The sequence below is a fragment of the Rhinopithecus roxellana genome, chromosome 2 (genome assembly GCF_007565055.1).
Source record: "Rhinopithecus roxellana isolate Shanxi Qingling chromosome 2, ASM756505v1, whole genome shotgun sequence".
Lineage (NCBI taxonomy): Eukaryota > Metazoa > Chordata > Mammalia > Primates > Cercopithecidae > Rhinopithecus > Rhinopithecus roxellana.
Window position 1 is genome coordinate 44133654 of NC_044550.1, and position 576716 is coordinate 44710369.

General features: G+C 34.4%; 1 non-coding gene across 1 annotated transcript; it reads right to left on the bottom strand.

Annotated features, from left to right (window-relative positions):
- Positions 1–467322: 467322 nt before the first annotated feature.
- LOC115896074 lies at positions 467323–467479 on the bottom strand. The gene has a single exon (XR_004056064.1). It is a non-coding gene; the product is annotated as a U1 spliceosomal RNA (small nuclear RNA).
- Positions 467480–576716: the final 109237 nt, after the last annotated feature.

Here is a 576716-nt window from a genome sequence, read left to right on the forward strand (position 1 = left end):
GTGAGTTTACTGTCCTGCTATTGCTTTGAATAGTCTCTTTAGATAACCCCGTCCTGCAGAATTGGGAGGCTGGATGAGGAGCCACTTGGCAGATAAGACTGGTTGTACCGAAGAAGAGAAAAAAAGATGAGCACTTTAAACATTCAGTTTCTTTTGAACCACAAGATAGTTTTGCTCCAGTTCGTAAAAAAAAAATTACGTGTTTTGCCGTGAAATGTAAGATCTAATAAGAATAGGTGACAAGAGTGCTAGTATACAATGCAGTTCAAACTAATATATCCAAATCCGGGCCAAGATTAATGATTCAGCCTTCAAAACTGGAATCTATATTAGATTGGAGAAGAGGTTTTTAGGCATCAAAGGACACTTAGAAATTCCAGGATATTACAAATGTAAAGGATTTTAAGAATAATCTCATCCTAAATTACAAATAGTTTTCATTGTCCAAGCCAAATCCAAAGAGTTGATGGTGTGTGGATTCAAGTAAATTCAGATTTATCTGTAAGAAATATTTCAACTTATAAATAAGATTCATCAGTTAGAGGAGTTGCTGCATACCTGCAGTACATCATGTAAATCTAAACATCATCTAAAAATCATCACCACACTTAAAGATATGCCCAATATAAAATAGCATTATATCACTTAGAGGCAAGGCTATAAATGTACTGTCTCTGTATTTAGCACTTAGTTCACTTTGCTATTTTAGAAGTATCAGAACAATCTGCATATAAATTTTGATAGTTCAGTAGTAATTTCTAGCTCAGAAACAAGTAGTTAATATATGCTATACATAAAATAGCTAGTGGATGATTAGTATTTATTTTTAAAATCATATTTCTTAAAATCTATTAATCATTCTGAAATTGATAACTTTTGTGGATTGAAATATTGCCCTCATTATTTTCATTCTCCCTCTTTTCTGTGGTGTTCTGATAGTGATAATACACTACCTAGCCTCTTAACTTTGGGTTTAGCCATGTTACAGCAAAGTTTAAAGTGTTACTTGAATATTTTTTTAAAGGATAAATGACCAAACTTTGTAACTCACTCTTTTGTTATGTATGTCTACAATGTAAGGAGCAAACTCATTGTGCCATTATCTAAGCCATGACAAGTTTCAACTATGTATCTCTTAGCAGAAGAATTTCTGATTGTTTGCAAGATAAAAAGAAAATATTATTTATGCAGCAAAGAACAAATATATCTTTTTCCCAACACCTTTGCCTATATTAGGTATGCATATAGGTAAAATGTTATTTTATTGCCTTATATTGTTTATTTATTCATTTTATTGTTAGGTTCACAGGTCAAGTAATGCTTGACTGTTAACCAAAAGTTCTGTTCTGAATCAAATGTTACATTATGTCTTTGTAGAGAACTCAGACAATAAGCATACTTTGCATTTCTGGTTAAATATCGTGGTATTCTCAAATTATTTTAATTCCTTGAGGGACAGGGATATCCACGGCTACAATTTTTAACCTTAGTCTATTAGACACATGTGGAGCTTAATATATGTAGAGATACTTGATTCTGCCTCTTCACTTAGCATCTCTTGCACATGGGGACTATATAGACTTGCTTATGAAACAACCACCACAACTATGTCCACTACTGGTGCAAAATCAGGGTCAAAATTCATTGAAGTTAGCAATACTGCTTTAGTCTCAGATCAGCTAAAAGGTAACAAAATGTTACGAGTTGTATGTTATATTATATTACTCTCAGGAACAGTTCATTGTATCTGTTTAAACAAAGTATTTTCTACTTAATTTCCACAATTCTAAGAATACTCAATATTGGTTGCATATACAATTCAGAATAAAAATAATACTAACTTTACAGTATAATCAGAATATCAGATAAAGGTATTTTAAGATACCTACTAATTAATTGAAATTAAGTTGTACATAAAGACATTAATGACCATATACATGCAAATCCATACTTCTAAAGATATCTCCAAAGACAGTAAAATAAGTCATGTGATAAAGTTATAACATTTAGTCTGAACTTTCCTTTGTTGAAAGGCAACGGGCCCAGAGAAGGTGAATAGACTTGCTCAGTTAATAATGGAAGGTGCTCCCAGCATGCTTTCTTTCAGTATATCAATTTATCATCCCTCTAGTTTTTTTTGGATAACAATTGATTATTAGTAGTCAGGTCAGGAACCATAGACAAGAAGAATGTTCAGGTTTTGAACACAAAGATTTCAAGTTAACATCTGTCAGCTAGAAACAAGTAGATGGCAACTTATACACCACACTACTCATGCTACTCAATATTTGAGTATTCATGCTACTCAGATAATTAATGATGCTTCCATGTTTTGCAAGCCATTTTCTAACTTCTTGTCAACTGCCATTTTTGTGTAAAGGCAATTAACGGAGGACATTTTAACATAATGTAGAAATAACTAACTTGTTACATGAATTATAGAAGTCGGCAAGTCTGAAACAGTTGTTCTCTGCATTAAACTAGTTCTCTGTCACCTCATTGGGTAGTTATTTAATCTCATGATAAAATAGGTGTGGTGCAGATAATGAAAAGCAGTAGAGACAGGAAAACTGGAGAGACAGATCCTGGAGACAGAGTTATGTGTTCTACTTGAGGCATCATACATTACTAAACTTCAGAGATATATACATTCAAATAAAAAAATGTCAGTATCTCTAAATAATTCCACATATTTGCAGTTAATTACGCTTTCTTCTGATTCTGTGATGTCTGAAAGGTGATCATGCACCAGTGGCATTTTGTTAGTCTCAGTTCCTCACTCTATATATAATGTGTTTTTCTCTGCCCTGAAGGTGCAGCCAACAGAGTTTCAGCATTAAATCTACTATTTACAAACTAGTTTAATGGCATCATAAAAACATTCACAAAATATCATTAAAGGTCGGCAATAAACTGCCTAAATCTTTTTGCCTTTTAAATATATGGGTGACCAGCATATCCCCAAAAGCTATGAGTTTGAAAATTAGCTGCTGAGCATGCACTGCAGTTAATTTTCATAGCTGCTTAAATATGATGCATCAGCAACATAATAAACCATACTCCTGCATAATAAACCCTTCTTTGATGCAAATCAATAGGGAGTAGTGCTATATAAAAATAAGCTAAATACATGGAAACTCTGGGACACCTATGAATAGCCAGAGCACATACAAGCATCACAAAGCCCATTAAACCATTTTTTGATATGAGTTTTGGAGCAAACTAGTAATAGCCAACTGTCTAAGAAAATATAAAACAAACATAAGACAATCAAGTGAGACTCAAATTATAGAAGTCTGGCTCTCTCGCATGATTGTTTCCTAGGTAACCAGGACGGTGAAATAGAAATTTCTCAAAACAATCAAAACCACGGTAAGATAACATTAAAATGCTTTTGCACTTATATCTTTACTGATCCACAAGGACAAAATTCAATTTAAGTAAAATCCAGGGATAATTTTGAAAGAAGAAAAGTGAATTCATACTAATGCCATCATGTTATTTCAGTAGTCAAAGTCACTGCCTTCCAGGGCTTGTAGGTGAGATAATTTGATAAATTTGCCTTAACACATATTCATATTCTGGTTTCATCAAATTAAATTGAAAAGGTAAGGTCATAAAGGTAAAACTATTGCTAACTGCTACTTCAGACTCTTACAATATTTAGTCTTCTGAGAAATATTAGTATTGGAATGCTGGGTATGGCACAGAAATAGTTGCTGCTTTTGATACATATGTTCTTAATAGATTTGAAAGACTTTCCTTCAGTATTAGATAAAAGTTAGGTGAGTTTTAAGAACTTCAGATGACAACTCTGCTGGATGTAAAGTAGTGCCAAATTTCTAGGGACTCACAAGAGTGCCACATTCAGTCTTAAAATGACCACTTTTAATATTTGACAGTAACACTGAGAAAGTGTTTGAGTTTTCAGTGCTTCTACCTCCTCACTGTTAAGTTAAAATGACCACTTTTAATATTGTAAAATGATCACTTTTAATATTTGACAGTAACACTGACAAAGCATTTGAATTTCCAGTGCTTCTACCTCCTCACTGTTAACTTAGCAATGTCATATGCGTGCTTCATTCTATCCAAAGGAAAAATAAAAACTAAAAGGATCATGTTTTATGCATACGTATCCTGTAATTTATTCCCGACTTTTAATTGTTTCACCACATACACTGGTGTTTTCAACATGTTTCTGTATCCTGGGATGCACAGAATCCTCAGCAACACACGTTGTTTTATGTGCTGGCAGTAACTGATCCAGAGACTTTCCCCCTGAAACTTATTTGTTCTCTTTAATATTGTCTAGGAAATGAATTGTTACCTAGGCTATTAGGTGGAACTTTTCCAGGATATACAATGTTTTGCTATAAAACATAACTGAATCACTTATTCATTCATTAATTTTTCAGTGTTTAATTAATCACCTAGCCTGAGTAGGCACTTTGCCAGATGATGGGGGAAAAGGGTAACTGTGGCCAAGTAAATCCTGTTAAGGAGTCTTCTCTTATAGAAATTTGTACTAGTGTGCAGAAACTGTAAATAGATTTTTTCTACTCCCTTTACCAAACACTGTAGTGTCAATATTATCTTTGTTTTGTAACTAAGAAGGCAGAGAATTTAATAAATTGTCCATTGTTCGTTGGAACAGCAAACCAACCAACCGTGTCTCTCATGGCACTAAACCTAAAGGAAAAACAAACAAAAAAAATCTGCAAAAGCATATAATCAAATATAAAACAGACCAAACAAAATGACAAAAACAGAAACGTCATGTAAGCAAAATCTTAAAGATAATATCTGATCCTTCAAACTGTTGTAGACATAATTGTTAGTCCTGTGAGAGATCAAATACATTGAACAAAAAATAAGGGCAAATGTTTTTCCTTATTTCAGAATTTCATCTAAAGACACAACATTAGGGAAAGAAGGTAATTAGAATATCCATGTCTTAAAGTGCCAAGGAATTGCAATACATACTCCTGTCTTTATCGTAAAGTTAACAAACTGAAAATCTTTGACTCTAAATTCAATACTAGATTCAGCCCATATAATATGACATTAGAATTTCAAAAGAAAGATCTATATTTTGTGAGCTTGACTAAATGAGAGGTTGATGAAGAGTTTTCTGCTATTTTCTGTCTTCCCTTCACATTGAACCAAGTAAGGATGGATATACAACAGTTTTTTCATCTCTCTCCTGTCTTGGATTATTGAAGAAGATAGAAAAACGCAAAGGCCCACTCAAGTGCCATAGAATAACAGATGAAAAGTAAGTTTATAGGAAAAGCTTCATATGTGTTTGTTGCAATAAGTAGACAGAATTTTTTTTTTTTTTTTGAAATGGAGTCTCATTGTCTCCCAGGCTGGGGCCCACTGCAACCTCCACCTCCCGGGTTCAAGCAATTCTTCTGCCCCAGCCTCTCGAGTAGCTGGAACTACAGGCACATGCCACCACACCCATCTAATTTTTGTATTTTTAGTAGATGAGGTTTCACCATATTGACCAGGCTGGTCTCAAACTCCTGACCTCATGATCTGCCCGCCTCAGCCTTCTGAAGTGCTGGGATTATAGGTGTGAGCCACCGTGCCCAGCCAGGTTCATGATTTTTATATGAAGACTCCATAATATAAAAGATGGCTGGTTCATTTCATAAAGACAAGGGAGAAGGGAAAGAGCCCTGGAAGATCTACTCATTCTGCCATTATTTGCCATGGCAAGAAGTAAGTCTCCCATGAGGCTTAACAGTTTGTTTTATTTGATTCATGAATTACCTGCATTTATACCCCCCACCTCAGTTGCTCTCACTATCATCTCAGTACATGACACCCCTTCCTCTGGGCTCTTAAACCTTCTCATATTCTAGAAATTGAAGGGACAGTAAATTTCTACCTTTTTTTTTTCCAGCATAAGCATTATGAAGCAAAAATGGATAGAGGTTTTCTTTATTTTAGTGCTTTGCAAAGTCAAGGTGCATACTGGAGAAGAGCCAGCAAGAAATTAGGGGTCACACTTTGCTAGGAACTCTGTTAAGTAGTTATGTTCCTTCAAGAAAAAGGGAGTTTCTCAGATATATCCATAAAGGAAAAATGCTACACAGCTCTAAAACTTTTTCCTTATATCAATTAAGGCTGTGTACATATCGTTTTCCTCTCTGACACAGCATAATAGTTTTGACTATTCCCTGAGTCAGTGTACTTATTCATAGTTATAATTATACTTTATTTCATTTTTTTCTTTCTGTGTATGTAACATTAAAGTACCTGTAAATCAATACAAGTAAATGGCTAGAAATACATAATCTTAATGAATAATTGCGGACAATTTCTCAACAATAGTCCAATTTTTTAAAAAAAATCGGACATCCCGGTGCCTTCCTTCTTGCGGTATCTCCATCCTTCTGGATTTTTAAAAGTTATACACTGATTGTATTGCTTTGATCTGGTCTACAAACAAAGACAGCAAGAAAAGAAGATCTCTTGGCCTGCCCACAGTAATATACATCTCTACTACTCAGGCTTATTGAACCTCTCTCAGAACATACTTGTTGTCAAGGAGATGAGGACCTGGACTCTTCAATCCTCTGAGGACCTCTGAGTATCTTGTCTATCCTGACCACATCTTACATAGAAAAAAAAAAAAAAAAATTGCATGATGGGAAATATTATCTCAATATTTCCTCCTCTTTTAAACCAGTTAACACATTTACTTAAAAGGAGTATTGTGGTAGGCTGAATTACACTCCCCTGAAATTCCTGTGTTGAAACCCTAATGCTCAAAGTGAAAATATTTGGAGACAGGTCTTTAAAGAGACTATTAGCATTAAATGAGTTTGTAAGAGTAGGGCCCTAGTTTAATATAATTGCTATCCTTTTAAGAAGAGAAAGACATGAAGATGTGCACATGGAGAAAATGTGGAGGAAAGGCAACATGAAGACAATGAGAAGATAACCGTCTGAAAGCCAAGGAGAGGCCTCAAGAATAAACAACCAGCTGACACCTCTATCTCAGACATCCAGGCTCCAAAATTTTGAGAAGTAAATTTCTGTTGTTTAAGACATGCAGTCGGTAGTATTTTGTTATGGCAGTCCTAGCAGAAAAATCCAAGTATTGGCCTTTTTGTTTGTGTAAATATCTGAAGTACTCCTCTGAATTTCAACATAGAAATTCTTAAATGGAATCAAATTATCTTAACCCTTTTCTTTCAAGCTTTATGTTTATCTTTGGCTCCTCTTATTTTTCTTGGTATAATTCATAAATATTAAATATATATGCTCTGTAGGTATCATATATAAAGCAAAAAATTCTAAGGGAAAATACAAAGTGTTAGGGTAAAGAGACTATTTGCGTGTCTCTCATTGATAAAATGGAGAAAAAAGAATCACAAAAGCGTTGAAGTTGTTGTAATGATGGTGCCTTGACTTTGGGTGAAATCTCATCCTGTGAAATAAACACATAGAGGACTTAAAAAAAAAGGCATGCCAACAACAAAAAAATCTAAAAAGAGATTATTTCTTTTCATGCAATTATCTTTTAGAGTGCTCATATACCTGCAAACTCTTGTTGACCTAAAATCACCTCTCTCAGAATGTCATTTAGAAGTACTACCCTCAGAGAGGTGATACATGCAAGTTTTTACTGTAATATCTTTCTGTGATAAATGACTCGTTTGAGTACAAAATCTGATGGAAAATTTCAATAAATCTATTTCATGTCAATAGAGATGGAAAGCACAAATAAGAAATGTATTGAAAAAATGTTAAGTCTCCTCTATCTATACACTGATCTAGTTAGAATAATTACAAAATAGATCTTCCTGCCATGTTTTTTTTTTTTTTAAATCTGTGTTTTATACTTATTCCTACTTACATGGATGAAGAAAATGGATAACATCCTACTACACCCAATTTCTAAGATTTGACAAGGGTAATTCCTTTAGGCTAAAAGTAGTAAGTCCCCTAAATTGACATGCTGGTACTTCAAATCTTAACACTAAATTGAGTAATTTACAGAAACCTTTACATGGTAAGTAGAATTCTAGTCACTAATATGGTCTTAAAATTATATTTCCTTACTGTATTAACTACAAATGTAAAAATTTAAATCTAGATAAAAAGGTAGACATAAATCAACACAAAATCCATAAACATTCAAAATCAGTACTAATAATGCAAAATATTAAATTAATAGCGTTATATTCATGTGATGAATGCTGCTGTGCTAAATATGATGTTACAGTCATAAAATAGAATCCCTATGACAGATGTAACATATGCTATGTAAAACCAGCTTTTCTGCATCTGTGTTCCTTTTAAGTTACAGTGATTTCCTCATTCATAATCAGGACGTATAGATAATTACAAACAAAACAAAAACAAGCTATGGTATTTGTTAGCCATCACTGGGCCAAAACTAACATATATACTTAAATCTCTTTGTATTTCTGAGTTACTTTCATTAAAATGATTGAACAAATGTGATTGATTAAACGCATTTTAAAATTAACTTTAAGTAAAAACAGCAGAATTCTTGATAGCTAAACACATTTCCTGAGCTACACTAAACCTAATTTGGATAAAAGTGGCAACAGATGTCAAGACTCTTAAAAATCCTGACAAATAACAATATTGTGAAAACTACCTTAGAATTCTTCAATAAAGTTTACAAGTTGGAAAATATAATGCATACTAAAGGATCACGAGATATTGCTGTTGATGCTATTCAATTTTCACACCAATAAAAAATGTAAAACTAATAATACATCCAAAATGAGGTAACATTTGGCCTTTTTTTCATTGTTTGCTACTATTTACCAAAATTATTTTCAAAGAAAAAATTGAAAGCAAATGTTTTCTTAAAAAGAAATCAAAATAAAGAATCAAGCTCTTTTTCTTTACAAGGAGTTTGTTCATATTCTCATAATTTATCTATCACAGCTAGAAAATATTTGTAAAAACTTAGCCACTTTAAAATTTTTAAGGAGTCAGGTCCAATATTTTTAAGCAGAAGCACTCTAAAAATGAATATGTGAAAATGAGTTTGTTTGATTTCTATCAGTCATTCACTGCAGTGCCTGACATTAACCTTGTTTGAATATTTGGGATCTATATAGTTAGAATTAATTTTCAGTGAATAAATTCACTTTCTTCTCTGATATGTTGTTTGCTGTGTTGATAGGAAATTCCATTATGAGATAAAAAACACTGCATCCTAAAAGAAAAAAAGAAGAAAAATTTATAGATGATGCCTTATGTTTATATGCAAATTAAGATAGAATTTGTAAACTTTTAGAATAGTAGGTTTATTAATTATCTTGTTTGAAATAATTAAGTAGAACTAAGCAAAATGTATGAACAAATGCAGTTTTATGAGAGAATCAACTTATGTAGAGACAAATCAAAGGAAGTAAATGTAAAGAAATATCTCACTTATGTGAGGAATGATACAAATATCAGGAGTCAGATTATCTTCAATAATATAGAGAATAGTATAGAGAAATTGTGTGGGTTAAACATATTTTTGTTAATTTTTCTGCAAACAATGAAACCATGAAAGTTTAAATCAATTCGAGTTATTAAAATATTTTTATGTGCAAAACTAGCCGAGCATGGTGGTGCATGCCTCTAATTGCAGCTACTTGGGAGACTGGGGCAAGAGAGTCACTTGAACCTGGGAGGCCAAGGTTGCAGTGAGCTAAGATCATGCCATCGCACTCCAGCCTATGTGACACGAGCAGATCTCTGTCTCAAAAAAAAAAAGAGAAAAGGTTTTATGACTTAGTGTGTCATAAAAGGGTAAGCTTTATATTATTTATTTATTTGTATTATATTAACTTTCTAAATATGTCTTATTAATGTCAAGATTGGCCGACCAGATAATTCATGTGAAAAAAAGATCAAAAGTTTAGCCAACTAATGCATGACGTAATGCAGAGAAAATAACATCTTTAAGATATTATTGCATATAAAGTGTGAATTAGAAATAAAAGTAAAAATCTGACGCTCATGTAGATCTTTAACAACTGGAGAGAATCTGAAATATTTGGAAATTCCAATGGACATCAAATGGCAGAGCCTAAATTTCAAGGAGTTTGAAATACACTGATTTAATAAAATAAATGTACTTAATTTAATTAAGACAATCCTATATCATTGTTATATTAAAGCCTCTCTAGGAATAAATAGTTTACTTAACATTAAAATTATTTAATTTCATAATCATTTTGAAAAGTTTTGCTAGATCCTTTCTACCATCTTATACCAAAATGCAGAGTTTTTATTTTAAAAATTAAGCACCAAATTAAAATACAATTGAAAAAGTGATAAATACAATCTGCATTGAACTTAACTTGGAGTTGATCATGAGACTCCAGCACTTATATCTATCTATCTATATATAATATCATCTTTTTACATTTGTTTCAGAATGTTTAGTAGATATAATCATGTATTTCATATTTCCTAATCTTCAAGTAAGCCAATTTACATTGGATAAATTTTCTTCACATTATCTAGGGCATGCTAGGGCACGAAGTGTACTAACAACTAATCTCAGATTCTGGTGAATATGTTTCTATTCAGGATACATTGAGATTTCCAACATTATAGCAAACTAATGTAACAGTCAAATAATGGGTCATCAGAATTACAGAAATCATGCAAGAATATTTAAATATTGAATAAATAATGATTACTTCTACTAGTATTTATACGTATAAAAATGACAGTTAAAATCTCAATTTTTTTCAAATTATTTACATTTTGATTTGCATATGTATCTCCAGTTTCTTATGTATCTGTTATGATATGAATAATATATTACTAATTAATTATAATTGAGATATTATAATTTAAATGGTCAATTTAGAAGAAATAAGGACATCTTATGTGGCATTTTTCATATTTTTGTCCCTTTATTTCTTGACGATGTTTAAAAATATGCAATTTTGAAAATATTGTTTGAAACTAAAAGAATAGAATAAAAAAGTTAGAAAGTGTTACAAGTGATTAAAAGTAAAAGAATAAGATGAGAAACTTCGAAAAAAATAACAAATAGAGAGGTGTAAAATATTTACAGTCAGTATAAAACACAATTTACTTTTACTCATGTTTCTAATACAACTGGATGTCTAGTCATACTGTGATTAAACTTATAAAATTGCATGCTTTATTATTTCAGAGTCAGAAGCATTTCAATTGAAATAAAGAAATGATTTTGAAAATTTATTGCATGACCAGAATAATCAAAATGTTTTGTTGACTAAAAGACAAATATCAATTTCTGTTACCAAGTAAGAATAATCATAATTCAAACAATATTTAAATTAATTGAAAAACGGCATGCCATTTTGAGACTTTTCCTATTTTGACATAAGTTGCTCTTCAGTCTTTTTAATGGGAAAGGAAAAGGATGGACTAGGAAGAGGGATTCTGAGGTATTGAGTAGTACAGATGGACTTTGAAAGCAGTAAGAATCAGGGAAGAGCTACTTGCATGGTCTTTTTGCCCACACATTGCTAGTGCTCATCTATGTCTCTGTAAAATAAGCAATTTCCTGATAGTAAACTAGATGCCGCTCATGTTTATTATAGGTTTTCTTGGAAGTTTTTGTTTATAAATTGTCCTCTACATCTCCCTCCCTTAGCCACCTTATCTTTTTCTTTTCTTTTTTTATTGAGACGGAGTTTCACTCTTGTTGCCCAGGCTGGAGTGCAGTGGTGCCATCTCGGCTCACTGCAACCTCCGCCTCCCGGGTTCAAGTGATGCTCCTGCCTCGGCATCCGGAGTAGCTGGGATTACAGGAGCCCACCACCATGCCCAGCTAATTTTTTTTTTTTTTTTTTTTTTTTTTGTATTTTTTACTACAGGGGTTTTCACCACGTTAGCCAGGCTAGTCTCGAACTCCTGACCTCAGGTGATCCGACTGCCTCCGCCTTTCAAATTGCTGGGATCACAGGCATGAGCCACCACTCCCGACTCCCTTACCCATTTTTAAAAATTCTTATTTAGGACTTCTATTACTTTTTTTAAAGAAGAGAACAAAGAAACATTATAAACAATCACAAAAATACTGTAAACTTGTTGAATTCCTTGCTCATTTATACCTCTGATTTAAAGTTATTAGAAAAGAGGCTGAGGGGCCTTTGAGGGTTGAGAAGTGTTTTCTGACTACTATTCTTCTGCACTAATGCATTAATGAAATAGACTGGTATATATCCTCCTCCTCCTTCAACCCAGGCAAGCACAAGAAGAGGTTTCTTTTAAGAACCCTCTGAAAATATTCCCAAATGCTAGTTCAATATTAGAGATACATAACAAAGAACATCTACCCCAATAAATGACTAAATTGTTTCCCCAATGTTAGTGATGATGGCTGAGGAAAATGGTACTGTTGCTTTACTTAGTATGTCATAATTTGGTTAAAGAAACATAATAGGGCTGCATTTCTTCAACTGAGGTGAAAACTTGATGAAAGTAATGGTGAGTGTTTACTCTTTAACTGGTTCTTCGTGGCACCATTAGGAAAACAAAAACATTTAAGGGTCTGAATATACCATCTTATTATACTAAGCAATTTCCCTTGCCACTGATCTGTTTCTTACAAACTTTTACTTAGTTTTTTGTCTCTGGATAAGCTTCTTTGCTATTTGTGAATTTTAACACAGATATTTTATTATTTGGATTAAAGGGAAGATTACAGTATACTAAAGCTTAATGCCTTAATGCTATAATCCAAGCTAAATGTTTATCAAACAACCCACGTATAACAGTTTAGACATTACATTTTGGTATTAAAGCCTACTAGGAATAGACTTTTATTAAAGCATAGCCTTTAATTGTAATTTAGGGCTAAGAGAAGACCTGTATATTGCTACCATAAATACTTTTAATGCATGTCTTCTAATCCCAACAGTACAGAGAAGTGTTTTCAAATTCAAACTATATTAAAATAGTCAATTCAAAATTATGGAAATATCAACTTTAAATAAAGTGTATTTACTGTCTTAGGCAAATATCTTATACATTATGAAAAAAGGATAGATCTAGTCTGCAAAAGATTCTATGTCCATTAATATATTGCTAAAATTATACAAATTTGTTACATTCATATTATAATTATTAATGATAGCAATTGTATCTGACAAGGATTTTGTTATTTTTATTATTTTTATTGAGTGCTATGCTGAGAGCTTTATATACATTTCTCTTGCCGTCATATTCTTATGAAGCTGCAAATGTCTAGGTACAGATTTAGTGAGGGCTATATTCTGCATTCACACCCAAGTCTACCTTCAGAGCCAGAGCCCTCAACCACTACACTATACTGAAGATAATTGAAATGTGAAAGTAAATATGCAAGTAAGTAATTGAAATATGTTTTCTAGGACTGATATACTTTCATGATCTAACAAATTAAGCTAGGTTTTACAGAAAACATTATTTTAGCTACTCGCAGAGTTTCTTACATGTCCTTTCAGGTTAATTCTACATATTCCGTCTCCAAGGCTAGGAGCTCCAGAAACAAAGTCAAAGAAAGAGATTTGCACGCAGAAAGTTTATGGAACAATACTATTAGCAGCAATAACCATGACAGAGCGAAGGAAGCAGGATGGAAAGAGCCACAAGTTGACCTTTGTTGTATCTGTAAATAGTCCTCAGCTAACTTCCAGAAAATCTATTAGCCAGAAGGTCTTTCCGAATTGTCCCAATTAAGCCAAGGGGACCTTACCTTTATTACTTCTTATCAGCCAGTGACTTGAATGTGATATGCCCCTAAGGTGATATACTGCTTTATTCCACCAAGGGCAATTTCCAGAGTAAGAAGTTTTGAGTCCATGGGAAATAATGCTCCAGGACTGAGTGTCTGAATGCTCAAGCGGGGATCTGGGAAACACACAGCAGTATCTACTTATGTTTGCTAAAAATTTGCTTTAAAACACTTTTTCTTTCACAAGATATACTCCAAAGGTCAGTATATATGAAAATATCTCTTTAATTATATCTCTGAAAGTTATAACACCAAAACAGAGTAATTACATATTAAACTTAATTACATACAAGTGTAATTACAGAGAAATTATGCTATTTAGAAAGCGATGGGCCGGGCGCGATGGCTCAAGCCTGTAATCCCAGCACTTTGGGAGGCCGAGGCGGGCGGATCACGAGGTCAGGAGATCGAGACCATCCAGGCTAACACGGTGAAACCCCGTCTCTACTAAAAAAAAATAAAAAATAAAAAAACTAGTTGGGCGAGGTGGCGAGCGCCTGTAGTCCCAGCTACTCGGGAGGCTGAGGCAGGAGAATGGTGTACACCTGGGAGGCGGAGCTTGCAGTGAGCTGAGATCCGGCCACTGCACTCCAGCCTGGGCGACAGAGCGAGACTCCGTCTCAAAAAAAAAAAAAAAAAAAAAAAAACAAAAACAAAAAAAAAAAACGATGAGTTATACTATTACATGTTTCCAGTATTTTTTTCTTTATACCATTTGATGTTATAAGACTTATGATATCTGGTGTCTATCCTGAACCATCAGTGTGTGGAATCATATTCTTTTGCATAATTAAAAGTTTATTTTTTGAATATGCTACCATTTCTGATTCAGAAAAAAAAAATTAACATTTTCTTCTGTATTTAGTTTTGATTAATCAAAGTTTTAATTTTTACGATGAGATTTTTGTTTAGTTCACTAATATGGTCTTAGGCATAAATTTTTCAGTTTGTCATTGAAAGCACTTAGATGCACCAGATTATTTGAAGCATCTGTCAAAAAAAAACATAAAGTAACACTTCAGAAGGTATCTCATTCATTAATTAACACCTTCATTAATTTTTAAAAATTTTTGATACCTAATGATGTTGGTACTTCATGTTCCTATAAAGCTACTTTGCTATTAGGAAGCACTATTACTGACTGATTTGGTGACAAATTGGTCATTAAATTGGTGTGTAAAGGTCAAGACCTTCAGTAAAAAGGCCAGTCTTTTCCAGGCAATATTTACTCAACAATTTCTCACTGTAATTGCTGAATTTTTGTGAGTTTGGTATGTCTTGGAAAGTATTCCACATGGATAAAGGATGAAGGAATACTACTGTATTCAGAGAAAGAAATAGATGATGGATAGAGAGATGATCAATAGATAGATAGATAGATAGATAGATAGATAGATAGATAGATAGACGGACAGATAGATAGATAGATAGATATAGCATAAGTTGTATCTGGGTAGAATAAGAGATGTGAGTGGCAAAATTCTGATTGTCCTTAATGCTCCTCTCCCTCATGCAGACCCTCTATATAATACCCTCCTCTTGAGTTTAGCAAAACCTGGACATATGATGAAATATCATGCCCAGAGCTCTGGCCCAAACTAGTTAAGCTGAGTTAATAAAAATGTTGGCCTTATCTAATCAGTTATATCCTTAAAATGGACAATGTCCAGCTTGAAGGAAGATTTGAAACATAAGAGAAATTCTGCTACTGCTCCTGAAAATATAAGTTGCCAGATTCTGAGACGACCTATGGAAGGCATAACATGCGAGAACCTGAAGGTGGTCTCTAGAAATAGAGAGTAGTACTCAGTACTCAGTTAACAGATAATAGATAAGGAGGTATCAGGCCTGCAGTTTCAAGAAAACAAATTCTGCCAACAACCTGAGGGAGCATGGACCAGATCTTTCCCTAGTACTGTCAGATGAGGACCTAACCAACTTATACCATGATTCTAGTCCTAGTACTGCCAGATGAGGACCTAACCAACTTATACCATGATTCTAGTCTGTGAGACTGTTTTACATATATATTTTTTATGAGACAGTGAGTCAGATGTAGTCACAAAAGGAGACAGAGAAGAGGCTTAGAAAAAAAATAAAGTTTGTCATACTCACAGGCCCTAGAGACAAGCCATGTAGGGCCATATGGGAAGGATGCCTGGGTGGAGACAGAAAGCAGGAAACAAGAGCTAGGGGAAGTTTTAGGCCACTACCTTAATTGGAATTTTCCAGCAAAAGGTAAGACAGCACAGGGTGAACAGTTTGAGATTGGCTATTTTGAATCACATGGGCAGGTTTTAGGCGGTAGGGGTGGCCCAGGTACATGGGCCTAGGATGATTAAAGCAGACGAATATTGTCTCCTGGAGTATATGGGACAGATGTGGGATGTATGGATTCGGCTTGGTTAGTTTGATTATCAAAGACATATTCCTGGCTGGGCCCCTTGTTATCTTTAAGAGTTGACCAATCTCAAAGGGCAGATTCTCCCCAGTCAGAAAGGCTTTTTAATATGTCAAAATATCATAATATATAGACAAATGTAGTACATTTACAATATGGAGGCACTGAACAGAAGATTCATTTGAAATATACCAGATGCTTAACCCATGGAAGATGTGAGATAATATTTTTTTTTTGTTTTAATCTACTAAACTTCTGGTAATTTGTTTCACAGAATGTAAAACTACTAAAAAAGAAATGATATGCACCTCAACATTTAATTCATATTGTTATTTCATTTTTTCATATTGAACCTATATTCTAGATTTATATATATAATTACCCATAAATATATTTAAAGGGGTATTTTGAAGGAATTGTTTTAAAGTGCAGCCAGCACATAGTAACAATATTTCATTAATGCTAAAGATAGAGAGCCTTAGTTATTGACTTTCCTGGGATGATTTTATCAATATCTCAGAAGGAATCAATGTTTACGTAAAATTAATGCAAACATATTACAGAAAATGTAACACACTATAGGCTAATATCTATGATTGTGCGCTATAAAATCCCTTCCAGATTCCTCCCTTGTCATTTCTACATGTAAATGTGATATTCTCAGTTTGAAGGCTTTATTATTTGAGAATAAGCCTCTGTGTGAAATTATATAATTCAGATACGTAATAAACATGATTGGAGAAGTAGGTGGAAGAATTTTTGTTTGTAAAACTTCTTATGTTTTAGCCATTACATACCACCCTAGCTTTATTTCCTCCAGCACAGCCTTTGGTTAGGTTCACACTTGACCATCTTTTATATGTCCTCAACATGCCATGTTCTTCCACATCTCTGTGCTTTTGATTACAAGGTACTCTTTCTCAATATTCTCCCAATAATTTCCTTGGGAAAATTCTATTTTTTTTTAAGGAATTTCACAGAAGCCAATTTAATTAATTACTTGTTACTTGAATTTCAGTTATTGTTTTTGCTTTCACAATTGATTTTCATGCAGAATAAGCAATCCTCCAGAGTAGGGTATGTGGATAAGTAAAGTGCTTTACAAAAGGAGGAACTCAAAATTGATTTCTAAATAAAAACATTAAATTATTTATGTGTTAGACTAATTTTTAGCTATGAAGACCATTGTTGTTTAATGAAGAACATTAATTTCTATTGCATGAATATTTTTCTCCCTGGTGTGGCACTCTCTATTATTTTGGATTCCAAATATTTTCTCATTATTGTTAGTTTGCTTCATTGTCTTCAAAATGTTGTTATAACCAATCCAGGAAAATGCTGGAGCATTTGTCTTATACTGCTTATTTCCCACAAAGTAAAGACTTTGAGTAATTTTTTTTTTTTATTTAACCAGCTGCCATTTTCATTACATCACCAGTTTTATAATACTTCAGAAAATATTTTGTCAATTACTTAGAGATTAAAAGCTATTTGAGATACCCAGATTAATAGATAATCTAAATTATTCACTACTGGGCTCTATATAATGACTTGGTTGTAGATCATTGCTGTACACAATGAACACGTTACTACACTATTATAATAATAATTAACAATTTATCATCTTACTAATATATTCTTCCTGTGAATCCTCTCCAAGATAAGTTCATTATGACATATGAAACATTCGAGCATTTTCTTAAACTTACAAATATCTATTAAATATTTCTTAAATTTGGAGGCTGGAAGCATTTCAGGAATAGCAAAGTAAGAAAAATATGGTCCTCCACAGAAGCAATTGTTAAAAAATAATTGTCCCTGATCCTTGTTAATATTTGCAATGGATATAGGGACTACTGCAATGGGGTTTTGCAGTGAGAAAAAGAGATTGGACTCAACTTTAAACACAGCATTGGTAAGTGGAAATTTATAGCCAAGGACCACAGTGAAGAGAAAATTACTAAGAAGAAATATCAGCAATAAAGAAGATTCTGGCTAAACTGACTTACGGGGATTCTTGCTGAAGACAGACCTGGTGATCAAATGTCATCTAAAAGATGGTGGAAAATGAGGAATCTGATCAGATATTGAGGATGTTCAGATATAAAGTTTGGGGAGTCCTGATAACTGACTTAGCAGGGTTCTTTGCTAAAGCTGAATTTTACAAAGAAGAACACAGATGAGCCTAGAAGTTTCAGAAACCTAACTAAAGTCGGGCCAAACAAAAACTGTTTGTCATAATGAGGACACAAATAATTGCCAAAATTTTAATTTTCAGAACGCAGACTCACACGCACACATACGTGTGCACACACACACACATATGCAGGCACAGGCACACACACACACACACATACACACACTTTTGGCAAACACTGAGAAACTCATTGGTTCAAGAATTTTAAGTGTCTTTTAACCTAAAGGTGCATGGCGCAAGATCCGATTTCCTGAATTGCCACAATATATTATTTAAAATGAAAATTTTCAGCAAAAACTTCCAAGATGTGAAAAAAATAGGAAACTATAATTAACATTTAAGAAAAAAAAATGAATAGAAAAAGTCTATAAGAAAGGCCAGATGTTAGGAATACAAAAGAAATTATTTAAATTAGTTATTAAAATATATGCAAGAAAGGAAACTATGGCTAAAGAATGAAGAACAACATGAAAATAATTTCTGTCCAAACACAGAACATCAAGAGATAGAACTTATAAAAATGAAATAAATAAAAATATTGTAAATCAAAAGTAAAATAACTGAAAAAAAGGCCCAACAGCATACTCTAATTGACATAACAGAGAATCAGTATATTCGAAACGGGTCCATTGACTTTGTTCAATGCACAGGAGAGAAAGAAAAAAATAATGAATAATAATAATAAAAGCCCAAGAACTTTGGGACACCAACAATAGTTCTAACATAGGCATCATAGGAATTTTAGAGGGAGAGGATAGAGAGAAAGGGTGATAAAGAATATTTGAAAAAAATAACAGTACATCTTCACAAATTAAAAAAAAAAAATTACTTTGTACACCAAAGAAGTTCCAGATACCCCAAATAAGACTAATGCAAACAGATCCATATATATACAGATCACAGTCAGCTGCCAAATACCAATACTAAAAGGAAAACTTCAACAGAGTACGAGAAAAAGCAACTCATCATGTAAAAGAGATTATCAATTAGATCATCAGTTAAATTTTCTTTAGAAACCACAGAAGTCAGTTTTCTAATGCAGTGGATGACATATTCCATATGATGAAAGACTGTCAACCAGTAATTCTTCATTCATTGAAACTATCCTTAAAAATAACACACACACACACACACACACACACACACGAGAGAGAGAGAGAGAGAGAGAGAGAGAGAAAGAGAAAGATTTCCATACAAACAAAACCCAGAGATTCTATCACTAGAAGACACATCCTACAAGAAATACTAAAAACAGTTTTTCCTGAAATGAAAGGACAGTAGACTATAATTCAAATTTTTATGAAGACATAAACAGCATTGGTAAGTATAATTACACAGATAAATATAAAAGACTGCATTAATGCATTTTTGTTTGTAACTAATTTCTCTTGCTATTTGTATTAAAAATAATAAAGTAGTAAGTATAAAAACTAAGTTGAAGGGTTGATAATGCATAAATATATAATTCACGTGACAATGATGTGATAGAAGAGGACATAAAGCTATATATTACTGCAATTTTTTGTATAATTTGAAATTAAGTTGGTGTTAATTGAAATTGGATTAAACTAATTTGGTAATTTTAATTATCAGGAAAGCCACTAATAAATATCTCACAAAAATGTAGAAAAAAAAAAAAAAAGAAGAAGGAAATTAAAATGGTATTTTAGAAAAAATTTGATTAAAACAAGAAAAAGAAGTAATGGAGGAATAACACTCCAAAATACATCAGACATACAAAAATCAAATAGCAAAATAATAGTTATGCTAAATGTAATTGAATTAAACATTTCAATTGAAAGATAAGGATTAGAAAAATCAGAAAAAATAAAAACATAACCCAAATATATGTTTTCTACTAGAGACAAACTTTAGATTCAATAGGTTAAAAATGAAAGAACTGAAAAACCATAGACCGTGGAACATAAAAAAAGGGAGATGGAGAAATAATGGTGATATCAGGAAAAAAGGTAACATTTAAGAAAAACATTGTTTTATCGTTTCAGAGACCAAGAAGGAAATTTAAAATGATGAACATGTCAAATCACAAGGAGTCTATTCACTAGGATTTTATAATTTAAAATTATGAACATACATGCACCTAGCACCAGTAGCTTACAATCAATGAAGCAAAAACTGACAGAATTGATCGGAGAAATAAACATTTTGACAGTAATAGTTGGACGCTGTATTAATCCGTTTTCACACTACTAATAAAGACATATCTGAGACTCAGAAGGAAAAGAGGTTTAACTGGATTTAAAGTTCCACATGTCTGGGGAGGCCTCAGGAACATGGCGGGAGGTAAAATACACTTCTTACATGGCAGCGGCAAGTGAGGAAGATGCAAAAGCAGAAACCCCTGATAAAACCATCAGATCTCGTGAGACTTATTCACTACCACAAGAACAATATGGGGGAACCCGCCCCCCATGATTCAAATTATCTCCCACCAAATCCCTCCCACAACACATGGAAATTATGGGAGTACAATTCAAGATGAGATTTGGGTGAGAACACAGCCAAACCATAACAGAGGCTTAAATAATGCACTTTAAAAAATTACTAGGCAGAAGAAAAGAGGAAAAACAAGATTTGAAAAGCAATATGTTATATTTTGGATGTTTGTTTTCCCAAACCTCATGTTGAAATTTGATTCCTCGAGGTTGGAGATGGGGCCTAATGGAATGTGTTCGAGTTATGAAGGATTGGATTCTCATAGATTAATTCCTTCCTTGGGGTGGGGATGGGTGAGCTCTCATTCTGCTAGTTCTCTTGAGAGCCAATTGTTAAAAAGAGTCTGGCATCTCCACTCTATCGCTCTTGCTTCATCTTTTGCCATTTGATTTGCACACACTGGCTCCCTTTCACCTTCTGCCATGAGTAGAAACAGCGTGAGTCTCTCACCAGATTCAGATGCCATCACCATCCTTCTTGTACAGCCTATATAACTGTGAGCAAAATAAACCTCTTTTATTTATAAATTACGTGGTCTCAGATATTCTTTTACAGCAACACAAATAGATTAAGATACAATATAAACCAATGAAACTTAATGGGCTTATTTTGTTTCAGTCAATAAAAAAGAAATAAACATCCACTTACGGGCACAGGAAACATTCTCCGTAGACCATGTGTTAAATCATTAGAAAGGGTCACAATAAATTAAAAATTGTAAAGGATTAACATTATACGAAGTATATTCTTGAACAACTGTGAAATGAAATTGGACATCAATTATAGATAGACATTTGTAAATTTATAAAAATGTACAAATTAACATACTGCTAAGTAACAAATGAGTCAAAGAAGAAATCACTAGTAAAATTCAAAAATACTTTGAGATAGATGGGAATACAACCACAGTGCACCAAAACTTAAAGAATAGAGCTAAAATGATAAGAAATGTGGCTTTCTACTCTTCCTACTTAAGAAACTAGAAAAAAAAAGCAAGAAAAAAAGAAAGTATAAATACAAGCATGGAAATAAAAGAGAAAGTAATACATAATAGAAAAAAAATCAATAAAATTTTATTTCTTGGAAAATCAAGAAAATTAATAAATCTTTAGCTGGACTAATCAAGAAAAAAGGAAGACTTAAATTAATAAAATCAGGATTAAAACAGAAGGCATCACTACTGACATCACAGATATAAAAAAAGTTATACAGTATTTTTATGAACAATTTTATACTAAGAAGTTAGGTAACCTAAAATAGATATGAATAACCTATACAAAGATACCTAGTGCTAAAACTGACCTAAAAAGAAACAGAATCGTAATTCTATTCTATTGTTCTATATATCCATTCAAATGTCAGTGCCATACTATCCTCATTAGTGTAACCCTAAAGTAAATTCTGAAATTTCTGAAATGGGGAAGTGTGAGTGCTCTAATTTTGTTTACTAAAGGGTTATTTGATCAATTTTTGACATTCAATGTTCCCTGAGTTTCCTAATTTGTGACTAATTTATCAGTTTCTGAAAAAATATCTGAGAGTTTGGTAGAAATTGCTTTAACTTTGTAGATCAATTAGAGAAGTATTGCCATCTTAATGATATCAATTTTTCCAATTAATTAATCTTGCGAGTTTTTTCATTTATTTCTGTTTTCTCCAATTTATTTATATGATACTTTTTAATACACAGTGCACAAATCTTGTACAAACCATCATGAGACAATCTAGTATTCACAAGCAAAAGACTAAATGTGCAATGTATATCACACAATATAAAAAAAACACCTGAAAGTTAAACACTGACCTGAGTATAAGAGTTAAGACTAAAAAACGCTTTTTTAAAAAAGTGAATCTTCATGACTTTGAATTAAGCAATGTTTTCTTTTAGGTATTCCATCAAAAGTACAAGTGACAAAAGAAAAGTAGGTAAATAGGCATAACCAAAATTAAAAAAAAAAAAAAACAGCTTTTGTGCTTTATAAGAAAAGTCTACACAATCAAAACATGGCTCAAAGCATAGGATGAAATATTTGCAAGGTATGTTTTCAAGGTATTTAATTCCAAAGTATGTAATTCTTAAACAACAGCAATTTTTGGGTAAATGACCTGAAAGGTAAATGGTTTGTTTAGTTTTTTGTTAAATAAAATTGCCAATTAAATGTCAATAATAGACATTATTCCAAAGAAGACAAACAAGTGGCACATTAGCCCATGAAAATGAACTCAATACTGCTATGAAAATCACAATGAAATACCACTTCACACACACTAGGATGGCTAAAACAAATAAAACAAACAATAAAATGTAGAGGAGTATTGATAGAAATAGAACCCATCATACACTGCTAGATTGTGAAATATGCAGCCACTTTGAAAAACTGAAAATTCTATGAAAGTTAATCACAGATTTCCCATATGACCCTGCAATTCCACCCCGGACATACACCCAAGAAAAATGTACACACTTCGTAATAGTCAAAAAGTGAAAGTAACACAAATATCTTTAAACTGACTTATGCATAAAGCATCATATATCCATACAATGGAACATTCTATCTATTAAAATGAATGAAATATGCATGCTATAACATAACCATACCAAAACTAAATTATACTAAAACAAAATTATGTTGTTATGCTAAGGGAAATAATCTAGGCACAAAATGCCTCACATTATATGATTACATTTAAATGTCCACAATCGAAAAATCCATAGAAACAGAAAGTAGATTAGTGATTTACGGGGCATGGGTACAGGGAGAAATTAGGAGTAACTACTAATGAGTATAGGGTTTCTCTTTCAGGTGTTAAATTTTTTATATAGTGATAAAGTGATGAAGGTTACACAACTCTTTGAATATATTTTCAAAATTGAATTGTACATTTGAAAGTAGAGATTTTAGGTTGGGATAATTATTTCTCAATAAAACTGTCATTTAAAACAATCTGCAACTGAAAAATGATGTAAAATATTCTAGTGGCTTAAAGCATTTATGTGATATAATCATTTTATTTTCAAAATAAGATTTCTTAAAATCTATTAAGGCTTTCTGATTTAAGCCAAGTAAAGCACTAACTTGTCATACATTTTAGCTTGACTAAACACTTTGTTTATAGATTTCTTGGACATATTTATCTGCATATTTTATATCTTGATAAATATAATTTTCTTTGAATAAACTAACTCTGAACATTTTTTCTTTCTTTTCTTAGTGGAAATTATATATATTTAAGGTATATGGTAAGCTACCTTGATATGCATGTACATGATGAATGATTACTACAGTCAAGTTAATTAACATATCCATCTCCTTACAAAATCACCATTTTTTGTGATGAGAACACTTAAGATCTACTCTGCAAGCAAATTTCAGGTATACAATAAAGAAGATATTTATTTACGACAACCAAGAAAGCAAAATTGCAAAAAAACTTTGCTCCTCTGAGTCATGTTTTAAAAATCGAAATTGAACCCCAGAAAGATAAAATATAATGTATCTCTTCAACTTTTAATTGTAACTAGTATATCATACTAGGCTCATTAGTGATTTTATAACTCTAATAATTTGCAGGATTTTAACATATAATATTAAATAGTTTTATTTCCCATTTGTTCCTTCAATTTAGGTTTTGTTGTCCTTTGTGAGTAATTGATCTTTCCAAATCTCTCTGGGAATTTGAAATTATTTTTATGTATTTCTTGATTACTTTTTTGTTATATCAAATTACCAACTAAATGTCAAAACTGTTGTTAAAATATTTTATTATACTTAATAAAGTATATTTCTGCTAATTCTATATTAAAATTGATATAAATTCAGACATTGATAATTCATATTTTTTTGGAAAATAGATAAGTCTTAATTATAAACCATTGCATGGCTTATTTCAAGGATTATTGAAAGAGAATCTGATGATAGTAGTGTTTTAATTCTAACCCAATGAGTCTAGACCACCATATATATATAAACTAATATACTTCTTTACCATTTTAAAAAATAGAAGTACACTGAAGTCAGCGAGGCTGGGGAGGGGCGACTGCCATTGCTGAGGCTTAAGTAGGTAAACAAAGCCGCTGGGAAGCTCGAACTGGGTGGAGCTCAGAGCAGCTCAAGGAAACCTGCCTGTCTCTGTAGACTCCACCTCTGGGGACAGGGCACAGTTAACAACAGCAACAACAAAAGCAGCAGAAACCTATGCAGACGCAAACGACGCTGTCTGACAGCTATGAAGAGAGCAGTGGATCTCCCAACACGTAGGTTGAGATTTGAGAAGGGACAGACTGCCTGCTCAAGTGGGTCCCTGACCCCTGAGTAGCCTAACTGGGAGACAACCCCCACTAGGGGCAGTCTCACACCCCACACCTCATAGGGGGGAGTACACCCCTGAAAGGAAGCTTCCAAAGTAAGAATCAGACAGGTACACTCGCTGTTCAGCAATATTCTATCTTCTGCAACCTCTGCTGCTGATACCCAGGCAAACAGGGTCTGGAGTGGAACTCAAGCTGAAGGTCCTGACTGTTAGAAGGGAAACTATCAAACAGGAAGGACACCTATACCAAAACCCCATCAGTACCTCACCATCATCAAAGACCAGAGGCACAAAAAACCAAAAAGATGGGGAAAAAGCAGGGCAGAAAAACTGGAAATTCAAAAAATAAGAGTGCATCTCCCTCTGCAAAGGAGTGCAGCCCATCACCAGCAACAGATCAAAGCTGGTCAGAGAATGACTTTGATGAGATGAGAGAAGAAGGCTTCAGTCCATCAAACTTCTCAGAGCTAAAGGAGGAATTACGTACCCAGCGCAAAGAAACTAAAAATCTTGAAAAAAGAGTGGAAGAATTGACAGCTAGACTAATTAATGCAGAGAAGGTCATAAACGAAATGACAGAGATGAAAACCATGACACGAGAAATATGTGACAAATGCACAAGCTTCAGTAACCGACTCGATCAACTGGAAGAAAGAGTATCAGTGATTGAGGATCAAATGAATGAAATGAAGCGAGAAGATAAACCAAAAGAAAAAAGAAGAAAAAGAAATGAACAAAGCCTGCAAGAAGTATGGGATTATGTAAAAAGACCAAATCTATGTCTGATTGGGGTGCCTGAAAGTGAGGGGGAAAAATGGAACCAAGTTGGAAAACACTCTTCAGGATATCATACAGGAGAACTTCCGCAACCTAGTAGGACAGGCCAACATTCAAATTCAGGAAATACAGAGAACGCCACAAAGATACTCCTCCAGAAGAGCAACTCCAAGACACATAATTGCCAGATTCACCAAAGTTGAAATGAAGAAAAAAATCTTAAGGGCAGCCAGAGAGGAAGGTCGGGTTGCCCACAAAGGGAAGCCCATCAGACTAACAGCAGATCTCTCGGCAGAAACTCTACAAGCCAGAAGAGAGTGGGGGCCAATATTCAACATTCTTAAAGAAAAGAATTTTAAACCCAGAATTTCATATCCAGCCAAACTAAGTTTCATAAGTGAAGGAGAAATAAAATCCTTTACAGATAAGGAAATGCTTAGAGATTTTGTCACTACCAGGCCTGCCTTACAAGAGACACTGAAGGAAGCCCTAAACATGGAAAGGAGCAACCGGTACCAGCCATTGCAAAAACATGCAAAAATGTAAAGACCATAAAGGCTAGGAAGAAACTGCATCAACTAACAAGCAAAATAACCAGTTAATATCATAATGGCTGGATCAAGGTCACACATAACAATATTAACCTTAAATGTAAATGGACTAAATGATCCAATTAAAAGACACAGACTGGCAAACTGGATAAAGAGTCAAGATCCATCAGTCTGCTGTATTCAGGAGACCCATCTCACATGCAGAAACATACATAGGCTCAAAATAAAGGGATGGAGGAAGATCTATCAAGCAAATGGAGAACAAAAAAAACAGGGGTTGCAATCCTAGTCTCTGATAAAACAGACTTTAAACCATCAAAGATCAAAAGAGACAAAGAAGGCCATTACATAATGGTAAAGGGATCAATTCAACAGGAAGAGCTAACTCTCCTAAATATACATGCACCCAATACAGGAGCACCCAGATTCATAAAGCAAGTCCTTAGAGACTTACAAAGAGACTTAGACTCCCATACAATAATAATGGGAGACTTCAACACTCCACTGTCAACATTAGACAGATCAAAGAGACAGAAAGTTAACAAGGATATCCAGGAATTCAACCCATCTCTGCACCAAGCGGACCTAATAGACATCTATAGAACTCTCCACCCCAAATCAACAGAATATACATTCTTCTCAGCACCACATCGCACTTATTCCAAAATTGACCATATAATTGGAAGTAAAGCACTCCTCAGCAAATGTAAAAGAACAGAAATTGTAACAAAATGCCTCTCAGACCACAGTGCAATCAAACTAGAACTCAGGACTAAGAAACTCAATCAAAACCGCTCAACTACATGGAAACTGAACAACATGCTCCTGAATGACTACTGGGTACATAACGAAATGAAGGCAGAAATAAAGATGTTCTTTGAAACCAATGAGAATAAAGATACAATATATCAGAATCTCTGGGACACATTTAAAGCAGCGTGTAGAGGGAAATTTATAGCACTAAATGCCCACAAGAGAAAGCAGGAAAGATCTAAAATTGACACTCTAACATCACAATTAAAAGAACTAGAGAGGCAAGAGCAATCACATTCAAAAGCTAGCAGAAGGCAAGAAATAACTAAGATCAGAGCAGAACTGAAGGAGATAGAGACACAAAAAACCCTCCAAAAAAATCAATGAATCCAGGAGTTGGTTTTTTGGAAAGATCAACAAAATTGACAGACCGCTAGCAAGGCTAATAAAGAAGAAAAGAGAGAGGAATCAAATAGAAGCAATAAAAAATGATAAAGGGGATATCACCACCGACCCCACAGAAATACAAACTACCATCAGATAATACTATAAACACCTCTACGCAAATCAACTAGAAAATCTAAAAGAAATGAATAATTTCCTGGACAGTTACACTCTCCCAAGACTAAACCAGGAAGAAGTGGAATCCCTGAATAGACCAATAGCAGGCTCTGAAATTGAGGCAATAATTAATAGCCTACCCACCAAAAAAAGTCCAGGACCAGATGGATTCACAGCTGAATTCTACCAGAGGTACAAGGAGGAGCTGGTACCATTCCTTCAGAAACTATTCCAATCAATAGAAAAAGAGGGAATCCTCCCTAACTCATTTGATGAGGCCAACATCATCCTGATACCAAAGCCTGGCAGAGACACAACAAAAAAAGAGAATTTTAGACCAATATCCGTGATGAACATTGATGCAAACATCATCAGTAAAACACTGGCAAACCGGATTCAGCAGCACATCAAAAAGCTTATCCACCATGATCAAGTGGGCTTCATCCCTGGGTTGCAAGGCTGGTTCAACATTCGCAAATCAATAAATGTAATCCAGCATATAAACAGAACCAAAGACAAGAACCACATGATTATCTCAATAGTTGCAGAAAAGGCTTTTGACAATATTCAACAGCCCTTCATGCTAAAAACACTCAATAAATTCGGTATTGATGGAACGTACCTCAAAATAATAAGAGCTATTTATGACAAACCCACAGCTAATATCATACTGAATGGGCAAAAACTGGAAAAATTCCCTTTGAAAACTGGCACAAGACAGGGATGCCCTCTCTCACCACTCCTATTCAACATAGTGTTGGAAGTTCTGGCTAGGGCAATCAGGCAAGAGAAAGAAATCAGGGGTATTCAGTTAGGAAAAGAGGAAGTCAAATTGTCCCTGTTTGCAGATGACATGATTGTATATTTAGAAAACCCCATTGTCTCAGCCCAAAGTCTCCTTAAGCTGATAAGCAACTTCAGCAAAGTCTCAGGATACAAAATTAATGTGCCAAAATCACAAGCATTCTTATACACCGGTAACAGACAAACAGAGAGCCAAATCATGAATGAACTTCCATTCACAATTGCTTCAAAGAGAATAAAATACCTAGGAATCCAGCTTACAAGGGATGTAAAGGACCTCTTCAAGGAGAACTACAAACCACTGCTCAGTGAAATAAAAGAGGACACAAACAAATGGAAGACCATACCATGCTCATGGATAGGAAGAATCAAGATCGTGAAAATGGCCATACTGCCCAAGGTTATTTATAGATTCAATGCCATCCCCATCAAGCTACCAATGAGTTTCTTCACAGAATTGGAAAAAAAAACTGCTTTAAAGTTCATATGGAACCAAAAAAGAGCCTGCATTGCCAAGACAATCCTAAGTCAAAAGGACAAAGCTGGAGGCGTCACGCTACCTGACTTCAAACTATACTACAAGACTACAGTAACCAAAACAGCATGGTACTGGTACCAAAACAGAGATATAGACCAATGGAACAGAACTGAGTCCTCAGAAATAATACCACACATCTACAGCCATCTGATCTTTGACAAACCTGAGAGAAACAAGAAATGGGGAAAGGATTCCCTATTTAATAAATGGTGCTGGGAAAATTGGCTAGCCATAAGTAGAAAGCTGACACTGGATCCTTTCCTTACTCCTTATATGAAGATTAATTCAAGATGGATTTGAGACTTAAATGTTAGACCTAATACCATAAAAACCCTAGAAGAAAACTTAGGTAATACTATTCAGGACATAGGCATGGGCAAGACTTCATGTCTAAAACACCAAAAGCAATGGCAGCAAAAGCCAAAATTGATAAATGGGATCTCATTAAGCTAAAGAGCTTCTGCACAGCAAAAGAAACTGCCATCAGAGTGAACAGGCAACCTACAGAATGGGAGAAAATTTTTGCAATCTACTCATCCAACAAAGGGCTAATATCCAGAACCTACAAAGAACTCAAACAAATTTACAAGAAAAAAACAAACAACCCCATCAGAAAGTGGGCAAAGGATATGAACAGACATTTCTCAAAAGAAGACATTCATACAGCCAACAGACACATGAAAAAATGCTCATCATCACTCGCCATCAGAGAAATGCAAATCAAAACCACAATGAGATACCATCTCACACCAGTTAGAATGGCAATCATTAAAAAGTCAGGAAACAACAGGTGTTGGAGAGGATGTGGAGAAATAGGAACACTTTTACACTGTTGGTGGGATTGTAAACTAGTTCAACCATTGTGGAAAACAGCATGGCAATTCCTCAAGGATCTAGAACTAGATGTACCATATGACCCAGCCATCCCATTACTGGGTATATACCCAAAGGATTATAAATCATGCTGCTATAAAGACACATGCACGCGTATGTTTATTGCAGCACTATTCACAATAGCAAGGACTTGGAATCAACCCAAATGTCCATCTGTGACAGACTGGATTAAGAAAATGTGGCACATATACACCATGGAATACTATGCAGACATAAAAAAAAGATGAGTTTGCGTCCTTTGTAGGGACATGGATGCAGCTGAAAACCATCATTCTTAGCAAACTATCGCAAGAACAGAAAACCAAACACCGCATATTCTCACTCATAGGTGGGAACTGAACAATGAGATCAACTGGACTCGGGAAGGGGAACATCACACATCGGGGCCTATCATGGGGAGGTGGTAGGCCGGAGGGATTGCATTGGGAGTTATACTGATATTAATGATGAATTGATGGGTGCTGACGAGTTGATGGGTGCAGCACACCAGCACATGGCACAAGTATACATATGTAACAAACCTGCACGTTATGCACATGTACCCTAGAACTTAAAGTGTAATAAAAAAAAAAAAGAAAAAAAAAAAGATGTACACTGAAGTCATAAAAATCATTAATTTTAATATATAAGAATTATTTTAATAAAAACATGATAACGAAAACTTTTTTTAGTTTAAAAACAGAGTAAACATGTACTTAAGTCATTAAAAATGTTTTCCAATATTGACAATTTAGATATGAGTTATGTAATTTCATTAATGTTCAATTTATTCGTTATTTTTAAAAACTGATATAAGTACATTAAGTATTAGATTTTTTCCTATAAATGATAAGAGAAAAAAGGCCCTAAATCACTTTTCATGGTAACAATTTCAGAATACACTATAAATTTTTTGTGTAATAAAATGGTGTCAAATTCATGATTATTTGTCAGTCATTCATAACTTTTGTGTGGTATAGTGATTTTGAAAAGCATTCATTCAGATTATTAATAAAAGCAGGTTTGATCTCTATTTTAAATTTCCATGAGGAGTAAAGTGTATAGACACAGAATTAAAAGGGATACGAGCAAATTGCTTATATGATTACCATAAAAATCAGAGAATATTATCTATGACTATTACAATAATTTATTTCTGAAAGTACCCTGCTTTTGAAATATTTCCAATTCTTTTAATTAATTCCTTATCTTCTTCAAATGCCTTTAACTGAAGATTTTAATATATAATCAAAATATTTTTATTTGACTTTGTAAGTCAATTCGCATTTTCAAACTTTACTTTTTTTTTTTTTTTTTTTTTTTTTTGAGACAGAGTCTCGCTCTGTCACCCAGGGTGGAGTGCAGTGGTGCGATATTGCCTTACTGCAACCTTCGTCTCCTGGGTTCAAGCGATTCTCCAGCCTCAGCCGGGATCCCAAGTAGCTGAGATTATAGTCATGTGCCACCACATCCAGTTAATTTTTGTATTTTTAGTAGAGATGGTGGTTCACCATGTTGCCCAGGCTGGTCTCGAACTCCTAACCTCAAGTGATCCTCCTGCCTTGGCCTCCCAAAGTGCTGGGATTACAGGCATGAGCCACCACACCCAGCTGACAATGTAATATACCTTTAATTTAAGAACTTCTAAAAGAAGGAGATTGAATAAATATTAATATATCAGCTTAAGGATTAATGAGATAATAAGCATATTTTGCATTATTGTTGATAGAAGATCCTATGTAGTTCAGAATGTGTATTGTAAAATTTTCATTTGTAAACTAAATTATGTCATTATGATAAAATAATAGAATATTACTTGTTTTTTTATTTTGCACAAACACGTAATCTAACATGTACATAATGACATGTGTAAACTGTATTTTAAGTACTAAATACATGTAAGTTTACAAACTTCCATATATTTACATATAACATCAATTTTTAAAAAGTTAAACTTAGATTTACTTTTTAATGATAAAATTAGTTTACTACTATAACTTTACACAGCATGGTCAAGTTATATTATGAAAGATGTCCATATGTTTATATTGTCTAAGATTATAACAAAGTATGAAATGATAAACAGAAAATAATGTTAATATATTTTTTCCAAGAGTACCTCTATGCACTACCATGTGTTTTCATAACTTTCATTTTTGCTAATATTCTCACAGTTCAGAAGCCTGGGAAGTGCATGATCAAGATGTCTGGTTAGGATTTGTTTCCTGGTTCAGAAATGAGACCTTCTCACTGTGTCCTGACATAGGGAAAAGGAGCAAGTAAGATCCCTTAGGCCTCTTGCATAAGGGCATTAATCCCACTAGAAGGGGTTCGGCCTTCATGGCCTAATCACGTCCTCAAAGCCTGGCCTCCTAATATCACCAGCTAGGGGTTAGAATTACAACATATACATTGTAAGGGGACACAACCATTCAGGAAATAGCATTTTTTAATTAATACATAATTATTCACTGTGATCTAATACCTAATAGATATTTGAGAACTTTAATAGTAGATTCCACACTAGACCTCGAAAATCAAAGACAAGATTCTTTTTTTCCTTTACCAGCTTGGGGTAAAGATCCATATCCACTTTGTTTTACTCTCTTTCGGTTGTGCTCTTAATCTCCTTCAGGAAATGTTTTGAACCAGAACACTCTCGTACACAGGTCTGTGCAATTTTGGATGTGCATAACTGAACAACCTGCTCCTGAATGACTACTGGGTACATAACGAAATGAAAGTGGAAATAAAGATGTTCTTTGAAACCAATGAGAACAAAGATACAACATACCAGAATCTCTGGGACACATTTAAAGCAGTGTGTAGAGGGAAATTTATAGCACTAAATGCCCACAAGAGAAAGCAGGAAAGATCTAAAATTGACACTCTAACATCACAATTAAAAGAACTAGAGAGGCAAGAGCAATCACATTCAAAAGCTAGCAGAAGGCAAGAAATAACTAAGATCAGAGCCGAACCGAAGGAGATAGAGACACAAAAAACCCTCCAAAAAATCAATGAATCCAGGAGTTGGTTTTTTGAAAAGATCAACAAAATTGACAGACCGTTAGCAAGGCTAATAAAGAAGAAAAGAGAGAGGAATCAAATAGAAGCAATAAAAAATTATAAAGGGGATATCACCACCGACCCCACAGAAATACAAACTACCATCAGAGAATACTATAAACGCCTCTATGCAAATCAACTAGAAAATCTAGAAGAAATGGATAATTTCCTGGACACTTACACTCTCCCAAGGCTAAACCAGGAAGAAGTTGAATCCCTGAATAGACCAATAGCAGGCTCTGAAATTGAGGCAACAATTAATAGCCTACCCACCAAAAAAAGTCCAGGACCAGATGGATTCACAGCTGAATTCTACCAGAGGTACAAGGAGGAGCTGGTACCATTCCTTCGGAAACTATTCCAATCAATAGAAAAAGAGGGAATCCTCCCTAACTCATTTGATGAGGCCAACATCATCCTGATACCAAAGCCTGGCAGAGACACAACAAAAAAAGAGAATTTTAGACCAATATCCCTGATGAACATTGATGCAAAAATTCTCAATAAAATATTGGCAAACCGGATTCAGCAGCACATCAAAAAGCTTATCCACCATGATCAAGTGGGCTTCATCCCTGGGATGCAAGGCTGGTTCAACATTCGCAAATCAATAAACGTAATCCAGCATATAAACAGAACCAAAGACAAGAACCACATGATTATCTCAATAGATGCAGAAAAGGCTTTTGACAAAATTCAACAACCCTTCATGCTAAAAACGCTCAATAAATTCGGTATTGATGGAACGTACCTCAAAATAATAAGAGCTATTTATGACAAACCCACAGCTAATATCATACTGAATGGGCAAAAACTGGAAAAATTCCCTTTGAAAACTGGCACAAGACAGGGATGCCCTCTCTCACCACTCCTATTCAACATAGTGTTGGAAGTTCTGGCTAGGGCAATCAGGCAAGAGAAAGAAATCAAGGGTATCCAGTTAGGAAAAGAAGAAGTCAAATTGTCCCTGTTTGCAGATGACATGATTGTATATTTAGAAAACCCCATCGTCTAAGCCCAAAATCTCCTTAAGCTGATAAGCAACTTCAGCAAAGTCTCAGGATACAAAATTAATGTGCAAAAATCACAAGCATTCTTATACACCAGCAACAGACAAGCAGAGAGCCAAATCAGGAATAAACTTTCATTCACAATTGCTTCAAAGAGAATAAAATACCTAGGAATCCAGCTTACAAGGGATGTAAAGGACCTCTTCAAGGAGAACTACAAACCACTGCTCAGTGAAATAAAAGAGGACACAAACAAATGGAAGACCATACCATGCTCATGGATAGGAAGAATCAAGATCGTGAAAATGGCCATACTGCCCAAGGTTATCTATAGATTCAATGCCATCGCCATCAAGCTACCAATGAGTTTCTTCACAGAATTGGAAAAAACTGCTTTAAAGTTCATATGGAACCAAAAAAGAGCCCGCATTGCCAAGACAATCCTAAGTCAAAAGAACAAAGCTGGAGGCGTCACGCTACCTGACTTCAAACTATACTACAAGGCTACAGTAACCAAAACAGCATGGTACTGGTACCAAAACAGAGATATAGACCAATGGAACAGAACAGAGTCCTCAGAAATAATACCGCACATCTACAGCCATCTGATCTTTGACAAACCTGAGAGAAACAAGAAATGGGGAAAGGATTCCCTATTTAATAAATGGTGCTGGGAAAATTGGCTAGCCATAAGTAGAAAGCTGAAACTGGATCCTTTCCTTACCCCTTATACGAAGATTAATTCAAGATGGATTAGAGACTTAAATGTTAGACCTAATACCATAAAAACCCTAGAAGAAAATCTAGGTAGTACCATTCAGGACATAGGCATGGGCAAGGACTTCATGTCTAAAACACCAAAAGCAACGGCAGCAAAAGCCAAAATTGACAAATGGGATCTCATTAAGCTAAAGAGCTTCTGCACAGCAAAAGAAACTACCATCAGAGTGAACAGGCAACCTACAGAATGGGAGAAAATTTTTGCAACCTACTCATCTGACAAAGGGCTAATATCCAGAATCTACAAAGAACTCAAACAAATATACGAGAAAAAAACAAACAACCCCATCAAAAAGTGGGGAAAGGATATGAACAGACATTTCTCAAAAGAAGATATTCATACAGCCAACAGACACATGAAAAAATGCTCATCATCACTTGCCATCAGAGAAATGCAAATCAAAACCACAATGAGATACCATCTCACACCAGTTAGAATGGCAATCATTAAGAAGTCAGGAAACAACAGGTGTTGGAGAGGATGTGGAGAAATAGGAACACTTTTACACTGTTGGTGGGATTGTAAACTAGTTCAACCATTATGGAAAACAGTATGGCAATTCCTCAAGGATCTAGAACTAGATGTACCATATGACCCAGCCATCCCACTACTGGGTATATACCCAAAGGATTATAAATTATTCTACTACAAAGACACATGTACACGTATGTTTATTGCGGCACTATTCACAATAGCAAAGACTTGGAATCAACCCAAATGTCCATCTGTGACAGACTGGATTAAGAAAATGTGGCACATATACACCATGGAATACTATGCAGCCATAAAAAAGGATGAGTTTGCGTCCTTTGTAGGGACATGGATGCAGCTGGAAACCATCATTCTTAGCAAACTATCACAAGAACAGAAAACCAAACATCGCATGTTCTCACTCATAGGTGGGAACTGAACAATGAGATCACTTGGACTCGGGAAGGGGAACATCACGCACTGGGGCCTATCATGGGGAGGGGGGAGGGGGGAGGAGGGAGGGATTGCATTGGGGAGTTATACATGATATAAATGATGAATTGATGGGTGCTGACAAGTTGATGGGTGCAGCACACCAACATGGCATAAGTATACATATGTAACAAACCTGCACGTTATGCACATGTACCCTAGAACTTAAAGTATAATAAAAAAAAAAGAAAAAAAAATAAATGCATACATACAACATACACACAGAATTAGCAATGATTTTCAAGTTCAATTATTACTACATTCATAATTGTAAATTTCAGATGAATAATTTATAGATTATAGACGTGAAATGTTACCCATAGTCAATGTTTCATGTCACTAAGTAAACCACTTTATCTTTCCATTTAGATTGTAGATATTGTTTTATATCTACAAACTAAAAATTATCCATGGTGTTGCTATAAAAAAGGGTGTATTCGGCTAACCAAGGATGAATGCTAATCTTCACTATCTTGTTGAAATATTTATTTTGTTCAAAAATTATAATGTTCTCGTTTACATCTTCTCTATTATTTTAAAAATATATTAAACACTATTTATTTTTTATTTTTTATTTTTTTGAGACGGAGTCTCGCTCTGTGGCCTAGGCTGGGGTGCAGTGGCTGGATCTCAGCTCACTGCAAGCTCTGCCTCCTGGGTTTACCATTCTCCTGCCTCAGCCTCCCGATTAACTGGGACTACAGGCACCCGCCACCTCTCCAGGCTAGTTTTTTGTATTTTTTAGTAGAGACGGGGTTTCACCGTGTTAGCCAGGATGGTCTCGATCTCCTGACCTCGTGATCCGCCCGTCTCGGCCTCCCAAAGTGCTGGGATTACAGGCTTGAGCCACCGCGCCTGGCCTAAACATTATTCTTAAGAGGAATCAGGCTCGAAGTCTCATACTTTCTCCTTTCTGTAAGCAGTGACTGAACTTACAAGTAAATTTCCAAAATATAACCTAGAAAATCTGAGGATCATAAGATAGCTGACACTTTATTAAGTAAATCAAAGAGATTAATGATTTTTTCCTATTATTCCAGTATTTATTAATGTGACCAAAAACAATAAAAGATAACTTATTAATTTAAATTCATTATAGGGATATTAGACACGATATTTGGATAATCATAAGCAAATATTTAAAATCTTCAAGTTAGGAGAAAGAAAATAATTATACATTTTTTAATCTCTACCTTTGTAAGTTTTTTTACCAGAACAATCTAATGCTGTAAATTTAAAATATTATTTATTAATTTTTCTCCTGTCTTTTTAATAACCAAGTTATCAACTACTTAAAATTATCTTTAAAATAAGAATTTGGTTTAATGAGCAAATAATATAACTATTCAAATTATGAAAGGGGAAATGTACTTGTATTTTTAGAATTAAATATGTCTAGTAAAGTAGAACATCCATTGTTTGTTCTATGTTCACACATGGCTGTACATAAGGTGAAACACATAAAGAAATGACAATTGTTGGTGCTGAGTATTATACAAACATGAATGAGAACAAATAGTCAAAATAGAAAAAATGAAAATGTGTTGGCAAAGAGGAAGCTGATATGAAAATAATCGTAGAACGTCAATTATAAGTTTGAATATACAGAAAATGATTTTGATTCCTACATACATCCCCAATGGTTTGACTGTCGGATACGAAATGGAATTAGGAATTATGGGAAACTTTTCTCGAGAAAATAACTGAAGCCGTAACTATATTGGAGCTCATATTCTGAAATGAATACAACAGGAAAATAAAATAAATATACACATAAAGATTAAGAGAGTTTTTATATGCTAAGATTTCATATGGTAAGTTGACAATCAATGACCCATGTGAATAAAAATATGTTAAAAAAGTGAAAAGATACATTTGGATATAAATTTTCCCATAACTACCTATAATTATTTTTTTCCTTAAAAGCCTTATTTCTTGATTAGTACACTATAAGTCATTTCTTGAAGGCAGATTAAAAAATGTAAAGAAAATATCCACAAAAGTTGAGAAAAAATAAGTCAAAGTAGATTTTACCTATTTGGACAGAGAAATAGCTATTTATGTGATGTCAGGGGATTGAAGAAGTGTGTTTTCTGGGAGAGGTAGGTACTGTGTCTTAATGCAGGAAGAGAGGTATACCAGATACACATCTATGTAAAAACTTCTTGGTAAATTAATAAGCAAGGCTATAGCAGTATAAAGTATGGGCATAGACTAAATGTGTTAAAAATAAGCAAATGTTCTGAATATCTTTATAGAAAAGTGGACTCAGGGACAAAATGAAGAATAAATAACAGTTTTATTGTTAGCATTACATACTCAATTGGCCTGGTCTGCTCAATAGAACTAGGAGTGCCAATAAAATAAAATTATAAGAAAGGATGTATTCGATTTGGAGATTGAACACATGGGTTTAACAGTATAAACTCAAGGTTCCACATTTGTAAAATATAGTTTTTTTGATTAGCTACTTGAAATGTCAGGTAATTAAGTAGCACAGCTATGTAGTTCACTGTTGTATCTTTATGTCTAGTGGAATACATTGCACAGAACAAAACTTCATATTTGTTGAATGAATATGCATTAATGAATGAATGGGCTTTTGATGAGAATCAACAAAAGTAGTGTGCCATAGACTCCAATGTTGTGAGTTTTATATAAATTATAATTTTTTTAATACAGTAAAAACTTTACGATTATTTAACCTAGAAATAGTAACAACAGTTCATTAGAGCATACATCTTTATATTTATTTTATTTTATTTATTTATTTGTTTTTTGAGACAGAGTTTCACTCTTGTTGCCCAGGCTGTAGTGCAACGGCATGATCTCGACTCACCGCAACTTTCGCCTGCCGGGTTCCAGCGATTCTCCTGCCTCAACCTCCCGAGTAGCTGGGATTACAGGCACCACCATGCCTGGCTAATTTCTGTATTTTTAGTACAGACAGGGTTTCTCAATGTTAGTCAGGCTGGTCTCAAACTCCCAATCTCAGGTGATCCACCCGCCTCAGCCTCCCAAAGTACTGGGATGAGGCATGAGCCACGTGCCTGGCCAGCATACATCTTCATAAAGTAAGCATGATGAATAAATCACTTGATATAAAAACTTTTGAAATGTAGTATTGTAATTTACCTCAGTTTTAGCATCACACATACAGTTAAAATATTTGTTGAATGAATGATACATTAATGCAGTAAATTCCTAATTTTCATTAAATTTACTAAATTCAAATAAATATTTTAGAATTGTAAACTACCCACATATCATAAAGCATGCTAAATTTTAAGATATTTATTAGGTTATTTATAAATTTCACATTATAGTTTCATTTGGAATTATATATATTACGAGTGCACCATGCCTATCTGTAGCTCTTTGATGAGAAAAAGTAATCAACCATACAGCACAAATAAATTGAGGTTGTAAGAGATCAAAGACTATCAAGTATTTTAATCAATAAATCAGTGAAGCCAGATGAGACAACACAGAGAAATGTATGAAACCATATTAGGTTAGCTTTCTAAGCCTAGATAATAATTAAAATTTTGCCTGAAATACTAATTTCTAAAAAGCAGTGCTACTTAGAATGTTGTTAAAAACTGATGTAATGATAAGGCTTTGGAAATATTCAAAAATAATATGAAATAGCTTTAAAATATAAATTTATAATAGTCATGCATTAACCATATATTCAATTATGTAGGCACAATAATAGTTATGTCATCTTTATCATTGTACCTAGTGTTACTTTTATGAAGAGATATAATAGAATCCTATAAATAATAATGCAGTTAACACAGTGGGAGCATCAATGTGCTATTCTCTATGAATTAGGATATGATAGAATTAGGATGTAGATATAGGAGTTACGTCAAAAAACTTCTAAAAGCAACTAGTTTATCCAATATTAACGGATAATTATTTACCTGATAGTCAAACTTTGGTGCCTTACAGTAAATATGATGTTGAACCAAAGTCTTAGGGCTTTGGAAATTATGTTTCAGGCAAATTAGCATATCACCAGTTCAGAAGTGGAAATTCACTCCATGACACAAAATTAGAGTACTAATGAGGAGCACAGAAAAATAATTTTAAAAAATGCAGTCCAGAAAAGCAATCTGAGGACACAGTGATTAACATCTGTGGAAACAGATGCAAAGCATGCATAACTAACAAAGTTGAAAAAAAACTATTAAAAGATTAAAATGCATCCTTTAATAATTGTACAGAATTCAGAAATTGAAAGAAACAACATTTTAAAGCTATTAACCTTTCTCAAAATTATAAAGCATGAGGACTTGATCTTCTAGGAATTTTCTACTTGGCCTTTATAATCATATATGCACATGCACTAAAAGCTTTTTTAATGGTTTTTGATAATTTAGGGAGCCAGTGATCAGTATTTTTGTCTGTATTTTCCAAATTCAGAACTAGTGAGAAGTGGACAACCATGGGCTCCCCACACAAAAACCTTTATGGGCTGAACATCAGAGTAGGGTGATGTCCTCTCTGATGGTAAATTTGGAAAGAGGTTTCCAGAACAGACAAGTGGAGCATGCACAATTTCTTTTGCAGAACTCATTCACTTGGCAAATCACTCCTATGCTATGGCAAAGAATAAACCGCAGGGACGGAGAGAAAATAAATTGTTTGAGTTTATTTCCTCTGGTTGTTACATTGCAAAATTAACCATGAAAATGGTAAGGATGATACATTATACTATATCATAAATTGCTTTTGGAAACTTAAATGTTGCCACTTCCAGTTTTTGGTCTTTCTAGTGTAAGCAATCTCGGAAAGTAGTAAACTTTCCAACAGCATTACAGAAGATAACTCAGTCTAATAGTTTTTATTTCTTTTTTTCTCTCCTCCCTTTCCCCTTTACCTCTGTTTACTTTCTTCCTCACTCTTACTCTCCATTACTTCATTTCTTTCTCAGAGAAATTTACCGACAGTTCAATTATGGCAATAACAATGGTTGAACACTTTCATTCCATTTGCACTCTATGGTTCATTTGTTAAATGTAATGTCCTTTAACTTATTATGGACAACATTTTCAAAATCACATAAGCAGATAAAGGGAAGATAAATAAATATTGTTGCAGGCAGAATGTTGGCACCCAATGATTCATACTTTTATTACTCTCTCCTTGTGTAAAACACTCCCTGCACCTTGAGTATATAAAAAAAGAAACTATGATTATGTTGGGATATTTCTCCCATGAGTTTTTTTTATTAATTAGTTGCCTTGAGTGAATGAGAAGGAAGATTTTCCTAAGTGGGCTTTACCTAATCAGAAGAGCACTTAAAAAAAGATAAAACATCAGAGGAATTATTTTGATTTGTTGACCTTGAGTAAGTAAGCCATCACAGTGAAAGAGAACTTATGAAAGGGGTCATGTGGCAATCATCTGATATGATCTTCCATAAGCTGACAGGTATCATTGACTGACAAGTAACAAAAGTAAAGTTCTTTTACAACTTAAAGAACTGAATTCTGCCAACAATCAGGAGCTTGAAAGATAACTAAAAACCTCAGATCCGATTACAGCCATGGCCAACACCTTGACTAAAGCCTGAGAAGACTCAGTAACCTGTACTTGGACTTCTGATTTGTGGAAGCAGTGAGATCGTATGAGCCACAATTCCAAGGTAGATTTTTCCAAACAGCAGATTCCAAAATGGAGTTTATATGTGAAAAGATTATTAGGAATTGTTCTTAAAAACTATACTGATGGGAAATAAGAACAACGCAGAGAAAGAGCAAGAGAGTGAGAGAGAGATTGAGCTATCATGTATTTGTCTAATAACATGGAAGTTTCTAGTGTTAGTAGAGTTGTCCAAATTAAGGCAAGAACATGAACTTCATAACTACACAGCCACCAGTGTTAAGATTGGTCTGATCCCAGGAAGAGTGATGATTCCAAACTCTCTTTGGCTGGAGACAATTCCTGAAGAGAGACTCCGATGTGAACAATAAGCAGTCTACACTTCCAGGAAATGGAGGAACAGATGCTTTCATCCTGAAGCCATATTTTGGTGGCTTACCACGATGTTAACTAAAATCCTTTTGAGTTGCTAAAATTCATTTACTTATTGAAAAAGTTTATTCTTGTTTAGTAATGACTACTTAAGGATTCTAGTTTATTTCCTTTCCTGGGAATCTTATCTCAGAAAAAGTAGTGGGACAACTATCGCTCCCAAGACTGCATTTGGTTTTGAGACATTATCTGATACTCAACACCTCCTTCTTTTACCATCCATCTTATGATCCATTCACATTTGTCTCACAGCTCTACTCTAGGTTGCTTATCTGGTGGGGCAAATCAGAATTAATGAAATGGTGTCTAAGTCCCTGATTATTATACCCCTCTTACCTCTTCACTGCTACATTGTCAATTTACTACCAAAATTAGGAACTTAAGATTCCATATTCATAAATTTTAATTTATGCTACTGTCTAACCTCTATAAAAAGTACCAATAGTTACTCTACGAAATAATCATGGTGTTGAAATGACAAATTCTGTACCCAATACATTAGAACAACTCTGCAACCTCTTGATAATTGGAATTAATTACCTATGCCAAGATTGCAACTTTTTTCCTTGACTCCTGGTTTCTTGGTAAAAATGAGGTAGGAGTGAATGGGTCACAGTTTTAACTTGAAGTTTAATAGAATTCATAATATGGCCATGTATAAGCATTCCTCCATTGGAAAGGAGGAACTCTAGAACTATAAAGCCATTATATATTAGTATGGAGAACAAATTTTTTCAACTAAATTACTGGAAGTGATGGTGAGAATAATTTCATTTCTATCTCTCATTTCCCAAATGATAATATTCTGCCAACTTAAGATGCAGCATCATATCATGGCCTTTGATTTAGACTTTATGTCACATTTTTTGATATGATGGACATCCCCTCACTCCAGTGCGTAAACCCAAACTAGCACCTAAGCTGCACATAAGAAATGGCTATTTCAATGCTTTATCAGCCAGGCACTTTCTGGGTACAATGATAAGACCAATACATTCGCCCATTCAACATTTCTTTTGGTAACAAGTGGACTTCTTGTTATGGAGTTTATGTTAATCAGTGTTTTATGAAAGTATATCAAATGCATTTTAAGCGCTTGAATGTTAGCGATGGCTACTGCCTTGTAAGCAAAATAATAAACATAATAATCAATTAAATTTCCATAGTTTAAATTTGTATTAATTCCAGTCAATATTATTAGCTATGCTTTACAGAAGGGCTCTAAAATAATTAATTTGCTGATGAGTGACTCATCGGTTGCTTCAAGCAATAGTGTTGTATTGGGGCTTAATGTTGCTTCTGCTGATAGATTTAATATTCAGTAGCAGCCAGAGCAAAGATAATTATTGGTGATGGGGATTCCATGTGCTTGTGCCCTTGCATATTATTTGCCCTTCATCCCTTCATCATTACTGTATTTATGTCTTCATTTTACCAACATTGGTACAATGGAGGCAGAGACAGGGCAAAAAGACAAAAGCTGGTTAATATTAACAGGTTGAGTTAGTTTGTCTACTTGTTGTTCTTTTGTTGTTGTTTTTAGTGCATCTATGATGAAGGTCTCTTTTGAAAATTAATATGCAACTAAAAATTCCTCACACTTTGTTACTCTCACATGCCCATCCACATGATTCCTCCCCACAGCTTTTTATCCTTATATTCTAATCTTTTTTTTCTTCCAGGATTTCAAATAACTATTCTGTGAAATTCTATATCTTCTTATGTAGGGACAATTTTCTATTGGAACCAAGTGTATAACCAGGTTCACAGCACATAGTACTGTTAACTTAGAGAATTTCATGATGCAAAGATCAAGTTGCTTGGTCAGCCAGTGTCTCATAATTGGGTGTCTACTATCTACCAAAGCTTATTAGTAGACCCGATTCTATTTATCAAAAGGAAATGACTTGTCTGAAGAAGATGACATAGATTAGCTCCAAAGTCCTAGAGTTATGTACTGTGATTTTTCCAATTAGTTCCTTCCAGAGGGTTCTATAGCAACCTATTTGCAATGAACATTTCAGATATAATTAAATTTCCTGACTCATAAGGGCCAGTAGGGTGTTTTGTGCTGCAGCAGAAACTTCCTATAAAGGATTGTCTTGCTCAGGTCCCCACTCAAAACTGGCAGCTTTATCAGTGATCTTTATATAAGTAAAATTGAAACACTCAAAGGTGGTACATTGCCTCCAGAATCCAAAAAGTTCTTCCAATCATCGTGATTCCTATACATGATACATAATATAGAGTGTAACAACTTGTCTTTCATATTGCTGGGATATCTCAACATTGTCAATACTACTAAATCTTTAGAAACTTCTTTTTGGTTGCAGGCCCCAAATTTTTATGGGATTTACTTTCCATCCTGTAGTTTGCATAGGTCTTACTAAGACATTTATATTGCTTGCTACTCCTTTCTCATAATTAACGTAATTTTATCAATTTATTAGATCAATATAATGTTTGTGGAATCTCAAGACATTTACGATTTCTGCAGAAAATATTATGCCAAAGAACGAGAATTGAAATAACTCTTAGGCAACACTGTCACAGTACACTATTTTTTCTCAAAGTAAATTGCTTCTGATAGTCCTTACAAATTTTGGTTAAAAAGACATTTGTCCAGTCAACAGTTACATATACTGTAGCAGGAATAATGTTGATTTTCTCTAGTAGAGGTACTACAATCAGGAAAGCACTGAAATTGCAGTCACCTGTTGCTTAAGTTTATGATAGTCCATGGTCATTCTCCAAGACCTACTTCACTTCTGCACAGGTCAAATTGGTGAATTAAATGTCAGTGTTATTATTTTATCTTTTCTGCTTCTTTTAAGTCTTTGGTGGAAACATTACTTTATAAATTTTTTTCTGAATTTTGCTATCTTTATTGGGAGGAGATGTTCCAGGGATTTCCATTGAGTTTTCCAGAATGATCTATACTCCATGTTTCAGAGATCCAACTCAATGAACTAACTGACAGAACTAATTCTTCAAGTTTTCAAGTATGTCTATTAAAATGTTACCTTCTGGAACTAGGGACAATAATTTCCAACTCAGCCAATGGACTGAGTAGTTAATTCATTTTCAGTTAACTTCAGCTAAGATCTCATCTATAAGATGAACACTTTAAGGCTCTACTTAAAGTGGTAGGTTATAAGAATCTGTGTCATTCAGAGCTGATATCTAACAATTCTCCAAAATTCTGATTATTTTCTGCTCCCCCAACAAGAAATCCATTTAATAAATGGCCTCCAGTCTCAGTTGAATATTTGGCGAAATATTTCTGGTGGGTACTTTTGGACACCTGTACTAGTAATAACACAAAGTCCTTTCTCAGGGTAAGTAGGTCTTCTCTTGAAACAATTTGTCTGTGAATTGACTTAGGTCTGTGTATTAGTCTGTTCCCATACTACTATAAAAACTACCTGAAACTGGGTAATTGATGAAGAAAAGAGATTAATTCAATTGACTCACAGTTCCACTGGCTTAATAGGAAGCATGACTAGGAGGCCTCAGGAAACTTACAATTATGGCAGAAGGTGAAGGGAAACAAGCACATCTTACCATGGCAGAGCAGAAGAGAAAGAACATGAAGGAGGAAGTGCTACATACTTTTAAACAATTAGATCCAGTGAGAAGTCAATCATTATCATGAGAACAGCATGGGGGCAATCTGCTCTCATGATCCAGTCACCTTCCATCAGGTCCCTCTCCCAACATATGGGGATTACAATTCGGCATAAGATATGGGTTGGGACACAAAGCCAAACCATACCACTCTGACCCCTAACCCCTCCAAAATCTCATATCCTTAATACATTTCAAAACGAATCATACTTCTCCAACAGTCCCACAAAGTGTTAACTCATTTCCAGCATTAACTCAAATGTCTAAGTTCAAAATCTCATCTGAAACAAGAGAAGTGCCTTCTGCCTATGATTCTGTAAAAAAAAAAAAAAAAAAAAAAAAAGTGTTAGTTATTTCCAAGATACAATGAGAATACAGGCATTAGGTAAATGTTCCCATTCAAAAAGGGAGAGATTGGCCAAAACAAAGGGGCTACAGATCCTATGCAAGTCCAAAACGCAGCAGAGCAGTCATTACACCTTAAAGCTCCAAAATAATTTTCTTTGACTCCATGTCTCACATCCAGGCCACACTGATGTAAGGCGTGTGCTCCCAAGGCCTTGGGCAGCATTGCCTCTGTGGCTCTGCAGGACACAGCCCTTGTGGTTGCTTTCGCAGATTGGCATTGAGTGCCTGTGGCTTTTTCAGGTGCATGGTAAAAGCTGTTAGTGGATCTACTGTTCTGGGGTCTGCGGGCTAGTGGCCTTCTTCTCACAGTTCCACTAGGTAGAGCTCCAGTGGCGACTCTATGTGGGGACTCCAACGTCATATTTCCTCACTGCAGTGCCTTAGTAGAGGTTTTCCATGAGGGCTCTGCCCCTGCATCAGACTTCTGCCTGGACATGCAGATATGTCCATTTCATCCTCTGAAATATAGGCAGAGATTCCCACACCTGAACTCTTGCCTTCTGTGCACCCACAGGCCCAACATCATGTCGAAACTTCCAAGACTTGAGGCTTACACCCTCTGAAGCCATGGCCTGAGCTATTCCTTGGCCCCTTTTAGCCATGGCCAGAGTTGAAGTGGCTGAGACTCAGGGCACCATGTTCTGAAGATATATAAAGTTGCTGGGCTCTGGGCTTGGCCCATGAAACCATTTTTCCCTCCTAGACCTCTGGGAGTGTGATGGGAGGGGCTGCCATGAAGGTGTCTGAAATGCCCTGGAGACATTTTCTCCATTGTCTTGGCTAGAAATGTTTGGCTCCTCTTTACTTATGAAAGTTTCTGAAGCAGACTTGAATATCTCACCAGAGAATGGGTTTTTATTTTCTACCACATGGCTGGGGAGCAAATTTTCCTAACTTTTATGCTCTGCTTCCCTTCCAGTTTCAGATAATCTCTATGTTCACACATATGAAGGCACAATTTCAGAAATAACCAGGTCACATACTGAATGCTTTGCTGCTTAGAAATTTCTTCTGCCAGATACCCTAAATCATCTATCTCAAGGTCAAAGTTCCATGGATCTCTAGGACAGTGGCAAAATGCCACCAGTTTCTTTGCTAAAGCACACAAGAATGAACTTTGCTCCAGTTCCTGATAAGTTCTTAATCTCCATCTGAGATCACCTCAGTCTGGACTTCATTATCCATATTGGGATTTTGGTCACAACGATTCAACAAGTGTCTAGGAAGTTTCAAACTTCCCCACATCTTCCTGTCTTCTTCTGAGCTTTCTGAACTGTTCCAACCTCTACCAATTATCCAATTCCAAAGTTGCCTTACCATTTTCAGGTACCCTTATAGAACTCACTCATTGTCATTAATGCAGCAAGGGGGGCATCACCTCCATGATCCAATCACCTACCATTGGTTCCTCCCCCAATATTGGAAATTATTATTTGACATAAAATTTGAATGAGGAAACAGAGCCAAAGTATATCATTCTAGGAAGTTGAGAGAAGGTATGATTCTTCAGCATAGAGACTAAAGTCAAATTTTTGGCTACCAGACTTTTCACATAGGTAAAACAGTACTCATTAGGCTACCCCGCTATTTTATTTCTAGAGAAACGCTGATCAATTGGTCTTCACCAAAATTCTCTGTGGACAGAGTTCTACATTTTTCGTTGCAATTTGAATGTCATTATATATTGTTATCTATACTAATTATATTGACTAGATCTTTTGGTAAAATGTCAGTAGAACTGAAGAGAGTACACATTCTTCCTTTTTTTCCTGATGTTAAGGGAAAACATTCAGTCTTCCATTATTAAATATGGTGTTAGCTTTTAAATAAACAGAAAACTTTAATCAGGTTGAAAAATTTCCTTTACATTGTGTTTGATGATTTATTAATCATAAATTGTTATTAAATTTTATCAAAAGTTTTTTCTACTTGTATGAATATTCTATGTGATATCTCTTTTTTAAGTTAATTAGTATGGTGAATTACATTGTGAAGTTCAAAGTAGTTGGATAATGTAAGAATGAATAGATGATATTTACTGAATCTTTTAACATATTCAGACATTATCTTGAGAATTTTTATATTTAATTCTCATAACATTATTCTGAGGTAAGCATTATGATCATATCAACTTTAAAGGTAACAAAAATGAGGCATAGAAACATGGCTAGTAAGAGGTGGAATCAGGATTCAATCTGAAGTTGGGTGATGGCATAGTATCAAACACTGGGCTAAAAGGATGTTGTATCTGCCTAGAAGAGTCAAGTTGTTATAGGAAGTAGTAAAGCATTTTTCCCTTACAGGTATATTTTAGGATATCCAGAAAAAAAATATTCTAATATCTATCTTACAAGTTAATGCAACAAATCAGAATTCAAACTTATAAGATATGCACATAAATTGATAACATATATGTGATAACATTTATTAATTATAAATAATTTAGTGGTAAATGAGGAGATCAGCTCTCTTAGTTTTTATCTTTTGGAAAAATAGATTGGGTTCAAGTTTCTAAATCTGACTGAAAAACGAAAGGGAATCTTACTATTTAGAAATTGATTTTTTTAAAGGAGAAAACAATACTTAGTGGCCAGTCACCTATATAATATTGGTTATAGATGCGGTTTGTTTGAACATTACAATGCAATGAAAGACATTCTTTATATTAATTATTTTTAGAAGACAGAATTACTTTTGCTTTCATATTTTGTGTTTTGAAGTGTATCTGGAAAAATCTCAGCATATTTATAGCTTATTTTAAGGTGATTTCCAAACAAAATAGTCAAAATGTTTATTATTTTATTCTTAATTCATAATGTATTTTACAGCTATAAAAGCTAAGGACTGTGGAGGTCCAGGAGTTTCTCCACTATTCCATAAAGGCTTTTATGAAGTACTGTCTTCTATCTCCAAATGCAGAGTTCTAGTTCATCTCTCCTCCAGTTGGAAACCTAAACATCAAGGTGTAGACCTAATTCAGAAAAGTAAAATTCATATACTTCAGTCACCATTTGTCATAGTACCTGTTGCAGTAGTAAATCTCCCTAAAAGGTCTAAAATCAAGAACTGATCCAAGTTCGTGTGAGACATGCCTGTGACAGGAACAAAGGCCACTTAAATATACACATGTAACTTAGTATACTAATTCCTATCCTAAAGCACTCTTAGAGTGACATAAAAAATTTCCCAGAAATTTTAAGTAGTGATAGGTTCCTGTTCTGGATCTGGAAAATGGCTTCTTGTTCATCATTCAATAGACTCTCTCTTTTCCTTCCCCACCACCTATGTACATATTCACACACATACTCACACTCACATACAGACTTTCTCTTCTTAGAGAAGGACTTTGCAGTCTTCAGTGTGCATCACAATCAACCCAAAGGCTTGTAAAAATGGATCGCTGGCCTTTTCCATGAAATTCAGTAGGTCTGGAATGAAATCCCAAAATATATATATTTAACAACTTCTCTGTGAAATTTATGCTGGTGGCCTAAGAACCTCACTTTCAGAACGAACGCTGGAAAGCAACTAACATATTGTGCTGTTACTCATTAAACCAGTAGTGCTTCTCAACTGGCTTCCTGGGGAAAAAAAAAAAGTTTTTCATTTGTAGTGCTGCTGATGGTTATTGCAGATTTCAAGCTACCCATATGATGTCACTGAGAATGAATTTGAGAAGAGATGGTATGAGTCAGCCTCATCACTCCATTGGGTGGGATCTTGATGTTACAAAATGTCTAACTGAGTTACTATTGGGTATAAACAACTCTATAGCCAACCAGGTCACCATAAAATTTGCTTTTATATAGTTGTTGTCACCAACATTTTGTATTCAATTTTCTATGAAGTTAAATGCATACTATCCATAAAGAAAGAGTACTATTAAAGTGTCCTCTTATGCAATTCATGACTTGCCTGGCTACTGGAATTTGTTAAAAGTCCCCTTTTTCTTTAGCAAATCCAATCACAGAATAGTGAGGGAGGAAAAGTTTCTGATTCTGGGAGACTGAGGGGAGAGAAATTTATGGAGGAGTGGTGGAATTGATTTTATAAAAACACATTTTATATTAAAGGTTGTCAGATTTTTTTATTGCTTACTATAATATTGGCTCAACAGGATAGAGGGGACATCATTAAAATAAACATACACACACACACACACACACACACACAAACACACACAACTTTGACATTAATCAGTATAAGTATTTACAGAGGCAGTTTCTCTTTCCTTTTAAACATGAAGGCATGGCAAGTTCCCCAAAACATCATTTTGTTCTTTGATGACTAAAACAATAGTGTCTAATTTCTCAGGGAATGTTAGCCGGTTATCTTTGAGGGTAAATAAAGTTTTGTGACTAAATATATTTTAAGACAATGTGGTAAATAGTTGCATTTTATTTATTGCAGCATTTATCATATTTTAATGTACTAAGTTGAAATGATAATGTCTAGAAAGGTAACAATATTAACATTACTCAAATTTATTGCAAATGTAAGCATTTTGAAAAGAATTTTTAACATATTGAAAGTCATTATTATGACCCTGAACCCATATATATATATATATGTATGTGTGTGTGTATATATATATATGACTATTGTGACTATGAAATCATCACATATTAGTATCCATATCAATTTTATTACTGTTGATAATTGGAAGCAGTATTTCTGTGTCAAGTTATCATTTTGGTTGATCAGCAGATTAAAACACTAATGACATGCAGCTGTGCAAAAGCAACTGCTAAGGAAAAGAGTAAAATATTATGGGGTTTTCTTTTTTATTTAAATAATTATTCAAAAATAAAATGCTATTGTATGCTGCTACCTACAATATTAATTTCATAATTAAGTCTACATTTCTAATTCAATATTATGTATTCCTTTCAGTATTATTTTTCCCTTATTTTCTTAAATAGGTTATTTTTCAAATGAGTGACATAAACATATGCATATATATGTGTGTATAAATATATCTCATACACTGTATCCATTAGGAGATTTTTCTCCCATTCGAACAACAATTTTGGGGTCAACCATAATGAAGCATAGTCATGCATGCAAAATTAATAACTGGATTTGTAGTGAATCAGACTGCCTGAAAAATTGACAAACACGTCCAAAGACTACTACACATTTTTTAAAGATTAGAGAAATAAGTTATAGATATTATACTAATTGTATCAGTAGGACACATATAATACAGAGAAATTCAATGTACCTCAAATGTTTATTTCTTTAGACATTTACTGCTATTATCAGAATATATGGCCAGGTGAAATTCCAGGTATATATACTTAAATAACATTTAGCCAGTATATGCTGCCATAACCTAAAAAGAAACAGATTTTGTTTTAATCTCACCTCCAAATGTTTGATCCTTTCTGTACTAGCTACCTGATCTTTATTTGCTTCCCTATTAGTGTGAATTTGTAATCTCTCTTTATGGAATCAAGCCTTCCATTTTGCTCTAGATTCTATTTTTATCTTTTCAAAATTGATTATTGAAATTATTGATTTTTTCTCATGTTTTTAGTTTGTAACTCTCTACTGAATAATATCTATTAGCAAACAGACATGCTCTAAAATTCCCAACACAAAATAAAACATATATGCAAATGTAAAAAAAATTTCAAACTTGAACTCATGCCTTTTTTTTTAGCTATGAACTCATTACTGATTTCTTTTCAGAGCAAAATTTTCAAAAAGCGTATCTATACAAAGTTAATCTGCATCCTCACCTCCCCTATGTCTTCCCAGACAACTTCAATTAGGTTTTAGTCCCAATATAACAATGAAATAGTTCTCAAAAATAAAAAAAAAAGCATCAAATACCACCATATTACTAAATTCTGCTGAATTAAGCCTGAAGCATGTCCCATGTTTAGACAATCCACATCAACTTCAAAAACAAATGTGGTTTTACTGGCAACATTTAAAAATTAAGACATCACAATTATATTTTTGTTATTTCTGAAATGTCTAAATGTGCCTAAATAATGGACTAAAAGTAAAGGGCCATCGTAATCGGAGCAAGCACACACTAGTCTATACCTGAGTTATACCATTCCCTTTGACAGTCTGAAATAAAAACCATTGACCCCCGACATTCATCATTGTGAATATATCTTTGATTTTTAAAAATATAGATTTTGGAAGAAAAAAACCCTGTGTTTTATTGTTCTCATTTGATATTACTTACGTGGTCTTGGTATATCAGCCTTTCTCAAACTTGACATGATTTGAGGCTGGAATATTCTTTGTTGTGGTGGGTTGCTTTGTTCATTGTGTGACATTTAGCTCCCACTTTACTCTAGAGTCAGAACACCCACATATGTAACAAATAAATTCAGAAGTATGTATTTACAAGAATAAAAATAACTACATACATAAACATTGTAATAGGAGAGATTAGAATGCAGTGTTTTTATTTTATTTTTTAATGTAAAGCAATTTTGAGACAGGGTATCACTTTGCCGCCCAGTGGCACAATCGTAGCTTACTGCAGCCTTAAACTCCTGGGTTCAAGCTCCCAAAGTGTCAAATGCAGTGTGTTAAAACACATGTTTTCATCTGTAGCTCAGTATATAGTTTTCAGAGAAATGATACATTTGAATATCAGAATTTTCACCTAAGTTGTGTCACTTCAAAGAATTATATATAATTTATGTTTATATACAGAAAGACTCTCACTTATTTGTATGAGGTTACAATGTTTTTTCTTATTTTTATTTTTATTTTTATTTTTTGAGACAGCACCTTACTCTGTCACTGAGGGTGGAGTGCAGTAGAGCAATCATGGCTTACTGCATTATCTACCTCCTGGGCTCAAATGATTCTCCTACCTTACCCTCCCAAGCAGCTGGAACAATGGATATGTGCTACCACACCAGGCTAATTTGTATGTATGTATGTATTTATTTATTTATTTATTCTATATGGAATCTATCTATGTTGCTGTGGCTGGGCAAGGTGTTGAAATTCTCAAGCTCCTGGGCTGAAATGATCCTTCCATCTTGACTTTCTGGTGTTAGGATTACAGGTGAGAACCACCACACATCTCAATACTGTATTTTTATAGGTAGAATACCCAAAGTATAATCACTAGAATTGTAAATTCCAGTGCATTCTTCATACATACTTAAGTGATAGTTTTACAACATAAATCACATTATGTAACAGCAACACCAGGAAACACTTCCAACCCCACCCCCAACATCTGCTTTATACTGAGGAAATTTTCCGTTCAGAATAAAATCTATGCTTTCTAGTCTGTCATACAGGGTTTCCTTTGGTCTGGGGCCGTAGCACCCCAGCCAAATCTTGTGATGTTCTAACACTTGTTCCCCAACAGCCAGTGTCACCATGGCCTTTATATAACTAAATGACTATATAAATAACTTTTCAGCATTAAGGCCATCAGACAGGCTGTTCATTTGTCTGGAGTGCACTTCTACGGTGATAAATCATTCTGGAGGTTTCACCTTATATATCATCTCCTCAGTTAACCTTTGTGGGATAACTTTGAATGTGTACGTCCCGCAATCCTCTATAATAGCCTCCAATAAGTTTCCTCCGTCTGCACTTTACATTTTGCAGTTATCTGTGCATTTATAATTTCTATAAATTTTAGGACTTTGACTTTTTTTCCAACCCCATTTTAGGAGAGGAGAGATTATATCTGTTGCTTTCATTACCATGTACATGGAACCCAAAAGGGTGGTTAGGCACATAATAAACTTTTGTAAATAGGTCTCAAATAAATACAATAATGAATAAAAACACGATTAAAAGACAATGCTTTATAAAGTTTCCTAAGTGTCTTTTACCTCTGTATGTTAAGTAATTAATTATTTGATTTGATTACCATCAGAGAAATCATTTAAAATCTCCCAAAAGCATACTGAGATGTCTTCAATTTAAGTCTTTGCTTGAAAATCAGACAATAGTTACAGAGACAATTTCTGAAGAGAAATTTATGTCATTCTGTAAATTAGTAGATGTATATTTATCCACTTAAATTCATCATCATGAGGGCTTCAAAATATTAATATCAAGGTTTTAATTTCTTGATTTTTTTCCTGTGAAACTATGTTAAATATTAGTGAAGTGTTGTAGGGATACCCATTTACTCATCTTGGTTCTTAAGTGAGATCTTCATTTGGGTCTAGGAACTAAACTGACAAAAGATAGAGTGATAGGATTAAAACACACATTTTATTAATTTTACATGTACATGGGGATTTTCACAGAGTGGGGTTCCAAAGCAATGGCCAAAATAGAAAGTTTACTCCTTTTCATCAAAAAATGATGAATTTTGTGAATAAATGACAAGAAAGAGGGATCAGAGCTAGGGGCAATAAATTCCAGGGGATTCACTGACAGATATGTGGATAGGTGTAAAGCTAGTGGGAGATAAGGGATATTTTAGGAAGTTTATTTATACAGCTCCATTGCAGCATCAATTCTCAGTCTCATTGGCAATAAGGGTTATCTTCTAGTGTTATTGCAGGGAAGGCAGCTTTCTCACAGGGATTTTTATGGCTTGCTATAGATAAGCAAAGGGCAGTTCAGATCACTCTTTCTACAACTGCTGCTTCCTAAGTGCTTTCAGCTCCAAATAATCTATATGCCAGGTCGTGGCATATTAGGGTATTATGTCCTTAACTCCTTCAGTATCCATATAGATTAATCCATTAAAATGAGACTGTCAGAAAGCTACAAAATTTTGCTATGGTAATTTTTAACAACTTTAAAGAAAACAATAAAAACATTTTAGCCTTTTTTTGGGTTGAAATAGGTGGGAAATACAGAAAATTGAAGTTAAGCTTTGCTTATCTGTACAAATGGAAATGAGAATTTTCATGAATATAAAAATAAGTAGAATACACATACATTTATATTTGAAATGGAAATGCATTTCTGTTGACAAATTTATGCTTGGAAACACTATTTTTTTGAAACTTTTGTTTATATTTTTCTAACCAAACATTGAATGCTATTCGAGTAAAATAAAATATTCACAAAGCAACACAGTCATTTACAGTTTAAAATATTACTTATTCCAACAAATTATTCATTGCCTTCTAGTATAATTAGCAGTGGATTCTATGTTTACTATATTTCATAGAATAACTAAAAGAAAGGAAGCTTAATAAGGCATTGTTCCTTAAAGTGTATTTGCATGATTTACCTCATCTCGGTATGAAATTTTCACTCTTTAATAATGATATAAAAGCCTAAAAATCCGTATGTTTTTGTGTATAAAACTGACAATGAAGTTTAGTTTTTATATTGTTTATAAACTAGACCTTAAAAACATGAAGAGAAAAAGTAAGTAAATTATCTCCATAAAACTAATCTTTCAAAAAAGTTGAGGTTGAATATGCTCTAAAACTATAAATTTCTTTATACTATTATTTCCTTATAGTTACTAATACAGTAAATTGTGATTCTGATGTTAAACTTTAACCTCCTTCTTACTGCAGAATTGAGGAGAAGATTTTTCAAGTCTGGCTGAAAAAAATATATTAATTATGATTGGGAGTTTTCTTTCCACTTTCTACTTACCACTATTCTGATTTTTCTGCCTTACTTCTCTTTTGTGTATCAGAGCCCATTTTTTAAATCTTTACTTGTTCAGTAATTTTAAGTTTGCCATATCCAAGGTATTTGAATATACATTGCACTAAAGGTAATCTTGGCTATCCTTTTGACCTTGTCCCCTTAAACAGCTGGTCCACTAACTGACAATATTCTTATTAATCCATTATAAGATTAATTATTCTGGGTCTGTTCCTCATTTTAGCTTAAATCTTCACCTTCCTACATCAGATTAAATATGTACTATTTGTCTAGTCCCTTCCACATACAGTATGGAAACTAGTCTATTTACAAGAACTATCTCAAAAAATTTATCTATTGACTGTGTGACTAAGCTTCATTATTCATATATATACACACACGTGTGTGTGTGTGTATATATATATATATATATATATATATATATATTTAGATTGAAGGTTAAAGAATCCAATATTAAAATAACTGAAAAAATAAGCAACATTTATTTTCACACAGGCATTCAGGTATGACTGAATTCAAATGCTCAAAAGACTCATCTAATCCCAGTTAATCACTGCATCTCCTGGACAGGTTCTTACTAACTGCCAGACATGATGGCCACTGGTATCTTATACATCTTAACAACTTTTCAAGGACAATAGCAAGTGTTAAGCTTATTCAAAATTGTGGAATAACATTCCAGAGGAGTTGTCTACTTGGCTTGACTTGCCTACCTATGTCTAAGCAAGACAAGTCGTTTTATAAGAAAAAGATTGGCCAAGGTGCCAGAAAGGGACAAATAATATGTGTACTATATATTTATTTGTCTATTATATTTAATTTTTAAATATTTACTTGAATATCCAGCATATACAGCCTGAAAAAACAAGGTATCATTTAAAACGAAATTTCATTTTTGAAAAAGGCTACCTGTACATCAGGATACATTACCTATCAAGTACACTGGTGAACTTTATAAGAGGAAAGTTTACATATGCAAAAATGTAGAGTCTGGTATAATGGGCCATTTTGGACCTACCACCTAATTCTCATTTATCAGCTCAGAATCAATTGTGTTTCATCTCTAAATCTTACCTTATACCCATACTCAATAGATTATTTTGAAGGCGACTGTAGATTATATTATATTATATTATCTATAAATATTTCAGTATTTATCAATGGTCATCTTTATTCTGGCCCCTTATATTTTTTACTAAACATGTATATTATTAGATCCTTTACATTATTATTTGAAAAAAATTGTTTCAGGCTTATCTTGTACTGTTCTACCAGATCTAGAATCTGTTATGGCTCCAAGGAAACCTATAATTCTTTTGTGATTTACATGCTTTTTAAAAATATCATTTTGAATACCACTTCATAAAATTTGTCCCTTTAAATCATGGAAGTTTAGGATACAACTTTGTCCTAATGAAATTTTTACTTTTACCACATTGTGTAAATTATTAGTGGCTTCTATCCAAGTAGTTCATTCATTTGTCCATTCATTTAGTATTTATCAATGCTAACCATAATGCCAAGTGGGGTGCCCGGTGCTGGGAATATGATCATGTAAAACAAAATAAAATTATTCTTTTTCATGGTGCTGTCATTCTTGTGAAGGATTTATTTAATTTGAATGCACATTTGTTCTCTTTGCCTAGCACTGGCCTGTTAGACGGTGCCCTTGACATATTTGAGAATGATTGTTGCTTCTTTTATAAGTTTTTTCAACATATTATTTGTCTTCCATACTTGCTATTTGGGAATAGTTTACCTTTCCCATATTTTTTTTTGTGGGTCTTCCTTTTTTAATCTGGATATTTCCCCATATCCTTGATTTTCTGATGTATTTCTACAGAGGAGGTCATAATAAATTTGGGGGGGGGGATTTAAAAAAATATATTTCTTGAAAGAGTATAAGTTTCGTTTTATTCCTTGGGAGCCAGAAACAATCCACATTTTCTTGGTAAATGTATGGAAAGGCAGTAAATCATCACCACTACTCAAAGGCATTAAAGCAGGTAACTGTTGTTTCAAATTTGCAAATATATACAAGTCTGAAAACTGACATTTATTTTCACAAGTTAGTAAAATAAATTTGAATTTTTTTTTATATTTAATTTGTTTTAAAGCACCAAAAATACCATGCTAATATACATCCCTGTGAAAACAAGGTCACAAATTTAGCCACAAATAAAAGCTCTGCACAGAACCTTGGCCCGGTGAAAACATCTAGACATGAGCCAATTGACCATAATCAAATTACACCACAGTTAAATGAACACCAATCATCTCAGATAAAAAACAACCAGCACAAGAACTCTGGCAATTCAAAAAGCCAGAGTGTCCCTTTACCTTCATACCAGTATACTAGCTCCACAGCAATGATTCTTAACCAGTCTGAAGTGACAGAAATGACAAATATAGAATTCAGAGTCTGGATGGATGGCAAGGAAACATTGAAATTCAGGAGAAAGTTGAAATCCATCTCAAGGAATCCAAGGAATCCAGTAAAGCCATCCAAGAACTGAATGATGGAATAGTCATTTTAAGAAATAACCAAATTAACTTCTAGAGCTAATATCCACTGCAGAATTATAGAATACAATTGTAAATATTAAAAGCAGAATAGGCCAAGCTGAGATAAGAATCTCTGACCTTGAAGATTATTTATTCAAATCAATTCAGTCATATACAAATAAATTAAAAAGAATTTTACAAAATGAGCAAACTTCTAAATATAAGGGATAATGTAAAGAGACTAAATATGTGCCTTATTGACATTCCTGAGAGAGAAAAAGAGAGAATAAATGGGATATAGCTCATGAAAATTTTTCTAATCTTGCTAGAAAGATTGACCTACAAATCCAAGAAATACAGAGAAACCCAGTTAGATATTATACAAGATTCCCATCCCCAAGGCATATAGTCAGCAGATTCACCAAGGTTTAACAAAAGAAAAACCTTGAAGCCAGGAGTGATTGAGAGCCTATTTTCAGCACTCTAAAAGAAAAAAAATTCCAACCCAAATTTTATGTCCTGACAAGCTAACTTCATTAAATAAGGGAGAAATAAAATCCTCAGAAAAGCCAATGCTGAGGGAATACATTTCCACTAGACTAGTCTTATAAGAGGTCCTTAAAGGAGTACTAAATATGGAACCAAAAGAATGACACCTGTTACCGTTAAGCACATAGCCCACAAGCACTATAAAGCAGTCACACAATCAAGTCTATGTAACAGCCAGCTACCAACACAATTATAAGAGCAAATCTCAAATATCAATACTAATCCTGGATGTAAATGAGCTAAACACCCCACTTTAATGGCACAGAGTGGCACATTGGATTGAGACAAAGACCCAATCAGTCTCAATCTGCTGTCTTGAAGAGGTCCATCTCATATTTAATGATACTCATAGGCCACTTGTAATCTCAGCACTTTGGGAGGCCGAGGCAGGCAGATCATGAGGTCAAAAGATCAAGATCATCTTGGTCAACATGGTAAAACCCTGTCTCTACTAAAAATACAAAAAAAAAAAAAAAATAGCCAGGTGTGGTGGCATGTGCCTGTAGTGCCAGCTACTCGGGTGGCTGAGGCAGGAGAATCGTATGAACCCCGAGTTGAAGGTTGCACTGAGCTGAGATCTTGCCACTGTACTCCAGCCTGGTGATAGAGTGAGACACCATTAAAAAAAAAAAAAAAAAAAAAAAAAAAAAAAAAAAAAAAAAAAAAAAAAAAAAAAAAAAAAGAAGCTGTAGCTATTCTTATATCAGGTAAAACAGATTTCAAAGAAGTAAACTTCAAGAAAGACATTACATAATGATAAAAGATACAGTCCAACAAGAAGACTAAACTATTTTAAACACATATACACCAAACATTGGAGTGCCCAGATTCATAATACAAATACTTCTCAGCCTACAAAAAGACTTAGATAACTAATAATAGTGGGAGACTTCAAAGTCCTGTTGCCAGCATTGGACAGATCATTGAGGCAGAAAACTAACAAGAAAAATTTGGACTTAAACTTGAGACTTGACCAATTAGACCTAATATATATCTACAGAACTCTCTATCCAGGAACCATAGAATATACATTCTTAACATCTGCACATGGAACATATTTCAAGATCAAGCACATGCATGGCCATAAATCAAATCCCAATACAATCAAAAAAATTAGAACCATATCAAGCACACTCTTGGATCACAATGCAATTAAAAATAGAAATCCATACCAGATCTCTCAAAACTACTCAAATATATGGAAATCAAACAACTAGATCCTGTATAACTGCTAAGTCTATATTGAAATTAAGGCAGAAATAAATCATTATTTTATTGGTGAAAATAGGTACACAAATTGTGAAAATCTCTGAAATGCAGTTTTTTTTTGTTTTTTTTTTTTTGTTTTTTTTTTTTTTTTTGAGACAGAGTCTGGCTCTCCACCTAGCCTGGAGTGCAGTGGCACAATCTTGGCTCACTGCAAGCTCTGTCTCCTGGGTTCCTGGGTTCACAGCATTCTCCTTGGAATGCAGTCTTCTTTTTTTTTTTTTTTTTTTTTTTTTATTATTATACTTTAAGTTCTAGGGTACATGTGCATAACGTGCAGGTTTGTTACATATGTATACTTGTTCCATGTTGATGTGCTGCACCCATCAACTCATCAGCACCCATCAATTCATCATTTATATCATGTATAACTCCCAATGCAATCCCTCCTCCCTCCGCCCTCCCCATGATAGGCCCCAGTGTGTGATGTTCCCCTTCCCGAGTCCAAGTGATCTCATTGTTCAGTTCCCACCTATGAGTGAGAACATGCGGTGTTTGGTTTTCTCTCCTTGTGATAGTTTGCTAAGAATGATGGTTTCCAGCTGCATCCATGTCCCTACAAAGGATGCAAACTCATCCTTTTTTATGGCTGCATAGTATTCCATGGTGTATATGTGCCACATTTTCTTAATCCAGTCTGTCACAGATGGACATTTGGGTTGATTCCAAGTCTTTGCTATTGTGAATAGTGCTGCAATAAACATACATGTGCATGTGTCTTTGTAGTAGAATAATTTATAATCCTTTGGGTATATACCCAGTAATGGGATGGCTGGGTCATATGGTACATCTAGTTCTAGATCCTTGAGGAATTTCCATACTGTTTTCCATAATGGTTGAACTAGTTTACAATCCCACCAACAGTGTAAAAGTGTTCCTCTTTCTCCACATCCTCTCCAACACCTGTCGTTTCCTGACTTTTTAATGATTGCCATTCTAACTGGTGTGAGATGGTATCTCATTGTGGTTTTGATTTGCATTTCTCTGATGGCCAGTGATGATGAGCATTTTTTCATGTGTCTGTTGGCTGTATGAATGTCTTCTTTTGAGAAATGTCTGTTCATATCCTTTGCCCACTTTTTGATGAGGTTGTTTGTTTTTTTCTTGTATATTTGTTTGAGTTCTTTGTAGATTCTGGATATTAGCCCTTTGTCAGATGAGTAGATTGCAAAAATTTTCTCCCATTCTGTAGGTTGCCTGTTCACTCTGGTGGTAGTTTCTTTTGCTGTGCAGAAGCTCTTTAGTTTAATTAGATCCCATTTGTCAATTTTGGGTTTTGCTGCCATTGCTTTTGGTGTTTTAGACATGAAGTCCTTGCCCATGCCTATGTCCTGAATGGTACTACCTAGATTTTCTTCTAGGGTTTTTATGGTATTAGTTCTAACATTTAAGTCTCTAATCCACCTTGAATTAATCTTCGTATAAGGAGTAAGGAAAGGATCCAGTTTCAGCTTTCTACTTACAGCTAGCCAATTTTCCCAGCACCATTTATTAAATAGGGAATCCTTTCCCCATTTCTTGTTTCTCTCAGGTTTGTCAAAGATCAGATGGCTGTAGATGTGTGGTATTATTTCTGAGGACTCTGTTCTGTTCCATTGTTCTATATCTGTTTTGGTACCAGTACCATGCTGTTTTGGTTACTGTAGCCTTGTAGTATAGTTTGAAGTCAGGTAGCGTGACTCCTCCAGCTTTGGAGCCTGCATTGCCAAGACAATCCTAAGTCAAAAGGACAAAGGAATGTAGTCTTAAGAGGAAATTTTTTAGCACTAAATGCCTTCATAACGAAGTTAGAAAGATCTCAAATTAATAATCTACCTTTGTACCTCAAGGAACTAGAAAGAATTGAAAAGAAGAATACAATCTCAAATCTATGAGAAAAAAAGAAATAAGTAAAATTAGAGAGGAAATGAATAAAATTGAGATGCAAAAATCTGTATGGAGCAATAAAATCATAAATTGATTGAAGATCAGTAATATTGTGAATTGATTATTTGAAAAAAAATAAACAAAACTGATAGACTGCTAGCTATGTTAACAAAGAAAAAAAAAGAAAATCCGAATAAGTACAATCAGAAGTGACAAAGATGATAGTATAGTGTATTCCTCAGAAATACAGAAGGTTTTCAGAAACTACTGTGAACAAGTCTATGCACACAAGTTAGAAATCTAGAGGAAACATTTCTAGAAACATACAAACTACCAAGATTGAATCAGAAAGAAATTGAAAACTTGAATAGACCAAAATTGATCTCTGACATTGAATAAGTAATAAAAAACCTGAAAACACACAAAAAGCCCTGGACTAGATGTATTGACAGTTGAATTCTATCACATGTAGAAAGAAGAACTTATACCCATCCTACTGAAATCATTCAAAATTAGGTGAGTAGGAAGAGCTTCTTTTTAACTCATTTTATGAAGCCAGCATCAGTCTAATACAAAAATCTAGCAGAGACAATACAAAGAGAAAATCTCAGGCCAATATTTCTGGAGAACATAGATGCAAAAATCCTCAGCAAAATACCGGCTAACCGAATCCAGCAACACATCAGAAAGTTAATACATCATGATAACATAGGCTTTACTTCTGGGATGCAAGCCTAGTTCAACATATGCAAATCAATAAATGTGATTTACCACAGAAAGAGAATTAAAAACAAAAATCATATGATTATTTCAAAAACTTTCAATAAAAACCAATATCCTTTTATGATAAAAACCCTCAAAAGAGTAGTTATTGAAGAACTATACCTCAAAATAATAAGAGTCATCTACATCAAACCCACAGCCAACATCATATTGAACAGGTAAATGCTGGAACCATTCCCCTTGAGAACTAAAACACGACAAGGATAACCACTTTCATGACTCCTATTTAACATATTACTGAAAGTTCTAGCCCAGGCAATCAGGCAAGAGAAACAAATAAAGGGCATCCAAATAGGATAAGAAAAAGTCAAATTATCTCTCTTCACTGATGATATGATTCCATGCCTAGAAAACTCTAAACAATCTATCAAAAGGCGTCTAGAACTGATAAACAATTTTAGTAAGGTTTCAGGATATCTTAAATTGTACAAAAATTAGTAGCAGTTCTATACCTCAATAATGTTCAGGCTGAGAGTTGAATCAAGAACACAATCCCACTTACAATAGCCACAAAGAAAATGAAATACCTAGGAATACAGCTAACAAGGGAAGTGAAAGTTCTCCATAAGGAGAACTATAAAACATTGTTGAAAGAAATCATAAGAAAACAAGTATATAAACTGCTTGGTGTCAATAAATGTCATCAAGAACTTCCAGCTCAAAAGAAAGAGAAAAAAGAAAAATCAGAGACAGCAAAAGCAAATGGAAAAACATTCCATGTTCATGGATTAAAAGAAGCAATATTATTAAACTGGCCATATTGTCCAAAACAATTTACAGACTCAATGTTATTCCTATCAAATAAGCAATGTCATTATTCATAGAGTTTAAAAAACTGCTCTAAAATTTAAATGGAAACATAAAAGAGGCTGAATAGCCAAAGCAATTGTAACCCAAAAGAACAAAGCTGGACACATCAAACTATTCAACTTCGAACTATACTGTAAGCCTACAGTAAACAAAAAAGCATGGTATTGGTACAAAAATAGCCATCTAAACCAATTTAACAGATTAGGAAACTCAGAAATAAAGCCATTCACTTACCATCAAGTGATCTTTGACAAATCTGACAAAAATATGCAATGGGGAAAGAACACCTTACTTAATCTATTATGCTGTGATAACTGGCTAATCAAATGCAGAAGAATGAAACTAGACCCTCACCTTTCACCATATAAAAATTAACTGAAGAGGAAATAAAGATTTAACTGTAAGACCTTAAGTTATCTAAATTCTAGAAGAAAACCTAAGAAATATACCCTTCTTGACACTGGCCCTGGCAAATAACTTTTGGCTAGTTCTCCAAAAACAATTTCAACAGAAAAAAAAAAAAAAAAAAAAAAAAGTCAAGGGGGACCTAATTCAATTGCAGAACTTCTGTACCGCATGATAAACTATTAATAAGCAAACAACCTATAGAATGGGAGAAAATATTCTAAAACTATGCATCTGAAAAAATTCTAATATCCAGGATCCATAAGGAACTTAAACAAATCAACAAGCAAAAGCCATAGAACCCCATTAAAAACCGGGCAAAGGACATGAACAGACACTTCTCAAAAAAAGACATACAAGTGGCCAACAAACATGAAAAAATGCACATTTTTTACTAATGATCAGAGAAAGGCAAATCAAAACTACAATGTGATACCATCTCATACCAGTCAAAGTAGCTTTATCAAAAAGTGTCAAAAAACAACAGATACGGACAAGACTGTGGAGCAGAGGGAATGCTTATAAACTGTTGGTGGAAATTTAAATTAGTTCAGTCACTGTGAAAAACAGTTTGGAGATTTCTCAAAGAAGTTAAAAAAGAGGTAGCATTTGATACAGTAATTCCATTTCTAGGTATATACCAAAACAAAAGTAGATCATTAAGCCAAAAGACACATATGCTTATATGTTCATCACCACACTATTCACAAGAGTAACAACATGAAATCAACCTAGGTGCCCATCAGAACTGGATTGAATAAAGAAAATGCTGTACACCTACATTTTGGAATACTACACAGCCATAAAAAAAAAGAATGAAATTATGTTTTTTGCAGTAACATGGTTGGAGGAAAAGGCCATTTTCCTAAGTGAATTCATGCAGGAACAGAAAAACAAATACTGCAGATTCTTATTTATAAGTGGAAACTAAACATTCAGTACACATGGACATAAATATGGGAACAATAGACACTGTGGTCTACTATAAGGAGGAGGGAGACAGACGAGTATGGGTTGAAAAATTACCTCATACTACAGCATTAGGCACTATACTCACCAACTGGTTGCAATATATAATACCTATGTATCAAACCTGCACATGCATGACCTGTACCTAAAATAAAAGTTGAAAAAAAGTTTTTATTATAGTATTTTATTTTATTATTTTAACTATTATATATTTTAAACTTCCTATTTCATATATTATGTAATTATATATAATACATATGATTATATAGTAATATTATACATTTTATGTGATTCATCTAGAGTGTAATAAAATACTTGGGTGAGTAACTAGGCTATGATGTCAAAGATTTTAACATAAATTATGTCACTAAAACTATTTAATTAAAATCATTAGATTTTTCTATTTTGCTTCTGAGAATTTTATCTTTTGTTTTAATGTTGTACAACACTTGCGAATATTGAATTAAAATATTTCTTATAAAATTTCACTTTTGACTGAGCACAGTGGCTCACACCTGTAATCCCAGCACTTTGGAAGGCCAAGGCAGGTGGATCATGAGGTTAGGAGTTCAAGACCAGCATGGTCAACATGGTGAAACCCCATCTCTACTAAAAATACAAAACTTAGCTGGGCATGGTGGCACGTGCCTGTAATCCCAGCTACTCAGGGGACTGAGGCAAGAAAATTGCTTAAACAAGGACCCGGGAGGCAGAGTGCAGTGAGCCTGAGCTCGTGCCACTGCACTCCAGCCTGGGCTACAGAGTGAGACTCTGTCTCAAAAAAAAAAAAAAAAAAAAAAAGGTTTAAAATTAACATATACATTCTATTTATAGACCAATGTCTATATATGTAATTTTATAGTCAACGTTTTAAAAATTCCGTGTACACAAAACACAAACAGAGGACACTGATGTTGTTTTTCATAAAGCCACATTATATTAGATCTAACAATAGGCCAATTTATCTATTGTCAATATTTCAAATTGGCAACGGGTCAATTATCTGGAGCTAGAGGGAAGGGCTGACTGATTTATGTTTTAAATTATTATACTGAAAATTGGGCATTGCCCATTTATACTAAATAAAAAGCATTTTTTTTGGGGGGGGTATTTAAATTATACTACATCAATTGCAGAAGTTACTTTTTCTAGCCATTTCAATTTCAGTACACAATTGTATTCAATAAAGAAAAAATATTGGCCAGTTGTGGTGGCTCATGCCTGTAATCCCAGCACTTTGATCCAAGGCTGAGGCAGGTGGATCATGAGATCAGGAGTTCAAGACCAGCCTGGCAAAGAAGGTGAAATTCCGTCTCTACCAAAAATACAAAAATTAGCCGAGCATGGTGACAGGAACCTGTAATCCCAGGTACTCGGGAGGCTGAGCCAGAGAATTGCTTGATCTTGGGAGGCAGAGGTTGCAGTGAGCCGAGATCACGCCTTTCCACTCCAGGCTGGGCGACAGAGTAAGACTGTGTCTCAAAAAAAAAAAAAAAAAGAAAAGAAAAAAGAAAAAAAAATTCAATAAATATTCTTGGGAGCAGAAATCAGGAAATAGTGAATTCAGAAATGTCACCTTTACTAAATATGTTTATAATAGACCGAGAACTAGCAACGGAAGTTTTAAATACCTGTCATAGGCTTTGACAGCTTAAAGTTTCCTTCCTTCACATTACAAAATAGTGTCTGAAATTCACTTCCATGTTTTGCAGTAGGTCGAATAAGTCACAAATTACGTTCTTCCTCCAGGTAACAAAGAAGAAAATACAGGCACACATAAACCGATGAAACTGATTATTCCTGTGTTATTCCTTGGTGAAAAATAATCACAAAGAATAGACCTTATTATAAGATGTTAACAACTCATGAATTTTTCAGCACTTACTTTAATGTGAATATTTGGTATATTTATTGATTCAGCTATGTTGGCACTTAAAAAGCTGACATGTTTTACAGCACTAATAAATATACTTTAAAATCAGAAAGAAAGGTAAGCATAATATATCCTCATATTTGATATTATAATATGTTTAACTGAGTTCTCACATGTTTTCTTCAAGTATAGTAAATCCATAATTACAAACTTTTCTCCCAAAATGCTCAAATGTGTTGAAAGAAATGTAGTGAAAAATAAAGTGGAAAAATCATGTTATACTGCTTGCCCTTCAGAAACTTCCATTTTTAATTTAAATTTTTGAGCCCAGGTTGACTGTCATAGTATCTAGGAGGCTATAGATAACCTGAAGATTTTATTTTATATATTTGTGAACTTATATATTCATTTTTAGCCTTCAATAATGAACATTTATTATCATGCTCACATATTTACTAGAAAATCTCTGCTTTAAACTGTGGGCCTACTGATTGGTTGGTTTGCTTCTGCTCCACTTGTTTATTTTTCTTCTGAAACCAGCAGGCTACTTGGACATGTGCTTCCCATGATAATGGCAGAAGCTAGGAGAGCAAGGTCAACTGCCCTAATACATACCAAGCTTTTGCTTGTGTCATTTCTTCTCCAATAAAACTGGCTAAAGCAGGTCACTTGTCTGAGTCCAGAGTCAAATTGGGCGCAGATACTCTAAGATATTCTCCAAAGGGCCAGGAGCATTACATTGCCACGTCCAACATCAGTAAAACAAATAAGAGTGAGCAAGTGGATTGGAGGAGTAGAGAGAGTGAATATTTACAGAGCAATAGTCTCTAACTTGTGCAACCTCTAGTGGGAACGAGAAGCAAAGCTTTTGCAAAGGGGACACTGGGAATGATGATGAGAGAGAACATCCTTACTTCCACACAATAATTCATCCTTTGTTTCTATGGATATATGGCATCGTGAAGAACTTGCCTCCAGACCTAATCTCAGTAATACCCAATTTGGTGCATTTGGTAAGCCTTTCATAAGCCATTCTGGTGTTCCATCAGGCTGAGACCTTCTAGGTAATGTGGTTATTAGAAGAACAAGTCCGTGGGCATGTGCCATTCAGAGCGCTTCCTGTAGAACAAAAATCAGTCCTTTGGTCGTAGGCTATGATTTAAGAGATACCACATATTTAAACTAGTGAAGACTTTCTTTTAAATGTGATTTCTCTAAGCATTAAGCAAAGAAATGGTGTATGTGTGTATATATGTACATACACACACACACATATATATATAGCTGCAAATTACTATAAACATGTAGGTTTTTCAATAATCATTATAAAATTTTAGGGCGCTAGTAAAAATATTTATTATACTTTGTAAAAGAGCAGTGATGCGTGTGTGATTCATATATCATAGACTCAAATATATGTCCTTGAAAAAATGTTATTTACAATGTCCAATACACTTAAATAACTATGTCGCTTTAATATCATTTAATATCAACATTCTAAAATATTTTTCTTCAAAACTAATGATGGTATTTGTTGAAGCTGATGTTTTTGATCAAAATTTTGGATCATAAATGTAAAAGTATCTACAACTAGAGTTACAACAATGTTCAACAAAATTAAAAATATGTACTCTTCTGGAAATTTGGAGACATAAAATTTTGCGAGACAGTATCTTACGTTATCTTACTACTGAGATCTTATTAATAATTACAATTGTAACAATTATATGAGCTAACATATACAAATATTAATTTGAAGGCTCACACTATTCATTTTTGTACTTAATTTTTACAAATGCTAAATGAGCTACATATTGCTTTAAATATATAATCTATACAGATAAGGCACAGAATCTCAGTGCTCATTTGCTAAATGAAAATCCAAAGTGAACTAGAATCTACTTCTAACATATCATAAGTTTGGGGATGGCTAGCTGACTATTTTCAGTATGTGTGATTTACATCATATATATGTAGGAAATAAAACACACATTAAAGTTCTTTTCTTACGTTCACGAATTTCTTCACAGGTAGAGAGTATTCAATAGATGAAATTACATATCTATATACCTACTAGAAACAGTGTATATATATTATAAAAGTCGATCATAAGAATTGGGTTATTTTTGTCATAAACAACTGAAATGGAGTCAAGAGACTGGGATGGGAAAACCACTTGGGACACATAACATTACTCTAAAATGCAATTCTCTGTAAGCCCAGCTGCTAAAAATGCCTTTTGTAACCTGAGATCAGTTTTATCTAACAGTTACTGAAACTTTTACCCACTGCCTTCATTCACCAATCAGAGCTTGCCAGATCCCCAAGACTTTACTTATACTGATGAACTTTGTTTTAAAACAACATGTAACAATAGGAGAATGGTGCATAGGTGACATGCAAATGCTATGCCATTTTATATAAAGGACTTGAACATTAGCATATTGTGGTATTGGCGGGGTGGGAGTGGGGCAGCTGAGCTAATTCCGCATAGATACCAAGAAATGAGTGTGTATGTGTGTGTACGTTTATATGCATACATGCATTTATCAAGTAGATATATATACAGATGTGTAATTCTATGTATGTGTAGACAAGTACACTCCATTGTATCATGTTTTATATCTCTATTCAAATGTATGTGTTACCAACTAATTAACCACAAAAAGATGATTTTAAAAATTAACAAATTTTTATAAATCATTTTTCATACAGAATAAGTAAAAAGTAAAATAGCAAGGATAATAGATTATGTAAACAAACTGAATTGGGGAATATTTCTGAATTCATTGTGTAAAGCAGATCCATGAATTCAATTATCAGTTTATAAAATAACATATTAAGCTTTTTTAAGTTTTTATTTTATTTTTACTTTTTTAAACTTTTTATTTCACTTTACTTCATTTTTTAGTTTTTTGAGCAACTTCCATGCTTTTTTTTTTTTTTTTTTTTTTTTTTTTTTGTAGCTGCAGCACCATTTTCATTTCCATCAATAGTTTACGGAGATTCTGTGTTTCCCATAACCTCACCAGTACTTGTTGTCTTTGATTTTTTTCTTAACAATAACTATCCTAAGAGGCAGGAGGTGATATCTCATTATAGTTTTAATTTGTATTTACCTGACGATTAGTTTTGTTGTGCATCTTTTCATATACCTGTCGGCAATTTGTGTTATCTTCTTTGGAGAAATGTCTACTTAAGTTCTTAGCCTATTTTTAAATTCAGGCTTTTTTTTTTTTTTTTTTCTATTGAGTTGTAGGAGTTACTTACATATTTTAGATATATTGTTTGCAAATATTTTCGACCATTCCATAAATTGTGTCTTCACTCTATTTATTATTTCTTTTGCTGTAAAAAATGTGTTTCTTAATTCATTTTGGCTGATATACATATATACTGATATTATATATATATATACATACACATATATAAAATGTATGTGTGTGTGTTTATATGTATATGGTTTATATACCATAAACCAAGTGGCTTGCAGTCAAGAGAAATTTGTTTCTCACATTTCTGGAGGCCAAAAACTTCAAGAAAAAGGCAATAACAGATTTGATGTTGGTGATGGCCTGCTTTCTCGTTCACAGGAAGCCATATTTTTGTTGTGTACTCACATGGTGGAAGGGTGGGATCCTTACAGGGTGTCTTTTGAAAGGGAACTAACTCCATTCGTGAAGGTTTTGTCCCTGTCACCGTATTACCTCCCAAAGGCCCCACATCCTAATAGCATTATCTTGGAGATTTGGAATTCAAAATATAAATTTTGGGTGGACATAAACCATTCATAGCAAAGCATTTTAGTTTGATTCAGTCTAACATCTGCTTCTGCTTTCCTTGCCTGTGCTTTTTCTGTCATATCTAGGAAATCACTGCCCAGGACAATGTCATAAAGTTTTTTTACCAATGATTTTTTTCTGCAAGTTGTATAGTTTCAGGTCTTATGTTTAAGTATTTCATCCATTTTTAATTCATTTGTGTCTATGGTGTAAGGTAAGGGTCCAGTTTTATTCTTTTTGCCTGCAGATATCTAGTTTAGCACCATTTACTTTAAATACTATTATTTCTCCATTGTGTATTATTGGTATTCATGTTAAAAATCAGTTGATAGTATATGTGTGGATATATTTTTGGACTCTATTTGCTTAATTGGTCTATATGTCTGTCTTTATGTTAGTGCTCTACTGTTTTAATTATGGTAATTTTACAGTATATTTTGAAATCTGGAAGTGTAATGTCTTCTTCTTTTTTCCAAGATTGTTTTGGTAGTTTGGTGATCGTATTAGTCAGGGTTCTCTACAGGGACAGGACTAATATGATAGGTGTATATATGAAGAGAAGTTTATCAACAATTATTAACTCACATGATCACAAGATCACACAATAGGCCATCTGCCAGCTGAGAAGCAAGGAAGCCAGTCTGAGTCTCAAAGCTGAAGTACTTGGAGTATGATGTTTGAGGGCAGAAAGCACCCAATACGGGAGAAACATGTAGGTTGGGAGACTAAGCCAGTCTAACCATGTACTTCTGTCTGCTTTTATTCTGTCCACGATGGCAGCTGATTAGATTGTGTCTACCCAGATTGAGGGTGGGTCGGCCTTTCCCAGTCCACTGACTTAAATGTTAATCTCCTTTGGCAACATCCTCACAGACACACCCAGAAACAATACTTTGCATTCTTCAATCCAATCACGTTGATACTCAGTATTAACAATCACAGTGATCCTTAGTGGTTCCATAAAATTTTGAATTTTTTAAAATTTCTGAAAAAATGCCATTGAAATTTAGATGGCGATTGCAATAAATTTGGATTGCTTTGGGTAGTATGAATATTTTAACTATATGAGATTTTTAAATTCATGAACACATGTTGTTTTGCACTTATGTCTGTCTTCTCTCACTTTTTTTGTGTGTGTAATGTTTTCCAGGTTGACCATAGGCTTTGCACTCCTTGGTTAATTTTATTCCTAAGTATTGTATTATTTTTATGCTTTTGTAAATAAGGACGTTTCTTTAATTTCCTTTTCAGATAGTTCATTGGGAATGCGTAGGTACTCAGTTTTGTATGTTGACTTTTTTATCCTGCAACTTTACTTAATTTGCTTGTTAGTTCAAACAATTGTTGGTGAAATTATTAGAGTTTATCTATACCAGATTGCATCCTCACTGTAAATAGAACAAATTTCCCTTTCTCCTTTTCAATTGAGACCTTTTGCTTTATTCTTTCCTAATTGCTCTGTTCAGTACTTCACATAACATGTTGAATAGAACAGTATCTACTCTTGCTTCCTTCTTCATGATATTGGATGAATATCATATTGTAATTTTGGTCTTCTTAAAATTTATTTTCTCAAAGTTATAGAAGCCAGAGGTCTGACATTAAGGTGGTGGCTAGTTCTTTTTTGAAGCTCTTAGGGGTAATCCATGTCATGCCTCTTTTCTAGGTTCTGACAGCCGACAGAAATCCTTGGTATACATTGGCCTATAGATAAATCACTCCAATCCTTTCCGTCTTCACATATCTTTCTTCCAAAGTCCCTGTAAGTATGCTTCACTTGTTATTGGACTTATTGCTCAACCTAATTTAAGATAATCACATTTCAATATTTTTAACTTAAATTCATGTGCAGGTACTATTTTTTTTGCCAAATATATAAGGTTACCTTCATAGCTTTTAGGGAACATATGGTTTCTGTTTGTTTGTTTGTGGGCCACAACTTAACCCAATACACATAGAAATTTAAAACTTGAAAACTTGAGTTACCTTGTCTTAAATATAAACAGTCATTTTCCCCAAAAGTAAGAACTTTTTTAAAACTCTTATCTTATGTTCAAGGGTACATATTCAGGTTTGTGTTATAGGTAAACTACTGTAATGGAGGTTGGTTATCCAGGTTATTTCACCACTCAGGTTCTAAGTCTTGTACTTAATAGTTATTTTTTCTGATTCTTTTCCTCCTCCTACCCTCTACACTCAAGTAGGCCCTAGTATCTGTTGTTCCCCACTACAAAAACATGAGTTCTCATCATTTAGTTTAGTTTCCATTTATAAGTTAGAACTTGTGGTATTGGATTTTCTGCTCCTGAGTTAGTTTTCCTAAGGATAATTGCCTCTAGTTCCATCCGGGTAACAATTTTCATGCTATTTGTACACTCTTTCCAAAACTTCACTGTATGCACACATACATAGAAAAGCAGTTCATTTTTATTAATTCTAATATTTGCAAAGAGCACATACTGATATTTATAGTAAGTTTTAATTGTGCTCTTTACACGTTAGCATTTACTTACACACTGCATTTAATATATTTTCCAAATGGTCATAGTAGTAAAATCAAACAAATTCCCATAATTTATTAAACAGTGCTTCTATAACCAATTTATTTTATTTATATATTTGCTTTTAAAGTTGTCCACTATTATTTCTGTTTGATTATAGCTATTTTTTAACATACTATCTTTGTGAAAAACATGGTCCTCTTATCCTTAAGGATTATAGAAGACAATTTTGTGTTACTAATGATGTGGGATCAAATTTAATGGATAATTAAACATTTTCTAATAATATGGAAGGCTAAAGCACTCTTACTGAAGGAAAAACACAAAAACCCGATATGTTGGACATACATGTGCCTCTGTGTGTGTGTGTGTGTGTGTGTGTGTGTGTGTGTGTGTGTGTGTGTGTGTGTGTGTTTTGGGGGAATGTTTGGTGTTAGAAGAAATATCAAAAAATCATATGGTAAGTTTCCTTAAGTCTAGAGTTCATGAGACTGTTGAAATAGTGGATCTTCAGAATAAAAGGTATCTAGGAAGAACACAAGGCTCTTGAATCCTATGAGAACAATATTTTTTTGTCCTATTATAAGTGACCTTTGCTAAGGGTCACTTCTAATCCTAAATAAGGAACCTGAAAACCATTACATTTACAGGCAGAGATTAGGACATTGATACTTCAAGCACTCTAGAATATTCAATCCAAGCAGCATTGAATAAATGTCCATCTATTTCAGATAGATAAAGCTTACTTATTGAATTCCTATTTGGCTCAAAGTCAGTTGGGAAACGAACATGTTTAACACAAAAATATCTTGAGTGGTCAAACTGAGTGAAAATAGACATAGATATAAATATTTTATAAAGAGAAGATCAAAGAATGGGTTTAACTTTAATTTATTAGGAAAAATTATCTGAACATTTTATTTAAGTCCACAATTTAAGGAGATGGTCAAACAAGCTAATGCAAAGTTAAAATTGCTAAAAATGACTCAGTACATTTTCATATTTACTGTTTCCTGGAACAATGTATTGAACTTTGGGAAACATGTCACACACTGACCATCCTCGTGCAGTTTTTCATCTAGCATGGAAGAGAACCATTCATATTACATTTTCATTGAGTAAACAAGTGAAAAAGATCAGGAAGTCTAAGGGGAAAAAGTGAACAATTCAGAAAACCCTGGGTAGAAATCACGTATTTTCAAGATTATTTTTTAATAGAAATTTGAAGATTGTGGCTTCTACAGTAAAAAAGGCTGCCCTGTCTCACCAATCCTATTCAACATAGTATTGGAAGTTCTGGCCAGGACAATCAGGCAGGAGAAAGAAATAAAGGGTATTCAATTAGGAAGGGAGGAAGTCAAATTGTCTGTTTGCAGATTACATAATTCTATATTTAGAAAACCCCATCATCTCAGCCCCAAAATCTCCTTAAGTTGATAAGCAACTTCAGTAAAGTCTGAAGATACAAAATAAATTTGAAAATATCACAAGCATTTCTATACACCAATAATAGACAGATATCCAAATCATGAGTGAACTCCCATTCACAACTGCTACAAAGAGAATAAAACAATTATAAATATGACTTACAAGGAATGTGAAGGACCTCTTCAAGGAGAACTACAAACCACTGCTCAACAAAATAAGAGAGGACACAAACAAATAGAAAACTATTTCATGTTCATGGATAGAAAGAATCAATATCATAAAAATGGTCATACTACCCAAAGTAATTTATAGATTCAGTGCTATCCCCATCAAGCTACCACTGACTTTCTTCACATAATTAGAAAAAAAAAAACTACTTTAAATTTCATATGGAACCAAAAAAGAGCCTGCATAGCCAAGACAATCCTAACCAAAAATAAAAAAGTTGGAGGCATAATGCTACCTGACTTCAAACTATACTGCAAGTCTACAGTAATCAAAACAGCATGGTACTGGTACCAAAGCAGATATATAGACCAATGGAACAGAACAGAGTCGGCAGAAATAATACCACACATCTACATCCATCTGATATTTGACAAACCTGACAAAAGCAAGAAATGGGGAAAGGATTCCCTATTTAACAAATGGCGCTGGGAAAACTGGCTAGTCCTAAGCTGAAAACTGAAATGGGACCCCCCTCCTTACACCTTATACAAAAATTAACTCAACTTGGATTAAAGACTTAAACACAGACCTAAAAGCATAAGAACCCTAGAAGAAAACCTAGGTAATACCATTCAGGACACAGGCATGGGCAAAGACTTCATGACTAAAACACAAAAAGCAAGGGCAACAAAAGCCAAAATTGATAAATGGGATCTAATTAAACTAAAGAGCTTCTGCACAGTACAAAGCAAAACAAAACCAAAAACAGCAACAACAACAACAACAACAAAACACTATCATCAGAGTGAACAGGCAGCCTACAGAATGAAAGAAAATGTTTGCAATCTATCCATCTGACAAAGAGCTACTATCCAGAATCTACAAATAACTTAAAAAAATTTCCAAGAGAAAAACAACCCCATCAAAAAGTGGACGAAGGATATGGACAGACAGTTCTCAAAAGAAGACATTAATGTGGCCAATAAACATATGAAAAAAGGTCATCATTACTGGTCAATAGAGGAATGAAAGTTAAAACCATGATGAGGTACCATCTCATGCCAGTTAGAATGGCAATCATTAAAAAGTCAGGAAACAACAGATGCTGAAGAGAATGTGAAGAAACAGGAATGCTTTTACACTGTTGGTGGAAGTTTAAATTAGTTCAACCATTGTGGCAGACAGTGTGGCAATTCCTCGAGGATCTAGAACCAGAAATACTATTTGACTCAGCAACCCCATTACTGGGTATATATCCAAAGGATTATAAATCATTCTACTATAAAGACACACGCACACGTAAGTTTATTCCAGCACTATTCACAACAGCAACGACTTGGAACCAACCCAAATGTCCATCAGTGATAGACTAGATAAAGAAAATATGGCACATATACACTATGGAATACTAGGCAGCCACAAAAAAGGATGAGTTCATGTCCTTTGCAGGGACATGGATGAAGCTGGAAGCCATCATTCTCAGCAAACTAACAAAGGAACAGAAAACCAAACTCCACATCTTCTCATTCGTAAGTGGGAGTTGAACAATGAGAACTCGTGGACACAGGGAGGGGAACATCACACAATGGGGCCTGATGTGAGGTGGAGGGCTAAGGGAGGGAAGGTATTAGAAGAAATACCTAATGTAGGTGACGAGTTGGCAGGTACAGCAAACCACCATGGCACGTGTATACCTACATAGTACACCTGCATATTCTGCACATGTATCCCAGAACTTAAAGTATAATAAAAAGAAAAGATACTGCATGGCATAAAAAAGACATCATAGTTTTACAAAGGACATGGTGTAATGGGAAACTGCAGATGTAGGAACAATAAGACAATAACCAACTGAGTGTCAAATGATTATCTGAGTATCCAGTTGCTTGAAAAACACTGGAATATAAGTAGTTGTTATTGCTCAGTGTTCCAAAAGTAAGATGCTTTTCTAATTTGCTGTTTGAATTCATATGGTGGCAAAAGCAAACAAAAAAGCAAACAAATGAAAACCCCAATTCTAATTATTATATTGTTAACAAATAGAAAATGAGGGAGCAATGGTAAACATACATTTGGATTACTTTCTTTAGCTCTCTTTTATTCAAATGTATAGAATGTTAAAATATACCTCAGATATTTTAAAATATTAAAGTTGATTTTTAAATATTTAAAAAGTATTTATTTTATATTTGGGGGCACATGTGAAAGTTTGTCACATAGATAAACAGGTGTCATAGGGGTTTATTGTACATATTACATCATCCAAGTATGAAACTCAGTGCCCAACAGTGATATTTTCTTCTCTTCTCTCTATTCTCACCCTCTCCACTCACATAGACCCCAGTGTCTGTCGTTTTTTATTTGTGTTCCTAAGTTCTCATCTTTTAGTTCCCACTTACAAGTGAGAACATGTGGTATTTGATTTTCTTTCCTACATTAGTTTGCTAAGGATGATAGCCTCCAGTTCTATTCATGTTCCTGCAGAAGACATGATCTCATTCTTTCTTATGGCTGCATAATATTCCATGGTGTATAAGTACCACATTTTCTTTATCCAGTCTTTAATGGATGGTCATTTAAGTTGATTCCATGCCTTTGTTATTGTGAATAGTGCTGCAGTGAACATACAAATGCACTAGAATATAAATAGTTGTCATGTGTCTTTATAATGGAATGATTTATATTCCTTTGGGTATATACCCAGTAATGAGTTTGCTGGGTCAAATGGTATTTCTGTTTCTAGGTTTTTGAGGAATGGCTGCACTATCTTCTACAATGGTTGAACTAATTTACACTTCCACCAACAGTGTTAAATCATTCCTTTTTCTCCACAACTGTTTTTCTTTTGTTTGTTTGGTTTTTACTTTAATAATAGTCATTCTGACTGGCATTGGTATAAGATAGTATCTCATTGTTGTTTTGATTTGCATTTATGTAATGATCAGCAATGTTGATTTTTTCTTTACATATTTTTTAGCCGTATGTATGTCTTTTGAGAAGGGTCTGTTCATGTTCTTTGCCCACTTTTATATAGGGTGGCTTGCTTTTCTCTTGTAAATTTGTTTAAATTCATTATAATGGCTGGATATTAGACCTTTGTCAAATGCATAGTTTGCAATTATTTTCTCTCATTCTGTAGGTTGTCTATTGACTTTATTGACAGGGAATGGACAAAAATGGAAACATTCTCCATGAAAACCGGCAGAAGACAATGATGCTTTCTCTCATCACGTCTATTCAACTTCATATTGAAAGTCCTAGCCAGAGCAATTAGGCAAGAGAAAGAAATAAAAGACATCCAAATAGGAAGAGAGAAACTCAAATTATTTCTGCAGACGACATGATTCTATATCTAGAAAACCCCATAGTTTCAGCCCAAAAGCTTCTTCAGCTGATAAACAACTTCAGCAAAGTTGCAGGATACAAAATCAATGTCTAGAAATTGTTATCATTCCAAAAGCTACTTTAGAGTCCTAAAATCTCAATGTAATTTTTTTTAGCAAGTTATCATTTGCTAAGGAAACAAATTCTTCTACTTTTAGAAGAATTAACATATTTGAGTTTTTCACACTATAAAATCTAAAATATCCCCATGAATACATAGCATTTTACACATACCAAATATTTAAACCAATCATGTGATGACAATTGTAAAGAAACTTGTGCAATATATGACAGACAGTCATTCAAAACCTTCTAAGTACCTATAGTTTGTTGAGTTATATTCTGCTCTAAAGATGAATCTTAATAATGAGAATGGAATTTTTAGTATACACTTAATGTCAATACATTGAAGCATTTTGAAAAGCCTATGGTTCTAGATTTCTAATATGTCTGTGATTATATTAATAAGATCTTAAAGCTGAAGATGATTTCATAGTATTTAGTACACTTGTGTGTAAATATGGAGTGTGGATGTTGTTAATCCCTCCTTTTTTGTTTTACTAATATAGTCACTAAGCACAGGAGGACAGTGGAATTCAGAGTGAGTATAAGGCTGTAGATTCTTAGTTTAATTATTTTTCCATTGTACCAGAGTGTTTCTCAAGTTAAACATGTAATGTAGGAAAGATACCAGTGAGGAATATCATACATGAAATGATGTTAGACCTTGAAAAAATAATTTTATCTTTGGTAGGAACTCCTATATTACTGTTGTGTATACTTAGTTTATTGAACGAGGATTTTATTTTATTTTATTTTTGTCTTTCCACAATGTCAGGCTTTTATTAATGCACTTCTGATCCGTAAGCTACATGGAGTCAAAGCCCTAGGCACACAGGCTTCAGCCATTCCACAAGTCAGTGAATATTGTAAACCATATATAATAGTGCATTTGATCAATGTATAAATCTTTTAGTTTAAACATTTCACTACAGACAAAGTAACATTCAGTATCAAGAAGAAAAAGACATAGGAGAAAAGATTAATGAACTAGTCCATGGGGGAGCTAACAAGACTGAAGGATTCCTGGTCTGCTCTGGTTGGTCCTTCGGACTTGCAAGGAAGGTTCTTTGAGGTGGCAGAGCCTTTAGCAGCAGATGTCAGGTTCTTTTTTTGTTTATTTGTTTGTTTTCCCCACTGTCCAAAACTTTACTGAGATTTACATTTTTGATACATGGTTGCAAGTTTCTGCCAAAGATAACTTTATATAATGTGTTCTGTGTCACTGGCTCTGTAAGCTTCTGGAGGACCACCTAATGGAAGATTTGGGTTTTTTCTTTTTCTTCTTCTTCTTTTTTTTTTTTTTTTTTTTTTTTTTTTTTTTTTTTTTTTTTTTTTGAGACGGAGTCTCACTCTGTCACCAGGCTGGAGTGCAGTGGCATAATCTGGGCTCACTGTAACCTCTGACTCCCTGGTTCAAGCGATTCTCCTGACTCAGCCTCCCGAGTAGCTGAGACTACAGGCACACACCACCACGCCCAGCTAATATTTGTATTTTTGGTAGAAATGGGGTTTCACCATGTTGGCCAGGATGATCTCGATCTCCTGACCTTATGATCTGCCTGCCTCGGCCTCCCAAAGTACTGGGATTACAGGCGTGAGTCACCTGGCCTACTTTTTCCTTTTTTTTTTTTTTTTCTTTTTTTTTTTTTTTATTAATTTTTGATTTCCAAGTTTTATTTTAAGCTTAGGGGAACATTTGTGCCATAATGGTTTGCTGCACAGATTATCTCATCACCTAAATAATAAGCCCAGCATTCACTAGCGATTCTTCCTGACACTCTCCTTCGTCCCACCCCCCACCCTCCAATAGGCCCCAGCGTGTGATGTTCCCCATGTGTCCGTATGTTCTCATCATTCAGCTCCTACTTATAAGTGAGAACGTGTGGTATTTGCTTTTCTTTTCTGGATTTAGTCTGTTGAGGATAATGGCTTCCAGCTCCACCCATATCCCTGCAAAGGATCTCATTCATTTTTATGGCTACTTGATATTCTATGGTGTATATGTACTACATTTTCTTCATCCAGTCTATCATTGATGGGCATTTAGCTTGACTCCATGTCTTTGCTACTTTGAATAGTGCTGCAATAAACATACACATCTACGTGTTCTTATAACGGAATAATTTATATACCTTTGGGTTTATACCCAGTAATGGAATTGCTGAGGCAAATGGTATTTCTGCCTCTAGATCTTTGAGGAATTGCCACACTATCTTCCGCAATGGTTGAACTAATTTACACTTACACTGTAAAAATGTAAAAGTGCTAATTTTTCTATGCAACCTCACCAGCATCGATTACTGGTTTTTTGACATTTTAATAATATCCATTCTGATTGTCATGTGATGGTATCTCACTGAGGTTTTGATTTGCATTTCTCTAATGATCAACAATGTTGACCTTTTTTTTTATGTTTGTGGGCTACCTATATATCTTATTTTGAGAAGTGTCTGCTCATGTCTTTTGCCCACTTCTTACAGGTGTTGTTTGTTTCTTCTTGAAAATTTGTTTAAGTTCCTTGTAGACTGGATATTAGACCATTGTCAAATGAATACACTGCAAACATGTTATCCCACTGGTAGGTTGTCTGTTCACTTGGATGATAGTTTATTTTGCTGTGCAGGCAGAAGCTCTTTTGATTAATTATTTCCTATTTGTCAGTTTTCACTTTTATTGCTGTTGCTTTTGACATTTTTGTCATGCAATATTTGCCGATGCCTATGTTCTGAAATGTGTTGCCTAAATCTTGTTCTAGGGTTTTTATAGTTTTGGGTTTTACATTTAAGTCTTTAATCTATCTTGAGTTAACTTTTGTATATGATGTAAGAAAGGGGTCTAGTTTCAGTTTTCTGCATATGTCTAAGCAGCACTCCCAGCACCATTTGTTAAACAAGGAGTTGTTTCCTCATTGCTTGTTTTTGTCAGGTTTGGAGAAGATCAGAAGGTTGTAGATGTACAATCTTATTTCTGAGTTCTCTATTCTGTTCCATTGGTCTATATGTCTGTTCTTGCACCAGTATGATGCTGTTTTGGCTACTGGAGCCTTATAGTATAGTTTGAAGTCAGGTAGTATGATGCCTCCAGCTTTGTTATTTTTGCTTAGAAATTTTGGCTACTCGGGCTTTTGTTGTTGTTGTTCCATTTTGATTTTGAAATAGTTTTTTTTGCTAATTCTATGAAGAATGTTGATGGTACTTTAATGAGAATAGCAATTAAGCTGGAATCCTCAGGAATTCCAAATGTGTGGCAAATTTTTTCATACCAATTTATATATTAACTATGGATATTTATTTGATGCTGATAGGCAAATAGCTATGAAGGAAAATCAGTAAGATTACCAGCATTTAATTTTGTTATAATTCCTGTTTTTTCTCACAATAAAATATTTCTCTTTTTCAAATTAGAAAAAATATATATTGTGCATAATCGCTTTGCCCACATAAGCATTTATATATTTACATTACAACCCATAAGCATAAAATTGCACATCATATTAAAATAATTTTGGTACTTTCTCTTGAAGTGATGCAGCATGAAAATAAATTATCTCTAACACATACACATTGTGAAAGCCTTCCTCGTGTAGGTTAAAAGCAAGGTAATTAATGAGCGCAATATATTATTTCAAATTGTCATATTTAAAACTGAAGCAGTTTTAAAAAGTAATAGATGTCTAGAAAAGCAATAACTCTGTAAAAGCTTAAAGAGTGTTAACTCTTAAAAATTAATTCATAAGTCAAATGATACAAGCAAGTGACTCACTGCTTTTTTCTTAGCGTATTTTTCTCATATAATTTCCTAGTAAATTGCAGGATATGGAATATCATTAAAACACTAAAGATTTCAGAATTGCCTTAGCTTAAGAACCTTCCTTCAAAAGTGACAATTTGTGTCTCACATTCACAGAAAACCACTGCATCTCTGATTGATCTCCCAAATCCTCTATGATATGGCTGTTTCCTGGTGTTCTGGCTAGAGCTAAGATAAACATTTTGTACACTGAAGGTCACAAATTAGAGTTGAATTGTTATTTAACTATTTTGTTGAATAATAATTTGATTTAACCAAATGTAAAAATAAAATGACAAGGCCAAAGGAAGCTGGGCACAGTGATATGCACTGAAGTCCCAGCTACTCAGGAAGCTTAGGTGGAAGGATAATTTGAGCCAAGGAGTTGGAGTCCCCCCTGGGCAATGTAACAAGACCCTATCTATAAGAAAATGACAAGGCTTCTGTTTTGTTAATTGTAATATTCTCAGTGCCTAAAACAATTTCTAACCAATAGCAGGTATTCAGTAGGTATTTGAAACAAGCGTAAATGGGCCGTGCGCAGTGGTACATTCCTGTAATCTCATTACTTTGGGAGGCAGAGGCAGGTGGATGAAAAGGTCAGGAGTTTGAGACCAGCCTGGCCAACATGGTAAAACATCATTGCTACTAAAAATACAAAAATTAGCTGGGCATGGTGGTAGCTGCCTGTAATCCCAGCTACTTGGGAGGCTGAGGCAGGAGAATAATTTGAACCTGGGAGGCAAAGGTTGCAGTGAGCTGAGATCATGTCATTGCACTCCAGCCTGGGGGACAGGGTGAGACTCCATCTCAAAAAAAAAAAAAAGTAAATTAAAAAATCAATATGTCAAATATTCTGGTATATTCTTGGTAGAGAAGAAGAATATATTTTCAAAATGATATCTTAAACAATGTACTGTGCATTTGAGTAATTGAAATTGAGTATGTACCAGATATACAACTGTGGTATGATCCTATATGTCTGCAACACAAATATCCAGACCCACAACATGCACAGAAAGCATTAAACATTTTTTTATTGACAATTATTTTGTTCCTTATGGGAAATTAAATTTTAAAATACTCTCCATCACTCATGCAAATATCAGCTGTTTGGGCGATATGTTTTGCATTCTAACATCATTTTACAAACAGAGCTCATTATATGATGTTATCCCTCAGTCATAACTTTTTTTTGTCATACTTTAAAATATTTCCTCTCATTTCTTAATGAATGACACTTCAAAGATGCCTGACTTGTCACTTGTATTTATTCACGTCTTTATCTTGAAAAGCTCCAGTGGACAAACCTGAGCATAAAATTGCCACCCAGCTTTTCATGAAGATTGAAGAAGTATTCTGCTTCATGATTATAGCCCGGGTTTTAAACTAGGAGCGTGTTATATGTAAAAATTATCTCCGACGGGTCAACTTCTTTCAAATCTTTATGAAAGCATCTTGAAACAACTCATTCTTATTTCAGCTAAGAACTGAAAATGCCTGGAGAAGGGAAACCCTTACAAAGTTGTGTGAAGGGCATGCGTGCCATGGCGTGCCCCCCAGGACTTTTCATAATCACAAGTAAATGGTCATCCACAATATTAGGTGCTACAGGCCTAAGACATAAATATAAGCAGTAACGTCTACTCTGTAACTTATATATGCCAAACCTCCTATGAAGTTACCAATCAGGACAGGTTTTACTATTTATACCTAGGTAGAAGTGCAAACTAGTAAATGTTTTACTGTTTGATTCAATAAACCTCTGGAAACCAATTTATTCCCAAGAGCTTGCTCATCTGAAAAAGCAATTTTTCTATCAGTTTAATTGACGTCTTAAATGGTGTTTTAAAATATGTGCAAATTATTTCTATTGTTAAATTTATAATTAATCTTTAAGAAATATCTATAATAAATCACAAAAGAAAAAAGATTTTGTGAATAAAACTGTTAAAATACAAACAAAAAAAAAAAAAAAAAAAAAAGAAAATGACAAGGCTAAGACGGATGAAAATTATCTCCTTAACTTGAATCTATTGCAAATATTATTTTTTAAAATGAGACTGAGGGAGAAAATTAATTTGTGTCTTTAAAATGCCCAACACATTTTAATAATGTACTTACTATAAAATATGTTATCATTAATAATATGAATATTATTATTTGCATTATTATAAATTATTTAAAAATTATTTATAGGCCGACACATTGGCTTACGCCTGTAATCCCAGCACCTTGGGAGGCCAAGGCGGGAAGATCACCTGAGATTGAGAGTTTGAGACCAGACTGGCCAATATGGTGAAACCCTGTCTCTACTAAAAATACAAAAATTAGTTGGGCGTGGTGACAGGTGCCTGTAATCCCAGCTATTCACGAGGCTGAGGCAAGAAATCGCTTGTTTCCAAGAGCGAGAGGTTGCAGTGAGCGGAGATCGCACCATTGTACTCCAGCGTGGGAGACAAGAGCGAGACTTTGTCAAAAAAAAAAAAAAAAAAAATTACCGATTTTTTTATGTTTGCAGATAAATCCCATATACCTCCTCACTTCCTGCACATATTTACCCTATTTTAACATCTTACATTAGTGTAGTACATTTGTTATGGTAGATGAGTTAGCTCTTTTTTCCCATTTTATGGAGTTTTATAAATTAAAAATGTTGGGATTGTAAACTAGTTCAACCAGTATGGAAAACAGTATGGCAATTCCTCAAGGATCTAGAACTAAATGTACCATATGACCCAGCCATCCCATTACTGGGTATATACCCAAAGGATTATAAATTATTCTACTACAAAGACACATGCACACGTATGTTTATTGCGGCACTCTTCACAATAGCAAAGACTTGGAATCAACCCAAATGTCCATCTGTGACAGACTGGATTAAGAAAATATGGCACATATACACCATGGAATACTATGCAGCCATAAAAAAGGATGAGTTTGCGTCCTTTGTAGGGACATAGATGCAGCTGGAAACCATCATTCTTAGCAAACTATCACAAGAAGAGAAAACCAAACACCGCATGTTCTCACTCATAGGTGGGAACTGAACAATGAGGAAACTTGGACTCGGGAAGGGGAACATCACACACTGGGGCCTATCATGGGGAGGGGGGAGGGGGAGGAATTGCATTGGGGAGTTATACATGATATAAATGATGACTTGGTGGGTGCTGACTAGTTGATGGGTTCAGCACACCAACATGGCACAAGTATACATATGTAACAAACCTGCACGTTATGTACATGTACCCTAGAACTTAAAGTATAATAATAAAAAAAAAATTATCTATAAAAAAAGTTATATATCTAATTTTAAAATATCATATGAAGTTTCACAACATAAAATTGCCGTGCTCCACTTGCTCATCATGATTACACTCTTCCTTAACCTCTGGCAATCACTGATTTTTAAAATATTTCCATGGTTTGTTTTCTCTACAATACTATAGTTAGAAATATACAGTATACAGCATTTTCAGGTTGCCTACTTTCAGTGAACAATACATACTTAAGTTTTCTCCATGTCTTTTTGTGGCATATATAACTCATTACTTTTTATAGATGAATAATAAGTCCATTGTATAACTCTACCACAGCTTTTTTAAAATCTGTTATTCTATTGGAGGACATCTTAATTGATTCAAGGGTTTGAATAATAAGAATTAAGCTTCAGTGGCCATTCATTTGCAGTTTTTCTGTGGGCATAAATTTTCAACTGTTTTGAAAAGTACTTACAAGCATTATTATGTAATAATCATATGCAATTAATCAAAATTTAATTATATTAATGGTATTGTAAAGAAACTGCCAAACTGTCTTCCCAGGAAGCTATACTATTTTACATTTCCACCGACAATACTTGTCAGTATTTAGTGTTTTCAATGTTTTAGTCATTCTAATCGGTATGTGGTGGTACTTTATTGGTGTTTTAATTTTCAATTCCCTAAAGACATATAATGTTAAACATCTTTTCATATGTTTGTTTGCTATTTGTGTATATTTGGTGAGATGTTTACTTGGATTTCTACTCAGTTTATATCTGGATTGCTTTCTTATTGATAAGTTTTCATGGTTTTTATATTTTGGATACCAGCCTTTTATAAAGTATATGCTTTGCAAATCTTTTCTTACATTGTGTGGCTTGTCATTTCACTTTCTGAGTAAGTGCCCTTTTTAGAAGTTTTTAATTTTAACTAAGTCAAAATTATCAATGTTTTCTTTTATAGATGATGCTTTTTGTGTTGGTGTTTAGTCATCACCAACACAAAATCACCTAGATTTCTCTAATGTTATTGTCTACACTTTTGCAGAGTTTTAAATGTTACATTTAGGTGTATGTTCTATTTTGAGTCAAGTTTTGTAAAAGTTCTGTGTGTATATTTATGTTTTTTACATGCAGATTTTCAGTTTTTCCAGTATGTTTGTGGAAAGGATCATCCTTTATCTATTAAATTGTCTTTTTTTTTTTTTTTTTTTTTCTGTCAAAGATCAGTTTGCTATATTTTGGGATCTCTTTCTGGGCTTTTAATTCTGTTCTGTTGATCAGTTACACATTCTTTTGCCAATATCATGCTATCTTGATCACTGGAGTCTTACAGGGAGTCTTTAAGTCAGTCAATGTCAGTCCACAAAATTTTTATTTTCTGAGCTATGTTAAATATTCTTGATCTTTTGGCTTTCCATATAAATCTTAAAATCAGTTTGTTGCTATCAAAAAGTAATTTGCTGAAATATTGATCGAGATAGTGTTGAGTCTTTAGATCAAGGTGGAAAAACTGACAACAATATTAATTCCTCACATTCAGAAACATGGAATATATTACCATATATTCAGATTTCTTATTTTTTGTTAGTAATTTTTAAACATTTTCTTCAAATAGATATTGCACAATGTTTGTAACAAAAGCACCTCATTCATTTTGGTGCTAATATAAATGCTCTTATGTTTTGAATTTCAAAATCTAATTTTTCATTGATGGTGAAAATAAAAGAAGTAGACATTTTTATGTCAAACATGTATCCTGTAATCTTGCTAAAAATTTCTTACAAGTTTCAGTTTTGCTTTCATTAGTGTTAATTCTTAAGGCTAACATTAACTTAGAATAAATAATTTTACATTCAAGATTTGGTGAATTCGGCCGGGCACGGTGGCTCAAGCCTGTAATCCCAGCACTTTGGGAGGCCGAGACGGGCAGATCACGAGGTCTGGAGATCGAGACCATCCTTGTTAACACTGTGAAACCCCGTCTCTACTTAAAAATACAAAAAACTAGCCTGGCGAGGTGGCGGGCGCCTGTAGCCCCAGCTACTTGGGAGGCTGAGGCAGGAGAATGGCGTAAACCCGGGAGGCGGAGCTTCCAGTGAGCTGAGATCTGGCCACTGCACTCCAGCCTGGGCGACAGAGCGAGACTCTGTCTCAAAAAAAAAAAAAAAAAAAAAAAAAAGATTTGGTGAATTCATCATCTTCATTTTTATTGTAATACATTTATAGGATGTTTTTGAGAAAATGGAATAAAGTACCTAAGTCGAAAGTAATTTTACCATTATTACGTATTTTCTTAAGCTTTTGGGTCTTTTACTACAGTGTATGTGCGTGATTGAATGACAGATAAATTATCTCTTCTCTGATCCATTAAATATAAAAAGCATTTTAAAGAAATATACAATTTAAGAGTAGGTAGAGGAAGATGGTGTAATAGAAGGTTCCACCGATCTTGCCCCCAGGAAAGACACTAATTTACCAACTATTGACACCAAAAAAGCAACTTCATAAGAACCAAAAATTAGGTGAGCACTCACAGTAACTGATTTTAAATTTATATCACTAAAAGAGGCAATGAAGTGATAGGAAAGAACATTTTCAGTGAGCAAAGCCACTGCTCCCCCATCCCCAAAAGCCGTGGCATGGTGTGAAGAGCATTTTTGTGCCTTGGGGATAGACAGAGCCAGCAATATTGAGGCATTGAACTCAGCTCAGTGCTGCCCCTGTTATAGCAGAAAGCAAAACCAGATCAAACTTACCGGATGTTCTCCCACAAAGGGAATATTTAAACCAGTCCTAGCAATAGGAGAATAGCCAATCCCGGCAGTCAAACCTTGAGTTCCCACAAGCCTTGCCACCACAGTCTAAAGTGCTCTGGGGTCTCAGATAAACTTGAAAGTCAGTCTAGACAATGAGAACTGTAACACCTTGGCAAGTCCTAGGGCTGAACTGAGCCCAGAGACAGTAGGCTAGAGGGCAGGTGACCAACTGAGTTGTCAGGTAAGGTAGCTAAGGGAGTACTGGAATCGCTCCTCCCCTAAACCCTGGCTGCATAGCTTGTGGCTCCAAAAGAGATCCCTTCATTCTGCTTGTGGAGAGGAGAGGGAAGAATGGGTAGGATTTGTCTTGCATCCTGGATACTAGCTCAGCCATGGTAGTATGCAGTACTGGTCAGAGTCATGAGGCTCCTTTTCCAGGCTGTAACTCCTGGACATTTCTAGATATACCTTAGTCTAGAAGGAAAACTGTTACCTTGAAAGAAAGAACCTACACCTGGCAAAACTTGGCACCTGCTAACTGAAGAGTCCTTGGGCCCTAAATATCCAGTACAACACCCAGGTACTACACTGAGGGACTTGGGTGAGATGCTGAGATTTGCAGGGCTCAGGTTACACTCAGCACATTTCCAGCTGTGCTGGCTACTGGGAGAGACTCCTTTTGCATCAGAAAAGTGAAGGAAAAAGTAAAGGAGATTTTGTCTTTCACCTTTGGTACCAGCTCTGTCAAAATATGGTAGAGCACCCAGTGGGGCCTTGGGGTTGCTTATTCCAGGACTGGACTATTGGATGGAATTTCTGGACCTACCCTGGGCCAGAGAGGAGCCAACTGACCTGAAAGGTGGGTCCCAGGTCAGGCAACATTCATTCACAAGCTGATTGAAGAAACCTTGAGCCTTAAGAGAACATTGATGGTAGTCTGGCAGTACTCCCCATGGACTAAGGCAAAAGTGACCAGAAGATGAGACTTTTCTGCCTTTGGAAAGGAAAGAGAAGAGTAAGCAGGACTGTGTCTTGTGGGTTGAGTGTCAGCTCAGCCACAGCACAATAAAACACCAGGTAGACTTCTATGGATTTTGTCTTTAGACCTTGGCTCCTGGAAAACATCTCTGAACCTGCTTGGAACCTGGAATATCTTGTCACCCTGAAGGGAATGATATAGGCCTGAATAGCTTTGCCAACTGCTGACTGTAGATCCCCAGAATTTTGAGCAAATGTAGGCAGTAGCAAAGGAATGGTTACAGCATACCTTGAGCAAGAACCAGTGCTGTGTTTGCTTCAGGTCTAACCCATCACAGTCATGGGGACAGTGGCCACACAGGTGCTTATGTCACTCCACCCCAAGCTCCCAGTAGCTCAGAAAATAGAGACTCTGTTCATTTGGAAAAAAAAAATAAAGGAACAAAACAATTGTCTCTCCCTAGTAATCCAGGAAATTTTTATGGATCTTGTCCAAGACCATCAAGTCAGTACCTCTGTGAATCTGCAAGAACCATAGCGTTACTGGGCTTGGGGTCCATCGTAAAGCAGATGGAGCTTAGATCACAACATTCAAGTTTTTGCAAATATCTGGAAATTCTTTCAAAGAAGAATGGAGTAGAAAGAAGCCCAAACTGAGAAGATGACAATAAAGATCTTACTTCAATACACAGACACAGAAAAATATCTACAAGTATCAAGAGAAGACAGGAAAACATGACCTAACCAAATAAACTAAATAAGGCACTAGAGACCAATTTTGGAGAAACAGACATAGGTGACATTTCAGACAGAGAATTCAAAATAGTCGTGCTGAGGAAACTGTAAGAAATTAAAGGTGATACAGAAAAAAAAAATCAAGAGAGTGATGACATAATTACAAAAAAAAAAAAAAGAAATTCTGTAGCTTAAAATGCAAGCGACGAAAAATGCATCAGAGTATTTTAATAGAAAACTTGATCAAGAAAAAGTAGGAATTGGTGAGATTAAAAAGAGGCTATTTGAAAATACAATCAGAGAAGACAAAAAAGAGGCTATTTGAAAATACAGTCAGAAAAGACAGAACAAACAAACAACCAAAAAAAAAAAAAAAAAAAACACAATGAAAAACAATGATGGGTGCCTACAGGATCCAGAAAACAGCCTCCAAAGGGCAAATCTAAGAGTTATTGACCTGAAAGAGGAGATAGAGAAAAAGATAATGGTGGAAAGTTTATTCAGAGAGAAAATAACACAGGACTTCTCAAATTTAGGGGAAAGATATCCATATCCAAGTATAAGAAGGTTATAGAACATAAAGCAAATTTAACTCAAATCAGACTCTCACAGTGTATTTAATAATAAAACTCTCATAGGTCAAGGATAGAAGATCCTAAAAGCAGCAAGAGAAAAGAAACATATAACACACAATAGAGCACCAATACATCTGGCAGCAGAATTTTCAGTGAAAACCTTAGAGGTAGTGAGAAAGTCTCATGACATATTTAAAATGCTGAAGAAAAGCAAAACCAAACAAAACAAAATAAAAACTTTTACCCTAGAATAATATATCAGGAGAAATTATCCTTAAAACATGGAGAAGAGGTGGAGCAAGATGGCCAAATAGGAACAGCTCCAGTCTCCAACTCCCAGCACGAGCGACACAGAAGACCGGTGATTTCTGCATTTTCAACTGAGATACTGAGTTCATCTCACTAGGGAGTGCTGGACAATCAGTGCTGGTCAGCTGCTGCAGCCTGACCAGCGAGAGCTGAACCAGGGCGAGGCGTCACCTCACCTGGGAAGCACAAGGGGGAAGGGAATCCCTTTTTCTAGCCAGGGGAACTGAGACACACAACACCTGGAAAATCGGGTAACTCGCACCCCAATACTGTGCTTTAAGCAAACCGGCACACCAGGAGATTATATCCTACACCTGACTGGGAGGGTCCCACGCCCACGGAGCCTCCCTCCTTGCTAGCACAGCAGACTGAGATTTAACCTCGAGGCAGCAGCGAGGCTGGGGGAGGGGCACCCGCCATTGCGGAGGCTTAAGTAGGTAAACAAAGCCGCTGGGAAGCTCAAACTGGGTGGAGCTCACAGCAGCTCAAGGAAGCCTGCCTGTCTCTGTAGACTCCACCTCTGGGGACAGGGCACAGCTAAACAACAATAACAACATCAAAAGTAGCAAAAACCTCTGCAGATGCAAACGACTCTGTCTGACAGCTTAGAAGAGAACAATGGATCTCCCAACACGGAGGTTGAGATCTGAGAAGGGACAGACTGCCTGCTGGAGTGGGTCCCTGACCCCTGAGTAGCCTAACTGGGAGACATCACCCACTAGGGGCAGACTGACACCCCACACCTCACAGGGTGGAGTACACCCCTGAGAGGAAGCTTCCAAAGTAAGAATCAGATAGGTACACTCGCTGTTCAGCAATATTCTATCTTCTGCAGCCTCTGCTGCTAATACCCAGGCAAACAGTGTCTGGAGTGGACCTCAAGCAATCTCCAACAGACCTACAGCTGGAAGTGCTGACTGTTAGAAGGAAAACTATCAAACAGGAAGGTCATCTACACCAAAACCCCATCAGTACGTCACCATCATCAAAGACCAGAGGCAGATAAAACCACAAAGATGGGGAAAAAGCAGGGCAGAAAAGCTGGAAATTCAAAAAATAAGAGTGCATCTCCCCCTGCAAAGGAGTGCAGCTCATCGCCAGCAATGGATCAAAGTTGGACGGAGAATGACTTTGACGAGATGAGAGAAGAAGGCTTCAGTCCATCAAACTTCTCAGAGCTAAAGGAGGAATTACGTACCCAGCGCAAAGAAACTAAAAATCTTGAAAAAAGAGTGGAAGAATTGATAACTAGAATAATTTAGGCAGAGAAGGTCATAAACGAAATGACAGAGATGAAAACCATGACATGAGAAATACATGACAAATGCACAAGCTTCAATAACCGACTCGATCAACTGGAAGAAAGAGTATCAGCGATTGAGGATCAAATGAATGAAATGAAGCGAGAAGAGAAACCAAAAGAAAAAAGAAGAAAAAGAAATGAACAAAGCCTGCAAGAAGTATGGGATTATGTAAAAAGACCAAATCTACGTCTGATTGGGGTGCCTGAAAGTGAGGAGGAAAATGGAACCAAGTTGGAAAACACTCTTCAGGATATCATCTAGGAGAACTTCCCCAACCTAGTAGGGCAGGCCAACATTCAAATTCAGGAAATACAGAGAACACCAGAAAGATACTCCTCAGGAAGAGCAACTCCAAGACACATAATTGCCAGATTCACCAAAGTTAAAATGAAGGAAAATATCTTAAGGGAAGCCAGAGAGAAAGGTCGGGTCACCCACAAAGGGAAGCCCATCAGACTAGCAGCAGATCTCTCAGCAGAAACTGTACAAGCAAGAAGAGAGTGGGGGCCAATATTCAACATTCTTAAAGAAAAGAATTTTAAACCCAGAATTTCATATCCAGCCAAACTAAGTTTCATAAGTGAAGGAGAAATAAAATCCTTTACAGATAAGCAAATGCTTAGAGATTTTGTCACCAACAGGCCTGCCTTACAAGAGACACTGAAGGAAGCCCTAAACATGGAAAGGAACAACTGGTACCAGCCATTGCAAAAACATACCAAAATGTAAAGACCATCGAGGCTAGGAGGAAACTGCATCAATTAACGAGCAAAATAACCAGTTAGTATCATAATGGCAGGATCAAGTTCACACATAACAATATTAACCTTAAATGTAAATGGACTAAATTGTCCAATTAAAAGACACAGACTGGCAAACCAGATAAAGAGTCAAGACCCATCAGTCTGCTGTATTCAGGAGACCCATCTCACATGCAGAGACATACATAGGCTCAAAGTAATGGGATGGAGGAAGATCTACCAAGCAAATGGAGAACAAAAAAAACAGGGGTTGCAATACTAGTCTCTGATAAAACAGACTTTAAACCATCAAAGATCAAAAGAGACAAAGAAGGCCATTACATAATGGTAAAGGGATCAATTCAACAGGAAGAGCTAACTCTCCTAAATATATATGCACCCAATACAGGAGCACCCAGATTCATAAAGCAAGTCTTTAGAGACTTACAAAGAGACTTAGACTCCCATACGATAATAATGGGAGACTTCAACACTCCACTGTCAACATTAGACAGATCAACGAGACAGAAAGTTAACAAGGATATCCAGGAATTGAACTCAGCTTTGCAGCAAGCAGACCTAATAGACATCTATAGAACTCTCCACCTCAAATCAACAGAATATACATTCTTCTCAGCACCACATCACACTTATTCCAAAATTGACCACATAATTGGAAGTAAAGCACTCCTCAGCAAATGTACAAGAACAGAAATTATAACAAACTATCTCTCAGACCACAGTGCAATCAAACTGGAACTCAGAACTAAGAAACTCAATCAAAACTGCTCAACTACATGGAAACTGAACAACCTGCTCCAGAATGACTACTGGGTACATAAGGAAATGAAGGCAGAAATAAAGATGTTCTTTGAAACCAATGAGATCAAAGATACAACATACCAGAATCTCTGGGACACATTTAAAGCAGTGTGTAGAGGGAAATTTATAGCACTAAATGCCCACAAGACAAAGCTGGAAAGATCTAAAATGGACACTCTAACATCACAAGTAAAAGAACTAGAGAAGCAAGAGCAAATACATTCAAAAGCTAGCAGAAGACAAGAAATAACTAAGATCAGAGCAGAACTGAAGGAGATAGAGACACAAAAAAACCTCCAAAAAATCAATGAATCCAGGAATTGGTTTTTTGAAAAGATCAACAAAATTGACAGACCGCTAGCAAGACTAATAAAGAAGAAAAGAGAGAAGAATCAAATAGACGCAATAAAAAGTGATAAAGGGGATATCACCACCGACCCCACAGAAATACAAACTACCATCAGAGAATACTATAAACACCTCTATGCAAATCAACTAGAAAATCTAGAAGAAATGGATAATTTCCTGGACACTTACACTCTTCCAAGACTAAACCAGGAAGAAGTTGAATCCCTGAATAGACCAATAGCAGGCTCTGAAATTGAGGCAATAATTAATAGCCTACCCACCAAAAACAGTCCAGGACCAGATGGATTCACAGCTGAATTCTACCAGAGGTACAAGAAGGAGCTGGTACCATTCCTTCTGAAACTATTCCAATCAATAGAAAAAGAGGGAATCCTCCCTAACTCATTTGATGAGGCCAACATCATCCTGATACCAAAGCCTGGCAGAGACACAACAAAAAAAGAGAATTTTAGACCAATATCCCTGATGAACATCGATGCAAAAATCCTCAATAAAATACTGACAAACCGGATTCAGCAGCACATCAAAAAGCTTATCCACCATGATCAAGTGGGCTTCATCCCTGGGATGCAAGCCTGGTTCAACATTTGCAAATCAATAAACGTAATCCATCATATAAACAGAACCAAAGACAAGAACCACATGATTATCTCAATAGATGCAGAAAAGGCCTTTGACAAAATTCAACAGCCCTTCATGCTAAAAACGCTCAATAAGTTCGGTATTGATGGAACGTACCTCAAAATAATAAGAGCTATTTATGACAAACCCACAGCCGATATCTTACTGAACGGGCAAAAACTGGAAACATTCCCTTTCAAAACTGGCACAAGACAGGGATACCCTCTCTCACCACTCCTATTCAACATAGTGTTGGAAGTTCTGGCTAGGGCAATCAGGCAAGAGAAAGAAATCAAGGGTATTCAGTTAGGAAAAGAAGAAGAGAAATTGTCCCTGTTTGCAGATGACATGATTGTATATTTAGAGAACCCCACTGTCTCAGCCCAAAATCTCCTTAAGCTGATAAGCAACTTCAGCAAAGTCTCAGGATACAAAATTAATGTGCAAAAATCACAAACATTCTTATACACCGGTATCAGACAAACAGAGAGCCAAATCATGAATGAACTTCCATTCACAATTGCTTCAAAGAGAATAAAATACCTAGGAATCCAACTTACAAGGGATGTAAAGGACCTCTTCAAGGAGAACTACAAACCACTGCTCAGTGAAATCAAAGAGGACACAAACAAATGGAAGAACATACCATGCTCATGGATAGGAAGAATCAAGATCGTGAAAATGGCCATACTGCCCAAGGTTATTTATAGATTCAATGCCATCCCCATCAAGCTACCAATGAGTTTCTTCACAGAATTGGAAAAAACTGCTTTCAAGTTCATACGGAACCAAAAAAGAGCCCGCATTGCCAAGACAATCCTAAGTCAAAAGAACAAAGCTGGAGGCATCATGCTACCTGACTTCAAACTATACTACAAGCCTACAGTAACCAAAACAGCATGGTACTGGTACCAAAACAGAGATATAGACCAAGGGAAGAGAACAGAGTCCTCAGAAATAATACCACACATCTACAGCCATCTGATCTTTGACAAACCTGAGAGAAACAAGAAATGGGGAAAGGATTCCCTATTTAATAAATGGTGCTGGGAAAATTGGCTAGCCATAAGTAGAAAGCTGAAACTGGATCCTTTCCTTACTCCTTATATGAAGATTAATTCAAGATGGATTTGAGACTTAAATGTTAGACCTAGTACCATAAAAAACCTAGAAGAAAACCTAGGTAGTACCATTCAGGACATAGGTATGGGCAAGGACTTCATGTCTAAAACACCAAAAGCAACGGCAGCAAAAGCCAAAATTGACAAATGGGATCTCATTAAACTAAAGAGCTTCTGCACAGCAAAAGAAACTACCATCAGAGTGAACAGGCAGCCTACAGAATGGGAGAAAATTTTTGCAATCTACTAATCTGACAAAGGGCTAATATCCAGAACCTACAAAGAACTCAAACAAATTTACAAGAAAAAAACAAAAAAACCCATCAAAAAGTGGGCAAAGGATATGAACAGACATTTCTCAAAAGAAGACATTCATACAGCCAACAGACACATGAAAAAATGCTCATCATCACTGGCCATCAGAGAAATGCAAATCAAAACCACAATGAGATACCATCTCACACCAGTTAGAATGGCAATCATTAAAAAGTCAGGAAACGACAGGTGTTGGAGAGGATGTGGAGAAATAGGAACACTTTTACACTGTTGGTGGGATTGTAAACTAGTTCAACCATTATGGAAAACAGTATGGCAGTTCCTCAAGGATCTAGAACTAGATGTACCATATGACCCAGCCATCCCATTACTGGGTATATACCCAAAGGATTATAAATCATGCTGCTATAAAGACACATGCACATGTATGTTTATTGTGGCACTATTCACAATAGCAAAGACTTGGAATCAACCCAAATGTCCATCAGTGACAGACTGGATTAAGAAAATGTGACACATATACACCATGGAATACTATGCAGCCGTAAAAAATGATGAGTTTGTGTCCTTTGTAGGGACATGGATGCAGCTGGAAACCATCATTCTTAGCAAACTATCACAAGAACAGAAAACCAAACACTGCATGTTCTCACTCATAGGTGGGAACTGAACAATGAGATCATTTGGACTCGGGAAGGGGAACATCACACACCGGGGCCTATCACAGGGAGTGGGAAGGGGTAGGGATTGCATTGGGAGTTATACCTGATGTAAATGAAGAATTGGTGGGTGCTGATGAGTTGATGGGTGCAACACACCAACATGGCACAAGTATACATATGTAACAAACCTGCACGTTATGCACATGTACCCTAGAACTTAAAGTATAATAATAATAATATTAATAATAAAAAAAGAAAAAAAAAACATGGAGAAGAAATAAAGACTTTCTTAGACATATAGAAGGTCAGGAATTGCATTAATACCAGACCTGTCCTACTAGAAATCGTAAAGAAAGTACTTCAATGAGGAAGAAAAGAACATTAATAAGAAATAAGAAATCATCTGAAACTATGAAACTCACTGAATATGATAAGCACATGGAAAAACAGATTGTTTAACACTGTAACTCTGCTGTGTAAACTAGTCTTAAGTAGAAAGATGAAAGACCAAAAAATGACCCAATTAAAAATAACTATAATTGCTTTTCAAGGCATAGACAGTATAATAAGATTTTTAAAGTAACAAGAAAAAGCAGGAAGATTAAGTTAAGGCATAGAGTTAGCATTAAATTTTTTTGGCTTGTTTGCTTATGGAAACACTGTTAAGTTGTTATCAGTTAAAAATAATGGGGCCGGGCGCAGTGGCTCAAGCCTGTAATCCCAGCACTTTGGGAGGCCGAGACGGGCGGATCACGAGGTCAGAAGATCGAGACCATCCTGGCTAACACGGTGAAACACCGTCTCTACTAAAAAATACAAAAAACTAGCCGGGCAAGGTGGCGGGGGCCTGTAGTCCCAGCTACTTGGGAGGCTGAGGCAGGAGAATGACGTAAACACGGGAGATGGAGCTTGCAGTGAGCTGAGATCCGGCCACTGTGCTCCAGCCGGGGCAACAGAGCAAGACTCCGTCTCAAAAAAAACAAAAAAAAAAAAAAAAAAAAGGGTTTGCAAGCTTTATGGTAACCTAAAACAAACAAACAAACAAAAAAAAAAACATATAAATACAACGGATACACAAAAAAATGAAAAGCAAGAAATCAAATTATATCACCAGAGAAAACAATCTTCACTAAGAGGAAGACAGTAATAAAATGAAGAAATAGAGCATCACAGAAAAATAGAAAATGAATAACAAAATGGCAGTAGTAAGTTCTTACTCATCAATAATAACACTCAATGTAAATGGATTAAACTCTCCAATCAAAAGACATATGAATGGATGAAAAAGAAGACTCATTAACTTGTTGTCAACAAGAAAAACACTTCACTTGTAAAGACACATATAAAATTAAATAAAGGGAAGGAAAAAGATATTCCATGTCAACAGAAACCAGAAAAGAATACAAGCAGTTATATTTACAGCAAACAAAATAAATTTCAAGACAAATACTGTAAGAAGAGACAAAGAATATCACTGTATAATAATAAAGGGGTCAATTCAGAAAGATGATATAAAATTTTAAATATACATGCACCCAACACTAGAGCACTCAGATATATAAAACAAATACTATCAGAATTAAAGAGAAAAATAGACTCCAGTACAATTAAGGGAGGAGACCACTGCTCATATCGAGCCCATGGACATAGAGAGTCAAAAGATGGTTATAAAAAGCTGGCAAGGGTAATGTGATTGGAATGAGAAGGAGGTGGGGATAGTTAATGTGTGCAAATAACAGTTAGAATACATGAATGAGACCTAGTATTTCATAGCACATCACAGTGACTATAGTCCATAATAATTTAATTGTATATCTTAAAATAACTAAAAGAGTATAATTTAATTGTAACACAAAGAATAAATGCTTTAGGACATGGATATTTCATCTACCATTATGTGATTATTACGCATTGCATGACTGTATCAAAATGTTTCATATATCTCATAAATATGTACACCTACTTTGTCCCCATAAAAATTAAAAGTAAGAAAAAGGAAAAAAAAAAAAAAGAGAGAGAGAAATGCATAATTTCACAAAAACAGTTCTAGTCCCAAGAATTTCTCAGAGCTAATCTACCAATTTACATATTGTTTTTTCCTCCCATTTGCTCCTTGATTATTTGTTTCACAAATATTCTTTTCTAGACCTGATTCAGCCACCAACATCCACTTCTTTATATGGACATCTCTTGGTGTATCTTACCTATCTGACCTACGTCTTACTTAAAATTCCACACATCACTCTGAACAAGTGCTAAGTTTCAGCTTTGTATAAACAAGCAGTCATACATGTTTAATTAGTACATGAGTATCAGAAAATATACATAGTGTCAGGAAAAATAGTTTTGAACCAGTTGTACAATGTCTATATTGCACATAAGATTTCTAAATCTATATTCAGAAAGAAATGAAACAAAACAATTTTTCAGTCAAGAATTATCTGCATTTAACAGTGTTGTGCTTCTCATTTTCTGATCATTCTCCTCTTCTCTACTATGTGTGATATGCTTTGGTTAGCTGCTTTTTCTAAAAAATAGTCACCCAGAAGAATAATTTCTAATCATCCTGAGAATTTACAGTGACAAATTTAAAGAATTGGTAGTAGCAGAGTCATCAATCTTAGATGCCATGCAATGATTTTATTGAAGCCTAAACACTTGAATAGTTGTACCGTGGTAGCTGAAGGAACCAAAAATAATGACAAGTAACAATGAAAACAATAAAATATTTACACATAATTTGTACAAGATTTTAATTAACCGAATATGCTCCAACATTAACATTAACCACAAGAAGGTATTATAATATTAGTACAAATTGCACTTTTGAGTGTGTGTGTATTTACAGAATGTTTATATATATTTGCTAAACATAAGAAAATATTTGTGAACATATTATTTTTTCATTTTTTTTATTATGCTTTAAGTTCTGGGATACATGTGCAGAACGTGCAGATTTGTTACATAGGTATACATGTGCCATGGAGGTTTGCTGCACCCATCAACCTGTCATCTACATCAGGTGTTTCTCCTAATGCTATCCCTTCCCTAGCCCCCACTCCACAACAGGCCCCAGTGTTTGATGTTTCACTCCCTGTGTCCTTGTGTTCTTATTGTTCAACTCCCACTTATTAGTGAGAACATGCAGTGCTTGGTTTTCTGTTCCTATGTTACTTTGCTGAGAATTATGGTTTCCAGTTTCTTCATGTCTCTGCCAAGGACATGAACTCATCCTTTTTTATGGCTGCATAGTATTCCATGGTGTATATGTGCCACATTTTCTTTTTCCAGTCTATCATTGATGGGCATTTGGGTTGGTTCCAAGGCTTTGCTATTGTGAACAGTGCCACAGAAGGCTTCAGTAAAGTTTCAGAGCACAAAATTAATGTAAACAAAATAGCAGCATTACTATATAGCAATAAGATTCAAGCTGAGAACTAAATAATAAAAAGAAACCTCATTTTTAATAGCCAAAAAACTGAAATATATCTAACTGAGGAGGTGAAGGATCTCTATAAGGAGAACTTCAAAATGGTGCTGAAAATATCAGAGATGACACAAATAAATGGAAGAATATTTCATTCTCATGGATTGGATGAGTTAATATCATTTAAAATGGCCATACTTCCCAAAGCAATCTACTAATTCAATACTATTCTTCTCAAACTACTGAAGTTATTTTTCACAAAATTAGAAGAAAAACTATTCTAAAACTTATATGAAATAAAAAAGATCCCAAGTAGCCAAAGCAATGTCAAGCCAAAAAAAAAAAAAAAATCCAGAAATATTATAATACCTGAATTCAAACTATACTACTAGACTACAGTAACCAAAAAAGCATGATACTGCTATAAAAACAGGTGTATACACCAGTAGAACAGAATAGAGAACTTAGAAATAAAGCTACACATCCACAGCCATATGATATTTGACAAACTCAACAAAAATAAGCAATGAGGAAAGTACTCTCTATTCAATAAATTGTGCTGTTATAACTTGTGGGGTTTTATGTATGTATGTATGTATGTATGTATGTATGTATGTATGTATGTATTTACTTATTTATTGAGATGGAGTCTCACCTATTGCCCAGTCTGGAGTGCAGTGGTGCAGTCTCAGCTCACTGCAACCTCTGCCTCCCAGGTTCAAGAGATTCTCCTGGCTCAACTTCCCGAGTAGCTGGGACTACAAGCACATGCTACCACACCTGGCTAATTTTTGTATTTTTAGTAGAGACGGTGTTTCACTATGTTGGCCAGGCTGGTCTTGAAATCCTGACCTTGTGATCTACCCACCTCTGCCTCCCAAAGTGCTGGGATTATAGGCATGAGCCACACCGCCTGACCAGTGCTCTGATAACTTTCTATCTATATTCAGAAGAGCGTAGCTGGATTCCTACCAATCATATTATACAAAAATTAACTCAAGATTGCTTGAAGACTTAAAAGTACAAACTGAAGTTATAAAAATCCTGGAAGAAAACCTAATAAATATTATTTTTGGTAACAGTTTTGGCCTGTAATTTATGGCTAGTCCTCAAAAGCAATTCCAACACAACAAAAAATTGACAAGCAGGACTTAATCAAATTAAAGAGCTTCTGGACAGGAATAGAAAGCAAGATAATCTATCAAGGGAGTAAACAGACACCTATGCAGTGGAAAAAAACATTTGCAAACTACACATCCTAAAAGCTCTCATATACAGAATCCATAAAGAATTTTTAAAAAATCAATATGCAAAAAACACCCTTATTAAAAAATGGGCAAAGAACATGAACAGACATTTCACAAAGGAAGACATACAAGTAGCCAACAAATATATGAGAAATGCTCATCATCACTAATTGTCAGAAAAATGTATATTAAAGCCACAAGGAGATATCATCTTATATGAGTCAGAATGACTTTTGTTAAAAAGTAAAAATATACAGGCTCTTTTTTGTATAGTCAAGACAATCCTAAGCCAAAGGAACAAAGCTGGAAGCATCACACTACCTGACTTCTAACTATACTACAAGGCTACAGTAGCCAAAACAGTACAGTACTGGTACCAAAACAGATATATAGACCAATGAAACAGAACAGGTGCCTCAAAAATAACACAACACATCTACAACCCTCTGATCTTACATGATCCTGACAAAAACAAACAATGGGTAAAGGATTCCCTGTTTAATAAATGGTGTTTGGAAAATTTGCTAGTCATATGCAGAAAACTGAAACTGGACCCTTTCCTTACACCTTATACAAAAATTAACTCAAAATGGATTGAAGACTTAAATGTAGTACCTAAAACCATAAAAACCCTAGAAGAAAACCTAGGTAACACCATTCAGGACATAGGCATGGACAAAGACATCACAACTAAAACACCAAAAACAATAGCAACAAAAGCCAAAATTGACAAATGGGATCTAATTAAACTAAAGAGCTTCTGCACAGCAAAAGAAACTATTGTAAGAGTGAACAGGCAACCTACAGAATGGAAGAACATTTTTGAAATCTATTAATCTGACAAAAGGCTAATATCCAGAATCTGCAAGGAACTCAAGTTCACAAGAAACAAAAACAAAGCAAAAACATCAAAAGGTGGACGAAGGATATGAACAGACACTTTTCAAAAGAAAACTTTTATATGATCAACAAATATATTTTAAAAAGCTTGTCATCACAGGTCATTAGAGAAATGCGAATCAAAACCACAGTGAAATACCATCTCAGGCCAGTTAGAATGGCGATCATTAAAAAGTCAGGAAACAACAGATGCTGGAGAGAATGTTGAGAAATAGGAACACTTTTACAATGTTGGTGGGAGTATAAATTACTTCAATCATTGTGGAAGACAGTGTGGCAATTCCTCAAGGATCTAGAAACAGAAATACCATTTGACTCAGCAATCCCATTACTGGGTATATACCCAAAGGATTAGAAATCATTCTACTATAAAGACATATGCGCACATATATTTATTGCAGCACTATTCACAATAGCAAAGCCTTGGAACCAACCCAAAGTGACCTAGTTCACTTGTTCTTTCATTTTAGTTATTTCTTTTCTTCTGCTAGTAAAATAAAATTTAATTGTATATCTATACTCTATTTTCCTTAGTCAGTCATCTATTGATGGATGCATAGGTTAATTCTATGTATTTACTATTATTAGTACTGTCATAAACGTATGAATGTAGGTATCTTTTTGATAAAATGATTTATTTTCCCTTTGATAGATACCCAGTAGTGGGATTGCTGAATTGCATGGTAGTTATATTTTTAGTTTTTTGAGAAAATTTCATACTGTTTTCCATAGACCGCATACTAAATTACATTTCCACTATCAGTATATCAGTATTCTCTTTTTTGCTGCATCCTTCACAAACATCTGTTATCATTTGGCTATTAAATAGTAGTAGCCATTCTGCCTGGTGTAAGATGTTATATTGTGTTTCAATTTGCATGTTATCTGATGATTAGTAATGCTGAGTATTTTTTTCATATACTTGTTGGGCATTTTTATGTCTTCTTTTTAAAACTGTATTTTGCTCACTTTTTATTTGTGCATTTGTTATTGTTGCTGCCATTGAGTTGAGTTTCTCATAAATTCTGAACATTAGTCCCTTCTTAGATAAGATAGTTTGCAAATATTTTCTCTTTCACAGGTTGTCTACTTATTCTATTGATTTATTTATTTTTGTCATGCAGAAGCTTTTAGTGTAGTTAAGTCCCATTTTTCCATTTATATTTTTGTTACGTGTGTTTCTGTGATCTTAGTCATAAATTATTTGCCTAGGCCAATCTCCGTAAAAGTTTTCTTAAGGTTTTCTAACTATCTACTATTTTATCTCAAGGAACTAGAAAAACAAAAATAAACCAAGCCCAGAACTACCAAAGGGGAATAAGTAACAAAGATTAGAACACAATACGAAATATTAAGGAAATGAAAAGTTGCTTCTTTGAAAAGGTGAACAACACTGATAAACTTCTAGCTAGATTAATCAAGAAAAGAAGAGGGAACATCCAAATGAACAGGATCAGATATAAAAAAGGAGACAGCACAATTGATGCCACATAAACAAAATGATTATCAGAGACTCTTATGAACAAGTATACACCCACAAACTGGAAACTAGAGAAAACAGATGAATTCCTAAGAATATACACCTTCCCAAGCCTGAACCAGGAAGAGATAAAAATGCTGCACAGGGTGGACATGGTGGCTCACACCTATAATCTGATAACTTTGGGAGGCCAAGGCAGGTGGATCACTTGAGGTCAGGAGTTTGAGACCAGCCTGGCCAACAGGGTAAGACCCTGTTTCTACTAAAAGTACAATAAATTATCTGCATATGGTGGCAGATTCCTATAATCCTAGCTACTCAGGAGTGCAGGGGCCATTGAAAATAATATGCTGAGAATAAATAAGGCTCAAGGACAGTATCTCTAGCTAGTTGCACTTTCCATGAACTTCAGTAGTCAAGGATACTATCTCTAGTTGAACTTTTAATGAACTCTAGTGGGCGCCAAGAAGGCAGACAAAATAAGAAAGAACTCAGAAACAAAGAACTAAGCAGTAGGTTATATCTGGGTGCAGAAAGTTTGTTTTGTATTATGTCATTTTTGCTGACGTGGGATTTGTGGGGTATAAATAAAGTGAGGCAGAGGCTCTAGGGGCGGCCGCCATGTTCTCTGTTTGTCTTGTCTTTTGTGTCTGTGTCTGTTCATTCTCCGCTACCCCCGGCACGGGCCCCAAGAAGTGGCGCAGCGAGCAGGGTGCACAGGGTGCACAGGGTGAGTACTGGGGAACAAGAAGGGGAACCCCCTAGGAGCAGGTAAAACCCGGGAATTAATTATTAAGGAGAACCTTCTTAAGCTTCCATTATGGGGAATTCCAGTTCCTTGGCCTCGGAATATGTAAGATTATTACAAGGGCTTCTACTTTCTATTGGGGTTGATGCAAAAGAGAGAACTTTGTGGAAATTGTTTGCTCATGTGGAACAACATTGCTCTTGGTTTCAATATCAAACTGAAGTACAATTAAATAAGCGAGAGTGGCAACAGGTTGTTAAGACCCTTCGTCAAGCGCATCAGCGCGGCGATGTGATGTCAGTGTCTTTGTGGACCCTTTGTGCCTCTATTACTCAGGCTTTGGAGCTCTTAGAGACAGACTGGGAAAAGGGAGAAGGCGGGGATGTAGAGTCTTTGAAGTCTCCGATAGCCGCCTCCCCTCCTTTAGATAATTATGTAACTGAAGGAGAAGGTCCTTTGTGTGATAATGTGTCTCATGGAAAGGAATCAGAGATTCAAAAGGAGCTGCAGCCGGTTGTTCAATTGTTGCAACAAATTTTACAATTGCAGTTATCTCCCCCCCAACCTTCTCCTCCACCCACTCCTGTTTTTACTTTTCCTGTGGTTCATCCACCCCCATCAGTACCTAAGGCGGAGGAGGAGGACAGTTTTCCCCCACCACCACCGTCAGTGGAAATGCTGCCTCGTTCGGGCACAGTTTTTGCTGTTCCTGCTTCTACTGCCAAAGCTGTAATTAAGGTATTGGATTCTCAAGAGGATGTGGATCCTTTACACTTGTTCCCTATTATTAGGCAACCTTTTGGTCCTAATGACCAATTTCCTCAAGGGGGTATAAATGTATAGTATAATGTTCTTCAATTTAAGTTTCTTAAAGAAATGAAGGCAGCTATTGCTAATTATGGCCCTCAATCTCCTTTTGTCATGGGACTTTTAGATTCTTTCTCTTCTGAGAATTTGTTTTTGCCTCTTGATTGGGAGACTTTGGGGAAAGCTGCCTTGTCTTTTGTTAAGGTTTTGCAGAGTGCCAATAAACTTCATCTTGATTTTGTTGCTCGGCTCCAAGATGCTGTAATAAAGACTGTGGGTAGTGGGGCAGCCGGTCAAATCCTGGTAACCACACTAGCTTTTGAGAATGCTAATCAGGAATGTCAGAGGCTGTTGCATCCTTTAAAAGCTGCTGGAAACTTACAAATAGAAGATTTCATTAGAGCCTGTGCAGGAGTGGGAGGGGCTGCCTACAACGCTCAGTTGTTTGCTGGAGCTTTATCTAAGGCATTCATGGGAAAAAAGGGAGTTTGCTTCCAATGTGGAAAGGCCGGTCATTTTAAAAAGGAGTGCCGTAAGTTCTCTAATAGGAGTGACTCCTCTAAAGTAGAATTTAAAAAGCTTCCTACTGAGCCCTGTCGTCGTTGTGGTAGAGGACGGCACTGGACTAATGAATGTCACTCTAAGGTGGATAAAAACGGTAACTCTCTCATTTCCAACTCAGGAAACTTGCAGAGGGGCCCTTCAGCTTGGGGCCCCAACAACAATACAAGCCCTTTTCAATTGCAATTTCCAGTCAGCTCAGGGGTCCAGCATCAGCAGACCAGTCAGCCAATGTTAACCCCCAATTTTCATTAGCTCAGCTTTTCTCTGCTACTTCTGGTAGTGCCGCTGCTGATGTGGCGATTTTACAGACTGTTGAACTTACCCCAGAAATGGGAGTTGTTAAATTGGCTACAGGTGTTTTTGGGCCATTACCTCCACATACTGTTGGATTGCTTATAGGATGAAGTAGTAGCATTTTACAAGGTTTACAAGTTCATTTGTGTGTTATAGATTCTGATTATAAAGGGGAAATTCAAATTATGGCTCAGGCTCATAAACCTATATCCTTGAAAAAGGGGCAGCAAATTGCACAACTTCTTGTACTACCCTATTTTCAGTTTCCTTCACGGAGGCAAAAAAGAACTGGAGGTTTTGGAAGCACAGGTAAACATATTTTTTTGGGAAACTTTAGTAACTCAACAGAAACCTTTGTTTCCCCTCGAAGTGGAGGGAAAAATTTTTCAGGGCTTGGTTGACACTGGAGCTGACGTTTCCATTATTGCCTCTGATCAATGGCCTTTGCAGTGGCCTAAATAGCCTGTTGCTGTTTCTCTTACAGGATTAGGTTCCGCCTCTGAGGTGTATCAAAGTTCTCAATCCTTAAATTGTTGAGGGCCGGATGGTCAAATGGCCCAAGTTCAGTTTTATATTGTTCCAATTGCCCTAAATTTATGGGGGCGAAATTTATTGCAATAATTTGGAGCTTTTGTTTCTATTCCTCATGTCTCTAATTCTGCCAAGAATATGATGTTCCGCATGGGCTACAATCCTCTTGAAAAATCTTTAAACATGTAGCCACTGTTCAGCAGCCTCAAGCCCTTCCCTTGACATGGAAAACTAATATTCCTGTGTGGGTTGAGCAGTGGCCTTTAACACGTGAGAAGCTTAAGGCCTTGGAAAACTTGGTTCAGGAACAATTATCCTTAGGCCATATAGAGCCTAGTACTTCTCCATGGAATTCCCCTGTCTTTGTGTAAAAAAATAAAAATAAAAATAAAAATAAATAAATAAATAAATAAATAAAAAATAAAAATAAAAAACAAAAAACAAATGGAAACTATTAACAGATCTTCTTGCTATTAATGCATGTATTCAACCCATGGGATCCTTACAACCTGGCCTTTCTAACCCTTTTATGATTCCTCAAGATTGGTTGTTTATGGTTATTGATTTAAAAGATTGTTTTTTTCTATTCCTTTGGATCAAAAAGATTGTGAACATTTTGCCTTCTCTGTCCCTGTTTTTAATAATTCTCAGCCACTTTCTCGATATCAATGGAAAGTTTTGCCTCAAGGAATGTTAAACAGCCCTACCTTGTGTCAAGAATTTGTCCATCGGGCTCTGGATCCTGTTCGAAAGTGTCACCCTTCTGTTCTTTTATATCATTATATGAATGACATTCTTCTTGCTGCACCTACTAAAGAAAAGCAGAAGGATGCTTTCGCATTGTTACAAACTCAGCTTTCTTTATACTCACTTAATATAGCCCCAGAAAAAATTCAAGTGGATTTTCCTATTCAATATTTAGGTTATGCCTTGGGACCAAAAAATATTCGACCCAAAAGGTTCAAATTCGATGTGATCATTTAAAAACATTAAATGACTTTCAAAAGCTTTTAGGAGATATTAATTGGATGCGTCCTGTTTTGGGAATACCAACGTATCAGTTACAACATTTTTTTTTCTATTCTAGAAGGAGACAATTACTTGGACAGCTCACGTCATTTAACTCCTTTGGCTTTACAGGAACTCCAGCTGGTAGAGGAACAACTTCAAAAGGCTCATCTACATTATATCCTTCCCGACGTTCCCCTTTCCTTTTGTTTATTTCATACTTTACATTCTCCTACAGGTATGATTCATCAAACAAATCGGCCGTTAGAATGGATTTTTTTTAATCTAACAAAACATCTAAACGCTTGACTACTTATATTAATCGTTTAGCTGAATTGATCATCAAAGGACGGCATCGCTGTCGACAACTTTGGGGAGGAGACCCTTCTTTTATTATCTCTCAATTCACTCATAGTCAGATTACTTATCTTCTTAATACTTCTGATTCTTGGCAAGTTGCTTGTGCCTCATTTGTCGGACAATTTTCTACACAATATCCTAAGTCTCCAATTTTTTCATTCTTCAGACAACATTCTGTGTTGCCTTTTTCACCCATATCCTTATTTCCTGTTCAAGGCCCTACCTTTTTTACTGATGCTAGTAGCAATGGTAAAGCTGGATATTGAAGTGTTCATCAATCTCGAGTTACAGTTTACCCTTATCCCTCGGTGCAACAGGGAGAACTGTTTGCTATTCTCATGGTCTTACTTGATTTCCCTTCCACCGGTTGTAACATTGTTAGTGATTCTCAATACGCCGTCTATGTTACTTCTTATATTTCTCACGCCACTTTACCTCTTTGTGCTACTTCTTCTCTTCAAAAACTCTTTTCTTTATTGTCTTCTACTTTGAGCCGACGTCGAGCTCCTTTATTCATCACTCATCTTCGTTCCCATTCTCAACTTCCTGGACCGTTAATTCATGGTAATGCTCAGATTGATTCACTTTTAATCGGCCACCTACAGGCTGCAAAACAAGAACATGCTTTACATCACACTAATAGTTCTGGCCTTCAACGATGATTTCATTTAACTCGTAAACAAGCTCGTTCTCTTATTCGAGCTTGTCCTTCTTGTGCTCCTTTGAGCATTCCATCTTTTCATCCTGGAGTTAATCCACGAGGTACTTAAGTTAATCAGATTTGGCAAATGGACGTCACACATGTCCCTTCTTTTGGACGATTAAACTCTGTTCATCATACCATTGATACTTTCTCTCATTTTCAATGGGCAATTCCTTTGCCATCTGAAAAAGCTGATTCTGTTATTACTTATTTCTTAGCTTGTTTTGCCATCATGGGCATTCCTCTAATACTTAAAACTGATAATGCTCCTGCCTATGTTTCTCGTAAATTACAAGTTTTCTTACAGCAATACAATATTCAACATCTCACCGGTATCCCGGGCAACATTCAAGGTCAAGCCATCATTGAGCGCGCAAATTTAACCTTAAAAACTCAACTGTTAAAACAAAAAGGGGGAAATGAGTCCCCCAGAAATCAGATTTTAAAGGTTCTGTTTACCTTAAATTTTTTGAATCAATGGAGACAATTGCAGGATTCCGCTGCCGTAACTCATCTTTCCTCATCTCCCTCGACGATAGTCCCCGTCAATAATTTAAAGGTTTGGTATCCTAATGAAGAAGGTAAGTATGCACAGGGACAAGTTCTAAAACAGGGGCAGGGTTATGCTCTTATCCTTACAGGGAGTGGACCTGAGTGGTTTCCTACAAGGCGATTGAAACCCTGTTGAAAAGAAACTGGACTCAGCATGGATCTCTTCCTTTGTTGGATGTGTTTCAGCGGGGGACTTATTTCCCTTAGTGAGGCTTTGTATGAATATTGGACTTATATTCCCTTTCCACCCGTGTATCAGGGAGTTGCCTGGGGGGGGGGGCAGAAGTTAAGGTTTTCACCAATAACACTACTTGGATGCCGTCCCCCTATATGGACAAGGACAACATAGAACGGGAAACGGGAATAATAAACAGCACATACCAATTTGGAGTGGAAGGACTTCCGATTTGCATGGGAAATAGTCCTCATTGTTTCCGGAAATCGCATGAAGCTTGGGCTGTTCGCTATAATTATAGCCATGTGGCTGCCAATACTGTTATTATTGTAACTAGAAGTTTTCATTATAATCATACTGTATATATTAATGAGACTATCCCTAGTTCTTTACCTTTTTGTCCAATTCCAGAGGTTTCCCCTAATATTGAGGTATTGGAGTGGCAACATTGTCGGGGAATTAAGCCCCGGATTTTATTAGAATATAATGGGTTGCAAGTAATTGATTGGAGTGTGCATGGTGATTTTCAAACAAAATTTAGTCACATACCTTTGAGATGGCACCGGGTAAATAAAAGTATTGTTGCTGATGGCAATGAAACTTTAGTATGGCGTGAAGGAGGCTTGTCGCGGCCTATGCCTCATCTTAGATACTCTGTACAAGTACAAAGTCATCTTTGGAAGTTATTAGCTGCAGGTGATGCCATTAGTACCTTTGTGGGAAATATGTCCCTTAATCTTTCTAACCCGAATAACCCTTTTCATATTCAATTACGGCGGAATGTCTCCCGATATATTATTGCTTGTGTCCGAAAGCCTTACCTATTGTTAGCAGGACATTTAACATGGGATAATGATACGGGGATTGTTAATTGTAAAGATACGTGTACATTTTTGTCTTGCCTCAATCATTCTTGGTGGCGCAGTTTTACGGGGGATATTTATATCCTCAGGGCTCGTAAGGAAATTTGGTTACCTGTCAACCTTACACGACCATGGGGGGCATCACCTCTTGAGACTTATATTTGGACTTCTCTTCAGCGGACCCGTCGTGCTCTTGGACTTATGATTGCCTTGGTGATGAGCCTTGTTGCCATTGCCTCCACTGCAGCTGTGGCAGGGCTCGCGCTACATCAAAGCATACAAAATGCTGAATTTGTGCAGCAATGGCATGAGCAATCTCATTGGTTGTGGCTTCAACAACGGAACATTGACTCTCAACTCGCTGAAAGATTGGACAACGTGGAGCAAGCCTTAACGTGGCTTGGAGATCAGCTCACTGTCCTCAGTATTCGAATAACATTGCAATGTGATTGGAACTCCACGCAATTTTGCGTAACACCTGTGTCTTTTAATGTTTCTCAGAATTGGACCGAAATCCGAAGATTATTAATAGGCCATAAAAATATTAGTTTGGACATCCAAGAACTCACTCGAAACATTTCTGTAGCGTTTCAACAACAATTACATGTATTGTCCGGACCAGCTACCATGCAGGAGATGGGTCAACGCCTTGCTGCTCTTAATCCATGGACTCAGATGAAAACATGGATTTCTACAATCTCTGGAAGTATATTGCTTTGGGCATTTGGATTGAGTCTACTTCTCCTGATACTCCGATGCTCCCTCCGTCTCATCCAAAAACAAAAGAAAAACCAGGAACAAGTATGGGCTGCCTTTCTAAGATTGAGGCAAAACAAAAAAGGGGGAAATGCAGGGGCCATTGAAAATAATATGCTGAGAATAAATAACGCTCAAGGACAGTATCTCTAGCTAGTTGCACTTTCCATGAACTTCAGTAGTCAAGGATACTATCTCTAGTTGAACTTTTAATGAACTCTAGTGGGCGCCAAGAAGGCAGACAAAATAAGAAAGAACTTAGAAACAAAGAACTAAGCAGTAGGTTATATCTGGGTGCAGAAAGTTTGTTTTGTATTATGTCATTTTTGCTGACGTGGGATTTGTGGGGTATAAATAAAGTGAGGCGGAGGCTCTAGGGGCGGCCGCCATGTTCTCTGTTTGTCTTGTCTTTTGTGTCTGTGTCTGTTCATTCTCCACTATCCCCGGAACGGGCCCCAAGACAGGAGGGTGATACACAAGAATAGCTTGAATTTGGGAGGCATGGGTTGCAGTGAGCCAAGATCATGCCACTGCACTCCAGCCTGGGTGACAGTGTGAGATTATTTCTGAAAAAAAGAAAGAAAAACAAAATCCTTAACAGACCAATAACCAATAGCAATATTGAATTAGTAATAAAAAGAAATCTTATCCCACCAAAAAAATCCCCAGGCCAGAAGCATTCGCAGCTGAATTCTAACAAAATTACAAAGGAGAACAAGTACCAATCTCTCTAAAGCTCTTCCAAATATCCATGAGAAGAGCATTCTTCCTAATTCATTCTGCAAGGTCAGCATTAGACTGATACCTAAACCAGACTAGACATACAACAAAAAAGAAAACTTCCATATTGTAACCTGTTTCAATACTTCATTGAGTGATTGCACTCCAATTTGTTTACCTATTTGTAAATTAATGGGCATGTGGGTTGTTTGTAACTTTTGCCTATTTTGAATAATGTGCAGGTACAAGATTCTGTGTGGACACATTTTTTAAATCCCTATTTGATATTACAGGGAAGTGAAATTGCTATGCCATATGTTAATTCTGTACTTATCATTTTGAGAAACCACAAAATGGTTTTCCACGGTAGCTAAGTGATTTTACATTCCTTTCAGCAGTTTAATAACATTTATATTCCTCCATATACTCTCCACTGCTTACTATTTCATTTTTTTTCAAGGTCTTACAGTGAATGTAAAATGGCACCTTATAGTGGTTTGGATTTGCATTTCATTAATGACAAATAATGTTGAATATTTTTAATATACTTATTGGCAATCTGTATGTATTTTTAGAGAAATGCTTGTTCAATTATTTTTCCCATGTTTTAATCAAGATGTTTGCACGGCTGTGATTTTGTGGTATTCGTGCTGTAGAAATTCTTTATACATCCTGGATGATAAACTCTATATTTTATTTGCAAATATTTTCTTCTATTCAACTTGTTTTTTTTTTTTTTTTTTCAGTTTTTCTTCAACTTTTATTTTAGGTTTGGTGTGCACGTGTAGGTTTGTTATATGGGTAATTGTGTGTTACTGAGGTTTGGTATATGAATTATCTCATTATCCAGGTATTGAGCATAGTTATGAATAGGTAGTTTTTAACATCTGTCGCCCTCCCATTCTCCCCACTCTGATAGTCTACAGTGGACATTGTCTATTGTTACTGTCTTTATATCCATGTGTACCCAACGTTTAGCACCACTTGTAAGTGAGAACGTGTGGTATTTGCTTTTCTATTCCTGCATTAATTTCCTTAGAACAGAGTGTCCAATCTTTTGGCTTCTCTGGACCACATTGGAAGAAAAAGAATTGTCTTGGGCCACAAATAAAATACACTAACACTAAAGATAGCTGATGACCTAAAAAATAAAGCATAGAAAAAAATTTTATAATGTTTTAAGAAGTTTACGAATTTGTGTTGGGCTACATTCAAAGCTATCCTGGCCTGCATGTGGCCTGTGGGCCCAGGTTGGACAAACTTGCCTTGAAACAATGGCCTCTAGGTGTATCTCTGTTGCTGCAAATAACATGATTTTATTCTTTTTATGGCTGCATAGTATTCCACAATGTATGTATATAGCATTTTCTTTATTCCGTCTGCTGTTAATGTGTTCCTAGGTTGATTCCATTGATTACTATTGTTAATAGTATTTCAATGAACATAAGAATGTGTGTCTTTTTGGTAGATGAATGTGTTTTCCTTGGATATATATTCAGTAATTGGATTATTGGGTTAAACTGTAGTTCAACTTTTAGTTCTTTGTGAAATCTACAAAATTCCCTCCAAAGTGGCTGAAAAAATGTACAATCCACCAACTGTGCATGTGTCCCCTATTCTCTGCAGCCTGGTAAAGGTCTGTTATTTGCTTTTAACAGAAACCATTCTGATTCATGTGAAATAGTGAAATAATACCTTACTGTGATGTTGAACATTTTTCTTATGTTTGTTGGTAACTTGTGTGTCTTCTTTAGAGAATGTCTGTGTTTTGCCCACAATTTAATGGTTTTATTTATTTATTTTTTTTACTTGTTGGGTGAGTTCCTTATAGACTCTGTGTATTATGTCTTTCTCAGATAGTTTGTGAACATTTTTGTCACATTCTGTAAAGAGTCTGTTTACTCCCTTGATAATTTTCCTGGCTATACAAAAGTTCTTCAGTTTAATTAGATCAAACTTAACCAATTTTTGTTTTGTTGCATTGCTTGAGACATTAGACATAAATTCCTTGTCAAGGCCAATATTGAGAAACCTATTTCCCAGGTTTTCTTCTAGGATTTTATAGTTTGAGTTTATACAATTAAATCTTTAATCTATATTGAGTTAATTTTTGTGTATGGTAATAGATAGAGGTCTACTGCCATTCTTTTACATATAGATATTAAGTTATCCCAGCACTCTTTATTGAATAGGGGGTCTTTTCCCCATTTCTTACTTTTTGTTGATTTTGTTGAAGATCAGATGGTTGTAGGTATGTGCCTTTATTTCTGAGTTCCCTATTCTATTCCATTTGTCTATGTCTGTGCTTTTATCAGTCTCATACTGTTTTGGTTATTATAACTTTGTAGTATAATTTGAAGACAGGAAATGTGGTACCTTCAGTTTTGTACTTTTTGCTTACTGATACTTTGGCTATCTGGGCTCTTTGTTGGTTCTGTATTAATTTTGGAATAGTTTTATCAAATGATGTGTAAAATGACTATATTCAAAATAGTCTCTAAATATCTTTTGCATTTATATGTGATTGGCTGTTATATCACCTTTATTGTTTCTGCTTATGCTTATTTGAATCTTCTCTTTTTTTCTTGTTAACTTAGCAGTTGTCTCACAATCTTGTCTTTTCTTTTGGAAAATGAGCTTTAATTTTTGTTGATTCTTTTTATAGCTATTTACTTATCAATTTCACTGAGCTCGAATTTTTGCCCTTGTTTTTTGTCTGCTAGCTTTGGAGTAAGTTTGTTCTTGTTTTTCTAGTTCCTCTAAATGCAATGTTAGGTCATTAATTTGAAGTCTTTCTAACTTCTTCATATAGGCATTTCTTGTTTTAAACTTTTAACATTGCTTTGGCTGTATCTGAAAGATTTTTTTTTTCTGATTTTATTTACTTCTGAGAATATTTTAATTTATTCCCTAAATTTATTTTGTATACAAAAATCAGTCAGGAGCAACTTGCTTAATTTCCATGTAATTGTGTTGTTTTCAGGGATCTTGGTATTCATTTCTAATTTTATTCTACTGTGGTTGAAAGTATGGTGATATAATTTTGATTTTTTGCATTCATTGAATATTGACTTATGATGAAGAATCTGCTTGATCTTAGAGTATATTGCATGTGCAGATAAGAAAAAATATATATCCTGTGGTTAATGAATGGACTGTTCTGTAGATGTCTATTAGGTCCAATTGATCTAGGGCCAAATTTAAGTCCAGAATTTCTTTTTAGTTAGTGTTGTTAGTGTTTTGCCATATTATCTATTATTGTGTATCTTTGCAAGCTTTTTCACAGGTCTAGAAGTGTTTCTCGTATGACTCCCTAGGTACTCCAATGTTTGGTGCATATATATTGAGAGTAGTTAAGTCATCTTGTTGTATTGAACCCTTTATCATTGTTACAGGAAGCCAAAAGAAATTATTTAGGCAGACAGTTAAGATAAAGTGAGTCCCCAGCAGAAAACTTTCCTTCTAACAAAAAGCAGCTCGGAGATATCTCCCTTTCTAATTTCATGCAGTTCAAAGAGATCACTTCTCTTCTAACAAAGAGCAGACTGTAAATCACAGATAAACAGCTGGGGCACAGAAAGAGGAGAAGGAGTCTCCTGGATAATCACCAAATTTCACACTTACACAATGGGCCCTAGTAAAAGAGTGGGCCTTAATAAGCACATTCCTTCCTCTTTAGGGGCGCTAAGATAGGAAAGCTAAAAGTAGACTAGGGGTTGGGGGCAGGGATTCCTGCACCTGCAAGGAGATGTCTGGAAACAGACACAGAAACTCTCCCTCCCAGATAAACAACACAGACTAAAATTCCCATTAAAAACTCTACTCCATGCAGATAGCACACCTCGTCCCAACTAAATTGTTGGACCCTAAGAGGATGTGACATCCCCTCCTCACTAGCTTCCTCCTCACCAGCCGATTTATAAAAACCCAGACGTTTTTACTACAACTTGGAAACCCATTCAGGACCCCTTTTTGTGATGGAGAGCTTTTCTTTTCTTTTCTTTTTTTTTCCTATTAAATTCCTGCTCTAAACTCACTCTGTGTGTATCTGTGTGTATGTGTCCATGACCTCAATCTTCTTGGACATAAGACCAAGAACCTTTGCATTTACCCCAGACAACAAAGCTGCTTCATCATTATGTAGTAGCATTTTGTACTTTTGTACTGTTGTTGGTTTAAAGTCTACTGTTGGTTGGTGCATCATTCTTTGAAACTGCTGAAAATAGGCCCTAAGTCTCTCATGACTGGTAGGTCTGCTGAGAAGTCTGCTGTTGGTCTAATGGAGCTCTTTTTGTATGTGATCTGACCTTTCTCTCTATCTGCATTTAAGGTATTTTTCTTTAGCATTAATCTTAGTCTGGTGATTATATACCTTGGTGATGTTCATTTTGTATAGTGTCTGTCAGGTGTTCTCTAGATTTCTTGTATCTGGGTGCCTACTTCTCTTGCAACATTAAGAAATTTAAAAAAAAATATTTCCTCTAATATGTTTTACAGATAATTTACTGCTTTTCCATCTCTTTCAGGAATGCTAACAATTTCTAGGAATGGCAGCTTTACACAGTTCCATATTTCTCAGAAACTTTGTTCAATTTTTAAGATTCTTTAATTTTTTTCATATTGGTTTGCCTTGGTTAATTTGAAAGCCTGATCTCTAAGCTCTGAAATTCTTTCTTCTATTCAGTCTAGTGTATTAATAAAGCTTTCTATTGCATTTTGAAATTCCTTAAATGAGTTTTTTTTTTTTAACTCCAGTAGCTCAGATTAGTTTCTTTTTAAAATATTTACCTTTTCCCTTATTTACTATATTGTTTTACAGGTTTCTTTGTGTTGATTTTCAATATTATCTTGGATATCATTGAGTTTCACTGCAATACATGCTTTGAATTATTCATCTGTTATCTCAGTGCCTCCATTTTTACTAGGGACTATTGCTGGAGAGCTACAGTGAGCCTTTGGTGGTATCACAAATTAAGATTCTTTATTGTGACAAATTTTTTACACTGGTTCTTTCTCATCTGGAGAGGGTTGTAAGTTGGGTAGGATCTTTTGACTTTGCTTCTACATTCCTATGCACTTCTGTCAGTGGGTTTTCTAGAGGGCTGTGGACTTTGACCCACTGACCAGTAGATAGTGTTTTCAGGTGAAATCCAGCTGCCACAGAAGCAGAGGGGTATAGACTTAGTCTTTATTTACTATGAGGTGCTCTCTGTTGTCTCAGGTGAAGGGCTGGATACTTGGATGTTTGGTGTCTTGAGTTTCTTTTGTGGGGTTAGTAGTACACAATTGGGCAGAGTTGAAGGCCCTGTCTTGCCCATGAATATCCCAGGGCTGAACACAGGCACCAGTCCTGATGAAGGTGGTTGAAAGGCACTCCTGGTGAACCGCACTGAGGTCTCTGAAGTGGAATAGGTAAGGGGACTCTGCAATGGCTCCTTATCCTAAATAAGCAGAAACATGATCTGTTTTTCTGTTTCAGGGCTTGTGACTCATAATTTTGGTAGGTATTTGCAGCTATAAAATTCTATGTGATCCTGCTTTGGCTCTACTTCACAGTTTTTGAATGTTGGTTTCTTGTTTTCATTTATCTCAAAGTATTTTCCAATTTCTGTTGTAAATTTTTAATCGGATCAATTGGTTGTTTAAAGATGTGCTGTTTATCTTACAGGGATTTGTTGAGTTTTTAGTTTTCATTACATCATTCTTTCGACATTGAATTGTGGTCAGATAGTATCTTTTGTAAAATTGTAATATATTTAAATGTATTGAGAACAGCTTTTTGTCCTAATACATGGTCTATCTTGGAATATTCCATGTGTACTTAAGAAGAATTCTCATATTCTGCTATTCCTAGGTAGAGAGAGAGAGTTTTATATAGACCTGTAAGTTCTAATTGATTTATAATGTTAGTCAGGTTCTCTATTTTTGTACTGAGCTTCATTCTTGGTGCTATATTCACTATTGGAAGTGAGGTATTAAAGTCTTCAAATGTTATCACAAAACTATGTATTTCTTTAAAAAATTCTGTCAATTATTGCTTCATATACTTTGGGGTTCTATTGTTTGATGTATGTATGTTTATATTTGTTATATGATGTTTATGAATTGACAGTTGACACTGTTTTCAATATATATTGTTCTTTTTGCCTTTTGTAACAATTTTTGCTTTAAAGTATATTTTGTCTAATATTAATAATATCTTCCCCAGCTCTTTGATTAGTATTATGTAATATTTCTTCTTTAATTTTATGCTTATATTTCTTTAAGTCTAAATTAAGTCATTCTGTCATATAAAGTAATTAGATAATTTTAAAATATTATTTGGTTAAATTGGTTAGAAATTTTTGTTAATTAGATTTGTCTTTCTCATACATGATGGCTAATTTTATGTGTCAACTTGGCTAGGATATGTATAATGTCAAGCTTTTATTCAAATACCAATCTAGACATTGCTGTGAAGGTATTTTTGATATATGATTAACATTTAAATTAGTAAACTTTGTCTAAAGCAGATGGTCCTCTATAGTGTGGATAGGTCTCATTCAATCAAATGAAAGCCTTAAGGGAAAAGATTTAGACCTCTTAAGGAAAAATAATTCTGCCTCAAGACTGTATTTTGATTCTAAATTGCCATATCAACTTTTCCCTGGGTCTCCAGCATGCCAATCTGTCCTGGAGATTTTGAATTTTCCAAGCCTATAATATGACAAGCTAGTTCCTTAAAAGAATCTCTCTCTCTCTCTCTCTCTCTGTGTGTGTGTGTGTACACTATACATATATACATATATATATATATACACACAAACAAACACAAAAAAATACACAAATATAATACATTGTTTTATTTACTGCAAAGCAGTTACTTGGTTGTAATGCTAATTTGTTGGGGTCCGTGTGTTTCCTAAACAAAGGAATGAACACACAAGACAGCACAGCACAAGACATACATGGCGGCCGCGCCAAACGGCACACTCTGTTTTATTTTATACAGCCGTTTGTGGAATGTTGCCAAGTCACGGGACATGTGTTGCTTCTCTGACCTTTCCTTGACTCGCAAGATCAGTAAACACTGACCAGTTCCCAGAGCCTGTTGTTTGCAGCTGGCTCCTTTGTCCTTCCTGTTTGCAGAGAAGAAACCTCCTGCTTTGTTTGCAAGAGCAGGGCTTGTCGGGAACATCTCGTTTGCGAGCAGTCCTCTACATAATTTACCCAACTCCTTTCCAGGAACAGCTTTCCATATCCCAAACACTACAAGAAATATTATTTGCCAAGTACAGAGTGTAAGGTTTCATTCTTTCCCTAAATAAATTTGTATTAGTTATAGCAATATCAATTTGTAAACCTTGAGCAATTAGTAAAGAATGAAAAGCGATATTTTGAATCCACATTGTCTTGGTAAAGAACATCAAATACAATTTTAAGACTCCCAGCATACTGAACGTGTTTTCATTTGATTACTCTGGCAAACACTTTTTTCATATGGAAAATCATATGTGTAAATTAACATCAACTAAATTCTTGAAGGATTTCACATTACATGGCACTAAAAAGATTGCATTAAATACTGCTTATTTTTATGTGAAGAAACAGAAAATGAATCATTTGGAAAAAAATAATTTATACTCATTTTTCGGTTAAACTATCTACAGCCCTTTAATCACTTGAATTTAAATGGACTGACATTTCCTGTTTATCCAGCTCTTTAGTAGCAATATAAAGTTACAGATCACACTACTGTTTTATTGTATCAGAAGCAGAAAACACATTTTCTGAATCTTATCAGGGTAAATCAGTTTCAAAAAGGCTTCAGTGTTATTTTTACTTCTGTCTTCAAAAATGATTTAAAATTTATAACTGCTATCCACTATCTTCTGCTTTTACCAGCCTACCCATTCCTAATGGTGGTAAACATATGAATTTTTATATCTTCTATTCATTATGAACCATCCATTTATCACTACTACAAATGGTCTTGAATGAATCTTTTATATTTTATATCCAAACTTACTCAAGTTCTAAACTCTTGAATTTAAAATTGCTTAATATAAGTAAACTTCTTTTTTACTTAAAACCTGCAAAGTGGACAAGGTATAAGTGTTTCAGCTCCCAAAATGCTTTTCTTATTATGGCTCATGCTATCTGACTATCTACATGGTGCATTATTTTCGTCCTCAGATGATTCTATGAACTGTATTGAATCAGTTTACTTTAACCAATATAAAATGAAATAAACAAGAATACTTATATCAGTAAAAAATTCATTAAATCTTTTAATAAAAATTTAATAAATACACACTCAACCACTGCAGGCAGATAGGGACTAAATTCAAAACAATTTAGCCATACAGCTATTTCTTAAAAAGAAGTATCTATTTACAACTTGACTAAGATTAGTCAATAAAGTAGTATTGAGTACTTTGATATTACCAACAAAATTGCAGAAATAAGAGTTAATTAGTGTTAAAACATTTTCACAACTAATGAAACAATTCAGTATATTATACTAATGGTAAACTCATTGTGCATGGAAAGTTCTCCTTACATATGTTTTCTAGGAACAATAGCATTTCAAATTTTCTAATTTAACATATTTTTTCCCAGAAAAATAGTTGGCACACTAAAACGGTTTAACATTTTATCAGAACTCATATATACACTAATTGAAAATACACAAATCTCCTGAAGGAATCCTGAAGAATATGCTTTTTATAAACTATAAGATGTTATAGGCAGATCAAAATGTAAATTTAAACAAAACAAATACAGAAACCACAAGAAAAACCACTTAATCTAAGCTGCTCTCTCAAAGTAGTCTTTTAAAGAGTTCTGTGTGGGGACGATGAATTAGGTGTATTTTTTGTTCCACATTCTTCCCTCCAATCGCTGAACCACACAGGAGGTGAGGGAATGAAAGAAGATCAATCTCATATTTAATAGGATTTTATAGATGGAAAAAAAATATTCTTGTAAGCCCTCCTTTCCATTTGTTCTTCACAGAAAATCAAATAACAATAATAAAAATGGTATTTAAAATGGATAAAGAAGATGTAATCAGTCAAATGCATCACAAAATTTAAAGAAACAAAACAAAACATAAAATATTGAGGTATGATAAATCATTGAGAAATAAGTGAGGTAATTTATATAGTCACAGACTCATCAAATGTTAGAATTGGAAGATATTTGAAAATATGTTCTGACATGGTTTGGATCTGGGTCCCCACCCAAATGTCATGTCAAATTGGAATCCTTGGTGTTGGACACTGGGGCTGGAGAGGGATGATTGGATTGTGGGGGCAGTTTCTCTTGAATGGTTTAACAGCATCTTCTAAGTTCTGTTTTTGTGATGAGTGAGTTCTCATGAGATCTGATTGTTTAAAAGTAAGTATTACCTCTCTCAGCTCCTTCCTCATGTGCCAGTCATGTAAGACGTGCCTGCTCTCCCTTTGCATTCCACCATGATTTTAAGTTTCCTGAGCCCTCCATAATTGCCAGGAAGATGGTTAGAATCATGCTTCCTGTATAGCCAGTAGAACCATGAGCCAATCAAGCCCCTTTTCTTTATAAATTTCCCAGTCTCTGGTATTTCTTTATAGCAGTGAGAGAATGGGCTAATACATGTTCTTTCACGGATTAAGAAAATTTAACTATGTGTCCAATTAAACCTGGTGATGAAATCGATTTTTTAATCTTTTATAAGTAAATATTTTTGGTTATTTTTCATATTGAAGCACAGAGTAAATAAATGAAACCAGTGCCTACTCTTTAAGGAAAATGTGGTGGTCATGTTAAGAAAAAGAATACAAGAAAAATTGTTATTTTTCTCTGAAACAAATCCACCAGAAATACTTGTTTTCTGAGTATATTTTATCTCAGAATGTATTCTTAATTATTTTGAGATCAAGACATATATATTTACCTACTTAAGCGAGGTATATACTTATATAATAAGAAACAACATTCAACAATTGAAAATGAAAAATTAAACATAATCCAGAAAGTACTATAAAACAATGTATTTAATACATGTGGATAATATAGACTCAAATACTCTGAGAAGATTTACTTTAAGCCCTGATTGAAAGGGGAACGGAGAACACTGGATAGTTCTTCAGTTGGCCTTAGACCAACTTGATTAGTTCTCCATTCTTTCTTGCTTGTTATTCTCAAGAATAACTACAGAATTGATACAGGAGCAGGGAGGCAGGGAAGTGCTGGGTAGAGTAGAGTGGAGGTCCTGGCGAGGGTTCCACCTTAGGCCCTGTACCTACGAACCTAAGTGAGAACAAGTATTTCTGTTTTTGTGCCAGAAAAGTTGCCTTTTGACCCGCCACAAACTCATCCTGTCCCCATATAAGCCCGAGACCTTTAAAAGACAAACACAAGTAACTGGACTAGAGAGGAGCAGAAGAGCACACTGATAGACACTAGCAGACACAGGCAAGGCATCGAGGTGGGACAACGTGGAATTCAGTTGGGGGTGGTTGGAAGGAACTCTGGCCTCTGTGCAGTCTGTCTCCAGGGGAAGACCATCTTTCCACTCTATCCCCCTTCTGGCCTCTCCATCCATCTCACTGAGAACTACTCAATAAAACTTTGCACCTATCCTCCAAAACCACGTGTGATCCAATTTTTTTCTGGTACTCTAGGGCAAGAACCTGGGATATACAAAGTCCTCTGTCGTTGCGGTATGACAGAGGATCTAACTGTGCTGATTAATACCAGCTGCCTGCAGATCGCAAAGCAGAAAGCACAAACTGTAACACTTGCCCACTGGGGCTTCAGGAGCTGTAAACGCTCAGTTCTAGATGCTGCCTTGGGGTCTGAGTCCAAAAACGCTCCCAAGGCCTGCCCATCTGCATGCTCCAGCTAGGAGTTTTAGCAGCTGCGCACTAAAGAAGCGAGCTACACCCCTGTCGCATGGCCTGCGAGGAAGATCAGGAAACAGCTCCGCGGATTTAAGAATGTGCTGGAATGCAACTCCTGAAATAGGGAGGAGCAGCCTGACAGCCCCGGCCTTGTTCCTTTCCCCTCCCGGGAATGTATATTGAGGTAGAGAGAAACTACCTCTAGTCCGAAAAAAATAAAAATAAATAAAAATAAAAATAAAAATAAACACAGATTGTGTTCCTTTCTCCTCTGGAGGCAAGTTGTCCTTCAAGTCTTTACTTGGTGAGTCATGTTGCCCTGAGGTATATAACCCAGGGCAAGCTGCCTTTCAGGACCTTTCACCCGTGATGTAAAGGGAACATGTACAGTTGAGAAACGACCCACCATGGGCAGCTTTCCTGAGCCTTGGGGTATTGGTTCACAATGGATCCTAGGCTGCTGCTTCTGTCCTTTTCTGACTACTTGTAAGAACTAAATCTGTCTCATGATGTACCTTGTTCCATATAAGTGGTTCTGCCTCACCCAGTCAAACAAGTTGGAAAACAGTGCACAGTCTGCTTTAAAAAATTGATACAGTGAGCAGGATGCCGTCTGACAGAAACATAGTTTAATATTGAAGCAGAGGAGGTGATACACCTTCCCAGTACCCAACCCAGAGTGGAGACATTAGCCTGGAGGTGAAAGTGGTGAACATGCAGTTGGATGTCTCTCCTCAAGCACCTGCAGATGTGAGTGAGCTGGCTACGTGGACTGGAGACAGAGAAAAAAATCCATGTGAAAACAGGGGAATAGGCAAGATTCTCTGATTATTAGGCACTTATGTTATTGTTCACTTTTAGTGCCAGAGATCTGGGGAAATGAGTACTCAGATAGACCATCAGGTACCTGAGAGGGAATTAGGTAGAGGTCTTCAAATGGTCCGTGGGGAATCTGATAGGGAACCCACATGCAAGATGAGGACCTACACAGAAAGGGAAACTTAATATCTCTTGCATAGGTGTAGACAAAGTCTACATCTACAAAGATAGTAAAGTCTCATGTAGGCGGGTTAATGTGTCTGATAAAGAAATATTACAAATCTAAATGTCTTGGGCTAAATGGCACAGTTAGAAATGGGGCCAAGGTCTCGGGGTACCCAACTAGAGGTCAATGATCCAGTAACCTTGTCAAGGTAAGAGAAGAATAGAAAGTAATTCAGAGTTTTCTGGCATTTTTGGATACTGGAACCCACATGATAATATTTCCAGGTCCCTTTAGAGGAAAAATTAAACTGATGACATTAGGAAATTTGGGCTAAACACAGTGACTCATGGTGCTTATCTACAGAAAATAGGGATGCTTGTGTTATTTTGGATGTTGGTGACCATGGTTCCCACGGCTAAATGCATTATAGGAATTAACATTTTGGTTACTGTGGCATATAACATTTCTGCTGCCTGAGGAGGCATAAACCTTAACTACTAATAATTTGAGCCATAATAGTGGGGCATAAACTTCTCTTGCCTGATATCTAAGCTACCCAATCCCTAAAGAGTCATTCATCAAAACAGTAATGTGTATTAAATGGAGGATTTGTTTTTAAATGTAGGACTTGGTACAAACTGCACAGTCATGGCAGTAACAGCCCAGTATAGCTGATCAAAAAGGTGTTTTTGGCTTTGAGACTAACAATGGACCATCACAGACTAAATGCCAAGGCCATTTGGGTGGGTAGCCAAACCAAGTATTCCAGATACAGTCAAACAAAACATTTAATTCGTAAAGCACCCAATAATAAAAAGAATACTCAACAGCTGGTAGTTCTCTTTGAGTAGTGAATACAAGCACGCAACCCACCTGTTCTTTTGGCCTCTTTTGTCAACGTGACCAACACAGCCACAGAGTTTTAATGGGGGCCCTGGTAACAGCAGGTTTTAGAAGCCATTCAACAAACTGCAGCCCAGACACTTTATTTATAACACTTAAAGTCTACTAGCCTGATGGAATTACAAGTTTTCTCAATCCCCATATGTGATAATTGAAATTTGTAGCAGCAGAAAATTGTCACTAAGTTGCAACAACCTCTCAAATTTTAGACACATAAGTTGCCCAAGGCAGACAGCCCCCAGATGTAACTCTATTAAATGGTAACTCCTTGTTTGCTATTGAGCAATAGTTGAGACTGATTCTCTTATAGTTGGAGTGTCATATGTGACATGCAACATGAACTGTCCATTCTTACTTGAGTGCTTGTAAAAACCACCAGTAAAATAAGACAGGCTCTACATAGCTCAGTTATCAAATGGAACCAGTACATTCAGGATTGGGCCCAGGCAGGACCTCAAGGGACTAATAGGCTCTGTGAAAAGGTGACTAGCTTATCATAAGGGACTGAGCAACCTGTAGAAGGTGTTGTGGCTCCTCCTGTGACTATCTGAGGCCTAAGGTTTACAGACATGAATCGTGATGGTATGGCATGAGTAACTGATAACTCTGTGAAATAAGAGGTGAATAGGGTCTATTAGGCTGGGCTGCCATCTGGCAGATAAAAAGCTATCTTTTGTCTGAGACTGCAGGTGATCTACTGCCCAGTGGAACAAACAACATGAAACGGTGACGGCCATGCAAGTCATTCCTTAGTACCATATCTTGCTACAATTTTACTGACCCATGGGCTATTGTCAATAGTCTAGCCATATGGTCAGGAGAATGGCAACTGAGTGACTGGACTATTAAAGATTCTATGTTGGGGATAAGGATTATCACATCAGTTTCCTAACTGGAAGGGACAAACAAATATGACTCATGCGGACACTGGAAGTACGACAGCCATTCTTGAGAGGAACTTATATAATGGTTTTTTTTGGATACTCCAGGAGACTTCACTCTAACCAAAGAACATTCTTCGTTGCCCAAGCAACATGACAAAGGTCACACTATCATGGAGCACAATGGACTTTTCATATACTCTGTCACCTATGAGCTAAAGAAGATTTTAATTTACAAACATCTGAATTATAAAGCAAATGAGAGAAGACATCAGGACAGACTACCAGTGAGATGGAGCCCCCTACCTCTGACTGGGGCAATATGGACACCAAACACTGCACTCTACTAATGTAAAGAAAACAGGGCACTACAGCTCATGCTGAGCATCAATGAGCTTAGTGGAGGTAGATGTTGATATGGTTTCAATGTTTGTACTCTCCAAATCTCATGTTGAAATTTTGGAGACAGGTCCTGATGGGAGGTAATGGGAATCATGGGGGTGGATCTCTCATGAATGGTCTAGCACCAATCCCCTTGGTGTGATTTGGTTGTTTAAAAGAGTCAGGGACCTCCCCCTACTCTCCGCCTTGCTCCTACTCTCGCCATGTGATACACTGGCTCCTCCTTTATCTTCTGGATAATTGGAAGCTCCCTGAGGTCCTCACCAGATGCAGATAACAGCACAATGTTTTTGTACGGCCTGAAGATCCACGAGTCAAATAAAACATGTTTTCATTACAAATTATTCAACCTCAGTTTTGTTTTTTTTTTTTTTTATTTTTATTTTTTTTCCATACAAACACAAAAACTGACTAACACAGATGTGGACAAGTCAACCACCTGATTATGCTGTGCCAGCAAAATGCCAATCTCAGTGTCTACAATCATTCTTTGTTGTTTTTCCTTTAGAGTGTATGTCTTGGGTGTGGTTTGTGGCTCAGGCTGCTATAGTACCCCAGCAGAGTCCCATAACACTAATCTGGAAGTGATGCTTCTGTAGGGTGCCTCCCATTTGTGGGATCTCATAAAAATGGGTGATGCAACTAAGGAATAGCCAGGTGCTAGGTTTCATCTAGTGTTGCTGAGGGCATGTGATAACTCCAGTCAGTTTAATGATGCTATTAGACATGTCAAATTTGTGCAAGATGTGACCTGTCTTCCTTCATGGACTAGACAACTGAGGCTGAAAGGTCTGAATCAAACAACAAGAGAAAGGGTGCCACCGAGGTAGTAACCTTAGAGCAGATACAGACAAACTGGGTTTCCACACCAACTCGGCTCAACTCCTATGCAATAGGTAGGGAACACCAGAGATGCCAAGAGGAGTGGAAGGTTGAGCACTAAACTGTCAATATGCTTATTTCACAACAATGAGGTAATAAAGGCCTAAAAGCATAACACTTTTGTTAGGCTCTCCCAAGCTGTAGCCACCATGGTTAATCTGATAAAGTGCCGGATCTGTCATCTTAGACCTCCTTTTTTATCAATCAGAGGAACCAACTTTTCCTTATAGTAATAAACTACAATAACATTCCTAATGCTGTGTTATACGTAAATCAACAGAACCTAAACCTTGATTTACTGAGTGGAGACCTGGCACCTACCACATGGGAGGCAACTGGAAGTGTCCTATTTTAACTTACTTGACTCTGTAGCAGAGTGCCATTGCCACAGCTAACGAAAGTGTAGTGGGCTAGTACTTTGATGCACCAAGCTTCTTTGATTACATGGAGGAGTGTCCCAGCAGTGACAAGAAAAATAAGGACTGGACTGTTTCTAGCCCTTTGTGCAGGGTCTTCATGAACAATATCATACGGGGTGAACTGAATTTATGCAACTCTGTGATCAATGAGACTTGACTTGTAATTGCCAATGTTTTCATACCCATAAATGGATCACTCAGCAGTATAATGAGGAAAGGAGTGCAGTGTGCCTCAATCTCAGTTGAGAGCTACATTTTTCTCCACTTAAGAGGTCAAAGAAGAATTGGATCACTATGACCCTGGGATAGGTCACTGTTTCAGGAAGGCCTGGCCATCCTGCTCATAACGGTAAGTCTCCTGAGCTCAGCAATGTGTATTCTGGCCATGACTAAGTGATTCTACACTGGAATTGTGTCAGAGAAAGTGTTATATCTATAAGAGAAGACAAATCTCTGCCTCCAGATCTTGGAGGTCAATGGTTCTATGACATGCACTAGCTCTGCTAAGGGAGACATCTGGGTCAGGAGATGAATGGCATGACAACTCCCCAGGTGACCTTGGATGGGCACATTTGTCTTCCCTTCCTTTTTTGTGGTTCTAAGAACTAATTGTAAAATGTGCTGGGAATGCATTATTATAAGACAAGAATAAACTACTTGAGAGTGTCCAGGCTTTGCTATTCTCTCCTGGAAGCAGAAGGTCCTTCAAAGCTTTTCACAATATATCACATGACTCCTGAGGACTATGAACCAGAGTGGACTCCTTGTCAGGGTCTCTCAACGGTTGTGCTAGTGGGGCACAAGAAGCTGAGTCTCCATCTGACCCAGGAAGTTTTCTTAAGCTGTGAGGGACTAGCTGACAATGGGTCCTAGGCTTCTGTTTGCCCTTGTACCTACATGGAAGCAACAAATCCACTTCCTGTTACTTGTTGTCTATGAGTGTGCTCTGCCTCGCAAGGCAGAGACAAGTTGAAGACCAGTGCACAGTGAACCTTCTTCACAAAGAAACGTGTTACTAGCCTCAAATATAAAAACAAATAATTCAAGATGATTAGTCTTATCCATATAAACTAGCTTTGGTCAGATTTCAAAATTAACTTTAAAAAAACACAACCAGAGGCAAAACTTTGCTGTAGAACACAACTACACATGGATATAGATAAAGCTGTAGATTGGTAGATATGTCAATATCAATATAATTTTCAGACTCTCCAAATCTCTAAAACACGGAGCTTTACTGTATCACATGAATTTTCTAAACATGTGACAGTGCTTAGAAAAACATCTAAGACATTATCTTATTTATACAACCTGGAAAAATTTCTAAGCCTTAAGACTTATTTCCTTCAAGTCTATAAACATTATATTGCTCTCATTGCTCTCTTCCTCTCATTATATGTAATTTTCAACTGAGAATTCATGAACACCTGGTATATCCTAAAGCACGTGTGTGCCTTTTCCCCAAAGCTCTCATTTATGGTACTATTACAGAATGCAGTTTACTATTCCTCTTCCTGCAAGCAACTAACAAAAACATGTGCTCACATTTTTGAATTAAACTGGTTATAGCTACTGTGTCACAGGTTGCTCTTATATTAGATTTCAACCAATTCAATTACACAGTGTGCTCCTTGCTGCCATAGGATGAATGGCAGGACAAAGATGAATGAACACAACTGCCACAAGTGATTGATCCCAACATGCCAGCAGGTTGATTAAAGTGTCTAGAAACAAAATGAAAAATAGTATCCATCTGTAACTACTGGTCAATTTTTAAATTAACTGCGAATTTCATATAAATATCATGCATTGAATTGGATGTTTTTGATATTCTGAGAACATTAAACAAACAACATATATAGATCTGACTAGTTTCTTGGATATTCAAGATAATATTTGTTGTACGTACTCACATTTCTAGTATGTATAATGTGGATTTGTCACATAATGGTAAAGTGTGTATAATGGCTATGCAGATTTAAGCATAATTCAAAGAAATAAATGGTAATATATAGAAGTTGGAAATGTTTTTATTTATAAAAGTTGTCATGTATTAATGGGTACTACTACAGACAAAAATATTACATTAAATACATGAATGGTTTTCATTAAAAGTGTTCATTATTAGTATTGATGTTATTTTATACAATACATACTTCAGATATAGCATGACTATAGTAAATATAATTATTCAATATTTCAGGGATTATAATTTTTATGATTTTGGAATGCAGAATTCCATGAAAATTGATATAAAGATCTATTATATGACAAAGTGATGTGAATATTTAAAACATATGTTAGAAGTGTAATCCACTACGGATAACCAAAAGCAGATAATGAGTTCATTTATATTGCTTAATAAACAAGTTAAGGGATAAGACAGTTTGGATGTAGTATTGCAGTTCTGCCTTGCTATCAGGGAACCAGGTTCTCCTTCTTTCATTAGGATATGATTTAATTCTCATATTGCTGGAGTCTACTGTACTTCTAGGCCCTACATTCACAATTCTGGCATAAATAAATCAGAAAGGCCCAAGTTGTCTTTATTCAAGGTCTTTAAAATATTTATTTGGGAATATTATCTCTCCTCAATTTCCTTACCTGAGTGGTCTGAATCTTGGTTTGAACCTAGTGAGTTCTGCTTAGGGCAAAAGACAATAGATTTGAGCATGCTTATAAGAGATTAATTATGAACCTTAACATATTGCATTGACAACCTTATCTTTGAGGGGCTGGGATTTAAAAATATATATTTAAGTTAATTCAATTTATTTTATTTTTTGCTTTCAAAGTGTCCATAGTCTCTAGGCAGCAGACTGCTGTGCAAAGAGGAAGAAAAGGAAAATCATGGCTTTAGAATAGTTAATGCATCATGTCTGCTAGGCTTTAAAAATGTGTGAGTCTACATGGATACAATATAATTTCCAATAATTAAAAAATATCAGGAGTTATAAATATTTATCACATCCTAAAATCATAAATCATATGCCATATGGACTTATTCTTTTAACTATACACATATCAAAACAAATCACATTGTATCTCATAAATGTATACAATTCAAAGAAGGAAGATAATGTGCAATTATAAGTATGGTAAAAACTATAAATAAAAATATAGAATAAGTTTTAAAAGAATAGCAGAAGAGCAAATCTGATAGATTATTCAAATAAGGCCCCTGTAAGGAGATGCTCCTTATACAGAAAAAAATGATGAGAAATGAACCATGCTACTATGTAAAGCACCAGCAAGAAATAAGTAGGGAAAATCTTCTATTATGAAAATAATTTAGCAACTCTGAGCCAATGAGATTCAATTATGTTGGAATTTAGTGACAATTAAAAGCCTATTAGTTACCAAATATCAATCTTATTATTAATTGTATTAGCAATGCTTCATTTTTAACTGCACACTTTGAAACTGGAACTACTTGTATAATATGACAAATATATCAAAAGAAATAAGACAAAGACTAGATACATATTATTTCATGGTTTAACATTAATGTTTTCAAAGACCTTCTAATGAATTTCTTAATGAATGCTATTTTTGGGTTTGTCCTTTGTTTTTGATAGCCATTATTCAAGGAATCACAGGATAGTTATATGTTACATTGCATAAGTTAATTCCTTAAAACACATTCTTCTTTTTTTTTTTTTTTTTTTTCCCCAAACAGTGAAAGAGTTTAATGATCACTGGGTGCTGAAATAGGAGATGGGAGGAGACACTGAAATGCATCTCCCTGAGGGGTTCTGGGCTGGGGCTTGTAAAGGGATCCTGGAATATAAAAGGCTGGGAAATTGAGGTTGTTGATTGATGGGTAAGGGGGATTAAATTATAAGGATTTGAAAACTGGATTCCTTGGTGAATCAGCTCCGTGGGGTCCTTCAGATCAACTAACATCAGACCAGCTGGTGTCAGTGGGATTCTTCAGAACAGCTGACATCAGTAGATTCATTGGTACGCAAGACACGAAGGACTAACTCAAATGAAGCCTTTATATTTTATAATGTTCAAATTGATACTTATTCATTATTTAAGGGAAACTTACTCTATGTATTCTGAGGCAGTAGTCACCAAACTCCTATGAGGAAGTAGATAAGAGAGCAAGCTGACCTCATGATAAATACTGAACGTGCGGCATGCTTAGTTTATTTTCATTTCCCCCCATCGTTCCTTCTCTGATTAATTTCATAAAGTTTATGGAGATGGTTTCAAACTGATGAATATGTCATGGCCAGAAGCATGTAGAACCCTACTCCTATGTTTCCTCAATATTCATGAATTCAGTGTTCAAGGCAACTTTTTAAGAAAGTAAGACAGTTGCAAGTCTCCCATAAATAATAAACCTAAAGATTTTTTTCCTAGTTTTTACATTATGTAATTTTTGATTATATAAGATAATGCATATCCTTCTACTTATTGTTCATCCAGACAGTGTGTAGAAGAAGCTCTTGTAAAGAAGGAAATACATAAAATAAAATAATTTGTATACTTTATCCAACATCATTTTATAAATAAGAACAATTATATTCAGGGAGTTTATGTAACTGGTTCTAGATGACTTTGCCCCAAAGTATTATAGCTGGGTTGTTTGAAGTAAAATTGGTGAAATGTCAAAGACTGGACCCATTTCATTACTGTAAGTCTTTATTATTTTATACATATTGATGATATTCAACTTAACATCAACTTTCCTGAATTTAATAAGTTATTTTAATTAAATGAGTTGATTATGAGTAAATTAGCTTGATTGTTAATATTTTATGAGTTTCATCAACTAGTATAATGACCTTGATATAAAAAAAATGCTCAAGTTGTGAAATCTCATTTTCATTCCCTTGCTTCTGTTACAGAAGTGGCTACAGTATGACTTACGGTCTCTGCAGCAAGCAAGCTTATAATTTATCCATATCTCTATTAGTTGAAGCAGGGTCCTTAAAGTCCTCTGCTTAAGGCTATTCCACATTATAATCAGATGAAACTTTGATAAAATTGACATTTTAGCTTCTTATTCAAAAATTTATGTGACACATGACCATACTCAATTTGTAGATAAGATATTATAATAGGAAAAGGAACTTCACATGCAACAATTCAGCCTTTTGTTTTATGTATGAGCACAGTGTGCACTGGAATTCTAATACCTTTGGGAAATATTTGTTACACATACATTCAGTTCCTTGCATTTTTGGCTTAGTAAAATTTCTCATCATCATTTTAAGCCATGTGTCAAGATTACTATGTCTTATTTTTTAGAATGTCTCCAAAGAACAACAACAACAAAATGCTAATAAGCTTCTTGTTAACCTGCTAATAAATGAAAATTAATTCTAGAAAAGGGTTTTGGTCTGCAATAAAGTGTGTCTTACAGTAAAGAACTTCAACACATACAAGCTTTTGAGTAGTGGATTTCAATGTAAATCCACATAGTAAAGTTACAATGCTCTGCACATAGTTTTAAAAGTACTTATAGTTTTTCCTGTTGTTGTTTTGTTTTGTTTTTCCCATTCTCCCCCTGAGTCTTAGTTTTGCTTTTGGCTGATTTCCTTCCTTCCTTCCTTCCTTCCTTCCTTCCTTCCTTCCTTCCTTCCTTCCTTCCTTCCTTTCTTCCTTCCTTCCTTTCTTCCTTCCTTCCATCCATCTTTCCTTTATTCTTTGCATTTTTCCTTCCTTCCTTCTTTCCTTCCTCTCTTTGTTTTTCTCTCTTTTGTCTCCTTCTTCTTCCTTTCTTTGTTTTTGTATAGTAGTGAGAAGTGCACATTTTTCTTGATCTTTTTAGATTACAATTTATGTGTGATTTAATTTGTATACACTGAATATTTGGTTAGATTCAAATATGTATATGATTAAGTGTGCTATTTTCAGTCACAATTTTATTCATATTTGTTGTAAAATCTTGAAATTTCTGTAATTTTGTGATTAAACTGATAATGTCCTTATGCCTTTATCAAAAAACGAGTGAAAACTATTATTTACATTATGTGCTAATTTTAAATGTGCATGCTTATGATCTAATTGGAAAACAAATTGATTAAGAAAATAGAATCATTCTTACGTTGTTATTAAATCAAATTATGTTTTACAGTTCACAGTTTAGTTGCTGTTCTTATCGAAAACTGTTAGTACAGCTAAATATTTTTTTGAATATGGCTAAAAGAGCTGAGGATAATGCATCCAACATTTCTGCCTCTCTTGAGAAAGAGACTGAGAGAGAGAAAATTTGAGAAAGGAGAGACACGCACACACACACACACGCAGAGAGAGAGAGAGAGAGAGAGAGAGAGAGATCCAGTAGGTTACTCTTTATTTTCTATTTTCAAATATAGTATAGTTTAAGAGGTAGAAGCTTTCACTCTTCATCTTTTTTGGAAATTAGTCAAAGAAAAAAATCAATGTAGAATGAGACTTTCTAGGAGTTTCTCTGCTTAGTGTTTTCGATTTGAATGCCCAGTCATGTAATGCATAAGAAAATATACTTCAATGCCTAAATTTTCTGTTCTTCAAGATCCAAAAGTTGAAATGCTAAATTCAGTTTGCATTTTTCCACAATGAACTAACTAGGCTAAGATATAAACTTAAAACCTGATACAGGCCGGGCACGGTGGCTCACACCTGTAATCCCAGCACTTTGGGAGGCCAAGGAGAGCGGATCACGAGGTCAGGAGATAGAGATCATCCTGGATAATATGGTGAAACCCTATATCTACTAAAAATACTAAAAAATTAGCGTGGCATAGTGGTGGGCACCTGTTGTCCCAGCTACTTGGGAGGCTGAGGCAGAAAAATAGCATGAACCCAGGAGGCGCAGCTTGCAGTGCACTGAGATCACGTCACTGCACTCTAGCCTGGGCGACAGAGCGAGACTCCATCTCAAAAACCAAACAAAAAACAAAACAAAACAAAAAAAGCTGATACAAAATTTAATTTTAAATATAAAAGAGAGCGAGCTATTTTCTAACAGTAGTAAAGTATTTCTGACATTCTCCCTTCAAACAAGCATGTTTCTAGGAGAACTTAAACATTTCCTGCCATGGACCTTTTTGTCATTTCTGTGAACTTGATGGATCATCTTCCCAGGATAATCTTTTTAAATATGTAAAATAAATTCAAATTACAAAAATTATGTTAAAATGCCATCATCTATCCAGCTTTCTAGCTCTTCTCTATTAACATAGTGTCATAGGGCATTCTTGCACTGCTTTAAAGAAACACCTGAGACTGGGTAATTTATAAAGAAAAAAGGGTTTAATTGTTTCATCGTTCTTCAGGCTGTACAGGAAGCATAACACTGACATCTGCTTAGCTTCTGGGGAGGCCTCAGCAAATTTATAATCATGGCAGAAGGCAAAAGAGGGGCAGTCACATTGCATGGTGAAAGCAGGAGTGAGAGTGAAGGGGGAGGTGATACATACTTCTAAATGACCAGATCTCATGAGATCTCACTAATTATCATGGGGATAGTACCAAGAGAGATGGTGCTAAATCTTTCATAAAAATCCAACCTCAACCGGGTGCGGTGGCTCACACCTGTAATCCCAGCACTTTGGGAGGCTGAGGCGGGTGGATCACGAGGTCAAGAGATTGAGACCATCCTGGCTAACACGGTGAAATCCCATCTCTACTAAAAATACAAAAAATTAGCCAGGCATGGTGGTGGGTGCCTGTAATCCCAGCTACTTGAGAGGCTGAGGCAGGAGAGTCCCTTAAACCCAAGAGGTGGAGGTTCCAGTGAACTGAGATTGTGCCACTGCACTCCAGCCTGGTGACAGAGTGAGACCTCATCTCGAAAAAAAAAAAAAAAGAAAAGAATCCACCCTCATGATTCCATCACCACCCATCAGGCCCCACCTTCAACACTGAGGCTTACATTTCAATATGAGATGTGGGTGGGGACACACATCCAAACTATATCACATAACAAATAAAAAGATATAGTGACTTAATTAGTCATTACTACCACAACAAAGCAGGAAGCTTAAATCACACATAAGATCTCTAGAGAAACTGCAATTTGAGTTTTCACAGTGATAAAGTCATGGATACTAGATACTGCTAACAGCAATGTAGTTTGTTACTCATATTTGTAGCTGAATAAAATACAAAATTTCACTTATACTCTAGCTAAAATAAATGTGTAATTATTTGTCCCACCCAAGATTCCTCACTGTTCCCTATCTATGAACATTTTCCCTTTGTCTGTGGATCCTGCATTAAGAATCAATCAATGATTATATTGACTATGTGATTTTCTTCCATGATAGATGTTGGTGCTATTATGATGGATAAGACAACATATACTCTAGATGATTTCTGAATCTAGCAGAAATAAACCAGACTGCAGAAATTTAGTTCTGATCCAATGTAATAACTGCAATAGCAGAGATATGTGCTAAATACTTTGGGAACATACGTGGAAAAGTGGTTACATCTTCTAAAAAGGATATTGGAGGAAGCACAAAATATGATGGCATTTACAATAATCTCAGAAATGGACAGAAGTCCACAGTAGAACAAGTTGAAAAAGACATACATTCCAGATCTAGACTATAATAAAACTGTAAAGATCCAGAAATATGATCATGAGTGTAAAATTGCATGTTTTGTTATTATTGCCTCTTTGTTGTATTTGTCCTATATTACTGCATTAGTCCATTCTCATGCTGCAATAAGGACACACTTGAGACTAGGTAATTTATTAAGAAAAGAGGTTGAATTGGCTCACAGTTCTGTAGGGCTAGGGAAGCCTCAGGAAACTTACAGTCATGGTTGAAGGGGAAGCAAACATGTCCTAATTTACAGGGTGGCAGGAAGGAGAAGTGCTGAGCAAAGGTGGGAAATTTCCTTATAAAATAATCAGAAGTCATGAGAACTCACTTACTATCACAAGAACAGCATGGGGGAACCACCCCTGTAATCTAACCATCTCCCAAGAGGTCTGTCCCTCAACATGTGAGGAGTACAATTCTGATTAACATTCAAGATAAGATTTGGGTAGGGACACAGAGCCAGACCATATCATTCTTCCCCTGGCCCCTCTCAAATCTCATCTTTCTCAAAAGTCAAAACACAATGATGCCATCCCAACAGTTTCCCAAGGTCTTAACTCACTCCAACATTAACGCAGAAGTCCTAGTCTAAAGTTCCATCTGAGACAAGGCAAGTTCCTTCTGCGTATGAGCCTGTAAAATCAAAAGCAAGTTAATTACTTCTGAGGACTAAGCTCCAATTTTCTATCTTGCCCAAATTACTACCTAAGGGGTCTAGGGAGTTGTGCCCTTCAAACTATAAATCCTCATCAGATGGGTTTATTTGACCCTATATATCATGACATATGTTTCAATCTGACTCTAGCATAACAGTATAGCAATAAAAAAATCTAACCCTAAAATGTATTTCTTTGCCATACCTTGAAATTGTCCTGCAGTCTCTTGTGGAAAAATCCACATCCTATAGAGAATTCCCTTTTTCCTTTGCTTTCCTTCCTTTCTTAGGTGGTTTTCAGGAGCTAACTACCTAAGAGTCAGGCACCCTTTTGGGTCTGATAAGAAACGTTTTACAAACTTCTCTCTCTCTCTGAAGTCTGCTATCTGAGAGATTTTTCTGCACATTAAAACTTGGTCTCGGCCGGGCGCGGTGGCTCACGCCTATAATCCCGGCACTTTGGGAGGCCGAGGCGGGCGGATCACGAGGTCAGGAGATCAAGACCATCCTGGCTAGCACGGTGAAATCCCGTCTCTACTAAAAATACAAAAAAATTACCTGGGCGTGGTGGCAGGTGCCTGTAGTCCCAGCTACTCAGGAGGCTGAGGCAGGAGAATGGTGTGAACCCAGGAGGCAGAGCTTGCAGTGAGCCGAGATTGTGCCACTGCACTCCAGCCTGGGCGACAGTGCAAGACTCCATCTCAGAAAACAAAAACAAACAAACAAAAAAACCCAAAAAAAACAAAAAAAAAAAAAAAAAGAAAAAGGAAATGAATGTGAGTCATACTTCAGCTGATACCTAGAATCATCAAAAAGAGGGAATAAGCTTGCGTCCCTCCAAGAAGTAAGTAAAAAAAAAAAAAGAAAGAAACTGTCTCAGAATTAAAAAAATTAGTAGAAGTCACTTCTGAAATCAGGAAGGCTACAGAAACTGTCTCCCCTTCTGCTCCTCCAGACCCTCTGTTCTCTGAACTTCCTTGTTCTGACAATTTCATTTTTCTTCCTCCTTCCCCTACTCCCTTGCCTCAAGCAACAGGTGACCAGAAATAGCTAGAGAAAATAATATAGCAGTTGCTCCTTTTAGAGTAAAACCCACAGGCAGAGGGGATCCTAATATAATACATGTCCCCTGGACCAAATCAGAGTTAAGGGGCCTGGTATCTGAATTCTCCAATCCGAATGAACAACCCTTTGGGTTTGCTAAGGAATTCTGATTAACACTTAAGATTTATGATTAAGAGTTCTCTGACCTATATCAGCTAATTGAGTTACTACTGGTCCCCAAAAACAAAACTGAAGAATGGTTTAGAGTAGCAGATTGGAAACAGTCTTCAGAAAATTTTGACAGAATAGATTCAACTGGATTCAACTGGAAGAGAGAAATGCAGAGACGTTTGCAATCACCTCTGTGAAACTGTACCACAGATATTCCCCAAGGTTATAGATTGGGCAAAGGTTCCAAAGTGTAAAATATGACCAAACAAAACCATGCCTGACTTTTATATCAGGTTTGAATAGACATTCAAACAGTTTTCAGAAGTACATCCCGAAACCTTTGAGTATGGTAGAAGTGACACCTTATGAAATTCTGGGTTTATTCAAGGTTGAGATACGGAGTTAGTAAGCCTAATAAACAGGAACAATGTTGCTTGGGCTTCCTGGCCCACTAGCCACCTAGTCAACCCAAATGACCAACCATCACAATCATCAAGAAAGAAAAGGAAACAGTCTCTAAAATTATGAGTTTACAACTAAAACAGCTTAGTAACCAAGTTGGGAGTTTGAAATGGTCCCATGATCCCCAGAGATCCAAGTGAAAGCAATTTGCCACTAGTTCAAAGAGAAAGAACATTTTTAAAAAGAATAAAAAAAAGATTAAATAGGTGCTTGCACAAAGTGGGCAAAGCACCCCAGAGAAAGGCACCAGAATAACTCAAAAATCAGAATAGGGATGCTCCGAGGGAATAGAGAGTTTTTCCCCTGCATCTAACTAATGCTTTAAGAGAAGTAGAAATATCCATAAATGGGGAAAATACCAAAGTCCCTGTTGACCCCAGCGCTACACTGTCAATCCTCAAATCTACCTTGTTTAAGAACCCTCTACCTCAGAATGAAAACAAAAAAGTCCAAATGGTAGAGGTTTCAAACTCTCCTATTAAAGCCTTTAAATCAAATCCACTTCAATTAGGATAACTAGTGGGGCATCATGTTTTTCTTAAAGTAGATAGTGCCCCCATATACCTGCCGGGATGGGATTTCCTAGAGATCCATAATGTTCACATCTCATTTTAACAGAAGGGGGGAAATAATTTTCAAATTGGGGGACATAGAAGATCACAAAAATCCACATGTAATATTATGCTTGTGAAAGTTAATCAAGATTCTGCACAGGAAGAATGAGAGCCTTTCTTATCTAAGGTACCAGACTCCCTGTGGGCAAGCTCTTCCACAGATATTGGGAGATTTAAATCAGCAGTCCCTATAGAGATAACCATAAATAATCCAAACCTATGCCAAATATAAGGCAATATCCCCTTAGACCTGAAGTCTTACTAGGAATCAAACCAACCATTCAGGGCTATTTAGACAAAGGACTCATAATACCCTGCACCAGCCCTTGCAATAATCCAATTCTCCCAGTTAAAAAACCAAAAGGGAAAGGCTGGAGATTTGTTCAGGATCTAAGCTATAAATAAAATAATAATTCCTAGACATCCTGTTGTTCCTAACCCCACACCTTACTGACCAATATTCTTATCACTGCTGGACATTTCTCTTTTTCTGATTTATGTAGTGCATTTTTCAATATTCTTGTGGAGAAAAATAGCCAGTGTATTTTTGCTTTCACTGGGTAAAATTGCCAATACACATGCATAGTCTTACCACAGGGCTACTCTGAAAGTTTTACTTATTTATCTTAAATACTAAAGAGAGACTTAGAATATATTGAATTTCCAAAAGAATATACTCTAATTCAGTATGTGGATGATTTATTATTGTGTTCATTCTACCAAAATGCAGAGGAGCTACTGTCCACCTATCAAAACAGTTTGCTTTTAAGATACACAAAGTGTTGAAAGGTAAATTATAATTTTGTCTCCTCCAAGTTAAATGTTTGGGACATATGATTTCCGCAAGTGGGCTGTTAATAAACCCTGAGAGAATCTCTCCTGTTACCATCTTTGCCCTGCCCAAAACTAAAAAGCAATTAAGAGAATTCTTTGAGTTAACAGGCTATTTCAGGAGTTGGATTCCAAACTACTCCTTAATGTCCCAAACTCTATGTAAAAAAACCAAAACAGACTCAGCTGGACCCAATCCACTGGGAAGTGAGGAAAAAAAAACAACATATAGAAGATCTAAAAACAGGCTTTCACCCAATCACCTGCTCTAGGCCAAACCAATTAGAGTTTTCTGGTTTTCCTCTTCACAAATTAAATAAACGGGAATGCTCTAGGAGTATTAACTCAAAACTATGGTGACAATCACAGACCAAGTAGTTATTTCAGTCAACAAATCCAGTTGCAGGGGGGCACCCTCCTTGTATGAGGGCTACATCAGCTGCAGCCACCTTATGCAAAAATGTCAAAGAATTTGTCCTACTGTCCCCTTTAACATCTATGCCCCTCACTCAGTGCGATATCTTCTAAGTGCTCACCACACTCGACACTATTCTGTTAGCCACCTCACCTTTTATGAGGTACTCCTGCTTTCTGCCCCCAGCATCACTTCAAAGCACTGTAACACTCTTAACACTGCCACCCTTCTCCCCCTTCCAGGTAAACAACAAAAGGAAGAGAAACGTGACCGCAATTTGCCTACTAATATGTTACTCTCCCCCAAGAAGATTTATGGGAAACTGCAATTGAGAATTCTGAATTAATTTGGTTCATGGTTGGTTCTTATTTAAGGGACAAGCAGGGGCAATACCAGGTAGGATATGCCATTATTTTCATAACAGAAATAATTAAAAGTGCCCAACTCCAAGGAGTCAAATCAGTCCAGAAGGCTGAATTAATAGCATTAACTAGGGCTTGCAAATTTTCTAAAGGAAAAGTGACAAATATATATGCCAATAGTTGATATGCTTTCAGAGTATCCCATGATTTTGGCATGCTATGGAAACAGATTTTCTTACTTCATCTGGAGAGCCCATACAAAATGGGCAACAAGTCTCAGAAGTTACTAGAAGCAATTCAGATGCCAAGACAACTTGAAATCATAAAAATTCCTGGGCACTCAAAGGATAACATTAAAGAAGCAAAAATAAATAATCTAGCTGATGCTGCAGGAAAGAATGCTGCTCTACGAAATATAGCCTATCTTGTATGGGAATGTATCTGTAATCCTCCAAATACCCTCACTAACATTCTTTTTCAATATCACAAGCATCTAGCCCTCAAAAGAAACATACCTGTCAGCATAAGGGAGGGATGTTTAACTCATTTAAGGAATTATGGATGGAGCCTAACAAAAAACTGATAGTTCCCATAGGTGCACAATTGCCTTTCCTTCAGTTTATTCCTGACATGATCCACTGGGTCCCTGAAAAAATGGCATCATGAGGAAGACGATACTTTTGAAAACCATCTCCCATGGTAACCCAAAATGTGTACTCTCAATGTACTATATGCCCAAAACATAACCCTGGCAAGGTCTTACATGGCTCCCAAGGTCATTTTCCTTTGCCAATAGGACCTTCTGAAGCATCGCAGTTCGATTTTTTCCAGATGCTGCCATCTCAAATTTTCAAATATGTCCTGGTGTTAGTTTATATGTTTTCTCATTAGGTACAAGCATTTCTTTGTTGGAGAGTTACCACTTTAACAGTAGGGAAAAAAATCTGTTAGAATCATTCCAGTTTGGGTAACTCCTTCTGAACTGCACAGTGATTGTGGGATTCATTTTACTGGACAAGTTGTTCAATCCACTTGCAAAATCTGGCCCGTAATAGAACATCTCCATTATGCCTACCATCCCCAATCCTCTGGGTTGGTGGAATGGACAAATGACACAATAGAAACTCAATTAGCTAAGTTGACAGAGGCGTTTAACCACCCTTGGCCAAAAGCACTCCCACTGATCTTGCTTAATCTTAGATCCACTATTTTTGGAAAACACTGTTTATCGCCCTTTGAAATTAAAACAAGGAGACCTATGAGGCTGCATGAGGGCTTATATGAACTGGCTTTATTCAAAGGGAAAATATTGCACTATTCTCAAGGGTGCCTCAAAACTTTAACAAATAAAACAAAGGTAGTAACAGAATCTTTCCACAGTGAGCTCCAGGGGCTTGATGACCCCAAAGACCACAGATTACAGCAATCAGATGGCTTTGTATATTGAAAAAGACACCAAATGAAGGATTCTGTACAGCCCCACTGGAAAGGATCTTATGTGCTTTTCACCAACTCTTATGCTTTAAAGTTAAAGGGCGTTGCTTCTTGGATTCACATTTCACACCTAAAATGAGGACCTTACCACATTCCTGACCACCCCTAGACTTCTGAACCCATCTCTGATACCCACCTGCAAATCTAGAGAACACTGGAGATTCAGTCGGTCTCTAGGGCTAAAACAAAACCAACATACTTCCAGAGACATAGGATCAGGCCAGTACTCTAACCTAAAATAATTCTCATTCTTACTTTCTTTGCTAAAGAATATTTCTAAAACCCTGGAAGTTTTAACTGAGTCCCTTAAGAAGCTGTTCAGAATCTGTGCAATCTTCATTGATATAAGTTTCTAAATGGGTATAGCTATACAGTCCCTTGCTAAAGTCAGGAAAATGTTTCACTTGTTCTTTCTCATTACCACAATCTCATCTGTCTGCTTGCCCAACACTCCTTCTGTTTTCAAACCTGAACATTTCGCCTGGTTCCCTGCAAACCTCGGCAATCTTCCTTCAGGCAGAGTGTACTTCATTTGGTATGATATAGACCAGGACAAAATGAAGACTCTTATATGGAGCAGCACCATTTTAAACATTCCCTGAGGTGCCCCTTTTTAGGGCATCTCTATTATGGGTCTACAACCAAGTATGATGCCCTGCAGGGATACTGCTGAAAAGTGCTTCAGGATGATCACTGAGGGGTTCTAACCAGGTAGAACATTGCATACCAATAGATATTGGGGATGATTGGTTGAGACAATTGCCTGGTTACAATGGGAAAAATCTAGCTGCCTCCTATGTAAACTGCCATAATTTGGCCTGCTAAATAACCACCAGCCCTGTGCTTGAGGCTGGATGCCCCTATCCAGCACCAAGCACACTGACACCGCCCTTAAATAATTATTTATGGGAGTCAGTTGGTGGACAGAGGTCCCTGATGGCACAAATTCTACCCTAAGACCAGGGTGCCACTAGGAAGCCTTATGGAATGCTCAGACAAGGGTATACTTAGGTGTAACATCCCCTCATCTAGCATCCCCTCATCTGAGTTCACGACTAACAAAGAGAGACATTCTTTAGAAAAAAAAAAAAAATTCTATCAAAAGTAGGCCACGCTATTCCAGGAAGAGGGAAAAGGATGGGAAACCGCTTTAAAAGAATGCAGCACTTGTCAAATGGATAGAAGAAACCAGACAAACCATGACAACATACTCCCAAACCAAAGATGGGAATGAGGATGTACTCTTCCCCAACAGGGGTCCATGTCTGTTTAATTACAAATAGAATCTGAGGTGGCTACACAACAATGGCCTACAATCCTCAGTACTGAGGAACAATCCAAACTCCTGTGGAAAATATATGGTCCCCCAAACTTATAGAGATTTTTGGATGGTAAATATGACCTTCAACACTGTGTTCTCAGAGCACAGACACTGAAGTTAAATGAGACTCAAAGGTGCTCTGTCATCCAACTGGCAGGAATTGGGGCTACGGTAAACAATACAAGAATACCCCCCCTAGGAAATAGGTGGGCTGTTTTAGCTGACAATAACACATAGCATACCATTTCCGTTTCAGATTGTGAAAACAGAAAAGGAGAATGGCTATGCCTTCAAACCACTTGGAACCCTGATTTTTCCCAAACTTGGCCTCCAATATCCACCCCCGTGGGACATAGCATCTGGTATATGGGGAAGGGCCACTTCTGTTGAGTGGGACAACAAAACAACACTATAGAATGATGTGACTTCTCCTGTGACAAAACCATTTCTCTCCAAAATACCAGTATATGGTGCAATACAAAAGTGGTGTGAAAAATTGATTTGTCCACTGTTAACAAGCCCAATGACAATTTAGACATTGAGCACCAGGCATTCCTTGCATTTAATTTATACCCTTCTCAGGATGTTATACCTATGGAGATAAATTGGCCAGAAGAGCAATTACATTTATTGGTCTCTCATTTAGTGTCAGTCCTACAATCCTCAAATAAGATTTATCATAAGGTTCAAATGACCCTTTATAAGGAAAGTAAACACATTGTGAATCTGATTGAAAAATATGATGATGCATTCAGTGGTTTTCATGGCTGGTCAGGTTGTTTACTCTCCTCTGACTCTACCTATAACTTTTTTGGATGGCTAATCTTTGCTATTTTTATGGTATTTTTTCACTGTATTAGCATTGCATATCTCTTGTAAATGTTATGCCAGATACAGGAAAAGAAAGAAGGCACAATTAAAGAGCCAGATCATGATAGCTAAAAAAGTAGATATGATTTGGAATTTTTAGAGTAAACCCTAGTCCTGACTCCATCTCAACCCTTAAATTATTGCCTATTACATCAGGTCAGACCATGTCCTCTCCCCGTGATCCAAATCAAGAATATTTAAAACTATCCCCACTAAGCAGACTACTCTAGGAATGAGCCTTTCTAGTTCCATAAGATCTCACCAAATGAGCAGATCAGAAAACTGTAGGAATGAGCCTACCTAGTGCCATAGGACCTGTTGCTGTTTGTTGGCCTGCATATGCATTCTGTGGAATGCTTTCTGGCCAAGATGGGATATGGAGGAGTAAGCTCTGATTTTTTTTATCTTGCCCAAATTCCTACCTAAAGGGTCTTGGGAGTCTTGCCCTACGAACTATAAATTCTCATCAGATGACTTTATTTGACCCTATATATCGTGACTTACTTTTCAATCTGACTCTAGCATAACATTATGAGACAAGGAAAAAATAACCTCAAAACATATTTATTCACCGTACCTTGAAATAGCCCTGCAAAGTCTCTTGTGGGAAAAATCCACATCCTGTAGAGAATCCCCTTTGTTCTTTGTTTTCCTCCTTTTCATTCCATATCCAGAAGATAATCAACTAAGAGCCAGGCACCCTTTTAGGTCTGATAAGAAACATGTTACAACCTCTCTCTCTCTCTCTGAAGTCTGCTATCTGAGAGATTCCCCTGCACAGTAAAACTTGGTCTCTACAGTCCTTTATCCTAACCTGAACATTCCTTTCCATTGATCCCAGGTCTTCAGATAAACTCAATCAAATACCAAGCAGAAAACGTTTAAATTTATCTACAGTTTGGAAGCTCCTGCTTTGAGTTATCCTATCCTTCTGAAAAAACAAAAACAAACAAACAAAAAAAGAAAACAAAAAAAAAAAAAACACAATGCATTTCTTAAATGTATTTTAATGATATCTCACGTCTTCCTAAAATATATAAACCCAAGCTGTACCTGGACCACCATAAGCACACGTTCTCAGGATCTCCTGAGGGCTGTGTCATGGGCCATGGTCATTCATATTTGGCTCAGAATAAATCTCTTCAAATGTTTTACAGAGTTTTACTCTTTTCATGAACACTTCCTAGACACAGTGATGGTACAGACATTAAGTAAATACAGTCATTCCAATTGGGAAAAATTGGCCAAAACAAAGGGGCTATAGGCGCTATGCAAGTCCAAAATCCAATGAGACTGTAATTAAATCTTAAAGCTCTGAAATAATCTTGACTCCATGTCTCACATCTAGGTCACATCGATGCAAGAGGTGGGCTCAAACTTCCAGATGTTATTTCTAGAATATTAAAAAATACAATAATTAAATTTATAGCACATCAGTATAAGAATTAATTTTACTGATATCTAACAATAATATGTCAATACAACAAAGCTTTTTGTAGGTAATAATAATTGTAATCACATCAAACCCAAACATATTTATAAATAAATTCAACAAAAGGTGTACAAGATTTCTACACAGAAAATAACAGACCATTACTTAGCAAATTAAGAAAACATAAATAAATAGAGAAACATATCGTGTTCATGGATGATACTTGCCCATGGATGATTATCTATAAGTTATACAAATTTGTGAAAATTTAAACTTTTAAAAAAATGCTTTTATTTTAATAACTTTAGGGATAACAGTGTTTCTTTAGTTACATGGATTAATTGTATACTGGTTAAGTCTGGGCTTTTAATGCACTAGTCACCTGAATAGTGTTCACTGTACCAAATGGGTAATTTTTCATCTCTCACCCCCCTTCCACTCTCCCTCCTCTATATCTCCAATGTCTATTATACCATTCTGTATGCCCTTGCATAAAAATAGCTTACATCCCACTTATAAGTGAGAATAGGCAGTATTAGTTTTCCTGAGTTACTTCACTTAGGATAATAGCTTCCAGTTTCATCCAAGTTGCTCCAAAAATATTGTTTCATTATTTATTGCTGAGTAGTATTCCATGGTGCGTGTATGTACCATGCAATTGTGAATTGCGAGCTGCAATAAACATACATATACAGATGTCTTTTTGATACAATGTCTTCTTTTTCCTTCAGTAGTTACTCAGTAGTAAGATTTCTGGATTGAATGGTGGATCTACTATTTGTTATTTGAGAAATTGCCATACTATTTTCCATAGAGGTTGTACTGTTATAATTTACATTCTCATCAGCAATGAGGAAGTGTTTCTTTTTCACCACATCTGCGGCATCTATTGTTGACTTTTTAATAGCCATTCTGGCTGGCCTAATGTGATATCTCATTTGATTTCAATTTGCATTTCCCTGATGATTAGTGAAGTATGAATATTTGTTCATGTTTGTTGGCCATTTGAGTTCATGACTAACAAAAAGAGATATTCTTTAGAAAAAAAAAATTTCTAAAAACTTGTGTAATCATTACGTTTGTATTTGTTTTCAGTATTAATATTTACTTATATATTTATGATATATCACATCTTTAAGCAACTTAGAAGATGTATTAACGTGTTTAAGTTGCATAGTACACCACTTGTATCAATTATAAATCAGGCTCTACTCTAAAAGTTTTACATATAATACATTGGCTTTTAATGCTAACATACATGGTTCATAACTTTTTGAAATAAATATAACTTACTAGAACATTTTTTGTCAAATTGTATATTGAAAAAAAGTCCTTATTTTTAGTAATATGAAACAAAACCAAGAGAAAGAAGTCATGAGAGCTCTGTGTACAGCTTTTAAAACTTCTAGAAAAACATAGAAAAAAATCATTGTGGGCAAGGTTTAGACAACAATTTCTTAGCTATTACACCTAAAACTCAATATGTTACTGGAATTTTTTAAATGTGCTCTTCCAAAGTTACAGATAGAATGAAAAGACAAATCACAGATTGGAAGAGAATAGTGGCAAATCACATATCTAATTAAAAATTTGTGTAAAGGAAATTTAACTCCATCTCAAAACTCAACAATTAGAAAAAAATAAATAATAGGTAAAAATTTGAACATTTTAGTAAGAAAATATATGTAATATATTTAACCCCATGATAAAATGCTAAACATTATTAAGGATTAGGAAAACTCAAATTACATACACAATGAGACACAGACACACACACACACACACACACACACACACACACACACACACAAATACAAAGAGACAGAGACAGAGAGAGGATTAATAAGACCTAAAGCTGGGGAAATCAAATTTATTGAATTTGTGTTTAACACTATACAAGAGATTCTTGTACTATTCTCACATTTCTGTAAGTTTATATTTATATCAAAATTAAAAGTTACGAAATAATTCTTAGAGAAACATGCCGGGCAAGGTGGCTCAAGCCTGTAATCCCAGCACTTTGGGAGGCCGATGTGAGGAGATCACCTGAGGTCAGGAATTCAAGACCAACCTGGCCAACATGGTGAAATCCAGTCTCTACTAAAATACAAAAACATTAGCCGGGAGTGATGGTATGTGCCTGTAATCCCAACTACTAGGGAAGCTGAAGCAGGAGAATCGCTTGAAGACAGAGGTTGCAGCAAGCTGAGATCGCACCTTTGCACTCCAGCCTGGGCAGCAGAGCAAGACTCCATCTCAAAAAAAAAGGAAAAAACAAAAAAAAAGAAAGAAAGATAAACATAAGTATGCTGCATAAACATTTTACAGTGATTATGCTGCACACAACTGAAAATATGTGATGATATTTCTCTATATATTTACAATCTTTCTCATTTCTATGGCACTCATTTCTTCCTTATCTTGAATCAAGTGTCTTCAGATCATTCATTCACTTCACAGCCTTCCATCACACTTCCTTCTACTTTGATACTGCCAATTAATTCATCATAATCACCAATTACATTAGCAAATACTTTAAGTAGAATTTTTTTTTTTAATCTCTAATGATGACACCATTTGTGGTTTCAAGAGCTATTTCAGTGGGAACACTCCTGTGGATATAAGTAGCAATATAGAATCTTAAATTATCATTTAAATATTAGGAGAAAAAGATACTTTAAGAATATGTACATAAGTAAAAGTATAACATCAGATGAGTAACAGTTTTGCAACTAATTTTTCTATGATAGCAATAATTCAAGTTCTATTCAAATTATAGACAATTATTTTTATTAGAGACATCCACTTTAATGTTAAAAACTGAAACTGAATTTCCAATGATTTCTCATAGGAGTTAGGTATTTCAGCTTGAGGGAAGAGGTAGCAAAGGACGATACTCCATAACATTTTTTGTTGCTTTTTAACTATAGTTTTTTTATTGATATTTAACTATAATATCATAATATACAGAAATAAATTACAGGGTTTACTAAAACCACATCATTTGAGTAGAGTCATTCACAGAAATTTCAGAATCAAAAAAGAGGGAGAAACATGAGAAGCAGAAAGAAATAAATCAAATTTTGTTTAACCCTGTCTAAACCACAAAGGTTAAACAAAATTGAGAGACTGCATTGAAATCAATAAACAAAACAATTAGAATAAAAGTAAGTTTAGACTGAAGTTAGGAGTACTGGGCTTTGTACTGAATGCAAATCACTTTCGCTGGTTTGAAGTTAGAATCCAAAGAAACGAGGTCAGGAATGATTTCCAGAAAAAGGGAGTCCAGAAACCGTTAACTAAATCATAAAGTTGTGTTTTTATTCGGATAGTACCAGAAATAAATCCTGAGATAAGGAGTTGAATATAAGTAGTTCAAGAACATAAAAAGATGGTAATCAGATCAAAAGTGAAGGCAGTCAAAAATGTGTTAGATGCAGCTTAGTGTGGGGAACTGGAGTTGGATTTCATTAGTGACCCACTCACATTTTGACATTTCTGGCTCACAAGTATTTTATTTACTCTGGTGGCAGAAATTTCTTCAGATTTTCAAATTTTATTTCTAAAATTCTATCTAATAATATTCTGATTGGTGGCTAAAATTACACACTCTAAGGCAAATACGCATATATTCTTCAGCTGAACAAAACTATTCCTGGAGTTTGAGAGCTGACGACAACGTTTGAGATTTTGGTCATATTTGACCATTGAGAAGCATTATTATTTCTGTGCATATCTATTAAAAATAAATAATTTTTGAATCAGATATAATAACATAATTTAGAAATTACCTCATTTGAACAAGGAGTACTAATAAATTTGAAACAACACCACAAATAATATAAACATGGGGTACAATTTTCTGACATGAAATCACCTGTCATTCTTAAATTCTCCTAGCTTCTACAATCTGTGCTGAATATATTACTGAATTTGGTGCTGAGAAATCACAACTGGAGTCATACTCCCAGATCTTCCTAGGAATTATGGCATTAATCTTTTAGATCAACTGTTAAATCTATTTCACAAAAAAATATCAGAAATAAAACTGTAACAACTTACAAAAGTAAATATTTTTGCCCTGTTTGCCCCATATACTTCAAAAAATTAAATATTTGAAAGTTTAGGGGTGTTGAGGACCTCTATTTACATGTCTTTAATCCTACTACCTTTGGTTTTTATTAGAGGAAACTACTGTCCTGAGATACAATGCATTATTCCTTCCCATGAGACTCTTATAGTAGTTGTATTTTTCTCTATTTAATTGTAAAATCCAACACTATCAGATATTTTATGGTTGTCTTTCCTAAAGTCATGAGTGAGATCAACTCTAAAATTATTTTGCTTTTTATTTTCTTATCATTGATATTATTAAATTTTCATAGACTTCTGCTCATTGAATTCTCCTCTTCTGCCAATTATTTCTCACTACTTATACTCAATTGCCTATATGCTTGGCTACATTTTGTAGTTATTAATATATTTTGGCTATTTAAACTTTGTAATTATTTTGCTTTTTCCCAATTGTGCTAGCCATAGTGATAGTTTTAGTTCATTTATGCTGCAGTAACGATATATCTGAGACTAGGTAACTTACACAGAACAGAAATGTAATTTTTTTACAGTTCTGGAGGTTGGAAATTCCAAGATCATGGCACCGGCATTCAGTTAGGACTGATCTATGTTTCCAGGATGCACCTTGAATGCTTCTTTATCTGTATCAAACAAACACTGTGCATTCCCATGCTGACAAATGAGAAGGAATGGACTTGCTACCTGAAAGCCTTTTATAAGATGCTAATCCCATCCATAAGAGTTCCACCCTCATTTCTTAGTCACTTGATAAAGGATCCAACTGTAATATAACATTGGTTACTAAGTTTTAACTTATAAATTTTAGAAGACATATTCAGACAGTAGTAGTGATTGAGGACATATTCAGGTAAAATTTTTCACAAGTGATAAACAGGAATTCTTGAAACATTATTTTAAAAAGAAAATATTTCAAAAGCATTGGAAAGATTGCAAACAGAAAGAACCAGGAGAAAAATTTATACTTGCAAGGGTACAGCTGAAAAGGAGAAAAATAAGAGGTTTCTTTGCTGCTTATTTGATTTGCTTTTTTTTTTTCTCTAAATGTACTAGCCAGAAAACCACTGGTTTGCTGGCTCAAATTTGCATGAAACAGTGTTCAGAGTTTGTGAACAAACCTGGAAATTTAGCAGGATTCAGGGTGGAAGATGTGATTCCAATAAAAAAATCACTATAGAACTTCTACTTGGAGTATTATTTTTTCCATATACTTGGCTCGCTGCTGAAGTGTGAGTGTTCCTTAAGAAAATATTTGAAAACGTTATAAATCAGCAATCAGAAAAGAATCTACATGTGAAAGACAAAAATATACCAGATAAGTTTTGTGAATTCAAATTTTTTTTTCTTTTTCTTTTTCTTTTTTTTTTTTGAGATGGAGTCTTGCTCTGTTGCCCAGGCTGGAGTGTAGTGGTGCGATCTCGGCTCCCTGCAAGCTCCACCTCCTGGGTTCACACCATTCTCCTGCCTCAGTCTCCCAAGTAACTGGAACTACAAGTGGCTGCCACCACGTCCCGCTAATTTTTTTTTTGTTATTGTTGTATTTTTAGTAGAGGCAGGGTTTCACCATGTTAGCCAGGATGGTCTCGATCTCTGACCTCATGATCTGCCTGCCTCAGCCTCCCAAAGTACTGGGATTACAGGTGTGAGCCACCATGCCTGCCTGAATTCAAAGTTTTTATAATGAATTCAACTTCTCAATATTAACTCATCTTGGGCAACCTCAAATTGGAGATTTGTAAGAGTATACAGCTCTGGGATGACTGGTCAGCTGAAATTTAGGGAAGAGATAAACAGCAGCAGTAAGATAACTACAGAAATATTGACCTATGATGTTAGACCTAAAGCCATAAAAACCCTAGAAGAAAACCTAGGTTATATCATTCAGGACATAGGCATGGGCAAGGACTTCATGTCTAAAACACCAAAAGCAATGGCAACAAAAGACAAAATTGACAAGTGGGATGTAATTAAACTAAAGAGCTTCTGCACAGCAAAAGAAACTACCATCAGAGTGAACAGGCAACCTACAGAATAGGAGAAAATTTTGCAATCTACTCATCTGACAAAGGGCTAAAATCCAGAACTTATAAAGAACTCAGTCAAATTTACAAGAAAAAAACAAACAACCCCATCAAAAAGTGGGCAAAGATATGAACAGACACTTCTCAAAAGAAGATATTCATACAGCCAACAGACACATCAAAACATTCTCATCGTCACTTGCCATCAGAGAAATGCAAATCAAAACCACAATGAGAGACCATCTCACACCAGTTAGAATGGCAATCATTAAAAAGTCAGGAAACAATAGGTGCTGGAGAGGATGTGGAGAAATAGGAACACTTTTACACTGTTGGTGGGACTGTAAACTAGTTCAACCATTGTGGAAAGCAGTGTGGCTATTCCTCAAGGATCTAGAACTAGAAATACCATTTGATCCAGCCATCCCATTACTGGGGATATACCCAAAGGATTATAAGTCATGCTGCTATAAAGACACATGGCACGTATGTTTATCGTGTCACTATTCACAATAGCAAAGACTTGGAATCAACCCAAATGTTCATCAGTGACAGACTAGATTAAGAAAACGTGGCACATATACACCATGGAATACTATGCAGCCATAAAAAAGGATGAGTTTGTGTCCTTTGTAGGGACATGGATGCAGCTGGAAACCATTATTCTCAGCAAACCATCAGAAGAACAGAAAACCAAACACCGTGTGTTCTCACTCATAGGTGGGAATTGAACAATGAGATCACTTGGACACAAGAAGGGGAACATCACACACCGGTTCCTATTGTGGGGAGGGGTGAGTGGGGAGGGATAGCATTAGGAGATATACCTAATGTAAATGATGAGTTAATGGGTGCAGCACACCAACATGGCATATGTATACATATATAACAAACCTGCACATTGTGAACATGTACCCTAGAATTTAAAGTATAATTAAAAAAGAGGCCGGGCACGGTGGCTCAAGCCTGTAATCCCAGCACTTTGGGAGGCCGAGACGGGCGGATCACGAGGTCAGGAGATCGAGACCATCCTGGCTAACACGGTGAAACCCCGTCTCTACTAAAAAAAATACAAAAACTAGCCGGGCGAGGTGGCGGGCGCCTGTAGTCCCAGCTACTCGGGAGGCTGAGGCAGGAGAATGGCGTGAACCCGGGAGGCGGAGCTTGCAGTGAGCTGAGATCTGGCCACTGCACTCCAGTCCGGGCGACAGAGCGAGACTCCGCCTCAAAAAAAAAAAAAAAAAAAAAAAAAAAAAAAAAAAAAAAAAAAAAAAAAAAAAAAAAAAGAAAAAGAAATATTGACCTGTGTATATGAGAATAAAGTCAACTCACATTATTGGCTGGCTACTACACTAAACAGGCAATGGCAAGAGCCCTCCAAGAAGGCAGGGGTAAAATATCAAATTTTGGAAGCTGACAAAATTTGAGCAGGTATATCAAGTGATGCATACTGTATGGGAGACAGAGTTTGTAAGACTAAGAAATTTAATTGCACAGTAGATATAAAACTTAATAACAGAGAAAACAGAGATAATTCAGAGTCAGAATATTATATTACCCTTTTCTACAGCGCCCAGTTTTGCTAGACATGAAAATATACCCATGAAATTTATTGCTCTGAGGAGCATAGTTAACAGATATCCCCAGTTGCTATTTCACTAGATATACCACTACATCATAAAGATATCACTTTCTCCCTGGACTTCTCCCAGACAGTGTTAAGCATAGAGGAAATACAAATGGAGTTCTATAACCATAAAACATAGGGCTCTTCTGATGAGTTTCTTTAAGTTGAAGTCCCCCCATCATGCTGGCCAATGCAAATTGAACTCTGCACTTCAGTCAGAGACTAACAACACAATTCCCCTTCCTTCTATGTTTCCTTTCACTGATGTCATAGCTACATGTATTCTAAAGGCTCTCTAACTATACTTGTGCTTCATGTACTCCATTTATCTTTTACAGGAAGTTGCCAAGTAAATCTTGTACACAGATAAATCCATCTTGTTACTTGATTCTCAGAAGACCTAAAATGTGGTACCAGGAGTAGTATGATAAATCAGGTTGTAAGATGGGGTCTCAGGAGTGGCACATTCACTGCCTGATGAAAAAAATTGATACTCTGATGAGTGGCATGTTGAGCACAGCCCAGTTGGTAAAGATTTTATGGTTATAGACCTGGAAAACATACTGAAAAGGAAGAACACCTTTGCAGGTGTGATGGCTTAAAAAATATGTGGATGAGAGAGGAATTCTTATGAAGAAAGCAAAGGTGGCTGGTGATTGCTAAGCTGAAACTGACATAGCACAGAGGAAAAATGAGAAAATAAGGGACATTGAACAGCACATAAAGGCTAACTATAAGAGTCAAAGGGTTACTTGCATAGACTTACAAATTTTTTTTTTTAATTCTGTAAAAAAAAGAGTGGAAGCCATTATGCAGCTGACTCAGGTTTTAGTAGTTGCAGTTTCATTGCTTGACAGATGTTTATGTGCTTTGCCAAGACAGTACTCTTGTGCCAAAATCCGGGCCCTTGTTGCAAAAATTGGGATGCTAAAAAACGGAATAGAAAATATAAATAGACATTATTGAGGATGCGGATGTTTCAGACTCTCTTGTAATCATTTACAAAAGTGGTCCACATGTCCAATACGAGAGATAGCACTATCTACAAGTTAAAAGATACTGCAGATTATCCTCATCCACAAATGAACCAGACCCATACTCTCTGGCAAACACACATTCAGGAGATGCCCCCATCTTCCCTTCTGTCTTTTAGGTCATATGTAAGATTAAATTGCAGCATAAATCGCTAGAGATATGCGATATCTGATAAAGGCAGAAAATAATTATATATCCAACAAGTGGAATAACTTCCTAGTATATTCTGGCAGGAATCAGGGTAGTATTAACACAAGATTTAATGTAAAGAGAGCTTGCTCAAGGGAGACAGAACATAAGTCTGGACAACCAAGAATATGTTGCCTAGAGGGCAAGTGTGAGGACATGGAATTTAACTCATTGGCAAGTACATTTGGAAACGAAACAAACCAGCTACTATAAACCTGATGAAACTAGGGGACCATGCTGAGTGGTGTAAAAATCCTAGAGCTGTCCTGGAAGGCAGAATAGGAACAAAGGAAGAAGTGGAGACATGTAAGGATATCAAAATTCATTATTATGTGTGTCAAGAAGACCCATCAGAATATTGTGTTGAGGGGTCTAGTTCCTGATTAAAAATCTATGTATGACTTTTCAGGTCTCACTATAGACTAATCACAAAGTCTTTACCTGACAGGTTTCGCTGGAGAAAGCTGCCCTCCCCACACCAGCCTTGATGCACAGCCAGTGCATTGTCTTCTGTGAAGGGAGCTGCAGTCAAGGCTTCAGGCCCTTCTGGCTAACCATGTTCTTATGCATATCTGCACTCCTAGAACCTGTGCCTTCACAGGTCTCCTTATCATGAAAACTCCTTATCACCAAGGTCTCCTTATCATGAAAACTCAAAGATACTTTTCCATCCTGACAGACTTTTCATTCAGGGCTTCCTCAACAGTAGGAGAACCTAATGTCTGCACTGGTCTATCAGACCCACTAATTCCATGGGAAAACATAAAACAAGAATAATTCATGCCTCTTCCAGTGATGATTTATCATCATCACTATAAATAACTGGATACTTAACTATTTCATTTTTGGCTTGATGCTCTAATTAACTACGCTGACACCTGACAACTCAGCTCTCTTTTCCAGATCACTTAAACTGACAAGTGTTTCATGGGAGGGCTCAAGAGTCACAGTATTTCAAACCCAGTGTGAACACAGTAGTGAGAATGAAACTGACATCACTAAGAAGTTCAGTGATCCTTTTTGCAGATTGGACATAATAATAGGAGAGAGAGTCTCATAGCTGAACTCATTAATGTTCATATATATGTATACACATATGTTCATATGTATGTTCATATATAACACATATGTCCGTATATATACGTTCATATATATATATACAACCAAATGAATGGAAGTCAGGTGCCAAGAAACCAGAAATCTTCAATTGCAGCAATCAGAAATATCAGGGATAAAATCAAGGGATCTTAACCCACAGGGGGTTTTAAAAATAGTTAATCAAGTATAGTACCTCTAGGGGAAAAAATGGCAGTAAACAAGGATACTATTTAATTTGCAAAAGCAGAAAAAGCCAAGAATTGAGATGGAGGAGACTGAGAATAATTTCCCCAATAAAAAGTAACAATACTTTGTTCAGTTCCCTGATGTGCCACTTTTCATACAAAGAACACATTGGCCTGGTGAGTAGGTGAAAAAAATTGCCATGGTAGCAGAGGTACTGAATATTTTCCCCATAACATGGACTCCTACTTGATGAGGATTATATAGCTAACTTTGCATCTAAATGCATGGTAGGTCTAAATACATATTGGTCTCACAATAGAGACCAATATTGATTTCCCAATGTGACATTGTTGCATTATTTTTTATTCAGATTACCTGGTCACTTGATGACAAATACACTACACGGTCCTCCTTCTTTTATGACAAACAAAACGCCAGTTTATTTTCACAAGGATACATACTTATTGTATGTATGAGTTTGTCTTTTCATCCACAAGGTTACCATCTGCACCGCTAATAGAAGCAGCATAGAATATTGTATCTAAAGACATGAAATCTCATACAGTATAGAATATCATCACAGGTACACATCAGTGTCCAGTGCTACTCTTTGGTATCTACTGTTGTGCTCAATAGAGATGGTGCTTTCCCAAAGCTGTTCCCATTCAAAGATGAGCATGGGGTACCAAAAACCAACATGCCCACTTTGTAAAAATCAAGAGTGAAATTCATAATTCAAAAGTTAGTAAACATAAACTGACTCTAGATATTAGAATTGGATGTGACCCTAGATATTAGAATTAGAAGATAATATATCATAGCAGGTATTATTAATATGTGTAATGGATTAAAAATATGTTTAATCTGTTTAGGCAGATTAATGGAGGAAGCAGTTTTAACGAGTAAACAGGTAATCTTAAGACAAAAGAAAACTTCACAAAATAAGACCCAAATAGATATAGTTAGACGAAAATACAATACTTATGAGTTGTCTTGAATAAAATATTGAAAATAACAACTAAATACCACATTAACATAAAACTAAATCAATAACAATTATTCAATCTGAACAATGGAGAAAAAAATAAAGAAAATAATTAAGGGCATCTCAGAGTCTTGTGTGAAAATATAAAGTGGTATAATATACATGGAATTGAAGTTTCCAAAAAAGAAAGGAGTTAACACAAAACAGGAAAAGATAATTTGGAGCAAGAGTGGCCAAAAACTTTTTAACTAAATGTGTAAAAAGTATTAACCCAAAGCTCTGAAAGAATCATCAAATATTAAACAGGTGAATACAAAGAAACTTTACATTCCCATATTAACATGATCCTGTTGAAAAGACAAAAACAGAGAACGTTCTAAAAGGAGCAAGGGAAGGGGCCGACTACCTATTCTATCAAAAGAAAAAATGCACAATTAATGAATAATTTATCATTAGAAATGACAGACACCAGAATATGCTAGAATGGCATATTCAAACTCCTCTAATACACACCTTAATATTTAGAATCCAATATTCTACCAAATTGTATTTTAAAAATGACAAAAAAAATTCTGAGACACATTTTCAAGTTAAAAAATACAGAGGGATAAGTCACCATTAGGAGACATTCATTAAAAACTATAAAGGAAATTATTTAACTAAAGGAAGAAAAAAATGCATCAGAAAGAATCTTGGATCTGAAGGAGGAAATACAGAGTAAAAGATGCGATAAATATTCTGGTAAGTAAAAATATTTCCTGTCTATCTCTATTTTATACTTACATGGTTATGTCTATATTTTATCTTTTTATCTATCATTTTTATAAAGGTCTGTGTATTCATATTTATATCTATATTCATATCTTTATCCATCTATTTATATCTATCTAGAGTAAAAGAGAGTGAAAGAGAGTAGCCAGAGTTTTTTCTTTTCTTTTCTAATATGTTTAGACGACACACCAATGTTCCTGGCTCAGCATGGCACACTTGGTGTCTGTACACATTCAATGGAACAAAGTCAGTCATATGGCAAAGTATACCATCAGTGCAGTGAAAAAGAATGATGCTATCATAGTGGGAAACATTTAAGGGATAAATAAGTAAAAATCATGAATATTTGATTTTACTAAAAGGTGAGTGTAAATAATTGGAAATAATTACCAAATCTATGGGATTAATATACTTTATAAATATTCACAATAATAATGGATAATTACCAAACAAGACTTCAATTAAAATACATATTTTTTCCAAGGGAGCGATAACAAAACTGACAATATTTTCAACCACAAAAATAATAAGACAAGAAGATATTACTGTAACATATTTAAATATAACAACAAAATGATAAAAATAATAACAGTAACAATAATTGACAACCTAGGATGTTATGCAATTAAATTACTTTCAAAAATGTTGGTTGAACGTAGAAATATTTAGACTGAACTTGAATGAATCTATGATTAGAATGCTTGCACTAACAGAGCTTCTGAAAGGAGTATAGCCCATTTCCACAAAAGAAAATGCTCCCAGATGAATGAATTTCAAGTATAGGAAGTCATTTGAAAAAAGGTAGTAAATATTTTGGTAAATAAATATTATTGGTAGTAGTAACAACAATTGACAACCTGGAATGCCATGTGATGAAATTTCTTTCAAAACTGTTGGTTAGTTGTAAAAATATTTAGACAAATCTTGAATAAATCTATTATTAGAATGCTTACACTAACAGAGCTTCTGAAAGAGGACTATAACACATTTCCAAAAAAGAAAATGATCCTAGATGACTGAATTTAAAGTACAGGAAGTTATTTTAAAAAGAGAGGAGTAAATATGTTGGTAAATGAATGTTATTGGTTTACATACATCATATGTATTATTTCAAAATCGTACCTATATTTCAAGGCCTAGATACGCTATTATCTCTTCCACAAACTCTTTTCAGATGCCTGGAAAGAGAATTCATGCTTCCACCCTCCAACGTCTCACAATTGTAGCACACTCTGATTCTTCGTAAGCTTCTAATGTAACTATCCTATAGTAAGCTGATGAAGAGTAAAGCCAATGATGTATCCTTTTGTATTTAATTATCCATCAAGCAAAGTACCTTGAAAATGGCATATAGTCCACGTCAATAAATAAAAATAATAATTATCTTGGTCCATCCGTAATTGAAGCATTGTAAATACAGATGGTCGCCAATTGTGTTTTAAACTTACACATTGAATGATTTTTTTAAAAAGATTATTCTTTTACCCTTGGTCCTTTATATGTTTCCTAGAAATGTCTCAAATTTGTCACAATTAGGAAATTTATTGACACAAAACTGACCAAAATTTACTCCAAATGTATATTATTTTCTTCAAGTAAACTGTGGAATAACAGCATGTAGTCAATTTACTGTCATACATAGACAATTTCAATATTTTAGATTAAAAACTTTGATTTTGGGGAATTACAGTTATTCACCCTATTAAAGTATTATTATCCTCTGCATTTTTGGCTTCTGTATGTTCACTATAAAATTTTTAGTGGAAATTTGTTTTTATTTATCATTCTCAGGATTCTCTAGTATTTTAAAACTTTTTCTATTTTTATACTTTAAGTTCTAGGGTACATGTACACAACATGCAGGTTTGTTACATATGTATTCATGTGCCATGTTGGTATGCTGCACCCATTAACTCGTCATTTACATTAGGTATATGTCCTAATGTGGAAGAATAGCATTAGGATACCATTTCACAACTTTTAAATTAGCGTTTTTAATCATTTTGAGGAAAACTTAATCCATTAACATACCAAATATTAATTTTCTTTATTTTTCTCTTTTCTCTTACTGGGACTAAGATTAAACATATGTTAGATATTTCTACCTCACACATTTTACTCTCTCCTTTATAATTTCTGTCAATTTTTATCCCTGTAGGTAAAATATTGGAAAATTAATTTTCACTTCTAAGAAGTTTACTTTTTCTGTCAGCTGTGTCTAAGCTATTATCAAACACATGAATTGAGTACAGTACTTATATTTTGATAGAATTTCTTAGTTCTAGCAATTATCTCGGGGTCTCTTCTAAATCTAATATATAACTCTATCATCTATTTTTTTTTTCCACAGACATTTTCAAAGTTCTCTCCCTTTCTACTGTGTCTCTCTCTGTAACATACTTTAATAGGTCAGTACTTGATCATTTCCAAAACTCATACCTTTTTAAGTAGCTCACTACCTAGTCTTACACAATATATGCTAAGATTTAGGAATATGCTAAAGAGTATCAACATAAATTTCTTACATACATCATCTTCATGTAACACACATTAGCAAAGCACAGCTGTAAATTAAAAAAGAAAACTGTAGTAATATATACCAAATTATTATAATATTGATTAAAGTAATGAATTTTGTCCAAAGGCGCCATTTCTATTGTGGAATTACATGCTATTCACTCTTTCAATGCTGTTAATTTATGTAATAGAAAAATTCAGAGAGAAAAAGAAGACGTAAATCCTCCTAAGCAGTGAGGCTGGAGCTTTTCTCAATTGTTTAATCAGAGTAATATCAATTATCTTCAAAGCAATCCATTGAACACATTGTTGACAATAGCATTTGTTACTGTCCTCTGTATATACACAACTGTGATCAGAGAAAATGGCATCTTTTTTTTTTCTCAAGTTCCCAACTTCCACTCTGCATTTACTCAATTATTCATGAATGAAATAACAGCTTTCTGCATTAATAATGTAAGAGACAATGTAAGATAAAATGTAACTGGCAAAAGAATGAACGTTTTGGCAGCTTTTATGATACCCATTTATCTAGCATTTTCTGTCATTAATTATGACGCCATCTTTGATAGGAAACATGCTCAGGGACAGAAGGTTTCTCCACTGACAGGCAGGATCATTACACTTTAATAAATATATATATATTTTTTTCCTTAGCATAGCATACCTTCCTAAGAGCAGGGGAAAATTTTTGTTGATTTATTTGTTTTTGGAATTACAATTTTAAAAAATTTTGAAGAAATTAGGCATACATTCTTATAATTCAGTTCTGTCTTTTCACCCTTATATTCAATACCTTACACTGAGCAATGTTGTTAGCTAAGATGAATATGGATAATATTTCAGTGAAAAAATCTCTCCAGAGTATTTATTTTCTTTCTATATAGAACTAACCTTTACTCAGAATGTTTTAGACATATGTAAAAAATCCCCCAAATTTCTATACTGCTATTTTATAACAATGCAAACTTTAACTTGAATGCTTATCAAAATAAATACTTTTAACAATATGAAGCATACTACCTGTGTAAGAGACAATATTTGATTCAAAAAATACAAAGACAAGTCATAAATTGTAATTGCCTTCAAGGAGATTGTTTCTTGGTTATCCTTAGTAGAAATCCTCCCAATTGTTTCTAACTGGTTAACTAATGTAAACATTTAAGCTTTGAAAAGCAGTTTTGAGACTGTATTTTTTTTCATAGAACTTGAGAATTGAAATGAATCTAAATTGAATATATTGTAAGACAACTCTTTTAGGTATGAAAAGTAAATCCCCCCAAAACTGATTATATTATCACCATTGTGACCGGTATTCATATTGCAATCTCATTTTTCTGAGCTTCCATTGTGTAACATAGTCTGTTCCTGCTCTCTTCGTTTTTAGTAAGCATCATTATCTGATCAGTTAATATTTGGGTTAGCATAATAACCAAGAAAACTTCCTACTACTTGAAATAAAAACACATCATAAAACACGAAAACAAACATGATTAACATATTATATCACAGAATCAGGTATGCAAACTGATTCTATTTCATAAACAATATTTTTTCTGTGCAGTGTATATATTATTAATTAATGCATGAAAATACAAAATGTGCACCACATTTACTTACTAAAACTTAGTTGTTTGTTTAACCTGTCTCAACATAATAATCTTCATTTTGTGTTCATTTTTGTATAACAAGTCACTTTATAAATTTCTTTGAAATTTTACATTTGATGCTTTGTAGTGAGAATGTATTTCACAACAGAATACAATCAATCTAAGGTGCTTATTACAATGTATTCTATTAAGGCATAAAAAGTGAAGAAATTCTATGTGCAATTTTATATAAACCTTGCAGTCTATCCTCCTTGATCACTACATGTTTGTTTATTATATATTTACCTTTTTCATCATAATATGTGATACATGTAACACCAAGCCAAGGACACAGGAACCATTCTATAATGTCATTCTTCTCACTAAGCACACTACCATACTCATTGCTCCACCATCACTGGCTACAAATGACAAAACTACAATGTTTACTTTTAACTGTCACATCCATATGTCTCAAGAAAGAAGGTGATTGGTTAAGTCATTTGTCTCGAAGCATAAGGAAATATTTTTCATTAAACTAGCTCATAGGTTGACCTTTAGATTAGGCATTCATCCTTCATTCAACAAAGCATGACAAGTGAAACAGTAGAACATGGTAAACCACAGTGACTGTATTAGTCCATTTTCATGCTGCTGATAAAGACATAACTGAGACTGGACAGAAAAAGAGGTTTAATCTGACTTACAGTTCCACGTGGCTGGGGAGGCCTCAGAATCATGGCAGGAGGTGAAAGGCACTTCTTAACCTGGTGGCAACAAAAGAAAATGAGCAAGAAGCAAAAGTGGAAACACCTGATAAAACCTTCAGATCCCCTGAGACTTATTCACTATCACGAGAATAACACTGGAAAGACTGGCCCCCATGATGAAATTGCCTCCCCTTGGGTCCCTCCCACAACACACGGGAATTCTGGGAGATACAATTGAAGTTTTGGGAGATACAATTGAAGAGATTTGGGTGGAGACACAGCCAAACCATATCAGTGACCTATACATAATGAATTCATCATAAGAAAACAGGAAGAATATAGATAGCTGGCAGTATGTTATTGTAATGTGTTTCAATGTTATATCTCCTGTTTCATAAAAGTAGATGTTAGAAGTGGATTGCATATTTTACCAATTTAAAGCATCTTTTAGTCTAACTTAGTTATATCAATTGGATTTTCTTTATAAAATTGCAGGGACATGCTTTCTAAGAAGTTTATGATATAATGTTATCATTTTCAAATGTCTTTATTAGTCATTTGTTTATGAATCTAGAAAAAGATTATTGAATGTATATCCAATTTTATTTTAAGTTTCAATTTGCTTTTCTATATTTGTATAGTTTACTCACAATGGCAGATATGGATTATACTTATATTAATTACTAATATTTTCTGTTTATTTTGGTTTAATAATTAATGTTTTGGTTCCTTGCAATATAAATTATATTTTACTTCTGTATTTTTTCTTTGTAGGAATTTAACATTTTTCAATTTCTGTTATATTTATTAAAGTTTAAAATAAGAGAAAATAAAATATCAATAGTCAGTATTAACAATGAAGAATCCTTTATTTTGGCCAAGTGCAGTGGCTCACGCCTGTAATCCCAGCACTTTGGGAGACTGAGGCAGGCAGATCATGAGGTCAGGAGTTCGAGATCATCCTGGCCAATATAGTGAAACCCTGTCTCTACTAATATACAAAACAATACCTGAGTGTGGTGGCGTGCACCTGTAGTATCAGCTATTGGGGAGGCTGAGGCAGGAGAATTGCTTGAACCTGGAAGGAAGAGGTTGCAGTGAGCCAAGATTTTGCCACTGAACTCAAGCCCGACAATAGAACAAGACTCTGTCTCAAAAAAAAAAAAAAAAAAAAAAAAAAAAAAAGTCCTTCATTTTGACTCTCACATAAGTAAGAGTTATAGTATAAATAAAGTCATGGTAAAATTCGTTTAAATCTGTCTACACTATTTTTGTAATTTTACTTTAAAAATGTTTTATTTGTTCATTAATCATTATATTCACATACATACATATTTACAATGAATACATGGAATATATGTGTGTCCATGTGTGTAACATATATTTCTACATACTTGCGTATATATAAGAACTACCAGGCAAAAACATACAAAGATTTTTTAAATATAAATAATGGACAAGGAATTTCTCAATGGTAACTATCATAAAATAAGAAGGTATAACTTTTGAAACAGTATAATACTAATTCATTTACATCATGAAAGTATAATAGCTGCTAGAAATGAAACAGAATAGCAACAGAATATGTAGAAATGTAATATAAAAAAATCACATAATCGCTTAGAAAGATTAAATTAAAACAAATGATTGAGCCATATTTCATTATGGGAAAGCAAAATTTATCAACATTCATGACTTGATCCAACATGAATTCATGATTGTCTAAAGAAATGTTATATAACAAATTACAAATAAGTGCTCACATGACTGACAACATAAATATTTTTAATGTTTATATCAAATAAACCATAAAATAAATCTAATAGGTAATACATACCTGCAATAATTATTATGTCTATTAAAGTAGTAATACTCATTGTATAAATATGTCATTCAAAATAGATAAGACAAATATGAATGCCTTAAGATTAAAATAAGCAAAACATACAAGAATTCAATAAAAAGGCATTTTTAATGTTCAATATGTTCTTAAAAATAAAAAATAAAAAAATTTCCACAAGAATATGTATACTGCTTTATTTTATTTTATTTTATTTTATTTTATTTTATTTTATTTTATTTTATTTTATTTTATTTTATTTTATTTTAGACTGAGGATCTCACTGTCACCCACGCGTGAGTGCAGTGGCTCGATCCTTGGCAAACTTTTTTATATTTTGTAGAGACAGTTTCGCCATGTTGCCTAGGCTGGGCTCCACCTCCTGAGTTCAAGGGATCTGCACGCGTCAGCTTCCCAAAGAGCTGGAATTACAGGCATGAGCCACCGCGTCCGGCCTGCATATTTTCTTTATCAAATTGGCATAAATGTTTAAAAATCAGTAATAGAAAATGATTGCTACAATTATTATAAATTGTTTTTGGAAACAGAACAAGAACAATATGGCAGGATGACAATTCTTCCATATGAATTCAGTGTCCTATAATGATTTAATTCAAATATAGGTATTTGGTTAAATAAATTATATAGAAATATGAATAATAAATATAAATCCTACTAGGATTGCGATGCTATAATTATTTATAATATTTATGATTATTAAACCTTCTTACAGCATTGATAGATTAATATGCAGGCTAATATATGAAATAACTAATTATTAATATACTGATAAAGAACATAAATATATATTTCATTTTTATGACAAAAATAATTTATGTTCATTATAGAACATATAAAATATCTTTACAATGAGTGAATAAAAATTATAACCTATGATAATTATTTTATTTAATAGGAGGCAAAAAAATATAATTGGAATGAAAAAAATCATGAAAAAAGCTTTCCTGATGAAAATGCTAGTAAGATTATATTATGAACATTATTCTCACACTAGTTTTGAAGACATAACTGATTATGTTTTTAGAAAAATAACTTACCAAAAAGATCTGAAATGATTTCGTAATACTAATAATTGTATATGCATTAGGGAAATAATGTAACCAGTTTAAACCTTTCACTTTCAGGGTAACTTCCTAGCTAATTATATCAAATAAGAAACATTTAAGCATAATCTTATTTAAACTACATATGAAAATAAAAATGTGGCCGGGCGCAGTGGCTCAAGCCTGTAATCCCAGCACTTTGGGAGGCCGAGGCGGGTGGATCACGAGGTCAGGAGATTGAGACCATCCTGGCTAACATGGTGAAACCCCGTCTCTACTAAAAAATACAAAAAACTAGCCGGGCGTGGTAGCGGGCGCCTGTAGTCCCAGCTACTCGGAGACTGAGGCGGGAGAATGGCGTGAACCCGGGAGGCGGAGCTTTCAGTGAGCCGAGATCGCGCCACTGCACTCCAGCCTGGGCGACACAGCGAGACTCCGTCTCAAAAAAAAAAAAAAAAAAAAAAAAAAAAAAAAAAAAAAAAAATAAGTAATTAAATCAATTAAATATAAAATTTTGTAAACATTATTTAACATCAAAATATTTTAGACTTTAGGAAGGCACATTACTATGAAAAATATTTAACGATGTAACCTTATAAATGTTGAGCACTGTGTTTTTTAAAAAATTAATTACAAGTACATTGTTATCATTGAAAGTTTGTGTTCTTACTTGTGAATTCAATAGAAAGTTGTGGATATTTTTTCAAACCTTATTTTTAATTACTTCAATGTAAAACTATTTTACTCCTTAAGATACTTCAGAGTGTTTTTATTACTTTAATCCATTATGGAAAAAAATAGTTTGCAGATATGTTTGGAATAAAACTGCTTGTTTTCTATTGGGTATACCTGTGCTATTTTTGTTCATTTTGTGACAGGCAACTGGGAGGTTTTCTTAAAGGAACAAAAGTAAATTGAAGGAAAAAAAATACCCAATAACTTCCGAAGTCTACCCACAATAATAAATACAAGCTTTGCTTCCAAAAAAGTCCATAAAATGTACCTTTAGCTATTAGCCTTATATAAAATAAAATGACTTTTAAAACAATTACAAATGACAGATTAAACTAAAGTTAAAGTTTAAATGTACTTCAAATTAATGAAAATTCAGATATTTTCAAAAACTATAACCCTTCATATAGTGAAAACAAAGTAAAACAAATAATAGGTTTTGAAATATTAATGATTTTGGGAAAACAGAGAAATGTAGAAAATTACTGACCACACCTATTCTTTGATTTTATCAGGGTAAAATCCATGTTTTAAAGTCAACTTCCAAAAGGATTTATGTATGTCTGAGCATAATATACATGTAATTAATAACCACTTTAAGTTTGTATAACAAAAATGTGAAATACTTTAGCATTTTTATTTCTTGGGGAGTAATTTATATAATTACAAATAGTTTTATGGGACTTCATATTCAATTACTTATAAGTGGGTGGTATCTTTCTATTTTTATGCGCTAAAAGGACATTTTAAATAGTTTGAAATAATTGAGTAATATCAAGCAAATATTTCATTTTTGTAGGAAAAATAGAAAATGTAGAAATAATCGAGTAATATCAAGCAAATATTTCATTTTTGTAGGAAAAAATCATGCTGTCTTTCATAATTTTAGTAAAAAAGAGTATATATTTTTCTATTCAGGAAAGCAGGAAAGTTATTTAGACAATTTAGTATAGCATCAATATTTTCATTAAATTTGGAATGTCCTAATGCTTTACAAATTACAAATTTATATTTGTAATTGCAAAACAGAAAAAAACTTGCCTTTCAATATTTATACATAAAATATTTATTTAGGAGTTAATTTCCTTGCACTTGTATAATATGCTCTGATCTTCATTTTTGTACTTATTGTGTTTTATATTTTCTTAGTTTTCATTTTATCATCATAATCATAATTCTTACTATTATTAATAATAGTAGCAGTATGTTATTTTCTTTTTTTTTTTTTTTTTTTTTTGACCGGAGTCTGGCTCTGTCGCCCAGGCTGAAGTGCAGTGGCCGGATCTCAGCTCACCGCAAGCTCCGCCTCCCGGGTTTACGCCATTCTCCTGCCTCAGCCTACGGAGTAGCTGGGACTACAGGCGCCCGTCACCTCGTCCGGCTAGTTTTTTGTATTTTTTAGTAGAGACGGGGTTTCACCGTGTTAGCCAGGATAGTCTTGATCTCCTGACCTCGTGATCCGCCCGTCTCGGCCTCCCAAAGTGCTGGGATTACAGACTTGAGCCACCGCGCCCGGCCAGCAGTATGTTATTTTCAATATCCATGCACCTCTGAGCAAAGACTGCATTTCATATTTCAAAAACTAATGTCTTTTCTTATTTATATTTATGATGTTAATTTTTATTTTATTCAATAAACATTTATAGAGCACCTACACTGTAGCAGGTTCTACTCTAGGATTGTATGGAACAAACAAATAGCTGTACATTCAAGGGGCTTACATTCCAGTTTGAAAAGAGGGACAATTAGTAAGATAGATAAGTAAAAAAAAAAAAAAAAAAAAAAAAGATAAAATAGCCATTAAGGATTAAGCAGAAAATGTGTCTATTGATATACCAAACGCAAAATTACATTCAATTCACTTATATTTTGTATTTTTAAATGAATCATAAGCAGTTAAATGAAAATGCTAAAGTATTATAAATAACTCTAAATTAATCTTCCATTACTTATTCATAAATAATGTCAGTAGGTTTGCCTAAGATATATAAACAAAATAAAAATCAAAATAATATCAATCACAAAAATAGAATTTAACATTCCACAAAAGTGTATGTATGTCCTCTTTCTTTACTAATCAGTATTTGGTATTTCTATTTTGAGAGAAAAGTTCATGTGCAGTACAGTATTTTGTGGATAAATCAAATATGTCTACATATTAAGTAAATTTCGCATTCATTATATAATTACAAATGTAATCACAATATCACACTCAGTTTTTATACAAATCAGTACCTAAGTATATCTTTATATCTGCCTTTATGTCTGCCTATATACTTTCTTAGCTATATACCTACCTATCTGTCTACCAATCTGGCTTATTTAAAGGTTTAGTTTCTGAGAATACTATGTTTTCTCCAAAACTAATTAGTGAGATAAGCATTACAAAAGCAGTGACAAACTAATCAAACAATTCATCAACAATTTGCATTTGATAATGATGCTTAACAGACCAGGATGTTTACTGTCCACATTTTGTCTATGAGGCAAAACAAACAACTAAATTATAACTCTGTAACATCTGTTTCCTCTACGGGGCTATTTGTATAGACTTTGACAGATGTGAGAACAGCAAAGAATGGCTGTAACAAATGCGACAACTAATAGTGATGTCTTAAAAAAAATCAGCCAATCTGAGTTTATTGAAATGAGCTCCAGACTGAGACTGAGATGACATGCACCTGTTCCTCCAAACTATTACTCTGGAAAGAGATAATGACTTTAAAATTGTTTTTTCTATCATGTGAAATGTGAAAAAAACCTGAAATAGTACACCATGGAATATTGTAACATCACAATATATTTTTCCAAAGGTCTCTCAATTTGTGCAGAATTATGGCACATTTTATTGCCTGGTGAATGAGTAGTGCAGGAATGAAAGAGGCAGAAAAGGATTAGGCTTTTTATCTACTTATGTATGCATTTGATTGCTTATAAATTCTGTAGATTATGGTTCTACACATGAGAATTCAAATGGGCTTTCTTGATGCAACTTTTCTATCGCAGGTACAGAAAAGTTGTTGAATCCTCTAAGTTAGATAATCAAATATACTGAAGCCTTAGCAGTGAAAAATCTTCAGGGCAAATTCATAAGGCCAAGATTGAAATAAGTTATGTTTTTACTTCAAGTAAATAGTTTTATAAAGTTATAGTTTAAATAAAAGCATAGTCCAACATTTGTTCTGTAGGTTTAAAACACATCTACAAATATTTTGATAAGTTCTCATGAAGAATTGGAGTCAATGCCCTCCTGTTTTTAAGCTAGGCAGGTCTTTGTGACTTGTTCAATGATCAGAATATATTGAAAGTGGTACTGCATGATTTCTAAGGCTAGGTTAGAATATGTGTATAGTTTCTAGTTTCTACTAGTTTCTCTTGGGATGCAAGCTCTGGGAACCTCCAGCCACCATGTAAGAAGTTTAGCTACACTGAGGCTGCCAGGCTAAAGAGGCCTTGTGGAGGAAAATGCCCTGCAGCCTAAGCTAATCCCAACCGAGTCTTTTCAACTAGGCACCAGCTGTGTGTGGACATTTTCTAGATGACTCCGGCCACAGCAACTGTAGGAACGAAAAACTGAACAATGACTAATTAGTTCAGACCAGTGATGAGCAATGACTGATTAGTTGAGACCAGTTACTCTTCTAAATATGATAGATGATAATAAGGAAACGTTTTTATGTGCCTAAAAGTAGATTGTTACACATCAATAAATATCTAAAACACCTAGTACATTGAAGTCTATGCAATAATATATTTACGGTTTTTAAGTAAAAAATCACAATCCATCTTGTATTTGGTAAAATCTTCCTTTTTTCTGAAAAAAAAAAAACATTTATTTACATGTAAATTGCATGATACATATATACACACACACACACATATATATATATACACACATATATATTATCTTTTAAATTCACAAAAAACAATTTATCATAATGGAGATGAAAAGAGAATATGCATATAATTATATCAATAGATTTTATAAAAGCATTTAAAAATGCAACATTTATTGCTGATAAAAGCTCTGAGCAAACAAGACACAGAAAAAAATGTTCTCTAAATGATACATGTATTCTAGGTAAAATCTATAGCTATCACAATTTATTCAGCTATCTTAATGGTGATTGAATTAATATTTTCCAATATTTTCCTCTTAATATCAGGATCAAAGCAAAAATTGCCATTCTGACCACTCTTCTCTAACCTTGTACTTGGGTTTCTATACACGAAAATCATGCACACACATACACACACACACACACGCGTGCACATTGGAAAGAGTTGTTTTTGTCATGGATGACATGATCATCAATGTAGACCATCCAGGAAATAAACAAAAATTCTATTAGATCTAATTAATAAGATTAGCAAATTCGTAAGATACAACATCAAGAAACAAACATAAGTTGTATTTATAAAAGCTACAAAATCAATGGGAAAAGTAAATTAAAAATACCATATCCAATTGGATCAAAATACAAAATACAAATCTAACAAAATATCTGTTAAACGTACTCTGAAATCAACACAACTATTTAAGGGAAGTTTAAAAATATCTAAATAAATGGAGAGATACACCATGTTAATTGATTGAAAGACTCAGTATTTTTAGGATGCCCATTGTCTGTAAATTAATCTAGTATAAATTCAACACAATCCTAATTGAAATGGTGACAGGTATTTTCTGAAATTTGAAAAGTTTATCCTGAAGATTTTATGAAAAAGCAAATATTTAGAATAGACAAAACAAATTTAATATAAAAGAACAAAGTAGTAAGACGTACCCAATCTTATTTAAAGACTTATTACAAAGTTATAGAAAACTGGGCAGTAAGGCATTGAGCATAACCATAAACAAATAAATCAATGAAATAGAATAGATGGAATGGAAATACATGTGCACGGGCATGCACACACACAGACACACAAACACACACACAAATATGGATCACAAATTTAAGGACATAATCTAAAACAATACAATTTGTTAAATAAAACATAAAAACATATTTTCTAACTTTTATTAGCAATGATTTCTAAACTACAGACCTAAAAAAATTGAGAACTAATGTTCTGCAAAAGACTCGGTTAAGTAAATAAAAAGACAAACCAGAGGCACGAAAAATATCACTATGAATCACATATCTGATGAAGAAACTGTGTACAGAATATATAAAGGAACGTCAAAACTCAGTAAAAACAAAATCAAAATCAACCCAATAAAAATGGGTAAATATTTGAACAGGAACATCACCAAATAAAATATAAAACAAATAAACACTTTTAAATGCTCAGTATAATTAACAGAATGCAGATTGAACAACAATGAGATGTTATTATACATCTAGTAGATTATTAAACATTTAAGATTCACCATAAAACATATTGGAAAAAATGAAAGCACTGAAACTAATACATTGCTGATGAAAATGTTAAATGGTAAAACCACAATGGAAAGCAGTTTGATCATTTCTTATAAAGTTAAACTTACACCAACTATATGACCCAGCTATTCCATTCCCATGTCTTTACCCAAAAGTGTTTGAAGCTTAAGTTTGTTTAGAAAAAGTGTATATAGATGTTTGTAACAGGCTTATTTGCAAAAGCAAAAATCATGAAATACCCTACATATCTATTACTTGGTAATAAATAAAGTTAGGTATTTTTTATTAAAAAAATTATGCTAATAAATTAGTGAATGAAGGAAGCCAGCCAAAACAAGGTATACATTATAAAATTATATTTACATAAAAATATAGAAACTGGCAACTAATTTATAGTAATGATTGCCATCCAGGGACAATTTTGTCCCCTATGCACAATTTATCTATATCTAGGGATATTATTGGTTGTGATATCTAAGGAATAATACTTTCATCTACTAGTTGGAGGCCAGAGGTGTGACAGAATACTATATAATGCACAAGAGATTATTCAGTCAAAATTTAGTAGATGCTGCTCCTGAAAAATCCCTATCTATGTTCATAAAAATAAAAGAAATCAGTGGTTGCTTGCAGGTACAGATAAAATTACAAGGGAGTATGAGAAAATCTGGGGAGCTAACTCATATGTTTATTATTGTAATGGCAATGATTGATAATAGGAGTCTATTAAGTTATCAAAACTTATCAAATTGTGTACTTTCAATGCATGCAGTTTATTACATATCAATTATGTCATACTGTTTAAAAAGCTACTATCTAAGTGAGAATCTGAGTCTAGCAAAAATATTAAGTAATAAAAAAGAATTTAGGAAACTAGAAATAGGAGAACAGACAGGATGGAACAAACGAATAATCAATAGTAAAATAGCACACCTAAACCCAGCCATACCTGTAGTTATATTAGAGGTAATTATCTAATATTTATCAACAAAATATAATAATTACATGAAGCATATTTTAAAGAAATGAATATTTATGTCCCCACAGAATTAAAATGTTGAAGCCTTAATTTTTCAATGTGATGATATTTGGAAGTAGGGGAGGCTTAGACAAGGTCATGAGGATGGAGTTCCCATGATAGGATTAGTGCCCTTATAAGCAAAGGAAAAGACTAAAACCCTCTCTATCTCTATCACAGGAGAATACAAGAGAGTAGCTATCAGGGAACCAGCCCCCAATATTTCAATGTAGGTTCTTTTCTATTTCCCCTAAGTGTCAGCCTGTCTGAGAAATAAAGGGAAAGAGTGCAAAAGAGAGAAATTTTAAAGCTGGGTGTCTGGGGGAGACATCACATGTCGGCAGGTTCCGTGATGTCCCCCAAGCCGCAAAAACAGCAAGTTTTTATTAGCAATTTTCAAAGGGGAGGGAGTGTATGAATAGGGTGTGGGTTACAGAGATCACATGCTTCAAGGGCAACAAAATATCTCCAGGCAAATGGGCAGGACAAGGTCACGAGGCCAAGGAGAAACTAGAATTACTAATGAGGTTCCTAGTTCCATTGTGCATGCATTGTCATTGATAAGCATCAGGAAACAGGGTTTGAGAGCAGACAACCGGTCCGACTAAAATTTACTAGGCAGGAATTTCTTAATCCTAATAAGCCTGGGGGTGCTGCAGGAGACTAGGGCATGTTTCATCCCCTATCTATGCCTGCATAGGGCAGGCACTCCCTGAGCGGTCATTTTAGAGCTCTCCCCCTTCCCCCCCGGAAGGCATTCTTTTCCCAGGGCTGTCAGTTATTAATATTCCTTACTGGGGAAAGAATTCAGCGATATTTCTCTTACCTGTTTTTGGCAGTAAGAAAAGGCTCTCTCTTGCCTGGCTCCCAGGCAGTCAGACCTAATGGTTATCTCCCTTGTTCCCTGAACATTGCTGTTATCCTATTCTTTTTTCAAGGTGCCCAGATTTCATATTGTTTAAACACACATGCTTTATGAACAATATGTGCAGTTAACTGCAGTCATCACAGGGTCCTGAGGCAACATACATCCTCAGTTTACGAAGATGACAGAATTAAGAGATTAAAGACAGGCATTGGAAATTATAAAATTATTGATGGGGGAAGTGATAAATGTCCATGAAATCTTCACAATTTGTGTTGTTCTGTCACGACTTCAACAGGTCCCTCTGTTCGGGGTCCCTGACTTCCCACAACAAGTAGCCATTTGTAAAGCAGGAGGAGGGCCCTTAGCAGCCTCACAAGCCAGGAATTAGATTTTGGACTTCCCATCATCCAAAACAGTGTGAATTTAAGTGTTTGTTATTTAAGTCACCCAGTGTGTAGCATTTTGCTATAACAACTCAACCTGACTAACACATATACACAAAAACTAACGAACTTAACATATATGAAGCCAAATTGACAGTACAAGGAGAAACTAAAAAATTAATATTAATAGTTAGAGATTTTAACTTATATTTTCAATTTATGTGACAACTACTTACACACAGAAAATCAATAAAGACATGGAAGAATTAAAGAACAATATCAACCCATAAACCTTATTGATGGTTGCAGAAGACTGCAAACAACAATTGAAGAATTTATAGTAACTTCAAGCAGACATTGTATATTCACCAAGATGCTGTATGCTGATTCTTTAAAAAGTACAAAATTTTAAAAGATGGAAATATCATAGCATATTTTATTTTCTTTCACCAATATAAAATTGAGTAAAATTAAATAAAAATATTCAAAAATCACCAAATATTCAACAACATATTTTTAAATTACCAGTAGTTAATTATAAAGTAACAAAATATTAGAAAATATTTTGAGTTGTGCAATAATGGAAATACAATGTATCAAATTTCATAGGATATAGCTATAGCAGAACTTAAAGGGATATTTATAGCTTTAAAATTTGTGTTACAATAAGTTAAAAATAGAGTCAGTAACCTATATTTTCATATTACTCAGCTAGAAAAAGATGTTTGAAAGATGTCCAAAAGTAAGTACAAGATAGGAAATTATAAAGAAAGAGAAGTGAAGGAATTATATACCAAATGATACAAAGAACAAACAAAGCCAAATTTGGATTACTAAAAGAAAACCTACAAAATTGTTCAGCCACGAGCTAGTGCTAAAAAATCAAAAGAGAGGACAGCAGTTACTAATACTAGAAAGTTAAAAGGCATCTTTAGAGATCTTACATTAAGGCAAAATGAGGGAATATTTTGATCAACATTAAATAATGTATGCAAATAAATTTCAAAATCTAAATAAATTGCCAAAAATCCTGGAAAGACAGAAAATGCAAAAGCTACATCAAGAAGAATTATAATTTCTGAATAACATAATATTCAATAAAAAACTATAAAAGTCAAATTTATCATAAAGAAAAATCCAGTCCACAAAGCTTCAATATAATTTTTACCTAATACTTAAAAAAGAAATTAGGCCATTTCTACATAAATTCTTTCATAAAAGATTCACTTGAAGGGATTTAAGGGAAATTTATAACTTTGGAAGTTTGTATTAAAATCAGTATTAAAGCTTATATTAAATACCAGCTTGCACAAACCTATATGAAAAATTGACAAACTTTCACAAATAGAAAATTGAGAGTAATATACTTCACAGAGTGAACTTTAATAACCATAAAACATACCTAATTTAGTTAATTAATATATACGAGGAAAAATACACCTTGACAGAGTTAGTTCATTCCAGGAGTGCAAATTTAACTAAATATTTAAAAAGCAATTGTTATACTTCATCTATTAGCAAAATAAAGGAGATAGCAGTATGATCATTTCAAGATGTAGGAAATCATTTCAATAATTTCAACATTATTTTACAATAAAAGCTATCAGTGTACTAGGAATAAAAGAAAACTTGCTTGATAATATAAAAGGTAGGTAAAAATTAGAGCTTACATTTTATTGGTGAAATATTAACTATTTTCCCTCTAAGATGAGGCAAAGAGCAAACACACTCTCACTACTTCTATTCTGTTTTGCCAGAGATACTGTCCAATATATTAACATGGGAAAGTAAAATGCATACAGTTGATAAAGAAAAAATGGTATTGTCCTGAATGTAAAAAATAAAACTCTGTAAAACAACTACTAGAACTAGTAAACACAGTTATGAAATCCATAAGATACATAGTTAGCATAAAAATCAATTGTATTTTTCAAATTTTGAAAATGAAAACTCCATTTAATTTGCATTGTCATGAAAACAAAACATTTAATAAGAAATGTTACAAATAATAATTGCAAGATCTTTGCACTAAAATCTTGAAACAATTATTCATGATTAAATAAAGAAAAACAGCAACTACATGGATTGGAAGATCCATCATTCTGAAGATGTCTTCTAAAATTTTATATAGATTTAGTGTAATCCCTTTCATAAATCTCACCAAGCTTTTTTGTAGATAAGAACAAATTCAATCAACATTTTATAAACATATACAAAGAAACTATAATAGTCAATTAAATTGATTTTAAAAAGTCCAAAACTACCATCCATGAGATTACAGAATGTCTTATACACCGTTACGGTACTTCACAGAGCATTGCTTCTGATCAAAGTACTCATTTCACAACAAAGTAAGTTTGGCAAGGGATGTAAACCCATAGAATGTATTGCTCTTACCATGCTCCCTGGCCTCCTAAAGCAGCTGGCTTGATAGAACAGTGAAATGGCCTCTGAGGACTCAGTTATAGTTCCATTTGGGTGGCAATCCATTATAGGACTGGAACAAGATTCTCCAAAAGGTTCTAAATTAGCATACCATATGTGATGTCATTTCTCAGAAAGGTGGAAACCTCAGGTCCAGGAATCCAGTACGGTTTTCTTATATACTGTTTTACTACTCAGCAAGTTGGAGGATTTCGGTGACATACAGGTTTATAGGTGCAAATGTATAAACATGTTTATAATAAACTTTAAAGTAACCTGCAGACTTTATGAGTAGTATAGTCACATTTGTCAAGTAATTATCTGGCTGTTATACAATTCAAGTTATCAGAAAATGTATAACTTTTATTTAACAACTATTTAATGCCTACTATGTTTGATGCTGTCTTCTTAGTACTTACGTATGTGTATCATTTATTTTAATCTTCAAGAAATGTATCAAGCAGTAACTATTACTAAGTGAACACTTTTATAGAATACATTTATGCAGATAGGTGAAGTTACTTGTCTAAGATCACATTACAGGTAGGTCAGCCTTGAGTCAAACTCAAGTATTCCACTTTAAAATTCATACTCCTAACTTCTGTCTGATTTCTATTAAAGAACATATTGGAGGTAAAGCCAAGAATTTGCAATCGAAAGTATGTTATTGAAAAGAATGGGATAAAATCATCAACAAAATCTTTAGGATATAAACAGAGAGATGAACAAAGGTCAAGAGAAAGACTTATGTTGATAGTTTGAGGAATGAGTGAGGTTACATGTGAGCAGGAGTTAAATGATGGTGCCAGAGAACACATGGGAAATAATAGATTTAAATGTCAGAGTGCAAGTTTCAACAACTCTTAGTTATTACACCTAGCAAATCTGGTACATATTCTGACCTTTGCATTGGAAACACATTTGTCAGAATGTGATTTGATACTCCAGAATAAAGGTCCAGATAGCTGATATTTCAATGAACACTTAGCTTGAACACTTAGCTAGTTCTAATAATGTCAAGATATGTGACCCAGATATGGTTACCTTTACAAGGAAAAATTTACTCAGGCATCTAATGACTGGCAGAATAATTCTGTCAATTTTATTGTAATGTGTCATGGTGTGTAGTGGGCAAAATAGTGCCCCCAAAAGATGTGCACTTCCAGATTCCTAGAACAGTTAATGTTACCTTATATGGAAAAAGCAACTTCACCAATGTGATTAAAATTAAGGACATTGAGATGAGTAGATTATTTTAGATTATCAGAATGGGGTCAATCTGATCGCATGAGTCCTTAGGAGAGGAAAAAAATGACGGAAGTATAGGTTAGAGAGATTTGACATAAGAAGGATTTGAGCCTCTCTTGCTAGCTTTAAAAGCTACAGGAAAGAAACAAAGAATCAAAGAATGATGATGGCCTCTAGAAGCTGAAAAATGTAAGAGCATGAATTATCCCCTGGAGCTTCTAGAAAAGAATAAAGCCCTGAGGAAATCTTTAATTCAGCCCACTGACACTCATAGACAAATTTTGATCTACAGAACTTAAAATAATAAATTTCTGGGCCGGGCGCGGTGGCTCAAGCCTGTAATCCCAGCACTTTGGGAGGCCGAGACGGGCGGATCACGAGGTCAGGAGATCGAGACCATCCTGGCTAACACGGTGAAACCCCGTCTCTACTAAAAAAAATACAAAAAATTAGCCGGGCGAGGTGGCGGGCGCCTGTAGTCCCAGCTACTCGGGAGGCTGAGGCAGGAGAATGGCGTAAACCCGGGAGGCGGAGCTTGCAGTGAGCTGAGATCCGGCCACTGCACTCCAGCCCGGGCGACAGAGCGAGACTCCGTCTCAAAAAAAAAAATAAATAAAAAAAATAAATTTCTGTTGTTTTAAGCCACTAAACTTGCAGTAATTTGTTACAACAGCAATAAAAAATAATACAGATTGGTAAGTAAGAGTTATCTTGGAGATAATGAGTCAATTGTGTATCCAATTATTAGCAGAGTAACTGGAACATTACACTGGGTACTTAATATTAATCTTTTAAGTCAATAATTAAGTTGAAAGTACATAGAATCTTTGGGAGGTGACAATGGAGAAGACAATATTATAAAAAATAGTTATAAGTGAACATGAGCAAAATCTTTCAGTTAAATTATCTTAAAATTTGAAATAGAATTTGAGCCTAAAGTCAGATATATTGTTAACTCTAGAATGTATAGAGTCATTAGGTAATATTATTGCTCTATCTGTCTCTGCGTATATATACACAGTATAACACTGTGTATACTAAGAAAACTTCATGTTCTTTGGTTATTTTTCTCCCAAGTTAAAGTATATTGTTACTGGTAGAAATTAAAAATAAAAGACAAAAGCTCTCTCATAACTTTTATTTATTGCCTGTTGAATCATTCATTCAAAATGTTTTTAATGTGTATCTATCATGCATAAAATATGTTATATGCTAGGAATAAAATAGTAAATGAAACAGTCACTATTTTTACTGGTATATTTGAAAGTTGTTTGATTAAAAAATACTTTAATCAAATATCTATACAAAGATAAAATTGCAAGAAAAAGAAATCGCAAGGAAGGCAAACATAGGGAGTTATGAGAGTGAATAAGGGAAGACTTTGCGTATTTTTGAACTTGGGCTTAAGGGTAAACAACAAAAGTTTCTCCCAGAAAGTACTTATTTTACTTAACCCCAGTCTTCTGGTAAGAAAACATTTTAAAAGGTCAATTTTCAAGGCATGATAAATCTAAGCACTGGCAGCCAGCCTGTGGATATAACAAGCTGACAGCTTATGCTCCTAGAAAGTCATGGTAAGCCAACAGCATGTAGAGGAGGGGTCAGTCCATAAAAGGGAAGAAAGTTTTGTTTTTGGGAAATCAAAACTTAGGCAAGGAAGAGGGGCAGGGTATATACAACCTTCTAAGGGGGATAATGAAACTTAGACGATGTCTGGGAAGATTGTAGCCCCATAGTACTCGACCAATAAGGAACTGCGGGAGGGAGTTGCATGCTAGGAGATAAATTATCTGTTTTGACTGCCCTGGGTGTGCCTGCCTACCAGACACCCATCTTTCAAGATTGTTATTAGAAGTCTCACTTTCACTGTGCTCAGTGCCTCTAAGTCCATTCTTTGGGTTTGGATGAGTGACTGTGTTTCTCACACCACTGTATCACTGACTAACCCAAATGACAAATATTGCTTTTAACCATATTGCCTTCTGGAAGCTGTGGATTCTGTGAAAAATTATTATTTCCTTTGCCCCAGCATCTTTAGAAGGTTTCCTGTATCTCAGAAACATTACCCATCCTGGAACAGGGAGAGAAATATTTCAGCCATGGTTCTTCTTAATGATATTATATATTAAGCAACTGTAACTTATCTGGGATATGGGTTTAACTCATATGATAACTTTCTAAAGGTACAGATTTCTGAAAGTGCTTTGAAATCTGTAAAGGGTTACATACATTTGAAGAGGAATTACTATTAATTTCTCAGTAATCTGTTCCTAGTTAGATATTCAGAGTAACTTAGAAATGGATATTTCAAATTATTATATAACAAGATGGTCAGGGCAGATCACAAGTTAATCTGTTTTGTATTTGAGATATTCATATAAAGAGAAGTTCTAACCTAAATACCTGTTTCTTCAGTGGAAGAGATGATGAATCAGGTATGTTGAAAGGAATCAGGAAACATATCATCCATACTAATAGTTTAATTGATAGAATGTAGTCAACTTTTAAATTCTTTTTCTAGTAAGATAAATTTGGCTTTTCCCCACAATGGCCACATGAGAGTCTGAATTGAATCATACTCTGAAGATATGCACAGAAATTATTATACTATGTAAAATGGCCATAGTTAGTCCTTTAAAAAAATCTGACATTTTTCTTTTATAAGAGTATAGTGCATCCTGATATATAAGGTTAATAAATCAGAGAAAATGAAGATATATTTCCATTTTAGTAGTAGCATTGTTGAGCCAAGAGTAAGCCTTCTTTCCAACTAAGTAGAAAAAAATTAAAAAGCTACATTTCTCTAAAAGCTGTCAGGAATATCTCTATTTTATCAATTATGAAAAACAATTTAATAGTAATCTAAAATCATAAAATAATATCAAATATATTTCTCACTAATATGATTTCAAAAGTTTAATGTAGCATAAGTTCATTGAAATGAGTGGCTCATGTCTGTCACAATATATGCCAAGTTTTAGCAAAATCTCTGAAACAGCAATGAAGAAACAACACATAAGTGGAAGAAATAGAACTTTTATTAGCCACTATATAAAAATAATGAGTTCACACAGCTTTATATTCTAAAAGATACTCCCTGACAAAAATTGCTAGCTATTTCTTTATTACATGGTTTACTGTCTTGGGTTATAGTAATTTATAAAAGGTTGTATCTGCTGGTTTTGAAAATAAAGCTAAAATTGATTTATTTCTTCTCTATTTAGTCTGCAGTCTTTATTATTGGCAGCTCCTTTTCTACATGGAATTGAAAATTACATTGAGACTATGACTACATTTTAGAAGGTAGAAATTTCAAGAGAGTCTGTATATAGGCAATCATCTAAATACATGAAAAAGGGAAAGCAATAGAAAAATATGGCACATTTACTCACATAATTTCGGTGTGCATATTTTCCCCTTCCTGAATACATTGTTTCTGGTGCAGTTGTTATATTGTTCTTTATCTATCAAACCCCATGAATTGTTTGAATAGAGAACTAGCACCAGAAAGATAACTTAAAAACAATTTATTTTGTAAATACTTTGAATATTTTTAAAACATTATTTTTTAAGATATAAGTGAAAGACACATCATGGTTATGAAGAGACTAAATCTGAAAAATAAAATACTTGCTTACTAAGCAAAATTTAGGACTTTTTAGTGTAACAAAAGTGATTCAAGCAAAATTTAGAACTTTTTTAGCTTAACAAAAATGATTCTAGTATTGAACTAGGGAATAAAAATAGACAAGAGAATAGCTTACAAAATCCTGAACCAAGGGAATATTAAAGTCAGACTCACACTACCCTATAGTAAAATGGAATATAGAACTTGAATGCTTAAAATTACATGATGTTGATAAAGAATTGATGTCTTTGGAACAGATTCTAGTATGTAGAAGGGCATATTATATAATAAAGGAAATGTCACAAACCAGTGAGAAAGACTTTTCATCAAACAAGTAAAGTTGGGAGCAGTAATAAACTTCAGAGAAAAGTAGAATCCTTAGAGGACAAGAAACATGGATAGTGAATAAACATACAAAGATGCCAAATCTTTCTAAAATGAAAATGAAAATTAAGGACACATTAATTTGACATTTAATACCCAGTAGATTGGCGAACATTAGCAGTAAAATAGTGAATATGGGAGAAAATGTGGATCAAGGCAAAATCTTGTATCTTCTGGGTGAAAATGTACATTTTTGTAATCTCATTAAATTTGCATTATTATTTTAATGTGAAGACTCACATTTCCTACAATCATGCATTTTCAATGCTAGGTGTACTCTCCACAAGAATTCTTGCACACAGGCAACAGCAGACTTCTATGTAAATGTTCTTAGAAGCGTTGTTTATATTAACAAAAAATATTTTAAAAAGTTATTGACAATAAAATAAATTGTGACATTCACACAATGAAATAATATACAGTTGTGAAACAAAACAAGTCACAAACTATAACACATAGCATAATAATAGTCTTTTTTCTTTCATTTTTGGTTGACATATAAAAATTGCACATGTTTATAAGATAATGAAGTATACAATATGTATACAATATTTTAATAATAAAAGCAGGATAATTACTATATCCATCATCCCAAATATTTATTACTTCTTTGTGATGGGAACATTCAAAATCCTCTCTTCTAGCTTTTTGAAAATATACAATACATTGTTATTAACTATGCTTGAAGTGTTATAAGCTAGAACTTATTTATCCTATCTAGTTGTAATTTTGTATTATCTGACCAACCTCTTACTACCTTGCTTCCACTCTACCATTTTCAGCCTTCAATAACCACAACTCTATTCTCTACTTCTATGAGTTCAATTTTCTTTAGCTCTCATATATGAGTGAGAATATGTGGTATTTATCTTTCTGTTCCTGATTTATTTTGCTTAATAATCTTCAGGTTCATCTATTGTTGTAAATCATAAAATGCCAATATTTTTCCAGCTAAATAGCATTCCATTCTGTATACATTTTTCATTTTTTGTATCAGTTTATTTGCTAATAGATATTAAAATTAATTACATATATTTTCTATTGTGGGTAGTGATATAACAAATATGAAGGTACAGACATCTCTTTGACATACTGATTTCCTTTCTTTTGAATAAAATGTTCAGTAGTGAGTTGCTGATTTATATAAAGTTCTATTTGTAGTTTTTTGAGAACCTCCATACCATTTTTCATAATGACTGTACTAATTTACAATTCCATCAATGGTGTATAACAGTTTCCTTTTATCTATATTCTCTCCTGCATTTACTGGGTTTTGTCTTTTTGTTAATAAGTCAGTCTAACTTAGGTGGGACAATGTCTCATTGTGGTTTTAATTTGTATTTTCTTGATGATTAATGATGTTCAACATTTTTTTCATATACTTGTTGGCCATTTCAAAATTATTTGGATTTTTATTTATTTTACAGACAGGGTTCTATGTTGCTCAAGCTGGATTCAAACCTCTGGGCTCAGGTGATTCTCCTGTCTCAGCTTCCTAAATATCTAGGACTACAGGCATGTGCTCCCACACTCAGCTACTTGTTAATCATTTTTATGTTTTCTTTAGTGCAATTTCTATTCAGATACTATGCCTTTTTTGAAACAGATTATTTTATTTTTTTGTTTGAATTGTTTGAGTTTCTTGTATATTCTGGATATCAGTACCTTGTTGAACAAATAGTTTGCAAAAATTTTTCTCATTCTACAGATTGTGTTTACTCTCTGATTGTTTTCATTAGGTTGCAGAATATTTTTAGTTTAATATAGTTCCATTTGTCTATCTTTGGTTTTGTTGACTTTGCATTTGAAATATTACTCATAAAATCTTTGCCCAGGTCAATGTTGTGACATGTTTCACCTATGTTTTCTTTATATACTTTTCTAGGTTCAGGTCTTACATAAAAGTATTTATTCAATTTTGAGTGGATTTTGTATGTAGTGAAAAAGGGGCATCTGTTTTTATTCTTCTTCATATGAATATCCAGTTTTCTCAGCACTATTTATTTCAGAGAGTGTCTTTTCTGCAGCATAAATTCTTGGCACTTTGGTCAAAATTCAGTTGGCTATAAATAAATGTGTTTGTTTCTATGTTCTCCACACTATTTTATTGGTCCATATGTCTATTTTCATACCAACATCATGCTGCTTTGGTTATTACCTCTTCCATACGTTTTGAAATCGAGCAGTATGATGCTTCCAGGTTTCTTCTTTTTGCCAAGTATTTCTTTGTCTATTTCGGGTCTTTCATGGTTCCATATAAATTTTAGGGTTGTTTTCCTAATTTGTAAAGAATCTCATTAGTATTATGATAGAGATTGCATTGATTCTGTAGATTGCTCTGCGTAGTATGGACATTTGAACTATCAATTTGCATCAATGTACATGGAAAATCTTTCATTTTCTGGTATATTCTGCCATTTTTTCATCAGTATTTTAAATTTTACTTGTAGAGAGCTTTCACTTCTTTGTTTCAGTTTATTCCTAGATATTTTATTTTATTTGTAGCAGTTATAAAAAAGATTACTTTCTTGGTTTCTTTTTTGTATTGTCCATTATTGTCTTATAGAAATTCTGGCCGGGCGCGGTGGCTCAAGCCTGTAATCCCAGCACTTTGGGAGGCCGAGACGGGCGGATCACGAGGTCAGGATATCGAGACCATCTCTGGCTAACACGGTGAAACCCCGTCTCTACTAAAAATAAAAATAAAAAAAAAGCTAGCCGGGCGAGGTGGCGGCGCCTGTAGTCCCAGCTACTCGGGAGGCTGAGGCAGGAGAATGGCGTGAACCCGGGAGGCGGAGCTTGCAGTGAGCTGAGATCTGGCCACTGCACTCCAGCCTGGGTGGCAGAGCGAGACTCCGTCTCAAAAAAAAAAAAAAAAGTATGCAAAATAAAACTAAGCATCTTAAGGTGGATATTAATAAGGACATGGGAAGTATATCTTATTCTTATACCATAAAGAGGAAGATCCTAATGTCTCGTAACCATTGTATGTCATTCTCTCAGATCCAAACTAAATACACATACACACACACACACACACACACACACACATATATATATTCATATATCCTCAGCAATTGTGTTTGATTGATTTTGTGAAATTGAATTTGAATCTTCAAATGGTAATATATGGGACTTGGTGTTGGATTAATTCAAAAACTTACAGTACTTGATGAAGATGCTGAAGGAGGAACATATTCCCTGGGTACTGCCTCTGCTAAAGAGAACCAAGTTTTTTCCAATTTCCTCCTTGCTAAAACTAAGTAAAACAGAGGCAATATTTTGGATTTTAAACTATCAAGTAAATAACGTGAGGAGTTTCACATTGAGGCACAGATATCTTCTCAGTCTTTAATAACCAATGGGAGTATATTTCAATTTAATTTATGCTTATATCATTAGCATTTTGTTGTTTTTTATATTTAATAATTTTATTTATTTTCATATAATAATTATCTTTTCTTAGCTATATTGGAGAGTTTACTTGAAAATGAGATGTGGAATATGAAAGAAGTGAGTGTTCAAGGAAAGATACAATATGACCTGGGAATTATTTAATTAGTATGCAACGTATACGAAAGTGTAGCTAACAGTTAAGAGTGAAAGAATAAACCAATTCAAGAAATATATTTTGGAACGTTAATGTGTTACCATTTCACTATAAAAGGCAAGTTGCAAAGGATGCATTTACTTTAATATAATTATCTAAAGCACATATAACAATATTACATATAACTTATTAATGTAATATAGGTAATAAATTTATAATGATCAGAGTGCAAAAAAAATGTCTATCCAACTCAAGATCCTGCTTACCTCTGAAACAAGACTGTTGGATAAAATTCAATAAACATGTGTATTCAACGACCTTAATTTTAATTGTAGAGGTCTCTTTTCCTCTTATGGTGTTCTGGATTTCGGAATCAATGGCCAGTTAGCATCCTAATATATACTGCAGGGAATTTATTTTTATTATATCATTTTTATTTTACATTTAAAAGGATATTTCTGGATGTTTGCTATTTTACCTTGATTTTATTTGACATTATGGCAAATCTATGCAATGTATAGCCTGAGCATTTATAACTCAGATAAGTTCTTATGTATTTAAATAATTTTATATTCTCTATGTCTTGATCTTTTAAATCAGGGACACATTGTTAGTATATTGTTTCTGATTTTTTTTGTTTCTCCAAGTCTCTCATTCTTCATCTTATCATCTCAATATATTTTTATGTGCATTCTGAGTATTAATGTCAAGTTTTTCCTTCACAGTAGATTAAAGTTTCCGCGATGTTAATTTTTATTACAGTTGCTTTAAATAAAGATTTGCATTTTGATATTTATTTTAATCCCCAATATACTTTCATTATATGTCCCACATTTCCTGCTTTAAGAAAAGCTTCTTTTAAATAAAAGATTACTGCTTTACATTTTGTCTGTTGCTTTGTAAAGTCAAATGTTTCTAAATTTATTATAGTACATTTGTATTGTATAAGTCCCTTTATATTTGTTTTCATTTTGCTCATGGATAGAAGTGGTATGCATTTGTTTCCCCCAAAATTAATATATTCAAGTTCTCACTCCATTACCTCAGAATGCAATTTGGAAATAGCGTTTTTGAAAACAGCTTCTTATAATATGATCAATTAAGTTGAGGTCATTAGGAGGGTACTAATGCAATACGACTGTATCCTCATAAGAAGAGGAAATTTGGATATAGATACCAACACAAACAGGGATAAACGTGAAAATTGGAGTTAGGCTACCAGAGATAGGAAGTACAAAAAGTTAGGAGAGAAGTCCTTTCTGATCACCTTCCACGGGAGCACGGCAATGCTGTCATTTTAGCATTCTAGGCTCCAAAACTGCGAGAGAATACTTTTTTTTTTTTAAGTCAAACACCTTGTGTTTTTTTTTTGTTTGTTTGTTTTGTTTTTTTTTCGTTTTTTTTTTTTTTTTTTTTTTTTGTCAAACACGCACACTTACGCACATGTATGCAAATATATATGGCTTTTTTTTTCTTCATCTTTGAGCTGTTTGGTAAGGACTGCCTGATTTGCACTGAAGAAATTGTGTGTGCATGCATGTATGTGTGCAGACATACATGTGTTCTAGCAGATATAGTGAGCAGCACAACTCAGTTGAGATGGTCTACACAATTTGTTAGAAACATAGTTAGAATACCTGGACCATGGTCTTTCTCCTGATATTTCGGTAACTATCTAACTCCACACATCACGCCAATAACTTGGAAGTGTGGCAACATACGATTGGCACTGAGTAATGACCTCCTGAATTGATATTTTCCCTGAAATTATTGTAGATCTCTACTACTTTATTTCCTTCACAAAGAAAATCAAGTTCAATGCTTATTTGAACTTTGTCTTCTCTGAAATTACATGATCATGTAAGAAAAAAATAAGGATAGGAAATTGTTTTCATGTTTGCAAATATTGTAAGAGATTAATGAGAATTTTTGAAATTCCATCCTACTATCAGCCAAGTGCTTGCAAAAAGAAAGTATCTGTACTACCTCTATGGTGTGCTTCAGGATTCTGATTCTTTCTTGTTGTTCTTGATATATATGTCTTCCTTTTTGGGTGGTGGGGCGCAGGAGTGGGGTGAATGGTGCAATTATTAAGGTCCAAACAATTATTTAGATAAGTTTTATTTACTATCTTAACTTAGCAGCATGCTTTTAAACTTATTCAGGCTTTTAGCTTGAGAGGCTCTTCCACAAAAAGTGATTAATCTGACAGCCCATTATGACATGTGACGACCAGAATTACAAGCCGCCCTAGAAGGCGATTCATTTTTGTCCAATGCCTCATTCTTTTTTTTTTTTTTTTAATTTAAGCTAAAAGTCAGGGTTTATTAGAATTTCTGTGTAGTCTAGCTTCCAATTATATTTGTGCCTGTCCCTTGCCTATATTTGTGGAAATATTCACATGCATGATGTTATAAGCAAGTTATTGCTGTGTCTCCACTCTGGCTCTCCCCCAGAACACACACACACACACACACACACACACACACACACACACCATACTTTGACATGAACTGTTTTCCTTTTTATCTGTACCCCCAATGTAGAAATATGCTGATGATTTGTATTACCAACCGGTGTGCTTAGCAATTTTCACCATTGCTTTTTTTTGTCCATGTATTTGGTGTCTTCAAATTAAAAATTGTTTATTAAGTTCTTCAAACTTACATTCAATGTAAATACTGAAGTAAAGCTTCAGTGATGGTAAATGACAAGGTAACCCTAAGCCAGCAGTTAAATTTATTTCGTATATGAACGTTATTAAAGAGAAAACTCTCAAATTTCTCAAAAGTGAGTAGCACTCTTAGCTGCCAATCCCACTGAAGGACTTCCACTATTTGTACATTCTTGGACATTTCTATAATTATGTGTATTAGAGCTCTTTGAAAGGTATACGCTCATGTTAGATAGTCATTTTGCCTTGCATCCTTAGAAGTGCAGTGTCTTCAGAAAATATTCCAAATTTACGTCTTAAGATTGATTCTACTGGTATTATTTATTAAAAACCAATTTCTTTTTAAGAATTGTTATTTCTCACTTACATACACTAACTTGAAAACATTATGTTTACTCTACTCACCTTTTGTATATTGTCATATAATGTTGTCTTTCCTGCTCAGCAGCATGTAAATAATATGATGAATTACCTACAGTGAGAAATTAGGATATTAAAACAATAAAAAGACAAACTAATTGCTTCCAATGGCCTCATAACCATTTGCTATGATCAGAATATTTATATAACCCCCAAATACATATGTCGAAATTCTAATCTCCAAATTGATACTATTGGGAGATGAGGTCTTTGGGAGGTGGGGAATATTTGGGCCTCTTTAATAAAATTAGTACCCTTATAAAATAGATCTGAGAAACCATCCTTGCCTCTTCCACCATGTGAGGACCCAGGGAGAAGGTACTGACTGTGAATCAGAAAGCAGCCCACCCCATACACCAAATTAGTTGGTGCCTTCATCATGGACTTCCCAGACTCCAGAAATAAATTTCAGTTACTCTTAAAATACCCAGTATATGGTAGTTTATCATAGCAGCCCAAACTGACTAAGACAGATATGCCAAGGAACAAAATAGTGATAGAATATGACACATGTGGTTAAAGGTAGGACATATGAACAGATGCAAGAAGCAGACAAAAGTAGACTGTGGTTTTCTATAGAGGATGTTAAGGCATTTAGGAGTGTTTATAGGAAGAAATCAAATGCCAGAGGTTGAGCAACACTTCAGTAGGAACTTTATTTTAATCATGCCTAAGAAATTATTATCAGTATTTCCAAATAATTTACCACAATTTTGGAAAAATAAATAAGCAAACCTTTAGCTGTATGTCAAGCTATGTATTTCATTCCCTTTATTATGCTTAGAGAGTTTCCTCATTCTAATTAGTATGATTTGCTATTACTTGATACCTCTAGCACTGTACATCTGCCTAGCAAATAGGAAAGTCATAATAACTTAATAAATTCACGAATTCTTGAAACTCTATACATTGTTTTTTAATCTAATAATATAGAAATATGTTTTTACAGTATGCTAATCCTAAAAAAAGAATGAGTTACAAGACTAACCTTTGGATATCTTGAAAAGTAAGATACATAGCAATTTAAACTATATACAAATTTTAAAACTATTGCAATTAAGATGGAGAAGTCAAAAGATTCTTGAGTGACATTTCACATATTAAATAAAACAGTGCCTTTCGGTTTTATATTATATCTCTTTTATTTTTTGTATTTTATTTTAAAAGTAGATAAAGACCAGTATATCTGTAAAGAGGAAACCAAAAACCCCTTAACACAAGGCGAAAATAGCTCATGGTTTTTGATAGTTTATAAAATTATAGGGATTTTTCTAAGTGATTTATAAATGCATCAAAAATCCCTATATGTTACCATATCAGTTTACATTTGAAAATAAATAACCTTATTTTACAGATTGAGAGACTCAGGCACTTTTAATAAGTGCCCAAGCCACAATTTGAAATAGCTCATTGGACTCCAAACCTATGTTCTTAGCAAAGAACTTCTATAGATTCAATGGGAGCAATTGTGCTAAAATCTCCTATTACAATTTTATACATTAATATTTTAAAAGGGAGCTCTAAGCCAAAACACAAAATATAGAATACAAAATATACATTTAAATACATGTATGATTCTAAAGTAAACATTCATTTATTAGTTCAATACATTGATTTGTTTTTAAATATATGTCCTCCACAAATATAGATCACATTTATAGCATATTTCACTCAAAGTTGATAGACAGCCTATAGAGTTTAAGAAAATATTAACTTTATTAAACTAAATGGAAAGAAAACTTTCCTTCAAAACCATATTGTGGAAAAAAATAGATATTTTAGCCATTAATTTTCAATAAAAAAAGCCAGGGTTTTTTGTTGGGTTGTTTGTATTTCAATCTTCAGATACATGAGGACTTTATTCGTGTTGGAATAAAAGTCATCACATTGCAATATTGTGCAAACACCAGCAAGTTGTTATTAAAAATTAAGATGAAATATAATGTTTTATAAAAATATAGTATTTTATAAAATTATTACATTTCGTTTTAAAATTTTAAATGTTAAAAAATATTGAATTTTGTTTTTGCACATTTAAATTTGCATTTAAGGTAACAAATGTTAACTTTATAAAAAGATTATATCTCATTAAATAAAATTCAATTTAGATAAAATACGGCAACTATAGATACTGATAGCAGAATGGCATCCTAAAAAACGAGGCAAAACAGGGAATACTAAACTCTTTTTATGTTCAACTATGTAAGCTTCTAAAATGTCCCTTAAAGTAGAATCTCTAACACTTTAAATAGTTCATCTAGTACTATATGTATTTTTTATTATTTATACTTAATATCAACTATGCAGTTTATCACTTAAACCAACACCACCAAATCTTCTTATAAGAAGGAGATAAATTGGACTCTTTAGAATCTTAAATCCTTGGTAATTTTAATTTTAAATCTTTGGAAAATATTTAATTAAGAATAATTTCTGAATATTACCCACAATGGTAATACAAACTAAAAATCTAATAGTCTCAAAACATAATGTCACAGTATCTCAGGTACCTCTGAGAGTAGCTCATTGTCAGTATATGGATTGTTTAATAATGGTATGACCTTTATTCACATATCAGCCTATGTTCTGAGATAAAATATTTTTTTCATATATTACACTCATAACGGAGAATGTCATAGGAGAGCCCATATGTGTAAATTGTGCAAAATTTAAGAATGAGGGCATAGCGTGTTTTAAATTCAAATAACGATTTAATTTTCTTAAGAAAGAAACCAAATCTTTTTATATAATTTATTTATGTGTTACTTGTAATCCATTAAATTATCATAAGTGGCAAATTGTTATTGGTGTATAATTAGAGAAATCAGACAAAATGAATTTATTTTTGTTTTTGCACATTTAAATTTGCATTTAAGGTCACAAATGTTAATGGAGCTAATAGATATGAAATATTTAAGGTATTGAAAATAATGAGCCAAAAAAAGAGCAAGTTGATTTCATCTGAAAAAGGAACAAGTAAAGGGAATAATAATAACATTACACGTAAACAGTCATGATATATAGCAAAAGCAGTACCTACAGAAAATTTACCTTTCTGTATTTAGAGTAGAAACCGAAATTCTCCACATAAAATGATAAAATAATTATTTTATCGTAAATGAAGAAAGTATTTGCACATACGCCATCATGCTCAGGAAAATACAAACTGATGATGTGATTAGTGATTATCACATATTTGAGAAAAATAAAGTTAAAGTATCGATAGCTGCCAGAGACAGACAAATTCCAAGGCAGAGAAAAACGGGTCACCAGGGAAACCTGACCCGCAAGACAGAGACAGCTTGAGGCCTGAAAGCTGAGGTGCCAGATCCGGATGGAGTCCACAGCCGAAGTGAGACATTCCTCGTTGCCTTTTAGCCAATCAAAAGGTAGTTTTTCCAGGCCCGCCCATAGACCAATCAGCATTAATTCTCCCATTCTGAGCCCATGAAAATCCCAGAATCAGCCTCACAGACAAGACAGCATTTTCAGGCCCCCATTCAGACGAAGGGCTATCCACTTCAAGTCCCCTCTCGTTGTCAAGAGCTTCTCTGTCACTCAATATAATTCTTCTCTGCTTTACTCACTCTCTGGTGTCCGTTTACCTCACTCCTCTGGATCACAGGGAAAGAAACTGGAACCTGACAAATGGCAAGTGAGAAATACGGCTGTCAGCCTCTCTCGGATTTGCTGAGCTATGGAAGTGAAAAAACCGCTGAGCACCACACGCCCCCACTCAGCAAGCTGTGGGGAGCAGGACCGAATGAAAGCTGCAACACTTCCTGGTGGCTTAAACCTTGGGACTCCCTGAGCAAAAACTGTGACATCCTTTGAAGCTCCATTGTTGCTGGTATCTAAGAGTTTTTGGTCACTGCCACATCCCCTTCATCCAGACACTGGCACCCAAGACAGAAGTTGGACATGGCACACCCAGATCAGCTGTAGACTGAGCCCAGAGTTGCGGTGGGTGTGGGATCCCGACTGGTAGCCATAGCCAAGCACAGCCTGCCTGAGTGAGTGAGCAGAGTGAACCCAGCAAGCCCTAGCAAAGCCCAGGCCGAGACATCACCGACCACAGAGATTTCTGGCTGACAAAGCAGCACAAAATCCTGTGTCATTTCTATTCCCGTTAGTATTTTTACCAAATGCATTTTTCAGTACTAATATTTCATTTTGCAGCCCATCTCATTTGTCGTATAGTAAAACTAATGATTTTGTTAGGCAAAACAAATTGTGTATTTTATTAGTTTTAGATATGCAAAGTAAATATTTATGAAAAGGATTGTTATGTTCTCAATATCACTTATTGCATTATAAATTTCTTAAATCTTAATGACTTCAACCTCAACTAATTTTTTTATTTGGATTAGAGATATTAGTGGAATTATGTGGAACATGTAAGTAAACTATAATTTACTAGTGTTTGTGAGGAAGCAGAAAAAATCAAAACAGATAAAAAGAAAGTGTAAAAACAAGGAATTGAAGGAAACAATCTGCTAGTGAAAATGCATTCTTTCTAGATTTGGTTGTGTTGGTGAATAGGAGACTCAATGATTCTACTGAAAATCAAATATGGTCAGACTCCCCAATGTGGTGCATTTCATGAAGTATCACTCTGACACTAGCCCTCTTAGATTTGGAAGTACTGAAAAGATCTTTGCCCTGTGTGCACTACCAATATGCATGAAAATTGATGTTTCAAATAACTATTTTAAACAGAAAAAATTTGGTTTCAAACAATAATGTTACTATGTACATGCTTTAAATATATGCTAATTTTAAATTATTCTGTGATTTTTGAGAGTTCTTTTTCTAGCTGTAAAGAATGATATTCTAGCAAACCATTTCTACCACCCATATGAAATAATTATAGTTCATAAAAATGTAGATTTAGAGAGGACAGAGTCCTACTTTACATAATAGAGGCATTTTTATGTGCTTCCATGTGAAATTATTATATCTGACTCTGACCTTTTACACTCTTCATCTGTTTATTTCCAAGGTCTCAAACCATAGAGATGAATACTTACACTAAATATAACACCTCAAACCAGCCCATGACTCTTTGAGCAGACAACTATTTAGAATTCAAAAAAAAAAGAATACCTTATGACGGTAGGTAATAAAGACAATCCTGGCTTTTCACACACCTGATCTGTTTATTTACATGACGTCAGGCTGTGAAGATAAATACTTACACTAAATATGACACCTCAAACAAGCCCAAGGCTCTTTGGGCAGAAAACTGTTTAGAATTTTTTAAAGTACCTTATAGGGAAAGCAGAGCAAGATGGCCAAATTGAAAGTTCTAGCCATCATCCCCTACACAGGAACAGCAAATTTAACAACTATCCACACAGGAAAGTACCTTCATAAGAAACAAAAATCAAGTTAGTTAACCTCAGTACCTGGTTTTTACATCATATCAAGATAAGAGGATTGCAATTCTTGGGCAACTCCTGGTGTTCTGCTGGGCTCAGAGTCAGTGGATTTGGGGTGCACACAACCTAGTGAGTCATGAGTTGGAGTGGCCAAGGGAGTGCTTGCATCACCCCTCTTCCAACTCCAGGCAGTGCAGCTTATAACTCCAGAAGGAGAGGAAAGAGTAAAAAGTACTTTGTCTTGACACTGGGGATACCAGTTGAGCTACAGTGAAAAACAGCACCGGGCAGAGTCCTGAAGTCCCCGTTCCAGGCCATAGCTTCTGGATGACACTTCTAGACCTACCCTGGACCAGAAGGGAACCTTCTTCCCTGAAGAGAAGGTTTCTGTTCTTGCAGAATTCACCACCTGCTAACAAAAGAGCCTTTGGGCCTTGAATAAATATCAGCAATAGTTAGGCGGCAGTCCCCACAGGCCTTGGGCAAAATTTAGTATTGTGCAGACTTCAGGCATGACTCAACACATTTTCAGCTGTGGGGGTTACAGGAAGAGACCACCTCTGCTTGCAGAAAGTAAAGAAAAAAATAAAGGAGACGTTGTCTTGAATCTTTAGTACCAGCTGAGCCACAAGTCGCCACAGGCCTTGGGTAATACCCAGTATTGTACTAGCTTCAGGTGTGTCTCAGCACAGACCCAGTGTTGGTGACCACAGGAGTTCTTGTGACACTCTTATCCCAATTCCAGGAAGCTCAGCATGGGTTGAGAGACTGCATTGGGGAGGAGAAAATAAGCAAAGAAAAGACTCTGCCTTATAATCCAGTGAATTCTTTAATACCTTATGCAAGACCGTCAGAGTGGTACCTCTATGAGTCTGCTAGAGTCACAGCATTACAGGGCTTGGGATTTCCCCTAATGTACATATGAATGCAGGACCAAATATCTAGATCAAGACACTCAATTCCCTTTGAACACTTGGAAAGGCTTCTCAAGAAGGACAAATACAAATAAACACAGGCTGCAAATATTACAATAAATGCCTAACTCTTCAATGCCCAAAGAACGATAAATGTCCACAAGCATCAAGGCCATCCAAGAAAACATGACCTTTACCAAATGGATTAAATAAGGCACCAGTGACCAATTCCAGAGTGACGGAGATATGGGTCTTTCAGGCAGATAATTCAGAACAGCTGTTTTGAGGGAGCTCAACAAAATTCAAGAGAGCACAGAGAAAGAATTCAGAATCTCATCAGATAAATTTAATAAAGAGATTAAAATAATTAAAAAGAATAAGGCCGAAATTCTGAAGCTGAAAAAATTAATTTAAAAACTGAAGAATGCAACAGAGGCTCTCAACAGCAGAATTAAGCTGAAGAAAGAATTGGTGACCTTGATAATAGAGTTTTTGAAAATATACAGGAAGAGTAGACAAAAGAAAAAGAATAAAAAATAATGAGACATGCCTCTAGAATCTAGAAAATAGCCTCAGAATAGACAGATCTAAGATATTGGCCTTAAAGGAGAGGTAGAAAAAGTGTTAGGTGTAGAAAGTTTATTTAAGGGGATAATCACAGAAAACTTCCAAAACCAGAGAAATATATCACTATTCCAATACAAGAAGTTTATAGAGAATACCAAGCAGATTTAACCCAGGTAAGACTACCTCAAGACATTTAATAATCAAACTACCAAAAGTAAAGGAAAAGAAAGTATCTTAAAAGCAGAAATAGAAAATTAAAAAAAAAAAAATGTAAAGCAGCTCAAATATGACTGACAACAGATTTCTTAGTGGAAACATTACAGGCCAGGACAGAGTGACACAACATTTTCAAAGCTTTGAAGGAAACAATAACAACTTTTATCCTAATATATTACATCCAGTGAAAATATCCTTTAAACATAAGGAAGAAATAAATACTCTCCAAGACAAACAAAGGCAAAGAATTTCATCAATACCAGAACTGTATTACAGAAATGCTTAAGAAATTTACTCAATTTGAAAAAAAAGGGTGTTAATGAGCTGAAGGAAATCATCTGAAAGTATGAAACTCACTGATAACAGTAAATATACAGGCAAATACAAAACATTATAACATTAACTCTGGTGTGTAAACTACTAATGTCTAGAGTAGGAAGACCGAGAGACAAACCAACAAAAATAATAACTACAACAACTTTTTAAGACATAGACAATGTAATCCGATATAAATAAAAACAGCAAAAAGTTAAAACTTGTAGGGAAGAAATTAAAATGTAGAGTTGTTGTTAGTTTTTACTTTACTTGTTTGTTAGTTGATTTTTGTAATTAGAATTGTCATCAGTTTAAAATACGAGGTTATAGGAGGTAATTTGCCACCTTCATGGTATTTTCAAATAAAAAAACCAACAACAGATATACTAAAATATAAAGCAAGAAATTAAAAGATACAACCATGGAAAATCATATGCACAAAAAGAAAGGAAGAAAGGAAAAGAAAATCTAAAAACAACCAGAAAACAACAAAATGTTAGTAGTTAATCCTTATATATCAATAATAACATTAAATATAAATACACTAAATGCTCCATTCAAAAGACACAAAATGGCTGAATGAATGAAAAACAAGATCCAATTGTCTGTTGCCTACACACAACTTCATTTATATAGGCAGAAATGGACTAAAAATAAAGGGCTAGAAAAAGATATTCCATGCAAATGGAAACCAATAAAGAGCAGTAGTATATTTATAGTAGATAAAAGAGATTTCAAGAGAAAAACTATTATTAGCATGAAAGTATATACCAATAATTTGAAAAATTTAGAAGAAATGAATAAATTCCAAGAAAATCTACCAAGACTGAATCATGAAGAAATTCAAAACCTTAATAGATGAATAACAGGTACCAAAATTGGAGCTATAATAAAAATCTCTGAGCAAAGAAAATCATGATAGTTGATTGATTCACTGTTGAATTATACCAAACATTTAAAGAAGACCTAATACCAGTTGTACTGAAACTATATAAAAAATAGAGGGGGAAGGAATACTTCCAAACATACTTCTTGAGTCCAGTATTACCATTATTTCAAAACCAAAGATACATCAATAAAAGAAAGTTAAAGGCTGATATCTCTGATAAACTTTGATGCAAAAACCCTCAGCAAAATACCAGAAAATTAAGTCCAACACCACATTAAAAAGACTATTTATCATGACCAACAGGGATTCATCCCAAGGATACAAGGATATTTCAATATATGAAAATCAATGTGATATATCAGATCAGCAGAATGAAGGAAAAAAACCATATAACTATTTCAATGACGCTGAAAAAACATTTGATAAAATTAAACCCGTTTATAGTGATAAAAATATTAAAACTGGACATAGAAGAAAAATATTTCAACACAATAAAAATCATATATAACAGACTCACAGCTAATATCATACTAAATTAGAAAAAGACTGAAAGTCTATCCTCTAAGATGTGAAACAAGACAATGACTCCCATTTTCACCACTGTTATTCAATAAAGTACTGAAAGTCCCAGCTTCAGCAATCAGACAAGAGAAATCAAAAAGGAAGACATCAAGTTATCCTTTTTTGCAGATAGTATGATGTTGTAATTTGAAAAGCCTAAAGACTTCTTCAAAAATTATCAGAATACGAAATCAACATACAAAAACCAGTAGCTATTGTGTATACTAACAGTAAAGATTCTGAAAAAGAAAAAAAAAAAAAAAGTATTACAATTTGCAATAGTTGCAAATAAAATAAGATAGCTAGGAATAAATTTAGCCAAAAAAGTAAATGATGTCTCCAATGAAAATTAATAAACACTGATGCAAGAAATTAAAGAAGACACACACAAAAACAAAGATATTTTATGTTTGTATATTTGAAGAATCACTATTGTTAAAAAGTCTGTACTAACCAAACCAATCTACAAATTCACTGCCATCCCTATCAAAATACCAAGACATTCTTCATAGCAATAAGAAAAATAATCTGAAAATTTATATGGAACCACAAAAGACTTAAAATATCCACAGCCTTATTCAGAAAAAAAGATCAACACTGAAAGAATTACATTACTTGACTTCAAATTATACTACAGAGCTATAGTAAGTAAAACAGCGTGATATTGGCATAAAAACAGACTCATGGACCTATGGCATAGTATAAAGCAAGAAGAAATAAATCCATACATCTGCAGTTAACTAATTTTCAACAAAGATACCAACAATATACCTTGGGGAAAGACAATATCTTCAACTAGTGGTACTGGGAAAATTGCATATGTATATGCAGAAGAATGAAATTAGAGCTCTATCTCTCTCCATATACAGAAATCTAGTCAAAGTGGATTGAAGACTTAAACCTAATACCTAAAAGTATGAAATCTCTAAAAGAAAACTTTGGAGAAATTTTCAATGTGTTGGTTTGGTCAAATATTTCTTCAGTAATACCTCCAAAGTACAGGCAACCAAAGCAAAAATGGACAAATGGAATGACAAGTTAAAAAGCTTCTGCACAGCAAAGGAAACAATCAACAAAGTGAGGAGACAACTTACAGAATGTGACAGCATATTTGCAAATTATCCATCTGACAAAGGATTAGGAAGAATATACAAGGAACTCCATTTGATAAGAAAAAAATCTAATTATCTGATTTTAAAATGGGCAAAAGTTCTGAATAGACATTTCTTAAAATAAGTTCCACGAATGGTGAACAGGTACATGAAGAGGTGCTCAACATCATTGATCATCAAAGAAATGCAAATCAAAACTATAAGGAGATATCATCTCACCCCAGTTAAAATGTCTTTTATCCAAAAACAGGCAATAACAAATGGTAACAAGGATATGGAGAAATAGGAACTCTCGGACACTGTTGATGGAAATGTAAATTAGTATAGCCATCATGGAGATCAGTACAGAAGTTCCTCAACAAATTAAAAATGGAAATACCATATGACCCAGCACTCCCACTGGTAGTTGTATATATCCAAATAAGAGAAGTCAGTAAATCAAAGAGACACTTGCCTTCCCATGTTTATTGCAGCACTATTCACACTAGCCAAGATTTGGAAGTAACTCAAGTACTCATCATTAGATGAAGGGACAAAGAAAATGTGACACATATACATAATGGAGTACTATTCATCCATAAAAAAGAAATGAGATTCTGCATTTGCAACAACTTAGATGGAACTAGAGGACATTATGTTAAGTGAACCAAGTCAGGCACAGAAAGACAAACTTCTCATGTTCTCAGTAATTTGTAGTGGTGTATTGGTCTGTTTTCACACTGCTATGAAGAAATCTCCAAGACTGCGTAATTTACAAAGAAAAGAGGCTTAATTGACTGACAGTTCTGCATAGCTGGGAAGGTCTCAGAAAACGTGCAATCATGGGAGAAGGCACCACTTCACGGGGTGACAGGAGAGAAAATGAGTGCAAGCAGGGGAAATGCCAGAGGCTTGCAAAACCATTGATCGATCTCATGAGACTCACTCATTATCACGAGAACAGCTTGGGGGAAACTACTTCCATGATTCAATTACCTCCAGCTGGTCCCGCCCTTGACACGTGGGTATTGTGGGGATTACAATTCAAGGTGAGATTTGGGTGGGGACACAGAGACAAACCACATCAGGGAGCTAAAAATCAAAACAGTTGACTCATGGAGATAGAATAATGGTTACAAGAGGTTGATTATGGTAGTGTGTGGGGTAGATGGGAACTGGAAATAGCTAATGGGTGAAAATATACAATTAGATACAATGAATAAGATCTAGTATTTGATGGCACAACCAGGTGACTATAACCAGCAATAATTTGTTGTAACTTTTAGAATAACTGAATGAGTATAATTGGAATGTTTGTAACACAGAGAAATGATGAGTGATTGAGGTGATGGTTAATCCAATTTACCCTGCTAAGATTATTACATATTGTATTCATGTATCACCATATCTCATATATGCCATAAATATATACACCGACTACCCATGAACATTCCTTTTAAAGTGCCTTATGGCAGTATGTAATAAAGGCAATCTTAACTGATTTCATTAATCCAGTTTTCCAATATGTGAAATGAATACAGAGTATTACTGTTATAAAAACATTAAATTCCACATTTTGTAATAGAATTATAGTAAATTGAAGAAACTTACAACCCTCCACAAAAGGAAAATACATGCATGCAAGTATTTGTGTATAAATTTTAAATTTTATAAAATTCCTGAATAATAAACACAAAATTTCAGGTTAAGAAACCTGGTTACAAATAAACTCTTAATGGAATCTAAAATTTCTACATAATCAGATATTTTATATATATGTATGTGACATATTATATATATCAGATATCTCTATCAGTATATATATCAGATATTATATCTCTATATATCTATCTATATATAAGCTACATAGTACATATACATAAAATTTGTATACATAGTAAGTTGCATATATATATACACACACATGCACAAATGTATGTTTATTTCCATAGGATATTGATGGATTCATTCTATATCAGTTATTTAAACATTTCAAGACAAGATATGTTTAAAATAAAATAGAAAACTATTACTAAGAAACATTTTTAAATGATCTGCTTAGTATCAAATTTTTAGTTTATGAATTTCTATTGATATTTGTGTATTTTTCCACATTTTCTATTAAATCACAAAAATAAATTTTTAAAATAAATTATAATTTTAGCTGTCTGCTTACATAAATTCTACATCTTTTATGGACTTAAAATATTTGCATTAAAATGAAATATAATTGTAAATCACACCAAATTATTATACTCATTAGTGCAACTGGTAATTTTAACCAAATTGAAATTCAAAACTTCAAAGAAAAACATGGAATATTTTAATATTAAATGTTATCATAGAAAATATTATCACATAGAAAATCACATAAATAAATGTTATTTTTGTATTAATCTCATTTGAAATATAAAAATACAACATGGTGAATAACTATTGATTTTCACATTATCTTCTACCAGTGGATCTCTTAGTTGTATAGCCTCCTTTGTTACTCGTTTTTCTCTTTAAGTCAGAAATTACAGTGGAAACTGCTGTCACTGATTGGGAAACCCAAATGCAATAACTGTATCCTATGGCCAGGCGCGGTGGCTCACGCCTGTAATCCCAGCACCTTGGGAGGCCAAGGCGGGCGGATCACGACGTCAGGAGATCGAGATCATCCTGGCCAACATGGTGAAACTGTGTCTCTACTAAAAATACAAACATTAGCCTGGCGTGGTGGCATGCTCCCGTAGTCCCAGCTACTCAGGAGGCTGAGGCAGAAGAATCACTTGAATCCAGGAAACGGAGGCTGCAGTGAGCTGAGATCACACCACTGCCCTCCAGCCTGGGCAACAGAGCGAGACTCTGTCACAAAACAAAAAACAAAACAAAACAACATAACATAACATAACATAACATAACATAACATAACATAACATAACATAACATAACATAACATAACATAACATAACCTGTGTCCTAGGGTAACCGGGGCCAAGACGCAGCCTTTAATTGACAAGGTGGATGAGGTTACTGCAATGAACTAAAGAGCCAGAGAAAAAATCTAATTATTTTCACTTGCAAAACCCTGAAGCATTGGCTACACGATCATTGTGTCCCTTGAAGTTGGGACAGTATACTCATCATTTTACTTGATAAGTGGAAGAGTTCTAGGTCAAATGAAAATAAGTGAAATATGGATCATAGAAACAGAGTCACAGACTCTCATTCAGTTTTCAGAATGGAGCCATTTTGCAAATCCAAAATCTTTTGACTGATGGAGTGGCTTAGTCATGTTGAGGAAGAAGCCCCCGGCTCTGCCAGATTTATACTCAATCCTTCTCCCTGCCTTCCACAAAGGAACTAAGGGTATTTTAACCAGGTGACTGTGCGGAGTGGAAAAAGAAATGTTCAAACTTTGGAGGGATCATTGGACACTCATTCTGATGGACTCTAATTTCAGGAGACCCAGAACATTACTGTGGTCCAACAGTCAGAGAAAGGGCTGATGGAGTTTAAGAGATAGAATTCTAGCTTAGGACTATTTAAATATGGGTTCAGTGGTTCCCAAATACATCCTGTGAATATTTGCCCAGTTCCAAAATGCATGCTTAGGATAGACATACTGTACTAGATAAGGTGGTTAATTCTGATTACTAAGAGGAAGTTGAACTACTTCTACATAATGAAGGTAAAGAAGAGTATTTCTTCAATACAGGCAATCCCTTAAGGTATCTCTTACTATTATGATACACTGTGATTAAAATCAATGAAAAACTATAAATCAATTCATGCAGAGCTACCAATGACCATTCAGGAATGAAAGTTTGAGTAACCTCATCAAGTAAAGAACAGTGACCAGTTGATGTGCTTGCTGAAGGCAAAGGGAATATTGAATAAGTAGTGGAAGAAAGTAATTATAAATAACAGCTACAGCCACTTGATAGTTCTAGAAATGAACACTGTAATTGTTAAGAATACATATTTCTTAATGTATTATGAATATGTTTGTGTGTTTATGTGTGTTACGCGTTTTCTTTTTTCCTTGTCTTATCCCCTCATTTTACATAAGATGCATTAACTTTACATCTCATGTACATGACAATTAAATTTACATCACAGTATTTAAGTTACAGGATATCAAGAAGAGACTTGAGCCTGGCTAACACGGTGAAACCCCGTCTCTACTAAAAAATACAAAAAACTAGCCGGGCGAGGTGGTGGGCGCCTGTAGTCACAGCTACTGCGGAGGCTGAGGCAGGAGAATGGCGTAAACCCTGGAGGCGGAGCTTGCAGTGAGCTGAGATCCGGCCACTGTACTCCAGCCTGGGCGACAGAGCGAGACTCCAATTCAAAAAAAAAAAAAAAAAAAAAAAAAAAAAAAGAACTTTGCATCCTCTTGTAAGGAAAGAGTCAGTGCATTTTCTGTTTTAGACAGGGTAGTTGTGTCAGGCTGGTAGAAGTATAACTTTGTTGTTGCCCTTATTTGGAGATTTAGTATGTTTTAAGGAGGATCGCATGGGTGCTAAGTTGAAAATAGAGAACATGTATATGTTATTCTTTGTGCTAATTTGTCTAGGATATGATACCTAGTTTTTTGAGCAAACACCAGTCTAGATGCTGAAGATGTGAAGGTATCTTTAGTCTTTAAATGAATAGATTTAGTAAACTGAAATATCTCTATAACATGAGTAGGCCCTCATCCAATTAGTTGAAGGTCTTAAATAGCAAGGAATAAGTTGCCCCCAACCAAAGCAATTATTAAGATCACAACATCAACTCTTAGCTAAATTTCCAGTCTGCTGGCCTGCTTTTCAGATTTTGGGAGTGCCAGCCTCCACAACAGTGTAAGCTAATTCTTTAAGACAAACATTTCTCTCTGTGTGTATGCATGTGTCTGTGTGTGTGTGCAGAGCAAAAAAAACAGAAGCAATAAGATGTGTGTGTACATCTGTATATGTGTGTGAGTGTATATAGATATATCAACAATACTAACTAATATGCTCACTATCACAGTTCAGTTGGCAATCAATGAAAATAAGATGCTGAAGTTTAAAATTTGGTCAAGAGTTTTAACTGCAAAGACATGTTTTGTTATATTGATTGTTGAACATATTTATACTGTGATTTCTTTTTGAATTTAAGGTTTTAAAAAATGTTAGAACTTGCTGAGTCCAATGTATGTTTTAAAATTAGTATTTAAGTTACATCTATGTACAAAACATACAAAAAGAAAAATAAATGAACAGAAGCAGGTCGAAGTGGTTATCTGTTATATTTCTTTTTGTTGCCATTCTATGGAAGTTCTAAAAAGATTATGCAACAACATTCTGTGCCTGCTATAGGAAATATGTCCACTCAGAATGTAATAATAAACATTTAGAATCTAGAACAGTATCTTTAGATTGCATCTTTCCCACAAATGTGTTTTCACACATGTATCTACATACTCAACTATACAGAGTATCAAATTTAGAAACCTCCACTATTTTTCACAGTCAATTTCCCTTATCTTCACATCTCAAACACAGATATTGGTTTTTCCTTATTTTTAGTAATTCCCATAGAATCACCCTAAATCATTGTTTGATTTCTTGAATACTTGTCTGCTGTAATAATCTCTTTCATTCTTCTTTTCTTTTTCAAAATTGTGTTGTTCTGTTGACAAATGTCAAAATTGTTTCTATGTGTACTACAACTGATTGTTGCGGTATCCACATTTAGACACAATTAAGCACACACTAGCTACAACTGAGCAACTCTTTTTCATTCTTTTCAAAGTTTAACCAAATTTTAAAGAACTCAGCTGTAAATGTTCCTGCAATATTCCCCATTAAAAAGGAACATGAAATGTGATACAAATCATGAGGAAAAAGTAATAATTTATAAATTAAACTAGTAGTTGAATCTTAGTAGAAATCATGCCCAGGAAATATTTTCAAAGATAATTACAATGTTTTTTCTTTTAAAGTCACTTTTTGAGATATTTTATAAAATTAATACTACTTCTGCTCATTGTTCATTGGTCTGTATTAATTACATGATCTTGTTTGACTATAGATGGGATGAGAATTTTAGTCATTTATGTATTCAAGAAGGAATGGTGACATGGTTATTAGGGTACATGAGCTTTTACTTTCTGGAGTGAGAAATTTAACACAAAAAAAGTATAGTTCTATAATAAAATCGTTAACATATTGAATATAACACACATACAGGGTGATAAGAATCTATAATCTATCCTAGTACTTTACCTATATATTTTCAACACCTGTACAGAAACTAAATTTTCCCTCACTGTTTATATATTGTCTTAAACATTTACATATACTACTGACATGACTTCTGTTAAAATAATTGACAGTTGAGTACAATTCCATCATTTCTTTACTTCATTCATCCAATAAAAATGTTTATGATATATATATATATATATATATATATATTATGTACAAGGTCCTATTCCATTGCTTGAGGTTACTGTGCTCAATGAATCAGGCAAAAATATTTGACCTTTGGGGATAACATTCTAGTGAAAGGAAATAATAAATAATACACAACTAAATAAATGATTATGTAGCTAATTATATATATTTTTTCCTCCCAGGCTTACTTGTTTTAGAAATGTAAGAAAGAACTCTAAATACAAGGGGAAGTGTTATTATGGTGGCTGCAGTGAAAATTAGAATTCCATCACCCTTCCTTGTGATCTATTAATTTCTTAGTCTTTAATATGTTCACTTTTCTCTTACTGTCTTCTTTAGTTGCTTGTATAAACCAACTGTCAGACATCACCTTATTCTAGTCACCCAGAATCAAAGTGATTCCTATCAAGAGTCATAGGTATTGTCAGCTTGTCAAGAAAGCCATTGCCTTATGCTTTTCATCTTTTCAATTCTCCTTGATTGACACTATTGAAATCCTGTCAGCTTTTCTTTCCTTTGTTTGCTTTACACGGAACAGGAAAGAAGATGCAGTTCCTATCATTCCTATCCATTAGCCTGATAAAACTACAGTTTCAGGGAGAGAAAGTTCGATCTAATAAATCATATATTTCATAAAGAGAAAAATAAGGATGTTTAAATGGAGACTGAAGACTCAGTTGCCTAAATGATTTCTTGTCTAATATTAAAAACTTTTAGTTTTCAAATCTTCATGTATAGATTAAATCCCATAGTAAGAAACAAATAAAATATGTAAAATGTTACAAAATATTCTTGAGTGTACACAAATAAAATTTTCTTTTTAAGGTGTATTTTTATTAAATAGGTGAACATCAATAATTAATTGTCGATTCCAAAATTTGTAAGCCAAAATGACCTATAAGCCAGGAATACTTGATAGATTCCTTTGTTTAGCTCAATATAATATTGTAGAAAGCATGGATTGTCTCATGGATTATCGCTGTCCCTTTGTAAGCATTACTATAAAATAGAAAAACTAATGTTAAATGTTATTCTGGCTTAAGAAGTCTCATTACTGAAACTAAGAAATTGGAATGATCTGCTCACTCTAAATGGAAGTGAAAAATATATAAACAATGAATTTACTGAAGTGCAGATGCTTACAATGAAAACCTACTATAACTTGCAAGAGATAAACAAGTACCAATACTGAAATATTTTCACAGCATATTCTGTCATGGCTATTTTTATTTTTTGGAATGAGTTCACAAGTTGAAAATTCTACTGACTAATTGTGGGAATATTTTAACTGCTTGCAGTAGATGACATTGGTTTAAGATATTTTGCTTCAAATATAGAAGTAGATGGTTAAATCACTGAGAGATAAACATAGTATCAAAGTGAAGATTAGACATTAGTTAAACAATGAGGTTATTATTAGTTAAACAATGAAAAAGTAAGCTTATTAGAAATGAGAAAATTAACCATGAATGTAAAAATTTCACATTATATAATATTATGCTAATTTTTGCTTACTAAAAAATAGAGTATATTGCTATATCAAATAGCATATATGCTATATTATTAAAACTTATCAAGATAGGTATTAATTATACTATAGCTACAAAATATAATTCAAATTAACTCTAAGGATGCAATTTTCTTATTTATTTATTTATTTATTTATTTTGAGATGGAGTCTCGCTCTGTCGCCCAGGCTGGAGTGGAGTACAGTGGCCGGATCTCAGCTCACTGCAAGCTCCGCCTCCCAGGTTTACGCCATTCTCCTGCCTCAGCCTCCCCAGTAGCTGGGATTACAGGCGCCGCCACCTTGCCCGGCTAGTTTTTTGTATTTTTTAGCAGAGACGGGGTTTCACGGTGTTAGCCAGGATGGTCTCCATCTCCTGACCTCGTGATCCGCCCATCTCGGCCTCCCAAAGTGCTGGGATTACAGGCTTGAGCCACCGCGCCCGGCCAAGGATGCAATTTTCTTATTAGAGAGGAAGTATAATTTTTAACACAAAAATATTAACAAAATATTAAAATAGATAAAAAAACTACATATAGAAAACTGGGACAAATAGAAATAATAAATGTCAATTGTGCTCTAATACATTTTGTAAAAATTACCATTGACTTATATGTTTATTTCTCAATCAAAATTTTGCAGTTATGACATTTTGGGCTGGGTAATAAATTAAAAAATTAAATTGCAGTTGGCTACAATGACTCCACTTCAGAAGACCTCAGGCATGTTTGGGTTGCTCTATTTGTGTTCTCATTCCTGGTCCCAAAGTGAAAAAAAAAAAAAAAAAAATCTTCTATCTTGGCATGCACACAAAGCGATGGTTGCAATGTGTTATGTACTTAATTTTGTCTCCTCAAAATTCATATGCTGAAGTCCTAATTCTCAATGTGACTGTATTTGAAGACAGATCCTTTAAAAATATAATTAATGTTAAATGAAGTCAGTCACGAGAGTGGGGTCCTTAATCCAGTATGACTAGTCCCCTTTAAAAAAATGGAAGAGACAGCAGAAATGCATACTGACAGAGGAAATGTCCTATGAGGACACAGTGAGAAAGCAGCCATTCTGCAAGCCAAGGAGGGAAGCCTCAGGAGAAGTTAAACCTGCTAGCATCTTGATCTTGAATTTCCAGGCTCCAAAATTATGAAGACAAAAAGTTTTGTTGTTTAAGACACCTAGTTTGTGGTGTTTTGTTATGCTAGTTCTAGCAAACCGATTCACAGTACATCTTAATATCTCTATTTAGGACTGGCACACTCTTGACTCCTTCCACACTGTCAAAACAACTCATAATGAGAAACCACATCAGTAAGGCAGGAATATATATAACTTTTGTTGAGACTACAGGGAGGAAGAGTGAATTTTGTGAAATAATCAAAAGCTTCTATTTGAGTTACACATATTTAGTTTCTGGTGCTTCTATATGAAAACCAATTATTCAAACCTAAGAATGATATTCCAAAAGTATCAACCAATCAAAAATACAGCTCAGAGTCTTTTTCTTCAATAATTTCTACATCAGATCTAGAAGACATCCCTTTTGAATTTGAAGTTTAAGAATAACAACAAAAAAAAAAAGGGAAAAAAGAAGAAAGAAAAGAAATAGGAAAAAGTAAAGAAAAAAAGAGAGAAAAAGAAAGATGTGCAATACAATGGTTGTGAAACAGGGTACTGTTCCAGAAGGAGAAGAGATAAAAATCACACAGCTGAAATCTGTAGAAATTCTGAATTCTTTTGATTAGGCCCTAATACTGTTCCTTGACAGTAGCTTGCCAGGATATTATTCTTTATGGGTTTGGGCTCCATCCTCTGAACATTTCTGTTTTATTATATTACTTCAACATATTTGCAAATGTGCTAGAGAATATTCATTCTTTGCTCACCGAGCAACTTTTTCAGTTTGATTCTGTCCATAAAGTACTGAATGCGCAAAAGCAAATTTCCGTCACAAATTGTCAGTCTTACTTAATCTAAGATTGTGATTTTGGTCATCCATCTGTCTCAAAATGTAATTATTTTTTCCTTATTTATTATAATTTGCTGTTTTATTAATCCCAGTCACACCATAAGCATAATTCTTTTCAGTAAATGTTCTCCTCACTTGAATACAGATTCTTTAAACATAGAAGATATTAGTGTTAGCATGTCCTCAATTCCTTTTACTTGAGCTTTATTTAAAAAAAGAATATATCTCTTTGGGAAACAAATCAATACAATCAGAGGTGTCTTAATATAGTAGTTCTTAATATAACATGTGATGTTTGTTCTGAGAGTTTATCTTTCAAATCTCAGAATTTCTGGATTCCTGATTTTCTCTTTTATCACTTCTCTATCAAATACTAAATTTTTCAGCTTCTGCAGTTTTATATTATTTATAAAAATAAAAAAATCATGGCTTACAATAACAAACATTATTAGTATGAGCTCACTGACCTTGCTGCTGATTGGAGACACCCTTCTCTGAGTATCATGTTGGGTCCAGATGTGGTCCCTAGACCTCCTTGATTCTACAGGTAAGCTGAAGAACCATCTGCTATATGGCACCTTTTGCTCTCATGGTAGAGGGCAGTGATGAATAAACACTTCCAGCCTTCTTAAAATTCTACTGAATTAGGCAGACAATCATTTCCACACAATGTCACAGGCCAAAGCAAATCACATAGCCAAGCTTAACATCAATGGATTGGAAATCATACTCCTCACATGACGGGAGGGTGCAGTGAATGTTAACTAAACAAGAACAAAGATCTTGTGTATAAAGGTCTTCAGTCATTGAAAACTTAGCGAAAGTCTTCAAACTAGATTAAGAAAAGAAAGCACTCAGACGTATTCTATTTTAAGTGAAAATGTTAAAGGATTAGTCACAAAGTTAAATCTGAAAAGATAAAAAAGAGACATTTAGACTAATAATAAGAAAATAGTATTGCCTGTATAAAGACCCATGCACAAGTATGTTTATTGTGACACTACTCTCAATAGCAAAGATTTGGAACCAACTCAAATGTCCATCAGTGACAGACTGGATTTAGAAAATGTGGCACATATACACCATGGAATACTATACAGACACAAAAAAGGATGAGTTCATGTCCTTTGCAAGGACATGGATGAAGCTGGAAACCAAAATTCTCAGCAACCTCTCTCAAGGACAGAAAACCAAACACCGCATGTTCTCACTCATAGGTGGGAATTGAACAATGAGAACACATGGACACAGGGTGGGGAACATCACACACTGAGGCCTGTTGGTGGGTGGCTGGCTGAGGGAAGGTTAGCATTAGGAGAAATACCTAATGTAAATGATGAGTTTATGGGTGCAGCAAACAAACATGGCACATGTATACCTATGTAACAAACCTACACGTTGTACACATGTACCCTAGATGTTAAAGTATAGTAAATATATATATATATATATATATATATATATATATATATATGAAAATAGAATCGGAAGAGTTAATTAATATCAAGTAACATAGACTTTATGGCAAAAAATATTATTTAAAATGAAGACAGTCACTCTATGATGAGAGTTTTGTTTTCTAAGGAAATGTTATATTTTACCTGTATGCTACTAATAAAATGCCTCAAAATATGGAGAAAATAAATTGATAAAATAGAACAAGTAAATAGATAAACCCACCATCATAGCTTGATAACATTGATAATATTGACATGTCAGTTAGTGATTGACATAATTTAGATTTTTGTCCCCTCCAAATCTCATGTCAAAATGTAATCCCCAGTGTTGGAAGTGGAGCTGCCGGGAGGTATTTTCATCTTGGGGTCATGTCCTTAATGAATGCGTTAGTGCCATCCTCTTTATGATAAGTGAGTTCTGTCTTTGAGTTCCTGTGATATCTGGATGTTTATAAGTATGTCGTACCTCTCCCCTTTCTCTCTTGCTCCCGCTGTCACCATGTGACACCATTGGTGCCCCTCTGCCTTCCACAATTATTATAAGCCTCTGCACGCCCTCCCGAGAAGCAGATGCTGGCATCATGCTTCTTGTACTGTCTGAAGAACTGTGACTCAATTAAACTTATTTTCTTTATTAATTTCCCAGACTCAAGTATTTCTTCATAGCAATGCAAGAATGGTCTCATACAATAATAGATCAAAGATAATGACAACAAAGTAAAATAGCAAGAATAGCTCTCCCTATTTTTTCATTCCCTTTCATTTCCACTCTGAAAAATTAAGTCTGAAGACATTATTTGAGAGAGAGTAACAGAGGAATCTGTGTCCAAAACAGAGGATAAATATATCATAAGCCAGAACAGGGTGTGAAATCCTGACCAAGGTTAGTAGAGTATGCATGATGGGCAGTCCAGCACAAGGTGTAAAAATCTAGGGTGAGGAGAGCATCTACAAAAGAGGATGCCTCTGTGCATAGAATCCAACTGGCATGAGGATGACATATCTAAGGAAAGGCACCCTGATGCATCATAAAATCTATTAAGTGCAGTGAGAAGTGTGTCCACATGGAAGGCCATTGTGATTGGGTATTAGAACCCGAGAAGAATTAGGAGCTTATTTCCTTATAAAGTCTTCTAAGTGTAGTGTATTAGAGTACAAGTGGGTTAATGAGGCTGTACTAGCCTGGCTCTGGATATGTTTCAGAGTGAGAAGAGCACCTGCTTGAGGGTAGCAACATCTATTAAAGGGCAAAGATGGCAAGCCAATGAGTGATTCAAAAGCACAGTGAAGTGAGGAGAGAATGGCAAGAGATTGAGTACACACAAGGGAACTGATTGAGTTTGTAAATGAGTAAGAATGTGGGGAGCAAGGGAGTGCAAATATGGAAAGCATGATCGCTAGAAAAATCCCTGTGGCATTGGATTGAACTTACAAATAGATATGGAAATAAATATGGTTTTAAATTGGTATGCTTATGGCAGTGTGTATAAATATTAATAATTAATTAAAATTAAATATTTAATTTTATCTCATGAAAGTCTCATTTTAAGTATTCAATAATAATGTGTGGTTAGTAGTGAGTTAGTAGTGTATTGAACAGCATAGAATGTAAATAGAAATAAATATAGATAGAGTGTGTGTGTTTGTGTGTCTGTATATGTGTATACACATGCAGGAAACACACACATAGCTCATTCCTAAAAATACACCCAAGTACCCCAGCAGAGCTGTATTTATTTATGTACTTTACCAGTCAAGATTCGGTCAGGAGACATAAACCACATAGTGATTTGAACAGAGGAGAATTAATATAAAGTAACAAATAAAATTCTAAATAATCCCTTAGAGCTGGGGTGGAGTGCCCAAAAAGGAATAAATTTGGAAAGGAGAATGTGGAGTCTCCAAGGTTGGAATTCAGATCTTGTTGAAAATGATAGGATTAGAGTTCACTGAATGCTGGAGAAACTCAGCCTGTTGCCCTTGAGCAAAAGCTGGCACTGTATTGTACACTTAAAAATTGACTAAGAGGGAAGATCTCATGTTAAGTGTTTTTACCAATATAAAATTTAAATAAAATAATTAAAAAATTGTATTGGACAGCAGTAATGTAAATAAACATATAAATGTTTGTGTGCATGTGTGCCCATAGATATTTTTTCTTAATTTTATTCAATAAGAGGACCTGAGAGCAGTGACAATTTAGTAACAATGGACACATTTGGGATATAGAACTTGATTTCAAAATGTTTTTCTCCACTTAAAGTAACAAGGACTTTTTGGTAAAATATCTGATTTGAAGACTGGGCAGAGAAAACCCTTTTCCTAGAATATTCTTTTTGCAAAATATCAAGGCAGTACTCAAAGAATGAAGGGAAACATCAAAAAGACACAGAAACCAGGCTGTGCATGGTGACTTATGCCTGTAATTCCAGCACTCTGGGAGGCTGAGGCAGGCAGATCACTTGAGGTCAGGGGTTTGAGACCAGCCTGGCCAACATGCGGAAACTTCATCTCTACTAAAAATACAAAAATTAATAGGGCGGTGGTGGGCATTTGTAGTCCCAGCTACTCGGGAGGCTGAGATGGGAGGATCATTTCAGCCTAGGAGATAGAGGCTGCAGTGAGCCAAGATAACCCCACTGCACTCCACCCTAGGCGACAGAGTGAGATTCTATCTCAAAATAACAACAACAACACGGAAACCAGCTTTAAGGGACCCTCACTCGCAAAATCAGAACACTTTCACCAGGGGAAAAAAAATGTTAGTAACAAATTGTAAGACATTACAAATAATAGAAAACATTGAGTTCATAAATAAATAAATTTTAATGATGAACGTAGTATATTACATAGTTTCAGTATTAGCCATTAATGGCAAAGGGGAAGAGAACAATTTTAGAATGGAGAAGATTGGCCAACTTACCTTAATCAAATAATCGGAGTTAACATCACTAATAGTGTTTCTAATAGAAAAAGTGTGGCCACTAGTGTGTGTAAAATAATAGCATATAATTAGAAAAAAATCATTTCTATGATATTCCACTAAATATGCATGCCTAAAAGTAATTATGAAGAAGAATTTGACAATCTAAATCCAAGAACTTGTAAAAATATCTGACCTATAATCTTCAAAACTTCCAAGATTGTAAAAATTAAAGTTAAAAAAGTTAAGTTTTTTTAAGATAGATTATATAGAAATAGAAATATTAAATAAAAACTATACATGGCTCTAGTCTGGAATATTCTCCCTTAAAGATATTACTGGAAAACTAGGCAAAGTATGAGTTATAGATAAGGATTATATGGTAGTAATTTACTAATAATTTTCTGACTTTGACAGCTGCATTTCAGTTATACAGAAAAATGTACTTATCTATAGGAAATATATTCTAAGGTATTTGAAGGCAATGAGGAATTTTCTTGATATTTAATACATGTAAACATAATAGGATTTTTTGACCTAAATTTTTATGGAAGTACACATTACATGATTGTAGTATTTTATTCTCCAGAATACTCATGAACATCTGTTGTGAGGTAATCTTTTTAAATAAGATTATGGGAGTACCAACAGATGTGGCTTTCTAAAGTCTGTATAAGACTTTCAAGCATATCTTGCCAATTTATCCCCATGTTAGGATGAATACAACTTTTATGGAATTAGGGCAAAATTTGTATGAATAGGGTGAAGATGCATTTAATAAAAGAAACTTTTTTTTTTTTCTGCTAATTGAACCATCTGTGCTCTTGACTGGCTATTTTGATCTTCATTGTCAAAGAGCCATCTAGCCTTATTATCAAGAACTTACTTATAATAAAATCCATTTAACTAGCTTTTACAAATTAATGAATAATCACTATAGACTTGGAATACATTCTTCTTTTTCTATATACAACTGAGTATTAACAAAATGATTTGGATAAATACACTTGCACTAATTTTGATTAAGCAGTTTAAATTTGTATACATTTTTTTTGACCTCACAAAGTTCTTTATTGATTTAAAATCATAATAATTTAACTGTCAGTTAATCAGAAATGGAAAACATAAACCCTGAAAACATGACAATTTCAACATTTTTTGATTCATGCTTTAGCTTATGTAATCCTATATGCATGATCATATAATAAACATTGTGATTTATAAAAGAGCAGCAACTGAGTATAACCTTAAATATCATTTTTTTACCCATCTAATATTATCATAAGTGCCTTATTTGCTAGGCCAGGGATATATATTAGTGGACAATACAGACAAAATACTTACCCATAAGCCCTCCGTGCTATAAAGGGAGTAGATAGTATGTGTGCCTACACATAAACTCACACACACATCCAAATACATAACACATAAATACCACTCAAAGTATCATTTTCTATGAAGAAAATTCAAAGGGTCATAGTAACTCTACATTAAACAGAGTTATCAAAAAAGTTTTCTTTGAATAACTGTGTCTATTAAACCTCTTTCCTTTATTAGTTATCCAGTCTCTAGCAGTTATTTATAGCAGCATGAGAACCGTCTAATACAGTAAATTGGTTCCATGAGTTGGTAGGTGGGGGGCTGCTATAAGGATATACAAAAATGTGGAAGCTACTTTGAAACCGGGTAGCAGGCAAAGGCTGGAGCACTTTAGAGGACTCAGAAGAAAACAGGAAAATATAGTAAAGTTTGGAACTTCCTGGAGACTTGGAGGACTCAGAAGACAGGAAGACGTAGGAAAGTTAAGAACTTCCTGGAGACTTGTTGAATGGCTTTGACCAAAATGCTGATAGTGATATGGACAATGAAGTCCAGGTTGAGGTGGTTTCAGACGAAGATAAGGAAATTGGAGAAAAGGTGTTGGGAACTGGAGAAAAGGTGACTCTTGTTGTGCTTTAGCAAAGTGACTGGTGGCTTTTTGCCCCTGCCCTAGAGATCTGTGAAATTTTGACCTTGAGAGACACGATTTGGAGTATCTGGCAGAAGAAATTTGTAAGCGGCAAAGCATTCAAAAGGAAGCAGAACATAAGAGTTTGGAAAATTTGCAGCCTGATGATGCAGATAGAAAACAAAAACCTATTTTCTCGAAAGAAATTCAAGTCAGCTGCAGAAATTTAGGTAAGTAACAAAGAACCCGAATGTTAATAACCAAGACAGTGGGGAAAATATCTCCAGGGCATGTCAGAGACCTTCGCAGTAGCCACTACTATCACAGACTCATAGTTCTAAAAGAAAAAAGGTATTTCATGGGCCAAGCCCAGGACCCCCCACTGTGTGTAGCCTGTGGACTTGGTGTCCTGACTCCCAACCACTCCACCCATGGCTAAAAGGGACCGTGGTATAGCCCAGGCCATGACTTCAGAGCATGTAAGCCCCAAGACTTGGCAGCTTCCACATGGTGTTGAGCCTGCGAATACAAAGAAGTCAGGAATTAAGATTTGAAAACCTCTCCTATATTTCAGAGGATGTATGAAAACACCTAAATGTCCAGGCAGAAGTTTGCTACAGGGGCAGATCCCTTACGGAGAACCCCTGCTAGGGCAGTGCAGAAAAGAAATGTGGGTTTGGAGTCCCCACACAGAGTCCCTACTTTTCAGGGTCCCCACACAGAGCTCCACTAGAGCACCCAGTGGAGCTGTGAGATGGCCACTGTCATCCAGACCCCAGAATGGTAGCTGCAGCTAGCATCATGTGCCTGGAAAGGCCACAGACACTCAATGCCAGCCTGTGAAAACAGTGGGAAGTGGCTGTACCCTGCAAAGCCGCAGGGGTGGAGCTGCCCTAGGCTATGGAAGCCTACACACATCAGGGTGACCTGAATGTGAGACATGGAGTCAAACGTGATTCTTTTGAAAATTGAAGGTTTAATGACTGACTGCCTTATTAGATTTCCAACTTGCATGTGGACTATAGCCTCTTTGTTTTGGCCAATTTCTCCCATTTGAAACTGGTGTATTTACCCAATGCATGTACATCGATCATATATAGGAAGTAGTTATCTTGCTTTTGATTTTACAGTCTCATAGGTGAAAGGGACTTGCTTTGTCTCAGATGAAACTTCGGACTTGGACTTTTGGGTTAATGCTGAAATGAGCTAAGACTTTGTGAGATTGTTGGAAAGGCATGATTGTGTTTTGAAATGTAAGAATATGAGATTTGGGAGGGGCCAGGAGGGAATGATATGGTTTGGTTGTCTCCCCACCCAAATCTCATCTTGAATTGTAGTTCCCATAATCCCCATGTGTCGTGGGAAGTACCCAGCGTGGGGTAATTGCATCGTGGGTTGATGGCTTTATAAAGGACTTTTCTCTATTTGTTCAACTCTCATTCTCTCTCCTGCCACCTTGTAAAGGGGTACCTTGTGCCATAATTGAAGTTTCCTGAGGCCTCCTCAGCCATGTGAAACCATGAATCAATTAAACCTCTTTCCTTTATAAATTACCCAGTCTAGGGCAATTCTTTTTATCAGCATGAGAACAAACTAACACAAATAATTTTTTTTTCCAAAAATGCACTTAATATCACAAATGCATATTTTTGTACACATGTGGGAGGGAAAATAAGCTAAACTATAGAAAGATATTAGAGAAAGAAAACAAAAGAGAAACATGGAGAGAGAGGAATAAAGCAAAGCAAAGGAAGCCAGGTAGAAAATAAATTTCAATATCAGAGAACTTGGAACATTTATCAAAACATAACAATAATATACTGAATATATTGTTAAATATATATTCTCCTAAACAAAGTAAGTAAGTATTTACAATAAAAATTATTTAAAGTGACTAATATTAACAGACATTAATGAATGAAATTACACACATATAAACTGAATAATCTCAATACTTTCTGAAACAAATTTGGACCAGCAAATATTAAAATATCCTCCATGTCAACACATTTCTACCTAAAAGTCAAATTAAGCCCTTTCTTGTGACTTAAAAAGAGGCTGGAGAAAAGAGTACATAGACATTCTTTAATGTAAGCTGCTTTTCTCAGAATTATTAAGCCTTGGAGTATATTCAAGTTCAGCTGACAGTGTCATATTTTATAAAACACAATTAAGGGTTCTAAGAGTCTTCATGTAACAAAAGACAATAATTGGTATTATGGGGGCTTTAGTTCTATTCTTGATGTAATAATCAAATAATTTTAGAAATTTCAATGCTGTCTTACTAGAGACACAAATGATTTTTTTTTATTTACCTCATTTGACTCCAATAATCACATCATACAACTTCCATAGTGCTACACAGTATTGAGCCCATCAACAATTTTGATAACTGGCCAAATAACTCATCCTTTTTTGGCTGCCTTCTCTTCTCTGTGTCACTTCTTCACAACCCTGGTAATTGTTTGTTTGTTTGTTTTCTGTGGCTCCCAGATAACTGATCTAGATTTAAATACTTGAGTTACAGTCTCCTTCTGGGAAAACCCTAATAATATTTTTTTTTACTAGAAATAGGCCCAGGAAAAAAAAACATTCATGGAGAGATTCTGGAATTAAATTATTTGCCAGCAAAATAACAATAAAACCACCTTCTGGTGGTGAATGGATAGTTAGAAACGTAATATGCTGTAGCATTACAGTAACTAAGGTTCCTACATATGTGAAATTAGGATGGGATACAGATAAAAGGAGTTGTGCTGACCTAGGCAATCCTTCTTCCACTTGTGAAAATAGTGGAAATAATAGTTGTGGGGATGCTAGTGTTGATGGGTTAGTTTTTGTTAAGCATCGTCAATGCACTCAGGAAGAAAATGAGAGGCTTGAGCCAGGCAACCCCAAAGTCAGTAAATTATGTGAAAACCAGAAGGTCTATGAAAGCCACAATCCCTTATGAGAAGATTTAAAGATAAGCACGTAACTATTGTCTGAAACAAGGCACAGGACTTGATTTTCTGAAAGAAGAATTGCAGAGAAGGTTTTTTCAAAGCTCTGGCAATTTTCCCACATTAAACCCATAGCTTTAAGAGACTGAGAGATCCTGACACCTGGAATAGAGACATCTAGTATATGTGCTTGAGAACTTGGATCTCTCAATAGTGTTACATTAGTAGAGAAGCCGTTCATCTCTTGATAATATGCAAAAGCTTCAACTGAAACACATTCCTCTAATAATGATATGTGTCCTCCTCAAAATTGGCCCTCACATTCCGTAAGGTGCTTTAGGTTAATAGCTAGGATCTAGTCTTAACATTGCTTATTTCTGCAATCATTATACTACTTCAGGGGGAAAGAAATTAACCTGCAAAATACTACAAGTCTAGCCTAATATATTCATATAAAAAGAAGAAATATGTAATTGGAAATGGATTTTGAAAAACTGGAGTGAAGGGGAAATGCAAAATATATAATTGAAAGAAAGTTACTTATATGAATCATCCTTTTGTAACATAACATTTAGCATCCTTACGCTGGTCTTAATATAATGCTTGGGTGGTTCCTTAAATGAATTTGTCTGAATGTAAACAAAACAAAGGCAAAAAAATAAATACACACACAAAAAAACATGGTTTACAGTAAATGAGGTGCAAATGCAAAATATGCAAGCTATTGAGGACTGGGTTAAAGTCTGCTTAGCCCCATGTTAAAAAAATAATAAAATAAAATAAAAAGACATATTACATAAACCTAGATAAATGATTGGTTATCTCCATTCTCTTGGAAGGCCCAGAGGATATTTCTTTCTCTAAATTAATAAGTAGTGTACTAATGAGAATGTTCCTGGTATCCTTAAAAAAGTCGTAATTTTTTGTCCTTTTGAGATTACAATTGATGACAGGAGAAGTTGTTATGAAACTGGGTTACTAAGCATTAATAGGGACAGTAAGATTTTAGAAAGCAGAAGCCAGGTGGCAGGATTTGACAGTAACTTCTACTAGTAAGAAAGCTGAATGATTCACAGAAGTTTATAGGGAATGATTAATAGACCATGAAGTTCCTAGGGATGATGTTGAGGAGCAGTCAGTAAGGGTATTCCTTGAGCTATATAACAAAATGCACTGAAGGGCTAATTAACCCAAGTTTACTTTCAGCTACCTGGAAAATTAACAACTCCACTCAGTTTACAAATCTCAATACTAAAGCAAATGAACTGAAGAAACGTCTCAGTCACCTTGAGGGAAATCAACAAAACAACACAACTATATATAGTGGAACTTCCCTCAATTATTTATTCTCTAAAGGTGCCCATAGCCACTTATCAGAATAACTATTTGCTAAGGAAAAACAATGCCCAGAACAAAGCTGACAAAGACAACGGGAGAACAAAAACATTGTTATATTACGTTAACGTGGGGATATGCGGAAGCTAGGTGATAAATCCACCTCTCACTAGTTGGCCCATGTCCCCAGACTGTGCTTATTCACTCACTAGTCTAAGGTCATAATCAGGATGGATATATTTAACAAGGAGCCAAACCCTCTCATTAGCCCCCTGAGATGAGGAAAAGAGCCATTGTGGTAGGAAATATCAAACGGAAGCTCCTGAAACTTTCCTGCCCCTGTCTAGGTTGAGAAATCAGAAGTAACATTTCAACTTAGGTGAAATGACAGAGATAAGTGCCACTCTTAAAACATTCAATAATTAAGGATTGATGTACTCTTTTTCAACTCACCAGTCTCTGTAACAATCATATGGATTATAGTGACTGTCAAAGGAGTACTATGACCTTACACAAGTATACTATCAATTGCTGTTGCTTTAACGGAAGTGATATTTGACTAGAACAGATTAGTACAGATTTTGCAGCTATCTGTCTGAAAAAACTCATGTAATAATGTTCACTAGACATTAGAGTAATAACAGTAAATGCTTTGATAACCCTAGTTAGACCTATAATGCCACCGATGTGACACTGTAAAATGCAAAGATTTAGGAAACTGAAACATAAATGTAATTTTAAGGGTTCAGCGCTATTGGACATAACTGCATATTCTCTACAAGTTAAAGGATGTATTGTTGCACCTTGCCATTGTCACCACCAAGAAAGAGGTGGAACACTTGGTAGACTCCTTTGAAGTTTGCATATAGCAAATATTGTTTTGACAGTAGTCTCAGGAGACTTGGAAACTGCCAGTTTTGAGTAGGGCTGGAACAAGGAAGAACTGTAGAAGATCCAGAATTCAATGCAAATGGCTTTGCTATTTGGTCCACCTGATCTCATAGGTCATATGGTGATAAAGATAATGGCTGCAAATAAGGATTACAAGGAGTTTCTGGCAAACCCCTATAGAAGAGTCACATTTCGGTCACCTAGGATTCTAAAAAATAGATCATATTGGATCAGGTGTGGTGGTTCATTCCTGTAATCCCAGCAATTTGTGAGGCTGAGGCAGGTAGATTGCTGGAGCTCAGGAGTTTGAGACTAGACTGGGCAACAGAGTGAGGTCCCATCTCTACAAAAAACAAACAAACAAAAATTAGCTGGGAGGCTAAGTGAGAGGATCGCTTGAGTCTGGGAAGTGGAGGCTGCAGTGAGTCAAGATGGCACCACAGCACTTCACCCTGAGTGACAGAGCCAGATTCTGTCCAAAAAAAAAAAAAAAAAAAAAAAAAAAAAAAAAAAAAAAACATGTAAGCTGCATTAGAAGTCTGTTCATCATTCAAAAATATAAATGTCAGATGCTCTTTCAACTGGTAGAGACTGAGTTCCTAACTATGATATATCTAGTTGACTGTGCAACTGGTGCTACTCATCAAGAGATGGGTATTGTTAATTCCTAGCTTATAATATCAGACATCCCTAGAAGCAATTTATCATTTAATGTAAATGACATACTAAGACTAGTCACAAAAGACCTGTAGGACCTAGATAATGTGTAGCAGTAGAAACAGAAAACATGAGTGAAAGTGAATGGTTTGGTATAGGAGCAAATTGAAGAGCACAAACAAGCTACATTATTAAGTGACCCGGACTTATATCCCCTAACTTTAATTTTCTGATGTTCCCTGATCAAGTTACACCAATTTCTGTGGTTTTAATATAGTCATCTGTTGCTGAAAAAAAAACGACGTTTCAGTCAAGGGTGGGTTGACTCAATATATCAATATGAGTGAAATTAAACTGCTGTTACTTTATAGAACCCCTTGAGGAATCCCTGAAAGTTTTGGTGAGGGCGAACATGCTGTTGAGAGAATTTAGAGGACAGATAAATAGTATGAAGATAAATCTGTGGGAGTAAACCCCACATTTATGCATCCTTGTTTCTTAGGTCAGTGTCCATCTGAGACATTGTCCATGATGTCGGTGTCCATGACAGAAGGAGGAACTAAGCAACCTAGGAATGACTTCTGAGTTCAACCAGACTTTTTCCCTGTTTATCCCAGGGCTTGCCACTGTTTACTATTCATGAAATAGTAAACCTTAGTGGTAGAGACGGAGAATCTGTGTGATTTCTAAAATGTGGGCACTCCAAATTCACCACCTTGTTGGCACTGAGATTATGCTTCCTCTGGGCTGCTTTTAGCTAAGAAACTGACCTCCATAGAGATACGAATGGGAGATTCATAGGATGAATGAGTTCCATTAATCTCATGGAAGATGCCTGATTCCTCTTTCAGAGTGAACGAAGAACCGTCCCTGGCCTGGCTACAACAGTGTTGTATTGTGGCACTCTTTCTACTCACTGCTCTGTTCTTCTTCTCATCTTTCAGAGGCATCAGGCCAGCATCACGGTCCGAAGGCTCTCCTCATCTCTTTTGTCTCTTGATCCTTTTTCCTCACAGGGGTTTCACTAGTATATCTCTTTTATGTCTAATACAAATTTGTCATCTGCTTTTTTGAGGCATGCAAACTAACCCAGTATTAGAGAATTATTTTGAATGTCAGATAATTACAGTGGTAAGCGCTGAGTGTAAAAATGAAAGGTTACTCACACTATCATGGGGAGAGAAAAGCTGAAGACAAATAAAGCATTTGACACATGCCCGAGGCTAGAATTGAATTGTATGCTAACTTGGTTTTTCAGAGGCCACATGTTTTAAGTAAATATTTTATTTTAAATCAGATTCAATTTACAGAAAGTTTGAGATGATAGTAAATTTCCATATACCCTATAACCTGTTTCTCCTATTAATCTTTGCTTATCCATTCCAATCAACTCCTCATTTTATCTCCAAGGGTGTGATCTTTCTGAATTTCAGATATGGCAGTCTTTTCCTCGCTTAAAATATTTCAGTTACATCCCTTCTGTTATCGTTGGAATAAAACCTAAAATCTAGCATTGTTTTGAGAGTCTGTCTGGTCTGGCCACCCACAGTTTTTCTAATTTCAATCATAATTAAAGCTCTTCTAATTGTCTGTGTATGCTAACCATTCTTCCTTTCCTCAGTGAGGAAGCCTTGCCACTTTGATATTCCATAGTTTTGTTTACAATTTATGTTTGCTTTTTGTATCTTTTGCCTAAATGATTTTGTTGCATTGTCCTCAATCAAGTCTCACTTCCTGCTTTATCTAAATTATCATTTACCTAGGTAATTACTGCGGTAATATTAGATGGCAAATCGGCACAATGTCCTCAAAAAATACTCTGAGAGTTGTTTGTGTTACCAATGTTATTTGCACTTTCCATGTCTCCTCAGTTTTTTAATAGCCCTTTAAATGTATGTATCCAACACTTGATTCTGAGATATATGATAGCAGATTTAGCTTGCTTCTAGTACATATCCCAATGTCTAGCAACTGGTGGGACATTTGTCAAAGCACACATAAGGCAGAAAAAGAAAAAAAGAAGGAGAGAGAGATGTAACAAAGGAAAGAAAAAAAAAAAGAAGGAAGGAAGAAAGGGAGGGACAAAGGAAGCTATTTCAGGCTACTTAAGCAATATAAGAAAAATATACCAGTTGTATTAATGTTATTTATATATTAAGAATCAAGTCTGCAAACAGTGACAAAATTTTGCACCCCTGTTTGCACTTGAGGGAAAGTTATTTTGGCATACTTTTTTTTGTTTGTTTGTTCGTTTTCCTTTTAGACAGGGTTTCACTCTTGTTGCCCAGGCTGGAGTGAAATGGCACGATCTTGGCTCACCGCAACCTCTACCTCCGGGGTTCAAGCAATTCTCCTGCCTCAGCCTCCTAAGACACAGTCAGCTAATTTTTTTTTTTTGTATTTTTAGTTGAGATGGAGTTTCATCATCTTGGTCAGGCTAGTCTTGAACTCCTGACCTCGTGATCCACCTCCCTAGGCCTTACAAAGTGATGGGATTACAGGTGAGAGCCACCATGCCCAGCCAGGCACATATTCTAACGTCAAAAATTTACAGAACAATTGGGTGAAAAACTTGAATGTATAATGAATCATTTTTTCTTTCCAGATTACTCCGTAAGAGTAATTAGATTTCTGAGAAGTCAAATTTTTTTTATATATAAATGAAGTAATAAATTTCTTTGACTCCAAGGCCTAATATTTTTCCACAATTTCACTAGAATCCTGTATAAACATCATCTGTTTAAAAGTTCCTTGAAAATGTAGAAATTCTTAACAATCATATTAATTATTTTAATGTTAAGTATTTAGATATTTAATTTTCTAATGCTATAGTGAATTTTTCAAAATATCAATGTGTTTATCTTATTTGAAAATGGAACTATGATATAACTTATATTTCCTAAATCTAAACTTTTTTTACTGATTTTTACTGTGTTCTTATTTTGGTTTCATTTGTATTTTAGAAAAGTATAAAATTTACCTAGTTACATGTCATATTTGCTTTATACTTTGGAAGTCGTTCTAGTATTCCCCTGCATTACATTTGTACCCTGCTCACTTTACGAACAATGTTATTTTAGCATGTGTATTTTATAGGGCTGGGTAATAGACTGTGTTTACTAGGAAGCTTACAAATTAAAAAAAAACCCAAACTGGGTTCATTGGCAGTAGTTCACAAACGTTTTATCTCAAGATTCATCGCAATTTCCAATAAAGTTTACTGAGTAAATTTTTGGATAATTTTTTGATGAGTAGCAAAGACACACAAATCTGATTAAAAACATAAAAAATAATTGATTTATAAACACCTTATTTTTAACTTAGGTGATGAATACTCAACAGTTTCACTGTAAAGGTAAGTACATGTCTCTTTCCTTAAAGTGATTGAATCAGCATCTTTGCATCTGGGTCTCAGCTTATGTTGTTATTTGATTGTTTGTTGTGATTTTGTTGTGTTTAAAGTTTACATAGTTATGGTTGATGAAAATCATCTAGCAACAGTGGCAGGGAGAGTGATGTTTTATATAGAATAGATTTTTCCAGTTGTGTGTAAAATGGCATTGGTATTTTGATAGGAATATCATTGAATCTGTAAACTACTTTGGGAAGTATGGCCATTTTAACAATATCGATTCTTCCAATCCATTAGCACATAATTTTTTCCCCTTTATTTGTACTATCTCTAATTTCTTTTTTTTTTTTTTTTTTTTTTTTTTTTTTGAGACGGAGTCTCGCTCTGTCGCCCAGGCTGGAGTGCAGTGGCCGGATCTCGGCTCACTGCAAGCTCCACCTCCCGGGTTTACGCCATTCTCCTGCCTCAGCCTCCCGAGTAGCTGGGACTACAGGTGCCCGCCACCACACCCGGCTAATTTTTTGTGTTTTTCGTAGAGACGGGGTTTCACCGTGTTAGCCAGGGTGGTCTTGATCTCCTGACCTCGTGATCCACCTGTCTCGGCCTCCCAAAGTGCTGGGATTGTAGGCGTGAACCACTGCGCCCGGCCCTTAGTTCATTAACTTTCTAACCTCTTGATGAAGGTATTTAACACTACTTTTTAATCTTAATATTGCTTTATCTGCATTCCTGATGTTTTCGTAAGTTGTGTCTCTATTTTTATTAATGTCAAATATCTTTTTAATTTATCTTAATTTCATTGTTAACCCAAGAGTTATTAAGAAGCAACTTGTTGAATTTTCATGTGTTGTGTAGTTTTGAGAGAACTTCTTGATCTTGATTTCTATTTTTATTGCACCATGTCTGAGAATATGCTTGATACAATTTTATTTTTTTCTGAATTTATTGCAACTTGCTTTATGGCTGAGCATTTGGTCACTCTTGGAATGTTTTGTGTACCAATGAGATAAATGTATCTTCTGTGACTGTTGCATGGAGTACTCTGGGGATAACTATCATGTCTAATTGGTTAAGTGCTGAGTTTACTCCAGACTTTCTTTGTTAGTTTTCTGACTGGATGATTTGTCTAACATCAAGAGTGGGTTTTTAAAACCCCCCACTATTATTGTATGTCTGTTTAAGTTTTTTCACAAGTCAGCAAAAGTTTGTTTTATAAATCGAAGTATGCTTATGTTAGACACATAGTTGAGACAGTTAATATTCTTGTCAAGTTGAAACCTTTAACATTATGTATTGCACTCCTTTGTTCTTCCTGATGGTTTTTGATTTAAACTCTGTTTTATTTGATACAAAAATTGTAACTCTTGTTCTTTTTTTTTTTTTTTTTTCATTTGCCTGTAGGCCATTCTCCATTTGTTTCCATGGAGCCTGTGCATGTGGTTATATATGAGTTGCATCTCTCGAAGATAGCAGACTGTTGGGTCTTGTCTTTTTCCAAGCTTGCAACATTATACCTTTTAAGTAGAGCATTAAGACAATTTATATTCAGGGTTAGTATTGATATACAAGATTTTGTTTGTGCCATTGTGTTGTTGGCTCTTTGTTTTGTAGAATTAATTATGTAGTTGCTTTATTGTGTCTATGGGCTATGTGCTTGGGTGTATTTTATAGGTAACAGGTTTCAATCATTTGTTTACATGTTTAGTACTTTCTCAAGTACCTCTTGAAAGGGTGGTCTGGTGGTAATAAATTTCCTTGGTGCCTACTTGTCTGAGAAGGACTGTATTCTTCTTTTGCTTAAGAAGCTTTATTTGGTGGGGTATGATATTCCTGGTTGAAAATTGTTTTTCTTTATTAATGTTGAAAACAGGCTTCTGATTTCCTCTGGCTGTTATGCTTTTTGCTTATAATAAGACAATGTGCTGAGAAAGTAGGAAAAGACATAAGGGTAGAAAATTTATTCAAAAAATAATAACAGAGAACTTCCTAAACCTAGAGAAAGATATCAATATCTGGTAAAAGAATGTTGTAGAACACCAAGCAGAATTAACCCAAAGAAGACTACGTCAAGGGATTTACTAGTCAAATTCACAAATGTCAAGGATAAAGGGAGATCCTACAAACAAGACAAAAAAATAACATACAATGGAGCTCCAACATATCTGGTGCCAAACTTTTCAGTGCAAACCTTATAGGCCAGGGAAGAGTGGCATGCAATATCAAAGTGCTGAAGAAATAAAAAAAAAAAAATTTTCAAACATGAAGGAGAAATAAATACTGGACCAACAAAAGCTGAAGGAATTCAGCAATACCAGATTCATACTACAATAAATGCTAAAGGGAATACTTCAATCAGAAAGAAAAGGACATTAAGGAACAATAAATAGTCATCTGAAGGTACAAAACTTACTGGGAATAATAAGTACACAGAAAAACACAGAATATTGTAACACTGTAACTATGATGTATAAACTACTCTTATCCTCAGTAGAAATGCCAAACTTTAAACCAATAAAAAAGTAATACATACAACAATTTTTCAAATACAGTCAGCATGGTAAGACATAAATAGAAACAACACAAAAAAATGGCAAAAGTCTTGTCTTATCAATAATAACATTGAATATAAATGAACTAAACTCTCCATCAAAATACATAGACTGGATGAATCTTTGATAAAACAGAACTTACTGATCTGTTGCCTACAAGAAACAAGCTTCACCTATAAAGATATACATAGACTAAAATAAAGGGATGAAGAAAGCAATCCATGACAATGAAAACCAAAAAAGAGCAGGAGTCATTATACTTATATCAGACCAAAAAGATTTCAAGGTAAAAACTATAAGAAGAGACAAAGAAGGTCACTATATATAGAGAAAGGAAGAGGACACAACAATTTTAAACATACATGCACCAAACACAGAAGTACCAACATGTATAGAGGAAATATTATTAGAGCTAAAGAAATAGATAGGCTCCAACACAGTGGTAACTGGAGACTTCAACACTCCACTTCCTGCACTGGACACATCTTCCAGATAGAAAATCAAAAAATAAACATCAGACTTTATCAGCACAATAGAACAAATGAATCTAATACATACATTTCATCCAAGAGCTGCAGAATCCACCTTCTTCGCCTTAGCAAATGGATCACTCTCAAGACTAGACTATATATTAGGTCACAAAACAAGTCTTAAAACATTAAAAAAGTTGAAATAATATCAATCATCTTCTCTGGTCACAATGGAATGTAACTATAAATTAATGAGAGGATTTTGAAAATTATATAAATACACAGAAGTTAAACAATATGCTTCTGAATGATCAGTGAGCCAATGAAGAAATTAAAAACAAAATTGAAAGGTTTCTTGAAACAAATGATAATGGAAGCACAACATAGTAAAACTTACAGGATACTACAAAACAATACTAAGATCAAAGTTTATAGCTTTAAGTGCTTACATCGAAAAAGAGGAAAATGTACAAATAAACAATCTAGTGGTGCATCTTAGAAAACTAGAAAAGCAAAAACAAGTCAAACCACAAAAGAGCAGAAACAAATAAATAATAAAGGAAATAATAAAGGTCAGAACTGAAATAAAGGAAATGGAAATTAAAAAAAATACAAAAGATAAATGAACACAAAGTTGGTTTTTTGAAATGTTAAACAAAATTTACAAACATTCAGACAGACTAAAAACAAAAAATGAGAGAACCAAATATTATGTTGGTGCAAAAGCAGTTGTTGTTTTTGTAATTACTTTTAATGGCCAAAACCACAATAGCTTTTGCATCAACCTATAAATAAATCAGAAATGAAAAAGGAGACATTATAACTGATACAATAGAAATTCAAAAGATCATTAATGACTACTATGAGCCACTGTATGTCTATAAATTGCAAAATCTAGCAGAAATTGACAAATTCCTAAGTAAATACAACCTACCAAGATTAAACAAGAAAGAAAATCAAAACCTGAATAGGCCAATAAAAATAAGATCACAACTGTATTAAAAATTAACCTAGTAAATAAAAGCCTGGATTTTACTACGGAATTCTACCAAACATTTAAAATACCATGCCAATTATCCTCAAACGTTTCCAGAAACAGAGGGGAAGTGATTATTTCCAAACTTATCCTACTAGTCTAGTTTTCACCCTCATACCAAAACAATACAAGGCAACATCAATAATAGAAAACTACAGGTCAATATCTCTGATGAATAGTAATGCAAAACCCTTCAACAAAATTCTAGCAACCTTAATTCAACAATATATTAGAAAGAGCATTCATCCTGAGCAAGTGAGATTTATCTCAGGGATCCAAGGATGGTTCAATATACATAAATTAATCAATGTGATAAACCTTATCAATAAAATGAATAATAAATACAATATAATCATTTCAATGGATTCTGAAAAATAATTTTATAAAATTAAACATCTCTTCATGAGAAAAACCCTGAAAAAACTGGGGGTAGAAGAAACATACATCAACATAACAAAAGTCATATATGACAAACCCACAGCTGTTAATAGTACCATACTGAGTTGGAAGAAAATGAAAGCCTTTCCTCTAAGATCTGGAACACAACAAGAATGCCCACTGTCACCACTGTTATTGAATGTAGCACTGGAAATCTTAGCTAGAACAATCAGAGAAGAGAAAGATATAAAGGGCATCCAAATTGGAAAGAAGAAGTCAAATTAACCTTGTTTCCAGATGATATGATCTTATCTTTGGAAAAACTTAGAGATGTTACAAGAAACTTATTAGACCTAATCAACAAATTTAGTAAAGTTGCAGGGTACAAAACCAACATACAAAATCAGTAGCATTTCTATATGCCAACAGTGAGCAGGGTAAAAATTAATGTAAAAGGTAATCCTATTTACAATGCCACACATAAAATAAAATAAAATAAAAAGAGGTAGAAATTAACCAAAGAAGTGAAAGAGCTCTACAATAAAAACTACTACACTGATGAAAGAAATCAAAGAGAGCATAAAAGTAAAAAATATTCTATGTTCACAGATTGGAAGAATCAAAGTTGTTAAAATGTCTATCCTACTCAAAGCCATCTGCAGGCTCAATGCAATCTCTATCAAAACACCAATGAAATTCTTCACAAAAATGGAAAAAAAAAAATCCTAAAATGTATATGGAACCACAAACAACTCAGAATAGCCAAAGCTATCCTAAACAAAAAGAAACAAAACTGGATATATCACATGACTTAACTTTAAATTATACCCCAGAGCTATAGTAACCAAAAAAACATGACATAGCCACAGACACATAGACAAATAGAATAGAATAGAGAACCCAGAAACAAAATCACATACCTACCATGAACTCATTTTTGACAATGGGCCAAGAACATATACTCAGGAAAAGACAGCCTCTTCAAGAAATGGTGCTGGTAAAACTTAATGATCATATTCAAAAGAACGAAACTAAAACCATTATCTCTTGCCGTATACAAAAATCAATTCAAAATGTATTAAAGACTTAAATCTAAGACCTTAAACTATGAAAATACAGCAAGATAACATTGGGGAAAACATCCAGGACATTGATCTAAGTAAAGATTTCTTAAGCAATAACCCACAAGCACAAGCAGCCAAAGCAAAAATGTGCAAATTGGATTACATCAAGTTAAAAAACTTACTCACAGCAAAGGATACAATCAACAATATGAAGAGACAGCTCACAGAATGAAAGAAAATATTTGCAAACTAGCCATCTGACAAATAATTAATAACTAGAATATATAAGTAGCCCAAGCAACTCTATAGGAGATTATGTAATAATCCAATTAAAAGATGGGTAGACACACAAATGGCAAACAGGCATCTGAAAATGTGCTCAATATCATTGATCATCAGAGAAATGCAAATCAAAATTGTAATGACAAACCATCTCACCCATGTTAAAATGACTTATATCCAAAAACAGGCAATAGCAAATGCTTCAGAGGAGGTTGAGAAAAGGCAACCCTCATACACTGTTGATGTGAATGTAAATTAGTGCAACCACTACGGAGAACAGTTTGGAGGTTCCTCAGGAAACTAAAAATTGGGCTACCATATGATCCAGCAATCCCACTGCTCGGTATATATCAAAACGAAAGGTATTCAGTCGATCAGAAAGATATCTGCACTGTCAATTTTGTTGCAGCAGTGTTTACAACAATTTAGATTTGGAAGCAGCCTGGGTCCATTAATAAACAAATGAATAAAGAAAAAAATGTGGCACATATAAACAATGGAGTACTATTAAGTCATAAAAAAGAATGAGATCCAGTCATTTGCAACAACATGAATGGAACTTCAGACCATTATGTGAAGTTAAATAAGTCATGCACAGAAAGACAAATATTGCATATTTTCACTTATTTGTGGGATCTAAAAATCAGAACAATTGAAATCATAAATAGTAGAAGAATGGTTACCAGAAGCTGGGAAAGGGAGTGAGGGGCTTGGGTGACGGCTGGTGTAATGAATGTGTACAAAACATATTTAGAAAGAATACATAAGACTTACTGTTGGATCCCACAACAGGGTGACTATAGTCAACAATAACTGTACATTTTGAAATAATTTAATAATTTAAAAAGTGTAATTGAATCATTTGATACTCAACGGATAAATGCTTGAGGTAATGGATACCCCCATCTTCATGATGTGCTTGTTTCACTTTACATGCCTGTACCAAAGCATCTCATGTGCCCCATAAATATGTATACACAGCATGTATGCACAAAAATTAAAGGCAAAAAATAAAATAAACTACTAATTTTTTAAAGTTCATTTTGTGTTCTTTACTTAATTTGTTAACCAGTTCTAATAGTTTATTGGTAGTCTTTAGGTTTTTCTAACTATAAGATTATATTGTCTGCGAACAAGAATAATTTGACTTATTCCTTTCAAACTTGGATGTCCTTTACTTCTTTTTCTTATCTGGTTGCTCCTGCTAGGACTTTCAGTAGTATGTTGAATAAAGGTAGTGAAAGAGGGCATCCTTGTCTTGTTCAAGATCTTGTAAGAAACCCTTTTAATTTTGCTCCATTCAATACAATACTAGCTGTGGGTTTGTTATGTATGGTATTTTTGAGAGTTTTTGACATAAAGCGATGTGGAATTTTATAAAATTATTTTAGGGCATCTATTGAAATAATATGATGTATTTTTCTTCATTCTGTTGATATGATCTATCACATTTATTAATTTGTATTTATTGAAACATTCTTGTATCCCTGGGATAAATCTCACTTGACCATGATGAATGATCTTTTAATGTGCTGTTAAATTTGGTTTGTTAGCATTTTGATGAGGATTTTTGCATCTGTGATCATCAAAGATATTAACCTGTAATTTATTCTATGGAATACAACACAAACAGTACTAAGAGTCATGTATATAGCAATAAATGCCTACACTGAAAATGTAGAACGACTTCAAATAAACAACCCAACAATGCCTCTCCAAGGCCTAAAAAAGTAAATCCCACTAAAGTCAAAATTCGTAGAAGAAATAATAAAAATCAGAGCTGAAATAAATGAAATTGAGACTAAACATATATATAAAAGATTAACAAAATGGCAAGTTGATTTTTTTAATAAATAAACAAAATTGACAAACTTTGGCCAGACTAACTGAAAAAAATTGAGAAAACTAAAATAAATAAAATCAGATATGCAAAATCAGACATTATCACTGATACCACAAAAATTCAAAGGATCATTCAAGACTGTTATGAACAACTACATGCCAATAAATTGGAAAACCTAGAAGGAATGGTAAATTCTAAGACATACAAACCAAGATTGAAACATGGAAAAGTCCAAAACTTGGATAGACCAATAACTTGTGGTCAGATAGAAGCAGTAATAAAATATCTCCTATCAAAGAAAAGCCCGGAACAGGATTACCTCCCTATTGAATTATCTGAAACATTTAAAGAAACAAATCTGCACATTGTGCACATGTACCCTAGAACTTAAAGTATTAAAAAAAAAAAAAAAGAATAACTGGCACAAATCCTACTCACAGTATTTTTAAAAATTAATGAGGACTTAATATTTTCATACTCACACTACAAGATCAATATCACCTGACTGACTTAATATTTTTACAAAACAGGGAAGCTCAATGAATTAAAGAATACAGTGGGCTCATTGCAGTGGCTCATGCCTATAATCCCAGCACTTTTGGTGGCTGAAGCGGGCAGATCACTTGAGGTCAGGATTTTTGAGACCAGCCTGGCCAACATGGTGAAACCCCATCCCTACTAAAAGTACAAAAATTTTCTGGGTGTGGTATCATGTACCTGTAATCCTAGGTACTGGGGAGGATGAGGCAGGAGAATTACTTGAACCTGGGAGGCAGAGGTTGCATTGAGCCAAGTTCACGCCACTGCACTCTAGCACTCCAACCTGGGCCACAGAGTGAGACTCCATCTCAAAAAAAGAAAAAAAAAAAAAAAGAGTGAAAAATGTGTGTGTATACATACACGCACACACATTCGCATACACATACGTTCCCACACATGCCCATGCACACATACAGGCACAACATCCACATGTATAGAATATAACAGGTAAAACTATGTTTATATACTCTACTATTCCAATGCCAAATAACTTAGATTAATATTGCTATATGGGCTGGGCAAGGTGGCTCAAGTCTGTAATTCCAGCATTTTGGGAGGCTGAGGTGGGTAAATATCCTGAGGTCAGGAGTTCAAGACCAGGCTGGCCTGCATGGTAAACCCTGTCTAATAAAATTATAGAAATTAGCCAGGCATGGTGGCACATGCCTACAGTCTCAGCCACTCAGGGAACTGAGGCACAAGCATTGCTTGAACTGGTAGGCAGGAGTTGCAGTGAGCTGAGATCATGCCACTGCATTCCAGCCTTAGCAATAGAGCAAGACTCCGTCTTTAACAAGAACAACAACAACAAACAACAACAAAAACTACAGAATGACTTTAGCAACTTTAATCAATCTTTCAGTCTTCACAGATTAGTATATTATAGAGAGATTAAAAAAAACATAAGGAATGTTTGCTCATCTCCTTCTTGGTTCTTATCATCGATTGGCCTCCTGGAGTAAGTCAGTTGTCAAACTTGTATATTGCAAAGGTATATTGACTTACGAATCCTTGTAGATATCACTTGATAGCTTGATGAATAAATATTCTTAGTTGTTACGCATTTTTATCACATATTTGAATTTATCTATTTTAATTTCCTTTAAGTTAGTGATCCTTCTGGTCTTGTTTAAATGAAAAACACAATTCTTCCCTTAAAGTTACAGTTATGACACTCTGCATTACTTGAAGGGACAACGTGAGAAAGAGGGAGAGAAGGTAATGGAAAGACAAGCAGAGGGACCAATATTTTTTAAAAACTCGACATTTAACAAACGTGGAAAAAGATTTTAAATACTCAAATAAACAACAATAATTTATGCAGATATATTTGTATCAAACTAATTAAAATTAAGGCCAGATTTTGTTACTAAATTTATTCTTCATCTCTTCATATTATTCCAATGGAATGACAGTAATTAAAACTAATTTGTAGCAGTTTAAAAACTCATTGAGTGTAAGTTTTAGGAGGACTGTGTCTGAAATTAGACAGATTAGTATTCTAATTTTGTCTTATTTAGTCTCCTAATTTGAAAACCGAAAAAATAAAAAGGAGTATTTCATGCATAAAGTTACAAAATTATTCAATAGTAAGTGCATTATAATAAATATATACTTTTTCTTTTCAGAATATTTTACTGTTGGCAGTACCTTTCCTCTACTCTTTAATTTTGTTGTGGTTTCCATTTAGGTAACACTAACTCTTTCACCAGAGTTAGGAATATTTAACTCAGTATGAGTACTCAAATTATCCTGGGACAAGTTCTTTTCAGTACCTCTTCTTTTGGCTTCAACGTTTCAATTTCACAAACAAATAAAAGTTCTACATTATTTCACTTGGTTTAGATTCAGTTTTCTGTCTCTCTCAGCAGGCAACTCTTAACAAATATATGCCTATAAAGCGCTTAGAAAGTGCTGGCACACACTAAGTATTTAGTTAATATTAGACATAATTCACATAAAGTGAATTGCAGTTAAGTAACAACAAGGAGATTATAAATCATTCTGACGATACATTAGCTTTACTATACGATATAACATCATTGAAATGCATTCATTCTTTATTAATTAACATAGTCATTTACAAATATCACTTGAGCCACTACAAAAGTTAAGAACTCCAATAAATATTAGGATTAAAAATATTCAATATTCTTAAAATATATTGAACTTAGAGAATTAACAACTCTTCCTCCCGTTGTCTATTTATATATTTCTATATTCCTGGTCATTCCTTTACAAATAGAAACAATTTCAACATAAAATCAAACATTCTAAATAACATCTGCAAGAGCTTACATAAAAAACATAGAATTCAGCCATTCATTTTCCAATTTCAATAAATCAATAGTTTAATGTAAATCAAAATGTCTGTTGTTATATAATATGCACACACAAACACACACACATACAAATAATGCTGGAATGCAAAAACAATCAGATCATAAGGAAACACTACATTTTTGACAAGGCATGAAATCAGTACTTTTTGATATATCTATATGTTCATACAATTTTACATTTTCAACATCATATAGCTGTGTCTATTTAGGCACATATTCAAATAAAAGTAAATGTACTGGAAGGGAAGTGCAGCTGATATGTTCTCACATGTGTGTATTAACTACCACTAAATGCTTCTATGGTCCGAATTTTCACAAGTATGCAAATTTGTCTTGATTATAGATGGTCACAGTTTATGACACTCTATATTAAACAAACACAAAACCACCATGATATTTCACAATACATTTTTTATTTTTATTTTTTTGCCTAGGACTTTATGCATTTGCAATATGATTCTTCTTATCCAGGTCAAGATTAAATGGTCTCTATTTGACTTACTTATGTAGTTTAGTGAGAAAGAGGATTGGCTGGCCTAGGAAGGTATTGGCTGGGAAGGCTCAGCACTACTCTATGTAATCTCTCATTCAATGCCAGATTAGTCTGGATGTATTTTTATTACTGGGCCAGATTACTAAATGAGAAAGGATTAAAGCACACCAGGCTTGTTGACCTTTTCAACTTCTGAAATGGCATAGTGTTAATTCAACTATGTTAATACAACATTCAACTGACGATACAAGTCACAAATCAAACTGAGATTTAAGAAGTGGGGGAACAAACTCTATTGGGATGGTAGGAGCTGCAAAGTCACAAAGCAACATGAACATACTCAGGGAAGTGTAGAATGTGGGGGCATTTTTGGAATTCTACCATGTCCTTTTTCCCAGTTACTCAGAACACCAATTATCCAGTTAAATACACAGGGGCTCATATATATGACATAATGTGGTATTGTAGTAAACTGAAATCATCTTTTTCTTGGAAAATGTGCTTATTTGAAAAATGCTGACATTCTTTAATAATCCAATGTACTATTTTAAAAATTCTACAACATGTAAAAATACTCAAACTATCTGTCCTACTAAATATGCAGTAGAAAATTCATTTTAATTATAATTGTATTGCAGCCTGCAAACCCTATATTTTTGTCATTAGAGTCAATAAAGCAATTTAGAAATTAATAAGCATTTGTCTGTGTGGATGTGGTTTCATGAATTTTAAACAGGATGAGAAATTGCTGTATTACATCTTTTGTCAAACAATGATTTCTTGTTATTAGCAGTGATGAATTAAAACTAGCTCTGTTTTTATGAATAATACACATGTAATTTCTTAGCAGTTATTATCTCAATGTTTAGTAAAATGGCTCAACATATTTTCTCAAGTGTAATTAAATAGAAGTATCAATTACTATTTCAATTTTATCAAATGCTTAAGCAGGTATAACATGTGTCCAGCAAAATATGTCAGTAGTAATTATAGAGCTAGTCACAATAGGCTGTTTGTCTTCTTTTTGTGGGCATAGGATATATACAATTTAATTACATATAGCACTCCATTGGAAACTGAGATGACAAAAAATGGGGAGGAAAAGAAACAAAGAGCCAGCGTTGTGAACAGAAAATGGCACAAATGTGGTAGTTGTTAATTCACGTACTGATTATTAATACAACTAGTAATTTTTGATTAGTCAGTTTAAATATAAATGATTTAAATACACCAAAGAAAAGACAGGCTTTTGTTTGTTTGTTTGTTTTTTGTTTTGGGAGGAAGTCTTGCTCTGTCACTCAGTCTGGAGTGTGGTGTCGCCATCTCCACTCACTGCAACCTCCGCCTCCCAGGTTCAGGCGACCCTCTTGCCTCGGCCTCCTGAGTAGCAGGGATTACAGGCCCACACCACCGTGCCCAGCTAATTTTTTGTATTTTTAGTAGAGACGGTTTCACCATGTTGGTCAGGCTGGTCTTGATCTGCTGACCTTGTGACCTGCCCACCTCAGCCTCCTAAAGTACTAGGATTACAGGCATGAGCCATAGTGCCTGGCCGAAAAAAGAGTTTTTTTTTTTTTTTTTTTTTTTTTTTTTTTTTTTTTTTTTTTTTTTATTATACTTTAAGTTCTAGGGTACATGTGCATAACGTGCAGGTTTGTTACATATGTATACTTATGCCATGTTGGTGTGCTGCACCCATCAACTCGTCAGCACCCATCAATTCATCATTTATATCATGTATAACTCCCCAATGCAATCCCTCCCTCCTCCCCCCTCCCCATGATAGACCCCAGTGTGTGATGTTCCCCTTCCCGAGTCCAAATGATCTCATTGTTCAGTTCCCACCTATGAGTGAGAACATGCGGTGTTTGGTTTTCTCTTCTTGTGATAGTTTGCTAAGAATGATGGTTTCCAGCTGCATCCATGTCCCTACAAAGGACGCAAACTCATCCTTTTTTATGGCTGCATAGTATTCCATGGTGTATATGTGCCACATTTTCTTAATCCAGTCTGTCACAGATGGACATTTGGGTTGATTCCAAGTCTTTGCTATTGTGAATAGTGCCGCAATAAACATACGTGTGCATGTGTCTTTGTAGTAGACTAATTTATAATCCTTTGGGTATATACCCAGTAGTGGGATGGCTGGGTCATATGGTACATCTAGTTCTAGATCCTTGAGGAATTGCCATACTGTTTTCCATAATGGTTGAACTAGTTTACAATCCCACCAACAGTGTAAAAGTGTTCCTATTTCTCCACATCCTCTCCAACACCTGTTGTTTCCTGACTTCTTAATGATTGCCATTCTAACTGGTGTGAGATGGTATCTCATTGTGGTTTTGATTTGCATTTCTCTGATGGCCAGTGATGATGAGCATTTTTTCATGTGTCTGTTGGCTGTATGAATATCTTCTTTTGAGAAATGTCTGTTCATATCCTTTCCCCACTTTTTGATGGGGTTGTTTGTTTTTTTCTCGTATATTTGTTTGAGTTCTTTGTAGATTCTGGATATTAGCCCTTTGTCAGATGAGTAGATTGCAAAAATTTTCTCCCATTCTGTAGGTTGCCTGTTCACTCTGATGGTAGTTTCTTTTGCTGTGCAAAAGCTCTTTAGTTTAATTAGATCCCATTTGTCAATTTTGGCTTTTGCTGCCGTTGCTTTTGGTGTTTTAGACATGAAGTCCTTGCCCATGCCTATGTCCTGAATGGTACTACCTAGATTTTCTTCTAGGGTTTTTATGGTATTAGGTCTAACATTTAAGTCTCTAATCCATCTTGAATTAATCTTCGTATAAGGGGTAAGGAAAGGATCCAGTTTCAGCTTTCTACTTATGGCTAGCCAATTTTCCCAGCACCATTTATTAAATAGGGAATCCTTTCCCCATTTCTTGTTTCTCTCAGGTTTGTCAAAGATCAGATGGCTGTAGATGTGCGGTATTATTTCTGAGGACTCTGTTCTGTTCCATTGGTCTATATCTCTGTTTTGGTACCAGTACCATGCTGTTTTGGTTACTGTAGCCTTGTAGTATAGTTTGAAGTCAGGTAGCGTGACGCCTCCAGCTTTGTCCTTTTGACTTAGGATTGTCTTGGCAATGCGGGCTCTTTTTTGGTTCCATATGAACTTTAAAGCAGTTTTTTCCAATTCTGTGAAGAAACTCATTGGTAGCTTGATGGGGATGGCATTGAATCTATAAATAACCTTGGGGAGTATGGCCATTTTCACGATATTGATTCTTCCTATCCATGAGCATGGTATGTTCTTCCATTTGTTTGTGTCCTCTTTGATTTCACTGAGCAGTGGTTTGTAGTTCTCCTTGAAGAGGTCCTTTACATCCCTTGTAAGCTGGATTCCTAGGTATTTTATTCTCTTTGAGGCAATTGTGAATGGAAGTTCATTCCTGATTTGGCTCTCTGCTTGTCTGTTGCTGGTGTATAAGAATGCTTGTGATTTTTGCACATTAATTTTGTATCCTGAGACTTTGCTGAAGTTGCTTATCAGCTTAAGGAGATTTTGGGCTGAGACGATGGGGTTTTCTAAATATACAATCATGTCATCTGCAAACAGGGACAATTTGACTTCTTCTTTTCCTAACTGGATACCCTTGATTTCTTTCTCTTGCCTGATTGCCCTAGCCAGAACTTCCAACACTATGTTGAATAGGAGTGGTGAGAGAGGGCATCCCTGTCTTGTGCCAGTTTTCAAAGGGAATTTTTCCAGTTTTTGCCCATTCAGTATGATATTAGCTGTGGGTTTGTCATAAATAGCTCTTATTATTTTGAGGTACGTTCCATCAATACCGAATTTATTGAGCGTTTTTAGCATGAAGGGCTGTTGAATTTTGTCAATAGCCTTTTCTGCATCTATTGAGACAATCATGTGGTTCTTGTCTTTGGTTCTGTTTATATGCTGGATTACGTTTATTGATTTGCGAATGTTTAACCAGCCTTGCATCCCAGGGATGAAGCCCACTTGATCATGGTGGATAAGCTTTTTGATGTGCTGCTGAATCCGGTTTGCCAGTATTTTATTGAGGATTTTTGCATCAATGTTCATCAGGGATATTGGTCTAAAATTCTCTTTTTTTGTTGTGTCTCTGCCAGGCTTTGGTATCAGGATGATGTTGGCCTCATAAAATGAGTTAGGGAGGATTCCCTCTTTTTCTATTGATTGGAATAGTTTCAGAAGGAATGGTACCAGCTCCTCCTTGTACCTCTGGTAGAATTCAGCTGTGAATCCATCTGGTCCTGGACTTTTTTTGGTGGGTAGGCTATTAATTGTTGCCTCAATTTCAGAGCCTGCTATTGGTCTATTCAGGGATTCAACTTCTTCCTGGTTTAGCCTTGGGAGAGTGTAAGTGTCCAGGAAATTATCCATTTCTTCTAGATTTTCTAGTTGATTTGCGTAGAGGCGTTTATAGTATTCTCTGATGGTAGTTTGTATTTCTGTGGGGTCAGTGGTGATATCCCCTTTATCATTTTTTATTGCATCTATTTGATTCCTCTCTCTTTTTTTCTTTATTAGCCTTGCTAGCGGTCTGTCAATTTTGTTGATCTTTTCAAAAAACCAACTCCTGGATTCATTGATTTTTTGGAGGGTTTTTTGTGTCTCTATCTCCTTCAGTTCTGCTCTGATCTTAGTTATTTCTTGCCTTCTGCTAGCTTTTGAATGTGATTGCTCTTGCCTCTCTAGTTCTTTTAATTGTGATGTTAGAGTGTCAATTTTAGATCTTTCCTGCTTTCTCTTGTGGACATTTAGTGCTATAAATTTCCCTCTACACACTGCTTTAAATGTGTCCCAGAGATTCTGGTATGTTGTATCTTTGTTCTCATTGGTTTCAAAGAACATCTTTATTTCCGCTTTCATTTCGTTATGTACCCAGTAGTCATTCAGGAGCAGGTTGTTCAGTTTCCATGTAGTTGAGCGGTTTTGATTGAGTTTCTTAGTCCTGAGTTCTAGTTTGATTGCACTGTGGTCTGAGAGACAGTTTGTTATAATTTCTGTTCTTTTACATTTGCTGAGGAGTACTTTACTTCCAATTATGTGGTCAATTTTGGAATAAGTGCGATGTGGTGCTGAGAAGAATGTATATTCTGTTGATTTGGGGTGGAGAGTTCTATAGATGTCTATTAGGTCCGCTTGGTGCAGAGATGAGTTCAATTCCTGGATATCCTTGTTAACTTTCTGTCTCGTTGATCTGTCTAATGTTGACAGCGGAGTGTTGAAGTCTCCCATTATTATTGTATGGGAGTCTAAGTCTCTTTGTAAGTCTCTAAGGACTTGCTTTATGAATCTGGGTGCTCCTGTATTGGGTGCATATATATTTAGGAGAGTTAGCTCTTCCTGTTGAATTGATCCCTTTACCATTATGTAATGGCCTTCTTTGTCTCTTTTGATCTTTGATGGTTTAAAGTCTGTTTTATCAGAGACTAGGATTGCAACCCCTGCTTTTTTTTGTTCTCCATTTGCTTGGTAGATCTTCCTCCATCCCTTTATTTTGAGCCTATGTATGTCTCTGCATGTGAGATGGGTCTCCTGAATACAGCAGACTGATGGGTCTTGACTCTTTATCCAGTTTGCCAGTCTGTGTCTTTTAATTGGAGCATTTAGTCCATTAACATTTAAGGTTAATATTGTTATGTGTGAACTTGATCCTGCCATTATGATATTAACTGGTTATTTTGCTCGTTAGTTGATGCAGTTTCTTCCTAGCCTCGATGGTCTTTACATTTTGCCAAGTTTTTGCGATGGCTGGTACCGGTTGTTCCTTTCCATGTTTAGGGCTTCCTTCAGGGTCTCTTGTAAGGCAGGCCTGGTGGTGACAAAATCTCTAAGCATTTGCTTATCTGTAAAGGATTTTATTTCTCCTTCACTTATGAAACTTAGTTTGGCTGGATATGAAATTCTGGGTTTAAAATTCTTTTCTTTAAGAACGTTGAATATTGGCCCCCACTCTCTTCTGGCTTGTAGAGTTTCTGCCGAGAGATCTGCTGTTAGTCTGATGGGCTTCCCTTTGTGGGTGACCCGACCTTTCTCTCTGGCTGCCCTTAAGATTTTTTCCTTCATTTCAACTTTGGTGAATCTGGCAATTATGTGTCTTGGAGTTGCTCTTCTGGAGGAGTATCTTTGTGGCGTTCTCTGTATTTCCTGAATTTGAATGTTGGCCTGCCCTACTAGGTTGGGGAAGTTCTCCTGGATGATATCCTGAAGAGTGTTTTCCAACTTGGTTCCATTTTCCCCCTCACTTTCAGGCACCCCAATCAGACGTAGATTTGGTCTTTTTACGTAATCCCATACTTCTTGCAGGCTTTGCTCATTTCTTTTTCTTCTTTTTTCTTTTGGTTTCTCTTCTCGCTTCATTTCATTCATTTGATCTTCAATCGCTGATACTCTTTCTTCCAGTTGATCGAGTCGGTTACTGAAGCTTGTGCATTTGTCACGTATTTCTCGTGTCATGGTTTTCATCTCTGTCATTTCGTTTATGATCTTCTCTGCATTAATGAGTCTAGCTGTCAATTCTTCCACTCTTTTTTCAAGATTTTTAGTTTCTTTGCGCTGGGTACGTAATTCCTCCTTTAGCTCTGATAAGTTTGATGGACTGAAGCCTTCTTCTCTCCTCTCGTCCAAGTCATTCTCTGACCAGCTTTGATCCGTTGCTGGTGATGGGCTGCGCTCCTTTGCAGGGGGAGATGCGCTCTTATTTTTTGAATTTCCAGCTTTTCTGCCCTGCTTCTTCCCCATCTTTGTGGTTTTATCTGTCTCTGGTCTTTGATGGTGGTGACGAACTGATGGGGTTTTGGTATAGGTGTCCTTCCTGTTTGATAGTTTTCCTTCTGACAGTCAGAAGGACTCTCTGTTGGTCTGTTGGAGATTGCTTAAGGTCCACTCCAGACCCTGTTTGCCTAGGTATCAGCAGCAGAGGTTGCCGAAGATAGAATATTGCTGAACAGCGAGTGTACCTGTCTGATTCTTCCTTTGGAAGTGTCCTCTCAGGGGTGTACTCCACCCTGTGAGGTGTGGGGTGTCAGACTGCCCCTAGTGGGGGATTTCTCCCAGCTAGGCTACTCAGGGGTCAGGGACACACCTGAGCAGGCAGTCTGTCCGTTCTCAGATCTCAACCTCCGCGTTGGGAGATCCGCGGCTCTCCCCAAAGCTGTCAGACAGAGTCGTTCGCGTCTGCACCGGCTCCCGCTACTTCCCCTGTTGGTCTTCAGCTGTGCGCTGTCCCCAGAGGTGGAGACTACAGAGACAGGCAGGCTTCCTTGAGCTGCTGTGAGCTCCACCCAGTTCGAGCTTCCCAGCGGCTTTGTTTACCTACTTAAGCCTCAGCAATGGCGGGCGCCCCTCCCCCAGCCTCGCTGCTGCCTTGCGGATAGATCGCGGCAGACTGCTGTGTTAGCAGTGAGGGAGGCTTCGTGGGCGTGGGACCCTCCCGGCCAGGTGTGGGATATATTCTCCTGGAATGCCTGTATGCTTACAGCGCAGTATTGGGGTGGGAGTTACCCGATTTTCCAGGTGTTGTGTGTCTCAGTTCCCCTGGCTAGGAAAACGGATCCCCTTCCCCCTTGCGCTTCCAGGTGAGGCGATGCCTCGCCCTGCTTCAGCTCTCGCTGGTCAGGCTGCAGCAGCTGACCAGCACCGATTGTCCGGCACTCCCTAGTGAGATGACCCCAGTACCTCAGTTGAAAATGCAGAAATCACCGGTCTTCTGTGTCGCTCGCGCTGGGAGTTGGAGACTGGAGTTGTTCCTATTCGGCCATCTTGCTCCGCCCCCCGAAAAAAGAGTTTTTAAGAGTGTGTAAATACAAAGCTCAATTATATCTTTTTGACCAGAAGCTATTTTATATATGTAAAAGCACATGTTAAAAATAAAAGCAGAATAAGTTATATTATGCCAACACTCATCTAAAGAAAGGAAGAGTAGATATCTTTGTTTTACATAAAGTAGAATTAAGAGCAAGAAAAATTACTATGGGTAAAGACAAGTGTTACATGAATATTGTCATAGAAGGGTCTTCTTAGAGAATCTAAGAAGACAACAATCTTTACTGTGTGTGTCTCTAAAAATAGAGCATCAAAAATCATATTATACAGCCATAAAAAAGGATGAGTTCATATTCTTTGCAGGGACAAGAATGAAGCTGGAAGCCACTACTCTCAGCAAACTAATACAGGGACAGAAAACATAACACCACATGTTCTCACTCATAAGCGGGAGCTGAACAGTGAGAACACATGGACACAGGGATGGGAACACCACACACTGGGGCCTGTAGGGGGGTGGGGGGCTTGGGGAAGGACAGCATTAGGAGAAATATCTAATATAGATAATGGGTTGATGGGTGCACTAAACAACCATGGCACATGTATACCTACGTAACAAACCTGCACATTCTGCACATGTATCCCAGAACTTAAAGTATAATAAAAAAAAGATGCATCAGAAAATGAAAAAAAAAATTAAAAACAGAAATTTACTATTGCATCTGCAAATCTCAACACCTTCCTCAGCAATTGATATTGATAGGTTAAGCAGACAGAACTATCTCTGAAGATACAGTTTACTTGATTATATTATCACTCAACTAATTAAAATTTATAGAACATTCAAAAACAGTGAAATATGTATCACTTCAAAGTTCCCATTATAGTCACAAAGACAAACTAAATTTTGAGCCACAAAATGCACACTAATACATTTTTGTGAACAAATTATGTAAAATAAATTATCATACTGCAAGCAAATTAAACTGGAAATAAATAACAGAATGGTGAAAAAATGTTGAACTTTAGGGCCAAGAAGAAGCCTCAAGAGAAATTTTAAAAATATTTTAAACTAAATAAAATTAAAATAAAACATATCAAAGCATGTAGGGTGCAACACAAGCAATATTTAGAGAAAGAAACATAGAATCCATGCCTATGTTAGAATTGAAGACTTAAAATCAGTCTAATTATCCATCTTAGGAAACTAGAGAAAGAAGTTTCCTGATTTAAATCTAAAGCAAGCAGAAGAAAAGTAAATAACAATTAGAATAAAAATCAATGAATTAAAGATAGAAAATAAATAAATGCAAAAGCTGGTTTTTGAAAAATATTACTAAAATAAAGTTCTGGGCAGGATAAACAGACATAAAATTGAGAAGACAAATGTCACTAACATCAGAAATGAAATAAGCACACATTGAGATCCCAGATCCTCATTTCTAGTATCATTTTCCAGTATAAGGTACTAGGTCTCCTTTGAGAAATGAGTAACTTTAGGGAGGCAGTAAGAAGCATACAATTTGAATCTGGACCATTTTCTAGGCCAAAACATAAGGAGTGATCAACAAATGAAATTTTCACTCGGAAGATATGATAAAGAACAAAAGAACAAATTAAGAAGTTTCCAATGCCCAAAGCTGGAACAAATTTAGCAAGAAAATTGATGATGTAGTAGCCTATCTAAACCCAATGTATAAAATAAATATCCATCAGAATATATTGATATAAGTAAATAATTGAATGAAGAAATAACTGGGGAAGAAAAGAACAAAGTTCTTTGGAAAAGTTCTAAATAATTAATGTTGATACTCCACCATCAAGAAAATGAACTATTAATTTCCACCTTATGTGTTGCCTGGAGGGAGATTACATTTACAGTGGAGAAACTTTGACAACCATTTTTTCAGCCAAGTGATCAAGGTCAATGTTCACATTGGTAAGTCAAGTTTACAGCATGTAACCTTGATATGCTATAATGAGAATGACACTGTACTTCTGTGATCTTCCCTTTAAAATTTGTAACCTCAGTTTAATCATGAGAACAAAATCAGGCAAATCCCAATAGAGGGATATCCTACAAAATATTTGACCAATATTCTTCAAAACTGTCAAGGTCACCCAAACAAGGAATGCTCCAGCAACCATCATAGTAAGAATAACCTGAGGAGACATGATAAGTAAATGTTATGTGGTAATCCATAGTGAGATCCAGGAACAGAAAAAAAGACAAGTAAAAATTTAATAAAACCTGGATAAAATATGGGCTTCAGCTAAAAACAATGTATCAATATTTGTTCATTAATTGTAAAAATAACCCTACTAACATGTTGAGAACATATTTAAGTGAGATCTGATCTTATCTAGAGAAGTCAGAGGACATAAACTTTAAACTGAATTCTGGATGTTGAGTTGAAGGGACTTAGGCATAAAGGACTAAGAAGAAGAATTCTTCATGACACATTCGCGGCAGGAAGAAGGTAGTGTTCTTGAAAAACTGGAAAGACAATTAGCCCAGAGGTAAAGATTAAGGGAAATACCGGTGTGAGATAAAATACTGGTGTGAGATAAAGTAAGGATGTAATAAACTCTTCAGTTACCGTGTACAGCATGTTAAAAATTGTCTTTGTTATTCTAAGAGCAACACAATGTCAAAGAAGAGTTTCTTATGTCCCTTGTACAGCTTCATTCGACAACTGATACACAAAGATGAAAGTTCAAGGTTTGCCAACAATATTGGGAAAAGTGAGAGCCCACAGAGGTATTTGTTTTAGAAATACAGAGTGATCTTAACATAATTGTTACCATAAATTAATTCTAAGGACAAAAAAAATTGTCATCAGTTGTTTTTATGTGGTGCATTTATTTTTCTAAAAAGAGCTCGGATATTTGTATTACATGAAGTTCAATTTTTGCAAAGGACAATATTAGCAAATATTTGAGAGTTTAATTTTTTAAGACCCCATTTTAATCCACAAAACTTAATCTCTTCTTATAAATACATAAAGACTAATACTTATATAATTTCCAGAATGGAGCTTTTGGGACAGAGGCATACATTTTTGGTTGATGATATCTGGAAGGTCAAATTCTGTTGAATAATGAAATCAAAAGAACAATGGCTGATGATAAAGGAGTTAGAGGGTCAGATGGAATGAGGAATTAATGAACGGACTATTCACCTGAAACATCTAACAATGAAGAAAAGGAGAAAGATAAGAAAGGTCCCTGGTGAAGAATGAGGTCAGTGAATTAGAACTTGTTTGCATAAGGAGGGCACCTATATATGAAAAAATTTATTAGCCTAAGGGATGTACATTTAAATATTTTAAATCACAGGATTAATTTATATGCTTCAAAATTGTCTAATGTATTAAAAATTTAAGATTAAAAAACCTCATTGAAACTTCAATTATACTTTATGGAATGACATATAGTGAACAGTTTTTTGTGCATTCTTCTAGGAATTTTCTATTGCCAAATATGTTCTGTATTTGTGTATAAATAAGTGTATTTGAAGATCTTAATAACAAAGTGAATAAATGTCTAGAATCTGAAGCCAGACTGCCTGGGTTAAAATCCCAATTGTAGTTATTTCTCAATCTGACATTAATTAAATTAATTAACCTCTTTATTTCTTAGTAGCCTCACTTATAAAATAGGCATAATAATTCTGCCTGCTTACAGGACTATTGTAAAGAAGAAGCACAAAGCACTTTGGGCAATGTGTGGCATAGAGTAATTGTTACTTAAATGCCTATCATTTAATTATTATTATCATTGGTGGAAAACTTTTCATTTTATTATCTTTGTAGTTTTTTGTATGCTTTTTGTTCTCCCTGTTTGGATTCTCTAATTATGCCAACGATGGGCATAATTAGCTGTGTTCTTGTCATTTGACCTCATCAGCCTTGGCATTAACTCATGCTAATTGCAAAGTCAGATCACTGCAATTTCCATTTCTACAGGCTAGTTTCATTGCTAGAGTAGCAATGGTTCAAGTCCTTCTTGTTGCCCATGGGTAGATTTCTACATAACCTTGCTTTGTGGTCCAAGATATCCTTGCTGACATAAGAGTATAGCAGACCTCAGGCTATGCTATACACCCACCTATTCACAACTAGAAAGTACAGAGGTTGTCACAAGGCAAAATTTTGAATAACAGAATATGAGGATTATTAGCGATCAACTGTCTTTACTAGAGAGAGCTTGATAAAGTATCTTCTAATTTATTCTTGCTTTTTTTCCTCCTTTCTTGTTTTTCTTGATTAAAAATGGTTTAGAGAACATTTTCATATGCTGGTATTTGTGAAACAATTTTGTTTCCAAGTCTACGTACTATTTATTTTCACTTCCCATTTTTCTAACATATATTTATCTTTTAATGTACAGAAGCATTTTAAATATGATGGTCATTCATGTTTTCTGCATTTTTTTTTTACATGGGAAATATTTTCTACCACAATATTGCTTGTTTTTTATTTTTATTCTTGGTGTTTCTTGCCTTTCTATTTTTATATACTTATAGGTTAATGTTTTTCTTCAATTTTTAAATGAATAGTTTTCAGAGTAGATATTGTTTATTTCATTTCAGCAACAATTGAGAAGGTTATCAGATTTTGTTCTATGTAACTATTAAATAGTGAATTTTAGCAATTATCTTTTTTTCTTGAAACACAACCAACTTTGCCTAGGTATGGTTTTTTCAAGTTACAGTTATATGTTTATTTTCTTTTTCTTCTGAATTTATAATAACTATGCTGATATTAATTAAAGGTAATGGATTTTTATTTTGAAATTGTATGCTGGTTCCATAAATATTGTGGAAGTTTTAATTCTTTCTTGAGACTTTTCAACAGCGTAAATAGCATCATAAGTAGCTGTTTACATAATAAATATAAAATAAATTATAACATTTGCTGCATCATTTCTTTAAAATGTGGTTAGTTTTCTAAAATGTACCCTTTATTTTTTATACATTTGTTAGCTACAGTTTTTTATTCTGATAAATTGGTAGTTAAAAATTATATAACAAGAAACAGGAGGTCTTGGAAACGGGCAAGATTTGTTCATTTTTATATTTCTCTAGTATTTCAAATTAAGTCCTTACACAAATGTGGCAGTTAATGTACATCTAGTTAATTTAGGGATGTTCAGTTTGGTAGAGTGTTTTATTGTGATTTGGGAAAGGTAGTTTGATGCATTTAATCATTTCTTTAATTAAATTTAATTTTATCAAAGTCATATGTGTATATATTAATACTAACAAGTCAATATTACTGAAGAGATTGCAGTGAAATGTAGGGATGTCCTTTGTTTTACCACCTCACCTCCATTCCCACTCCTCAGAGTGGCTTCTTTTAGCTGTTCATGTTTGTATTCTGTCTGAGCGTACATTTAAATAATATGTCAACTACTTGCTATTAGTGATGAAAACTTAGTTCCCTTAACTTTTTCTTCCTTATTTGTAATGTTTGCTCTCCATAGGTTTCATGTACAAAGATGTTTCAAGAAATATTTTGATAACCTCTAACAAAACTTTAAATTATAACCTTATACCTTTATCACATTTCATAAACTTTTTTCATAAACTATGCCCTATTTTCAGGATAATGAAGATATTACATCCTTACTCTTCCCTCTATTCCTCTTCTTGATTTGTTCTTTTTCGTCTCTGTTGAGCGTATTTTCAAATGGTCAAGTCGTTAACCTTAATTTCTTGACGTTAAACAAATTATAATTTTTTTATAAGCTGACTAAACTTGGAAAATAATTTATATTATGCATATGTGAGAATTAATATTGTTATAAGTAACAATGTATCCTGTTACAAATAATACATTCAGTTATAATGACTATGTAAATACTATCCTATGTTTGAGCAAGTAGGGTATTGGGATTACACTATCTTCCTTATTTAGCTTGTTTCACACAAAGATCAAATGGTAACTTACAGTCATCTGTAACATCAAATGTGTGTTATTTCAGTTAACTTTAGCTTTCAGAAGTTTATAGAAATGAAACATCATACAATCTTATTTCTTCTGAACTATGGACTAAATTGTGTCCCTCCAAAATTAGTATGTTCAAGCCCAAACTCCCAGTGTAATGGTATTTGAGAGATAATTAGGTTTAGATGAGGTCATGAAGGTGGAGCCCACATGATGAGATTTGTGCCTTTATATGAAGAGACATCAGATATCTAGCGCTCTCTTTCTCTCTCCTTCCTTCCTGTTTTCCCCTAACCCCCTTTCTCTCTCTCCTTCTCTCTTTCTGCCACGTGAGGATGCAGTGAGGAGGTGGCTGTCTGCAAGCTGCGAGGAGAACCCTCGCTGGAACCCCGACCATGTTGCCACTAAGATTTTGGATTTGCTGGCCTCCAAAATGGTGTGAAACAAATTTCTGTTATTTAGTAAACCTAGTCTGTGGTATTTTGGTAAGATAGTCTAAGCTGACTAAGACATCTGATATTTCTTTAAAAAAAATGTATTTTCTCAATTTCATAGCCTGCTATTGGTCTATTCAGGGATTCAACTTCTTCCTGGGTTAGTCTTGGGAGAGTGTAAGTGTCCAGGAAATTATTCATTTCTTCTAGATTTTCTAGTTGATTTGCGTAAAGGCGTTTATAGTATTCTCTGATGGTTGTTTGTATTTCTGTGGGGTCGGTGGTGATATACCCTTTATCATTTTTTATTGCGTCTATTTGATTCCTCTCTCTTTTCTTCTTTATTAGTCTTGCTAGCGGTCTGTCAATTTTGTTGATCTTTTCAAAAAACCAACTCCTGGATTCATTGATTTTTTGGAGGGTTTTTTGTGTCTCTATCTCCTTCAGTTCTGCTCTGATCTTAGTTATTTCTTGCCTTCTGCTACTTTTGAATGTGTTTGCTCTTGCTTCTCTAGTTCTTTTAATTGTGATGTTAGAGTGTCAATTTTAGATCTTTCCTGCTTTCTCTTGTGGGCATTTAGTGCTATAAATTTCCCTCTACACACTGCTTTAAATGTGTCCCAGAGATTCTGGTATGTTGTATCTTTGTTCTCATTGGTTTCAAAGAACATCTTTATTTCTGCTTTCATTTCATTATGTACCCAGTAGTCATTCAGGAGCAGGTTGTTCAGTTTCCATGTAGTTGAGCGGTTTTGATTGAGTTTCTTAGTCCTGAGTTCTAGTTTGATTGCACTGTGGTCTGAGAGACAGTTTGTTATAATTTCTGTTCTTGTACATTTGCTGAGGAGTGCTTTACTTCCAATTATGTGGTCAATTTTGGAATAAGTGCGATGTGGTGCTGAGAAGAATGTATATTCTGTTGATTTGGGGTAGAGCGTTCTATAGATGTCTATTAGGTCCGCTTGGTGCAGAGATGAGTTCAATTCCTGGATATCCTTGTTAACTTTCTGTCTCGTTGATCTGTCTAATGTTGACAGCGGAGTGTTGAAGTCTCCCATTATTATTGTATGGGAGTCTAAGTCTCTTTGTAAGTCTCTAAGGACTTGCTTTATGAATCTGGGTGCTCCTGTATTGGGTGCATATATATTTAGGAGGGTTAGCTCTTCCTGTTGAATTGATCCCTTTACCATTATGTAATGGCCTTCTTTGTCTCTTTTGATCTTTGATGGTTTAAAGTCTATTTTATCAGAGACTAGGATTGCAACCCCTGCTTTTTTTTGTTCTCCATTTGCTTGGTAGATCTTCCTCCATCCCTTTATTTTGAGCCTATGTATGTCTCTGCATGTGAGATGGGTCTCCTGAATACAGCAGACTGATGGGTCTTGTCTCTTTATCCAGTTTGCCAGTCTGTGTCTTTTAATTGGAGCATTTAGTCCATTTACATTTAAGGTTAATATTGTTATGTGTGAACTTGATCCTGTCATTATGATATTAACTGGTTATTTTGCTTGTTAGTTGATGCAGTTTCTTCCTAGCCTCGATGGTCTTTACATTTTGGCATGGTTTTGCAAAGGCTGGTACCGGTTGTTCCTTTCCATGTTTAGGGCTTCCTTCAGGGTCTCTTGTAAGGCAGGCCTGGTGGTGACAAAATCTCTAAGCATTTGCTTATCTGTAAAGGATTTTATTTCTCCTTCACTTATGAAACTTAGTTTGGCTGGATATGCCAAAAAAAGTCCAGGACCAGATGGATTCACAGCTGAATTCTACCAGAGGTACAAGGAGGAGCTGGTACCATTCCTTCGGAAACTATTCCTATCAATAGAAAAAGAGGGAATCCTCCCTAACTCATTTTATGAGGCCAACATCATCCTGATACCAAAGCCTGGCAGAGACACATCAAAAAAAGAGAATTTTAGACCAATATCCCTGATGAACATTGATGCAAAAATTCTCAATAAAATACTGGCAAACCGGATTCAGCAGCACATCAAAAAGCTTATCCACCATGATCAAGTGGGCTTCATCCCTGGGATGCAAGGCTGGTTCAACATTCGCAAATCAATAAACGTAATCCAGCATATAAACAGAACCAAAGACAAGAACCACATGATTATCTCAATAGATGCAGAAAAGGCTTTTGACAAAATTCAACAGCCCTTCATGCTAAAAACGCTCAATAAATTCGGTATTGATGGAACGTACCTCAAAATCTTAAGAGTTATTTATGACAAACCCACAGCTAATATCATTCTGAATGGGCAACAACTGGAAAAATTCCCTTTGAAAACTGGCACAAGACAGGGATGCCCTCTCTCACCACTCCTATTCAACATAGTGTTGGAAGTTCTGGCTAGGGCAATCAGGCAAGAGAAAGAAATCAAGGGTATCCAGTTAGGAAAAGAAGAAGTCAAATTGTCCCTGTTTGCAGATGACATGATTGTATATTTAGAAAACCCCATTGTCTCAGCCCAAAATCTCCTTAAGCTGATAAGCAACTTCAGCAAAGTCTCAGGATACAAAATTAATGTGCAAAAATCACAAGCATTCTTATACACCAGTAACAGACAAGCAGAGAGCCAAATCAGGAATGAACTTCCATTCACAATTGCTTCAAAGAGAATAAAATACCTAGGAATCCAGCTTACAAGGGATGTCAAGTACCTCTTCAAGGAGAACTACAAACCACTGCTCAGGGAAATAAAAGAGGACACAAACAAATGGAAGAACATACCATGCTCATGGATAGGAAGAATCAATATCATGAAAATGGCCATACTGCCCAAGGTTATTTATAGATTCAATGCCATCCCCATCAAGCTACCAATGAGTTTCTTCACAGAATTGGAAAAAACTGCTTTAAAGTTCATATGGAACCAAAAAAGAGCCCGCATTGGCAAGACAATCCTAAGTCAAAAGGACAAAGCTGGAGGCGTCACGCTACCTGACTTCAAACTATACTAAAAGGCTACAGTAACCAAAACAGCATGGTACTGGTACCAAAACAGAGATATAGACCAATGGAACAGAACAGAGTCCTCAGAAATAATACCACACATCTACAACCATCTGATCTTTGACAAACCTGAGAGAAACAAGAAATGGGGAAAGGATTCCCTATTTAATAAATGGTGCTGGGAAAATTGGCTAGCCATAAGTAGAAAGCTGAAACTGGATCCTTTCCTTACTCCTTATACAAAGATTAATTCAAGATGGATTAGAGACTTAAATGTTAGACCTAATACCATAAAAACCCTAGAAGAAAATCTAGGTAGTACCATTCAGGACATAGGCATGGGCAAGGACTTCATGTCTAAAACACCAAAAGCAACGGCAGCAAAAGCCAAAATTGACAAATGGGATCTAATTAAACTAAAGAGCTTCTGCCCAGCAAAAGAAACTACCATCAGAGTGAACAGGCAACCTACAGAATGGGAGAAAATTTTTGCAACCTACTCATCTGACAAAGGGCTAATATCCAGAATCTACAAAGAACTCAAACAAATATACAAGAAAAAAACAAACAACCCCATCAAAAAGTGGGCAAAGGATATGAACAGACATTTCTCAAAAGAAGACATTCATACAGCCAACAGACACATGAAAAAATGCTCATCATCACTGGCCATCAGAGAAATGCAAATCAAAACCACAATGAGATACCATCTCACACCAGTTAGAATGGCAATCATTAAGAAGTCAGGAAACAGGTGTTGGAGAGGATGTGGAGAAATAGGAACACTTTTACACTGTTGGTGGGATTGTAATCTAGTTCAACCATTATGGAAAACAGTATGGCGATTCCTCAAGGATCTAGAACTAGATGTACCATATGACCCAGCCATCCCACTACTGGGTATATACCCAAAGGATTATAAATTATTCTACTACAAAGTCACATGCACACGTATGTTTATTGCGGCACTATTCACAATAGCGAAGATTTGGAATCAACCCAAATGTCCATCTGTGACAGACTGGATTAAGAAAATGTGGCACATATACACCATGGAATACTATGCAGCCATAAAAAAGGATGAGTTTGCGTCCTTTGTAGGGACATGGATGCAGCTGGAAACCATCATTCTTAGCAAACTATCACAAGAAGAGAAAACCAAACACCGCATGTTCTCACTCATAGGTGGGAACTGAACAATGAGATCACTTGGACTCGGGAAGGGGAACATCACACACTGGCGCCTATCATGGGGAGGGGGGAGGAGGGAGGGATTGCACTGGGGAGTTATACATGATATAAATGATGAATTGATGGGTGCTGACGAGTTGATGGGTGCAGCACACCAACATGGCATAAGTATACATATGTAACAAACCTGCACGTTATGCACATGTACCCTAGAACTTAAAGTATAATAAAAAAAATGTATTTTCTATAATAATAATGTTATTATTCATAAAAACAGTCTGCTTTTATTTCTTATTGTCCCTCTTTCTCCATTTCTTTTCTGATTACTCGTTTTTCCTTCTATAATATCAAATTTTGAGACATGGTACCCTGGTACTTCTTTGTGCCACTTTTTTTAATGGAGCAACTATTCATAGGTCACCATGTGTTTTTTTCTGGTATAATTTCAGTATACTGGGGATAGTTCTTAAATGCCATCCTAAGAAATATTGTAGGGAAAGATTTATTTTTGAACACTTGTATATTTGAGAATGTCATCATTCTGCCTTCATATAGCTTATTAATCTTTCTCTGGAAATATGCACAATAAATCACATATTTTTCTTAGAATATTGTAACATTTTTCTTTCTGATATCTTATATTGTTGAAAAGGTAGTAGGTTCCAAATATTTCTTTCTTAGCAATTACAAGTTACATTTTGGAAGATTTTAGCTGATTTTTAAATTTCTCATTTACTCTTGCTTTGATGTCTATAACAGCCCTGCAGATGTTTTCATATATGTGTGGTTTTTTTTTTTTTTTTTTTTTTTTTTTTTTTTTTTTTTTGCTTTTAGCACTTGGTGTGTCCTTCTAATCTTTGTAAAGACATTCTTTGTCTTCTTGTCCTGGGGCAAAGTAGGCAAATATTAAAAGTCTCCAATGAATCCTCCATGCTTTATCTACATTTTACCTTGTATTCATTTACTTTGGTTATTTTTTGAACTGTTTCCTTGACTTTATTTTTCAGCTCAAGTTTTGGACATAAACAACAACATACATAGGAGTATGTTCTTTATCTAAGATCAATTTCTTCAACTTTAAATACATTTCTGGAATAGTCTCTCATTTTATGTATTTAATGACTTCTAAAAACCATTATGAATTAATTCATCCAAGTTTGGGGATTAGAATTTTAATGTTCACTTCTTTTTTTCTGAATGATTTATTTGTGGGTAGGCAGAGGAAGGCATGCATGTATGTTTGTGTGTGTGTGTGTGTGTGTGTGTGTGTGTATCTGTGTGTGTGAGAAATAGACTTAGTCACACTCTTAGATGAATATGAGTATTATGCTATAACACAATTTTTGATTGGCTTTCTAACTTTCTAGTGCACAATATTCAGGTTCAGAATGGCAGCAGCCTCCCCTGAAACTCTCTTGGAGCTTTTTCTTTCTTTGCTTCCCTTGCCTTTTCTAGAATCACTGTCCTTCATCTACTTACTTTGTTCTATGAAATTTGTTGCAACCTAATGTCCTCATTTTCACCAATGAATGTCCTCTAGTTATCACTCTAATAGAGATATTATGTACTTTTATACCTCTAAATAACTTGAAGGGGCCTGAATTAATGAAGGTGTATCAAAAATTAATTTTAAAGTCATACACTTCAATGTATTCTTCATATACTGATAATTGAACTTGAATTTATCTATGGTTTCTGTAGTTTAATGAGAGAAAGTATGAAAGTATGTAATGTGCTTAAATATTTTGAGGAGCAACAAAACCTGAAATAACTATTTTTGTCATTATACTATATATATATATATATATATATATATATATATATATATATATATATAATTTACAAATCTTGATACAGCACTTATTAATTGAGCTAAAGACTCAGCCCAACATCTGTTTAAAAATGAGTTATTTAGAATTAAGGAAAGTTGGAGCTCTGCAGGTCATATTAAATGTCGTCTGAGGCAATTTCCTAAACATAGATTTTTTTAAAAGTGAAAAAGTGATAGGTTGTTTCACTTGTCCAAGGACACTTGGGTATCTCCCTGCAGAGGTTGTTCTCAACTAGAATTTCCAAAAGTTACAGTACTTAATAGTGTTACAGAAAAGGAGTCCTGATCCAAATCCCAAGAGAGGGTTCTTGGATCTTGCACAAGAAAGAATTCAAGGCGAGTCCATAAAGTAAAGTGAAAGCAAGGTTATTAAGAAAGTAGAGGAATGAAAAGATGGCTACACCATAGAGAGAGCAGCCCTGGGGTCTGCTGGTTGCCCATTTTAATAGTTATTTATTGATTATTTGCTTTAAAAGAGGTGTATCATTCATAATTCCCCTTTTTTTGACCACATAGGGCAGCTTCCTGACAATGCTATGGCATTTGTAAATTGGCATGGTGCTGGTGGGATTGTGGCACTGAAGATGACCAGAAGTCAGTCTTGTGGCCATCTTGGTTTCGGTGGGTTTTGGTCAGCTTCTTTACTGCAACCCATTTTATCAGCAGGGTGTTTATACTATGTATTTTGTGCTGACCTCCTGTCTTGTTCTGTGAATGTTCCTAGAATGCTTTAAACTTATGGGAACGCAGCCCAGCAGGTCTTAGCCTTGTTTTATCCAGCCCCTATTCAAGTGGAGTTGCTCTAGTTTCCATGCCTCTTAAATTTCGGTATCACGATTTTTAAGTTTTCTTTGGCTATTGAATTTAGGTTCTTATGTATTTAATTCATAATTTTTGTTGAATTAAAATCGTTATAATTTTCAAATTTTCCTGAATGACATCATCAATATTTGTTTAATAGAGTATGTTTTCCAAGTTAAATAATACTGCAATTCATTTTGGAGGAAACTTATAGTTTAGGAAAATACAAAGAAATAAAGCTAAAATAATTGTTTTCACAAAGAATAAGAAAAATTGGGAAGTAAATTGCTCTTGTTCACCACCCTCAAAATTTTGAGTTGGAGTCACTCTACACTAGTATATTCACCCAGATTGGTTTCCCTGAATATCTTAAATTTTGAGTCCAAGTATTAGTAAACTTAAATATTTGAGAAAAATACACTAGTGATTATCTCTCAAAGACAAGTATGATATATGAAATACTTTTAGATAGATAGATAGATAGATTTATAATACTTCTTTTTGGCAAATCAATAAAGAAATAACAGAAGGAAATATGTTTTTGTTATGTATATGTAAAAAGTAAAATCATTCAATTATCAGGTGCTAAACATTTGAAAACCAAAAATTAAGGAAAAAAATATGACCTAGATCTGCATTTAAAATACCCAAGTGTCTGGAAATTATTTTGGAGAGATCCAGAGACATATTCCAGTTTTACAGAGAGGCAAACTGGGTCTTATCAATTTAAAGTGGCATGAAATCTAATTTTACATCACATAAATATACTTTAAGACAACTTGGTACCTTCATCAAAATACTATCACCCTGAATCTAAGCTGACTTTTCAGTTGGTCTTCATTGGATAGGAGGCAGGGTGAAACCCAGGAAGCTATGGAAGTAGCTGGAGGTCAGGCAAGGGGCAATGCCCTGAATTTAAGCTTTTGAGAGATGGAGCAAGAGTTTCAAGAATCAGAAGGTAACTAGGAGAGAGGATTAATAGAATATCATATTCCAAGAGTTACATATATTTGTTAATACTCAATCTTCAAATAGAAGCCAGAGAGAGAAGCTGGATCTCCATCTAAGGTTCTGAACACAAACTATAAAGGGAGTATCATGTGGATATGAGATGGGATTGTATCCCTTTTAAGTAACAGGAAATCTTCTTGTGGTCATGGTTTCCCATATTAGTTCTGCAGAATTGTGACAGAAGCCACAAAATAAAGTAGGAACAAAGAGAAAGCATTAGAAGACTAGACACCATACATGAAAAACAAATGCAGAAATGAGAAATGATATATTTAGAAGTACAAAATATGTCAAATTTGGGAATTAGTAGATACATAATGTATAATAAATACATATATTGAAATAGCATATGAGAAGATATCAGATTTTTTATAATTACTTTTGAAGTTATAGAAATTAAAATTAACTGTTGAAATAAAAACTTACCTGTGTGGATAAAGTGACAAAGTATACATCATTTCCTAGGTCAGAAATGATTTATTGATAGGACAGAAAATGCATGAATCATGAAATTAAAAACAAAAGATAAGTGAACTTTATCAAAACTTTGTTATCAAAAGATACTGCTCAGAGAATGAAAAGGCAAGCCACAGACTTAGAGAAAATAATTATTTTAAATTCATATTTGATAATGGAGATGTATTTAGAATATATAAAAGATCCTCACTATTCAATAATAACACAAACAATAAAAGTGAGGTAAGGACTTGAACAGACACCGTACTAACAAAATGGCATGAAAAATAAGTATGTGAAAGCTACTAAGTACCATATGCTTTTTGAGAAATGAAACGTATAAAAGAACGTCATAATGAAATACCACTACCTATTATTTGAATGGCTTGGCTTAAACAACATCAGCAACAACCAGAAATTTAACACTAAGGTGTTTAGGTAACCATATGTCCACACCAATTCTGTATTTGGATGTGTGTCATGGCTTCATTGATAATTACTAGAACTTGGAAGTAACTGCGATGCCCAGCAAAGAGCAAACAGGTAATGAAATTTCAGTGTATCCATATCACTAAACATTATGCAATGAAAAAAAAAGCGAAATACTCATGCACTCAACAGCATGACTGGCTTTCAAAAGCATCATGCTAAGTGAAGAAAAAGACACAATTCACATAGTTGCTAACTGCATAATTTAATCTATATGACATTAAAAAAATTTGTGGGACAGAAATTATATTAGTGTTTGTAAAAAATTTAAATTAGAAATAGAAGACACATAGAAAGCAGAATGGGACACTTCGGGATGGGTAATACAAATTGTCGATATTTTATTTGTAGTGGTTATCATACAATTGCTTACAAGTATTATAAATCATCAAACTGTACACCTAATATAAATACTTTAATAAATGTCAATTTTGAAACACTATTTATACCTGCATTTCTTTTTTAATTATTCAGATATACATATCAAATTCTTGGTGCTTATCAGTTCTGCACGAAAAGTGAATGAACAAAAATACAATTCTCTTTGCCACCAATGTCTGTATTATGGTGTTGGGAACCAAAAAGCCTACTATACTGACCACTAAATTTGACCTTCTCAATACTACAACTGGATCACTCCTCTAATCCTAGCACTTTGAAAGGCCTAGGTAGGAGGAACGTTTGAGCCCAAGAGCTTGCAACCAGCCTGAGCAACATGGTGAAACCACCTCTTTACAGAAAATTTAAAAAGTTAGCTGGGCATGATGTCACATGTCTGTAGTTCCAGTTATTTGGGAAGCTGAGGCAGGAGGGATCCTCAGGAGGTTCCATTGAGACAGAAGGGTGGAGGTTGTAGCGCGCCATGTTCATGCCACTACACTTCAGCCTGGGTGAGAGAATGTACCCTGTCTCAAAAAAAAAAAAAAAAAAAAAAAAAAAAAAAAAAAAAAAAAGAAAAGAAAGAAAGAAAAGAAAGAAAATAATAAATCCATTAGAAGCTTTAAAGTTAAATACATTTAACAGCACACAAAGATTATTTAATTATAAGTAACTTTTCATGATAATCTAAGCAACTGTAAAATATAATTCCATTAGAATTAATAATCTAAAAATATTGTATCTTATTATTCCAATTGTCAAAAACAGAGACATTACATACGGCTGTGTAATGAAAACAATAAACAAACAACTAAACACACCCTTAACCATGTATTTCTAATGTTTTGACACTGGGTCTTGCAGAAAGGACTGCCCCTTCCATGACTGGCTAATTCTGAGACACAGTAAATAATGACTCCGTTTTGAGTATACCTTTCATATGCAAAATAACCCATCAGAACCTATATTTCTCCAACTGCCTCCTTTGCAGAGGTTTCACACCCCATTCCTCTTGCTATTCTTCTGTACTAATCATGCCAGCACCCAGTACCAGACCACTAGGGAAAAACCCATATACATCAGAGCCCACTCAAATTATTCAAACTAGCCCATCCTAAAGCTGCTTGCCTTGTCTCGTCTGTTTCTTCCCATTGAAACCTTAATAAAGGTCCTTGCCTGTGTTCTATTCTTGTTCATTATGCTTCCCGACTCATCCTGGTGCTTTCTTATGTGGTTGGGCATGACGTAGTAGTGTGAGTCTTCAGTCCCTGGGAACTGTGAGTAACAAACTATTTTTTCGATGGCAATCAACTCCCAATCTGTTGACCTCATATTTTACCTGATTAGTAATAGACTAAATTTTAAAACATAAACAAACACTTCCTTCAAGACAGAATTTTCATGTATATACTTGGCTACAAAATAAACCTTTTATTCTAGCTTTACTTTTAAATTAATGACTACCAATTAATAACATAGTTTAGAAAAATTATATTGAAAGAATGAGTACATGTAGCTCTTCTTTATGAGCTTTAGTTTTGCTGCAGTTGTAATAAGATATTTACAATTTTGGATATTTAAGAAACTGAGTGATTGTAAGAAGATTCTTCAATTAACATGAATAAAATAATCTATGAAGAATTTTGAGCTTTATTAGAACACATGTTATGTACCTCTAGAAATATCAGACAGTCATAAAGTATCTATTGGTACTCAAAAATATCAACTAAAAAGATAATAAAAATAATATTTTTATTTTGCTTATTTAAATGTTTCAAATTTATTGTAGAAGTATGCAGTACAATTAAGTTCTGTAAGACTATAGTGTTAAGCAATCTCATACATTTTATGACATATATATTTTAATGGGTGAAGGTAATGTGGTTAGCAGTGCATTGTGCAAGCATTTTTTAACGTATAACCACTTGCCATTTTGATATGAAATAGAAATTAAACATTTCTCATACATAGATATGACTAAATTGCTTCTTAGGTATACAAAATATAACTTAAAAAACATAAAAGGTAAATTCTTGCTTATCTTAGATATTTATAGATTTTATTGTGTATCTATATCTTTATAGATTTTGTTATAGGTATTTAAAAGATAATGTAGTTTTGTCTTATTTCTTTTATATCCTTTTTCCAAAATCACTAAACATTGTTCTGATGTCTTCTTGCAAGGACTATAGTTTTGATTGTTTCTAATTTGGAAGTGTTTACCAAGCTATTCATTTAACCTGAAACTGTTATTTATTCCAAGCTTATTTACTTGGCATTATTTGCTACATGATTTATTTTATATTCAACACTTATTTCCAGAATTAGTAGTATTGATATTATTAAATTACAAGTCTACTTTGTGTCTACATGAAGAATAAACTGCATTCTAAAAAAAAACTCACAACATAATTTCATTTTCTTTTGTTCAAAATACTTAATATTTCTTAGCACCACTTGATTATTTTGTAGAGACAAGGTCTGTGTAATGATACTAATTTTAAAAGGAAACGTAACTGTGAGGAAAAGTTTACTTTATAACTATTGTTAAATGACCTAAGTGTGTAAATAATATTCATTAATCATATATGTTTCTATCCTCTACATTAATCTCCAAAGAAATTATGCTATGCATTAGAAAAAAATAAGGCAAGATTAAACCTGGCATTATTCTATGTACAGATGTATTTTACAAATTAAATTCAGCTAAAATACTAAGGATCTTTAACCTATGACATACAGGAACATTAAAATGTGATTCTAGGAAATTTTTCAGCAATTTAACAGCATCCTCAAAGATATGTGTAATTTTCATATTTCATTTTCAGTGTGGCTATACTATTTCCTTTTATGATTTTAAGACTACTGTGGAAGCTCCAGACATGAAGTCTTTATATAACCATTCTTTTAGTAAGAAAGGAAAATATCTACTCAATCTGTTTTACTCAGTCTACTGGTTCTAAAGTTAATCTCATCCAGAAACACACACATAGACCAGAAATAAAGGATAAGCAAATATCTGGTCATGCCATATCCCAATAAAGTTGACTCACTAAATTAACAAATACAAATTACATCCTTCCAAAATTCATATGTTAAAGGCTTAACCACAAAACCTTAGAACATGATCTTATTTGGAAATAAAGGTGATTTAGATGTAATTAGTTGTGATGAAGTTATACTGTATTGCATGTAATACAACACTACTGACATACTACAGAAGACTATTACAGAAGAAGTGGATATTTGGATACAGAAACACACATACAGGGAAAACACTATGTAAACTTGAAGGCAGAGATTAGGGTTATACATCAGTAAGCCAGGGAACACCAAAGGCTTCCAGAAAATCAGAATCTAGAAGATAGACATAGGACATATTCTCTTTCACAGCCCTCAAAAGAAAGCAAACATGTTGACACTTTGACCTTGGATTTCTTGTGTCCATAATTGTGAAAAAAAGTGTTCATTTGTTTAAGTCACAAGATACCATTTTGTGATAATTATACAACACTCCAAAGTATAAAAATATGCTTCCTCAACAATGGTGATATTCATTATGTAAAGTCTGAAGCACTGTCCATGGTGCTATTTCCTAATTATCCAAAGTTGCAAATTATAAATATGATAATAAAATATGAGTTAACTTAAATATTAAATGTCTTAACCACAATTTGTTGTCCACAGAAATTAAAAACCACATTTCTCCAACAGTGACATGATATTAAGCAATCTGGACCATAAAACAGCATTTTCTTCTATTCACACATTCATGTTTCATAGAATTCCTCCTTAATGTAGTTTCCACTCCTGTTCATTTAATTTGTTACAAAAACTATAAGCTGGTAATATTTGGTTGGGCTATGGAAAAGAAAGTTTCTAATTCACATCCTTCCTTTCTCAAAAATATCTTTATTTTTTATGTTCAAGTTAATACAAGTTGAGTCTTTTAGAAGAGAAGTATTAATATTTAAGTGACTGAAGTGCAGTAAGTTACACTTGATTTCAAATAAAATAACATTTATAAATTTAATCAAACTATAAATTAAAATTTCAAACTCGAAAGTAGCTAATTTTAAGGGATCCGAAATTATCTAGATTATTTAGCCAATTAGGGAGTTACAGAAATTAAATGGTAAAAATGAGGCAATGTTTTACTACAATTTTTTACTACATTTTTTTTATTGTTGTTGTGGGTTAAGCCACACACATATATATATATATAATATATATGAAAAATATTTAAAATAAAGCAATCAAATGATAAATTTAGAGTGCTAAGAAAGGGAATTTGGGAAGAAAATAAAAGAAAAAGAAGTACTAAACACCAAGGTAAAATGTTGTCAAATTATTATTTATTTTCCAAGTTATGTAATGATTGGCATATCAAACTATTGCTCTAGGATAAAAAATCAAAATTACATTCTCTGCATTTATTTTTATTAATAGCATCATATGAAAATGATTTAATTTTGACATTTTGGAGAGTCTGAACCATTTGTGAGATAGTCCAAAAACAAAGCATAATTAAGGCAAAACAGGCAAAAATTATCTGTGTAGAGTTTAGCAGATACCAGAAAAGATAGGCTCATCCTCCAAAAACAGCTAAAACTGATATAGGAGGCTTGTATCACAGTGATTGTGAGGTCCATCATATGCATTTAGAAAATGGCATGGAGAACATGGAGTCAAGTTGCCGAATATTAAAAACCTAGTATTTAGCATGGATACATGTAAGAAACTTGAATTTTTGATGCATTTTATAGATGAATCCAATATGATTTGCTGCTGTATTAAATGCAAGGCAGAATGATAATTATAAATAAAAGTAAAGCATAGCTTTGAATATTTTTGTCTTTCATATATATATGGAGAAATGTGTTTGCTAAGATGAACCATATGAGATTAGCAGGATGTAGGGGCATGTGGAAATGGAGTTTATTTTTAGACACATTTACTTTGTAATGCCTAATACGCAAAAATATTTGATGATTAGATAACAACAAATATATAAATTTTGGAACCATCAGCATAAACATGGTAAATAAAAGCACACAACTGATGAGATCATTTCTAAATTGAGCAAAGGCAATTGAGTGGAACAATGAAGATAAGAGTTTGAAGGCTTACCCTTGAGCCTTCCCATCATTTTGAGAAATAACCAGCAAAATGGTTGAAAGTGATGTCCTATGAAGGACATGAACAAGAAATCTTCATGGATTCTAAAGAAAGATTTCTAAAAGAATGTAATTACAAAGAGTATCAAATGCTGATGATATATTGTGAGAATAAATTACCCATAAAATTTTCTTATGTGGAAGTCAAATTAAGACATATATACACAATGTCACTGGATTGAAGGAAGCAAATTTTTTATTGCAGGGGAGTCAATGGGAAGAACAAGTGCAGACAGGCATTATAGAAACCCTTTAAAGGAGTAATAAAAAAAAAAAAAAAGAAGAAGAAGAAGCGAATGGAGTGGAAGTAATTGCTTGAAATAAGTGAGTGGAGAAACAAGATTTTTTAATGGCAATGTAAATGACCCAATAGAGAGGGAAAAAATAATGATGTTCACAAGAACATGTATAAATACACAAGTAATTCACTTGGAATGTCTATATTTTCACTTTTTAAAAATCCGTATACTTTTCTGCAATAATTATAAATTATTATCTGCCCACTTAAATGCGAGAATTCGAAATACATCTGTTGCACAATATTTTTGTAATAGATTTGTACAGGTGAAAAAATCTAAACAGTTTATTTAAAATAACAAGCCTTAATAATACTTGGCAATGAAACTGGTGCAGAGTGTGCATTTTAAAACAAGCTGCAAGATGAAAATTCATTACAGAAATAAGTAACCTAGTATGGTAGAGTTTCTCAAGATGTAGCTCATTGCATGAGGCCTTAATAAACACTTTAGATAATTCTACATAAACAGGTTTGGAATAAACCTTTATTCATACTTTGAGTTTAAAATTAATATTTGAATGCCTCAGCCTAAAATTTTGTTGGCTAAGTTTCAAAGCAAACTCTTTCTATATTGACAAATATACTAGATACATGATTATGAGTATAAATGTATTTATTGATTTAGAAATTCATAACGAAACAGAACTAGCTACAACTTTACACAGAAGATTTTAGTAATTATTTTGTATTAGATATTTCTGTTTTCTCAACCTCATAAAATATCTAATATAAATATAAAATATTTATCTAAAAGATAACCTTACATAAAATGTTTATAAAAACATTGAGAAGATGTAAATAGGTAATTAACAACAGACCTTTCTGAATATTAAAACAGATACATGTATATATCTAAAATTAGAGATGTTGTACTTCACAAGTTTCATGATAATTAAGTTAGACTTGAAGTTCGTCAATATTTATTAAGAAACAGGATAAAGGATGCTATTAAATACAAGGAAAGAGTTGGCTTGTTCAAATACCCAATAGATAGTCAGGGGAGGTCTTGATGAATGCAAGCAAGAGTAGTGGAACAGCTGCTAACTGCAGGCAAAAAATCTGGGTGTGGGCTATGTTATGAGAGACAAAAGGAGATGAAATACTGCTTAACTAGAAAGATTTTCTAATACATAAGGATGCAAGCCTTATGTAAACCTCATCTAAGTTTTTTTTGTTTTGTTTTATTCCATTTTTGTTTTGTTTTAAAATATTACCTAGGTTTTGGTTAGAGTAAGCTAGTTGTTGACGAAGTTTAGTGTAGGCTTCCTCAACTGTCTTTAATACATTGCTCATTAGCATTTAATACGTAGCTCATCAGCACCTGCTCCTGAATGTATGAAATTATCTCTGTCACCCTGAACCGTTAAGGTCACATTATGGTTACAAGCATCACTTGTCATTTCATGTTACTTCCTTCTCCCTTTGTTTTTTGTTATCTGCTTTCTAATATTAAGAAAACACTTTTTTTCAAGACGGAAAACTAAAATTTATCTTTAAAACTTGTGATTATCTGTTGAAATTCCTTCTCCCTTCTTTTTAATTTTCTGATGTATGCAAGCATTCATTCACTTAATGGGTATTTAGTGATGCTTAGATGAAGACGTGCTGGTATTTTAGAGTCTGCTAGATGTAGAAATTCCTCTACTGTCTGACTAGGACAATATTTTCATCTCTCTATCCTGTGATTCAAATTTGAAAATATTGAATGAGAGTGGCAATCAATTTCACATTATCTGTATTTTCTTAAACTCAGAATACATATAATATCTAAATCATTTGCATTCTTTTAATTCTCTGACTTTAGTTGGAAACTGTCAATAGTTTGAATGGTTCTGAACCACAAAATGAATGTAACTTGTTTGGTTATACCAGAGATAAATGGCTCTGATTTGGATCAAGGACTTACATACCCAGGCCTCATCTTCCTGTATGGTAGATAGGTAGCTAGCTGTCTTATAGAAAGTTGTACAACAATAATGACCTATTTTGTGTAAAAGCTATTGTTTTCATAATAAAGATAACTATCTTTACTGGGCTAGAGACTTTAGATTTTAAAAGGGAGATTTTTCTGACCCATAGCCAAGAAATGCAGGTACAAATTAGCCTTAGGGAATAATGATTAAAATATAGGTCTTGATATGAATCTTTTTAATTTAATAGGTTGAGAAGATGTAAATAGGTAATTAACAACAGACCTTTCTGAATTTTAAAGCAGATACATGTATATATCTAAAATTAGAGATGTTGTACTTCACAAGTTTCATGATAATTAAGTTAGACTTGAAGTTCGTCAATATTTATTAAGAAACAGGATAAAGGATGCTATTAAATACAAGGAAAGAGTTGGCTTGTTCAAATATCCAAGAGATAGTCAGGGGAGGTCTTGATGAATGCAAGCAAGAGTAGTGGAACAGCTGCTAACTGCAGGCACAAAATTTGGGTGTGGGCTATGTTATGAGAGACAAAAGGAGATGAAATACTGCTTAACTAGAAGGATTTTAAGATTTTCAGACAGTCAAAAGGAAGATTATTTTTTTGCATCAGATTATAAATATGTTTATTTATTTTGAAATATAACACACATAAATAAATGTATATAACATTAAAATATATAATACACCAAACAAATAAAAAACATTCACATGTCTACCACTGAGGTCAGGAAATAAAACATTGTCAGAAGCCATCACCATCTCTTTGGCAAACATGACCTCTTCCATCAAGAGATAATCAATATCTTGAATGTGATGGCAATCATATGCTTGTCTTTCTGTTTAATTTTATCATATATGTATATATGCTTAAATTTCTTAAATATAATGATTTAATTTACACTTTTTCACATTTTATGTACATTAAATTACATTACATGTATTTTCGTCTTGCTGTTTCAATATTTTTTTCTTCTGTTAGCATTGCTCACATGTTGTAACCAGCTCAATTTTACACTTTGTTTTTTTTTTTTTTTTTTTTTTTTTTTTTTTTTTTTTTTTTTTTTTTTTGCTGTGTAACATTTTATTGTTTGAGTATACCACAGTTTAATTAGCCATTCCACTTCTGATGGACAGCTGGTTTCCACTACAGGATATATGATGCTGCTTTGAATATTATTTTTTGTGTATCCATGTACATATGTGAGCAAATTATTTGGGTTTACAGATACAGAAATACAGAAATAAAATTTTGGGGTCATGCATTATAAGTTTATTTGATTTTGACATAAGGGAATGTTTTTCCAAGTTTACATTACTATATAAAATTGAATTAGAGTTAACTTTTTATAATACTATTGTCAGACATTTCTTTTTTTTCTCATTGTGGTTTTTAATTGGCATTTCGGTGATGTTTAGAAATGTTGGGCATTTTTTCATATATATCTGTTGGCCATTAGTATTTCTTAAGAAGTGTCTATTTTGATCCTTTGCTCATTTTAATTTTTATTTTTTAAAATTATACTTTAAGTTCTGGGGCACGTGTGTAGGTCGTGTAATTTTATTACATAGGTATACACATGCCTTGGTAGTTTCCTGAACCCATCAAACTATCACCTACATTAGGTATTTCTCCTAATGTTATCCCTCCTCTAGCCCCCCACTCCCCAATAGGCCCCAGTGTGTGATGTTCCCCTCCCTGTGCTCGTGCGTTCTCATTGTTCAACTCCCATTTATGAGTGAGAACACGCAGTGTTTGATTTTCTGTTCTTGTGATAGTTTGCTGAGAATGATGGTTTCCAGCTTCATCCATGTCCCTGCAAAGGACACAAACTCATTCTTTTTTATGGCTGTGTAGTATTCCATGGTGTATATGTGCCACATTTTCTTTATCCAGTCTATCATTGATGGACATTTGGTTCAGTTCCAAGTCTTTGTTATTGTGAATAGCGCCACCATAAACTTACGTGTGCATATGTCTTTATAGTAGAATGATTTATAATCCTCTCGGTGTACACCCAGTAATGGGACTGCTGGGTCAAATGGTATTTCCAGTTCTAGTTCCTTGAGAAATCGCCATACTGTCTTCCACAATGATTGAACTAATTTACACTCCCACCAATACCATAAAAACATTCCTATTTCTCCACATTCTCTCCAGCATCAGTTGTTTCCTGACTTTTTGATGATCAACATTCTAACTGGCATGAGATGGAGGAATATTTACCAAGCAAATGGAAAGCAGAAAAGCAGGAGTTGCAATCCTAATCTCTGATAAAAGCAGACTTTAAACCAACAAAGATCAAAAGAGACAAAGAAGGGCATTACATAATGGTAAAGGGATCAATACAGCAAGAAGAGCTAACTATCCTAAGTAGATATGCACTCAATACAAGAGCACCCAGATTCATAAAGCAAATTCTTAGAGACCTACAAAGAGACTTAGACTGCCACATAATAATAGTGGGAGATTTTTACATCCTACTGTCAATATTAGATAGATGAACGAGACAGAAAATTAACAAGGATATTCAGGACTTGAACTCAGCTCTGGACCAAGTGAACCTAGTAGACATCTACAGAACTCTCCACCCCAAATCAACAGAATATACATTATTCTCAGCACCTCATTATACTTATTCTAAAATTGACCACAGAATTGGAAGTAAAGCACTTCTCAGTAAATGCAAAGGACAGAAATCATAACAGTCTCTCAGACCATAGTGCAATCAAATTAGAACTCAGAATTAATAAGTTCACTCCAAACCACACAACTACATGGAAACTGAACTACATGGAAACTGAACAACCTGCTCTCAAATCACTGCTGGTTAAATAATGAAATGAAGGCAGAAATAAGGGTGTTCTTTGAAACCAATAAGAACAATGACACAACGTACCAGAATCTCTGGGACACATTTAAAGCAATGTTTAGAGGGAAATTTATAGTACTAAATGCCCACAAGAAAAAGAAGGAAAGATTTAAAATTGATACCCTAACATCAAAATTATAAGAACTAGAGAAGCAACAGCAAACAAATTCAAAAGCTAGCAGAAGACAAGAAATAACTAAGATCAGAGCAGAACTGAAGGAGACAGAGATACAAAAATATCCTTCAAAACATTAATAAATCGAGGAGCTGTTTTTTTGAAAAGAGCAACAAAATAGACCACTAACCAGATTAATGAAGAAGAAAAGAGAGAAGAATCAAATAGACACAATAAAAAAATGATAAAGGGGATATCACCACTGATCCCACAGAAATACAAACTACCATCAGAGAATACTATAAACACCTCTATGCAAATAAACTAGAAAATTTAGAAAAACTGGATAAATTCCTGGACCCTTATACCCTCCCAAGTCTAAACCGGGAGAAGTCGAATCCCTGAATAGACCAATAACAAGTTTTTTTTTTTTTTTTTTTAATTATACTTTAAGTTCTAGGGTACATGTGCACAACGTGCAGGTTTGTTACATATGTATACATGTGCCATGTTGGTGTGCTGCACCTTGAAATTGAGTCAGTAATTAATAGCCTACCAACCAAAACAAGTCCAGGACCAGACGGATTCACAGCCAAATTCTACCAGAAGCACAAAGAGGAGCTGACACCATTCCTTCTGAAACTATTGTCAGACATTTCAATTGTTTCTCTGTAATTGTCTAATCATTCCTCAAACTGCTATATGTATTTGCCTTTCCTGATTACTGATGGAATTGAAACCATTTTTGTTTGTATCAATGATTTGTTGACCATTTAAATTTTATGAGATGAAGATAAAAGTTCTTTGTCCATTTCTATTTTGGGTTTTATGTATTTTTAGTAATTACTTGAATAATGTTTTATAAATTCTGAATATTAATATTTTATTGGTTATATATATTGTACTAGCTTTTTTCACTTTATGTATTGTATTTTTCTACTTCTATCACAGCTTTCACAAGCAGATGTTCTTTATTTTAATATTGGCAAATTAACTGAGAATTTCCGTTACAAATAATTTTATTTAGTATTTGAAAATAAAATAATCTGTATCATAGCTATTTTAGTAAATGTCTAAAGTATAGGAAGGGTAATGAAAATCCTCAGGATCACATATCTAGAGAACAAATTTGAGTCCGCTTTGTTCACTACATCCTAGATACATACATGTTTCTATATGTTACCTCTTTCACGGTTTAAAAAAATGTCAAAGTAATCATCATTAAATCCACTTTATTATATCACAAAAACTATGCTCAGTTCTAATAACTTTTGTAAGCTCACGTGGTATTAGATATTATTTTAGTCCATTCAGATTGCATTAAGATACATTAAACTGGGTGGTTTACAAACAAATTTTTTCTTACAGTTTTAGAGGCCAGAAAGTTCAAGATGAAGGTCCCATCAGGTTGTGTCTGATGAATGTTCACTCACTGCTTCACAGATAGTGCCTTCTTGCTCTGTTCTCTCGTGGTAGAAAAAGGAATAAGCTTCCTGGTACCACTTTTATATGGGAACTGATCTCATTCATGAGGACTCCATCCTGTGACCTAATCACCTTCTAAAGGCCTTGTCTCTCAATATTACTGCATTGAGGATTACATTTTGGCCAAAGAATTTTGGGGAGACACAAATATTTAGACCATAGGAGTATGTTATAATATTAGATATATAGTGTAGCATAATTAAAACTTTTGTAAGTGCTATATTAATCATTTTGTGAAGTGCCATATTAGTTAATGCAACCATGGTGACCATAAGTTAATTCAACTTTGTTGAGCACCAAACAGTTAAAAAGTATTCCATTAAGAGTCATTTCTGGGGCACGCTACCACTTTCAAATATTTTACTAATCGTCCAAATAAAATCATGAAGGGAGACATTTTATTATGTATCTTTCTAGAACAGTAGCTTCTACATATATTTTATCCAAATTTTTAACCCAGCAGGTACTCAATAAGCATTTAGTGAATAAATGAATGAACAACTCTGCTTTGTATAAAGGATCATGACTGGATTGGAACAATAGGAGACAAGATGACAATTCACATTTCTTTAAATGACATGCTGAATTACTCTTGGGAGAGTTTGCTATTGCACATTATTCATCTGTAAAACTACAATATACTGTGATCTCTTAAAGAAAATAGCTTGAGATAACTCTTAGAAATAAAGCATTCTCTCATGAATACAGTGTGCTGTTTCTGCTTTATTTTCATGTTTTAAATACGTTGGAAAAATTGCATAGCCTTTCATAGCATAGCAGTAAAATAAATATTGAGGAGGATAAACTCTTAATTCAACTTTGTATTTCAATGAAAATACACAATTTATACTGCTAAACACTGAATATTTAAAAATAATATAAATTGGTTGGGATTGTCTATTCCTAAGAAAATCTTAAAATGAAGGTTACTTTTAAGGTTTGAGAAACAAACTCATTAAATTGATTATTAAATTTATCTCCACATATCTTATTAACAAACCAAGGAAAATCTTGTACAGAAAGACATAAGCATACTTTGCAGATCAATCATAATTAAATTTTTAGCTTTGTAAGTTTCAGTATTTGATGAATGCAAACATTTAAAAACATTGAGCAAAATTTGAGCTTTACTTTTATGCTAGATACATGTGTCCCCAATGAGTGTCTGAAGAATACCTTATCTTTGATCTTGCCAAAAACAAGTAGTGAAAACTATAATGTCTTTTCTATTTAGATAGTCTGTATCCATGGAAACGCAACACTATATGAGTTTGTGTTATTCTGACGTTGTCCTGTAAGAAATAAAATACGGCCGGGCGCGGTGGCTCAAGCCTGTAATCCCAGCACTTTGGGAGGCCGAGACGGGCGGATCACGAGGTCAGGAGATCGAGACCATCCTGGCGAACACGGTGAAACCCCGTCTCTACTAAAAAAATACAAAAAACTAGCCGGGCGAGGTGGCGGGCGCCTGTAGTCCCAGCTACTCAGGAGGCTGAGGCGGGAGAATGGCCTAAACCCGGGAGGCGGAGCTTGCAGTGAGCTGAGATCCGGCCACTGCACTCCAGCCTGGGTGACAGAGCGAGACTCCGTCTCAAAAAAAAAAAAAAAAAAAAAAAGAAATAAAATACACACAAAAATGCATATGTAGGATTGTAAGTCAATGCATAACTAATTTCAATCTCATTTATTGTAGTTTTACATCTATATTAAAAATATGCCTATTCCTTCGTTGGACATTTATTATTAACAGATATTTAGCATAAGTAGGCACTTACCTATGTACTCATGATAAAATAGTGAACATTACTAACAACATGCACGGCTCTCATAGTTGACATTATAGTGCTATATTTATGTTGTTCTACTATGTATATAGTATATGTAAATAAGATTATTTATGTTATGAGGCTGAGGTGGGAAGACATCAATAAACAAATACTAAAGTATTTATTGTGCAATATATTAGTTCCTTAGAGGAGAAATCTCCACACAAGGAGTGTGTGCCAATAAGTTAAATATTTTATGCTCTCACTCTTTCTTCCTACTAATATTTATGCAGTGCAACCCTAACCTGCTCTAGCAAGCTGAAATTTGAAGGGAGAAGAAGAATCTTAAGGAGAATGAATGACGTAGTTGAGAAATTGACTATTTCTTGCACTCATACTCCCATTACAGAGTTTTTAACCTGAAACATTCCAAGTCAGGGAAGGGCAAAATGTTAAATCATGTTCAGAGATTTAACTGTTGAACTGTCCTGAATATTTTAATTGCTAAAGTGAGGCAATTATTGAAACTAAATTGGGTAGAATTTCATAACCAGAAAAATCATAGGGTCCTCTTTAAATGTCAACAAAGGAGGGAATAATTACTGCGTCTCATGGTAAGAGACAAATAAAATTGTTTTCTGCTTACTTGCTACATGGCCCACGTATTCCATGTAATGCTAATGGGTGAAAATTAATATAGAGGATTTGATCGTATAAACTATGACTGTCCAAGTAAAAATAATAAGAAACATAGAAAATCATCTGAATAAAAGTCATAAAAGACAGAAAAATTAAAAGAATATATGAAACTTGTAGAAAGTATAAAACCACAAAAAGAGTTAAAAACAATAAGTAGTGGTGGAGTACAGTGTTTGGTAAAGTAACATATTCATTCTAAATTGTTTCCAGAGTCCACATTTAAGTCCAGTGAGCCTAGGTTTGCAGTGTGGTCATTGGGTTATTTGTCATATCGACCAAGTAATTTCAGATAGGGGTTCCAACAGTTAGACCTACTATAATATCTGATCATCTAATATGGCAGATAAATCAGAGTGGGGCTACGCTGGTCTGTATACACTCAAAAAAATAAAGGTATTGTTGGGGGTTTCTCGACTTGCATTTATAATGCACATGATGGTTATATTCTGCATTAAGCAGGATAGGCAAGGTAGGTACAGAATAAAAGATATGGCTTTATTATTAAGCAGAAGGGATACCATATATACCCTAAATAAAGGAAATGGTATATCACAATAAAATCAGAGCAAAAGACAGTGGAAAAACATAGGGCTAAAATAAACATTGAGATACTGCAGTTGAGTAAACAGTTTCTCACACTAAAACATGCATGTTATATAACAGGAGTCAGTGTTGTGGAAACAAGCAAGAAAAAAATAGAAAAAAATTATGGCAAAAATGAGAAAGATACTGCACATATGTATGTGTGTATTTACATACATACATGGAAATCTGTGAATTCTGTGGAAAAGTAATGTAATTACAATAAATTTTAAATCACAAAATAAATGCAGATATTCTGATGTCAAGCAAAGTTACTTAAAATGAAGTTATCTTCAATTCTATCTTTTTATGTGTTTCCAGCGATTTATATCCTGGAAAATAATTGACAATGTAAGAGAAAAACCTCACTGATGAAGAACGTATCAAATTTATGTTTATATTAAATGATTACATATATTAATATTTCTGAATACTTATGGTATTTTTGAAACACTATTCAGTTTTTAAAAAGATGGAAATCCTGCCTTTTGCGACAACACGGATGAATCTGGAGAACACTTGCTAAATAAAACAAGCCAGTCACAGAAGGACAAATCTGCAGTATTCCAATTACATGAGGTGTCTATAATTGTCAAACTCATAGAAGCAGAGAGTACAACAGTGGTTTCCGGGTTTTGGAATCTAGGAAAAATGAAGAATTGTTGTTCAAAGGCTATAAAGTTTCAGTTATGCTGGATGAATAAGTTATAGAGATCTGTCTGACAGCACAATGTCTATAGTTTATAACACAGCATAGTCACTTCGACATTTGTTAAGAGAGTCAATCTAATGTTAAGTGTTCTTAGTACACACACACATAGAAAATGAGACAAAAGCATACTTTGGGAGGTATTGGGAATATCTACTACCTTGATTGTGGTGTCTATATGATATCTTAGATGTTTGCATATGTCCAAATTCATCAGATTTTACATATTAAATAAATGTAGATTTTGTATATCAAATATGAAAGCTGATAAAAATAAATTAAGGTGTTAAAATATGGTGGATTAATAAAAATGACTAAATGAAGCAAAATAAATATAGTACTTATGGAAAGAGCAAGATTAAAAAAAGAAAAAATACAAACAAGAGACATAGTCTTAGAATAGAAAAATAGATCTTTAGGAATAGGATTTATATGACTACCTGTTTGAATTTCTTGTCAAAGTGCCTTCTAAAAATAATTACTATCTGCAGAATAAAGCAGTTTTTTGAGATGAATCATTTCTTATAATTAGAGAATATCTTTCTTTTGAACAGTTCAGTGGGATATGCAATTTGTAAATTAATATATATTTAAAATTAGGAGAATAATATGAAAAATGACTTTAGTAATGCTAAATAAACTCTTTAAACAATGGAAAATTATTTACTGTTATTTTCTAAAGTAGTACATTATTCTGCCGGGCGCGGTGGCTCAAGCCTGTAATCCCAGCACTTTGGGAGGCCGAGACGGGCGGATCACGAGGTCAGGAGATCGAGATCATCCTGGCTAACACGGTGAAACCCCGTCTCTACTAAAAATACAAAAACTAGCCGGGCGAGGTGGCGGGCGCCTGTAGTCCCAGCTACTCGGGAGGCTGAGGCAGGAGAATGGCGTAAACCCGGGAGGCGGAGCTTGCAGTGAGCTGAGATCCGGCCACTGTACTCCAGTCCGGGTGACAGAGCGAGTCTCCGTCTCAAAAAAAAAAAAAAAAACAAAAACAAACAAACAAACAAAAAAAAACAAAAAAAAACAAAACAAATAAAGTAGTACATTATTCTTATGAAGACTGCATGCAACGATAGAGCAAATTTACTTGCTGTCATGAGACTCAGGTACCAGATATGTTTAAATCACCATAAACTGAATTCTCTGTACTACATTTTCCCCGTCTATAAAATTATAAGTATGAACTGTATAATACTTAGTTTCTTCATGATTCTGACATTCAAATACCAGTCAGTTGAAAATAACTCTGATTATTTCTTTTACATGTATTATTATTCAATAATATTTAAAACCTATGCCTCTTTTCCAATAATATTTAAATGCATATTTTTAGTGCTACAGATTAACTAAATTCCAGTTAGTTACTTAAATCAGTTAAAAAAATAGCTGAATTTTATTAAATCTAAGTGGTATTTTTACTGAATTATTTTGATTTAAGAACTAATTTTCATATTTTATTAGATTTGTTAAATATTGTGGTTTTCATAGTTGACTACTAGGTAGTAGTTGCAAATATAATATAATTCTGTTTAATTTCATTAAGTCTACAATATTAATACAGTTATTGATCTCAAATAACTCTACATTCTTTATTCATAAATTTTGCCAATTAAGCAATGTCCAGTGTTTTATATTTTTGGTAAGATATTCTGGCTTTAGTTTTCCTTTAATTTAACTTTATATTCATAACCTGAATAATTATGTTTTGCTAAAACATGTAACCATAGGTGGCAATATCTGTAGTAGCTAAGGTTTTACATCTTCCAATTGATTTCTTCAAAAATAATATTTGAGTGGAGCATGGTGGCTCATGACTATAATCCCAGCACTTTGGGAGGCCAAGAGAGAGAATCACTTGAAGTCAAAAGTTCAGAGCCAGCCTGGGCCACTTGGCAAGACCCTGTCTCTAAAAAACAAAACAAAACAAAACAAAACAAAATGCCACATGTGTGGTGGTGTGCACCTGTAGTCTTGGCTACCTGGGAGTCTGTGGCAAGAGGATCATTTGATCCCAGGAGTTTAAGGCTGTAGTGAGCTGTAATCATGCCACTGCATGTTAGCCTGAGGAATTGAGTAAGAGTCTGTCTCTAAAATATAATAATTTTTTTTTTAACTTTTATTTTAAGTTTAGGGGTACATGTGCAGGATGTGCTTGTTTGTTACATAGGTAAATGTGTGTCATGGGGTTTGTTGTAAAGATCATTTCATTACCCAGGGATTATACCTAGTATCCATTAGTTATTTTTCCTGATCCTCTCCCTCCTCTCACCCACCACTCTTCAAAAGGCCCCAGTGTGTGTTTGTTCCCTCTACGTGTCCATGTGTTTTCTTCATTGAGCTCCCATTTATAAGTGAGAATAGACAGCACCTAGTTTTCTGTTCCTGTGTTAGCTTGCTAAAGATAATGGCTTCCAGATCCCTCCATACCCCTGCAAAGGACATGATCTTGTTCATTTTTATGACTGCATAGTATTCCATGGTGTATATGTACCACATTTTCTTTATCCAGTCTCTCACTGATGGGCGTTTAGGTTGATGTTAGGTCTTTGCTGTTGTGAATAGTGCTGAAATGAACATATGTGTGCATGTATCTTTATAATAGAATGATTTGTATTCCTTTGGGTACATACCCAGTAAAGAGATAGCTGAGTCGAATGGTATTTTTGTCTCTAGGTCTTTGAGGAATCACCACACTGTCTTTCACAATGGTTGAACAACTTACACTCTCACTAACAGGGTAAAATGTTCCTTTTTTCTCTGCAACCTCACCAGCATCTGTTATTTTTTGGCTTTATAATAACAGCTATTCTGACTGGCATGAGTTGGTATTTCATTGTGGTTTTGATTTACATTTCATTAATGATCAGTAATGTTGAGCTTCGACAAACCTGAGAAAACAAGCAATGATTAAAAAAAATCTCGGCGCGGTGGCTGACGCCTGTAATCCCAGCACTTTGGGAGGCTGAGGCAGGTGGAACACGAGGTCAAGAGATTGAGAGAATTCTGGCTAACATGGTGAAACCCCGTCTCTAATAAAAATACAAAAAATTAGCCTGGCACGGTGGCGGGCGCCTGTAGCCCCAGCTACTAGGGAGGCTGAGGCAGGAGAATGGCGTGAACCCAGGAGGCGCAGCTTGCAGTGAGCAGAGATCGCGCCACTGCACTCCATCCTGAGTAATGGAATCAGACTCAATCTTAAAACAAACAAACAAACAAACAAAAAAAACTCGATTCAATAAAAAAAAATCTCTATTCAATCTCTATTCAATAACTGACTAGCCCTACACAGAAAATTGAAAGTGGACTCCCTTCTTGCACCATACACAAAAATTAACTCAAGATGGATTGAAGACTTTAGTGTAAAACTGTAAAAATCCTGGAAGACAACCTAGGCAGTACCATTTAAAACACAGGCACAGGCAAAGATTTCAAGACAAATATGCCAAAGGCAATTGCAACAAAAACCAAAAGTGACAAGTGAGATCTAATTAAATTAAGTAACGTCTGCACAGCAAAAGAAACTATCAACAGAGTAAATAGACAATCTACAGAAAGGGAGAAAAGTTTTACAAACTATGTATCTTACAAAGGTCTAATATCCAGGATCTGTAAGGAACTTAAACAAATTTACAAGAATAAAACAACCCCATTAAAAAGTGGGCATAACACAAACATAAGTGTGGTCAACAAGTATATGAAAAAATAATTATTATTAATAACATTTGACAGAGTGACGTCAGAAGGATTGCAATGGCAGAGTAGGAATCCATATATACTCCTTCCCTCCCATAAACGCAGTGATGTAACAAAACAATCATGTAAAAATACCTTTTGTCAGGAATCCAGAAATGAGTCAAGAGGCTGCGGCACTCTGGGGGAATGCAAAAGTACCCACATTGAAAGCAGGAGGCAAACGTAAGACTATTTTTGCTACAATAGTTACCCCAAATATAGTGCCATATTATCAGGTGGAAATCTTCAGCTCTAGCTTTTCCCTGGGGGAGAGAAGGTGTACCTCTTATCCAATGACTCAACACTTCCAGGGCCTACCTAAAATACTAGCTTCTGTATAGTCTGTCTTGGAATGCTGACAGGACTCAGCATAATGTATTCTCCTGCACAAGTGAGAACATGGATTGTAGTTTGGGTTGGCAGTAGTCAGAACTCCTCTCCCAGGTCATTAAAGAGAAAATTAATAAAAATCCCAGGGCCGGGCGCGGTGGCTCAAGCCTGTAATCCCAGCACTTTGGGAGGCCGAGACGGGCGGATCACAAGGTCAGGAGATCGAGACCATCCTGGCGAACACAGTGAAACCCCGTCTCTACTAAAAATACAAAAAACTAGCCGGGCGAGGTGGCGGGCGCCTGTAGTCCCAGCTACTTGGGAGGCTGAGGCAGGAGAATGGCGGGAACCCGGGAGGCGGAGCTTGCAGTGAGCTGAGATCAGGCCACTGCACTCCAGCCTGGGCGACAGAGCAAGACTCTGCCAAAAAAAAAAAAAAAAAAAAAAAAAAAAATCCCCAGCTTCCATCTTATCCTAATGTAAGGAGAGATGTACTCTGTGTACAAAATTCCGACTTTTCCAGGGGCTACCCCTATGATTGGATTCTGTCTAGTTTGTCTTGGAGTGCTGATAGGACCTGGAATAATCTAGCCAACTGGATTCTAGTGAGAACAGAGGCAGTGGTTGATATAACATGCAACAATTCACTGGAAATCCCTCCACCTTGCTCAGCACAGGCTGATAGGCCAAAAACAATGAGATCTGTGCTTCTCCATGTAGAGGAAAAGAGCCTTACAGAATAACCAATAATATCAATTTTCTCAAGACTGGTTGGGGAACTGGTTTCAGTCTCGCTTGTGAGTGTTTGCTGATGTGACTTGGCATACACTAGACCCAGGGTTTCTAAAGATAAAGTGAGTTGAAGCACCAAGTTTGAAGAGGCCCCCATAATTTTTGACAGTGCTGATTAGTAAGGGTCTTTTCATAAATAAGGCAAGCTCATAAAGACAGGAAGGGGTGGATGTTCTGTCAGTTGATCTGACATCAACACAGAGATTCAAGAAAAATGAAGAAATTGGACAATACATTCTAAACAAAGGAATAAGGTAAAACTTTGGGAAATTACCCTAATTAAATCGAGTTTTATGACTTATGTGACAGAGAATTTAAAATAAACCTCACATAGTCCTTGTTTGCTGAGATAAGAAGAACAATGCATACATAAACAGAAAACATAAATAAAGAGAGAAAATATTTTAAGGTACCAAACAGAAATCATGGAGTTGAAGAAGAATATAATAACTGAGAAAAAATCACTAAAGGGTCTAACGGAAGCCTAAATCTGCAAAGCAGGAGAGAATGACAAGCTTGAAAAATAGGTAACTGGCAGGGAGCAGTGGGTCACACCTGTAATCCCAGCACTTTGGGAGGCCGAAGCGGGCAGATCACGAGGTCAGGTGACTGAGACCATCCTGGCTAACACGGTGAAACCCCGTCTCTACTAAAAATACAAAGAAATTAGCTAGTCGTGGTGGCGGGCGCCTATGGTCCCAGCTACTCGGGAGGCTGAGGCAGGAGAATGGCATGAACTGGCGAGACGGCTGAGCCGAGATCGCAACACTGCACTCCAGCCTGGGTGACAGAGCAAGACTCCGTCTGAAAAACAGTGATAAATAAATATATAAATAAATAATAGGTAACTGGAAATTATTCAGTTAAATAAGCATAAACAAAAAAGACTAAGAAACAGTGTGTAACAAACTTATGTGGCACCATCAAGTGTACCAACAAACACACTAACAGGTTATAGAAGACAGAGAGAGAGAGAGAGAGAGAGAGAGAGAGAGAGAGAGAGAGAGAGAGAGAGAGAGAGAGAGAGAGAGAAATGTTTTTAAGAAATAATGGGTAAAAACTTCCCAGATGCGGGGAAGAAAATGAACACCCAGACTGAGGATGCCCAAAAGCCCCCAACCCAAATAAACTCAAATAAATTCACACTAAGACACATTATAATAAAATTATCAAATTTAGACACAATTTTTAAAGCAGAAGGAGAAAAGTAACTCATCATATATAAGGTAGCTTCAGAAAGGGAGCAGCAGATTTTTTATTTTTCTTTTTGTACAGGCCAGAAGGATGTGGGATAATACTTTCAAAGTACTGAAATAAATAACATGAAAGCCTGCTAAGCAAGAATATTACACCTGTCACAACTATCTTATAAAACGGAGACAAATATTTTCCCCAATCAAAAGTTACACTATCACTATTAGACATGAATCAAGAGAAATGCTAAAGAGAGTTCATCGATTTGAAACAAAAGTACTCTAAACAGTAACATGATAACATAAGTAAATATAAAACTCATTGGTAAAGGTAATTATGTAGACAAATGCAGAATATCATATACTGTTATGGTGTTGGGTAAATCACTTGATTCAAGTATAAAAGTCAAAACACAAATATATTTAAAAATTTACAACATGTTAATAGATGCACAATATAAATAAATATTGGAGGAAGAGGGAGATAGTGAGTTGCTAATAAATTGGCAGGAAGTCTCAATTATGCAAGATGAAAAAGTTCTAGAAATCTACTGTACAACATTTTCTCTATAATTAACTATACTGTATTGCACATCAAATTTTTTATAAAGATAGACCTAATAAGTGCTCTAAATACAATAAAATGAAATAATATTTGACATCTTTCTTTACTGTGGATTGCATAGATTTGGGGTAACGGGCTTTGCCTCACTTTGTGACTTTTTTCCTGGTAAAAATTATAATTTCTGAGGCAGTACATATTATAATTATTATTGAATAAATTCATGAGACACGTAACAAATTATTTTAATTTAATAGCTTTGATTGCTATAATTATAACATAACTCAACTATCGGGAGAACCCGCTCCCAATGTTTAATGTGAGTTCTTTTCTATTTTCTAAGTGTCTCAGCTGGATTGAGAAATAAAGGGAAAGAGCACAAGAGAGAGAAATTTAAAGCTGGGTGTTGGAGTGGGGGAGACATCACATGTCGGCAGCATCCGTGATGTTCCCCCAGTCTTAAAACCAGCAAGCTTTTATTAGCGATTTTCAAAAGGGGAGGGAGTGCATGAATAAGGTGTGGGTCACAGAGATCCCATACTTCATACTTCACAAGGTAATAAAATATCACAAAGCAAATGGAGGCGGGGAGAGATCACAGGACCACTGGATGAGGGGAAATTAAAATTGCTAATGAAGTTTTGATGAGGCATTGTCGTTGATAACATCAGGAAACAGGGTTTGAGAGCAGACAACCTGTCTGACCAAAATTTATTAGGCGGGAATTTTCCTCCTCCTAATAAGCCTTGGAGCCCTACAGGAGACCGGGGCTTATTTCATCCCTTGGGCTTCGACCATAAAAGACGGCAGGCTTCTAAGGGGCCCTTCATAGGCCTACCCTCAGGGCGCATTCTCTTTCTCAGGGATGTTCCTTGTTGAGAAAAAGAATTCAAGGATATTTCTCCTATTTGCTTTTAAAGGAGGAGAAATATAGTTCTGTTCCATGCAGCTCACCGGAGGCCAGTTCAAAGTTACCGCTCTTGTTCCCTGAACATCGCTGTTAACCTGTTCTTTTTTTAAGATGCCCAGATTTCATATTGTTCAAACACACGCGCTCTACAAACAATTTGTGCGGTTGACACAATCCTCACAGAGTCCTAAGGTGACATTCATCCTCCTCAGCTTACCAAGAAGATGATGGGATTAAGAGATTACAGTAAAGACAGGCATAAGAAGTTATAAAAGTATTAATTTGGGAACTAATGAATGTCCATGAAATTTTCACAATTTATGTTCTTCTGCCGCGGCTTCAGCCGGTCCTTCCGTTCCGGGTCCCTGACTCCCCGCAACACTCAACATATTAAATTGTATAACATGATACATACTAGCATGCATGTAACTGTGAAACCATCACAATTAAAATAAAACATTTAACCATCATCGCCATAAGTTTCCTCATTCCCTTATGTAATTCTCTCCTGTGTCCTCCCCATGACTAAAACAATGTTGTACCTTTACTTAGTGTTGATTTGTTTGCACTTCCAAAAATTTTACATAAATGAATCATACCATATATATTATTTTATTTGGGTTCTTTTACTCAGTATGATTTATCCACAGTTATTTCTTCATTGTTGGTATGTATTTTGGTTTTTTCCAAGTGTGGTTATTAAAAATAGCTACAGTAAACATTTGTGTAAACATATTTTTGTAGGGTATATGCTTTAAATTTGGCTAGGTAACACTTAGCAGTGAAACGGTAGAACTATACATGGGTGAAAGTTTAAATATTTCATAAACCTCCAACTCTTTTTCAAAATGACAGGACAATTTTACATATAACTACAATGATTATAGTTATTTTTATAATTGTATGAGAGTCACATTTACCCAACATCCTTGCTATTAGTTGCTATGGTCAATCTTTTGCAGTTTAGACATTACACTAATGGTGTATTATTATCTCACTTTCTGTTTAATTTACCTTTTCTAATAATCAATAGTTTAGAATACCATTTTATGTTACTACTTGTCATCCCTGTACTGTTTTGGGGGGGGGGTAAATTAAGTGTCTGTTTAATTTTTTACCTAATTTTATTGTGTTACTTTTTTTCTTATTGGTGAGTTTTGATACACACACACACACACACACACACATATATATATATATATATATATATATATATATATTCTGGAAGCCCAGCGTGGCTATCTCTGCAATTGCTTTTTCTTCATTATCTCCATCCCACACAGAGATATCACTTTCCTGCATTTCCTCTTTATCACATCTATGTTTCAATTTATATCATTAATATTTTGTTTGACTATTAGAATAGTTTATATTTCAGTGTTGCATGTTTTATTTTAATTTCCCTATTGATATAAATTTCACAGAAAAATTTGCAGGACTCAAAAAATAAACACCTCTCCCCCTTTCTCAAACACACACTTGCACACACACACACCATACACATGCACGCAAACACACCAAGTACTATCTTTGCTCATTCTCTTTATCCTTTAATTTCTTTCTTCTACTTTGTGTGTGTGTGTGAGTGTGTTGCGTGTGTTCTTCTATTCTTTTCAACATTAATCAGTTGGAAAATGTAAGGTTGAAGCCATCATACCACAATAAAGATATTAAAGAAGACTTTGTGGCTGGGCACGGTAGCTCAGGCCTATAACCCCAGCACTTTGGGAGGCCAAGGTGGGCGGATCACGAGGTCAGTAGATCGAGATCATCCTGGTTAACAGGGTGAAACCCCGTCTCTACTAAAAATACAAACAATTAGCCGGGCGTAGTGGCAGGCACCTGTAGTTCCAGCCACTAGGGAGGTTGAAGCAAGAGAATGGAATGAACCTGGGAGGCGGAGATTGCAGTGAGCCGAGATCTCACCACTGCAGTCCAGTCTGGGTGACAGTGTGAGACTCCGTGTCAAAACAAAACAAAAAAAAGTTTGTTTCAGTTGGTAAATCAATAACTAATTTCTCAGTGTTATTTTGAGATTATATAACTAATGTGCAAAAATTTCTCCCTTTACTTTTGCCATTATTTGATTTTCTAATTCTACTAATCTGCTACATTAGTCAAGAAACCTATTGTAAACAAGAATTGTATTTTCTCTATTTACATGTTTATTGAGTTGTGTATTATTGTATGAATTTATAAAACTTTATTTAATAGACCATGTATTTTTCATTTTTTTAATGTTTTGATTTTCTCTGACTTGACAAGTCCATGTCAGATGGCTATCTATGCTTTTGATGTTCTTTCACTCTTTGAGTAATTTCCTATTTTACTCTTTTTTTCTCTCTGTCTCTGTCACATGCATACACACAGAAATACACATGTACACATGCATACATGTACAGAAATACATATGCACACCAAAATAATACATATGTATCTAAATATAAACAGATATACATATATACATATATTTTATGTATATTTTTATAGTGTATCTGTCTTTGTAGCTGTATCTATATCATATTTATACATGTATATATACACAATCTCTATTTTTATTATTTATTTATATATTTACCTTTTTATATCAATAACCAGCATTCCATAATTGCGTAGTGCAATTCTAATAACTCAGGGTCTATTCTAGTTTCCATTACTTCTAATTCTGTAGTTCCCTCATAGTCAGATAGTGAACTCATATTTTCCTCAAAATTTTACTCATGTGCTCATGACAAAAGATATTGAAAGCAGTTTCAAAAATTTTAACAGGACTGAGTGGAGTAGTACATGCCTGTAGTCCCAGCTATTTGGGAGTCTGAGGTGAGAGGATCACTTGAGCCCAAGAGGTAGAAGCTACAGTGAGCTATGATGACCCCACTGCACTCCAGCGTGGACGACAGAGAAAGACCCTGTTTTAGAAAGAAAAAAAATGCAAATGCACAACATTGTGAATATGTGACGTCAGTTTATAGGTCTTTGTTAACAAAGCCATAAATACATACAGTGACATTCAATAATCTTGAGTGTACAATTTGAATTACATTTTGTTTATCTCCTTTTCCAGTGAATTCCCAGCCTCATGAACTCCTCTGCAGTATTTTCCCAATTTTTATATCACTGATTATTTTTGACCATTGTAGATTTCATGTACATGATATCATACTGTATGCACTCTTTTGTGTTCATTTTCCTTAAAACTTCAGTATAGTATCTGTGATAAATATGTTGCAATATCTGTCAGTTGATCATTTTTATTCATGACCAATTATTATCTTCATTGTGTGACTACATCACATTTGCTTATTTATTCTTCTATTGATGAACATTTAGGTTGCTTCCAGTTTTTCTCTTTTATGAATTAAGATGATGTAAGTATTCTTATAGGTTTTGGTAAATATCTATGCTAAATTTTGCTTTCTAGAATGAATATATATTTAACATTGTAAGAAATTGTCAGATTATAATTTGTTCTCCTCCTAGAAATGTATAAGAGTTCCAATAGATTGATTTCCTCATCAAGATTTTATTTTGATGGTTTCATAAAAAATATTTAACTATTTTAGCAACTATATACTGATATATCATTGTTTAAATCTGCATTTCCTTAATGACTAATGTGGAACACTTTTTAAATGTCCTTACTGGCCATTTACACTTTTGTTTTGTTTTGAAAAGTGTTCAATTGGCCTAATTTTCAAAGATACTTTCTGTTTTTTATTGAGTGTAGAAGTTTCTTATCTTTTAAAATAGATCTTAGATCTTTCATCAGAAATATTCATATATAGGTATATATATTTCACTTATATATACACACACATATATGTATATTATATAAGCATGCATACAAATACATGACAAAAATATTCTCTTAATCTGTTGATTGCCTGTTTTCTTATTTAATGATAATGAATTCTAGTACACTACTTTTTTTTTTTTTTTTTTTTTTTTTTTTTTTTTTTTTGTGACATCCTATCCAAGAAACAAGACCTTACCACTAGGTTTCAAAACAATTCTTCTAGATATTTGTATACATTTAAGAACATTTATACATTTTATTTTCTCCTTTTTTTTTGAGTTGGACTGCTGTGGTACGATCTCGATTCCCTGCAACCACTGCCTTCAGAGGTCAAGTGGCGATTCTCCTGCCCAAGTCTCCAAAATAGCTGGGACAACAGGCGTGCACTACCACGCCCGATTTATTTTTGTATTTTTTAGTAGAGACGGGGTTTCTCCATGTTGGCCAGGCTGTTCTCAAACTCCTGACCTCAAGTGATCCTCTCACCTAGGTCTGCCAAATGCTGGTTTTACAGATGTGAGCCACCACACCCAACCCTTTCTCCATTTCTGTATTTAAAGCCTTGAGCAAATTTATGAGTAGAGTATGAAATCAGATTTAATGTTCATTATTTCTACATTTTTTCCAGTTGGTTAGTGACTCTTACTTTAATAGCCTTTTCTTTTCACAACGAATTATGTGGTATTTTTTTTTGAAAATTGAATTATCAATGTATTGTTTCAGTATGATTATACTCCTGAAACATCTATTATGTCTTATTAATCTATTTTGTAAGCATTTTGAGTATCATAAGGTATCGATATCTTTAGTTTTTATTTTTATAGTAAGAATTGAAGTCAAGTAATGTCTTTGAACTTTTTACTTTTCCAAAATTGTTTTGATTATTCACCTCAATTAATATTCATATGTCCTGGAGAGAAATCTGAAAGATTTTGGGCTTAAAATAAGATAGGAACTATCATTTAGCTTAGTGTGTTATTTTTGCATTGCATACTATAGTTATCTTAATTACAACAGAACTGGTGTGTTTATTTATTTGCTACTGTAAAAGGAGAATATTACATTAAGATATACTTCCAAAAAAAATTTCTGGATTTTCTCCAAGGAATCACCTGTCAACAGACTTTTACCCAATCTGACATTTTTATTCTTCCAATATTTTAACTTACCTCAAATTATTCTACACAGTCATTTAATCTATAGCTTGAGGTAGATGATTTAGGAATGAGATTTACTGTCATCTCCTCTTCATTTTCCATTTACAGTAAGAACTAATAATTTATTTTTTCTTTTGAACATCTTAAAAGCATTGCCCAAATGCATGTCTTTCGGCTTGTGCATTTTATTATAAAGGGTGTTCTTATTTTGATCAATATTTCATTTTTCTGAGACATATTTTGTAGTTTGCTTTACATTTTAAATGAGTGGTATTCCAGATCAAGAAACTTCTGTGAGACATCATAGATATCCACTGCTGTTGACTTAATTAGAATATATCTATACAACCATAAATTATATTTCTCTAGGAGCTGAATCATTTCCTATCCATTGTGACAAGAGAAGTGAGAAAAGAAACAAATTTACTCTAGAGAAAATAATGAAGAAAACAATTTAGCTTTTTAAATATAAAATTTTAGTATGAAAAGTAATAATCTCCCTCAGATTTAGTTTATATTATATACTATTTGAGTATTTATATGATAATGTTAATCGTTACACAAATTACAGCTTGAATGATTATTATGCAACATATATAATAATCATCTGCTAATGAATTTCTAAGTATTGCATTATTTTGAACCTGTTATGTGATAGAAATTGATACTCAATGCTAATGAAGAATATTATTTTTCCTCAATAGAAGTCATCAAGCGAGAAACTGTATTCTAACCTACTTTGAAGACATCAAATTTTCTCACACTTTGTGTAGAATTACAAAGGCGATTTAGTCATAATCAATGTCAATGTTAAAATCATGTGGTATTTGAAATCCGGAAAACCCAAGTTTGAATTTTACTTCTGCATATCCTTTCTGAGCCTTAATAATCACATTAAGAAGCAAATTGAGGACGGTATTCTTCTCTTGGGAATGTGAAAACTACCTGACATGAACTTGTTGATCAGAACTTTTTTCTCTTTCTCTTCCCTGTTGCAATTTGTTTGCTGCATCCACTCCTGTGTTCAATTATATTCAAAATGTAGAGCTCTCCCTGTTGTTCATAATCATTTGACACCGAATGTATTAGTCAAGATTTTTATTATAATAAATCACTTACTGAAATAAACTTAAAAAAAATCTATACATCAAAGACTATACAGAAACTGAAATTACTTCACACCAAGTTAGAATCAAGTAGTTATTTTTTTTTCATTATGGATCATTATTTATTTCAGTATTGATTCCTCAACATGTTTAAACTAGCAACCTCAACTACAAATGTCACATATAAAATTAATAAATCAATGGAACAATTCGAAGAATTGTATTGCTCTGTGTCCTGAGACAATCTTCCACTGAGTATGCATGGCTAACAAATTTCAGTAACTTCTCTAAAAAGCTCTGGCCACCTGTCTGGTCTTGTATCTGTGAACTTGGTACATTTCACTCACATGAGCTAGGAAGGAGAATGGGTGGTTTCCACAATAGAAGCAGATTCAGTTAATAGAAGGAACAATGCAGGCTTACAATAAACAGAAAAAAAAATCTTCGAAACCAAATTTATAACCAGCTTAGTTGTTGAGAATGAGATTTGGTAATATATTTTCTCTAAAAATTTAACAGATATTTTCTTGAACCCACGTTTTATCTTGAAACATTTTGACCCTAGCCCAGACATGTGGAAATTGAATACTTTCAGCTCCAAATATCAGAAATTATTGATTAATTACCCTTTCTTTGTATTTTTATAAAACATGCTACTATCTAAATTTTCTGTTTTTAAAAAAATTCAGTTAATTCTTACTCCTCTCTAGCTTATCTTTGCATTTTTCAAATACATTTTATCTTTTCGTAAAGCAATTCTTATAATTTTAGAATATAGAGGTATTTCTTTACCATCATCATTTTTTTTTTCTGGAGCCCTCTTTTTATTTTGCTTCATCTCTGCACTTGATGTAAGCTTGTATCTGCTAAAGTAGTAAGAAGACTTGTGATACCAAAGGTTTAAGATCACAGTTATTTAATTTTATTTATGACTACATTAAGAATTAGAAAATTTATTCATTCTCTAATGTACCTTCTCAGAAACTTTACTATTGGCTTTTAAGGATGGCAGGTTCTTATTTTTGTAGTTAAAGTCCAGGATGTAAAGCAGAAAAATTCTAGTTCTATATAAAGAAGGGATTTAACATAATAAAATAAATACATACAAAATTATCAGAAAAGTCTACATGAATGGAAACAAGGGTTGGAAGAAGAAGAAGTAGATTTCTACATCAAAATAACCTCACTGGCCTTCCAACCTAGAAGTAAGATATGGAACAATAAAAAAAAAAAAGGCTTAAGCAGTCAAAGCAATCCTAAGCAAAAAGAGTAAAGCAAGAGACATCATATTACCTGACTTCAAAAAATACTACACGGTTATAATAAGCAAAACATCTTAGTACTGGTATAAAAACAGGCACAAAAAACAAAGGAATAGAATAAAGAACCCAGAAATGAAACCACATACCTACAGCCAACTGACCTTTGACAGAGTTGACAAAAACATACACTGGAAAAGGACATCCTATTCAATAAAGGGTGCTTAGAAAACTGGATTTCTACCTGCAGAAGAATGAAACTGGTTCCTTACCTCTCTTACCACATACAAAAAATAACACAAAATGTATTAAAGACATAAGTGTAAAAGCTGAGACTATAAAAATTCTTGAGAAAACCTAAGGCAATCATTTCTGGACATCGGTCTAGGCAAAGAATTAATGACTAAGATCACAGAAGCAAACAAAACAAAAACAAAAACAGACAATGGTACTTATTTAAGCAAAAAGGCTTCAGTACAGCAAAATAAATATTAAAGCAAACAGACAGCCTGCAGAATGGAGAAAATATTTGCTAGCTATGTGCCTGACAAAGGACTAATATTTAAATCTACAAGAAAATCAAACATCAACAACAACAACAACAAAACAATGCCATACAAAAGTAGGCAAAAGGAGACAACAAGCATACGAAAAAAGTTCCTAACATCACTAATCATCAGAGAAACGCAAAATAAAACTGCAATGAGATATTATGTTATACTAATTAGAACTGCTATTATTAAAAATTTTAAAAATAACATATTGATGAGGATGTGGAGGAAATACAATCACTGCATACTTTTGGTGGGAATGTACCTTAGTGCAACCTTTATGAAAAACAATATGACGATTTCTTGAAGAACTTAAAATAGATCTATATATACAATGGAATACTACTCAGCCATGAAAAAGAATGAAATCATATCTTTTGAAGCAAAATAGATGGAACTGTAGGGTACCATTTTAAATGTCATAGCTTAGGAAGAGAAAGTCAAATACTGCACATTCTTACTTATAAATGGGAGCTAAAAATGTGTACAATAAGACACAGACTGTGGAATAATAGACATTGGAAACTTGTAAGCCTAGTGAGGAGGGATAATAAATTACTTAATAGGTACTATGTGCATTATTTGGGCAATGGCTATACTAGAAGCCCAGGCTTCACCACTACACAATATATCCATGTAACAAAATGACACTTGTACCTCCTAAATCTATGAAAATAAAAATTAAAAAAGAAACAGCTGCCACATCCCATTACCTTATTGTTTCTGCAAGAGCAACTCTTTGCTCTTGAACCTTGTAAGTGAATAGTGTAATGTAAGGCTGGCTTGCTTCAAACACTCACGTACACCAACATTTTAGCGTGGTATCATTTTTATTTTATTTTTTGCTTATTTGTACCTTCCACAATAATGTAAGTGTTTTTCATTACAGGAACCTACAGAAAAGCTATTTCTTTGCTCCAGACATGTCTGGAAAATGAAATATTTTATTTTTAAGCCCATGAGATATGGGAGAGGACAGTTGGAGCATAGAAGGAAGTAAGGAAGGAAGCGGAGTACCAGTAGAAGAATCTAGCACAGAAAGGTTTGAAAATCATTGTGCAAGGCAACCAGAAACACAGGTTAAGATGAATTCCAAAACCTTGAGCATACTGAATAGTAAACACAGCCTGTGGAATTATATTATAGAGTTCTGAGGCATTTACAAACTATATCATTGCTTCCATGAAAGATACATGTTTGACATCCAAGGATAAACAGATGAGATTTAACAGCAGAACCAATTATCTCAAATGGTGTGTGAAATTTTCTGTTATTATTTACAGGCACTTTTTTTCTTCAAGTAATGAACTTAATAAATAACATAAAGTATGCTAAGATCACACAAAAGTTTAAGAACAATTGAAAGAGAAAGAATTAAAATTTCAGCCAAAATTTTCTTGCAATGTTGCAGGCAAAATAAATAATGCTTGCAATAATTAATTGGTGACTCTATATTAATGGAACATACATGTTGCAATCACCACACAGAAGGCCAATCAGTTAGACAACCCATATTGCCATGGAAGAAGTCTTTATTCAGGTGCTGAAGCTGAAGAGAAAGGGAGATAAGTCACAAAATGCTCTTTCCCAACTAAAAATGAGGGTTCATATAGCTGGGAAGAAATATAACTAAATGAAGGAAAATAGGAATTAGGGAGAGGCAAGGAAGGAATCACAAGGAATGAGAGTTCTAGGATTTCATCATCTGGATGTGGTGATCTAGTAATTTTCAGTCTCTTACCTGAGGGTTGGCTTTCTGTTAAATAATTCAGATAAGATAAATGTAAGTTTCAAATTTTAAGTGTAGGAGGTTCAGTTTCTATGTGTATTTTAAAAAACCTGTAAATATTAGTTCTATGAAGAAATTGGACTGGTTTCAGATTTGCTAAAGAAGGCTATATTAATAAAATAGTAGAGTCTAAAAATAAAATGCTAATAACACAAGACAGTGATCTGTGTGAGTTCAAATTTTATCTATATTTAGAGAATTTAATGATGTCACTTTGACTATACACAGAAAATGGTAGGAAGTCAATAATTTGATTTGTATTTTATAAATTTGTGATTTGAACCAGAGAGAATGGTACTAGGAAAGCATTTCAAGAATATATTTATTCAGGGTATATAGCAAACATATAAAATTATTCCTTTTTAGTGCTATATTCACAGAAATGGAGGGAAATATAGTTCACTATTTGGTAAAAATGACATGTCACAGGTGCAAGACAAAAAACATCAATATCACTTGATTATATTTACAGAATACAGTGGTAAAATGATGAAATTGGATGGTTTATAAAAGTACCATTTAGAAGAAATTAAAGTTCTTGTCAGGGAAAAACAACTTCAAAAGCATTTTATTCAAATAAAGATAAATTCTTTCCTGGGTCTGCAGTTATTTCAGACCTCTTATAGGGGTAAGATGCACGAAGGCTTGACCAGTGATCCTTTGTTTATGTTTATCCTTTCTCACTTACTAATTCTGGGTCTTGGTAAAGTTACTTATGCTTTTTAAACATGATTTTTTTTTGTGAAAAAAATGAATGAAAAGCACTTAGCCTAGTGTGTGACAAATGGCGAGTGATTGTTTATTGCTGTCAGTAAATGTTATTCATTTAGAAGTCAAATAAAATTGAGCCGTGCTGGGAGACTGTATAAAAGGCATAGGCTCTGCCTTCTGAGATAATGGTGCAAAGAGACTGACAAACAATAAATTTCACAGTGTGTCAAGTGTTATAAAACATGAAATAGAGAGCAATGCCATTTGGCTTTGTAGTATTCTATCAGAGTAAACTTTCTTCAGAAACCGATGTCTATGTTGAGGACATGAAGTGAACAGGAGTTGTCTAGAAGCAGCTGTGGTCAGAAAGGGTATTGGTAGTTCAGGCAGAAGGAATTGGTTATATGTAATCCTGAATGTCAGGCCTCTGAGCCCAAGCCAAGTCATCGCATCCCCTGTAACTTGCACGGATACGCCCAGACGACCTGAAGTAACTGAAGAATCACAAAAGAAGTGAAAATACCCTGCCCTGCCTTAATTTATTGCTCACACAAAGCCTGTTTGCTTGTCTCTTCACATGGACGCGCATGACATTTTGGTGCCATGACTCAGATCAGGGGATCTCCCTTGGGAGATCAATTCCCTGTCCTCCTGCTCTTTGCTCCATGAGAAAGATCCACCTACAACCTCGGGTCCTCAGACCCACCAGCCCAAGGAACATCTCACCAATTTTAAATTGAGTAAGCAGCCCCATTTTACTCTCTTCTCCAACCTCTCTCACTATCCCTCAACCTCTTTCTCCTTTCAATCTTGGCACCACCCTTCAATCTCTCCCTTCTCTTAATTTCAATTCCTTTCATTTTCTGGTAGAGACAAAGGAGACGTGTCTTATGTGTGGACCCAAAACTCCGGCGCCAGTCACGGACTCGGGAAGGCAGCCTTCCTTTGGTGGTTAATCATTGCAGGGAGGCCTCTCTGATTACTCACCCACATTTCAGAGGTGTCTGACCACGCTGCAGGGACGCCTGCCTTGATCCTTCACTTTTAGCGGCAAGTCCTGCTTTTCTGGGGGAGGAACAAGAACGCCAACCCCTTCTCTCCCTGTCTCTACCCCTTCTCTGCTTTTCCGGGGGGGCAAGAACCTCCCGACCCCTTATTTCCATGCCCCGAGCTCTTATTTTTGCACCCCAACACCTTATTTCCGTGCCCTGACCTCTTATTTTTATTTTTATTTTTTATTTTTTTTGAGATGGAGTCTTGCTCTGTCACCCAGGCTGGAGTGCAGTGGCCGGATCTCAGCTCATTGCAAGCTCCACCTCTCGGGTTCACACCGTTCTCCTGCCTCAGCCTCCCGAGTAGCTGGGAATACAGGTGCCCTCCACCTCACCTGGCTAATTTTTTGTAGTTTTTAGTAGAGACTGGGGTTTCACCCTGTTAGCCAGGATGGTCTCTATCTCCTGACCTCGTGATCCGCCCATCTTGGCCTCCCAAAGTGCTGGGATTACAGGCTTGAGCCACCGCGCCGGCAGACCTCTTATGTTTGTGTCCCATCCCCTTATTTCTGTACCCTGATCTCTTAATTTTGCACCCCAAACCCTTATTTCTGCTCCCTGACCTCTTATTTTTACGCTCCAACCCCCTATTTCCATATCCCGACCTCTTATTTTTGTGCCCCAACCCCTTATTTCTACTCCCCGACCCCTTTCCCGCTTTTCTGGAAGGCAGGAACCCCCGAACTCCTTCTCTCCGTGTCTCTCTCTTTTCTCTGGGCTTGCCTCCTGCACTATGGGCAACCTTCCACCCTCCATTCCTCCTTCTTCTCCCTTAGCCTGTGTTCTCAAGAACTTAAAACCTCTTCAACTCATACCTGACCTAAAACCTAAATGCCTTATTTTCTTCTACAATGCCACTTGACCCCAATACAAACTCGACAGTAGTTCCAAATAGCCAGAAAATGGCATTTTTGATTTTTCCATCCTACAAGATCTAAATAATTATTGTCGTAAAATGGGCAAACAGTCTAAGGTGCCTGACATCCAGGCATTCTTTTACACATCGGTCCCTCCCTAGTCTCTGTTCCCAATGCAACTTATCCCAAATATTCCTTCTTTCCCTCCCACCTGTCCCCTCAGTCTAACCCCAAGAATTGCTGAGTCTTTCCAGTCTTCCTTTTCTACAGACTCATCTGACCTCTCCCCTCCTCGCCAGGCCAAGCTAGGTCCCAATTTTTCCTCAGCTGCCACTTCCCCACCCTATAATCCTTTTATCACCTCCCCTCCTCACAACGGGTCTGGCTTACAGTTTTGTTCCTCGACTAGCCCTCCCCCACTTGCCCAGCAATTTCCTCTTAAAAAAGTGGCTACAGCTAAAGGCATAATCAAGGTTAATACTCCTTTTTCTTTATCCGACCTCTCCCAAATCAGTTAGTGTTTAGGCTCTTTTTCATCAAATATGAAAAACCTAACCCAGTTCATGGCCTGTTTAGCAGCAACCCTGAGACGCTTTTCAGCCCTGGACCCTGAAAGGTCAGAAGGCCATCTTATTCTTAATATGCATTTTATTTTATTACCCAATCTGCTCCTGACATTAAATAAAACCCCCAACATTAAATTCCAGACCTCAAATCCCACAACAGGACTTAAAGAACCTTGCCTTCAAGGTGTACAATAATAGAGTAGAGGCAGTCAGGTAGCAACTTATTTCTGAGTGGCAATTCCTTGCCTCCACTGTGAGACAAAACCCAGCCACATCTCCAGCACACAACTCCAAAAGCCTGAACCGCAGCTATCAGGGGTTCCTCCAGAACCTCCTCCCCCAGGAGCTTGCTACAAGTGCTGGAAATATGGCCACTGGGCCAAGGAATGCCCACAGCCTGGGATTTCTCCTAAGCCATGTCCCATCTGTGTGGGACACCACTGGAAATCGGACTGTTCAACTCGCCCAGCAGCCACTCCCAGAGCCCCTGAAGCTCTGGCCCAAGGTTGTCTGACTGACTCCTTCCCACACCTTCTGGGCTTAGCGGCTGAAGACTGACGCTGCCCCATCGCCTTGGAAGCCTCCTGGACCATCACAGACACTTTGGGTAACTCTTACAATGGAGGGTAAGTCTGTCCCTTTCTTAATCAATATGGAGGTTACCATACCACATTACCTTCTTTTCAAGGGTCTGTTTCCCTTGCCTCCATAACTGTTGTGCATATTGATGACTGGGCTTCTAAACCTCCTAAAAGTCCCCAACTCTGGTGCTAACTTGGACAACATTGTTTTATGCACTCCTTTTTAGTTATCCCCACCTGCCTAGTTCCCTTATTAGGCCAAGGCACTTTAACTAAATTATCTGCTTCCCTGACTATTCCTAGGCTACAGCCACACCTCACTGTTGCCTTTTCCCCCAGTTCAAAGCCTCTTTCACATCCTCCCCTCGTATCCCCCCACCTTAACCCACAAGTATAGGATACTTCTACTCCCTTCTTGGCAACTGATCATACACCCCATTTCCCCATATTTTCTTCTTCCCTGCTCTTCACCCTGATCACATTTAGTTTATTAGTGGCAGTTCCACCAGGCCTAATTGCCACTCACCAGCAAAGGCAGGCTATGCAATAGTATCTTCCAAATCTATCATTGAGGCTACTGCTCTGCCACCCTCCACTACCTCTCAGCAAGTCAAATAGTTGCCTTAACTCAGGCCCTCACTCTTTCAAAAGGACTGCACATCAATGTTTATACTGACTCTAAATATGACTTCCATATTCTGCACCACCATGCTGTTATGTAGACTGTAAAAGATTTCTACACGATGCAAAAGGCCTCCATCATTAATGTCTCTTTAATAAAAATGCTTCTCAAAGCCGCTATGCTTCCAAAGGAAGCTAGAGTCATTCATTGCAAGCAGCCATCAAAAGGCATCAGATCCCATCACTCAGGATAATGCTTATGCTGATAAGTTAGCTAAAAATCAGTTCGTGTTCTGACTTCTATCCCTCACGGCAGTTTTCCTCCTTCACATCGGTCACTCCCACCTACTCCCTCGCTGAAATTTCCACCTATCAATCTCTTCCCACACAAGGCAAATGGTTCTTAGATCAAAGAAAATATCTCCTTCCAGCCTCACAGGCCCATTCTATTCTGTCGTCATTTCATAACCTCTTCCATGTAGGTTACAAGCTGCTAGCCCATCTCTTAGAACCTCTCATTTCCTTTCCATCATGGAAATCTATCCTCAAGACCACTTCTCAGTGTTCCATCTGCTATTCTACTACCCCTCAGGGATTGTTCAGGCCCCCTCCTTTCCCTACACATCAAGCTGGAAGTTTTGCCCCTACCCAGGACAGGCAAATTGACTTTACTCACATGCCTCCAGTCAGGAAATTAAAATATCTCTTAGTCTGGGTAGACACTTTCACTGGATGGGTAGAGGCCTTTCCCACAGGGTCTGAGAAGGCCACCACAGTCATTTCTTCCCTTCTGTTAGACATAATTCCTCAGTTGGGCCTTCACACCTCTATACAATCTGATAACGGACCAGCCTTTATTAGTCAAATCACCCAAACAGTTTCTCAGGCTCTTGGTATTCAGTGAAACCTTTATATCCTTTACCGTCCTCAATCTTCAGGAAAGGCAGAATGGACTAATGGTCTTTTAAAAATGCACCTCACCAAGCTCAGTCACCAACATGAAAAGACTAGACAATACTTTTACCACTTTCCCTTCTCAGAATTCAGGCCTGTCCTCAGAATGCTACAGGTTCCAGCCCATGTGAGCTCCTGTGTGGATACTCCTTTCTATTAGGTCCCAGTCTCATTCTAGACACCAGACCAACTTCGACTGCACCCCAGAAAACTTGTCATCCCTACTATCTTCTCTCTAGTCATACTCCTATTCACTGTTCTCAACTACTCATAAATGCCCTGCTCATGTTTACACTGCCGGTTTACACTGTTTCTCCAAGCCATCACAGTTGATGTCTCCTGATGCTATCCCAAACAGCCACTCAAAATTCTCTCTTAAAGTAAATAATCTTTGCTAGCAAGGCTATGCTGAGCCTCCTTAGGCACTCTCTAATTAGATGTCCTAGGTCCTCCCAATTCTTAGTCCTTTAATACCTGTTTTTTTCTCCTTCTTTTATTCGTACCTCATATCTTTCCTTTAGTTTCTCAATTCATCCAAAACTGTATCCAGGCCGTCACCAATCATTCTATATGACAAATGTTTCTTCTAACAACCCCACAATATCATCCCTTACCACAAGATCTCCCTTCAGCTTAATCTCTCCCACTCTAGGTTCCCATGCTGCCCCTAATCCCGCTTGAAGCAGCCCTGAGAAATATCGCTCATTCTCTCTCCATACCAGCCCCCCAAAATTTTCAATGCCCCACCACTTCAACACTATTTTGTTTTATTTTTCTTATTAATATAAGAAGGCAGGAATGTCAGGCCTCTGAGCCTAAGCCAAGCCATCACATCCCCTATGACTTACAACTCCACATCCCCTGTGACTTGCATGTATACGCCCAGATGGCCTGAAGTAACTGAAGAATCACAAAAGAAGTGAAAATGCCCTGCCCTGCCTTAACTGATGACATTCCACCACAAAAGAAGTGAAAATGATTGGTCCTTGCCTTAAATGATGATATTACCTTGTGAAAGTCCTTTTCCTGGCTCATCCTGACTTAAAAAGCTCCCCCACTGAGCACCATGTGACCCCCACTCCTGCCCACCAGAGAACAACCCCCCTTTGACTGTAATTTTCCTTTACCTACTCAAATCCTATAAAATGGCCCCACCCTTATCTCCCTTCGCTGACTCTTTTTTTGGACTCAGTCTGCCTGCACCCAGGTGATTAAAAAGCTTTATTGCTCACACAAAGCCTGTTTGGTGGTCTTTTCACACAGACGCGCATGACACTGAAGACATAAAAAATCAAACAAACGATGTCAGATGAGAAATGGCAAATGTAAACTGTACAGATGGACAAATAAATTGGTTCATTATAAGTTGTATAAAAGAGTTTTCACTTTATCCTAGAGTCCATGAAAGCTTATAGAGGATTTCAAGCAAGTCAATGACCAATTAGACGCAACAAGGAGCAAAGAAAATCTGGAGGCAAGAACTCCCACCAAGATGTGCCTACAGTAATCTGGGTGGGAGAGGGTAACACTGGATCAGAGCACTGTCTTTGATAATTAGGAAACATGGATAGATGGATTTCATATATGCTTAGGAAACAAGCACAAGATTCTTGTTTGAATGTGAAACATGAAAAATGACAAAGGAATTGAGTAAGAAATTTGTTTTGAAATGCAAGTAGAGACATTGCCCTATATATTGTTGTCTCAGCAACCAGGTATACATAATCAGAAAAATTACCCAGCTTATCTGACCATCAGTGAACTTATCAATGGGACAAAATAGAAAATCTGATCTTCCATTTTTATAAATTTCTATGCTTTTTCAGTGGAACAAATGTGTATATTTATTATTCATTTTATCCAGATACTGTGATAAGTACTACTGGGAAGCAGATGAACATAACAAAAGCCTTACCTTTCAAAAGTTGTCAAGTAAGTAACTAAATGTAAGACTTAGAATGAATTGCTGAACCAATCAAAACAATTTAACATGGTAGCACAAGAGAATAAATTTTCTCTAGTGTGAAATTTTTGGAAGGATTCCAAGAAGCAGTAGCATTAAAGATATATTATGAGTGAAAACACAAGTTGAAAGGTGGCTTTTCCTCCTTATTTGTATGTCCTTGAAAATTAGAATCTCAAAATTGTATCAGTACATATATCAAATAATTTTTCACTTTAATACAGTGATTCAAACTATGGATGATTTTGCACTGATCTCCCTCACCCAATGCCTTCAGGGAACATTTGACAATGTACAGAGAATACCCTCTTTGGCACATAAATAATTATCTGGTCTAAATGTTAAAAGTGCTGAGGTTAAAAAAAAAAAAAAAAAAAAAAAAAAAAAAAACTGCTGTAAAGTTACTGTAATGATGCTAAAATAAAATTTCAAATTTAGTAAAACAGCTGGTCTTGGTTCATTTTACTCTCCTACTTTATCAAGTTCTTCCTATACAGTGCTGCAAATATTTTCCTCCAGCACTTTCATAATTGTTTTACTTTCTTTACTTTAGTAGACTAGCAAATTAGTTCTAATATTTTAGCCTAACAGTTAAAACCTTTCAAACATAATACAGTAACATTCATTTTCTCTTCCAATGTTTATAATTGCCCATATGGTTTGATAGACAGCAAATAAGTAAACAGAGAGATAAGTTTGGTAAGTGTTTTTTGTTTGGTTAATATTCTCTGTGCTACTTCACACGCAGTGAAACATCATTTTAAATATTGCATTTTTATACTCCATCTATATTTAGATCTTTGAATCCAACAATTTACATTGTTCAATTATATATGATACTGAATATTTCTGGTGTCAGTAATCAAAGTGCTACTAGTGAAAAGTAGATTACATGTATGTTAAGAACTTAAAACTCCAGTTAGTTGACTTCATAATGAAATTATTTATTTATATATTTTGCTCTCTTCATACTTACTGAATCCACAGTTATTTTCCCCTTAAATTGTTGTGTTTTTATTAACAATTTACCAGCTGTGTTTATTGGCAATATTTTTTATTAATTGTCCTTCAGGGAACTCATTTACTTCTGAAAGAACAGATGTTGCTCCATTAATAAAAGCCACTCTAAGCCTCACAGAAAATGAATGATGTTATGAGCCTTAAGAAATGAATTAGGTGAATGTATTTATGTTACTAGATCATTGTTTGTCAAAAAAATACAAATTTATTTTATTTTGAAAAATAACTCTAACAAACACAAACATTGATAGACTATGTTTAAATCACAAGCTTAAAATAAAAGTGGACAATGTAAGTCAAAATCATATATTTATATTTTCTTTCAATATATAGTTTTATCATTTTCAAATATTTTTATAACCTCACCTTTATGTGACTAACATAGATATTTTGCATTACCAGGAATGAGACTACATATTTATTTCTTTGTTTTATTCATTAATTCATGCAACTACCAAGTTTGATTGGACCCCTTTAGTAAAGATCTATTTATTTTTACTGTTCAAACACAAGCAATTTAATGTAACTTCTTCCAAATCTATACACAAATATTGACTGCTTCATGAAATATACACTCTTAGGCTTAGACAGCAAATAAACAAAATAAATGAGTATCTATCATAATATATTAGTGTATCAGTCAAAATAGCACAGGTCATATTGATACTGCTAGCCAAATTCCAAATGCCAGTGGCTTAATCCAACACCAGTTTGTTTCTGGTCATAGCTAGACATTCAGCTTGGCTCTTCTGAGGGACACTGCTCATTCTAGCCACTTAGGTAATCATTAGGAAATCATTTAGTATTTGCTTCCTCAATCACCACATCAAGGGGAAGACAGTGTTGAGAATTCTGCTTAGCTATTTAATATTAAAGTTTCTATGTAGGAGTGACATATATTGATTTAGTTCATATTTTGTTGATTTATGCTAGTATGTCTAAGTTTAAATTTGATCAAAATGTAAAATTTTACTTTTTCTGGGAAAATAATGGAATCACATTTTTAATAGCTACAATGGCTATTGTAATCTGCCACTCTGGTCATCAAATATTTAATTATTCTTTTCTGATGCAAAACACACACATGATATTTTCAGAGAGACAACTCAAAGTCCTGTCCATTTTGGACACTGAGCCTTTAATCTGTGGTTCAGGATCTGTACATGAATCAAGTTTGTTTGCTTTTCTACCAGTCTTTAACCAGTGATAATACACAATACATTATTTCAAACTGTGGTTACCTTGGTTATAGATCTATGGACTTAAAATATGAGTTGTCATAATGAAATAGTCAGCATTAATAAACATGGGCAAAATAACTGCAAAGAAAACTTTATTTCAGAAGAACAAAGAATAGAAGACACAAAACAAACATAGATTTCTAGTAATAGTAAAATTCTGTTTAAAATATATTTTCAGGTCTCCTATCCTAGGAGTGGGGAATATTCTTTGGCACTGGTATTGCTTCTTGCTTATTGTACAACATCACTTCTATTTCTACCTTCAGAGTTGTTATCATTTTCCATTTGGTAACATCCAAAGTAGGGATTTGAGGATTTTCCAACTTGGGATACATGTACATTGCTTATCACAGTTTCTACATTAAAATGCAGCGAGCCCAAACTTATCTGTCTCAAAGAGTCATGAATGACTATAATTCAGACAGCTGATTGCAGTAGCAATGGGACTTCCTTAAAGTCTTAACAAATTTGTGTTTACTTGTTACCGTTTACTTTCATAAGCTGCGTTTTTTTTTTTTTTTTTTATTTGTCAGTATTTTGTATTTTATCCTTAACTACTTCTTGGCACCTTGATATTATCAATTAGGAAGGTAATAAATAAAAACATGATTTGCTGAATTGGGAAGTGGGTACATTATTATTTTAAGAGTCATTGTTCAGAAAAGGTCTCACTATTTGAAACAACATGTGAAGGAATAATTCTGTCAATATGAATAGCCAATTCAAGGGCATTGACCCAGGCAAGTGTTCAAGAATGAGAAAGAAGCCAGTTCAGTTAACAGGTGCGAGCAAGAAGAAACTAGTCAGAGGTGAGTCAAATGTAAATAGGGGCCAGATTGTGCAAGGCTTTGTCAATGATTATAAGAACTTTGAATTTTATTTAGAGTAAAATTAAAAATTAATATAGGTTTTGAACAGAGAGTATCTGGACCTAACTTTTATTTATTTATTTATCTATTTATTTTTATTTTCCTCCAGCTTTATTGAGGTGTATTTAACCAAAAAAAAGACAAATAAATATATATATATATTTAATGTGTACAACATATTTTTATGCATGTATGCATTTTGAACTGGTTATTATAGTCAAACTAATTGACATGTCTACCACATCACACAGTTACCTTTTTCTGTGTGTGTGGTAAGAACAGTTAAGGTCTACTCTTAGTAAATTCCAAGTATATAATTCACTGTTATTAACTCTAGCCACCATGGTCTACATTAGAAATTTGGGATTTATTCATCATGCTTAAGTAAAGCTTTATATTAAAACATCTCTTTGTTGAAATTGAGAACTTTATTGGGGAAAAGATGAGAGGTCACATATAGATTTTTGAAAGCAATTCCAACAATCTCTGTGACAGACGGTGATGGTGGTTATAAGTGCTTATAGATTGAAGATATTTTAAGATAAATTTAACAAGATTGAGTTGGATATAGAAAAGTCAAAATTAGGTAGGTTGAAGACAAATGCAACTTTTCTCTTTCTGTTGTTCTTACTGCTTTCCTTTTTTTTTTTTTATTTGTTTGCTTTTTGTTACAAAAAAAAAAAAAAATGGACTTTAAATTTACTGAAAATCAAAAGACAACAGCCAGAGAAAGTTTGGGAGGAAATATGAGAAGTTAATGTATGGCTATATTATGTTATTTGCATATTAAAATATCAGGAGGAGTTGCTGTTTAAGCAATTGAATACATAATAATGGAGACTGGGTGATATCTGAGCAGGAGATATGAACTTGGGAGGCAAGAACTAAAGGTATATTTAAAGTTGTGAAACTGAACGAGACCTCCTAGGTAGTAATTATAAACAGATTAGTTCAATTACCAAGTCCTGGGTCAGGCAGACTCTAACACACCTGGGAAAAAAAGAACATTTAGCTAAAGAGATTAAAGAGGATAATATAGTTATTGAAAAAGGAAGAAAAATATATTAAAGTCCTAAGATCCAAACGAACAATATTTACCAAAGAAGGAATCATCATGTATGCTAACAAAAAGCCATGGATTGTGGCTTGATTACTATTTTGTTTAAAGACTGAGGTATGATTATGAAATTTAGCATGCTAAAGGTTATTATGAAATATTCTTATTCCAAATTTTCCACTTGTTAACCTGATACCTCTGTAATAGTCAACAAATTATTTTTGATCATCTCAGTAGATGCAGAAAGAAGCATTTGATAAAAATTAATCATTCTGTCATGATACACTTTCAAGCAAATTAGGTATAGAAATTTCACTTTGACACAATAAAGATCATCTATAACAAGCTCAAATTTGACTTTGTACTCAATAGTGAAAAGTTGAAAGCTTTTTCTCTAAGATAAATAGCAAGACAATTATGCTCAATCTTGTCACTTCCATTAAATGTAGTACTGGAAGTTCGAAATGAAGAAATGAGGCAAGAAAAAAGAACACAGAAAGTATCCAAAAAAGGAAAGGAAGAAGTAAAATTGTTTGATGATATGATCTTATACATAGAAAACCGTAAGCAATTCCATCAAAAATAAATTATTAGAACTGACACATGAATTCAGTAAAGTTGCAGGATACAAAATCAATATATTAAAATCAGGAGAGGTACATTAACAATAAAGAATTTGAAAACAAATCATTTACAATAGCATATAAAAATAAAATAAAGTAGTCAGGAGTAAATTCAACCAAGGAAGTGAAAGATATATACTGAAACTATAAAACAATGATGAAATAAATTGAATAAGTCACAAATAAACACAAAGATATCCTGTGTTCATGGATTGGAAGAATTAATATTGTTAAAATGTCTGTATTGTTCAGAGCATTCTACAGATGCAATGCAATTTTTACGACAATTCCAAAATATTTTCCACAGTAATATAATAAAACAATTCAAAAATGTGTAAAATCACAAAAATTTCTGAATAGTCAAAGCAATCTTGACCAGAAAGAACAAAGCTGAAGGCATAATTCTCCCTAACTTAAAAATATATTATTACAAAGCTGTTGTAGTCAAAGTAACATGGCACTGGCAAAAAAACAGACATCACAACCAAGGAAACAGACTAGAAAGCCATGAAATAAACCCACACATTTACAATAAATTGATTTTCTACAAAGGTTCCAAGAACATGCAATGAGTAAAATTTACAAAATTGTAACGTATTATAATTGGTTCCAAAATTTGAATCCAAAATTTTTATCCAATTACAATAAATTGTAAAGGATCCAAACTTACACCATGTATCAAACTTACACCATTTGGATCCTAACTTACACCATGTACAAAAATCAATTCAAAATTGATTCAAGATAGACTTAAGACCTCAAACTGTAAAACTGCAAGAAGAAAGCATGGGAAAACTCCACAACAGTGGTCTGAGCAATGATTTCTTAGATAGGACCCCAAAAGAAAACAAAAATAGACACACTGGATATTGCATCAAACTAACTTCTGCAAAGTAAGGAAATGTTCAACAGAGTGAAAAAACACTTGTAGATTAGGAGAAAATATTTCTATACCATATAACTGATAAGAAGCTAGTGTCCAAAATACAGAAGGAACACAAACAACTCAATGGCAAGGAAACTAATAACCTGGTTAAAAAATGGGCAAAAAATCTAAACAGACATGTCTCAAAAGAAGGAATACAAATGGAGAACAGATATATGAAAAAAATCAACATCTTTAATCCTTAGGGAAATGTCGATTAAAACCTCAGTGATATATCATGTCATATCTCTTAGAATGGCAATGCATCAAATAAGACAGACAAGTATAAACGAGAATGTGGTGAAAAAGGAACACTGGAGCTCTGTTGGTGGATATATATATATAAAACAGCCTTTAAAAGGATGAAAATTCAGTCATTTGTGACAACATGGATGAACCTGGAAGACATCGTGCTAAGTGAAATAAGCTAGGCACAAAAAGACAAATATTACACTATCTCATTTATATGAGGAATCTAAAAAAGTTGAACTCACAGGAGGGAATAAAATGGTGGTTACCAGAGGCTGTGGGTCTGGACATGGAGAATGAGGAGCTGCTGGCCAAATGCTACAAAGTTTTAGTTAGGTAGAAAGAATAGGTTTTTGTGATCTATTGCATAGCATGGTTACCATAGTTAATAATAATGCATTGTTTATCACAAAACTGCTAAAGGAGGCCACTTTAAATGGTGAGGTGCCAAATATATTAATTATCTTGATTTAATCTTTCTACGGTGTATACATATGCAAAACATTACATTGTACCCCATAAACATATAAAATTATTATTTGTTAATTAAAAAGAAATAATAGGTAAATAAAATAACTCCTATAATTCCCTAACTCTTTGAATCATCATTTTTCTCTTTCATGTACCTTCCCTACATTCACACACTGTAAAATTTCTAACAAGTTAATAAGGTTAATGATTGTCTCCACACCACTTTCCCACCACTGTCTGTTTTGAGTAATTTTAAGCGAAACACAACTAAAGTTAACTTTCTTTTCACTCATGCCTTTTTCACTCTTCCTATTATGTCTGAGGCCCTCTCCAAAATATTGGCTTCCAAATACACTGAAATTGTTATCAATATCAATTATTGGATTCTTAAAAAGCAGCTCAAAATTAAGTGCTGAATCTCATGATGGACATAAGTATTAAAGCAAAATATTCAAATGGTAATCATGATACCTACTAGAAATTTATTTTTTTCTATTTGTTCATTTTAGTCTGTAATAATGTTTCATTTAAATAAAATTATCGATACACCATACAACATAAGGATGAGTAAAATCATATATAGAAATACATCATAGAAATTCTTTCAATATGCATTTATATATACATATATGTTTGTGTATATCCATGTATATATAGTCATCGTAACATTTAGATTTCTTAATAATAAAAAAAGGTTTTATTAGATAGAAAACAAATTGATAATTAAAATATTATATATTGATATGTTACATGTATGTTTGCTTGTTTGTTTAATGAATGATTCTTCCTGTTCTAGAATGTAAATTTTATGAGAGCAGGATATATCCCCTAGCTTATAAGAGTATAACACATTTCAAATTTATTGAGTTATGCTTTGCAATACACTTGCTTTATATAATAATTATTTTTATTTCTTTGCAGGTTAGGTTTGATAACTACATGGTTAAGATTTGCTGCCTATCTGTTCATCAATCAATTTTATTTTCTTTTAAAATACATTAAATACATGAAAAAGTCAATGTAAATTGGCAACAATAAAATACAAAGTAACTGCATAAATTATCTTGAGGTCACACATCTTATAAGATATTATATGAGAGAAAATGGTTCATAAAATTAATGTGAAGTTTATACATACAGATACACATACACATATATGTATATAAATATATACACACATACAAACAGACATACACACACATATATTCAATTCCTAAATAATGTCAAAAAACACTATATGAAAAGAGAAAAATAAATATAGGTTAATATATTTAATTCATAGTATAAAGAGAATATTTAAAAGATTAACCATAACAAATCTTTAAAAATGTGTATGTTTTCAAAAGTGATAATAGAGTATAATTCTCATAAATATACTAATGAAAATCTTAATTTTCCTCTAAATTCCAAACTTGAGTTTATTTAATAATATTCATGCTTTTCTTTTTACTTCTAGTTATTCTTTCTTAATTGCTAACATTCAGAACATTCTATCTGCATTTGCAAAAACACACAATTGGAATCATGGCAAATATTACAAAGTAATGCTTTGCAATAAGATGAGTTAATTGTTTTATCAATTGATCTTCAAACACTGTTGTGTTAAAACAGGACCTATTTAGCACTCCTTCTTTTGCACTAAGATTTTATACAGAGCTCCATGTGGTCTTGAATGCTGCCATAGCCCTCCTCTACTCATCTCTACCTGTGACTGATCCTAAATATTTTATAATAACTGATGGACAGTGTTTTATAAGAAGACATCATGAAAAATCACATTATATAGTTAATTTGTTTACTTTATGTGTAAACAAATTAGTTTACTTTATATTTAAACATATACTTTGTATGTATACCTTTCTTTATCACCCATACCATTTTCCTTTTATGTCTATACATCTAATTTGATATCATTTTTTATTCTTGACATAGTTTAGAATTTGTCATCCACATAGTTTCCTATTCTATCTACCTTTGTCTGAATGCTCCTATTGCTTTCATGCAGTCACTTGAACCCAATTTCTAATAGTGATACTCCCTATGGAGCTCAATTAAATGTTAGCTTTGTTATTTCTCTGATTACTACATGCTTTCTGTAGTTCCAAAAGTAAAATAGGCATTTTAATATTTAATATTTAACTAGTTGGCACTTGTAGAACATTGTTCTTTATCCCCTGTAAATATATGGCTCTTTTGAAATACAAACCATCACCTTATATAACCGACTATATCCTACTTTAATTATATTCTAAACATTCATCATGCCTCCTGATTCACTAAATATTTTAGTATCTAGATCACTGATATTTTTCTTCTAAATCCATGTCATAAATATTATAGTGTCCATGTCCACATAGTTAATTCACACAACATTGAGATTGTTTCACGTTCAATCATATTTTGGTATATTTACTCTTTGAATCTACATTGGTAGCAAAGAGCAATCAGACTGGATATTACTTGATAAGCTTCATTACTGGTACTAGCTAGATATCAGTTCTTCTCAAGGTTCTATCCTAGTTCTTGACATTGTTAGTAATTACATAATTTTCAAAATTGTGATGACAAGCACCCTAAGGTGAGGACCAACTCCTGATTTTAAAGTTTATCTATTTTAACCTCTTAGTCCTAAATATTTGCAACCATAGCAAGACAAACTGCCCATTGATTCTACTGCTCACTGCTTATCTTTAACATTCTAACTTGAATTATTTCAAAGGTTCAAGTTTCCAGCATTGTAGTAATTTTCCTGAAATAACCTCAATTCCTGTAACATTTATCCTTTAATCATACTTGTTTGTGAAGACTCAAATTTTGCTAAAATATAACTTACTACACTCAACTTAAATTAGATGAGTTAAAAGGAAAAAATGAAGTAAGATAAAACTAGCAAATGGAAAGCATTATGACTGCTTGAGGGGCTATAACATTTCACTTGATTAAGGAGCGACATTTGAAAATTACAAAGTGGTTAATTAACTTAGGAATCATAAATTCTTAAACATCCTAATAAAGAAGTTCAAGTTACATGAAACAAATCTGAAAAAAAAAAGTAAGTAACTTCCATAGTACGGTTGGAGATTTCAACACTTCCCTCAGTTACTGAGAGGACAGGTAAAAAAAAAGAAAAAAAAAATTAGGACACAGAAGTCTTACACAATATTTGCAATGAGGTTAAAATAATTAACATTTAGAAATACTATATCCAAAACCTTTGTTTATGTTTGAAATGCACATGGAATTTTGACCAAAATATATCATATGTTAGGCCATAAATGCATCTACATTAATTTTAAATAACATAAATCATTCTAACTTATCTGACAAAGATGTAATTAAATTAGAAATCAATGACAGAAACTGATATGTAAAGTCCCCAGAACTGAATCTTAACAAACCACTATTAATAAGATATAAGTGCAAAGAAAAAATTCACAAGAAAAAAAAAAAAAAAACATTCTAAATAGCATGAAAATGAGAACCCAGCATAAGAAAACGTGGAGGATATAATCCCGGCAGGGTTTAGAGAAAATTTTATGTTTAAATGCATACAAATGAAAAGTTGAAATCAAAGTTGAAAGCAACTATTATATCTTAAATAGCTAGGAAAAATTAAAAAAAGGAGAGCTTATTAAATCCAAAGTAAAAGAAGAAAGATGATGATAAAGACAAGAGCAGAAATCAGTGAAATTCATACCAGATACATAACAGGAACAAACAAATAAACTTACCACTATTTTATAAAATAGATCAAGATATTAATAAATATCCAGAGAAATTTTATGTACAATCATTTTAAGAGTACAACATTTTGGCCGAGTGCTGTGGCTCACACCTGTAATCCCAGCACTTTGGGAGGCTGAGGTGGGCAGGTCACGTTAGGCCAGGAGTTTGTGACCAACCTGACCAACCAACATGGTGAGACCCCATCTCTACCAAAAATATAAAAATTACCTGGGCCTGGTGGCAGGTGCCTGTAATCCCAGCTACTCAGGAGGCTGAGGCAGGAGGATCACCTGAACCTAGAATGTAGTGGTTGCAGTGAGCAGTGATCACACCACTGCACTCCAGCCTGGGCGACAGAGCAAGACTCCATCTCAAAAATAAATAAATAAATACATAAATACATAAATAAATAAATATGAGCGTGCAACATCTTATGATAGAAATTACGTGAAATTATACAACCATGTAGACAAAAATGAAAAAAAAAAAGGTTGTAAATTAAGAAAAAAACACTCAGAAATTATTTAAACATGAACACTTAAGGGATTGGGGAAATTATAAGATATACACAATTGATAGAAAAGCAGATACAGATATCAACTTTGCAAGGTAGTGGGGGTATTTGTTCTGAGCAGCAGTGGTTTAATGTTGGAAAGGAACATGATGCTTTTTTAATTTAAATTTTTACTCAACCAGGAAAAGAATGAGGCAGTTAAAACCCTCATCAGCTATTATTTAATGAGGTAGGCTGTGATGAAGAAAGATGTCATTATTTATAGCTATAGAAAATATAGTTCCAGGAAATATGCAGAAACTACCAGTCAAGGCTAATTAGCAGCTAAAAATAATATATCTTAGAAATGTGTTGTTATTTCAAATCTCTGAAATACAAAGTTAAAGAAACATCAATAAAATTGAAAGAAACTAATTATAAAAGACACACATTTCTGGTAGAGGGATGGAGGGATTTAAAAAGACAGAAGGAAACTTCTGATTGTGATGAATATATATCCCTACGTTCACTATCTGGATCATGATGATGGCTTCATGAGTGAATATATATGTCAACACCTATTAAATTGTACATGAAAAAAGAAATGCAAAGGATGACAACAATATAGTTTCTACATAGACCAAAGAAAAATTAAATATGTATGAAAATTTCACACCAATAAATCTGATAGATAGACAAAATGGAAAAATTATTTTGAAAGTAAAGATTACCAAAGATGTCTAATAAATGAACGAAATATTTGATAACCCTATATCTTTTAAAAACAGGAAATATGTGATAAGACAAAAAAATTATTCACATAAAGAAAACTTCTTTGCATTATATAAAAGTTAGATAACTTTACTGGTGAATTCTAAGAAATATTGATAAAAAATAGCATTTCTATGAATAAGTCTCTTAGAAAGCATTTTATAAGATCACCTTTAACCAAGAAAATACATTAAAAATTTTAAAAGGCTAAAAACAATATTTTATGCATGAGCATAGACATAAAATGTATTTACAAAAATATCTGAATGTATTGAATCAATAATCATATAAAATAAATATGCATTCTGATCAAGGGGGGTTATCTCAAGAGTTTAAAGTTGTTTAAAGTTTAAAAATAAAACAAATCTAGATATAGACTTTAAGCACTTCACAAAAATTAACTCAAAAGTCACCATAAACCTAAATGTTAAATTGAAAACACTAAAACTCATAGCACACAGCATAGGAGTAAATGCAGGTGACTTTGGTTATGACAATGACTTCTTAGTTACACCATCAATGGCACAATTCATAAAAGCAAAAATTGATATGCTGAATTTCATTAAAATTATTATTATTATTATTATTATTATTATTTGAGAAGGAGTTTCACTCTCATTGCCTAGGCTGAAGTGCAATGGCACAATCTTGGCTCATTGCAACCTCCACCTCCTGGGTTCAGGCAATTCTCCTGCCTCAGCCTCTCAAGTAGCTGGGATTACATGCATAGGCCACCACGCCTGACTAATTTTATTTTATTTTTCATTTATTTTTTATTTTTGGACTTAGTAGAGATGAGGTTTCACCATGTTAGTTAGGCTGGTCTCGAACTCCTGACCTCATGTGATTCACCCGCCTCGGCCTGCCAAATTGCTGGGATTACAGGTGTGAGCCACTGTGCCTGGCCTAAAATTAAAAACTTTTGCTCCGCAAAAGATACTGTCAAGGGAATAAAAAGCAAAGCCACAGACGGTGAAAAATATATTTACCAAAGGCATCTACTAAAGGACTGTTATCCAAAATATACAAAGAATACTTAAAACTCCTCAATAAGAAAATGAACAATTTAATTAATTTGGAAAAAAGTTCTTCACAGACACCTTACCAAAGAAGATATACAGATAGAAAATAGGCATATAAAAATATGTCTTTAGGGAAGTACAAATTAAAATAACGATGAGGTACCACTATGCAGCTACAGGAATGGCCAGAATCCAAAGTACAGAAATCACCAAATGCTGCTGAGAAAGTAGAGCAACAGGAACTCTCATTCATGGATGAAAATAATGCAAAATATTAAGCAATTTTGAAAGACAGTTTGCTAATTTCTTGCAAAGTTAAACATCCTCTTACCACACAATCCAGCAATCATGTTTCTTAGCATTTAATCAAATGAGTTGAAAATTTACTTTCACATAAAAACCTGCATGTGAGTATGTATAGCGGCTTTAATCATAAATACCCAAACATAACACAGCCAAGATATTCTTCAGAAAATGAATGGATAAATAATATGCGATACATCTAGACAATGAAATATTATCCCACAGTAAAAGGAAATGAGCTATCAAGCCATGAAAAGATGTGGAGGGAGCCGGGTGCGGTGGTTGTTCACGCCTGTAATCCCAGCACTTTCTGAGGGCGAGGAGGGCAGATCACTAAGTGAGGAGGTTGAGACCATCCTGGCTAACACGGTGAAACCCCGTCTCTACTACAAAAACAAAAATTAGCCGGGCATAGTGGCAGGCACCTGTAGTCCAAGCTACTCGCAAGGCAGAGGCAGGAGAATGGCCTGAACCCGGGAGGCGGAGCTTGCAGTGAGTCGAGATCATGCCACTGCACTCCAGCCTGGGCGACAGAGCGACACCCCGTCACAAAAATAAATAAATAAATAAAGATGTGAAGTAACCTTAAATGTGTATTACCAAGTGAAAGAAGTTAATCTGAAAAGGCTACATACTATTAGATTTCAACTGTATGACATTCTGGAGAAAGGAAAACCATGGAGATAGAAAAAAAATTCAGTGGTTATTGGAGAGGGAGGAATAAATACAGCACAGATAATTACAAAGCAGTGAAACTATTCTGTACGATACTCTAATGTATCGTACAGAATGGTGAATACATACCATTATACACTTGTCAAACCCCATAAAATGTACACCATCAAGAATGAACTCTACTGTGAACTATAGACTTCACATAACAATGATATATTAATATAGGTTTATCAATTGTAATAAATATCTAATGTGGGATGTTGATAGTAGGCAGGACTGCATGTGTGTAGGGACAGAAGGTATGTCAAAAATCACTGCACCTTCTGCTCAAATTTTTTTGTGACTGTAAAATTGTCTAATAAATAAAGTCAGCTGGGCACAATGATCCACTCTTGTAATCTCAGCATTTTGGGAAGACAAAGGGAGAGGATTAAATGACCCCAGGAGTTTAAGACCTGCCTAGGCAACATAGTGAGACCCTCATCTCTACAAAAAACTAGAAAAATTAGCTAGGTATGATGGTGCATGCCTGTGGTCCCAGCTACTCAGAAGGTTGAGGTAGGAGGATTACTTAAGCATAGCAATTTGAGTTAACGGTGAACTATGATAGTACCACTACACTCCAGCCAGGATGACAGAGCAAGATTCCATCTCTAAAATAAATAAATAAATAAATAACTAAATAAATAAATAAAGTTTATTTGAAAAATAAATAAATACGTTATTATATTAACAGTATCAACAAAAAAACCATGCCATTGTCATAATGGATGCAGGAAACATTTAAATAAATCAAAGCCCTTAAAAGATAAAAAATTTTTTACACACCATTAGTTGTAGGTAATATTTTTATTCTCATTAAGCCCTTTTCCAAAAAAAAGCCTACATTTAGTAGAGTACTTAGTATTTAGATATTGAATTATATAAATGTTCAGCATAGAAAATCAAAAAGATCAAAAAGATGACCACTTTTATCATCTCTATTTAACTCATAGTGGAAACAAGAGGTCCTGGGTTGGGGAGATGGGCATATGGGAATAAGAAAGTAAAAACTTATTCATTAGAACAGAAAATTAAAACTCTTCATATTAATAGAGGACTAAGATCTAAGAATTCGAGCTTGTTTTCTGAAAAAAAAAGTAATAAAACAGGTCACTAGCTAGATTAACAAAGAAGAGAAGATTCAAATAAACACAATCAGATATGAAAAGGAAGATGTTACTACTGACCCCACAAAAATACTAACAAGCATCAGAGAACAGCATGAACACCTCTATATACATAATCCAGAAAATCTAGAATAAATGGAAAAATTCCTGCACATATACTCCCTCCCAAGTTTAAATCAGTAAGAAATTTAATTGCTAAACAAATCAATAACAAGCTCTGAAATTCAGGCAGTAATACATGGCCTACAAGCCCCCAAAAGTCCAGGACCAGATAGATTAACAGCTTAGTTCTACCAGATGTATACGGAAGAGCTGGTAGCATTCCTACTGAAACTAATCCAAAATAATTAAGGAGGAGGAACGCCCCACTAACTCATTATATGAGGTCAGCATCATCCTGATACCAGAACCTTGCAGTGATACTAGATAAAAATGTTGGCAAATCAAATCCAGCAGTACATCAAAAAGTTTATCCACCATGATCAAGTAGGCTTCATCTCTGGGATGCAGGGTTTGTTCAACATATGCAAATCAATACATGTGATTCATCACATAAACAGAACTAAAGACAAAAAACATGGTAATCTCAATAGATGCACAAAAGGCTTTTGATAAAATTCAACATTCCTTTATGTTAAAAACTCTCAATGAATTTGGGAATTCAGAAAAATACCTCAGAATAATAAGTTCCATATATGACCAACCCACTGCCATATCATACTGAATGAGCAAAAGTTAGAAGATTCCCCCTTCAAAATTGGCACAAGACAAAGATGCCCTCTCTCACTGCTCCTATTCAACACAGTATTGTAAGTCCTGACCAGGGCAATCAGGAACAAGAAAGAAATAAAGGGCCTCCAACTAGGAAGAGAGGAAGTCAAACTATTTGTTTTCAGAAAACATTATTTTACATCTAGAAAACCCCATAATCTCAGTCCAAAAGGTTTTTTTAGCTGACAACTTCGGCAAACTCTCAGGATACGAAATTAATGTGAAAAATCACTAGCATTTTTACACACTAACAACAGTTAAGCCGAGAGTGAAATCAGGAACTTACTCCCATTCACAACTGCCACAAAAAGAATAAAATACCCAGGAATGCAGCTAACCAGGGAGGTGGAAGATCTCTAGAAGGAGAACTACAAAACCCTGCTCAAAAAAATCAGAGATGACACACAAAAAAATGGAAAAACTTTCCATGCTCATGGGTAGGAAGAACCAATATTGTTAAAATGGCTGTACTGCCAAAACAAGTTATAGATTCAATGGTATTCTTGTTAAACTACCATTGACATTCTTCATAAAACTAGAAAAAATATTTTAAAATTCACTTGGAACCAAAATAGAGCCTGAATGATCCAAGGTAATCCTAAGCAAAAAGACCGAAGTTGGAGGCACTGTGCTACCCAGGTTCAATCTATACTACAGGGCTACAGTAACCAACACAGCATGGTACTGGTATAAAAACAGATGTGTTGACCAATGGAACAGAATATAGAACCAAGAAATAAGGCTGAACACTACAACTATCTGTTCTTTCACAAATCTGACAAAACAAAGCAATGGGGAAAGAATCCTCTATTTAATGCATGTTGCTCAAATAACTGGCTAGCCATATGCAGAAGATTAGAACTGGACTCCTTCCTTGCGCTATATACAAAAATTAACTCAAGATGGATCAAATACTTAAATTGAAAACTAAAAACTATAAAAACCCTGGAAGACAGTCTAGGCAATACCATTCAAGACATAGGCATAGGCGCAGATTTTATCATGCAGATGCCAAAAACAGTTGCAACAAAACCAAAAATTGACAATGGGATCTAATTAAACTTAAGAATTTCTGCACAGGAAAAGAAACTATCAAGAGAGTAAGCAAAAATTCTACAGAATGTGAGAGAATTTGTGCAAGCTATGAGTCTGACCAAAGTCTAATATTCAGCATCTATTAGGAACTTACACAAATCTACAAGAAAAACAAATAGCCCATTTAAAAAGTGTGCAGAGGACATGAACAGACACTTTTCAAGACATACATGCAGCAAATACTCATGTGAAAAAAAGGTCAGTAGAAAAAACACCAATCATTAGAGAAACGCAAATCAAAACACAATGACATACTGCCTCAAACCAGTCAGAATGGTTATTAATAAAAAGTCAAAAAATAGCAGATACTGGCAAGGTTGTGCAGATAAAAGAATCCTTCTATAGTGTTGGTTGGAGTGTAAATTAGTTCAACCATTGTGGAAGACAGTGTGGTGGTTCCTCAAAGACCTAAAGACAGAAATACCATTCGACCCAGCAATCCCATCATTGGATACATACTCCCCAAAATATAAATAATTCTACTATAAAGACACATCCATGAATATGTTCATTGCAGCACTATTCACAGTAACAAATCCATGGAATCAGCCTAAATGCCCATCAATGATATACTGGACAAAGAAAATGTGGTACATATATACCATGGAATTCTATGCAGCCTTAAAAAATAATGATATCATGTCCTTTTCAGGGGCATAAATAGAGCTGGACACCATTATCCTTAGCAAACTAGTGCCAGATCAGAAAACCAAATACCACATATTCTCACTTATAAGTAGGAGCTAAATAATGAGAACACATGAACACATAGAGGGGAACAACACACACTGGGGCCTATCAGAGTGTGGAATGTGAGAGGAGGAAGATAATCAGGAAAAATAACTAATGGACACTAGTTCTAATACCTGGGTGATGAAATAACCTGTACAACAAACTCCCATGAAACACATTTACCTATGTAACAAACTTGTACCCCTGAGCTCAAAATAAAAGTTAAAGAAAAGTATAATCATGCCAGAACATGCTATTTGTCTAAGGAACAAAGTAAGGAATGTATACATATACCTTTACATTTATGGAGAATATTTTGATAGATACACTAGTGCAATTCATTATGCAGTTTCTTTCTTTCTTTCTTTCTTTTTTTTTAAATACATGTTATTGAAAAGCCTGTGCGTCCAGTTAGGAATAAATAAACTTAATCCTTACCTCATACCGAATGCAAAAATTAACTCAAAATGGATCTTAGACATAATACAAAAAGTTAAAACTATAAATCTTTTGAAATATAGGAAAATATCTTTATGATATTGAGTAGACAAATAAACACTTTATTGAACAAAATAAGCACAGATAATAAAAGAAAATAATGATAAATTGGACTTCACCAAAATTAAGGAATTCCTGCTTTTTGAAAACCCTATTCAAAAAATGAAAAGACAACCCACAGTTTAAACAAATATGTTCAGAATGCATATATGTGAAAAATGATTTTAGACTATGTAACAAGTATAGTCTTCTAATCAAAATATATTAGCAACAAATGAACATTTACAAAAATAAACAAATATGCAATAAACACAATATTTTTATATAATTAACCTTCAGTAAAATTAAAAATAAAACTGCAATTAGTGCTATTGCACATACACTAGAATGGCTAAAACGACTAAGACTGAAAGCTTTCACTGTTAACTGGATATAGCTCATCTGGAACTCTCATACATTGTAAATGGAACTGTAAAACATTACAACCTTTTTGGAAAATATTTTGTCTGTTCCTTATGAAGTTAAGCATATATATCTATCATGTATTTTAGAAACTGTACTTTTAGAATTTGTGTAAAATAAATGTAAATGTAAGTCTATATAAATGTTATATATAAATGCATATAACAGCTTTATTAATAAGCCTCATATCTTGAAGCAACTTGTATAGCCATTAAGATATGGATAGGGTAACAAATTGTGGTATAGTTGTATGATCAAATACTACTTTTTATTAAATAAAACCATCTACTTGAAAATGTAACAAATTGGATAAATATCAAATTATCAAAATCAAATATCAAAATATCACGCTTTGCAAAGGAAACCAGACACAAATGATACATACATATAGCACTGATGTAAATATATGTATAAAGAACACACCTGTTCTTTAGTTACAAACGGCAAATTGATAGTTCCCTGGATTCCATTATGGAAGGTATGATTGACATGAAGAAACCTTTTAGGATGATACAACTGATCTATATCTTAAATGTATAGGTATTTACACAGGTGAATTTCTATCATTACATTTATCTGGAAATAAAATTAAAATATTTCATGTTATTTATTTATTTTAAATTATAGCTCAGTATTTCAACATAGTATATTTTAAATAGAAAAAATGTTTCAGGCCGGGCGCGGTGGCTCAAGCCTGTAATCCCAGCACTTTGGGAGGCCGAGACGGGCGGATCACGAGGTCAGGAGATCGAGACCATCCTGGCTAACACGGTGTAACCCCGTCTCTACTAAAAAATGCAAAAACTAGCCGGGCGAGGTAGCGGGCGCCTGTAGTCCCAGCTACTCCGGGAGGCTGAGGCAGGAGAATGGCGTGAACCCGGGAGGCGGAGCTTGCAGTGAGCTGAGATCCGGCCACTGCACTCCAGCCTGGGGGACAGAGCGAGACTCCGTCTCAAAAAAAAAAAAAGTTTCAAATAATGAACATTACAAAAACTGCATTCCCACTATTTCACAGGAGCCACCTCAGCTAATAACATCTATATTCCTGGTGGAAATGTCAATACCAAAATTTGATTTTATTAATTGAAAAAGAAGATAGACAAATTGAAAACCAGAGAAATTCCAATCAGTTACTTAGCGGTTACAGCATTTCATGAGATATTTTTAGGGGATATATATTAAAACTTTACTGTTTTGTATTTTTAATAAGATTTTGTCCTCAAACAAAAATGTTATCTTTAATTTTGTGAGTTGTAATGAATTATAAATAAACATAGACGTTTCATTTTGCTCTTTTAGTCTAACATACACACTAAGAAAGGGTTGAAATGTGTCCTTGGACTGTTTTTGCTGTATTTCTTTTCCCAAGATATTACTCCCTACTTGTCAGTAAAAAAAACAAATTTTTGTAAAAGTGTTTCCAAGGTCATAGGAGGAAACAGGAAAACAATATCTATCTAAAAACTTATTTGGTCATTTTTATTTTGAAATATTTTATTTTTGAGATTTCCCTAAAGGTGTTGTTGTACCCTAAGTCTCCAGGTTTAGCAGCAAAGAATGATTAACAACAAATGAACAACAAATAGCCATTTGTATTATTTACAATATTACTATTATGGTTTTTATTTTGGTGATCTAATATTAGAGGAGCCCTGATATCTATTTTTTTGTGTGTTCCTGTTCTTAGAAAGCATTTTAGTGGCATGGAAAACTGAGAGAAAACTCTAGGGAAGAAAAACCCATAGGGCACTGTTTGCACAATATTTCAACAACTGCACTGCGTGGCCCTAGAGTCACTTGGAAGAGTTAAAAAAGACATTAGAACCAAATGAATTGCAAAGACATGGATAGGGACAATTTATGGAAATATTATTAACCTCAAGTGTAGAGACCTGACAGGCATATGATCAGAACATGTTGATATGTACAAATACAGACATAATCAGAAACCCACCAAATCCTGATGCTGGCACCACATACCATGCCTTGATGAGAAAAAGAGGCTAAGAATATTGAACTTAGTTAAAATCTGAACTTGCTAAATTGAAAACAAACAAAAAATACACAGAAATATTTGGATGCATATTTTTTACTAAGAATTGACTTATCATATGTTTTCACCAATAGGATTGTAGACTTGTGTTTAAAATAATTTGTTATAGAAAATTTGTTACAGAAAATTTCTTATATACCAATGTTTTACATTCCAAACATCTTACCCTCTACATTATTACTTAACAATGTTATCTATTAACCAATATTATAATTGTTTCACTATTATAGTGATATTATTAGTGACATACATTTCAGTTAGCTAAGTAGTCCTAAAGGATAATTTGATCATGATGTTCTCCTGATTGCCAAACTCAAATCAATGGCTTTCATGTCTAATAGAAAAACACAAGTGGCCACTCAACACACTCTAATTTTGCACCCTAAGACCTTCTTGCATGCACATTTACCACTAACCTAACTTAGCGTTTTGGTTTTTTTTTTTTGCTAAACCTGGAGTGGTCTTTACCACATATCTACTTATTCAAATTATCTCTGTTACTGCAGAACCATGTTAATGTTAATTTGTATCACCATGTGTTTATCACCCTGACCATACATAATTTGTAAAATTATAACCCAGTTATGATTAATAATCGTTCTAAATGTTTACCTCTCCTATGAACATTTGCAAATTCTACTCCATGCTTGTTGTAATACAGAGCCCAATTCCATAAACATTGTATTTATTTTAAAAAACAAAGAGAGATCCATATATAGTTGCATAATTTTATGTGTATACATATGATAAACACATACCTATACACATTCTGTACATATATATTTATATATGCATACATTAACATGGTGGTGTTTTGAACATAATATATTCGTAACAAACATTTATGAAACTAAATTTATATTACTTATATTTTCTTTTATTTAAAGTAAACTCTGGACCATACCATATTGGCTTGAAGATAAGGTAAAGGAAGAATTTCATTTCTTATTACCATAGTATTTCTACTCATGAAAATGCGTAGTTAGTTGTAATATTTATCACAACTTATAAATGCTTGAATATATTTATAAATAACATGGTGTAGGTTATATGCAAATATTTACTAAACTAAAAATAAGCAAATGAATAAAAAAAGAAATACACGCTGTAAAGTCTCTGCACTCATTTTGTTCATAACAAATTAAGTAAGTAACCAATATTTCTGCAAACTAATAATTTAAAAACTTGTATGAACAACCACTAGCATTCTCAAATTCAATTTCTTAAACATTTACTGTGCATCATTTAGCAAATTAAATCTCTGCTGCATATAACTTCGTATTATAAAGAACACACCAATGAAAACACATACTAAGACAAATAAACTAACATGATGCATATCAGAATTTCAAATCAAGTAAAATCTAAATGCCTAATTCAATTAAGTAGCACTGAATAGAAAAAGGTATAACAAATTTTAAAGAGGCTAAGTAATTTGTTCTTCTTATGTGCATGTTCTATAACATTATTCTACAGGAAATAAAATTAAATAAAACATGGATTCATTAAATAATAAGTTTGCTGTTAACTAAACCTAACAGTTAGAAATTTGATATTTTACAGCATTCTCTACATATATTTATAACTTAGAAATCCCTCAAGGTAGCTCAAGAGCCAATTAAAAGCTTACAAATCACTATGAACATTTTTTTTTTTTTTTTCATTTGTAATAAATTTCCCCAAGGGTACAAATGCTGCTTTGAAGTTTGGGATTTTTAATCCTGTGTTCACCTGGGGAGACATATATATATATATATATATATATCTTCTGAGTGTTGTGTGTGCATATCTATTCAGGAATTTGGATTTGGCAGGGGAAACTAGTATTATAGGAAATTGTTACTTCTTCCTCTTTTTTTTTTTTTTTTTTCTGTGACATTATATTGTCAAGGTTTTGTTCAATCTTTTATCTTCAGTTTTTTTCAGCCTATAGCTAAAGACAATTCCATGTATGTAAAATTCAACTTAACATTTTAGGAATCAATACATTTGGAGTAATTAAGGTTATAGCCTTAGCCGACTACTTCTATGCCTCAAACAGAAAATGACCGATATGTTATTCTACTTGAAAAGCAGTGGTGAAATTATCATTATTATCTGCTACCAAAATTTATTTTATCAAAATTTACTTTTATCAAAATTTATGTACTATAAAAACAAGAGTAGAAGAACAGAACAAAAGTTAGATGCCAATTTACTTAGTTATTGGAAACAGGTCCCCCCAAATCTGGCCATAAACTGGCTCCAAAACTGGCTATAAACAAAATCTCTGCAGCACTGTGACATATTCGTCATGACCGTGACTCTCACACTGGAAGGTTGTGGGTTTACCGGAAAGACAGCAAGGAATACCTGGCCCACCCATGGCGGAAAACCACTTAAAGGCATTCTTCAACCACAAACAATACCAGGAGCGATCTGTACCTTAAGGACATTCTCCTGAGGCAGATAACTAGCCAGAGCCCATCCCTTTATTTCGGCCCATCCCTTTATTGCCCATAAGGAATACTTTTAGTTAATCTATAATCTATAGAAACAATGCTTATCACTGGTTTGCTGTCACTGAATACGTGGGTAAATCTCTGTTTAAGGCTCTCAGTTCTTAAGGTTGTGAGACTCCTGATTTCCCACTCCACACCTCTGTATTTCTGTGTGTGTGTTTTTAATTCCTCTAGCACGGCTGGGTTAGGGTCTCCCTGACTGAGCTGGTCTCAGCACTTAGCGTTTACTATTCTTTAAAAGTTTAACTGAGCAACATTTAGAGAAATATCATTTACTATTCTGACTATATATATGAAGCTAATAAACTATTACCAACCTTTAGGAATTATAAGAGATGCTTTTAGTAATTTAGGAGAGTCTCCAGGGTGGACAAGTAAATCCAGCAATAAATAAGAAAGTGTAAGATAAGTTCTACAAATCCTATAAAACCCCTGAGCCTATATAGTCACTGCAGGCTAAACAATCATCTAAAATAATTCATCCAACTGCCTGCTCAAATAGAGATGTGCTTCAGCTAGAGTGTCAAAATTCCATACATGTTATGAAATAAAGCAGTTTTTAGGCATCATATTTTTTAAAGTTCAATTAAGTTTAGAGATACAAATTTATCTTATATCAATGAATTAGAGTATGTTTATCCACACAACTTGCAGGTAATATGCTAGATATTATATAGATCTATGTATTTATATATAATTATAATCATAGGTATATGTCCAGCAGTTGCAAATTAATACAAGTTGCAATACAGAACAGTGTGGAAAGGAGAGTCTTTTCAATATATTATGGTAAAATAACTTAATAGAAATATGAAAAAATAAATTTACTTTACCTCTATGCTGAATTGCAGATCAAAAACCTACTTCATTTGGGTTGGACACTGATTTGTTTTTCTAAGACCAGCTGAGCGGGTACAAAAGAACCAGCGAGTAGGCAAGGGTAGGAGCATAACTGCAAATTTATTTTTGGTCACCTAGCTTCAGGGAAGGAGGTGGGTAGGGAGAGGTCTGTCGGCCTCCGGCAAAGGAGGCCAAGAGAGTAGCCCGGTGAGCTCTAGGGCGTAGTTCCTGATACAGCCCCGACTGGGGGCTGGGAAGTCCCCCAGGTCGCTGGCCAGGAGCCGCTTTTCTGGGAGTGGGAGGGCAATAGGTGGGGCACGGGCCTGTCGAGGGGGCGTTCCGCAGGTGCGACCAAGTAAATCTTGGTCTCTTCAGATTGACATCACCTGGCGCATTCCCGGTTGGTCTGCACCTTCCTGGGCGCGGCTGCACTTTCGCAGGCACGGGAAAAGTTGGTGATGAAGAACCCGGAAGTGTGCCATCTTGCCTCTGTTTGTCCAAACAGACACCTATATTAAAAAGACAAAACTGTATGATTTCTAGTAAAAATTATAGAATATTTTTAAGATAATGTGAAGTGGAATGAAAAATTGTCAATAGAACACAAATATAATAAGCATAACGAATCTATTTTACAACACAAAAATTAGAAATCATGTTTATCTCAACACCTTCTTATGAAAGTGAGCACACAAGCCACAAAATTTCCGGAGATATTTTTAATAATCATAACTGACAAAGGGATCGGAGATAGATATATATATATATATATATATATATATATATATATATATGTACACACACATACACACACACATATATACACACACACATGAATTAATTATATTTAATATATATTAAATATAATGAGAAATATACTAAGACAAATAAACTATCATGCTGCATACCAGAATTTCAAGTCAAGTAAAAATTAAATGGCGAATTCATTAAGCAGCACCGCGTAGACAAAGGTACAACACATTTTAAAGAATGCAAGTAATTTGAGCTTCTTATGTGCATGTTGTATAACATTATTCTATAAGAAATAAAATTAAATAGAACATATGTATATCCTATATCTAAATATGTAAATAAAAGAGTTAACTATGAAGTCTGGCATAAGTTCTTTGTGAAAGAAGAAAGGAAGAAGGCAATGACTAGGGAGGGGCTGGGTGAGTGCCATCTTAGATAGTTGCTATGGTCCTTTCCTTATTTGGATGGGGATTACATGAAAGAAGTTTTTGTGAAAATTAATTGGGCTTTGTACTTTTGTTTTGCAAAGTTTTCTGTATGTGTGCCATATTTCAAAACAAAAATCATTTTAAAATTTAAATTAACAATATACCAGCTATTCTTAAAAAATGCATTTGCCCACATAAGCTTTCTCATTAAATATAGTTTACTTACAATTTTCAAATGGGCATATATTTTTAAATGTTAATAGTATTGCAACATAATGACCATATAAATAAAGCAGAAGTATCTTATGGGAACACCTCTATCCCCATGCCATCTCCCACGACCCCCAAAATCACAAGGGATACCTCTCATTCTTTCCCAAACAGTAATTACTGTTAATATATTGATAAATATTCTGTGTTTATATAGCTATTTTTGTCTTGTGTACGTGTTTGTATAAATGGTATAACACTATACACATTGTTTTGAATATTGCTTTTTAAAAATGAAGTGAATTAGATGCAGTGGCATTGGAAATGTGCTGCTAGAAAATCCTTTATGTCTACATGCTGTGGGAAGTATAGTTGACAGAAAACCTGTAGCTGCTGTCCCTTTAGTATCCCCTGCCTCAATCAGGAGGAAGCCATCTTCTACCTGGAATACTCTCAGCCAATGACAATCACAGCAGGGGTACAAGAATTGGACCATATCTGCCCAACATGGGTTAGATCTTAGAGGACACGTTTGGTCTAGTTCTGCCCTCAGCCTAGTTGAGATTTTTCCAAAACTACACTATGGTTTGAGGTTCTTATTACCCAAACTTTCCCTTTTTCCTTCCACAATTGTCAGATCTGACTCAAACTTTGCAGACTCCGTCTGCCTAGTCCTGTTCCCTCCAATTTACCCTTTGTGGGCTCTTATTCAATAAAACTTTTGCATGTCTAATGCTCTCTTGGTATCTGCTTATTGAAAAATACAAACTTAATTATTTTAAAACTGATTATAGTAATATATAATATACATATAATGCAGTTTTTATTGCTGTTTTCCTATTAATTTTTATTTTAATCTTTAAATAGTCATTTTTATGAACAATGCTGAAAGGAAAAATTTTGCTCATGCCAAGTCTGTAGACAAGTGCATACCTTTTTCTAAATAAACACAGAGAAGTAAAATTTCTAGGTCAAGAGTGCATACATTTTTAACTTTAATATATTGTTCTCCAAAAAGAAATCAATCATCATACCATAAATTAGGAGTACCTATTTCTTTATATACTACATCATCTCAATGTTGAATATCTATCTATCTGTCTATCTCTAATACAGCTGTGGTTAAGACCTTGGCCATTAATATAACCTCCAAAGGGCAAGTGTATAAAAAAGCCTACGAAGAATTCTGAAAACACCCATATTCAGAAGCTCAAAAGAAGAAGAAAGAAAATCTATACAATTCATTAAATGCCAAAAGTAAAGAACTGAACAAAAGTAAGTGTTAAATATTCTCAAATCTATTAAAATCTCATCATAAATGAAATAGAAGCACTGTTAGAAGAAGTAAATTATTGTTGACTTTTGTGACAATTTCTAGTAGAGCAGCATCAGAATGTAGACTCTTTAGAACTCATTTTGTACAATGAGTTTTGTACAATCTTCCAGGCATATCATCCATCTCTGCCACCACAACTGTGTGCCTTTTTGAGAGGACTGGTATAGTCAACAACACAGATGACTGGGATCATCTGGCTACATCATCATGTCTGTTTTATTAAATGTCTCTCATGGTGTCTTCTCTATAGTGTGGGACAAGGTGTCATAAAAAAAAAAAAAAAAGTCTTCACACTTTTTGTTGCCAATAGTAGGATGAGTCATTTATCTCCTCACTATCCTCAATCTTTCAATCTGTACTTTTTCATATCTCTAGCCAGCCTGATTAGTCATTCACTCCTGTCATGGATAGCTTTAATTCAGATAATTCCCTTTTCCACAAAACCTTAATGTCTATTATCATGTCCATGACTCTGATAACAGGAAGAATTTCTTGTCTGGAATATGTTGTCTTATGTAAGCAATTCAACAGAAACCCTCCATGAGATCAGAGGTGTGAGTTGACTTTAAAGCATGAGTGCAACAATGGTAGGTGACATTGGGTTCTGTGCCACATTCTCATGTAAGACAAGCATTAAGGTACACATGATTTATTGAGAGTGTATCCCTAAGGGGAATTTCTTAAGGGATCAAACAATGATGTAGAAAAGGTGAGAGGGAAAAAAAAAAAGAAAAACCAGAATGTTTTTCCAAACATCTAGCCACACGGAGACAAAGAAGATATCATGGACATGAAAATGTTGTAGATCATTTTTGAGATGCTGGATAAATTCCCTGATTACCAGACTGAATCCAATTGAGGCCAATTTTATGAAAGGGCACAGCTGTGAGCTCTTAACCACCAGTAATCGTAACAATTGGTAATAGATGTGGAAGCCTGGTTAAGGAAATCTGAGCAATTCTGCCATTTCTGGTAGAGCAGCATCAGAATGTAAAATGTTTAGAACCTCATTTTTATAATCTTTGAGTTGTAGTATTCGTCTCTGCCACCATGACTGTGTGCCTTTCTGAGAGCATTGATTTATTCAGCAACATAGGTGACTAGTTTTCATCTGGCTGAATCATCGTGTCTATTTTATTAAGTGCATTGGCCATAATGACCCCTGCACACTTATGGTTTTAATATTTATAAAAGGTTCATGACCATATCATGCCACTTCTCTGAATTCACAATTTATATATCCAAGTGCCTACCTCATATCTCTTTACAGATACATCAATGACACCTCAATCCATCATGATCAATATTGTGCTCTCAACTTCTCTTGATAGATGGGATAGATGGTTTGGTTTTTTTGTTTGTTTGTTTTTTTTTTTTTTTTTTTTTTTTTTTAGCAAAAGGCACCTATATATACCCAGCCATTCAAATCACAAATCTTGAAGCCAGGTTTGATATCTCCCTCTGCCACCACATCTGTATCCAGGCCACAGTTGTATTAGATATTGTTGCATTCCTGTCCATTGAACCATGGTTCTTACCATTCTTGTTCCTGCTCTCAACTACCTACTGAAAGTGCTTGTGACTTTTCTTTGAGGTATTTTCCTAGTGCACTCAGCTGACATAATAGGTATGTTGGAACTAATAGGAAATGAATAATTTTAAAGCAACATCAGTCAATAGTGGATGGAATATGGAAGATTTATTCCCAAGCATCCTTAACTCTTGCATGGGGCATTCATGAAAAATTCTCTTCATGGTCTTCTGAAGACCTCCAACAAAAATGAGATCCTGAGGCCCACACTGGAAAACTTTTCATTAGTACACTGAAGAACTGGTTCCCATTTCTTTCATATCTTACTTTCTACCTCACTGACCAGTGCTTCCTTCAGTTACATCCAGAAAAGTACTTGAACTTACATCTGTGACTAAGAGTCTACTCCAGAGGAAACCAAACTAATAAATTTAAAAGTCTTAAAATTGTATTCGTTCAATGCTTAATTTTTTTGTGGTTAACTCTACCTGCATGGCCATACCATAAGCCCAGTTTACCACTATTTCTCATCTTGATCAACACTGCAGTAGCTTCCAAACTATTTTTTTCATCCTTCATTCTGCATCTCTTTAAGCATCTTTCTTACTGTAAAGCCTGAGATTTCCAAAATGCAAGTCTGATTATATGTTAAAATTATTTAATAAATTACATGGCCAACATATTTTACATAGCATTCCTGTATATTGTCATTTAGCAGCTATTCTCACTCACATTCATGCACCACTCTGAATTGAAATGAATGAATCTAAACACTACATTTTCAAGATTCATTAGCAATCAGGCATAATATATAAATTATATTCTGCCAGTGAGATGTGTTTTCATAAATCTCAAAGGAGATTTTAAGGTAAAATATGTTAATACAGCCTAATGTATAATGTTGACACACAGGTATGAAAGACAGTGTTTGTGGTGGCTGGACTAAGCGTTTTATGTTTACACATGTGTTTAAGTTGAGGTGATGATACCAGCAGCAGAGGCAATAGCAAACTTCTGATCTTTGGAAAGCTGTTGTCAAGGTGATCTGTATAGCCATGTAGCAGTATATCTAACTCACACTCGTGTTGTGATTCCAAGAACACTGAAAGCTCTTAATTTACTGTGTTAACTCTCTTCCTGTTTGAGATACTTAGGATGGTTTTGTCTCAAACACTAAAATGTGATGATAAAAATAAGTTGGCATTTAGTTGGTTTGAATATAGTTTCTCAACTCCAATATCAACAAATCCCTTTATTTTTCCGGATTCTAGTCATCCTGAACTTATTATTATTGTTTGTCTTATCTGTCACGTCTCCTACAGATATAGTGTTACTTCTTTCTTGGACATCCACTTTGTCCTGAAACCATTTCAACAATGACTATTCTCCATTGTCATCAGAGAAAATCAGTTCTTCAGGGAAGCCTCTCTGCAGTCCTACTTCATTAAATCGTTTATTAAATTATCTCATAAAACAAAGAATTTGTATAGAAATATATTTTGATAATGCTCACTTTCAGTGTGATTATTTGAAGAGTATATTACTCATCAAACCAAGTAATATGTTTTGTAGCTAAGAGTAACTCTATCGACTCTCACATTCCTTGTCCCTAGCCCACTGCCTAGTCAAATGTAGAAATTCAATAGTTTCTGATGAAGTCTCACTGTTGATGAGAGATTTAGAAAAGAGAGAAATCACAATAAATGAAACGAGATATATGAAGAAGAGGCTAGAAATGAGATACAAACCTTGAGTTGGCATTTTATGTTAAAGTTCCTGTCCCATTAAAATAGAACACGAAAAGGAAAGGTAAACACAAACTTTTAAAGTTGATTAACAGTATGTCAGAAATTAAAACACTCATATTTTCTCCATGAAGTAGAAGGCTAAGGAGTCTGTTGGCCTAATTGGAGTTGTAATTGGGAAGTGATTCAAATGGATGGAAACATACTGGAAACAGCTACATTCTTAATGCGAAAGAAAGTTGACCAGGGAAATGAAAGCCCTAGGGGAATTTTAAAGACTCATTTCAGAACAGAAACAAAATATCTGTAGAAACACCATTCCACACATTTGAATGAACAGTCACCTAGTTGCAATGAATAGGAACAATTTAATTGATCCAGGATCTAGATGTTAAAGTATGTTTGTGGTAGAATAATAATAGGTCTAGAGATACATGAACATAAAATCAGAGTATAAAAAAATTGAAGCTAAAATTTCAAAGTTTCTTAGAGTAAAAGAGACTTCACATTTTTTAATATTTTCCCTTATGCCTCAGTTACTTTGGCATGAATTGGGTCACTTGCTTTACACCGATCCATCTATTGTGACTGATTCATTCTAGACTCAGGGCCACTCCTGCTTAATTGATGCTAGGTTGTGATCCCATCACATAAAAGGAAGATATTGTCTCACATAAATACCAGAGTTTATAGTATCAGATGAGAGGAAATTGAAAGCTTTATATATAATAAACCATGTTTTAAATTGATTTTACCTACATACTCTCAGGAACATAGCATAGAGTCTGTCCTTGAATATAACATTGAACAAAAAGGTAATGTGAAGTCAGAAGTTGAAAATCAGCAGGAGATGATTACTAATAAGATTAGTATTTGAGGCCGGGAGTTGTGGCTCACACCTATAATCCCAGCACTGTGGGAGACCGAGGCGGGTGGATCACTTGAGGCCAGGAATTCAAACCCAGCCTGGCCAACATGGCGAAACCCTGTCTCTACTAAAAATACAAAAATCAGCTGAGCATGGTGGTGCATGCCTATAATCCCAGATGCTCGAACTTGAACAAATCACTTGAACCTGGGAAGTAGAGGTTGCAGTGAGCTGAGATTGCACCACTGCACTCCAGCCTGGATGACAGAGAGAGATGCTGTCTCAAATAAATAGATAGATAGTTAGATAGATAGATAGATAGATAGATAGATAGATAGATAGATAGAGTTTAGGATTTGATTTATTCAATAATTTTTTACTCCTCACCTATTGTGCTCCAGAAACTCTACGTGGAATGAATTGATGAATATGACAGATAAATATTTTCTGGTCATGTGGGAATTACATTTTAGTATGAGATTAAAAAATGACAACATAATAAACAAGTAGATTTTATAGTAGTTTATAATGGTATGGTTGTTATAGAAAAACAGTGACAGTTTACCAGGAGTGGAGACTGCATGCCCAGTGCCAAGTGGCATAGTATATTTTTAAGTAAGGTTCTCGGAGTATGCTTTATTGAAAAGAGACTCCTACTAATGGAAGAAGGTAGGCAATGTGAATGTCTGGGAGAAACCTCATTCTACTTAAAGAAGACAGCCAGTGAAAAAGTCCTGAGTTTGACTCTGTGCAGTGTTTTCACTAAATAGTAAACGATCTGGTGGTTATGACTGGAGCAGAGTGTTCAAGAAAGAATTGTGAATTAAAAAATATCAGTGAGTTAATGATATTTTGATGGAGAGATCTTATCTACCAAGCGCTTATCTACCAAGCACTTATCTACCAAGGCTAATAAGCCTGCTTCATAGAAAGAAGGTCTTAGATGAGTAGATGATGTAGGACATTTAATCCTGTACCACCTGCAGCAAGTATAAAAATCCAGTGTTCTCTCATACGCAATGGCATAATAAGATGGAAATGGGTTTAGAGAGACAAAAGTTTTGTGGCTTATTTCTTTTTTGTGTTTTAGCTTCAGTTTCTAATAATAAAAACAATGTTAGAAAAAGAAAATTGTTCTCTGATAAAATAGATTATTAAAACAAATAAAGTGGAAAAAGAAAATATACTTAAATATAAAACTTCACTTATTATCACATCATCTTAATCAGCAAGCTATGGTAGCATATTGCTTTATTTTGTATTAGGCCATTCTTGCATTGCTGTAGAGAAATACCTGAGGCTGGGCAATCTATAAAGAAAAGAGGTTTAATTGGCTCACAGTTCTGCAAGCTGTACAGGCATGGCACTAGCATCTGCATGACTTCTGAGAAGGTCTCAGGTAGCTTTTACTCATAGTAGAAGTTGAAATGGGATTAGACACATCACAGACTGAAAGCAGGAACAAGGGAGAGAGAGGGGATGGAGGTGCCACACTTTACAACAATCCGATCTTGAGGAAACTCACTCACTATGGCATGGACAGCACCAAAATATGAAGGATCTACCACCATGACTCAATCACCTCCCACCAGGCCCCAGCCCAACACTGGGGATTACATTTCAACGTGAGATTTGGGCACAGACAAATACACAAACTACATCAATTCTCTGGCAATATTTAGCATATATGTCTTTATACATTTAAAATGCATTATTATAATCCTGAGCCCCAATTTTTTTCATAGTTAACTGGTTATATGCACTTTATAGGTTGCTACATTATCTTTTACAATAGATTTTTAATAGCTATATGATATTCAACTAAGTAGGAATAACATAGTTGTACTTTTATTATTACTGGAAATAAAAAAACTCTAAAAAGTCACAATTCAATAGCATTTTACACATTAGTATGTTATTAATAATTTATTCTGAACACATTAAACCCAAACTCCCTCTCTTTCCATTTCTCACATATCTGGGTTTAAGTATAAAAATAGTAAAATCAATGTGGTAAAGGGTTGGCAATGATTATTTTAATTAATTTAAATTATTTCAAATCAATGTCTACCTATCTTTCCCTAATAATACTCGTTGACTGTTTTTCTCTAAGTAGTGAATATAGTTGGCTTTTTGAAAATACATGAATATATCTTGGATCAGTTCAACTGTGGATAGTACATGTGTCAATCGTGAAGCCATTGTGTCAGCTCCAAGGCATTTCATTCTTTTTTTTTATAAATCAGTTTGTATCATATGCAAGTAGGAAGGCACAGCAATGTATAGATTTGGACTCAAGAAAATTGGAAAAAATAAAAATTTGCTAAGACAGATGAATATTCATTAGCTTTGTGAAACAACTATGTCAGTCAACTAGTTCATAATAGTTTATATATTAACTCCAAATATGCATCGGTATATATGTATATCAATGTATATCAATGTATATTAATATGTGTATATCAGAGGGTTTGGTTTAAAAATGGAAGAGTTAAGTAAAGAGAAGTTTTGAAAAACGTTTGTAAAAAAAATAACTTTAGCAGTATTAAGAGAGAGACTTAATATAACTTGATCAAAAGACCAGATGTGGAGTAGGAAGCAAAGGGATTCTAATGTAATAATTGTAATTATTTTCGTATTATTTTATATTGAGTGTATACATAATATACTCATGAATAATAAGTTATATTTCAAATTCTATAGGAAAAGGAATTTCCTTACCTTTAAACATTCCAGTGTTTTTTCAACTAATATTTATATAATTAGAATGTATGATATTTACTTCTTCCATTGCTTTTATCAGCATTATTACTTTATCTAGTCATAGGCAATATTTAATAACTTACTAGTTACAGAGATTTTCAAATGGTCTGATCTTAGAAATTTCTAAATAAGTACACATTTAGTTGTCTTATGTTATTTATTGGGCAGCGTGCATGTACAAGATGCTTTATTATGTAATTCAACCAAATACCTATATTCAAATAGCTACCCTAGAAAATCTTCACATACTCTCATATATAATCACAAATGACTCATAACTCTTGACGGATAGTTTCAAAGAGAGGAAAAATGAAAGGCACAGGTAAGTATGATAAAATATATGTTAAATAAAAACATAAAACATAGGATAGAAATAAAGATAAGTAAATTATTAACTCAAACTTCATAGTTTTAAGGCTGTTACAGTAAAAAATGCATAATAAATGTTTCTTGACCAATGAGTAGAAATATTTTGTCTAAAAAAACAGGAAATAATGTTCAGACATATAACAGTATAATAGTTTGATATAATATTTCACAATGCATGTTCATGTACTTTGTGCTCATATGTGGCAGGGTTTTTATCTGTTGCAGTGCTTAGCTGAAAATAATGGAAGCAGATATTGATTAACTCAGATGAGAAGACGTCTGATATCTCACAGAACCAATGAGGAGTCAAGAGAATCAGTTTCATAAACCAAGCCACAAATAAGTACGAATGCCAAAAAAAAAAAAAAAAAAAAAAAATTAGCTAGTTATGGTATTACCTGGGGCACCACTGTAACTTGGTATTTAATCCTCCATTGTACCTAGAATTCTGTTATTATTGCCATTGTTGGACTTTTCTGTTACTTTGCTTAATTCCTTTAAGATTCAGACAGTTGATAGCAGCACTTGATTAACAAACTGTTGAACTTAAATATCTACGGAAACAAGAAGGAAATTTTTGACACCTTTGGGTGCCCAATGTGAAATAGGTAACCGACACAAAGAAAATGTCCTCTATTATGTGAACGAGAGTAAGGATGAATTTCAAATAATAAACAGACATAATACTGGGTAGAAAGCTGTATGCTATTACACGAAAATTAGACTTTTGTTTTAGGCAATAAGAAGGCATGACTGCATCTTAAGTAGAATAATTCATCTTACCACAATTGCATTTTAGAAATAACTTTAGTAACAATTTGGATGAACATACTGTAACTATGAGGGCCTATTGAAATAGAATTCAAGAGACTCATGATATCCCTGAAGACAGATAAGTGTCTTTATTAGCACAATGGTACTGGTGCTGGTGAGAATAAAAACAAAGAATGGATGTAACAGTTATTTTGAAAGCAGAATATGGAGAGCTTAGTAACTTACTGAATATGAGCGATAATGGAGACAAATGAATGAGAGAAAACGTATAGTTTCCTAAATTGGCTAATTGGATAGTTGTGATATTATTGAATGGCAATTAATTTAGTTTTGGACTTATCATATTTGAAATACATTGAACATTCAAGAATTTGAAAATATTAGTCCACAGTTTGGAACCGTAGTATTGACAATCTTTAACATAGGCAGCACTAAAACTCCAAATATGCATGCAGAAAGATGGACCAGTAAAAAAAAGGAAGAAAAAAAAGGTAAGTGTTTTAATGAAAGTCAAGGAAATAGGCTTCCAAGATTTAACAGGAAGGCAGCTGTGTTATATGATTTTGAAATCAAAGAGAAAAGAAAGTGAAAATATGCTAGAAGTTTAGATACTAGTTACTGATATGCTTGACAGAGAGGTTTCTTTCAAGTGGTAGGGAGAATTTCAAGGGTTAAATAATGAATTTGTGGTTTAAAAAATCTAGAAAGTTTTGTTTAACAATATATTTTTAGAATAAATATATTTATTTATTTATTATTCCTGGGCACCATAGTGAGACCCCCATCTCAACATAACAAGCTCAAAATAAATAGCTGGGCCTGTTGACTCTTGCTGGTAGTCCCAGCTACCGGGGGTAGGGAGGACAATGAGGTGGGAGGATCACTTAAGACTGGGAGGTCGATGATAACTTAAAAAATAGGTTGATAAAAGGAAAGGATTATTTAAAACATAACTTACAAGGCAGTATTCTTATAATGTAGAAAATAGATTCACTATTTTAGTCCTAGTTTAGTCTAATATGATTTATTTCTTTTATTAAGTAGACTAATTTAATGTGATTTGAATTATGCACTGTTTAAGAATTCATACATTTATTGCATACTTATTAGTGTATGTTAATGTTATTGATTATAGCAATCTTAAATATTTATGTTTAACCACTTAATATATAATAATAACTTAGAAAATTATACTTATGGGATAGGTCCTGAATTTTAGAAATGTTTGCTTAAAAAAGCACAATATAAATAAATCAATTCATTTGAAAGGTAAAGGTTTGAAATAGACTAAGATTGAAACTATCACAGGTGCCAAGAACGTAAAATTTATTTTAGAATCATTGTAGGTATTAAACATTGTTTAATATGTTGAAAAATATATTTGAATAAAAAGGAGAGGTAAAAAGGATAAAACTAAGAGAAGATATTATATTCAACCTCTGTAAAGGACACTAGGAGACAAATATCTCGCTTTATTTTATCAATTTTTAGTTGCTTCTGGAATCCTAAACAATAAGCTCGCAAAAAAAGAAAGTAATAGAAACTCTGCAATACGAAACGTATTTGCAATGCTCTGAAGAATAACTGAAATATTCGTAAAACAGTATGTCTTCAAATAACTTGGAGGTCCTCCCCACGGTGTGGCAAATTGGTGTACAAGTTATGAGTTACCAGTGTCCCTGGGTACTGACTGCTTCAGCATTTGAGACACCGGCCCCTTAGGCTGGCTGCTTTTAGACTTGAGAAGTCTAGTTTAACCTAATGTTTCTGCAAAACATTATACTTTGTGTGTATCATGATGAGAAAAGTTTGTGAATCATTGCTTTAATCAATAAAGTTTTTGATAAGTACTATCATTTCAAATACGTTTTTCCCCTGAAAACAAAGGAATGAAAATGAAATGTCAGCTACTTTACTATATTTTTTCTTACAATGAAACCATGCATGATCATGATGGCAAATGTATACGAACAATCATAGAACACAAAGAAAATCACCCATTACTCCTCAGTTTAAACATAATGCGTTGTAAACATTTTGAGATATTTTGTTCAAGAGGTGTGCGTGTGTGTGTGTGTGTGTTTAAAAAATAAACCTCTATATATTTGTTGAATTAATTCATGCTTATGGTGAAAAGTTAAAATAAAGGCATAGAAAATTTGGAATTTAAATTTGGATTCTAAAGTTTGTATTATAATAGTACCAGTACTGAAGAGGGTGAAAACAGTGTACCATTGATGGAAAAGGGTTTTATGAAATGCCCATGAAATGGCGATTGTGTCGAAGCTTCATTCTTTTCAGGAGCAACACAAACTGTATGGCTCAAAGAAAATCATTTAATTTAGGCTGCCATTTAAATAATACAATTTATATAAAAACTGTTATAGCAGGTATTCTTTTTTGGCATTTTCCTTTTAATTATATCAGAGATATAAGTTACATCATTATAGAATCATAGTCTGTAAAACTGTACTATTAACTATTATATTCAGGAGTAGTTTTGAAAATTAATTTTCATCAGTGAATTTATTTCTGTCCAGCAAAATAATAGGTTTATTTCCATATGACTGTTGTTAGTCTAATGTCTTTATTACATATACACATTTCAAGAGTTGTTTGTGTGCACAGGCATGTCTTCTAGTCTCTTGGGAAAATAATCAATGTAAATTATTAGTTCCCGTGTACTACTTGTATATATACTTTTCATTTTTCTGTCACCTAATGAATCCTCTGGAGGTGGCATTTGCTTTGATATTAACATATTTCATGATGTCTTAATTTTAGTAAATCTGATTGGCATTTGGATTTTTTTATAATGGAAATAGCATTTTTGTGTTTTTATAAAGGAAAATTAGGCATGTGTTTCATAAGATGATAGTAGGTGGATTATTCCTTCTTAAGAATTTTTGATTTTGCAACAGTTCAGGGTACAATATTACTCCAAATATATTGTTTCTTCTTTATTTGTTAATTATTTAAGTATGCAGAATTAAGTTGATTGAATTCTTCAGTTAATGATACACTATGTTCATGGGTTAATGTAAGACTCTTATTTGGCATCATGTTTTATTATTATTATTGTATTTCTCATCAATAATGTTATCAATATGAAGATAAGGCCGCTGTTACATATATGCTGTGATCTAGGCATACCTAATTAAGTGAATCAATAAACTCATACCACTCCAGAAGAAAGTGGTTAAATAATATCATATGATTTACTTTAAGAGAAATAAGTGTATATGACAAATCACTAAGGTACAGAAAAACTTTAATCAGTTTTATGCTACACAAAACTATAAAATAGGTTATAAATAGATTTGAAAAAATGTTACTGATAATTAAATACTTATATTATATGAAACATCTTTATTTTTCATTTTACTGCTTTTTCCTTCTTAAATCCAGAATTCAAAATTGAATACATTAGGAATAAAGAAATTTTCTCCACATTACTGCCCCTTAAACTGATATTCCAATATAATCATACATACCAATACACACATATTCACAGTTAAAAACTAGATGAAAGGCTATACCAAAACTTTAATTTCTGTAAGTCTATTTGTGCACAAAAGTAAAGAGGAACATATACATGTGTGTATCAAAAATTCTTGCTGTATATATGCTGGGAGTGAGAGTGAGTGAAAGAGATATTTATATTAACACAAGCCAGACAGTGGGTGATGAGGAAAATAGATAAACCAATGAAGAATCCTAGATATCCAGCTTGATTAACTGAATAAATTATATGTTCATGAAGAAAGACAAATTTCATGTTGTACTGGAAAGTGGATTCTATTTTGGAATTAAGTTTGACCTGCATGTGAAACATTAATGGCACCCTGTAGGCAACTGGCTAAATTAATTAAAAGTTCAGGGAGAGATCTGGATTAGAGATAAATATTTGGAAATTACCTGCATGTAAATGTATTTAAAACCATGGACATAAATGACTCATTTAGCGAGAAACATTATCTAAAGAAATAGGGGTACAACGGGTCAGTAATTTCAGAGAGTAGGAGTATAGATGGATAAATGTGTCTAATCTTATTCTCCCTGGATAGGAGAAAAACAAACATTTGATGCACTCATTACAACTAAGCAGTAGTATTGAATCTACCTGATAGAAAGTTAAAATAAATCCAATACCTTACGTTGGGTAATTAAAAAAAAAAAAAAAAAAAAAAACCTACAGTTGATTAGATACAGAAGGGAGAAAATTGATATTTGAATTGAAACATTATTATTATTTTGTTAGATAAGTAAGATGAGATCACAGAGAGAAAAGGACATTGATATTAAAGCTGATTATAAAGAGGTGTTTAAAACTGTAATCATGTGATCTCAGATGAGCAACAACAAAAGTAAAAACACTGTGTAGGTCTATAGGTTAGAATCTTAATGAGATTGAAGAATTTGTTGAGGGATATATTTGAATAAATGAGCCAGGGAAAGAGAAGTGGAGTTTAAATAGTGAGATGCTTGTTAACAGGACTAAATGTAGCATAGTTGCTGGTGTAGGATGTATCCGTGGAATTGGGTTACAAAGGTTCAATGTGTGTAAATGAGGGCTATGTGTTTGAGGAGAAAGAAAGATGCAAATGACCTATACTTCTGCTATAAAAATAATTAAGAGGCAGAAATGAAAATTAATTTTAAAAAATTAAATTCTATTCCATTCAGTTAAGTTGAACTGTATCCATTTAGTAACTGAAGCACCAAAAACTCAAAATAATTGTTTAGTCCTTTCTTCCTTTGGAATATATCCCATCTTCACCAAATTCTCTAGGCACTACCTACATAAAATCTGGATTCTAATCATTTATTGCCACTTCTACTGCTACTGCTTCCACCAGTGCCTTTCAGTAAATAATTCTTTCAGAAGCAATCACACTTATATTTTCAAAATCCAACCTATAGCTTTTTCTTCTTAAAACTTTCCAATGATCTGTATCTTACTCTGCATAGGAATCAAAGTAATTACAAAGGTCATTATTCCTTTCTTCATCTCCAGTTGCTCTCTCCCTAACCACTGCCACAGAAGTCTGGCTCCTGGCTATTCCCAAATATCATCAGGCACATTCTTGCCGCATGACATGTTGATTTGCTAATTTCTCATTCTGGTACTCTGAACTGCCTAAATCTGCTGGATTCATGCTCTCATGTCATTTCAGTATTCACTTAAATATCACCTTCTCAGTTAAATTTTGTCTACTTAACTTAAAATTGAAACATACAGTCTCTACTGCTATTCTTATTCTCTGCTTTATTTTTCTTCAGAGCAATTAAACAGAATTAACAAATTCAATAATATTTTATTATATGTTAGTTCACTTACATATAATAAAGTTAACTGTTATATAAAAGTATTAATAGAATTAATAAATTAAATAATATTTTATTTTATACACAAAAACTAGTATAAAATAAAATATTATTTAATAAATTATATTTACTATCTTTTTATCCACACTAGAATCTACATTCAAGAAGGGCATTGCTTTTTAATTAAAATTTTAATATTTCCTTTACTACTTTTCACCAGAATTTAGAATGTCATCATAAAATTGGATTTCAGTATGGATTTATTGTATGAACGGATGGATAGTTTTATTGAGCAATACTAGATGTATGTAAGTTTAGCATACTTTCTAATAAGTATTATATTTATATTTATTAATGACATTTGTTTTCATATCTTGAGCATTGAAAATAAAAATTGCCCAATACCCTAATTAATTTACAGAGGAGACATTTTTGTAAAAAAAGAAATTATCTTTTCCCATTGATTTTCATAAAACAATAGATAGATGGTGACAACTTGAACTACACTGGTTTTCAATTCTGACCTTAACATTTTGAAAAAATATTTTTTAAAGCTTAGTTGTCTGAAAATATTCTGCTAAAATATTTGTATAGCTATGCAAATATTAACATGTCAAGCTTTAGAAGTCTTAAGTAAATCTAATAAGTGATGCCTACTTTTATCAGTTGTGATTTGGGTGTTTTAGTACACCATGAAATTACTCAAAGCAAATCGGAAGCCAATTTTATTCTGACAAATGAACTTTTTTCAATTAATATTTTAGTAAATGATGTATGTCTCAGAAAATTCCCCAAATGCCATGAATGAATGCACATGCTCATGGCTTACATTCAGTTGGCATTTCTCTTGGAAGCCACATCTTAATTTCATAATCAAGGTCTCCCACAGAAGATTCCTCTCACATTGGATACATGCCTGATTTATCTAGATGCAAGCCAACTAATCGCTGGGACAGCAGATGGGTCTATTCAATCGATGTGCATATCTGCCAAATAAGGCTAAAAATGTCTCAAACTAAAATAAAATATCCCCCCAAATCAGTGCTTGATCAAACTGAGCATACAAATATATAGAATTTGTATTCTTATTTTCATCTTTCTCAATGGTAGGAAATTAAAAAAAGAAAACTATCTGAGTCGGGATAAAATTCTGCAAAATCCCACTATGATGAAGAATGTCAAAGATCTACCTGTTGAAAATAAATTAACCTAAGTCATCAATGCCAATGGTAATTAAATAACTGTCAGGCTAGCTAACAGTTGATTTCTGGTTTTGTTTGTAATTTAAACTGTTATGGAGGTATGACAGCCAATGAATAGATCATAGTGGTCCTAATAGTATCTGACTGTTAATAATGTTGTTGTTGCTGCTTTTTATTTTTGGAGACTATTAACATCTTATAAAAAAAACTGGATAATATCTTATCAGAATGCTACCACTCTCCAATTTGTGTATTTGTTCATGAATTCTTAAGTGAGTAAAGAGGTCTGTGACATTCATTCAATTGTCCTTGAATCTCAATCAGGAACCATTAGTTATCTACTAGAGCCCTAAATTCACAAAGATGAATTCTGTGGTATATTCTTGGGGTTCAATCTTCATTTCTTGATGATCACCACAGTTAGTTTCAGTGGGGCAGTACTCTAAATTTGTCCAGGCTTCTTCACATTAGCAGACCGGGTTTGTAATCAGGAAAGATCTAAAAAAACTAACAAACAACCTAAAAATCCCTAAAACTCATCCATGTTTATTGTTGAATCATCAGGAGTCAGGTTTTAATAGCTGTTATAATTTATGTCAATTATACATGGATATCCATGAACCCTTTGCTCTCTACCCCCTTTGCAAAAAAAAAAAAAAAAAAAAAAAAAAAAAAAAATGCTACTTTGTGTTAATTTCTGTTGAATCAGAATCAACACCTCATAGTTCTACATGGAACATGGATTCATTACAATCCATAAACATATTAAGAGTTATCTGCTTACTACTGGGTAAATATTTCTAATATATGCTGTTATGGCTTATATGGATTGTCAAAAACAAACACAAATAACTACTTACAATTGTTATTATAAGTCATGCCAGTATTTGATGATGAATAATACCTGCAAATATTTGTACTTTTTACTAAATATAATATTTTACAGTTTTCTGTTTGTCACTGCCTATTGTTTTTATTTGTTATTGGCCACCCTTAAAAAGGTAAACTGTTGAATAACTATGACACAATGGTTTATTCCCTATTCATATTTCTGCTTATTCATAAATTTTACTAGAGGAAAACCTTATTGTTTCATAAAAACAGAAAATAAATGGGATACTAAGAAAATAATGTTGTTTACAACAAATTTTAAATTAAAAAATGTTTTATACAAAGTAAGTATGATAGAACTATATGAGTTCTTCAGTTACTGACAGAGATACAGTTACATTCTTGCCCATGTTTCTTAATTTAAGCGAACGGTGATTTGCTTTAATTGGAATCTATTTCTTCAATGTTTCTTTGTTGGTGTACCAAGAATCACAGCACATATGACTATAGATGCATAATGGGAAAAACTGTTTCTAATAGACTCCAGTCTTAATGCTGAATTAAATAATTGCAAATTCTTTCTTTTTTTTATTATTATTATACTTTAAATTCTAGGGTACAAGATTTGTTACATACGCATACATGTGCCATGTTGGTGTGCTGCACCCATTACCTCGTCATTTGCATTAGGCATATCTCCTAATGCTATCCCTCCCTCATTCCCCCTCCCCACAATAGGCTCTGGTATGTGATCTTCCCCTTCCTGTGTCCAAGTGTTCTCATTGGTCAATTCCCACCTATGAGTGAGAACATGCGGTGTTTGGTTTTCTGTTCTTGCGATAGTTTGCTGAGAATAATGGTTTCCAGCTGCATTCATGTCCCTGCAAAGGACACAAACTCATCCTTTTTTATGGCTGCATAGTATTCCATGGTGTACATGTGCCACATTTTCTTAATCCAGTCTGTCACTGGTGGACATTTGGGTTGATTCCAAGTCTGCTATTGTGAAGCATCAGGTATATATAATCTGCCATCAGGTATATATAATCTTTTATCAAGACTGGTCGACATTTTGTTGTATTGTAAAAAAACACTTTCAATAATTTTATGGATATTAAAAGTAGTTTTGAATTTTTTTTTTCAGATAAATGTCAATGCTTAGAAGACTTGCTCCTTGGATCCTAGGTACACTCTTTCAGAGCTATTGTGACAACAACAATAATAATATCTAAAATTCGTTCAGCCCTTCATGTGTGTCAGGAACTCTGCTAAATAATACTGATATGAGAAGTTAATATTTGCAGGTATGAAGTGAGGTTTTTGCCAAATAGCTACCTTATTTTAATCAGCCAGAATTCTAGGGGAAGAATAATGCGCTATCAGATAAGGTATTTTTGCATTTCAAAAACTTACTTTTGTTTTTTGTTATTTCAGGTTTGTTGTTGTTGTTGTTGTTGTTGTTGTTGTTGTTGTTGTTCTTAATGTACCATAGAAGGACACAGGACATTAATTTTGTGCCTTTAGCAACAGGTTATGAAGAGTGGATGTAAAGAAAACATCTCATTTTTCCTTCAAATTAGAGATATTAAAGGGATTAAGGGAAGAAGAACTAACAAACACGTTGAGTGAGTGTAAGAATAAAAATATCAGAACTGGAAGAATGATAGGATAGAAATGGAGTCAGCAATCAGAGGCATGCTCTACCGAGGTCCTAGGCTCTGTTTTCCTTAGACAAGAGTGGACACATGAAGGCCATCTAGAGTCAAACAGGAGATACAGCATTTATAACCAGGGTGAAAATCTGCAGTGTATTTCTTTCCATATGGTCTCAGATGAGAATTTCCCATTAAAGTCAACTCTCATACATTTCATGATGAATCTAGAACAAAAATCAAATTCAAACTGAGATTCTCACATCACCACCACAACTACAAAAAATGGAAGAACTTGAGGATAAATAAAAAATGTAAAGCTCTAGATATTGTGTTGTGGAGACACTTGAGGCTTAGCTGAAGACTGTAACTTTAAAGGAAGAAAGAAAACTCAAATCGCAAAATATTTTACTTTAAAGTGGAGTTCTTTTTAACACCTGTAAACTACATGCTGCAAATATACTTAATCACCATTTAAATAGAATTTGTATGCCTGAGTAATGGAGGTTGTCCATGGTTGTATTTCTTCTACCTTAAATTTAATACTTTGAAACCTAATACACAATAATGATAGTATTTAATAATGATCAGAGTAACTAACCATGAAACTTAATCATGATTAAGAAGTAGCTACATATGTTGCTGCAGCAGTAAGGAGTTAGAAAATTCAAACATTTAATTACTTTGTCAAATTCCTTTATATGTCCAACAATGACAGTGGTATAATTAAATATATGTCATTTTATGTAATTTTAATAAAATAATTAAATTATTCTGAAGTTTCTTTATGAAGATACATTCAAATGAAAAAGTTAAAATTTCGCTTAATAATTCTGACATTTAGTAATCTAACATTTCTAATCTTGACATCTGTTCTGCAAACTTAGCTATGATTAAAAATAAAAGAGATACGCAGTTAAATAAGAATGTCAATAAAAAGAGCTCATCATTCTTATTAAGTTTAAACAACATATTTTACGCAATTTTATTAATGTAATATTATATTATCAGTGTTTTATTAAGAATTATACTATAAAATAGGTAAATTAATAATGAAATCTTATGGGAGAATCTTGCTGAGTTTTGGGGATTTTTTGCTTATTTTTATAAATTATTTTTTTCTTTTCCTTTTTTTTTTTTTTTTTTTTTGCTATTTTAAAGCCTAATATTGAGGACAGACTTGAAAGTGAATAACATGATTTATACCATATGCCTTGTGGAAGTTTGTAATATAGCCATAAAAATCTTTATTAATTTTAAATATTACCTATATATTTATTTATATGAAATAATCCCACAAATATTTTAAATACTTTAATTAAACTTATAGGCTAGAAAGAATGAAAGGTGGAGATGAGGACAAAAGAAACAACAATCCCATTAACAACTAGTGAACTCTTTCAATTTGTCTGTAAAAATCATATTGAACTACAGGACTGTGTCATGAAACAATTTTGTTAGATACATTCATGAGTTATTTATACTTATGTGAATATGACTCATGAAATAGATCTCATGAAATACTAAATGAACGATTTAAAAGTATTAATATTAAATTCTTTTATTATTATCAGTCAGTATAAACATGAACATGTTTGAGATACTTTCTAGCATATATTAAAATATTCTAGAATGATTAAGAACATAGGCTTTGGAATAAAGCATTTCTGGATTAAAATGTGCATCTCAAAATCTGTTCAATTTCTAGCCTTTGTAAACCACATTTACTTCTTTAAAAAGCCTAAGTCTCTTGTTGAAGGCTACTATATAATTTTTTTACATGAGCAAAAGCTGGTTTAAACTTAGAGTTTCAATACATGGTTGTTATGTTATCATTTAATAAGAGGTGAGACAAATTATGCATAAAAATATTAAAATTAAAATTTGAACTATCATATGATCCAATCATCCCACTTCTGTGTATATAGCTAAAAAAATAAAATCAAGATATCAAAGAGATATCTGCACCCCCATGTTTATTACAATATTATTCACAATAAACAAGAATGGAAACAACCTAAGCATCTGCCCACAGATAAAACTGAGAATAAAAATGTGTATATATATAAAATAAGATAATTTTTATCCATAAAAATAAAAAACTGTCATTTGTGGTAACATGCATGATCCCAGAGGACATCATGCTAAGTGAAATAAACCAGATGTAAAAAGACAAATACAGTGTGGTATCACTTATGTGTAGGAGCTAAAAATGTTAAACTCATAGAAACAGAGAGTAGAACAATGATTGTCAGAAACTGGGCCATGAGGAAAATGGGGAGATGATGGTCAAAGGGTGCAAACTTACAGTTATAAGATGCCTACATTTTGGAGATCTAATGGACAAATGGTCACAATCATAATACTGTATTGTTTACTTGAAATCTGCTAAGAAGGTAGATCTTGTCTTCTTACAACACACACATGCAAAGAGTAATTGCAATGTTGAATATGTTGGTTATTTCAATTGTAGTAATAGTTATACAAAGCATAAGTATATAAAATCATCATGTTGTACATCTTAAAGTATATACAATTTTTGTCAATTACACCTTAATATAACTAGATCTAAACAAAAGGATGTCAAAGAATCACAGGCTTTTAGGATAAACTAACTTTTAAAAATAAAAATAAATAGAATTTGTCTAAGTTTATTAGAATATCTGCAATTGTGAAATTTAAGAGAGAGAGTAACAAGAAATAAGCCTGCATAAACAAAAATAACTCAATACATTTGAAGGACATAAAAGTCCTGAGTAAGTTAAGAGTGATCCACAGGTATAGGATAGTGCCTGCTACGTGGTACACTTTTTCTAAATCTTGAAATGCAGCAATAGATAAAAGTTATATTCTAATGAAGACAGCCAGGAATAAAAAGTGAACAAATAAACCCATTTGAAGTCATAGAAACTACAAGGAGTAAGTATAGAGGTGCAATTAGAAAAAGGGTTATGGGGAATAATATTATTTTACAATGATTAGGCAGGGAAGATAGTGTCATAAGTTGGTATTTAAAGAAACACTGGAAAAAGTGAGGGGACTGTCCACATATTTGTGAGGAAAAAATATTTCCACTAAAGTAAATTGATTGGTCATTTTGAGGAAATACAAGAAAACCAAACCAACTAGAGCAGTGTTAACAAATGGAAGTGTGATGAAAGACAAAAAATCATTGTTAGCATACAAATGGAGTATTAATTATGGCCAATTAGGCCATGGCAAATCTCTGAATGAGATGCAAAGCCATAACATGTCTTGAGTGGAAAAACTGTGTACTTTTACTTAGGTTTTCAATATATCTTAATGGCTGCTTATTGAGATGGGCTTATGTAGAGCACATGGAAGCAGACAGAGCCATTCTAAGCCTCTTGTGGTCTATGGATATGGTGGCCTTAATTAGACTTTGATAAGAGAGGGATAAAAACAATCATAAGGTTATAATTGTATTTTAAAAGTAGAACATTGAAGATTTCCTGAATATTCTGAGATGTGAAAACAAGAGAAAAAGATGATTGCATTTATTTAGTCTAAGCAACTGAAATTATAAAGTTATCATTATTTGATATGAAAAAGATGGATAGCAGAGGAAATTTGATAATACTACTGGGAGAAAATAGAATTCGGTTTGTAATAAGTTAAATGTATAGACATTCAAGTGAATAAGCAAATTTAAGAGTTGTATATGAACATCTGAGTCTCAGGAAAGAAGATGAGGCTAGAAATAAAAAGATTAAAATCTTTAAGTGTATACAACATACAAAGCTATTAGAACAATGTATTTTCAAATCTTTTGGTTACCAATTACAAAACTTGAAGTTAGTATAGAAGCATGATCATATTAAAATGTAATAGAAAACATAAGTTAGGGAAGGCTGGGTTAGAATAAAAATATATAAATAGAATAAAAGTATATCTATATTTTGTGAAACTACTTTCAGGCTAGAATAATATATGTTATATATTTTATACTATGGATCATTAAAAATATATTGAAAGTCAATGTCTGGTCTCAGAAAACTGTAGGAGAGTTCTCTGAGAATGCTGTGTAATGATGAAACAGAGAATGGGAAGTTAACCCACTGCAGCTAAGAAATAGGATTCCAGGCTGCTAAACTCAGAAGTAAATGTGGATCAGAATAGAAAGACAAATCTGGGACCTCTGGAGGGAAGAACTATACATACTGGGGCAAGAGTGGGAGTGAGGAGTAGGAGACTATCCTGGACTGCAGCAAAGAAACAAATAGAGTTGTCCTGAAACACAATGTGTGGACTATTGATCCCTGTAATGATAAAGGAGGAGAAAGTTATTCTAAGCCTTCCGTAGCCATAGACAGGGACTGAAAGGATTGTTAGTTAGGGTGTTGAAAATATTGTTTAAAATAAAAATGAAAAGAAATATTTTAAAAAATTGACATTTAGAGAGAAAAAATGATATATTTGAAATAAAATAGTTCTGGCAAAAGGCAGATTGCACAGTGAAATATTTAATTAATTCTGCTATCCTGTCTCTTCTAAGTGTTTCCAGCAATCTGACCAACAGCACTTTTGGAAAATATACAACTATTGAAGAGATATCAACTAGAGTTGGATATGTACCTAAATAACAATCAAAATACAGAGTAGAAATAGGAAAAAATGCAAAGTAGAAATATGAGAAAGGCTTTAAGACACCTAGAGGATAGAATGAGATACTCTCTGGATATCAGAAAGAGAAAATGGGGAAAAAAAATAAGAAAGAAATTATTTAAAGAGATAATTGTTGTGGATTTTTTTAGAACTCATAAAGCAGGAGTACACTAATTTTGGAAGTGCAGAGTATTCTAAACAAAATCAGTATAAAAAATCCATGCCCAGAAACGCTGAACGAAACTAAGGAACACTGATAACAAAGACACAATTCTTAAAGGTAACCAATGGAAAAAGAGGGGTTATATATAAAGAAAAAAAAAAAAAAGACAGAAAGAAAGAAAGAATAACAGATCTTCCAACAAAAATAATGGAAAACAGAAAAACAGTAGAGAATAACTATAAATTTTGAAAGAAAGAGTTGTCAGCACATATGAACCAAACTATCATTTAGGAGCAAATTTAAGTCTCAACATTTATAGATAAAAATCGAGAACATTTATACCAAAGTCTTCTTTCTTAAAGTGAAGTCTAAAAGAGGGACTTCAGGAAGTAATAAATATTTACAAAGTTTTGCTGGGATATAATGAACAATATTTTAAAAAATCAAATAGAAATATCCAAATATTTTATAAAATAATAAAATAAAAGTTACTACATGATTAAAAATAGGCGATCTGGAAAGATTTGACATCAATCATACAAGTTGTCTTCTAGGCTTGCTCCCTGAGGAGTTCATCCTCCTGGTTTGGGATTAAAGAGAATTGATGGTGGTCAAATTTAGAAATAATAACAGCTATTGTTTACTGAAACCCTGGGGTGCCAGTGATTGTTGAAGTTATTAAGAATTTAGTTGCAATTCTTATGATAAAAAATGGTAAGTTTAAATCTATTAATCAGAAATGTAAAGCATAGTGAGCTTGAGAAGACTTTAGAGCGCTTAAAGGGATCTATATACGCAAATAGAGGGCAGAATTATCTGACTACTAGAATAGAACTTAATTGTAAAAGTTCAGAAATTCTGAAAGGGCTATTTTTTTTTTTCAGCCTAATCACATATTTCAAGCAATATATATAATGGATACTGGTTTAGATGATTGGTTAAGAGCCTAGAAGTACCATTAAAAGATGAGACATTGGGAAGTCTCAGAGAGAAGTATGTGGAGGGACTCAGAGATGTACACATAAAGTGTGAGCATCTTCATATTCCACCAAGAACACCAACTCCTTCAGTGGCAATATCAAACTGGGTTGACAGAATAACTCAGTGAATAGAAGTTAGTCTAACTGAAACTTTAGTCAACACTCTGCTTTTGTAATAGGATGATTATTATAGAAAACAAGTTTATTAAAAATGATGACTGCCCTTGAGCCCAAAAGTATGAGTTCTCTTTCACCAAGCTAGATCTAGCTATTGTTGCTGCTGAATGTCCAATTGGTAACCAACAGAGACCTAAGAGGCCAACCAGCCAGTTGATGACAAGTTGACTACGTAACACCTTTACTAACATTGAAAGAAAAATATTTTATCCTGTTCAGAATTGACACACATGTTGGGAATATGTTTTCCTTTGGGACTGTAATATCACAGTCAGTAACACTATTCAAGGGTTCAGAGAATGTCTGATCTGCTGACATGAATCCTACATGACTTTGCTTCAGACTAAGTGTGCTGCATTACAGAAATGGTGATTCAGCAGTGTACTCATGATCACAGATCTACTGTTCTTTACCAAAGATGCTTAAACAAATAGGCTTTTAAAGTACAGCTGAGTTATTGTCCTGTAGATGGCAATTCAAAGTCATCGATACAAACATAATGGGGAAGAGGAGGAATGTGCTTGAGACCTAAGTAACCAAATGGATGACTCTTTTTACTCTTATGTGTAGTTGCAACTGAAAATGGACAAGTGCAGCAATCACAGCCTGATAAGGGCATGGGAGCCAGGTCTCAGAACCCTCAACAGTGCAGATCTGGTTCACACTAAAAGGTCAACCTCTAGACAAGAAGTGCTGCTTTCCCAGATGGAGAAGAGTCTAAAATTTGGGATGGAGGAAAAGTGTCAGTTGTCCTAACTAACGGTAGCAGTGGTCTGCAACCAACAACAGCAGTGAAATATTTAATTAAATCTGCTATCCTGTCTCTTCTAAGCATTTCCAGCAATCTGACCAACAACAATTTTGGAAAATATGCAACTAGATGGATTATGAATATGAAGAATAAGTTCATTTAAACAGATCTTAGTGGATGCATTCAGCTATTTATCTTGATTTTCTTTACTGTCAGTTGTACCTACCTACCAGGTGCTAATAGTAATACCTTCTAATGATTCTCTTTCTTTTGCTGCACACTTCTCTCAGTATTGTTCTAGGTTAAAAGGGACAGCTCTCTTGAGTTTATGCTATCACATCTCCAAAGAGGCAACAGATAGACTTTGACAAACTGTTATGAAGTTACAAAATGTTAGTTTCCTTGGATTAAAAAGTGGGATTAGGCCATGCATGGTGGCTCACGCCTGTAATCCCAGCACTTTGGAAGGTCAAAGTGGGTGGGTTACCTGAAGTCAGGAGTTCAAGACCAGCCTGGCCAGCATGGTGAAACCCTGTCTTCCCCCTCTCTCTGGCAAAAAATATACAAACATTAGCTGGGCATGGTGGTAGGTGCCTGTAGTCCCACCTATTCAGGAGGGTGAGGCAGGAGAATTGCTTGAACCCGGGAAACAGAGGTGGCAGTGAGCCAAGATTGCACCACTACACTTTAGCCTGGGCAATGGAGTGAAACTCCATCTCAAAGAAAAAAAAAAAAAAAAAAGAAAGAAGGTGAGATCAACTCAGAGATATAAATTCCAGAGTGCTCCAAGGTATCAGACACTTGCTAGAAGGCCACCCTTGCTTAGTCTTTTTCTAAGGTTCTATCTTGCTTCTCTCATTTATTTTTATGGAAAGCATTCATTCAAATAAATAAAAACAAAACAAAAACAGAAGCAAAACTCCTTTTATAACAGTTTCTAGAAAACTCAGATTAAGATATACTTTTCTCTAAAACTTGCTATAGGATGCACATTTCAAATACAAAGACATAAACAAAGAGATACAGAAATCAGAGAAATGATCCAAAGGGAGAGATGAAAATGCTAGCTTTTCTGTACTCGAAGTATGTGGAGAATCAATGGAGATTTTGGAAAAAGTGGCAAAGATAATAAAGGTGACACTGAAACAGATTCAAAGTCTCTGTCATAGTAGTTTGATTTACTATTACAAAATACCATGGATTGAAGAGTTTATAAAAAACAGAAATGTATTTCTCATAGAAATGGAAGCTGAAAGTCTGAGATTAGAGGGCCAGCGTGGCCAAATTCTGGTGAGGGCTTTCTTCTGTGTTGCAGACTGTTCTCTTCTCATTTTATCCTCACTAGGTGGAAAGGGAACAAGCTAGCCCGCTGGGGTCCCTTTTATGAGAGCACTAATCCCATTCACGAGGGTTCCATCTTGATTTCAACATATGAATTTCAGGGGAATACCAACTTTCAGATCATTGCAGACTTCAAATTAGACCTTCATAGTTTATCTTTTCATATTGAAAATTTCATCTTTAAGGGTTGAAACTGACAATTCTTGATGCATTTGGATGTACCAATAAAAAGTAGCAGTAAATCCCAAATTGAAAGTGTACTAAATATGCATAAAGGTAATCACGTTTTTGAAAAATGTGGTTAATGATTAACTTCAGGAAAAATCAAAAGTCATGTAGGTATGAAAAATTATATATAATACGTAATAGCATAGGAAAATGTAACAGTCAAACCTTTGTGTTATAAACTGTTTACCTTTAAATTCGTTTAGTGAAAAACTCAATTTTTAATCTGGAAATGTAATCATTTTATATTTTAAAAATATGATTTCACACATTTTTAATGGAATTCTATGTGGATGATTATAATTCCTCTCTTTGAAAATAATCTTCACTGGTTCTGGGTTCTAGTGATAAAAGTAAATTTTTACTGATAAAGTAATACTGATAAAAGTAATCTTTTTCAGTTTTTAAGTAAAATAGTACCTAGGTTTATATTTTTTTCATTATCTTAGAATTTGATGTGCTTTATGTATCTAACAGTATGTTTCTTAACTCTTTTATTATATATAAAAAAAACATTGTGATAATATTATCTCCTGGAAATTTTTCTGTGTTAATGCCGGTCCTTCTCCAAGTATCTTCCATGTATGTGTACTCTTTCTTCAAAATTTTCATCTCTGTTTCTCTGCATTGCATTTTGTTTAATTTCTTCAGGTCTGTTTTCTTCTGCACTACTTTTCTCCTTCAACAGTGATAAATTGGCTGCTTAAACCCACTAATTTTAATTTTAAATATTATCATTATTTGAAAATTATCATCTGAACTTGAGAGTTTTGGGACTTTGTTATCATTTTTAAACATGTCTGGTCACTTTAAATGGTATTATGATAACTAAAATTTTAATTTATTTTAAATACCAACTATAGTGATACAATAGTCTACAATGTAAGATTTTTGTTTTTGAAGTCTTAAATTCTGATATTATTTTGTACAATTTTTTGTCTATTGTTAAGAAAATTTGTATGATGTTTTGTGATTCTTAACAATTTTTTCATTAGAAATAGTCATTAAATTCTCAATTTAGAATATTTTAATCTTGCAGAGATTGGCTTGTGTCTTTGCCATGTGTCTAAAACAGTTAAAATAGAGTAGACACTTCAAAAGAAGACATACACACAGACAACAAGCATGTGAAAAAAATGCTTAACACTAATAATAATTAGAGAAATGCAAATAAAAACCACAATGAGATACTATCTAATAAGGATCAGAATAAGTATTATTAAAAAGTCAAAAAAAAAATAACAAATACTGGTGAAGTTGCAGAGAAAAGGCAACACATACACTTCCAGTCGGGATGTAAATTATGTCAGCCACTGTGGACAGCAGTTTAGAGAATCCTAGAAAACCTTTAAATGAATTACCATTCAACCTAGCAACCCCATTATTGGGTATATACCCTAAAGAAAATAAATCATTATGCTATAAAGACACATGCATATGTATGTTAATCACAGCAATATTCAGAATAGCAAAGACATGGAATCAACCTAAATGTTCATCAGCAGTAGACTGGATAAAAAAAAAAAAAAAAAAGATATACGTATACATCATGGAATACTAGGCAGTCATAAAAAAAAAGATCATGCCCATCACAGCAACATGGATAAAACTGGAGGACATTATCCTAAGCAAACTAACACAGTAGCAGAAAACCAAATACTCTATGTTTTCACTTATAAGTGAGAGCTAAATATTGAGTACACACAGACACAAAGAAAGGAACAACAGATGCGAGGGCCTACTCAATGGGGGAGGGGGGTGGAAGGATGAGGATCTAAAAACTACCTATCAGATATTATGATAATCATCTGGATGATGAAATGTTCTGTACACCAAGACCTAAAACATACAAATTACCTGTCTAACATACAAATTACCTAACAAACCAGCACATGTACCACTAAGCTTAAAATAAAAACTAACAAAATAAAAACAAAATAGAGCAGTATAATTTACATTTGTGTGTGTGTGTGTGTGTGTGTGTGTGTGTTGTGTGTGTGTGTGTGTTTGCAGAGAATGTGAGTATGAACTCAGGTCCCAAATCCAAGTGAAACCCAGCTGATGGCTACAAAATCATAGGGACATGTTTTTCTCCATTTATTCAGAACAAATTTGATCCAAACAAATATTCTTATTTTCTCCTCTGTTGGGCAGTATTTTTATTATAGTTTTGTTATTCAGTTTATTCAATTTCTCTTAGCATGATGCCCAATCTGTGGGTGTCATGTGAAATATGGTCATCTCAACCAATTCACCATTTGGCAAAAGCTTTGCTTGTGGATTCCTGTGTGTTATTTGGATAAAGCTTTAATATAGACTAAAACCAACATTCTCCCTATATATTTGCACTTGCTTCTTTCTTGCTCTCTGAAGATTTATTTTAATTCTTGCAATATTAGCTTGAATGTATTAATTATTAAAATTTAGATTCAACAGGAATTGTAATGGGCTTTGTAACAGAAGAATTTCAACTTATTTATTAAAATATCAGAAAATCTGGCTATCAATGTAAATTTTGTTAAAGTTTTATAAGAGATAGAGATAATTTATATTATTAATTATCTTTTAACATTGTCTTTCCATTCTGTCATATAGTTCCCTTTTAACTGACGTGCCTCACTCTCAATTCAATCTTGGCAGTTTCTATTTATTTTCAGACTGACCTTTCCACAGACTTTTCAAACTCATCATTTTCTTATGCAGGAAAATCTCTTTCTCAACTTCTTTCTCACGTTTGTATGACTTCTTCAAATTCATGCTCCGTTTCTCACTTTAAAAGATAATGAGGAATCAGATATGGAAAAAATTAAAGAAAGCAAATATATCCAGCCATGAAAGAAACAAACAAAAATGTTGAAAATAAATTTAAAAGTTTTAAATATTGAATTACATAGAATAAATTCATAGCTATAAATCTTTAAAATTTGCACTATTGATACTTTGTCCTAATCTCTAGAATCAACTTGTGATATTTTAAAAGCCACTTTAAATATTACTAAGAGTTACACTAAATAAAAAATTACCTAAAATATTATTTTGGCAATATTTTGATTTATCTTTTGTTTACATGTTTTTTTTTGTTTGTTTGTTTTTTGTTTGTTTGTTTTTTTTTTTTTTTTTTTTTTTTTGGTCAGGGAGTAATAATTGTAATTTTCTATGTAGCATTGGATATATTTTGTGTTTTTTAATTTTTTTTTCTTAATTGTTTCTTTCACTGGTACATGCCAAACACCTCATCCTTCTTTTATTTCTTTTATTTTATTTTTTATTTATTTTTTATTTTTTGAGATGGAGTCACCCAGGTTGGAGTGCAGTGGCACGATGTTGGCTCACTGCAACCTCTCCCTCCTGGTTTCAAGCAATTCTTCTGCCTTACCCTCCTTAGTAGCTGGGACCACAGGCACACACCGCCGCGCCCGGCTATTTCTTGTATTTTTAGTAGAGACGGAGTTTCATCATGTTGACCAGACTGGTCTCAAACTCCTGACCTCGTAATCCTCCCGCCTTGGCCTCCCAAAGTGCTGGGATTACAGGCATGAGCCACTGCCCAGTCCCTTCTTTTATTTCTAAAGGTTCAATCTCAATCCTCCCTTGGATTTTTTTTTTTTTTTTCCATTAACTGCTTTACATTTGAATGGCTTACTATCAGCTAGTATATGCCTGATATCTATCAATAAACTAAGTTTCAGTCTACTATGGTTTCATTTGTTATGAATTGTCTGACCACGTATTATAAGTTATGTTTTCATTATTGCCACTCTTTTTCATGTCTCTCTATTCTGTTCACATCACTTACCAGAATGGAATAGTGCCTGTCACATAGTAGATGCTAAGTAAGTATGTTTAATAAAATAAAGATACAGAGCAGTATCTTCCAAGCTTTTATGACACTTTTGAAAGAGAGCTATTGGTTTTTGTAAAATCTCTTCCCCCAAAATACTTTTAAAACTATCACCTAAGTAGTTTTGTGGGTAGCGTATGACACTGATAGATTTTTAAAACCAGGGAGAATAGCATTCTCCAGTGACTATCTAACTGTGGATAATAAATATTTACATAGAATTCATTTCTATTGTCAAAACCTGGAAGATTAACTGCAGTTAAGAAGTAGAGAGAATAAAAGTAATCAAATGAGGAAGAGCTACTACTTGTTTTATAGGCTTTTGGACTTTACAGAGGATATAAAAAATTGAGTAAGCCACAATCTAAGAACAGAGTTAAAAGTCACAAGTGTCATTGATTGATTTCTGAAGAGTATGCACATCAGTTCAAAGAACCAAACTAAGTTAAAATTGTCTTTCTACAGCTCATAAAGTTACCTAAATATTGTGAATCGGAATTCATTAACATAGTTGCGCAAATATTTTTGGAAGAACATTCTTTTTTTTTTTTTTTTCAGACTTCATCATTTCTTAGTCACTAATACTGTAAATATAAGCAATCTGGTATTTTGTGTTATCTATACATGTACAGAAACAGCAAAAAGGCTTCATTTACTAATTTCTTACGTAACATGTAACAAGTAAATATAACCACTGATTTCAATATTTATTTTTGAACTATAATTAAATAAAAATGTGCCTGTATCTCATTCATTAGGATTAAATTTCCTTCCACAAGGTATATGAAAATCTGTCGCTTTTGTGAGATTATTTTCCATACGTATTTACAAAATCAGAATTTAAAGGTAAAAATCAAATTGCTTTTGTTTATTTAATTCTTATGAATCCCAACTCATGGATCATGCAATTTGCTCTATTTCAGTAACTAAAAAATGTGAAATGTGAAAGTTTTAATTCAATACTTTAATATAGGAAATATTGTATAAATTTTGTATAAATTACTTGTGTTTCAAATGCAGTTTTCTGTTTTTATATTACTTATACTGAAAACAAAACCCAAGCCAGTACAGAGATACATCTAGAACACTGTTATATAGTTAATAAGGTCACCACAAATGGTAGAACTCCCACTATAAGTCTGGCATTTTTATTTTCCTCTCTTACCTTCTGTCTTCTTTTATTTCACCGTTTCTTGTCAGTTGGACTAGTTACTGAAGTAAAAACTGCCACAGGTAGAAAGAAATGTTTACAAATTGGTTCCTGTGTTTTAGAGGCATGTATACAAATCATGGCGAAGACAAGAAAAATGTCATAAAAATTATATTTTAAATCATGTAGATAAAGAAAATAACAGTGTCTACATTATTGTTAGAAAACCTTTTAGTGAAAAGAATATGAGCGATATTCTCATTTCTGGAAGGCTATCCGTAAGAACTCCTGGGAAAAAGGTATAAATGTTAGAAAAGGGTGGCTTTGGCCGGGTGCAGTGGCGCCTGTAATCCCAGCACTCTGGGAGGCTGTGGCAGATGGATTACTGGAGATCAGGAGTTCAAGCCCAGCCTGCCCAACATGGTGAAATCCCCTTCTCTAGTAAAGACACAAAAATTAGTTGGGCATGGTGACGTGAGCCTGGGAGGAGACTGAGGCAGGAGAATCGCTTGAACCTGGGAGGCAGAAGTGTCAGTGAGCCGAGATTGCACCATTGCACTCCAGCCCAGGCAAAAAGAGTGAAGTTTCGTCTCAAAAAAAAAAAAAAAAAAAAAAAAAAGAGTGGCTTTTCACAGAAGAAAATTGTCCCCCAGGAGACATTTGGCTATGTCTATAGGCATGTTTGGTTGTCACAGCTGAGGTAGGTGTTCTTAGAATTTAGTATGTAGAAGCCAAGAGTTAAGCATCGTGCAATGCATAGGGTAGCCTCCTGCAACAAAGAATTTTCCAGCTTCAATGGTAAATAGTATCAAGATTGAGAAAATATATTCTAGAAAATTTAAATAAAACTATATTCCACAAATGTTATCATTTCTTCATGAATTTCACCACTATGGGAGCATTCTTATTGTTGCAATTTGGGAATTTGAAGAAAAGTAAATAGGTATAAAGTTAATATGTAATTTGGAACTCAATAAATAAAACTAACTAAAATTATAATATCTTGTTTGCAGTATTTAATAGTTATGCTAATCATTTTTTTAACATTCACAGTGTAATTGTTTTCACTATTCTTACAATATGAATTCAGTTTACACCTAGATCATACAGTATATATATTAAAATTGTGGACAGTTCCTTGCTTATCTCATCAGGATGCCTGTGATTCTCTACTGGAACTCCTTTGTATTTTCTTCTCCATGGTTCCTGCCTTTGATCTGTGAGAGAGCCTTGCTTGCTCATTATCCTCAATACTTGAGTGTGAAGTTGTTGTTTGAGTGTAAGCTTCCTTATTGACCAGTTTCCTTAGACTACTTTCTGCTGATACATGGTGGACAACAAGTGTTGCTTTAGGCACTGGGAAAAGGCTTTCACAGAATGGGTTTTTTGTTTGTTTGTTTGTTTTCTTTGATAATAGAATTGTCTCAATAAAACAGTAAGTTTGAAGTCTGTTTTCCTAATACACTTGCAAGTGGAACTAATCATACCCACAGATCTCTTCTTGAGTATATCTGTCTTCTGACTCTTGTTTATTTACTGCTGTGTCTGATCCATCCATTTATTCTTCATTTAAATTGTGGCAACCTTAAGGCTATAAAAATTATAAGATTGGATGTTAATCCGAAATCAAAATTTTGCCATTGGGCTGGACCCCACTGTCTAACCAAGACTATTTAATAGAAAGTTATTTAAGGAGATTCTTACTATAAACATTTCATTGTCTTAATTTGGAAACTAATTGCATTGACTGCCTCACTCTGTTCATTTAGATTACAGACCTAGCAAAAATGTTTGCTGTTGGGAGAACTCTATTTTTCTTTTTCTTCTTTCTTTTTTTTTTTTTTTTTTTTTTTTTTTTTTGAGAAGGAGTCTTGCCTTTTCGCCCAGGCTGTAGTGCAGTGGCGCGATCTCGGCTCATTGCAAGCTCCGCCTTCCAGGTTCACGCCATTCTCCTGCCTCAGCCTCCCGAGTTGCTGGGACTACAGGTGCCCGCCACTATGCCCGGCTAATTTTTGTTTTTGTAGTAAAGACGGGGTTTCACCATATAGGCCAGGACAGTCTCGATCTCCTGACCTTGTGATCCGCTTGCCTCGGCCTCCCAAAGTTCTGGGATTACAGGTGTGAGCCACCGTGCCTGGCCGGAAAACTCTATTTTTCAATTATTTCTTGTGTGCTTGTTTCTTTTCACTAGTCAATCTATTTCAGTAGGTACTCGCTAAAAATGAAAACATCAGAACATGCATATGTGCATCAATAATTTGAATCTTTCTACTATTTGCTTTGGAATTATAGACTTGATAGATATATGATATATCTTTCAAGTTGTCAGATGATTTGCTATAGAATAACAGGAGAGCAGCCTGGAATTTTTTTTTTTTTTTTTTTTTTTTTTTGCTTGCTTGCTATAGCTTGAATGCAAAATAATGCCATTTTGTTTAGTTTTCTTTGTGACAGCACTCTACTTCTAAGTATAAATTAATATATTTTAAAGTTATATACTACATTTATTTAATAATGAGATTCCCAAATCAAGTGGCTCAAACAAAACTGTAGCTTATTTATCTATTTCCTAGCAGTCCAGTAATAGTACAAGGTCAAAGGCAGAGAGCTTGCTCTTAGTCTGCAAAGTCAGATGGGTTTAGGTGCCCTTCTCCGTAGCTTCCATCTTATTACTCGGTCATCTCTAGACTTTGCCTGCCATCCACACTGTTACACCTGCCCAGATCACATCCTCTGTCACATGACAAGGTGCAAAGTTAGAAAATGGAAGTCAAGCAATTATTTAAACATAAAGCAAAAATTCACAGTTTGTATATATCCCTTCTATACTTATCTGATTGTAAAAATCGTAGTCACATAGATGTAGTTAACTGTGAGGGATGTGAAAAAGGATTCAAAAAAGGCCATACCACTAGCTAAATCTTGGAGGTGGTATTGTATAGAGAAAGGTAGAGGAATTGAATAATGGTAGATAAGTAGCAATCTCTGCTAAAATATATTTCTACAGAACTTTAAAGGGGAGAGAAGGCCATTGAGAGGTTTGATGTATAATCACTGGTTTGTAGCCAGGTTCATTATGTATAGTGATGGAACAAAAGCAAGTTGCAAACTGATGCTAATGTGATTATATTTTAGTAAAATGAACAAAATAATTTTGTTTCATGGAAAGGTAAATATCAGACTCAATAATATTGGCAAAGGAGACATGCAGTGAAATAAGGAGGTGAAGGATGGAAAGACATGATTAGTTTGGCTTTTATACATTTTTTTCTACATTGTTTCACATGATGGAATAATACTTTGTAGCAGTTTTAATGTCAAAAATAACAAACCAAAAAGGTTCCTAGAGCATCTTACTAGAAACTATTTCGAATTTGAAAAATGTTGTCATTAGACTTCATTATTCCAATAATTGACTATGCTTTTCTTCTTTCACCAAATAATTTATCAGTACCTGTAATATTCAAGGAGGCTATAGAAAAGGATGAGGATGCAACCATAATTAATTTAGAAATTATTCTGGACTTTATGAAACCTACACTTCAATGGTATATATAGAGAAATAACGAATAATTTAACATGTAGGGCGATGCATTCTCTGATACGTCAAGTATTGCAGCATAAGCTGTGAGAGCTCTTGAAAGAGTAACCTAACTGAAATTTGAGGGACAGAAGATGTACCCCAGTGATGTAGCACTGAGGTGAAAGCCAAAAGATCTATAAGAATTATCTAAGGGGTGTTGAGCAAGGTGGCTCACACCTGTAATCCCAACACTTTGGGAGGCCGAGGCGGGCAGATCGGCTAAGATCAGGAGTTCAAGATCAACCCGGCCAACATGGTGAAGCCCTGTCTCTACTAAAAATATAAAAATTAGCCTTGCACGGTGGCGAATGCCTGTAATCCCCCCTACTTGGGAGGCTGAGGCAGGAGAATCGCTTGAACCTGGGAGGCAGAGTTTGCAGTGAGTCGAGATGAAGGCACTGCACTCCAGCCTGGGTGAAAAGCATGAGATTTCATCTCAAAAAGAAAACAAAAAACATTTATGCAAATAGCAGTATGAGAAATACCACTCAGTCCAGCTTTAAAAAAAAAAAAAATCTAATAATGGAAGGGTTTTCTATAAGAAGATATATTATTTTTTAATTTGGTTACAAAGGCAATTTTAAAAGTTTACAAAACTATTCTGGAAAGATGGCTTTCCAAATGTGCATTGCTGCCTTGTTCTCTTAAATTCCCTTGAAAAAAGACATATATAGCTATGGAGGCTATGTAGTGTAGAGGAAGAACCAAAGAGTATGCATATGAGATTTTAAGTTCTTTGGAAATCTCCAGAAGAAAATAACTATAAATGTGAATGCTGATAGACAAGCAAGAAATATAACATTTTTCAATTTCTTGAGGACAAGGGCATTTGAAGGTGGATTTCAAGGCCTGAGATGACTAAGACTGTAAATTGAAGTGTGTAACCTGAAAGTGTCTTCTTCTTCCCACCTGTTATTTGAAATCTTTGGAAGACTTAACAAAGTCTCTTATTCCACTATAATAGGGACTATACTAGTGGACTATAACATGTTTTTCATTGTTTGCAAAAGAGGGACAGCTTCTCTTCTACTTATACTCCAAGAGTTTGGAGACCTGAGAGGCCTCTAGAGCTAAGAGCTTTAGCAAATGGGCTGAAATGTGTCCTTTTTCCCCCTCTTTTCCATTTCTTAATTGATTAACCAAATGGAAAAGTCCAGTCTTTTCAACCACAGCAGATTGTCTACACAGAGAGACTGCTGCTGTGCTACTACATAGATGCCACGGGAAGATATAATACAATTACAGAGAGGCAAAATAAATTACAGACTGTTTCAGGATACTCAATAGTGATAAAAAAGAAAATAAATATTTCATTGTTTAAACAGGACAGCTAGCACCTTGAGACATAACGAAAATAGCGATCTTCTTGAAATATAGTTTTTTTAATGACAAATGATAGTGTGATCTGTAGAGAAGATTCAATCGTAAAAAGCCTTCCCATGTCCATATTTTTTAAATAAGCAATTTAAAATAATAGTAGAAATATGTAAAAAAAAAAAAAACACTGATAACCACATGATTATATATGATGATTTATCATAGTAAAGACCATCAGAAAACTCTGAAAACACCACACTAAATGGTAAACTGTTTAAATTGAAGAAGAAAGAATGCTGACTACCTCAAATCTCTTTAATATTAATTTAGAGGCTTTAGCTATTGTGATAAAAATTAAAATAAAATGATATAAAAATCAGTATAATTAAATGTGTTATCCATGAAACTCAATAGGTACTATAAAATGTCATGTTATAAATAATAATTATATACACATGTCTGTGTATTGTACCACCTACGCTCTTCTAAAACACTGAAAAGAATTTAAAACAAAACTAATGATAAAAGCCAACATTGGAAAACAGAAAGGTAGAGGGGAAATTAGCAGATAAATTATTTCAACACATTTGGAAGTACAAAGCTAATTGTAGAGTTATAACCATTGTCACAAAGTAGTCTCAAAAAGACCAAGTTGCATATCAATGGTAAGAGATAGATGATGCAAGTTTTAAGAGGTGATATTTTAGAAAATATTAGGGATCCCTGGCAGAGCAGAAGGTCATAATAACAGGCAAGGGAGAAAATGAAAAAAATAGTGTTAAAATTTATATTGCAAAAAAATGCATATATGTCATATGTGTAGAAGATCATTTTCCCAAAAACAGAACACAATGAAGAAAAAAAGAGCTTAAAATGCTCAGTAAGAATCAAAGCTTATTCTCTGGAAAAATCAAATTTGAGACTGTTGAGAAAATCAGTTTTCCTCCATAAAAGGAAACAAAATAAAACAATAATTTGCCATTCCCCAAGCAGGAGATATCAATTTTTCTAGAGAAATTGAAGTGCTGCCAAATTTTCTATTTAGAGGGTTGCCTAATGGCTACCTTGAATAATGTCTTTTCAATGACAATGACTGAATTCTAGATGTTTTTTAAAGTACTTTGTGTATTCTTAACATAAATTTTTATTTGCATTTCAAACGTATGCAGGAAGCCTTGTCTTAAATGTAAGGGAACTATCGCTATGATTTGAATGTTTGTCCCCTCCTAAACTCATGTTGAAATTTAATTGTCATCATAACCGTATTAACAGCTGAATCTTTTATAAGGTGACTAAGTCATGAGAGTTCTTCCCCTGTGGCTGAATCAATGTCATTATCGTGAGAGCTGGCTAGTTACTCCAGAAGTGGGTTTCTGAGAAAAAGATAAGTTTGACACCTGTTGTGTCTCTGTCTTGTGTACTCACTTCTGCCTTCTACTCTTCTGCCATTGGATGACTCTCATCAGATGCAGGCGCCACGCTCCTGTTAAATAAATTTCTGCTTATTATAAACTACCTAGTCTCACTCGTTCTGTCAAGGAAGCACAAAACAAACTAGGATAGAAAATGGGTACTGATAATGGGGTTGTTGCCATAACAAATTCTTGGAAATGTGGTATTCTCTTATTGCAGTAGAAAAATGGAGTAAGACAACCACAAAATGTCAAAACAGACTGACTAAAAAGATTAATGCAAAAACAGAAAAACATTAGAAAACATTATCACAGGGAAGTTTGGCTAAATATTATGCAAAAAATAATGTATATGCTTTGACTTTCAGAAGTACAATCTGTAGGATTATATTTTAATTTACTTTCTAAAGTATTGAGAACTATCCAGCTTTAGCTGGCATCACTCTCTTACTTGAACTTTTTTATATGCCCTAAAGCTATTTCCAAAGTGGCCGGAGTCAAACCAGCTACAAAATAAAAATGTCATAACAACACAGATTATAGTAATACTATTTAAAATTCCAAGTGATGGAGTAGGATAGTATAAGCACCATGTTTTACACGCGTCATACAAAAGACAGAACAGTATACCATTTTAACAAAATTCCGTTGCTTCAGTTCTGAATCACTAAAAAATAAACTTTTAGTGAATTTAGTGAATTTAGTGAGTCTCGCTGTGTCACCCAGGCTGGAGTGCAGTGGTGCGATCTCGGCTCACTGCAAGCTCCGCCTTCCGGGTTCACGCCATTCTCCTGCCTCAGCCTCCCGAGTAGCTGGGACTACAGGCGTCCGCCACCACGCCCGGCTTTTTTTGTATTTTAGTAGAGATGGGGTTTCACCCTGTTAGCCAGGATAGTCTCGATCTCCTGACCTTGTGATCCGCCCGCCTTGGCCTCCCAAAGTGCTGGGATTACAGGCGTGAGCCACCGCGCCCAGCCAAGATCACATGATTTAAACAGAATTCAAAGTACGAATTATTAGCAAAAATGTTTAAAACTCTAAAAGTTCATTTAGACTTGTTTATTCCTTTATACTTGGCAAAGAAGTAAAGTAGCATGCTATATTTAATTTCCAAATAGTAATACACTTTTTAGCTCATTAATTTTTTAAAACATAATTTTATATTTACTACAAAATGACCACCTATGGAGAACAAAGCAAAACTAAATATAGATGCTCTTCAAATTATGACGGGGTCACATCCTGATAAACCTATCCAAGTTGAATATATAATAAGTCAAGACTCCTTTTTAAGCATACAACATTTTAAAATATGATCGTTTTATCTACACATAACCCCATTGTAAGTCGATGAGTGTATTGAATGTATATTGCTTTTGCATCATCATAAAATAAAATAAAAAAAATTTAAGTGAAACCATCATAAATCAGAGATTATCTGTATGTGGCAGCTATACTCAAAGGAAGAAGAGAAGATGTGAAGATATTCTACAAAGATAATCAAATTAGTGTTTCAAGAAAAAAAACTGCTTAAAACATTGTTTGGTAGTATTTTTATGTAGTAATACTATTCTGCAATAATTATTTGGAAAGGGATACAATGTACTTTTTAAAAACTTTCTATAGTTTAAATCCAGAGAAGTGAGACCAAAAATATTAGCCATCTAGCTTCTTCTTTTTGTCTTAGCCAATCAGTAACTCAACCTGCCACCATCTTTCACTATTCTTTGATTACAAACATGTTGGTCCTTCAATTAAAATGTCCTTTTTCCTTTATCCACACTGACCTTTTACGTATTCTCCAATAGCTATTCAGGTATCACTCACCTCCTCTGTTACCTCCTCCAGGCTTCTCCTGAGATGTAGAGATGCCATCAGATATTTATAACCACAATCTCCTCCTAGATCTTCAGATTCTTGGTGGCAGAAGATAAGTTTTATTTAATCTTTTTAAAAGCCAGAAGCCCCCAGTGCTTAGCAGAAGAAATGGCACATAAATATTCATTTTTCCTTTTTAAATGTAATCATGCCTGCAGTTCACATGTGAGAAAATAGCATATATCACCTTAAATTATTGCTTATTTCTTTATGAGCTATTTAAATCTTTATTACATGTCAGAGAGTGGTAAGTACTAATGGAGAGAAGAAACACATTTAGTTGAGTGAAGTGGAGAATGATGAGAGGGCATTTTCTAGAGTACGATCAATAGATACTTGACTGAGAGACACAACTGATAAAATATTTGAACAGGTACTTGAGGGACGTTAGGAGAAGAGCTATTCTGACATCTTTGGAAAGAGCATTCCAAGGAGAGGGAACAATAAATAAAAAGCCACAGGACACACAGGTACAAAAACTAGCCCATTCTAAGAAGGTCCAGGAGGCCATTGTCTGTGGAGCAGAGCCCAGGGATGGGTGAGGACATGAAGAAGAAAAGATGATTAGGTCAGAAATATAGTAGAGGATGTCATTATTGGTGGCCTTATTGGACATAATAGACTTTTATTTTTATTATAGTAAATATCAGAAGGATCTACAAGTTTTGAGGGGTAACAGGAATCTGATATGCATTCAAAGGAACAATATGATTACTTTGTGAAAAATGTAAATATAAGGGCAGATATATTTATATCTGCTGTTGGAGGTGAGTTAGGAGAGAGTTGAATAATTTTGTTATGAGACGGCGGTGGCTTGGACTCATGTGGGAGAGGAAGGGAGATTAGAAGTGACAAGACACCAAATGTATTTCAATGGTTAGGATCTATATTGATTTTCTATAGCTGCTGTACCACAGACTGGATGATGTACACAAAAGAAATCATTCTCTCACAGTTCTGGACGCTAGACGTCCAAAATCAAGATGTTGGTAAGGTTGGTTCCTTCTGAAGGCTTGAGAATAGGCTCTGTTCCAGGCCTCTCTCTTCGGGTTACAGATGACCATCTTCTTCTGTCTGTTCACATTGTCTTCATATGGTATTCACATGTCTGTTTTTACACTTTCTCTTTTCATAAGAACCCCAATCATATTGGATTAAGTCCTAATCTAATGATCCCGTTTTAAGTGATTACCTCTATAAAGACCTTGTCTTTTAATAAAATCACATTCCGAGGTTCTGGGAATTCTGATTTCAACATATGAATTTTGAGGATATGCAATTTATACCATAACATGGTACATGAGAAAAGGGAGAGTTTGACCTTTGCAAACAAAGAAATAGAGCAGCTGGTTATCTTGAATACTCTTCAACGTATCCATTCATTCAATATTCAACAAATAATTAACTTTTTTTTTTGATGTTTGAACGCCAGTCTTAGAACAGTGAACAAGATACTCGAACACGTGAACCACATATATTCAACATTATAATGGAACATTCCTTACGTATGCAGTTATTCACTCCTGAAAGACTTTCAATTCCCCTAGTACTTCAGTAAAAATACTTCCTAAATTCTTGAAGAGAACTAACAGGTAAGATCAGCATTTCTCTTCTTCGATGGTAACAACAGATTTTACTTGTAAATTTTGGCAGGTAAGTTGCTTCTTTGAAATGTTGTTTCCTCTCTATGAAATGGGGAAGACATATTGACCTCATAAGATCATAGAATTAAATAAAACATCAAATGCCAAAGATAGTCCAGGGCATAATCATTCAAACAATGTGAAATTATAGAAATCTTGATGCTGGACATCATCACAGTCATCTGGTCTTAATACTATGGACCAACTAAATGATCAGCATATTTCCAATTGTTCTGAGATTGGGTTATGTCTGTATTCATGAAGAAAAGATTTAATAGAGAAAATCTGATGGTCACCGCTCATCTTGGAGGTACTCATAGCTGATAAAAAGGGTCAAAGAAAAAAATATTTTTTGTATCCTTAAAGCCTGACACAAAGTCAGAACACACTTTTATTATTACACAGAAAATTACTTGTAGGAGAGGTGTTGGTGTCTCATCCATGTTCGTATCCCTTCCCTGTGCCTCGCTGAGGACTAATGCAAAGCAACTGCTCAAAATTATTTGCAAATTAAGCATTCAGAACATTGACAGTACAGTAAAATATGAAAAGCAGGATCTAATTGAATAGCATATTTGTTTTTCACTGGCAAAGAATCTTCTGGAAATTAAGAGACAGGAGAAAAGGCTGTGCTAGAATCAGAATAGGAGGCTTGTGAGATGCATGGGGTGTTGAGATATTCCCTTATTCATGTAGCAAACACTGAGTAATGCATGACACTGCACCCAACTTGGAATGTAGAGGTAAGTAATATTGGATTCTTAATTGTTTCACATATTCTGGTTGCAGAGACAGTATACAGTAATAATAAACAGCACTTATGACCCCTCAATATGTGACAGGCATTGTTCTAAATTATTGGCATGGATTAATTATTTTAATCCTCACAATAATGCTATGAGAAATAGAAGCACTAAGAACTTAGGAAGTGTTACTAGCTATGTCACACAGCTAGTAAATGGTGGAGCTGAGATTTGAACCCCAAGCAGTCAAGCTCTGAAGACTGTACTTTAAACCACCATGCTTTTTGTAAAGCTAGTTCTCATGTAGTTTAGTAAGTAAAATGATAGATTCATAAACAAACATATATTTAATAAAAAGGATAGAAGTGATGATAATGCCTTATACCAGGTAGGATAGCAATTATTAAAAAAAAAAAAAAAGTTAACAATAAGGAGAACGTGGAGAAAAGAAAACATTTGTACACCATCTACAAAAATGAAAATTGGTACAGCCCTTATGGAAAACAGTCTGCAGATTCCTCAACAAATTAAAAATTGAATTACCGTATGATCCAGCAATCTCACCACTGTATATATAACCAAATTTAATGTCACAAAGTATGTCATTGAGTAGTGATATGTGGCCATCAGAGAAGCTGAATCAGTAAATATTTAAGTAAAATATGTCTCTGAATATGAACATTTTAATGAATACATTGATAGTTTATTTTCCTATTAAAATACGCACAAGATTAATAATTATATATATATATATATATATATATATATATATATAGCCTATTTTCCTAAAGTATAAAATATAATGTTTAAGTGATGGCAAAGTTATACATTATAGTTAACTGTAAGCTCTTTTGGTCACTCTTAGTAATATATGAACTAATGGTATGTCTTATATTTAATGATGTCTTAAATTTAATAAAGCTAGATAAGTAACATGTCAGATAATAATAATAATGTGCTATGAACAAAAGTAAAATTAGGCAAAGCAGGTTTTAGAAAAGCAGAAGATGGGGATTACTATTTTATACAAGTCATGTAAAAACACCTCTGCTAGTATGTTCTTTGAGCTGTGGATTATTTTAGGTAGATAAATCAACAATATTTGGGCCAGGAATGTGAATGGTCAGGTGATGCAAGAAATAAACCTTTACAGAGAGTAATTACAGGGGAATGTTGTAACAGATGAAGTCTACGAATTAGTGGGTATACAAATATATACACATACATATATACATATGCACATACATACACATATATGTAAGGCCTCTTTTCTAAAGTATCAAATAGAATGTTTAAGTGATGACATACTGTACATACAAATTAGAATTGAAAGACTTTGCTGATAAATGAATGTAGAATATATAAGAAATAGAGGAAATCAGTATGAACCTAAGGTTTTGGCAAGAAATTAGACTAAGATTTTGCCCTAAAAATCAGACCAAGATAAGTTGCAGAAATTAAGACGACTTCATGAAAGACATAGTTGGAGGTGGGATATCAAAAGTACAGTTTTTCCTTTATTTAATTATAAGCACTTTCTTGAGGAGAAATTGATTTCTCAAAATGTATCATTATATATATATTTTTTATGTATATATATGTATATATATATGTGTGTGTATATATATATATATATATATATATATATATATATATATATATATAATTTGTGGACTAGCCACTCAAGATTCAAATTGTTAATTGTAATAAACACAAAGACATAGACAAACACACATACATGCCACAGAACTTCAGGTCAAATATTAGATGTCATGATCTACATTTGGATGAACATACGATTGTCAAGTTATTAACTTAGGTGACAGTGTCTCATTCAAGCACTTTAAAATCACTGCTTCTCTGAATCTCACAGTTTTCTGGATTGCTAACTGCACCAGATGGTCTTACAACTTGGCTGCACAGTGAGATGATATGTTCAAAAGACAGGTTGGCATAACGTGTGAGAACAGAATGCAAGACAAAGCGAAATGCTGGCCTCTTACACACAATCAAGTTCTCTGGGGGAAAGAAATGCACAGAATGATAAGCTTTCATCTCTGCTTATGGCATATTTTTCTTTCCAGTTACTCAGTGTGGGTAAAATCAGCCAATTTTCTAAACGCAAATGAGTCACTTAATTTCCCTTTTCACATGACAGAAAGCTATTTACCAAGATATCTTGCACTGGGATTCCATTTTAAAGACTAACTGATTGATATGTGACTGTACTGGTAGAGCTTAGAACTAACCTTATATGTGACAATTTCCCTTCAGTATGCTAAAAAATGAAGTCAAAAAGTACTAGGACATTTAATTAGAGTATATATATATGTGTGTGTGTGTGTGTGTGTGTGTGTGTGTGTGTGTGTATCTCAGCAAATTCTTTTATATAAATTTTAGGACAGGAGTTTTAACAACTGTTAAATTATGCATGTAATTATATTTGAAAATATAGGTGTGGCATTACCACTAATTATAAGTTACTTAGATGGCTTTTTTTCTTCCTAGAATTTTTTGGTTTTGCCCCTAGAGACTATTATCAGAACACTCATGGGGTTAATAAAGCCAGTACCTGGCACGGTGTCTGTGGCAAATAAGGCTTAAATTTCTGAAACTGAGCTTATTGAGTAGATTCAATATAGCACTCAAATTACTGAATGTCCATTAGCTTTTTGTCCTAAAAATTCATATTCTTATTTAATATTAAATACACATATGTATTAAATATTAGAATAATAACATAAATTTTTAAGTAGAGATTTTTAAGCCTTTCAATGGCTTTTATTGTATATATTTGAGATATACAACATGTTTTGATATGCATGTAATAGTTAAATGATTACAATCCACAAAATTAAGTTATCCATCACCTCATCTACTTACCTTTAAAAAAAATTATGGTAAGATCACCTATAATCTCTACTTCTGCAAAATTTCAGAATATAATATAATATTATTAACTATAGTCCTTATGCTATACATCTTTAGACTTATCCTAATATAACTGTAATTTTGTATGCTATGACTTACATCTCCTCATTTCTCCCCATCCCTCCACTGATGACCACCTTTTTACTTCGTTTGTATGTATTGAGCTTTGTTCAGATTTTACGTATAAATGCAAATTTGCAGCATTTTTCTTTCTGTGTGTGGCTTACTTCACTTAACATAATGTCTTCTAGATTCATCTGTGATATCAAAGATTGTGTGTGTGTGTGTGTGTGTGTATGTATACATACACTAAAGTCTAAAGTTTATTCATCCATTTACCCATCAATGGACACCTAGGTTGATTCTACATCTTGTCTATTTTTTTTTCTTTGAAATGGAACCTCTCTCTGTCATGCAGGCTGGAATGCAGTGGCGTGATCTCAGCTCACTGAAACCTCAGTGTCCCAGGTTCAAGTGATTATCCTGCCTCAGCCTCCCGAGTAGCTGGGAACACAGGCATGCGCCACACCTCCAGCTGATTTTGGTAGTTTTAGTAGAGATAAGGTTTTGTCATGTTGGCCAAGCTGGTCTCGAGCTCCTGACCTGAGGTGATCCACCCTCCTTGGCCTCCCAAAGTGCTGGTATTACAGTCATGAGACACCACACTTGTCTATTGTAAATAAAGCTATAATGAACATGGGACCATGGATATCTCTGAGGTGCTGATTCAATTCCTATTGGTATATACCTAGAAAAGAGATTGCTGAATCATATATAACGTTATTTCAATTTTCCCAGAAATCTCTATATTGCTTTCCATAATGGCTATAACAATTTAGATTCCCACAAACAGTGTACAAGGGTTCCTTTTTCTTCACCACCTGGACAACACTTGTTATCTTTTGTCTTTTTGTTAATAGCCATCTTAACAGGTGAGAGATGACATCTCATTGTGGCTTTGATTTTCATTTTCCCGATGACTGGTGATGTTGAGAACCTTTCTATAAATCTGTCGGCCATTTTTACACCTTTTTTGAAGAACTGTTTGCTCAGGCCTTTGCTTATTTTTTAATTAGTCTGTTTGATTTTTTGTTTTGTTTCTATTTGCTTTTTAGTTGTATGAGTTCTTCATATATATATATGGAAATTAACTCCTTATCAGACATATAGTTTGAAAGTATTTTTTTCCAGTCCATTATCTTTTCATTTTTGTTGATTATTTTTTTCTTAAAGTAAAATTTTTATCCATTTGCAAATGACATGATCCTATATGTAGAAAAACCTAAAGACTTAATGAATAAGCTGTTAATGAATGAATTCAGTAAAGTTACACAATAAAAGATTAATATAAAAATTAGTTATATTTCTTAACACCAGAACAATTTATGTGAAAAAGAAATCAAGAAAAGAAAAAAAAAAAAAAAAAAAAAAAACGCCATTTATGATAGCATAAAAAAGGATAAAATACTTGGGAATAAATTCAATCAATGAGATAAAAGATTTACTGAATACTAAATAAAAGAAATAGGAAAAGTCACAAATAAATAAGAAAATACCCCATGTTCATGAATTAAATGAATTAGTATTGTTAAAATGTTCATACCACCCAAAATGATGTATAAATTCAGCAAAATCCCTATCAAAATTCCAATTGCATTTTTCACAAAAATATTTAATAAAATCTCAAAATTTGTATGAAACTACCGAAGATCCCAATAGCTAAAGGAATCTTAAGAAAGAAAGAAAGAAAAAGAACAGAGCTGGAGGCATCATACTTTCTGGTTTCAAATTATCTTACATAGTTATAGTAATCAAAACATTATGACGCTCACATAAAAATAGAAACATAAATCAATATATGTAATAGAAAACCCAGAAACAAGCCTATGCATATACAGTCAACTAATTCTTGAACAAGGCACCAAGAAAACACAATGAAAAAAAGATAATATTTTCAATAAATCACATTTTAAAAAAACTGAGTATTCATTTGCAAAAGACTGAAGCTAGATTTCTATCTTTTGCTACAGGCAAAAATCATCCAAAATGGAAACAAAACGTAATCATAAGATCAGAATCTGTAAAAATTCTAACAGAAAACATAGGCGAAAAACTCCTTGAAATTGGCCTTAGCAATGATATTTTGGATATCACATTCAAAGTTTAGAAACAAAAGCAAAAATAGATAAGTGAAATATCATTAAACTAAAAATCATCTAACATTTACCTGCAGTTTTGCCTTAGATTTATTTTTTCTCAATAAAATAAATTTCATTTTGAGTTGAGTGTATAATTGTTATTTTAACAATTTTATAAGTAAACTAAGGATGAAACGTAAGTTTTTTACACCTTCATGTAAGAGTCCTGTTTCTCCATGAGGATGACACATTCTCCTTAAAAATTTTTAAATGAATGCATGTTTCTCCAAAAGAAAAAAAAAAAAAAAAAAAAAAAGGAAAAGACATATTTCTGGAACATGAAGTAGACATCCCTTTTCCTATTCCTGCCACTAAGTACAACCCCAAACCTTGGACTTTATACAGAAAACAGACATAATATTTTGAAAAGTGAAAGACAGAGGAAAGTGAACTATGGACTCCAGACCTCAAGACTTGAGGAGCGCCATGATTGTGAATTTCCTGTAATTTCTTTTTGACTCGTATAACAGAGACTGTTTTCTAAGAAAACCAGTAATGTAGATGGAGTGATAGACTTATTGATCCAGGGAACAGAACAGAGAACTTATAAATAGATTCACACAAAAATGCCTAACTTATGTTTGACAAATGTTTAAAAGCAACTCAATGGAGGGAAATAATCACCCATCTTTTCAAAGAAGAAATTAGATATTCATATGTTAAAAGTTTCACTTCAATCTAAATCTTGTTCTTTATACAAAAATTCATTTTAAAGTTATAATGAGAGACTTTAATTTAGAAGGTAGAACTATAAAACTTTCAGGAAAAATCTTTGGGATATAGGGCAAGGAAAATAGTACTTACATTTGATACCAAAACACAGCTCATAAAGGGGAAAAATGGTAAGTAAATTTTATTAAAATATAACACTTTTGTTATATTTTTGTTCTGTAATAGACCCTTATGAGGTAGAAAGTAAAAGCTACAGGGTGAGAGGAAATATTAACAAATAACATATATGACAACGTTTTAGAATCTAGAACATAAAACAAGCTCTCAAAACTCAATAGTAAAGACAAATATACAAGCAAATCTAGTTAGAAAATGAATAAAAGACATAAAGTGACACTTCTTTGAAGAGGACATATAGATGGTAAATAAATAATGTATGAAAATATCTTCAATATCATTAAACATTAGAGAAATGTAAATTAAACCATGATGATACATCCCAGCAGACTCATTCAAAAATAAAATTTAAGATGACACCAAATGCTGGCAAGAATTGGAAGAATCTGTGTTACTTTTAAATTGCTGGTGGAATTTAAAATGGTACAGCCACTCTAGCACAATTTTGAAGCATCTTACAAACTAAACAGGCAAATATTATACAATCCAGAAATCACACACTAATGACACATCAATGTATACTAGAATTTGTCTCTGAGTAATAAAAAATGTATGCTCACAAAGACACCTGTGTATGAATGTTTATATAGCACCTGTATTCATCATACCCTAAAACTACAATTCTAGATATCTATCGAAAGGTAAAGGATGGTTAAAACTGGTGCACCCAAAACTTCAGCAATACAAACACATTGACATGCAATAATCTAGAGGAATCTCCAAGACATTAAGTGAGAAAAATCCCACCTGAAAAGTTTGAATACTATATGATTCCATTTATATACAATTGTTGAAATGATTTCTTTTGAAAAATATAGATTCTGAGTTCAAATTTTGTGGAAATCTCAAATATTGATTAATACGGAAGAAATTTTTAGAGTTTAAAGTTTCTGGTGTCAATTATAAAGTCACCATTATAACTGAATCAAAATGTGATTTAGGCAAGTATTGCTTAGATATCAACTCAGACATCAATACATTCATAGACATAAGCTTATGTTTTTATGCAATTAAGACAACCACAGGTAAGGAAAGATTTTACTAGGCATCATATGTATGACTCTACCATTAAAAAAAAGTTCAGCGTATTCTGTAAATGGACTATTTGAAACTCCTACTGGTACCTTTTTTAAAACTTATATTTGGGGGGCGGAGCAAGATGGCCGAATAGGAACAGCTCCAGTCTCCAACTCCCAGTGCGAGCAACACAGAAGACCAGTGATTTCTGCATTTTCAACTGAAGTACTGGGGTCATCTCACTAGGAAATGCCAGACAATTGGTGCTGGTCAGCTGCTGCAGCCCAACCAGCGAGAGCTGAAGCAGGGCGAGGCATCGCCTGACCTGGGAAGCGCAAAGAGGAAGGGAATCCCTTTTCCTAGCCAGAGGAACTGAGACACACAACACCTGGAAAATCGGGGGACTCCCACCCCAATACTGCGCTTTAAGCAAACGGGCACACCAGGAGAATATATCCCACACCTGGCCGGCAGGGTCCCACGCCAACGGAGCCTCCCTCATTGCTAACACAGCAGTCTGCGATCTAACCGCAAGGCAGCAGCGAGGCTGGGGGAGGGGCGCCCGCCATTGCTGAGGCTTAAGTAGGTAAACAAAGCCGCTGGGAAGCTCCAACTGGGTGGAGCTCACAGCAGCTCAAGGAAACCAGCCTGTCTCTGTAGACTCCACCTCTGGGGACAGGCACAGTTAACAACAACAACAACAAAAGCAGCAAGACCTCTGCAGACGCAAGCGACTCTGTCTGACAGCTTTGCAGAGAGCAGTGGATCTCCCAACACGGAGGTTGAGATCTGAGAAGGGACAGACTGCCTGCTCAAGTGGGTCCCTGACCCCTGAGTAGCCTAAATGGGAGATATCCCCCACTAGGGGGTCTGAAACCCCACACCTCACAGGGTGGAGTACACCCCTGAGAGGAAGCTTCCAAAGTAAGAATCAGACAAGTACATTCACTGTTCAGCAATATTCTATCTTCTGCAACCTCTGCTGCTGATACCCAGGCAAACAGGGTCTGGAGTGGACCTCAAGCAATCTCCAATAGACCTACAGCTGAGGGTCCTGACTGTCAGAAGGAAAACTATCAAACAGGAAGGACACCTATACCAAAACCCCATCAGTACATCACCAACATCAAAGACCAGAGGCAGATAAAACCACAAAGATGGTGAAAAAGCAGGGCAGAAAAGCTGGAAATTAAAAAAATAAGAGCGCATCTCCCCCTGCAAAGGAGCGCAGCCCATCACCAGCAACGGATCAAAGCTGGTCAGAGAATGACTTTGACGAGATGAGAGAAGAAGGCTTCAGTCCATCCAACTTCTCAGAGCTAAAAGAGGAATTACGTACCGAGCGCAAAGAAACTAAAAATCTTGAAAAAAGAGTGGAAGAATTGACAGCTAGAATAATTAATGCAGAGAAGGTCATAAACGAAATGACAGAGATGAAAACCATGACACGAGAAATACGTGACAAATGCACAAGCTTCAGTAACCGACTCGATCAACTGGAAGAAATAGTATCAGCAATTGAGGATCAAATGAATGAAATGAAGTGAGAAGAGAAACCAAAAGAAAAAAGAAGAAAAAGAAATGAACAAAGCCTGCAAGAAGTATGGGATTATGTAAAAAGACCAAATCTACGTCTGACTGGGGTGCCTGAAAGTGAGGGGGAAAATGGAACCAAGTTGGAAAACACTCTTCAGGATATCATCCAGGAGAACTTCCCCAACCTAGTAGGGCAGGCCAACATTCAAATTCAGGAAATACAGAGAACGCCACAAAGATACTCCTCCAGAAGAGCAACTCCAAGACACATAATTGCCAGATTCACCAAAGTTGAAATGAAGGAAAAAATCTTAAGGGCAGCCAGAGAGAAAGGTTGTGTTCTCCAAAAGGGAAGCCCATCAGACTAACGGCAAATCTCTCGACAGAAACTCTACAAGTCAGAAAAGAGTGGGGGCCAATATTCAACATTCTTAAAGAAAAGAATTTTAAACCCAGAATTTCATATCCAGCCAAACTAAGTTTCATCAGTGAAGGAGAAATAAAATCCTTTACAGACAAGCAAATGCTTAGAGATTTTGTCACTACCAGTCCTGCCTTACAAGAGACCCTGAAGGAAGCCCTAAACATGGAAAGGAACAACCGGTACCAGCCATTGCAAAAACATGCCAAAATGTAAAGACCATCGAGGCTAGGAAGAAACTGCATCAACTAACGAGCAAAATAACCAGTTAATATCATAATGGCAGGATCAAGTCCACACATAACAATATTAACCTTAAATGTTAATGGACTAAATGATCCAGTTAAAAGACACAGACTGGCAAACTGGATAAAGAGTCAAGACCCATCAGTCTGCTGTATTCAGGAGACCCATCTCACATGCAGAGACATATATAGGCTCAAAATAAAGGGATGGAGGAAGATCTACCAAGCAAATGGAGAACAAAAAAAAGCAGGGGTTGCAATCCTAGTCTCTGATAAAACACACTTTAAACCATCAAAGATCAAAAGAGACAAAGAAGGCCATTACATAATGGTAAAGGGATCAATTCAACAGGAAGAGCTAACTATCCTAAATATATATGCACCCAATACAGGAGCACCCAGATTCATAAAGCAAGTCCTTAGAGACTTACAAAGAGACTTAGACTCCCATACAATAATAATGGGAGACTTCAACACTCCACTGTCAACATTAGACAGATCAATGAGACAGAAAGTTAACAAGGATATCCAGGAATTGAACTCATCTCTGCACCAAGCGGACCTAATAGACATCTATAGAACTCTCCAGCCCAAATCAACAGAATATACATTCTTCTCAGCACCACATCGCACTTATTCCAAAATGGACCACATAATTGGAAGTAAAGCACTCCTCAGCAAATGTACAAGAACAGAAATTATAACAAACTATCTCTCAGACCACAGTGCAATCAAACTAGAACTCAGGACTAAGAAACTCAATCAAAACCACTCAACTACATGGAAACTGAACAACCTGCTCCTGAATGACTACTGGGTACATAATGAAATGAAGGCAGAAATAAAGATGTTCTTTGAAACCAATGAGAACAAAGATACAACATACCAGAATCTCTGGGACACATTTAAAGCAGTGTGTAGAGGGAAATTGATCGCACTAAATGCCCACAAGAGAAAGCTGGAAAGATCTAAAATTGACACTCTAACATCATAATTAAAAGAACTAGAGAGGAAAGAACAAACACATTCAAAAGCTAGCAGAAGGCAAGAAATAACTAAGATCAGAGCAGAACTGAAGGAGATAGAGACACAAAAATCCTCCAAAAAATCAATGAATCCAGGAGTTGGTTTTTTGAAAAGATCAACAAAATTGACAGACCACTAGCAAGACTAATAAGGAAGAAAAGAGAGAGGAATCAAATAGACGCAATAAAAAATGATAAAGGGGATATCACCCCCAACCCCACAGAAATACAAACTACCATCAGAGAATACTATAAACACCTCTACGCAAATCAACTAGAAAATCTAGAAGAAATGGATAACTTCCTGGACACTTACACTCTTCCAAGACTAAACCAGGAAGAAGTTGAATCCCTAAATAGACCAATAGCAGGCTCTGAAATTGAGGCAATAATTAATAGCCTACCCACCAAAAAAAGTCCAGGACCAGATGGATTCACAGCTGAATTCTACCAGAGGTACAAGGAGGAGCTGGTACCATTCCTTCTGAAACTATTCCAATCAATAGAAAAAGAGGGAATCCTCCCTAACTCATTTTATCAGGCCAACATCATCCTGATACCAAAGCCTGGCAGAGACACAACAAAAAAGAGAGAATTTTAGACCAATATCCCTGATGAACATAGATGCAAAAATCCTCAATAAAATACTGGCAAACCGGATTCAGCAGCACATCAAAAACTTATCCACCATGATCAAGTGGGCTTCATGCCTGGGATTCAAGGCTGGTTCAACATTCGCAAATCAATAAACATAATCCAGAATATAAACAGAACCAAAGACAAGAACCACATGATTATCTCAATAGATGCAGAAAAGGCTTTGGACAAAATTCAGCAGCCGTTCATGCTAAAAACACTCAACAAATTCGTTAATGATGGAATGTACCTCAAAATAATAAGAGCTATTTATGACAAAACCACAGCTGATATCATACTGAATGGGCAAAAACTGGAAAAATTCCCTTTGAAAACTGGCACAAGACAAGGATGCCCTCTCTCACCACTCCTATTCAACATAGTGTTAGAAGTTCTGGCTAGGGCAATCAGGCAAGAGAAAGAAATGAAGGGTATTCAGTTAGGAAAATAAGAAATCAAATTGTCCCTGTTTGCAGATGACATGATTGTATATTTAGAAAACCCCATTGTTGGCTGGGCGCGGTGGCTGAAGCCTGTAATCCCAGCACTTTGGGAGGCCAAGACGGGCGGATCATGAGGTCAGGAGATCGAGAGCATCCTGGCTAATACGGTGAAACCCTGTCTCTACTAAAAAATACAAAAAACTAGCCAGGCGACGAGGCGGCCACCTGTAGTCCCAGCTACTCGGGAGGCTGAGACCGGAGAATGGCGTGAACCCGGGAGGTGGAGCTTGCAGTGAGCTGAGAGCCGGCCGCTGCACTCCAGCCTGGGCGGCAGAGCAAGACTCCGTCTCAAAACAAAACAAACAAACAAAAAAAAACAAACAAACAAAAAAAAAAAAGAAAACCCCATTGTCTCAGCCCAAAATCTCCTTAAACTGATAAGCAACTTCAGCAAAGTCTCAGGATATAAAATTAATGTGCAAAAATCACAAGCATTCTTATACACCAGTAACAGACAAACAGAGAGCCAAATCATGAATGAACTTCCATTCACAATTGCTTCAAAGAGAATAAAATACCTAGGAATCCAACTTACAAGGGATGTCAAGGACCTCTTCAAGGAGAACTACAAACCACTGCTCAGTGAAATCAAAGAGGACACTAACAAATGGAAGAACATACCATGCTCATGGATAGGAAGAATCAATATCATGAAAATGGCCATACTGCCCAAGGTTATTTATAGATTCAATGCCATCCCCATCAAGCTACCAATGAGTTTCTTCACAGAATTGGAAAAACGGCTTTAAAGTTCATATGGAACCAAAAAAGAGCCCGCATTGCCAAGACAATCTTAAGTCAAAAGGACAAAGCTGGAGTCATCACGCTTCCTACCTTCAAACTATACTACAAGGCTACAGTAACCAAAACAGCATGGTACTGGTACCAAAGCAGAGATATAGACCAATGGAACAGAACTGAGTCCTCAGAAATAATACCACACATCTACAGCCATCTGATCTTTGACAAACCTGAGAGAAACAAGAAATGGGGAAAGGATTCCCTATTTAATAAATGGTGCTGGGAAAATTGGCTAGCCATAAGTTGAAAGCTGAAACTGGATCCTTTCCTTACTCCTTATATGAAGATTAATTCAAGATGGATTAGAGACTTAAATGTTAGACCTAATACCATAAAAACCCTAGAAGAAAACCTAGGTAGTACCATTCAGGACATAGGCATGGGCAAGGACTTCATTTCTAAAACACCAAAAGCAACGGCAGCAAAAGCCAAACTTGACAAATGGGATCTCATCAAACTAAAGAGCTTCTGCACAGCAAAAGAAACTACCATCAGAGTGAACAGGCAACCTACAGAATGGGAGAAAATTTTTGCCATCTACTCATCTGACAAAAGGCTAATATCCAGAATCTACAAAGAACTCAAACAAATATACAATAAAAAAACATACAACCCCATCAAAAAGTGGGGAAAGGATATGAACAGACATTTCTCAAAAGAAGACATTCATACAGCCAACAGACACATGAAAAAATGCTCATCATCACTGGCCATCAGAGAAATGCAAATCAAAACCACAATGAGATACCATCTCACACCAGTTAGAATGGCAATTATTAAAAAGTCAGGAAACAACAGGTGTTGGAGAGGATGTGGAGAAATAGGAGCACTTTTACACTGTTGGTGGGATTGTAAACTAGTTCAACCATTATAAAAAACAGTATGGCAATTCCTCAAGGATCTAGAACTAGATGTACCATATGACCCAGCCATCCCACTACTGGGTATATACCCAAAGGATTATAAATCATGCTGCTCTAAAGACACATGCACACGTATGTCTACTGCGGCACTATTCACAATAGCAAAGACTTGAAATCAACCCAAATATCCATCTGTGACAGCCTAGATTAAGAAAATGTGGCACATATGCACCATGGAATACCGTGTAGCCATAAAAAAGGATGAGTTTGCATCCTTTGTAGGGACATGGATGCAGCTGGAAACCATCATTCTTAGCAAACTATCACAAGAAGAGAACACCAAGCACCGCATGTTCTCACTCATAGGTGGGAACTGAACAATGAGATCACTTGGACTCAGGAAGGGGAGCATCACACACCAGGGTCCATCATGGGGAGGGTGGAGGGGGGAGGGATTGCATTGGGAGCTACACCTGATATAAATGATGTATTGATGGGTGCTGACGAGTTGATGGGTGCAGCACACCAACATGGCACAAGTATACATATGTAACAAACCTGCACATTATGCACATGTACCCTAGAACTTAAAGTATAGTAATAGTAAAAAAATAAAATAAAAATAAAAATAAAAAAAAGAATGTTGGTTATAATGCATAAAGACTGCTATTATTTTGAATTTGTACAATTATGAACTATCTGAGGTTTACAATTTATCTAACAATGTAAGCAATTAAATGTGAGCCAGTAACTTGTTGCTTGATAAATGTAAGTCAATTTGACCTGCTAAAGGCTATAAACCTGGAGAGTAGTAAGAAACAAGAACATTAGGGTTATTTGATTTAAATGCAATAAATTTTCTTTCTTTTAAATCTGCATTTATTCGTAATACCTTATTTATATGAAGCGAATAAAGAACATCGACAAAGTATTGTTCTATTATTAAATAATTTTGTTGTTCCTTTGTCTTCACATCATGGAGGTAGAGTAAAATAATTAGATGGATTACTTACAAAATTGTCCAGGAAAAGACTATTATGTTTAGGCTTTTTTTTTTTTTTTTTTTTTTGGTCTTTTTTTTCTTTTTCTTTTTTTCTTTTTTTTTTTTTGTTTTTGTTTTTGTTTTTTTTTGAGATGGAGCCTGGCTCTGTTGCTCTGGCTGAGTGCAGTGGCACTATCTCGGCTCACTGCAACCTCCACCTCCTGAGTTCAAGTGATTCTCTTGCCTCAACCTGCCAAGTAGCTGAAATTACAGGCACATGCCACCATGCACAGCTAATTTTTGTATTTTTAGTAGAGACGGAGCTTCACCATGTTGGCCAGCCTGGTCTTGAACTCCTGACCACAACTGATCGACCTGCCTTGGGCTCCCAAAGATGATAGGAATAAGCCACTGCACCCAGCCTTTTTTGTCCTTAATAGTATATGGCAGAATGCTGACACGGTCACATCAGTCTTAGGACCTTAGTCACTGAAAGATGGTCGTTGTTTTAAAAGAGCATTCTTTTGCAATTGTGTATTTTGCTGCTGATTTTATATATTTGGTTGAGATATGAGCTAGCCAGAGGATCATAATTTCTCTCATTTGGATCTTAAATAATTTTCAGAGTACATACTTAAATTATACAATTAAAGAACATTTTGTTTGTCTATCATTTGCTGTGGTGTTTAAGATTGTGTATTTCCCACATTTTTCTCAATACCTTATTTTTTACTTTAAATTGACTCTGTGAAATTAAATCAAGGGGATACTTACATTTTATAATATCTATTGCTGTGTGATATTTAGATGTCAAATAATAATGATAATAGGTACTGTGACTTTTGGAAATTGTGAACTGCTTTAGCAAAAAGCAAAATTACTTCACTATTGCATCTCTTAAGTATTTAAGAAAATTTAGAATTTCTTTATATCTCAATTTTCTTATTTAATTTGGGGGAACATAGGTTAGTTAAAATTGAATAAATAAAACAAGTTTAAAAATTAAAACAACACTTTAATCTTCTCTGATTTATAAATATACCAAGAAACTTGTCATGTAAGTACATAAAATTAATCTAAAACAGCAGACATTTGACCTAATGAAAAGCTACATTCATCATACTCTATTGATACAGATAGAAACATACAGATGCATAAATACAGATATTTAAATATATAATGAGTTTGCATGTGTGTGTGTATTACACACTAGGTTCAACTGGGTGTGTTATAATGTGCAGGAAATTTGATAGAGGTGCCAGCGCTTCAAATTGTTATTCCTTCAGTTTTTTTCAAAATTAAATTTAAATTAAATTAAATTTTACTCTACACATGTGCAGAATGTGCAGGTTTGTTACATAGATATACATGTGCCATGGTGGTTTACTGTACCCATCAACTTCTCATCTAGGTTTTAAGCCCCACATGCATTTGTTATTCGTCCTAATACTCTTCCTCCCCTTGCCTCCCACCCTCCTGACAGACCCTGGTGTGTGATGTTTCCCTCCCTGTGTCCATGTGTTCTCATTGTTCACCTCCCACTTATGAGTGAAAACATGCAGTATTTGGTTTTCTGTTCATGTATTAGTTTGCTAAGAATAATGGTTTCCAGCTTCATTCATGTCCCTGAAAAGGACATGAACTTATTCTTTTATATGGCTGCATAGTATTCTATGGCATATACGTGCCATATTTTCTTTATCCAGTCTATCATTGATGGGCATTTGGGTTGGTTCCAAGTCTTGGCTATTGTAAATAGTGCTGCAATAAACATACGTGTGCATATGTCTGTATAGGAGAATGATTTATAACCCTTTGGGTATATACCAGTAATGGGATTACTGGGTCAGGTGATATTTCCGGTTTTAGATCCTTGAGGAATGACTGCACTGTCTTCCACAATGGTTGAACTAATTTACACCCCTATCGACAGTGTAAAAACTTTCCTATTTCTCCACATCTTAGCCAGCATCTATTGTTTCCTGACTTTCTAATGATTGTCATTCTAACTAGCATGAGAGGGTATCTCATAGTGGTTTTGATTTGCATTTCTCTATTGACCAGTAAAGATGAGCTTTTTTTCATATGTTTGTTGACTGCATAAATGTCTTCTTTTGGTAAGTGTCTGTTCATATCCTTTACTCACTTTTTAATGGAGTAGTTTGCTTTTTCTTGTAAATTTGATTAAGTTCTTTGTAGATTCTGGATATTAGACCTTTGTGAGATGGACAGATTGCAAAAATTTTCTCCCATTCTCTAGTTGCCTGTTCACTCTGATGATAGTTACTTTTCCTGTGCAGAATCTCTTTAGTTTGATTAGATCTCATTTGTCAAATTTGGCTCTCGTTGCAAATGCTTTTTGTGTTTTAGTCATGAGGTTTTTGCCCATGCCTATGTCCTTATGACATTGCCTAGATTTTCTTCGAGAGTTTTTATGGTTTTATGTTTTACGTTTAAGTCTTTAATCCATCTGGAGTTAATTTTTGTATAAGGTGTAAGGAAAGGGTCCAGTTTCAGTTTTCTGCATATGGCTAGACAGTTTTCCCAGCACCATTTATTAAATAGGGAATCCTTTCCCTATTGCTTTTTTGTCAGGTTTTTAAAAGATCAGATCAGTGTAGATGTGTGGTGTTATTTCTGAGGCCCCTGTTCTGTTTCATTGGTCTATATATCTGTTTTGGTACCATGCTGTTTTGATTACTGTAGCCTTGTAATATAATTTGAAGTCAAGTTGTGTGATGCCTCCAGCTTATTCCTTCAGTTTTTATGTTGTCCGTGATATTATTACAATCCCTAGTTGGATGATAAATGTACACAGAAAATTTATAAAACTTACATGTTTATTATTGATTCCAGAAAAAATGTATAAATTCAATAATTATTTTTTAAGCATGCATACTGGCCTATTTTGGTCAATGTTGGGAATATGGTTTATTTAAAATTTTACAAGGAATTACCAACAGTAAAGTATCTAAGTTTATGCTATATTCATATTCATATATATGAAGCAAGAATATTCTAACTCAAAAAAATTGTCAGCAGCACTTATTTACTGTCTATTTCCTGCACAAGTTCAACATTCACCAAATCCATGATTTTGCATATTTCCCATTTTCAACACCAGCTGGAGGCCAGAGTTTCAAGCATGTCAGTCTGTGATATGGGTACGAGCAAGGTAAAGCTGGTTTGTATTCCCAGTTCCTGGTAATGGCAGCTGTATCAAATACTTCTTCCAATACCTTCTGTGAAGGAAAGGAGTTTATTGTCTGTAGCGATTTGTTTTAAACTCATTCTATTTCATCAGGGAGTTAAAGAAAAAAAAAGAGATTGGTTGCCTCTGGTAGTATTTACAATATAAATGTGTTAAAATGAATACCCTGCTTCTTACCTGTGTACATAATGCTGGATACAGTTATGGAAAATGTGTTGATATCAAGCAGAGGCCTACAAAATCCTTCTAAGATTATTTTAATCAAATATTAATAAATTTTCTTCATTTAAAAGTAATCTATTCAGATCAAATGCTCTACCACAAAACATGATAAAATAAGTGTAAAGTAAGACTTTCATTGGCAAATAGGTCAAATAGTCACTCTAGGGATGTTGAAGGTGAAATAAAGCAAATATGGCTACAACAGGAGTTAGGGGGAGAAAATGGAGAAGAGGAAGAGAAGAATAATTGGTAATGAGCTCAACATGTAAAAACAAATTGCAGTGTATTTGTGGTTATCATAAGAAAAAAGGGAAACCATTGAATGATTCCAGTGACATAATTAGATTAATTTTTGGAAATACAGATTTTGGCTTCTGATAACAGAAGTTACTAGAATAAGGTCAGAGTACTAGGAAACCTATTGCAAAATTATCTATTGTATACTGTATAAATGTGTGTGGGGTGTTATGAAATAACAGGTAGGCAAATGGATACAATATAGTGATGGATATTAATTTATTGTTCTACATTGACAGGATGAAATACAAATAATTATCTAAACAAATGCAGTTCATTCCATGTTATTACGTGAACTGGAAATATAGATAAGAAAGAGGTCGTGTTGGCCTTTAGATGCCTGCTAGAATGTCAGGAAATAGTCTTCTAGGAGATAGGGATTTAGTGATTATTTTATGTGTGAGCATACAATGCTAGATTTTATGTTTTAAAAAGATTAATAGATTTGAAGCAACATTTGAAGCAAAGAAACCAGTATGAAGGTGATTGACAAGGTTTGAGTGGGAGATGACACAGGCTAAGCTAATAATGAGTATGGAGGTATCCTAAGGTATATCTAATTGAAACTGAGAAACAAAAATAATGCAATTTCTCCAGAAGCTAACTAGGGAATGTTTTAGCTACAGAAAAGTTTTATATTTGTAACATTATAAATGCATAACACTTTATGATACATTTGTACGATTTTAAGTGTACAACACTTCAGAACCCAGATTTTAAGATTGGTATGCAATTACAATACAAAAATAAAGTATATATTTTCACAGAACTAATAGATTATAAAACTTATGCTTCAGATGTGCAAAATATATTTTTAAATGCATAACTTACAGAATTAATACTAGGATGTAATATCTGAGAGGAAATACAGGAATGATATGAAGCTCACTTATGTTTCCCCAGAACAGACATAAATTGCACTTGCCCTTTTATTGATGCAGACACTGATAAAGGCAAATCATATTAGCAGGACTAGTGATTTGGAGTGTCTGAAACTAACAGATGCAGAATGTACTGAGCAATTCTCCATGTGATGATTAAAAATTCAGTAAAGCAATATGCCTGTCACATTTAAAAGAAGGCAGCATTTAAGATAAACAGATTTACATGCATATCTGTAACATTTTTCTTCTCTTAAAGAAGGACTGGAGCCACAGAATCTTCACATTAAAGTAAATACGATTCAATGAAAGTTCACACTGTGACCATAAACCAAACTTTTGACCTACATGCCAACTTGTGTAGCTTTTGGAAAGTCTATGGTGCTTAAATAGGCAAAATATAATTAGAATGCTGAAAAATATCCAATTTAATTAGCCAAAAATTTTGGAACTGCTAACTTCAATTAGGCTTTTCAATATAATTTTATCTGATATGAAAAGTTCTGGGGATCACACTTTAACTGAAACCTAAAACAAAGTTTAAAGTTTTTCTAAACTGATGAAAATGCAGAATGTGGTCATATAATAAAGCTGAGGAAAACTTCACTATTTTTTTTTTTTTTTTTGGAAATAAGAGATTTTGTAGTTGTTTTCATATATACAAATATTAGCCACTTGGCTAAGATATTCAATTTGCTCTCTATCAATTTAAAGTACTAGTATTAAATGGAAAGTTTCAGGATAACTTTAGTTAAAAATAAGCAAAAAGTTTCAAAATTTCAGTGATATCCAAGTATGGAGCTATTATCAGCAAGAGACTGAATTTCAACCACATAATGATTATGATTATTAAAAGAACCAATCTACTCTTTTTTAATCACTTCATTCAAATAAGTGGAAGACCACGTGTCTGAAAACATAGGCTTGAATTTTTAATTACCCCTGGATAATGCAATTGTGAAAAAATGGGATATTTTTATCAGGTAAAAGGCTGAGTCTAGAAATTTCCTTACTTTCAGGAATAATTATTTTACTTTGGGTGTCTAGAAATCAATTTGTATTTGGCAATAGAACTACTAATGACTTCCCGAATTTGATGCAATATATTTCAAATAAAGGGCATAGAGATACTCTGGTTACCGAAGTTTTGACAATGAATGCAATGTTTATAAAAAGTATTAGAGAGTTTATTCTCAAATATGGTTAATCTTATTAGGAAGCTAAAAATCAAATATGGTTTCCATCTCTTAAGCATTTTTTGTTGTTTAGAGGACTGCAGCTCATTTGTGAATGAGATGAGGGCAGTGCTGGGCTAAAATCAATTATACTTCTCTTTATTTCATTTATACTGGCCAGAGATCTTTAACATTAACTCTAATCATGAACATTTTTATGTCTTTGCATTTTAAGTAATACTATCTTTCTTTTCTATACAGAAAAACAAAACAACTATGTATACAAAGACACACAGATTTTACATATATATTTTTTTCTGTAATTTTATATACTGCAATTTGTAAAATAAACTTTTTGTTAACAGCATTCAGTGCTCTTGTTACAGGGTGTGTGCCTAACAAACAATGATGGAATATATAAATATTGCATAGTGTGCATTGTCTCATGGTAGTTTTTGTGAAAATTGTTGAATTTAATTACATTTATGTGAGGTATTATAAAACTTACTGTAACCAATAAAATTTAGTCCAAAAATTATTAAACTCATAAAACATTTAAAAGATTTAAAGATTAATAAAAATGAAATTCTATGATGTGGGATATTATCAGAAATGACTCTTTGAAAGATCATCAAATCTTTTCTAATTGTATTTATTTTAATGTAATTATTATAAATGATAAAATAAAATAAATTATAATATACAACTGAACTATGGTTTTGTTTCAGCTTTATAAACATAAAAATTAGATTTTGTTTTTATAAAAATGGACTCATTTGAAAAGTTCACATAAACAAACATGTATTTATGTATATATAGCATTTGAACTGCCCAAATGTGGGTACAACTTACACATTTATCAGCTACATGTTTTAATAAACTGAATTTTGGGTCAAAGATTCACTGACATCACTTTGTGAAGGAAAATATTTCACTAATGAAATATATTACTTACTGTAATCTTTTATAAGGGTCTTTTGAATCTCTTCACTATTAGGTGAAGAATAGTGAGAAAATACACGCACACGAAATGCTTAAAGCAAAGCATGTCATGAGGCAGCCATCTACAAAATAAAGTCAATGTTTTTAAATGCTTGCCTCTTGTGTAATTTTAATAACATTATTGTTCCTTGATTAAAAATATATATTTTTAAGTAGATTTTAACTTTTAGAGCAGTTTTAAGATCATGTCAAAATTGAGTAGAAGAAAGTATGGAATTCTCACATACCCCCTTCCTCCACATATGCACAGCCTTCTAATATCTTGCACCAAAATGGTATTTGTTACAGTCAATGAGCCTACATTGACATGTCATTATCACTCAAATAACACAGTAGACTAGAGTTCACTCATGGTAGAAAACATGCCGTGAGTTTTAACAAAAATAGAAGTGAATATATCCCCCATTATATCTTCATACAGAAGAGAGTCACTGCCCTAAAAATCCTTTGTAATCTGCGTATTCATCCCTTCCTCCCTTCAATTCCTGAAAATCACTGATCTTTTTTATTGTCTCCAGGGTTTTACCTTACGCAAATTATCATATACTTGTAATCATAGGTTATGCAGACTTTCAAGATTGGCTTTTTCACTTAGTAATGGCTTTTTTCGTTTAGTAATATGCACTTGAGTTTCTTGCATGTATTTTCATTACTTTATAGCTACTATATTGTTATTGCTGAATAATATTCTGTTTTATGGTTATGTAACAATTTGAACATTCACTTATTGAAAAATATTTTGATTACTTTCAAGTGTTGGCAATTATGAATAAAACTGCTATAAACATCTTTATGCAGGTTTGTTGTGGCCATCAGTTTTAAATAACTTTGGGTAACTTCCAAGGTTCACAATTGGTGGATCATATGCTAAGAGTGTTTAGATTGGTAGAAACCGTCAATCTTTATTTCAAACTGGCTGTATAGTTTTGCACTCTCACCAGCAATGAATGACAGTTCTTGTTACTCCATCCCTTTGCCAACATTTTTCCTTATTATTATTACAGATTTTGGCCATTCTAGTGTGTGTAGTGGTACCTCATTATTGTTTTAATTTTCATTTCCCTGAGACTCTGATGTGGGACAGCTTTCATATGCTTACTTAGAATCTAAATATTTTCTATGGTAAGATATAAATTAAGTTCATAGGCCCCCTTTTTAAAAAAAATCTGGCTCTTACATTTTCCTATTATTTAGTTGTAAGAAATCTTTGCCTATATTAAATAATAGACTTTTATCAGATGTGTGTTTTGCAAATGTTTTCTCTCAGTCTGGCTTGTCTTCTCATACTGTTGATAGACTTAAGTTCTAAATCTTCTCTTTCTTAACTCGGGGGATTAATATGGTTCAGTAATAATGTGTTACCCAGTGCACTGATTAATGTTTTTCTTTTCATAGAAAGAGTTGAGGAAGACTAAATAAAAATAGGTAACAAACTAAAGGCCAAGATGTCTGTGTACTATACAGTTCAAGGGATAATATTTACATAAATTCTTATTTTAGAGGTCTGTGGTATACTACATAGATCCCTGAACCTAACACATCATAGTTTCACATAAATCAATCCTCTGTTTCATGAATTCTACTATAAAATACCTTGCCTACATAATGCGAGAGATTAAATTTTCAATATATTAGCTATTGTAGTAACCATGTGAACATATTTGATCTTAAATTTTAAAAGGGGTTAGGGAGGAAGTTAAAATTTAAACATTGTGGTAAATTCTATAATCAAAGAAAAAAACAGACAAATAGAGGGAAAAAATGTCTAGAATACCAGAAAAGTAAACAAAAATTTTGGGAGAGGCATACAAAGATGAAATAAATAATGTACATAGCACAAAGTACAACATCGACGTGCAAAACATATTGATATATGAAGCCTGGAAAATGAATGTGAGCTTAAAACTTTGAAGACAATTATTTAGAATTTATAGCCCAGCCTTTAATAGTGATAGTGTCAAAATAAAACTTTGAAGCATCTTTTATGCTTGGTGAATATGATAAAAAATACCAATTTTGAAATAAATTTGTGACTATGCAGCATTTCTGATATATCTTCCCATTTAATGTTTCCTTGGATTCAATGTTATTTTAAAAACTCTCAACTAAAGGCCCATAAATTGATAAAAATGTCAAATGTTTTTCTGAACAAGCATTTCTAAAAAGAAAATTTATATTTTGGATACAATCATTTACTTTTCAAAGTTATATTGTTATTTTGCATAAATAGTGTAAATCTTAATCCTCTTGAGTATCTGTTGCCTTCCATGCTCACTTTGGTTTTACTTATGTCTATTTCTAAAATATATTATTATAAAATCAAGTTTATAGCTTGATTTTATAATAATCTAAATATTAAAGTTTTAGATTGCCCTAATACAATGTAATTTTATGAGTACTTAACAAAGTGAAAATATTTTAAAATGAATTAAGCTTTTATTTAATAACTGTAAACCAAAAAAGAAAGTGAATTACTTAAATATATATTTTATTCTTTCCCCAAATAAGATCTACTTGTCCGAGTATTGTGATGTGAGGACAATTTAGTTAACAAGGCAATATTGAAATTCTTTTCTTTTTTTAATAATGTACATTTTATGCAATTCCAAGTGAAACATTTAATCAAAACCTGGCTGATGATTTTTGGTAGAAGGTCAAAGAACAAGAATCAAGTTTCCTAAAACAGGGTGCCTTTTAAAAGTTCTATGACCTTAAGCTATTATTCACGATATATTAAGGAATGAAAATTCTATGATGTCATCTAATCTATTGAAATTATTTTTTATGTTTGACTATGCTATCAAATTTTGAGTAGCATATAGGTACTAAGTGATATATATATATATTTATTTATTTATTTATTTTATTTTATTTATTTTTTTTGAGACGGAATTTCGCTCTGGTTGCCTAGGCTGGAGTTCAGTGGTGCAATCTTGGCTCACTGCAACCTCCGCCTCTTGGGTTCAAACAATTCTCCTGCCTCAACCTCCTGAGTAGCTGAGATTGCAGGCACTTTCCACCATGCCTGGCTAATTTTTTCTTTAGTAGAGACAGGATGTCACCAGGTTGGCCAGGCTGGTCTCGAACTCCTAACCTCAGGGTATCTCCCACCTCGGCCTCCCAAAGAGCTGGGATTACAGGTGTGAGCCACCACACCGGGTCAATGGTAAATTTTTAATTTTTTCTGTTATGTACTTCTTTATAAGTAAAGTTTATGCCAGTATACTTAGAACATGGGCAGTCAACTGGCATACACAGACATTAAAAAGTTAAACCTTACTGACAAAACAGTTTTGCTTCATTAAATATGAATGATAAAATTATTTTATTAATAATTTTATGATTATAAGGTCTTAATGTCAGTAATAAGGTAAAGGTTTTTTGCAAGGTTTCCCACTATTTCTCCTATATATTTATTTTATTTTTACCTGCTAGGTGAAAATAAAAAACGTGACTACAATGGATGCATAGTAGAGGAAGATGCAAGGAAACGCGATTTCTTGTGTAATGATACAGTTGTTCTTTCTTCATTTATTTGATTCTGAAGTAATAAGCTTTCCTTTATTGGTAATTTATACATTGGTCTAAATACTGTTCCATTGTACTTTCCCTCTGCCTTTGCTTGGTGGAACATTGTTAGGTAATGGGCAAAATAGTTTAGTGGTTTAGACTGAAATTTGGACTCTAGATCCAGTGTCCTGAGTATACATGCCAGCTCTGTGACTTGTCACTGTGAACTTTTGGGCAATGAACCACTTTGTGCCTCAGTTTCATCAGAATGATACATTTTTCATAAGACTCTCGTAAGGATTAAATGTGCCCATCCCAGCCAGAGTAGGTGTTATATTTTCTGTTTGCAATCATCATCACACCATCATCATGTCATCATCATCATCATCATCATCATCATCATCATCATCATCACATTAATTTTATGTATCCTAAGATATTTAAAAAAATGAAAATAAAAAAATGAAAAAAATGCTTGATAACAATCAAACACACTGAAACATAATTTGAGTAATGGTAGTATGCCATGATTAGAATACATATACTTAACAGAAGTTATATAATCTTTCAAAACTTTTTTGAGGTAAATCTTATATGCCATAATGTTACACATCTTGAGTGAATAATTTGATAAAGTTTGATTATGCATAAAGTTTTAAAACTACCATCACAATCAAGTTGCAGAACATCCCATTATGTTGAAGTGTTCCTTCATTCCCTTTGTGTCATTCTTCAACCAGCCCAAGGAACAATTGTCAAGAAATAATTTCATATAAATTTGATTATAACATGTGTAGTATTGTGTCATTCTTATCTTTCCTAGTATAATAATTTATAGATTCATATTTTTGTTACAATATATTCATTATGAGTACTAAAAAGTTTCCAGTTATATGCATAAACCATTTTTTGTTTACCATTATTGAGTTGATCAACATTAGGCTTTCCAGTTTGGAGCTATTCTTTTCCTAGTATCTGTAAGGATATATATTCATTTAATTGGGTGGATATATAGAAATAAAATGTCCAGATTATATTGTAGGGTATGTTTAACCTTGTGAAAATTTGACAGACTGTTTTCCACTGTGTCTCCAATATTTTGCATGTATCCAGCAATGAATAAGAGTGTTTAGTTGATTAAATCCTTACCAATCATTTGAAATAGCAGTTCTATTTGAATTCAGATATATGTGTTTCAATATATCATTGTGGATATACATAAATGTCATTTTCTATTGACCAGTAAGATCCAAATTTCAAGTACTTATTTTCCTTTAGATATTCTCTTTAGTGAGGTATTTGTTCAAATATTTTACTAGTTCTGTTTGCAGTTTGTGCTCTCTATCATTTTACTCTTTCAACAATAATAATATTCTCAGTATGATAGATTACAAAAGGTCTTAAGAACGGTAATATCCTCCAATTTGTTCTTCAACATTTTCTTGTGTATACTTTTCTCCTTATATTTCCATATAAATTTTTAAAAGTCTGTTTATAACAAAAAAATGTTGATTTTATTGCAGTGCTTTGAATCTATTATCTTTTAAGAAAAAAATAACTGCTGTATAATACTGAGTGTTTCATAACATGAGCATATCACTACTTCCATTTGTTTCGTTCTATGCTGAATTAAGTTAATAACATATCTTTAGTTGTATAATAAAGCACACCAAAATGTACTGTCTTAAAATTACCACAATTTATTTAGCTTATGTGTCAGAGACGTGTAGTCTTGACTGGGTTTACTCAGGCATTTGGGGTCAGCTAGTAAAAGATCTGTGGACCTGTTGGCCTAGAATGGCCTCACCCGGGATGTCATGTCTTTGATATACCTTTTCTTATGTTCCAGCACACTAACTCAAGCTTCTTCACATGGCATTTTCAGTTCAAGAGATACAGCAGATGTATGCAAAGACTATTAATCACTATGTTTAGAAGAAACACTGTCACGTATGGTTCATCGAATTATCAAAATAAGGCCATTCCTGGTTGAAGAAGGAAGGAAGTAGATGCTACCTCTTGATGACAGATGTAAATTACATTGCAAAGGACATGGATTTAAAGAAGGAAATAGTTATGACTACTTTTCCAACTGTATACTACACTTTATAATGTTAGAATTTTTAGTACTTTAAGGTCATCTTTCCTCTTTTCATCTTTCAGGTAATTGTCATCTATTTTATTTCTACATTTATTTAACGCTAAAAGACTTTCCAATGATTGTTTAGAATCATCAACATTCATGTAGTTCATAGAAGTTTTATTTTAGTTGCTCTGTGTTTATTTCTATACTCTCTTTTGTTTTGTTTTGTTTGCTTTCCATTATGTTTACAAATTTATTTTAGAATATTTTTAGAACAAATTTAAAATGAAGACCTCTCTCACTTATGTTAAGCCTAAGAAATCCTTTGTCTTCATTTTTAATGTTAGTTTAACAGGATAAAAGTTATAATTATTTTCCCTTATAATTTAAAATCCTCAATATTTTTTAAATTAATTTACTTCTGTCAACAAGTCAGATTCAATTCTTTGTTTTTTAGAGAATTTTTAAATAAAAACACAGTAATGTGTTGCTTAACAATGGGGACATGTACTGATAAATGTGTCCTTCAGCGATTCTGTGTTGTGGGAACATCATAGAGTGCCCTTACACAAACTTAGATGGTAGAGTCTACTATACACCCAGGTTACATGGGATAACCTCTTGCTCCTAGGCTGCAAATCTGTATTACATGTCACTGTACTCAATACTCTAGGCAATTGTATCACAGAAGTAAATATTTATATATCTAAACATAGAAAGGCACCATAAATATACAGTATTCTAATCTTATGGGAACACTGTAGTATATGTGGTCTGTTGCTAACTGAAACATCCTGTGGTTCATGACTGTATTAAAAATTTGGATTAAATGGAATGTGGCTAATTACAGTTATAAGAAATCAATCATTCATAAAGTCACTTATTCTGAGTTACTGTCAACAGAGAAATTTGTGTATTAACTACTTAATAATGAAAAAGAATTATAAATGCAAAAAATTCAAGTCAATTTTATTGAGGTATAATTTACATATTAGGGTGCACTCATTTTACATGTACATTTGAAAACTTTTCACTTATTTACATCTTTATGCAATATAATTGTGAGATTATCAATATAGGAAATATTTACATCATCCTAAAATGTTTCCTCTGTCCTTACTCTGAATTAATTTTCCATTCATCCCTGGTCCTAGGCATCCATTGATGTGCTGTCACAATATAATTGTCTTTTTCATATTTTAATATAATTGAAGCAACATATTGTGTACTCTTTTATGTCTAGTTTATTTCACACAGCATAGGAATGCTGAAATACATTTATGTGCTACCTGTTTCATAGGTTGTTTACTATTGCTGAGTAGTATTCAATTTTATGGGTATACTACAATTTGTTTATTCATTCCCCTGCTAATGGTCATTTGAATTATTTTCAGATTTTGGTTAATTTAAATAAAGCTACAGTACTAGGGCATTTTGCATACACATTTTTGTGTAGAAATATGTTTTTATTTCTCTTACATAATATTTAAGAGTGGAAGTGCTGAGTGTTGTGGTACAGATGTGTTTAACTTTATAAGACATTTGTGTTAAATTGGGTCAAATTATTTGTCTGCCTTTATAGAGAAAACCTTATGGGGTCTTTTCTTAAGTTTGTTAATATAGTGAAATACAATAATTGAATGTCAAATGATAAACATTCAACCACTTGGCCCATGATGTATTGTCCTTTTTATACATTGCTGTGATAGAGAGAAATTTTCTCCAATTGATTGGGGGTGGGGCAAAGAGGGAAATAACTGCGAGCTTTTCCTGGGAACACAGGGAATTCTCCCTAATCACCCTCAAGTACATCAAGTCTGAGTATCTAAGAGTCTTCGAAAGGGTCAGTGCGTAATTGGACATTAGGTGCCCTTAAGTAGTGAACTGGCTGTAATCATCACAGCCAGGGAATGCAACAGTCAGTTCCCTTGAAATTTTTTGAAAGCTCTTTGAAGAAGGCTGGGTACAAACAAAGAGAGGCTGTGAAGATCAAAAAAAATAACGAATTATTCATTGAGAAGACTCAACAACAAACATCCATAAGCATAAAGAACATTCAGGAAAATATGACCTCACCAAATAAAGACTAAATAAGGCCCTAGTGAGTGACACTGGAGTGATGTAGATGTGTGACCTCTCAAGAAATTTTAAAATAGAAATCTTGAAGGTAAAAAATATGATTCATGAACTGAAAAATGCATCAGTGCCTCAACTGCAAGATTAATCAAGAGAAAGGAAGTGCCAGTGAGCTCTAACACAGGTTATTTTAAAATATGCAGTCAGAGGAGAGGAAAAAAGAAGAAAAGAATAAAAAAAAAATGAGCAATGGGTGATTTAGAAAATAGACTCAGCTGATCAAATATAAGTCCTTGTTGTTAAAGTTGGGGCAGAGAGATAGGAATAGAAAGTTTATTCAAAGAAACAATAACAGAGAACTTTCTAATCCTAGAGAAATCATTAATATCAAGCTACAAATAGCTCAAAAATCCCTGAGCAAATTCAACTCAGATAAGACAACTCAAAGGCATATATTATATTAAACTTGCAAAGGTCAATGACAAAAAGGGTGTTCTAAAAGCAGCATAGAAAAGAAGAAAAGAACATTTAAAGGAGCTCTGACACATCTGACAACAGACTTCGCAGCAGAAACTTTACAGGCCAGAAGGGAATGGGATAACACATTCAAAGTGCTTATGAAAAAAAGTAAAATAAAATAAAAATAAAAATAACTTCTAAAAGCTTTACTGTATCAAGAAAAGCTATCTTTCAACATAAGTAAAGATTTTCCCAAACAAAAGCTGAGCAAATTTATCACCATCAGGCCTCTCTTATAAGAAATGCTAAAGGGAGTTCTTCAGTCTGAAAAGATGAAAGATGCTTGCATAAAGCAAGATGCTATCTTCATCATCATCATCTGTAAAACTCACTGGTAAGAGTAAGTACACAAATTTAGAATACTCTGATGTTGCAATGATAAAGCACAATTACTTTAGCCTGGTACTTCAGTATCTTTAGTATGAAGACTAAAAGATAATACCATAAAAATAATAATAACTATAGCAATTTTTTAAGATATAGATATAAAAGATATAAATTTATACACCAAAATTCAAATTACAGAGGATATGGAATTAAAGTGTAAAGTGTTATATTTTAGTTTTTTCTTTGCTTGTTTCTTTCTCTTGTGATCAAAATTAACTTATCAGCAGTTTCCAATAACTTGCTATAACTACAGCATTTTTCTTTGTAAACCTGATGGTAACCACAAAGGAAAAACTTATGATAGATCCACTAAAAATAAAAAGCAAGAAATTAAAACATACTATCAGAGAAAGTATCTTGACTATAACAGAAGAGAGTAATAAAGGAAGAGATAAGTTACCAAGTAACCAGAAAACAAGTATCAGATGTTGTTTTTACTATTGTTCCTTTGAAGTCTTCTCTGTTTGAAATATTTTCTTTTTTTTTAAAGTTGTATAACTGATTTTACCAGTTGTAGCTTTATTTTATTTTACTTTATTTTATTTTATTTATTTATTTTTTTGAGACGGAGTCTCTATCTGTCACCCAGGCTGGAGTGCAGTGGCACGATCTCCACTCACTGCAAGCTCTGCCACCTCCCAGTTTAATGCCATTCTCCTGCCTCAGCCTCTCTAGAAGCTGGGACTACAGGCACCCGCCACCACGCCTGGCTGTTTTTTTTTTTTTGTATTTTCAGTGGAGACGGAGTTTCACCGTATTCTCCAGGATGGTCTCGATCTCCTGACCTTGTGATCCTCCCGCCTCGGCCTCCCAAAGTGCTGGGATTACAGGCATGAGCCACCGTGCCCGGCCAACTTTCTTTTATTTTTTAAAATATCACTAGAAACTGCTTTCATCATAATACCTTCTATCACTTTAATCTCCCATTTTTATTTGTTTTACCTCTGACGCTCCAATTAAATGTTTTAGTTATTTTCATTTTATTACACATGTATTTCATTTACTTTCTTTTTCACCTCTTTTGTGTTTCATATTATAATTTTTTGTTAAAAAATTTCCAGTTCATTAATCCTTTCTTTTGCTATATCTAATCTGCTGTTAAAAATGTCCAATGTATTTTTTAGTTCTGATGTTTTGTTTTGCATTATTATGTTTTAAAAAATAGATTATATTTACTTTGTGATTTCTTCTATTTTTAATCTCAATTCTGTTTCATTCTATTTTATTATCTATTTCCTTAATATTGTTATTTATAACTCCAATCTTGATTATCTCTAGGTTTGTTTCAATTGCTTCTTTTACACTAGATTGTGCCATATTTTAATGTCTGTTTGCATAATTTAATATTTGTGTCTAATACTGAATATTACATATACAAGTTTAAAAGTCACCAAAAAAACTTTATTTTTCCTTAAAAGAGTTTATTAGGCCGGGCGCGGTGGCTCAAGCCTGTAATCCCAGCACTTTGGGAGGCCGAGACGGGCGGATCATGAGGTCAGGAGATCGAGACCATCCTGGCTAATACGGTGAAACCCCGTCTCTACTAAAAAATACAAAAAACTAGCCGGGCGACGAGGCGGGCGCCTGTAGTCCCAGCTACTCGGGAGGCTGAGACAGGAGAATGGCGTGAACCCGGGAGGCGGAGCTTGCAGTGAGCTGAGAGCCGGCCACTGTACTCCAGCCTGGGCAGCAGAGGAAGACTCCGTCTCAAAAAAAAAAAAAAAAAAAAAAAAAAAAAAAAGAGTTTATTATTTTATTTATTAACTAAACTGGGAGAATGATTATCATAAACCAATAAAAAAGTAAGCAAAGTTGAAGCTGGGTGATATATTTGATAAGGCTTTATCTTTAGTTCTGTCCTAAAGAACATTATTATGGTGAAGCTATTGTAAGCCTGATGTGTCCCCTGTCCCATACCGATGTCTCCTTAACAGCACTGAACTCAAAATTTTCTTTCTTCAGCAGTAAGATATAAGAAACACTTTATATTGCTCTTCAGAGGATTTTGGTTTAGATTTCCAGATTCTTGCTCGAGGCCTGTCTAGAATCTGGTAAATATTTGCTGCTTTAAAATTCTTCAGTCATTAATATTCTCAGCCCCTATAGTTTGTATTGCTTCCATAGCTTTATGATGCTATTTGCTCTAATAATTTAAAATTATATGTCACTTATCAATTATTTTGTTTTCTTAGTGGCGTATACTGTAGCCGGTAAGCTACTATCTTCTATACAAATAAAATGATCTCATAGGTAACATCCAATAATTGATTGATAGAGTTCAACTGATAAGATCTCTTCTTCTACTTCTTCTTCTTATTATTATTATCATCATTTTTGACATATGTTTTCTTCTGTCTTCATGGTGAGTTTCAAGAATAGGAATAAATAAGCTCATTAGGCTCAGAACATCATCTGTAACAATCTTCTATAATGTTTAAGATTTAATTAAGAAAGTGTAATTAATGAACAAGGTCACATTAAAGTAATGCTTCTGTTTACAACCTTACTCTTACTTGAGTGTTGAAAATTCCTAATGTAACTCACTCATCTAGCAGGAACTATTACATTAATCAAGTTTGTAATAATGGATGATTAAAGATAAATACTGATCAATAACATGGGTCTGTTTCTGTGATTTAGTTAAAGCTAAGAGGAAAGCCATTTTAGCCAGCATCAGTCCTCTTGTCTTTGTAATATCATCTGCATTTAGTATTAAAATTATTGATTATCAAAGCCAAAACAATTTTTTTCAAGCTGTGATTGGAGCTTAAGGAAAACTGTCAAGCCAACAAAAATGTCTTTGTTAGCACACAACATGTGTATCTTTTGATCATTCATGTATTTCTAATTAATTGTATTTTTTATATAAAATAAATATAAAATATCTGCAATCTTTTAATAGCTATACAATACATAAAAATATAATAGTTAAGTTTAGCTAGAAAAATGGGTAATGTCTAGACATGTATGTAGCAGTGAGTTTTAAGTTATTTCACATTCATAAAATAACTAAACATTATTTTTCCTAAATAAATGAAAACTTTCATATATTTTTCATTAAAAATTTCACTTTTTCATAAATGAAAGGTTAGTCATATGTCTTTCTAATGTTTATTACTTATAAAGGGAAAAGTGAGTGATTTACTACAACTTATCAAAAATGTTGCCCAAATCAGCTAAAAACATAATGTCAATTAGGAAACAAAAGACCATTTTGAAATTAAGTAATTAAATGAGTGTTTACTTACAAAAGGATAATTTATAATACAGAATAAAGAGAACACAGATAATAGTGCACTAACTTTAATCTGGTAGCAACTAAGCTGTCTCTGTTTTTTACCCTGATTGAACAGAGGAAGTGAGAAGTTCTCATAATCTGCATGTAGGGAGAATGTCAAGTAGAGCAGGATGCTTTGGAGGAGAGGTGATACTCTCTCAAGGGACAGAGCTCAGCTCAGGTTGTCAAAGGGAAGTAGCAAGAAGGTTAAATGTAACAACCTCACTCTTTCTGACACCATTACAAAAGACTACATACTGCCAAACTGGTCAGTTAGCTAGAGTATGAGAACTTATTGATTTAATCCATGGAAATCAGTTTCCCAGTATGTATGGAGCAGTATGAAGAATGATGGAGTGCAGATTTAAAGAGGCAAACATAGGATATAAGAAAACAAATAAAAATAGTTCAAATCATCACAAAATGAAATATGGCATATCAACCTTTTGCTTATTAAAATTTTATTACCATATCATACACTACATTAAAATGTTTGTCACGAAAACCAAAAGAAATACAATTCTTCTAATAAAATAATGAAAAATATGTGATTTTAGCAGGATGGCCGACTAAAGGGGCCTAGCACTTGTCCCCCTCTTAAAAAGACCAAAGCAATGAACAAACAACTAAAATTCACCTGGAATATGCGAGGCACAGCATTAGAATGAAGCAGTGAAGTGACAAGCTTCTTGTAGAACATGAAGACCCAGGATAACAACATAGAGATGAGAGCTAGGCACTGGGTCTCTGCTGCCTTGTCTCTCCCAATGAAATTATCTCAGAACCAAGATAAACTTCCTATTATAGGTAGAATGTAAGCAGAAGACCCACCAGTCACCACTGCAAATGCAGGCATCTGCAGTCCTTACTACAGGAAAGTACCACAGTATTCACGAAGTCCTGGTCTAGTTTAGGAAACTGTCTGGGATTCATGTGGCTGCATTGCCACATGATTAGGAGCAAAAGTTGTGCACTATCCACACCCTTCATCACCCAAGATGCTGAAACATGATACCATCCTAAAACCAGAGCCACTGCTGGAATGTGCTCTGCTCTGGGGAAAAGTAGCTACTTTGCATCTCACCTTTGGGGCTCTTTCATTATTCCACTAAGCCCAGACAAAGCCCTGCTGCTCCAAGCCTCAGCCCTGGGCCCTGGGTTATAACTTCAGCCTCATACATCAGAGAAGCCAACTATGTGCCTGCTAAACCAATGTGTACTCCTGACAAGAGAAGTCCTGAGCAAACCTGCTTGTGAGCCAGGCAAGCAGATGCATACTGCTGCCACTGGTGAGAAACAGCTCAGCACATCAGCCTCTGGTGGTCATTTCTTAGGTCCAGTCAAGCAGCTGTACTCCTGTGCCCCCACCAAGACATTCTGATGGATTTGCCCCCAATAAAAATGCCTGTAATCCAACCAAGCAGCAGAGGGCCCATATCTGACCTGAGAATCAGTTCAGTGAATCTGCCTTCAGTAAACACCCCCAGAGACATCTCAAGCAGCTGCTAGCCCAGCTTCTACTCTGAGAAACAACCCAGCAGAAACAGGAAACAAGAAAAAGAAAAGAAACATGATGCCTCCAAAGGAACAAAATAATTATCTGATAACAAGTCACCAAAAGAAAAAATATACAAAATGACAGAAAATAAGTTTAGAATAATGATTTAAGAAAATACAGACAGGCAATTCAACTAAATCAGTAAAATAATTCATTATCTGAATTCATTATCTGAATAGCAAAGAGATAGATATTCAAAAAAGAACTACACAGAAGTGTTGGAGTTTAATAATTTTATGAATGAAGTTAAAAAATTATCATCAAGAGAGTCAGCAACTATCTAGAGAAAGCAGAAGAAAGAATTTTTGAACTTGAAGACAGGTCTTTTGAAATAGCTTAGTCAGATTAAAAAAAAGCAAAACCAAAATAAAACAAAAAATAATAAAGAATGAAGAAAGACTACAGAACTTATGGAACACCACTAAGTAAATAATGTTTGTAATTTGAGAGTTTCAGAAGGAAAACAAAACAAAACAAAAGAGTCAAATCACATGTAAGGAAATCCTTATTAGACTGATAGCAGATTTCTCAGCAGAAACCTTGCAATTCAGGAGAAAATGGGACATTGTATTCTGTACTGAAAATAGAAAAAAAACAAAAACAAAAACAGAGAAACAAACAACAACAACAACAAAAAACAAGAACAAAAAACTTCTGCCAACTAAGAATAGTATGCACAGAAAAGCTATTCAGAAATAAATGAATGAAACCAATTATTTCCCCCAAAAACAAAGACTAAAATAATTCATCACCAGTAGACTGGCCTTAGAAAAAATGCCTAAGGGAGTCATGCATCTGGAAGAAAGAGATGATAACCAGCACCATGAAAATATGAGAAATTATAAAAATTCACTGGCAGAGCAGTTAGAAAGACAAAGGAATCAAACTTTATCACTACAGAAAACCACAAAACAGCTAAACAAAACAATAAGAGAGGAAGAAAAGAACAAAGGACATATAAAGCAGCCAAAAAACAATTAATGCAATGACAGAAGTTAGTCCTTACCTATCAATATAACTTTGAATATGAATAAATAAAATCTACCAATTAAAAGGTATAGATTGGGCAAATTGATAAAAATACAGGACCCCACTTTATTTTGTCAATAAGAAACTCGTTTCACATAGAAAGGCACACACAGACTGAAAGTGAAGGTATGAAAATAAACATTCCATGCAAATGGAAAACAAAAATGAGCAGGAATAACTATACTTATGTCAGATAAAACAGACAATATGATCATCTCAATATATTCAGAAGCAACACTTGACAAAATTCAACATCACTTCACAATAAACAGTTTCAACAAGCTAGATATAGCAGAAACATACCACAACACAATAATGGCCATATTTGACAAACCCACAGCTAACATCATACTAAACAGGAAAAAAAAATGGAAAGTTTTACTATATGAACTGAAACAGGACCACAATACTCAGTTTCACCACTCTTACTCAACATAGTACTTAAAGTTCTAGCTAGAACAATTAGACAAGAGGAAGAAAAGAGCATTCAAGTAGAAACTAAAGAGGTCTATTTGTATTTGCAGACAACATGGTCACACATGTACAAAAACCTAAAGACTTCACCAAAAAATACTTAGAACTGATACATTCATTAAAGTTGCAGAATACAAAATAAAGATTAAAACATTGGTAGCATATTTATGTATTTACAATGAACTAGCTAAAACTACTTCTAAACATTGAACAACTATTGGTGGTAATATCAATTAATACAATAATTATGGAAAAAAGTATGATGTTTCCTCAAACAACTACAAAAAAAACCCTACCATATGTTCCACAAATTATACTACTGGGCATAAAATCAAAGAACAAAATGGAAATGAGTACAGTGAAAAAACACCTGTACTCCCATGTTTAATGTAGCAATATTGAAAATAGCCAAGGGAAGGCTAAGTGTCCATCAACAGCTAAATGTATAAAGAAAATATGGTTATATAAAAACTAGAATATTATTTATCCATAAAAGTGAATGAAATCCTGTCATTCATGGCAACATAGACAAGTCTAGAGGACATTATGTTAAGCAAAATAAGTCAGAAACAAGACAAATAAATATCATATATTATCACTAACATAGAAGCTGAAAAAGTTGATCTCATAGAAGTAGAGAGTAAAATAGTCACTACTAGAGGTTTGGAAGGGTAGTAATAAGGAGGGTTAGGGAGAAGTTGGTTAAAGAATACAGTATTACAGGAGGAATCAATATTAGATAGGAGGAATAACTTTTGGTGTTCTACAGTAATATAGAATGACTATAGTTCACAATAATTTATTATGTATTTTCAAATAGTTAGGACAAAAGATTGTAAATGTCACCAAGACAAATAAATAATAAACGCTTGAGGTGATAAACTTATTTACTTATATTTGACTACTTCACATTATATGTATAGAAATATTGCTATGTACCTCACAAATATTTATAATTTTTCTATGCCAATTAATAATAATAATTTCTAAAAGATCTGCAAGACTATGTAAGTCCTCAAGAAAAGGATAGAAACTGAGAAGAGGGCCAAGTACAATGTCCTGGTAGTTGAATAAAGAAAGTATTTCAAGAAGGAGGAAAATATCAACTCATCAACTATTACTGAAAGTTTGCATACAGAAAAAGTAGACCATGGGATTTGGCAAAATAAAGACTGAGAGCAACCTCAAAGAAAAAGAATGAAAAAGGAAATATGAGGAAAAGAAACACCTTTAACCAGCTACCTTATTAAAATCTATTAAAATTGGCCATGGATTATGTGCTTGTTTTAATTCATATATGATGCCTATGTTGAAAATTAGTTTTTAATATTGAAGTTTAATATACTCCTAATCATAAAAAATAAATTTAATTTAACATAAGCCATAAGTAATTTGAAGTGCATAAACTTTTCATATTTAAAATTAATCTGGAGTGGGTAATTAGATTTATCTGATAAAATGTTTGATTTGATTACATCATCCTTTCTCAATTTTGCACATTTCTTTATAAAAGTTGATAGCTATTAGTTACTCTTGACATGCTGAAAAGATGTAGACTTTATTCCAGTGGCAATCTTTCTAAATTTCATGATCAAAGACTTTCTCCATTTTTTCTTTACTTTTTAAGAAGACAGACATACTTTTTCTGTTAAAGTTGAAGTAATATGAATAAATCTTAAGATGCCTTGTGGAACATTGTCTTAATCAAAGCAATAAAAAGTTGAAAGTTATATTTATTTAAAGTACTTCCAATCTCTCAATGACTAAAAAAAAAAAAAAAAAAAATACAAATCAAATCACCCAGGATGTATCAAGTGTTTAAATACTCTTTCCTCTACTAATTTCTCAAAACCAATTTTTTTTGTACACAGTCTCATTTCTTAACCTCTTCCCTTTTAAGGACCATCCTTCAATTTTCTTCGAGAACTCATCCAATTTAAGAGTTTACATTTTCCCTTTCCATATATCAAAACATATGGCTTTTTGCTTCCCCTGGATAAATTCTTCCTGGGAATCCTATCTCTATCCCAAATTTGGGAAAAAGTGAATGTATTTTGCAAGTGGGGTTGAAATAAATCTTGGAAGCCTGAGGAAGGAATGTGGTAGACAGAAGAATTCATTGCTAAAATGTTTATATCCTAGTCCTTGGAACCTGTGAAAATGTTAACTTACATGGCAAAGGAAACTTTGCATATGTGATCAAGTTAAAGATCATGAAATATAAAACTTTCATGGATTATTTGGATGATACAATATAATCACATGGGTCCTTATAAGAGGAAGCCTGGAACATCAGAATCAAAAAAGGAGATATTTTGACAGAAGCAGAGATCAGAGAGAAACTGAAATCTGAAGATGTTATGTGCTGGTTTTGAAAATGTAAGAGGCCATAAGCCAAGAAATACAGGTTGCCTTTAACAACTAAAAAAGGCAAATAAATAGATTCTCTCTGCAACCTAGTATCTCCAGAAGGACTGTAACCCTGACAACAAATTGACTTCAGGATTTGACCTCCAGAACTATAATACAATAATACTTTTGTATTGTCATAGTCATTAAATTTGTGGTAATTTGTTATAGCAACATTATGAGACTATTACAGTGATATAACATACGTAAGTTTATAATCATGTAATTATGAATTTCTTATTAAATAACTAAGTAAACCACTGTTTAATTTGCTACTGCAACATAAGCACATACTAACATCTTCCAAAAACAAGTTAACTCTATCCATTGATTTATATAGTTATATATTAGTAAAAACTATTTAACACCAGACAATTTGCTTCAGTCTAATACACAATGGGAGATGAGCTTTTATCTGAATGTTGACTCTAGTAAAGCAGAAAAATATTGTGTTAAACACATGTTAACTTCCTTGGTTCACATGTAAACAAAAATACATTTTAGGAATCACTTGATGATTATTACATTTTTGTGCATTTAAAATTCTGTAGTACATATTGGTGAAATTTATTCGTTTAGGATATAAAGGTTATATCACCAATGTGACACTTTAATTGTGTATTTTTGAATAGCAGCTTTAGTATAAAACAAGAATTCTATTTTAAATAAAGCAATATAAACATTTAGAAACAAAGAAAACCAAAGGTCAAGATATATTAAAAATTTTTTGATTAACTTTTAAAATAAAATACCAACATTCACATCAGTTGACAAATTGACCCAAGTGTTTTAATAGCAATATCTAATGTTGAAAATGCTTGAGGAACATAGTTGCATTACTTTACTCATATTTCTGTTTAATATAATTGATAAAGTTTCTCTAGTAAGCAATTTAAATATATTTATAAAGGCCTCTTAAGTAGTTTTTATTTTTAGTTTTAGTGACTTAGCTGAATTATTTCAAATATGCAAAAATATTGAGTAAAACATGCTAATTATAATTTTATTAAAACAGTAATTGGAAGATAGTCAAAATAGCATTAGTTAAACTAGACATGAAATATTCGTAACAGATTTTTTTACTTTAAAAAATTAAGTTCTTGAAAAATAAATAATGATAGGAAAATAATATGTCATATAAATGTATAAAGTTTAAAATATGACTAATATTAAATATACTTCAAACCATTTAACATTTAATATCAACTAACATTAAGCTAATATTAATAGCTAACTTTTATTATAATATTAAATTAATATTAATTATAGCCAACATTTAATATGAGGGGACTTCAAAAAGTCCATGGAAAATAAAATTAAAAGATAAAAATAAAAAAATAAAACTTTATTTCTCAACATATGCTCCATCAAGTTTAAGATACTTTTGTACCATAACGATAGCAGCCATTTAGTTCATCCCTAAATAATTGAGGTCTCAGGAATTTAAATATATCAATGCGATTTTGTTTTACCTTATTAAAGTGTTGCCTTTTACTGATATTTTTAAGACTATGAAAAAAAAAAGAACTTAGGATGAATCAAATTAGGACTCTAAGGTGTATGCATAATGGTTTCTCAACAAAACTCTCACAAAATTGCTCTCATTTGAAGAGAGGTATAAGCAGAAGCACAGCTGTGGTGGAAAAGAACTCTCTGGTGAAGCTTTCCTGGGCAATTTTCTGTTAAAACTTTGACTAACGTCTCAAAACCGTATCATAATAAGTAGCTGTTATTGTTATTTGGCCCTACAGAAAGTCAGCAAGCAAAGAGCCTTAAACATTCCAAAAAACTGTGGTCATGATCTTGCCTCTTGACTTGTTATCTTTTGCTTTGACAGGATCAAATCCACCCTGTTGGTAGCCATTGCTTTCTTTGTGCTTTGCCTTCACAATCACACTGGCAAAGCTATGTTCCATCTCCTGTTAAAATCATTCAAATAAACACTTCCAGATCTTGACCACACTTGTCTAAAATTTCCATTGAAAGCTCTTTTATCTGTGGCTGGTTTGAGGATGGTTTTGGCACCCTTCAGCTGGAAGGTTTGGTCAACTTTAATTCTTCAGTCAGAATTCTGTAAGCTGGACCAATTGAGATGTTTACAGCTTTTGGCTATTGTTTCTGCTATTTATCATTATTCCTCTTCAATTAGGGCACAAACAAGATACATTTATTTTCTTGCAAATTGATGCAGATGGTCTGCCACTGTGGGCTTCATCTTCAGCATCATCTTGTCCCTTCTTAAAATGAGTTATCTATTTGTAAACTAATAATTTATTTGGGGGATTTTATTAATAAAGTTTTTATAAAACATCAGTGATTTTATTGTTATTCTACCCAATCTTCATATAAATTTCATATTTGTTCTTGTTTTAATTTTAGCAGAATTCATGTTGACCTGACAGGAGTTCTTTTCAAGCTGCTGTCTTACCATTCTTAGTGCCTCAATCTAGATTCAGTTCAGACATGTTTTAATAAATTAGTATGAGGTTGGTACAAGAAAATGTTGAAATCCATTCACAGATTTTTTTTTCATAATAAACATCTTGCATGAACTTTGTTAATTTTCTTTGTATTATAAATTATTATTTAATTTACATAGATACAATTAATGTAATAACTGTACTGAACTAGAGCTATAGTCTTAAACCTTAGGCCAACCTAATAATCACTTTCTAATAGTCACCAAGGGACCTTCTTGGGAGCTCTATTTTGGAAACTCTAAAGAACCAATCACTCTTCTTGGAAGCGACTAGTTTATTTTCAGTGGGGGTGTTAATATACTCTCTCTTTTTTGACAGGTTACCAAAAAGTAGCAATCTGTAGTACCATACGAGAAAGATTAACTAAAATGAGATTTATTATTCTTACTTATTCAAGTGTTTAATTACCATAGGTCAAGAATTTTTTTTTTCCACAGAAAGTTATGATACAGTTTGGATATTTGTCCCTACCAAATCTCTTGTTAAAATACAGTCCTCAATGTTGAAAGTGATGCCTGGTGGAAGGTGATTAGATCAGAGGGGCAGATCCTTCACTAATGGCTTAGCACCATCCCCTTGGTGATAAGTGAGTTCTAACTCAATTAGTTCACAATAGATCTGGTTGTTTAAATGAGTCTGAGACATCTCCTTTCTCTCTCTTGCTCTCTCATTCACCTTCTGGGGTAGTTGTTCATGCTTCACCTTCTGTCATGAGTAAAATTTCCCTGAGGTCTCAGCAGAAGCTGAGCAGATGCTGGCACTATGCTTCGTATATAGTCTGCAGAACCATAAGCCAATTAAACCTCTTTTCTTACAAATTACCTAGCCACAGGTATTTCTTTATTGTAATGCAAAAATAGAGTAAGATAGGCTACTTGCCTTGCACTTTCTGATTGCATCATACAGCCTGTATGTGATCACTTAGGAAAACAGATACATTCCTTCTCCTTGTGGGATTTTATCTCTGTGAAAGTGTGCATCCATGGCAAAGAAATATATGCAAGATTTCTTCTCCTCTTATATTATATATTTAGCAAGTGATATATGTATACATGTTTGAATTTATTAGCATCTATCTGCCCTTAAAAAAGACTTAAAGTTTCTCAATAGTTAGCATAACTCTTCTCACACAACAGTCAGTGAATACACAATTTAGACATTCTTCTGAGTTTTGGACAGGGATTTTAAATGTAATATTTTTAGTATTAAATCTTCTTACCCACCACTTCTCTTCACGTAATATGTAAGGCCTTTCTTAATTGTTTATCAGGTTCATCCTTTTTCCCTAGTGTTTTATCCTAAATTTATCAGTCCTGCCAAAATACTTGTAATTTCTTAAGTGAGCTATGTAGCCTTTGTAAATGTTGTTACTGTACCAGCAATTCATTCTTCCACCAATTATTAAGAAACGATTAGGTGTCTTGTATTTTGGTAGGTAATGAGAAGACTAACTTCTATCTATGTCAATGAGACTTTTTTATTCTTTCAAAATATAGCTTAATTATTAACTCCACCAGAAAAATTATTTCTTCTACTACTGTTCTTACCAATTTGTTTGTTTGTTCTGTTTCTCTGAACTCCCACATATCCATATCCTGGGACTACCACAATAGTTATCATATTGTTTTGTAATATTTGTTGTTTGTTCTTCTTCAATTTGAATGAATTATTACGATTAAATCTATTTCTCCACCCAGGTCTAATTCTTGAGCTTATTAAATAAAATTAATCTTGAGATTCATTCACACAATTAAGCAATCATAAAATCAAGGCATTAAAAACAAATAATGTAAATGCAGCATTTTGGAAGTGCATATTGATTACTTTTATATGATCATTTTACATTTTCAAAAAATTTTATTTCTACTTTTTTGAATTAAATCACTATGTATTACCAATGTACCCAGTCCTTTCACATAAGTACTCCCCCAGATTGAATATGTACCTTGATAATTTGTTTTAAATTAAGATCTCAACTTTGCTTGTATGTTTGTTTGTTTTTGTGCCCATATATGGTATATTTAATTATTTCTGGCATGTCAGTGTCATGGTCATGACTTTGGCCATGGAATTTCTCTATCATTAATTCAAATCCATAATAAAATATTGTAAATGAATTTTTAGATAACTAATTTTAAAACCTTAATGATGCCATTTTTTAAAATGTCACTTATGTATAATGCATGGGTTAATAGCTCTGTAGTGGACAGAGATATAGGAAAAAAATCTGTCTAGGGCTGTGCTGTTATCTATATTATATTATAAAAAGATCCTTTCCTGACTAATAAAAGGAAAATTACATTTTAGGAGCAGTACATGCCAATCTAATGTACTTTCAAAGTATCCCTTCATGACCACAAAATTGAGGGAAACAGCATATTTTAAAACTTGGCTCATGATGGCAGCTCTTCACTAAAAGCTAATTATTCTGGAATATTCTGGTACTAAAATGAATCACAACTGCTCCTCATCCACTGTAGTCTCATGAAACACTTTCAGAAATGCAGTTTAGTTGAAATAACCAAAGGAATAAAAGCTCCCCCTGAACCCAGTTTAACAAATACAGTGGTTGCCATCATGCTTATGATGCTGCTTTGGTCTGCAATTTTTCTCTTAAAACTTGCAGAGTGTTTGGAATCAAACATGGTTGGTTTTATTAAACTAGAAATGCAACATTAAAGATTTCAAATGAATTTATACCACGCATTGTTTTTCAATGATACTCAAAAAATTATCACAAATTATAAGGTCAACGACCTTAACTTATTATTTCTTATATTTTGTGTTTTATTTTTATCTTTTGTACTGCTTGAGAGTCATACTGAAGTGCCCATGTTGATTACACCATTGTTTAATTGTAGTTAGACTTTGTTGCTTCCTAGAAGCTTTAATAATTTTTTTTTTCAGAATCATCAATTGGTAGGGATTACTTTTTATATAATTTTATTTTTTATTTTAACATATTCAAATATATTTAAAAGCAAATAATGTTCCAAGTTTTCTTTCTTTTTTTAAAATCATTTTTTGTGACACATTTTTTAGGGAAATTACATGTTAGGAATATATACTCATGTATATTGACATCCTGTTTAGGTGTTCTATATGCATTATTCCAATCTACCATTAAAGTCAGTACAGTAGATATTGGGTTGTAAGTTTGTATGAAAAACATGACATTTAAAATCTTGACAACATTACACTATGATAGGAGAAAACAAAGTAAAGATCTAAATCCAACTTTGAGTACTTGATCATCTCAATAAATGCATTTGGAACATTTAGAATTGCTATTAGTGACACTATTTTGAAAGCCCCCTTCTTAAGAATAGAAAGCAAAAGTTGTATTCCCTAGACTGAATTTGACATTCATATTATTTTTTTTCAGTAACTTCAATTAGATGCCTTCATCAAAATAAGAAGATGTCTCATTATGTTTTACATTTCAAGCTCATTATGTTTTACATTACATCTCAAAATGTTTTACATTCCTTGAAAAGGTAATGTGTGGCAATACAAGGCAACAACAGAGTCATTACCTCTGACAATATATATGGTCTGCAATTTCCCCATTCCAGCATGCACTTGTTCACCTCACTTATTTCCCTCCATGTGTCTTGTAAGCATCTCCTTGTGTAAACATCCATTGCTTCTTCCAGAAATCATTCACCTTATATCCACCAGATGGCAGGTTATGCTTACTTAGGTATGTAGAAAAAGGGAGATAAATTGGATAAAGTTTATGACTTTAAAATTTAAATACAAAATTGAATAACTCAATTTGGCAGCATTTCGGCTTTATTCTCATATTCCATGTTTTGTTATACAGTGTTGGAAGACAATCAATTCTAATTTTGTTTCCATTGTGGTCATAAACTGAAACTATTTGGAAAAACCAGACAGAAATTAAAAAAAAAAGAAGAAAGAAGAAAGAAAGAAGAAAGAGAAGAAGAAGAAGAAGAAGAAGAAGAAGAAGAAGAAGAAGAAGAAGAAGAAGAAGAAGAAGAAGAAGAAGAAGAAGAAGAAGAAGAAGAAGAAGAAGAAGAAGAGAAGGAGGAGGAGGAGGAGGAGGAGGAGGAGGAGGGAAGCATAAAGGAAATAGAGACAGAAGAGAAGCAAGAAAGAGAGACAGACATAGAGAGAAGATAGCATGAAAACACTTTCATATTTATAGTTCTCTCAAAGGCTGCAACACTACTTTTTCTGTTGCTTGATGATTTGGGACAATGAACCACAAGTTAGGTTTTTGTTTTTTTTTTTAATTTATTAACAAATAAAAACATTGACAAGTATAGGAAAATATGTGGCTGGCGTACGTAGTTATTAGGGGTCCAAAGTTGAAGTCTGTTTAAACTATAGTGACCTAACCATTGCATCAGTATTGTAAGTTCAGTTAATAAATTATATTTTATACATTAATACTATATTCAGTAATGGAAATGAAGTAGAGAATCATTGTCAACTATAAATTAAAAGTCTGACTACTAAATAATACATTAATGAGCATAATGGTTAATTCTGATTACTATTTGTAAGGAACTTTTCTTGGTATAGTCTATATTTTGATTAATTGACTCTTTTTAAAATTATGTATGAATAATTATACTATTTACTCCACTTTTAAGTTGAGAAAATTAAATACAAAGATGTTAAGTAGAAACCAGGGATAAGTCCACAGGTTTCTAAGGTAGGAAGTAGCAGAGCTGGCTTAATACTCTGTAGCTCAAGAGCTCCAGATTCTAATTACTATTCTGCTACTTATTGTGAATCACTTCATCTTCAAAATGAACTACATTTCTTAATGGATAGAAATAAAGACTGAAATTAGCATCCACCAAAATCGTAATGTTGATACTCTATGGTTTGTGGGACTATAAATTACTTTATTTGTGCCTGTGTGTGCCTGTGTGTGTGTGTGTCTGTTTGAGATTTTCAAAATTTGTAAAATAAATTGTTATTTTGGGAGTTAAAATATTGAAGCATAAGTTATCAAAACATGTTTACTGAAAATGTTATTACAGTTATAACAACTTATTATATCACGATATCTGTTAAATATAGACATGACTGAAAGAAATTATCAAATCTTTAAAATAGTCTTGTAGTATGCTGTATTTGGAAAGGAGGTAAGATTTTCATTAATATTTACATGTCCCATAAATGTTTATTCAATATATAAATAAGTAAATAATAATTAAATAATTAAATGCACTTTAGTGTTTCATTATTATTTGTAAACACAAAGAGAAAAGAAACAGAAAGAAAACTGACATCACTAACAATTTCAATAATATATTATGTAGCACATACAATATAATTGTATTTTCTATCATTTTAGATTTATTTAAAAGCATAACTCTAGTTTTGATGACTGATAACATCAGATGTTGAGATAAATAAAAATAGCCTCTGTTCTTATTTATTTATCTGAAAACTAGTATGTTTGATATAGATTACATGTTGTCCCTCCCCTAATCTCATGTCAAAATGTAATCTCCAATGCGGCAGGTGAGGCCTGGGTGGGAGGTCATTGGATCATGGGGGAAGAATTCTCATGAATGGTTTAGTATTATCCCCTGGACTGTCCTCATGATTGTGAGTTCTCTGAAATCTGTTTATTTTAAAGTGTGTGCCCCCACTTCCTCCGATCACTCTCTTGCTTCTACTCTGGCCATGTGAAATGCCTGCTTTCCCTTCAGTCTTCTGCCATGATTGTAAGTTTCCCAAGGCTGTTCCAAAAGCTGACGAGACACCAACATTATGTTTCCTTTATAGCCTGCAGAACTAGGAGCCAATTAAACCTCTACCCAGTGTCAGGTATACCTTTATCGCAATGCAAGAACAGCCTAACATAGAAAATTGGTACCATGGAATGGGTCATTGTTATAAAGATACCTGAAAATGTGGAAGCAGCTCTGAAAGTCAGTAACAGGAAGAGATTGAAAGAGTGTGAAGGCCGCAGATAAGACAGGAAGATGAGGTAATGTTTGAAACTTCTTAGAGACAGGTTAAATTATTATGACCAAAATGGTGATAATGATATGAACAGTAAAATCTAGTCTGATGAGGTCTTAGATGAAAATGAGGAATGTATTGGGAACTGGAACAAATGTCGCATGTATAATACCTTAGCCAAGAGCTTGGATGGACTGTGTCGATGCCATAGGGCTATATGGAAATTTTCACTTGAGAGTGATAATTTAGGGTATCTGGCATAAGAAATTTCTAAGCTGCAAAACATTCAAGATGTGGCCTGGCAGCTTCTAACAACCTACACAAATAAGGAAGAAAACACATTACTTAAAACTGGAGTTTATATTTAAAAGGAAAGCAGAACATAAAAGTTGAGCAATTTGCTGGCTGGTTATGTGGTTAAATAAAAAATAAAGAATTCAACAGGGTTGTTGAACAACTTGCGAAAGAAATTTGCATAAAAATAAGAAGACAAGTGCTAATAGCTGAGACAATGAGAAAACTGCCTTAAAGGTTGTTTTCAGAGATTTAAGAGGCAACCCCTCTCATCACAGGCCCTTAGGCCTATGAGGACACAATAGTCTCCTGGGCTGGGCCCAAGGTCCTGCTGCCCAGGGCAGTCTGGGATCATGGCTCCCTGCATCCCTACCTTCCAGCTTCAGCTGTGGCTCAGAGGACCCAGGCACAGCTTGAAGCACAGCTCCAGACGGTGCAAGCCATAAGTTTTGGCAGCTTCTACAAGGTGTAGTGTTAAGTCTGTATGTGCACAGAGTGCAAGAGTGAATGAAGCTTGGGAGCCTCCGCGTAGATTTGAGAGGATGCATCAAAAAGCCTGGGTGTCCAGGCAGAAACCTGTTTCAGGGGTGGAGTCCTCAAGGAAACCTCCGCTAGGGCAGTGTATAAGAAAAACATGGGGTTACAGCCCCCATACAGAGTCTCCACTGGCGCACTGCCTGGTGGAGCTGTGAGAAGAGGGCCACTGTCCTCCAGACCCATTAATGGTAGATAGATACACCAGCAGCTTGCACGTTTAGTGTGGAAAAGCCACAGACACTCAAGAACATTTAAGAGCAGCCTCCAGGGTGGAATCCTTCAAAGCCACAGAGACAGAGGTTCCGAAAGCCTTAGGATCCCACCCCTTGAAGGAGATTATTTTGGAGGTTTAAGATTGACAGGGTGCCCTGATAGTTTTCTGAATTGCATGGGGTCCTGTATCCACTTTCTTTTGGTCGTTTTCTCTTATTTGGAATAGGGATGTTTACCCAGTGCCTATATACCCCTTGTATCTTGGAACTTTTTCTTTTTGTTTTTCTTTTCTCTCTTTTTTTAACAGGCTCATGAGTGGAAGAGACATGTGATTTGGGAGGGGCTAGGGAAGGAATGATATACTTATGACAACATCTCTGCCCAAATCTCATGTCAAAATGTATTCCCCAATGTTAGAGTTACGGTCTGGTGAGAAGTAATTGAATCATGAGGGCAGATTTCACATGAATGGTTTAGTATCACCCTCTTGGTGCTGTCCTCATGGTAGTGAATGTGTTCTTTGAGATCTGGTCAATTTAATGTGTGTAACACCTCTTACACCACTCTCTTGCTCCTGCTCTGACCACGTAAAGTGCCTGCTTCCCCTTTGCCCTTTGCCATGATTGTAAGTTTTCTGAGGCTTTTTCACTAGCCAAGCCCATGCCAACATCATGCTTCCTGTAACAGCTTGCACAACCGTGAGCCAATTAGCGTCTTTCTTTTTAAATTATGCAGTCTCAGGTATTTCTTTATAGCAATGCAAGAATGGCCTAACATAATGTTGGAAAGAATATTGAACTAATAGTCTAAGGTTTATATTGATATTCAATTGTTTTGAAAATTTACACCAATACTTCTGAATCTCAGTTTAATTATCTTCATTGCATTGCATTAAATATGATACTGCTTGAAAGTCAAATCCCTCTCTAAGCTCTAGATTACAATTAAAGTATAAAATTGCATTACTGCTAGAATAAAACTGTATTCATAAAAAGTTAAATTGACGAGCTTTGATTTATCTTTCTTGCTCTTAAAGAGAGATGGAGATTAAGCATTGTTGTATCTTATATTGTTCTAGGCTAATTACATTTACTGTTTTTCAAAGAGCAGATACTGTTCAACTGCTATTTTAGCTAAGTTTAATTTTTGCATTAAAAATGTGTACATATTGAGATCACTTGGGCACAGGAAGGGGAACATCACACACCGGGGCCTGTTGTGGGGAGAGGGGAGGGAGGAGGAATAGCATTAGGAGATATACCTAATGTAAATGACAAGTTAATGGGTGCAGCACACCAACATGGCACATGCATACATATGTAACAAACCTGCACATTGTGCACATGTACCCTAGAACTTAAAGTATAATAATAATAATAAATAAACAAAAAATGAAATAAAAATATATGCATATATATGAAGGGACTAATTTTCTTCCTCCTACCTTGCTTGTCATTAAATCAGATTTATTACATTCAAATCCACAGTTTGCATAACTGATCCTCTTGTATTCCTATATTTAACAAAGAAAATACATCTTTCAGAGTTTTACAACAGTTAAATGTTTATGAACACACTCCGCTGTCTTAATTGTACTTGATTATTTCAATCATGCACATAATAGATTATGAAAATGTCTAAAGCAATTGAAGTCATGATTTAAATAAAATACTATTTTTGCTCTAAAATATTGTTTAAATAAAATTGTATTAAAATAGGCTCACAAATTTACTCTGGAATCAAGGCTTGTGAGATAGAAACATTGTTCAGTCAGTTATTTTTCCATTTAAAAATAACTGAGCTCTTTACCTTTTAGTTTTCCTGTTAATTATACATGTAATATGTAAATCATGCTTATATGACAGTAATAATTTTAATAATTCTTAGAAACATAATTCATGCTACTAATCCTAGCTTTTGTGCTATTTAAAACATTTAATTTACTTTTCTTCTTGGGAGTACTTCTGCCAGGCTGAGTCAATTTATCTAAATTAAATTTAATACACTTGTAATATTCACACCTTTAAAATTCATATTAGTATAATGTACTCAAATTTCTTCTACTTGGAGAAATTACAGATTTAATCTTGTAAGTTTAAACTTGAAATTGATATCAAGGTGCCCAGTCATATTTGAGACAGCCCATTTGAGAAACGTAATAAATAATTTATAACTATTAATGTATTAGAAACATTGTGGTTCACTGAACAAAATACAAAATTGGTGAAATGAAAAGAAGATCTATATCTTTATTCTTTAAGCACATGGAAAGCAATAGAAATGAATTTTCTCAAATATTTCAGTTTCTGTTTGTTCTTCTAGTGACATGTAGAATATTTCGTGAGATAGAGAGCTGGGTTACATTTACTATTGAAGAGTAAACTTCTTCAACTTTATTATTTAATCCACCACAGGTCATTAAATAGGCTCTAAATTATTGATGATTTCTTGAATTACTATAAAAGGTATACCTATCGAGGCCTCTTATTTAAAAATAAAATTTATTTTAAAAAATTACCAAGAACTGTAATGGGATTTATTTACCTGCTATTTTAACATTAGAAACCTCACTACATTAAAACCTTAAAAAGGTTTCATTACTAAATAGTTTTCCCTAATTTATTTATTACATTATAAAAGAAATGCCAACATATTTGTATGTCACTTAATGTAAAAGAGAGACATCTGAAGAAATGGAAGTGCCTTTTTTAAAAACAAAAACTAAATTTTATTAACTGATTATGTATTTTGGGGCTCTTTGAAGTTGTTCACCTTGATTGTAAAGTCATATGAGTCTCGTAACTTTATGGAATAGTTACTGTTTTTATATTTATTTTACAGAAGATAAAACTGAGATTAGAAGCGTTAGGTAAATTGCACAGCTAGTAATTATAGGGGCAATAATACCCATGAAAGCATTATAATTCCAGAATCTTTGGTTTTAGGTACAATGCTTCCTTGCAAAATCCCTTTAAATTATTGAAAACAAATACTCTGAATAATGGATAGGAATGATGTACTAAATCCCACTCCCAAGTACAAATCTCTGTAATCCTCCAATACTGAAGAAAACAAAAGAAAAAACACTTAAAGCATGGGATTGGGTAGTAGAACACTGGAAAGCAAAAGTTGTTAGGGCAATGGTGGATCTAAAAATTATATTTCAGACCCAGACTCACTCGGGCAAGGAGCACATTCGCAGTTTTTGACACTGAGGTGGAATTCAGAATAAACCAACTGATGCAAACCAGAGTCATGAAAGCCTACTGTATTAGTTTCCTAGGTGAGTCATTAAAAGTACCACAAAGAGGGTAGCTTAAAATGGTAGAAATTTATCATGTCACAGTTATGGACATTAGGAGTTCAAAATCAAGCTGACATTAGGTCAATCCTTTTCTGAAGGCTCTAAACGTTGTTTTTTTGTTTGTTTGTTTGTTTGTTTTTTGCCTCTTCCTGTCTTGTGGTAGTTTCCAGTAGTCCTTATTGCTCCTTGGCATGTAGACACATCACTCCAATCTCTGCCTCCTTGGACACATGGCGTTCTCCGTGTATGTTGTTTCTCTATATTTCTTTCTAAAGAGAACACCAGTCATTGGATTTAGGGGCTTACCCTAATCTAATATAACCTCATTTTAGGGCCCTATTTTACAACTAGGTCATAGTCACAAGTACTAGAAGTAAGGAGTTATGCATATCTTCTTGGGAGATACAATTCAACACACAACACCTACCACTTTTCTATGATGCACAGTATATATATGGAAAAAATTGGATTTTGTATTAATGAGGAGTAAATGAATACGTATCACTGAAGATACTGAATATTTATAAGACCTATAGCTATAATGAATATAAGACAAATATTATAGTTAATTTATTATTTGGAGAGTATAATTTAATTAAACTATAATAATATAGAAAATGTTCATTAATAATTCATTAATTCATTATAATATGTATATTATTATACATATATAATTAATATTGTATAAAATAATATAATAATATAATATATAATATAATAATATTAATTCATTATAATATGTATTGTGTATACATATTATACATAAATATTATGTATATTAAATATTATGTATACATAAATATTATGTATTTATGACAATCATAAACTATTCCAACTTATTGCTCAGTAGGTGGGTTTTTCTAAAGAATAAATCATTCAATTTGGATAGTACTACAAATTCTTATTTCTCAATTAGGATAGTACTACAAATTGAAAGTAATTATTAACAATACTTGGAATATTAGTAAATTCAGCCAGTAAACACTAAAATAACTATTTACAAAGCTTGGGATATTAGCAAATTTGTCTGGTAAATTCATTCTTATGTTAAACAAATAATTATTTAATGTCTCATCTACTCTCTTTAAACATTCCCATCCCCGCCTTATGTCAGATAATAATCTCTCATGAATCATCATTATAGACTCTTTCTTCAAATACCTGGTAATCCTTGGTTACCTAATCGCACTTAAGAGTAAAGCACTGAAAAACTGATTATAAATTCTAGACTCTGAGAGGCACTTGGTTGTATGTTAGACTTTACTGTTTTTTGACCAGGTCTAGTCATTTCATTGGAGAAATTCTTAATGTTAGTATTTATAGGTCTTTATTTTGAACTGGTTAGTTACTTCAGGAAAGAAGTTTTCAATCTCCATCCTGAGGAAGCAGCAGCCATCAAAAATCCAGGTAGCATTCTCAGTGTTAAATGTAGTCGGAGGACTCATTGTTGGAAATAAACCTTTAGTTAATTCTTCAGTTTTCAATATGGGATCCTAACCATCAGCTAGGCAGACATTGCCTGAATCTGAGAGGTCTCTTATGCACACTTCCAGACAATATATTTACTATCTTCTTCCAGGAGGAGGAAAGGGTGCCACCTCCAGTTGTGCTAATGGATCTATATTTAAACTCTTCGTTTATCAAGACTTTTAACAAATCTGCACCCAAACTCTCATCTTCAGAAAGATCTAGTATTTTTAATCCTCAGTACTCTGGTACAGATTGACTTGCTTCTTGATTTCTAGATCTGCAGATTGTAAGCTGTCAACTTATTCTTGCCTGCTATTTTGTGCCTCTATACATCATTCAGAGATCTTTCTTTCTGATATCTTTCCTTTACTAACCTCTTTGTGTTTGCACATTCATGGTTTTCTCTCTGTGATATCATTTCTTTATTGTTCAGAATACTCTGTGAACACAAATATTCATTCAAATATGGTAACCAATTTTTGTGGATAAAGTAAAAATACAAAATGGTGTTCATTGACAGTCCAAATTTAGTTTAGATTAATTGTAAAACCACCAATAATATAAATAGGTAGATTAGGTTTTGGAAGGAAATAATATGGAAGATTTTTTTATTTATTTCTAATACATAGAGTATGACTAAGGAATCTTTCAAATACCAAATATTTTTAATTTTTTAATTTTATGATACTTAGTTTTTGAATTCTTAACTTTGTATACCAAGAGGCAAGTATCATTTAATTATCCAACAGTTTCAAATGGCACTGTGAAGACAGATTTGGTCATGAGGTAAATTTAGTATTTAGCAAGTAAGAAATGCAAAATATAAAGGTAAATTGCAATGATTTAGAATACTAAATATGTTTTATAGCTAAAATAAGATTGGTAGAGAAACTTAGGGACAAATAATAATACATAGGTCTAGAACTGTTTGCAGTTACAGCACATAATTTATAATAGGAATAGTATCATTATTATAATAAATTTATGCATCAAATTTTAAATTTAAATGCATCAAGTTAAAAAATAATCTAACATGTTACATAACAGGTGGTAGATTATTTTCACTATTGCTAGAAAACTGCTTAATGCAATACTCACATTGATTCATTGAGTATAAGGTAATTTATTACATTTGAAAGACAAAACTTTATGCCTCAATTCTTTTCAGTATGAGCTTATCATACATAATGAAATTCTTTGAATCTTTAAATGTATAATCTAAATAGAGATATATTTTTTAAATAATTAAAAAAATAAAACTATAGGCATTATATATATATATATATATATATTTTTTTTTTTTTTTTTTTTTTTTTTTTTTTTTTTTTTTTTTTTTGAGACGGAGTCTCGCTCTGTCGTCCAGGCTGGAGTGTAGTGGCCTCATCTCAGCTCACTGCAAGCTCCACCTCCCGGGTTCACTCCATTCTCCTGCCTCAGCCTCCCAAGTGGCTGGGACTACAGGCGCCCGCCACCTCCCCCAGCTAGTTTTTTGTATTTTTTAGTAGAGACGGGGTTTCACCGTGTTCGCCAGGATGGTCTCGATCTCCTGACCTCGTGATCCGCCTGTCTCGGCCTCCCAAGGCATTATATTTTTAGATGTCCATCATGAATGAGTTTTTGGATAATAATCAATTATTTTTTCAATGAAGGTTTTTAATTTTGATGCCTGCTGTTCAATTCTCTGGAGAATTCCCCATACACCTTAACTCAATTAAACCTGAGTGTGACTGACTTTTAGACTCAGATACTGCATTCTGCTCTTATTAAATGTGGGAATTCTTCTTCATCTATATATGTGAAACTGCATATACTCTCTGATCTGGAACATGTGAAACTGCACTTAGGCTCTGATCTCTGATAAACCTCAAGTACCCTATGACCTGATATAAGCCCTTCACCCCTTCAGGCAGCAGAGAAGTTCATTCCTGAAGCTACCTCCTTAGCTGAGCATGTTGTAAAGAAAAGTTTGAACACACCTTTCGGTCTCTTACTAAATGCTCCTTTCCCGAACATGGAGCTGTCACTTGGATTGAGCATTAGATTACCACCATGCCTAGATCGGGCTACTCAGTTAGGTTAGAACATGATAGAAGTTTCTTGCATCTTCCTTTCTTAAGGACCTGGGGCTAATTTACTGAAAAATGCATTTCAGATTTACTTACCCAGGCTTTAGATTCCTTCAATGAATTTGACAGAGATATTAGAATAATTCTTTATCCTGTGGAGTAAAAAATAAGGCCATTTTCTCCATTCCCTATGCTAACATCTAAGTTTAAATTGACCCTAGAAAATCTCGATGTATACTCTTTAAGTTTGCTCTAAAATGATAAGAGAAAGAACTCAGTGCAAAGAAGTTTGATCATAACATTTATAGGCCCTGTAGTTGTAGGTAAGAAACCTCATGGCAAGCCTGTGATTTTGTTCAGGATACTGGACATGATTCTTATACATAATTTTCTGGTTGTTTGTGGTCTAAAGATTATTCTTGCCTGTATTCTTTCAGATGCTATTTAATGTACAATGATAGAACTTTTTTCATCTTTATTTCCTATAGCTGTACATTTTTTTTAAAGTCACTATTTACTTTCTGTTTGCTTTCAGTTGAGAAAATCAAGAACATACTTGGACAGTCATGTCACAGGGATGGACCTTTATGCTTCTCTCAGTGTCTGTATAAAGATTATCTTTCATTTGAAGGACATACTACTCTTCTTCAAAATGTGGGTGATTAAATACTTTGTTCATCTTCTAAGGAAGTTGTAGTAGAAGAATCTCTTTATCTTCTTAAGAAACTTACTGAAGAGTCACTGTATCTCCAAAGATACATTGAAAATTTGCTAATCACCCATATATCATCTGCTGCATGACATCTGCAAAGCAGATAGCTCTGAACTGACTGTTTATGGGTCACTATGAACTTTTTTCAATGAGCCACTAAGAAAGAATTTAGGATTTTTTTTTTTTTTTTTTTTTTTTTATTATGAGATATAGTCATCAATTGGTAACCATTTCTCTGAACTAGGCTTTTCAAAGCTGAGGTTCTGGAAAGCCAGAACTCTACTCATAATGTACTCTTCTTTGGCATCATTAAGTTTTCTATTACTATTCACCACTCTAGGACTTTCTGGTGATCATACATCCTTTCCTTTATATATAAAAGATTTAAAAATGCTTCAGCATTACCCACTCAGAAGCAAAACAATATAATAGATGCCAGCATACTACAGAGTAATTTGGGGTGCTATAGTTAGGACATATCTATTCCCTAGACATTTCCACACAGTTACTAGAAACATTGGCCAATATTATCCTGGAAAATAATTTAAATTTGTTACTGCATTATGCTCTTCAAACCTTACTTATAAGTGATAGTATATATCATTTGTTCTGTCCATTTATTAACCTCTAATGGCATGGAAGACACTGTCCTTTTCATTTAACTCTAACTTGATGCAACAGCTTGAATGCTACCATACTAATGCAAATTTCTGATGAAATAATATCTGATAACTGTCAGTTGGCTATTTGTGAAGTCATTTGTCACAAACTGATTATTTATTTATTTATTTATTTATTTATTTATTTATTTATTTTGAGATGGAGTCTCACTCTGTCACCCAGGCTGTAGTGCAATGGCGTGATCTTGGCTCACAGCAATCTCTGCCTCCTGGGTTCAAGTGATTCTCTTGCCTCAGCCTCCCAAGTAGCTGGGATTACAGGCATGCACTACCAAACTGGGCTAATTTTTGTATTTTTAGTAGAAATGAGGTTTCACCATGTTGGCCAGGTTGGTATTGAACTCCTGACCTCAGGTGATCCACCCGTCTCTGCCTCCCAAAGTGCTGGGATTACAGGCGTGAGCCACTGTGCCCAGCCACAAATTGATATTTTAAAAGCAAAATTTGCCTTTCCTATTTTGATTATCTTTGTAGATGATTTCTACCTCAAACAGAGGAGGAAAAATATTAAGCTGGATATATTATTACTGAATTCCAACAGATTTAAAAATTACATGGGCTTGTAGATATTAAATTAACACAAATGGTCCTACTAATAGCTCTTACTGGAACATGTCACCTCTACAAAGAATCATATGGTTAACATCTATAGTGAGTGTGAGTATGTGTTTATTATAGTGCATGATTTTTGAGTTATAGAAGCAGAGAAGGTTTTTAACTACTAATGAAAGCCCATATCCCCCTCAAAATTGAATTTAATGGAAATTATATCATATCGTTGCCCTTTCTGATGGAAGAGTTGTGATTAAAATAATTTTACATAGAGAGCAACAAGCCTTCAAAACCATCAGAAATGGTTTTAGCTGGCTAGCTGACTGCTATGCTAAATAAGCTGTAGTGAACCAAATCCTTCAGTGCCCCATTAAAAAATTCAGACTCATTTGCTCATTGATTTTGTCCATCTTTTAATTGGCTTCAAGTAACAATCTTCAGAGATGGAGTAGGTTCACTGGCAAAATTCGGACTGTTCTGGAAATTATGATCATCTCTTTGATGGTTAATACTGAGTATCAGTTTAATTGGATTGAAGAATGCAAAGTACCGATCCTGGGTGTGTCTGTGAGAGTGTTGCAAAAAGAGATTAACATTTGAATCAGTGGTCCAGGAAATGCAGACCCATCTTTAATATGGGTGGACTCCATCTAATCAGCTGCCAGTGTGGCTAGAATACAAAGCAGTCAGAAAAATGTGGAAAGGCTAGACTGGCTTAGTCTCTCAGTCTACATCTATCTCCTGTGCTGGGTGTTTCCTGCCCTTGAATATTTATTTATTTTATTTTATGTATTATTAGACTAGAGTCCACTCTGATGTCTTCATTTTAGCCCAATCACTTTTGTAAAGAACCATAGTTCCAAATAAGGTCATGTTCTCTGGTGATGGGTATTAAGACTCCAGCATATCTTTTTGAGGGGCACATAATTCAACCCATAATAATAGCCTACTAAAACAATAGTCTGGAGTATTCATCAACAAGTTTATGAAAATAATTATAATTTACCTGTTTGCTAAAAATTATTAAATTATAAATGGTTATTGTATATACACCATCAATACACTTTACTAAAGTGCCAGATATTTTTGTCCAAATTATTTTACAATTCTGAATTCTAATTGACATGTAATAACCACAAAGTTTAGAAAGTATTGAGACACTTTCTGCTCAACTGAAACACACAACATCTTGCCTGAATGACAGTTTTGGAGCTTTGGCAATAGTAGATGCAGTAATTGATAGAAGGGTAAGAGATGTTTCACAGTGCCTTGATTTTTCTGGTTTTATTCCTTTTCTATGAAGTTTACCTAGATCCGTATAGAAGAAGAAAGAGATAATTCCGAGATTACATATAAACAAGATGTGGTTGGTCTATGAGGCTTAAGATCAACCAGGCTTATATTTAGTTGATTTATATGTCTGTTTAATTAATAATATTTATTTTTTAGAGTAGTTTTGCATGAACAATCAAATTGAGCAAAAAGTACAGAGTTTTCACACCACATACCCTGCCCCACCACACACACAGCTTTCTCAATTATAAATGCACATTGATATTCCACACCACTAATGGGATATACCATTCATATATATGAGTTGATTAAGTTTGAGTGTTAAACTCACATGATAACAAGGTTCCACAATTCGCCATCTGCAAGCTGAGTAGGAAGGAAGCCAGTCCAAGTCCCAAAGCTGCAGTCCTTGAAGTCTGTGAAAAGGAGGGGGGAGAAATTTGGACACTGATACAGAGCTGCATAGGGGAAAGACAATGTTAATAGACATGGGGTGAAGACTGCCATCTAAACGTCAAAGGGTCATGCATTCAACATATCCTGCCCTAACAGTCCTCAGAAGAAACCAACCATGGGCATACTTTGACTTTTCCACCTTTAGCCTCCAAAATTTTGAGACAATAAATTTTTGTTGTTCAAGCCACTCACTCTTTGGCACTTTGTTATGGAAGTGTTATCCAATTAACATAGCCATAGATGGTTTTATCTTTGTGCAGATTTTGCCTACATTCATCATAGCATAAGAATTAAATATTTGTATTAAGGATTGAGCAAACCAGATGTTACACAGACTCATATATAAAACATCTGACATGTTTAATTAGGAAGAAACAATTGAATGTGTATATATATATATAATCTTTCTTCCTTTTGTTTTAGAGCTATCACTCATCATTACCTCATTGGCTGTTTCTTCTTGTGTTAATATTTTTTTTCTCCTCCTCTCTCCAACCACTGAGTATTCTGGAGTTCAGCTGATATGTTTCCTTTCCCTGCTTAATAGTTAGAACATCTTATTCTTCCATGATATACATATGCAACTTACATATTCATGTTCCCCTAGAGAATCTAATGTAATTTTCTCCATATCTCTTTAAGTGGCAACTCTTATCATTTCAATCACTTATTTAAAAATCTTGTAGTTATCCTAAACATGATCTCTCTCTCTCTCTCTCTCTCTCTCTCTCTCTCTCTCTCTCTCTCTCTTCTGACTTCACATCCATTCTGTCAAAACATCCTTCAGGTTAAACCTTCAAATATATCCCTATTCTTACTACCACTTACCACCTTCTCCTTTTTGATGCTGATCCACATAATTGTCATGTTGTGCCAAAAAATTTCAGTGACTTACTATCTGGTTATTCTACTTCTATGAGTATTCCTCAGGCATTTTTTCTGTCATATAACTATAAGAACTCTTATAAAATTTAAGACATGTTATGTCACATTTCTGTTTACAACTATATGATGTCTTTTATTATCACTATATTAAGAAAGTCATAGGTCTTACTAGGACCTAAAATGTTCCACATCATCTAACGCTGCTGTAATTTGCTGATAGAATTTTCTACAACTTGCTTTTTCATCTTCCTTGAACATATTTACCCAGATGTTTAAAAGATCTACTTTTTCAGTTCTTTCAGATTTCTAATTGAAATCACCTAATGAGTGAGATCTTACCTGACTATCTTATATAAAATAGACACCTTCACCCAACAGAAACAAACCAAACTTATTTTCCAACATTGTACTTGTTCTTCAGGGTATACTGCCTATTTACATGTTTCTTGTTTTTTTCATCACTGATATGTAAACATCATGAAATGGATTTTACTTTTGTTTTGTTTTTCCTTGATATAACTCCAGTAATTGGAGGGTTGCAGCTCTGCTAAATCCAGAGTAAACATGAGATGACTCAATAAGTAAACCATACCATCTTATGAATTTAAGTTGATGTTTGGGATACTAGGACCTAGGAGGCCTTACAGAAAAATAATACTCTTTTATTGTAGGCATTTAAAAATATAATAAAGTGTCAACATTTGTGTTATTTTTATCCTCCAATATCTATAATTGTCAAAATTTTTAGTGTAATAAATAGAAATGAGACTTTCTCATTCATATTCTAATGAAATGATTTTCCTTCTTTTAAAATAATTAATTTGATATCCATTTTGGATTAAAATGTTATAAGAGTTGTACAAATGTTCTAGCTTAGTCAGAAAAATAATTGTCTAAAATAGTATGTAAACTAATTTACAACCAAGGTTTTAATATAGAAGTCTACATAAAATATAATACAAGACATGTGAAAAGCAAGTTTTACACAAATATAAAAGCATATAACACTTCTTAGATTAAAATATTCAAATATAAGGATAAGCATTTAAAATAATTGCATTTGAGGAATTTGTTGAAAGTCCTAATGCCAGAGATGTATAGCAAAATGTAGGAAGGTAAGGAAAATAGAGGAAGTGTTCTATTCTGACACTTTCTGGATTGGATTGAGTGGCTTTAATAATTTTGCCTTGCTCTTTGGCATTATATATGAGGAAGCTGGCTAGAAGAACAATGTCAATTTATGCTAAAGTGATGGAGCTAATGATATGAAAATAATTTTACCTATCATATATTCAGAAATAATATTTTAGCTAAATTCTAATAATAATATAGTTAAAATCATAAAAATACAATAAGTAATTACTTTGTTTAGTGTCTTCATATCTGTTCAGTGCTTTGCTTATGCAGTGTCCTAGTGGGAAGCACATAATTATTATTCCCATTCTTTCTAAATGGGGACATTGATAATAACAGAATTCACACCAATATAAAGTGGGAGAGCATGGATGCCCTCAGTAAATATATGTCTTCTGGGTTCCACTTTTTTTCAGTAGACTTTTGTTGTGAGTTATCATAATAATTCCAAAGGAATCATGCAAGTCTCTGTCTACACATTTTTAAATGTGATGTAACTGCTTCTCTGTGAAGAGGCATATTCTCCTACATCCTTCAGAATCCAGGCTGGCCTTCTGGCTTGCTTTGATCAAGAGGAAATGGTTTCAGAGTTGAAGTTTTGGAATCTATAACTTTGTAGGCCTTCCAACATTAACTTTTTAAATTCTAAAACTTTTATATTATGCTGATCCAATTATAAAGAGAACTAGTCTAAACTACTAAAGGAGAACCAAAGTTCTCCACATGAGAATCTTTCAGAAACTAGATTCAGAGTTAAGATGTCAATTGATTGTGGAAGAATCACCCACCCCCACACACACAAAAGTACACACAATCACAAAATGAAATGCATCAGAGTTGTTTTATGCATTTAAGATGTGAGATGGTTTGTTCATAACAATAGTTAGCTAAAATATCTGCAATGGTAAATGAAGTATAAATAAGATGGAGAAAATTATAATTATTACCAAATCACTAAATATGTCTCCATATACCTATCTTAGGTATTTAAATTCTTTATGAGTTCAGTACATACATTTTCAATGATTTCTCTCTTTTTCACCATTATAATAAAATTAATTTTCATAATTCTTATAGTACACCAAGTCTTAGCCACTCTTGTGACTCAGAAATACTTCTGATAGGAGAAGGAGGCAGAGAAATGGTAGGCAGACAGGGGTGGGTCCATGGCAAAACCCCACCTTCAAGCCAAAAAGCCTCAAACCCGTGGTCCAAAGTGAATAGTTCTATCCCTGTTTTCCCATTCTCTCCCGATTGGTTCTTTCTTAATAACGTATTTTTACCAATCAAATGTTGTCTTTTCCAAAACTACCAATGGTTTGCCTCACGCGCCGCAGTCCTATTCCTATGAAGACTCCACATTCTGCCGGTAGAAGCGAAGAAGCAGCTGGACGTCAGTGAGAGGCAACTTGACTTTAGAAGAGAAAGGCAGAGAGGCAACTAGACTTCAGGGGAGAGTGACCTGCGTTTCCCATTCCCTTTCCTGCTCCACTCTCCACTGAGAGCTCCTTTCATTACTCAGTAAAATTCTCTGCATTCGCTGTCGGCGGTGGCTCACGCCTGTCATCCCAGCACTTTGGGAGGCCCAGGCCGGTGGATCTCGAACTCAGAAGATCCAGACCATCCTGGTTAACACGGTGAAGCTTTGTCTCTACTAAAAATCCAAAGACATTAGCTGGGCATGGTGACGTGTGCTTGTAATCCCAGCTACTCACTCGGGAGACTGAGGCAGGAGAATCGCTTGAACCCAGGAGGCGGAGGTTGCAGTGAGCCGAGATCATGCTACTGCACTCCAGACTGGGCGAAAAGAAAGAGATCCCATCTCAAAAAAGTAAAAAAAAATAAAAAAAAATAAAATAAATAAATAAATAAAAAATAAATAAAAATAAAAATCCGCATTCACCATCCCTCAATTCATCCATGTGACCTCATTCTTGGGCACTGGATAAGGGTTCAGGACGCACCAAGTGTGAGTACCCAAAAACGCTGTCACACTGGCCCTTTGTTCTCGCTAGCAGAAGGCAGCCACCCCACACAATGAGACAAAGGGCCCACTGAACTGACAACACACGCTGTCCACAGTGTGGACAGTGGAACTAAGAGAGCATTGTAACATGCCCTCTGGGAACTTGGGGTTGCAGACCTCCCCAACTAGAAGCTGCTACAGGGTCTGCATGGAGTTGATTACTGCTGGCGTGAAAGTGACTGGCCAGTTCCCTCACTTGTTCGCTCACATGCTGCCTCCCCTAAGGGGTTGTGTGTAGTGGGCTGAGTATGGGGCACCCATCGCTAGTTCAACAAAAGGGTAAAGGAAAAATCCTGCATCATTTCTACGTTAAATATCTGTTTAATCATTATATCTTCATCTTCACTATAATTTCTTTCCCTTTATTTCAAACTCGATTTTCTAACTTTAGGTCTAAACTCAACTTTCTAACTTATTTTATTTTCAGCTCTACCCAGAAGGGTGATCCTTTATTGCAGTTAGAAGTTATAATTTTCAAGTGCTTTAATAAAAGCTTATAATGTAAATAATTCTATTCATCAAAGTGGACTGGGCTACACTAACAACACATTCTGCCTCAATCCAACCATCCTTAGCCTATTAAATAATTGCAAGTTGGCTCTCTACCATTAAAAAAAGCTGATACAAATGCAATCCTCTTTAATGATTGGCTGGTACAGTTACCATGGAAATCTCCATCACAACCATGTGCAAGAAAAAAGTTTCTTAAAAGGTTTAGATGATAAATAACACACAGTGTTTCTGCCTATTTTTGTTGATAAGAAGTATCTGCAATTGCAAAGATACATCTTAATCTGATATGCTAAAACACCTAATTTGGCTGTGACCAGAGAGAGGTGGGCACCAATTTTCGGTAAACAAGTAAAAAAGTCTGCTACCGTTATTTTAAGTAATCTTAAATTTATACTAAGCACAAATAAAATCCTTGATTTTTTTCGTTCGAGGTGACAGCAATATAAAAAATGTTGAAGGATTTTTGGTCGTTGTTATTCAACTAATTATTTCACAATATATATCTTCTAATATTTTTCTTAAATTTCCCATTTCACAATACATATAAACGAAGTACCTTTTAAATTTTTGCTTAGAAACTTCTTCAAGACAATTACTGTAATAATTTTAAAACTTTTTTGTCAAAGCCAAAAGGAATCTAAAGAGATGTAATGAGTAAATGTAATGTCATATCCTGAATGGGATCTTTAACAAATACAAAGGCATTAAGTAAAAAATAAAATTATTGTTAAAAAGTATGAATTTTAATTACTAATAATGTATTGATACTTGTTCATTAATTGTGAGACATTGCCATTCAGAAATAATGTATTAACAACAGGGGAAACTGGGTATTCCTTATATAAGATAATCTTTATTCATTATATAAGATAATCTGTACTTTATGTATAATTTTTCAGTAAATCTAAAACTATGCTGAAATTAAAATTTGACCAAAAAGGCAAAAAGTAAACCTATATAGTCTTGTATAGAGAAATACTGCATAAAATATGTCAACACTCTTAATTATCTTGCAATATATTCTAAACATAAATTCAATAATTTTGTAAATATAAGAGAAAGCTGTTTAATAAATGCTGTCATTCCATAAACATTATTGACGTAAGGAATTTATTATAATTCCAGGAAAATTTCCAAAGACACTTATTTAATTTGTATTTTTATTTTCTATATTTAAATGTGTAACTTGAAGTTCTTTATTTTTTGTTTTCTGTTTTCTCTAGAATACCTAATAAGAACTATTTCTGCACTGTGATTTTTTACAGAATGTCTGTTTTTCCTTTATAAATTTTATTGTAAAAACTGCAATGTTTAACTGGAAGTATTTGTACAGAACCTTATTTTTTGATTGTTGGCTTGGAGCTACTCGGGAGGCTAAGGCAGGAAAATGACTTGAGTGTGAGAGGTTGAGGCTGCAGTGAGTCATGTTTGTATCAATGCACTCTAGACTGGATGACAGAATAAGACCCTGTCTCAAAAAAAAAAATCCATTTATTTCTGAAATGTTATGATATTTGTAATTTTCTACAAGTAATACTGTATTTTTAATTTGGTTTAAAAAATCTGTAATGTATAGAATTTAAATTAATCGATGATCTCAAATAAATTTTATCCTACATTTAAATATTGATGTTTTAAAATAGGAAATTGCCTGCTAGTAGAGGTGTCAGAACCCCAGCAATGAGGAAAGCGATTTGCTCGTGGGTAGTAAGAAGAATTTACCCATAGCTGCAGAGTTCTACAAAGGTATGTTTTATTTGGACAGAAAGAACAGTGTAGAAGTGTGCAGTGGGGCACTTCAGCAAGAGAGGACTGTGCACAAAAGGATGGATTTTTCCTTAGGGATATTTATGGATGTTAAAGTGGGAGCTTAAGGGTAATTTGGACCATATTAGTCAAGTAGACGATGATAAATCATTACATTTGTAGACATTTTGGTGTCTTGATGTCAGCAAAGTTTGCATAATGAGTTTCTACATGCATGCATTCCAGAGATGTATAGAAATTCTAGTTACTTATTAGTATCTCTTAATTAATGTTTAGGAAAGAAGCCTGATACTAGATGCCAGCTTTAGGGAATAGGAAAGTCCAATTGTTATAGGAAAGGGGTCCAGATCCAGACTCCAAGAGAGGGTTTTTGGATCTTGTGCAAGAAAGAATTCAGAGTGAGTCCACAGCATGAAGTAAAAGCAAGTTTATTAAGAAAGTAAAGTAGTGAAAAAACAGCTACTCCATAGACACAGTAGGGCCTTCCTGAGAGTAAGAGAAGGAACATATCTGCCTTGGGTACAATGCTCGTATATATGGGGAGATGTGCTCTGTTACAAGGTTTTGTGATAAAGGATTAATTTTATTATTTACTGTATTTTTCAATAATCAATATTATTTTCTTTAAAGCAATATTAGGAATGCCTTTGTTCTCCAGATGTCAGGATATCTGGACACTCCCAAGTCTGGGTTTGTTTAGTAAACACTATTAATTTGTTCGCTTAACCAGCATCTAGAGGTTAGGAATTCCTGACTTTCTGGGAATGCAGCCCAGCAAGTCCCAGCCTCATTTTCCTAGCCATCACTCAAGATGGAGTCAGTCTGGTCCGAACGCCTCTGACATATCTATTTACAAATTCCTCAAATAAGGAGTTTTGCCTCTGGATGATCTGCTTGATGGCCACCAGGGGATCTTTGCTCTCCTCTTTGATTAAAAGAGGAAATATCAGAAATATACTGAGTGGCATGAATTATTTAAATGACCATTAAAAACACTCGAGTAACGGAGGAAATCTAGAAGAGTTAATAAATTACCTTGCTCAGAACCCATTTATCCAGTAACCAACAAATTATTTTAATTGACTTTCTTAATAAGAAAAAGTCTATCAGAAAATTGAAAACAGTATCTAAATGTCAAGTTCTCTCACACAGTTCTTTCTTAATCTCTTACTGGGACAACCTCTTACATTGTTGAATTGTCTTCAGAAAAGAAAGGAAGAAAAGCTTCATCAAAGTACTTCACAATAATTAGAATTTGTTTTCCTTTCAATAGAATAGAATGCTTACTATACCATTCCCAGATGCTATTTTTCATAATATCTTTGTTTTTTTCTTTTGTAGGAAAAACTTTGTGTCCTTCTATCACTGCATATTTGCCAATAAGAAAAAAAGGTTACTCTTACATCTCAGATAAGATATTTCTTGCACCTAATTATTTAAACACATTTTTGCAAATATAATATTTTCTTTTTTATATAGAATCAGGGGTTAAATTTATATTCTTGTACAAGCTAATATATTATGATTCAATTTTCTTTGGCTGCTCAGAAAGTAATATTTTGTTAATTATTAAATCACTATGATTTTACAGCACAAATATTTTTCCGTTTTGGTTAATTGCTTTTTATTCTTTCAGACTTTAATGCTTTGTAAGTTTTACCACCGTAGATTTGATACCTGGAATTATGCATGCCACATAGTAGGTGCTCAATAAATATTTGTTGTATTTATATAATATGTAGAAAAATGAAATGTTGTATTCACTTTGCAATAGAATTCCTTTGTGATTTTAATCTCCTAGGTGATTTGTGTGAGGGAGGTGGTGGAGGGGTAGCTAGATGAGAAAAAATTGCAAGTATGAATCATTCTTGAATAACGGTCGAATTGGTATTCAAATGCTATGCTTAGTCAACTGTAGGACTTTTGCTTTGAAGACAAGGTAAGTTAAACTAAAATGCTCTGATTAATTGAAAGAGGTCCATGTCCTTTTAGGAGGAAGAGAAGAGGGGAAAAAAAGACATAGACACGTTGCTGGCAAAACCTGAAGCTTTGAACAAGAGATTGTAAAAAGCTTCCGTGTTGTCTGTGATGTGACTTTTCTTCCCCTTCTCTCTGATGTCTTTATTAGAGGATCTGAGGAGCCTTAAAAACTGAATCTGGCTTTAAAGTGAATACAGAGTAAGAATATTAGATGCTCAAGGAGAAAAATAAATTTGTTAATTATATATGTTTTCATAATTTAATAACTAATAAGTTAGATTGCTAATAAGATTGAACATCATTAAAAAATATGAGTTTAAATAATATATAATTACAGTAAACCAATGACAATGATATGTGCTCTAATTAAGAAAAGTGCACAGCAGTAACCAAAGAATTACCGTCATGTATTAACCCATTCTCCTTTCATTCCATATTGACATCATAGAGACTGTCTGCTACAAAGATTCTAATTATTTTGCTTATAAGCCCTAACAGATAAAGATATATCAAGAGATGATAAAAATCATGATGCTTCACAAATAATCAAACAAGTACTATCCATTCTGTATATGCCAGATACCACAGGAATGTAAGGGCGTTACTGGAAACTTTATGATCCTTGAAAGGCATCTCTATCTTATACTTCACATAGCTTTAAAATACATACCCAAAATTGTCACTTCATATGGCTCATATACCACAAATACCCTGATACATTTAAAACTAAATTTTAAAGTTTAAATACTATTAAGGGTCTTTCCAGAAGTGTTATAGATTTTTATTGAAACGTATGCATTTATATTTAATTTAAAACTATATACGATAGTTTAAAACTATATATGATAGTTTAAAATTAAATCTTATGTTTAATGATCAAAGTTTTAATTTCTTTCAAATTTACTACTTTTTCATATTCACTACCTTTCCTCATTTTGCTATTTAACAGTTTTTAGCTTGTGCTTTTTATTTTCTGCTCTTTCAAAATAAAACTTTTTTTGTAGCTTATTGTTTTTAGTAGGTATGCAGTAATTTTCCATGGGGCTTATTTCTCTTCATAAGCTAAAGAAGTGTAAGCAATTTGGCATTTCCTTCATAGCAAAATTAAAAGTAGAATGGTAAAAAGCACACCATTCTTAGTTCATTTTGTTTTCTCCTTGTTGTATATAAACAAATATTCAGTATAAAATATGAACTTGGACAACAAGCCAGAAAGAGATGAGTTGAGAAGTTATTTAGGGGGAAAAAAGCTGTAAATTGTGTGTTAGAAAGGCGTATTACACAGTTTGGGATGAATACACTTTCCCATGTCACAGAATAACTTCAGCAGAAATTGCATGCTCTGACTATAAATATTTTTACTTCTGGAAAGAGTTAATTTACTTGATCAGAATGAAGAATAAACCTAATTACTGATAGTAAACCCAGGATCAATATCAGAATTGAGTATCAGCATACATAGTGGTATATTTGAATTTCTCCTTGTACCTTTTTTCCCTTTATCTGCCTTCTTTTACATTAAATACAAAAGCACAACAATCTCATTCTCTCTTCTCCAAAATGAGCTACCTATATGTGTCATAAATAACAAAATGTAAACACCTCCAGAGGATGTCAAACTAATATGTTGATCAAATATTGTGATTTCTCTTCTGATTATACAGATGATTTATTTGATAAGACAAATTATGATTGAAAACAAATGAATTAAAGGCATGTATAATTGTATTTGCTCAGTCTAGATTAAATCTCAAAACTATATGCTTTGCATTATATAAATATAGTCATTTTAGGAAAATGCATTTACATATATTTAATACCTAGGCCGGGCGCAGTGGCTCACGCCTGTAATCCCAGCACTTTGGGAGGCCGAGGTGGGCGGATCACAAGGTCAGGAGATTGAGATCACGGTGAAACCTTGTCTCTACTAAAAATAAAAAAAATTAGCCGGGCGCAGTAGTGGGCGCCTGTAGTCCCAGCTACTCAGGAGGCTGAGGCAGGAGAATGGCATGAACCCAGGAGGCGGAGCTCGCAGTGAGCCGAGATCGCGCCACTCTACTCCAGCCTGGGGGACACAGCGAGACTCCGTCTCAAAAACAAAACAAAACAAACAAACAAAATATATATATATATATATTTAATTCTATCTTAGATAGAGATAAACCTTTATTACCAATGTATGTGATGTGTGTGCTTCTCCCTCTAGGGTAATAAAGGGATAATAATTATTTCAATCAGCAATATTTATAAAGTTTTCATGATATAACAGTGCCTGTGCCATGAATCTGGTACTAGGCAAAGACTATGACAAAGTTTTCAAAGAGGAATAGTAAAAAATGAAAGTAAATTTGATGAAACTTTAAAACTAAAATATAGAAAAAATATACATCAAATATTCTTCAGTGAGGAGAAGGAGAACTCAAAACTATTGTTAGCTTAAAGGAATTGACCTATATTATTAGCATCAAATAATCAATATTTTTACAGGGCAAAATGTGAGAAAGGTCCTTTTAGGTAGAAAGAGATTTAAGAGTACATCTGTAAAACTATGAGATGTAAGGGTATATTATGAACGCTGTGAGAAATTAACAGTTACTGACTTTTAGGGTTCTCAGAAGTCCCTTTGCTGACTTGTGATTTTTTTGCTCATGCTCTATATTTTGGAATACTGAAGGGTTGGTCTTGGAAAACCTTCTTGTCGCTTCTAAATATTTTTCCCTCTGGATCTCTCCCAATGTGTCTTGTGCCGTGAATTTAAATGTCATCTCTATATTTAGTTCAAATCTATAGCTTCACTTCATCCATCAACACATCATCCTATGAGGCCAATTGGTATTCCATTAGTTGTGTAAAAAGAATCTAAAACAGAATGTATCTGAAATAAATTTTCTACTTCTTCCCGTGATTTCCAAGCCTCAGTTGATGGCACTTCTATCTATCTAGTTGCTCAATCTATGAAGCATTCTTGATTTAATTTTTTTTCATATATGTCTGCAATGATTAATTGTTTATGTTATCTTGACTAGGCTATGGGGAGTCAATATTAAACATTATTTCTGGTATGTATGTCAGCATGTTTCCAGATAAAGTTAGGATTTGAATCAGTGCACTTAATAAATTGCCCTCCCCAATGTGGGTGTGCATCAGGCAATTTTTGATGGCTTTAGTAGAAGAAAAGGTAAAGGAAGGAGGAATTGGTCTCTATTTTTCTGACTTACTATTTGAGCTGGAACAATACATCCTATGTTCCTCTGTGATAGGCTTCTTGCTTCTCATGCCAAGTCTGACTTTTCTGGGCCCCCAGCTCGCATACAGCAGATGAAACAACTTCACATTAGTTTCTCTTTATATTTCCTATGGATTCTTTTTCTCTGGAGAACCATGACTAATGTCATGCACAAGTAATCAAGTGATTTTCTATTTCATAATGCCTGAGTAATGTCCAGTCATTCTATTATTTTTAAAATCTTGGCACAAACAACTTTGATATCTCACAAGGACTATCAACTTCTTACCTATATTCCTACTTCCAGTCTTGCTCATCTACAAGCCATTCTCTTCACGTTAGCCAGAGTGAAAATTTTAAAAAGGAAAAATACTTTCTCTTCCCTCTTAAAACCTTAACAAATTCTGACTTCTCACAATTTTCTTTGAGATGCCTAGAGAATTTTCATACTTTTTAAAATAAATGTGTCTTTGCAACGAATCTGGTTGAGGGATTAAATTTTTTCTTTCATCTCCCTGTTCTCAATTTTATTATTGTACTCTATTTCTTGTCATTATTTCTTTACTTCTATTTGCTTTAGGTTTAAAAAGCATCCTTTCTCTATTTTCTTAAGGTACAAGCTTTAATTGATTTTTTGATTTTTTCTAATATATCAATTTAACAATATTCATTTCCTACTACATATCATTTTCACTATATTGTGCACATTTTGATAAGTTTCATTTTTATTTTATTTGCTTCAAAATACTGTGTTTTCCAATTTCTATTGAGACATTTTCTGACTCATGTTTTTGAAAAATAGTTTACTCCCTGAATATTTGGAATTTTACACTTACCTTTCTTTTATTCATTTCTACATTAGTTTTAATGTGGTCAGGGTATACTTTGTAAGATTCATGTAATTTTGAATTTATGTCTTAAGGCACAGAATGTAGTCTATCTTGATGAATGTTAAATTTAATGTGATTGTACTCTCTGTCTTTGTTGAATGGAGTAGTCTAGAAATGTCAATTAAACTCAGCTGCTAAATAGTACCGTTCAGGTCAACTACATTTTTACTAAAACTCTGCTTGCTTGACCTATTAGTTATTGAAAAAGTCTGTTGAACTTTTCAACTGTAAAGTGAATTCATTTATTTTTTCTTAAAGTTCTACCAGTTCAATATTCATGCACTGTTGCTTGGTTCATACATGTTTATGATCAATTTGTCTTACAAGTAACTGACTGCTTTACTATTTTTTGATGCATCTCTTTATCCCTGATAATTTTCCTAGTTCTAAGTCTTCTACATTTTAAAATTCTGTGACTACTCCAGATTTCTTGTATTAGTGGTAGTATATCCTTCTCCCTTGCATTATGTTAATTTCTCTGAATCTTTATACTTAAAGCGTATTTCCTGTAGAAAACAAAGAGTTGGGGTTTGTTTTTTATATATATAGTTTGGTAATCTTTGTTTTATATAATTGTGTAATTTGTCTATTTACATTTAAAATGATTATAGACATAGTTGGATTAATATCTACCATGTTTTCTCTTTGTTGTATTTTTTCCTTTGTTTATTGATTTTCTGCCTCTATACAGTTTTAGTGATTGCCGTAGCGTTTACAATAAACATTTATAATTATTCCAAGTCTATCTTTAAATATCCCTATGATACTTCAAATATAGTTCCGATGCCTTATAACCTAAGGTTCCCAATTTCTCTCTCCTTATCCATATTCTATAATCAGCCTTATACATTGGTATTATAATTAGTTTTTTAAACTTTTATTTTGGATTAAGGATAAGAAATATAAATGATCCCATTTTCAATTATACCCTTACTGTTCTTTTCTAAGTAGATTTGTGTTTCTGGCTTATATTATTATTTTTCTCCTTGAAGAACATCTCTTAGTATTTCCTGAAGGGCAGTTCTAGTGTCAATGAATTCAGTTGTTTTTTGTTTGAGGGAGTCTTGTTTATCTTTAAGTTTTGAAGGAAAATTTATCTCTATAAATAATTTCAGATGATAATTTTGATTCCTCTTACTCTTAAAGTATTTCACTTTTCTCTCTTCTAGTTGAAATGACTTCAGATGATAAGACTGCTGTAATTTCTAACATTCTTATATGTAAGGGGCCCTATGATATGGTTTGGCTGTGTCTCCACCCAAATCTCATCTTGACTTGTAACTCCCACAATTCCCATGTGTTGGGGAGGGACCCAGTGGAAGGAGATTGAATTATGGCAATTGGTTTTTCCTATGCTTGTGAGAGTGAATAAGTCTCATAAGATTTGATGGGTTTTATAACAAGAAGTTCCCTGCACATGCTTTTCCTTTTCCCTGCTGCCATCCATGTAAGATGTGATGCTCTCCTCCTTGCCTTCTGCCACAATTGTGAGGTTTCCCCAGCCATGTAGAACTGTTAAGTCCAATAAACTTCTTTCTTTGTAAATTGCCCAGTCCCGAGTATGTCTTTATAGGCAGCGTGAAAAAGGACTAATTCACCCAACTAAACTTAGTTTCTTTAATTTTTCCCTTTCTCTTTAGTTTTCTGTATTTTTGGTATGATATGACTCAGGGAGATTTTCAGTTATTGATCGTACTTGGTATTCCCCGAGCTGCTATCTCTGATTTGGTCTCTATCATTAATTTTGAAAATTTCTAGTTTGTTATTGTTTAAAATACTTTTTATGCTCTGTTTTCTCTTTCTCCTGCTGGTGTTTCAATTATACATATTTTTCACGTTTTCAAATTGTTTTTAGGTTCTTGGAGTATTAGTATTCTGTTTTTATCATTTGTTTTTCTTTCTGCACTTCAGTTTGAGAAATTTTTATTGAATCTTCAAGCTCACTGATTTTTTTTCCCCTCAACTGTGCCATTATGAGCCCAGTAAAGATATTCTGTATTTCTGTTTTTGATTTCTAACACTTCCTTTTGTTCATTTCTTAGTGTTTCCATCTGTTTGCTCATATTACACAACTTTTTTTCAAGTTCTTTTACTTTTTTATCACCACCTCATCATATTTATCATAGGTATTTTAATTTCTTTGTCTGCAAATTCTGATATCAATGTCATATCCAAATCTGGTTCTGATGCTTGCTTTGTCTCTTTAAACTGTGTTTTGTTTTTCTTGCCTTTTAGCATGCCTTATAATTCTTTGTGTAAACCCGGAAATTAGGTATCAGATATTAAACACTGAATTAAAAAGGCCTTAGTGTGTGTGTGTTTGTGTTTGTGTGTTTGTGTGCGTCTTGTCAAACTGGCTAGGAGATAGGTTGTAATTTATATCTAATTAGACAATGTGTTAGTTATAGTTGTAGGTGTCACAGTCTTCAAATTTCCAATCCGTATTAGTTCATTCTCACTTGCTAGAAAGAACTACGTGAGACAGTGTAATTTATGAAAAGAGGTTTAATTGACTCACAGTTCCACAAGCTGTACAGGCAGCATGTGTAAAAGGCCTCAGGAAACTTACAATCACGACAGAAGATAAAAGGGAAGCTAGCACCTCTTATCATGACAGAGCAGGAGAGGTTCAGAGAGAGACTGAAGTGGGAAGTGCTACAAACTTTTAAACAACCGGATCTCATGAGAACTCTTTCACAAGACAGCACTAGAGCAATGGTCCTAAACCAATAGAATCCACTCCCATGATCCAATCACCTTCCACTAGGCCCAACCTCCAAACTTGGTGGATTACAGCTCAATATGAAAATTGAGTGAGGACACAGAACCAAACCATATCATTCTACCCTGGCCACTCCCAAATTACAGGTCCTTCTCACATTTCACAACACATTAATACCACATTAATACCTTCCCAACAGTTTCACTAAGTGCTAACTCATTTCAGCATTAACTCAAAAGTCCAAAGTATTATCTGAGACAAGGCAAGTTCCTTCTGCCTAAGAGTCTGATATATCTGTTATTTACTTCCAAGATAAAATGGGGGTACAGACATTGGGTAAATGTTTATATTCCAAAAGAGAAAAGTTGACCAAAACAAAACAAAGGGGATACAGGTCCCAGGCAAGTCTAAAATTCAGCAGGGTAGATATTAGATCTTAGAGCTTCAAAGTAATCTTTCGGTCTGTGTCTGACACCCAGACCACACTGAATGAAGGTGTGGGCTCCCAAGGCCTTGGGAAGCTCCACCCTGTGGCTCTGCAGGGTACAGCCCCTTCAGCTGCTTTCATGAGCTCTTGTTGAGTAAAACAACCTGTGGTTTTTCCAGGTGCAAGGTGCAAGCTGTCAGTGGATCTACTATTCTGGGATCTGGGGGATGGGTAGCCCTCTTCTCACAGCTCCACTAGGCAGTGCCCCTGTAAGGACTCTGTGTGGGGGCTCCAACCCCATGTTTACCCTCCTCACTGCCCTTGAAGAGGTTCTCCATGAGGGCTCCACCCCTGCAGCAGACTTCTGCCTGGGCATCCAGGCATTTCCATATGTGTTCTGAAATCTAGGTAGAGGGACAAAGCCTCAATTCTTGTCCTCTGTGCATCGATAGGCCCAACATTGACAGGTTTGGGGCTTGCACTCTGTGGAGCAACAGCTCCAACTGTACCTTGGTTCCTTTTAGTCATAGCTAAACTACAGCTGTGCAAAGAGCAGCAGAGCTCTGGGTCTGGCCTACAAAACTATTTTTTTTCTCCTAGGCGCCCAGGTCTGTGATGAGTGGCTGCTGCAAAGGTCTCTGAAATGCCCTCAGGGCACTTTTTCCCATTTTCTTGGTTATTAACCTTCTGCTGCTTTTTACTTATGCAAATCTCTGCAATCAGCTTGAATTTCTTTCCTGAAAATGGATTTTTATTTTATATGATATGGCCAGGATGCAAATTTTCCAAACGTTTATACTCTGCTTCCTTTTTAAATATAAGTTCCAGTTTTAGATAATTTCTTTGTCAATGCAAATGAGCATAGGCTTTTAGAAGCAGCTAAGTCACATCTTGAACACTGTTGCTTAAGATTTCTTCCACCAGATACCTTAAATCATCTCTCTCAAGTTCAGAATTCCACAGAACTCTAGAGCAGGGGCATAATGCCACCAATCTCTTTGCTAAAGTATAGTAAGAGTGACCTTCACCTCAGTTCCCTGTAAGTTCCTCATCTCCATCTGAGACCACCTCAGACTGGGTTTCATTGTTCAAATTATTATAAGCATTCTGGTCACAACCATTCAACAAGTTTCTAGGAAGTTCTAAACTGTCCCTTATCTTTATGTTTTCTTCTGAGCCCTCCAAACTGTTCTAACCTCTGCCCATTACCCATTTCCAAAGCTGCTTCTATATTTTCAGGTTTCTTTATAGCAATGCCCTACTTCTTTGGTACCAATTTTCTGTATTAGTTTATTTTCACCCTGCTATAAAGAACTACCTGAGACTGAGACTGGGTAATTTATGAAGAAAATAAGTTTAATTGACTCACAGTTCCACATACTATAACCGGAAGCACGGCTGGGAGTCCTCAGGAAACTTACAATTACAGTGGAAGGCAAAGAGGAAGCAAGCACGTCTTACTATGGCAGAGCAAAAGAGAGAGAGAGAGAGAGAGGAGAGAGAGAGAGAGAGAGAGAGAGAGAGAGAGAGAGAGAGAGAGAGAGAGAAAGGGGAAATGGTACACGCTTTGAAACAACTAGATCTCATAAGAACTCTCTTATGAGACAGCACTAAGGGGATGATGCTAAAGCATTAGAAACCACTGCCATTATCAAATCACCTCCCAGCAGGCCTCACTTCCAACACTGGGTGATTACAATTCAACATGAGATTTGGGTGAGGACACAGAACCAAACCCTATCAGTCTCCTTATTTTTATTTCTCCTGTTGACACTAAGATTCTCAAAGTACTCTTTAGAGAATATATATTTGGAAGCTCTTTCTCTTGTTATGCATTTACCATGCAAGAACCCTCTTGGTGGGGAGATAAAGGTGTGGGCGACGGAAAGCATTCTGTAATCTTGCAATTAAATCTGTCCTTTAGTGAGCCTGCATCCCTGGACTATGAACCTCAAAAGTGTTTCTCACTTTTCCATTTCCTTAAGTGAGTCAGGAAAGCTAGAGAGTGCTAGAGTACGAGAGATGCCCTTCCCTGAGGTAGAATAAAGCTCTGCCTAAGTCTAGACTACTACTAGACTAGGCCTTTTTATGGAGAATACTCCAGGTATATTTTATAAACGGTTACCCATCCCTTCTATTTATCAGAGCCACAAAAATATCTCTGTCTCTCTTCACTACTAGAACCTAGTAAGGGTCCTGGAAATAAAACCAAAAACAAAAACCAAAGTTTGTTACTCCACTAAATCCACATGTCTGGGGAGTTTCTAAGTTTCACTCTAGTCTATACACGGCCTCCAGTTAATTTGTCAACATTTCCAGTTGAGTGTTCCTACCAGTCTATGGTTCCAGTAGCTTCTGCTCCAAGTAAGCAGATCTCAGATGTGATTCTCTAGATTCTCCTACCTCTCCAAATTTTGGGGTAGAGCTGTGTCCTACTACCTCAGTTCTCTGATCAGTCTGGGTAAGGATTAATTATCAGTTTGTTCAGCTTGTACTTGTTGTGAGGATTAAAAAACAACTTAAAACTTATTACATGCCTGAGCTGACACATGAACTATAGAATCTTTGTTGTTTTAATTTTCATATTTAGATCCTCAATTCACCTGGATTTCTTTACTATTTATGACACAACGTATAATCAAGTTATGTTTATATAAATACATCAAATACATCCCATTGACATATTAATATTCATCATCACCATACAGGGTTCTTATTGTCATAAATCAGTTATTACATCTGTGCAAGTGTGTATTTGCTTCTGTTCCAATGGTCTAACCAGTTTCATGTTGTTTTAATTGTTGTAGCTTTAAAATAAGTCTTTACGTGTGGGAATAGTCATTCAGCTTGGTTCTTTCTCATCATTTTGGGTACACTGGTCATTTATATATTCAAATAAATATCACAGTCCTCATGTCAGTGATGGAATTGTGGTGCTAATTTTGTGGATACTTTAGAGTAATTAAACTCAAATTAATAAATCTTTAAGACATCATTTATTATTCTGAGTCTACTTCAGCATCATGAGGAACTTGTTACCACTGCTAATTCTGTGATCATAAGTCAATAGCTGCAGTTCATTTTTTTTGTAAAATGAGATTTTTTCAGAAGCAATGCTATATGGAATCTTGTCAGTGAGTAAGACATGCTACAAGTCTACAGTTTGTACATTTGGCTGAAATATTGAGGGGAAATAAAGGTACTTGCCATAGGGCCATTAAGATTTAAGTCTAACACATAATTAGTTCAGAGTTTTTAAGTTTTTGTTTTTGTTTTGGAAATTTTTAAGTTTTTGTTTTGGAGATTATTTATAACACCTTTTTATTTTCCTTTAAACTACTCAGAGACGCAGCACTCATCCTGTTATGCAGAATCAAAAATATACCAGAATTAGACATAATTCAATTTTGAGAATTGATGAAGAAGCCTTTATTAACTTGTTGCATATGCTTTGGTTGGTGGCCATGAAATCCCTATAGGTCAGCAGGATCAACAGTTTGGAAGAAAAGTTGGATTAGAGTCACACGGAGCAAGGTCAATTAAAAAAAATAATAATAGATTTTATCCTTGTCTCTCACTGCCTCCAAAATCTACAATGAAGATTATCTGGAGGAGAAGCTAATACCTTTCATGCCTGTGGCTGCATACAAAAATAGTCTTGCTCTACAGCAAGTAAAGCCAGCAGGTGAGTAATGTTGTTTCTAAGATGCAACAGACCTTGAGGAGCTACATCAATTTTCAGAGCATAATAACCTCAGCTTCACTTCTATCTCCAAAATGTTTCACAAACTCAGCTTGTAGCTAACCTTAAACCAGAAACCTAAAAGCTATCCAGGGTAGAGTAGTTTGTACTTTAGTATTTTGAAACAATATTTCAAGCCTCTATATAAATTAATTTTTTACTAAATTATTTATCAGTTTTTGGGTGTTATTGTAAATAGTATCCTTTATATATTTAGTTTTTACTATTTGATTGTTGATATATTGGAATACAACTAATTTTAGTAAAATTACTTTCATACAGAGACCTCACTATATACACTTATTAACAGACTAAATTATCTATATGTTCTTACATTTTATATGCATCCAATTATACATTTGTATTAGTCTGTTCTCATGCTGCTGATAAAGACCTACCCAAGACTGGGTAATTTATAAAGAACAAGAGGTTTGATGAACTCACTGTTCCATGTGCCTGGAGAAACCTCACAATCATGGCAGAAGGCAAAACGCACATGTTATGTGGTGGCAGGCAAGAGAGAGAATGATATCCAAATAAATGGAGTTGTCCCTTATAAAACCATCAGATCTTGTGAGATGTTTTCAGTACCACAAGCACAGTATGGGAGAAATTGTCCTTATGACTCAATTATCTTCCACCAGGTACCTCTTAAAACACATGGGAATTATAGGAGCTACAATTCAAGATGAGATTTGGTTGGGGACACAGTCAAACCATATCAATATTCTGAAAATACTTACAATTTATCTTCTTACATTTTATACAGCAGATTTTTTTTTTCTTTTGACCTTATTGAAAAATTTGGTAAATGGTAAATAGCAGTGTTAATAGAGGACATAATCTGGTACCAATATTTTAAGAATTCTTAATCACATATTTGTATTTTATTTTTTTGAAGATATTTCTAACAGGATTAATAAATTTTCTCAGACTGCTAAATGTTCGCAACATAAATGAAGGGTGTATTTAATGAAACGGTTTTATGGTATCTATTGAGATGATCATGTTACAATTATCCTATATCATATTAATATAGCATATTAAATTAATTGAATTTTGAATATTAAATTAGGTTTAAACTACAATAAATGTATCTTGTTTATATTTTATGTAATCTCTAGATAATATTTGTTAATAATTGGTTTAATATCTGTGCAATATACTAATTACACCGGAATTTTTATTTCTTATAAATCCTTAGTGTGTGTGTCAGTGCATAATATATACATGGATATATTAATTTATAGACATAAACACTATTTTATATATGTATATAAATACATATACTATTGATACCAACTTGTCATAATGTTTTATAATTTATATTTTTTAGTAGATGTAAGTGTACTCAGCCTATATATATTTTTCTTGCTTTAGTTTAGCTAGTTTAGCTTTTTATCTAAAATTTTAAGTTAATTAACAAAATGTTTGTTACATCCTCATTTTTCAATATGCATAAGATTTTTAGTTATGATCTTTCACACATATTGCTTACTTTTTTGTTGTTGTTTTTGCTTATCTCAGGGTAATTTTGTCTTGTGTGTATGTTCATTTGCAAGAAACTAAGATTTGACTTTGTCAATTTATTATAAATCTTATAATATCGTTAAATTTTGTTCTTCCTTTCTTCTATTTCCTTTAGGTATGATTTACGTTTTTGTTTCTACATTCCTTAGATGAACACTTAAGCCACTGTTTGTCACACTCTGTTCGTGATATATTCATTTAAGATATATAATTTCCTTCTAAAGATTGCTATAGGTATATCCAACAAACTTTTGTATTTCACATTCTCCTTGTACTTTAGTTTAAATTCCATTCTGTTTCTCTCGTGTGATTTTCTATTTTACCAATTTTAATACTTGACTTTTAATCCTATTTTTAATTTTAACAATTTAGATGATGTTTCTATGTATTTTGGCATTGTATTATAACTAAACTCCACGTGAGTAGACAATTGTCTGTGCTCTATAACACATATGATCAGGTGCACTTAAAATAGTGTATATTCTCTCATTGCATACAGTGTTTTATATTTGTTAATTACGTTAAACCATTTAACAATATACTTAAGATCTATATTCTTATTTAGATTTTGGTTGCCTTTCTTGTGATATTTTAGAATAAATGTGTTCATATTCTCCACTGTGATTGTAGAAATACCTATATTACGTTGTAATTCTGTCATTTGCTCAAGATACTTAAAGCTATCTTATTATGTGCATACAATTTAGAATTATTATGTCTTCCTAGGAAATAATCCATTTATTTTATATTGATTAGGCTTCTGGCAAGATGGCCGAATAGGAATAGCTCCCCTCTGCAGCTCTCCAGCAAGAGCAACGCAGCAGGTGGGTGATTTCTGCATTTCCCACTGAGGTACCCTGTTAATTTCATTGGGACTGATTAGGCAGTGGGTTCAGCCCACAGAGAGCGAGCAGAAACAGGGTGGGATATCACCACCCCTGGGAAGTGCAAGGAGCAGGGGGGTCTCCGTTTCCCAACCAAGGGAAGCCATGAGGGACTGTGCTATCCAGCCCAGATACTATGCTTTTCCCAAGGTTTTTGCAACCCGCAGACCAGGAGATTCCCTCGTGTGCCTACACCACCGGGGCCCTGGGTTTCAAGAACACATTATATTTTTCTTTAATTTTGTAAGGAGTAAACATTTGAGACTTGTGTATTAGTCGGAATCTTTTTTGAGATAAAACATTTATATCGATGTGTTTAATTAAAGAAAGCACAATGTAGAGACCATTCAAAGTGTCATGTGCAGTGTTTAGAAGGGCCAGCAATGTGGATCATAAAATACCCAAAGAACTATTATACGGCTATCCAAAGGGGAAACTGTAAGAAAATTTTAACAGGATGAGTAAAGTGTAGTTCTAAGAGAGGGCATACCGACAGTAGTGAAGATATATGGTATACGAAAACCACATTTCAGTAACTTGACAGAGGAGAGCAAGGAAAACAAATAGTTTTTTTCCTTCACAATCCTCCAGTTTCCTCCCAGTCGCTCCCATTGGCACAACCCAGCTAGAAGATAGAAGGTAAGGGCACTTGTTGATTCAGTCCGTTGACACAGTGGGGGACATGGATAATGTATTTAGACAGTAAAAGAAAGATAATCTAGCCCAATTATCTCTTAAATGTTGTGCCATAGTTGCTGAGCATCTAAAAGACGATCTGAGTTTGAGTCATCTGCGTGTAGTACTTAGAATGCTAGGTGTTACAGAAATAAATGATGAATTTTCTGGAATACACTGAAGAGTTGCTCCTTTTGTAGGTGGAGGGGCTGGTGTAAAGATTTCAATGTCTCTTGAATGTTCTATTCCAGATAATGATGTGATCGTAACATAGAGTGGTGTTTTGTTATAACTAAACAGAATGGGGTGGTTTGAAATAATAATATAAAGATTTTACTTCATATACTGGAAGGTCTTTTATAGTTTCTTACTCTTCATGGAACTTGTCCTTCCAAACTGAAGATTTCATGACACGGTAATTCTCCTCACATGAAGAAATAAGAGAATTTCTCATTTAAAGGCAGGAGACAGTCTATAACAGAATAGTAATATGAATTTGTCTAAATAGTTTTAAGAGGACATCATTATATGAAATCAGCATGTCAAGTCAGAATCTTCCAAATCAAATTGGCAAAGCACTTATAAAGGTAGATAGAAAAATGAATGGACATATGTCAGATAAAAATTAATGTATTATTTTTCTGCATATAGGACAATATACTGAATGTGTAATTACTTGATGGCATGATGTCAGGCTTCATTCAGCTAATTATTAACATATCTTCTACTAATAGTCTAACTCTTTGTATTCTAGCAAGAACACAACATTTTTCTGCTACTATATATCTTAGTGGGTTTTACAGCAATAAGAAAAGCAGCTAACATCTAAAAATGTCATAGTTTAAAGACAGTACCCAAGGGTTGTCAAGGACTGATTGTCAAAAATATATTTGTCATAGAAATTTATCTATAAATTGATATTAAATGGCTATAGAACATATGTTCTTCGGCCGGGCGCCGTGGCTCAAGCCTGTAATCCCAGCACTTTGGGAGGCCGAGACGGGCGGATCACGAGGTCAGGAGATCGAGACCATCCTGGCTAACACGGTGAAACCCCGTCTCTACTAAAAATACAAAAACTAGCCGGGCGAGGTGGCGGGCGCCTGTAGTCCCAGCTACTCAGGAGGCTGAGGCAGGAGAATGGCGTAAACCCGGGAGGCGGAGCTTGCAGTGAGCTGAGATCTGGCCACTGCACTCCAGTCCGGGCGACAGAGCGAGACTCCGCCTCAAAAAAAAAAAAAAAAAAAAAAAAAAAAAGAACATATGTTCTTCAAGGTTGCTGGGAATGTTAACTGATCACTCGTTCCCTCTTGGTTTTGTCAAATTTGAAAATACATGACAATAGCAAGATGAAAGGAAAATCATGATCTTTTGACCTGGTGGAAAGTTTTAAAGTGAGAAAGAAAATAAAGCACTCAAAATATTTCCTTTCTTTTTCAGTTCAGGGGAAAAACAAAAGAACAAACAAAGTCATGATTTATGTGTATGCAGCAAAATGTACAAAAAAAGTCCTTAAACCATTAATTCCTCAGTTATCTTAAAATAATGTTTAAGTTTAGACACTTGCAGAACACAAGGATAGCCTGGAAAAAATCATTCAGTTTCAAATAATACACATTTTTTTGTTTCATTTTAATTCTATTTTTTCTTATATTCACTTCTGGAAGTTCAGAATTTAGATGATACTGCACTATGATCACATAGAAGCTACTCAAATTAAAATAATGAACTACTATTTCCTGCGTAAGTAATACGACAGATCATTTGAGCCTCATGTGTGAAATAAAGTTTGGAAACAATTAACCAAGTTCACAGAAGGAAAAATGAATCAATAATAGGCTTTATATCTTGATTCTGTATACAAATATCATATGGATGTGCTTTGAGTTTTGTTTTGATAGCTGAACTTTGAGCCAATCAAGTTAGCACAAGCAGAGATGAATAATTACTCTCAAAACTGCACGGTTAGATTGATATCTACAATATTGTCAGAAAAAAGAGGAAATCTCTCCCACAACCACTGTGCACTATGCTCTGCAATTTGTACTATTAGCATTTCTGTGACAGAAACTTGAATCTGCTACATGTACTAATATCCCCTGCACCATATGTCCTTTTGTTTGCCAGGTATTACTTATTCATGTTTTCTTCATAGCTATGACTCCAAGACATCAGTCAAACTCTGGTCAGGACTCTTTCAATTGATGTATCCTTGGCCACAGCCTTTGCGCTAGCTATGAGAAAAGTGGGGAAATAAGTATGTCAAAGAGAGGCAACATTTTCACAGACAAACGGGGGAAAGTGTTTCTAAATTTAGAGGCCTCAAATACTGGGGAAAGAAAAGTTTCTTTGTTACCTTTCTTGATGTCTTGTTGATATTGTTGTTTTGTGGTGTTGGTGGCAGTGGTGACGGTGATATGTGTGTGTATGTGTATGTGTGTGTATATGTATATATATATATTGGCTTTGGTTGCATTTACTATATTTTCTATCAACTGAGGAAGGGTATAATTTTAAGTTGCAATATAAGGAATTTAGAATTATTTTTAGGAAAATATCAAGTTGTAAATTGTTGAAATTTTTGAAACTGTTGAAAAACTGTCCTACCTAGTTACATGGCAATAGCTTCTATTCTACTTTTGCTAGAAACGAAGACTTTTGCAACACAATATATATGCTATGTTTCTCCAGATTGTACTTCTTATTCAACACAAAGTTTTATTCTAAATCTAGTTGCTAACTTACAAATACAATATTTTCCCCCAAATCCCTCCCGTTATTCTGCATAAGATTATTAATTTTGTGGCATGTCATAGCATCCATTCCTTGAAAAACACATGTAATTCTGTGCTCCATAACCCTGTTTCCCATTTATCATGAAGTTAAATGTGTTTTCAAAAAGTATCCTGTAATAAAAAAGAACAATAATATACGCACGGGCTATGTTTTAATTTCCTTCAGCTGTTTCAAAATAAGAGCTCAATAAACAACTGCTGAATAAAATTTGTCATTTCAGAAAAGACTGAAACAAATATTTAGAATAGTTATTTAATGACAAAATTACAGAGTAAATTTATATTATCATATTTTTTATTTAGAATAGAAGGAAGAGGTTTTTGCTATTTAACAGGCATGCAATTGATAAAGTAGTATCAAGACTATGAAAATAATTATTATCTGCTGTTTCAGATTTCATACATGATTTGAGTCGGCATTATATAAAATATGTTTAATATATGTAAATGGAAAATAAAAATACACTGTGCTTGCCTCATTTGATTTTAAATAACAATGTTTTATAGCTGAAAATCTAGACATTGGTTATTCAGCTTATAGATCTGTTGTGAGTTTCAAATTAGATAATGCCTTTCCAAACACATTGCAAACTTTAAAACACTAAAATAAACATTTAGAGTTACTGTTTTCAAAGATTAAAGTAAACGAAGAGGAGCAAACAAACTAATCTAATAAAATATATATATATGCCAACTTCAGAACAAAATAAGTATCCTCATCAACTTGTTGTATTTTATCTTCATATATTGCTAATTATTTTATAAAATAAATATTGTAAACAGTGTAGATTCTCTAGCAATTCTTAAGCAAATGCTACCAACTCAGGTTGATAAAAAGAGAACATTAAATTTACTAAAGTGAAGCAAAACAAAGAATTACTTTATGCCCACAACTTATAGGTTTTATATGAAATGTAACTATTTTATGTTAACCTTAGTGTAAAGTGTAACATAGCAGTATTGCAAATGAAGTTCCACAAACCCTGAAATATGTGGGCCTGGACATTCTTAATACAGAGTTAATTATGAGAAACATATTGTTTTTAAATAGCCTGTCATCTTTGAATACCCTAACGGCAGCAAGGAGGAAGCATTGCCGATCAGTCACTTAATTATCTGCAATGTATATGCAAATACCAAGAGTTAGATGAGGTCTTTACATTTGGACTTTGAGTACCCCATTAGTAATCATAAATCCACTACTAATGTTTCTGTGGCACTTAGGCAACAGTGAAAAATTAAGCAGTAATGACTTCAAAGGTAGAAGAATCACACAATAACTCTGTACCTTTGAGGTCATTTTTACAATTTGAACACGAATTATATGAGTGTACTTCATTGCCTTCAGCATTTAAGAAGCATTGCTAATGAACAGGAAGGTTATTTAGGAAATAGAGTGCAAGGGGTGGATATAGATAGAACACTGAAGCTGAACAGAATTGATTCCAAATATAAAAAGAAACACATTTATTGCTTTTAAATGACCTAAAATGCAAAACTCACAGATGAAACAGACTTTCAGAAAATCCCGGGAATGCACCAAAGTTGTTCAATCAGCATGACCAACTTCAGCTACTTGCTTTTCATGAATCTTCCGTGGCTCAATGTGGGCCCATAAGTAATGATGTGTAAAAGTCTCTTTGCTTTGTACAGCCATTGTTTTTGAAAATGCAGTCATGTAAGACAAATTTTACTCTCCTTAGAACTGGTTAAAAGCAATTTTCCTCTAGCTGACTAAATCATACCTAATTTCATTGTGTTAAACAGTGTTAAAAACAGCCTAGTTAAGCAAGGTTCAGCCTTAAATATAAAATATCAGAATAATATAAATGATAAGAGAAATATTAATTTGCAAGTATATAGTGTTTTAAAGCCCTGGAAACCATTATGCAGAATTAAATGTACTGAATTCAAAACATATATTTTGAAAATTTCTGAACTATTTATTTTACTAGTCACCTGATGATCTGATACAGATTATTCTTTTGATAAGGTTCATCTTTATAATTTGCCTCATTACCTATGTTTGTATGACATAAAAATTTTACATCAGTGAACAAACAGTGCCTAAGGATGAACTACTTTCAAATATTATAATCATATTTGATTCTTCAAAAATATCAAATGAAATTTATACAATAAAAACAATTCATTTTTCACAATATATGTAATATTATTTCTACTCATCAGGGCAACACAATATAAATCAATTTAATATAATAAATTTAGATTTATATCAAGTTTAATATTTTTGACCAATTTTTTAATATGATTAATAGATATATAAGCAAGTCTGCAAAGAAAGATGACCTGAAGCTAATGATACTCTGAAAATATGTACTGTAATCATTTTAAAAGTATATTTTACATACAGGTATCTTTACAAAGTAGAATATGTATTTAAAATGGCAAATATGCTAAATTTTATTCCATACTACAAATACTACTATTTTTTTCAAGTTGAAAATAATAAACATACAGAAATACCACAAAAATTATATAATAAACTATTTTTATTGAGAAATCTCTTTTGACATGATGCTTCATTATTACTAAATGCTACAGTATATATTGCCTACAAGCAAGGTTCATATTTTGGTATTGTAACCATATAAATTAGAAAATTAACACTAATACATTAATACCATGTAATCCTCAGTACCCACACTGGTTTTGACAATTAGCTCAGTAATGTTCTTTATAGACAGATAATTTAATCCAGTATTGCTCATTTTATTTGTCATTCATCTATTTAGTCCCTTTCCATCTGGAATGTTTTCTTAGTTTTTTCTTGAAATCTCTGTTCTTAACACTTTAAATGTTTACAGGTCAGTTATTTTGTAATTTGCCCTTCCATTTGGGTACATCTAATATTTTCATATATTAAATTTAGGTGATATAATTTTAGCTAGGATATCTCAGAAGAACCTTCTTCTTTTCTTACTGCATCCCATAAAGTATTATCCAGTGTAGAATTGTCCTACTATTTGTGACATTAATTTTGATCATTTGAAAAAGGTGCTATTTCTCCACTGCAGAGTTATTCTTTCTTTTCTCTGTTTGTTAATAAAATTTCATGGGACCATACTTTGACATTCCATAGCTATTCTTCCTTACCTAAATATTACATACTATTGGTAGCAATTATCGATGTGTCTTGCCTCAATTAACTAAAACTATGAGGGTTGCAAAATAGTAATTTATCTAATTTCTTTATTACTTCAAAATTACTAGTTGGCATTATTACATAGACTATACCTCCCTAGTGGTCCAATATATTCATTCAGCTTATTTATATCCATAAAAACATATACAATAGAAGCATAACCTTTTACTATTTTATTCTACATTGATTCTCACATGGGAGTCGTTTCCTTGTCCTTTTGACATATTCCCATTATTGGTTGAGCAATTTATAACTTCTGTCACAAAAATATCTTTTCCCCAACCTTGAAATCAGCTATTTCTCCAAGAAGCCCTTGGGGTCCAATAAGTAGCAAAGTTAATGTCACAGGTGATGGGGCAAATCTACATTAGCTCTTACCTCATGAAATGTAATTGAAGGAGTAGATAATCATTCTGTGATATTTTTGCCAACAATATTTAAAGTGAATCTAATAAAGACATTTGGAAACTGTCTAGTGATGATGGCCTGCTTCTTCTGATGACAACTATCTTCTCACTGTAACCTCACATGGTGGAAGAAGTAGGGCAACTCTCTGGGACTTCTTTTATAGGAGCATTAATCCTATTCATGAAGGATCTCATGCCTAATCATCTCCCAAAGGCTCCACCTCCTAATATTGTCACATAGGGGCCTAGGATTCATCATGTGAATTTTAAGAGAAGGTGAACCTTCATACCATAGCACTCTATTTACAGTTGTACTCTTCATATTCTTTGTGCTTTGAAATCCTTGACCAGGCATTTCCACATGGGCACCTGGCACTCTTTCTCACTTTGCACATGAACATCTTTCTCACCAAGCCTGGGCTCTGACAGTCCATACCAGGAGCCATGGATGTTCTTGTCAGTCCACACAGGCTCTGATACCCACTCAGGTCATTGCTGCTACCATCCAACTAGTACAGAACCCTAACTTACTCAGCCTCACCTGATAACTTTTGGACTGAATGTTTTATTAAAGAAGAGAGAAAAGTAAGAATGCAACAAGGGCTTTTTTTTTTTTTTGTATATTGCATTTATACATGCAACACAAATACACACACACACACAGATTGGTTCTCATTATTGCAGCGGCTATGTTATATTATGTCACCTCAAACTCTGAATTAGTGAGTACTGAATAATTGTTTCTATGGAGATATATATATATCTCACATATATTATAATTTAACAAAAATTAAAACTTATCCTGTATATTCTATTTTCTTTATTTCACAAAAGAAAAATACCGCTTAAGAGTATTAAGTGACTTGCCTGACTCTGCCCCTCTAACAGGTGAACATAATAGGTGGCAGAATTGGGATTCAAACCCATCCAAAAGGCCTCAGATTCAGAGTTTTTTGCATTACATTTCACTACACCTATCATAAACATCCTCTGGAAAAAGTACAGTATTGATTTGGAGTTTATAAACAACTTTTAGCAAATAGATGAATTTGTTAATGTGAAATCTGCAAATAATGAGAATCAACCACATATTTGTATGTTTGTATGTATCTAAATATCTATATCTCTCTATATATGTCTGTTTACACTTATGTTTATGTCTATATTATATTTATATCTACATCTGTTTCTATGTTATATATATATAAACATGTTAGGAGAAAATCCTAGATATTTTATGTTTCCTGTATGATCCATGCCTTCCGGGAAACAAGCATACTCAAACAGCAAAGATGTCTTAGAAGTTAGAGAAAGCACTCTCCTCAAGATACAGACCCTAGAAACATCCTATGATTTATGAAGATAAAGTTTCCTCCATTTTATCAGAGGGACAGTTGCTTAAATTTCAAGGTAATTAATGATCTCTTTATCTGAAACGGAGTGTGAAAATATAAACCAGTAGCTCATAAATATTTAGAATCTCTTAAGTTTGGAGTTCTTTTTCAGTGATGCAAATCCACTAATCCACTATATATATAGGTAAACAGCTGACACTCATCTGTCATGGAGTTTGGCAAATGAGGAACTGACAATGACTGGATCCGGTTTCTGCTTTTACCATAAGTAATAAACCGTCTTTGTCTCTGACATGAGTTCTTGTGTCTTTGTAAGTATATGAATATGATACTGAGGCGAGCTAACTTGCTGGCTTTTAAGTAAAGTGAAAATCTCAAACAGAGCTTTCATAGTTTTGGACTTAGCATCAATATGCTTTAAGGTGTATAATCAAGTAAAAAAAGAAACTTGACATTATATTTTTAAAAAGTATTTCTAGAAAATAAAGATGAAAGAAAATGCCCCTATTAATTGCAGTACTAATTTTTTTATTCCTAGGCCAGTCAACAAAAATTAAAAATGAATCAGGATAGAAAAGTAAGCTCAGGACTTAAAAACAAAATTAATCAGGACCTTTTTTCCCTCAGTTTCACCTGCAAATAAATCTAATACAACAACTCCCTCCCCACTCCCCCCTGACAAGATCACATGTCCACACTGAATCAGCCTCTAAGTTCTTCTGATTTTAAATCCTATATTATTTAGGATAAAATAATTTATGTAATATAAGAAAACATAAACTTTCCCAATATAAACACCCTGTTTTTCCAAAGACTTCCCTACCTGTGCTAATTCAGTACCTGAGGGTCCTTGCAACTTTTTTTTTTACCCTGCAAATGTGTCAGCTCCCTAATTGTTCTGTATCCATCCAGCAGTCAACAGCACTGCCAAAACAACATTCATTTACATTGTGCTATGCCAAAGTCCTACTGGGATCCAAGGGAGTTCAAGAAATGTAGTCCCTGGCTAACCATTCTGACTAAAGAGCAAATCTACAATCTAAAAGGGAGAAGCAAATATCTTTGTTGGAAATATAACCACGCAGTCACATGTCTCGGCATCTACCTTTTGAACAACAACAAGTAGATCCTTATCATAGTTTCTAGAAATTAATACCCAATATCTATGCCTAAATCCATTCTTCACTCTTCCAAAAGAGCAAACTTTCTAATATTCAAATTAATCATATAACTCATTTTAATATGCACTCAGTATTTCTATCACTTACAGAAAAAACTGAATTTCTAAATATTTTGTATGAGGAGCTCTAGTAACTCACTTCTGCCTATGTTTCCTTTCTCCACTTTGGATGCTTGAAGGCTCATATTTTACCATCCAGTAATGTGAACTTGTAATTCCTCACATATCACCTGCTTTTCCCATTGAATTATCACAAAAGACACGGTCAGAAATTATTCTATATATAATCACCCACTCTTCATATTGGTTAGTTTATACAAAGTGATAAAATGTATTATACAAAAATATTTCAATTTTATTGGATAATTAAACGTTTAGAACCCAAATAATGTGTTAATTAAAACTCTAATATGATATAATATGAAACACTGCTTCATTTGTTATATTGTCTGTCTCTAATATCAATATATCCAATATTAAAAGATTCAAAATAAGTGTATCTTGTTATGTAAGACAAGGGAAATGATTTTCAAGCTATTTGAACCAATTTCTGTGTTCCAATAGCAACCTACAGATAATATCCCTTAATATGTCAAATCACATTTTACTCTCTTTACACCCCATTGATCTGCAACTGCCTGAATATAGAACACTATCTTTAACTCTTCGTTTTGCATATCAGAAAAAGAACTATCTCATAGGTAATATACATTTGATAAACTCTTCAAAATTTGATGTTTCAAGTAAAATATTATGTTTAGAACTTGACTGGGAAAGGTAGTAAATTTTTGATCTTTAATGGAGTAAGATATTTTTGAGACATGAATAAAATAATTACATAAAGCATTCTGTTCTACAGGAAAGTGAGAGAGGTGAAATAATAATAAAAATAATTGTAATTACCACTTGATATTCCTGTGAGTTCTTAAAGTTTATAGCACTCTACCTCTCTGATCTCAATTTATGAAAAATTATAATTTTGCCCTCAAGTGAAAAACCATTCTACTTATTATTATTATTATTTTTTTCTGGTTAAGATATGCAGGAAAAAGACCCAGAGGCAAACTGGGAATTGCATTTTTGCACCTCCTTTTAAAATCTCATTATTTTACCTGATACTTTTAAACTCATCCATTGTTTCTTTTATAAAAGACCTCTTTCTACATTTTAATCAAACTTTATTTCTAAGATACTTGTCATTGTTAATGGACTTCTGAAATCTTCAGCGTCTTTTGTTGTTTTTACCTATGTAAAATTGTGGGAAGAAAAGCTACTTTACACTGACTGATCTATGAAGCTTGTCATTTGAAACAGTTCTTTATTTTCTGAAGGTTTTTAAAATGAATTAACACTTTGATGCCATTGCTAAATGTAATAATAGTTTCTATAAAAAGGTGAATATCTAATATGTATAACAAATATAATAAGTAATATATATGTGTAATCTTAATATTTCCTTCAGACATTTTGAATTCCAAACTTCAAAACTGAATTATATCTTAATTGGTAAGCTGCTAAATAAGAAATCCATATGTAACTGCAATTATATAGGCTAGTAGAATTATGTATGCTGTGCACATATTCAATAAATAATGCTCTATGTATTGATTTAAAAAATAGAGTAACTCAATGGCAGTAAATAATAAAGGCTGAGCACGCATACAATTATTTAGTCATTCATTAATCAACTAAGTCCTGATTGCTAACCCTATATATGACCCTTTGTTAGAAGTGAGCCTGTGGTTGGCAGTTAAATGTGTTTTTCCCTCCTTTGTGCCATGAGCAGTGAAATGAGAAATACATAGCAGGAGTGCTCACTTGAAGACAAACAGATAATGCCAGCAAACATCAAAAGAACACTCAACAAAGTTTGACTAATTGGAAAACACAAAATCTAAAATTCCACTGTATGTGTGTGTGTATCTACCTATATCTATGCCTATCTATATCATCTACATCTACTTCTATCTTTATATTCATCCTAGTTATTGATTAATTTTAAAAATTTAAAGTTCTAGAGAAGCAAGGGATTACTGTAACTCCCAAACAAAACAAATGCATGTATTTCCAAAGAGCATCCAATGTTTATATGAATGTGTTATCTCAAGTCAAAGAAGCAAGGTAATGACGTTTTAGGCAATGAGTTGATCTTTAGATACATATCTAATTATTGTCACAATATACAATTTACTCTTAATACAATAAATAAGTTTATTTCTCTTATAGATAAAAAAGAAATTGTGCTCTGGTTTAAAGGTGTCACATTGGAAGCAGCCCTCACCAGTCAAACCTGCAGCACCTTGTCTTGCTTTTCCCACCTTGACAACTACATTTCTATTGTTTATCAGTTACCCAGACTCAGACACTCTGTTATAGCAGAAAAAACAAGCTAAGACACCTGGCATCAAGATAAACAATGTCTAAATCCAAAATATTTTTAGTTATAATAAGTCACATGGTTTTTCATAAGTTCTTTCATTAAAACACTCTTGTTATAATGCAAAATATCATTTATTTGCAACAGTTGTTTCAATAGTAATGTAGACTTTTCCCTGCAGTCATATCCTTCTACCAAAGACACCCTAAAGTAATATCTAGCACTTAATCCAGGGGGAACATTTCACAGAAGTACTATTGTCCCCTCTTATTTATGGCTTCACCTTCCATGATTTGTTTTTCATGGTCTACTGAATTTCGAAAACAATTAAGTGGAAAATTCCAAAAATAAACAATTTATAAGTTTTAAATTACACTCTGTTCTGAGTAGTGTGATGAAATCTTACACCATCCCTTACATCCAATCCAGAACATCAGAATATGAATCAACCTTCGGTCCAGTGTGTCTATGCTATATATGTGACCAGCACATTAATAACTTAGTAGACTTTTCAGTTATCAGATCAACTGTAGTGGTATCCTGGGACTTGTGTCCAAAGTCAACCTTAGCCTAATGTTATATCACAATGCCTACATTATTCATTTCACTTTGTTTAATCGTGTAGGCATTTTATCATCATACATTATCATAAGAAGGTATTATACAATAAATAAATTTAGAGAGAGAGGTCACACACACATAACTGTTATTATAGTTTTCTATTACTAGTTATTGTTGTTAATCTCTTACTGTGCCTAATTTATAAATTAAACTTTATCATATATATGTATCTATACAAAACAATAGAAAGCATATAAGGTTCAGTACTGAATGTTGTTTCAGGTATCCACTGGGGTTGTTGAAATGTATTCCCTGCAGATAAAAGGGGACTATTGTATATATGTCAACACACATCTACTTCTCAGTAACAGTCTGAGACTGACGACATAAAAACAAACAGAAGGAGCTTCTTATAGTCATAATGGATAAACAATTTTATTGAGTAGAAGATTTAATAATTCATACTGACTTAAAAAATCTTTATAAAATGTGCAGTGAGAAATGTAATGCCTCATGTACTGAGGTCGATGAGAAAAATACACTTCTCCAGCCAACCCCTGCTGGGACAATTGAGCCAGTAGCAGCTCAGCAACTCCCTGGGACAAAACTCACAGTGGGATGGCAACTTGCCATCTTTGCTGTCTCCCAGCCCTCGTCCTTGTTGTCTCCAGGCTTTGGAGAATCCACAGGACCAGGGGCTGGTCTTGACCTCTAGCACAAAGCATCCACCTAATGGAAAAGTGGCCAAACTGTTCTCCACACAGGTTCTCGTCATCACTTTTCCTCACTGGAGAGGAATGCCTGATCTGGGACTCCAGCACAACCATCCTGGCCCTCGCCTGACCACTTCAATCAGAGGTAGCACAGCAGTTAAAGCAACACCCACACAGACAGCTGAGGAAGAAGCAGTGTAAGGACTCCAGCAACTCAAATGGCCAGTGTCTTATGTCCTCCAAATGACTACAGTGGTTCCATAACACCGGTTCTTAAACAGGTTTCATTAGCTGAAATGACAAAAACAGAATTCAGAATATGAATAGGAATAAAGATCATCGAGATTCAGGAGAATGGGAAAACCCAATCCAAGGAAACTAAGAATCACAATAAAATAATACAGAAGGTGATGGACTAAATAGCAAGGATAAAAAGATAGTTGGTCTGATAGAACTGAAAAACATACTATAAGAATTTCATAATACAATCATAAGTATTAACAGTAGAATAGACCAAGGTCAGGAAAGAATCTCAGAACCTGAAGACTAGTTCTCTGAAACAAGACAGTCAGACAAAAATGAAGAAAAAATGAATAAAAAGGAATGAACAAAACCTCTGAGACATATGGGATTATGTAAGGAGGCCAAATCTATAAATAATTGGCATCCCTAAAAGGGACGAGAAGGAAGCAAGTAACTTAGAAAAAAAAAAATACGAGCCTTGCTAGAGAGGACAACACTCAAATTCAGGAAATACAGAGAACTTCTGCAAGATTCTCTACAAGAAGATCGTCCGAATCTGGTGCTTATGAGCATAAGCATCAGATTTTCCAAGGTTAAAATGAAAAAAAAAAAAAAAAAAAAGCTAAAGGCAACTAAAGAGTAAGGGCTGGTCACATACAAAGGGAATCAACCTCATTAGGCTAACAGTGGAATTCTCAGCAGAAATCTTACAAGTCAGAAGATATTGGGAGCATATATATATATATATATATATATATATATATATTTTTTTTTTTTTTTTTTTTTTTTTTTTTTTTGAGATGGAGTCTCGCTCTGTCGCCCAGGCTGGAGTGCAGTGGCCGGATCTCAGCTCACTGCAAGCTCCGCTTCCTGGGTTTACACCATTCTCCTGCCTCAGCCTCCCGAGTAGCTGGGACTACAGGCGCCCGCCACCTCGCCCGGCTAGTTTTTTGTATTTTTTAGTAGAGACGGGGTTTTACCGTGTTAGCCAGGATGGTCTTGATCTCCTGACCTTGTGATCCGCCCGTCTCAGCCTACCAAAGTGCTGGGATCACAGACTTGAGCCACCGCGCCCAGCCAGAGGGCTTATATTCAACACCCTAAAAAGAAAAATCTTTAATCAATAATTTTATATCTAGTCAAATTAAGCTTATTCAGCAAAGAAGTAATAAGATTATTTTCAGATAAGCAAATATGAAAATAGTTCTTTACCATCAGATCCACTTTAAAATAGGTTTTGAACATAGCACTAAATACGAAAAGGAAAGACTATTACAAGCCATTACAAAACACATTTAAGTACACAGTCCAGTGACACTATAAAGCAACCACACAAACAAGCCAGTGTAATAACCAACTAACAACATAATGACAGGATCAAATCCACACATATCAATACTAATCTTGAATATAAATGGGCTAAATGCTCTATTTAAAAGGCGGAGAGTGGCAAGCTAGATTAAAAAGCGAGACCAAACTGTATGCCGTCTTCAAAAGACCCATCTGACATGCAGTGACTTCCATAGCCTCAAAATAAAGGGATGAAGGAAAATTTACCAAGCAAATGGAAATAAGAAAAAAGCAGAAGTTGCAATCCTAATTTCCGGAAAAACAGACTTCAAAGATAAAAAAATATATAAAGAAGGGCATTACATAGTATTTAAAGGGTTCAATTCAACAGGAAGATCTAACTATTCTAAATATATATATATACACACTCAAGACAGGAGCACTCAGATTCGTAAAGCAAATTCTTAGAGACCTACAAAAATACTTAGATACCAACAAAATAATAGTGGGAGAATTCAACACACCACTTCCAGTATTAGACAGATCATTGAGGCAGAAAATTAACTAAGCTATTCAAGACCTGAACTCAACATTGGACAAAATGGATCTGATATACATCTACAGAACTCTCCACCCCAAAATAAGAGAATATGCATTATTTTAATCTCCGTATGGCACGTACTCTAAAATCAACCACACAATTGGACATAAAACAATCTTCAGCAAATGCATAAAAACCACAATCATACCAAACACATTCTTGGACCACAAGGGAATAAAATTAGAAATTAAGATTTAAAAAAAAATCACTCAAAACCATTCCATTGGCCGGGTGTGGTGGTTCATGCCTGTAATTCCAGCACTTTGGGAGGCTGAGACAGACACATCACCTGAGGTCAAGAGTTCTACAGAAGCTTGGCCAACACGGTGAAACTCGTCTCTACTAAAAAACACAAAAATTACCCAGGTGTGGTGGCAGGTGTCTGTAATCTCAGCTACTTGGGAGGCTGAGGCTGGAGAATTGCTTGAACCTGGGAGGCGGAGGTTGCAGAGAGCCAAGGTCATGCCATTGCACTCCAGTCTGGGGGTCAAGAGTGAACCTCTCTCAAAAACAAAACATGCAATCACATGCAAATTAAGCAACCTGCTATTGAATGACTTTTGGGTAAATCATGCAATTAAGAAAGAAATCAAGAAGTTATTAGGGGCTAATGAGAACAAAGAAACAACTTAGCAGAATCTCTGGAACACAGCTAAGACAGTGATAAGAGGGAAATTAATAGGACTAACTGACTATATCAAAATGCTAGAAAGTTCTCAAATTAGCAATCTAACATCACAACAAAAATAACTGGAGAAGCAAAAGCAAATCAACCCCAAATCGAGCAGATGACAAGAAATAACCAAAATTAGAGCTAACCTGAAGGAGATAGAGATCCAAGAAACCATTCAAAATATCAACAAATTCAAGTTGTTTTTTGAAAAATAAAATAAAATAAAATAGGCCACTAGCTAGATTAATAAAGGAGAAAAGAGAGAAAATCCAAGTAAACACGATAAGAAGAAAGCAAGAAATTATTTTTGACTCCACAGAAATAAAAATAACCACCAGAGACTACTGCAAACACCTCTATGAACACAAACCAGAAAACCTGAAATAGATGGATCAATTTCTGGACACATATATCTTCCTAACACTGAACCAGGAAGAAATTAATTTGCTTATCCATTAAAGAGCTCCAAAATTGAACTAGTAATAAATAGCCTACCAACCAAATAAAGCACAGGAGCAGATGGATTCATAGCCAAACTATACCGTAAGTACAAAGAAGAGCTAGTATCATTCCTACTAAACCTATTCCAAAAAATTGAGGAAGGGGAATCCTTCCTCAACTCATTCTATGAAGCCAGCATCATCCTGATACAAAAACATGGCAGTGATACAACCACAGCAACAACAACAACAAAACTTCAAGCCAATGACCTTAATGAACATGGATGTAAAAATCCTTAACAAAATACTGGCAAATCGAATGCAGCAGTATATCAGAAAGCTAATCTGTCATGAACCAGTAGACTTTTCCCCTGGTATGCAAGATTGGTTCAACATATGGAAATCAACAAATGTGATTAATCACATAAACAGGATTAAAGACAAAAAATACACGATTATCTCAATTGATGCAGAAAAGGCTTTAGACAAAATTCAAAATGGATTTATGTTAAAAACTCTCAATATACTAGGCTTTGAAGGAACATATTTCAAAATAGTAAGAGCCATCTATAACAAACCTGCAGCCAACATCATACTGAATGGGCAAAAACATTACCCTTGAAAACCAGCACAAGGCAAGGATGCCCTCTCTCACCACTCTTATTCAACATAGTATTGGAAATCCTGACCAGAAGTATCAGTCAAGAGAAGGAAATAAAGGGTATTCAAATAGGAAGAGAGGAAGTCAAACTATCCCTGTTTGAAGATGACACGATCCTATATCTAGAAAACCCCATAGTCTCAGCCCATAAGCTCCGTCAGCTGATAAACAACTTCAGCAAAGTGTTAGGATATAAAATTAATGTACAAAAGTTACTAGCATTTTTATATACCAACAACAGTGAAGCTGAGATCCAAATCAGGAATCCAATCCCAATCACAATTGTCAAAAATAATAAAATAAATAGAAATACAGGTACCCAAGGAGGTGAATGATCTCTACAATAAGAGTTACAAAACACTGCTTAAATAACACAGATAAGATACAAACAAATGGATAAAAACACTCCATATTATTAAAATGGCCATTTTCCAAAAATGATTTATAGATTCAATGCTGTGCCCATCAAACTACTAAATACATTCTTCACGGAACTATAAAAAAGCTCTTGTAATTAACGTATAATCAAAAATAGAGGCTGAATAGCCAAGGCAATTCTAAGCAAAAACAACAAAGTTCAGGCATCATTCTACCTGACTTCAAACTAGAACACAAGGCTACAGTAACCAAAACAGCATGGTACTGGTACAAAAACATACGTAGATACATAGACCAATGGAACAGAATAGAGAGCCCAGAAATAAGACTTCTCATATACAACCATATGATCATTGACAAAGTTGACAAAAACAACCAATGGGGAAAAGACTCCCTACTAAACACACAGTGCTGAGACAACTGGCAAGCCATATGCAAAAGACTAAATCTGGACCCCTTTCTTACACCGTACACAAAAATCAACTGAAGATCGATTACAGACTTAAATGTAAAACTCAAAACTATAATTAAACATAATAGTTTCTGCACAGCAAAATAAACTGTCAACAGAATAAACACACCCTACATATTGGGAGAACATATTTGCAAACTATGCATATGACAAAGATCTAATATCCAGCATATGTAATAAATTTAAACATGTTTATAAGAAAGAAACAAACAACTTCATTAAAACATGAGCAACGGACGTGAGCAGACTCTTCTCAAAAGAAGACATATGTGCAACCAAAAAACATATGAAAACTTTGGTATCACTGTATTAGAGAATTAAAAATCAGAACCACAATGCGATATCTCACACCAGTCAGAATGACTATTATGAAAAAGTCAACAAATAACATATGCTGGTAAGGTTATGGAGAAAAGGGAACACTCATACATTGCTAGTAGGAGTGTAAACTAGCTCAACCATTGGGGAAAGCATTATGGCAATTCCTCAAAGATCTAAAAACAGAACTACCATTTGACCCAGCAGTCCCACTACTGGGTAAATAGCCAAAGAATATAAATAATCTTATAATAAAGACACATTCACATGCGTATTCATTGCAGCATTGTTCGCAATATCTCAGATATGAAATCAACCTAAATGCCCACCAATGATAGACTGGATAAATAAAAAAAGTACATATACACTATGGAATACTATGCAGCCATAAAAGAGTAAAAGGCTATGTCCTCTGCAGGAACATGGATAAAACTGGAGACTGGCCGAGCATGGTGGCTCACACCTATAATCCCAACACTTTGGGAGGCCATGGCCGGTGGATCACCTGAGGTCAGCAGTTCGAGACCAGCCTGGCCAACATGGTGAAACCCCATCTCTACTAAAAACACAAAAATCCCCTGGGCATGGTAGCAAGCACCTGTAATCCCAGCTACTTGGGAAGCTGAGACGAGAGAATCACTTGAACACGGGAGGCAGAAATTGCAGTGAGCCAAGATCCCAACACTGCACTCCAGCCTGAGTGACAAAGAGTAAAACCCTGTCTCAAAAACAATGACAACAACAACAAAAATTGGAGACCATCAATCCTTAACAAACTAACACAGGAACAGAAAACAAAATACCACCTGTACTCATTTAAAAGTGAAAGATAAAGGATGAGAACACATGAGAAATTGGGAACAATAGACGCTTTTGCCTTCTTGATAGTGGACGTTGGGAGGAAAGAGAGGAAAAGAAAAAATAATTTGTTACTAGGCTTAGTACCTGGGTGGCAAAATAATCTGTATAACAAACTCCCATCACAGAATTTTACCTATATAACCACATGCAATGTATTCCTGAACCTAAAATAAAGTTTGGAAAAAGAAAGAAAGAAAAGAAAGAAAAGTCAGAGACAGCATTGAATCTGAAGTTCTTATGGGAGTCATATTTGCATAACTGCCTTTGCCCCAGAATCTGCTACTAAGTCACAGCCACTTGAGCTTTAATTCTACCTTCTTAAAATGGGAGTGAGTATAATACTCTATCTCCTTCACCAGGTCCTTGGGTTCCTTCACTGTAATAGTGAAAGAAGTCGGAAAGCACTGTGGCTTCAAGCTTAAACTTGCATCCTCTTTCATTTTCTGTCTACCAGCGGCACTTCTTTTGACTTTGAAGTGCCAAAGGTTCCCTGTGCTGCAGATTCTTCATCTTTAAAATAAAAATGATATCCAATAAAAAACTAATTTTCTGAAACAATATGAAATAAAACCTGTTTATAGAATCTCAACCAATTAATATTTTATGCCAAATTAGAAACATTTACATTTGTATCATCTTTATAAAATTTTATACAAGCCTTACTTTTTCCTTGTGGTTATCTCATACATAAGAGGATCTTGTTTTCTTCTCTAGAGGCATATGTATTTTTGTAATTTTTATTTTATTACTATTTTGTGTGGGTAGTTGGATGTAAAAGAGATACTGAAAACTACAGTGTAAACTCCCATTAAATATTTTTCCTTAAATATATGATAAAACAATACCTCCTTATGGACAGTGATTTTTAAAGAAATTTTCTGACTCTATTTTTAAAAAATCTATAGCATGGAAGAAATCTTTGCTCCTAAACATAATCAAAGCTGAATTTTATGTTCTCTACAGAAGGCAAAATGGATATATTGCTATAATGAAGGGCTTCCACAAACTGCTTCATGTTTGTTTGGATAATTACATACATAGATATATAAAAAAGATGTATGTATAAATAAATGAATGAATGCAGTGATATGCCAGAGCTAACTTGTATGAGCTCACAGGAGCCTACTATTAAATATTCAGGAATTTTTTACACTGGTTGTTAAATAGAGAGTTTTTGCATCTGAAATTATATGTTACAATTAAGTAGATTATATTAAAAGAAAGATAACAAATACTCAAAAGTTACCACTTCTTCATAATTATTTCACTAAATTTAATTATTGTACATGACTTTGAGGTTATATATGCCTATTGCATTTGTATAGTAGAAATAGTATAGAATCACATGTGTATTTCTTTCTAACTCTGTTCAATGATATCCAATCAATGGACCATGATGAGAGTATTTATGCAATGGAAAGTGACACATTTCAATTTTTGATTTTTTTTTTTTTTTTTTTGGTTTGTCTAGATGAAGGATTGGCAAGCTTTTTTTGTTGCAAATACTCAAAACTGCTAGCTTAATGTCCTAATATTTTAGTTGATAATTTTGCAGTTATATTGGAAAATGAGAATGGTCTTCAGTATTGATTTGCAGTGCATTTTATATAACAACTGTAATACCTAAACTGAACTAAGAAGCTTTCTAATTTTCCATGTTGTTTAACAGTTTAAAAAACATAACACTTTCTACCTTTGAAGATATGAAGGAAAATTGCTGAAAACCATATTACTCAACAAACATAAGTTGTATGCCATATCAATCTTATTTTACCTGTAATATGTCATCAAATATTCTCAAACATATAGTTGTTATGTGGTTTCCTTTCCTGTATTTCAGTTTTGACACAAGTGCTCAAATTTTTCATTTCTTTAATAAATAGAAGGAAAAGCATTTGTTTAGATGCAGTTGCAATCATTTGATACTACTAATTTCTTATTAGAAAAATAAACATTTTATAAATGAATCCATTCATTGTACAACCTTCTAAAGTAGATCATTTTTTAACATGTTTTTAAACAACAAAAATAATTGCCCTTTAGGTAATGCAACTTTCTCAAACAAATATACCTGCAATTGTCAAATATATTTATGAAAAAAAATTATTTTATTGTCTTTAATCATCCAAGGGCAGTGTTTCTGTAGAATATAACAAGTCACAATGAATCAGTACATCCAGAATTCAAAAATTTGTTTCTCAATTGGTAAGAAATTTTGAAACAAAAAGTACTTTCTGTCCTTTGGGAAACACTCGGTAAATTATTACATGCTCAAATCCTATGAGTTGGTAAAATGTTACCTAATTAGAAGAAAATCAATGTGATCTTCAGTATTAAGAAGGAATTCAAAATGAATAATTTCTGGCTCAGTCACAAGGTTAAAAAATGAAAGAAATTTTCTTCACATTATAATGTAAGTTTTGGTTGAGTTAAGATAGATATAGTATATATGAATTTTATGTGTCCAGTTAAAACACATTACATTATAGGTTAAATTTTATCACTACTCACTTCAAAAACCTTGAATGGCTTCTGACTTTATTTAGAGCCAGATTAAATCAATGGTATTTAGGATATGCTTTAAAGCATTACAGACTGTTTGTGTGGTTAATTTTTGTAATACAAAAATAAATAAATTTAAGCTTTTTTAAAAAAGGTCAAAGTATTGAATATTGAGCTCAATAGTTAAAACAATTTCAGCTCCATTACAAAAAAGAGTTTAGATATGAAAATGGTATGTTCCTTTGCTTTATATTGGCTTTTTGAAGAAGTCTGGTAGAGACTTTTATTAGCCAATATTCCAACTACAATTATGAAGAGAATGAGAAAGATTAACCATTAGAGGGAAAGATAGTAACTCTAATTAAAACATTATCCTCGCTACAGGCAAGAGATGTTTTATAATAAAACAACTCACACAATAAGTACACTTTTAATGACTGTGGTGTAAGGTCATGTTTGCCTAATATGAGGGTGATAGCTGCTATGGTTAAGAAAATGTATTTTTCTCCCCAACCAAAACCTATGATCACCTGTTTACACGTAACCTAGCAAGCCTGGAAGAATAAATGTTGGAGATGCAGAATTTATCAGCAAATTGAGATTCATGGCTAGTTTTATATCCCCCTGTGTAAATATGTTAAAATGGGAAAAGTCACAAGCATATGCATGGCTTTAAAAATTATAATTTCCAATATGAGTAATGTGTATTTTTTTCTGGGCATATTTGATTCAGTCATAATGTTAGTGCATTTCTTTATTCTCTTATTATAAGAATAAATACAGTATTTGTATAGTCAGTAGAAAAATAATCAGTGAAATATTTATAATGGCTTTGACATTGCAGAAAGTAATCTGCAGTTGGCTGAGTAATCTTGCTAATCTTGATCACTCCTGCTCTGCCTTTTTTGTGTGTTGATTTGTTGTCGTTTGTTGTGTTTTGTCCATTTCTTTGTTTTTGTTTTTGTTTTTTATGGGAAACTTTAAAAAACTGTGATATTTTATATGGAAAAAAGGCTGACAGACACACACAAACACAGAGAAACACTTAAAGAAAAAATATTGTAAATCACAAGCCAATGGAATCATACAGGTGCCAAATAATATGTATACATAACACCCAAAGTTCCATGTTTATCTTCACTAATCAGAATCCTTTATCTGTGAAGCAACCATATCTTTAGCTTTGTGATTATCATTTTTTCTTTATGGCCATTGCTCTTATACAGCTCTATAAAAAAATAGAGCATCTTTTTTTATGATATAAATCAATGTATTATCTCAGTGTTTCTTTGTGTGTTGTGTCTTTGCTGACTTTTGAGTTTTCATGTTTCACCCTTTTTGCTGCCATATCTATAGTTGATTTAAATTATTGTGTGGTTTGCATATTAATATGCCACAATTATTTGTCCATCCTCTTTGGCTGATAGATACTTGGATTGCATATAGTCTTTTAAAAACAATGAAAACTGCTACTATGAGCATTTTTGCACATGTCAGATGTGAACAGGTATAAACATTTCTGTAGGGTGCTTAAGCAGGAGTAAAATTGGTGGGTCAGAATTAAGCGTCTATTCTTTTTTTTTTTTTTTTTTCTTTTTTTTTTTCTCTCAGGGGAAAGCACGAACGCAGTCCCCCACTATTATACAGTCGAGTTTCCCACATTTGGGGAAATCCCAGGGGTCAGCACATCCGGAGTGCAATGGATAAGCCTCGCCCTGGGAAAACCACCTTCGTGATCATGGTATCTCCCCTGCCAGGTAAGTATTACGCATCTAATCTTATTTCCTAATTAATGCCTATAAGTTTTCATTTTATTTTTTTCAGTTCCAACTATCAATATATGAGAGTTTCTTGCCTCAGGATACTTCCCAACTTATGTCAGACATAAATTGCAATAGCATGTCATGATTTAACTTGTGTTTCCTTCACACATATTTCAAAACTGATAAACTAAATTTATCTAAAAATTAATCCCTTAAAATATAATATAGACAAGTCATTTAATGAGTGAGAATATGGTCAGAAGAGCAAAATATGTCTGTTCTAGGTCTACCCTAGAATAAGATTTATCATAAGAAATTAGAGATCATAAAACTGTTGGTAAGTCAAGGGGACCTTAAATCACAGAAAGATGTCAGAAATCGGCGATTCACAGGAGATCACCTGGAAGTCACAGTGAATTTCAGCAATCTTATCAGAAGCTGCCACCACAGAGATTTTTCAGCAACTTTCTTGGAAGCTTCAGTAAATCTCAGCAATTGAATTGTGCATTGTTACCAATTTAGCAGTCTGCTGTGCCAGTGCTGTTGATTGAAAACACCAAAAATCCAAAAATCTTGACTCTGCTCAAATTCATCTGTAACTTCATTCACGGAATAAGGTTTCTTCTTCACTTTGTTTTCTTTCAATGTCATTGAGAGATCTTGGAATAGTTCTTAATGCAAACCACGTGGAGAAATGTATTCTGAGCGAGTTTCCAGTTTCCCACCTATAATACATGCAACTGTATAGCAGTGATGCTATTCAATTTTCTGGCCAATGCAGAGTTCTTACATGTTTTTTCACCTATGCTTAAATCTCTGAACAATAATAATAAAACAACCAATGCTTTCATTGAATACAGTAAATGTATATCTTGTACAATAGGAAACATACCCATGCATTCTTCTAAAAGACAGAATATATGTCTCATAAATTATTGCATTCATTTCTAATTGATTATGAACACTTTTCATTTGGAGGAACATCATGATTGCTGTATTGATATTAAGGAAAATAAATTTGAACAGCTGATCAAGATGGTAACTGCCAGATCTTTCCAATATACAAGCACATTTCTCCTTTTGTGATTAGGTAATTTATATTTTCAGAGATAATTTTTGACACCATTAATATGCTAATTCCCAAAAAGCATCATTCAATAATTTTAGCACACATTGATATTCCTCACATGAACCATTTATTGCAGGGAAGGTTTCAAACAGTGATTTTGCAATTACATTATTATTGTCTTACTAATTACCTAGTGTTATCCTGTAAAGAAGGATTGTTATTACTTCTCTTTTCACTTTTCTAATTTCAAAAAGAATTTTTAAAAAATTCATTGTTTTATAGTCAATTATGATCACCATTTTTTTGATTACAGGTCAAATTTGACCACTGAAGTCCCATTTATTCATAATAGTTGTGTCATTTTGAAATGATGCTAGTAGTCCCAAGATACTTCTAAAAACAGTGTTTCCCACCTGGTACTTCCCCTCTATCAGAACTTGAAAAGAAATTATTTTTCTTCAAAGAAGACTTGCATCCCATTAGTGGGCATGAACAAGGGTAATTTAAATATACGTTCTGATTACTCAGTGAGCAGTTTGTAATTAGAATGAGGTTAGCTATATATGCTCTTCCTATTAAGTAACATAATCACATGCACACATACATAACACTTTATACTATTATTTGTGCTTCAAATTTAATACTACAATTTTTCCTGGCCTGTTTTATTCAATCATTATATCTCTTACCGTGAGAATCATACTTCTCAAAATAGCAATATATTTACTCATATGTATTTTCATACAATATTTTACAAAACAGCTTTAAATTGCATTATCAATATTACTGGTAACAAAAGCTATGAGTAGCATTTAATATTTTTTATTATTTTGATGTGTTGTATAGGTGAATTACTTTTGTGTTTTTTGTGTTCAATTTAACAGATTTTTTTCTACTTGCTTTAAGTTATATTGTTTTTATACATAAACTTTTACTTATTCAAAATATAAAATATTGAAAAACATATTTCCAGAGAATTTTACTCCCCTCCATATTTTCTCCAAGCTAGTTCATTGCTGCCTCTATTCCCGTTGCAATTTACTTTTGCAAATGTAAGTATGTGTATACATGTAAGTCTGCTCTTACATACACAGCTATATATTAAAACGAAAACGTTCTTATTTTTATTATTTTATTAAGATAATGATAAGAAAACCATCTTATTAAGATGTCACAACCAATATTGTGATATTATTAATACTCCTTTAAGTGGAATAAACTAGTCGATATAAATGTGATATACATATATATGAGTGTGTGTGTATCAAAACTATATAAATGCATACATGTTTATTAGATCCTGCCAAAGCCCCTTTCCATAGGGATATCATTTGATTCTCCTATTATAAATATAAGGATGGAACTGTTTTCTTGAAGCTTGTTAACAGAGTTATTGGTCTATTTCTCAAATATTTTTCAAGTTTTTTAATTTAAATGCTCAACATTAATCTTTCATAAGATATATTCGTATTTACTTACAATATTGATTCACTGGATAATAGGAGGACATTTCAGAGTTGTTTTAAATGGAATCTACACATTAGAAAGCATCTGAGCTTTGAGATTCTAGAAACTCTAATCATAAAATAAAGGAAGATTGGTAATTTAAAGGTTTGTGTACCTTCATTCTAGGCCAACATTTTGAAATGCACTTTAAATAAAAGAACCACAATTTTTAATTAGAAATTTCCTAGGAATCTGGAACGCTAAAGGTTTTCCCTACCTGAATGATTCTAACCAGTTCCGGATAATCAATCTAATATTGCATCCAAGGACATTCAATTGCATTATGATTCATGAAGAAGCTACAAAAAGAAATCGCTTTCACTGAATTTAACTTATATAAATAGTAAAGCATTGCAGGTCAGGATGTAAAATGTCATGTCAATGTAATATCTATGATTTAATCTTCTGTACAAAAGAAAATGCCACTGAGTTTCCACCTAACATTTATTTTGAAAAAAATTATTTGGTACATTCAGAGCATTGATCTGTTCAATATATTTTAAAAGACGTTGCATAAATGCTTTTTATTAAGGTGAAATACCTAATAAACATGTTTTATATAGAAAAATAACATAATATTAAGAAGTATTTATCTGTAAGTTAGGTTAACCTGCATACCCACACGATTTCAAGTAGAGTGAGTGTGTGTGTGTGTGTGTGTATTAAAAGTTTTCAGATGCAGTGATCTTGCTTATATCATCAACAGACATCCCATGATTCTTTATAAATGTGATAGAAGTCTAATATCAAATTCAGGAAAGAAATGCATATGTACAAGCTCAGACTTTTTAAGAAATAATATACAATATTTGTAAGGTTAAGTATATTAAATTATTATAATCCTTTTTGTTATATTTGCTTTTTCCAATGGATAGTCTCATAATGGCTAAACTTTTAAAATATGCGAGAAAGTACTATTTGGTTTGGACTAGGAAAATTAAGTGGAATAACAAGGATTACACAAAAGTTTTTTCAACAAAAAAACTGTAACATGGTTACAGAATAAAGTGATTGAAACAAACTCAATATAATGTTTTGTTAAGAATTTAGGCAAATATTATTTCATGTAACAGCAAAAAATGTTTTACATTACCTGTAAAATATAAATACAGTTTATTTTTGTCTATTAGTTTTCTAGGTGATGTTTAGGACAAGCACTATAGGCCTTGCTTTCCTCTTCTGAATCTCAATAAATTCACTTTGATTTAGCTGGAACTTATAGCTAGATCTTTGAAAGCCAAGCATTTGTAGCCGATAACAAATATCCTATAAAGATTACATGCAAGGAACTGGAAAATCTACAGTGAAAAAGCTTAAAAGTTTATGTCAAATACAGAAGTCTATCACACAAAACTTAAATAGACCCTGAAATCAGAATTGAGTAAAGAGAGACAGAAAATCTGCTTTGAATCAAAGAATAAAACTCACTAACTTTAACTTTAGCATGTGAATTACCTTTAAACAGTCTTGCCACACACACACACACACATACACACATATATAGACATACACACATTAGTTGTATAATGTGCACATGTACATTATATACACATATTATATATTCACATTACTTTTATAAGAGACATAGTAATCATGTCTAATCAAGCATCAAATTTAATAAACTACCTGAACACTCCATGTGCTTCTATCATCACAAAATAAAACTGTCACTTACTGGCTAACTGCAAAGTTAAGTTGGTAAAATTGTCACTTTACCATCTAAGATTTAATACAGACATTGATTACTGGATAAAACCACTAGTGCTTCTTCTATGTTGTCCTTTAACCATTAGTCAAGCCAGCTTTATTAGAAGTGGAGTAAATCTTCATGCTGTCAGTGTTCAAATATGAGAAGCAGAATGGCAATCCAAGCAGCAAAAAAAAAAATAGGTAGTCTGAAATATTACCTGGAAAACTAGATATGACATAAGTAAGAGTCAGTAAAAGGAACAGAAATCAGTATTGTGTTGCATTATTAAATGGAGTGAAAGCCACAGTGAGACAGTCACCAAAATGTGGGAAAATTGGTGTAGTTATTTCCACAAAGTTTGTGGGGAAATTGACTTTCCACAATGGCACAGATAGTTATCAGTAGAGTAAATCTAGTGTTGGGATATGTAAAGGAACTTGTTTTAATTTTGTCTTGTTTTATTTATCATTCAATATTTTGGACATTTAGGTTGTTAATATAATCACTTCTTTATATTGAATATGATACAAGCTATCTATATGCATAGTTTATACCTATATAATACAGAGAGGTATGCACAAACACACATACGCAGTTATAAAATCACTATTGCATCTACAACCACATGGCATTTTCTTTCTTTCAGATTTACCATACTAGAATTTTTTGAATTGTTTAGCAGAAATATTATAATGGGCAGAAATTTCATAATGCAGTTTTCATCTTAAAATCTCTATATGAGAATATACTGTAAGTGAGTGGTTGAAATGTATAGCTAGATCTTTGAAAGCCAGACATTTATTTGGAATTTGGAACTAGATCTTTGAAGACCAATTATTCATAGCCAATAGCAAATATCCTATTGAGATCATCTATGTGTGTGTACATGTTTTAAATACACATAGTACTAATAGAAGTGTGGCAATGTAGAGAATTGCATAGGATGTTTATCCAGCCTATTTAAATTATGGAGGAAAATCCATTAATACTATGCTTTTATAAGTTAAATATAAAGATGCATATAAGATACATTTGTCAATATTGATGCCATCTAACATCAAAATTCTTACTCTGTATTTCAAGATTTATTCTTCCTTCATTCCTATAAATAACTCTCAACTCTTATGACCCACAGCATTCTGCCACCTTCCACTACTAGGCAGAACTTCAGGATATAAGCAAGAATAAAAAGAAATAGTGAATTATTTACTTAAAAAGAGACTGAGAACTGTATTTTTTATACTTTGATGCCTCATAAAATACGATGAGATCACTGCATTTAAAATCAAGGAATCTTAGTTGAATGACTCCAGTGCAAACTATGTATATACCAAGCATCAATTTACAATAATTACTGATTTTTAACTCACTGTGAAAGATATTGGAAACATCATTTAAAATCAGGCTAATGGTGCCAAGAGTAACTTTAACTTTGCATTAACCATCTTTAAAATAGTCTGCTTTTTTCTGTCCCAATATATACCGTAAATATTGTCTAAAATTTTTGCTCTAAAAACACAATTACAATTAATTAGTATCGCTTATTCAATATTTGAATAAATAGAAAAATAAAATATATTAAATACCAAGTAAAGTTTAAGGTAAAATTAATTCATATTTTGGCAATATGAACTCATCATGCTCTGCCTTCCAAAGTGTTTATAGTGTATCATTGGCTAATGTGTGCTTAGACTAGCACTTATTGATCCACCCACAGTTGGTAATACTGCACTCTCTGTTTATGACTAATTGCCTCATCTACTGTCTTTAAAATGGCATGGTATGTTAGAGTAACGGCCTCAAACACTATTATATCATTGGTTTAAACGACCCTAGACAGACAATTAATACAGTTCTCCACAGGTCAAAATCTACAGCTCATAATGAAGCATAGAAATCTATAACTCCACCCAAGGGCACCTCTCAGAAGTTCAAATCTGTTCACTCGGGCAGCTAAAAAGGTCTCATAATCTTTTATTGCACTACTTTTAATATCTGCACTGAAGCACAAAAGGCTTCTTGCTTCTATGCATTTGATTCTCATACTGTCAAATCATATATGGCTTCACTGTAATTTTTATTGTGGAACATACATCCATGTCATTTATATATACTAAAGTGAATGTATTAATTAATACTGTTTTAATGCACTTCTTTATAAACATTTAAATTTTTAGGAAGTAGTAATATATTCTATGATTATAACTTATATAAAAATAAAGGATAATTTACTTAAAGAGAAGACTTATAAACAAAATATTATCAAATTTAAATGTAGGAATTTCATCTTACAAAAATGTCTTCAGCTTAGTACTAAATACTCAGGACAAAATGTTAATAAAATACATTTACTTTTTATCACAATTCCTGATAATATGGTGAACAAGAGTTTTAAAGAATAAAATTTGATAGAAATGGTTATTCTTAAATTATTCACCATCATGCATTAGAGAAATATTTCCACAACTTTTGTCTCATAATTTTCACTATGAGAGAAGAATTTTACCCTGACCCATTTATGTTGGATGTGTTTAATAGTCAGTTTATACAGTATAACAAATAACCATAATTTCTGTGTTTGGATGTACATAAGAATAGCTAAATTGTTTCTTGCAAGCAAATTATTCGGTGGCCACAGAGAAGACTCAAGGCAGAAAATGAGAGATATGTACAATACATTGTAATTGAGTTAAGGTTCTGTCAGTTTAAAAGTGTATCCAGCCAGTGGTCATAGCTCTGGCTACAGAAAAAAAAAAATAAATAACTAAATAAAAATAAAAAAAAAATAAAACAAACAAACAAACAAAAAAACAAATAAAACAGAGGATGTCAAGAGGTGTCTGAACCACCCCCTACAAACAAAAATAAGACTGCAATTTGCACTAAATACAATAAATCACACAGTTCTTTTGTAAGAAATGCTGTTCTTTTGTAAGAAAAACACTATCCTTACAGGAAAGGTAAAAGTTCTGGCTACATTCCCCACTAGAGGAATTTGTCACAAGGCTATCTCTTCTCCCATATTTATTTTAAATTCTCTTTTCTTGTGTCTAGATGACTAGATTTTTCTCTCAAAACATGAGATCCTTGAGTCATTTTACTCTTGTAAGGACAGAGTTCATAAAATTGGCCATTCATAATTACTACTGGACATGAAAGCACCAAGAGACATCTTATGAAATCCCTTGTCTTTCAGTTATGTGTTCCTTTTTCTATTTAGTAACAGCAAACCAGTCTCCTATTCTTTATGGAGATCAGTGTCCCCTACTACTATGGTAAATCGTTTCTTAGTCTGATTCACTAGCATAAGACGATACCGAAGATCAGGGTTAGTCAAAACCTCAGATCAAATAAAATATTTACCATTCCACTTGATAGGCATACTACTGCCTCTTCCTGTCTTGAGATTCAGGGCTTCGGGCCTTGAACACAAGGTTGATGGGATAGGAAACACAGTCTTCACCGATGAGCTGCTGACAAGTGCTGGTGAAAAGGTGTAATGTTATTTTTTGGCCGTGGTTTGCAGACTCACTTATTCCACTTATTCATCACCACAAATCAGCAATTGGTTCTCTGCATTTCCCACTCCTTGATTGACAGAGCCTCAGTCTCACATTACCTTGTCCCTCAGTTAGCAATTTACTTGAGATTGTATTAGGCAAACTTCTAATGTTTCCAATTTCATATCACTTGTATGTATCTTCCACTGTAAGGCAGATTTGTTGTTTTGTGTTGATGAAGGATCTCCTTTCAATAAATAAGACTAAGTTTATGTAGTCTAGAATAGACTCCTTGTGACAATATTATTCATTATGGTTACTTCTAATTACTTCATAGGTGCTGGAAATTTAGACTGAAATCACACCCAGGAGCTGTTGTAGAGCTTTTCTATATTCCGATCTCCCCTCAGAACTGACCACATTCTAGGTCATCTGATTAACAGAGGAATGCCAAGTTTACGAGAGTGGTGTATTCCATCTTCAGAATGCAAAACAGTCCATTGAATACTGTGTCTATTTTTAACTTGGAGAGTTGGAAACTGCAACAACTCCTTCTTAATTTTAGAGACTATGTCTACCATGTTCTCAGTCAATGGGCTACTAAGCAGTTTATCTGTATAGCATAACCAACATTTCTGTGGGGTTTATTTCACATTTTCAGCATGCACATGTCTTACTAGGGTAAGCAGGGCACCTGCCACTTCCTCCTCATGTGGTTCATTTAGCATAATGTGATTAATAAAAGTGTGCTATCATGATGTCCATGAAATATCAAGAATATCAAGATCCTTTAGACCGGTAATTTAACCAAAAAAAGTGCAATCAAAAGCTTTGGGAAAATAGAGTAAATATGCATTGTTCTATTTCATACATAAAATATTTTGATTGTCTTTAATGACAGATATGGAGAAAAATGCATTTCCATGATGTATAGCCACATAACAAATCCTATAAACTCTTTTGATAAGGTCCATGACGATACTACACCTTGCATAATGGCTGGCATTGGAAATGATTAATTTCTTAGTAGTTATCCATTATCCCCCAAGACCCATCTGTTTATTTTGAAAACCACAATGGTGAATGTCATGGAGAGCACCATCACATGATCTTTTTGATGCTAGTGCTAATCTCTGCAGGTACATTTGGGTACAATATTAATATTATATTCTATCTTAGTGTGTGTGTGTGTTGGGGTGGGAATGTTATATTTGGTTCTTCCTACCATACACCATTTAGTAATAGCAGCTAACTATCATTTCTAATTACACATTATAAGACAATTAAGTAAACCGAGAGTGGATCCACAGACCATTGTAACCACTTGAGATGGACATGGGCCATAATTCCATGTATCTCTTGAACTCTATAAATTCATATCTAGATGGAACATCATTATGGTATTTTGTGGGTCTCCTGGTGCCATTTTGACCTCAAAACATACCTAATACTAGTAGCCTTGAAAGGTGAAGTTATTCATTTGCTTCCACTCTTTTGGTAAATAGCAATAGATCCCTTTAGGAAAGTATTGGAAAAATCCCTGTCTTAGATATTGACTATAGCATTTTGGGGGTTTACTCAAAGAACATATTTTCTTTATTTGACTTAGATTTGAAAACTAGTTAGGGAATGTGATAGTAGCAGTTGGTGCCTGTCTCAGTTTTTCAATTCTCTCTCAGCTCTCAGTTTTTCAATTCTCCATAAAGGAGTAGAGAACTAGTAGAAGTATCTTGCATCTAGAAAGACCATGGTCTTTTAGCATTACTACTGCTCCCTGTAGGTCAAGGCACCCAAGGTGCCACTCCAGCCTTGTTGCCCATTAAGATTATTACACCCTTCTTATTTTGTCAGTTAATTGGAACCCTAAGGTTTCCCAAATTTCTGAATCCTTATTAATTCCAATGAAATCAGGGAGAATATGTCCAAGATGATATCTGCTACTGTTAACTTTGGTTTTCAAACTTGCTGGTGCTCCCCACCTGTGCATTCTTTTCATAAAAATAATGTTTATTCTTATTTGTCACTCTTCTTTCATTGAAGGGTGTCTTCTGGATCCTCTTGAGGAACATATTTAGGTGGTAAATTTTGTGATCTCCCTTAGAAGTGTGTTCCAGAGCTACCTGATCTGTACCCCATTGACTATAACAATTCTTATTTCCAAACCTCATGTAGCTATGGCTGGAGCATTTTAAAAGAGGCCAGAGCATCTTTCTCAAGATGTTATGTATAAAATATGGGTAAACACTCTCATTTCAGTAAACTATCCCCTACCAAGTTCTATAGTTTTCTCTCCCTGGATTAACCCATTCAAAATCCACTCCAACATAATGTGAGGCATATACTGGCTTTGACTGGAAACTTTGCAGGGCTTTCACTTGAAGGGTAGCTGATTTCTTCTTCCTCTATTGAGGGTAAAGAAGTTGTTTCTGCTTTTTTAAAAGACTAAAGAAAATTTGTATCTTCAAGATTCTCAGGCTCTTCCACTTAATTATCTAAAGTCGTCAGTTTTCCGCCTTTCCCTATCCAGGAGTTTGTTGAGGAGAGCTCCTGAGATTACATATTCTGTCCCATTTATATCTTTTTGATACCTTTAGGATTACATCTTGGCTTGATTTCCAGGAGAGTCTTCCTTCCGCTTAAAGTAGGTTGGGTCTTTTTAAATACTCCCACTGAGGTATTTTTGCTTTGACAATATGCTTTGACTTTGTACTGGCAAATTTGAGATGATTTTTTTAAATCACTGACTGCAGAGTGACTCTGTCCCTGTGTGCAACTGGAGTTTAATTGTACTGAGGCCACTATTGTTTTGTGTTGATGAAGGATCCCCTTCTGGAGTGAGTTTTAGAATTGTCCGAGGTGTGAAAGAAGGGTACAATAATTCACAAGCTTCTATTTCCCATTGGAGTGTCAACTCCCTTACATTTCCAGATTAGCCCCTTTCTCACTAATCTGTGCACAACTGGTTGTCTCAGCATTTTCACTAAAAATATGGTCCCGGGGTATATAAGGCAAAGTAATGTATATATATATAGCATTATCTATATCAAGTGTTAAACTTTAGCTATTATTTAAAATATTCATATTATTATAATAATGATACTTAAATACAAAATAACAAATGAACAACATGATATTTCCTAGCCATGGGGAGAGGCATAAAAAATCAACAAAGAAGATGAATATTGAGGCTTATCTTTTTATTCTAAAATAAATGTACTTCTTAATTTGGCAATCAAATCACTCGTTGTGATGATATAGTATGGAAAAAACTCACATTCAACTAAATTTTTTCCCAACAATTTGTTATTAAGTATCTTCTTTACCTAGTACAACATACCTCAAAGGCTGTTTATATTTTGCAACTATCCTATCGAAACTTACGTGATAGTTCTTATTTCCCAGTCACTTCTCTCCTAAACTTTTTCCTGTAATAGTGCTGGAGCAATAGTTTTTTTAAACTTTCCATTTTTTTTTCCTTCTCAGTGTTCACAGGTGTAATATTTGACTAGGAAAGGAAAGAGGTTTAATTGACCTCTTTCTATTCTAAATAAAGTTCAGCATGGCTGGGTAGGCCTCAGGAAACTTACAATCATGGTGGAAGGGGCAGAAAATACATCCTTCTTCCTATAGAGACAGCAAAGAGAAGTGCTGAGCAAAGGGGGAAAAGCCCCCTATAAAACCATCAGATCTCATTAAAACTCACCGACTATCACAAGAATAGCAGCATGGGGGTAACTGCCCCCATGATTAAATTACTTCCTGCTGGATCCCTCCCATGACACATGGGGATTGTGGGAATTACAATTCAAGATGGGATTTGTGTGGGGACACAGTCAAACGATACACTTGGCAAGTTTTGTTTGCAGTAAGTCCTACTGTATGTGACTTTACCAAATATTCCCTACACTTTATTTTTCCTCATGGAAATGGATTACATATTCACAATCTATTTCAGGAAAATAGACTACCTTAACTTAAATATACCCTTGAATTAGATGTCTGTATTTTTCTTTGACTGAACTTGCTAACTTTTCAAACACTTAGTTCTCTATAAATTTTTAAATTGATAGGTGATATTGAAGCATGCTACACTTGCACATCGCAATTCAGACCAAGTCCATCGATAGATATATTTTAATTGTTGATTAAGTGTGAACCAATTTGAACTAATTATACACAAACTTGTCCACATAATTCTATACTGGTATTACAAGAAAAAGAGAAGAGGGAAAATATATTATTTAATGTGGGCCTAATATATGTAGGCATTTCTATTTATATGAAACCCTTTATCTAATTCACACAATAATCACTTGATATTACAAGTGCTGTTCTTATATTCATGAAGAAAATATGATGCTAACAATCTAAACAGCTTTCCCAGGAGCATACATTTAATGGTTGGCAAATCTGCAATTTAAAACTTAAAATTAAATTTTCTTAAGTTCAAAAGCTGCTTTTTTTCCCAAGACAGTAATGTACATAGACACTAAACTGACCATCTAGTGATACATGCCAAGCTATAAAACCTTCTACTGGAGCAAATATGTTCATTTCATAATATTCAACTAAATTTACAATTAGTAAAACTAGTACTCATCAGATTTAACATCTACATGCTATGAAAGATTTTTTATTGTTGCTAGTATTCCTCTAAAACTATTTGAGACTAACACAAAATTACAGAGAATCTTTAAAACATGAAATCTCTGTAAGTAATTTTCAGGGAAGGGGAGGATAAAATGTGCTTAGAGAGAGACAGGCACACAAACACTTAAATCTGTAAACACACATATCTACAGAATATTTTTGATATGTGTGGTAGAATAACATTTTGTGATGAAAATTAAAGGTTTCATTTCTTCTCTCCACTTTTTCATGTGCTATTGTCATTTCATCTAAATCTTTTGTGTCACAGCAAAAATATGAGAAAACATTTTGCATTTGGAAGCCAAATCTTTAAGCTTATGACTCAATGATTTTCAGGTGGAAAATGCTAAGCCCTAAAGTTCTCAAGACCATAAATTTGAAAGCCTGGATGAAAAAAGATTGTTATTTTTCTGCCTTAGAGAACAATAAGTATTCACTAGTTTGGAAGGAAGAGGAAAAGTGATTCTTGAGAAAAGTTTATACATTTTTTTTTTTATGGTGAAGCTGATGACATACCTCCTGATGCATTTAGGGACTAGAGGGTAACAAAGGCCTTGCAGCTGAGGACAGTGCACAGCAACCCTGAGCAAGGATTTGTTGTTCCCTCCATTTACAGTGACATGATCATGATGGAAATCCCAATACAAAAGTGGAAAAATAAAATGGCTATGCTTTGACTGGTTAAAATTAGATTAGCTGCTAGTGATGTCTAACTCCAAATAATAGTAGCTTCATCAAGATGAAAGATTACTCCTCTCTCATCTAAACAGCAGCCAAAATGAATTTGCCCAGGGCTTTGTGAGTCTCTGATGCATGGTGTCAGAATTTTAGGCTCCGTGTGTCTTGTTGCTCTACTATACAAAGCCATGGGCCTGGAGTCTTCAGACACTCTAAAGTAGCAAATCAAGGTCCTGTAATTATGTATGCTTTAGAATTATAGAGTTGTATAAAAGCCAGGAGAAGTGGGTGTTTTCTATAAAAATGAAAGCCTTCTCAACTTCTGGTCACATCACTTTTTCTTACATCCATTTGGCAGAATTAAATCACCTGACTATAAAAGAGGCACACACACAAATCTCATCTGCTCTGTACAGCCATGTTTCAAGGTTACATTATTATACGAGTATGATAGGGATATTGTGACACAACTTGTTGTTTCCACCACCGGAAAGAATTCTCAGGGATGTATTTGTTCATCACCCAGAGAATTCGTGATTTAATTTTTTTTTAAATTGTGTTGTTACAAAAAAGTCATATTTCATGCATAAAAAAAATTATAACTAGATATTTGTATCCACAACACATTTCTGGATTAACATAGAAAATTACATTATTAAAATAATTTGGTGTCACATCTCCATCAAGAACAGATAAGGAACTATACTTTTTAAGTTTCAATTATCACTATTTATTTCTCATGACCATCTGGATATTCCTTTGAGACAATTCATTTTAAACATCCTATAATTACATTTTAATTGGCAATTTCTTAGAATAATTAAGAAAAAAATTCCCTTAATACAACCCATATATTTTTAACATGAGTACAGTTTAGAGGTTTAGAGGGTAACAAAGAATTTTTTAAGAATAAGAGGTTTTTGTGGTAATAAAATTGTGTATTTTTGATAGTGGCAAATGGTTTAGGTATATAAGATTTGGATATTAAAGTGGATTTTCTAAATGTTAAGCACAATTTAAATTTGCATCCAATCACCATCTACTTTTGAGGTGAAATGTATAAATGTGTATACATTACAGCTAACAGTTAATAGATTAAAATAGATTAAATTAATTTATAAATGCTTAAGAAATCATGATACAGCCAAATTAAATGTATACAAATATAGATCGCAAAATAAGCATACTAGCACATCTTTCTAAACAAAATGTTCTCTCATCTATTATTTATTTTTTTGCTCCAGTTTATCACATCAGCTCCCATTTGCCTATAATAATAGATATATTTTGTTTAGAACTTGCCATGATAATTTTTCAAGAGGCTTAAATGCTAATTTAGTCTAGGCAGTTAACTATGCCAGATTTAAAGGTAAGACAGAAACAGGGATGAATATTTTGTTCAGTCTGGTAATAATTCAATCACAATGTGCCCCAAATTGCAAAAATCCCAGAAAACTATTTTCTTAGAACAATTATTAATATTACTCAACTTAACTCTTTTGAAGATAAATACCAGAGCATGGAGTTGAAACTAACCAGCCAGCATTAGTTTGTGACACCTCTATTTTTCAATTTACTTTGCTTACTCAAGAAAATTATAACAAGAGTATCTGAGTGTTATTGTAGACAGCCTTTTAAAAAATTCAAAATAGTATAATGCAATATGTAATTCAAATGTACTCTGTCTTTTGAAATTTGTAAGAATTTGTTTTATACTACTTCCCTATGGCCTGGAAGTTGCACCCGAATATCAATTGTTCTGGAAATCATACAAGAATCAAACACTATGACTTGTGATTTTCCGAATCCACTTTATCTAGTGATATCTGCTCCTCTTTAATGGTTTAGTTTCTCTGGTATCTTTTAGTACTGCACATCACACCACATATCGCAATTATGTTAACTCAGGTAAACAGTAAATATATATTTTTTTTCAATGATATACATACACGCACGTACAGCCTGAGCACACACAAATAAAAACATATCAAAAGTATTTCCTTTAGTCACAAATCCCTGAAGATTTGGGAAGATGGTAGTGCTTCTAAATGAGAAAAATGTTACAAAAGAATTAAATATGTCATCTTAATTAATACAAAGTCCCTTTATAATTGGCATTCTGCCAATTCCCTAGTTTCTTTCTGCTGTTTACTTTGAAGACCTAGGTTCTTAAAAAGAATAAAGAAAATAAAAACCTTGAAAGACAAACAAGTATCCAAAACACACACACACAAGAATTCAACTTCATTATGTGGGTCAATGTAGTTCACTGAAACCCTTGCCATGAAACTCAGATGTAGACTTTCCTTGCCTTTTCAAAAAGTCAATATATTTAGCAAATTAATTGCAAAATAATTTTGAACCTACTTTTATTAAAAATTATTGTACCATCAGGAAGTACTGGTTGTTCACTGGTAGAATTCTTACCTCCCAAAAATATTGTACCGTTTGCAAGAATATCAGTACAGGATAGAATACAGAATAAAGTATATTCTACCACTATATCATATTTCCAATTGAAACATAAGAAGCTGTATTCTTAAATGTTACATAAAAATTTTCATTGAAGTTATATTTCATTAGTAATTTTGTTCTTAAAAATTTCAGTTTAAAAAGTTGTGTGAAATTCAGGCCGGGCGCGGTGGCTCACGCCTGTAATCCCAGCACTTTGGGAGGTCGAGGCGGGTGGATCACAAGGTCAGGAGATCGAGACCACGGTGAATCCCCGTCTCTACTAAAAATACAAAAAATTAGCCGGGTGCGGTGGCGGGCGCCTGTAGTCCCAGCTACTCGGGAGGCTGAGGCAGGAGAATGGTGTGAACGCAGGAGGCGGAGCTTGCAGTGAGCCAAGATCCTGCCACTGCACTCCAGCCTGGGGGACAGAGCGAGACTCCTTCTCAAAAAAAAAAAAAAAAAAAAGGTGTGTGGAATTCAAATAAAATATGTACATTAGAATGTTAAAAGGTCATATTTCAGCTCTAAATCATAACTTTGTTATTGATTTCAGATTTTCACATTTACATAAGAATTGTTTTTAACTTTTCTTGTTTCTTCATATCCTATTTAAATATACCATTTACATCCAAATAAATTATATATATATATATACACACACACACACACACACACACACACTCACATACATATTTAACTATTCTTGACATAAATGCACTTCTAGGGAATCAAATCATTTATACAGCATTAATAATATTTTTATAAAGCATTAGATTCTTTGTGAATGCAGTTTGAATGGAAAGGATTTGAGATGAAAAACTGCAACAATCTTTCTAATCTATACTTATGAAGAAAGAGGAAATAAACATCGTCACATTTCTAACTGACTGACTATGATGCTATTACCAAAATGTTTTAACTACAGCTGGTCAAAAAAATATTACTTTGTATTTCTTTGTCAGAACTGAAAAGAAAAGGGCGTTAAGATTCAGATTGTATTAATACTAAAACTACTAAAAATAAACCATAAATCTGTGATGCAACACTTTGGCTTCAATTCAATTAGACACAATTATTTATTTATCTATTTGGATATAATTGTATCTTTGAGGATTTCATTGATGAGGAATAAATGAATCATGCTGACAAAAGATTTGCATTTAAACACTCACATATGAACATTAATATCCCCATTATTTCCCATGGTTCTCATTTCTCAAACATGTATTTTAATTCTAAAATTGTTTTCTATTACTAATGCATTTGATTTTCCAGATAGCATTATAGATACTAATGATGTGGAAAAATCACACTAATTTCCCACCCTCAAAAGATGACTTTCAGTAGGTATGACATTATCATTGTTAAAGGAAATTTCAGCTAATATAAAAAAAAAAAAAAATGAAAGACAGCTTCAAGGAAGCAAAAAGTTTTGTTACATTTGTAAGCTCCTTATATAAGTAGAACAATGATCATTTCAAATGGCCAAGGCCCAAATCCAACTACATTAAACAACACAGGAATTTATTTTCTCCAGGACCTAAGAAGTCGTCTTCTGATAATACTTTATTCAGTCTCAAATGATGTGATAAAGATGCAGTCTAGAGCTCTACCGCTCAAATTAACTCTCAACCTCTCTATATGGGTGTCACATGATGTCAAGCTGCTAAGGTGATTATGTTTATTCTCACATGCTTCAGGCTCAAATTTGACTGGCAAGAGTTCTTTTTCCCCCAAAATTTGAACAAAAGCCCTGACCAATATTATTTGCCCAAATGCAATAATATGTTAATTTCTGAAACAATCACAATTGCTGGGCATGTAGAATGTCTTAGTTTTATAATACCTATTCATCATTTACAACAAAGTTTGAGTAGAATCTCCACAGAAACTATGCAGGTGTTCCATTTCTAAGAGATTAGTCAAAGAAAATAAATGAATTAAAAAATAAGAGTATAGTATAGGAAAAGCTGAAAGTCTAGTTTCAAAACCAAAAGCTGATACTTGATAGTTATACCCCCTTTCCTTTGGCAATTGACATAACCTCTCTGTGTCTCAGATTTCTTCATAGACTACATCTATAAAGTGAAAGTAATAATAATAATAAACCTCAAAATTGTGATTACACGTTAATGTAAATATTTAAAACAACTCTGGATACATACTGAGTGCTCAATAATAGTTATTTTAATATCTGCTAAGTGGAAACTGTGTGTTTCTATATAAGTGTGTGTATGTGTACACCCTAAGAAATTTATAAGCCAACCAGCAACCCTCAATACTGCTCTGCCTATTGAGTAGCCATTCCTTTACTTTTCTAATGAACTTGCTTTCACTTTACTCTTAAAAAGAAAATAAGAAAACAAAAGAATTTAAATTTAACAATGATCAGTTTGTGTGCAATCTTTAAGGAGCAACAATATTTTTAGGTATTTAAACTTCAATGCAAGTAGCACTTCCATTTATTTTGTCTTTTAATAGTCAAGGAACTCATCCAAGGAAAATAAAATAAATAAATAAATAAATAAATAAATAAATAAATAAATAAATTGCATTTTCTGAAATAGTACCAAGTGGAATTTGACAAAAAAGGCTAACCATATCAAAACTTGTGTTCCTTGGATAATACTATCTGGCCCAGAAAGTATAGTGATTGTGACTTTTTAAGCTAAGGAGGAAATCATTTTTGTTGCTTTTGGAGTTGTTTCTAAAACATTTTTTTGAACAATTTTTCTCAAACAGATATGAATTAGTTATCTGAATATTGCTCCACATACATAGTATATGTGTATATAATATATAATACTTTAGACACTCTATATTTTATAAATGTTATTTGCTTTGAAAAGAACTTAACTTTCAAATCTATGTATTTATATGTTATAGCAATAGTAATATGTTGAGTATTTGTATATTATATTAAATATATATGTTTTATGATTTAAATATACATATACTGTTGAAGCACTCGTTAGCTACTTTTATAAGTATCTATCAATTGCTTAGAAAAGTAAAACTGGCTTTCAAAAGTATATGTTTTCTGTTTTTAAATGTGTCAAGAATGTACTTAACAGGTGAAAAAATATCTAAATGAAATAATTTATTTCCAAGTATCCTTTTTAACTTGACAAGCTTGTTCTTATTTTGCTTATGATCTATCTTAATACATATTTCAAAATTTGTCAAATGTTACATGCAGAATAACTACTTTCAAAATTTTAGATAAAGAATTATATATCAAACTACAGCTAAATGTTGGTACTAAAAAGAATTAAAATGAAATAAGAGTAATGAAAATATATTTTACATCTAAATGTTCAAGATATACTAAAGTTTAAAAGGCCAGTTTTATTTTATGAGCTAGCATTCCTCATACTACTTGCTGAAAAATGCTTTTTTCTCTCATATTTTTAGTTATTTCTCATGACACTTATTTCTTCACTTTATTACATTATTGTGGCACTCACTTTTCTCTACAAGAAAAAAAAATTCAATTTTGCTTTTTTACTAGCCAATTAAAAATATTTAATTTGAATTCCAAATACAACTTTCTCTATATAGATATGTATTTATATATCTATATCTCTCTACATATAAATAGATATTGAGAAAAATTAAGAAATATTAATTCATAATTTAATACATAATCAAAAGACAAGTTGAATATAGTAAGAATTTTTGTGTTAGTTGCTACGGACAGAATGTTAGCATCATCCAAAATTCATAAGATAGTATTGAACACCTAGTGTGACAGTGTTAAGAGCCTTTGGGAAGTGATTACAACATAGGGATTCCACCCTCATGATTGAGATTATTGCCCTTATAAAAAAGACTTGAGTGAGCTTCCTTTCTCCTTTTTCTGTGTTAGGACGTAGCAATAAGGCACCATCTATGAAACAGAGAGGCTTACCAGACATCAAATCTGTTGCACCTTGATCTAGGAATTCCTGAGCTCCAGAACTATTGGCAATACATTTTTGTTGTTTTTAAATTACCCAATCTAATGTATTTTGTTAGTGCAGCACAGACTGATAGCAGTCATTCGAATAATACATTACTATGTTGTTTCCTTCATTTCCAATTTATTTGGATAACTATCAATTGCAGTGTTTTTGTTGTAAGATTTGAGATTGTCATCAAGTAGTAAGAGTTCATTTCAGCTATTTTTAAAACAAGTTTTTAACAATATCATCTTTATCATTTCTTTCATTTAAGTCTTGAAAATCAAGAACATTTAACTTAGTCATCAGTACTCAATTGACTTATTATGCACTTTAAAAGTGAATTAGATTAATAGTGGAAGTTTGGAATAAAACTGAAAAAATGCTATGGTAATTTCTGATGTAACATTCTACCACATGCATCTTGTTCATCCATATTTCTATTATAAACTAAAAATAAAAAGAGCATTTAAAAATAAAGACAATTTCTAAAAATAAATGTGAAAGTTTTTTGTGTGTTTTTGATTTATACATTATAAATTTGCATATGTTTTTATTAATTTGAATATTTGTTTAGGATTTGAAAATAATGAAATTTATTACATGATTATATCTATAAAAACCAAAGCTCATATATTATAATGTCTGAGTGGATATAATTCAGCTGTCTTCCAAAGTCATGAAGTCCTCATGCAAAAATCAGAATCTTTAGAGATCCATAATCAATATATGAGATTTATATACTGATATGATTTGGCTGTGTCCCCACCCAAATCTCATCTTGAATTGTAGCTCCCGTAATTTCCACATCTTGTGGCAGGAACCAAGTGGGAGATAATTAAATCATGGGGGCAGTTTTCCCCATATTGTTCTCATGGTAGTGAATAACTCTCACAAGATCTGATGGTTTTATAAGGAGTATACCTGTTTGCTTGGTTCTCATTTTTCTCTCTTGCCTGCTGCCATGTAAGACATCCCTTACTCTTCCACCATGATTGTGAGGCCTCCCTAGTCATGTGGAACTGTAAGTCAACCTCTTTCCTCTTTCCTTTATAAATTACCCAGTCTTAGGTATGTCTTTATCAGCAGTGTGAGAACAGACTAGTGCATATAGTATCCTATGTGAAAAGAGAGGCCATTAAAGAGTTTCAAAATGGAAACATTATATTTCATTTATATATGTTTTAAAGAATATTCAGATAGCTACGTGGAAAACTAGCTTGAATTAACACTAAAATGTATGGATACCAAAGGAAGGGAAATTGTAATAGTCTAGGTAAAAGATGATGATACAAAGATTAAAAAAAAAATACAGAGGCTAAACTGACAAGACAGAATAGAATACGTGATTTAGGAGTGATGAAGAAGGAGGAATCAAAGATGATTTATTTTCTGGCTCAAGCAAGTAGAGCATGTTGCCTTTGCTGAGATAAATTATACTTTTCTATGAGAAGATTTCTGTGGAAGGTCAAAAGTTCACGTCTAGACGTCTTAGTTTTGAGGACTAGATGAGACATTTAAGTGATGATGCTATGTAGGCAAGTAATTGCATAATTCTGAGCTTCTTAGAAATGTCAACTCTAAGTAAATATAATTTGTATAGTAACCACCAACATGTAATGCCTTGAGAATGGACAAAAACAGGAAGTTAATAGTTCATAACAGGGGCAAATATGATGCAAACACTGTGCACTCTTTGTATCACGTAGTACACTAGTATACACTAGTCTTCTCTCATCTTCCTATGGATGAGTTGTGCTTAATCCACTGTGAATTTGGAATAGTGAGCCTGATCTAAATGACAGACACCAGTCCTTCAAGGACTATATATTTATAAGATAATCCTAAATATGGCATTGAGTGGTGGAAAGAATTTCAGTTTAGACCCCAAAACAAAATACGTACCACCTAGGTAGGATAGTCCATCTCTTCCAACTACCAACAACTGGTAGACTTGCCAAATCATACTTGCAGCAGCCTTTCCCATTCAGGGAAGTTTGAGACACTTAGTCCAGAGGCTCACTGTCAGGCAGAACAGAGAGAGAGTGGGTATCATGAATCGTCTTGGCTGGCAGAGAAGAGATGATGAAAAAGATGCCCACCAGTAAGAAAACTTCAGGCATATACTATCTGGGATAAAATTAACATATGGCAGCAGATTTTTAGAGCATGTAAGAGATAATCTTGAATTATAGTCTAAAGCATCTAGGAGTTTATTCTGCAGACAAAAATACCAATTGTAAGTATGAGGGTGTGGGTGTATGTGCAAGAGAGAGAGAAAGAGAAAAAATACATTCATATTATATTAATATACTAGCATTTCAAAGTATGATTAGTAAACATAATATTTCAGGTTTGCTTTATCTATTGGATTACTTTAAAATAAACAATCATCACTTACCTGCATATTTATGGGATGGGCTAGAATATTTTTGTACAACACATGAAATACTCCAACATTTAATTTTATTTCATTTTATTAAATATATTTCATAACATAATAAATGTAATGCAAGTGTAGAATTTAGAAATCACAGAGAGTAATATATCCTTATTTACATTCCCAAAGACAGCCATTAAAGAGATTTTTCTCTTTTAGTTCTACTAACGTTTTAATTCCGTTACTTCAAATAATATATTTTTGTCTCTAGTTTTATTGATTTATCAATAAAAATAAGTAAAAAAGCAATAAGTAAGGTTTATACTATTAAAGCCATGTAGTTATGTTTTTACTGCAGTACTGAACAGAATGTTTTGAATAATTTTTCTTCCCTGGGACCCCAGAGATAAAGTCCTCTTGATGGTTTGTCCCCAATCTATTTCCTAATCCATTCTTGTAGGATGAATGAAATATGGGCTACACAATTTCTCAGATCTTCCTTTAAAGACACTTGTTTCAGCAATTAGTTGAATCAATCTGCTTTCTTAATTCTCCTCTATATTTTATTCCCTTTACACTTCTGTAAGAATTTTGTTATTTTGCTTTCATTTCTTCCTTACTTGAGCCTCTGTGAAAACTTGACTCTAAGATTGTTTTTGAAATAATCCCATTGACTTTTTGTTAAGTTTCGTTTCTTTTGCTTTCTCCTCTGAAAATTGACCTGTACACTGTAAATTTTCTGCTATAGCCTTGGCAATCTACTCTCTTTTTCTGCTCTAAGTTTTCTGTTCACTCTGATACACACTGAAAAAAAAAATCCACTTACCTATGTTCACAAAACTTTCATTTTCACACTTTGTTTGTTTTTATATGAGTTTTATTGGTCCTTGAAAGGGTTTTATGCTCCTCATATATGACTCTGAAATCCCTCAACACAGAAAGTCATTTCTTCACTCTAAATAGACATATTTATTTTTAACTTTTATTTTAGGTTCAGGGTTAAATGTGAAGGCTTGTTATATAGGTACATGTGTGTCACAGAGGTTTTTTGTACAGATTATTTCATCATGCGAGTGTTAAGCCCAGTAGCCAATAGCTATCTTTTCTGCTCCTCTCTCTCCTCCCGCCCTTCACCCTCAAGTAGACCTCAGTGCCTGATTGTTCCCCTCTTTGTGTTCATGAGTTCTCATCATTTAGCTCCCACTTATAAGTGAGAATATGAGTTTTTGATATTCTGTTTTGGCACTAGATTGCTAAGGATAAAAGCCTCCAGCTCCATCAATGTTCCTGCAAAAGATATGATCTCATTCTTTTGTGTGGCATACCACATTTTCTTTACTCAATCTGTCATTGGTGGGCATTTAGGTTGATTCCATGACATTATTATTGTGAATAGTGCTGCAGTGAACATTCACATGCATGTGTGTTCATGGTAGAATGATTTATATTCCTCTGAGTGTATATCCAGTAATGGGATTACTGAGTGGAAATGTAGCTCTGCTTTTAGCTCTTTGAGAAATCACCACACTACTTTCCCCAGTGGATGAACGAATTTAAATTACCGCCAAAAATGTATAAATGATCCCTTTTCTCTGCAACCTAAACCAGCATCTGTTATTTATTTTACTTTTTAATAATATCCATTTGATAGGTGTGAAATGGTATCTCATTGTGGTTTTGATTTGCATTTTTCTAATGATCAATGATATTCAGCTTTTTTCATATGCTTTTTGGTCACATATATGTCTTCTTTAGAAAAGTGTCTGTTCATGTCCTTTCCTCACTTTTGAATGGGGTGGTTTATTTCTTGTAAATTTGTGTCTTATAGATGCTGTATAATAGACCTTTGTCACATGCATAGTTTGCAAATACTTTTTCTCATTCTGTAGGTTTTCTGTTTACCGTGTTGATAATTTCTTTTGCCATGCAGAAGCTCTTAAGTATAACTAGATCCTATTTGTCATTTTGTGCTTTTGTTTCAATTGCTTTTGGTGTCTTTGTCATGGAGTCTTTGCCTGTTCATATGTCCAGGACGGTATTGCTTAGGCTGTCTTCCAGAAGTTTTATAGTACCTAAACCTTTTATGTGTTCTAAATAAAAAATGTTTTAGTTTCTTTAGTTTGAAGTGCCAGCCAATGCTGTCTTAACTACTAAAATCCATTCTTTATCAACTCAATGCAGCCCTAGCCTCATGATTTAAAATATCAGTCAAACATAACTGAAAGCCCCCTGGTTAGCATTACTCATATCGGTTGAACCTTACAGCTATACCTGAGGACAATGTCCACTGCAAACTGTATAGATCAAAACTTTCTTTTTTCCAAAATATCACTTTTTCTTTCTAATTTTCAAGTCATTTCCTCACATACTGAGTATACTTTGTTCCTCTGTGTGATATGTGTGGATATGATGGAAAAAAAAAAAAAAAAAAAAAAACATATTGCCAGTTAATCATCCACTGTTCCTACATGTTCTCAGACAAATTTTTGCTAGAGATGGAGCCAGATAGAAATTAATTATCATTTATTTGTTAAAGCTGTGTTTGAAAAAAAAATTCGGATCAAAATCTAAAAGAAGAATCCTTTCTTTCTCTCTGCAAATAAAACCTAAGATCATGGTTTCAAAAAGAGCAATTGGAGAAGAGTAGTTCTTTTCTTTTTTTTGAGACGGAGTCTTGCTCTGTCGCCGGGGCTGGAGTGCAGTGGCCGGATCTCAGCTCACTGCAAGCTCTGTCTCCCGGGTTTACGCCATTCTCCTGCCTCAGCCTCCGGAGTAGCTGGGACTACAGGCGCCCGCCACCTCGCCCGGCTAGTATTTTGTATTTTTTTTTTTTTTTTTTTTTTGTAGAGACGGGGTTTCACCGTGTTAGCCAGGATGGTCTCGATCTCCTGACCTCGGGATCCGCCAGTCTCAGCCTCCCAAAGTGCTGGGATTACAGGCTTGAGCCACCGCGCCCGGCTGAGTAGTTCTTTACCACAACACAGAAAGATAAGTTTTATCTCAGTGAGCAAATTGCATCATAAAATAAAGCAAAGAAACAATTTGACCCACATGTAATCAAGGAATTCACAATGAAAGCAACATAAACCACTTATTTTTATTTTTAGCCAAATAACCATATTCACTATTTCACGAGATATAGAAAATGTTCACCACCTAGAAGGAAGAATGAAAGCGTAGTCCAAGAAAGATGATGAGGAGACGTATGCATCACATTCTACAGAATGTGATCAGTTACGTTGAGAATGATCAGTTATGTTGAGCACTCTTTTATTTATCTGTGCAATTAAAAGGTTATGCAAATATTTTTCAAAGACCTAAGGATAGTTTTTCCATAATAGGGCACTTTGAGATAAAAAAAATATATATATATATATACTTATATATGTGGATATATATCATAGATGTGATATATATGTAGATACATATCACAGATGTGATATATATGCACATATATATCATAGATGTGATACATAGATACATATGGATATATATAGAGAGAGACTTATATAGAGAGATATATACAGAGAGAGACATATATATATAGAGAGATAGTTTTTCCGTAATAGGGCACTTTGAGATACATATATATCGATATATATCGTATCAATATGCATGATATACATATGATATATATTTTTTCATAATAGAGTATTTTATATATATGATAAATATATTGATTATATATTAAAGTTATATATGTTGATATATAACTTTATAATCTACTTAATTTTTGATATATTACTTTAGAAATTTGGAATACATTTGTATTCTGCCCAAAAACCATTGAAGATAACTTTTTAGAGATCTACTATTTTAACTTTGATAGGCCCCTGTAACTTTACCTCATAACTTCCCATTTTCTGACCTTGGTTTGATTACATTGGAAATTAATTATTTATTTTTATTTTTTTTCTTATCCAGGTTCTCCTACTTAGAGTCATTTCTTTCCACCAATCGTTCTCTTTGTGTTGTCTTCATGTTTCACGTAAGTGCTCCTTACTTTCTGAAGATACATGGTATAATTTATTTCATTTATTATATTTAAATGGCTCTCTGAAAGCAGACTTTTGACTTCAATAAATTCGGCCTCATGTTTCCATAGTAACCTACTCAAAACATCACTGTCATCTTGTCATACTGCTTCACTAAGGCTGTCAATATATTCCAATTACTTATGAATTTGGCATTCAAGAAACCTATAATGTGATGAAAATGATTTTTAAAGCCCAGCCTTCCAAATGCATCTCATATTGCATTGCTTATCAAAATGATAAAGTCATTATTACTCAAGTACAATGTGACAATTTTATATTATGTGGAATATCTTGACCTTCAAAACTATAAAGCTTATAAACTTTAAAGTTTTCCTAGATTTAAATAAATCTATCTTTTATTGTATCTTGTTCATAAAATAATTTTTTTCCAAATTTTCTCAAACTCTAAGTCTAACCTAAGTTTTTCTATGGATTAATAAAGACCCTCTAGTCATTATCCAACTGACTAGTAGGTTTTTCTACATAAACAACTCAATTATTCAAAGCTCAGTGTACTTTATTCTCTTCTTATGACATAGGCTATGTAATTTTTCAATCACCCAATTCCATTTTCTCCTGGGCATTCAGATAAATTACATTTTCTGTGCCTTCTCTGCTGGTAGTTAGGGGCCACGTGACTAAATTCTGGGCCATTAGAAGGAAGCAGAAATAAAAATAAATTAGCTCCCAGCAAGGCCCATTTTTTTTTTTTTTTTAAGGCAACTTGCAACGGTAATTCTTCAGGCTTTCTTTCCCCATACTCTGCTTACTCAAGAAGACAAGGTTTTGGAAGACCATAGAGTCCTATTCCAGACAGCCTCGTAATGACTGTGAGAAACTCTATCTTCTAGCTTAGATGATGTCTGTTGGCCTATGATGTGAAAAAAAAATATTGCTTGTTTTAAGCCAGTGATATTTTATGGTTGTACACTAATTTTGTTAGCCCAAAATATAAATCAAAGCACATAATTTCTCTCTGTATTTACTTCTACTGTAATAGTCCAAGCCAACATTCCATCTTACCTCAACTACTACAAGAACTTCCTAATAGCTCTCTTTTCTTCTACACTTACTATGTAAAATCATTTCTCATTAGCAGCCAGCAATACTTTTGAAAATGTAAATTTTATTATATTGTATCATTAATTAAAACTCTATAATTGTTTCTCATTTCACTGAGACTAAAATTTAAATTTCTAATCTAACTCAAAGAAAACCCTAATTAAACCAGAATTCTTCTGGCAACGTTCTCTGGAAAACAAAGTTCCTGCACCATACTTTCAGGATTCTGGGATTTCATCCTATACAGTTTAGAGGAGAATATTTACAAAAAAGTAATAATACAAGTTAATTGAAACATATGTATATACACTTGCACACACACACACACACACACACCTTGTGGAGTATAGTTCAGTAAAGCCAAAATTGTAATTACTTTAATCTATGCTACAAAATATAATAAGTAACCAATAAATTCATAAAGAATGAATGTTGAACGGATGCATGACCTATAGCTGTATTCATTTTGTGAAAAAAGCTATTGATTGTCTATAAGTACTAGGCCTTTATATTTATGAGTTCTTTAGAGAACTTTATTTTGGTTACTGTATATTTACGTCTTCATACAAGTATGTCTCATGCATACACTAAATTATGACATCTCAATTATGAGTTTCTCAATTCATATTTGCAATTGTCTCATATAAACATGAACCAATAATTTAAAAATAAACTGAAAAAGTGTAACGTAAATATGAGAGATGTGAGAGTGATATATAATAAGCTAGAGCAGAAGAACAGCATTAAGTTAGCTATATGGAATGTGATCTCTCATTTGGCATCCCAGGAATGAAGAAAAATGCTTTCATGGTGATGTTATAGATATTTAAAATGCATCATTAAATGGAAGTAAGTAGAGTGAAGAAAGATTTATATGAAAATATAAAAGTAATAGCAAATTTGGGGCTGACAGAAATAAGTTTGTTTTGCATTTCTCTGATGATCAGTTATGCTGAACACCTTCTTATTTATCTGTTTACCATTTCTATGTTTTCTTTTGAGAAGTGTTTATTCAGATATTTGCCAATTTTTTAATTAGAATCTTAGATTTTTATAGAGCTGTTTGGTCATATATATACACACACACACAATGTGTGTATATACACACACATAATGTGTATATATATGTTTATATATACACATATATATGTGTTATACACATATACACATATGCATATATATGTTATGGTTATTAATGCCTTGTCACATGGATAGTCTGTAAATGTTTTCTCACATTCCGTGGGTTGTCTCTGCACTTTGTTGATTATTTCCTTTCATGTACTGAAGCTTTGTAACATGATGTGATTCTATGTGTCCATTTTTGCTTTGGTTTCCTATGCATCTGGGGTGTTACTCAAAAAAATCTTTGCCTAGAATAAAGTCTTAGAGAGTTTCCCCAGTGTTTTATTGTAATAGCTTCATAGTTTGAGGTCTTAGATTTAACTTTTCAATGAACGTTGTTTTTGTTTTTGCATACGGTGAGAGATAGGAGTCTAGTTTTCTTATTTTGCATATGGATGTCCAGTTTCCCAGCACCATTTATTGAAGGGACTGTCCTTTCCCCAATGTATGTTATTGGCACCATTATTGTAAGTGAGTTTATTCTAGATGTATGGATTTGTTTATTTGTTCTCTATTCTGTTCCATTGGTCAATGGGTCTGCTTTTCTGCCAGTACCATGATGTTTGGTTTACTATAGCTTTGCAGTATAACTTGAAGTCTGGTCATGTGATTCCTCTTTTTTTTCCCCCCCTCAGAATAGCTTACAGTTCCATATAAATTAAATTTTCATAAGTTTCAGGATTGGGGATTATTGTGTTTTCACACTACTGATAAAGACATACCCAAGACTTGGGAGAGAAAGAGGTTTAATTGGAGTTACATTCCATGTGGCTGGGGAGACCTCAAAATCATGGCAGGAGGTGAAAGGCACTGCTCACATGGCAGTGGCAAGAGAAAATGAGAAAGATGCAAAAGTGGAAACCCCTGATAAAACCATCAGATCTCGTGAGACTTATTCACTACCAGAAGATCAGTATGGGGAAAATTGTCCCCATAATTTAAATTATATCCCACAAGGTCTCTCCCATAACATGTGGGAAATATGGGAGTACAATTCAAGATAAGATTTGGATGGGGACACAGAGCCAAACCATATCATCTATACTTGGACCCTCCACATTTCATGTACTCACATTTCAAAACCAATTGTGCCTTCACAACTGGCCCCCAAAGTCTTAACTCATTTCAGCACTTACCCGAAAGTCCACAGTCCAAAGTCTCATCTGAGACAAGGAAAGTCCCTTCTGCCTATGAACCTGTAAAATCAAAAGCAAGTTAGTTACTTCCTAGATACAAGGGAGGTACAGGTATTGGGTAAGTACAGTTCACTACAAATGGGAAAAATTGGCCAAAACAAAGAGGGTACAAGACCCATACAAGTCCGAAATCCAGTGGGAAAGTCAAATTCTAAGCTCCAAAATGATCTCCTTTAACTCCATGTTTCACATCCAGGTCATGCTGATGAAAGAGGGAGGTTCCCATAGCCTTGGGAAGCTCTGTCCCTTTGGCTTTGAAAGGTATAGCCTTGCACCTGGCTGCTTTCTCAGGCTGACATAGACTGCCTGTGGCTCTTCCAAGCTCACAGTTCAAGCTGCCAGTGGATCTACCATTCTGGGGTCTGGAGGACTGTAGCTGTCTTCTTATAGCTCCACTAGGCAATGCCCCAGTAGGGACTTTGTGTGGGGTCTCTGACCCCACATTTCCGTCCTGCACTGCCCTAGCAGAGGTTCTCCATGAGGGTCCTGCCCCAGCAGCAAACTTTTGCCTGGGCATCCAGACCTTTCCATAGAGCTTCTGAAATCTAGGTGGAGATTCCCAAACCTCAATTTGTGGCTTCTGTGTACCTGCAGGCTCAACATCACATGGAAGCTGCCAAAGTTTGGGGTTTGCACCTTCTGAAACCATGCACCAAATTGTACCTTGGTCCCTTTTAGTAATGGCTGGAGAGGCTGGGACGCTGGGCACCAACTCCCTAGGCTGCACAGAGGATGAGGACCCTGGACTCAACCGATGAAACCATTTTTTCCTCCTAGGTTTTTGGGTCTGTGATGGGAGGGGCTGCCATGAAGACCTATGACATACCTGGAAGACATTTTCCCCAATGTCTTTGGGATTAACATTTGACTCCTTGTTTGTTATACAAATTTCTGCCACCAGCTTGAATTTCTCCTTAAAAAAATGTGATTTTTTTTTATTTTTTTTTTATTTTCTACTGCATTGTCAGGCTACAAGTTTTCTGAACTTTTATGCTTTGTTTCCCTATTACAATGGAATACATTTAACAGCACCCAGGTCACATTTTGAATGCTTTGCTGCTTAGAAATTTCTTCTGCCAGATATCCTAAATCATCTCTCTCAAGTTCAAAGTTCCACAAATCTCTAGGGCAGAGGCAAAATGGCACCAGTCTCTTTGCCAAAACATAACAAGAGTCACCTTTGCTCCAGTTCCCAACGAATTACTCATCTCCATCTGAGACCACCTTAGTCTAGGCTTTATTTTTCATGTCACTGTTATCTTTTTTGTCAAAGCCATTCAATAAACTGTTAGGAAGTTCCAAACTTTCCCACATTTTCCTGTCTTCTGAGCTCTCCGAACTGTTCCAATCTCTGCCTCTTACCCAGTTCCAAAGTCGCTTCCACATTTTTTGGTAGCTTTTCAACCACGCACCAATCCTGGTACTAATTTACTGTATTAGTACATTTTCATGCTGCTGACAAAGACATAACTAAGACTGAGAGGAAAAACAAGTTGAATTGGACTTACAGTTTCGCATAGTTGGGGCAGCCTCAGAATCATGGCAAGAGGGGAAAGGCACTTCTTACATGGCAACGGCAAGAGAAACACAGACAAAATAAGGAAGATGCAAAAGCGGAAACTCTTGATAAAACTATCAAATCTCATGAGATTTATTCACTACCAGGAGAACAGTATGGAGGAAACTGCCCCCAATGATTCAAATTATCTCCCACCAAGTCCCTCCCACAATATGTGGGAAAAATGGGAGTGCAATTTAAGATGAGATTTGGGTGGGGACACAGAGCCAACCCATATCAGATTATATTTTATATTTCTTTGAATAATGACATTGGTATTTTATAGGGATTACATTAAATCTGTACATTACTTTGGGTAGTATGGACATTTTAACAATATTAATTGTTCCAATTCACAAACATGAAATACTTTTCCATTAGTTTGTGCCCTCTTCAATTTTTTGCATCAATGTGCTATAGTTTTCATTGTAGGGATCTTTCCTTTCCCTGGTTAAGTTAATTCCTAGGTATCTTTAATTTGTAGCCGTTGTAAATGAGATTACTTTCTCTACTTCCTTACAGATTGTTCACTGTTGGCACATAGAAATGCTACTGATTTTTGTATGCAGATTTTGAATTTTGTAACTTCGCTGAATTTGATTATTAGTTCTAGTAGGTATTTTTGTATTCTTTAGGTTTTTCCAAATATAAGATTATATGATCTGTAAACAAGACTAATTTGACTTCTTTCTTTTCTTTTTTGTATGCCCTTTATTTATTTGTTTTGCCTGATGACTCTAGCTAGTAATTTCAATACTATATTTGAAAGTGACAAAAGCTGACATGCCTGTCTTATTCCAGATACTAGAGAAAAGGCTCTCAGTTTCTCCTCATTCAATATGACAACAGCTGTGTCTCTGTCACATATGGTTTTTATTGCATTTAGGAATGTCCCTTCTATACCATTATTTTGTAGGTTTTTTATTATGAAGGAATAATGAATTTTATCAAAGGCTTTTTCAGTATCAATTGAAATTATCATATAGCTTTTATCCTTTATTTTGTTGATCTAATTTATTACACTTATTGATTTGTGCATGATGAACCATTCTCACATCACTGGGATAAATCTCAATTGGTCATAACGAATACTCTTTTTAATTCACTATTGGATTCCTTTGCTGATATGCTCAGTGCAAGCTCCACCTCCCGGGTTCATGCCATTCTCCTGCCTCAGCCTCCTGAGTAGCTGGGACTACAGGTACCCGCCACCACACCAGGCTAATTATTTTGTATTTTTAGTAGAGATGGGGTTTCACCATGTTGGCCAGGGTGGTCTAGACCTCCTGACCTCGTGATCTGCCCACCTCGGCCTCCCAAAGTGCTGCTATTACAGGCGTGAGCCACCGTGCCCGGATGTCGTTTTCTTTTCTCATATGTCTTTGTCAGGTTTTGGTATCAGGATAATACTGGTCTCATAGAATGAACTTGGAAGTATTTCATTTTCCTTTATTATTTATTTTGGAATATTTTAAGTAGGATTGGCATTAGTTTTTTTTAAATGTTTGGTAAAATGCAGCAGTGAAACCATTGTGTCCCAGGCTTTCCTCTGCTGGAAGACTTTTTATAGTGGCTTTGATCTCATTCCTTGTCAATGGTCTATTCAGTTTTGAATTGCTTCACAGTTCAATCTTAGTATGTTTTATATGTCTAGGACTACCCAATGTTTCTTATATACTTTCTTATGGTATTATCTAACAATCTTTTTAATTTCTGAAATATTGATTGTAATATCTCCATTTTCAACTGTGCTTTTGCTTATTTGGGTCTTTTTTTTTTTTTTTTTTTTTTTTCTTATTTAGTGTGGCTAAAGTCTTGTTGATTTCGTTTATCTTTCAAAGAACTAACTTTTTGTTTTGTTGATCTTTTGTATTTTTTGTTTTGATTTCATTTATTTCTACTCTATTATTTATTTTCTTCTACTAAGTTTGGGTTTGGTTTGCTCTTTTCTTTTTCATCCTTTAAAAATAATTGTTAATTATTTATTTGAAGTTTTTCTGTTTTTCTATCTCACTGTGTTTTATGAACCCCAAGTCTCTTGTCTCTGATACACCATAGCACCAAGACTTGCCTGAGAATTTCAGACTTGTGGCCTAGACTGCCTTTCAAGTTAATTTAGGACCCCAGAGCTTTAGCCTGCTGTCCTGGGGTTAGCCAAAACTCAAGTTCTGCCCATTAAGCTAGATAATTTCCCTTTGGCTATGGCTACTCTTAAAGTTCCCTCTTTGGGTGCCAACTAAGCTCTGCCCCATGTTACTTTCCTTGTGACAGAACAGCACTGAGTTCTAATGCAAAATGTAAGTCACTGTGCTTTCTCTTCCTCAAGCACACAGATTCTTTCGCCACTCCATGCTGACACTTCCAGGAGATAGGAGAAGGGCTGCACTGGCAATTCAGGATTGTCTTTCCTACCTTCTTCAGTACCTCTTTCCTTAACATGCTGTTAAAACCAGATACTGTGATTGCTCACCTAATTTTTGATTCTTATGAAGCTGTTTTTTTGTGTAGGTAGTTGTTCAATCTGGTGTTTCTGAGGGGAGATGATCATTGGAAGGTTCTATTTAGCCATCTGGCTCTACCTCATCATGATTGATATTTTAAATAAAAGCAATTTTTCTTCCAAAATCAGTGCCCCTAATATATTTTATATTGTTTATTTTTATCTTCTGGAAAATTGGAAAGCTTAACAATCTTAATGCACGATATTTGATTTGATGCACATTAACTGAGCTATGTATTAAGTATCATGCAAACAAATAGAATATAACAACTCTACTTTTAAAGAGCTATGATATTAATTATGATGTAAAATATTGAGTCATTAGTATATGTTGGGTAGATTTTAAGGATATTTGCAGATTATCCTATTTCAATCTTTTCATAACCCCAAGTAGCAATTATTATTTACATCATCATTTTTTATATAGGGAAACAGTAGTAGGGTACCACAGGAGACAGGCACAAAAAGGGTATAAGGAAGTCTAGTAGATTAGAAAATAATGTGAGGTGATGATAGTTCATAAAATTATCTGCAGAAAGTATTGCTTGAATAGTCATAGAGGAATTGGAATCAACATTTATTGTCTGCAAAGCTATGGAATTTTTGTCATTTATTATTTTATATAGGTTTTGCAGGTTGCAATTAAATAATGGACAACTGAGGGAAAATAATGGGATCAGTGGGATTAAATGAGGCTTATTGAACATTTCTAGGGAATAGATAATAAGTGTTTGCTCTTTCTCGGGGCAGTATGTAAGCAGAAGGGATAATGTTATAACACTTCATTGAAATCATAGGATTTCTCATAGTAGAGTGGTGAATAGCAGAGAAAAAAATCACAGAATATTAAATACATTAAATTTTATATATTATATACATAGTAACATTTTCTCACTCACAGTTCCCTCCCCTAGCCCCTCCCCATGCTCTTTCTTTCTCTAATGTGTCCTCTTAGTGTCAAACCTATATGTTCTCAGCATACCCCATTTCAATACTTACTCCTTATGTCCCACTTTTAAACTCTGTTATTCCCCTTCATGCATCCCATTCTGTCAGCCACAAGGGGTGGTCCAGAAATGTCACAGAGTTCATGCCCTTTTAGATAGCCCTCAACCAATTGGCAGATGGAAACTGAAGGAGAAGTAATCCAGCTTTTTCATTCTCAAACTCAAGTCTAAGCCATGTTGTATACTGTTCCCAGAAATTCCCAGTGATATTGATGTATAGTTGCTCACATAGGTAATCTTCCTTGTATATCTAGGCCTCAGGGAGAGGACTAGACATCATCTTGATAATCTGGAATATAACTCAGTTATAATTTCTAGATGGGACTCTGAGACTCAGGGAAGTGGGGGAAGACAGTGCATTGGAACATTTGAGTGACCAAGGACAAATGAATAGGCAATGATATTTGAAACTCAGTGTCAGTTCTTCTGTTATTTCCTCTGTGTTAGAACACTCCAATGTTAGCTGAACTCATCCCTTTGTAAAATAAAACTAAAATTTTCAGAGTGAGTTAACAGAGTGACAAATTAGAAGGAGACTGAGCCTGTAAACCCGCAGAGCCCCATACCAGCCTGGTAAGTGCACCTGTGTTCATCCAACAGAAATATAAACCATTATTTTCTTAGTCTACTGCTGTTTGGACCTACGTTGTTGTGGTTTTATATGCTCATACTCTAATAATTTAATAACATGCTAAATAATTTTAAAGAGAGTTTAAAATAATAGTAAAGTATATATATACTACACATATACTGTATACATATACTATGTATACTTTATAGACATATACTATATATAATTTAAATTATGAGAAAAGAAAAATCAAATGTCAGAATAACATGAATCCAGAGATATTCTTTGAAAACTCACAATTATATATTATTGCTACCTTTGTGATAGAAATTAGACTCATATTTCCTGAGAGTCGTCTCCAAAATTAGAATTTCACATTTTTATTGCAATCTGTCTCCTTATGTTGACAAAGTTGAGTGCTGATCTAACGTTAAGCAACACTGAAAATAAGTTTGTAAAACTAAAAAGAAAATATCTGGCCAATAAAAGCATTACTAATGTAGAATGCAAAGAGAAACTCATATCTTGAAAAAAAAAATACTTTTCTGCGCACTTGGCTGAGAAAAAATTTTTTTGATGCTGATAAAGATGACCTTTCGTACATAAACAATGTCTTAAAATATAACATTCTAATATGCTAATTACTTTAATAGGAGAATATCTGATATAAGTAGTTCTAGATATAGACTTGTGTAATCAAGCCTAATCAAAATTAAATGATAGTAATTCTAGGGGATATAAGGCATCTGACCCAGGTTTGCATATATTTTCACTTTGCACTTTATTTTTTCTACTCTATTCAGGAAGTCAAAATTCCTAGTAACTAAATTTAGTCTTAGTATTAGTTAACTAAGTAATATTAATATTAATGTTAGTTCAGTATTGTTATTCTAAAAAAATCAAATGACTATAAAAAATGATTAAAGAAGCAAACCAGTAAGATAATTGTCATTATTCCTTGTTATTTTAAATGTAATTTTAATTTCCAAGCAGCTTCTAACAGAGACATAACTCCGTATGATATGAGATTACAATCAAAACTTGTCTTTTTTTTTTTTTAAAGCAATATTAGAAGTAAAGATATATACTGAATGCAAGGGAAATGAAAGCATTTCCACTTTATTAATATATAAAAAAGAAATTTTTATTTAAGCATAGATAAGTGCCATGAGCAGATACTTGTTGGCAAAAGGGTGACACCACTGTAATCTATTGTAGTTTTTTCCATTTGTTTTTGGAGCACTCTGCTTTCCAAACAATTACTATTTCACTGTTAGACATCTTAGATTAAAATGTTTTGTCATTTTTTTCTATTTGCACTTTCTATTATTAAGTATCTTTTAGCATTCTTTTCTGAGTAACAATCCATAGTTAAAACTGCAATAAAATAATTTCCTTCAGAGTTAATAAAAGAAAAATAGTACATACAGTGAATTTCTTGTAGTGCCTTTCTCAAACCTCTGATTTAGAAAATCTGGTTGTGTTCTTATTAGCATAAACCTTCATGACGGCAAAAACTTTGTCTTGTTCACTGTGTTATCCCCACAACTAAAATAATCCATGACATTTTAACCAGCGAACACCTGAGAACTACTCATCTAAAAAATTCAAAAATTGAAAACAAAGAAAAGTAAACACTGATGAAAATTGAGTTTATATGTTGATGTTTTATTACCTTCTAACTCATTTACTTTGCATCTTCGTATTTAAACATTTGAAGAGTGGCTGTTTGGTATACTCAAGCTAACTAGGCTACTTCCAGTTCATTGTAACCTTTTACCAGACAACCTGTTTCCAAATGCCTGTCGATTAAGGAAAAGTGAAATCACATACACCCATATACATGAACATTAAATATTGAAATGGGGTAAATTTTCTATTTTAGAGATGTACTAATACAGTATGAAAAGCATGTCAGAAAAGCATAGAGCATTATATTAAGATGTTTTTCTTTTGCAATCTTGTTTAAATATGATAGTTTAGTTGTGCTAATTAAAGAGAAGTAGAAGGTCTTACTAAATGTAGTTTTTATTCATTTTTAACAGAGAAAAATAGAAAGATTGACAGCTGCTGCTCCAAATCTTAATGGCTTTGTTTAAAAAGAGGAAGAAAGAGACCAGAATGATGACAAAATGGCTACTTGCCATCGGAGCTCATAAAAGACCTTGAAAACACCTAACAATGTCAAAATAGTAATTATTATTTCCTCTCTTGTTTTGATCATGGATTCAGCTCCTTTCTATAGCAGATGGCCTTTTATGTAAATGCTAGTGGATCTCTCCTTGACCGGGTTCCTAGGCTGGGAAGTCTTCTGTATGCAGAGGAGACAACGCTGAGCCTCGTTTGCTTATGGATACTCTGCAACAGATAAGGCAGCAGTCTTGGAAACAGCAGATGGCATAAATAGGCATTGTGCCAGCTCATAATTATGACCTGGTAGATCCAGGGAAGCAGTCATGTGCATCTCAGAATCTCAGAACTGGAACTAACTGGATCTATGTTTTTGGTCTATTTCTCTATTCTTTCCCATATATGTAGTTTCTGATATGGCCATGAGGACAACAAAGAAGAGGTGTGTGTGTGTGTGTGTGTGTGTGTGTGTGTGTGTGTGTGTGTGTGGATGTGTGTGTGTATTTTTATTTTTCAATAGATTGAATAGAAACCAAAGTAAAAACAAATTAGAGTCTGATTATTTATAATAGCTATAATAATTTTGTGCCTATAGATTTTGAATCTCCTCTATTTGATAATCTCTCTTCTTGTTCAGACACAAGCTGCCCTTGTGTTTATTGACAACCAGCTATGTGGTTAATTTAGGAAGTAGAAAGTTATAATGTTTATCATTTTCATAGATTTTTTTCACATATGGATGTTGATAACAAGCAACTCTCTAAGAAAGCACAGCTGGCCTGTGATAGGACTCAGTGTGAGCAATGCAGTCTCCATTCAGAGCAGCACGGTTGCTGCTGACAAGCTGTAAATAAATGTGAAAGTAATAAAAAAGACAACATTTCCACTTACACTTTTATTGGATTCTAGCCCTAGGGTCATATCATCCCAAGAATTTCACAGCATAAAGGTGAGATAAACAACAGCATCAAGGTGCTGTGAATATGATGAGGTAACTTAGCTTTCCCTAATTTTCTAAGCAACAAAGAGACAACTTTTAGAGATTTCAGGGAAGGTTGGTTGCAAGGCATTTTCTTCCCATAATTTATTTATTTGGATTCTGTTATTATCCATTAATGACATGATTGTAGTAGAATATTTTAGAATGGGCCAGTGATGTCCTGCTTTCTGATATCTATCTACCTTCTCACATTGAATCTGAGTTCGGACAGTGAGACAGCAGCACACCTGATACAAGTGGAGGCTTGAATAACGTTTGCATAGTGAGGCTTGCTTTCCTGGCTGCACTTAAAAGCATTTTAACTATTGCTATATGAAGAAGCCTGGGCAATATGCTGAGGGATGAGGGACCATGTGGAGAAAGCCCCAGTCATCCTGGCTGTGGGAGACAAAGTCATCACAAGCCACCCTAGACCAGGCAACCCACGACTGAAAAGCAAGAATGAGTCCAGCCAGATCAGAACTACACAGGTGACCTGCAGACTCATGAGATAATACATGATTACCATTTTAAGCCACTGAAGTATGGAGTGTTCTGTTATGTGGCATTAGAAAACTAATATGTTTCTGAAGAAAAAAATGAAGCATGTATACCAAGTGTTTCTATCTCAGAATCTCTTTGATCAATGGTGAAAAATTATTTGGAAGTTCCCTAGCTTCTCAAACTTCATCGTATATATGAATCATGTTAAAAAGACTCTGAATCACTACATATGAAGTGGGGCCTGAAATTATACATTTCTAACACACTCTGTAATCCTGTCTATAGTTAAATGCTAGCATAGCTACTTTTGCATTGCAGTGTTATGGAAATAGAAAACCAGAAGTTCTGCCAAATATCCACCAGTGTTTTCTTCAGTCCCTTAAAGGGTGAAGGTATGCTTTTTTTTCATTGTCACATAAACAAAGAATAGCCACTGTTGTAGAAAGAAATGATCTAAAAATCTAGTGAGGTTTAACAACATGAATCTGATATATAAATCACTGAAATCTAACAAAAATGAAAACTTAATTGCTATTTATTTGAATAAGAAGATGAAAATAGAAATACACTTAATTGATTTAACTAAACATATTAGTCATTAAAATCATCAGAAATAAATATTATTTATATTAACTAATTAGCTTAGCATTACATGTGTCAATGATTTCTGAATCTATATGTGCAAAATGAAATGAAGCACTAATATGTATATCAAATGATTTTTCCTAGATTTTAAATCATCATTTTATATTGCTCACATGTGATATATTATGAAGCAATGTTCATACTAATTTAGAGGCTTGGATAATAAAGCTAAATTTAATTGTTAAAATAAGATATATACAACAGAGCCTCCAATTATAGTCTGCACAAAACCGAAGCAACGTTAATGAGATGAATAGTCAGGTTGAATTATCAGAGAACGTAGAAAAAGCAAAGAAGGGGAAATTAAGAAGTGACACAAGGATTACAGATCCAGAATTAATGAAATTGTAATTGAAGCACCTAGAAAATAGAGGGAAAAGAAGAAGAAAAACATTCGAAAGAAATAATGGCTGAATATTTCCAACAACTGAGAAAGTGAAGTTGTGTTCAGATAAAGAGATGAGAAGATCAGATCACTGGCTTAAAAAGCAAGGTGGCAGAGAAGAAGCATTAATAATATACCATTCACATCTGAATCCATTAAAGAATCTTTAGTTTATCCAAGAAAGAAATGGCTAAAATGCATCAGAGTAAAAGAAAAAGATAAAAAAAACAAAAAACAAAAAAAAACTTATATAATGGATTATGTTGAAATTCTCTTAGTACTCAGTAATACTGTATGAAACATACAGTGCATTAGTATCTACAGGTTTTTGATGGAAAATTATTTCACTACCCATGCCCTTGTTATTACACTTAATTTTGAGCTTGTCTGATGGCCATATGACCACACCATTGGTCCCCTTTCTAGGCACATTTTTTCCACCTAAAATAATTTAATAGTAGTCACCAATTCTTTCTCAAATTTTAACAAACCTTGATTTGTGTGTGGTCTGCAGTTAGGTCTTAATGAAGGCATCACTGGATTATTAAGAAAACTTTTATACATACTTTTATAAACTTTTATAAAACTTTTTTTATATACCTGTCTTGAAATTTCTGGCATGTGTTTGGGTCCTTCTTTCTTTTCAATTAATTCTCTTGCCAATCTGGCCAGTTATTATTTGAGCTCATCTTTCTCTCTCTCTCTCTTTTTTTTTTTCTAGAAACAACCCATTCCAACAACCGACATTATGTTTTGAAACCATTCCACCCAAACCCGTAAATCATTTAGGAACATGTACTTCCCATATTATCATAGGAACACTTGAGCTACTGTTTCTCTGCTACATGTAGTGAGTTTCCATTGTGTAGCCTCCTACACCAGTGAGGATATAAGGATATCATCCACCACTCAGTCTCTATATCTGTGCTTAGAAATATACTAGTAGGCTTCCCCTAGTTTCAACTTTGTTTATAAGCTTTTCATGGGCTAATTCCTGGCTTTCAATGAACAGAGGGGAAAAAACAAATGAGCAAACAAAAAAAAAGTAGAAACCTAATTTGTGTTATTATTCAAGGTCAGTCTTTACATTGGATTATCCCTTTAATTCTGGCTGTGCTCAATAGCCAAATAAATTTTGAATAATACATCTGAACAATATAAAAGAATTACAGTAATCTATAGAAAAATACTGTAAATTACCACAGTTGTTGTAGATTGTTTAAAGCCCTTAAATTTAAGGCAAATTAAGAGATTGAAAATAAGACATTATGCATAGTTATCAAATTATTTGATAATAAAACTTATCTCTCGGTTCCTTATTCTTTGCCTCCTTCCCATTTTTTTCCTGGCTCTGTCCCTTTCCTCTCGTGTTTTTGGAACATCTGCAGAGAGCAGAGTTCCACAAAATATATTTTTGTAAGCACTGTCTCCATGCAAAAGGAGGCACCATGCAATTACTTAGAAATGTATTATTCATTCTATTCTACTTTTACCAAAACAGATATAATAGTGTTATTTATCAAATAAGGTTTTGATATCACTATAAAATAAATAAATTGGGAAGATAAAATATGAATACTTCAGGAAGAAATATAATGCTGCTTAAAGGAGAAGCTAAACAATGAAAAAATAATAGCAATAAAAACTGTAATAAATCTTCATAGGATTTTTAAATGTAAATATGTGTAAAAAAGTAATAATGTAGATTACAGGTTTTCAAATCAAGATTCAATAGTTACTAGGGCAAGGACTGCAAAAATATATATTTGTAATCTGCTTTAAATATGTATAATTATTGTATTTTACATATTGAATAACATTTTACATCTTAAAAATATCAAAAATAATTTTGATGACTCACAACAAAAATTAAAATTCAAATGTTAAATCATCAATGGAGGAAATATATTTTTCTGTCATGTACACAACAAAATCTTTATATTGTCTCAAAGAAGGGAGATATGGTTTTTAACTAAGTATCCTGTATCTTTGAAGCATGATTGAATCTCAACTGTTTTCTATAATTATGTGGTGTGATACAGGATAGATTATGTAAAATTTACAAATTCAGGATTGTTAATGATTAAATGTTTATAAATTAAGGTGTTGCACCAGAGGCGTAAAGTTATTGTTCAAATTCACTTTTAGGCATCCTAAATGAAAAAGATAAACTTATCAACTCCATGTCAGATAAAGCCAAATAAAAGCAAACCAAAGTCAGTCACTTGACAAATAATCCAAGAGAGAAAAAGGTTACCATATAAAATTGTACTGATTAATAAACTGATAAGCAGCACATCAAATTCCTTGAGAATAGGGCTTAATTCTTACTTAGAGCCCATAGAGTATGACCTGGTGTTGTTGAGTAACTGAGTTATCATCCTTCATTGAAAAAAACATGATTTTCCTTTATAGAAAGGACTAATTTAAGAAAGTAACATGAAATACTTGAATGAAATACTTAAATAAAAATATAGGAAATCTTCATGCTCATTTTGTTCTCTTTCCATGGCATTCTTTAAAAAGGAATTTATTTTTAAAATATTTCTTCAATATTTTAGCCAATTGATGTAATTACATCAGGAACATGAACTGATCTACATATTTCACTTGAGTTCAAGAGTATCCTAAATAATATTTTATGTGGATCTTTCTTTTGATCATCTACTTTTGCTTGAGACAAAAAAAAAAAAAAAAAAAATACAGGAAAAACAGGTTTTCATTGAAATAAAATGTACCACAGACACAACTTTTATTATTTTTGTTCCCATTTTTTATCTCATATTCCTACACAATTTTAATGTCTTTTGGGGCAAAACTATCTAGGGTTTTCAGTTTAAAATATTGTTTATGAAATGTCAGTTTTATATAGACTTCTCAGTTTTGCAGCATTTTCTACCCAGAATCTTTATTTAAGCATAGAGATTCTGGTATCTAGTTGATATGTATTAATCTCACTACGTTATAAAACAGAAACTTGAAGTTTTGTTTTACAGTAACAAGTATGTCTCCTAATATGATTTTATTCTTTACCTTTGTGTCAAACATTTGAAATTGTGGATATCGTTGAAAAGTAATGAAAGAATGACCAAATAAGAATAAACATATTTTTAATAAAGAAACCAGTTGTTAGGAGGCGAGTTTCGTGGAGAAGTGATGCCCTGCAAAATAGTCATTCCTAGGTGTAATTCAAAGTTAAAATAAAATGTTCAATTTTATCAAAGTAGTAATTTGAAACAAATTAAAATACATACATTTTGGTAAACAGGCTTTGACAAGGGCACTCATTTTCTGCAGTGGATGTAAAAATCAGGTCATGATTTTGTAATTCAAACTTTCAAAACAAATAGAAAAGGTTATAATCCTGGCATTGCTCTTGAAGAAAAAAATTAATACTGAAATATACAAACTAATAATATTCAAACAATAAAACAATAAAATATGAATACAGTAAAATGTATATACATACATGTAAATTATATACTTATGGATTAATTTCTATATCTAGAGAATACTGCAAAGAGTTATGCCAAAAACATTTATCTCTGGATGATTATATTATGAGCAATTATTATTTTTTCTTTTATATTTATCGGTATTTTCTAATTTTCTAATTGCCACTAATTATTTCTTAAAATTATAATAATTGGGTTACACATTAGTTCATGTTGTATTATTAAAAGTTTCAAATTAGAAAAAAAAACTACAAGCTCAATATTCCATCCATATTCTTTGTAACTCTGAGTAATCCTGTATAAAACTATCATTAGTCATTAATTGCTTCTCCCTCAATGTTCTAGAGTAATATGAATTGTGTTTCATCAACTTTTATTTTTAGTTCCAGGGTACATGTTCAGGATGGGCAAGTTCGTTACACAGATAAACGTATGCCATGGTGGTTTGCTGCACAGATCAACCCATCGCCTAGGTATTAAGCCCAATATCCGTTAGCTTTTATTCCTAATGCACTCCTTCCCCCCATTCCTACCCCACCACTACTGATAGACCCCAGTGTTTGTTGTTCCCCACAATGTATCCACGTGTTCTAATTGTTCAGCCCCCACTTATAAGAGAGAACATGCAGTGTTTGGTTTTCTGTTTCTTGCATAATTTACTGAGGATAATGGCTTCCAGTTCCATTCACGTTCCTGAAAAGTACATGATCTCATTCCTTTTTATAGTTGCATCGTATTCCATGGTGTAAATGTAACATATTTTGTTTTACTCAGTCTATTATTGATGGATATTTGTGTTGATTCCATATCTTTGCTATTGTGAATAGTGCTGCAATCAACATAGGCATGTATATATTTTTATAACAGAATGATTTATATTCCTTTGAGTATATACCTATTAATAGGAGTGCTGGGTCGAATGGTGTTTCTGCTTCTAGATCTTTGAGTAATATGAATTTTTAAATGTACTCCCTGATCATTCTGATGTATGATGCACACAAAAAGACTTTTAGCTCAACTGATTAACCCTAAACCATTTATTTTATATTACATATAAATTTGATTCAATTACTCACTTTTATAAACTTATTGATTATAAACTTTGGCTCATTCGATATTAAGGATTTGACTGAATTGTAAACCTATTAATTTTGCTTTAACTCTGCAAGGATTAACAGGAATACAAAATGTGACAGATGAAAGAACTTAAATCTATAACATCGGACTCTCAAACGTTAGATGTTACTCTGTGGCGGGTTTTAAAATATTCACACCACAAATAAAACCATGGTGTGCTAAAATACTTGCATGTGTTTGAATTTTAACATATCCAAAATAAGACACAGTTTTCCTTAAACACAAAATAATAGGGTTCTTCATACAAATTTATCCTGATTTTACAGAGGAAAAAAAAGGAAAGATGCTAGAACCACCTGCAAATAAACACGAAAACTAGAAAAATCCTAAATAATTAATTCCCAAAGAATAAAAGAGAATTTTGAAAGGAAAAAGCCCATGGAGTTTACTTTGTCAAATACTTGTTTTTCTGTGAATATGGCTACTAGGATGACAGACTTCTTTTGACATTTCTATTAAATAGTATTTAAGTACCAGAGAATAGAAACATACATAACGAATACTACCTTAAGTTCTCAAGACTCATAACCCAAGGTACAAAAATGTACACAATACACAGAGCATATTTTCTTGCCCTTTTAAAAAAATTCAATTGGAATTATAGTAACCATTTATAATGATGTATTCCTTATTAAAGTATTGTAATAAGTGAGACCAATAAATAAAATACAGAAAATAATTGAAGAGGCAGCTTATGGAATAACTAAAGAAAATAAACTAAATATCTCATAACTTGTGTGTGTGTGAGTGTGTATGTGTGCCTATCTTTTTTTCCTACTTAATATTTTTTAACAGTTAAAAAAATTAATTGACATATAAAAGTCTTATAAAACACACATGGAAGCAAATGAAAGAATACTAGCACTTTTAAAAAATTTGTAAACATTATTAATGGGATTCCAACACATTTTTTTTATAGCGAATCGCTTTCAACACTAAGTATTGTTCTAAAAATAAATCTGGAAAAAAATTATAAATTTATAGATATAATTTAAATAATGCTACAGCATACATAATTAATCCCACTTTTATTTAAATTGACACAGTATACAGAGTGTAATTTGATGTTTAGTTTCATATACGTATTGTATAATTTTCAAATCAGCGTATTTAGCGTATTTTTTTTTTTTCTTTTCTTTTCCTTTTTTTTTTTTTTTTTTTTTTTTTCCTGAGACAGAGTCTCCCTTTATTGCCCAGGCTGGAGTGCAGTGGCGCGATCTCCGCTCACTGCAAGTTTCGCCTCACGGGTTCACGCCATTCTCCTGCTTCAGTCTCCCGAGTAGCTGGGACTACAGGCGTCCCCCACAACACCTGGCTAATTTTTTGTATTTTTAGTAGAGACAGAGTTTCCCCGTGTTAGCCAGGATGGTCTCAATCTCCTGACCTCGTGATCCGCCCGCCTCGGCCTCCCAAAGTACTGGAATTACAGGCTTGAGCCACCGCGCCCAGCTTATTTAGCATATCTATCAGCTCATGTATTTATCATATTTGTGTAGTAAGAGCATTCAATAGATTTTCTTCTAGTTATTTTGTAATATAAAAAGTCTTACTGTAAACCGTTCTCATCCTTCTGTGTGTTAGAACACTAAAACTTATTCCTGCTATATGATTTTAACTTTCTTCCCATTAACCATCAACCAACCCCTCCCCATTCTACACTCTTCCTCTCCAAGGCTTGATCTATTCTCCGCTTCTATGATTCTATGATCTCAACTCTCTCTTTCTTTCTCTTTCTCTCTCTCTCTCTCTCTCTCTCTCTCTCTCTCTCTCTCTCTGTCACACACACACACATACACACACGCGCGCGCGCGCACACACACACACACACACACAAACTTTTCTAAGATTCCACATATGAATGAGATCCTGTGATATTTGTCTTTCTTTGCCTGGCATATTCCACTTAGCGTGACGCCCTCCTGGTGTATTTGTGTTGTCATAAATGATAGTATTTTATTCTCTTTATGGCTGAACGCTATTCCACAGTGTTATTCCATTCATCAGTTTTTGGACAATTCCATTCATCAGTTTTGGGTATATGCATATATACATATATATATGTATATACACACACACAGTATACACACACACACACAGTATACACACACACACACACACACACACAGTAGTGGAATTGCTGGACATAACAGTTTTAAGTTTTTGAAGAATCCTCATATTGTTTCCTATAATGATTTTACTAATTTACAATCCCACCAACAGAGTGTAAATATTCCCCTATCTCCACATCCTCACCAATATTTGTTTACTTTTATATTTTTTGTAATAGCCATTCTAAGTGGAGTGATGTAATAACTCATTATGGTTTTGACTTGCATTTCCCCATGACTGGCAATGTTGAGCATTTTTTTATTTGGAAGCATTTTATTACTTTCACTTGCCTACTTGCTTTGGCTAAGATTCTCAGTACTATGATGAACAGGACTGATGAAAATGAACACCTTTGTCTTGTTTCTGATATGAAAAGAAATGCTTTTAGCTTTTCAGTATGCTATGAGCTGTGGGTTTGTCATATATCGACTTTTTTTGGTGCTGAGTTACACACCTTGTATACCCTATTTTGTTGAGAATTTTTTATCAAGAAGGGATGTTGGATTTTGTCAAATGCATTTTCTGTATCTGTTGAAAATGTTTTTCATTTTTCTTTCTTTTAATAAGTTATTTTTTTTTAATAAAAGTGTGCGTTGTGCAAAGTTCAAGTCCCATCCTTGCATCATGAAAATGAATCCCACTTGATCATAGCGAAAGATCTTTTAAAAATGCTGTTGAGTTCAGTTTGCTGCTAATTTGAGGATTTTTGCATCTATGTTCATCAAGAATGTTGGTCTGTAGTTTTATGTTTCAGCCAAGTTCTTGTCTCGTTTTCACATCAGGAAAATGCTGGCTTCATAAAATGAGTTTGGAAGTATTTCCTTCATTTCAATTTTTTTGAAATAGTTTGAGAAAAAAATTGATATTAATTAATCTTTAAATGTTTGGTACAATTCAGCAGTTAAACCATCACCTCCTGGACTTTCCTATAATGGAATACTGATTTCATTTCCTTACTCATTAATTTGATCAGAATTTTAGGTTTGTTTATAGTTTAATCTTGGTAGGTTATATGTGTCCAGAAATTTATCCTTTTTTTTTTGTTTTCAAATTTGTTGGCATTTTGTCGTTCATAAAAGTCTCTTATAATCCTCTGTATCTCTTTGATATCACTAACAGTATCCCTTTTTTTCATCTCAAATTTTCATTATTTCAGTCTTTTATCTTGTTATATTAGTCTAGTTAAAGTTTGTCTATTTTATTTGTCTTTTCCATGTTCAACACTTTGTTTTGTTGATCTTTTGAAATTTTTTAGTCTCTATTTTGTTTATTTCTGCTCTCAGATTTATTATTTTCTTCCTTCTATCAATTTTGAGTTTAGTGTGTTCTCATTTTTGTAGTTTCTTGAAGTGCATGGTTAAGTTATTTACTGGAAATCGTTATTTTTGATCTAGGCATTTAGTGCTGTGAACTTTTCTATTCATGGAACTGATTTTACTGTGTCCTGTACGTTTTAGTATGTTGTGTTTCCATTCTCATTTGTCTCAAATAATTTTTAAATTTCATTTTTAATTTTTTTGTTAACCCATTGGTTATTTAGGAACATACTGTTAAATGTTCATGTATTCGTAAGGTTTCCAAAGCTTTTCTCCTTGAGTTTTAGTTCTATACTTTGCGGTTAGAAAGATACTTTATACGATCTGTATCTTCTTAAATTTATTAAGATTTGTTTTATGACTTAGTATTATGACCTATACTAGGAAATTTTTTTGTTCAATTAAGAAGAATGTGTATCCTGAAGCTATTGGATGAAATGTTCTGTACACGTCTGTTAGGTCCATTTGGTATGTGGTGCAGTTTTAGGTTCCTTTATGCTGATTTTCTGTTTATGTAATCTGTCCCTTGTTGAAAGTGAGGTATTGAAAGTTTCTACTATTACTGTATTTGCAGTCTAACTCTCATGTTAGGTCTAGTACTATTTGCTTTATATATTTGGGTGTTCTGGTTTGGTGTGTTTATATATTTTTAATTGTTATATCTTCTTGATGAATTGATTCTTTTATCATCATGTAATTTCCTTCTTTGTTCCTTTTTACAGTTTTTGACTTAAAGTCCTCTTTATCTGACATAACTATAGCTACTGCTTGTTTTTGGTTCTCACTTGCATGGAATATCTTTTTTTATCCCTTTGTTTTCAGTTTATGTTTGTCTTTTACAGTGAGGTGAGTTTTTTGTGGGCAGTATAAAACCAGTTTTTTTTTTTTTTTAATTCAACTCACCCACATTATACCTTTTAATTACATAATTTAATTTATTTATTTTCAAAATTATATTAGTAGGTAAGGACTTACTCCTGACATTCCAAAAATTGTTTTCTGATTATAGATCATTTTTTCCGTTCTTCCTCTCTTGTAGATTTCCTCTACGATTTCGTAGTTTTCTGCAGCGCTGAACTGCTTTCTTTCTTTTCCTCATTTGTACATTTGCTATAATTTTCTTTGTGGTTACCATGTGGCTAATACAAAAAGTCTTGTTTTAATAGACTACTTTAAGCTGAAAACAACTTAATTTTGGTTGCAAAAATATACTGTAGACTTTCATCCCACATAGATCATTTACATTCTTGTTGCCCTAATTTACATTTTCATTTATAGTGTGTTTCTTAGTCACTGATTGTAGCTATTTTTTTGGACCATTTTGATGTTAAATATTTATACTAGAGGTTTGAAAGTGTTACAGAGCACCATTTCAGCTCTAAGATATTCTGAGAATATTTATGAATTTAACTATACTGATGAGTTTCATACTTTCATGCGTTTTCATAATACATATTATTATTTTGTTTCCAATTATAGAGGAATTTTAAACATTTTATATGAGGTCACGATGTCATGATTTTGCTGGGGTAGGGTCACCAGGTTGGTTGCTGGTCTGGGGACACGAGAGGATGTCTGTGCAGCAGTCTTTTTAGGGTGCAAGCCTGCCACCAGTATAGCTCTTATGCCAGGCATGAGCACATTTGAGCCAGGCTGCCATGCATCATTGTCTTTGGAGGCAAGACTGCCCCTGGGGTGTCTATAAGACTGGCTGTAGAAACAAACACATGGAGGTCAGGGTGACTATTAGACATCACTGTGCAGGTTTACCTGTTTTCTTGGTGGATAGGGTGCCTTATGAGTTGGGAGGCCAGTGTCTCAGTTGTTCTTTGGGGCTAGGCTCTGGCAGGCCTGGGTAGTGGTGTTGCAGCTACCCCTCTTGAACACAGTGTAATGATGATGGGACCTCAGAGATGGAGATGTTCAATGGCTACTGGCTCCCTGGGCAAAATACACTCCAGCTGCGGCTCTGGTTTGTAAAGGGCATCATGCCAAAGAAGCTTAGGTTGCCAGGGTGGGGACTGCAAAGAGGGTTTCTATTCTGGGACAATGCAGTCTTTTGGACTCTTAATTGTACAAACTGGATCCTGGGGCTGTGAGGACTGAGACACCCTCTGATAGATGAATGTTTGCATTTTAAACAGTGATGTGAACTATTGAGGGTCTTCAGTTTTTTTGTTTGTTTGTTTGTTTGTTTGTTTTCTATAAAATAGTCCCTCTTGGCTTCAAGCCAAACATATCAGGGGAAACAGTGGCAGAGGCAGGATGCTGCTTTCCTCTCTATGGATCTATCCTGGGCTTCCATGCTCTACATGGATTTCACTGCTCCCCTGGTGCTCTTCCATAACTCCAGCTGAAATATAGTTGTTTATTTGTTGTCCTGTTCCCTTTCTGTGGGGAGAATGAGAAACAGGTAATTCTAGTTGGCCATCTTGCTGATGTCACTCTTTCTTTCTTAAAAGGTACCTCAGAGTACCCTATGATCAAATGATTTAGGGACACATTCATCAATAAACAAACATAGAATAGAGATAGTAAGGGCCAGGTGTGGTGGCTCACGCCTGTAATCCCAACCACTTTCAGAGGCCGAGGTGGGCTGATCACCTGAGGTCAGGAGTTCAAGACCAGCCTGGCCAATATGGCAAAACCCCATCTCTACAAAAATACAAACATTAGCCAGGCATGATGGCGGGTGCCTGTAATCCTGGATACTTGGGAGGCAGAGGTGGGAGAATCACTTGAACCCAGGAGTCGAGGTGGTAGTGAGCCGAGATCACGCCTCCACACTCCAGCCTGGTGACAGAGCAAGACTCCATCTTAAACAAGCCAATAAACAAGAAAGAGTAAGTCTTTAATGTCTTAATTACAGTCAGATTTACTCAGTAGATTACTAGAAAGCATACTGGATTTGTCTTCATGTATCTAATTATTTGACCTATTTTAATTACTTATATATTAAATGTTACCTTGATTATTTCATTATAGTGAATATTTTCTCATAATTTTTTTCTACAAAGTTGTGGTGTAACAAGATTTCAGATTCAATAATCTTAGTAAGGCATTAAGTTTTATTATTTTATTTATTTGAATTTAATTTCTTAATATTCTCTCTCTTTCTCTCTCTCCCCCACCCACCCCCTGTCTCTCTAAATAAGAGCATCTCAGGAAAATTATTTGCCTAAGATTCAGGATGGGATGAGAATATATTTTATAAGCTTACAGTTAAAATTGGGAGATTTAGGACAAAATGTGGAGCACTACTAATCATTATTATTGTATGACAGACACAAGCAGGGACTGCCCTAGAAATACTGGTATACAATATGACTCCAGTTAAAGACACAACGGACAGAAGAATTTGGCTATCACCAAAGAGTTTTACATAGACAATCAGAGATTTGATTCTACAGAAAAATTGCCAACGAGAACAAAATTTTTACAGTGAAGATATGATCCCCATTAATGATGATACCCATTCACATGGCCACATTTTATCAAAAACATAGTCTATCTTAATCTCTGGGACTTTAATATTCTCTATATCGTTTCTATTACATTATTATTATTAAAGAGATGCATTGTAAGCACATTTATAGATTTGTAAAAGAACAAATTAAATATCATATACTTTAAATACCATCCACTTTCCATGAGCATCTGAAACAAAAGGATTATAAATGTGACTCCTATTCTTTGCCAGAGAACAATATTCATTTGAAAATTCTACAAATGCTACATTTACCAGGTTGACAATGATAAGTAACTGATGAACGAACAGATAAAAGCTATTTTTTTCTTTTGAAAATTGAATATACTGCTCATATTATGGAAGGAATTTAAAAGAAGAGAGATAAAAAGAAATTGCAGAAACAGAGAAAATACCAATGCATAAAATGTTGCTTTAGGATATTCTGTGTTTATTGTAATATACACAGAAATTGTGAATTAGTGGGAAATTTTGTTCATAAACAAATTTTATATTCAACTTTGAGTATTCTAGACAAATCTCATTTATTAACCCTGACTATGGTTCTCAGTCTCTATTTTCCTGTAGCCCTAAATGCTTATTATGCTTGCAAATCATAATCATCATATACAAGACACTAGTGTATTTTATATTCATATCAACATTCTTTATTTGGCAATATCCTTTCTTTCATCCTTTAAATTTTATTTAAAATCTTAACAAATGCTCTAATCTTAACCAACTTCCTTTCAATCTAAAGAACTAGACCCTGGATGTTTTAATATTACAAACTTTGAGCAACACCCATTTTCATTACATTATCCAAAATTTTATGGTGTGCCTGGATATCAGGTGCTGTTTCTATATCAGAGAGCAGTAGTAAAGACAATACAAAATAAAATCTCACCCCTCTTCGAGCTTGTAGTGTATGGACCAATCAAGTGGGCTTTGTTTTTCTGTTTCTTGTAGTTAAAAGAAGTATTAAATCATTCCTTTTATATACTCGTATTCAACAAATACCATATTTTCACGATTTTAGTCAAACTCATGTATGTTTACCTAAAATTTAAAGCATTTTAGCACTTTCTACCAACACTTAAGTAATAATTTTCAACAAGCAGTTTTTTTAGTAAGATTTTTTTTATAAGTTTTTTTAAATAAAATAAATAAATTACGTTCCACAGGGAAGATAAGTTTGTAAAGAAGGCCTGTTGTCTTAGGTTTTATCATGTTTTAATCACTAAAATGAGAAGATCAGATTAGACACAGGTAGTAATTCTATCAAATCTTCTTGAGTGAGAAATAAAGCAGTATATTTCACAGATATTCAACACCCTTAAAAAAAGAAAGACTATAGTACTTAACATAGATTACAAAGGCTTCCATCAATACATTATTTTTTCTCTCTCCTAACTCATTCCTTTTTGCCTTCCCCAGCAGCATGTCACAGTTTTATGCTACAAATGTGTTGAAGCTCTTTGAGTCCTTTGTAGTTCTGATATATAATGTAATCTTTTAAGGTTCAGGACTTTATGTGTATTTCCTCTGACAGAGTGAAAAACTACATTAACATGCATGTACACACATACACATACACATACACAAATACACATAATCATTACTGGCCTGGCACATTTTAATATATGCATACTTTAATTCCAGATATATGCTAATGTTTCTATAGTGTCCTGTACTAACATTTTCATAGCATTTTTGCACTGTATTTGCATGTTTTCCTTTATCTATTCGGATCTGTAGTGAACTTTCAGGCCTGTGACAGGATAACTTCATATCTACCTTATTCACAATGTGTCTTCCTGGATTTGCTACTTGTTTTCATATAACTCTCTAGGCAAATGATGGAACCTTAAGCCACAAGCTCCTTTATTATGCTCAGTAGAATGTTCTAAAATTGCTAGCCTTCTTTGGAACATCAAAAATCTAGTCACTGGAAATATAAGCTAATCTATAGCTATTAATTCTTCACATATAAGAATCAACAGAAAACTGGAGAAAAATTAAGCATGTTATATTATTATTATTGATTTTAGTTACAGATATAGTATGAGGATATTTATATTTGGAATTACAAGCCTATTTTAAATGTGTCAAGAAACTCAAACATTTTAACATCCGTATTGCAAATAATACTTCAATGTGGATGCTTTTAATCTGTGTTCTTAAGAGATTCTAAAGAGATGTTTAGTGACCACCATGGCTATACATAAGCCTATCTATATTTTGACGAGCAGATAAATTTAAAATGTATAAAATCTGAGTGAGATTTATCAAAAACATATTTGCTTATACGTTGGACCATTACATATTATTATTTTTTTTTTTTTTTGCAGTTTTAAGATTTAATAGAGTGAAATAGAGTGAAAACAGAGCTCCCATACAAAAGAAGGGGACCCAAAGAGGCTTGCCGTTGCCGTCTTGAGTGCCTGGGTTTATAACCCAATCATTGTCCCTCCCTCTGTGCTCTCAGGCAATAGTTGATTGGCTCTTCCTTTACCTCCTGTTTTTGCCTAATTAGCATTTTAGTGAGCTCTCTTTACTATCTGATTGGTCGGATGTGAACTAAGTTGCAAAGCCCGTGTTTAAAGGTGGAAGCGGTCACTTTCCCAGCTAGGCTTAGGGATTCTTAGTTGGCCTAGGAAATCCAGCTAGTCCTGTCTCTCAGTGCCCCCTCTCAACAGGAAAACCCAAGTGCTGTTGGAGAGGCTGGCCAACGACTGCTCTAACTGCTTCCTGTTGAATTGGGGCATAGTAGGGGTTGTGCAGTTGAGATTTCCTCAGGAGCGGTGCCTTCGATGTCATTAGCATCAGAGCATGGGCTAGCGGGCTAGTCCAGGGGTCTGTGGTATATCTTAGTCATGGACTGCATCTGGGGCTCTATTTGAAGAACGATTTGTAGCTTTACACCTTTGATTCTGGAAGAGACAAACTTAACAAGGAGGTTAAAGATACTGGACCATTATATATTATAATGTTTAAGAATATATATCATTATTAAGCTTATATACATACTTCAATGCTTATTAAACTAAACATGTTTATGTTACATGTACAATATATTAGATATATTGTACATGTAAATTTATTCATAAACTCCAGTACTGAATATGGAGACCAGACTAATGTATTGGGCACCAGGAAACCTAAGCTAAATTTTAATTTTTCACATAAACTTTTTCTTGCTATAGCTCATTAGAAGAACATATAAATGCTTTTAACTTTTTCGGTTCTTTCATTTCTTTAAAAAACTGTGAGATAGTTAATATCTGTATCATTAAGGATTATATCAGACAAAATATCTACTGTTTACATGCTAAATATAAAATAAATCTATACTTAAAATTTATTTTTCTTATATTACCACATTTTTAAAAAGAATTATTTTTATAAAATAAATAAATTATGTTCCACAGGGAAGATAAGTTTGTAAAGAAAGTCTGTTGTCTTAGGTTTTATCATGTTTTAATAACTGAAATAAAAATATCAGATTAGACACAGGGACTAATTCTATCAAGTCTTCTTGAGTGAGAAATAAATGATATTGAAACTGTTTCCACTCATAATTTCTTATGACAGTTTGTTAGTACTAGTGTGCATATTCGCATGTTTATATAAGTAATAATAAAATAGATGAGACTCAAATAGTTTTCTTTTTACTTACATGTACAACTGGTAAATTTTACAAAGTTAAATATAACTGTTGAAGATATAAAATGTGATACTATGTCTTCCTACCATATTGATGAATTAAAATTCTGCAAAATGTTCTGCATGAACATTATTGCATTTTTATTTGCAGTTCTGATACTAGCACAAACAAAATGAAGGCATTTCCTCAAAGATCTAAAAACAGAAAGGCTATTTGACCCAGCAATCTCATCACTGGGTATATACTAAAGGAATGTAAATTATTGTATTATAATGCCATATGTACACGTGGTTTATTGCAGCACTGTTCACAATAGTGAAGACATGGAATCAATCTGAAAGTTTATCAATGATACACGGGATAAAGAAAATGTGGCACATATACACCATTGAGTACTATGAGGCCATAAAAAACAACAAGGTCATGTCCTTTGCAGGGACATGGATAGTATTGGAGGACATAATCCTTTGCAAACTAACGCAGGAGCAGAAAATGAAATACTACATGTTCTCACTTATAAGTTGGAGCTCAATGATGAGAATACGTGGACACATAGAGGGGAAAACACACACTGGGGCCTATTGGATGATAGAAAGTAAGAGGAGGGAGAGGATCCGGAAAGATAACTAATGAGTGCTAAGCTTAATACCATGGGTGATGAAATAATCTGTACAACAAAGCGCTGTGACACAAGTTTACGTATGTAACAATATATAATCCTGAACTTAAAATAAAAGTTAAAAAGCAAAAGATTAAGTGTAAAATAAGAAAACAATTATTAAAATTATTAGATAACTTTTGGGTAGGAAAACCTTGCATTTGGTGCTATAATTATCATTGGATATTTAACACAAAACTCATTGGTTGAGAATCAAAATATTCCAGATCTTACATGTTTACTGTGCCATATTTTTCAGTGATCATGAACAGAAGGAATTATTCCATTGAAAATTAAAATAAGGTTGTCTCAAATAAGTTAGAAAGTGTTTTCTTTTTTTTTTTTTTTTTTTTTGAGATGGAGTCTTGCTCTGTTGCCCAGGCTGGAGTACAGTGGTGCAATCTTGGCTCACTGCAACTTCCGCCTCCTGGGTTCAAGGGATATACCTGCCTCAGCCTCCCAAGTAGTTAGGATTATAGGCACCCGGCGCACCATGTTGGCCAGGATGATCTCTAACTCCTGACCTCAGGTAATCTGCCGGCCTCAGCCTCCCAAAATGCTAGGATTACAGGCTGAGCCACTGGGCCCAGCCTATTTTTCTTTTTTCTAATACTACATTGTTAATATGAACAAGTCAAATTCAAATGTTGATATAACTTACCAAATAGTCTATTCTCTTGAAATTCTGTCTCTGAATAAACTAAAAATGTTTATATGTATGTATGAATATATATATGCACACACACACACTTTGCTCCCATGCAAGCAAAAAGATTATGCAAAGACAGCAACAAAATCATGTTTAGAAATCTATTTAAATGCTGAAGAATTAAAATCTTAAGTGAACTGAATTCTTGAGTGAAACAAACTTTTCCTAGGAGAATGGGGACCCAAGCTACTTTCATCCTTAAAGTCAGCCCAGGTGGAAAACAAACAAACAAACAAGCAAAAAAGAAATAACGTAAGTAGGAGGATTTAAACCTGAGAGGAGGAAATAAGTAAAATTAAGAGTCCTACCTGGGCTGATTGGACAGGTTAGAATCCTCAGGAGCTGAGTAACAGAGTTCTCATTTGCTTGCGAGAGAGCATGGGAAGGCTACACAATGAAGTCTGGTGGTCAGAGAAAAGATCAAAGACAATTACCTAGATCCTTGGCATACCAGTCTACAAAATATTCCCTGTGGAGCCTTCAAAAAGAGAATGGTGATGGTGCCCAAGGACTGGAAGGAGATCAAAATAAAAAGAAGGAATCTTCCAAGACACAGAAAGCTAAGAGCTAGGCTGGAGAGCAGAGAGCTGTCCAGAAGCATCAAACACAGGTAATCAAACTGGAACTGAACTGTAAAGAAGAGAGGTAGAGAGAGGGAGCTCTCCTGAGTCCTCCAACCTCTAGAGAAAGCAGAGCTCTAACTTTATCGTTGAAATAATTGAACCTGATGGCATTAAAAAATCTAAAAAGAAAACACAGACCAGGTCTAAGTTAAATGAAGATTTACAATGAAGCTATCAGCTCCTAGCACAGCAACCTTTAACAAAGGAGGTGGAGTAATAAAAACCATTTCAATTTCTACTGTTCTTCAATACACAGTAACTGACATATAATAAAAAATAATAAAAGCAAATAAGTAACCTTATAAAGTTTTTAAAAATACCTTACAGTGAAAAAAGAAAAAAAAGATAAATCCAACTCATGTATGAACCTAATGTCTGAATGGGCAGATACGACTTTAAAATAATCTTCATAATTAACTTGATACATGTGCAGGAAAATGGTTAAAAATGTGTTAAAACTGATTTTATATTTTAGACTAATTATAAAACAATCACATAATTAAATATGAATTATAACTGAAAATAAATATCTGAAGGGGAATAGATACGGATTGTTTAAGCTCATTTGAAGAAAAGGATAACAGAAATTATACAACCTAAAGAAGAGATGAAAAAGAAAAAAATTTAGTTATTTGTGAATGGCTGGACAATTTCAAATGATCTAAAACATATGCAGTTGGAGCCTTGGAAGCAAAGGATATATAATATGAGGCAGAAAAATATTTGAGAAATAGTCATAAATTTTTCAAAACTCATGAAAGGTATCAACCCGCATATTAAAAACCTAAGTAAATTCAACACACATTCACACACACATACACACACACACACACACACACACATCTTAAAAAGTAAAATATCACTTCTCATTCTTTTGGCTAAGAGCAAGCATAAGAAGCTAAACAAAGAAGTGAAATCTTAAATGCAACCAGACAAAAAAAAAAAATTAATTACTTTTAAAGAAATAACAGTACAAATATTGGTTGACTTTATATCAAAGGCAACAAAAAGTCAGAATACAATAAAAATAGTTTTAAAGTAATTTTCTTTGGAGTAAAAAGACCTTTGAAATTTGCTGGTGTAACTAGCTATATATGGGAAGCAATTAATTTTGACTATTACATCATACCATTCACAGTAATTTAAAAATTATCAAAAAACTAAATGCAGTGGAGTCATGAAAGCAGTTACCTCCATGTTGTTCTCAAGTGAGTTTTCACAACATCTGATGGTTTTGTAAGAGACTTTTTCCCATCTTGCTCGGCACTTCACCATGTGAAAAAGGACACGTTTTCTTCTCCTTCTGTCATAATTGTAAGTTTCTTGAGGCCTCCCCAACCCTGGAAAACTGTGAGTAAATTAAACCTCTTTCCTTTATAAATTACCCAGCCTCAGATGTTTCTGAATAGCAATGTGAGAACAGACTGATACATTATGCAACCACAAAGAGTAATAAAATGACTTCTTGGCAGCAACCTGGATGGCACTGGAGGCCATTATTCTAAGTGAAATAACTCAGAAACAGACAGTAAAATACCCTATGGTCTCGATCTCTGGCCTGGTGATCCACCCTCCTCAGCCTCCCAAAGTGCTGAGGTTACAGGTGTGAGCCACTGTGCCTGGCCTGGAACTGTTGAAGTGAGTGTATAGGACTCAGAGCCAGGGAAGTGCCTTTTCAACAGTCACATCACCAGCTGTCATATTCTAACTAGAACATTTCTGTATTAAAATTGTAGCTATAATTTTCATCCTTGGTTTCTTTTCCACATAGGCTTCCCATATTTTATGGATGACTTTATTTATGATTTCCAAAAAAAAAAAAAAAAATTCCCTATTTAGTTAGATGCTTGATACATTAGTAAGAGATACTTTTTTAGAAATGTAAAGATCAATCCCCGTTGCTTTCTAGTTAAGACCACCATACCCTGAAATGTGGTATATAATACTACATAAATGAGAAAAATAGACAAAATCTTCACCCGGCTATAAAATGTCAAACTGAAAAGATCTCAAAGACAGAGAGTGCATAAAGAAATTTTATAAAGTCCTGTGTGAAAATACTATGTCTCCCAAGGAATCCATATTCTTTAAAAATGGTCAGGTCAGCAAGAGAGTGGGAGATTTTCTGTATACTTAAATAGCTAAGGCAGTCAATACTCTTTTGGAACTACCATTAAAAAAAAAAAAAAAGATAATGATTACAGTTTGACAGAAAATAAAGCTGATGAATAAGCCAATTTCAAAACCTCTCAGGCTAGTGGTAAATCTCTTCATCTAAATTAAATGGTATAAGCTTCACACTGCCAAATGGCACAATATTATAACTCCTATTTCTTTTTTTGTACATTTCACTTAGATTTTTACAGAAAGATGTTACAAAAAAATTTAAAGAATACATAAGTATTTCACTGACACAAAAAGATCACATATTTTTAATAAAAATGCCAGATTCTCACTCTAAATTATATTCCATATGATAACTGTTCTTCTAAACATGGAAGTTTGTGTTCATATTTTGTAAAGAACAAGAAAAACTGACTCCTCTTCAAGACTGAATCCTTTTTCATCACAGAATATTTCTTAGTGTTTTATCTACAATAGTAAATAAGTGAAAATTCAAAAAGAAAGCAGATGAATAAAACGTTACTAGAGAAAGTGAAAGTATATTACTAACCCTTGTAAAACATTTAGAACTGTCTCATGTGAAAAAAAAGTAAAATAAATGAAAAGAAAATGTGACTTGCAAGGCAGTGCCTTTGATCTGAACATATTTTGTAAGTATATAACATTTTGGAAAAGGTATAATGTTAGTGATAATAAATGAAAATATTTATCTACTTTAAGATGCTTACCACAATCTATCCAGAAAAGCAAGTTAATTTTCTTTGTAATAAAATATTGTTGGTTGATTTTTTAATGGAATTGAAAAGAAAAATGAGGTATTTATTTTCCCCACACATCTTAGGGAACACATACCATTTTATCTGATTTTATTATTTTATTTGATTTTATTTATTTATTTATTTTTAATTTTTAATTTTTTTATTATACTTTAAGTTCTAGGGTACATGTGCATAACGTACAGGTTTACTACATATGTACACTTGTGCCATGTTGGTGTGCTGCACCCATCAACTCGTCAGCACCCAACAATTCATCATTTATATCATGTATAACTCCCAATGCAATCCCTCCCCCCTCCCCCCTCCCCACCCCCATGATAGGCCCCGGTGTGTGATGTTCCCCTTCCCGAGCCTAAGTGATGTCATTGTTCAGTTCCCAACTATGAGTGAGAACATGCGGTGTTTGGTTTTCTGTTCTTGTGATAGTTTGCTAAGAATGATGGTTTCCAGCTGCATCCATGTTCCTACAAAGGACGCAAACTCATCCTTTTTTATGGCTGCATAGTATTCCATGGTGTATATGTGCCACATTTTCTTAATCCAGTCTGTCACAGATGGACATTTGGGTTGATTCCAAGTCTTTGCTATTGTGAATAGTGCCGCAATAAACATACATGTGCATGTGTCTTTATAGCAGCATGATTTATAATCCTTTGGGTATGTACCCAGTAGTGGGATGGCTGGGTCATATGGTACATCTAGTTCTAGATCCTTGAGGAATTGCCATACTGTTTTCCATAATGGTTGAACTAGTTTACAATCCCACCAACAGTGTAATAGTGTTCCTATTTCTCCACATCCTCTCCAACACCTGTTGTTTCCTGACTTTTTAATGATTGCCATTCTAACTGGTGTGAGATGGTATCTCATTGTGGTTTTGATTTGCATTTCTCTGATGGCGAGTGATGATGAGCATTTTTTCATGTGTCTGTTGGCTGTATGAATGTCTTCTTTTGAGAAATGTCTGTTCATATCCTTTGCCCACTTTTTGATGGGGTTGTTTGTTTTTTTTATTGTATCTTTGTTTGAGTTCTTTGTAGATTCTGGATATTAGCCCTTTGTCAGATGAGTAGATTGCAAAAATTTTCTCCCATTCTGTAGGTTGCCTGTTCACTCTGATGGTAGTTTCTTTTGCTGTGCAGAAGCTCTTTAGTTTAATGAGATCCCATTTGTCAATTTTGGCTTTTGTTGCCATTGCTTTTGGTGTTTTAGACATGAAGTCCTTGCCCATGCCTATGTCCTGAATGGTACTACCTAGGTTTTCTTCTAGGGTTTTTATGGTATTAGGTCTAACATTTAAGTCTCTAATCCACCTTGAATTAATCTTCATATAAGGAGTCAGGAAAGGATCCAGTTTCAGCTTTCAACTTATGGCTAGCCAATTTTCCCAGCACCATTTATTAAATAGGGAATCCTTTCCCCATTTCTTGTTTAGCTCAGGTTTGTCAAAGATCAGATGGCTGTAGATGTGTGGTATTATTTCTGAGGACTCTGTTCTGTTCCATTGGTCTATATCTCTATTTTGGTACCAGTACCATGCTGTTTTGGTTACTGTAGCCTTGTAGTATAGTTTGAAGTCAGGTAGCGTGATGCTTCCAGCTTTGTCCTTTTGACTTAGGATTGTCTTGGCAATGCAGGCTCTTTTTTGGGTCCATATGAACTTTAAAGCCGTTTTTTCCAATTCTGTGAAGAAAGTCATTGGTAGCTTGATGGGGATGGCATTGAATCTATAAATAACCTTGGGCAGTATGGCCATTTTCACGATATTGATTCTTCCTATCCATGAGCATGGTATGTTCTTCCATTTGTTTGTGTCCTCTTTGATTTCACTGAGCAGTGGTTTGTAGTTCTCCTTGAAGAGGTCCTTTACATCCCTTGTAAGTTGGATTCCTAGGTATTTTATTCTCTTTGAAGCAATTGTGAATGGAAGTTCATTCATGATTCAGCTCTCTGTTTGTCTGTTACTGGTGTATAAGAATGCTTGTGATTTTTGCACATTAATTTTGTATCCTGAGACTTTGCTGAAGTTGCTTATCAGCTTAAGGAGATTTTGGGCTGAGACAAAGGGGTTTTCTAAATATACAATCATGTCATCTGCAAACAGGGACAATTTGACTTCTTCTTTTCCTAACTAAATACCCTTGATTTCTTTCTCTTGCCTGATTGCCCTAGCCAGAACTTCCAACACTATGTTGAATAGGAGTGGTGAGAGAGGGTATCCCTGTCTTGTGCCAGTTTTCATAGGGAATTTTTCCAGGTTTTGCCCATTCAGTATGATATTAGCTGTGGGTTTGTCATAAATAAGTCTTATTATTTTGAGGTACGTTCCATCAATACCGAATTTATTGAGCGTTTTTAGCATGAAGGGCTGTTGAATTTTGTCAAAAGCCTTTTCTGCATCTATTGAGACAATCATGTGGTTCTTGTCTTTGGTTCTGTTTATATGCTGGATTACGTTTATTGATTTGCAAATGTTGAACCAGCCTTGCATCCCAGGGATGAAGCCCACTTGATCATGGTGGATAAGCTTTTTGATGTGCTGCTGAATCCGGTTTGCCAGTATTTTATTGAGGATTTTTGCATCGATGTTCATCATGGATATTGGTCTAAAATTCTCTTTTTTTGTTGTGTCTCTGCCAGGCTTGGGTATCAGGATGATGTTGGCCTCATCAAATGAGTTAGGGAGGATTCCCTCTTTTTCTATTGATTGGAATAGTTTCAGAAGGAATGGTAGCAACTCATCCTTGTACCTCTGGTAGAATTCAGCTGTGAATCCATCTGGTCCTGGACTTTTTTTGGTTGGTAGGCTATTAATTATTGCTTCAATTTCAGAGCCTGCTATGGGTCTATTTAGGGATTCAACTTCTTCCTGGTTTAGTCTTGGAAGAGTGTAAGTGTCCAGGAAATTATCCATTTCTTCTAGATTTTCTAGTTGATTTGCGTAGAGGTGATTACAGTATTCTCTGATGGTAGTTTGTATTTCCGTGGGGTGGTGGTGATATCCCTTTTATCATTTTTTGTTGCATCTATTTGATTCTTCTCTCTTTTCTTCTTTATTAGTCTTGCTAGCTGTCTGTCAATTTTGTTGATCTATTCAAAAAACCAACTCCTGGATTCATTGATTTTTGGAGGGTTTTTTGTGCCTCTATCTCCTTCAATTCTGTTCTGATCTTAGTTATTTTTTGCCTTCTGCTAGCTTTTGAATGTGTTTGCTCTTGCCTCTCTAGTTCTTTTAATTGTGATGTTAGAGTGTCAATTTTAGATCTTTCCTGCTTTCTCTTGTGGGCATTTAGTGCTATAAATTTCCCTCTACACACTGCTTTAAATGTGTCCAGAGATTCTAGTATGTTGTATCTTTGATCTCATTGGTTTCAAAGAACATCTTTATTTCTGCCTTCATTTCATTATATACCCAGTAGTCATTCAGGAGCAGGTTGTTCAGTTTCCATGTAGTTGAGTGGTTTTGATTGAGTTTCTTAGTCCTGAGTTCTAGTTTGATTGCACTGTGGTCTGAGAGACAGTTTGTTATAATTTCTGTTCTTGTACATTTGCTGAGGAGTGCTTTACTTCCAATTATGTGGTCAATTTTGGAATAAGTGCGATGTGGTGCTGAGAAGAATGTATATTCTGTTGATTTGGGCTGGAGAGTTCTATAGATGTCTATTAGGTCCACTTGGTGCAGAGATGAGTTCAATTCCTGGATATCCTTGTTAACTTTCTGTCTCGTTGATCTGTCTAATGTTGACAGTGGAGTGTTGAAGTCTCCCATTATTATTGTATGGGAGTCTAAGTCTCTTTGTAAGTCTCTAAGGACTTGCTTGATGAATCTGGGTGCTCCTGTATTGGGTGCATATATATTTAGGATAGTTAGCTCTTCCTGTTGAATTGATCCCTTTACCATTATGTAATGGCCCTCTTTGTCTCTTTTGATCTTTGATGGTTTAAAGTCTGTTTTATCAGAGATTAGTACTGCAACCCCTGCTTTTTTTTGTTCTCCATTTGCTTGGTAGATCTTCCTCCATCCCTTTATTTTGAGCCTATGTATGTCTCTGCATGTGAGATGGGTCTCCTGAATACAGCAGACTGATGGGTCTTGACTCTTTATCCAGTTGGCCAGTCTGTGTCTTTTAATGGGAGCATTTAGTCCATTTACACTTAAGGTTACTATTGTTATGTGTGAACTTGATCCTGCCATTATGATATTAACTGGTTATTTTGCTCGTTAGTTGATGCAGTTTCTTCCTGGCCTTTATGGTCTTTACATTTTGGCATGTTTTTGCAATGGCTGGTACCGGTTCTTCCTTTCCATGTTTAGGGCTTCCTTCAGGGTCTTTTGTAAGGCAGGCCTGGTGGTGACAAAATCTCTAAGCATTTGCTTATCTGTAAAGGATTTTATTTCTCCTTCACTTATGAAACTTAGTTTGGCTGGATATGAAATTCTGGGTTTAAAATTCTTTTCTTTAAGAATGTTGAATATTGGCCCCCACTCTCTTCTGGCTTGTAGAGTTTCTGCCGAGAGATCTGCTGTTAGTCTGATGGGCTTCCCTTTGCGGGTAACTGGACCTTTCTCTCTGGCTGCCCTTAAGATTCTTTCCTTCATTTCAACTTTGGTGAATCTGGCAATTATGTGTCTTGGAGTTGCTCTTCTCGAGGAGTATCTTTGTGGCATTCTGTGTATTTCCTGAATTTGAATGTTGGCCTGCCCTACTAGGTTGGGGAAGTTCTCCTGGATGATATCCTGAAGAGTGTTTTCCAACTTGGTTCCATTTTCCCCCTCAATTTCAGGCGCCCCAATCAGACGTAGATTTGGTCTTTTTACATAATCCCATACTTCTTGCAGGCTTTGTTCATTTCATTTTCTTCTTTTTTCTTTTGGTTTCTCTTCTCGCTTCATTTCATTCATTTGATCCTCAATCGCTGATACTCTTTCTTCCAGTTGATCGAGTCGGTTACTGAAGCTTGTGCATTTGTCACGTATTTCTCGTGTCATGGTTTTCATCTCTGTCATTTCGTTTATGACCTTCTCTGCATTAATTATTCTAGCTGTCAATTCTTCCACTCTTTTTTCAAGATTTTTAGTTTCTTTGCGCTGGGTATGTAATTCCTCCTTTAGCTCTGAGAAGTTTGATGGACTGAAGCCTTCTTCTCTCATCACGTCAAAGTCATTCTCTGACCAGCTTTGATCCGTTGCTGGCGATGGGCTGCGCTCCTTTGCAGGGGGAGATGTGCTCTTATTTTTTCAATTTCCAGCTTTTCTGCCCTGCTTTTTCCCCATATTTGTGTTTTTTTGTGCCTCTGGTCTTTGATGATGGTGAGGTACTGATGGGGTTTTGGTATAGGTGTCCTTCCTGTTTGATTGTTTTCCTTCTAACAGTCAGGATCCTCAGCTGTAGGTCTGTTGGAGATTCCTTGAGGTCCACTCCAGACCCTGTTTGCCTGGGTATCAGCAGCAGAGTTTGCAGAAGATAGAATATTGCTGAACAGTGAGTGTACCTGTCTGATTCTTACTTTGGAAGATTCCTCTCAAGGGTGTATTACACCCTGTGAGGTGTGGGGTGTCAGACTGCCCCTAGACGGGGATGTCTCCCAGTTAGGCTACTCAGAGGTCAGGGACCCACTTGAGCAGGCAGTCTGTCCATTCTCAGATCTCAACCTCCGTGTTGGGAGATCCACTGCTCTCTTCAAAGCTGTCAGACAGAGTCGCTTGCGTCTGCAGAGGTGTCTGCTGCTTTTGTTGTTGTTGTTGTTAACTGTGCCCTGTCCCAGAGGTGGAGTCTACAGAGACAGGCAGGTTTCCTTGAGCTGCTGTGAGCTCCACCCAGTTGGAGCTTTCCAGCGGCTTTGTTTACCTACTTAAGTGTCAGCAATGGCGGGCGCCCCTCCCCCAGCCTCGCTGCTGCCTTGGGGTTAGATCGCAGACTGCTGTGTTAGCAATGAGGGAGGCTCCGTGGCCGTGGGACCCTCCTGGCCAGGTGTGGGATATATTTTCCTGGTGTGCCCATTTGCTTAAAGCGCAGTATTGGGGTGGGAGTTACCTGATTTTCCAGGTGTTGTTTGTCTCAGTTCCCCTGGCTAGGAAAAGGGATTCCCTTCCCCCTTGCACTTCCCAGGTGAGGCGATGCCTCACCCTGCTTCACCTCTTGCTGGTCAGGCTGCAGCAGCTGACCAGCACTGATTTTCCAGCACTCCCTAGTGAGATGACCCCAGTACCTCAGTTGATAATGCAGAAATCACCGTTCTTCTGTGTCTCTTGCACTGGGAGTTGGAGACTGGAGCTATTCCTATTCGGCCATCTTGCTCCAACTCCCGATTTTATTTATTTTTTTGAGACGTTATCTCACTTTGTCACCCAGGCTGGAGAGCAGTGGCATGATCTCAGCTCACTGAAACCTCTGCCTCCCGGGTTCAAGCAATTCTCCTGCCTCAGCCTCCCGATTAGCTGGGACTACAGGTGTGCACCACCACAGCCAGCTAATTTTTGTATTTTAGTAGAGACAAGGTTTCACCATGTTGGCCAGACTAGTCTCCAACTCCTGACCTCAAGTGATCCGCCCACCTTGGCCTCTCAAAGTGCTGGAATCACAGGCATGAGCCACCACACCCAGCTGTACATACCATTTTAAAAGTATAAGTTGTTTATTCATTATAATAATTTCATATTTGTCTATATTTGTTAGCACGCTAATTTAGGATATTCAACCATTATTGATGTCCACTAAACTTAATTTTTAATACCGATCCAAAAATAATTTTTGTCTTCACTAAAGAGGATTATTAAGTATGTTATCTAGCAGAACTATCTCTGTAAGTCTCTAAAATTGGATTAACACATAAAACATATTTAAATAATCATTTATTTTTATTTTTGCTCTAAATTATGTAGAAACAAATGGACTATTTTAAAGACAAAGGTATATCATACTTTCTGTTTCTTAGGTTTCCCTATTCAAGTTAAATTGGAATAGTGTTTTGGAAGTGTGCTAACTACCATCATCCAGGAATGAAGTTAGGGTATTATAAAGCAAAGGAATTTTTTTCAATATAATCACTTGATTTCAGATGATACTACTATAAAGTACCTATTTCTTCATTTTTGACTCTACCACAACAATATTTTTTGGACATCTGAGGATGTGTGTATTTGTGTTTGTGTATCTCCAATCAATTGATTGTAAGCATCCATGTCTAACACATATTTAAAACATACTAACTCAAAGAATGCATATACCCAGCATGTGTACTAGGCCAGATGACATTTCCAGCCTGGTATCAAGAATGGGTGAATATGTTGACTTGGACTCAATATTTGGCTGGGTCTGTCATTTTTTTCCCTGCCATAATAACAAATAATCCTACCACACATTTGCACTGTACAAAAATACTGATGGATAGGCGTGTTGTCTTTTTTATTGCTCGTAAAACTATGCTCTATTTACTGGTGACTTACCTTTAAAAGATAAATTTGGTTAGGATGGGAGGAAGTTAAATCATAAGCTCCCTCTTTCTTATATCACTAGTCATTTCAACAACCTAAAAGAGTTTATACCAACATACCAAATAACTTTTCTCCTGCTCAGTGGTTTAATCCATTGAGTCTCAAAGTTAGCATTACTGCTCTTATATTTATTTTTTAACAATCCTTGGGCAATTTCTTTTTAACTGTGTTCAAAATACAATTTCACAGTATTCCATTCACAGCTGCAGAGGTTACTTGTAGGCAGGCTTGAAATGCATAAATAAAAGGATTTGCAAGTGGTTTAATAACTTGAAATAAATCATTCACAGAGATTATTTTTCAAAAGTTTCATTTATATGAATTTATTGCATCTTAATACATGTAGGTTATGTATACAATTTGATTATATAGAAAATTTGTTGACTTTTTGCAATCATATTATAGCATAATATTTTAGAATTATCTAAGTATCATTAATTACTTTTTGAACATATTTTCTTTTTAAAACAGTTTTAGATTTACAGAAAATTTAAAAACATATTAAAGAGATTTATCATACACCATTCACTCAGTTTCACCTATTATTAATTTCCTACATGACTGTATTTGTTATCATTAATGAACAAATATTAATACACTCAGTAAACTCCATAGTTTTTAGCATGAAGGGCTGTTGAATTTTGTCACGGGTCTTTTCTACATCTATTGAAATAATCATGTGGTTTTCGTCATTGGCGTTGGTTCTGTTTATGTGATGGATTATGCTTATGTATTTGCATATATTGAAACAGCTTTCCATACCAGGGATGAAGCCTAGTTGCCAGTATTTTATTAAGGATTTTCACATCAATGTTCATCAGGGATATTGGCCTGAAATTCATTTTTTGTTGTGTCTCTGTGAGGCTTTGGTATCAGGATAACGCTGCCCTCATAAAAAGAGTTAGGGAGGATTCCTTCTTTTTCTATTGGTTGGAATAGTTACAGAAGGAATGGTAACAGCTCCTCTTTGTACCTCTGGTGGAATTCAGCTATGAATCAATCTGGTCCTGGATTTTTTTTTTTGGGGGGGGGTGCTGGTATGCTATTAATTATTGCCTTAGTTTCAGAACCTGTTATTGGTCTATTCAAAGATTCAACTTCTTCCTGGTTTAGTCTTGGGAGGGAGTAAGTGTCCAGGAATTTATCCGTTTCTTCTTCATTTTCTAGTTTATTTGCATTCATGGTATTCTCTGATGGTAGTTTTTATTTCTGTGAGATTGGTGGTGATATCCCCTTTACCATCTTTTATTGCATCTATTTGATTCCTCTCTCTTTTCTTCTTTATTAGTCTTGTTAGCGGTCTATCTATTTTGTTGATCTTTTCAAAAACTAGCTCTTGGATTGATTGGGTTTTTTTTTGTGTGTTTTTTTTTTTTTTTAACTTTTTTGTGTGTTTCTATCTCCTTTAGGTCTGCTCTTATCTTAGTTACTTCTTGGCTTCTGCTAGCTTTTCAATTTACTTCATCTTGCTTCTCTAGTTCTTTAAATTGTGATATTAGGGTGTCGATTTTAGGTCTTTCTTGCTTTCTCTTGTGGGCATTTAGCACTATAAATTTCCCTCTACACACTGCTTTAAATATGTCCCAGAGATTCTGGTATGTTGTGTCTTTGTTCTCTTGGTTTCGGAGCATCTTTATTTCTGTCTTCATTTCATTATTTATCCAATAGTCATTCAGGAGCAGGTTGTTTAGTTTCCTTTTAGTTGTGCAGTTTTGAGAGAGCTTATTAATCCTGAGTTCTAATTTGATTGCACTGTGGTCTGAGAGACATTTTGTTGTGATTTCTGTTATTTTATGTTTGCTAAGGAGTGTTTTACTTACAATTATGTGGTCAATTTTAGAATAATTACGATATGGTGCTGAGAAGAATGCATATTCTGTTGACTTGGGGTGGAGAGTTCTGTATATTAGGTCCGCTTGCTCCAGAGTTGAGTCCAAGTCCTGGATATCCTTGTTAACTTTCTGTCTCATTGATCTGTCTAATATTAACAATAGGGTGTTAAAATTTCCCATTATTATTGTCTGGGAGGCTAAGTCTCTTTGTAGGTCTCCAAGAACTTGCTTTATGAATCTCGGTGCTCCTGTATTGGGTGCGTATATAGTTAGGATAGTGAGCTCTTCTGAATTGATCCCTTACCATTGTGTAGTGGCCTTCTTTGTCTCTTGATCTTTGTTTGTTTAAAGTCTGTTTTATCAGAGACTAGCATTGCAACCTCTGTTTTTTTTTTTTTTTTTTTTTTTTTTTTTTTTTTTTTTTTTTTTTTTTTAGCTTTCCATTTGCTTGGTAGATCTTCCTCCCTTTATTTTGAGCCTATGTGCATCTTTGCATGTGAAATGGTTCTCCTGAATACAGCACACTGATAGGTCTTGACTCTTTATCCCATTTGTCAGTCTGTGTCTTTTAATTGAGGTATTTAGCCTGTTTACATTTAAGGTTAATATTGTTATGTGTGAATTTGATCCTGTCATTATTATGTTAGCTGGTTATTTTGCCCATTAATTGATGCAGTTTCTTCCCAGCATTGATGGTCTTTATAATTTTCATGTTTTTGCAGTGGCTGGTGCCAGTTGTTTCTTTCCATGTTTAGTGCTTCCTACAGGAGCTCTTGTAAGGCAGGACTAGTGGTGACAAAGATCTCTCAGCATTTGCTTTTCTGTAAAGGATGCTATTTCTCCTTCACTTATGAAGCTTAGTTTGACTGGATATGAAATTCTGGGTTGAAAATTCTTTTCTTTAAGAATGTTCAATATTGGCCCCCACTCTCTTCTGGCTTGGATTGCTCTTCTTGAGGAGTATCTTTTTGGTGTTCTCTGTATTTACTGAATTTGAATGCCTGCCTAGCTAGGTTAGGGAAGTTCTCCTGAAAATATCCTGGAGAGTGTTTTCTAACTTGATTCCATTCTCCCCGTCACTTTCCAGTACACCAATGAAACATATATTTGGTCTTTTCACATAGTCCCTTATTTCTTGGAGACTTTGTTCTTTTCTTTTCATTATTTTTTCTCTAATCTTGTCTTCCTACTTTATTTCATTGATTTCGTCTTCAATCACTGATATCTTTTCTTCCACTTGATCAAATTGGTTATTGAAGCTTGTGCATGTGTCACAAAGTTCTCATGCTATGGTTTTCAGCTCCATGAGGTCATTTAAGGTCTTCTCTACACTGTTTATTCTAGTTATTCATTTGTCTAACATTTTTTCAAGGTTTTTGCTTCCTTGCAATGGGTTAGAACATACTCTTTTAGCTTGCAGAAATTTGTTATTAACAACCTTCTGAAGCCTAGTTCTGTCAACTCATCAAACTCATTATCTATCCAGTTTTGTTCCCTTGCTGGTGAGGAGCTACGATCCTTTGGAGGAGAAGAGGCTCTCTGGTTTTTGGAATTTTCAGTTTTTCTGCTCTGGTTTCTCCCCATCTTTGTGGTTTTATCTACCTTTTTGGTCTTTGATGTTGGTGACCTACAGATGGAGTTTTGGTGTCGATGTCTTTTTGTTGAGATTGATGCTATTCCTTTCTGTTCGTTAGTTTTCCTTCTAAGAGTCAGGCCTCTCAGCTGCAGGTATGTTGGAGTTTGCTGGAAGTCCACTCCAGATCCTATTTGCCTGGGTATCACCAGCAGAGGCTGCAAAACAACAAATATTGCTGCCTGATCCTACCTCTGGAAGCCTCATCCCAGAGGGGCTCCTGCCTGTTTGAGGTGTCTGTTGGCCCCTGCTGGGAGGTGTCTCCCAGTCAGGCTACATGGAGGTCAGAGACCCACTTGAGGAGGCAGTCTGTCCATTCTCAGAGCTCGAACACCATGCTGAGAGAACCACTACTCTCTTCAGAGCTGTCCGACAGGGATGTTTAAGTCTGCAGAAGCTGTCTGCTGCCTTTTTTCTGCTATGCCCTGACCCCACAAGTGGAATCTAGAGAGGCAGTAGGCCTGGCTGAGCTGTGGTGGACTCTGCCCAGTTTGAGTTTTCCAGCCACTTTGTTTACACTGTGAGCTACTCAAGCCTCAGCAGTAGGGACTCCCCTAACCCCATCAAGCTGCAGTGTCGCAGGTTGATCTCAGAGTGCAGCATTAGCAGTGAGTCAGGCTCTGTGGGCATGGGACCCACTGATCCAGGCACGGTAGTATATCTCTTGTTCTGCTGGTTGCTAATCATGGGAAAATCACAATATTTGGTCAGGAGTGTATTGTTTCTCCAGGTACAGTCTATCATGGCTTCCCTTGGCTAGGAAAGGGAAATCCCCTGAACCCTTGTACTTCCCAGGGAGGTGATACCCCACCCTGCTTCAGCTTGCCCTCCATGGGCTTCACCCACTGTCCAAACAGTCCCAGTGAGATGAACCAGGTACCTCAGTTGGAAATGCAGAAATTCCCCTTCTTCTGCATCGATCTCACTGGGAGCTGCAGACTGGAACTGTTCCTATTTGGCCACCTTGGAATTCACTAACACTTTTAATTCCTCAATTATTTCACTATTTCAATAATGTTATAAAGTTGATATCAATGCAACTGTTCATCTTTCAAACTTATCATTATACATTTATATTTCTTCATATTTTTATTGCTTTCTAATTTATTTCTTTTTATTGCAGAATAATATTCCTTTGTAGAGATGTACCACAGTCTATAGTTCCATTTGCATTTGAGGGACATCTTGATTGCTTTCAGTTTGGAAGTTATGAATAAAGCTGTTATAAATGTAAGCCTATAAGTTTATGTTTGAATATTTTTTTAACCAATTAAGTATCTAGGAGAACAAATGAAGGATCATATAACAAAACTGTATTTATCTTTGTAAGAGACTGACAAACTGTCTTCCAAAGTGTATCATTTTGCATTTTCACAAGCAATGAATGAGAATTCTATTTGCTATACATTCTCACCAGTATTTAGCATTATCAGGTTTTGGGGATTATAAACATTTTATGTAGTATGTGGTGATGTCTCATTGTTGTTTTAATTTGCAATTTCACAATGACAAGTGATAATGAACATCATTTTTGTTTAATTATAATCTGCCTATTTCCTTTGGAAAGAAGTCTGTTACGATATTTTGCTGATTTTAATTAATGTTTTGTGTTTTAATAGTGTCATTTCTCCATTTTTTTTCCTCTTTACTGTTGCATTGGATCCTTTGGGTATTTTTTCTTTCAACGTAACTTTAAAATCAGTTTTCCAATATTCACAAAATGCCTTGCTGGGATTTTCATGGGTATTGTGTTTAATCCATAAATTAAGATGAAAAAAATTACACCTTAATATTAAGTATTTCATTATATGATGATAAGTAACGCTCCATGTTTTTAGAGTTTCTTGGATTTATTGTACCAGAGTTTTAATTTTCCACATATAGTTTTTGTAGGTATAACTAAAATATTCATTTTGTGATGCTATTGTAAATGACATCTTGTGTTTAATTTAAAATCCCAATTGTTAATTGCTGGTGTATAGAAAAGAAGTTAAGCAATAATAGTTTAAAAAAATTATGCAGAATTTGGGTGATTGGAAGTGAAGAGAATTCTTTGTGAATGTAAATGAACAATGGTGGTCTACTGGTGGGTTACAGAAATCCCCATTTGTAAGATTTACAAAGCGGGCAGAAATGTATTTGTGTTCTCTTCCTATAATAGTATCCTATAGAAGTATCATGTTCCCAGAAAAATAAATAAGTATATGTCATATCTATGGAAAGCATTAGATAGATGCAAGTTTTCACTTACTCTTTCATGGTGTTGGAATATTCCCATGTGAATGAGAAATTTCCTATGGGAATAAGAGGTCCATGGAAAGAAGGGAGAAAGTGTTGCCCTAACAATGGTTTTTGAAGCACTGAGAAATCCATGAGCTGTCACTAAAAGAAATGATGGATAGATGAAATAGAGTCAAAGATGACCTTTGATTTAGCAAGTATCAGCCTCTAGGAATTTTGTGGCGTGCCTGAGAAAATGGAGATAAGACAATGGTTGATAGCAATGTTTTATCTCTTTAGAATATGAATCACATATCTTTCCTAAGCAGTTTACTACTGTTTCTAGAAATAATTTATTCTTAAAAAAAAACTCATCAGGGTGAACATTTTGATTTTTGCTTTGCTTTCTAGATTCCAAGTATAATTAAAAATTTTTAAATTACAATCTACTTGAAAACAAAACTGGTTCTGTGGATTACTTCAAAACAATCCACTTTTGAGGATTTTTTAAAAAGTAGTTAGTAAAGATAATATTGATGTGGTTTACAAATACACAAATGTGTCTATAAAATAAAAATAGTCGTCTTACCAGTGTTCTTTTAAAATGTCTATAACACCCAGTATTTTTTCACATTTTGCACAAAGTGTGGAATGTTTATTATGTTGATGCCACCAAGATACCTAACATTAATTTTCCAAAACTATCTATACTAAGAAAAATGTATTCAAAATAAGATATAAATTTCATTGAGCAAAATGGCCTAAAATGTACCCTTGAGTATGTGAGCTATACTATGGTACACATTTGTCAATGTTTTACAGAACACAAATTATTTAAATAACCCTCAGTTTCTAAATATGCCACAAAGATAAATAAGTAATCTTACTACACATAACATTTTTATAGACCTCCCACTGTCTGAAAGATGGACCTCTTTAATATCCCAAACCATAACTGACTGGCTAAGGCCACCTGTTCAGCAATTTCAAAGCCATTCATTTGTATAAAATAAACAAGCATAAAATAAGCATACTCTTTGCAGAATATATAAAAATGTACTCTAATGAGAAGTATCAGCAGAAAATAAAAAAGGGGAAACTATGATCTTAAAACATAATTTTGTCAAACAGCTAATATAGTATATCCATTGCAAACTTAATAAATATGACTTTCTTTTCTAAATACATCATAGTATGAAAATGAAAGGCTTTTAGATTGGGTAGATCTGTCATTTGCCAGGTGTGCTATGTCTGAAAAAATATATTTATTCTCTAAACTTTTATTTCTGCATCATTAAGTAATGCTTACTTCATGTTTCTTGCAAATATTAAATAACAAAATTAATGAAAAAATGACTAATTACTGGGATAATAGAAAAATTCAATAAACGTTAGCCATTTTTGAAATAAATCTTGTAAAATGAGTTGCACTGAAAAATGTCTTACCACACCATACATATATATATTTTCATCATCATGCATATTTTGTGAAGTTCCTTGAACAAAAAAATTAATTAATTTTAATAATTGATGGTGTCATTATAAATATTATTAGAATTAAAATAAATATTTTAAATTGTTGTAACTGAGTACCAAGCCATTTCTTAGTGTAGAACAATAACCATTCTTCTATGCTTTTAATTTCTGTGGTTCAGGAATTTGGGCAGGGCGCTCCTGGAGAGTTCTCTATTGGGATGCCTAATATTCTGTTAAATGTCAGCTGGGGCTATGATAATCTGAAAACTTTAGTATAGGCATCCATAATGGCTGACAAACAAGACTGGTGGATAATGCCTTCTGTTTTCCACAAACTCTGCCAGCACTCTTGACTAGAGCACAAATACATGGCTTCTTCAGCATGGTGGTCTCAGAAGATATGGATTTTCTCAGAGAAAATTTATAAATATAGCCAAGTAGAAGTTATAAGGCTTTTCATCCTAGCTTTCAAAGCCCTAAGGACCACACTGTAGTCACAAGCTATCTTAGATTCAAGAGAAGGGCAACATAGATGATCATATCTGAATTGGATAAGAGGCTGGTTTAAATTGTGAAAGTATGTGGAGGATTGGATATAGACTTGAGTCACTTCTGTGTATGAGGTCACCCTTCAGAGAAAAGTTATGTATTCATTTCTGTCCCCTGACTTGCTTGGGAAAGGTTCAAGTTTTCTGTTGAGCCAGGCCTGTGTTTATTTGGTCACCTGTACTGTGATCAGATAAGTAAGTATATATAATTCAAGAGTGAAATATTAGGGGTTTTAAGGAACACAAATTTTATAAAGAACAGATATAGAACATTTCCCAATTAATTTTATTTATAATACTGTATCAATCAATACATAATATTTATGAATAATGTTATTGAGAAACATGTACCTGAGGAAAAAGTTTCATTTTTCAAAAGAAGAGAGAGACAAAATAAAGAAATAATGTTTAAAACAATTAACAGAAGAAACACTAACAAAAATAATATAAAACAGAAAAAGATTTTTAAATGTTTATACAAAGTAAAAGAAAATATGTGAAAATTTTAAACACATTTTAAGATGAATTGCTTCTTTGATTTTATCTTTATATTTTAAGAGCTTATTAACTGCTATAAAAAACTACTGTAATTTTTCATATAAAAAGAAACTAGGCATTCAGTTCTTGTGAACATGTTTTTACAAAATACAAACATTGCTTAAATCTGCAAAATATTTTCTGCTACTTAGTGAAGCAATACCACCAACTGTCATAAGTACGTAGGTACTATAGCTGCATTATATTCCCTTTAAAAATAAACTCAGTAAATGAAACTTAAGAATTTTATGTAACAATATATATGTAGATCCAGAAAATCTCATCCTAAAACATTACGTGTAGATATAATTTGTAATTCAGATTTTTTTGAATTTCAGAAATAGATGTAATATGTAGGTGTACCATATGTTATATAATACAACTTTTAGGGTCTAGGGAATCACCTCCCTATCAAACATATTCATGTTTCTTCAAATAAATTTATGAATATTCACAAATATAGAATAAAGTACATCATATTCAAGTCAAATCAAATTTTGTAACATCAGTAATGAACACCTTTTTTAAGAATATTACTGCTTTTAGATTTTTAGATGAGAAATTGTAGGCCTGAATGTATGAAGTAGCATCTCTTTTTTTCAATATATATACCTGTGTGTGTGTGTCTGTGTGTGTGTGTGTGTGTGGATTCAATATAAGTTTATGAATGTTTACAATATATAGAATAAAAGTACATTAAATTCATGTTAAATCAATTATATAACATCAGTAATAAACACTTCTTGTCAGAATATTGTAGTTTTTGGATTTTCAGATAAGGAATTTTGAAAAAATATACATATTGAATATATATATATACACACACATGCAGAAACATACTTTTTGTTTTCTTTTGTCATTTATATCTAATTTATTCCTGAATAGTGAATACATTACACATATAATGTGTATAATATATGCACTATATATGGTTGTGTATATATGTGTATGTGTGTATGTATATATATATATATATATCTATTTAATGGAAGAACAAAGCAAAATAAAATTATAGATATCCACATTTTAGAAATAACATTAGGAAAACAAATATTAAGCAAAATTAACCATAGGTAAATTTGAATTTTGCTCATATTGGTAATAGATTGTAATAGATTTTAGGATAGGTCCCTAGATGGCTTTGGCTGACACAGTTCTTGCCCCTCCTTTTTGCAATTCTTTGAATGCTTACATATTTTAGCACAACTGCAATATATACCAAGAATGCAACATCATGAGGTAAGAGAGAAGTTTCTGGTATATCCCAGGCTGTGTTAGCCCATTTGCATTGCTGTAAAGAAATACCAGACACAGAGTTTATAAAGAAAGGAGGCTTATTTGGCTCACAGTTCTTCAGGCTATACAGAAGGCATAGTGGCAGCATCTGGTTCTGCTGAGTTTCTTAGGAAGCTTTCAATAATAATGGAAGGCAAAGGGAGCCAGCATATCACATGGCAAGAGAGGGAGTAAGAGAGATGAGGAAGCTCCAGGCTCTTTTAAACAACCAGATCTCCTATAAACTCATAGAGTGAGAACTCACTCATTACCATGAGAACGTCTCCAAGCCATTCACCAGAAATCCAACCACTAATCCAAACACTTCCCAACAGGACCCACCTCCAATGTTGAGAATGACATTTCAACATGAGATTTATTACACCTGTAACTCCAGCACTTTGGGAAGCTGAGACAGGAGGATTGCTTGAGCCCAAGAATTCAAGGCTGCAGTGAGCTAAGATCCGCCGCTGTAGCCTGGGCAGCAGAGTGAGATCCTGTCTCAAAGCATGAACAAAGAAACAAACAAACGAAACTATGAGATTTGGAAGGGACAAACATCTAAACCATATCACAGTCTATGTCCTTATTCCTCCTATGGCAGGATATTCTGCAACACTCAAGTATATAACCAAGTATATATTAAGCCAAGTGTGTAACCCCAGTACAGAGTGCTCTTTGTGGCCTCTGAGCTGTGGCATGACATGGGGCATGTACAGACAAGATTCCATCTACTCTGGTTAGCATGCCTGAGCCTTCAGAGACCAACTCACTAAAAATCCTAGGCTTTTACTGTCCCTTGCTGCCTATTTATGAGTAATAAATTTACTTCCCTCAACTTGTACTGTCCATGTTCTGCCTTACTGGGCTTGTGAAAACAGTAAAAACTGCAGTCCAAGATTCAGTGGGCTGAAGTGGTAATCTCTCCACAGTGAACCTGTTTCACACACACACACAAACTGCATATGAATATTATAGAAGTTCATGCATATTCATGAACAAGTAGAAGCACCCTAGATATTCTTCAACAGCTGAATCTATGAACTGTGGTATAGCCATACAATTACGTATTATTCTCAGATAAAAATAAATGAACTATTAAGCAACATAAACAACAAAATAGATTAATCTTATATATAAATGTATTGATAAGTGAAAAAATATGGTCTGAAAAGGCTCCTTACTGTACAATTCCAATTATTCAATATTTTATCAAAGGCAAAACTGCAACTATAGTTAAAGGATTAGTGGTTGCCAGACCAAATTCCATCTGCTCTGGGCATCTTTCCTGAGCTTGGTGGATTGGCTTGCCATGGATACTAGGCTTCTGTTTATCTATGCTGTCTCTGTATGAGTAATAAATCTGCTTTGCCTGAAAGTACTCTGTCTTTCTGAACTCATGTAACTGGTAAAGAACCTATGCACAGGTACATTAGATGAGGTAAAAGGAGAATTTTGTCCAGTTATGCTACTATCTAATCTATGGCAAGTTTCATTTTAGCGTGAGTGAGTTTAGGCAAATTACTAAAACTATACTTTTTTTCTTTGAAATGATAATTTTACATTCTAGAATGAGAATGTTGGATTGATAAACTCTCAGTTCTTTTATCTAAAATTTTTTAACAGGGTTATCATAACTACTGTTTCAGAACATGTTATTTTAATCATGTTTATTAAAATATCCACTGCAAAATGAAAACAAATCTGGATTTAGGTAAGGAAACTTTAATTAGAAATACTATTGTGATAAGGAGAGTAATTCAAAGTCAAAATATACAAGCATTTCAAATCAAACAGAGTCATTCAATTTATAGAAGAGCAGGCAGTAAATAAGGAGAAATTAAGGAAACGGGAAGTAATTATCAGCAGGGTAAGTGAGGAAAAGTGTCTCTCTGTGGCCAGCCTATTCTCAAGATCGGCTGATAAGAAATCCCGTTATACTTTTTAGTGCTTGTTGAGGCTTCAGAAAAGAGTTAAGAATGTATTAAGGAAAGAGAGAAGGCTGACCAAAGCTTTATCAATACAGAGGATAAGAAATGGATAATTGTGAACACTCGGTAGCAATTATGTCCCATGGAGATGAGTCTCCTTCTCTGAGTATCTTAGCATCCTAAACCAATCTTTCCAGTTACCACTGAATCTTCAGGTCCTTTACTTTACAGACTTTACTTTTACAAGCAGTTTTAGATTCATAAGAAAATTAAGCAGAAGTACAGAGAATTCCCATATACTTCCTGCCCCCTCCAACACACACACGCACAGCCTCTCTCACTATAAACATCCCCCATTAGAGTTGTATGCTTTTACAATTTATGAACTGTATTTGAAACTGGCTCAGCTGTCCCATAGAATGCGTATTTACTGATTTTTGATACATAGAAATTTACCCTCCCACTCTTAAAGACTGAAAGTTGTATTTGTCTTATCTGAGTTTCTTCCTCGTGAAACCAACTTTCTGGCCTCCCAGATAGTATTAAGGAGTTAAAACTTACCAGATCACCATATTTAGACAATGAGACCCCAGTCCCCTCATTCATGATGATTACCTAACCAACAACCTGCTTGTTGACAAACTCATCGGCTTTAACCCTCCCTATTCCTGTTTTGGAGCACATAGGTTGCATTTCTTCTTTGGTATCTAAACCTCTAAATTTATCCAGTTGAGGAGATGGATTTGAGACTCACATCCCAACACTTCAGCTGTAGCCCCTTACTAATGCTTTCATTCATTCCTGGCAGTACTTACTGTCTCTGTGATTGGATTTCTTGTGTGGTGGGCAATGAGACCTAGACCAAACCCCTGGCATTTTGGTAACACACTGACAAATTATTATCACTCAAATTTCATAGTTTACTGTAAATTCTTCTAGACAATGGAACTATTCAGCACTAAAAAATAAATGAGTGGTTGAGCACAGTGGCTCATTCCTGTAATCTCAGCACTTTGGGAGGCTGAGGTGGGCAGATCACTTTTATCAACAAAAGACAGACAAACTCCTAAGCAGACAGGGATGGGTCCCCAGTGAAACCTGATCTTCAAGTCAAAGACAGCCTGAAGCCTGAAAACCAAGTTGCATCTGCTACCAGATGCAGTCTGTGGCCAAAGTGAGAACTTCCTCGATGCCTTTAAAACAATTGAATGGTACTTTTTCCAAGATCACCCATGGACCAATCAGCATACACTCCCTCATTCTGAGCCCATAAAAACCCCAGACTCAGCCTCACAGGCAGCTACCCACTTTCAGGTCCCCTCTCTGCTGGGAGCTTCACTTCAGTCACTCAAAATTATTCTCTGCCCTACTTACTCTCCTGTGTCCACATACCTTATTTCTGTGGGACAAGAACACAGAACTCACTTAGCTGCACGTGGCAGAAACAAATGAGCTTTAACATGCCCCTGTTCACTGAGCTGTAGGCAGCAAAAATGAAAGCGAGAGCTGTAACATTTCCTGGGGACTCAGACATTGGGACTCCCCAAGCAAAAGCTGTAACACCCTTGGGACTCCACAGTTGTTGGCCTCTCTAAGTTTTCAGGCACCACTGCATGCATCACATCTAGATGCCAGCAAACAAAGTGGAAGCTGCTTATGGTACACCTGGTCCATCTGCAGGCTAAGCGTGGAGCTGTGGCAGGCATGAGATCTGGCCCAGTAGTGCAAGCTATGTGCAGCCTGGCAGGCCGAGTGGTTGGAGCAAGGCTGGTAGGCCTGAGCAAGGCCCTGGGTAGAGGTCAGGGTGGCTGCAGAGATTTCCAGCTGTGGAAGCAGCACTGAAAGAATTCTGTAACACTGTAACTTTCCCTCCTGCTCATCCAGCAATAGAGGAGAAAAAGCCACTGGAAGCTATTTCTTCCAGATCACTAAACTACAAATGCTGCAACATTTTGGGGCACTCATCCAGGATTGTCAGAAGGGTAATTAAGTGCTGAACCATGACTTGGATAGCATGGCTGCAGAGAACATAATTGCTGGGGAAGACTGTCAATTCCCTGTCACACTCACTTGTTGAGAATGTTGGCTTTTTTCCAATCCAAATTTTTTTCATGAAGGTCTATCCATAACATGGGATTGGAAGGAGGTCCTGGAGCAATTGAGGGTCTCTGGCTGAGGTTACATGTTGGTGTTACCCAAAGGCCACTGGACTGACTTCAGTCCCCAACAGCCCATTAGGGTGTCAGCACTAGGACCCCCAGCATTTTCTATCTCATTTACTTTTTTTCTTTTGTGGCTGTCATGGCTCATATATGCTGAGACCAGCTCAGTCAGTGGAGACCCTAACCCAGTGGCACTAGAGGAATTAAAGATACACACACAGAAATATAGAGTATGGAGTGGGAAATCAGGGGTCTCAGAGCCTTCAGAGCTGAGACCCTTGAACAGAGATTTACCCACATATTTATTCACAACAAGCCAGTCTTAAGATTTACTAAAAGTATTCCTTATGGCAAATAAAGGGATGGACCCTGGTTAGTTATCTGCAGCATGAACATGTCCTTAAGGCACAGATCACTCATGCTATTGTTTGTGGTTTGAGAACGCCTTGAGGGGTTTTCTGCCCAGGGTGGACCAGGTGTTCCTTGCCCTCATTCCAGTAAACTGACAACCTTCCAACTGGGTGTCAAGGCCATCATGAGCATGCCAGAATGCTGCAGAGATTTTGTTTATGGCCAGTTTTGGGGGCCAGTTTATGGCCATATTTTCAGACCTTTTCCCAACACATACACACACACACACCACTATATATATAATATATATTTGTTGAGGGTGTTGTTGCAAACCACAGAGATAATATAACTGAGTAGAACGTGCACTTGGCTCAGTCATCGCGAGTGTAATTCAGAGCAATGTGGTTTCTGTCTATTCTTAGAAGCAAGGAGGATATTATGATTGTGAGTCTTCATTCCCCTGTTGAAGAAGTTCATTAGCATAGGTCAAGAGGCTACCTCCCCCAAGCACCTTTCCTCCCTTGCATTTAGGTTTGTTGCCCCCACCCCACCATGTCAAGAGTCAACATAGTCCCATAAATGCAGGGAACTTTTACTAAGCAAGGGATTATTTTATTCCTCTTCAAAGGCATTCTATTAGGCCAGGTCCCCAATTCCCAAGACTCCTTTTCTTTCTCTTGTTTGAGAAGAATCTGTTTCTGTACCTGCACTTTACTCCAATGTATCTTCCAAATACTCCAATGTATTTTCCAAACTTCAGTTCAAAGCCCTAAAACGAAAGCTAGATCTGAGGGATCCAGAGACAGTTGACAGCAAAGTGCTAGGCCACTGCACAGGTAAGCAGGAATGTCTCTGCTGACTAGGCCTTTCTGCTTCACGTATGAATAACTTGCTTACATCCATGACAAAGATAAGGTCTAGGGAACCCAAAGGTTACTGATTGTGAAAGGCTAGGGCATAGCATAGGTAAGTGCTATTATTTCTACTGAATAGGCCTTCCTGTTTCATGGGTGAAGGTTGCACTCATCCATGGGTGGTGCCTATAATAGCCACTAGAACTCAGGAAGGAAAGGAGGAAAGAAAGAATAGGACACATTTCTTTCTCTCCCTCGCATATCCTGGGTTTTAGCTGAAGGAGAGAAAGGAACTAAGGCATACATTTCTTTTTCTCTTTCATATGTGTAACAAACCCTCTTCAGCCTGCCCTCCTTTTGAGTGTATGCTGAATCACTGGACCTCTTTTCACTCTCAGACCATGTGGAAAAAAAGATACCTAATATTTATTTGCACGGGGATTTGTCTGGATTATAAATTGCAGAAAGGACAAGCTTGACCTCAGGAAGAAACCATTAATTTTGAAACTATACTGCAGCTGGAACTCTTCTGTAAATACAAAGGCAAATTGTATGAGGTCCTATATGTGGAGGCTATCTTTGCCTTGCAGGATAATCTGGACCTTTGCCAATATTGTAGTATTAATTCCATCCTCCTAGTGGCCATCTCAGGAGAGGCTGCAAAGGGCAATCCCAAGAGACGAAGGAAGCAAACCCCAGAGTTGCCTCCAGTAGGGGAGTAAGCTTCCTCCAGTCCTGCTCCTCTTGGTATACCCCATACTCTCTATTCATGTTTCCTATCAAGCTTGTTCCACCCTAGAAATCCTCATTTTAAGCAGGTTGCAGCCTCTGTCTTGCCCCTATGAGAGATTCCTTGTGAATATGGTCCCATTAATGTCCAGGTACCGTTTTTTCTACAGGGCTTAATCCAGACGTCCCAGAATTTAACCCAAGTATTTTAACTCTCCTGGAAGAATGTTGTGTTACTTTTGAATCAAACCCTACAACTGAGTAGAACGAGCCTTATCCAATTGGAAGAATAGCAGAACCCTTGGAGGACCCTAAATGGGACCTCAATGATAAAATGGGAGAATAGAGCAGGAAATACTTTCAGGTGTGCATACTGGTGGTCTTACAAAGGACTAGAACTAAGCCTCTCAATTACTCTGAGCTATCCATAATCGACCAAAGATAAGATGAGAATCACACTTCCTTTTGAGAAAGGCTAAGATAGGCCCTGGTGAAGCACACCTTTCTATCTCCTGATTCAGTCAAAGGACAATTAATGCTAAAGGATAAGTTTGTTACTCAGGCAGCCCCTGATATCAAGAAGAAGCTGCAGAAACAGCCCATGGGACCAGACAGTAATTTGGAGAACCTCCTGAAAGTGACCACCTTGGTCTTCTACAACAGGGATCATGAGGAAGCCTGAGAGAGAGAGAGAGGAGACACAAGACAAAGGCAGAGGCTGTAGTGGCTGCTTTGCAGACTCTCAAACCTCAGAATAACCAAGATACATCTGATAACTCTTAAAAAATGTGGCAAACCAGAACACTTTAAGAAGGACTGCCCAGGAAGCATGAGGAAGCCATCTCTACTGTCCAATCTATGATGGGGACCACTAAAGGACAGACTGTCCCTGGAGATTCAGGTCACTAGGTCCAGAGCCAGTATTCCAAGTGGTCTAGCAGGACTGACAGGTCCTAGGTTTCCTCTCCTTAGCTTTGAGGGTTCAGACCACCATTACCATCCAGGAGCCCTGGGTGATTCTGAAGGTTAAAAGGAGGAAAGTGGACCTCCTCTTGGATACTGGAGCAGCCATTTCTGTTCTCTTCAATCGAGGCCTCCCCTGCTCTCTTACCATGACCGTAAGAGACATCTCAGAAAAGCCTTTAACCCATTATCTTCCCGAACTCATTAGTTGTAGTTGAGGAGACCTCTTGTTTATCGATGACTTTTTAATCTTGCCTGAAAGCCCAACTACTCGGCTGAGCACGGATATCTTAGCTCGTATGGTGAACCACCATCCTTATGACTCCAAGACACTTTGTCTCCCACTGGTGATGACAGGTATCAATCAAGAAGTTTGGGCATCTCAAAGGAAAATTGGCTGAGCCACAACCACCATACTGGTCTAGATCCATGTTAGAGATCCCACCTTCTTCCCTTACCAGAGACAATATCCCCTAAAAATAGAAGTTAGAAAAGGGCTAGAAGCTATCTTCAAGATAATTTGAAGATCCAGGGCATCCTCAAACCATGCAAAAGCCCTTGTAATATCCTGGTATTGAGAATACAAAAACCCAATGGGTAATGGAGTCTAGTCCAGAAACTTTGTCTCACTAATGAGACTGTTGTTCCAATTCATCTGGTGGTTCCCAATTCCTATACCCTGATAATTCAAATACCTGAGGAAACTAGTATTTGTTCCTGGACCTAAAGGATGCCTTTTTCTTCATATCACTGGACCCTAAAGGATGCCTTTTTCTGCATATCACTATACCCTAACTCCCAATATTTATTTGTGTTCAAGGATCCTTCCAACCAGATCCCCTGGCTAACCTGGATGGTGTTACCTCAGGGATTCCAAGACAGCCCCCACTTGTTTGGGTAGGCATTATCGAAAGATCTCTCTGAGTTCCTCTATCCTCAGGTTAAAGTTTTAAAATATGTATATGACATTCACCTCTGTGCCCTAGCAGAGGAAGTTTCCCCTCAGGAAGGCAGTAAGGCTTTTCTTAATTTTCTGGCTAACAGATGATATAAGGTCTTAAAATCTAAGGCTCAGCTCTATCAGAATTTATTGAAGTGCCTATGTCTAGTCTTTACAGAGGGGACCAGTATACTAGGTAAAGAAGGGATTAAGCCTATCTCTTCGTTTTACCTCCCCCAAACCCTCAAACAGCTAAAGGCATTCTTGGCCATGACAGGATTCTGTAGATTATGGATACCTGAGTACAGTGAGATAGCTTGTCCCTTATATCACCTGGTAAAGGAAACTCAGGCAGCTAAGACTCACTTCCTAATTTGGAAATCAGAGGCTAAATGAGTCTTTGACTAATTGAAACAAGCCATGCTTCAGGCACCAATCCTTAGTCTTCCCACAGAGAAGAAATTGAATCTTTAGTAAGGGAATGGCCCTGGGAGTTCTAATGCAGGCTCAAGGCCCAGCCCAGCAACCCGTAGGCTATCTAAACAAGGAGCCTGATTTCATAGCTAATAGGTGGCTGGCCTGCCTCTAGGCAGTTGCAGTAGTAGCCTTGCTGGTAATAGATTACTAAGTTAACCATGAGGAATAACTTAACCTTTTATATCCTACATAACGCAGTAGGACTGCCCATTTTAAAGGGAGTCTCTGGCTAACAAATAACTACCTGCTCAAATATCAAGCTTTGCTGTTGGAGGGATCTACAGTCCAGTGAAAAATCTGTCTCTCCCTAAACCCAGCCACCATTCACCCAGAGAAAGCTGGAGAGCTTGAACATGATTGCAAACAGAGAGTAGTGCAAACCAGTGTGGCCAGAGAAGCCCTAAAAGAAACCCCCTTAGAGAATCCAGACTATACTCCCTTTGTGAATGGAAGTTCATTTGTGTTAGGTTGGTGCAAAAGTAATTGTGGGTTTTGCCATTACTTTCAAGAGAACAAGGGGTCTATAAATCAGAGCATCTAGTATCCAGTAATCCTCCTAAATGACACTACTGAAGGCATGCTTCTCTCCTCCAGCACAAATGCTCAACTATCTGAGCTGATTGCCCTCATGAGGGCACTTGAATTAAGGAAAAGGAAAGCAGTTAACATTTATAATGATTCTAAGTATGCTTTCTTATTCCTCCATGCCCATGCCAATATCTGGGGAGTAACTTCCTCATAGCTAATGGATCTCCCATTAAATACCTTCAGGAAATTAACAGACTATTATCCTTGGTTTTCCTTCCCCTGAAGGTGGCAGTAATACATTGTAAGGGCCACCAAAAGGGGACAGATAAAATAGCTAAGGGAAATAAGTTAGCAAAACAAGCAGCTAAATAGGCTGTGATAGGATCCCAGATTTCTGATCCACATGAGTCCCCTTTAATCTGGTAGTGCTCTGTAAAAGAAATAAAACTCCAATATTCTCCTGTGGAAATAGAATTGGCTGCCTCTCAGGGATACACCTTTCAACTCTCAGTATGACTGCAATCAAAGGACAGCAAACATCATCTAACAGCTTCTAGCCAATGGAAAGTTCTTAAAATCCTTCACCAAACTTCCACCTAGGTAATGATAAAGCCTGTCAATTGGCCCAAAGTTTGCTCTAAGGTAAAAATCTGCTAAATATGGTCAAACAGGTCATTAATGCATGTGAGACTTGTCTTAAAAATGATCCCCTCAAGCAATAGCTTCTTCACCCTGGAACACAATGAGTGAGAGGCTACTTCGGGGAAGACTGGGAGATGAATTTCACCCATATGCCAAAGGCAAGGGACATCCATTCCCTCCTACTATGGATACATACCTTCACTAACTGGATAGAATCATTTCCATGTTGGGCACGGGAGCCTCTGAGAAGACAAAAACAGATATTGGCATGGGCATGGAGGAATAGGAAAACATATTTAGAATTATTATAAATGTTAACTTCTTTCCCTTTACTTAATTCAAGTGCCCTCATGAGGGCAATCAGCTCAGATAGTTGAGCACTTGTGCTGGAGGAGAGAGGTTTGCCTTCAGTAGTGTCGTTCAGGAGGATTACTGGATACCCATGTCTCTTGAAAGTGATGGCAAATATATATATATACATTTAATGGGCTAATTCCTTACTTTGGACTCCCTAAGTTCCTCTCAAGTAATAATGGCCCCTCATTCAAGGTGGCTGTCACTCAGAGGGTCTCAAAAGCACTAGGCATACCATACCATCTTCATCGTGCTTGGAGGCCACAATCCTCATGAAAGGTAGAAAAGACACATGATATTATCAAAATGCACCTCAGAAACCTTTCTCAAGAGACTTATCTCCACAGAATACTCTTCTTTCCATAGCCTTACTATGTGACAGGAACACCCCTTCAAAGCTGGGTTTAAGCTCCTTTGAAACAATGGATTGATCACCTTTTCTCACCAATGATTTATTGCTAGACCAAGAAACCTCAGATTTGATTAAATATGTAACTTATTTGACCCATTTCCAACAGGAACTGGAACAACTGTCAGAGACCCAACCTTATGAACTAGGGCACCTCTATTCAACCCATGAAACTCCGTACTGGGAAAGACACTTTTTTTCTTCTCCCTCTCTAGACTCAGATTGGGAGGGACATTACACTATACTTCTTTCTACTCCTTTGGCAGTGAGCATCACTAGAATAGACTCTTTGATTAATTATACTCAAGTTAAGTACTGGGAAACTAACAGAATTACCTCTGTTGACCCAGAGAAGTACCCAAATTACCAGTGTGAAAACATTGGAGACTTAAAGCTAAAAATCACAAAAGAGTCGATTATCAGCCTTCCATGGATATCCTATTTACAGTCTCATCTTTACTTGCTGTTTTCACCTTTGTTCTGTTTCTCCCCATATGCAGACTTTGCAAAGGGCCCCTTATTCCTGAATACCTGTGTGATTGTCTACTCCCTAAACAGCTATACCTTTCTTAAAGTTTAACTGCCTTCCCACATCCAAGATTTAATTTCTTTTACCAGAGTGAAACAGCTCTGGCTACAACATTGTTTTCAGAATGATTAGTCTATTTTATTTCTTATTTCTCTTGTCCTTGAAACTGGATTTTGTCCTTTTAACTCCTTTATATATAGTTGTCATATTTGGTTCATGCATGCATAACCTCTGTATTGTCAAGGTTCTTTAGATAGACAGAATTAATAGGATAGATGTATATATAAAGGGGAGTTTATTAAGGATTATTCACTCATATGATCACAAGCTGAAGTCCCAGTAGATCAACTGTAAGCTGAAGAGAAAGAATGCCAATTTGAATCCAAAACCTCCAAAGTAGGGAAGCCCACGGTACAGCCTTCAGTCTGTGGCTGAAGGACTGGTAGCCCTGGTAAACCACTGGTGTTTAAGTCCAAGAGTCCAAAAGCTGAAGAACTTGGATTCCAGTGTTTGAGGGCAGGAAGCATCCAGCACATGAGAAAAATGAATGGAAGACTGAGCAAGTCTGCTCTTTCCATTTTCTTCTTCCTGCTTTATTTTAGCCATGTTGACTGCTGATTAGATGGTGCCCACTCAGATTGAAGGTGCGTCTGCCTCTCCCAGGCCACTGACTCAAATGTTAATTTATTTTGCCAATACTCTCACAGACACACCCAGAAATAATAATTTGCATCCGTCAATCCAATTAAGTTGACACTCAATATTAACCATCACAAGTCCATACATTGTCAACTTGAACCCATACATGTCTCCTGAAATTATACATAATCTTTAAAAGAAGACAATGATAAGGTAATAAATACACCTAATCTAATACACCTGTTCTTTATACCATTGGAAGCACACTAATTCTTAAAGTAAATGCTATTACTTAAAGTTAATAACACTTAAATGCTGATATGAAGTCAATAAATCATTTGTCACACGATAGAGAAAAATAAAGGAAATAAAATTAAGATTTTTTTAATACAAGTCTGTATAAGCACAAATGTGTTCTTAACAAAATAAGGAGAAAATACTCATGAGTAATTACAGGTCTTCATTTCAGCAACTGGTCACGTGGTTGTAGCTGGTATTGATGGCTGCGTTCTTTTATTACCCATTCTGTATTCCCTTTGCCTTCGGCAAGCACCTTAGCAGGTCATGGTTTTTTACCAGGTGGAGTAACCCAATGCTTCATTGCTGAAGGGTCTGGGTCATTTGTAGTCCTGCCTGGATTAGGTTGTTGTAGTTTTGCCTTAACCTTAATCACAAGGCATGGTAATACTAAGAGACATCCTAATGGATCTTCTGTATTCCATACTTATTTTTCCTTACCTCCATTGTGGAGTAGTAGTATCTGATTTCATCTTGATAGTCCAGGTCAATCAATCCAGACAACACTGTAATTCCCTTCTTAGCCTGTTCGCTTGAGGCAAGAGGAGCCCGAAGTGGCCACGTGGTATTCTTAACTTCCAGTTTAACAGAATTATGTTGTGCCTCCCAGTGGCAGTGTTTCTCCCTCTAGAACTAAGACCTCTAGGCCATCAGGACATAATGTCATGGGGACAGGGAGCAAAAATTTTGTCAGTTGGACACTAGGGGTGATAGTGGTGCTACTCCCACTTCCACCCCTTGGTTTCTGGACCAGTGAATCCTGGCTGTGGGAGAAACAGTAACATATATTGGATGCTGATTCAGAGCATACATAGCCTTCTGGAGAATTTTGTCCCAGCCCTGCAAAGTATTGTCACCTAGTTGGCATTGTAATTGTGACTTCGAAAGGGCATTCCACCATTCTATCAATCAAGCTTCTTCAGAACGATGGGAAACATGGTAAGACCAGTGAATTCCATGAGTATGAACCCACTGCTGCACTCCTATAGCCGTAAAGTGAGTGCTTTGGTCAGAGGAAATGCTGTGTTCTTTACTGTGATGGTGGATGAGGCATTCCATGAGTCCATGGATGGTAATCTTGGCAGAAGCATTGCATACTGGATAGGCAAACTCATATCCAGAGTAAATGTCTATTCCAATGAAGAAAAACCAGCCGGGCGCGGTGGCTCAAGCCTGTAATCCCAGCACTTTGGGAGGCCGAGACGGGCGGATTGCGAGGTCAGGAGATCGAGACCATCCTGGCTAACACAGTGAAACCCCGTCTCTACTAAAAAAATACAAAAAAACTAGCCGGGCGAGGTGGCGGGTGCCTGTGGTCCCAGCTGCTGGGGAGGCTGAGGCAGGAGAATGGCGTAAACCCAGGAGGCGGAGCTTGCAGTGAGCTGAGATCCGGCCACTACACTCCAGCCTGGGCGACAGAGCGGGACTCCGTCTCAAAAAAAAAAAAAAAAAAGAAAAAGAAAAAGAAAAAAAGAAAAACCACTGCCCTTTCCATGGTGGAAGAGGTCCGATATAATCAACCTACCACCAAGTAGTTGGTTGATCACCCCAAGAAATGGTGCTATATCAAGGGTTTGGTGCGGGTCTCTGCTGCTTGCAGATTGGGCACTTAACAGTGGCTGTGGCCTAGTCAGCCTTGGTGAGTGGAACTCCATGTTTCTGAGCCCATGAATAACCTCCATCCCTGTGCCACCATGTACACTTTGTTCATTGGCCCATTGGGTGATGACAAGGGTGACTGTGGAAAGATGCTGAGTGGTGTCTACAGAACGAGTCACTCTATCCACTTAATTATCAAAATCATTCTCTGCTGATGTTACCCTTTGGTGAGCACTCACATGAGATACAAATATCTTCTCAGTTTTTGACCACTCAGAGAGGTCCTTTCACATACCTCTTTCCCAAATCTTTTTGTCACCAATTTTCCAATCATGTTTCTTCCAAGTCCCTAACCATCTGGCCAAATAATTGGCTACAGTCCATGAATTAGTACATAATCACACATCTAGCCATTTTTCCTTCCAAGAAAAGTGCACAATGAGGTGCACTGCTTGAAGTTCTGCCAACTGGGAAGATTTCTCTTTGCCACTGTCCTTCAGGGATGTCCGAGAAAAGGGCTGTAGTGCTGCAGCTGTCTGCTTTTGGGTGGTGCCTGCATATCAGGCAGAGCCATCTGTAAGCCAGGCCCCAGTCTTCTCTTTCCTTGTCAACTGATCGTAAGGAACTCCCCATGAGGTTATCAGTGCAGGCTGGGGGAGAGAAGACAGGGTGGCAGGAGTGGGGACCATAGGCATTTGAGCCACTTTGTCATATAAACTACTTGTGCCCAGGAACTACTTGAGCTCTATCATTTATATATACCACTTCTATTTGATTACAGAATACTGCTGTATATGCCCCTCTTTTTGGTTAGATGGGTCAGAAAACACCCAGTTAATGATAGACAGTTCAGGTCAGTTGGTGACTTGATGACCCATAGTCAAACGTTCAGTTTCTACCAAAGCCCAGGCACAGGGCAACAGCTATCTCTCAAAAGGAGAGTAGTTATCTCCAGAAGATGGTAGTGTCTTCCTCCAAAATCCTAGAGGCCTCCACTGTGATTTACCTATGTGACCTTCCAAAGGCTCCAAACATCAGCCCTATCTGCCAGTGCCACTTCAAGCACCACTGGATCTGCTGGGTCATATGGTTCAAGAGGAAGAGCAGCTTGCACAACAGCTTGGAACTGTGACAGAGCCTCCTCCTGTTCTGGACCCCACTCAAAACTGGAAGCACTTCAGATCACTCAATAAATGGGCTGGAGGAACACACCCAAATGAGGAATGTGTTGCCCCCAAAATCTAAGTAGGCACACTAGGCATTATACCTCTTTCTTGTTTGTAGGTTGGGACAAATGCAGCAACTTATCCTTCACCTTAGAAGAAATACCTCGACAGGTCTCACACCATTGGACCCCGAAGAATTTTATTGAGGTAGGTCACTGTATTTTGGTCAGATTTATTTCCCATCCCCTGGCACATAAATGTCTCAGCTGTGAGTATAGTGTGTTTGCTACTTCTCACTCACTGGATCCAATCAGCATGATGTCAATGTAATGAATCAGTGGGATATCTTGTGGAAGGGAAAAAGCAATCAAGGTCTATTTGAACAAGATTATGACATAAACCTGGATAACTGATACACCCCTGAGGTGGGACAATCAAGGTATATTACTGGCCTTGAAGACTAAAGGCAAATTGCTTCTGGTGGGTTGTATATGAAAAAAAAAAAAAAAAAAAAAAAAAAGATGTTTGCAAAATCAATGGCTGCATACCAACTACCAGAAGATATTTTCATTATTTCAAGGAATAAAACTACATCTGATACAGTAGTTGCAATTGGAGTCACCACTTGGTTAAGCTTATGATAATCCACTGTCATTCTCCAAGATTCATCTGTCTTCTGAACAGGCCAAATATGATAGTTGAACAGGGTATGGTGACACTCACCATACCTGCATCGTTCAAGGCCTTGATAGTAGCACTAATCTCTGCAATACTTCTAGGGATACAATATTGTTTTGATTTACTATTTTTCTAGATAGAGGCATCTTTAATGGCTTCCATTTGGTCTTTCCCAGTATAGTGACCCTCACCCTACCAGCTAGGGAGCCAATGTGGAGGTTCTGCCAGGTACTAAGTAGATCTTTGCCAATTATGCAGTGTGGGACTGGGGAAATGACCACAAGGAAACCGCTGGACCCACTCTAAGTAAAATCTGAGCTAAAACTCCATTAATTACTTGACCTTCATAAGCCCCTGGTTTAACTGGAGGACCACAATGATGTTTTGGGTCCCCTGGAATCAACGTCAGCTTATAGCCAGTGTCCTGTGGTCCCCAAAAGGTCTAATCATTCAAATTTCTCTAATGCACAGATACTCTGGTAAAAGACCTGTGGTGTCCTTGGGAAAGGATGGGAGAAAGATTAACAGCATAAATTGTTAGTAGTGTAATGGGTTCATTCCTCAAAGGGACCCAGCCTCTCTTTCATTCAAAGGGGTTCTGGTTCTGTAAACTGGTTCAAGCCTGGAAAATGACTGAGGCACTGTGATTCTCAATTTTTATAATTCAATTTAGATTTTTTCCACTTGATCAAAAAGTTTTATTCTTCTACAAATTAAGTAACGATGTGATAGTCTTTCTATTAATTTAATTTCTAGGAACACTGTGATTTATTTGCCAATGTCAGAGCTCAACACAATTCGACTCTTCTGATCGCTGCTTTGCTTCTGTTGTCCTTTACAGTAACTACACCCACCTTGCCTTTGATGGTTGAAAGCTGCCACTTGAACCCTGCCACCTTGGGATCCAATTATTCCCATTGAATTTAAGTTTTCCAAATGAACGATTGCAGTTTCTACTGTAAGATCCAGCGTATAGAGAAGATAAATCACAGAGCTCTTCAAGAATGCTGTTGCTCCCTTCACAAATCTGTTTAACAAGGTATTGGTGAAGGGTATATCTTTATATCTTCTGGACCCTCGCAGTTGGATGAGTAGGTCTAAAGTGACTAATCCACTCTAGCATTCTCATATCCCTAAGCATTTGGATCCCTTCCTTTACATTAAACCAAGGGAGATCAGGCAATTCCAGCTCACTCAGAGTGGGACATCTTTTGATCCGTGTTCTAGCTAACCATGTAAATACGTTATTAGAGCATTTTTTAACTCCCTGAGCCACAACGTTAAATGAAGAATTCCTGCTTAGTGAACTCAAATGAATAAACTCAGCCTGATACAACTTTATGTTCCCTCCACCATCATCCCATACCTTTACTATTCATTCCCATGGCTTTCTACAGATTTCTGCTTATATAAATTAGAAAACTCAAGCAGTTTTTTTGGAGTGTAGTGTACCTCCTCATGGGCTATACTCTGAACCTCAACTCTAGGGGCCTGCCAGGAATTGAGTCTAGTGATAAGTCTAGAAGCTAAAGGGGTGTTGAGGGTGGGTCCAGAGGAGAATCAACAATGTCTTGCCTGGCAACTGTCTCAGAGCAGACCATCACTGTTGCCTCATGCAGTGGATGTTTACTCTCCTCAGACAAAGGTGGAAAGCTTATGAAAGTGTGGGTGGGGGAGGGGATGTTGCCACCAGTAGGAATAGAAAGGCTGTTTCCCCTGCCCTAAAAAGTCTTATTGGAGTTTACAAACTCAATATCCCTAGCTTCATCAGAGTCCTTCCACATATCCCCCCATTCCAAGTTTCAGAGTCCCATTATTTTCCAGGCAATGCTCTCACTTTAGCAGTATACACCTCGTAAAGGCTAAGTGTGCACCTTTTCTTGGAGGTCAGCCACTCACATGTTAAGAATTTGTGTCTGATTTTTCACAATTTCAGCCCTTTGTCTACAGGAAATAAGACACCTATTTGGGGCAATCTCAGAAGATAAGACACTTATTTGGGGCAATCTCAGAGACTCATTATGCACTTCTGGACCCAGGAGCTAGAATCCCTGAGCTCATCATTTTCTTTCATCACTTCGTCCAGCAATCTCAGGAACAACCAACCAACCAACCAACCAACCAACCAACCAACCAACCAACCTCATTATATTCCTTGGTTCTACATGTATGGTTGAAGGTATTATGTATAGAGTCACTAAACTTCTTGCCTCTGAAGAATAGTGAATCAGTAGTATCAAATGCATTTATTTTGCGTATGTTCATGCCAAGTACTATCAGTGTTTTCCATAGTATTAGAATTAAAATCCTTAGCATTTTTGTGACTAATCAGATTAATCAGCCAACACCAGAAACCCCCAAACCAACTAAAGAAATCCATTGTTAAAATTCCATTATGCTAGAACCACTCCTGGTACCAAAATCTGTATTAATCAGTGTTCCTTAGAGGAATAGAAATAATAGAATAGATGTATATATAAAAGGGAGTTTATTAAGGAGTATTGACTCATACAATCACAATCTGAAGTCCCACAATAGGTCATCTACAAGCTAAGGGGAAAGGAAGTCCGTCCAAGTCTCAAAACCTCAAAAATAGGCAAGCTTACAGTGTAGTCTTCAGTCTTTGACTGAAGGCCCAAGAGCCCCTGACAAACCACTGGTGTAAGTCCAAGAGGCCAAAAGCTGAAGAACTTGGAGTCTGATGTTTGAGGGCAGGAAGCATCCAGAATGTGAGAAAGATGAAGAATGGAAGACTCAGCAAGTCTGCTCTTTCTATCTTATTCTGCCTGCTTTATTCTATTAACACTGGCAGGTAATTAGATAGTGTCCACCCAGAATGAGGGTGAGACTACCTCTCCAAGTCCATTAACTCAAATGTTAATCTACTTTGGTAACACCCTCACAGACACACCTAGGAACTCTGCACACACTAGGAATACTTTGCATCCTTCAATCCAATTAAGTTGACACTCAATATTAACCATCACAACCTCCCTGTATAATTGTTTCTTCTCACTTAAAGACCATCAAACTGCAAATGGTCATGTAAATGGATTCTCAGACGATGGCTTCTTTTTATTCGGGACCATTAGATTGCCCTCTGAAAGAGATCTTACTCCTACTTTCCCAAAACAATACCCCTTGTCTGCATGAATCAGTTATAGCAGTCACCATTCCTATTTTAATGACAGTTTAGATGTAACTCTTCAGAAGGGTAATTGATGACAGAAAAAGGACAAATTCCTAGGTAGACAGGGACATATTCCCAGTGAATCCCAACCTTCAAGCCAAAAAGTGTCTGAAACCTGAAAACCAAGCTGCTGATTCTGGATAGAGCCTATGACCAGAGTGAGACCTTCTTTGATGCCTTTTAAATGGTGCTTTTTCTGTGCCCAGGATGGATCACTCAGCACACACTCCACCATTCTGAGCCCATAAAAACCCTAGACTCAGCCACAGATACTTGCTCTTGGGTCTCCTCTCCAACTTTCTTCTATCACTCAATAAAATTATTCTCCACACTATTTACTCTGTGATGTCCATGTACCTCATTCCTCTTGGTCACAGGACAAGAAAACAGAACTCACTGAGCTGCAGGTGGCAACAAAGAACAAGCTATAACATGCCCTCATTCACCAAGCTGCAGGCAGCAGGAACAAATGAGCTATAACACCCTTGTTCAATGAGCTGCAGGTGGTGGGAACAATAGAGATTTGTAACATTTCCTGGGGGCTCATACCTTGGGACTCCATGAGCTAAAGTTGTAACACCCCCTGAGATTTCAAAGTTTCTGGCATTTCTGAGTTTTAGAGTGCCACTCTTTCCCCCTCATCTACATGCCAGCACCCAACATGGAAGCTGCTGACGTACAACTGCTCCAGCTGTGGGCTGAGCACAGAGCTGCAGTAGGCACAGGTTCCTGGCCAGTAGCATGAGCAAAGTGCAGCCTACTAGGCTGAGTGGGTGGAGTGAGTCCTGCAGGACCATGTGAGGCCCCAGGCAGAAGACATTGTACCTACAGACATTTCCCTGGGTTAAGGGAAACTTTTAGTTGAGGAAATACTATGTTTGGTTTGCTTTTCTATTCAGACCACTAAAACATTGCCCACATCAGCAGTAAAACTCTTTTGCTTTCTCATTTATGTGTTCACTGGTATAGCACTTTTAATTTTCTTCAAGAAATTTTCCATTACATCCACAATTTTACCAACTCTTTGGTGCAAGATGCCTAGTTTTCAGTGTATCTCAGTTTTTACCATGCTTTCCTCAGTAATCTTAATTCTTTCTAGTTTTTTATTTTAAGTGAGAGATATATGTGCAATTCTTCCTTTCATACTTAGAGTGTGGTCTCAATAATCACCTAATTTCAGTGTTGTTGTGCCTTAGGAAGTAGAGAGGCCTAATTGACCTAATTTGATGATTGTGTTTCAGGGAGTAAGGAGACCTGAGGAGAAGGAAAGAAATAAGGTAGTGGTAGTCAGTGGAACACTCAGAACACACACAGGCAACATTTAACTAGTTTGCTGTCTTATATGGGCATAGTTTGTAGAGCATCAAAACAATTGCACTTGTAACATCAAAAGTCACTGATGATAAATCACCATATTAGATAGGATAATAATAAAACAAAGTTTGAAATATTGAGGGAACTACCAAAATGTGACAGAGGCATGAAGTGAAAACATGCTGTTCGGAAAAATGGCACCAAGAGACTTGCTTGACGCAGAGTTGACAGAATCTCTCAATTATTAAAAACAAAAAACAAACAGGAAAAACAAACAAAAAATCAGTATCTTAGGAATGCAATAAAGTGAAAGTACAATAAAATGAGGTATGCCTTTATACTCATATTACAAGAAGATTAAACATTAGTAACATGTAGAATTATTACTGTAGGCATTTACAATGAAGGAGTTATGATGTACTATGTATGAAAACTTAGCCTTAGATGTTTAGAAACTAGTAGTTTAATTGTTGTTTGTTTTTTGAGTTTTTGGTAGCAATTTTTCACATTTAATTAAAACAATAATTCAAATTTTCTTAAGTATGAAGAGTGAACTACTTTACAGAAATTACTGTCTTGTGGCTGGGTGTGGTGGCTCGCACCCATAATCCCAGCACTTTGGGAAGCCTAGGCAGGCGAATCATCTGAGGTCAGGAGTTTGAGACCAGCCTGGCCAACATGGTGAAACCCTGTCTCTACTAAAAATACAAAACTTAGCCAGGTGTGGTGGCACATGCCTATAATCCCAGCTACTTGGGAGGCTGAGGCAGGAGAATCCCTTGAACCTGGGAGGTGGAAGTTGCAGTGAGCCGAGATCATGTCACTGCGCTCTAGCCTAGACAACAGAGTGAGACTCAGTCTCAAAATGAATAAATAAATAAATAAAATAAATAAAATTACTGCCTTGCCTTATCCTTGTGTTACATTTCACTTATACACCATTTTATTTTAATCTTTATCATTTTCTTATTAAATTGTATTAAATGTTTTAAGTATATACTGCTCACTGATTTTTTTCTGATCTTTGGTATAAACTATATTTTATATCTTTTTATTTATCTAAAGTAGGGCCAATATAAAATTTGTAAAGTATAATTTATACTTCGTTTCCTTAGTAATATTTATAATTTACTTTGAAATTATTTTCAAACCTTCATTAGTTAAGTTACTTAAAAGAAAATATTATTACTTCAAGATACTTCAAAATCTTAGAAAATGAGCATTCTGTTTTTCTGAATATTCCCCTAAATATTTTATCTCAGGGTTCAACAAGAATCTAAAAGAAATATTTCTCAATGTATGGTGATAAATATATATTAATATAACTTTTAACATGATTATTCACTACAATTTGTTTTATCTTATATAAAGTAATGTGTTTTATACTTACTGGAATGTTTTCCAGATTAGCTCTCTGTATTTACAAGTATTGAGATGGATAGAAGGATTTTATTACATTTTGTTTTACAGTATCTTGATCTAAGAAGATACTTGTTGATCTAAGAAGTAGCTGGGAATAATGGAAATAGTAAGTGTCCTTTGTTAGTATCTTAATTTGTCCCAGATACTATGGAGAACAATTTACTTATATTACATTATACATTACTAGTGTTACCTCTGCAAATATAATTTTATGCATCACATTTAAAATTTAAATTTATATAGATTACACAATTTTGGAAAGGTTAGATGGCTACTAAACAAAAGAGTATAGTAACAATTCAGATATTTCACAAATACAAAGCCAATTGTTTTCAGTTTTCAGTGATAGTATATTCATAATATTATAAGTATGAGATAACTCAGAAAAGTAATTTAATATGCAGATAACTATATTTATGAAGTTGATAGTTCTTTATTTGATTTAAGTTTTAAAGCCTTCCACTGAGAGATTCTTAAAAAGATAAATATTGACATATGCTAGCATATATACTCTTTCACTGTCTTGAAATTAGTTCATACTAGGCAGCTCATGTTGTTTTCTAGTATTTCACTACAAATTTGCCACATGAATACCAGTTTTGTTTAAGTAAAAAAAAAAAAAAAAAAAATCCAGTGACATGTAAACTTATTCTGGTTTACATTTGCTTCAGGCAAAACTGTTTTATTCTTGGTTGACTATCAAAAGAAAAATTATAAAGTACATATATCAATGTAAATAATATATTTGTGAAAATATAAAAATATTACATAAACATGTGGTTAATTTAACATATTATGATTTTATTTATTGACATAATCACATTAAAAAATACATATAGTGTCCTTAGTTCACATAACTATAAACAGAAAGTCTCAACTCACTCATAAGTCAACTTTTACATTAATCTGCTTAGGATAATGGTCTCCAGCTGCATTCATATTACTGCAAAAGACATGACACGATTTGGTTTATGTCCCCACCTAAATCTCATGTCCAGTTGTAATCCACAATGTTAGAGGAGGGACCAGATTGAATCATGGGGTGGACATCCCCCTTGCTGATCTTGTGATAGTGAGTGAGTTCTCAAGAGACCTGGTTGTTTGGAAGTGTGCAGCACTTCCCCTCTTTGCTGTCTTCTTCCTTCTCTGGCTGTGTAAAGTGTGCCTGCTTCCCCTTCATATTTTGCCATGATTGTAAGTGTCCTTAGGCCTTCCCAGCCATGCTTCCTGTACAACCTGTGGAACTGTGAGTCAATTAAACCTGTTTTCTTTATAAATTACTCAGTCAGGTAGTTCTTAATAGCAATGCAAAAACAGACTAATGTGGGACATGATTTCATTACTTTTCATGACTGCATAGTATTCCATAATATATATATATATACCACATTTTCTATATCTAATCCATTGATGAGCATTTAGGTTGATTTCCTGTCTTTACTACTGTGACTAGTGGTCTGATGAACATACAGGTGCATGTGTTCTTTTATTAAAATGATTAATTTTCTTTTGGATATACATGCAATAATGGGATTGCTGGGTAGAATGGCAGTTCTAAGTTTTTTTAGATCAATCTCCAACTACTTTTCACAGTGGCTGAACTAACTCACCTTCCTGCTAGCATTGTGCAAACATGCCCTTTTTTTTTTGCAGCCTCACTAGCATCTGTTGTTTTTTGACTTGCTACTAATAGCCATTCTGACTGCTATGAGATAGTATTTCATTGTGGTTTTGATTTGTATTTCTCTGATGATTAGTGATACTGATAATTTTTTTCATTTGTTTGTTGGTTGCTTGTATGTCTTCTTTTCAGAAGTGTCTGCTCATGTCCTTTACCAAATTTTTGATGGCGTCATTTGTGATTTACTTGTTGAATTATGTAAGTTTTTTATAGGTGCTAGATGTTAGACCTTTATTGGACCCATATCTTGGAAATATGTTCTTCCATTCTGTACGTTATCTCTTTACTCTGTTGACAATTTCTTCAGCAATGCAGAGGTTCTTTGGTTTAATGAGGGCCCATTTGTCCATTATTTTTAGTTGGAATTGCTTTTGAGGAGTTAGTTATAAATTCTTTCCCAAGAATGATGTCCAGAGGGCATTTGCTAATGCAGGAACAGAAAACCAAATACCTCATGTTCTCACTTACATGTGGAAGCTAAATATTGGGTACTCATGGACATATTTTTGACAATAGTAGGCATTGGGGACTCGTAGATGGAGGAGGAAGGATGAGGAGCAAGAGTTGAAAAAATGTTGGGTATTATGCTCACTACATGTGTAACAGAATTATTTGCATCCTAGACCTCAGTATCACACAATATATCCATGAAAAACACATGTGCATGTACCCCCTGAATCTGAAATAGAAGCTGAAAGTATAACAATAATAAATAAACTTTTGATTTAGATATAATTAATTCTTCAGTTGGGAAAACTTTTATTTATAAAGATCAAATTAATTGCTTAAAGTTTCTAATTTAAAAGACTAGCTCATTTATTAAAACTGGCATATTCTGAGATTTTCAACTATTCACTCGCACACTCATGCTAAGTAAATTATGGATTGAAGGTCATTATGTAATGGCTTCAGATTTTATTATCTTTATTTTTTCTATTGGTACATAATCTATTTTAATACTATCCAATTTAAGTATAAATACTTTTATTTTTAGTCCAATTATAGGCAGATATTTTACCTGTAGACTTATACCATATAAGTAATATTTTATGTACATTGCAGTTTGAATATTCTCAAAATCAAAATACCCAAAACTGCATTCAAAACAACTTGGTTTCTCACCCAATATACTATAATTCTTTCTGTTATATGAAACATAGAATTATTATTTGGATTTTTAACTTTTATTTTTATCAAAATAAGTAGTATTAATATTTTAATCTTTAAGTTCAAATAAGAAATTTTCTGCAGTCCCTAAAAATGTCTTTATAATAGAAGAGGTCAAACATACAGAAATCTTCTAAGTTTGTTCATAATGATAACAATAAACATTATTGAAATCTTTAATATTTGCATGTTATTAAGCATCTTATATGTTTTAGTTTTCTTTCCTGAATAAATTTTTTAATTCATACCATTAAAACATCCTGAGGTATTTGAGAAGGAAAGAAGAATTGCAACAGTATTTAAGACTATTGTTTCTGTAAGTAGAAAAAAATGAAAAGAAGTAGCAATAAACATTAAAAATAAATGGACAGGAAATGAAAACAAAATAGAATACCCACTTTAGAAAAGGTAAATAAAGTAAAAATAAACTTAAAGAAGTGAAAATGCAGAATCACCAAAAAGTTCACAACTGTTAAAATGAAACAAAAATGTTAGGTTTAAAGGAAAGGAAACCCCAGAAATAAGTAAAGATTATTGATATGAAATTATACTGAGTATACTAAAGCTAATTTGAAGGATGAATCAAATGTATTAACATAGTTACTTAAAGACTTCTATATTTATATTTTTCTTCATTTGCTTCTGACGTAGCATATAAGGCCTGATCTCTTCGTTCTCTCTCGTAAATCTAGAGAATAAGCTGAGATGAAAAAGTGAATACATGTGGAACATTTCTGAGTTTTTGTTTGTTTGTTTTTTTGTTTTTTGAGACAGAGTCTTGCTGTATTGCACAGGCAGGAGTGCAGTGGTGTTATCTCAACTCATTACAGCCTCCACCTCCCAGGTTCAAGTGGATTCTCCTGCCTCAGTCTACCAGGTAGTTGGGATTACAGGCATGTGGCACCACTCCTGGCTAATTTTTATTTTTAGTAGAGATGGGGTTTCACCATGTTGATCAGGCTGGTCTTGGACTCCTGACCTTAGGTGATCCACCCACCTTGGCCTACCAAAGTGTTGGGATTATAATCGTGAACCACCTCGCCTGACCCAATTCTGTTTTTAAAGAACTAAATTATAATTAAAATAACAAGACTCAGACTAAACTCTTAAGAAGAAAGGGAAAGGGTGAGATTGCAGAAAACATGTTGGACTTTATATTTCATGTTCTTCTTATCTTACATAATAAATTCTCTAAAAACCCTCTTCAACCCTACCCCAAGAGAGTGGGGGAGTGCAAGAGGTCATAAACCCATGTTAGATAATAATCCATTTCCAAAATCCTTTATAAAGGATTGAATAGAAATCCAGCATCCAAAGTAGATAAGCCAACCATCCCCAGGGCTTACTTATACTGCCTATGTAGTTATATGAGAAGATAAAATGTCTAGGAAGAGCTAATCATTAAAATATATGAAATTATTGTCAAAATATAAAGTACATGGACATTTGTAAGCAACAATGAGAAATTAATCTAAAAGGTAAAAGAATTTGAGAAAAAGGAAGTGAACATGTCAGGTATTAAGCTTAGGTAAAGAGCAACATCAAAAAAACAAACAAACAAACAAAAAAACAAAGCTTCGCTGTTCTTGTTTAAGCAGAAAACACTTTTAGCATAGGTAACCAAGCTCCAACAGCTTATGTTGAGCACTGGACTGAGGTAGAAGGTTGTGAGAAAATTATTCCTGACATGCAATTGTTCTCATTTCAGTGATTGACATGCTTTGGTTCTGTGATCCTACCTACGTCTCATCTTGAATTGTAATTCCCATAATCCTTATGTGTAGAGGGACACACCAGATGGGAGGTGATTAGATCTTGGTGGCATTTTCCCCCATGCTGTTCTTGTGATAGTGAGTGAGTTCTCACAAGATCTGATAGTTTTACAAGGCAATTTTTCTCTGCTCTTGCTCTCTTCTCTCTCCCGCTGCCATGTGACAAAGGTCCTTGCTTCCTCTTTACCTTCCATCAAAATTATAAGTGTCCTGAGGTTTCCCCAGCCATGCAGAACTGTGAATCAATAACATCTCTTTACTATATATTAGGTTGGTGAAAAAGTAATTGCAAAAACCATAATTACTGCTGCACCAACCTAACAAGTTACCCAGTCTTAGGTAGTATCTTTATAGCAATGTGAGAATAAACCAATTCAGTGATCCACGAAGCCCATAAAACAAACATGATATTTTCAGGGCTGAAATTAAAGTTTCTCTACATTTTTTGTAGTATCTGACTTATATGTCTGTGCTAAACCTATTCAATATTTGAAAAAACAAAAAAAAACAAGGTGATTCACATTTCAGGTATTAAAACATCATACGGCACTATAGTAGGCAGAATTCTAATATGGTCCCAAGGTTTCTTCCTCTTGGTTGCACATTTCTTCCATAATCCCAGATCCTTCAGAGTAGAAGGGGCCGATCAAAATTACTGGATGGGATTACCATAGGTGCTTTATTTTATATAGCAAGATAAATTTTGAAGATGCAATTAAGATTTCTAATTAGTTTATTTGAGTAAATCAAATGGGGCATGAACCCGGTTGGGACTAACCTAATCAGTTGAGCTCTTAAAAGATATTTAAAGAACAACAGATACTCTTCACAAGGGCCTTGAACAAACAAGCTACCATATTCTAAGAGGAGGAAGCTACATGCTAAAAACCTGAGCGTGGTTACTAGCAGCTGAGATGGAACTTCAGCTGACAGATAGCAAGAGAATGGAGACTTTATTAAAACAACCTCACAGAAGTGAGTTTCTTCAGAAACCTGAAAGAGTATAGAAACCAAATCTTCCCTATTCAAGCTTTCAGTTAAGACTACATTTGGGCAGACAACTTGATCTCAGTCCACTGAGACACCAAATTGTACCTGGACTTCTAATGTACAGAAACTATGAGGTAATAAATAAATTTTGTTTTAAGCTGCTATGTGGATAGTCTTGTATTTTTTTTTTAGTAGAGACGGGGTTTCACTGTGTTCGCCAGGATGGTCTCGATCTCCTGACCTTGTGATCCACCCGTCTCGGCCTCCCAAAGTGCTGGGATTACAGGCTTGAGCCACCGCGCCCGGCGATGTGGATAGTCTTTAAAGCAGCAATCAATAATTAATGAGGTACATATCAAATATCTCACAAATATAACTGATTTAGTAGTAAACAATATTTTGAAAATGTCATCATGGCCTCTCTTTTTAAAGAAATTCAACAGAAAATTTGGTAATTTAATTTATATATCTATTGTGTAGAAACCATAAAATTGGTTTCTATAGTGATATGGTTTGGCTGTGTCCCAACCCAAATCTCAACTTAATTGTAACTCCCACAATTCCTACTTGTTGCAGGAGAAACACAGTAAGAGGTGATTGAATTATGGGGACAGGTCTCTTCTGCACTGTTCTCATGATAGTGAGTCTCATGAGATCTGTTGCTTTTAAAAGGGGAATTCCCTTTCACAAGCTGTCTTCTCTAGTCTGCCACCATGTGAGATGTGCCTTTCATCTTCCATGATTGTGAGGCCTCCCGAATCATGTGGAACTGTAAGTCCAATAAACCTCTTTCTTTTGTAAATTGCCCAGTGTGGGGTATGTCTTTATCAGTAGCATGAAAATGGACTAATACAGTCAATTGGTACCGTTAGAGTGGGGCATTGCTGAAAAGATACCCCAAAATGTGGGTGCAACTTTGAAACTGGGTAACTGGCAGAGATTGGAACAGTTGGGAGGGCTCAGAAGAAGATAGAAAAATGTAGGAAAATTTGAAACTTCCTAAAGACTCGTTGAATGGCTTGGGCCAAAATACTGACATTGATATGAACAATAAGGTCCAGGCTGGGGTTGTCTCAGATGGAGATGAGGAACTTATTGGGAACTGAAGCAAAGGTGACTCTTGTTATGTTTTACAAAGAGTGGTGGCATTTCGCCCCTGTCATGGAGAATTGTAAAACTTTGAACTTGAGAGAGATGATTTAGGGTATCTGGTGCAAGAAATTTCTAAGCAGCAAAACATTCAAGAGTCGATTTGTGTGCTATTAAAGGCGCTCAGTTTTAGAAGGAAAACAGAGCATAATAGTTTGAAAAAATTGAAGCCTGACAATGTGATATAAAAGAAAACCCTATTTTCTGAGGTGAATTTCAAGCCAGCTGCAGAAATTTGCATAAGTGATAAGGGGCTGAAGGTTAATTTTCAAGACAATGGGGAAAATGTCTCCAGGGCATGTCAGAAGTCTTCACAGCAGCCCCTCCCATAACAGGCCCAAAGGCTTAGGAGGAAAATGTAGTTTTGTGGGCTGGGCCTAGGCTCCCTGAGCTGTGTGCAGCCTGGGAACTTGGTGTCCTGCCTCTGAACTGCTCCAGGTATGGCTGAAAGGGGCCAACATACCGCTTGGGCCATGGCTTCAGAGGGTGCAAACCCCAAACCTTGGCAGTTTCCACATGGTGTTGAGCCTGAAAGGGCACAGAAGTGAAGAACTGGGGTTTGGGAACCTCTGCCTAGATTTCAGAAGAATGAAAAAAGCCTGGATGCCTAGGCAGAAGCTTGCTGCGGGTGCAGGGCTCTCATGGTGAACCTCTGTTAGGGGATTATGGAAGGAAAATCTGGGGTCAGAGCCCTCAAACAGAATTGTATCTGGGCACCACCTTGTGGAGTCTTGAGAAGAGGAACACTGTCCTCCAGACACCAGAATGGTAGATCCACCAACAGCTTGCACTGTATGCCTGGAAAAGCTGCAGACACTCAACATCAGCCCATGAAAGCAGCCAGGAGGGAGGCTATAACCTGCAGACACACAAGGGCAGAGCTGCCCAAGACCATGGGAATCCACCTCTTGCATCAGTGTGACCCAGAGATGAGACATGGAGTAAAAGGAGATCATTCTGGGGCTTAAAATTTGACTGCCCTGCTGGATTTTACACTTGCATGAGGCCTGTAGGCCCTTTGTTTTGGCCAATTTCTCCCATTTGGAATTTCTGTATTTACCCAATGCCTGTAACCCCTTTATATCTAGGAAGTAACTAACTTGCTTTTGATTTTACAGACTCATAGGTGGAAGGGACTTGCCTTGTCTCAGACGAGACATTGGACTGTGGACTTTTGAGTTAATGCTGAAATGGACTGTTGGGAAGGCATGATTAGATTTGAAATATGAAGACATGAGATTTGGGAGGAGCCAGGAGTGGAATGATATGATTTGACTTTGTCCCCATCCAAGTCTTATCTTGAATTGTAACTCCCACAATTCCCACATATTGTGGGAGGAATCCAGTGAGAAGTGATTAAATTATGGGGGTGTGTCTCTTTTGCACTGTTTTCATGATAGCAAATGAGTCTCATGAGATCTGACGGTTTTAAAAAGGGGAGTTTCCCTTCACAAATTCTCTTCTCTTGTCTGCCGAATGAGAAGTGACTTTCACCTTCTGCCGTGATTGTGAAGTCTCCCCAGCCACGTGGAACTGTAAGTCCAATAAACCTCTGTCTTTTGTATATTTCCCAGCCTCAGGTATGTCTTAATCAGCAGCATGAAAATGGACTAATACACACAATATCAGAAAAATTCACAACTTTGTAAATGATATAGCATATTAGATATCGATATGAAAATTAAAGATTCATCACAACAAAGTAAGCCAGGAGACAGTTTCGAAAATGATAAATGCTGTTCTCATTTGAGAAGTACATTTTTTTAATTGAATATGTCAATGAGACATAATTGCTAGATGCTTTCACATTTCAGCCTATCAAAATAATACTATCTAATTTTTTAAATTTTGAAAATGTCAATGTATGCAAATTTGAGAAAAAATTGAAAATCATGGGGTGTTAGAAGTTAGGAAAGAAAGGAAATCAAATTCTACAATTAGATTTTTCTAATATAAATATGAAACATAAAATATACAAAAGTAGTAGCAGTTTCTCAATTGCCAATGTCACCATGTTATAAAAATAAATTAAGGTTCTATGTTAAGATGAATAACTTCAAACTCTATTATCTATAAACAGAATTCAAAGTTAATAAAAGTGATTTTTTTAATACATCATTGCCAATGCAAAAAATATAAAGAACATTCTTTAGAAAGTAGTAGAGATCTTTTGTAAACCTGTTACCAGTATGGATATTCTTAATGACAGATCAGGTTATGAGCTCTCTGTATTATAAATATCCAGAAATTAGTAACTCATTAAATATAGATATTACACATACTTTCTTTTTTTATCTCTGCATGAAATATTTTGTTAAATCTATTTTAACAACTACTATCCTCCAGATATAGTTCAAACATGGTTGATTACAGCTTGGTAGACTCAATTTTTTAAAATTATATTTTAATTATTTCTTAATAGATGACATAATCACAAGAGAAGAAAACAAAAGGGAAAAACGACATCCAATGAAAGAGAAGCCTTCTTCGTACATACTGCCCCGCTCTCCTCTTTCCACATCCAGTTTTGGTTGCAGTTGTCTATTTCTTACATATTCTCACAGAGGTATTTTATGTATATTTAAGTACATGTGTGTATATGCACATCCACACGTATCTTGTGTAACTGTGTGTTCCTATTAAAAGTAACGTCCCCTTGCCCAATGCTAACATTACTATTAAGAAAAAAAAAATGTGTAACTCTGAAAGTTTATTACTGACGTTTAACTCAATTTTTATATAACACATTTATATTTCAGATCGTTTTCAAATATAATGGAGTGTCTATTAACTTTTTGAAATAGTTGATAAAGATCTAGGTACCATTACAAATTCACTCCTTCTCTTGGGTTTAACATTTTTATGCTTGATAACATTAGAAAATGTACCTAATTGTGTTTCTTATTCTACCAACTATTGAAACCTAGTAATTAAGAGTTGAAGCTCCTAAATGCAATTAAGCTCTTAAATGCAGTTGAAGCTCCTAAATGCAATTAAAATATGAAACATTAATTAATGAAAGAGTAAAAATAAATGTTCAATAAGATAAATTTAATGATATAATCTCATTTAGCTCTTATACATAAACCGTCGTACAACTACAACAGAAAGGATGAATATATCCAGCAAAGCTTATGATGCACATGGTCAGAAATTTCTTGCTGAAAAACTGACAAAAACACATAAAAGTCCTTTAAAGAATGCTTTTTGCAACAATTAAACAAAAAGGTCTAAACCAGAATAAAATCCACTAGTAAAAGGAAAATAAATTCTGCTATATTTATGCAAATGATACTTTACTACAATGACAGTAATTGCAGTGAGATTCCAATATTTACATTGATGAATGCCACAAAAATCTTTTATCCAAAAAAAAAATATTGCAAAATATACATAAAGAATGATACAATTTGTATAAAATTTAAAGTAGACAATGCATCCTATATATTGTTGGGAATATATAAATATATTTTCTAAGTATAAAGTAATACTTTTATACATTTGCATACTACACATAATGCTCGGTGTTCTTGTCTTTCTCATTTAACACTATACCTGAAAAATCCACATCACTATATATATCTACCTGTTTTAGCGGCTCTATTATATTCCTTTGTTTTGGTGTAATATAATATATTAATATATGTACAATCTTTGTCTCTCTTTTCCTAATCTGACTCGCACTAACACAGTCATCATTAAAGCTGCATATTGATGGTAAACAGAACTACATGATTAAAGAAATTTGAGCTTTTGAATCAATATTTAAAAGCCGTCTGTAAGGAAGATAAACCATTTTAAACTTTGTAAACAAATTCAGAGTATAATGCCACTTGTAGAAAGTTTAAACTAGGTCATTAATCTAACATACCACTTGTATATTGTATGTACATTTGTAATGATAGTATGAAGCTATGCATAGGAACGATAAACATCTAATTTAAGATAGTGGTGACCTCCAAATGTGAAGGAGCATGGAGAGATTCAGGAATATGACATAATATATGAATTACACCAGGTTGTCTCTGTGTTACTTCTTAAATTATGTATGCATTTATTATATTCTTCATACTTTTTGTATGTTTGATATATTTCCCTAATTTTGGGGCAAAAGTCAATTTTTTCCCTCATTTATCTCATTATATTGGGGCACCCAAGTCAGAAAAAAAAAAGCAACGTTTGGGACAATTTTCCATTTTTAAGTTAAATCTTCTAGTTCTTTTAGTGGTTAGCACAATAATTAACATGTAGCATTAATTTGGTATATTTTATTTATATAGTTATTTTCATCATGTTTAGTCATGAAATAGTATTCATGATCATATATTTGTAATAACCTAGGAAATAATTGACAACCTTAGTAATTTATATAAATAAATTATTAATTTGTCAGGTTAAAAACAAATAATGGTTAAAAAGTGATTACCTATAACTTCCCACAGATACAGGAAGTTTGGATATTAAAAGATGCTGTGACAAATTCAATTATAAAATATTATGCCTGTTGTTAAGTATGGAATAAATATCAAGCCACATTTAGAGAAGAAGTGAAATAATGAAGAAAACAATGGTAAGAAATAAAAAGAGGGAAAAAACTTTTCCTACATGCCTTGAAATCTATAGACTGATTTGACAAAAACAACGGGACTCAATAATTCTCACAGCAACAATCATTTCCAGCCT